General features: G+C 50.3%; 18 protein-coding genes, 1 long non-coding RNA gene and 1 other non-coding gene across 43 annotated transcripts; 13 read left to right on the forward strand and 7 right to left on the reverse strand.

Annotated features, from left to right (window-relative positions):
- Window positions 1-1124: 1124 nt before the first annotated feature.
- Window positions 1125-18850, forward strand: KHDC4 (KH domain containing 4, pre-mRNA splicing factor). Of its 3 annotated transcripts, none has more exons than XM_054010625.1 (14): window positions 1125-1261; window positions 1454-1694; window positions 4463-4591; window positions 5649-5728; window positions 6996-7048; window positions 10021-10184; window positions 10507-10718; window positions 11439-11499; window positions 12707-12764; window positions 13020-13273; window positions 13822-13977; window positions 15309-15421; window positions 16278-16369; window positions 17399-18850. In XM_054010625.1, the coding sequence occupies exons 1-14, from the start codon at window positions 1125-1127 to the stop codon at window positions 17596-17598; spliced, it is 1950 nt and encodes a 649-aa protein (XP_053866600.1). In that variant the 3' UTR covers window positions 17599-18850. The 3 variants fall into 3 exon arrangements, with proteins under 3 accessions (XP_053866600.1, XP_053866601.1, XP_053866602.1); XM_054010626.1 differs by having other exon boundaries at window positions 1182-1261; window positions 4469-4591; XM_054010627.1 differs by lacking the exon at window positions 17399-18850 and having other exon boundaries at window positions 1182-1261; window positions 15337-15421.
- LOC128827585 (small Cajal body-specific RNA 4) lies at window positions 10289-10416 on the forward strand. Its single transcript, XR_008443004.1, has one exon. It is a non-coding gene; the product is annotated as a small Cajal body-specific RNA 4 (non-coding RNA).
- A 104-nt stretch (window positions 18851-18954) lies between the features above and the next one.
- On the forward strand, window positions 18955-38044 carry RIT1 (Ras like without CAAX 1). 2 transcript variants are annotated; one of them, XM_054010628.1, is made up of 6 exons: window positions 18955-20365; window positions 20497-20620; window positions 22592-22648; window positions 28000-28073; window positions 28694-28885; window positions 35099-38044. In XM_054010628.1, the coding sequence occupies exons 2-6, from the start codon at window positions 20527-20529 to the stop codon at window positions 35327-35329; spliced, it is 648 nt and encodes a 215-aa protein (XP_053866603.1). In that variant the 5' UTR covers window positions 18955-20365; window positions 20497-20526; the 3' UTR covers window positions 35330-38044. The 2 variants fall into 2 exon arrangements, with proteins under 2 accessions (XP_053866603.1, XP_053866604.1); XM_054010629.1 differs by lacking the exon at window positions 35099-38044 and adding an exon at window positions 29785-30410.
- Window positions 38045-52103: 14059 nt separating this feature from the next.
- SYT11 (synaptotagmin 11) lies at window positions 52104-84742 on the reverse strand. The gene is made up of 5 exons (XM_054010406.1): window positions 83736-84742; window positions 63024-63847; window positions 59422-59542; window positions 55949-55951; window positions 52104-55177 (listed from the first exon to the last, which is right to left on the reverse strand). The coding sequence occupies exons 1-5, from the start codon at window positions 83767-83769 to the stop codon at window positions 54864-54866; spliced, it is 1296 nt and encodes a 431-aa protein (XP_053866381.1). The 5' UTR covers window positions 83770-84742; the 3' UTR covers window positions 52104-54863.
- Window positions 84743-85180: 438 nt separating this feature from the next.
- Window positions 85181-138975, forward strand: LOC128826831 (GON-4-like protein). 3 transcript variants are annotated; one of them, XM_054010332.1, is made up of 32 exons: window positions 85181-85263; window positions 85447-86022; window positions 89818-90039; window positions 91601-91797; window positions 93452-93526; window positions 93883-93933; window positions 94387-94437; window positions 95051-95146; window positions 96760-96879; window positions 98329-98499; window positions 99470-99662; window positions 102036-102137; window positions 102897-102937; window positions 103656-103759; window positions 106385-106583; window positions 109146-109232; window positions 110231-110402; window positions 111234-111378; window positions 111934-112084; window positions 112642-112758; window positions 113534-115267; window positions 115836-116097; window positions 122635-122816; window positions 123220-123417; window positions 123895-124038; window positions 124508-124651; window positions 124943-125062; window positions 125415-125528; window positions 130900-131107; window positions 132061-132889; window positions 135329-135431; window positions 138473-138975. In XM_054010332.1, the coding sequence occupies exons 2-32, from the start codon at window positions 85473-85475 to the stop codon at window positions 138620-138622; spliced, it is 7032 nt and encodes a 2343-aa protein (XP_053866307.1). In that variant the 5' UTR covers window positions 85181-85263; window positions 85447-85472; the 3' UTR covers window positions 138623-138975. The 3 variants fall into 3 exon arrangements, with proteins under 3 accessions (XP_053866307.1, XP_053866308.1, XP_053866309.1); XM_054010333.1 differs by having other exon boundaries at window positions 85447-85995; XM_054010334.1 differs by lacking the exons at window positions 85181-85263; window positions 85447-86022; window positions 89818-90039; ... (6 more) ...; window positions 98329-98499; window positions 99470-99662 and adding an exon at window positions 100491-100851.
- A 232-nt stretch (window positions 138976-139207) lies between these two features.
- On the reverse strand, window positions 139208-149632 carry MSTO1 (misato mitochondrial distribution and morphology regulator 1). 3 transcript variants are annotated; one of them, XM_054010337.1, is made up of 14 exons: window positions 149520-149632; window positions 148121-148250; window positions 147708-147777; window positions 145539-145614; window positions 144534-144588; window positions 143394-143535; window positions 143126-143234; window positions 142897-143031; window positions 142457-142609; window positions 141150-141281; window positions 140658-140842; window positions 140180-140284; window positions 139954-140069; window positions 139208-139630 (listed from the first exon to the last, which is right to left on the reverse strand). In XM_054010337.1, exons 1-14 carry the CDS (start codon window positions 149610-149612, stop codon window positions 139392-139394), a joined length of 1740 nt encoding a protein of 579 aa, XP_053866312.1. In that variant the 5' UTR covers window positions 149613-149632; the 3' UTR covers window positions 139208-139391. The 3 variants fall into 3 exon arrangements, with proteins under 3 accessions (XP_053866312.1, XP_053866311.1, XP_053866310.1); XM_054010336.1 differs by having other exon boundaries at window positions 139208-139627; window positions 143126-143243; XM_054010335.1 differs by having other exon boundaries at window positions 143126-143243.
- Window positions 149633-152275: 2643 nt separating this feature from the next.
- On the reverse strand, window positions 152276-179665 carry DAP3 (death associated protein 3). Of its 2 annotated transcripts, XM_054011008.1 has the most exons (14): window positions 179557-179665; window positions 178336-178397; window positions 177026-177072; window positions 168934-169056; window positions 167310-167411; window positions 162977-163085; window positions 162633-162725; window positions 162019-162149; window positions 161438-161518; window positions 160847-161005; window positions 158563-158622; window positions 156815-156904; window positions 155732-155849; window positions 152276-152677 (listed from the first exon to the last, which is right to left on the reverse strand). In XM_054011008.1, the coding sequence occupies exons 3-14, from the start codon at window positions 177065-177067 to the stop codon at window positions 152592-152594; spliced, it is 1194 nt and encodes a 397-aa protein (XP_053866983.1). In that variant the 5' UTR covers window positions 177068-177072; window positions 178336-178397; window positions 179557-179665; the 3' UTR covers window positions 152276-152591. The 2 variants fall into 2 exon arrangements, with proteins under 2 accessions (XP_053866983.1, XP_053866984.1); XM_054011009.1 differs by lacking the exon at window positions 158563-158622.
- Window positions 179666-179889: 224 nt separating this feature from the next.
- Window positions 179890-326125, forward strand: ASH1L (ASH1 like histone lysine methyltransferase). Of its 4 annotated transcripts, XM_054011463.1 has the most exons (29): window positions 179892-180069; window positions 196338-196457; window positions 203580-204102; window positions 230343-235038; window positions 257984-258085; window positions 262931-263669; window positions 268653-268832; window positions 289796-289890; window positions 295413-295486; window positions 297080-297125; window positions 297379-297487; window positions 299640-299846; window positions 302500-302646; window positions 303577-303685; window positions 303867-304028; window positions 304225-304319; window positions 307613-307770; window positions 309191-309343; window positions 309804-309858; window positions 309962-310094; window positions 310641-310889; window positions 311292-311378; window positions 312228-312318; window positions 317789-317927; window positions 318253-318425; window positions 318783-318949; window positions 320447-320487; window positions 321273-321574; window positions 323857-326125. In XM_054011463.1, exons 3-29 carry the CDS (start codon window positions 203680-203682, stop codon window positions 323946-323948), a joined length of 9024 nt encoding a protein of 3007 aa, XP_053867438.1. In that variant the 5' UTR covers window positions 179892-180069; window positions 196338-196457; window positions 203580-203679; the 3' UTR covers window positions 323949-326125. The 4 variants fall into 4 exon arrangements, with proteins under 4 accessions (XP_053867441.1, XP_053867438.1, XP_053867439.1 ...); XM_054011464.1 differs by lacking the exon at window positions 196338-196457; XM_054011465.1 differs by lacking the exons at window positions 196338-196457; window positions 203580-204102.
- A 7461-nt stretch (window positions 326126-333586) lies between these two features.
- Window positions 333587-358447, reverse strand: RUSC1 (RUN and SH3 domain containing 1). Its single transcript, XM_054011103.1, has 11 exons — window positions 358395-358447; window positions 355749-355953; window positions 353552-355219; window positions 347018-347116; window positions 339259-339335; window positions 338760-338934; window positions 338327-338432; window positions 337441-337487; window positions 335856-336942; window positions 335059-335187; window positions 333587-334259 (listed from the first exon to the last, which is right to left on the reverse strand). Exons 3-11 carry the CDS (start codon window positions 355134-355136, stop codon window positions 334091-334093), a joined length of 3474 nt encoding a protein of 1157 aa, XP_053867078.1. The 5' UTR covers window positions 355137-355219; window positions 355749-355953; window positions 358395-358447; the 3' UTR covers window positions 333587-334090.
- A 722-nt stretch (window positions 358448-359169) lies between these two features.
- Window positions 359170-362816, reverse strand: FDPS (farnesyl diphosphate synthase). The gene is made up of 9 exons (XM_054010630.1): window positions 362593-362816; window positions 362012-362152; window positions 361805-361885; window positions 361518-361640; window positions 361070-361158; window positions 360598-360670; window positions 360248-360325; window positions 360021-360155; window positions 359170-359650 (listed from the first exon to the last, which is right to left on the reverse strand). Exons 1-9 carry the CDS (start codon window positions 362731-362733, stop codon window positions 359450-359452), a joined length of 1062 nt encoding a protein of 353 aa, XP_053866605.1. The 5' UTR covers window positions 362734-362816; the 3' UTR covers window positions 359170-359449.
- A 992-nt stretch (window positions 362817-363808) lies between these two features.
- PKLR (pyruvate kinase L/R) lies at window positions 363809-370916 on the forward strand. 2 transcript variants are annotated; one of them, XM_054011015.1, is made up of 11 exons: window positions 363809-364439; window positions 365636-365815; window positions 366315-366406; window positions 366834-366965; window positions 367219-367405; window positions 367667-367937; window positions 368635-368785; window positions 369046-369198; window positions 369502-369668; window positions 370203-370384; window positions 370667-370916. In XM_054011015.1, the coding sequence occupies exons 2-11, from the start codon at window positions 365662-365664 to the stop codon at window positions 370771-370773; spliced, it is 1596 nt and encodes a 531-aa protein (XP_053866990.1). In that variant the 5' UTR covers window positions 363809-364439; window positions 365636-365661; the 3' UTR covers window positions 370774-370916. The 2 variants fall into 2 exon arrangements, with proteins under 2 accessions (XP_053866990.1, XP_053866989.1); XM_054011014.1 differs by lacking the exon at window positions 363809-364439 and adding an exon at window positions 365219-365295.
- A 4822-nt stretch (window positions 370917-375738) lies between these two features.
- On the reverse strand, window positions 375739-394225 carry HCN3 (hyperpolarization activated cyclic nucleotide gated potassium channel 3). Of its 4 annotated transcripts, XM_054010926.1 has the most exons (9): window positions 393480-393532; window positions 388291-388477; window positions 384887-385316; window positions 384497-384658; window positions 383012-383230; window positions 382460-382606; window positions 382020-382260; window positions 379827-380012; window positions 375739-379262 (listed from the first exon to the last, which is right to left on the reverse strand). In XM_054010926.1, the coding sequence occupies exons 3-9, from the start codon at window positions 385295-385297 to the stop codon at window positions 378118-378120; spliced, it is 2511 nt and encodes an 836-aa protein (XP_053866901.1). In that variant the 5' UTR covers window positions 385298-385316; window positions 388291-388477; window positions 393480-393532; the 3' UTR covers window positions 375739-378117. The 4 variants fall into 4 exon arrangements, with proteins under 4 accessions (XP_053866901.1, XP_053866900.1, XP_053866899.1 ...); XM_054010925.1 differs by lacking the exon at window positions 388291-388477 and having other exon boundaries at window positions 385010-385316; window positions 393480-394225; XM_054010924.1 differs by lacking the exon at window positions 388291-388477 and having other exon boundaries at window positions 379848-380012; window positions 393480-394225.
- A 3281-nt stretch (window positions 394226-397506) lies between these two features.
- On the forward strand, window positions 397507-400622 carry LOC128827160 (uncharacterized). The gene is made up of 3 exons (XR_008442940.1): window positions 397507-397614; window positions 398482-398591; window positions 400384-400622. It is a non-coding gene; the product is annotated as an uncharacterized LOC128827160 (long non-coding RNA).
- Window positions 400623-402269: 1647 nt separating this feature from the next.
- Window positions 402270-428796, forward strand: CLK2 (CDC like kinase 2). Of its 8 annotated transcripts, XM_054010935.1 has the most exons (20): window positions 402273-402447; window positions 406679-406848; window positions 407212-407449; window positions 409255-409351; window positions 409703-409769; window positions 410100-410216; window positions 410463-410629; window positions 411065-411159; window positions 411609-411738; window positions 412035-412117; window positions 412406-412485; window positions 412783-412873; window positions 422315-422392; window positions 423931-424074; window positions 424238-424361; window positions 424538-424666; window positions 424985-425144; window positions 425718-425819; window positions 426044-426161; window positions 426418-428796. In XM_054010935.1, the coding sequence occupies exons 2-20, from the start codon at window positions 406679-406681 to the stop codon at window positions 426562-426564; spliced, it is 2337 nt and encodes a 778-aa protein (XP_053866910.1). In that variant the 5' UTR covers window positions 402273-402447; the 3' UTR covers window positions 426565-428796. The 8 variants fall into 8 exon arrangements, with proteins under 8 accessions (XP_053866902.1, XP_053866903.1, XP_053866910.1 ...); XM_054010927.1 differs by lacking the exons at window positions 422315-422392; window positions 423931-424074; window positions 424238-424361; ... (3 more) ...; window positions 426044-426161; window positions 426418-428796 and adding an exon at window positions 413311-413597 and having other exon boundaries at window positions 402270-402447; XM_054010928.1 differs by lacking the exons at window positions 422315-422392; window positions 423931-424074; window positions 424238-424361; ... (3 more) ...; window positions 426044-426161; window positions 426418-428796 and adding an exon at window positions 413311-413597 and having other exon boundaries at window positions 402270-402447; window positions 409258-409351.
- A 1117-nt stretch (window positions 428797-429913) lies between these two features.
- On the forward strand, window positions 429914-440472 carry ENTREP3 (endosomal transmembrane epsin interactor 3). Its single transcript, XM_054010912.1, has 12 exons — window positions 429914-431836; window positions 432736-432792; window positions 433064-433174; window positions 433616-433747; window positions 434046-434153; window positions 434495-434655; window positions 435023-435122; window positions 435762-435846; window positions 436170-436760; window positions 437168-437236; window positions 437601-437863; window positions 440210-440472. The coding sequence occupies exons 1-12, from the start codon at window positions 431618-431620 to the stop codon at window positions 440381-440383; spliced, it is 2070 nt and encodes a 689-aa protein (XP_053866887.1). The 5' UTR covers window positions 429914-431617; the 3' UTR covers window positions 440384-440472.
- Window positions 440473-443801: 3329 nt separating this feature from the next.
- LOC128827019 (lysosomal acid glucosylceramidase-like) lies at window positions 443802-454596 on the forward strand. Of its 2 annotated transcripts, none has more exons than XR_008442927.1 (12): window positions 443802-443906; window positions 445475-445568; window positions 446191-446324; window positions 446652-446843; window positions 446948-447094; window positions 447304-447437; window positions 448056-448228; window positions 448499-448736; window positions 450091-450315; window positions 450412-450575; window positions 451237-451403; window positions 452045-452132. XR_008442927.1 is itself a non-coding variant. In XM_054010703.1 (12 exons), exons 2-12 carry the CDS (start codon window positions 445516-445518, stop codon window positions 452853-452855), a joined length of 1692 nt encoding a protein of 563 aa, XP_053866678.1. In that variant the 5' UTR covers window positions 443802-443906; window positions 445475-445515; the 3' UTR covers window positions 452856-454596. The 2 variants fall into 2 exon arrangements, 1 of the variants encoding a protein (XP_053866678.1); XM_054010703.1 differs by lacking the exon at window positions 451237-451403 and adding an exon at window positions 452750-454596 and having other exon boundaries at window positions 452045-452170.
- A 10950-nt stretch (window positions 454597-465546) lies between these two features.
- LOC128827530 (lysosomal acid glucosylceramidase-like) lies at window positions 465547-474215 on the forward strand. Its single transcript, XM_054011468.1, has 11 exons — window positions 465547-465772; window positions 469658-469791; window positions 470134-470325; window positions 470430-470576; window positions 470736-470869; window positions 471546-471718; window positions 472015-472252; window positions 472406-472630; window positions 472712-472875; window positions 473303-473428; window positions 473671-474215. Exons 2-11 carry the CDS (start codon window positions 469725-469727, stop codon window positions 473771-473773), a joined length of 1569 nt encoding a protein of 522 aa, XP_053867443.1. The 5' UTR covers window positions 465547-465772; window positions 469658-469724; the 3' UTR covers window positions 473774-474215.
- Window positions 474216-478836: 4621 nt separating this feature from the next.
- Window positions 478837-485653, reverse strand: MTX1 (metaxin 1). The gene is made up of 8 exons (XM_054011401.1): window positions 485541-485653; window positions 484509-484578; window positions 483599-483678; window positions 482069-482161; window positions 481599-481781; window positions 481044-481120; window positions 479884-480038; window positions 478837-479293 (listed from the first exon to the last, which is right to left on the reverse strand). Exons 1-8 carry the CDS (start codon window positions 485619-485621, stop codon window positions 479070-479072), a joined length of 963 nt encoding a protein of 320 aa, XP_053867376.1. The 5' UTR covers window positions 485622-485653; the 3' UTR covers window positions 478837-479069.
- Window positions 485654-498822: 13169 nt separating this feature from the next.
- On the forward strand, window positions 498823-515854 carry THBS3 (thrombospondin 3). The gene is made up of 23 exons (XM_054011398.1): window positions 498823-499035; window positions 501809-502015; window positions 502371-502627; window positions 502773-502875; window positions 503557-503583; window positions 504128-504210; window positions 505384-505435; window positions 505536-505684; window positions 506298-506438; window positions 507328-507405; window positions 507497-507649; window positions 507927-508037; window positions 508243-508350; window positions 508785-508944; window positions 509242-509360; window positions 510532-510584; window positions 511381-511574; window positions 512054-512232; window positions 512513-512561; window positions 512906-513102; window positions 513259-513431; window positions 514552-514691; window positions 515333-515854. Exons 1-23 carry the CDS (start codon window positions 498957-498959, stop codon window positions 515389-515391), a joined length of 2871 nt encoding a protein of 956 aa, XP_053867373.1. The 5' UTR covers window positions 498823-498956; the 3' UTR covers window positions 515392-515854.
- A 12659-nt stretch (window positions 515855-528513) lies between these two features.
- LOC128827490 (mucin-2-like) lies at window positions 528514-542834 on the forward strand. The gene is made up of 13 exons (XM_054011397.1): window positions 528514-528712; window positions 530822-531735; window positions 532327-532400; window positions 532685-532827; window positions 533291-533847; window positions 534374-534447; window positions 534732-534874; window positions 535338-536326; window positions 536752-536825; window positions 537269-537411; window positions 538088-538212; window positions 538341-538487; window positions 541986-542834. Exons 1-13 carry the CDS (start codon window positions 528646-528648, stop codon window positions 542046-542048), a joined length of 3513 nt encoding a protein of 1170 aa, XP_053867372.1. The 5' UTR covers window positions 528514-528645; the 3' UTR covers window positions 542049-542834.
- The last annotated feature ends 17962 nt before the right edge of the window (window positions 542835-560796 follow it).

Below are 560796 nucleotides of genomic sequence, written 5' to 3' on the forward strand. Positions count from 1 at the left end.
AGTCGTGTTTGGTTTCTGGGGGCTGTGATTGCCTTCTGAGGCCTGTGTTTGACATCTGGGTGCTGTGATTACCTTTGGGGAGCAGTGATTGCCTTCGGGGAGCTGTGATTACCTTGTGGGGGCTACGATTGCATTCTGAGAGCTGTGTTTGACTTCTGAGGGCCTCAATTGGCTTCTCGGGGGGGCCGTTGATAGGCTTCTGGGTGTTGGGTTTGCCGTCTGGGGCCATGAGTGCCTTTGAGGTGCTATGATTGTCTTCTGGGGGCCGTGATTGTCTTCTGAGAGCCATGTTTGCCTTCAAGGGTCTGTGACTGCCTTATAGGGCCGGGATTGCCTTTGGGAGGGCCAGGGTTGCCTCCTGGGTGCTGTTTGCCTTCTGGGGGCCGCATCCCTTGTGTTACCGCTTCTTGCTGCAGGCTACTCTAACTAGCAGCCATTGATTAAAGGCAGAAAGGAGGCTGAGGAGAAGAAACAGGCTCAGCATGCGAGGCTGAGGGGCAATAACTCACCACCTCGTACCGCTCTGCAGCAGCTACGTGCGATCTAACCTTCAGAAATATGCCACCCACCTTTTCCGCCCAGGGCTGTGCTACAGAGCCCCTTGATCTCGTCCTGCAGAAATGCTAGCCCCACCCTGGGCTCTCTCTCTCACAGCTCTGCGGAGAACGAGCCACGATCCGCCTCAATCTTCGAAAACAGAGATGCAGATTTGATATTTTAATAATGGAGATATCCCATCTCCTAGAACTGGAAGGGACCTTGAAAGGTCATCGAGTCCAGCCCCCTGCCTTCACTAGCAGGACCAAGTACTGATTTTGCCCCAGATTCCCAAGTGGCCCCCTCAAGGATTGAACTCACAACCCTGGGTTTAGCAGGCCAATGCTCAAACCACTGAGCTATCCCTCCCCCCCATTGCTGCCCTGCCACTTCCTAGTCTTGCCGTGACCAGTGGCCGAAAGTGCCTTCGTAAGCCAAATAACAGAACAGGAACACTGCCGGACCGGATCGGCACGTTACTCAACAACATCCTACTGGGCACAGTGACCGGAAGTTGCCTTGGTACCGCCAGTGACTGGATTCCTGTGGAATGGGACACCGGAAGTCGTTTGAACCATGCGGTCACTATGACAACGGCCGGAAATTACGTCAGTTTTTCGGGGCTGGCGGAAATGACGAAGGGATTGGAGCGGAGGTGGCTGAGCCGGGTCGGAGCCATGTCAGCGGGGAGCACAGGGCAGCGCGATTCTGGGGCCGCTGGCGGGTGAGCCGGGAGCCAGGACTCGAGAGTCTGGTTCTGGTTGGTGGGTCGGGGTTTGGAGTCAGCATGTCAACGCGGGGGTCCGGGCCGAGGACGGTCGCTGCGGCTTGGGGTGGGGGGAGCGGTTGGAGACTTCGGTGGGAAGTGTGAGGGGTGTCGGAGCTGAGATGAAGCTGAGCGTGTTTTGTTTTCCAGGCGCCGCAGTAAGTGGGACCAGCCTGGTCCGTCTCCTGCGCTTTTCATTCTCCCTGGTACGGCCCCACTACCTGGCCGCCCTTTCCAGAGCAGCGGAGATGGCGTCTCCGGTGTGCCGGGCTCCGAGAGCTCTGCGGCCCCCTCAGGGGCTCTGGATGCAGCTGCTGCTGTGGCAGCGAAAATCAATGCGATGCTAATGGCTAAAGGAAAACTGAAACCAACATCGAACACCACAGACAAAGTGAGTGAGTGGCAGGGTAGGGGGTTGTGGCCACCTCTCTTTATGTATGCTATAATATGTGAATATACTTTGCTACCAAAATACCTGGTGTCTAGATTGAGTGGACAGAGTTTTTTTATTGCAGTGCTTGTTCCCCTCAACCCAATTGCCGAGTAAGCACTGAATTAGTTATGGCATGCTTTTTTTTGTTAGTATGTAAATATCTACATTTACTGCAACACCCCCAAAACCCTTACTGAGTAATATGAATACCTATACAATGAATATTAATAGCTACATGCTGAATATAATTATCCCAGCCCCGATTACTGTTTGCAGCATCAGCATATTCTACAAATAATTTTTACCTTGAAGATACTTTTTTTTTTTTTTTTTTTCCCTCAAAAAGCAACAAAGAGTCCTGTGGCACCTTATAGACTAATAGACGTATTAGAGCATAAGCTTTTGTGGGTGAATACCCGCTTTGTCAGATGCAGTAATTGTAGCTACATGTTCCCTTAATCAGCAGTTCACAGGGGAGGGATGAAGGGGCCATGACCCCAAGCTTGTTTATGTAGCTGAGAAAGGAAGGGAGGGGGAGATAACACTGCTTTATACAAAGAGTATCTTTTAGATCCCCACATCCCTTATGCAGCTGTATTAATCCTGAATGAGGAAAAGGGAAGGGAGAGGGGTAGCACTTTATTTATCAAACGAAGAGACCGTGCCTGCCTGTGCCTTCCTCCCTAATACCATGTTAGCAGTTACCCAGGTCTTTACTTAACCCTTACATATCCTAACAAGCTTTGATAAAGCTAGTATGCTAAAAATGTCGGTGTAGCCAAGGCAGTGCGGGTAGCAGCACTGTCTAGCTGTCGGAGTATAATTCCTGTGCCATGTGTGCACTGCCACAACTACGCTGTTATTTTTAGTATGCTAGCTCAATCAAAGCTAGGACGCATGTGTCTACCGGAACTGGAAATTATACCTCCATTAGTAGTGTAGAGGAACCCCCTAGTCAGTAGTAGAGCCACATTTGAAACTCCGATGTTTCTGCCTCCTAGCCTTCTGTTCTAGCCAGTAGACATGTAATGTTTATAAACTTTTATTTAAAAACTGTTGATATTTATGGTACTTTTTACACTGTCATTTCTAGTACCTGCTGATGGTAGAAAGAGCCATCAATTCCACCAAGTTTGCATAATGTAACAGAGCCAGTGCTGTGAAGTTACATTAAAAATTGTAGTCCTTATTTTGTCAGAGTCTTTATTCACTGAGTAAAAATATTGAAATGATGGAAGGTTTATCTAAAACTTGCTTTGAAAATCTGTTTTATGGGCTTATGTAGTAAACATTTCTCTAAGAGTTCCTTGCTCCCAGGAATCTTCAGAATTTTGCTAACTGGTGAAATTGAAACCATTGGTTGATGAGTTTAATCTCCTATGAAACAATCACAGAACCTCATTCTCTGTTGTTTCATGATATGGGCGCCAACATGGGGATCTGAAGTTTTTGGCCTCAGTAGGGTGTTGCACCTCCTGGAAAGAAACATGGGAAGGTATTTTGATTTGAAGCAGTCTTCAAAATCACTGTTGAAGGAGTGCATGAAGTGTGTCCACTCTTTGGATGTTTTTGAGTATTGTAAAGTGTATTGTAACTTCTCATGTTTCCTAATTTACTTTGTTTCTGTAAAAACCAATGAGACCATGTATTTCACTATTAGGTCCCCCCTCAATTGTCTTTTCTCAAGACATAACATACCCAATATTTTTAATCTTTCTTCATGAGTTGTTTTTTCTAAGCCTTTCATCATTTTTGTTGCTTTCCTCTGGATTCCCTCTAGTTTGTCCATATTGTCTTAAGGTGTGGTGCCCAAAACTGGACACAATATGCTCACAGTGCCAAGCGGAGCGTAACAGTTACCTGTGTCCTATGTATGATGCTCCTGTTAATACATCCCAAAACTATATTAGCACCAGATTGTTGGTTTATAATTAATTTGTAATGCATTATAACCCCAAATCCTTTTCTGCAGTACTACTGCCTAGCCAGTTCTTCCCCATTTTCTATTTGTGCAGTTAATTTTTCCATCCTAAATCTAGGAAATTGCACTTGACATTATTGAATTTCATCTAGTTAATTTCAGACCAGTTCTCCAATTTATCAAGATCATTTTGAATTCTAATCCTGTCTTCCAAAGTGATTGTAACCTCCTCCAGCTATACGTCTTTGTGCCTCTATTATCATGATTATTTGTTTTATTATAGCCTCTAAAAACTATAACTGAGATCAGGGCCCCATTTTGTTATGCACTGTACCAACACATAGTAAAGGACAATCCCAGCTTGGAAGAGTTTACAGTTTACACTAAGTGTGAAAGAAAGTATTATCCCCATTTTACACACGGGGAGTTGAGGCAAATAGAAATTGTCTTGTCCAAAGTCTCACAGGAATCCAGTTCCTTAGCCACAAAGACTTTCCTTTCTCAGGTTCTCTGTCTGTAAAATGGGAATACTAATACCCATCTCAGAGAAGTGTTGAGAAGGATTAATCAGTTGGTATTTATACAGGGTGTTTGAAGATGTGAAGAGCTAGGTAAGTAATGAGTACTAGATATAACTAATAACTTTATTTTATTGTTTGTAAAGCAAATGAGTTCAGGGAGTGAAAGGAGATATAGAAAGGCAACATTGTTGTTTGTATTAAAGGACCATTCAGGTCAATTTGTCGTATTATACAGTGAAACTGAGCATTGCCATGTATCAAAGATTTGTAATGGTCTGTTGAAGCTACAGGCCCCAGGGAAAGGTCCAGCTACAAGCAAAAGTAAAGATGACCTTGTAGTAGCAGAAGTGGAAATCAATGATGTGCCCCTCACATGCAGAAACCTGTTGACAAGAGGACAAACTCAGGACGAGGTGTGTAAAGAAGCTGGATCTAATTCTTTGGCTTTCAACTGTTTTTCAAATTTAAAAGGATTAATGTTCATTGATTCAGGGAAGATTCCTAGCAAAAGTGTTTGGGTTGTGGGTAGGGAGAGAGCAGGGGTCTGTAAGCCACATGGGAATTTATAGGCTAGAGTGACTAGATTCTGAATTTGAAACTATGCAATATAATAGTGAAATATGTGACTGCTTGTAAAAATATTCAAAATAATTTACGTAGAATCCATGTTAGAGGTGAACAACTAGATTAGAATGCTTATCTTCTAGGGACTGATCAAATCAATCTTACTTATGATGTTAGAATAGAAATGCCTTCTGTTCCAGATGGTCTTATTTATGTTGGGTATGACTTTGATTACTCACATAGCTGGAACATTTGTAAATGAATTGATTTTCCTGATTTTTTTCCTTCTCTTGCCTATAAAGGCAACACCTCTGCGCAGTCTTTGTAGAAATATAGGAATTGCCATACTGGATCAGACCACTGGTCCATCTATTCTGGACTTCTGGCTATGGCCAGTATCAGATGCTTCAAATAAAAATGTAAGAAACAAAGTGAAATAAATTGCCCCTGAAAGAAGTGTCTTGCTAATGCCCATTAGTGAGAGGTTAGCTTATATCCTGAAGCCAGAGGTTTTGTAGTCTTCTTTTAAGAAACCCCTGTAATTTGGTACCACAAACAAACAAAAGTCCCTTTTTTAGCTTTAAATATGTTCTTTCAATGTAATTTAATGTTGTCTTGTATAATTAAAGGCAAACTGAAGTGTCCAATGTAACTTTTGTGTAGTGTTTATAATCTCTCTATCAGGTAACATCTCTAAAATCAACACTTTATATTGTTCCAGCAAATTTTTCTTAAACAAGTAGGTCTTCTCTGGCTTTTCCACATTAATAAAGGTCCGTGATTACTCTTCTGCTATTTTCCATGTCTTGTCCACAACTCAGCAGCAATTATTTTACAATCATCCTCCAATTCAAGTAGGGCTTTACTCAAAAAAAAAAAATTTTTTTTTTTTTTTAATGTCTATAGATAAGTCGTCTGAGTGGAGCAGCTGTCTCTACTCGAGGGAGGTTCATGACTGTGGAGGAGAAAGCAAAATTAGGACCTGGGTTTGTAGTTCTTTAATTATTTGGCATCATGGTTGGATAGTTATGTGGATATATATAGTTACCCTCAAAGATTCTCTGTTATGTAGCAGGGTAAGTCAGTATTATGGTTATTATGGAGTTTTTTAATAGGCTAATTATCAGGCTGAAACACTGATTGCATGTCTAGCTGTGTTTGTATAGCACCTAGCACTGTGGGATTCTGGGCTATGACTAGGGCTCTTAATCGCTACGGCAGTGCAAATACTAAATAACTATGGTAATAATTGAACTAATATGAAATCAAAACTGCTTTCAGCTGCTCCTGGGAACTTTACTACCTGTGAAGGTTTATCTCTATCGTCAAGTATTTCAATGTGTAGTATTATGAGCATTTCAAGAATAACTTATTTACATTGAGACTAGGAATTCTTGCTTTGAGATTCAAGTGAAGCTTTAAATTAGTAGTTTATCAAAATGCTATTGATGGAATTACAGCATGATGTAAATTTTGAGGTACATTTTCTTTACATAACCAGCTCAAGGATAGGTGCCTTTATGAATGCTACCAGGGTGGAGTTTCCTTTTTCAGCTCTGTAAATGCATATTTAATATTTTGCTACACTATTAAATAGCATGTGTGTGGGAGATGTTATGTGCTTCATTATGGAACTCTGGATTATGGCTTGCATGCTGTTAAGAGTGAAATCCTGGCTCCAAGTCAATGGGAGTTTTGCCAGTAGCTTCAGTAGAGCCAAGATGTCACTCCTAGTGAGGAGCACACTGGTGTGGAGCTTGCCACCACTTGGGCCTGTCACAGTAAAAGTCTGGGAGATGGCAGCAGGCTAATATACGCAAACCAGAAAGTGAAACTGACAAAGCTTGGGCAGTTGAACCAGATGAGTGAAATCCAAAGAATAAATGCAATGTAAATGATGAAAAGTAATTATTTTTCAAGTTCCTGGTTTTAATAATCTAGGGAGTCTTCATTCATTCAAATAAGGAACTTCTGAATTTTTTTGTGAACTATATGCCTTTGCCTATCAAGGGTCATGAAATTAAATGAAAAATACATAGTTAAGAAATACTCAGTTACTTTTATTTACACTTTCTTAGGCTGCTGATCTCTGCTTTGCTGCCATTTCTCTCAGAATTCAGCAGGGATTGTTGTTCTTATATTTATTAAGGAAAAGTACGTAGCATTATCAAAACCATAATGGAATTGGGATGAGTTCATTACTGGATGGTGATGTCAGTGCTTCCATAGACTGTTTTGGTTTTCTTTTAATAGGGATCGGCCTTTGTATCTCCACGTCCAGGGGCAGACACGGGAGCTAGTTGACAGTAAGTAATACATAGTTTTGTGTCTCTGTACTATTGTTTTTTTATTATTTTGATATATATTTTTATTATGAGCTGTAAATCATCTGGGAGAAGGTAACAGTTCATGCACTAATGGTAAATCCCTTGTTGGTTGGAAAGTCAGAAGCATCTTCCAATGCATCCTACAAGTCATCAAACTAAGGCTTTGATGGACCACAAGGTGTGACTTTTTGAGCTCAGGTGCAGCCCCACCATCAAAAGGAATAATCTGCCATCTGTCCCCAGGTGAGACACAGCAAGAACTGGCATGGCGGGGCATAGGTGGAGAGGCCCCCTCTCTGGACATGTATATTCAAATCTAAGGATACATGCCTACATTTAAACCGCTGCAGCGGCACAGCTTCAATACTGTAACTGTGCCACTGTAGTGCTTCAGTGTAGATGCTGCCTATGCCGACGGGAGGGGTTGTCCCATTGGTGAAAGGTAATCCACCTCCCTGAGAGGCTTAGCTAGGTTGATAGAAGAATTTTCCCATCAACCTAGCACTGTCTACACCGGGGGTTAGGTCAGCATAGCTACATCTCTGAGGTGTGGATTTTTCACACCCCTGAGACACATAGCTATGCCAGTGTAAACTCTCAGTGTATACTAGCCCTCAGTGGTGTTGTTACAAAAGGTGAGTTTTGAATTAGAGAGGCTAGATTGCATAGCCCACCAAGACCAATGTAAAAAAAACAAAGGAATAAGTGAAATTGTTCAACTTCCCATCTGCTCTTCTTGTCAGTTCACCCTCCCAGTTTACCTCCTTTACACTACTTGCAGCCCTCATATGCCCAACCTTTCCTGTAATGTACAGATTTGTCAATGCATGCAGATTTCAATTATGTAATTTCTACGTACAGATATTTTAAAATAATTGCTAGTATAGATCACCCAACTGCATAGATTATCCTAAACATTACTGGGGGGGGGAAACGCATCTTATTACCACTTGCAGTCTGACACAGGGACCCCAGTTCTGGCCAGAATACCTGTTGGGTCCCCATGTTGGGAATTCTGTTGACACAGGGATAGCATAGGTCACCACATCCTATTCTCCTTTGCAAGCCCCATCATAAAATGGAATGTTGGAATATTGCTGGATCATTTTGTGGTTAGGATATTTTGGGCTGAGGAGCAGCTTCATAGGTAGCTGTGGGGGTAACAGCTGTAGCTTAGAACAGCAGCTGTGGGCCATGCCAGTCCCTGAACCAGGCCTGAATTCAGCAGTTGCAAAGGTGGGGTAAAGCGACCTTTGCTCCTCTGTTTGTTGGATTGCACCTTGGCAATATCTGGCTCCATATCAACCATATTTATTTGTTCTATGTTTATGCATTAATGACTAATAAAGAGATAGTGTGGCTTGCATTTACATTGTGATTCTGTACATTGTTTTTATTTATCATTGTAAATGAGTTATGGCGGTATTTTGCATCTGGAACCATAGACTCCTTTAACATGAGCTTTCAGTATTTTTACATTTTAATTTCAAGTATTTTGATTTTGCTCACTTTGAAATTCTGAATTAGTATTCTGTCTCCAAGCATATTGATAGCAAAATTCCACCCAGAATCTAGGATGCACAAATGAGCTGGAACCAGAGCTATTAAGTTCTAATGTTTTTTACCAGAATGTAATGTTCACATGGCTCCCCAATATAAACAGGTCTTTTACTTTAGCCTATTTTGAGAAACAAAAACTAGATTGAAAAATAGGAAACTAGTTTTAAAAAATCGTAAAGGTTGAGAATTTACAAGTAAAAGACTTTCACTGTGGAGTAATGGGTAGTGGTAAGGAGGAGGCCCATGGACTCTTCATACTAGAGACTGGAAAGTGATGCTGTGGAACTTTTTTTTTTTAAACTGTTTTTAGGATTTCTAATCAATGGGTGGTATGCTTCCTGTTTTGTTTCTCACGAATGATGGTGATGATCCCTGAGAGCATTTGTAATTTTACTTGTTTAAGTGTTAAATTAATAATTGACTAAAGTCAGTTGGGAATGGTTAACTTAATGGAGAAAGAATATTTGTTTGAATCCCAGGAACAATGTGATCTTAAGCTCAGTGTGAAAGGTACTCGTGTTCATGATGAGAAAACAGCACTAAAAATGCCTGTGTTTTTTTTTTAAATATCTATAATCCGATCTTTTAGATAATGAAAATTAAGAAAATAGTTCTCTCCTGGGGGAAGTCACTTCCCCAAGTTTCGTCTGGTGAAAAATTGCTAGCAAAAAAACAAAAAAACAAAACCCTAACATTTATAATGGAAATAAGGGCAAACATCTATCTAGTAATAGTATCAGTAAGAGTGATTCTCTTCTGTTAAGGATTAAACGAAATCAGTAAAATCCTCAAGATGACTTAGTTTTCAGTAGTCTAAATGTATGTGGAGTAGTGGGAACATGATTTAAATGATATTTAATATAACAAATAAATAATGTGAGGATGTGGTAAATTAAGTGATCCAGGAGTAGAATTGCAGTACAGTGACTGTGTAGACAAAAAATGTTTTTTTATCAGTTGCCTTAGTTTGCTTTTGGTCAGGTATCTTGGCCACATGTCCTTTTAGCACTCCAAAGTTAGCATGTGTATAATACTAGTATAAATGTAGAGTATTTTTTTTTCCTGTGTAAACTGACTGGAATACCAGGGCTGTATTTTGTTTAGCACCTTGTCACTTTAAGGGTTGGAACTCAGCTGAAGAGGTCAGAATGAAACCGATCCAGGGAATGGGGTATGATTGCAGCAGTTTATTGCTCCTGGAAGACTTTCCACCACTGGGCTGTTAAAATCAGGCAAGCCAGTAATGCAGATATTGTTTACAGCAAGAGCAGATTTCTGGTTTGGGTAGTCCAATCAAAGGAAAGGATTTAAAGTATGAAGAACCCGAAGATCTAGTCATTTGGTAGCATGCTTTTCCTGAAATTAAAGTTGTATTATGTTATACCCAACAGGAGCTGTAAACCGAATTAAAGAAATAATTACTAATGGAGTAGTGAAAGCTGCCACTGGTTCCAGTCCAACTTTCAATGGAGCTACAGTTACTGTTTATCACCAGCCTGCTCCCATTGCCCAACTGTCTCCCGCTGTTGGCCAGAAGCCTCCATTCCAGTCAGGGGTATGTAATGCATACCTGTGATTCTTATGGTATTTTTATGCTCATATTGTAAGATTTATCCATTTATAAATTTGTCTTTTTAAACTTTTTTATTCACTGTGATAACTGGAGGACTAACAAAGTAGAGTCCGTAAAGTGGGGCTCTGCTGATACCATCCTCCTATAGGAAGGGGACGGAGAGAGCAGTCCTACTTACAGAAGAGCAGAGGACTTACTGTACCATCCAACATTTAAACTTATAGAAGTCAGAATAAATAACCTTTGAAAATGAGTTGTAAACTTTATACATGGAATGATTAGCTGTCTACTGTTATGTTTGCAGATGCATTATGTTCAGGACAAATTATTTGTTGGTCTGGAACATGCTGTACCTACATTTAATGTGAAGGAAAAGGTGGAAGGGCCAGGCTGCTCCTACTTACAACACATTCAAATTGAGACTGGTGCCAAGGTTTTCCTACGTGGGAAGGGCTCAGGCTGCATAGAGCCAGCTTCAGGCAGAGAAGCCTTTGAACCTATGTACATCTACATAAGGTATGGGTAATTTTAAGAAGCCGTGCAATGTAGTTATTCTGAATGTAATTTCAGGTTATGCTGAAAGCATAGAAATATCTTCATCTGACAGCTGAGTACGCTTGAATGAAAGTCTCTAATGTAGCAACTGCTTTTCTTAAGAAGTAAAATTGCATGCAGTTTAATCTTAACTTACTGCTTTGCACAAGAACATGGTACAATGTAGTTCTGGTTGGATTTGTTTAGAAAGAGATGTTATGCCCCTGTTTAAATCTTTCATAAAACACTACTATATCTATAGACTCTAAGCACCTTCAAATTGTTATTGAGAGGAGAAGATTGGGTTACCGGAAGAATTTAGTATTTTCCTTTTAATGTTGACTGCCAGTGTCTTATAAGTGGTAGAATTTAAAAGGAAAACGCAATGTCCTTCTTCCAATCAGGTTACTGACCTCTGTAGTACTTCTTGCAGCAGCTGAGCCTCTTTGAACTTTAATTTTAAAAGGAAGTGGGGGCACATTTACTTTCTAAATGACAGTAAAAGTTCAGAGGTCTAGATGTGCTGTTGAGCAGACAAGCAGTTGATCACCTATGTGAAGGGATAGGGAAAAGGCCTGGTGCTACGCTACCAATGGAGGAAGTAAAGAGGAGGAAGCACCCAAGTCTAGTCATAAAATTCAGCCATAAAAAAGCAAGACCACTAATGCACTTTTTTCAAGTTCCTGACTCTTGTTTTTTCAGTCATCCAAAACCAGAAGGTCTGGCAGCTGCCAAAAAGCTGTGTGAGAATTTATTACAAACTGTAAGTGACTTTTCATGGCAGCTTATTCACATACATATGAGATTTTAGAGTCCCTTTTAGCTCTGCTATGCCTCAGTGTTGTAACTGCTTTTATTATGCTCTCAGCAAAACTTTTCATAAGCTTTGACATGCTGGTGGTATGTCTCAAGGAAACAACTGGCTTTGAGCAGAGGTGTGTGCAAGAGGGGGCAAATGGGCACGGGTCCTCTCAGTAATCGGCGGGGGATGCAGAACTCTTCCTGCTCCTGGGCTGCGGCAGGGAGAGCGCGAGAGCTCCACTCTCCCCATAGCAGCCCCAGGAGAGTGGGACTCCTTCCGCCCCAGGGATGCAGCGGGGAGAGCGGAACTTCTCTAGCCCAGGGCTCTCCCTGCCACAACCCCAGGGCTGAAGGAGTTCTCTCTTCCCGCTGCAGCCCCTGGGGAGAAGAGCACTCTCACTTTTCCCCACTGCAACCCAGGAACAGGAGGAGTTCTGCGGAGGAGTTTGCTTCCTCACCCCTGCTGGAGGAGTTCTGCGTCCCCCACCAGTGCCCTTCCCAAAAGCAGTAAAATTTACATTTCTGCACATACCCTTGGGAGGGATATTAAATTACTTTCAGAACACACTTGCATTAAGGAACCTCTTAAGCAGCAGCAGAAAACTTAAATTAATCAGGGTGCATACCATCTACAGAGACCCTACTGTTTCTCATGGTGGTTGCGCCATCTTACTATACTTTCTTGAGAGTTTCAGGAGACGCAATGTATTGCAACATAACATTGTCCAATGCCAATTCATGTTTTGCTCATATTCAGATGTATGTAGAATCCACTTCTTAGCTCTTTCTCTGTTATGGTGTTAGGATAGAGTGCATAAAAACAGCTCAATCTGGTGTGCCAAATTCTTCCTTGTACTATCAGTGCTCAAATATGGGCTCCTCGTGGCCTTTTGGACATTCTAAAGTGAACTTCTAAGGATAAAAATACTTCAGAATGTCATATCTAACCTTTAATGACTCCAACAATACATCTCTGATAGAAATCTGTCATGCTCACATGCCATACAAGTGACTTAGCTTTGCCCTTTTCCTTTTGCTTGGATTATTATCATTATTATCGTTACTGTGCTTTTGGTAGAACCTAGAATCAGGGCGAAATATTCTTTGCCCCAAAGAGCTAGTCTGACATGGTATACATTTATTTGCTAATCTATTAATGTCTTTTGAAGGTTCATGCTGAATACTCCCGATTTGTGAATCAAATAACCACTGCAGTACCTTTAGCAGGTATGTGTTAATATCTTTGAAGTTTGCAAGTTACATTGTTTCTATGAGCAATATTTACACTTACATATATATCAGTCAGATGGTATTGGGCAACAGTCTTATTTTTCCCTGTTAATTCTGAAAGTCTTCCCCTCATTTATCTTCAACGAACAACAGCTGACCTTCTTTACCTTTCCTCATAAATTAAATGGATTTTTTTTAGATTCTGTAGCTGACTTAGAAGTAATTGTTTTTATTTTTTTTCTCCCCCACCAGGTTTCACACAACCTGCTGCTATAAATAGTATACCTCCTCAGCCATCATACTATCCATCCAATGGCTACCAATCCGGTTACCCTGTTGTTCCTCCTCCTCAGCAGCCAGTTCAACCACCTTATGGAGTACCAGGCATAGTACCACCTGCAGTGCCACTGGCACCTGGAGTGTTAACAGCATTACCCACAGGAGTACCACCTGTGCCCACCCAGTATCCAATTTCACAAGTACAACCTCCAGCTAGCACCGGCCAGGTAGGGAAAGGGATGCGTAACTTGGCCTAAAGTTCTTGGGTAACAAGTTTCTGCCTCTAACAGAAAAATCTTTATAGTAGCTCTAAGACTCAAGATGACGACTTCTTCAGGATATGCTTGTATAAAATACTTCTGCTATTTTGTTGGGTCTCTTCGAGTCAAGTACTGCTACAATCACCTAAGAGATGACAACTCCATTCATAGCATGTATCCATTAGGCAGAAATTTCTTGAATTCCCGTTATCTTTCTTAATGTTGGAAATAATTTTAATTACCACAGGCATTGTCATAAACTGCACTACACTTACACTGGTAGAGCAGGTTTGAATAGCTATCACTTTAAGATAGCATTCCACAACTTTGCTACTTAGTGGGCCTTTAAACTAAATACAATTTTTAAATTATCTGACTTTTTAGTACTTATAAGGAGAAATTAGTGAAGTGTATTTTATTCCTTTGTGTAAACTTTAATCAGTTTAAACCATTATCTTTGTTAGCATGTAAGAATCTGATAGTATACGATCTTTTTAATTTTTTGTGGTCACTAGAGTCCGCTGAGTGGGCCTTTTCTTCCTGCTGCCCCAGTAAAAACAACCTTGCCGACTGCTACACTGCCACAAGTCCAACCGCAGCCTCAGGGCCAAAAGAGGCGCTTCACTGAGGAGCTACCAGATGAGAGAGAGTCAGGACTGCTGGGATACCAGGTGCAATAAAATAAGCAATTTTAGTACCTGCCTCCAGTTCCCTTCCCTACAAAGAGACTTTGCTGTAAATTGGTCATTCTTAATGTAGTTTGAGTTGTTTCATGACTGTCATCTAAGACCTTTAGGAGATGCTAGTGAATTATTAAATAGAATTTTAAATGTAATCATGAGTGGTGAAGATGAGACTTCACACTTCTGTTCTTTGGAACAGATGCACCATTTGCATCTAGTGTCTCCCATTTCTTTCAGACAAAAATTAAATAATTCTTTCCCTTTCACTGTCTTCCATAATGAAAAGCAATTGTTGCTTTTGTTGTGAGAAAAAGTATATTGATTGCTTCCAGAATCTTCTATTCAGGTTTTTAGCAGTTTTAGTAGTTAGGAGGATTACAGTAAGACTAGACTTAATTTTTGTTTGTTTGTGATAGCATGAGGCATAAAGTCATGATAAAAATCTTACTCCATACAAACAGCCATATTTAATTTAATAAAAATGTAATATAACTTACCACTGTTCCTCAGACACTTCCATGTGTAAGGGAAATTTCCACCATGGAAAAGTGCCTTCTCATGCCTGAAGTATTTTCCTGAGTCCAAATTGCCCCTGGTAAAATTTAACCAAACTTGCATTTAAAAGGCTGTTTTGGCAGAAAACATTTAAAAAATTACGCGGGATCAGAATCTCAAATGGCAGATATGCTTGCTCCCACAAATGTATGTGAGGTGAAAATTGGTGCTTCAAATAGCATTTTGTTTTAGCCTATGAAGGAAGATAGTTGTCCGACTGCTTAATGGCTATACAATCAAGCACGGTGGGGAAGATGAGCTAGATGATGTGTAAGGTCTCTTCTACCTCAGCACTTGGTCCCAGATTTTTAAAAGTATTTAGGCATTGCGGTGCTCAGTGTTGTAACGTCTAACCGGTTCAAGAGCCTACATTTAATTTTCAAAAGGGATTAAAGCACTTTAAGAGTCTGAATACCTTTAAAAATCTGGGCTTTAGACACTGGTTACAGTAGACACTGGTTACAGATGCAATACAAAATGCTTTGTGACAATTCATAGATGTTTATATACATAAGTTATCTTGTTCAGGATACTGTAGGGAAAAGCATTTTGAATAACTACATTAGAGAACAGTAGATATTTCCTGATCTCTTATGTAAATTGCAATCACAAAAATATTAGACCTAGAAAATTGGAAATATTAAACCCAGTCTGTAGTTTGCAATATACTCCGAAAGGTTGGTCTTCCTGACATTTTCATTAAGGAGATGTAGCTTATATCATAGTTGTAGATTTGCTAATGCCATGTGTTTTTCTGCTCATAGCATGGACCCATTCATATGACTAATTTAGGTACAGGCTTCTCCAGTCAGAGTGAAATCGATGGGGCAGGATCGAAGCCAGCAAGTTCCTCGGGAAAGGAGAGAGAGAGGGACAGGTAAATGTTGTGTTTAACTAAAGTACGAAAGGATTACAGTCATATGTTAATCCTAAAGAAAAGCTGAACTTCTAAATCAGTGTTTCTCAACTGGTGGGCTGTGACCCACACAGGGGTCACAAAAGCCAATCACAAGGGTTGTGAGGCACTGAACATTTTCTTACTATCTAAAGATGGTTTTTGGTTCCCACTCCCTGCACACCCTTACCTTCAAGGTTAAGTATTCTCTGTCAACATCTTGAAACACTTACAAATTATGTAGGCTTCTCAATGAGATGTTTAGTAAATGTGAGGGCATTGCAATATTTTTTTTTTTTTTTTTTTTTTTTACTTCAAAAAAGGAATTGCCAATTCAAAGAGGTTGAGAAATAATGTTCTAGGTCTTATTTGAGGTCATGAAAAAATACATCTGGGATATTGGTAAAGTTTTAAAAACTCTCAAATCTGCTTTAGGACTAAGTGAATAACTTTCTTAGGTATTTTGAAATATAAGTGATCAGATTATCAAATTATTTGGAAACTTAATCATGATGAGCTATCCATGAGATGGCCCATCTACTTAGTTTGTTGTTGTGCTTGATGGGGAAAATATCATGCAAGCAGGATGTTTCCTTTAAAATCATAAGACAATGTTAATCTGTTTCCGGCAGATCTTTAGCAAGATATTAGAATTCACTCCAATCCCATGTTGTATAATTTTACACCCTCTCTCTCTCTCTCTCTCCTCTTTAAACCCCTCTTAATGCAATACTTTATATTGCTTAATTATCGAATAATTAAATTAATCAATTAGGTCAATAATTATTTAAAAATTATTAAATTATTTAATAATTAAAGAATACTTTTATTAAAATAGGCAGTTGATGCCTCCACCAGCTTTTCCAGTGACCGGCATGAAAACAGAATCCGAAGAAAGAAATGGATCGGGGTCCTTATTGGGCAACCATGGTGAGCACAATGGACAAAACAAATTCATATGCAAAAGCAAGCTTGACTTGCAAGGCACTGATATAATGTTGACTTTGGCAAATACTGAAAAGCCCAATCAATTCTGGGCTGTCCTTGGGATTGCAACTCTAAGTGAGAGGATGGGCGTGTTCCACTGGCTTTAAACCCATGCATTTCTTACATAGATTTGAACTGTCAACACATGAGATATCTAGTTTCTGAGAGCTAAGGTAAATATTTGAGTGTTAGAAAAACCTTGGGAACTGTGATATGTTTAACTGCTATTTTGAAAGAAAGGAAGGCCTCTTTTTTTTGTTTTGTTTTTTATTTTGATGATCAGCCCAGGCGCAGCTCATAAGAATTGCTCTGTAACACCGGTATATCACATAGTTTTACATTACCATCAGGCTCAAATTGTATAGCTCTGTATATTAAACCAGTCACTAACATAAGTCATGTGTCTAGTAGACAGTCTCCTGAAGTGGTCCACAACTAACAGAAATCCTTAGTGGATTCCATCTTTTCATAGGATTCTGTAGCATCAAATATTTGCTACTTTAGAGAACATTTTAAATCCTTGTACTTGTAAATGCCCTGAAAGTTGCACATTTCCTTGTATCAAAGAGCTTCAGACACAGTATATTAGTTTAACCTCAGTTTTTCTCCAGTATTGATGCCAGAGTTTGCCATTGTATTAGACTTCTTATGATTAAATTTGGACTTTTCTTTACATATTTATCTCTTAACGGTGAAATTGCAGTCACTTAAACTCACTTGCTAACTTTACCTTTTTTTTGTGTTTCTTTTTTTCTTTCTCTGCTCTCTTACATGGTTCTGATGGATCACATGTGCCGTTGCTGGTGCTGTTTCGTGTGACATCCGACCTTGGGTGACCATTGACCCTGTGACCTCAAAATGGTGTCCAACTAACAATTTATAATTAACGTCTTTTTTTATTAATTAACTTGTTTGGGGTATTTTTATCTTTTTCTTCCTTCTTTGGGGGGGGAGATGTTTTTTTTCCTCTAGATCATCCAGCTAAGAAGATGAAAACTGCTGAAAAGGGGTTTGGATTGGTGTCTTATACTGGAGATTCATCAGATGAAGAAGAGGAACATGGTGGCCATAAAAATGCAAGTACTTTTTCACAGGGATGGAGTTTGGGATATCAGTATCCTTCCTCACAACAACGAGCTAAACAACAGATGCCATTTTGGATGGCACCATAGAAGCTATAGAACAGTTTTTGTACCCTCAGTTACACCTTTTTTCTCTAGCAATAATGCATGTATATTACAAAATGAACTTTGCAAATGTACATTGTTCTTACCTTTGCAGAAGCTGCTAAAGGTGCACTATTCCCTTTTGAAAGGGGTTCTATAATATTTTTACAATCCATATTTCTGCAGTGAATTTGTCATCTATGAAAAGTTATTTGAAATCACAAACTCAGTGCAGCATGGACTTTTTATACAATGAGGGAAAGTGCTCACAGAACAAGAACAGGGAGGTATGTCGCTCCCCCCGCATTTTCCATGTGCCCTGGATAGCTTCAGAAATGGAGAAAGCCAGCCAGGCTGACTTAAATACAGATTTTGTGTGTTTATTTTAAGTAATTTTCCTTTTGTCAACTTGTGTTTGAGTCAGTGGTGACAACAGATGTCCTCAATGTTTGGACTTTCACTGGAGAAAGGAAAATCTATGCATTACACAATTTTTAAGATCATGTTTCCTTAAATTCCTAATTTTATTTACTTCAAGCAGTTCCCATGTGTGTTTCTCTCCCCCCCTCCCTTTAATTCCAAAATGCAATTTCAGTAACCCAAAATAACTTTTGATTCTAGTCAAATTTCTTGGAGTGTGTGGGGGAAATTTAGGTTTTCCACATAATTTTCTATTTTGGATGGATTTGGCTTGCTACTAATACTTGGACATACTTGGTATATCAGTGGTATGTACACTCTAACCACCTTCAGCTGGTCCATGTGATACTACTTGTCATGTTGTTGTCAGTCTGTCGTTAATTTCTGAGTCTGATTCCACCAGTTTTGTTTTATGACTGTTTAACAAAGAAATATAGCATCCTGGTTTGTGTATCTCCAAAGACCTGATTGCAAGCACTGCTATTACACTGAAGCACAGAAGCGGAACCTCTGAATAAATTGTGGATTGTTTACAGTGACTGGAACTGCAAAGGGGCCTTTCTTATCATGGCAAGCTGTTGCCAAAAGATTACTCTTTTGTATTGATAACATTGATGTGTGAATCCACTAATGTGTGGTGGGACACAATGTAAATGGAGGTGCGGGTCTGCATTTGAAACATGAGTAATAGTTTGAAGTATTGTAATAAGTGTAACTTTTACACATTTTGACTACCTTGCAGGCTGGCTGGCTTTGTATAAACTTATTCTCTGGTTTCCTACATGTTGTAAATAATTATAGAAACATAATTTCCTTATAAATAAATGTACAAATATTCCTTTTGCTTCCTTCTTTTTTCTTCAGCTCTATCAGATAACTTTCTTGGGTACAGCACAGTCACCTGGGGCGGGAATGGTGACAACCTCGGTCTTAATTTGATGTTTTAACAGACACAGACTTTGGTAAAATATTCTTACTAAGAAAAGGTTTTAAAACCTTAACCGTTTTTAATGGGACACAACTTGAAAATCACTTTTCTGTCTGAAAATATTGTACCTTTTTATTGTTACAGGTTGCTAAGACTACCATAACTGGACATTAGCAGTAGCTTATTTTTTCTATTTGACAGAACTTTGTGTGAGTGCAAAGGAGCAGAAAAACAATGGGCCACATCGCATCTTTTAAAATAGTATCAAAAAATGGATTTTTTTAAACAAGTTGGACCATTTAGTTCTGCTCATTTGTGGTAGCAAGCAATCTAGAAATAAAAAAATGTAAAGGAAATTCTCCACTTAAACTTGGTCTACAATTAAAAAAAGAAATATAGAGAAGTTTTTGTTCTGTTCTATTTAGGTTCTTTTGCTACCCTCATCACTGCAATATCTGAGCCCCTTTCCTAGTGCATTAAGCAATGTGACTAACTTCTGTCATGTGACTTTTTTTTCCCCTTCTCTTTCTCTCTCATCCTCTGTACAAGGGCAGAATTGTTTATGCAATGTAGTGCTTTGGTTTTGCAGGGCTTTTATTGTTGGGTTTGATTTTATTTATATATATGTATATGCTATGCTTGGAGCACCATATCTTATCACCTGCTTTTAAAACCAATTCCCATAAACTATTTTTAATAAACCCCAGTCCTGCAAACACTTATGCACTTGCTTTTCTTTAAGAGGATGAGTAGTCCCACTGAAATCAAAGTCAAGGGGGCCAGTCTCTCCCTTTAATAGTTTCCCAGTGTTTTGAAATCTGACCATACCCATGTTTACTTGCTGCTAATTATAGCGAGGTAGCTAGAAACTACCAGATAGTCTTTTTGACTTTAATTATTAGCAGACATAAATGTACAAAAGCCAGAAACTGGCTGAGTAAATTTACTTTTAAAATTAAATGCTTAGGAGATATTGTGGGGTGGCTGGGGAAAGGAAGTGCGTTTCAGCTGTAGAGGATCACCCTGCTGACCGGCCTGACCACCTATTAAAGTTATACACAAAAGGCTGCTTTTCACTAGAAGATGGTGTGTGAGAAGAATCGAGGAAGGTAAGCGATTTGCCGAAAGGACGAAGGACCGGCAGCGAGGGACTCGGGGACAGTCCCTCTTCCACCTTTGGGCGCAGCGCTGCCCTTGCTCCTGATGCATCCCTACACGGAAGGGGCGGGTCCATACGCGGGCGGGGCCTGAAGCGCTCGCTCGGCCTAAGGCCGCAGAGCCGCTGCCGCAGCCATTTTGGTTTGCTGTGAGAAGGGTCTGAAACGGTGGTGCGCCGGTCCTGGGCCGGTGGGGTCCTGCCCTCCTCGGGCCCTGTCAGTGCGGACGGGAGGATGCGACGCGGAGAAGGCCGGAGTCCCTGACACGGTGAGTTGCGGGTTTTGGGGTGGGGGAGATGCAGCCCGGATCGGGGCGGAGAGAGCCTGTGGAGACCCCGTGGCTCCGGCCCGCTCCACCCCCCTCCCGGCCGGTTCCTGACACACATTTTCTCCCTGCAGGCGGCGGCGTTTTTCCTGGCGCCGGGGGAGATGGACTCTGGAGCCCGCCAGGGCGGTGGCGCCTTAGGACAATCCCGCGAGTATAAACTGGTGATGCTGGGAGCTGGCGGCGTGGGCAAGAGCGGTGGGTGTCTCGGGCCTGCCGGGGTGTGGCGCCCTTTGGCTCAGTAGTCAGGGGAGAGGCTGTCCCGTGGGAGGTCTCGGAAGCCCCAGGGGCCGGTCAAGGTCCGAGAGCAGCTGTAATGGGGCAGAGCTTTAATCTCAGTCACTGCTGAGCGCGGCGGCCCCCATAGCTGAAGAATGGGTTTGCTCGCTGCTGTACTGTGGAGGTACCCACTGTGAGGGGGACAAGGTGGGTGAGGTAATATCTTTCATTGGACCAACTTCTGTTGGTGAGAGAGACAAGCTTTTGAGTGAGACAGAGCTCTTTTTCAGGGGGACAATCCTGTGCTTTACTTCACTGTAGAGGTCACCTACATAAGGGTTGGTTTGAGATTTTTAAGAAAATATATCTTTCCCCAGCTCCTACCTTTGTATTCTCAATAATTGAACGTATATGTATGAAAATCCTTGATTAGGATAAACATTGCCGAGTTCTAATATGTTATATCTATAAAACGTTTAATGTATTAAACCATTTTAAGCTTAGTCCCATAGTTGAAAATAATAAGCAATAGGGGAGAATATAGTTCAATAATAGGCAATGGGTGTGAACGTAGTTCACAATTTCATACTGATAGGTAAGGCTGCGAGTCTGTCACGGAGTCTATGATTTTCTGGGACCTCTCTGACTTGCAGTGGCCAGCGCAGCTGGCCCGGGGGCCACCTGAGCAGCTTGGGCAGCCCCTGGGCCAGCTGCATTGGCCGCACCTGGGGCAGTCTTGGGCCACTGCCCCTCCCCCCAGCAGGAGTTTGGGTATGGAAAGGGGGTTAGGGTTAAGGTTAACCTCAGGGCAGGGGGTTGGGGCATGGGAGGTGATGTGGGATCCAGGAGGCGCTTACCTCGGGGCTCCCCGGAAGCGGTGACATGTCCCTCCCACGCCTCCGGCGTGGCCGGGCGGCTCTGCGCGCTGTCTCTGCCCATATGCACTGCCCCCACAGCTCACATTGGCCATGATTCCCAGCCAATGGGAGCTGTGGTGCTGGCACTTGGGTCAGAGGCAGCACACGGAGCCCCCGGCCGCACTTGTGCCTAGGAGCCAAGGGACATGTTACTGCTTCTGGGGAGCTGCGCAGAGCCAGGTAGGGAGCCTGCCAGCCTTGCCCACCCTACCCCCACAGCACCAGTGGGGGTACCGTTACCCACCCACCCCTGAGCACCTATGGCACCCCCAGCCTCCCGCCCCCCTAAGCAACCACGGTGTCCCTAGGCAACACCCCCACTCTGGGCACCCAAGATTTTGTCAGGGGTCTATAATACGAGTCATGGCAGGTCACGGGCCATGAATTTTTGTTTACTCCCCATGATCTGTCCATGACCTTTTCTAAAAATACCCGTGACTAAAATGTAGCCTTACTGATAAGTACATTTTACCATATCGCCTTTGAGATTTAGGGTGAACAAAATGTGCATTTTCCCTATGAAGTGCTCCAATTTTTAGCGAATGCCAAAATAGTATGCCAATTGTACCATTTAAATGTTTCTCACACCTTCTTGTCAATTGTCTAAAATGGGCCATCTTGATTATCACTACAAAAGCTTTTTTTTTCCTCCTGCTGATAATACCTCATCTTAATTAATTAGCCTCTTACAGTTGGTATGGCTACTTCCACCTTTTCATGGTGTGTGTGTGTGTGTGTGTGTATATACACACACACACACACTTCTTACTATATGTTCCATTCTATGCATCTGATGAAGTGGGCTGTAGCCCACGAAAGCTTATGCTCAAATAAATTTTAATCTCTAAGGTACCACAAGTACTCCTATTCTTTTTGCGGATACAGACTAACACAGCTGCTACTCTGAAATCTGTGTAATCAGTAATTCTAAATATTCTCTGTCCATTATCATGTCTCCACCTACGCCTGTGAGGTTAATCAGGAGGACTAGAAATCACCTGTGTAATTGTAGTTATCCAATGTTAATTTTCAGCTATGACCATGCAGTTCATCAGCCACCGGTTCCCAGAGGACCATGATCCTACCATTGGTAAGAAAAACCTCTCCAATATCTGTCTCTGCTTTTGCAAGTTAAAAAGTAGTTTTTGTGGAATCATTTACCGTGAACCTTATATGCTAAAGAAAACCAGAAACTCAGCTGCAAACAAAGCATTCATAATCATGTCAGCAATAGCTAGACAAGTTGTTACGAGTCCAAAGTCTGCAAAGAGGATTGAGCTGTGCTAGGAACAGAACTAATGGCCAGAACTTTAAAGATATTTACAGAAAATTCTGTGCACACAATAATTTCTGCACAAATTCTGCATTGTGCAATGGCACAGAATTCCCCCAGGAATAAACAGCAGATACTAAAGTTAGACATTTTAAAATCAGCAAGTCCAGATAACTTTCATCCAAGAATTTTAAAAGAGCTCTCTGAGGAGCTCGCTGGACCATTCATGTTGATTTTAATTAAGTTGTATAACAGTAGGGAAGTTCCAGAAGTCTACAAGAAAGCTAATGTTGTGCCAGTATTTAAATAGGATGACCTGGGTAATTATAGGCTAGGCAGTCTGACATCAATCCTGGGCAAGGTGATGATATGGGAGTGGATTAATAAAGAATTAAAGTAGGTTGTAATGAATGCCAGTCAACATGAGTTTATGGAAAACAGATCCTGTCAAACTAACTTGGTATCTTTTTTGATGAGATTACAAGATTGGTTGATAAAGGTAATAGTATTGATGTAATATACTCACACTTCTGTAAGGCATTCGAGCTCATCCTCTCAACATTTTGATTAAAAAATAGAGCAGTATAAAGTTAACATGGCATACATTGAATAGATTAAAAGCTGGCAAACCGATATGTCTGAAAATGTAATTGTAAATGTGGAATCCTCACTGGGCACGTGTCTTTCTAGTAGGCTTCCATAAGGATCTGTTCTTGGCCTTGTGCTATTTAACATTTTTAGCAGTGACTTGGAAGAAAACAAAATAATCACTGATAAAGTTGGTCATGATACAAATTGGATGAGTGGTAAACAATGAAGAGGACAGGTCACTAATACAGAGTGATCTGGATCACTTTGTAAACTGAGCATATTATGCATTTTAATACGGCTAAATGTATATAGGTAATCTAGGGGACAAATATACTTTCAGGATGGGAGACTCTATCCTGGGTAGCGTGACTCTAAAAAAGATTTGGGGGCCATTGTGGATAATCAGCTGAACGTGAGCTTTCAGTTCAATGCTTTAGACAAAAGGGTTAATGTGATCCTGGAGTGCATAAACAGTGGAATCCTGAGTACAAGTAAAGAAGTTATTTAACTCTGTATTTGGCACTGGTGTAGTCACTGCTGAAATACTGTATACAAGACGTGTTGTCCAGAGTTCAAGAAGGATGCTGAAAAATTGGAGAGAGTTCAGAGAAGAGCAATGGGAGTTAGAAAACCTGTCTTATAGTGATAGATTGACCTTCTTAAATCTGTTTCTTTTAATAAAGAGAATCTTAAGGGATAACCTGATTAGTCTATTTGTTCTCTGTGCAAAGAACAAATAATTAATAATGGGTTCTTCAGTCTAGCAGAGAAAGGTATAAAACAATCCAGTGGTTGGAAGTTGAAGCTAGACAAATTCATGCTTGAAATGAGGTGTGCATTTTTAACAGTGAGAATAATTAACCATTGGAGCAATTTATAAGGGTCATGATGGATTCTCCATCACTGACCATTTTTAAATCAAGATTGGAAGCTTTTTTAAAAGATGTACTCTAAGAATTATTTTGTGGAATTTCTATGGCCTATGTTGTTCAGGAGGTCAGACCAGGAAGATGATCACAATGGTCCCTTCTGGCTTTGGAATCTATGAATCAATTTCTCCATCTGTAAAATGGAGATGATGATACTTTATCTCCCTTCAAATATTTTGAGATCTACTGGTGAAAAGTGCTATATAGGAGCTAGGTATTATTAAATACTTGCAGAAAAAGTTTAAAGACTAAAATAAGTTAACTGCCAGTCACAATTAACAGACTAATAACAAAAATAAGACCTTTAGATGGCCATCATCTCTTCTGTCATACCACTTTTGCTGTGCAGTGTGATAGTTTGTCATACACAACTGCCTTTGTTTCCTTGTTATTGCTACTTTTTATAAATGTGCAGCAGATTGAAAGGAGGGGGAGAGTAACTGCCCAAAATGCTTGTGTTCAGCTAAATTATCTCTTGCGTGTTCCATTTGCTTTTCCCATGTCTTTTGTCGAAAATATGAGTCAACAGATTTACCCTTCCACATATAAACCAGGAGAATTAGCAGAGCCAGCAACCTTAACTTTTCTTTAGCAGATGACTCTAGAGCAGGGGTGGGCAAACTTTTTTGCCCGAGGGCCACATCTGGGTGGAGAAATTGCATGCAGGACCATGAATGTAGGGCTGGGGCAGGGGGTTGGGGTGCGGGAGGGCATGTGGGGTGTTGGAGGGGGTGCACTGTGTAGGAAGGGGCTCAGGGCAAGGGGTTGGAGTGCAGGAGAGGGGTGGGGTACGGCAGGGATCTCAGGGTAAGGGGTTGGGGCACAGGAGGGTATGCAGAGTACAGGAGGGGGCTCAGGACAGGGGGTTGGGGGTGCAGGAGGAGTGTGGGGTACAGCAGGGGGCTCAGGGCAGGGAGTTGGGATGCAGGGTGCCGGAGGTGTTCGGGGGCAGGCTCCGGTCCGGCACCACTTATCTGGAGTGGCTCCAGGGTGGCAGTGGCGCGCACTGGGGCTAGGACAGGCTCCCTGCCTGCTCTGGCCTCGCGCTGCTCCCGGAAGCAGCCGGGCACCACGTCCCTGGGGTTGGAGTGGGCAGAGGGCTCTGCCGCTGCTCTTGCCTGCGGGTACCTCCCCCAAAGCTGCCATTGGGCGCAGTTCCCCGTTCCTGGCCGTGGGAGCTGCGGGGGGCGGTGCCTGAAGATGAAGGCAGCGCATGGAGTCCTTTGCCCGCCGCCCGGACTACCCCTTCTGCCTGAGGTCCTGCCCCTACCGCCGGGGCTCGGAGTCCCGTCCCCCCTTCCTGGCGTGGCAGCCAACTCCCCTCTTTTCCCCCCGCCCCAGGCTGCCCGAGGACCACCAGCCCCGAAGCGCCTGAGCAGGCGGCGTAGGTCCCCTGGCCATTGGCAGGTGGCATGGCCCAGCCCTGGAGTGCTGGGAGGGCGGATGGTTCCCCCGCCCCCCGAGTGCCAGGCAGGTGAGCAGGCAGCATGGGCCCCAGCCCCGGCACATCGGGAGGGCAGCACATCCTCCCTCACCCAGCCCCAGAGTGCAGGCCGGCCCCCCTTAGCCCCAACCTGGGGCTCTGGCCACCGGGTGGGGGGGGAAAGACCCCTGCAGCACACAGCCCAGAAGCAGGAAGGGGTCTGGGGGTGGAGTGTCGGCGGGATCACGCAAGGCTGTTTGGGGAGGCACAACCTCCCCCCGCCTTCAATACTTGCCGGCCATGGCACCATGATTTTTCAGAATCCTATAGGATTTTACTGTTTATTATTTGTATTACCATGGCGCGTAGGAGCCTTAGCCATGGATCAGGACCTTCTGCAATCTTTGTCTCCAAATAAAAAGTGTTGTTACTAGCTCCTGCTTTGAGATCTTCTGACACTAGCTGTCTGTTTTATTCAGTCTACCTCTTTTGGAGTTGTCACTCAGCCCATTAGTGTTGACAGGAGAATCTGATCAAATGGAAAGGAGAACTTGAGTTTCTATTCAGGTTCTTATAGTGTGCCCATGACAATAACATCTGAGGACCTTTTGGTGACGTTTTTTAACATAAGAATGGCCCTACTGGGTCAGACCAAAGGTCCATCTAGCCCAGTATCCTGTCTTCTGACAGTGGCCAGTGCCAGATGCCCTAGAGGGAATGAACAGAACAGGTAATCATCAAGTGATCCATCCCCTGTCGCACATTCCCAGCTTCTGGCAAACAGAAGCTAGGGACCCCATTCCTGCCCAGCCTGGCTAATAGCCATTGATGGACCTATCCTCCATGAATTTATCTAGTTTTTTAATCCTGTTATGGTCTTGGCCTTCACAACATCCTCCAGCAAGGAGTTCTACAGGTTGACTGTGCGCTGTGTGAAGAAATATTTCCTTTTATTTGTTTTAAACCTTCTGCCTATTAATTGAATTTCGTGACCCCTAGTTCTTGTGTTATGAGAAGTAGTAAACAACACTTCCTTATCTACTTTCTCTACACCAGTGATGATTTTATAGACCTCAATCATATCTCCCCTTAGCCATCTCTTTTCCAAGCTGAAAAGTCCCAGTCTTATTAATCTCTCCTCATACAGAAGCCGTTCCATACCCCTAATCATTTTTGTTGCCCTTTTCTGAAACTTTTCCCATTCCACTATCTCTTTTTTGAGATGGGGCGACCACATCTGCATACAGTATTCAAGATGTGGGCATACCATGGATTTATAGAGGCAACATTATTTTCTGTCCTATTCTCTATCCCTTTCTTAATTATTCCCAGCATTCTGTTCGCTTTTTTGACTGCTGCTGCACATTGAGTGGGTGTTTTCAGAGAACTATCCACAATGATTCCCAAGATCTTTCTTGAGTGGTAATCGCTAATTTAGACCCCATTATTTTGTATGTATAGTTGAGATTATGCTTTCCAATGGGCATCACTTTGCATTTATGAGCATTAAATTTCATCCACCATTTTGTTGCCCAATCACCCAGTTTTGAGAGATCCTTTTGTAGCTCTTCGCAGTCTGTCTGGGTCTTAACTATCTTTTTAATTTGGGTTAGTTTAATTTGGAGGGAAAGATCTGTTTATCTTTCTAAAGCCTGGTCTACACCTGAAACTCAGGTCATCTTAGCTATGTCTCACAGGACTGTGAAAAATTTCATGCCCTATGCAACGTATTTAGGATGACTTAACCTCCATTGTAGACAAAGCTAGGTTGACGGAAGAATTCTTTCATCAGTTTAGCTACTGCCTCACAAGGGGGTGGATTTACTATGGTGACGGAAATACCTGTTCCGTTGCTGTAGTCAATGTCTACACTACAGTGGCATAGTTGTGCTGTTGTTGTGCTTGTTGTGTAGACATATACTTAGTAATTTATCCTGTTTTAGGAAATTGGCAGTTCTGTTGGTGGCTGCCATTAGGATTATTTTATTTTATTTTATTTGTCTGCCTGTTCACCTCAGTTGGGAAAGGCCCATTAGTCTGAGAGAGAGAATGTCTTTATTAAGGTGTGCAAAACTGAATTCTTACATTATTACAATTGATTTTATAAAGTATTTTCCATTGCTTTATATCAAATGCTCAGTAGTAGTATTTTGTTGTATGCATGAGATCAGTACTGTAGTTTTACTGAACTTCTGTTACCCCCTACCCTCCTTCTAAATCCACAGAGGATGCTTATAAAATACGAATACGGATTGATGATGAACCTGCAAATTTGGACATTTTGGACACAGCAGGACAGGTATGTGAGCAATAAAAATATGAATAGGATGGAACTAAAGGCCAGGCATATTCACAAAGATCCTTTAAAAATGTATTGCTTATCTCTAACTTTTCTTTGTTCTAGTTTTGTCTCCTGAATCATCCCATTTCCCCAACATATTGTATTTGTTGGTAGCCACACAATGTGCATTTGTTTTGTACCCTGCTTTATTGTTTCTCCATTTTCCATTGTCCTTTTTTATACATAATATATACAAACGAAGAGGTGCCAACATTCTTACCCTTCCCTGAAGCAACAGAAACTCATGCCTTTCATTTACTTCGTATATGGGTCCCAAATTTTCACAATATTTTGTTTGATGTGTTAAAGGACAGAAAGGAAACAAACTGTTCATAACGTTCTTTTAACTCTGACTGCTACATGTTGCAATTTTAATTGTGTATTTCAGGTGTTTAATATTTCAGATAGGGAGAATCCATAAAATCTCCAGTTTTTTCCAGTCGACAATGTGTGGCATAAGCAAACCAGTATGTTGCGTGGCATATAGCTGTTCTTAGAATGGATAGAGGGCTGACAGTGATGAGATGATCAATAGCTGCTGAGCTTGTACGAGAATTGAAATATAACATTCTTTCTAGGCAGAGTTTACAGCTATGCGGGACCAGTACATGAGGGCAGGTGAGGGATTTATCATCTGTTATTCAATTACGGACCGACGCAGTTTTCATGAAGTGCGCGAGTTCAAACAGCTCATCTACCGTGTTCGGCGCACTGATGACACTCCTGTGGTTCTTGTGGGGAACAAATCTGATCTGACACTGCTCCGACAGGTAAACTATCCAAAGGAGTTCAGAAGGTGTATATCTTAAAACTAGGGCTGTCAAGTGATTAAAAATATTAATTGTGATTAATCACGCTGTTAAATAATACTAGAATACCATTTATTTTAATATTTTTGGATGTTTTCTACATTTTCAAATATATTGATTTCAGTTACAACACAGAATACGAAGTGCACAGTGCTCACTTTATATTTTTTATTACAAGTATTTGTACTGTGAAAAAACAAAAGAAATAGTATTTTTCAATTCACCTAATATAAGTATTGTTGTGCAATCTCTTTTTATCGTGAAAGTTGAACTTACAAATGTAGAATTATGTACAAAAAACTGCATTCAAAAATAAAACAATGTAAAATTTTAGAGCCTGCAAGTCCACTCAGTCCTACTTCTTGTTCAGCCAATTACTCAGACAAGCAAGTTTGTTTACATTTGCGGGAGATAATGCTGCCGCTTCTTGTTTACAATGTCACCAAAAGTGAGAACAGGCGTTCGCATGGCACTGTTGTAGCTGGCCTCGCAAGATATTTACGTGCCAGATGTGCTAAAGATTCATACGTCCCTTCATGCTTCAACCACTATTCCAGGGGACATGCATCCATGCTGATGATGGGTTCTGCTTGATAACAGTCCAAAGCACTGCGGACCGATGCACGTTTATTTTCATTATCTGAATCAGATGCCAGCAGCAGAGGGTTGATTTTCTTTTTTGGTGGTTCAGGTTCTGTAGTTTCCACTTCGGAGTGCTGCTCTTTTAAGACTTCTGAAAGCACGCTCCATACCTCATCCCTCTCAGATTTTGGAAGGCACTTCCGATTCTTAAACCTTGGGTCGAATGCTGTAACTATCTTTAAAAATCTCACATTGATACCTTCTTTGCGTTTTGTCAGATCTGCGGTGAAAGTGTTCTTAAAACGAACAATGTGCTGGGTCATCATCTGAGACTGCTATAACATGAAATATATGGCAGAATGCAAGTAAAACAGAGCCGGGGACTTACAATTTTCCCCCAAGGAGTTCAGTCACAAATTTAATTAGCACATTATTTTTGTAACAAGTGTCATCAGCGTGGAAGCATGTCCTCTGGAATGGTGGCCGAAGCATGAAGAGGCGTACGACTGTTTAGCATATCTGGCACGTAAATACCTTGCAATGCCGGCTACAAAAGTTCCACGCTAACTTGTGTTCTCACTTTATGGTGACACTGTAAGTAAGACGAGGGCAGCATAATCTCCAGTGTAAACAAATTTGTTTGTCTTAGCGATTGGCTGCACAAGAAGTAGGACTGAGTGGACTTGTAGGCTCTGAAGTTTTACATTGTTTTGTTTTTGAGTGCAGTTATGTAACAAAAAGAAAATCTACATTTGTAAGTTGCACTTTCAAAATAAAGAGATTGCACTATAGTACTTGTATGAGGTGAATTGAAAAATACTATTTTTTATTTATCATTTTTACAGTGCAAATATTTGTAATAAAAAATAATAAACACTTTGATTTCAATTAAAACACAGAATACAGTATATATGAAAATGTAGCAAAACATCCAAAATATTTAATAAATTTCAATTGGTATTGTTTAACAGTGCAATTAAAATTGCAATTAATTTTTTTTAGTTAATCGCATGAGTTAACTGATTAATCGACAGCCCTACTTAAAACATAATGCTGTGGTTTATCCTACGTGTATTTGCTTATTCCTTTTCCTTAAATTACATTTTTTGCTCTTGATTTAATGTTTAAAATAAATTTAATATTTGTATTAGTAATGTTGAAAGGGGGATGTGATGCAATGGTGGTAAGCACAGAATGCAGGATCTCTAAACTACAGGTGGTTATATTATGGAATACTAATGTTAATAGACATGACATAATCTCAAACTCATCAGTTTTCAGCTTTGAAAACCTGGGTTTCTTCTTCAAGTGATTGTTCACGTCCATTACACATTAGGTGTGTGCGCGCCGCATGTACAGACGTCAAACTTTTTCCCTTAGTGGCTCCCGTCGGGCTGGCAGGGGAGCCCCCGCCAGCGTGGCCTCTCATGCTGGTGCATATATACCCCTGCCAACCCAACCCCCCTGGCGTCGGAACAGCTCTCTATCTCTCAATTGCCAGTGTCCCTTAGCATAGTTATCAGCAGTTAGTAGTTATCAGTAGTTAGTTAAGATTCCTTTGTTTTAGGTTTTTGGAAGTTGTCTCCAACACCAGCCCTGGGCTGCGGGGCATGCCGCAGGCCCAAGGCTTTAAGGCTTGTGCCACGTGCCACAAGCCTATGCCTATTCGTGATCCCCACGACTTGTGTCTCCGTTGCCTGGGGGAGTCGCATCAGACTGAACGCTGCAAGATCTGTATGGCTTTTAAGCCAAGGACTAAGAAAGAAAGAGACTTCCGCCTCAAGCAGCTATTCATGGAGGCTGCGCTGCAACCTTTGGCCTCGGGCCATCAGGCCTCGGCGCCAGCGTTACTTTGCAATCCGGCACCGATGGGCCAGTGCAAGCATACTGCACCGAGGCAACAAGACAGGCCCTGGCACCGTTCGACCTCACCAGCATGGTCTCCGGGCCAGCCTAAAAGCCGAGGGCGCTCCCCGCATAAGAAGGCGACACAAGCAAAAGAACCAAGCGCTCAAAAGGGCAGTGCTGCCCCAGGACATGCTCCGGCACCGGTGGCTCCGGCGCCGACGAGCCCGTTGAGCCCTGGGCTAAGTGCCTTGAGTGCGGAGGAAGGACTGGAGGAGCTCCTAGAACAGCCCTCCACACCAGACACCTTTGAGGCTGAAAGGACCTGCTCGAGTTGTCGGTGGCAAGCCCCCTCCCTGCCAAAGAGAAGCCTGCGGCACCATCACCAAGAGTGCTGTCCAGAGGCAAGCCGGCAATGGTTCGCCGATCGAGGTCACCATCCCGGCACTGCTCCCAACGTCGGTCCCGGTCGAGCTCAGCCTCTGTGGATTCCCGGTTGCCCCTGACTCGAGGGCACCGGATTTCAGCCAACATACGGCACCGGCCCAGTCAGTGCATCGCTCCCTGGCGCCATCGCCAGGCTGGCACCAAGGCGACACAAGACTGAAGTCCCCAAGCCCCAGCAGAAGCCAACAATCCCAGTTCCAGGAGTATCGGTACTGGTCAGCGAGGAGCTGTTCTCCAGCCTCCCAGCAGCACCGTTCTATGGCACCGCCTTGGCTTTCGACGTCACCTTCCTCTGAATCCAAGGTGGACTCAAGCCGCTCCAGCTATGCCCGCAGGGCACTGGCTAGCAGGGAGCCCCGTGGCATCCCCAGTGAGACCCACCAGGACAGTGGCCCTTTTGGATACCATGGGCCTATCACCAACAGGAAGGGCCCTCCTCCAGAGCCTCGAGATCTGGCTATTTGGTGCATTGGTCCCGGTCCCCGCACAGGCACCCCTCTGCACCCAAGGTGGCCACGGTATCCAGGCCACCAGACGCTTCTCCGGAACACAGGAGACCGGAAGCGGCACTGAGCCTGGTGCTGTCGCGAGTCAGGCAGGACCCAGATGAGCCCCCCAGCTTGCGAGGAAGGGCAAGGTCGTCTGGAGGAGGAGACGCAGAAAGCCCTCACCTCTTTGTCATCCCCAGATGAAGCTGTGGCGGGCACAGCGGTGTCGGGGCCTCCTCCGATTGACCACAGAGCGCACCAGGAGCTGCTCCGCAGAGTAGCCCAGAACTTGGGCCTACAGGTGGAGGAAGCAGTAGAGCAGGAGGATCCTATGGTGGACATCTTAAGCCCCGAAGGCCCCTCTAGAATTGTGTTTCCGCTCATAAAGTCAATCCAGTCCAACTACAAGACGGTCTGGCAAACCCCAGCCTCTAGCACGCCAACAGCAAAGGGCTTAGAGAGGAAGTACTTTGCCCCTTCCAAGGGATATGACTTCCTCTTTTGTCACCCGTCCCCCTGTTCGCTGGTTGTCTTAGCAGTCCACGAACGGGAACGACATGGTCAGCAAGCCCCGGCTCCCAAGGCCAAGGAGGCTAAGCGTCTAGACCTATTGAGCAGACAAATTAGAGGATTGGGCCAAAAGAAACCTGATGAGGTTCAACAAGGACAAGTGCAGAGTCCTGCACTTAGGACGGAAGAATCCCATTCACTGTTGCAGACTAGGGACCGAATGGCTAGGAAGCAGTTCTGCAGAAAAGGGCCTAGGGGTTACAGTGGATGAGAAGCTGGATATGAGTCAACAGTGTGCCCTTGTTGTCAAGAAGGCTAACGGCATTTTGGGCAGAGACCCTTTAGACTTTGTAGTGACAATCCCTGCCCAGGTATTGGACTCCCTGCACTGGTGGCTCAATCAGCAGGCGGTTTGCAAGGGGATCCTATTCGCTGCACCACAGCCCACTCTGACGCTGGTAACAGATGCGTTGGACTTCAACTGGGGAGCGCACTTTGGGGAACCTATGGACGCACACATTCACAGCCCACTACGCAGTCCATCAACAGGCCAGAGAGGACGCGGCAGTCAGCAGGGCTGTGCTTCAGTCAATTGTTCCATGACTCCTACCCTCGTCTTATGGTAAGCTTGTGAGTCACCTAATGTGTAATGGACGTGAACAATCGCTCGAAGAAGAAAAAATGGTTGGTTACCTTTTCGTAACTTGTTCTTCGAGATATGTTGTTCACGTCCATTACACTTCCCATCCTCCTTCCCCTCTGTCGGAGTCTCCGGCAAGAAGGAACTGAAGGGGGATCTGGTCGACAGGGGTATATATGCACCAGCATGTGACGCCACGCCATGCTGGCGGGGGCTCCCCTGCCGGCCCGACGGGAGCCACTAAGGAAAAAAGTTTCCGACGTCTGTGCACGCAGTGCACACACACCTATGTGTAATGGATGTGAACAACACATCTTGAAGACCACAGCAGTTACGAAAAGGTAGGTAACCGTTTTGTTTGCCACTAGAATTTCTAACCCTCAACTCCCGTTATGTTTTCAATTTCTCTTATCCTGAAAGGAGAGTGCATCTGCACAGGGGATTAAACAGCACTTGAACAAACTTTGCAAATAGTAATACTTTAGGAAGGGTTGTGAGTACATTGAGAATAGAGAAATAATAACAGGGGATTTAGAAAGGGCAGAAAATAAAATAAGATTCAACTTGGGAAAGTGTTAGCTAGAACATTTGGGGAAGAATAATCCAAATTACAGATTCACTGTGAGGGGAAAAAATCTGGCAAATAGTAACCCTGAAATAGACCACAGGTAGTGGTTGCACAGGAAATTGAGTTTCCAATGTGATATGAGAGCAAAATGCCACGGACATTGTTGGATATATATGCTGAGGAGTCATATCACGGGACAGGGAATCAAGAGTCCCTTCATATGCTCCAGTGTGCCCATATTCTGAAATGCTATGTTCAGTTCTGGGAGAAAAGATGGACAAATCGGATGGGCTTTAGAGAAAACCACCAAAAATCACAGGTGGTGACTGACGTGAAGAAATATAACTTTCCTATTGACAACTTGGGGAGGTTGCATGTTGCCCTTCAGATAGTTGTAGGTTTAACACCAACAAGGGAGATTAATTATTTGATAAAAGGGTGTTTAAATATGAAATGAGATAAAGTTATGAATGGGGAAAGATACAGTCTCAATATCTATAAAATCATCCTGACTTAATGTTTTAGTCAGTGGAATAGTCTCCACAGGAATGTGGCTGAAGCGCCATCATTTTGGACAAAAGGCTAGAAAACTTGCAGTAGAGAACACTCCTACACTGTCAGGGAAACGGATTAATTGTGACCTAATACGTGTCTTGTCATTCCATCTTAACAATCATTCTCATTTGTTTTTATTAATTTTTCAGGTCTTGCAAGATTGATTAATTTGTTTGCATTTAGTGCTATTAAAACCCTTTTCTATTTATTACTTGTATAGTGCCAAAGGTGTAAGCATTATTTACAAATGCAGATTATGACCCAGTCCCTACCTCAAGGAGCTGGATGTCTTATGGATATAGGATGCAGTACAGATGTTTAAAAGATCAGGTGAATGAGTAGGAGTAAACAAAAGTTTAGAGAAAAATTGATTTTAGGGAGAGATTTCAGAGAGATGCATGGAAAGGGGATGTTCCAGAAGGAGCAGGTAATGTGAAAGAATGCACATGGTTAAGAGTGAGAGGAACTGGCAAAGGGAGCAGAAAGAGGGAAGGAATGAACACTTTTTGCTTTGTTAACAAATATGTACTTTGTTGAAGGTCTCCAAAGAAGAAGGCTCAGCTTTAGCACGAGAATTCAGCTGCCCTTTTTTTGAAACTTCAGCCGCATTCCGCTATTATATCGATGATGTATTTCATGCTCTTGTGCGAGAGATACGTAGGAAAGAGAAGGAAGCAATAATGGCCATGGAAAAAAAATCCAAACCCAAAAGCAGCGTATGGAAAAGACTAAAGTCACCATTCCGAAAGAAGAAAGATTCAGTGACCTGAAGGGGAGGGGATGTATCTGTCAAACTGTGAACTGGAATATGTAGTCAAAGCAGTCCAGTGACCTACATTTTTGAGCATTATGCTTTCTCTATTTTTTGACTATTTTAAAAGGAAATCTAACTATTGGGAGTTTTGGGGGCGGGGCTGCGATTTACGTTGTTTAAAGTAATCTTCCTCCCCTCCCCCCCTCCACCTCCCATTTCAGAACATTTGGTCTATGACATAGCAGTGGGTTTTACTTTTGTTTACTGTCACTTTCTGACTTGTATCCAGCAAATGTCACTGATGTAGTTGGTTGCAAATGCTGTTACGTATGTTCCTGCACTTTTAAATGTCTATCTTAAGGGATCTCAGCATAATGAAAACCGCACTATGTAGAATGTCTTTGAACTTTTACTTAGAGCCTAACTTAGTTGTCGGTTGGTGTTTTTTTTCCCTCTCTTTCCTGGAGAATTGCACAACAAAGTTTGCTGCTTTCTGGAAAAGTAATTCACAATGTATGAGAAGGCTTGTCAAGATCAGTGTTGAAAATAATGTTTGTGAAGCACATATAGCAGACTAATGGAACAAACTGCATGCACATGTCAGTGAGAAGAACTCATGCTGAAATTGCTTTATGGTCTGTGCATTTTTCCAACAAACAAGTAATGATGGACTCCATGTGCATGTTTATATAAAAATAATTATAAGAAACAAGTGTAATGCAACAGTATAGTTTAGATTTTAAACAAGTCAGGAAAATTAAAATTATGATTCCCATGGCAGCCATAACTTGAGAACATTGCATGAATATGTAGCATTTTCTTAATGTATATAGTGTTCTTGTACTGCCATAGTAAAATATGTGCAATGTGATAGAGTTGCAGGGGCTCTAGGAAACTAGAGCTTTGACTTTCCTGACTTACATGCTTAAAATCTTCTCTGTAATGTTGCATTAGCTTATGTATTTGCATTACATTTTATGTTCTTTTCTTAAAGAAGCCAATATTGTTAGATTGAAATCTCAAACACAGATTCATTACAGATTTTTTTGTTTTGAGGCTCTGTACCCCACACTGCACTGTGTTGTGGAGGGAGAGTGTAAAATTAGAGATTGCTGGCAATAGGACCTAGCAGAAATAACTCTGAACCTGGTGAGACTCATCCATTGCAAGTAGGTGGGGAGTTGAGGGGAAGAAGATGATTACCCGGGCTTAATGTCAGTCCTGAGAATGATATATACATGGATAGCCCTACATATACACACACACTCAAGTGGGTATATGTAGATATTTGTGCCCAGTGATCACTTACGCTGGTTAGGAAGCTGGTGTTTTGTGAAGCAGCACATTTTTCAAATGCTGCAAATTAAATGTTCCTCATGGAGGACTATATATATGTCAGTTCTGAAGATTTTTAATCCAGAGTTTATTCAAGTTTAAAAATAGCATGAAAGATGGATTTTTTAAGTAACAATTCACATAGGTAACTCAGAAATGGCAAGAGAAAATGTAGGCTAAACATAATTTCTCAGAAAATCAAACACTAAAAACTGGAATTTAAAACGAAAGTGCTTCCTTGCCCACAAGTATAGTATCACAACTGTATTCTGTGATTGGTTTTGTCAATAATTACATTGACCATACTGGGTTGGTGTCAGATCTGTATTTTTAGCCTTAGTTTGACACACGTGATCATTGTACATTCAGAGTTGGAATGCAGAGATGTTAAGATTTGTGTATAAAGGATTCAATGAAAGCAACAAATAGGGCAAATGGGTGAGCCCTCATGATTTCCTTCACTAAACTGCTTAGCTTTTCCTGTTCTTTTGCAAACAGCATCATAGGAAATGTAAGCTTTTTAAGTTTGATTTTCTGTGTAGGAAATCAGAGAAACAGATATAGAATTTTCTGTTTCTTTTGTTTTGTTTTTTTTGCTTTTTTAAAACTGTGCACCTGGACTACAAAGATGTATAAATCAGTTTCTGGGTTCTTTCTTATAAAGTTCCATTGCAAATCCACCTGTGTTGTGCTGTTCCACAATCCATTACATGGAAAAAGTAGCTCAAAATAATCTAGAACATTCTAAATGTATTTTAGTTGTTTGTTGCAGTGTAAGATGAAGTATTTTGTTAAAATTAACTTCATGAGCAATATTGCATACCTTTACCATAGTTACTGATTTAGAAATTAAGGCCCTAATAGTTATTCAGTATTGGAGTAAGTACGGTTTATAACCATGAGATAAAAATCCCAGGTAAGCCACACAACAGAAAACATCAGTGAAAAAATATAGAAATAGCGCGCACACACAAAAAAGGCTGTTTCTAATTAAAAGATGAGACAATACTAGCTTTATCTAAAAGTTAAACACCATTTTAATTCCTACTTCTTTTCAAAGATAGAAATTTGACTTGAAATTCTACTCAGCTACTAGTATGTTCAAAACTTGCAGGCATTAACGAAATATAACGTGAGCAGCGATAAAACCTAATGGGGCTAATTCCTACTCTTGCCTTTTGATAAATGGTGGGATTTCTGTGCCTTAAATTAGCCCTTTAACAAATTCAGTGTTGAGTGATTCCATTTGAGCCTGTTGCTTGTGGAACTAATAAATCTGAACAGCAAGCACTTTTTTACACAATGTTGTTCAAGAAGATTGTTTTATTTTTGTCATGTATACATTTGTACACAAATGATTATTTCATTTGACACAATACAGAATTTTTAATATAAATGTTTGTATTTTATGTTTTAATCCTAGGTGCCTAAGACTGTCAATAGAAAACATTGCGGCTGGGGGCTCAGAAATAAGTAGAAAGTTTGTAGTGTGCGCATAACTTTTGGTGGAGTTAGCTTACTAGCTGGAGGCATAGAAGGTGAGCTGTAAAACTAAATAACCATTTAAAAGATGCAAGGCTAAGAAGTACCATAAGAAGAGTTTGGTGCTATGACCTGCTTAAGGGTGAGAGAGAATTTTCATGAATATAATAGTTCAGACTTGTATGTACTATATAAGAGTCTTTGAGTTGCCATTTTTTGACTTTGCGGGTTCGGAAGATAATGGTGTTTAGAAGGGTAAGCGGCTAAACTTTGTTCTGGAAAACTTGATATTAGGATACAGGAGAACTTAATCCTGTATTTCCCATTGTATCGTTTTCTTCGTGTATTATTTGCTCTTAGTTTTTACTAGCTAACAATGGGGCAACTGTTTTGATATCCTTTTAAAAAAGGCAGGTTAATATTCTTTTTTAATTGAAGCTATTGTACAACTCCTTTTTAAAAACATTTAGTCCTCCACCAGTTTACAAGGCTTTTTATTTAATCTGAATTTTTTTGTTTTTATAATAAATGAAAGGCAACTATAATCACCTTTTTTGTGTTGTTGATCTGGGCTGGTTCTATCTGCACCCCTATCTGATCCATATGAGCTCTCAAGTCCTCAGCCCCTTCAGTTAGGCAGACACCAGTGTTCCATTGTTCAGGTATCATGAGGGATTTATTTAACAAGCATTTGTCGTCCTATTTTACTTTATAGACGTTCTTGTACCAATCTTAACATGATAGCATGAATGCCAGTAGCGCATTAAGCTACATGGCACATGTCTCATGTGGTTCGCTTTCTCTAATACTCTGTTATGTGTGCAGTGTATTGTTTGGAGTTTTAAAATAAATATAAAAATGTGTTCATATTAAAGAAAGCGAAATAAATATAGTGCACTTTGCATGTGCAGAAGAAGGTAGTGAAGTTTGTGATAGTTCTTGGGTCTGGTGGGAATTTGTTCAGCAATCTGGGAGCAGCTTCTGAAAAAGTACCCTATCTCCTGCATAAACATTTTTTACTCTTGTAGTAGAAAATTCCACTGTGCTGAAGCAGCAGAGTTGTTAACTATAGTCCTTATCCCAAAGCTTTAGGTGCTCTAGATATCCTGGGCCGTGGCAATTGTGCACCTTGAGGATAAGGATAGAGACCTTGAACTTGACACAGTATTCTAAATAGAAAGCCAATGTAGAGAGCAGAGGCTAGATTTGATGTGCTTGCAGTAGTTCATCTTTCTGAAAAGATGTACGGCCACATTCTGAATTAGCTGGAGTTTCCTGAAGGCAGAAGGCTTCATGCCCAGGTATATTGCATTGCTGTAAACCTGATGGAAGATGACAAAGGCATGTATAACTGGGGCCAGTTCAGTTCTTCATCTGCCAGGGTGGGTCTCCTAGCCAGCCATAGATGGCAAAAAGCATTACTCTTGGAGTCTATCTGAGAGGTTAACATCCGCGAGGAAGAGCACTGCTCAACTACCTACTGAACTGACCAATTGTATATAGATTTTAAGGCCAGAAGGTCCCATTGTGATCATCTAGTCTGACCTCTTGTATAACACAGGAGACTGAACTTCACCAACATAATTGCAAAAGCAGATCTTTTAGAAAAACATTCAATCTTGGTTTAAAAATTGTCAGTGATGGAGAATCCATCACAAACCTTGGTAAATTGTACCAGTGGCTAATTACTTTCATAGTTAAAAATGTGTGCCTTATTTCCAGTATGAATTTGTCTAGTTTCAATTTCCAGCTGTTGGGTCATGTTATACCTTTCTGTCTTTGAGGAGCCCATTATTAAATATTTGTTCCCCATATAGGTACTTAGACTGTAATCAAGTCACCTCTTATCCTTCTCTTTAAGCTAAATAGATAGAGTGCCTTGAACCCGTCACTAAAAGGCACGTTTTCTAATCTTGTAATCATTCTTGTGGCTCTTCTCTGAACCCTCTTCAATTTATTAACGTGGTTCTTGAATTGTGGACGCCAGAACTGGATACCGTATTCCAGCAGCAGTTGCATCTGTGCCAAATACAGAGATAAAATAACCTCTCTACTACTCCTCAAGATTCCCCTGTTTATGCATCCCATCCTGTAAGTATGGGCTACTTTCTTTGTTCCTGGATGTATACATTTACATTAGGACTGTCAAGCGAATAAAAAAATAATCTCGCTGATAATAGAATACCATTTATTTAAATATTTTTTGATGTTTTCTACATTTTCAAATATATTGATTTCAATTACAACACAATACAAAGTGTACAGTGCTCACTTTATATTTATTTTTGATTACAAGTATTTGCACTGTATAAAAACAAGAAATAGTCTTTTTCAATTCGCCTAATACAAGTGTGTAGTGCAATCTCTTTATCATGAAAGTTGAACTTACAAATGCAGAATTATGTAAAAAAAAAAACTGCATTCAAAAATAAAACAATGTACAATTTTAGAGCCTACAAGTCCACTCAGTCTTACTTCTTGTTCAGCCAATCGCTGAGACAAACAAGTTTGTTTACACTTGCAGAAGATAACGCTGCCTGCTTCTTGTTTACAATGTCACCTGAAAGTGAAAACAGGCATTCTAATTGCACAGTTGTAGCCAGCGTTGCAAGATATTTAAGTGCCAGATGTGCTAAAGATCCATATGTCCCTTCATGCTTCAACTACCATTCCAGGGGACATGCATCCATGCAGATGACAGGTTCTGCTCAATAACAGTCTGAAGCAGTGCAGACCGACGCATGTTCATTTTCATTATCTGCGTTAGATGCCTGCAGCAGAAGGTTGCTTTTCTTTTTTGGTGCTTTGGGTTCTGTAGTTTCCACATCAGTTTCTCTTTTAAGATTTCTGAAAGCATGCTCCACACCTCGTCCCTCTCAGATTTTGGAAGGCACTTCAGATTCTTAAACCTTGGGTCGAGTGCTGTAACTATCTTTAGAAATCTCACATTGGTACCTTCTTTGCTTTTGTCAAATCTGCAGTGAAAGTGTTCTTAAAATTAACAACATGTGCTGGGTCATCATCCGAGACTGCTATAACATGAAATATATGGCAGGATGTGGGTAAAACAGAAGAGGGGACATACAGTTCACCCCCAAGGAGTTGAGTCACAAATTTAATTAATGCATTGTTTTTTAATGAGCGTAATCAGCGTGGAAACATGCCCTCTGGAATGGTGGCCAAAACATGAAGGGGCCTGCGACTGTTTAGCATATCTGGCACGTAAATACCTTGCAATGCCGGCTACAAAAGTGCCATGCAAATGCCTGTTTTCACTTGCTAGTGACATTGTTAATAAGTGGACAGCATTATCTCCCGTAAATGTAAATAAACTTGTTTGTCTTAGCGACTGGCTGAACAAGAAGTAGGACAGAGTGGACTTTTAGACTCTGAAGTTTTACATTGATTTGTTTTTGAGTGTAGTTATGTAACAAACAAAAAAACGACTTTTGTAAGTTGCACTTTCACCACAGAGATTGCACTACAGTACTTGTATGAAGTGAATTGAAAAATACAATTTTTATGATTTTTACAGTGCAAATATTTGTAATAAAAAAGAATATACACTTTGATTTCAATTACAACACAAAATACTATACAACACAATACTATATGAAAAATGTAGAAAAACATCCAAAATATTTAATAAATTTCAATTGGTATTCTGTTGTTTAATAGTGCAATTAAAACTGATTAACTGCGATTAATCAACCGCCCTAATTTACATTTAACCATATTAAAATGTGTATTGTTTGTTTGCACCCCGTTTTCTTCCAGATCATTAATAAAAATTTTAAATAGCATAGGGCCAAAAACCAATCCCTTTGGGACTCCACCGGAAACAGATACACTTCATGTTTCCCCATTTACAGTTACATTTTGAGACCTATCAATTAGCTAGTTTTTAATCCATTTAATGTTTGCAATGTTAATTGTATATTGCTCTAATTTTTTAATCAAAATGTGTAGTATCAAGTCAAATACCTTACAGGAGTCCAAGTATATTACGTCAACACTATTACCTTTATCAACCAAACTTGTTGTCTCTTCAAAAAAAGTCAAGTTAGTTATGTTTACCTTCAACCCAGGGAGACTGTACTATGGCTGGAAACTCTTCAAAGTGCTTTCTTCTTCCCACCAGCATCACCTCCGTCTTCTTGAGCTGCAGCTTTGACCAGTTATTGTTCATCCGTGAGCTAAATTTGTCCAAGCACTGGGCTATCTTGGTGGTAGTGGTGAAGGATAAGTAGAGTTGGAAACTTACCATATTCCTGGAAGTTGTCCATGTCATTTTACCACTTTTTGTTAGTGGCTGCATATAGATGTTGAATAGGACTGGAGAGAGAATTCATCCTTGTGGGGCTCTGCATTTTAGGGGTCTGGTGGTAGAGGTGCAGTTTGCCATCACTCTTCTTTGGGCATTTCCCTCCAGGAAAGACTTAAAGCATTTTACTGCATTGCCTATATCAGTTAGTTTGAAGAGCAAGTTCCCAAACTTGGATCTTTTGTAAACATAGTCATAGAACTGGAAGGGACCTTGAAAGGTCATCTAGTCCAGTCCCCTGCACTCATGGCAGGACTAACTATTATCTAGACCATCCCTGATAGGTATTTGTCTAACCTGCTCTTAAAAAATCTCCAATGATGGAGATTCCACAACCTCTCTAGGCAATTTATTCTAATGCTTAACCACCCTGATAGGAAGTTTTTCCTAATGTGCAATCTAAACCTCCCTTGCTGCAATTTAAGCCTATTGCTTCTAGTCCTATCCTCCGAGATTATGAAAAACAATTTTTCTCCCTCGTCCTTGTAACAACCTTTTACCTACTTGAAAACTGTTATCATGTCCCCCCCTTAGTCTTCTCTTTTCCAGACTAAACAAACCCAATTTTTTCAATCTTCCCTCATATGTCACGTTTTCTAGACCTTTAATCATTTTTGTTGCTTTTCTCTGGACTCTTCAATTTGTCCATAGCGTTCCTGAAAGGTGGCACCCAGAACTGGACACAATACTCCAGTTGAGGCCTGTCATGGAGTTTGGGGGGAGACTAGGCCCTGCACCCCCGGCTTCCTGCGATTCACCATGACTCTCAGCCAGACAGTAGAACAGAAGGAACACTGTCCAAACCAGAGCTTGTAGGCTTAAACAGGACCCCTTAGTCAGGTCCTTCTGGGGGTAGGGAGCTTAGACCCCAACCTTGGGGTTCCTTCCGCTTCCCCAGCCAGCCCAAGACTGAAAACTCCACCGCAACTGTCTCACTCCCCCTCCCCCCAGCTCCTCCTCTTGCCTTTGTCCAGTTTCCTGGGCAAAGGTATGACCTGGCCCAACCCCTCTCCCGGCGCAGGTTACAGGCTCAGGTATCGTCCCTCAAGAAAAGTCATCCCCTGCTCTCCCATCCCCCATGCAGACAGTCCCAGCAAAACTAGACGATATTCCCAAGTCAGTCCATCCTGCTCCCTACTGCATCACAAGGCCTAATCACCACAGAGCAAAGCGGAAGAATTCTCGTGTCTTGCTTACAACACTACTGCTAATACATCCCAGAATGATGTTCGCTGTTTTTTTTTTTGCAACAGCGTTACACTGTTGACTCCTATTTAGCTTGTGGTCCACTATGACCCCCAGATCCCTTTCCGCAGTATTCCTTCCTAGGCAGTCCTATCATATTTTGTATGTGTGCAACTGATTGTTCCTTCCCAAATGGAGTACTTTGCATTTGTCCTTATTGAATTTCATCCTATTTACTTCAGATCATTTCGCCAGTTTGTCCAGTTCATTTTGAATTTTAATCCTATCCTCCAAAGCACTTGCAACCCATCCAGCTTGGTATCGTCCGCCAACCTTATAAGTGTACTCTCTGTGCCAGGGACAGGCAAATTTTTTTTGGCTTGAGGGCCACATCAGGTTTCAGAAATTGTATGGAGGGCCAGTTAGGGGAGGCAGTGCCTCCCCAAACAGCCAGGCGTGGCCCGCCTCCGCCCCCTATCCAACCCTCCCCGCTTCTTGCCTCCTGATGACCTCCCCCAGGACCCCTGCCCTATCCAACCCCCCCTGTTTCCTGACAGCCCCCCCCCAGGACCCCTGCCCCATCCACCCCCCTGCTCCCTGTCCCCTGACAGCCCCCAGAACCGCCTCCCCATCCAACCCCTCCTCTCCTTCCTGACTGCCCCTCTGGGACCCCTGCTCTCATTCAACCCCTGTTCCCTGCCCTCTGACCGCCCTAACCCCTATCCACACCCCTGACCTCCACTGCAAACTCCCCAGCCCTCTATCCAACCCCCCCTCCACTCCCTGCCCCCTTACCGCGCTGCCTAGAGCACCAGTGGCTGGCGGCACTACAGCCGTGCCACCCGGCTGGAGCCAGCCACACCACCGCGCAGCACAGAGCACCGGTCAGGCTGGGCTCTGCAGCTGCGCTGCTCACAGCCCCTCTGCTGGCGCAAAGAGCTGAGGCTGCGGGGAAGGGGGAACAGCGGGGGAGGGGCCAGGGGCTAGCCTCCCGGGCCAGGAGCTCAGTGGCTGGGCGGGAAAGTCCTGGCCTGCGGGACATAGTTTACCCACCTTTTCTCTATGCCATTATATAAATCAGTGATGAAGATATTGAGCAGAACCGGATCCAGAACTGATCCCTGCGGGATCCCACTCATCATATCCTTCCAGCATGACTGTGAACCACTGATAGGTACTCTCTGGGAACGGTTTTCCAACCAATTTTGCACCCACTTTATAGTAGCTCCATCTAGGTTGCATTTCCCTAGTTTGTTTATGAGAAGGTCATGCGAGACCGTATCAAAAGCTTTATTAAGGTCAAGAAATACCACGTCTACCACTTCCCCCCCTATCCACAAGGCTTGTTATCCTGTCAAAGAAAACTATCAGGTTGGTTTGACATGATTTATTCTTGACAAATCCATGCTGACTGTTACTTATCACCTTATTATCTTCTAGATGTTTGCAAATTGATTACTTAATTATTTGCTCCATTATCTTTCTAGGTATAGAAGTTAAGCTTACTGATCTGTAATTCCCTGAGTTGTCCTTATTTCTCTTTTTATAGATTGACACTATATTTGCCCTTTTCCAGTCTTTGAACTCTCTCCTGTCTTCCATGACTTTTCAAAGATAATCGCTAATGGCTCAGATATCTCCTCAGTCAGCTCCTTGAGTATTCTAGGATGTATTTCATCAGGCCCTGGTGACTTGAAGACATCTAATTTGTCTAAGTAATTTTTAACTTGTTCTTTCCCTATTTTAGCCTCTTCTGTTCCTACCTCATTTTCACTGGTATTCACTATGTTAGATGTCCAGTCACCACCAACCAAGAGGTGGTGATGTAAGTTATGTAAGTAGCAAGGAGGAAGCTGTTCCTTGCCAACCTCATTATTGTCAGCTGCTAGTCAATCACAAGGAACATCTATATCCAACACTTCTGGCGAGAGGTTAGACATGACCTTACAACACTCTTCAAACCTCTTTAATAAAGAAAAAGTTTTTGGATAACTACGATGTAATGAAGACCTAGTAAATTTGTAAGCACTTTTTTTTTTTTTTTGTTATGGGGTATATGTTTTTTCCATGACCTTAAGGATACTGCTGTATGGAACTGCTGGCAATTATTTTTTGAAAGGAGTCTGTTTTTTTTTTAAATATTTCAGTAGAACCCCATTGTCATAGGTGTTATGCAGATGCATAGAAAGAGATGGTTCCTGCCCCAGAGACCTTCCCATGAGAACTGGAGAAGGACCAGAGAAATGGAAAATAGCAGATTTGATCCCAATATTCACAAAACATACTTATAATTACCAAACAGTATGTTAAACCCCCCATTAAAATATAACTAAGGGTACATCACGTCTCGTCTAGACGCGATAAATTGATCCCCGAATGGGCTCCCCGTCGACTCCAGAACTCCACGAGAGCGAGAGGTGGAAGCGGAGTCAACTGGGGAGCCGCAGCCGTTGATCCCGCACTGTGAGGACACGAGGTAAATCGATCTAAGATACGCAACTTCAGCTACGAAGTGTAGACCAGCCCTAAGACTGAGCTTTTCAAGGCAAAAGTCAAGAAATTCCAAAGTTAACATTCCTGTAGCAGTTCTCTTTAAAAAACAGCTAAGTGGATACTTTCAAACTGATTAATATCTTTGGTGTGGAGGTGGCCAGATGTAACTGTATGCCAGAAACTTCTGTTGGCTGATGACATAAGGTGGGACAGTTGAAAACAGCAAACCCTGACCCCTCCCCATATGCTGTGCCCAGCTCCCTTTGAGTTTAAAATCTGCTGTGAAAGTGAGAATCAGAAGGAAAAGGTGGGATGCATCTGGTGGGGAGACCAAGATGAAAAGGAATTGTTTTCTGCAGGCAAGTAGAGCCATCATTGTGCTGAGGCACTAGTAGAGCATGAACTTCCCCTGCTAGGGGAATAAAATACTCTAATTTTTTAAGTGTCAGAGTTCAGGTTGCTAAATTAATCCTTAATTTTGAGCTTATTGATGTGTATTTAAATACTTCTCTCTTAAAGCAATGCTTGCCTTGAGATGCATAATATGTGCACTTCCATGTCAATAAAAGCATGAAACAATTGGCCTCTTATCAGGGCAAAAGGAAACAGGACCGTATTCTTGGCTAAGCAAACAATCTGCCTCCTGCTAACTCCATCTTGCTCCCCGTCCTTCACACAAATGTTTGCGAGGTGCTGTAGTGAGCATTAGTGGGCAACAAATGTGGGCTTAAGACCAGCAAGGGGAGTAAATTCCAGATTTGTGGTCATTATGCTGAAAGCAATCTAGTTACTGATCAAACTGTAGCCTCAACTATTACAATTTAGAAATAATTTCAAGTTGTGAACCTCTTTGAAAAAGAGTGAGCAAACCCTTTTGGTGGTAGAGACAGAAATTAGCACTTACGCCCTCAGCATTCTTCCCTAATCCACTGTCATTATCTGTGGCTTGTCTAGAAGTTTCAACAGTCTTGCTTTCTTTCTTGGCTTGGCAATGGGGAAATACTGCACCATCGTGGTCTGATTAAACTGACATAGAGCTGTGGGGTATCATTGCATACTGAAGGCATAGTTGTCTAAATTGCCTCACAATCTCCCCATAAGCTCAAGCAGATTTTGAGTATCACTTGGAGGGGAAAGAAGGGAATTGCTCAATCCCATGTACCTCAGTGAGGGGTCACAAGGTGTGGTTAAAAAGAAATGGTGGTCACCAGGACCAAAAGTTGTTGAAAGAATCAGCATGACCGTTGCCTATCAGTAGGAAGTCAGACTGGTGTGATCTTTGTGTCAGCCAGACTGAAAGGGACAAAGGGAATCTGAGGACTCTCATTTCCAGAGTTGTCATGTCAGTTCCAAGTAATCTTTCCCCAAAATAACATGTCACTTTAAACGTGGCTTCCTGCTACCTTGGAGAGGGCGCCTGCTCTGTGCCTTTCCCCTGTTCCTTCTCATGCACAAGGTCCGCAGGGAGGAGGCAAAGGTAATTCTGAAAGCTCCAGCGTGGCCCTGACAACACTGGTACACTAAGCTACTGGAGCTGTTGGTGGACGCACCGGTAACGCTACCTCTCCTCCCTGACTTACTCAGGACCATCGTCGCCTTCACCACCCCAACCTGCAGTCCCTCCACCTCACGGCTTGGAGGCTTCGTGGCTGAACCCCATGGAACTTCTGTGCTCAAAACAAGTAAGGGAGGTCCTCGGCAGCAGGAAGCCCTCCACTAGAGCCACGTATCTGGCAAAGTGGAAGAGATTTTCGTGCTGGTGTGACCGGCATCAGCCCCTCCCCCCCCACTCCCTCCACGTGCCTGTACCTCTCATGTTTGGAGTACCTTTTACACTTGAAACAGCAAGGCCTGGCAGTGTCCTCCATAAGGGTACACCTCACTGCTATCTCGGTCTTCCACCCAGGAGCAGCTGGTCGATCTTCCTTCACCTCAAAGGTCTGGACTGCCTACATCCCCAGATCAGGCAGACCTTAACCTGGTCCTCTCCAGGCTCATGGGGGCCCCCATTCAAACCACTGGCAACTTGCTCCCTCCTGTATCTGTTGTAGAAGGTAGCTTTCCTGGTCGCCATTATTTCTGCAAGGAGGGTGTCTGAGCTAAAGGCCCTCACCTCTGACCCACCTTACATGGATTCCCACAAGGATAAGGTGCAACTCAGGCCACACCTGGCCTTTCTCCCCAAGGTAGTGTTGCACTTCCACACAAGGACATTTTCTGGTCTCTGTCTTTTACCGTAAGCCTCATGTCAGTAACGGGGAGCAGAGGCTGCACTCCCTCGATGTTTGATGAGTACTAGCTTTCTACATTGAGCTCACTAAGCTGTTCAGAAAGTCAAACCAGTTGTTCGTACCAGTGGCAGACTGGATGAAAGGGCTCCCGCTCTCATCTCAAAGAATATCCTCCTGGATCACGTCATGCATCCGCACGTGCCATGAGCTGGCCAAAGTACTGGTCCCGGCTCTTATGGCACACTCCACGAGGGCCCAGGCCTCGTCAGCAGTGTTCCTGGCCCAGGTCCTGATCCAAGAAATCTGCAGGGCAGCAACTTGGTCCTAGGTGCATACCTTCACCTCTCACTACGCGGCTTTCAGCAGAGCAGTGCTGCAATCAGCATTTCATTAACTCCGACCCCACCGCCTAGGTAAGGCTTAGGAGTCACCTAATTGGAATCGATATGAGCAATCACTCAAAGAAAAAACAGTTACTCACCTCTCGTAACTGTTGTTCTTTGAGATGTGTTGCTCGTATCCATTCCAAACCCGCCCACCTTCCCCTATGTTGGAGTAACCGGCAAGAAGGAACTGAGGAGGCGCTGGGTCGACAGGATCATATATTGAGTGCCATGAAGGCGCCGCTCCAGGGAGCTTCGCAGCCGACCTGACAGGTGCTGCTAGGGGAAAAAATTTCCAACGACTGTGCATGCAGCACGTGCACACCTAATTGGAATGGATACAAGTAACACATTTAGAAGACCAACAGTTACGAGAGGTGAGTAACCGTTTTTTAGAAAGTTGTTGCTAGTTATACATTGAAGCTATATTGCATAATTTAGATTTTATCAAGGTAGGACGCTATTCTAATAAAAATGTTTCTCCTTTTCCTATGTCTACCGCCAATCAACTTCAGCAGTATATTGGATCTTGCATTAAGATAAGCTACTTTATAACTGATTACAAAAAAACAAAATAAATAAATAAAAAGTACAGTGCACCTCTCGCTGCCTCTTTGAACAAAAAACTTCCCAGGAAAGGACAATGTATATGCGTCTAGTTATGCTAATTCCTTTGTCTGCTGTACACTCCAGATGTAGTGGAAAAATCTTTCCAGATATTCTGGTGTGCTGCTACAGTCTTGTCACATGTTTTTGTATATGTTTATGTAAACGGTGATGTAACATAATGTTATTGCTATGACTAAAGCTAAAGCTTCTACTGAAATAGTTGTTAATGATGATTACCAATGTGCCAGTCTGTGACGCTTCAAAAGTCAGTTCTAGTAGTATTGCATACAGCAGGATGTCTATGTTGTGATAAAAGTTCTAGGAGTTGGAACCATTGTACTGTAGAGTATTTAAAAAAAAAAAAATCCACATTGCTGAAATGCCTGACAAATTAAAGTAGCAATCTTAGTACAATTTCAGGATTAGAAAAATTAAGCAAAACATTGTCTGGAAGATGGGTTACTGAGGCCTTCAGCAACTTTCTAATACTTGTGTTTTCTTCCTTTTCCAAAGGTAGTTGAGTTGTCAAGTCCCATGAGGAGGGATGTTTCTTTTTGCCTCCCCTTCTCATTTCCCTTTCACTTTGTATAAGGCTAGCTGCAAGTAATCTAGCAATGATAGTCTCTGAAAAAACAATTATGGGTGTCTTTTGTTGACCAACACATTAGTCGCAGCAAAGAAGTGATATTGAAATGTCCACAACCCAGCCAAGACAAATAGAAGGAGGCAATGTCTTTCAAAGTGAGACTGCACAATAAATGCACATGAGACGGGAAGTCTTGTAACTTGATTTGCATTGTAGCAGCTAAACCACTAGATGGCCTTATTAAAGGTGAATGGCTAATAATCTTTACATCTGACTTTGTTTTTTTTTATTTTGCTGCTGATGGCTTATCAAAAATATCTAAAAGCAACATGGATAATAGTGAAAAATCAAAGTCTATGAGTACAGAATAAAAATTATAGAAAGGCTGTTTAAGGCATATGACAGGAAAATGACTTGTGTTTAAGATTATAAGATTTACTCAAGGAAAAAGAGAGCTGACCCAAAGACAAGGACATGCTTATCCTGTAATCTCACAAAGACCCAGAAGCCACCTCATCCCTTATGCCATAAAACTTTCCAGAAAGTTCAGGTAAAGTCTGACTTTGCAGGCTTTTTTAATTTTTCTCCATTTTTTTCCTTCTATTTCATAAACAAGAAACCTTTCAGACATGGTGTGCCAGATCTTCATTTATTCACTCTGATTTAAGGTTTCGCGTGCCAGTAATAAATTTTAACATTTTTAGAAGGTCTCTATCTATAATTCTATAATATATAACTAAACTATTGTTGCATGTAAAGTAAATAAGGTTTTTAAAATGTTTAAGAAGCTTCATTTAAAATTAAATTAAAATGCAGAGCTCCCCAGATTGGTGACCAGGACCCGGGTAGTGTGAGTGCCACTGAAAATCAGTTCGCGTGCTGCCTTCGGCACGCGTGCCATAGGTTGCCTACCCTGATGTAGTGTTTTGTTCTGGTAAGTTTTTTTTTTTTTTTTTTTTTTTTTTTTAAATATACATGCTGCTATGTGTTTATATTAGCGAAGTCATGATCCAAAAAGTGCACTTTGCACTTGAAGCGGATGGTAGTGAGATTTGTGATGGTCCTTAGTTCCTGTGACAGTCCCTTGGGAAAGCTGTCTCCTACATAGACAAGCTTTCCCCATATGGTAGAAAATTCCATTGTGCTTGAGGAGCTGAATTGTTGACCAAGGTGCTCATCCTGGAGCTTTAGGCAATCGTTATGTTCTGGACTGAGGCCATTGAGTGCCTTGAAGATGAGGATTGAGACCTTGAATTTACATTGATATTCTGTGGGAAGCCCGTGAAACAAGGAGAGGACAGATTTAATGTGCTCACAGTAGCCTATGTTGCTGGGGAGACGCATTAAAGTGTTGTGTTTGTTTGGCATTTCCTAAGGGCTGATGGCTTCATGCCCAGATATATTGTATTACTGTAGTCCAGAGGGGAGCTGATGAAGGAGTGTATAACTGAGGCCAGATAATTGTCCTTCAGGATTGACCAACATCTCCTAGCCAACCAGAAATGGTAGAAAGTGTTAGTCTTAGGGCTCATCTAGATGAATAGTTATTGTGTGGCAAACGGGCATAAATCTAAAATGAACTAGCATGATATGCGCAAACTGTTCGTGTGGACACTGCTACCATGCACTAAAAAAATTCTCTGGTACACACCGACTTCCTAGTTCAGAGTAACCAGCCCTTAGATGCAGGTATCTGAGAGCTTAGTGTCAGGGCTAGGATTCCAGGAACACTCCTAAAAGACAGACTGAACTGATTAATAGCAGCTGTGCACCATCACAAAAGGAGCCTGCATCAGGACTGCAAACTCTCACGAGTGGTTTTTCTTTGCTTACTAGCATCATTTCTGTCTTGCTTGGGTTCCACTCCAAACAGCTTTTGTTCATCCATGAACTGATCTTGTCCAAACACTGGGCCGTGATGGTGATATAGTTATATGCGGTGAAGGGACGAGTAGATTTAATTAATTTGGTTTCTGCATTTGATGTTGCTCAGCTATTACTTTGTTGTTTTTCTTGTACATGAGCTGCTGCTTTCTATGAAACATAACAGGTTATGGCAGGACCGCAGATTTTAGAAATTAATTCTTAAAAGTAGTTGGTGTAGTTGTTTTTAAATACATTTGTATTCTTCTGATTTCTACAAATGGTCCACAGTCAGTAGCTATTTAAAGTGAATCAATCTTTATTTGCACACTCAATGTGCGTTAACAAATTCAACATACAAGATAGCATTACATATTGTAGATTAGCATACAGTATTATGCAGTTTCACACATTTCAAGTTAGGTTTTTTTTGCTTTTTAACTTTTTTACCACAAAGTTGTAACTGTCCAAGTTAATTGTACAACAGAAGACACAAGGTAAAGAAAAAACACGTCTGGGAGATGCCACGGTGAGGCAGCTGTCAGTAACTGTCAGTTTTACACCAAAGAAAAATTATCTGCACATCTTCAGTTTCCCATTATTCCTGAGGAGTAATGGAGCTATTCACATCTGCCCAATAAGCCTAAGTTTATTTACCCTGAGCACTTTTCCTTGACAAGATGTTAATCTTTCCTTTTTCAACTAAGGAATCGGAATAAGGAGATGATCTAGGCTTAAGTATACTTTTCACATTAAAGACAAAAAGGGAACTTTTTAGTTACTTTTGAATGGAATGTACACAAGTATTCATTTTTATAGTGGGGGAAGAATATGGAAGGAATAGGGACAGATCCTAACCTTTAACAATCAGATTGCTCAGTGCAAAAACCGGGATTTAAATAAATCTACACCAGCTTCCAGAGGAAAATCCGTTCTTCTGTTCATGGCTGAGCGCCACTAATAGAGTAAGAGCTACAAAGGAATTAAGACAAAGATCAAAATCTACTGTAACCTCAAGCAGGAATCATGTTCAAGATTGAGATGTCCTGGTAAGTCATATGGGGAAGCCCACACTGTATTTACTTCACTGCAAAACTTAGAAATATTGAGAGGACTTCAGTCTCAATGTCACTATTAGTCCCAGACCCATTAACAGCCACAGCTAAACTGAAACATTCTCTTGAAGGGAGTTCCTACAAGCAACAAAAGCTGTCAGTGGAAAGTTGAATCTTTCCACTAAGACAGCTTGTCAGAAATTGCTGCTGAGACATTAATGGGTGGTAAAACTTAGGTTGTTTGCCAACCCAGCAGCAGTTGCTCTATGTTATGGCTGGAGAGGAAACTGGAGGCTAAGACATGCTCAGTTATTCTGCTTTCAATAGTAAGAACATTGTGAGTATCATGTTTTTCCAACAGGGCTCTAAAATTCAGTGGTCTCAAGTACTGTAAACCGATAAATGAACTTTTAAAAATGTACTTATGATACATTATTTACATTCCACAGGGCACAGAACAGTGGAAGCAACAAAATTAATACTGAAAACTTGCAGTTTTCTGTGTGCCTTTCTGCCCACTCAATTCTTCTTTGTTTTTAATGTGTAGCATTTAAAAATAATAAACTCAAATCCTGGCAGAGGAGCTGTTTAGTAGGTTTCTTGTTATAATTGTTTATGATCAACTTGCCAATAATTTTTAAAATAAAAATTGACTTGTTATAGGAAGCCAAATCAGATTACTTTGTCAAGATATTATCATCTTGTACAAAAGTTTAGACCAATGTTTTTTACAGTGAGATCTAATGCAACTGCTTCCACCCTTTGTTTTCTTTTACAGAACTTGGGTCCATGTCCTTCTGTACAAAGAAGTTGTTGACTATTCAGGCAAATGTCCTACAAAGTGCTACAAGTCACAGTTATCTAGTAATGTTTTTAAATTCCAAAGATGACAGTAAGCAAATTCTAATTCTTGGAAGCCAAAAATGAAAGGATAGTTCAGAATGGTTTGTACTCCTATTTTGAGAAGACATTTTTTTTATTTTTCTCAATATAAATTAAGTCTAATGCTTTGAATACTGGCTATTATAGAAACAAATCGTAAAAAAGTACATCTAATATAATCTCAAATCAAATGTGGAGAAGGCTATATCATTAATTGATTATATTTAATAAAAGCCTTCTCCAGCATAAAGTTTCCTGTCTAATTTCAGATATTTCACTGTCAGTCTAGAAGACGATAATGCTCAGGTAGAATTCAAAATCCTTTTAGAGAATTAGCCTCAGTTGCCCTAAAATGAATCAGACAAATTTAGTTTATAATGTTCTGTATGGACCCTTTATACATACATAGAGTTAAATAAAATAAAGTTTGTGATCCGTGGGAATTTGGGATGCATCAAATATTTATCCTGAACCAAGTCCCGTATGGCAAAAGCAAAGTGGTCAGGTTGCTAGTATTTCAATTTTAGATGTTTATACCTTCAAGCATGACTTTATAGCTGTATAGCAAATACATCACAAAGGGAAATATTCCAATACCAGGTTAGAAGGCATTTTTTTAAAAAGGAGAGCGTCCTTCTTACTTGTACCTCTTTGCACTATTGCTGAATTCTAAACCTTCATATACGGAAATGCAGTTAATGCTTCCAAATCAAAGGACAGAACAGCAAGAATCTATGGGCAGATGAACTAACAAGAAACTAGAGGTTAAACAGCAGAATTCAGAAACTTTGGGAGAAGCCTAATAAAGAGAGGGCAGTTGTGGTGAATACCAGCAAAGACAGTTCGGCACAAACACAACTTCCATAGTAACAGATAATATTAAAATCTGCAACTTGATATTGGTAAGTTACACTAATTTTAGTTTGTATTAGGCATGCAATAGCGTGATTACACTTACATATATTTGTGGTATTTTTAAATTTAATGCTTTTTAGAATTTAGTGCCCTGCAAAATCACATCACTTGAGAACCAATCAGCTGCATCTTACAAAAGTTTAGTTCTATGACTAAAACAAGGTTTAAGTCTGTTCTATGAGTCAGCAGTTGCTGCTGCAGCCTCTGCTAGTATTCGCTCAGGCTGTGCCATTTGGCAATCTGCTTTCGGGGGTTCTCGCACACCTCTCGCCAGTGTTCCACGCCACCAGTGGTGATGCTGTGTGCTCCCAAAATCAGCCGACCTACCACCTCATTTTTTGTGGTGCGGTCGAAGTCGATGACTAGAAATTCAATGCTGATGTCAGGAAGGAGATCCACAGGGATATCATAAATGAAGGATTCATTGAAGATGGGATTCAAAGTGCACTTCTTCACATGGGTCTTCTTTTTTGCTATGCGTTTTCTGCCATAATAAACGTTCACCTTAACATAGGGGTCTGCTAGAGAAAAGAAAAAAGCAAACCAATAACACAGCCCAATAATACTCTTTGGAATAGTATGTCTAAGAGGTCAAGAATGAATTAAAGGTTAGACATCGCAGCACCCTATAGCTCCCTACACATTGGCTGCCCTCCCAACCCTATACCACTTCCATTAAAAGCCAAACCATGAAAAGCCAAACCATGACCATGGAAATCAGAGAATCTGAACAGAAATAAAAGTTCATCCTCCCATAAATATCTGAAAAAGTTTGTTTAAATCCCTGGTTCCCTTAAAGGTGAAGACCCAAAGTGATGAATAATTCCCCAAATGAAAAACTTTGTTAAAAAAGATCTATTCAGGGAGCAAAAACATAAATAAAAAGAAAGGGAAGTTTGTGCCCTTCCAGGCCTTCTTTATACTGGGTAAAGAAGAAAAAAGGTTTTGTTCTAACTTTTTAAGGTCAGGCTTGACAAAGCCCTGGCTGGGGTGATTTAGTTGGGAATTGGTCCTGCTTTGAGCAGGGGGTTGGACTAGATGACCTCCTGAAGTCCCTTCCAACCCCCTTTTTTTTTTTTTTTTTTAAATGGAGATATCCTATCTCCTAGAACTGGAAGGGACCTTGAAAGGTCATCGAGTCCAGCCCCCTGCCTTCACTAGCAGGACCAAGTACTGATTTTGCCCCAGATCCCTAAGTGGCCCCCACAAGGATTGAACTCTCAACCCTGGGTTTAGCAGGCCAATGCTCAAACCACTGAGCTATCCCTCCCCACATATTCTATTATTCTAACTTCCTACTTCCCAATCTCCCCCCAATCAAAAATTATTTTATTATTTTGAGAGGAAAAAATGCTTATCTTCCTTGTGTGACTGACAGTCTTCATGGCAGACTGGAGAACTGGAGTAGAAGCTCTCTCATGCCTTTTTTAGAAGGATAAGGAAGATTTGAATCTTTCGTTTCATAGATTTTTTTTTTTAAAGCCAGGAAGGACCATTAAATCATATAGCCTGATCTCTTCAATAATAAGGCTATAGAATTTCACCTGGTTACCCCTGTATTAAGCCCAATAATTCATGTCTGACTAAAGCATATCTTCCAGAAAGGCATCCAGTCTTGATTTTGAAGACCTCAGGAGATGGAAAATCTGCATTTCTCTTGGTTGTTTTTTCTAATGGTTAATTTACCTTCATTGTACATTTGTACCTTATTTTTAATTTGAAAATTTAGTTGGCTTTAACTGTCAGACAGTAGTTCTTGTTATGCCTTTCTCTACTAGTTGAAGGAGCCCTTTACTAACTGGTGTTTTCTCCCTATGAAGATACCTATATACTGTAATCAAGTAACAGCTTGATCTTCTTTTGATAAGCTAAACAGATTGAGCTTTTCAAGTCTCATGGTAAGACAATTTTTCCATCCCTCAAATCATTCTTGTAGCTCTTCTCTGCAGCCTCTCCAATTGTTCAACATTTTAAAAATGTGGACACCAGAACTAGTTGCAATATTCTAGTGTGTGTGTGTGCATGCGCGCGCGCACGGGTGTCTCTCCAATGCTGTATACAGAGGTAAAATCACCTCCCTAATCCTACTCTTTACTCCACTGTTTATAAATAAAAGGATCACATTAGCCCTTTTTGCCACAGCATCACTCTGGGAGCTCATGTTCAGTTTTGTCCACTATGCCCTTAACTATTTTTCAGTCACTGGCTTTCAGGATTCAGTTGCCCCATTCTGTATGTATGGCCTGCATTTTTCCCCCCTAGGTGACAGTGCATTTGCCTGTTTTAAAACACATTGAGTTTGACTTAGTCCAGCTTATCAAGCAATCCAGATTGTTCTAACTACTGTGTCATTAACATAGGTCTTTGGTATCTATAGATTTTTTTATCAACAGTAATTTTAATTTAAATACTTAAAATACTCATTAGTGTTGAACTTTGAACAGAAGGCTGCAGAACTCCACTAGGAATATCCCATTTTGCTGATTCCTCATTAACAACTACTTTTTGAGAGCTGTAGGCCAGTTGCTAAGCCATTTAACGTGCTTTGATGTGTATAGTGCTATTTTTTAAATCAGAATGTCATGCAGTAGTAAGTCAAGTGCTTTCAGTGACCCATGGACCTCTTAAAGCCAACTCGGAAGCGGTTATAGAAATTTCATGAGGTTGGTGTTTACATTCTAGTTCACCAAAGAATGTAATGTAAGCTCTCAAATGAAGCCCAGTGTCATTCTGGTATTAATATTGTTCTGAAACGTATGTACAGGCACTACAGCGACAATGTGGGTGCGGTGATCTTTTTAAGTTAAGAAGTTGGGCCAATAAAAATTACCTCACCTACCTTGTGTGGCTCATATCCTGGGGCCCACACTACTACAAAAACACTGAGTATACAGATACTATGTAAAGCATCATGCATATATATTGAAAAATATGTTTTTAAAGTTTGTATCTCACGATATTAGTCACCAGCAAAGGTGAAAAACATGTTTTCCTCCAAACAGGAGGTAAGAAATGTATTTCTCTGTCAGGATGTAAATTAAGCATTGTAAGCTAACAGAATGGATGCCTATTAACGTATAAAGAGATGTGAAATAAAAAGGGAAGCAGCACCCAGGAAAAACAAGCCATGTGTGATTATTTTGGTTATGAGCTAAGACAATGAATGTTGGGGGTATAGCTAGGAAGCAAAGAAGACATCCCTTCATCCTTGACCTAGGAAGTAAACAGACAGCACATTTACATTCATAAAAATGGGATCTCAGCCAATGTTGGTTTAAAATGCTGCAGAGGATTCTAGGTGAGAGAAACTTCTTTAGACAGGAGGTTAACCTGGTAGTTAAGTTCAGTCTCTAGAAAGTATATTATCTTGTTTTATATGCAACCATTTGTTTCCAATATTCTTACTCACTATCACTTGAATCTTTGATAGTAAACTTACTCTTGTTTTCACTATACCTATAGCTAGCTAAGTGCTGTGATGTTACGCGAAGTGCTGATCCTAAGTGGAATTTTACAAGCTGGTATGGTCTGTTCCTTTGGGAATAGCAGACCTGGTAGTTCTGTGAGTAGCTAGTGTCAGGGGCTAGATATCACAGGGGAATGCTTCAAAGGGACTTGGGGATTGAGGTGGACATAGTGTTAAACTGCAAGGCAAAGTAAGGGCTGTCATAGCCCTGAGAAGAGTGCTTGCATAGCTGGCAGTGTTAGGAGACTGACACCCAGTTAAGAACAAGCATAATTCCCTCATGCTGGAGGCATGGAGAAACAAAGTAATTCACAGCTCTAGGCACCCTGAGAACCCTCACACTGACAAAAGTCTAAATGTATTGTATCTATAGTTACCTTTCTCTACTAAACTTACCTAATCAAAGAATGGAATGTTTTTTCGGAAAGACCTATTTTCCATAAAACCATGTTGTCTGGCAATAATTATATTCCCATACTTTAATTCTTTATTTATTGAATTCTTTATTAGCTTTTCCATAATTTTGCTTGGGATTGATATCAGACTAACTGGCCTCTAATTATGTAGGGTCATCCCACTTGCCCTCTTTTTAGTACCGGCATGATTTTAGCACTCTTACTGTCTTCTGGATTCTTCAGTATTTCAAGATTTCTTAAAAATTACCACCAGCAGGCCAGAGAGCTCCTCACTCAACTCTTTTAGGACCCTAGGTGCAAATTATCTAGGCCTGCCAACTTAAAAATGTTTATCCTAGTAGATGCTCTCTCCAATCCTCCTTGGACTGGGGAAAAAAACAAAGTTAATCCTCATGCAATATGAAATCATCATCCTGTTTCTTTCCAAATACCAAACAGAAATATTTATTAAATGCTTCTGCCTTTTCTGCACCTCCATGTAGTCCCCCCCCCCACCCCAACCTTCTGTCTTGTATTTTCACCCCCAGCAACCAGTTTTTTGGTTTTTTTTCATACTGCAAGTAGAAGTGTGACACACACTAGCATAAAGGTAGAGCAGCCCTTCTTTGCATTGACACACACACAGCATGCCACGTTAAAAGTTGTTCTCTATTGTGCCTGTGTGTGGTAAATTTTTATTGTTGCACTGACTTCAAGGCATTAAATGGAAGAACAAACACTTCAGATCTAGTTGACGAGTTAACCAATAAAAAACTGATCCGTAAATACAGTGTAAATTAACACTCCATTTCACAGCATTCCCTTTGTGTTTACAGGGAAGAACAAACTATGCATCAGGTGGAGTGCAGTAAACTATTAATAGGCTGGAGAAAATAGCTTCTACCTGAGAGGCCAGTGATATCCATTTTCGGCAAATGTCTAGCTTTCAGCACCACAACAGTCATTCTCTGCGCAACAGGCTGGTAAGACAGTGAGACTTGCAGCTCTCCTCTGCTAATGCATTTCTGTGGAAAAGAAGCAGATACAACTGAGAAGACCTGGGAGGTAATGAACAGGTGCCAGGAGGTCACGACCACATTACCCTTCCCATATTGCTAAATGGGAAGGCCTGGCCTGGCCTGAGCTAGATGGGAGAGAGATCCCCAGGGGGTGTCTCACAATGGAAAAAATGAGAATCACTGCCTCAGGGGGTGTCTCACAATGGAAAAAATGAGAATCACTGCCTCAGAGGTTGGCTTCTGAAAAGAAAACAATGACCAGATTAGGCTCAATATTTGTAATTATGGGGGAATATGAGGCTCCTGTTGGGAAAGCTTTTGAAAGTACCAATGTTCAGATAGAATTGGGGGACGTGAACTCAGTATTTACAGTTACATCAGTGCCAGCCTTTCCTACCAGGAGGTACTGTAGAAAGAGAGGAGCAGGAACACTGCCTGCAGGAATTTCACAGATACAGCAATCCCAAGAGATGAACCTATCGTTCGTTATGTGTTAATTTTATATCAGACACACAAGGTGAGTGAGGTAATATTTTTTATTGGACCAACTTCTGTTGGTGAGAGACAAGCTTTTGAGCTTAGGGTATGTCTACACTTGCAGAGTTTTTGCACTGTAAGTTTCACCAGTGATAGGGAACCGGTGGAAGTAAAATGCTGGTTTGTGTACTCACTCAATTCCTCAGGCGTCATAACATGTTTACACTACCAGCACTTCCATCGCCAGAGCAGCGCTGTAGGGCAGCTATCCCACAGAGCAGCTCTCTCGATAGGTCTTGTGGGAAGGAGGGGGTGAGCGGAAGGCATTCTGGGTCCCTGCTCAGTGCCCTGAGCTGCCCTGCTTCATGTCTCAGGAGCCCCATTACTTCCTGGTTTCTTCATGGCATTTTTTTTAAAAACCTCCTGCTGTCTGGCTGCTTGCCCTGCCACATCTACAGACAAAGGGAAAAGGAGCTTCAAATGTCCCGTGGCTTACAGAGGGAGAGGTGGACGTCAGAGCAGCGGAGATGCTGGCCAGAGTGGTCGCTTTTGGAACTCTGGGATATCCTCCGGAGGCCAAAGGGTGTTTACACTGCTAGAACGTGTCTTCACTTTCAAAGCAGCGCAAAAAGAACAGTGGTAAGAGCTGTATGCCTCTCGGGAAGGTGGTTTTCTTTTTGCGGTTAAACTTCTGAGTTTGACCACAAAAAGTCATTAACAAGTATACTGAGCTATGGTTTTAGCGCAAAAAAGGGACTTTTTGCGCTTTAAATGATAAGTGTAGACCTACCCTAACACAGCTCTTCTTCAGGACTGGGAAACGTACTCAGTATGTCTCAGTTAAATACAAGGTAGAACAGACAGTTTTGCATAAATAGTTAACATATATTTCAAGGGACTGTTCAAGGTGAAATGGCCTATTAACACCTCTCAAGTCATGGAAGGAGGGAGTAGAAGGCAGCTGGGGAGGGAGGGGAGACATTAGTGCGTTATAGTGTTTCCCAGACCTGATGAAGAACTGTGTATGCTCAAAAGCTTGCCTCTCTCACCATCAGAAGTTGGTCCAATAAAGGATCCATCTTGCCTCTGTAATATTCTGGGACCAACACAGATACAACAATACTGCATAGTTTTATTCCAAAGGCAGTACTCAAAGCAGGGATTATAACAGCCCAGAAGATGTTTGTTTTGTACAGTAGTGCGTAGTTATGATACAATGCACTATAACTGCAAAATGTGAAATTTTAGTACCAAAGCCCTGACTAATGTGTTAACTATTTGATTCAGATGAAAAATCAGTCTTTCTTGGGGATTATGCCACTCTTTTAACCACATTTGTTCACCATAATCAGCATTAACAATTAACAAACAGAAACATTAACAATTATATGCAGAAATAATACCTACTTCATTTAAAATTTCCATTTACCCCACGTTCTGACCCCGTATACTCTAGCAAGTCTACAACATCCTATAATTTTGATAGCTTGCTTTTACCATATTTCAGCTCAGAGCTAATGTGCCCCTCAAAAGCAATTGGAGGAATTTCTGAACTCCAACAGAATGAAAGTTTATATTACCAGATGTAATTCCCACTTCCCAAATACCAGTTAGAAAGCTGCCTAATAATGGTGTCAGATTATAATAATGGCATTTGCCGTAGATCAGCATTTTTTTATTTGTACAATTTTAATCGTTTTTGCCATACAAAACAATGTAAACACTTCTGGGAAGAAAATTATAAATATACATTCTGCAATATAATTGTTGCTTAGTAATTATATGTTAGACCCTGAGTTTAATTCCCAGCTCAGCCACAGGCTTTTATGTCATGTCCTTGGCCACTGTAACCTATCTTTATGAGCCTCTCTGTACAATGCGGATGATGATGATAATCCCTTTATCTTGTCTATTTAGATTAATTCCTTGGGGCAGGGACTGTCTCTTACTATGTGTTTTCACAGGGCCTAACACAACGGGGCCCTGATCTTAGCTGAAGGCTTCAGATGCTATTGTAATATAAATATTAATGTGAAGGATATGCAGAATATAAAAATCAGGTAGGAATGTTTAATAGCCATGGAATAATTAATTTTTAAATACAGAGTCCTGTGTTACACATTCACTTCTGGAGCACTACAGTACTTCTCTACTATCATTTTAAAATCTTGACCTTTAGTAGATTTGGAGTACTTGTCCCAGTATGTGAATTGCAGTGATTTTCTAGGTGCCAAAAAGTTAGGCGTGGTGACACTAAGCATCACAATGCCTAAACTCCTTTTGTGCATTCAGGCCCCAGTGAGTTAAAGATAAAATGTATAACAAATCAATACTAAACTACTTTCAATTTAGAAATGTACAAGAAAACAAATCAATGTGTATTAAAATTTCCTTACCCAAGTGTGCTTTATTTCTAATTTTGCATGACAGGTACTAAACAAAAATGGAAAATAAAGCATTAACCCATAATTAGAAAAGAGACATATACACAGCAGCAAATTACAAGCGAGTCAACCAGCATTTATAGACTCTCTGTTAAAAATTCTCTCCTGGCTGATGTGGTCCACACTTTACTGTTTTGGTTATAGTGACATGCTGTGATTCACTTTTGCAGCAGTGACACCTAGCTGTTTGAAACACTAGGGTTTAAATGAAATTATTATCATTAATGAAATGATTATCAGGCACTAAATATAAGAGGAGACAAGTACTTCTGGGGGTATTTGATTTTGGAACCATTTACATAGTGACTTTTGGACAAGGGCCCAGAACATACATAATCTGGGATTTAATCTTGCAAGCCTTTCTGATACAATTTCTCCCAGTGACTTCAATGGGACTAGTACAAGTAAGAACTACTCACATGAATAAGGGTTTGCTGTATTCCTGGTTCCTAGACGTTGTGAGTCCCCTGTGCCAAGAAAACTCAGCCTGACTGGGGATCAGCTTACATAGGGTCAAGCATAGCATGTGAAGTGTGTCTCCAAACTCCGAGAGAGAGGTCACTTACTTGTATGTTCCTTTTGATGATCTCCCGGGTGAGCTGGACCTTTCCAGTGCTTGGATCCACTCCAGCGAGGGGCACCATGACTTCTCCAATCACATCATCTCGAGAGAAGCGATCAAAGCTCAATACCAGGAAGTGAAGCACCAAATCCTGGAGCTGGCTGTAGGGGATCCCATAGAAGGTAAAGGTCTCATCAAAGACAGGGTCCAGGGTCTTGCGCAACACACGAGTCTTTACTCGATGCCTTTTGTCTGGAAGAATTGTCATCTTGATGTAGGGGTCAGAGCCCTGAGTCTGCTCATCCATCACTGGCAGCCCATGGGCCTCTTGAATGGTCACCACTAATGCTTTCTTGGGGAAATTGTAGTCCACTGAGAAAGTCAGTGTTCCCAGCAGGACATCCTCTTCTGGGGAAGATGGGGAGGAGATTTTGCTCCCACCTGGAGTGATGCTTTGGTCTGGACTTAGTTCATCTCCATAATCCACTTTTATTGGGAGCTGGTCAATACAAGGGGCTGCATTCATCCCATTTGGTGCCTTCTCGGAGCTCACTAAACCAGCTTCTGCCGCATCTACCAAAAGGTTTCCTCTTCCAGTCTCTTTGACAGTGCCGTTCTTGTCTCTGCGGATCCGGATAATCTTCTTCTTGTTACTCAAGGTCTCCGGATAGATACTAATGCCTTTCAGCATGTGAATGAATTTGTAAGGGGGGGTTTTGTGCTTTTTTTCTGCTTGCTGGTGGCAGCATGTCCACACAAACACTGTTACTGAGACAGACACCACAAGCACCGTGGCACCAATAAGTCCTGCCACAATCGGAGGCACATCTGTAAAGGAGACAAAACAATTAGGGATGAGATAGTCCCTTAGGACGAGTATGTTCATACAGCACTTAAAAAAGCATGTTATTCTAACAAAAGAAAATACCCTACACCTCGTACAACCAATGAACCTATCAAGTAAATATGGTCTATTTATTACTCAGGGATCTTGGTGACAGAAATTCCTTTGGAGCTTGAAATTATTTCTCTAAAATTGTTCTTTTCCATGTGGGACTCGGTTCCCCACACTTATAGATGCGCTAGGTTTTGCTTAATAACATCTTCAAATTTTTATTGCCTTATTCTCTCAAATCAATTTTGTATGCCATCACCATCAATGTCAACACTGCTCTAGTAAAAGTGTTTACTAGGGAACTACAGTTTCATGGGCCATAAGAGGCGCTCTCACACTTTATATCTTCTTTAAAAATAGTACTTGTTTCTATTTTAATATCAGCAATTGAGTAATAAGTAGTTACACTATTTAGAATCCAGAGTTCTGTCACACTTAAGTAATTTTAAATATTAGACATTTTGGCCCTAAAATAATTGACTGTTAGGACTATAACCTCCCACCCCTTCAAATACTTGAATCTCAGACACTGCTATAGATTTTGGAGACTGTCAATTGTAATTTTGTATATATTAAAAATTTACAAAACTTGTTTCCATTTACATAAGGATTTTCATCCTGAAGGATCGCATAGCATTTTATGAGCCTTACAGAGTACATATAGAGGAATCACTTCATTGACCACTAAATGCAACTGTTTCTGGGATGGAAAGTGGTAGCTAGTAAGAGTGCATATTGAAACTAGACAAGTGTGTAAGGCAGGAAGTGTAGAATATCATAAAAGTCAACCTGCTAGGAGAATTTTAGTTAGATTTTAACCAGGTGCTGAGACTAACACCCCTACTTTTGAGAAGAGTGCCATGGGATATGAAATGCCCACAAGTGTGTCTCATCCAAAAGTTTATTTCTATGTTAACCATTCCCATTTATGGCCAATTAATTTCTCTGCTTCCACACCTTTCTCAGTGTCATTACCTGTTGTCTTCCATAGCTTGGTAGACTGGCAGCTGCAGAGAGAGGAAAGCTTTCTAAAGGGGTGTTTCACTAGGGGTGTTTCCCTATCACCCCCAAAGAAAAAAGTCCTACCATCTGTGACCAGGGTCCCAGTGGGGGCCAGCTGTGGTCACTCAATTAGGGTGAACTGCAAAGAATAGGGCAGATAATCCCCCAAAAGCTGGTGGATATTCCAATACTTAGATTTACCAAGCCAGCATAAAACAGCTTCTTTATTACCTTACTGGTTACTCAGAAGTCCAAACAATACAGTTCCCTTAAAGTGATCCAGCCTCAGACCGCCATCCATCATAATCATAAGTCAAATATGATGATTTCTGAAAAACTTATTTCATCATATAAAAGAAAAGGTTCTACCAATCCCAAAGGATCGTACATATTACCTCCCAGGTTATTGAATATTCCAGATCTTACCCAAATACATGCTACAGCCAATTCTTATTAAAAAACAAGACAGAGTATGGTTAAAAGATTAATGTACATACAGACGTGAGTTCAATTCTTAAGATTCAGATTCATAGAAGAGATGGTGAGCTTTATAGCTGCAAAGAGTTCTTTCAGAAATGGTCCATAGGTTATAGTCCAATGTTTATATTTCAGGGTGATCCAGTTAGGACTGGGATCTCAGTCCTTACGGCCTAAGCTTCCCCTCTATGAAGCCTCAGGCAGATCTGAGATGAACAGGATCAGGACCCAAGGATCTTTTATACAATTTCATGTCTTCTTTGACAAGTTGGAGTTCCTCCAGGAACAAAAGATAATTAGGATGACTTTGAAGGAGGTCCATCACCAGTACTTGGCTATAGAATTAACATAAGGCAATTTGCTTGTTCCTCCACCATTCACAGATGACTTGCTATACATTTCAAGGAGAGATGAGGTGTTTACAATTCATTTAAATGCTAGGATGTTCTTTTGATCTCTGAATGATCAGAATACAGTATAGACAGGGACTGTTGGTTACATTTTTACATTTAACAAATTTGTTAGTCTCTAAGGTGCCACAAGTACTCCTGTTCTTCTTTTTTTGGTTACATTTTGTTGACCATTTCTTTATACATGCAAATACACAAAAACACAGCCATTACCTCCCCAAGTCTTTAAGGGTTGAATTTGAGTCCTTTATTTTGCAGGATGTTTAACCCTTTCTAGCTGTGTGTCATACCCTCAACGTGAGACTGGTGTGGAAGGGAGAAATTAAAGCTCCTGGATACACCTTAAGGACCTTCCAACATTGATATGTGCTGTGTTTACATTGAATTCTTAGTAAGGCCAAATTATTGATGCATGCTTTGGCCCAAGTTAGAAACTTAGTCCGTACTTTGTGAAACACTTGTGATTCCAGGGTTTAGTCTATGTGTTGACTTAACCTAGCCATTAATGTTCTTCAGAGAGCACTTACTTTGGCATTCAGCCATGAAGGCTGTGAGGTGTTGTATCTCAGTTTCCCTTTTGTGCACAACACATTAGGTCTGCAATATCTTTTCTCCTGTGTACAGTTAATGCCTGTATCTAATCTTGAAACTATGAAATATCAGTATCATAAGGCCTTTTAACATAAAGTGTGTTCTTATGTGTCATTCTTAACATGTTCAAGGGTTTTTCCAAAAGATTAGGCACATCTGTACATTTTTACAGTTTTTGGTATTAACCAACATGTTAGTTACAATTATTAGCATTAATATTAACATCAGTTCTATCGTGTGTACATTTATAATCATTTTTGTCATACCAAGCCTTTTGTTTAGACAAATCATTTGTTAGGTTAGCTTGTTCAATGTCCCTTTTGAATCTTAGTAGCTTTTTCTTTACTTTAGGATTTTTCTTAACATAGGATTTCAGTTTAATCACTTCCTTGAGGTTTTAGTATTTGGAAGATGAGGGAGGCAAGTTTGTAAGGGCATTTTGCTTTTTAAGAGTTAGCTTGCTTTTCTTTTTTTTCTTGTCAGCTAGGAAGTTTGTATGGACATCATGCCTTAAAGAGACCCAACCATTTTCTATCATTATGTCTGAACTACAATTCTCCTGCTTTTCACCTACCAATTTCTGCATCCGCAAGGTATCAATCGGATGCACTAGAGCAGTGTTTCTCAAAGTTTTATATTGGTGACCCCTTTCACACAGCAAGCCTGTGAGTGGACCCCTTTTATAAATTAACACTTCTTTTTATATTTAACGCTATTATAAATGCTGGAGGTGAAGTGGGGTTTGGGGGTGGAGGCTGATAGCTCACCCCCCCCCCATGTAATAACCTTGTGACCCCCCGAGGGGTCACGACCCCCAGTTTGAGAACCCCTGCACAAGAGCTTACTAAGAAATTACATGACAAATCCAAAGTATCTATGGGTCTATTCATAAGGCTGCTCTGCTGTGTAAAACCAGGAATATAGACTCTTTCTTCAACCTGAGACACAGACTGTTCACTTTCAATATTAGCTAAGGAAGCTTCCTTTAAGCTATTCACAGTAGATTTTTCCTAAGCAAATTCAGTGGATTCATTTTCATTTGAAAGACTTTGACCATTAGGCACCAACCAACTTTCCTCAGAAAAGAGACTGTTTACTATCAACATTGGCCCATTAAGAGTCAATGGAAACAATTTATTTTCATAGACTTCACCAAGAAATTCCTTTCCTTCTGCAATATCATGCATTGCAACAAATTCTTTCTGAGCTTTATTTATGTCCAGAACCGACTTTGGCACAACAGACAAATCACCAACCTCCTTCTGAGTTTCACATACATCCAGACTCACCTCTGGCCCATCAGGAGGATTTTTACACAATCCCCTTTCAGGTAAACTGCCAGACTTCATAGTCAAAAGATTAGAAGCATTCTCTTCCTTGTTAAGTTTCCACACTGTCAGTGGGTAACATAGTTAAATCACCTTCATGCTTTCCTTGTGCCCTGACTATATCAACCTGATCAGACAAGGTTGTCATCTCTTTACCTAGCAACACACTAGCAACAGGCAAAATAAAAGCACCAGAATCGCTTGGTTTCTGGGAGCTACTTATGACATTAACTGGATGCAACCTAGTTATAATGTCATTATCCCTAGCAGACACAAATTTAGGACCACTTCCTTCCTGGGCTTTAGTTGTATCCAGAATCAACTCTGAGTTAACTAATAAATGTTCATAGGCTGATAGGTTTCTTCTGTCTGCTTTATAGACAGAGAACTAGAGAGACACTGTTTCTCAGCAGGCATGCTGCTATTCAAAACAGACAATTGGAGATATCTTTCTCTTTGTCTCAGCACCCATGGCTGATTTCAGACACATACCCAGACAGTGAGACAGCTTCCTTAACAGGCAAGTTGCCACTCCCAACAGATAAACTGCTATTCTCCATAGATAAGAGTCTCATTACACTGAGCTGCTTTAAACAAATCATCTCTACCCCTTTCAGGCTTACTTTCACAAACTTCACTTGCTAACAATTCTTCACTTACCAAGACTGTACCCTTTCCTTCCTCAGTTAGGGCACCAACTTTAATTTGCTCTAGAGAAACATTTCCCTGAGCCTTATCTAATAGATTTACTTCTGAGATATCAGACACTCAGAAATTTCTTCCACATATACACTGCCTTCTTGCACAGACAAACAGCTATCTTCATCCAACAAGCATTTGGAGAAACACTCCATAGGCAAGTCTTTGCCCTCTAATAGACACAGGTTCAGGATTATTTCTTTCCTGTGAGTGACTTATATCAACCTGATTGAACAAAGCTTTAATATCATTCCCAATCAAAAGATCCTTAGGCAATAACTGCCTTACACCAGCTATAACTTCATATTTAACACCGTTTCATTCAAGGTGGATTTTGGCTAAAGGCACACTTACAGTAAACTCAGAGGATTACAATATTCACACACTGATCTGGTAAGTAATCTTCCTCTTTGACAAAATGTGCTTTAACAAGAGTGATGTTAGTAGCTGTAACTTGCCCTAAATAGCTTTTACCATTGACTTTTACATTCTCTGCCCAAGTTATGGGGCCACCTTCACCTGAGATCACAGTAAAAGCATTTACATAAAAGGTGGCAGTGTTGGGGTATATTTGGTCACATACAGATAACTGCTTAAAATCAAACAACATACCAACATAGTTACAAACTGGATAGATTCTATCCCCATCTGTTGTTGTTGAGAGGAGCTGGCTTTTCAGGATGATACAGTTCCTGTTGTTCCTTTATTCGCTTGAGTTAGAGCTTAAGCCTGTCCACTTTTGCCTTAGCTTCTAGTTCCTGCAATCGAATATATGCCATTCTCTGTTCATGTTCAAAACACAGGTGTTCTCTTTCCATATCAGTTATTTTTTGCCTTTCCAGAAACTGAAGATATGCCATTCTTTGTTCAAACTGCTGCTGGTTTCTCACTGCAAGCATTTTCACTGGGTTTGCTTCCTTATGACTGGCAATTAACAGATTTTCAATTTGTGCTCTGGGGCTTTTTTCTTAAAAGACAACCTCCTCTGTGAGCACAATTCTTCCAGGCTTTTTCTGTCAGGATCTTGATCATTGCTCACTCACTGTAACTGATTTTTAACCCTTAAACTCTCCAATATCTGACATTAATTTTTGACAAGCATGTGGTACTGATCCAAAAACCTCAATTAACCTGTGGTAATCCTAGCACAACTACACCACTGTGGCCAGGGTCCCAGTGGAGGCCAGCTGTGGTCACTCAATTAGGGTGAACTGCAAAGAATTGGGCAGACAATCCCCCTAAAGCTGGTGGATATTCCAATACTTAGATTTACCAAGCCAGCATAAAACAGCTTCTTTATTACCTTACTGGTTACTCAGAAGTCCAAACAACACTGTTCCCTTAAAGTGATCCAGCCTCAGGCCTCCATCCAGCTATCTAAGTCAAATATGATGATTTCTGAAAATCTTATTTCATCATATAAAAGAAAAGGTTCTACCAATCCCAAAGGATCGTACATATTACCTCCCAGGTTATTGAATATTCCAGATCTTACCCAAATACACGCTACAGCCTATTCTTATTAACTAAACTAAAATTTATTAAAAAACAAAAGAGAGTATGGTTAAAAGATCAATATACATAGACGTGAGTTCAATTCTTAAGATTCAGATTCATAGCAGAGATGGTGAGCTTTGTAGTTGCAAAGAGTTCTTTCAGAAATAGGCCGTAGGTTATAGTCCATTGTTTATATTTCAGGATGATCCAGTTAGGACTGGGATCTCAGTCCTTATGGCCTAAGCTTCCCCTATATGAAGCCTCAGGCAGATCTGAGATGAACAGGATCAGGACCCAAGGATCTTTTATACAATTTCATGTCCTCTTTGACAAGTTGGAGTTCCTCCAGGAACAAAAGATAATTAGGATGACTTTGAAGGAGGTCCATCACCGGTACTTGGCTATAGAATTAACATAAGGCAATTTGCTTGTTCTTCCATCATTCACAGATGATTTGCTATACATTTCAAAGAGAGATGAATACAGAGAGGTCCCATGTTTACAATTCTTTTAAATGCTAGGATGTTCTTTTGATCTCTGAATGATCAGAATACAGCATAGACAGGGATTGTTGATTACATTGTTGCCCATTATCCATACACATGCAAATACACAAGAACACAACCATTACCTCCCCACAGGTCTTTAAGGGTCGAATTTGAGTCGTTTATTTTGCAGGATGTTTAACCCTTTTTAGCCATGCGTCACACCATCATTACCACCAGTTCAGCTCCACCAATGGAAGCAATGGTGAAAGCATTAATGTAGACAGGGCTCCAGGTGGCTTCTGGTGATTTAAACACTGAGTTGTCGGTCTTTGCTCAGAGCAGGCCTCAGGTTTAAAAAAAACAACAACAAACAGTTTATTTGCAATTCCTAAAATATAAAATATTCTAAAATACAGGAAATTGCACTTGCTAGTTTAAAATTTGCCAGGAGGGTGATGACCCACAATTTCTTGCCTCCCTATTTTTGCTTTCCTAGCTACAGGCCTGTGTGATTCTAATTGTGACAGATATTGCAATCCCATGCACTATCTTTGGGGTCCATTGTATGAAATTTATTAATGGTTTATGCATGATTGTGTTCTAATCCATGGTGGAGGCTTACCACGGATCCTCCAGGAACTAAAAAGAGTAGGGGAGTAGTTATAAGGGGGTGATTACCCTGGAGATTGTAAACAACTCCAAAGAAACACCACCCCCTGGGGTGTTTGAATATACTGATTGAAACTTGGTTTTTCCAGAGATTTGGACAAAGAGGCCTTTCGGTATAAAAAGCTGATACATGGCTTTCTTTTGATTTGGCAAACAGACAGGACCCACTTGTGGAAGGTTTGGACAGCCTTTGGCTTACTAGAACTTCATAAGACTGAGGGGTGGTAAGTTTTTAGCATGCATATAGGAACTTTTATTTTTTATAGCTTCCCTGTAATGTTTTTGACCTATGTATAAATGTATTTGCTTGGAAGAATGGTGGTGTCATTGGTAAAAACACTAATTGTCTTCTGAGAGAAAGTAACAAATGGGCTGGTCGTTAGGCAGAGGGGATTGCCGGGGATATCAATGTGCAAGGCAGGGAGGTTTGCAGCCTTAAATCCTGCCACCCTGGTCAGAAGGAAGTGAGACAAGGGTTACACCCATAGAAAGGTGACAGCTGGAGACCAGAGATCTGACTGGGCACTTCTGAAGTAGACCACAGGGGGGGGAATAGAATTATAGTTACCCTGAAACTGGGGCACTAATAACTTTTTTCTTTACATTTAAGGTTGTGAAAAACTAGACATTTTTGTTACAGGTATAAAAGAAAAGACTAGTAATATCCCCCTGTGGTTCCTGTGCCTTCGAAGAGTCTCTTGAAGTCTGATGGATTTTGGGAAATTGTGTTACCTGGGTCTCTGGTTTTCTTCTGCATTAAGATCTGCATGCACTGAGATTGACTGATGGGGAAGCCCAAGGTCTTGTCTGTATAAAACAGCAGTCTGAAGTCCCAGCAGACACACTAGCTCCATCTGCACTTGAGATTTGCATTATTACAAGCAAACAGTTAGCTGAACTTTGTTACTTGTCACAGTGCAGTGTGTTCATCTCAGTTAGTGTAATGCTGTTCAGAGTGTCTGAACCCTCCAGTCATTGCAGTAGCAGTCATAGTGGTTGCCTATCAACAAGGATCCTAGTTTTGTGATACAAAACCCAAAATTCTCCAATAAAAAAAATCCACATTTTTCCACAATTAAAATTAAACGCTCAACTTTAGTTACCCTAGCCACGCTATATACACGTATCAGTGTAACATAATATTTTATTGATATATTTACAATTTTCAAGATGACAGTCCAAGCCCTGCCCATTCTCCTGATTATCTGACTTGCCCCTGTTACCAATTAGATCAGATCATCGGGGTTCTATTGTATGTTTTTATTTTGTACAATATGTAAAAATTAATGATTCTCTTTCAAAACGCAGATTCTTTGTTTTTCTGTGGCAAACATACAGGGGTCCTAGAGATCTATCACATCACACTAAGAAGTTGAATTTTGATAGCTCATGACAGCCCAGGTTGATGGTTTTCTTTACAAACAAAAAGGGCTGGAGACTTTCTTTTATGAAAGTTGACATTTTGTAGTAGAAGAGGGCCACCTAAAAAAATGCTAGCTTGCCAAGTTGCTCTGTGCCTAACTTGAGCCCTAGATTCAGCTGCAGTAGCTCAGAAGAGGGTACAGCAGCCATTGCAGTGTGATCACTGAAAAGGTTGCAAGGGGATTGTGGAACTGCAAGGAGGGCCCAATTCAACCTCACAGCTATAATTCACCACAAATCATGTTAGCAATAGTGAAAGCATTTTTACCAGTCTGTTGTCCTAACCCACTCAGAGGCAGACAACATGGTGGTAAATAACACTTGAGCCCTTTCTAAATTAACAGTGGAGAATTACATCTAAACTGTCCAGCATAGATGAAGCCAAAAGATGCAGTGATTCAGTGCAGGGTACAACAGTGTGACCCTGACTCCAATTAAGTACAATTGGAATAGTGCTGGCAGTATTTGTGGATTGTTGTAAATATTTGTGTGTGGACAGAAGGTGTGTTACAATTGCAGCAAGTATTGTTTTTCTAGTGTAGAGCTAACTTCTGGGAGAGTTTTCAAAGGTAAGAAAATCTCTGTGCGGTTATGAAGAGAAGGGCTAGAGAAAAACAAAACGACTGAAGGTGCAACCAAGCATCTATTTTTGGAGGGGTGGGGGGAGTTATCTGAACAGATCATCTGACCTGTTTTAGATTCACCCATCATTGTTCATCACGGTTTGCTCTTTCTCAAATCCCCATCATACTTCAACTGAATGATGAGAGGAAAGCTTTCAATCCCATCTTTCTTCCTCCCTGGCCTACAACACGTCAGAGAGACCTACATAAACTACTTCCATAATAAAATAAAATACCAGAAATCAGCCTGATCTCTGCGTTATTACAATCTTAGTCAGTGATGGGCAGCACAATCTTAAAAAACTAACCTTTTGTACTGGCTTTCATTCTACACCAGGGGTTCTCAAACTGGGGGTCGGGACCCCTCAGGGGATCATGAGGTTATTACAGGGGGGGGTCGCGAGCTGTCAGCCTCCACCCCAAACCCCGCTTTGCCTCCAGTATTTCTAATAGTGTTATAAATAAACACTTTTTTATATATTTAAGGGGGGTTGTATTCAGCAGCTTGCTATGTGAAAGGAGTCACCAGTACACAAGTTTGAGAAACACTGTTCTACACCAGCTAGACCCAATTTTTTAACAATGCAGCTTTGAAAGTGGTAAATCAGAAAGGTATTTAACATCTTGGATTTTTCATTTTATCGTCTTTAAATGCTCTTTGGTCTTAAGAAGAAAGAGGATGTCATTTGATAGTTAGCCGAACTGCAACAGATTAACATTTAGTGAGCTGAGTGAAAACCTTGAATTCTCTCAGGATACCAATATCTGTATCCTATTCACGGTTTGGTCCTTAGTGTTAGAAAAAACAATTCTTCTTGGACTGCCACTGAAACACAACTTCCCAAAGATAACTGACCCAAGTGATGATAAATTGGCCTCAGGTCCCATGATCTGTGACTAGAATAACTAAAGCACACAGTGTTCATAGATGACATTTACAATTCAGTAGACATGTCTTTGGTTGTTTTTATTTCTAATATTCCCTGTACCCTCCATATGAACTGGATTCTGCTTCTGACATAGGATGTCTTACTAGTTATCTTATCCTCTTTGAAGAGAGACAATTAATTGTTAACAGATTATCTGTATAAATCCCTACAGTTACCCTTTGTAGATAAAAACAACAAGGAGTCCGGTGGCACCTTAAAGACCAACAGATTTATTTGGGCATAAGATTTCGTGGGTAAAAAAACCAAGTGAGGTTTTTTTACCCACGAAAGCTTATGCCCAGTGCATCTGAAGAAGTGATGTTTTTTACCCACGAAAGTTTATGCCCAAATAAATCTGTTAGTCTTTAAGGTGCCACCGGACTCCTTGTTGTTTTTGTGGATACAGACTGACACGGCTACGGCCTGATACTTGACACCTTTGCAGATATTACAAGTTACGTTCCAAAATGCAAAGAAGATGCTGACAAATGCTGTAATCCCTGTCCCTATTCATTCTGATCTCAAAATACTATATAATCCTCAAAAACAGCAGAAAAAGCCACCTGCAAATTTTCAAACAAAAACCCCCCACACAGCTCTGGGCTGGGAACAGGAATTAAAAAGACTCAGCTGAAAAGGCTATTTTTTTGTTTCTGAAAGTTTTAAGCCCCTATTTATAACATATAATTAAACTACAACCTCTGCCTTAACTATAAATGCATTCTGGCCAAAAGAAATAAAAATTATACTGCCTGACAAAGACAGTGCAATTTACAGGAGCCCCTTGCAGACCTCAAGCATAAGGTCCCATTCTGCTTCTAGAGGACCACACAAGGGAGAGCAGACTGGTGTATTAGGTACATAGGAATTGCCAGATTGCTTCCAAACAGTGGACCATCTAGTCCAGTCTCTAACAGTGGACTGTACCAACAGCTTCAAAAGGTCCAAGAAACCCTTCAGGAAGCAGCTATGGAACAGCCTGCCTACAGGAAAGGCTGCTACTGAACCTCCATTAATTAGAGTAGTGGTTTTCAAACTTTTTTTCTGGTGACCCAGTGGAAGAAAATTGTTGATACCAGCGATCCAACGGAGCTCGGGATGAGGGGCTGTGGGAGGGGCTCAGGACTGGGGTAGAGGGTTGGGGTGTGGGAGTGAAGGCTGCAGGGTGGGGCTGGGGATGAGGGGCTTGGGGTGCAGGAGGGGGCTCCAGGTTTGGGGTGCTCAGGGGTAGGGATTGGGGCATGGGGTTGGGGCACAGGCTTATCTCCAGTGGCTCCCAGTCAGCGGCACAGTGGGGGTGCTAAGGCAGTCTTTCTGCCTGTCCTGGAACTGTGGACCATGCTGCGCCCCGGAAGCAGCCAGCAGCAGGTCTTGCTTCTAGGCACAGGCATGCAAGGAGATCTGCAAGGCTCTTGCCCGCAGGCACTGCCGCCCACCCCAGCTTCCATTGACCGGTTCCCGACTAATGGGAGTGCGGAGCCGGTGCTCAGGGTGGGGGCAGTGTGTGGAGCCCCGTGGCATCCCCGCCTAGGAGCCGGACCTGCTGCTGGCCATCTCCGGGGCACAGCGCAGTGTCGGAACAGGTAGGAACTAGACTGCTTTAGCCAAGCAGCACCGCCGATGGGACTTTTAACGGCCCGGGCGGCAGTGCCGACCAGAGCCGCCACGACCCAGTGCCTTATATTCCGCAACCCAGTACTGGGTCGTGACCTGCAGTTTGAAAACCACTGAATTATAGGTATGCCTTGAAACGTGAGAATTTATATTCCTTCAAAAATTTGCCGTTGTGACCCTAGATGTTTTTATTATCCATATAAATATACAATCCCATTTTAAATCCTGACAATTTCTTGGGTGCATGTGGAGGAGAATAGAGAGAGGAGTACTTTCTCCTTTCTCCTACTGGGGACCTGCAGCAGTCTACAGAAACTGGGAATCATTCCTATATGCTGCCTAAGATGTGCAGAAATGTATTCCTGCCCCTCCATCCCCCCTGGTAGTTTTGGGAGTGGAAGGAAAAGTTAGTGTACCAGTAGACACTGGAAACAGCACTAAAAGGGCCTGATCTGCATGGTATGTGTCTAAGGCAGGGGTGGGCAATAATTTTTTCAGGGAGGCCACTCCATGAATTTTGGTAAGTCATCATGGGCTGCACATTTCTACTATATTAATGGAGGGGGTGTAGGGTCTGGGAGGAGTTTGGTACAGGAGGGGGCTCTGGGCTGGGCATTGGGGAATGGGGGGGGCAAGGTCTAGGAGGGAGTTTGGGTGCAGGAGGGGGTTCTGACCTGGGGGTGCGAGGTGCAGGCTCTGGCCAGGAGGTGCTTACCACAGGTGGCTCCCAGCCGGCGGCGCAGCAGGGCTCAGGCAGCCTGCCTGCCATAGCCCCACACCGCTCCTGGGCGACCCTTCTGGGGAGGGGGGCAGCGGGTCTCCGTGCACTGCCCATGCCCACAAGCACCACTCCCGTAGCTCCCATTGGCCAGTTTCTGGTGAAGACAGTGCTGGGGGCAGCGCATGGAGCTGCCTCCCTCCACCCCTGCCAGGGGTGTGCAGAGACATGCCAGCAGCAGCCAGACGCTTCCGGGAGCAGCATGGGGCCACAGCAGGAAGGCAGCCTGCCTGAGCGCCCTGCTGCACCACAGGACTTTTAGCGGCCTGGAGATCATGAGGGGGCAGCCAAAGAGCCCGGTAGGCTGGACAGAAATGGTACGCGGGCCGGCTGTGGCCTGCAGGCCGTATTTTGCCCACCCGTGGTCTAAGGAGATGTGGACTGCAGGAGGTTTACAGTACCACATTCCTCTACTGTGCACTTTAGGAAGTGCGGGGGAAGGTAGCACAGGCACCATGGACCTTAGAAGATCCACATCTCATTAATGCACCTATCCTGTTGATCTTCTAGGAGCTGTGCCAGTAACTCTTGGAAAGTTACTCACAATGCAGCAGGAAATACACTGCGTTTGTGCACTCAGAATAACATGGCACCCTACTGACCACTGGTGTAGTTATAGTGGTGTAAGTTGCAACAGCACAGTTCTCTAGTGAGTAAGCACCAAATGATGAATCACTCCTGCAAGAAACTAACTGGGGACCTCTGCATTCAGAAGCAGTAGAGTTTCCTATCAAAGCTTATTCCAAACAGTCTTTCCCATCTGCCCCCAACCAATTTCTTCACTTTTTCCTTACTCCTATTGTCCTTCGTGCTTTGCCCTTTCCTCCCTCCCCAATCACTCTCACATTCCTCCCTTCAGTGTCTCTACTCCTTTCTTTCATCCTTATGATCAGCTAATCCCCACCTAAGAGAGCACCACTTAGTAAATAAATCAAAAACAAAAATTCCAGCCAAACTGGGGAAGAGAAGAACATTAAACTAACATGACATTTTCAAACCATCACATTGTTCATTCTCCTTGTCTGTTATATGCCTCCTCCTTCTCTCTCTCTTTTTGCCTGTTTAAATTTCAACATCTTCAGGACAGGGAATTCCTCTTATGGGTTTCTATACAGCCTAACACAATGATCCCCAGTCTTGGTTGGGGCCATTAAGTGCAACCATAATACAAAATAATAAAAAATAAGATTCTATTTATTCTCTTGGTGATAACACTGGCACACAAAAGGAGCCTGATGTTCCACTCTGCTACACTAGTTTTATGCTGGTATGACACCACTGATTTCAATGGAATTACATAGACATACAAATGGTGTAAAAGTGGAGACTCAGGCCTCAGAGGTGCATGGTGCAAAGGCTTTTCCTCCTCAGAGTACCTACTTGAGGGCAAGCCACCTTAGCTTTTAAAACCAGATGAGTCATGGACATTGATTGACCCAGATCCCCAAAGGTAATTAGGTTCCTAACTTCCATTGATTTCAGTAGAAGTTGGGCACCCAAATATCTTTATGAATTTGGGTCATTCAAACTAACTAGCACAAGCTCTGTCAAGCAGTCAATTATTCTTAATCAGGACTTTCTGTGATTCTCACAGTTTATTCATTCCCAGGAGGTACTTATATATGTTGAATAATAACCTATGTTTCTTACATCATTTATTTTAGATTATTTTATAAAGTTCTCTGCAAGTAAGAACTAGAAGAGGTGGGAAGAGTGATTGTTTCAGGAAAAGGTACGGAGCTGTATGAATAAAAGGACCAAACACGTTGAGACAGTCTGTACAAGTGTACAATTGTACAGTAGAAGGCCAAGGACATTCTCTAGGTCTGAAAGGTTGTAATACTATAACTAAATCACACAGCTAACTAGAATTAGTATTAGTGGAAGTGTTTAGGCAATATCTACACACACCAGTTTAACTAAAAGTTGGATTTTAAATGTATTTAGTTAAACCAATGCAAACCCCTTTGTGTACATTATTAAAGGCATAGGTAGATACCTTACTGATATAACCTAAATTGATACATGCCATTTTTAAACTGCTTTAAGAGTGCCCATATAGGGTATTGCATCAGTTAAGCTAAAATGATTTAAAAACATCTTTAGTTAAACTGGTCCAAGTTTGTGTGTAGACAAGTCCTTTGAATAATGGCATAAACAAATATTTGGATGTCCCTCATGCAGAATGTACTTTGGTAATGCACAGCACAAGAAAGACTGCTGGGAAACAAACCATTTAACAATGGTCTATCTGCAGAAGCAAGGTTTGATGGCTTCTTTATAAGCGTGCCATAAGGACTATTAGAGAGACATGATGAGTGAGATAATTGTGACATTCCTGTAATCCTCATATTCCTCATCTGTATATAATTGTGATATTGCATTAAAGCACGTCTAATAAGGTATCAGGGGAAAGGTTATGATCTGCTGAAAGACATTGTTCTATCTAAATATGTGTATCATCAATGCATATGAAATTATAAGAATTGTGTTGTATGGTTTTCACTAAAATATGATGTGGGTTTGGGAGGCGCCCAGATACTAGCCCTACAGAGACAATGACAAGGGAGGTAACCAACACCTGGATGGGTGCTGTTGAACAGACATCACCAGCCATTGTCCAGCAAGGGAGCTACAATGCAATGATCCACCTGCATAAGACCACACCAGGGGAACTGCTCAACCTTGCCTGGGGACTCAGCAATGCCCACCAGTCATGCCTGGCCTTGTGTTCTCCAAGCACATGGACTAAGGGTATAAAACAGGACACGGAGGCCCATGCTTCATCTTTCGACTGCCCTCATCTATGCTGCAAGCAACAAAGACACTGAGCAGATTTAAACTCCAACAGAGGAGATCGGCCCAGGTTTCAAGGGTGAAATCTGTGTACTATGAACTGCAATATCCAGTGGGGTGCGAAAACTGCTTTATCTAGATGTTGCCCAGTCTAATAGGGTTGAAAGTTTAGACTGCATGCTAACATTTTATTTTATTTTGGTAACTAACTCTGACTTTTTGCCTATCACTTATAATCACTTCAAAATTATCCTTTGTAGACAATAAACTTATTTTACTGTTTATCTTTACCAGTGAGTTTGTATGAAGTGTGTGGTATAACTGCTCAGGTTTGCAAAGGCTGGTGTATATCCACTTTCCATTGATGAAGTGGTGAACCAATTAATAGATCTGCATTGCTTGTCTTGAGCACTGCAAGACGGTATATTCCTGAGGTGCAAGGCTGGGAGCTGGGGGGATCTGGCTGGTGCCTTTCCCTGTCTAATTCATGAGTGGCTCTGGGAGCATTCATGCAATATAGTTGGGTGTGGGACTCCACATGCGGTTGTGCTGAGTGATAACAGCACCTGGAGGGGTTTGCTGCTTGTCACTAGCAAAGCATTTTGAGAGACACCCAGTCTGGAGGGTTTAGGGGGCACAGCAGTCCCACAGTCCCAGACTGCACCCTGGGGAAACCGTCACAATAATATCTTTTATTGGACTAACTTCTGTTGGTGAGAGAGACAAGCTTTTGAGCCTACACAGACCTTTTCTTCAGGTCTGGGAAACTTTTTTAAATATTAAATTGAGTATCACAGCTTATATAAGGTGAAACAGATTGTTTAGCATCAGTTCCACCTTACACTCTGAGTAAATTTCCCAGACCTAAAGAAAAGCTCTGTGTAAGCTTGAGGGCTTGTCTCTGTCACCAAAAGCAGTTGGTCCAATAAAAGATATTACCTCACCCACTAAAAGAACAGGAGTACTTGTGGCACCTTAGAGACTAACACATTTATTAGAGCATAAGCTTTCGTGGACTACAGCCCACTTCTTCGGATGCATATAGAGTGGAATAAATATTGAGGAGATATATATACACACATACAGAGAGCATAAACAGGTGGGAGTTGTCTTACCAACTCTGAGAGGCCAATTAAGTAAGAGAGAAAAAACTTCTGAAGTGATAATCAAGATAGCCCAGTACAGACAGTTTGATAAGAAGTGTGAGAATACTTACAAGGGGAGATAGATTCAATGTTTGTAATGGCTCAGCCATTCCCAGTCCTTATTCAATCCTGAGTTGATTGTATCTAGTTTGCATATCAATTCCAGCTCAGCAGTCTCTCGTTGGAGTCTGTTTTTTAAGTTTTTCTGTTGTAAGATAGCCACCCGCAGGTCTGACATTGAATGACCAGACAGGTTAAAGTGTTCTCCCACTGGTTTTTGAGTATTATGATTCCTGATGTCAGATTTGTGTCCATTAATCCTTTTGCGTAGAGACTGTCCGGTTTGGCCAATGTACATGGCAGAGGGGCATTGCTGGCACATGATCTACAACCTATCCTAAAAGATGATCCTTTACTCTCACAGATCTTGGGAGACAGACCTGTCCTCGCTTACAGACAACCCCCCAACCTAAAGCAAATACTCACCAGCAACCACACATCACTGAACAAAACCACTGACCCAGGAACCTATCCTTGTAACAGAGCCCGATGCCAACTCTGTCCACATATCTATTCAAGTGACATCATCATAGGACCTAATCACATCAGCCATACCATCAGGGGCTCGTTCACCTGCACATCTACCAATGTGATATATGCCATCATGTGCCAGCAATGCCCCTCTGCCATGTACATTGGCCAAACCGGACAGTCTCTACGCAAAAGAATTAATGGACACAAATCTGACATCAGGAATCATAATACTCAAAAACCAGTGGGAGAACACTTTAACCTGTCTGGTCATTCAATGTCAGACCTGCGGGTGGCTGGAATTGATATGCAAACTAGATACAATCAACTCAGGATTGAATAAGGACTGGGAATGGCTGAGCCATTACAAACATTTAATCTATCTCCCCTTGTAAGTATTCTCACACTTCTTATCAAACTGTCTGTATTGGGCTATCTTGATTATCACTTCAAAAGTTTTTTTTCTCTTACTTAATTGGCCTCTCAGAGTTGGTAAAACAACTCCCACCTGTTTATGCTCTCTGTATGTGTGTATATATATCTCCTCAATATTTATTCCACTCTATATGCATCCGAAGAAGTGGGCTGTAGTCCACGAAAGCTTATGCTCTAATAAATGTGTTAGTCTCTAAGGTGCCACAAGTACTCCTGTTCTTTTTGCGGATACAGACTAACACGGCTGCTACTCTGAAACCTACCTCACCCACTGTGTCTTTAATATCTTGGGACCCACTGGCTACAATGACACTGCATATAGTGATTATTAGACAGTTTGCAACTTTATACAGCAAGAATTAAACATTATCTTTAGTTAATATGTTGTATGGGGCAGGAATTTTGTCTTCATCCTTGTTAGAAAGCTCCCAGTACTCTGCTAGCACCATGCCAGTACTAATTTAAAATTAGGGCCTCACATAAGTTAAATTTCACTCTATACATATTTAAACTAATTAAAAGGCAGAATAAGTCACTTTTAATTTTCTTTGTTTTTAATATTATTTGGGGGTTCCTTAATGATGTTGCAATAGTGTACCAATTATCAGTGGTGAAACTCACCTAGATTCCACAGTGATTTGCACAGGTCGTAAATATAAATAGATACATTGTGTGCTTACCATAAGAGAGAGAGAGTGTGTGTGTGTGTGTTTTATATAACACCTGAGAATAAAAAGGAAATGTAACAACCATTTTTTAACCATGAGGCCTCATTCAAGAGTGGCCTAAAGGGAAAGACTCAGATTTGGAGGAAAGAGAAGGGGAGCAGGTTGTATTTCTGAGAAATCCACATAATCACCTGCTGGTTCTCCCTCCCCCCCATCATTTGCTATGTAGGCAAGTCCTGAGGTCTTAAAAGTAATTGCTAAAATTTCCTTTTTTATTTAAAATGTTGCTCATTAGGAAAGTCAGGAGAAACATTTTTGTTGGTGACCCAGGGGACCAACACCCATGCCTATTACTCAGCCACAGACTGCAGTGTATGGTACAATGTGCACCAGACAATAACACTGAGCAGTCACAATTTCAGACTATTTTACACTTAGTGATTCACTAAATGGATTAAGCAGCTTCTTAAAACACAATGTGTCCCTGTCCCAAAGCAGGGCCCCTCATTCCCAGCGCTACAGCCTCCAAGCATCTCTCCAGACCCACACAATTAACGGACTGATCTGAGCAGAAGGTATTTCAGACTGATAAGAAACAGAGGGTTTGGGGATACCGGCATCCTGGCTGTTCCAGAATGAGGAAGGAGGGTATGTGCGATGGGGCGCCGCTCTCTTCAGTTCTGGGGACAGGGCTTAGATTCCCCAGAACCGCCCTGTCCGCATCCAAGTACACAGTGCAGAAAAAAATGTTCCATCTATCCAGCTTCGTCTAAGGGCTAGAACCTGCTTCCAGAGCCGGGATCTGTGTTGCTGCGGCAGCCCCCTCGGAGCCGTCTCTCCCCCCCAGGGAGCCGTGAACAAAGGCTCCAGCCAGAGGCCGGGGCGCTGCCTGGCCCGGAATAGACATCACGTCATCCCGCTCGAAGCCATTAGGCAGCAGCGGCTCCGTAGCTGCGCTGCAGCCCAGGCTCCCCGCAACTGCTCCCCCGCAACCCGCGGGGATGGAGATCAGGCCGAAGGGCAGCGCCGGCTCCAGTCCCGGCCTCCCTCGCAACCTGCTATCGCAGTGCTGATGTGCCCCGAAGCGGAGAGAGAGACCCTGCCCCACTCCTCCCCACCACAACCGTGGGGAGAGCCCCCCGACTGCATTCTACCACCCAAAACGGAGAGCAGAGGGGCCCCTAGCCACTGCAACCCGCCCCAACGGGGAGTAACAAGAACTCTGCCCACAGCACCCCGTCCGATGGGAGGGCAGCAGGGACTCGCCCCCGCCCCGTTTCCCTATTCCCACATGCGGAGTTTACATTTTCTGTATCTGGCAGAGCATTTCGCAGCATCTTTGCCCCTCGCATCGGCCTGGGCGAGTCCTTGGCACCGACCCAGACTGCCGGAGTTGGCCGGCGGTGGACACTGATCGTGTTGCTCTAGAGGGGAGGCTAAGACCTAGGCATGCTGAGAGGGGTGCTATTGCTGGGTATGGTCGGTCTACAGAATGAGGAAAGTGGTGGGCACGGCCAAATCGCGATGGGAGGGGGCGGGCAGGATGGCGCTGGGCACGGCCGCTGGGGTGCAGGGGCAAGTCCCTGGGCACGTCACAGACTCGATGGGGCTGGGAGGGCACGGCACGGCACGGTCTCGAGGGGGAGGGGAGGCGCGGCGCTGGGCACGGCCTAATCTCGACAGGCGCTGGGTAGGACCCGGTGACATAGCTCCACTCACCTAAGCCGGGACGGACACTGGCGATCTCAGCCATGGTGCAGCTGAACAGGTGCAGTCGGGGTGCGGGATCCTGTACACTGGTCTCCCCCGGTACCAGCCTCCGCCCTGAGGATGCTCCGAGCCTGGGATGCAGAAGCTGCCGACTGGCCCCGATGCAGCGCAGACTCCGCCCACAAAGAACGATCTGGGGATTAGGCTCCGCCCCTCTCCGATGTCACCCGAAGAGGAAACTCCGCCCAAACGCCGACCGGGAGGGGGTGGGCAGATGTCTGTGGATTCGCGGGCGTATCCAGCACCAGGGTTGCGAGGTGGAGGGGTGTATTCCACCGGCAAGCCGGGCAGGGAGACAGGGTATCCCACACAGGGTGTACAGCCAGCGCAGGGCCTGGGCGGCGGTCTATCCCACACTGGGGTGGGGGTATTTATATACGGCGGGGGGGATTAGGGAGTTGGTTTATCTCACATTAGGGTGGTAGTATGTGCATCCAGGGCGGGTTACTTCACTGGGCGGGAGCTAAGGAAGTGGTGCATCCCATGCTGGAGATATCCCCCTCCCTGTGTGTTAGCTTGCACTGGGTGTTGTAGGGGTATCTTTCCCGCAGAGTTGGAAGGGGACATGTCCCATACCGGCTCATTCCAGTTGTAGCAAACTGAGGGCAATGAATCGTACTATGCAGTAAATCTGACAGACTAGCAAAAGAGAGGGTGGGCGGTTGGCGAGTGGGTTTGTGCGAAAGCGACAGCAAGAGATCAAGGATTTAGGGCAAAGTGAAGAAGGGTTAGGGCAGGGCACCGGCCTGGGCTTTGGGAGAAGCCTGCTTCACTCCAGGCTCCCTGTGTGAGTTCGGGCAATACACAGCCGCTCCGTGACGCAGGGGCTGTAAGGACCAATTCAGTATCGCCTGCGAGCCGCACCCGAGCAGGCCCAGACCCCTCGCGCGGAACTGTGCCGTTTTTACCGGATTTTAATCTCCCCAAAGCCTCTCGTGTGTAACATACATGGTCTCTCTCCCCCCCCCCCCCCGAGGCCGATGTTCCAGCCTCGGTTTCCGGTCTGTTCCGTTCCCACACAACGCACGCGTGGGGCGGAGGGAATAAACCTAGCGCGGTAAAGAGACGGAAAACAACAAACATGGCGGCTCCTTAGCTCTGCCTCCTACGACGGGGCCGTCGCCCCGCCGCCTCTTCACCAAACTAACATGGCGGGGTCTCAGCGAGCCCAGCTCGGTCTGTAGCAGTCATGGCGGCTCTCCTTTTCTCCCCTCCCCCCCATACAGTTGGCGGTCATACTTTCGCCCCCACCCGCATGCCCGGAACAATTATGGCGGCGCCCTACTTACCTTCCGCCCGGAACTATGGCGGCTCGTTTTCCTTTGCTCCCAAACAAACATGGCGGTGCCGGCGCGCGCGCTGTTCTCCACACGGGAGTCCGGACGTAATTTCCGTTTCCCGTTGGAGGAAGCGGCGGCAAGCGGGACGGGAGGATGGGCCTGAAGAGTCTGGGCGGCGTGGGGGTTACGGCTTCCCGGTTCGTGGCGTTGGGGGACGCTTAGGTTCCCGTTGTAAAGCGGGGGTACCGCCAGGCGGGCTCCTGGGTCTGATCGCTGAGGCCGGGCCGGGCCGCCCGGAGGGGTGGTTGTGGGTATAGGGCCCCGGTCTCATGTCCACGGGCGGGCTTTGCTGTGGTAAGAAATTGCACTTGTTCTTTCAGGGTGGAGCTGGGGGATTGGTAGCCCAATGTCGCACTCGTTGAAGATGTTGCCCTGCAAGAAGAGAAGAGCTGTTGCTGTGGGGCCCCAGAGTCCTTCCGTCGACTTGAGCTATCACAAGGAGTGTGCAGCTCTCCTCTCAGATGCGGAGTCTGTTAAATCGGATTCTTCTAATCCTAGCGGCGCTGAGGAGCTCAGAGATTCTGTATCAAAGCACTGGCGAGTGAGCAACATCACAGATACTCAGCCTGTGTCAGCTGCCGACAAGACTGGTGCACAGCCTGTGTGTTCTGCAAGCACTGCTATCACACTGGATGAGGATTTGCCCTTTTTGGAAACCACTGATGGTGGAGCCTCTAAAGGAAACATGATCCCAGGAAAAGGGACCTCCCAGGTGTGTAGCCAAAGGGCTTGGAAAGAACCAGTGGAGAATTTCTTGAGGAGTGGGAAAAGAATCACAGTGAAGAGTAGATCAGATCTCAGTCAGGACAGTGGTGAAGGTCAACAGAACACAAAAGAAACTGCGTCGGCAACTGAATTTCTTGAGCAGGGTAAGGATCAACAATTCACTGAAGAAGGTAAATTAATTTGATATGGGTTGCTTGCTGCTGTCATTTACACAGCAGCAGAAGCACACAAGGTATTTTACAAACAAAAGGGGATTAGGTCTCTGCCTCATAGAATGTTGGATCTGATTTTCAGCCCTGCTGAAATATAAACTCTTGAATTTAAGCTCTTATTACAAGAGTGCGTCAGTTTTGAAATTCAACCCGTTATTATCTAGATAACCAATATATAGATAAAGGATGGGGAATGGGATGCAGCAGAAACCAGTTGAGTAAGTGGTGTTGTTTGTTAGTTCTGGGAGTGGCGGTGTTTGTCAGGAAGGAGACTACAATTTAGCTCTTAGAGCCACTTTCTTGTTTTGTCCAAGGCAGAAAATCTTCAGAAGAAAGAGGGAAAAAAACAAAGAATTAGAAAGTCAGAGAGAATAAGATATTATTTAATAAAATTGAAAGGACAACACGTTTAAAATATGAAAGGAAATAGCTGTTTCCCACAACATTTAATCCAGGGAACTCATTGCCACTAGATATTATTGAGGTCCAGAGTTTAATAGGAGTCAAAAAAAAAAGATAATCTGTTTATGGGGATAAGAATATCCAGAGTTTATTTGGTACAATAAAAGTTTCTTTTAGAAGGGATATAAACCATAGTGCTTTAGGCATAAGCCAGCCATCTACTGAGGGGTTAGGAAGAAACTTCTTCTGTGGGCAAGTTATTCCATTGCAGGATTTCTTTCATCTGCTTCTGAAACATATGAGTATCTGCCATAGTTGGAGACAGGATATTGGACTAGAGGAAGCATTACTTTAATCTGATAGGGTACTTCCTATCTGTTGATAAAAATCAGATAAGGAAACACTTGTTACTTTTGAGCATATAAAAATGAGCGTCCTGGTTGACTTGCATTATGAGGTATTATGGAAGTTGGTAAACATACTTTTGTTTTGACTATTATTTTTTTGAAAAGTCATGGGGAACTGGGGGAGAACTTGAGGTTTATTTCTGACATTGGACAGTAATAGGTGCTAAGAAGCAACTTCTTTTTAATGTCAGGTTGTTAGTGATTGGGTTATGTCCTGAAGCATTGAGCGTTACATCATTTACACAGCTTTGGCTGAGCTTGCAAAGGCTTTACGCTCAACTTGATTGCATTTCTGTCTGTCTGTGTGTAATATAACTTTTGAACACTTTTGTACAATGAATTCCAAAATCTCAGGGAATGTTCTAGGCATCAGTGACCAACAGGCCTGTTGATTTTTGGGGAGTATGAGAAAAAGGTAAAATGGAGGACACATGGGAGTCTCTGCCATCTTCAGGCACGTTTGCAATTGTTTGTAGGTCAAACACCTCCAGAATAACAATATCCTATCTCATCTTACCCATAGAATTTAACATGATGATACCCTGAATGACTTATCTCCCAGACAGAAAAATAATGGGGGATGCGGGTCATGGGAGAAAGTGAGAAAGAGGGCATGCACACAGACCCTGGCAAGGGTGGGGGGGAGAATAGGGAATGGGGCACACAGAATCCTTGGCATGTGGCAAATTGGAGGACCCAGGTATGGGGATGGGGGAAGAAGGTCACAGAGCTTCTAGCATGAAAAAGTGGGGAATGAGGGAGAAGGGGTTAATGGCAGTGCACACAGAGCACCTGCTATAGGAGGCAAATAGGGGAACCTGTGATGAGTAGAGGGAGGACTGGGAAGGTGCACAGATCCCCTGGGGGCGGGGGATTGATGGACATTGGTATGGGCAGCATGGGGATGTACACAGAGCCCCAGCTGGGGACAGAGAATGGGGAACTCTGCTGAGGGGAGGATGGGGGACACACAGAGTTCCTGCTACTGGGGGAGAGGAGAATGCGGGGGGCGGGAAGGTCGGAGAAGTTGCAGGGAGTGCCTGAAAAAGAGAGAGGTAGGAGGATGGCACACAGGGCCTTGGGTAGAATACAGCGATGCAAGGAGCCCTTGGTGTGGAGTAAGCTCAGTCTACACAAGCTGGAAGTGTTGCAACTCCCTAGTTATCCTGTCTCATGTAACTGATGTCCTCGTTATCCATTTGAGTTTAACCTTTATGAACCCTACTAAGTGGTTGGACTCTATCTTATATCAGTAAGTTTCATAGGTCATGTACAGTGTAAAATACTTTGTATCATTTAAGATTGTCTTCAAAACAAATATCTGCATCTTGAAAGTGCTGTCTAAATACTAGCTAAATAGAGAGACAAGGTAGGTGAGGTAATATCTTTTAGTGGACAAACTTCTGCTGGTGTGTCTCTAATATCTTGGGACCGACATGGCTACAACTACACTGCTTACTAGCTGAGTGATCATCCTTGCATTACTTTTAAAGAATAAACATTTGGCTAGATATGTGTAAAAACTGACCAAAATGCAACCAAATGTCCTGTCAGACATTTCTTGCTATTGGTGGTCTGTGCGTGAGTTGTCACCCTATATTTTAATTCTCAGAATAGTATTCTTTCACACAGGTGAAAGATTAGGTCCATCTTGTTAGGGCTTGTAATGGGAAGCCACCACAATCCCTAGCAAGACCTAGGCTGTAATGCAAGTTTATAACTTTATACAGATTTATTACAGCACTTGGGTTTTGTGACATCAAGTGGCAGGAGAGACTTCAGAACCATAGTGTATCACAGGAAGCACAGAGAAACTATGATGTAGGCAAAATGCTAATTTGTCAGCTTGTTCACACCATCATTTTTTCCTGACACTATATGACTTATGTATTTAAAGGAGTTTTTGTGATTTCTAATATATCTGAACACTTGTGATTAAAATCCAGGAGGTAGCAAAAGCACTTATTACTTGTTCAACTTATACAAAATCAGTTTCACACATACAGAATGGGAAGAGACTGTCTAGGAAGGAGTACGGCAGAAAGGGATCTAGGGGTTATAGTGGACCACAAGCTAAATGAGTCAACAGTGTGATGCTGTTGCAAAAAAAGCAAACGTGATTCTGGGATGTATTAACAGGTGTGTTGTGAGCAAGACACAAAGTCATTCTTCCGCTCTACTTTGCTCTGGTTAGGCCTCAGCTGGAGTATTGTGTCCAGTTCTGGGCACCACATTTCAAGAAAGATGTGGAGAAATTGGAGAGGGTCCAGAGAAGACCAACAAGAATGATTAAAGGTCTTGAGAACATGACCTATGAAGGAAGGCTGAAAGAATTGGGTTTGTTTAGTTTGGAAAAGAGAAGACTGAGAGGGGACATGATAGCAGTTTTCAGGTATCTAAAAGGGTGTCATAAGGAGGAGGGAGAAAACTTGTTCACCTTAGCCTCTAAGGATAGAACAAGAAGCAATGGGTTTAAACTGCAGCAAGGGAGGTCTAGATTGGACATTAGGAAAAAGTTCCTAACTGTCAGGGTGGTTAAACACTGGAATAAATTGCCTAGGGAGGTTGTGGAATCTCCATCTCTGGAGATATTTAAGAGTAGGTTAGATAAATGTCTATCAGGGATGGTCTAGACAGTATTTGGTCCTGCCATGCGGGCAGGGGACTGGACTTGATGACCTCTCAAGGTCCCTTCCAGTCCTTGAATCTATATGGGTGTCTACTTTTTTAAATGACTGGTAGAAGTGATGAGGCAGCATCAGAAGCCTAGGTGACCCATTTTTCTGAAGTTCACAAGCTTTGAATAGTGAACCCATGAGACCTATATTGTTGTAGGGTTTGTGGAATCCCTACTGTATTTGGATCATAGGTTTGTGCAAAAGAGGAAAAGCTAACTGGGGAGAAGCACCTTAAACAAAATGACCCTAATTTATGCTGTTTGCAGGGAAATCTCCTAAATTGCATACAGGGGTAGAAGTAATTTTGCAGAGACACCCCCATCCATCTGACAGCCACTCTCCAAAACAAGTGGCCCGAGTGAAAAGTTCCTTGCTGCTGCCGATTAAAGCTCCTGCCACGATCAAGGCGTTGAAAAACACCAAAACAGGGGAGCAGCTGCAGCAGACTGATGAGGAAACTGAGGACGTTGGGCTGTTTATTCCACTGGGTAAGTGTCTTGCAAGAGGAGAACCTGTGACATGGTGACACAGAAGCACAAAACGGGGGTAGGAATCCAGCCTTTGGGTTCAGCCATTTTGAATGAAATATTAAACTTCTGCACTGTAATTCAGTAGCTGACTAAGCCTTAGGGGCCCAGTGAGGAGCATGTTCTGAAACAAACTAGAGTTGATCCCTGCAGTGGTCGTCTCACTTATTGCCTAAACACTGGTCTCCTAAGAGAAGAGCTTGGATGCTGCTCTTCTCTTCTCCTGAGTCAGCAATACATTTAGGCTTGAGAAGCATGTTAAGTCTGATAAGTTTTCTAACCCACTGGCAGGGGTGAAAGTAAGGTAGGCCACTTACTGGTATAGGCCTGGGGGGCGGCTCTGGCCCCCGGAAAGGACGGGGCCTTGGGCGGAAGGGGCGGGGCTGTGGGTCAGCATCCCCCAACCAGCCCTTTCAGGCTGCCTGGCCCGCGCCATCCGGGGCTCCCGTGTTGATTTAAAAGGCCTGGGGCTCCGGACGCCGCTGCTGCGCTAGCGGCAGCAGCATCCAGAGCCCCAGGCCCTTTTAAATCGCTGGCCCCAGGGCAACTGCTCCCTTTGTCCCCCCCGTCCCGCCTCTCAGAGGCTGCGGGGAAGGGAGGGCCAATGGGGCAGGGACATTAAAGTGCTGCAGGGCCTTTTGCCACGGCACCACTTTAACGTTGCTGCGCTCCCTGCCAACTGGGGTGGGGGTGCAGGAACGTTAAAGTGCTGCCGCGGCAAAGGACTGTCCTTAAAGCGCTGCCGGTACGGACCCTGCCGGCGGCCCTGCCGGTACGGACCCTGCCGGCAGGGCTGCTGACAGGGGAGGCAAATGGGGCAGGGACATGAAAGTGCTGCCGCAGCAGCGCTTTAATGTGGTCTGAGTATGGGCTGGTGCGGGTTCATACTGGTATTGAGTACCTGCCCGTACTGGCTCACTTTCACCCCTGCCCACTGGAGCTGGCTTCCAGGATTTTCCTGATTTACAGCCTGACTGCATGGTTGCTTCATGGCAACTCCTTCAGGAGGAGGGAAGGTGGCTAGTATGGCAGCTCTGTGAAGTTGCTAGAGCATAGATGTCAAATACTTAGCTTAATGTATTTGTGGCCTCTGTGATAAGTTCAGATTTTTCAATATCTGAGTCTTCCATTTGAAAAATGTGTTCTTAGCTCTTGTGGTTGTGAAGGATCAGTGCACTCTTGTCTGTCTGAGTCTGGTGTGGATTTGGGTTGCATGTGGTTATAAAATTATGTTCCACCCACATACTGTAACTAAAGATGGAATCCATCTTTCTCCCGAAGAGTGAGTTTGACCCCCTTCCCCCCCCCCCCCCCCCGATCTCCTGCACTAGTTATAACATGCATAGGAGCAGGTCAAAATACCAATGTTTTAGTGACTCATGGTTCCTATTCATGATCAGTAGGTGGAAAGCAGATGAGACCTGTTAAGTCTGCTGCATTCTATCTTCTGGAGAGTCCCACTGCCTGAGTGGGAGGTTGAGTCTTGTATTTTGAAACTGAATCGTTTATTGGTAATCTGCAGAGGAGCAAGATTTAGAGGAAGGTGAGAGAAGGAAGAAGAGGAGGAAGGCAACCAAACGTAAACGTGAAGAGAGAGGCCAAGAAGAGGAGGCGTCCTTGGCTTGTGACATCAAACTAGATGACATGCTTGATCGCACCTTAGAAGATGGAGCGAAACAGCACAACTTGACCGTCGTCAATGTGCGAAATATCCTCCATGTGAGTGGGGTGGAGTGGAGATGTATGTCAGTACTAAAAAAAGGAATAGACCCTGTGTATCTTCCTGGGAAAATGCTGGCTAGGCTGAGGTTAGCCTATAGGATTGCACAGGATTTCATAAACCGGGTAAACACAGTAATGATTCACAGACTAGTAAAGCTAGAGCTATCTATTGTTATAGGTGGAATTGATCCAGAACGCGGTCACTTACATTGTCATTAGCAGATGTTAATCTTTTACTTCCTGTGGCCTGATCTTTTGCAACTGGTTGTACCACACCTGAGATGTCCAGGACAAAGGCACGAGCTATTAAGATGGGATGAGAGGACATAAACTGGGAATGTACAAACCTCATATTTTCTGAGAGGACTGGGTTTCTTGGTAAAGGTCTTCAGGAATTGTGGTGGGACTGTTAATGGAAATGTAGTGTACTTAGTGACAAAGGCCACCTACTGATTTTTAAAATATTTTTATCCTATCACACAATTTCCACATGGGAATGAATTGTAGTGGAGAGAAAATCCACATCCCTGTAGCTACCTAGTGGAAAACTTGAGCCAGCTAATTCTGTAGTGAAGCACTTGTTGTCAGATTCCAGTCATCCCTGAACTGAGCCTAGGGAACACCAATGCTGTTTTCAAAATAATAATTTATACTGTTTATTTTAAGCTTTTCTTTGCATTCCAATAATGTTCCATGCCTGATGGTCACAGGAATTTGTCCTTTGTCCATTCTCTCTAAAAATAAAAAAATTAAAATTAATGGAAATATCCCATCTCCTAGAACTGGAAGGGACCTTGAAAGGTCATCGAGTCCAGCCCCCTGCCTTCACTAGCAGGACCAAGTACTGATTTTGCCCCAGATCCCCAAGTGGCCCCCCCAAGGATTGAACTCACAACCCTGGGTTTAGCAGGCCAATGCTCAAACCACTGAGCTATCCCTCCCCCTCTCTATAGTGACAAGTGACTGCCACTGTTTCTGTTTCAGGCAGATTCACTAGTTATTACTATGTAAATGTCAGAATGCAATAAGTTTACCTTCCTCTACAGCCTGGCGCTGATGTGGTCATTTCCTTCCCAGAGTGCCCCATGCTGGCAATTTAGTTACAATATTTGGATTCAGGAGCCAGAGTCTCTGATCTCGTCTTATCTCCTCAATTTTTACTTTCTATAAGCTCTACTTTGTTTTTCAGTTTTGTTTTTTTGTATCTCTTCTCTAGTAATCAGTGTGCTCTGAAATGTTGTAGCATTAAACTTGCCCTGGAGCAGTGGAATAGATACCATACTCTCAGTCTTACATGTGTGAATGTATGTTTTAAGATGCAAATTCTCCAGTGCTGCCCCACAGTAGCTTTTCTCATGTTCTTAAAACCAGCAAATTTGGGATTTTACATTGTGAGAAGAACAGAGCTGATGTGTGTATAGATTGCACTGTTGTCCCTCCTAATAGCATTAGAAAGTTTGATAGGTTCATTCTACAGAATCTTTGCATGTAATGCAGGCCCTGCACTTTATCATAAGAGGAGCACTTAATATTTTCTTGTCCTCTTTCCACCTCCCACCACATTTCCAAGATTATTTTGAGCTGAGGTCTGATTCTTTTTCACAACAAAAATAAAAAAGGAGACTTGAAGCCAATTTTTATGTTCCTGCAGGAAGTGATCACAAATGAGCATGTGGTTGCCATGATGAAAGCAGCCATCAGTGAGACAGAAGACATGCCCATGTTTGTGAGTAACCAGCTTTTCCCCCCATTGCTATCTATCCATTTGCATGGTACCTTCAGACGCTGCTCTGACTGTTGAATCTTGCTAGTGATCTGATGTGGGGAGAGAAGAGGCGAAAGGTAGGATCATGGGAGAACTTGTATTGCAATATGTTTAGGCAGTTTGAGACACTAACTGCTCTGTTGGAACCTAACTGCTAAACAGAATCATCAGGTATAGAGTTTAGTGCAGAGATGTCATGCCCACCATGTCAGACAGGTGGTGTACTTAGCAACAAGAAACAAAGACATTTTCCATAAAGAGAGACTGGTGAAAAATGTTATAGCTAAGAGTTTGCTTTCTTTTTAACTCTTTTTTAGGAGCCAAAAATGACTCGCTCTAAACTGAAGGAAGTTGTGGAGAAAGGAGTGGTGAGTATGTCATTTGCATTTTTTCCCATTGGTTTGGGAAAGGATAGAAGATGCTTTACTGACCTCTGGGGCAGTAGGAACTGTAGACCGAGGATGCTTTCTGTGAACTATTCCTAAACCTAAAAAATTTTACAAGGTGAAGTGTGTGCATGTGCCCATATTTGTAGTGATCTTAAATAAAGAAAATAGGGATTCCTTAGAGATGAACAGAAATGTACCAGATCAGAGTTGGAGTGGGTAAAGTGCACAAAGTGAACTTAGAGGATCTAATATAGGAGGGAGTTGTTGCCTGACGCCCAGATCTGCTGAGCGGTTTAGAAAGCTTATATTTTAAGGTCAGATGTTACTTGGGTAATTGGGGAAATAGGATCACAAAACACAGATGGTCCTTTGTTTTAACACTATGAAATCTGATGTTACACGGATTATTAATAATAGTTTTATTTCCATTAGGTAATCCCTGCATGGAATATTTCTCCAATTAAGAAGGCTAATGAGATCAAGGTTAGCAACTGAAAGGTGAATCTGTGCTGTTTCCTCTGTCTGCAGAGTCTGTTGCAAGCAGATTTGCATCCTTACACAAAAACCTCCAGTGAATATACTCATCTGATTCACCTTGGGCTCACATCTTTGGCCTTTTGTTTCTCTCTGATTGTCCCTTCTCCTGACTTTTAGCTTGTTTTCCTCTTCCGTGGTTTATTATGTGTATTGTGGTACTGCCCAGAGACCCCACTGAGGGCTGGGCACTGCCTATCTCAGAGAGTTGACAGTCTAATTTTAGATATGATGCAACAAGTGAGTGTACAAACAATAGGCTGACAAGGGTATCAGTGCTAGAAGCATGTGGTTTCATAGACTAGGTATGTGCAATATGAGATGCTGTGAGCTCATTCAGTGGCTTTTTAATATTGTAAATTGGGCCTGTCCTTGCACCTCTGAATCCACCCATTCCACAAGACTTACTTGGATACAGTTCCACATCCTCTGGAGCCTCTCTCCTTATCTTGACTCCTTCTCTGAGCTTCTCCACACATGTCCTGTGGTATGGGCATTTGAAACCGTAAAACTTTTAGCTTAAACCTGTAAAGTTCTTATACTTCCCTTGGTTTCACTGCAGCCTCCTCAGTTTGTGGACATTCCCCTTGAAGAAGATGATTCATCTGATGAGGAATACCAGCCTGAGGATGAGGATGAGGATGAGACTGCTGAAGAGGTAAATATGGCTAAACACATCTGATTATATCCACAAAGGGATTTAAGTGCCGAACAGCCACTTTAGGCACCCAAATCCAAAATATAGATATTCAAAATCAGCTGCTGTCTAATTCCGTAGGTGGCTGAGTTGCTGCTGATAAAGTCCCTAGGTACCTAAAAATCTGCCAGGGGATATGTGCACAGCCACCTAAATCCTGATGCCTTGGCGCCTAGCTCACACCTAGGTCCTAGCAGACTCTTCAAACTGTGTGTTCCCCCACCTATGGTTCCTACAGGTCCAATCTGGTATGTGTGCTCAGAGGCTGCCTTAGAGCACACCTACTGGATTAGGTCCTGCACAAAATGAGTCAGAGGTTGTTTCTCTCCCTCCCTCCCCCCACCCTCCTTTTAATCCAATAGCTCACTGGTTAGAGCCCTCATCCAGGATGTGGGAGACCTCGGTTCAAATCCCCATTCTGCAGCTTGAACCCAGGTTTTTCATGTCTTGGGTGAGTGCCTAATCGTTGGGGCATGAGTTATTCTGGGGATGGTCTCTGTCTCTCCTGTTGAAGCTTTTCTAGTTTGCATAAAATGTTTAAATATTCACTGGGCCTTAGAGCGAGAATTATGCCCTAACCCAGTGGTTAGGGCACTGCCCTGGGATGTAGAAGAGTCTGGTTAATAGAGTCGTAGAATTTAAGGCCAGAAGGGACCACCAGGTCATCCAGTCTGACTTCCTGTATATCACAGACAACCAATGCCACCCAGCACCTGCACACTAAATCCCACAACAGAAATTGAATCAAGATATTCTAGCCCTCAGGAGTCTGAATTATTACATCCCACAGGCAGAGACTAGGAGGGACTGAGGCACACCAATGAATACGTGAGATATACCCAGGTAATCCTGGCAAGTGACTCGCAGCCCATGTGGTAGAGGAAGGCAAAAAAAACCCCGAGGTTCCTGTCAGTCTGACCTGGGAGAAAATTTGCTCCTGACCCCACATACAGCAATCAGATCCTGTGAGCAAGAACCAACCAGGCAAGCATCTGAGAGACAGAATTCTTAGTACTACCTCAGAGCACTGTCCCACCCCGTCCAATGTCATATCTCCAGCTGTGGCCATCTCTGATGCTTCACAGGAAGCAGACAGACAAACCAACCCAGAATATACTGGGTGGGGAATCCCTTCCTAACTCTTGCAGGTGAACAGCTGCACCCCCGAAGGCATGAGCTTTTTAGGAACATCAGACAGATTGATAGAAACCAGAAGGGACCCTCAGGAGTGCTGAGCCCTACCTACTACCATCACAAACAACCCCGTCATACAATACCACATGTACATTTATCCAGATCCCTTAAAACTAATTAAAGGTGTGTGCCCCAACAACTCCTGTTGGGAGGCTGTTCCAGAACCTCACTCCTCCAACCTTTTTCTAAGGTTCATCCCTTGGTGTCCTCCCTGAAAGATTATCCTACTGATTTTGGTTCATTCTTTCCTTCATAGTATACTGAGACTTCGACTTCATTATGTTAAAAGAAAATCACTGGAATGAGATATTAGTTGAAAAAGGGTACGTTAGTGATTGCAAAATTACTTGACTGTGTTTTGCTTTGCTTTTCTTCTATAGAGCTTGTTGGAAAGTGATGTGGAGAGCACTGCCTCTTCTCCTCGGGGAGCAAAGCGATCTAGGACAAGGCAATCATCAGATATGATAGAGACAGATGAAGAGGGAGCAACCCTATCTGAGGTACAGTTAACATCAAAGCTCTAGTACTTCCTGAAATAGCTTCAGTCTTTCATTATAAGTCACCAGTGAGAAATCCATAATAAATGTTTATTGTTAACATTTATATTATGGTAGCACTCAGGTGCTGATTTGACTCTGTCCTATTGTTATGAGTGCTATACAAAGAGGTGGATACAACCATGCCCAAAGAGCTTATAGTCTATGAATAGCAGTTTACAAAGAATCGGAGAGAGAGAGACAGTTAAAATATACGCAGTTTTTTTATTTATATATATATAATATAAAAATTTCTAGTTACATACATGTACTTAATTTCACCTACTGCACCTCAGCTGAGTCATTAAACATTGGATGATTTCTTATAGGCATCGAGACAGATATGGGTCTTGGAGAGATTTGAAAGAGACATTAGCGACCTTATGCATCAGCACAGGGCGAGTCTCCATGAATAAGGAGTAGTGTGGAAAAAAGTACCAAAATGTTTGTGGTGACTGTGGGCTGCAAAAGATGGTATTATGGGTGGAGGAATGTGAATGGGGGAGGTGGGTGATGTGATAAGAGATATATAATGGATAAGTAGAAAGGCAAAGAGTTGGAAAGGGCTGTGAAGATTAGGACAAGAAGCTTACATTTGATTTGTTTTAAGGAAGAGAGTTATTGGAGGGATTAAAAAAAAGGGGGGAGGATCTGTTCAAGAGATCTGCAAGGAACATGGTTTTAACAGCTTCATTTTGTCTGATTCCCTCATATGCAACTGTAGGTTGGGAATATGTGATCATGAGAACAGATAATGCTGTGTGCTATGTGCAAGAGTGAGTCTGGCTTTCCCTGGCTTCTAAAGAGTGAAAACTTTCTATTCTGTTTCTTGAGCCTGTATTTTCTAGAAGTTAGGTCTTCCTGGAACCCCACATTCACATACCCCTCAACATAACCCCCCACCCTCCCCAAATAGCCTAGTTTTTCTGTTTTTAATGATGCTCCTTGCAGTAAACAGGAAGGATATGGTGCTGCTTATCTTTTCTCTTCAGAAGCAATTATTAACCCTTTACCTATGGCACAGTGTATAGGATCAGAGGCAACATGGTGAATGTACTGATTTTTCTCTCCCTCCCTTTCTCCCTGCCATTGTCTCCTATCACCAATTTAATCTCATATAGTTAAAATGCTTCTAGAGCTGATAATTTTGGGAACTGATTAGACTGAAATCTTTGAAATTTTCTCCGCTCCTGCAGAGCTCTCAATAGTTACATTCTCACCACTATGCTTGCTAAAAATCAAGTCTACCAGAATCAGGAGAGTCCATTTCCCCCTGTGATGCCATGTTTTATTTTGTATTGCAGTAGCACCTGATTGTGCAAGGCATTATACAAACAGAAAAAAGACAATCCCTGCCCTCGAGAGACTGACTTAAATAAAATATTTTTAACATGAAGAACTTCTTTTGATTAGGTGGAGAAGCTGTCTGCACCCCTTATTAGGCATATTAGTGCTGAAGTGGTTCCCATGGGACCTCCACCACCACCTAAACCGAAACAGAGCGGGGATAGCACTTTTATGGAGAAGCTGCATGCTGTGGATGAGGAACTGGCCTCCAGCCCAGTGTGCATGGATTCCTACCAGGTAATGTGATTAGGGATACTACAAAAATGACACTGTGGTGCAAGTATAACAGTATTGTTGTTGATGGAAGGTGGTTGTTTGAGCTGTACTGTCTAAAACCTGTCTGCTGAGTCCCTCTACACGCTGTCAACTTAATTTTGCAATCAAGCACATTGCTAACACTTTAAGATGCTTAAAAGTGAGAGAATTATACAAATCAATTAATTTTCCTTAATTATGCCCTTTGTTCACACTCTGCATTTCTCTCAGCTCGGATTATGAAAATCAGTTCCATCTGTTTCACATATGCATTCTTTGTGCTATATTGCTCAGGTATTAAAACATTGCAGGAGATGTTTCTTTCTAAAGTGTTTGGAATTTTTAAATTGAAATGTTTCTCTTTTTGTTATATTTTATAAATCTTGTTTTTACAAAATGTAACATTTGCCAAATTTAAGCTGATCGTGTAAATTGCTCCCTTTAGGTGACACTGTGGCTCAGCAGGGAAGCAGTAGACTGTAAAATTGGGAGCAAGAGACCTAAGAGGCTGGTGTTGTGGGTTAATGATTGTATTTCAGTGAATCTATGGAGCTGCAATAATACAGACTATAGTAGAAGTTGTTCTGTCCTGCTCCTGTCTTGGAAAGGAGCTGTTGTGATGATAACTGAGCAGTGGGGATGAACAGGATAAACCAACTGCTAAGGAGTAAAATATTGAAGGGGAAGAAAGCTCTTAAGGCAATAGGTTTGAATGAGGTGCATGTTGAAAAGATATTTATAAGTGATGTTAGTGTAATAACTACAGATTAATTAAATGTTACCCTTGGAGGGAACAACAAAGTAACATGAATCTTTTTGTGTCAAGAATCAGATTTTTCTGGTGTCAGGTTTGTTGTTGGTTTTTTGGCTGCACTGAAATGCCTGACATCAAAGAAATTAGAAGAGTAATGGGGAGGCTGTGATTTCATTGTGCTTTCTCTCCATGTTTCAGTCTTTGGATGATAGCCTCATTGCTTTCCGCACCCGATCAAAGAGACCCTTGAAGGATGTTCCTCTTGGTCAATTGGAGGCTGAGCTCCGTGCCCCAGATATCACACCAGACATGTATGACCCAAATACTGCAGATGATGAAGACTGGAAAAGATGGCTTGGGGGACTCATGAATGATGATGTGGAGAGTGAGGGTACGCAGCAATACCTGGTTATTTAGTGGTATTGGTGGGGACATTTTCATCTCTGACCTTGATTAGGAGTTCTGTGGGAAGCTTAAAGCTTTCTCTTCCTGTCTATACCAGGCAGTCTCATGTACAGCCATTAGGTTGGTTAGTAACATGAATATGTTCTGCATTCCAACAGCTTTGCTAACCTTCCACATGTCTATGTTGTATTGGTTCTAGGCTCAATCTTCTCTTCAAGGCTAAACATGCATTGACTCGTATACTAGTATATATGCTAACTGCTGCCCATGAGTAATAATGAGGATGTTGTGCATTTCAACTGCACTATAAATACTCCAGTGTCCTGCTTAGCCAGCTCTGCTGTTTTTATTGTTTTATATTTTCTTCCCCATGCTCCAACACACTGTTTGTATCAGCATCTAGATACTACAGTAATATGAGCTTTAGTAATGGATCTAGAGATGAGAAGTTTTGGCTGGCTGAGTCTGCTTACACGGAGATCTTTTAATGGCTACTAACACAGTGGATGCTCTTGTGTCAGATATTTTGGAGATTTCTTCTTCTTTTCTTCTTCTTTTCTGGCTTCCTTTCCTGCACTTTGTTCTACCTTTCTCATTAGATTGTAAGCCCTTCAGAGAAGGAACATTGACTTAATGTGTGTTTGCACAGTGCTTAGTACAATTGGTCTCTAATCCTGATTGATCATTTGAATGCAAATATATAATATAAATGTTTAATAATAGAAATTAAAACAAAACTTGGAAGCTGCTGTTCACATAACCTGATTCCTGAAACTGGAGTGAAGTATTTAACATTTCAACCTCCACCATTGCTGAAACTTTCCACAAGACAGCTTTCATAACTACCAGGATGAAGCCAGCTGTTGGCTTAATGTCAGTGCTGCCTTTCTCTTTTGTGTTACTTTTATTTGATTATGCTGGCTTCCTAGTGTCTCACCTGTGACAAATTGCTGTAATGCTTCTGAGACCGTTTACCCTCTGATCCTCATGCATCATATGAGTATCTTGGTGAGTCAAGTCGAAGACTGAAAACAAAGCATGTCTGAGGTGTGTGTGTAAAGTCCCACAACTCCCTGGAATGCTGAGGCTTTAAGATAACATCTTGAACCTCTTACAAGAAAAGAGGAATTTCCTGATGCGGTTGAACCTTTCATTCAACAGAGCATTTGAGAAAGGTGAATAGATATTGAACCTGTTATAAGGACTAATATAACTGCTTTGGTTTTAGTTTCGTTTGCAAACTGAATTTAACAAGGGCTACTGAAGCAGGCTAATGTTAGGAGAGGCTGGAATCATTGCTGGAATCATCTTCTTAGCATAATGTGCCTTAGGTGCCATATACCCAGGATGCATCCCTGAATTTAGTCTGCTGGTTGGATCATTAGCTTGCCTGGGCTGGGTACTGACTGGGACATGCGTTGACCTCTTTTAGAAGTAGTAGCATGAAAATACCTTCTTCATGGATCGTGTTTTCTAAACATCTTACCATTTTTGTTGCTCTCCTGGACTCTTTCCAATGTCCACATCTTCCTTAAAGTGTGGGGCCCAAAACTGCACACAGTATTATAGCTGAGGCCTCATTGCTGAGTAGAGTGAAACAATTACCTCTTGTATCTTGCATATGACATTCCTGTTAATACATTGCAGAATGACATTTGCCATTTCCACAACATTATATGAGTAAATCCCATTGACTTAAATGGAAGAGTAAAGCCCCAGGATGGGCAGGAGGAAATCTTAAAATGACTTATCCAGTGAGAACCTGGAGCTTGGATTTGTTTGTCAGATAAGAAAATACAGTTGGACCTATTTCTTGTTGTAGTAGTGTCTAACTTCAAAGTGCAGTATAGGGTATACCTTGAGTTTATTTATCAATGTGGTGTTTTTACGTGAGGGGCACCATGTTGTATTTACCATCATGGTTTATGCTCTTATAAGAAACAAAATAATTCAGAGGTTGATTCTCTGTCTTGCCTCTTGTCATCACTTACACCTGTGCACAGTGGGTGTAAAACACACCGATTAGAATAGTGGCATTATACACTCACTTTCTGCAAATTTAGATGACACAAATTACAGCTAGTGGAGAATCAGTCTGTCCTTACTAAACAGGAATGGTTAAAATACTAGGGAAAGAAATGAGGATGCTACAAGTGCAGATTGAAAGGAAGATAGTTTTGTTATTACTACCACAGCAGTTGAGCAAACTGGGACCCTGTTAACTAATACTAACTCAAGTCCTGCCTCTGTCTGGCAGGATAGCCAGTAAGCCCAGTGTTTCTCCCCAGGTTGCCATTAGCACGGTCTCCCTTACAGTTTGATTTATGAAAAAATATGTTTCAAACATTTATCTTGTTAGATGAGGCAGATGATGATGATGACCCTGAGTATAACTTCCTGGAAGATCTGGATGAACCAGACACAGAAGACTTCAGGAATGATCGTGCTGTGAGAATCACCAGTAAGTACTGCGATAACCTAAGCTCAGCTCCTTCAGCACTGCTTCTGTTAGAATTGTTGATCCAAATTGAAAACTTCAGTGTTTGTTGCAAAGGTTTTGCAAAGCATGGCTAATTAAAAAAAAAAAAAACTGAACCACCCCCCGCTCCCCCATGCTGTTAACTATACAGAGGAGCTGGTGAAGTAATGACTCCCCATAAATGCATGAATGGATCTGGCCAGTGGTCCAGCATTGCCATCAGGTACAGCGACTTAGTTCTGTTTTAGACAAAATGAGACTCTAGCCAAGATACTCTGTGGGTCTGGTGTGGGCGTTAAGGAGGTTAGATAGGGTTGCATTGAAGGACTTTACTGTGTTGCTCAGGCCTTCAGCTGTGAAGTGGGGTCAGAGCTGCAACATTAGTCGTGCAGAGAGCATGTGGGGAGAAATAGCAGCCTGAATTTGGATGAAAACCTTGTGACCACAGTTGCGGGAAGCTGATCTCTTAAATCACAGATCAAGGAGGTGAAGCCATTCTGGCATACACAGGGGATTAGGATTGAGTGGCTGAGAGGCAGGCTGTACTTGGATGCTTCAGGGCTGATCCCCAGCACAAAGAGAAAATGTAAAAGTATATGAGAGGATCCCCTTTCTTCCCACTTGTGTTGGAAAGTTTGCAAGGGTTTGTCATCTTCTGAAAAGGAAATCCTGCAAATTGCTAAAATTTTTCTTACTGGATCACTAGCTGTTTCTTCATGCACCCTATCTTGTCTCTTACAGAGAAAGAAGTAAATGAACTGATGGAGGAGCTGTTTGAGACAGTAAGGGCAAGTCTATACTACATAATTAAAGTCAACCTTAGTTATGTCAACATACAGCCACCGCAGTAATTAAATAGTTTTTGCATGTCCACACTGCACTCCTTGTGTCAGTGTTGCGTGTCCTCTCTAGGAACGCTTGCACCGATTTAACTGTCAGGCTTCTGAAAGGCAGCAACTGTTGATGTACGCAATGCAATATATACACTGACGCAGCATCGACCTAACTACATCAACCTAAGCGCTACACCTTTCGCGGAGGTGGAGTTAAGTCAGTGTAATGGGCGAGTTACATTGGTGGGAGCTGCATTTTAGAGTAGACGCTTGCAGAGTTAGGTTGACGTAAACTTCCTTATGTCGACCTAACTCTGTAGTGTACACCAGGTCTAAGTGAGACTTTTAACAATATGTGGGAGTCTTTCTATCCTGGAACTGACAGAGGGTCTCTGAAGGTGCCAAAGAGAGGGGACTTTACTGTATGTCTTAGCATAAACTCACTGCAAGGGGTCCTGTCATGTATGTGCAACTGTGAGGAGGCTAAAGCATGTACCCCAGTGAAGACCCAAGGGGGCTGAGCATGTCTGCTGCTGATGACATCAGTATAGGTCCATTGTGATTAATTTTATACTGAGCCAGAAATCCCTCTGTACTAAAAGTAATTCCCTGAACCTCAGACAGAGCCTCATATACCTGACAACTGCTGAGCTTTATTTCCTATCAGTTCCAGGATGAGATGGGTTTCTCCAACCTGGAGGATGAAGGCCCAGAGGATGAGGACACTGTTGCAGAGTCACGGCCGAATTTTAACACACCACAGGTGCTTAGGTATGACTGTCTGGTCTCAATAAAAACTGCAGAGGGTGCCCGGGCACCCAGCTGTCAAATAAGATGTAATAGAAAGAAGATGGAAGCCACATACATACCATCCAGATGGCGATGGGGTCCATAGCCCTTTTGCTCTGACTCCCTGATACAGTAATGTATTTGCTGCAATTTGTACGTATCATGGAGGGAGCCAGTACAGACAGTGCTTCTCAGCGAGGGGGCCAGGAAGAAGGAGGCAATGCCCTGAAGGAGAGTATAATAGCGGCTTTTAGTGGAGGAAAAGCAGTGGATCTCAGAGGGGTCATTGAGGGACTGGATTGTATTCTAGCAACACAGCTGAAGGGTGACAGCTTTTTTAACTTCCTCCAGAGGAGCTCACTTATTACCTCCAGCTTTCTTGGTAATATGAAGGCACTGTTGAGGAGCTGGGCTCAAGTACAGTAGAACCTCAGAGTTACGAACTCTCGGGAAGGGAGGTTGTTCGTAACTCCGAAATGTTCGTAACGCTGAACAAAACATTATGGTTGTTCTTTTAGAAGTTTACAATTCAACATTGACTTTACAGCATTGAAACTTTACTATGCAGAAGAAAAATGCTGCTTTTAATCATCTTAATTTAAATGAAACCAGCACAGAAACAACGAGGAGTCCTGTGACTCCTCGTTGTTTTTGTGGATACAGACTAACATGGCTACCCCTCTGGTACTAAGCACAGAAACCGTTTCCTTACCTTATCAAATCTTTTTTTTCAACTTTCCCTTTAGTTTTTTAGTAGTTTACGTTTAACATAGTACTGTACTGTATTTCCTTTTTTTTTTTTTTTTTGTGTGTGTGTGGGGTGGGGGGTCTCTGCTGCTACCCGATTGCATACTTCCAGTTCCAATGAGGTGTGTGGTTGACCTGTCAGTTCGTAACTCTAAGGTTCTACGATACTGGCCATTGCCTAGCAAATCTCCCAGTGCACATCACTTCTTGAACAGATGGGTGCTGCTAGTCAGGAAAGAGTTGGACTGGCAGAGCTGTGTAAGGGCACGGGACTGAAGCAGCTGTCAGCTGTGGACAACATTTGTTGCCTTTTTGATAACTATTAGCATGGGCTAAATTTTAGTCAATGACGTGGAGCTGATCGGCTTCAGATCTCATGATCCTTCTCTTGTTCTTAGTTAATATTTATTCTGACAAATAGTGGCTTACTATTGAAATGGTAACAGTACCTGGGGGGCTGAATGTGAATAAAGTCTCCTTGTCTATGGGGCAGCTCAGCTCAAGACTAAGCTGTATCTGTTTGGGAAGGGAGCTAAAGTGACTGCTGGGCATCTGCACCATTCTCTCCGGATGAGCAGTACTGGAGGGGAGTGCGGAAATCTTAGACCAGCTACAATCTTATTGTGAAGGGTATTTCATGCTCATTTCCCTAGTCTGTCTGAGGTAAGGTAGGGTAAGTCCTCCTCCTAATTGGTTTCTTCTTCCCTGGTATTATCTGTACATAATGTTGTTCCTGGACTACTTTAGGGAGGTAATTTTGAGGGAAAATTTCACCTATTTGTTCCAATGGTTCCTTCCCTTTAGTATCTTGTAATGTAAATGTCTTAGAGGGGCCTTGATTGTGACTAGCTTTGAGCGCACATGCTGGGTCTGTTGTGGAAGTGAAGCTGATCCTAGTTGGGTCAGAGATGGGAGAGTGTTGATTGGGCTATCTATAGAGCTCTGTCATAAGCAGGCTGACACTTAAAGCTGTTTGCAATGACAGGAATATTTACAGCACTTCTCTGCTGCAGCAGAACAAACGTGTAATAAAATAGCCTGCTGAGTAAAACTCAGGGGCACTCATTAATATTTACAAAGTGTGTCAACAGCATTGGAGAGCTGCAAGTGATCTCATTGGGACTGATGATGGTAATAGCCAGCAGCCATAGTACTTTGGACTGTGATCTTGTTTAATCCCACAAGCTTGGGTCGGGTCTGGTCTAGTTCTTGAATGATCTCTCTTTAGCAATGTCTTATCTAGGTTCTTATACCGTGGCCATTACAGTGGTATCTGAGTACTTGAATAAAATGGTGCAGGAAATGATACAGGTGACTGAGTAGGGAATGCTTTTATCTGAGTCTGTAACTAACCAGTACCCCAACATGGTGTTAGAGTGGCACGGTGCTTCTGAAGATGCTGCATTCAGATGTAAAACTAAAGCCCTGACTGCTCGTGGTCATTAAAGATTCCATGACACTTTTCTTAACAGGATTATTAATCCTGGTGTGGTGGCCAAACTTTACCTCAGGTAATTCTATTCTGATTCTCTAAATTCTCGCAGTTTTAACAGGACACAGGATTTGCCTTAACCTTTTAGGACAGGAAATTAACTTTTGGTTTGGGCTGTTGAATGAATAGGTGCTGTGTCCCACTCCAGGAGAGGCAGCATTGCTGGGGTAGGTGAAGGGATTTTTGTAAATACTAGGTTTATAAAATACTTTGGGTACTTTGAGATGAAAGGTGCTATAGAAATGTAATTAATATTTTAATTGTGCTTTTCAGAAACTAAGTAAAATCTACTTGATACACCAGGTCATTAAGAGCGTTGTCTGTAAGTCATGGACTTGGCATAATACTGTCTGCTTGATCTGAAACAGATTTGAAGAGCCTCTGGCCAACTTACTCAATGAACAGCACCGGACTGTGAAGGAACAGCTTGAACAGCTGAGAATAAAGAAATCTTCGACCAAGCAGCCACAGGAGATGGAGAGGTCTAAACCTCAAATTGAGAAGCCACTTCAGACCCTAGTTTTGGACATGGGGCAGAGAAAGAGGCTGCATCAGCAAATGCAGCAGGTAAGAGATGTAGTAATTATCAAACACAAATATCACAGCTTCATTGTCAACTGCAGGGCAAAGGCCTCTGCATAGCATGGTGACACCATCAATGCTACAGGAAGCACTCAAGCAAGTTGCCTACTGAAATAAGGTACACATTTTGTACCCTGGAATCTGGTACCACAACATTAGTGAAACAGATCTGTGCACTACAATCTGGTACCACTTTCTGGAATGAATTAAAACCATCCAAGGGAAGTGGTTGCCATCCTCCTTAACTAGATGTGAGAGAGCTGTAGCAGTCATGCTTTAATCTGACTGTGTTGAAGCAATGATTTAATTCTAAACCCCTATTTTTGTGGCCTTCTGACTTTCTGAAAATATTATCCTTTTAGCTGGAAATCGATCACTATAAAGTGGGTGCACAACTGGTTGAAATACCATAGTCAAAGCAGTTATCAGTGGTTCGCTGTCAGACTGGGAGACATTTTTTGCTTGAAAATTGCATACGATTCACTAGAGACGCAGCACCCCTGATTGTGGTCATCAGCATAAGGTCCTCTTGATGACCCAGATATAGTAGTTCAAACCCAGTAGCAAACTGTGTCTTTCTATTGGTGGAAGCACACAGTTTTATGAGAGCCATGCCGTGTAAGCATGGGTTTCACGTATGTGGTATGTGACCCTTTTAATTTTTCAGCAGTAAACCAAGATATGGAACTCCAGTTGGGCTCATGTAAATGTGTTTATCTGGAATTCCTATAGTGTTGGGATAACTTTCACATAGGTATATGAAACAGTAATGCAGAACACTAAAATTGTGTGTAATAGCCCATTTACTCTTGGGGGAATTTTGTGCAACTGCGCAAGTGCAGAATTAATGTCCCCTGCAGATTATGCTTTCCCTGCAGAAAAACTGATTCACATGAAGGGGGAGGCACATGTCTGGTTTGGGTGTTGGGAGCAGCAAAGGAGATGTAAATCACTCTCTTGGGGATTGGGGTGGGGGGGGGTGGGCTGTCTGTCTCTCTTGCTATTGTGGTGTGTCTGGAGCCAGGGAGGCGCAGGGCTGGGGATTCCCTGGTTGGTGGCTCCTACCGTGTGCTGGGCTGCAGCTGCTAGTCCTAGCTGGGCTGCGGGGAGAACAGGGCTTCCTCTTCCCCTGCATGGGCTGCTCCTGACTGCAGGAAGCTCCACATCCAGCCCCACTTCCTGCTTCCCTCTCTCCCCAGCTGCAGGGGAAGGGATCACTATATGGTGAGCTGCCCCTCCTGTCTGCCCTGCATCCAGATCACCCCCACTCAAAGCCTCACCCCACTGAGCCCCAACCAGCTGCACCCGGACCACCACCCCACCAAGCCCTATGACCCCCGTGCTGAGCCCCATCCCCCCACACCTATCCTCTTGCGGAGCCCCAACCACCTTCACCTGAACCCTCTCACCACACACCTGGATCCCCACACTTTCATCCTGTTGGGCTGAGCCTGCTTGCCCCATTTCTGGATTGGGGGGAGAGCTGGGTGTGCGTGTGAGACTCTGTCCCTCTTGCTCAGTGGAGCCATATAGCTATGCTAATATGCCCAGTAAGGAATCTATTTGTCAAAAAACATTTCCTGGATCTTTTCTGTTGTCTGTATTGTCAGACATGCTTGCTGACAGGTATTTTGAAATAAATTACTAAAATAATTGAAAATGGTGTGATTATATTGTGTTATTTTGACAAATACAATATGCAGAATTTTAAAATTTTGTGCGCAGAATTCCTAGGAGTACCCATTCACATTGCTCTAGGAACCCTAATTTTGAATTTCCTGACTTTTGTGCATTTATATTCTCAACTATCATGTTGTTTTAGTTTAAATGATTTATAAATGTTTAGGGCCAGAAGGGACCATTGTGATCATCTAGGATAATTTCCTGCAAATGCAAACTACAGGATTTCCCCAAGTGATTCCTGCATCAAGCTTCTTACTTCTGGTTTCACTTACTGTGGAAATGTCTCTGAACTGTAGTTGTCACTAGTGTGTGCTTGTGTATTTTTAAGGTAATTGCTTAAGATGTCAGCACTAAAAATTCTTTCAAGCTCTCTGTTAGCTGAAGTATGTCTGTAGCCAACACTCATTGTAACACTCATTTTGAGACCCAGGAGATATAACCTGCTCCGCCTGTCGGTGCTTTAGAATGTTATAGTGTCTTAATGCAGGGGTCGGCAACGTTTGGCACGCGGCTCGCCAGGGTAAGCACCCTAGCGGGCCGGGCCAGTTTATTTACCTGCTGATGCGGCAGGTTCGGCCAATCGCGGCCCCCACTGGCCGCGGTTCACCGTCCCGGGCCAATGGGGGCGGCGGGAAGCCGCGGCCAGCACATCCCTCGCCCGCACCGCTTCCCGCCGCCCCCATTGGCCCGGGACGGCGAACCGTGGTGAATGGGGGGCCGCGATCGGTCGAACCTGCCGCGTCAGCAGGTAAATAAACTGGCCCGGCCTGCTAGGGTGTTTACCCTGGCGAGCTGCGTGCCAAACGTTGCCGACCCCTGTCTTAGTGTATGGAAAAGCTTCATCTGCCTGACCTGTTCTTTCAGCATGTCCAGCTCCTGACTCAAATCCACCTTCTTACCAGCTCCAACCCTAGTCTGAGTTCAGAGGCCAGCACCACGAGGATGTTTCTGGTAAGGATCTAGCTAAAGTTAGAAATACAATAATTCTATCGCAAAAATAAAGGCTGCCATTGTCTTTAATCAAGATGACTTGGTGTGTATTTTCAAAATGAGCAGTGAAGGAGAGGCATTGTTATGTAGCTGCAGCTGCCTTTACGTTGCTAAATGGTTCAGCACTGTGTGAGAGAGAGTTTGCTGTCATGGGAGAGGAGCCTAGTTAGTGCAGTGGGCTAGTGCACTAACAGTGCCAGTTTAGATGAAAATTAGTTTTGCTTTCTGGTTAGTTTTAACACAAACCTCCATCCAGTCTGACACTACAGACAGTCCCTGCTCTAGAGAGGACTAGGGTGGGATTAGCAGGACTGCTGCAGGTTGGAATTGAAGGCTTGGGTGAGAGAAGCGTGTTCAGCTAATGCCTGTGCTATACTTGTCTGAAGCCTATGTGGGCATTTGCTGAGGGAAGTACAAAAAATCCCTGTGAGGGTGGGTTGGTTAGTGGGAATGCCCTGCAAAGCTTAAAAAAAACCAAAATCTGACTTCATTCAGCTGAGAAAATATTTCCTTAACATTTGTTTCAAATGATAGTATCATCTACATACTAATGCTTGATCAACTGCTTACTGAACGAGTTTGTAACTGTGTAATGGCAATAACACAGTGTTCTGTGTTGGCATGTGTTTTGTATTTTTTTTTTTTTTTTAAAGATTAAAAACAGCTTGAAAAGGTCATTCTTAGAACAATTTCTGTGATTGCTCTGTGATCTTTAATGGTTCTGCTTGGGAATGGGGGAGTAATAACTCACAGCAGAGCTGGGGCTTTACAGTTTCAGAGCAGAATAAATGTAATCAATTGTCTCATGGCTCGGTATCTCTGAAAAGCAGGTTTGATGATAACTGAAACTTTCTCTGCCTCCTATCTGGCAAGTTTGCTTTCTGAATGACTTGTACATACACGAGTACTTATTACATTGAAAGCAAGTCCCTTTATCTCCTTTGTATTTGACTCTTCAGACTGAGCTGAGTAACTTTGCTCACAGTTCCATGCTCCTTCGTCAGCAGTTTCATCCCAAGTTTCAAACAGTGTTCCAACCATGTAACTTGAAGGGAGCGTTGCAGCTCATTGAAGACTTTCATGCCCAGGTCAAAGTTGATTGGAGCCCTCGCAAAACTGTGAAGAAGAGTGGTATGTAGCTGAAGGGGCAGGTTTGTAGGGTAGTAATAGCCTTTTTGGTGATGCCCTCCCCTCAAATGAGATGGATTCCAGATTTTTTGCTATGATTTGAAATGGAATTTAGCATTATTTTGCAGCATTGTTTCTAACATGTCTTTAAGCAATGACCTCAGTATTATTGGTTATCTTTTTCTACTTAAGCCATGAAAATGTGACACAGTAAGCTCACATCATAGGGATTTGTACAAGATTGCTTAGCTTGGTAGTCCGGAACGCATGATATGTTTGCAGATGTTTCAAGATTTGGAAATCCATCAAGAAAGCAACAATAGATTGGAAAAATGTGTTCCAGTGGTTTGAGTGAGGCATCAAAGACATTTTCTTTTGGTTGAGATGGTTCTACTAACAGGACTAGGGACTTGAACTATGAAATTGTAAAATTAAAAAGCATTCTGAATGGATAGTTTTGGAAATTTTTGTCATGACTTTCTCTTAGCCAAATGATAGGCAGATTAGAGTCAAATAAAGCCATTCACTGATTAGAGTCAAATGGAGCTGCTCCATCCTTCCACAGAGCAGATATTGCACACACAATTCTGTGGGGAAATCAAAAAGAAAAGTAACTTTTGCTGGCCTAGATTAAATTCTTAGTTTTAGTTTCTTGTGTTCTAAACCAAAATCCAAAGGTTGTGGGGGAAAAAGTAACCTCAGCCTGTACTGCTTTCACAGCAGGAGTTATAGGGACAACAGCTTTTACAATAAAGTAATGGTGAGTTTCAGAATTTAAGCATCTGTGCTTGTGAGGTTCATCAACTTGTGCTTATCCGTGGATTTTTTTCACAGCAAATGAATTCCCCTGTCTTCCAAAGCAAGTGGCATGGATTCTGGCAACGAGAAAAGTCTTTATGTACCCAGAGCTGTTACCAATTTGCTCCCTGAAGGCCAAAGCCCCCCAGAACAAGATTATCTTCACAAAGGCAGAGGACAAGTAGGTGTTCAATGTTAGTGTGTGTGGTTTTAAAAAAAAAAGAAAATGGGGCATCTTTACTTGGGGGGGAAAAAGTAGGGTGCTGTAGCCAACTGATGGGATGTCTGGACATTCTGGAATAGCACAATCAGATGGCAACTTTGGCCCTTTGTTCCCAGCCGTAGACCAATTGCTATTAGTTCAGTAGGCCAGACAGATTTAGTCTTTTGTGGATTTTCCATGCCAATATGTGTACTGACTTCCAAGGTGATCAGAGGGACAAATCTGAGTGTATTGAGACACTCCTGAACCAACATACTCCCCATCTTGATTTATTAATGTGTCTCCAGTCTAATTCTGTGTTGGCGTCGTTAACAATTTGTTTCATTAGATTAAACCATGTTGAGCATTCAGCAGTTGATTGGGCTGTTTTAATTCCATACTCTGTCTTCTCTGTGTTGCTGTGGCTAACCAGATTGAGAAACTCCAGGGATGTTAACAGATGTAAAGGACAAGCTGAGAGCATTTGCAGTTTCTTTTGATTTGAATCATTGGCAGAATTTTTTTTCCTTTCAGTTTATTAGCTTTGGGTCTGAAACACTTTGAAGGGACAGAGTTTCCTAAACCTTTGATCAGCAAGTATCTCCTGCCAGCAAAGACTGCACACCAGCTGACAGTGAGAATCAAGAATCTCAATATGAACCGTGCCCCTGACAATATCATCAGAGTAAGTGACACAATCTATAGTTTGTATGCATTTGTATTTTACATGTTTGCAAGGTGTTGCCCACACATAACGGAAGACACCGTTCCTTCCCCTATGAGTTTACATTCGGTCTGCACTTAATTTCTTCAGAGACCATGACACCTCACTTCCAATAAGAATGGAGACTCCTTCAGAGACCCTACCCTCTGTACTTACCTTTTACAACTGCTCTGATTGCGGCTTTGTCTCTCAAGAACACAACACCTACTACAGAGAACCTTGATACAACTGTAATTCACATAATGCTGAAATCAAGAGCTTCCTACCAGTAGATTTGCATACTCTATGGAAGTAGAGTGAGTGCACATGTGCTGCACCAATGATCTGTCCAGAGAAATGGGTCAAAAAGGACATAAGATTTTGTTCAGCCCTCCTTTCCATTTCTTAATATTTACACATTTGAGCAACACTCAATCAGTGTAGGAGTAACTCTGGCAGTTAGACTAATGAAGGATGGGGATTGCTGACCTTGGGTTTTTTTGTTTTTGTCTTTTTCTTCCACCACCCCATCTCCTCAGTATTATAAAAGAACAAAGCAGTTGCCCATTTTGTTCAAGTGTTGTGAGGAGATCCAGCCTTCTGAGTGCAAACCCCCTGTGGAGAGGGAAGAGCAGCATTTGCCATTCTGGCTGAAGGTACAGTGCCTGCTGTTTAGAAGCATCATGCCTCCACCCATCTTATCCCTAGAGCTGATTAACCTTTTAGTGCTGTTGGCTTGAACTGTTTAATTCATCTGATTAGAATATTGGCTGTGTGACACTGGTGCTGCTGGTTGCAGTTGTATGTCAGGGCATGCTGGCCACCACCTTGCAGGCAGCAATTACCATCTTCCTCGCTGCACCAAACAGTCTTATTGAGAGACAGACGTTCTCATTGTGCACCTGTTGCCCTGGGAATAAAGTGCAGATTTGGGATTTGAATGTTGTTCTCTCATGTTACGGGGCCCTTATACCTGTAGTACCTAAATGCCTCTCAGCCATTAATTTTTCCTCACAACCCCTTGTGTGGAAGGGATGAACCAAAGCACAAAGAAATGAACTGACTTGCCAAGGTCACACTGGAAGTATGTGGCAGAGCCAAGAATTGGACCCAGATCCCCCAAACCCTAGTTCAGGGTTTTATCACATGACCATCCTATTGGGGAATTGATGACACTTGACTCTTGCTAAGAGAGTCTTTACAAACCAGTTTGGAAGAGACACGTCAAGGTCATGAACTTCATGATCACATTGCTCCTTCCGGATCGTGTCATCCTGTCAGCGTTTACAGTGGGCAGTAAATAAAATATACTTATTCATAAAGTGAATCAAAATAAGTCACTACCTCTTGCTCTGGAATAATTTTTTCTGTGTTGCCTGACGGTGGTAAGGGTCAGGGGACTTAAATAACTGAAGTTCTTGTCTCCTGCAGGCAAGTTTGTCCTCCATTCAAAGGGAGCTGAAGCAATTAGCAGAAGATGCTGGGGAGGCAGCAGGTTCACCCAGTGCAGAATCTGCTCTTTTGAGGGCAGAAAAAGAAACTTCGGAATCACAATGTGATGAAAAATACCCTCTGCTCATGCCCAAGGGAATAGTGCTGACACTGAAGCCTCTTGCCAACCGTTTCTCCAGGAGAGCTTGGAGGCGGCAAGGTTCTGCAGCCCTGAAGCCCCTACTCATTCGACCAAGTCCTTGTCTGCAGCCGAGTGCCAACACTATTAATATTCAGAAAGCTGCTGTAAAATTACCCCAATCGGAAGCTCCTCCTAGCAAAGTTGTGGTTCAAATTCCCCAGTTAATCCAGCCAGCTACAATTATGCAGACTATGCCAGGAATGCAGCATTTGAACATCCCTTCAGCAGTGAGAAGTGGCGATTGCTTTGAATTTCAAAGCGTGCTCTCCACTTTACAATCTGATTCCAGAACTTCTCTTCCAGCTGCTGTACCACCAGCACTAGTATCCTCAACCCCTGTGACTTTTCAGACAAAAATGATGCCAGCATTGACTGCCTCAAAAATCCGCAAACCTTGTGTCCGCAGGGGATACCAAAAGAAAAAGGGAACAAAATCCACTCCTCTGATAAAGGCTGCCCCTTTGATCCATCCAGCCCCTGTCATCTTTACGGTACCTGCTGCTACAGTGAAAGTGGTTAGTATTGGCAATGGCTGCAATATGATTCAGCCCATAAACACAACAGTTGGCAGGGGCTCTCAGGCTATTCCAATTACAACTTTATTGGTAAATCCCACCACCTTCCCATGCCCATTAAATCAGCCTCTAGTGCCCTCTTCTATTCCTCCCTTGATAGCCTCTCCTAACTCTGTAGGTCTTCCTGCTTCATCAACTGCTGAAGACAAAGAGCAGTTGAATCCAGTCACTTCCTGTCTTGCTCTCGATGAAAATTCTGTCCCCATAGCTGAGCCTAAAGTGGAACCCCAAGAGCTTTTCTCTTCATGTTCTGCCATCTCCCCCAAGAAGGAACACAGCACAGGTCCTGCTACTCCAGACAATGACAGCCAGGAGAAGGTTAAAGAGGGTGAGTGTTATAGTTGGATAGTTGTGGAGACAATGGAGAAGAAGGCCTTGGAGCCATTACCCATGGACCTCTTACCTCATTTGGAGGATTTAGGAGAAACAGTGAAAACTGAACCTGAAGATTCCAGTGATGCCCTTGAAGAAACAAACCCAACTCAGGAGAAGAAAAACTTGAATGCTGAAATAAAGGAGGAGTTCATACTGGATCTAGGGCAAGAGCTGGACATGGAGGTCGCATCTGAGCATCTGAGTGAACAGAAGACAATTAAAAAAGAGTGCACGTCCCATCAGGAGAAGGGACGAGATGTGGAGGCACCCACCCAGGATGAGCAGCAGTTGGAAGACATTGATACAGCTGGGGTGGAAATGAGCAATGAGTCTTCCAAGAATGCCTCTCATTCAACAGATGTTGATGCAGAGTTCAGTAGTCCATTGGGGAAACCAGAGGACTCATCCAGTGTGGATGGTCATTCTATGGGGACACCAGCTGGCCCTGAAGCAGTGGGAGAGAAGGACAGACAAGAAGAGGAAGAGGAGGAGGATTTTGATGATTTTACTCAAGATGAGGAGGATGAAGAAGAAATGTCATCAGCATCAGAAGAGTCCGTGCTTTCTGTGCCAGAACTTCAGGTAAAAACGTAGCAGCCTAGATAATGAATTCTGCAAATGAGATAAAGCCACACTTTGTAAGAACCATCTCATTGTGTATTTATATGGTGCCAACAGTGTGCATGGCATATTACAAATTAAAGGACCAACTCTTGTCCTGAGGAGCTTACAGACTAGGTTAGGTGCATAAATTGCAAATGACCAGGTTTCAATTCTTCTGGAGTTGTAATGGCTTCCTCAGCAGAGCTTGCTCCTTGTTTGTTCTGCGCACTTTGCAGAAATTATTTTTAATGAGAGTTCCCCAGGATAAATTAATTCAAACAAGCATAAAAAATAGAACTCTACCAAAGAAATACATGCAGTTTCACACTTATAAATGAATGTCGTATTACTTTGATTTTAGCAGCCATGTGGAGGCTGGCAGCTCCCGTTCCTGGGTTAGATGGTATCATGTCATGTTAATTATGTTAATCATTAGTTGGCAAGAACTAAGTTGATACCTTGGGTTAGTAGTTAGGATTACAACTAAATGAGGTAGTAGTTGAATGGCATACAAAGACTAATGATTTTTGGGTGTTTTGTTCTAAAGGAGACAATGGAAAAACTGACTTGGCTTGCAACGGAGAGGCGTCTGAGCCAGGAGGGAGATTCTGAGGAAGAGAATTCCCAGGAAGAGAACTCAGAGCCAGAGGAGGAGGAGGAGGAGGAGGGAGAAGGGGAAGGAATGGAAAGTTTGCAAAAAGAAGATGAAATGACAGATGAGATAGCTGAAGATGCAGCAGAGGAACCCAAATCTGCCTTCATTTTTACAAAGGTTGCCCCAGAGGTGGAAACCAACAGAATGCCACCAGGTGAGTTAATTATCTCTATATGGAGGTGTGACATTACTCAGGGTACAATCTGGACTGTTGAATAGCTGTGTCCCCTCAATTCTCCAACCTGAGGTGCCTTTTACACTGCTTCACTGTGAGAGCAACCACTCCTGGTCTGTTCACACACAGCCTTCAGCATGTAAATTACTCTAACTATACTGTATGAGTGCTATGGCTAGCCACTCTTGAGTTACACTGTTGAGCAACACCAAGCAAATTCCTAGTCACAGACTTTCCCCCAGAAATGTGCATCTTGTACTGCTTAGCCCTCTACTGGACAACACAAGCTCATACAAAGTCTGTCATTTTATTAATAGAAAATAATATGCACAAATCCTCTTATCTTAAATGGCATTTCCCAGACACTTCAGTCCAAGGACACTGGTTTAGATAAAGCAATAAACAAGTTTATTAACTTGTAATACTATAGAAAGATAGTTGTTTTAAGTAATGAAGCATAAAAAGTCAGAATTGGTAATAAGAAAATAAAAGTAAAATGTAACTAACCCCTATCTTAACAAGCTAAGTGAATTTTACGCAAAAGTCTCTCTCACCACATGCTTCAACAGTTTTACTGGCTGAATTTCTTTCAGACAGCATCCTTCCCTCAGGATGCTGTTTCTTTATTCCTCCCTTTCTTTCTACCCATGGCAGCCACAACATCTGAGGAATAATTTGAGGGATCTGTTCCCCATTCTTATGCTTTTTTCCCCTTCTTTGAGAATCATCTCCATCTGGGGTTCAGGAGACAGTCTGTGTTGATTGGAACCTCCTGAGTGTGTGTGTGTGTGTGAGAGATATATTGTGTGTGCACGTGCCCAGGTGAGTATAGTTACAAAATAATTCACAAGCAGCTCTATAGTGTGTGACAAAGTTCTGTCCTTGACTCCGTGGGTCCTGCATTTCCTGATGGATTTTGCTAACCTCAGAGGCTCACTGTGACCCTGCACATAGCCCTTCTCTCTCTAGAGGCAAGGGTCACAGTCTACTGAGCCATTTTCATCATAAGCCAGCAAGGGAGGTGAGGAGAAACAACCCTCCCTCGCACAGTCTCTGTTGTCTCCCAGTATCAGTGATTAATCAGGGAGGGGAGGGGGGAGCCCAGGCCCGCCCTCTACACCAGGCTCCAGCCCAGGGACCCTAAAATTAGCAGCTATGGAAGCTGACTTTTTGGAAATAGGATGTGTACAATTCCCTGGGTTACTTCCCCACAGCAGCCCCACATTCAATATCTTCTTCACAATTACCTCGGGGTCTCCTTCCTTGCACCTGATATGGATTTGTACTACTTCATTCCTCCAACAGCACAGCTCCCTCCTATAGCTCCAGCCACCCACACCACACTGACTAACTGGGAGGCTTTTAACTAGTTCCAGCCAGGCCTTGATTGGCTTCAGGTGTCCCAATCAATCTAGCTATCTCCACTGCCTTCTAGAAGGATCTTAATTGGCCCCAGGAGTCTTAATTAACCTGGAGCAACTGCCATTTGGTTACCATGGTACCAGGGATTTGTTTAGCCTGGGGCTAACATACCTGTTCCTCACTACTTTACTGTAGCCATCTGGCCTTGCCCCATCACAAGTGTTAATAAAACCCATTCCATGCTCTTCTTACGACATTCAGTTTCACATCAAGTCAATCTCATTACCTCTCAATTGAGCAGGTCCTCAGAAGAAAACTCATTCCAAGGCTTCTTGAGCTGAGATCACTATAATCTGCAGGCAAGGAATCACTATCATCTGGAGGCTAATTAAATACTTTGCTAAAGCCAGGCACACTTTGGGTATGTCTACACTATGGGATTACTCCGAATTTACAGAATTCGATTTTTGGCAACCGATTGTATAAAGTCGAGTGCATGCGGCCACACTAAGCATGTTAATTCGGTGGTGTGCATCCAAGTACTGAGGCTAGCATCGACTTCCGGAGCGTTGCACTGTGGGTACCTATCCTATAGTTCCCGCAGTCTCCCCTGCCCATTGGAATTCTGGGTTGAGATACCAATGCCTGATGGGGTCAAAAATTTGTCGCGGGTGGTTATGTGTAAATGTTGTCAGTCAATCCTCCCTCCGTGAAAACAACGGCAGACAATCATTTCGTGCCTTTTTCCCTGGATTGCCCGGGCAGACGCCATAGCATGGCAGCCATGGAGCCCGTTCAGCCTTTTTTCACTGTCACCGTATGCCTACTGGATGCTGCTGACAGATGCAGTACTGCAGCGCTACACAGCAGCATCCCCTTGCCTTTGCAAGTTAGCAAAGACGGTTACCAGCCATACTGTACCAACTGCTGCTTTGCAAGTTGGCAAAGATGGTTACCAGTCATACTGTACCATCTGCTGCTGTCATGGGTGCTCCTGGCCGGCCTCGGTGTGGTCAGTTGGAGGCGCCTGGACAAAAATGGGAATGACTCCCCAGGTCATTCTCTTCTTTAAGTTTTGTCTAATGGAGAGTCAGTCCTGCCTAGAATATCAGGCAAGCCTACTAAAGAACCAGAGAGACAAACGGGTCAGAGCCCCAGACATCCCGCAGAAATGATGAGCTGCATGCCATTCTAGGGGGAGCCCCTACAACAACCCCACCCGTTGCTTTCCTCCTCCCCCACCCCTCCCGGGCTACCTTGGCAGTTCTCCCCCCATTTGTATGATGACGTAATAAAGAATGCACGAATTTGAAACAACACTGACTTTATTGCCTCTGCAAGCAGAGATCAAAGGGGGGAGGGGAGGGTGGTTGGCTTACAGCGAAGTTGAGTGAACCACCATTCTGCACTTGCTCAGCCTATAGCTGAAAATGGGAATCTGTGATAAGCACTAGGATAGAAGTACATGCAGGACTGAATCTCCATTTGTGTGTGGGCCTTTGGTTGACACTGGTAAAATACAAAATGTCCTAGGATATGTATGTTGGGGGACAGTTCTAAACGGCAGCTTTATTTTTTTATTTGCAGCAAAACGTAGAGGTCCAAGTATCTGATTGTGAGCCCTGGGAGCAAGGGGTAGGCTGGGGTAGGTGCGACCGTGCAGTGCTGCCGACTGGGAGAGCAGCCTGAGGCAGAAGCCTCCAGCTGGCATGATGTTCCAGGCAGGACTGAATCTCCATTACACAAAACTTAAAGAAGAGAATGAACTGGAGTCATTCCCTTTTTTGTCCAGGCGCCCCCGACCGACCTCACCAAGGCCAGCCAGGAGCACCCATGTCTGCCCAGGCGCCCACGACTGACCTCACTGAGGCCAGCCAGGAGCACCCACGGGACGACGATGATGGTTACCAGTCATACTGTACCGTCGGCAAGGCAAGGGGATGCTGCTGTGTAGCGCTGCAGCACCGCGTCTGCCAGCAGCATCCAGTAGACATACGGTGACAGTGAAAAAAGGCGAGAAACAATTTTTTCCCCTTTGCTTTCATGGGGGGGGTGAGGGGAGCTGACTACATATACCCTGAACCACCCGCAACAATGTTTTTGACCCTTCAGGCATTGAAAATTCAAATGGTTTTCGGAGAGTGCGGGAACTGTGGGATAGCTACAGTTGTCAGTCGCCCCTTCCTCCGTGAGCATCCATTTGATTCTTTGGCTTTCTGGTACGCTTGTCTCAGCTCCTTAAGTTTCACACAGCACTGTGTTGAGTCCCTGCTGTGGCCTCTGTCCATCATGGCCTTGGAGATTTTTTCAAATGTTTTGGCATTTCGTCTTTTGGAACGGAGTTCTGATAGAACAGATTCATCTCCCCATACAGAGATCAGATTCAGTATCTCCCGTACGGTCCATGCTGGAGCTCTTTTTTTATTCTGGCTGTGCTGATCAGCGCTCCACGCTGGGCAAACAGGAAATGAAATTCAAAAGTTCGCGGGGCTTTTCCTGTCTACCTGGCCAGTGCATCCGAGTTCAGATTGCTGTCCAGAGCGGTCACAATAGTGCAATGTGTGATAGCTCCCAGAGGCCAATACTGTTGAATTGCAGCCACAGTAACCCTAATTCAAAATGGCAATGTCGATTTTGGCACTACTTGTCGGGGAGGAGTACAGAAATCGATTTTAAGAGTCCTTTATGTTGAAGTAAATGGCTTTGTTGTGTGGACGGGTGCAGGGTTAATTCAATTTAAAGCTGCTAAATTCGAACTAAACTCATACTGTAGACCAGGCCTTTGCAGAGAGCACCACATTAGCCAGGGTTTGTTTTTATCCAAATGTGTTTTCTCACTGCTCCATAGTCGGATCAAATGTAACAGCTGGGCAGCTAACCCCAGGCCAATCCAGGGGAAGGAGTAAAGGGGAGCTGAAATCAAGATAGCTACACCTTTTATCCGACTATGGAGCAGTGAGAAAACACATTTGGGTAAAAACAAGCCTTGGCTAATGTGCTGCTCTCTCCAAAGTGCACCTGGCTTTAGTAAAGCATTTAATTAGCCTCCTCCAACTTCTTTTCCTTGCCTGCAGATTTTAGTGATCTCAGTCCAAGAAGCCCTGGAATGTGATTCCTTCTGAGGGCATGCTCAGTTGAGACATAACAAGATTGACTTGGAGTGCAACAGAATGTAGTAAGAGCATGGGATGGATTTTATTAACATTCAGCTGCTTGAGAATGATTTTTTGACTATACATATTGGTGACTTTTTTCTCTGAATGTCACTGTAATCAGCAGTGAAGGTTGCTAGATTTGTCACTGGTTACTTTGACACTTATTTCTTCACTAGGAAGTCACTAAATCTAGTGACAAAGTAGCCAAGTTGGCAACACTTAACCAGGTGACAGTCCATTTGATTTTGTTGACACCTGGCTGAGGTATCAGTTTGCCTTTTGTCTCTGAGGAACTGGATTGTGGCTGCTTTTCTACACTTGGAACATGTCTTAGTAATGTCATAGAGTAGAATTTTATAACTTTATATACAATGTTACCACATGTATTTTACCGGGACAATAATGATCAGCAATGTATTGAGTTTTCAAACAATACCTCACAAGGTATACCTTATACAAAAATTATCATAGTCTTGTAAAAGGGGTGAACATAGGGGTACAGACTGTCACGGGGGGAAACAGAACTGGTCTGCTGCAGCAAAACAACAAATGTGTAATTTCCTCATGGTTTAACTGTGTTGTCTTGCTTTTGGAAAAGAGGCTTTGAGAAACAAGGGTCTACAAAAACAGTTCTCTCGCAGTGCCTGGGCCTTCCTGCAGTCCCCTCCTATCCATCCACTTGCAGTGCAGTTATACTCTGAAATGTGACTGCATAAATGAGATTGTGGGGTTCCCTGGTCTCTTTCTGGCCTTTACAGGTCATATTGTTTGAATGTACAAGTCACAAGATGAGTTTTCCGTTGGCTCATCTTGGGAACTGAAAAGTGATTGGGATTCTTTCTTCATCAGACATCACTGATAATAAAGATTCTGCAGTCAGAATGGAGCAGCTTATTCTGTGTAATTCAGAATAGAATCCAGATATGTTAGCAACACAGCGGAATCTGCTAACGAGACTAAAAAAGTCCCCCTGTAAGTGAAGTCAGTAAGTAGGACTCAAAACCACAGGGTTTAGGAATGGAGAGGAAGATAGAGCTAGTGATGCTGAAAATAACCCTAAGTCCAGCGGATCTGTGGGCTTCTGGCTTGTTTTTTTTTTTTTTAATTTGTTTTCTAAAAGCAGACTGCGCCTTCCCAGATTGTGAAGCAGGCTCAGGAAGAGGCAGAGACCTAGACCCTCATGAAGAATAATAATAATATAATTAATAATACCACCTAGATTTTTATATAGAGTTTTTCATCAGCAGATCTCAAAGCGCTTCACGGTCTTTAATGTAGTTATCCTCATGACACTCCTGTGAAGTATGGAAGTATTCTTATTCCCCTTTTACAGATGGGGAATGAGCCACAGAGAGGTTAAGTGACTTGTCCAAGATCACATGGGAAACCTGTGGCAGAGCAGGAAACGGCCTCTGTCTCCCCTAAGTCCTAGACTAGTGCCCTCATCACTGAAGCATCTTTCCTACTCTTCATCCCTTGTGATACGAGCTCTGTTGTGCCCTAACTCTCCAAATTATGAGAATGTGAGGCACATTAGTAACACGGATCAGATACACTGTACTCAGTTCATTCAGTCTCTGCATCAAGGCCTTGGACTGGTCTTTATCTCATGCTCTCTGCTAACTGGGTGTGATTGAGCTGTAAGTTTGGAAGGGATTCAGTGACTGTGAAAATGAAGCAAATGTTTCCACACTCTAAAGAAGAAATCTGTTCAGCTGACTCAATGGGATAAGGATACTCAATAAAATTTATAATACACAGTTCATTTCTCTCTTTACATTCATTTTCTGTGGTCTCCCACAAAATAAAGGGAAGATTATATGACCCATAAACACATTCCTTGCTCTGGCAGGACAGGAGTATGTCTGTGGGTCAGGGCCTAATGATGAATAAAAGGAAGGGAACCCTTTTCTGGCAGTCAGTATGGTCCACAGCACCAACAACGACGGGTTTTGCATTTCCCTGGAATGAGGAATTTACATGGGGACTGTGCTTTCAGATGAGAATGCCAAAGTGCCTGGGAAAAACAGGAACTCCCACAGAGCCAGGAATAAGAGGGGACGGACTCGTGCCAGCAAAGACACCTCCAAGTTGCTGCTGCTGTATGATGAAGAGATTCTGGAGAGAGATCCTCTCAGGGAACAGAAGGATTTGGCATTTGCACAGGCCTATCTGAACAGGGTAAGAATGAACAGGCTGACCTTAGAGCTTTGTCATCAGACTGAATGTGAGTCTTGTATTTCTGTTAAAATAAAGAAAATCAAATTGCTGGCATTTCCAGTTGGCATTTCCTGATAAATGTTTCCTCTGTAACAGAATTAACACCTGAGCCACTTAGCTGAAGAATCCATCCAGATCTGATGTGTTTCCAAAATTTGTAACCCACTTGGGATCACTTCTGTCTCTTGTGACCATTCCATGCTCCTGAATCTAGAGAATAATTAGTTTGTTGGTACAGCAATTTGAAAATGTGAAGTAATGTAGAAGTGCTGAGTATTGAAGAAGCTATTGAATCAACTTTTCTTTCCTCCTGAGTTTTCATAAGTGGGGAGAAAGTCTCATAACTGTCTGATGTGCTTTGCAGGTGCGCGAAGCTTTGCGGAATGTGCCTGGGAAGTATGAAGATTTCCTTCGTGTTATCTATGAGTTTGAGACCAGCACCCACAAGCCAACTGCTGTGGATCTGTATTCCACTCTCCAGACCCTCCTGCAGGAGTGGCCACAGTTGCTCACAGACTTTGCTGCCTTTCTTTTGCCTGAGCAAGCTCTGGAGTGTGGATTGGTAGGTAAAAGGGAAGAAGGAAACAGGAGAGTTTGAGAAGACAAATGTAGTGAACCTTGCAGGAATGGAGGAAGAATTAAGTATAGCGGTAGGGATAAATTGAATGGAGGTGCTAATTATTTAATTAACTTTTCCATAAGATCCTCCACAGAGCTGAGGAATGCTGCAGCATGATGCACAGCTACAGCCTTCCGTAACTTGGTATATCTGTAGATTTAAAAATCTGAACTGTTTTCAGTAAACGTGTGGCCTAGTTTAACTTCTGCACTGCACCTCTTAAACAGTTAGAGATTTGAAACCAGTTTTCAATCACTGCAGTATTCTGTTTGAGGCCCGCAGTCCACAGTCCTAAGTGAGTTGTAAAACTCTTGGCTGTAGCGGATATACTTTACGTAGCTTCTCAAAGCAGATTAGAAATGCCTGTAAATGTAGATTGGTGTATCCAGAGTGAAAAGGTCCTCCTTGTTCTCTGATCAGTTTGAAGAGCAGCAAGCATTTGACAAAAGCCGGAAGTTCCTCAGGCAGCTGGAAATCTGCTTTGCTGAAAATCCCACTCACCATCAAAAGATCATCAAAGTGCTGCAAAGCTGTGCAGACTGCCTCCCCCAGGACATTGCAGAGGTAACGAAACTTCTATAAATTCCCCTCCCCCTCAGCCAGCCCTGAGAATGCAGAGGTAGATACCCCATAGCGTTTCCCCCTCTGACTTTCAGATTGCAGTGGTATAACCAGCTCTGAGATACACCCCCCATCTGGAGTAAGAGCAGAGAGAACTGATCTATCATTACCTCCACAAGATTGTACAGCTAATTGGCACCTATGTATCTTCTCTTTCCCACCTTGCTTTTATCACCTTGCAGGTTGATGCTTTAGTTTGTCTCAAGTAACCTCTGCCTAAGATTTCTGGGGAGATTCTTCAGTGCCAGGATGATTCCTGGAAGTACTCTGATCCAAAAATGAACTACAGTACAGGTGGTAACACTGTGCCTGAGCTTTTGTTTGTTTCAAGCAAAGGATCTTGTTTGTTGCGCAGACCTTGAAGCCATTGCCATGTTCCACCATTATCTTACTCCAGAATTTTCTCCCACAGTTGAAGACCCAGATGTGGCAGCTGCTGAAAGGACATGACCACCTGCAGGATGAATTCTCCATCTTCTTTGATCATTTACGTCCATCAGCCAGCCGCATAGGAGACTTTGAGGAGATCAACTGGACAGAGGAGAAAGAGTATGAGGTGGAGACTCTTTCTCTAAACTAGGAGAGAGAAGTAGGAAGGCTTGGATCCCTCAGACTGAGAGTCTTAATAGGGAGGCGACAGACCCAGAAAGGAAGAGATGGGATAAAGTTCTGGGATTGTGGGTGGCTGGGGATGGTCGGGGTGGAAAATTCAAATTCTTTCAGCACTTGTTACTTTTGACATTATTGTGAACTTGTCACGCTGCCTTTGTAGGAGAGAGTATGAAAGCTCAGTCTACTGAAAGCTCCCCTTGTCGTGGTGGTAACACAGCCTCTATGCTTCTTTTAGTTTGATGGGTTTGAAGAGGTGTCGTTACCAGATGTAGAAGAGGAGGAGGAAACCCCCAAGATGCACACAGCCTCGAAAAATAAAAAGAGGAAAGAGATTGGAGGCCAGAACAATGACAAGGTGGGACTGGGATATCTGACTAGCCCACAGCATATGGCCTCTTCCATACTCCAGGCAAATACATGTCTAGGAAGACACATGTGTCTTTGTAGAAATGGTCCTAGTCTCTAAAGAGTTAGGCTACAGGATGAAAGGGATTAAAATGCTTCTGCCCAAACTTCACCTGCTTTGATCTCTGTTGGCAATTTACTTGCTTTAGTTCTTCCTGGGGGATGTCAGACTGGCCCTGCTCTGGCTCTTTTTGTGGACTGGCCAGCCTGTGATCTGCTTCTGTTTCGGTGTGCATGTGTTATCTGTGCAGTGCTCTGTGTGGATCAGAAAAGTCCATGTCAGCTGGTATGTTTATTTCCAGGAGATGGAGTGGGCGGATGGGGTGAAGGAATGTTCGTGCTCCTGCCATGAAGGGAGCAGTGACCCCAAACTAAAGAAGAGCAAGAGGAGGACCTGCAGCCATTCCAGCTGTAAGGTCAGTTGAAGGGGGCTGAGCACTGGGATGGTAGGGGCAAGGAACAGTTATACAGCATATCCCATTGTTTGGTGTCTGTTAATTCACCCAGGCTTGTTCTTCCTGTCTCCAGACTGTAATGTATTAAAACTAGGGCTGTCGATTAATCACAGTTAACTCATGCGATTAACTAAAAAAAATTAATCGCAATTAACAATATTAATCGTGATTAATCGCACTGTTAAACAATAGAATACCAATTGAAATTTATTAAATATTTGTGTATGTTTTTCTACATTTTCAAATATATCTATTTCAGTTGCAACACAGAATACAAAATATACAGTGCTCACTTTATATTATTTTTTATTACAAATATTTGCACTGTAAAAATGATAAACAGAAGAAACAGTATTTTTCAATTCACCTCAGTCAACTACTGTAATGCAGTCTCTATCACAAAAGTGTAACTTACAAATGTAGGGTTTTTTTGTTACATAACTGCACTCAAAAACAAAACAATGTAAAACTTTAGAGCATACAAGTCCACCCAATCCTACTTCTTGTTCAGCCAATCACTAAGAGAAACAAGGTTGTTTACATTTACGGAGATAATGCTGCCCACTTCTCAATTACAATGTCACCTGAAAGTGAGAACAGGTATTCGCATAAGAAAGGCCGTACCGGGTCAGACCAAAGGTACATCTAGCCCAGTATCCTGTCTACCGACAGTGGCCAATGCCAGGTGCCCCAGAGGGAGTGAACCTAACAGGTAATGATCAAGTGATCTCTCGCCTGCCATCCATCTCCATCCTCTGACAGACAGAGGCTAGGGACACCATTCCTTACCCGTCCTGGCTAATAGCCATTAATTGACTTAACCACCATGAATTTATCCAGTTCTCTTTTAAACTCTGTTATAGTCCTAGCCTTCACAATCTCCTCAGGTAAGGAGTTCCACAAGTTGACTGTGCGCTGCGTGAAGAAGAACTTCCTTTTATTTGTTTTAAACCTGCTGCCTATTAATTTCATTTGATGACCCCTAGTTCTTGTATTATGGGAATAAGTAAATAACTTTTCCTTATCCACTTTCTCCACATCACTCATAATTTTATATACCTCTATCATATCCCCGCTTAGTCTCCTCTTTTCCAAGCTGAAGAGTCCTAGCCTCTTTAATCTCTCCTCATATGGGACCCGTTCCAAACCCTTAATCATTTTAGTTGCCCTTTTCTGAACCTTTTCTAGTGCCAGTATATCTTTTTTGAGATGAGGAGACCACATCTGTACGCAGTATTCGAGATGAGGGCGTACCATCGATTTATATAAGGGCAATAATATATTCTCAGTCTTATTCTCTATCCCCTTTTTAATGATTCCTAACATCCTGTTTGCTTTTTTGATCGCCTCTGCACACTGGGTGGACATTTTCAGAGAACTATCCACGATGACTCCAAGATCTTTTTCCTGACTTGTTGTAGCTAAATTAGCCCCCATCATATTGTATGTATAGTTGGGGTTATTTTTTCCAATGTGCATTACTTTACATTTATCCACATTACATTTCATTTGCCATTTTGTTGCCCAATCACTTAGTTTTGTGAGATCTTTTTGAAGTTCTTCACAGTCTGCTTTGGACTTAACTATCTTTAGCAGTTTAGTATCATCTGCAAACTTTGCCACCTCACTGTTTACCCCTTTCTCCAGATCATTTATGAATAAGTTGAATAGGATCGGTCTGAGGACTGACCTTTGGGGAACACCACTAGTTACCCCTCTCCATTCTGAGAATTTACCATTAATTCCTACCCTTTGTTCCCTGTCTTTTAACCAGTTCTCAATCCATGAAAGGACCTTCCCTTTTATCCCATGGCAGCTTAATTTACATAAGAGCCTTTGGTGAGGGACCTTGTCAAAGGCTTTCTGGAAATCTAAGTACACTATGTCCACTGGATCCCCCTTGTCCACGTTTGTTGACCCCTTCAAAGAATTCTAATAGATTAGTAAGACACGATTTCCCTTTACAGAAACCATGTTGACTATTGCTCAACAGTTCGTTTTTCTATGTGTCGGACAATTTTAGTCTTAACTATTGTTTCGACTAATTTGCCCGGTACAGACGTTAGACTTACCGGTCTGTAATTGCCGGGATCACCTCTAGAGCCCTTTTTAAATATTGGCGTTACATTAGCTAACTTCCAGTCATTGGGTACAGAAGCCGATTTAAAGGACAGGTTACAAACCTTAGTTAACAGTTCCGCAACTTCACATTTAAGTTCTTTCAGAACTCTTGGGTGAATGCCATCTGGTCCCGGTGACTTGTTAAGTTTATCAATTAATTCCAAAACCTCCTCTTGTGACACTTCAATCTGTGACAGTTCCTCAGATTTGTCACCTAAAAAAGCCAGCTCAGGTTTGGGAATCTCCCGAATATCCTCAGCCGTGAAGACTGAAGCAAAGAATCCATTTAGTTTCTCTGCAATGACTTTATCGTCTTTAAGCGCTCCTTTTGTATCTCGATCATCAAGGGGCCCCACTGGTTGTTTAGCAGGCTTCCTGCTTCTGATGTACTTAAAAACATTTTGTTATTACCTTTGGAGTTTTTGGCTAGCCGTTCTTCAAACTCCTCTTTGGCTTTTCTTATTACATTCTTGCACTTAATTTGGCAGCGTTTATGCTCCTTTCTATTTGCCTCACTAGGATTTGACTTCCACTTTTTAAAGGAAGTCTTTTTATCTCTCACTGCTTCTTTTACATGGTTGTTAAGCCACGGTGGCTCTTTTTTAGTTCTTTTACTGTGTTTCTTAATTTGGGGTATACATTGAAGTTGGGCACTGTTGTAGCTGGTGTTGCAAGTTTTTTACGTGCCAGATGTGCTAAATATTCATATGCCTCTTCATGCTTCGGCCATCGTTCCAGAGGACATGCTTCCATGCTGATGATGCTCATTAAAAAAATAATGCGTTAATTAAATTTGTGACTGAACTCCTTGGGGGAGAATTGTAGGTCTCCTGCTCTGTTTTACCTGCATTCTGCCATATGTTTCATGTTGTAGCAGTCTCGGATGATGACCCAGCACATGTTCATTTTAAGAACACTTTCACTGCAAATTTGACAAAATGAAAAGAAGATACCAATGTGAAATTTCTAAAGATAGCTACAGCACTCAACCCAAGATTTAAGAATCTGAAGTGCCTTCCAAAATCTGAGAGGGATGAGGTGTGGAGCATGCTTTCAGAAGTCTTAAAAGAGCAACACTCTGATTTGGAAACTACAGAACCCAAAACACCAAAAAATAAAATCAATCCTCTGCTGGTGGCATCTGACTCATGATGATGAAAATGAACATGCGTAAGTCCGCACTGCTTTGGATTATTGAGCAGAGCAGTCATCAGCATGGACATATGTCCTCTGGAATGGTGGTTGAAGCATCAAGGGACATATGAATTTTTAGTGCATCTGGCATGTAAATATCTTGCGATGCCAGCTACAACAGTGCCATGCGAATGCCTGTTCTCACTTTCAGGTGACATTGTAATTAAGAAGTGGGCAGCATTCTCTCCCGTAAATGTAAACAAACTTGTTTGAGCGATTGGCTGAACAAGAAGTAGGACTGAGTCGATTTGTAGGCTCTAAAGTTTTACATTGTTTTTATTTTTGAATTCATTTTTTTTTGTACATAATTCTACATTTGTAAGTTCAACTTTCATGACAAAGATTGCACTACAGTACTTGTATTAGGTGAATTGAAAAATACTATTTTTGTTTTTTTTACAGTGCAAATATTGGTAATAAAAAATAAATTCAAAATGAGCACTGTACACTTTGTATTCTGTGTTGTAATTAAAATCAATGTATTTGAAAATGTAGAAAACATCCAAAAATATGTAAATAAATACTATTCTATTGTTTAACAGCGCGATTAATCACAATTAATGTTTTTAATCGCTTGACAGTCCTAATTAAAACAAAAATCCAAAGGGGAACCACCAAAATAAACACCTCCCTCTTATGAGCTCTAACTGTACTAACCTTTCTCTTCCCATACACCTTCCATTCCCTTTTACTATTCCCCCCCCCCCCTTGCTGTGTTACATAACTGAGATTTTTGTGCTCTTCCAGGACAGAGGTAAGACTGTGTGGAGGAAGCTTGTTTAGACACTATGTGAGCTGAACCTTTATGTGTTCATGGATTTAGAAGTTTGGTTTCCTAAAGACAAAGTACATAAACCACAAAGTTGAAGGCTAAGTCTGGACTGGAGGATAGTGAGGGTTCTAGGAAAACGCAGTCTAGATTAATTTATTCTAAGAATGGGTGCACAACTGGTTGAAAGACTGGGAGAGCGTATCTAGCATGGTCTCTCAGAGGTCAGTCCTTGGTCTGATATTATTCAATATTTTCATTAATGACTTGGATAACGGAGTGGAGAGTGTGCTTATCAAATTTGTAGATGACATGAAGGTGGGAGGGGTTACAAGTACTTGGGAGGAGAGGACTAGATTTCAACAGGATCTTGACAAATTGGAGAATTGTTCTGAAATCAAGATGAAATTCAAAAAAGACTAGTGCAAAGTACTATTCTTAGGAAGCAAAAGTCAAACAGATACAAAATGGAGAATAAGTGGGAGGCAGTAGTACTGATTAAAAGGATCTGAGTGTTATAGTGACTCACAAAGTGACTATGAATCAACAATGTAATGCAGTTGCTAATATCATTCTGGGGTATATTAACAGGAGTGTCATATGCAAGACATGGGAGATAATTGTTCCACTCTGCTCAGTATTGGGGAGGCCTCAATCAGAGTACTGTGACCAGTTCTCGGACCACACTTAACATGTGGACAAATTGGAGAAAGTCCAGAGGAGAGCAACAAAAATGATAAAAGATTTAGAAAACTTGACCTGTGAGGAAAGTTTAAAAAAAAACAGGGCATGTTTAGTGTTAAGAAAAGAAGACTGAGTGGGGACCTAATAACAGTCTTCAAATATGTTTAGGGCTGTTGTAAAGAGGACGGTAATCAATTGTTCTTCCTGTCCACTAAAGGTAGGACAAGAAGTAATTGGCTTAATCTGTAGCAAGGGAGATTTAGGTTAGGTGTTTGGAAAAACTTTTATTGATAAGGGAAGTTAAGATCTGAAATAGGCTTCTAAGAGAGTCTGTGGAATCCCCATCATTTAGGTTTCTAAGACCAGGTTGGACAAACGTGTGTCAGGGATGGTCTAAGTTTACTTTGTCCTACCTCAGTTCAGGGGGCTGGACTTCGTGACTTCTTGAGGGCCCTTCCAGCCCCATTGTTTCTATGATTCTACACAAGGGCTGTGGTGCTATGGGTTGGTCAGATACCCTGAGAGTCTGTTTGTAATCTATAAAGTTCTTATTCTGATCTGCAGGTGTGTGATAGCAAATCCTATAAAAATAAAGATTCTCAAGAGCTCACTAACAGCCTGACTCAACGAGAGTTGAGCCCTCAGCTTGAAGAGAAGGAGCTTGGGACATGTAAGGAGCCTGCAGAGGAGTCTCTGGAGTACAGGGATGAAGTGGAGAATGGCCAGAGCAGAACAAAAACCATGTCTAGGAAAGCAGACTCCCTGTCTTCAGGTCTGTGAATGTCATATGCATGGGCAACTGTCACTGTGTAAATTTTGCAGACAAATTGGGATGGGTCTTAAGTCTAAATGCAGATTCATTGAGGTTAAAATGAGGATGATTAGAAATAGTTGTTAATTCAGCTCCTTCCATGTGCCTCCCCTTGGCTCTAGGTGGCCTAAATACCCAATCTACGAAGTATACCTGCCCCCATGTCAGTCATCTTAGCCCACCTGAACAAAGAGCCCCCGTCAAATCTAAACTATTCTGCTGGATTGTTCGTGAAACTCTCCCCTCCATGGGACTGGAGAGCCTTCCTGCCACCTCCACAGAATTACTAACTTATGTAAGCTCTCCTTACCAGCACACTTTTCCCTGCACTTCCATCTATCCAGAGAACTTATTTATTCTCCCTTCCCCTCCCTCCCCCCCGATCTTAACACAACAATTCAAACCAGCCTCCTCCCAGCCTTCCTTTAAATTATCTCCTCCTTGGTTCTGTGTCAGACACACAGAATACACTGGCAGTGTAAATACACTAAGGAGGCATACCCATCCTGGCCATAAGTGCAGTAGGATTACAATTTGCTGGGGGAGATTCTGGGGCCAAGTTCAAAGGTTCTAAGTTTGTGTATCATGATGCCTAGCATATATGGCGCTGCCATCTTGTTTTCCATGTTTCACTATTAAGGGGCAGGCAGCACCTAGTCCACACTGGGATACTAGCATGTGTAACACCTTTTTACAGGCACGGGATATTCAGAGCCTCGCTAGCTGTGATTTACCTCTGCACCCAGCACTCTTACACAGTAACATACCTAGGGAAACTGCACTGGGGAGTGATCTGTGCAAAGCACAGCAGAGGTTAAAACTGTGTTCTCTGGTTTACAGCACTTTGTGCTCCAATCTAAAATCTCTGTCCTTCAGAAGTTCCTCCTCCTAATCTTGTGGGGTTTCTTGGGCAGGATCTCAACTAGAAGGACAGTTGATCTGCTGCAGAGGCGTGTCTTCTGAAGGAGGATTGCCAAATAGCAGGGTCCTAGAACTGAGCTCTACAGGAAGCCCTCTGTGCTCTGCAAAAGCTGGGGTCACTGCTGTTGTGGACACTGTAAAAGAAAGTCAAACTGGAATTACTGACTCTGGATTTAATATAAAGCTGCCTCAACAGAACAAAAGCAACCCTTATGGTCTAGGAAGTGATAGTGAGACAAGATTAAACCAGAGATGTGGAGGGACTGGTGAGGGTTCCCTTGGCCTTGCCAAGCATGTTTTAGGGTCTGATTTAGCTACAAGGACAGGCTGCACGGGAGCTGATCATTTCCCTGGAATGCGCTCGCAACAGAATGTAGCCCTTCAGTTCAAGTCATCAGTTAAACCTGGACACGCTCCTTCAAAATCAGGAGGGAGAGAAATGGAGAGATTGTCCTTCCCTCTGAAAGGAAAACCTGAAGTGAGGAGGAATTGGTTGGGAGCAGTTAGAAAACTCAAGCTGAAGATACTGGATCAGAGCTCCCACTTGCAGGTCCCCAGTGATCGTGTACTATCAGAAGCAGATGGTACTGGCTGCACTGGAGTCTCTCCTTTTGACCAGGAATCACAGAGCAGATTAAAGTCAAATAAAAGTAACTGCTGCTTCGAGGTGCAGCAACTGTCTGAAGAGCTGGAATGTAGAGCAGTTCCTTCCGACAAGGGGGAAAGGGAAGATGAGCAGCAGCAGAAAATCATGGAAGCCACCGTGTGTGCAAAGAATAGCAAAGTCAGCTCTACTGGGGAGAAGGTTGTTCTCTGGACCAGGTATGTCCTCATGCATCATATTTTATGTTCCTGTTATATTGTGTCTGCAGTGGCTCATCTCTCAGCTGCTATAGGTTCCCTTTTTTCCGTCTTGCTGTCTCCTGTTCCTGATGTCTTTCCTTGTGTCTTCTCATCTATCTTCGTCTTGCTCTCCAGTCTAGTTTCTTACTAGAGCAGCCGAGAACAGCAGCATAACACTTTTTTCATCCCAGCTGTTAAACATACTGCCTTGTTTCAGGCAGGTTCTAATAATAAGCCCAAAACTTTGGGCTGGAAAAGAAGGGGGTTTTCTTTAGGAGCCCCCCTGTGCATGGGTGGCGCATGCACTGCTGGCTTGGGGAGGCTAGTCCCGCCCCTTCTGCCCAGGGCCCTGCCCCTTCTGCCCAAGGCCCCACAAGAGCCAAGCCCCCCTTTCCCCTCCCGCTGCGGCCACCGGCCCAGTCCCACAGCTAGCCCCCCCCAGCCACAAAGGAGCACTGGGAGGGCAGGCGGCAGGCAGCGCCAGCCTGGGGTGGGGTGGGGTGGGGCAGGCAGGTGGGCAGTGCGCGGCCCCAACCCCAGAACACTGGGGGGCTGGACTTGGAGCCGAGAGGACTACTGGAGCCGTAGCCGCACTCAGGGAGCATTGCGGCAGGGGGTGGGGTTATGCCTGGCTATTTGGGGAGGCAACGCCTCCCCTGCCTATGCAACCCGCTGCTTATGCACCTGCCCATGAAAGGCTAAGCACAATGCCTGAAGCTGGCCATCACCAGTGTGTGGCAGCTCTTGAGAGAAACACTTAGGGTGCGAGCCATGAAGATGCCCAAGTCCTAGTTTTAGGCACACCTGCTATTCATGAAAAACTTGCTTGGCTGTTGCCTAACTCTTGCACCTAAATTTACTCAGTGCCCAACTTTTTCTTTTTTTCTCTTGGGCCATGTGTGCTGCAGCCTCACTCTAGGCAGTGAGGCACCTGTCTCCTGCATATGCATGTACACAGCTACCCTATTATAGGCATCTGGACACCTGTGTCCCACCTAAGCCTCAGCGTGATTCACAAACAAGGAAAAAATAGGTGTGTGGCTGCCCAAGTTGTAAGCAGGGGACCCAATCTGGTAGGTCGCTGTAACGGAGTAGGGAGTGGGACGGATTGACCTGGGAATGTTGCGTGGGAGTTTTATTGAGACTGTCTGCATTGGTGATGGGATACCAGGGCGACGATATCTGAGCATGTAACCTGAGCCCAGGAGGGGGGTTGAGGCCCGGAAACTGGACAAAGGCTTGGGGAGGAGCTGGGGGCGGTGGCTGGAGGGGTTTCAGTTTTAGAGCTGGCTGGAGAAGCAGAGGAAACCCCAAAGCTGAGGAATAAGCTCCTTACCCTCTGGGGTCCTGGTTGTACTTACAAGTTCTGTTTGGGACTGTGTTCCTGTTGTCTAATAAACCTTCCACTTTACTGGCTGGCTGAGAGTCACAGTGAATCGCGGGAATTGGGGGTGCAGGGCCCTGACTTCCCTACACTCCGTGACAGTGGCCTCTGAGCAGGCCTACCAGATCCAGCCTCTCTGGTGAGTTCATACATATCCCTGGTGGGAGGATCTCCCTTATAATCTTTAGCCTAGGGGCCAAGATACTCACCTACGATGTTAGCTATCTTTACTTCAAGTCTCCTGTCCTCCTAAGGGAGAGAAGGAATATGAACAGGGATTTGCCACCTCTCAGTTGAGTACCCTAACAACTAGGCTATGGACTATGCTCATGTAGCACTCCCTCAGTCTCTCCTATTGAAGTTCCACATTAATTAAACTATGGAATACTTAAACTAAGCTAGAGAATGTAAGAGACACTCTATAGCCGAGCCTAGCATACTCGTGTGAGGTGGGAGATCCCTGCTCAAATCGCTTCTCCCTCAGGAGGGGAAGAGGGGGTGCCTCCTACATTTTGGATGCGTACCTTATCCACTAGGCTAAAGATTGCAAGGGCAGTCTTGCCCCTCTTCAGCCCCCCCCCCCCCCCAGCTGTTTTGTTTCAAATCCTGTACACAACTTAAGCAGCCAGTCACAAATCTTTCTCCATTGTGTGGCTCACTAGCAGAGCTAGATGTCTTCTGTGCAGCCCAGACTTGGTTTCCTATCTCTGAAAGAGCTCTGGCTGGTATTTCCTAGTGGCTAGTTTAGGTGGCTCCTGGCCTATTGTGCTGGCTTTGTGAGGTGCAGTCGAAGGTTCCCCATAGGTGGCTAACTTGGGCTTTGGGGATTGCAGAGGAGTTCCTGTGATTTTTTTCTAAGCACCTAAAAGTTAGACACCACAATGCTCAGCATTGCAACAACCTGAGTCCCTTTGTGCGTCCCACCCTGACTCAGGTTGAAGTGCACTGATGGTTTTTTTTTTCATACTTGAGGTGGCTGTAGGGTCAGTCTCCTGCTCCAAGCTGTGTCCATAACTGTGGTGTATTGCTTACAGGGAGGCCGACCGTGTCATTCTTACCACCTGCCAGGAGCGAGGAGCCCACCTGGAAACCTTCAGTGCCATCTCACAGGAACTAGGCAATAAAACTGCTAGTGAGGCAAGTGCTTGTATGAGAGAGGGGTGCAGATCATTTTGAAAGCTGTTAAGAAGGGGTTTGCAAACTGGGGGGTGGGGGGAGTCATGACTTCTTGGGCTGTCATGAGATTATGTGGGATGCGGGGGTTGAACTGTCAGCCTCCACTTCCAAAACCTGCTTTGTCTCCAGCATTTAGAATAGTATTCAATATAAAAAAGTCATACTCAGAGGCTTGGTGTGTGAAAGGGGTCACCAATACAACATTTTGAGCACCACTGCTTAAGGTAGTGGCTTTCAAACTGTGGATCGTAACCTAGTACCGGGTCACGGAATGTAAAGCACTGGGTCATAGACTCTGGTCAGCACTGCCAGCCGGGCTGTTAAAAGTCCCCTTGGTGGTGCTGCCCGACTAGGGCAGGCTAGTCCCTACCTGTTCCCACACCGCATTGTGCCCCAGAAGTGGCCAGCAGCAGGTCCAGCTCCTAGGCAGGGGGGCCATGGAACTCTCTGCATTGCCCCATCCCAAGCACTGGCTCCGCACTCCCATTGGCTGGGAAGCTCAGGGGGCAGTGCCTGCAGTTGAGAGCTGCTTGCATGCCCCCACTTAGGAGCCGGACCTGTGCTGGCCACTTCTGGGGTGCAGCGCGGTCCATGGTGCCAGACAGGTGGGAAGTCTGCCTCTGCACCCCAGCTGCGCTGCTGACTGGGAGCTGCCAGAGGTAAGACTCATAGACTCATAGACTTTAAGGTCAGAAGGGACCATTATGATCATCTGGTCTGACCCCCTGCATGCTGCAGGCCATAAAACTGTCCCTACCCCTTCTCTGGACTCTGCTGTTGAAGTCCCCAATCCTGTGTTTTAGTGACTTCAATCGGCAGAGACCCTCCTGCTAGTGATCCCTGCCCCATGCTGCGGAGGAAGGCGAAAAACCTCCAGAGGCTCAGCCAATCTACCCTGGAGGAAAATTCCTTCCCGACCCCAAATATGGCGATCAGTAAGACCCCGAGCATATAGGCAAGAGTCTCTAGCCTGACCCGTTAGCCATTAAACTATTTACCTACCATTGCTTGGTTTTCCTTGACTACTATGTTTTACCATTAAACCATTCCCTCCATAAACTTATCTAACTTAATCTTAAAGCCAGACAGGTCTGTCACCCCCACCGTTTCCCTCGGAAGGCTGTTCCAATATTTCACCCCTCTGACGGTCAGAAACCTTCGTCTAATTTCAAGCCTGAACTTCCCCACGGCCAGTTTATATCCATTCGTTCTCGTGTCCACATTAGTACTAAGCTAGAATAATTCCTCTCCCTCCCTTGTATTGATCCCTCTAATATATTTAAAGATAGCAATCATATCCCCCCTCAGCCTTCGTTTTGTCAGACTAAACAACCCAAGCTCCTCTAGTCTCCTTTCATACGACAGGTTTTCCATTCCTCTGATCATCCTAGTTGCCCTTCTCTGCACCCGTTCCAGTTTGAGTTCATCTTTTTTAAACATGGGAGACCAGAACTGCACACAGTACTCCAAATGAGGTCTCACCAGCGCCTTGTACAACAGAAGCAGGACCTCCTTATCCCTACTAGATATACCTCGCCTAATGCATCCCAAGACAGCATTGGCTTTTTTCACCGCCACGTCACATTGTCGACTCATAGTCATCCTGCGGTCTACAAGGACCCCTAGGTCCTTCTCCTCTTCCGTTACTTCTAACCAATGCATCCCCATCTTGTAACTAAAACTGTTATTAGTCATCCCCAAATGCATCACCTTACACTTTTCACTATTAAATTTCATCCTATTTCTGATACTCCAATTCACAAGCTCATTCAAGTCTCCCTGCAGAATATCCCTATCCTCCTCCGAATTTACAACGCCTCCCACCTTCGTATCATCTGCAAACTTTATCAGCCCACTCCTGCAATCGGTTCCGAGGTCAGTTATAAATAGATTAAATAAAATGGGTCCCAAAACTGAACCTTGAGACACTCCACTAGTAACCTCCCTCCAACCTGACAGTTCACCCTTTAATATGACCCACTGCATTCTCTCCATTAACCAATTCCTTATCCACCTCTGGATTTTCATATCGATCCCCATGTTTTTCAGTTTAACCAATAATTCCTCATGGGGTACAGTATCAAACGCTTTACTGAAATCCAGGTATATTAGGTCCACCGCATTTCCCTTATCTAATAAGTCCGTTACTTTCTCAAAGAAGGAGATCAGATTCGTTTGGCACGATCTGCCCTTCGTAAAACCATGTTGTAATTTATCGCAATTGCCATTAAGCTCCAGGTCCTTAACTAGTTTCTCTAGTAAGCCTGTACTCCAGCCCTGAGCCCCCCCAATTCCCTCATCTCTGGCTCCATTCCAGAGCCTGCACCCCCAGCCTAGAGCCCCCTCCCACACCCTGAACCCCTCATTCCTATCCCCACCCTGCAGTCCTCACCCCTGGACACCAGTCCTAAGCCCCTCCCGCAGTCCAAACTCCTCATCCCCAGCTCCTTTGGGTCACGACCATCAACAATTTTCTTCAAGTGGGGCACCAGAAAAAAAGTTTGGAAACCACTGGCTTAAGGGACTGAGAGATGGTTACTGCATTAGCCTGGGTGCCAAGCCTACCTTGTGCCACAAAACGGAAAAAAAAAGTCCACCTGCATAGCTTATCAGTTGCTGCAGAAGAGTGCTGGGACTAATTGCACAAGGTTTTAGAATTTAGGATGGTGGTGCACTGGCAGAGTTGTGAGCTGTTCAGAGATGTAACTAACTCCTGTGGTTTCCCACCCTCATTTACTAGCCTAAATCCCTGATAGGCTGATTGTGTAAAGGCTTTGCCTTGAGGAAGGTCCCTGATGTTCCACACACAGTTTGCTATTAACATTAGATAATTAGCTCAACTCTGTAACTTGACTGCTTGGTTCCTGGGTCCTTTGATGGGATTGGTGTGTGTTAAATACTTCTGTTTTCATAGTAATGTCCAATCTTGGTGTTATGGATGGGTGGGACCTACAGACCCCAGTGCATGAGTCATTTAATCACAACTCTCTCTATATGGTCAGGTGTCCCACCGGTTCAGGGAATTGATGAGGCTCTTCCATACCTCCTATGATGGAAGCTCTGAGGATGAGGAAGATGCAACAAGCACCAGCAATACTGACCAGCTGTCAGATAAGGATCTGCTCCTCTCTGAAGAAGAACAGGATGACTAAACACATTTGTGCTGGTGGACAAACTACACTTGTGACATTGTCATTAGGTACTAGCCAGTTTGCTGCTAGAGGGATGGTCTGGTAGAGGCAGGAATATTTGCACAGGACTAACTTAAAATGGCACCTTACTTTTTGGGATAATCTTGCTACATGTATAACCAATTCAATTTCATTTCTGCAGGAGCACAGGTCTAATGTTTGACACAAAATTAGTAGAATGATGTTACTCTGGCAGCTTTTCATTCTGCAAATGTGACCTGCATGACTAAAAGGGGAAAATTTATAAAGACTCCATTGGGGCTAGGCCCTAGCTCCCAACCCCCTGCCTCTGTGTAATAAAGATTTAAATTGAACATCCTAGTGATTTATTGCAGATACGGCAGTAAAAAACTTGTAATGTAATTATTGTATCATAAGATGTGTCCTGTTTTCAGGTGAAGTAAATGATTTCCCAGGCTCCAATTTTGCAAATTCCATTACTGTCCCCTTTTTATATCTGGAAAGGCTATAAGCTAAAATGTTCCATGGTTATTGTTCAGTATAAAGCATAAACCCCATTCTGTTGTGATAAATGATGAACACTGCTGCTGTAAATAGGTAAGTCATATACTTGAATTACAGATGTCTAAAGCCACCCTCTCCCTTTGTATAACAGCTGCAGCACAACTGTCACCTAATTTGCAGTAACATTTTATTCTTTAAAGTTAGTGGCCTAGTTCAACTTTAAAAAAAAAAGTTTCTCTTCTTCCTTAGGTGATAGGTAGTAGAGTTAGTCAGCATCTGCTTCATCCTCAGATTCATCCAACTCAGAGCTTGTTTTATAACATTGTGACAGTGTTCTTAGCTCATGGAGGGCCTCCTGAAAATCATAAAGTTCAATGCCTGCAGAGAAAAAGCTAGCCCAGCGCCGTACATCCACTTGATGCAGCTCCTTATATAAACGGTAGAGAGTGCTGTACAGAGCAGGTGATGATTGTAGTGCTGTTAGGACAGGAATGCTTTCAACTGCTGTGGAAAAAACATCTCCACTGAAACATCTGTCATCATTCAGAGTAGATCACTATGTCCCTGTCTCATTCTACTTTTAAAATAAGTGTTCTACTAGGGGAAGGGGTTTTGAGAAAGCCTATAGGACAATGCCATTGGTATGCACTGGCCCTATGCCAACAGCTGAAAAATAGCAAGCTTTAGAAGGGTGCCAGCTTGTTAATGTCCTCTATTAATTCAAGCTTAAAAAAAAAAAAAAGTGTTAACCCCTTCCTCAATCTGTTTGATGCAGCTGTATGCTACTGAGCAGTTTGTCACACACAGGGGGTGTTAGAGCATCTTACCTGTTGAGCAGCTAGGAAGCTTATCCAGGAGGAAACCTTGCTTGTTTAGAAGAGCAGAGAAAAATTGTGGGTATGGGGGTAACACTTTACATGGGCCCTGAATCAAATATGAGGTGCTGCCAAGGAAACAAAGTGAGGAAGAATTATCCAAAATTCACTATAGAAGTTTCATAATTAGCAGTCAGTGACCCACCCCCAAGCTGCCTAGTCAGAGCATATCACCAACCTGAATGTCCCTGGGCACCGAGCATGTAAGTAACTTCCCAAAACCTCCTCTCCAGTTTCACAAACATGGAGGGCAGACTTGGGTTGTGACCCTGGAGGAAGATTACTGCAAAGAAAAACATGTGAATGCATGTTATAGGAGTACCTGAACAGAGATGCTGGTAACTGTGGCTGAGCTACAAGGAGCCAGCAATGGTTCTATACTGATCTAAAACCAGAGCATGTACTAGAACAATGCAAGGGTACTGTAATTCTTAGTAATAAGAGATTCTCCCTTATTGACACCAGCCTGTCACATGGTAACCTGACAGGCAAAGCAGGCCTTCCACATCTCCTAAAGGTTACCTGCTTCAGCTCTTTTGGACAAGTAAGGATTTAAAGGCAAGAGTCCCTCCCTTAAGAAGCCCCTATTGTCAGAGACCACCACGGCTAGGGGCCAGCTCTGAAAGACAGGTACTTGATCTAGCCGTTTCTCTTACCTGATATGATTTTCTTTGCCAATTCCTCTCAGCACAACAGACTGAGCAAAACAGCAGCTGTCCTTTTGCTCCCCACATGAAGACAATGGTGTCCATGGCACTGCAAGCTGGTAGCTGCACAAAGCATCTGGGAGAGACTGACCATATGCCATAGGAAAGGGTACAGCAGTTCCTGCAGCCACAACCTGAGAGCCAGAGGGAGAACAGGCCAATAGAAATGTCTGTAATAATCTGGTCTCAGCTTTATCTGGGGATCAGGGGGACTCATGCAAGAGATCTGTATCCAAAACAACATGCTGCATCAAGGTCTGCTGGTAATAACATCCACATGCACAGAGGCTCAATTTACAGGCAAGAGGAAAGATTCTGCCACTGAGGTATGAAACAGAATAGCTATCGTAACACATTCACCATTTTACTTCTACCTTACACCAATGGTCACAGTGAGGCTGGAGGGGCTGAGTGATAATGATTTTCTTAAAAGAAAATTACCTTTCTCCCAGAGCTGTTAAATGCGTCAGCAAGCTGTACCATGGAGAACTGGGAGGAATGGAGTCTGTATGGAGCACTGAGGGTATCCAATGCTGTTGCCAAGATTGCACTGCTGTGATAGTTTAGAGAGGCCTACAGAAGAACAGTTGAACCACAGCAAAGTTACAGGAGGAAAAGGTCATTTAAGATTGAATTTCAGATTCTTTCGTTCCTTAACCAAACCAACTAAAGCAGTTTCTACTCAGAATGACCAAGGCAGAGCAAAACAGCCCAGAAGACAAATTGATGTTACATTTCAAAGCCTGAATAACTTGTTGACATTTATTCAGTAGAAATCTGTTAATAAAAACAATTGCTATTGCTGATTACCTCATTAGTAATTTCTCCAATGACAGAATTTAGTGTTATGGTCATCCCATATGTTCTGCTGTGCATTCCCAGTTGGGGGCTCAGGTCACTGAGACCAGGTCCTAGAATCTACAAAGTTTTGAGCTTTCTGCAATTCAACTAGCATTGTAAGAAGCTGATTAAATCAGAGTGCAATGAGTCAGTGTCTGCCTGCAATTACAACTTTGCACCAGTTTAGATTTCCTGTGCAGTCACCCATATGCATTAGCGCCAGCCTTGGACTGAACCAGTTAAACAAGAGTTGAGACTCTGCAAACTGAATTCAATTATGTGAATGAATCCATCTTAGTCCTGTAACTAGAGCCCTGCAAATCTGGATATCTGCTTACCATGCTTGCTGATCAGATGTGCATACAAATTTTGTATCTATGCAGGGCTCTACCTACAACACAAGGCAAGTATGTGAAACAATTCAGCAACCTACAATTATTACAACTAATGTTGTAAAGGGCCATAACCCAGAGTTAAAATGGAGAGTGCAGTAAATGGCAGCAAAGGTAATTGGAATGTAGGCTCATGTGTGAGCAGAAAACAGCTGGTAAATACTTCAGACCTGTCAGTAATCTAAGGATTATTAAACAGATCACCAAGGTCACTGGACAGACCAGAACTAAGGGGCTGTAGGTTTAAAATTGAGGAAATATACAGAGATGGAGTTACGTAATCAACTTCAAATGTTAGGGATAGGATTAGGCAGGTTCCCCGAGACAAACTATCTTTAGAACTTCCCCCTATATAGAACATAGCTTGATTTTTTTAGCATGGGAGGATTTAGCCCTTCTGGCATAAAGTTCTGACAACATAGAATATATACACTAGTGTGGTCAGGCCTTTCTAGACAGAAAGGGTTCCCAAAAGCTTCCAGTTTGTCTGCACAGTCAGTGACAGTGTATACTCACATCATAATGTACATATGGGAGTGTAACGGGGGCTTCTGGTTTGAGTCCCAGACTTCCATTGAGTGATAGTGGGCAAAAGAGTGAGCTGTGACTGGAGAGATGGACAATTCCCAGGACTGTGTTCATCAGCCTGTAAAAATCCTTCCAGGACACCTGCGGACAAAAGATGCCAAAAATCCACACAGCTCTGCTTGGCACTTAAACAATTTAGCAATTAAACTTGATGCCCCCCCTGATTAATCTGCCCCGGCCTTAGGCTCCTTTGGAAGTAAAAGTGCTATGCCAGGCAGATAGAAGGGCAGCTACTGTTGCAGTACTCACTGCACTGAGATGCTCTTTTGATCTATCCTCAATATCGGTTTTACAGGAAGCAGTCTGAGTCAGAATGTAGGCACCTATGTCAAGAGATCAGGAAGAGTCTTTTCCCACTGCACACTTACCCCAACTTTATGAATGACTGGAGTCAGTCCCCATGTCAGGATTCCTCTCCCTGAATACTCATCATGGAGAAGTTCTGTCACCTTAGCTCCAACTCCAGAAAATCCATTGTTCAAGTCGCACAGAATCTGAAAACCCTACACCGAAAGGGACAAATAGTGTTTGAATTTCTACCAAAAGTTCAATTGGCAGAGATTCCCAACCAGGTCAGGTTAATATAACCCCATGTACCTGCAGATAATCACACTCTTCCACATAGAAGTGCAATCTATCTTCCAGCTCCTCTAGGTAAGTGGGGTCATGCAGGAGGCTTTCACCTTGTCCAAAGGCTTCGAGTTGACTGGATTCCCTAACAGAAGGGACAAGGTGAGCATTTAACTCCACTCCCTCTTTTTGTGTCTTTTGGCACATATCCAGTTAGGCTGATCCCTAAATTGCAGTCAGCAGCTGTGCCCCTTCGTGGAGCTACCAGTTTGCATTTGAAGTGAAACAAACATACCCATCATCGTTGTACTGATGTATCATGAAGATGCTTCTGGGATGCAGACGCACTCGGAGGTAATCAGACCAAACCCGCACACTGCCTTCCAACTGGTGACCCTTCCGGGAAACATGCAACTGTGTAGGGAGCTGAGATACATCTGCAAGAAGAACATCTACAGATAAAGGTTCAGGTCGGAGGGTCCTTCCAACACTCAGCTTCTAATAACCCAGACAGTGGGATCACAAGGCTCTCTGCTAAAGTGTTTTTGATTTTAAACCAAACTCCCAGTACTTTACACATAATTCTCTTGGTAACCAAGTAACCTAGTCCCACACTTATTTCCTGTGCCCTTCACACCATGGCATTATCCCAAACCCCTGCCTGTCACAGACTCATAGCAACAGGATAGCATTATGATAAGACTATTACCTGTGCGTAAAATTATACTTTGTGCTAAATAGAGTGCTTTAGAGCTGAATCCTAGCATACAAAACCAATCAATGGAGGAAAGCAGCCACAGGAGGGAGTATGATGAATTTGGACTTAAAATACGAGGAGAGATTAATAAGACTGGGACTTTTCAGTTTGGAAAAGAGACGATTAATGGGGGATATGTCATAAAATCATGACAGATGTGGAGAAGAGTAAATAAAGTGTTATTTACTCCTCATAACACAAGAACTAGGGGTCACCAAATGAAATTAATAGGCAACTGCTTTAAAACAGAAGGAAGTACTTCTTCCCATCACACACTGTCAACCTGTGAAACTCTTTAGCAGAGGCTGCTGTGAAGGCCAAGACTATAACTGAATTAAAAAAAAACTAGATAAATTCATGGAGGATAAGTCCATCCATGGCTATTGGCCTCAGTTTTGCCAGAAGCTAGGAATGGGCAACAAGGGATAGATCACTTGATTATTACCTGTTCTGTTCATTCCCTCTGAAGCACCTGGCATTGGCCACTGTCGGAAGACAGGATACTAGGCTAGATGGACCTTTGGTCTGACCTAGAATGGCCATTCTTACGTTCTTTAATCGTAATTAATCTCATGATTGACTGCAATGAAGTCCCTTCCCCATTTCACTCGTTTTACAATTCTCCATTTCTGTGATCTTTGACCTAGACAGACAGACAGGCATGGAAGACTTACACACCTTTACTGAGAGGAAGAGCTCTGGGACTGAAGCCTCCATCAGAGGACATGCCTCCCTGCAACAAAAAGCCCCAGAGACAGATTTTACTATGGCTTTGCCTCTCTTGTAAATGGGTAACAGGGCAATACAGTGGGATGGGGCTCTGAACATTGTTCTACATCTGTGCTTCTATGGTACGCTGTATAGTCCATAAAGTCTCATTCATTTCTCCAGTGATTTTATCCTGAATGACCCCAAAGTGGTTCACATAAACAGCAGTACTGTGATGCAGGCAACAACTAGTATAATGCATGCTGCAGGGCACTAGGGGAGGAGTGCAATCTTAATCAAGGACACCAACGGTAGATGTTCAGCCTGAATTTGTAGGACTACTGCCAAGCTACAGAGATGTGTTATTTGGACAACATTTCATCCATTTCTTTCACATCAAAACAGGAGACCTTTGATTTGCACAGACAGCTGAACATTAGAGAAAAGACCCTTTCACAGCTCTTGAATCCTCTGGAAAAAAACCTACTGTTGGTGCAATTCCAATGGCTGTCTCTGGTCCATTTACAGTTGTACTTTTTTCACACAATCTGTGCAAGGACAGCTTTCCCTCCTACACCCATCACCAATAACTAAATCCAGAACCTATAGTCCTGCCTTTACTGCAGCTTCTCAGTCTCTCTGCCCTTGAGCATTGACACTGGAGACATGGAGAAGTCAACTGCTCTGCTGGTCTTCTGTTCAGAAAGGCCTTAGGAAGGTTTAAGAGGGAAATAATTCCAACCACATGTTCTTTTACAAAAAAAAGCAAGCAGGCAGATCAACAGGATCTGGCCAAGTTTGTACATGGGGTAGCTGGAGTAGAAAGGTCTAGACACCAAAACCTACCAACAAGAAAAGCAATAATATCTAACAAAGCTTGTTGCCAAGACCAAAACCCTGTTAATTTAGCATCTCTGGTTCTAGGATACAAATCAAACCCATTCAGTCTCTACACCTTGAGTTCTGGCTTCTCACCTCCAGTTTGCTGAGGTCCTGTAGAAAAAGGTTCTTTGCAGGAGGGTCTTCTTGATGAGTCATCAGATTACCCTGCCTGAAAAATAAATCCCCTCATTATTTGTACTACAGGAGCACAAGGAGGCCTCAGAGAACAAGGTCGCACTGAGCACTCTACATGCACGTAGCAAGACGGTCCCCCTCATCCCAAAGAGCTTACAGTCTAGTATCTAGCTCACTAAATACAACCTGGCTCTTGAACTGTGATAAGAACATTGCTCTATTATGGTAATTCCTAATTAATTACAATAGCCAATACTGCATGTTTCAGAAGAAGATGCAAGAAACCACCTAGTGGACAATTCTAAGAATAACCTACCCAGAGGGGATGATTCCTTCTAACCTCGAAGAGCAGCAGAAAGAATTATTCTGTTCCAGGTCCATGGGACTTTACTAAAAGAGGTTGCGCCTGTCAGTTTCTTTAACTTTCTTTAATTTATATCAGGCCATGGAAGAGAGGGAGCAAGAGGGGAACTTTCGCAAATAGAAGAGAACTTCAGTGTTGAGCTGTGAATCCACTTGGGGACACAGTTTCAGGCTGAGAACAGAGGTCTCAAACCTTTAATCATGACCTGCCGTGCAGCAAGAGGAACTAGATTATTAATTATCTGCAGTCCAGTATCATGCATGGCATACTAGGTCATTTTCATACAAACAGGAATCACAATCTCTTCCCAAAGCAGAATTTACAATCTAAGAAAAACAAACATTAGTCTGGGTCCAGAGGTGGGCAACAAAAATGATTAGGGGGCTGGAGCACATGACTTATGAGGCTGAAAGAACTGGGATTGTTTAGTCTGCAGAAGAGAAGAATGAGGGGGGATTTGATAGCTGCTTTCAACTACCTGAAAGGGGGTTCCAAAGAGGATGGATCTAGACCAGGGGTAGGCAACCTATGGCACGTGTGCCAAAGGCGGCACACGAGCGGATTTTCAGTGGCACTTACACTGCCCGGGTCCTGGCCACCCATCCGGGGGGGGCTCTGCATTTTAATTTGATTTTAAATGAAGCGTCTTAAACATTTTAAAAACCTTATTTACTTTACATACAATAGTTTAGTTTTATATTACAGACTTAGAAAGAGACCTTCTAAAAACGTTAAAATGTATTACTGGCACGTGAAACCTTAAATCAGAGTGAATAAATGAAGACTCGACACACCACTTCTGAAAGGTTGCTGACCCCTGATCTAGACTGTTCTCAGTGGTACCAGATGACAGAACAAGAAGTAATGGTCTCAAGTTGCAGTGCGGGAGGTTTAGGCTGGATATTAGGAAATACTTTCACTAGGAGGGTGGTGAAGCACTGGAATGGATTCCCTAGGGAGGTGGTGGAATCTCCTTCCTTAGAGGTTTTTAAGGTCAGGCTTGACGAAGCCCTGGCTGGGATGATTTAGTTGGGGATTGGTCCTGCTTTGAACAGGGGGTTGGACTAGATGACCTTCGGAGGTCCCTTCCAACCCTAATATTCTAAGATTCTATGATCAGAACCAAAAGCAGCTGGAAGCTTCAGAAAGCTGAGGACTGAGTAAGAAGCCCTGAAAGCACACAGAGGCATTAGAAACCTTAATGACAGCAGTTGTTAGTGAGAGGGGAGAAGCCAGATTGGAGGGGACCCAGGATAGCACCTAACATGTCTCTGACACCTCTAATTTTTTACCCCACGAAAGCTTATGCCAAATAAATTTGTTAGTCTCTAAGGTGCCACAAGGACTCCTCGTACTTTTTGCTGATAAAGACTAACATGGCTACCACTCTGAACCCTAACTTTTATGGTCATATAGTACAGCCACAACACCTGAAAGCAGCTGTGCAGTGACTGAGCTAAGCCTTGCAGCTGACCAAGTAGCACCATTACAATACAGTGCATTCACTAGTGCTTCCAGGCCACTACAAAGGCACAGCTACAAATCTCTCACTGAGCTGCTGTCCATTTTAGAGCAGAGCATGATATGGCAGAGAGAGAACAATACGTCTAAGAACTTGCAGCTGGGGAAAGACCAACAGCGGAGGTCCATCTAGGTCTAAGTGCAGGCTCCAGAGAAGAGGGGCAGGAGGCACATGACCCACGTTGTTGCAGCAGTGTAACCTCTCCAGCTAAGAGGATGAAAGAACAAATGGTAACACTCACCATGCTACCGAGGTGTCTATTTTCGTGTCCCCACATAAACATCCCTCTTGTTTCAGAGAGTTCAGGCTTCCTGCACAAGAGAATAGGTCACTGAAGCTGCTGCCCAGTATATTGTCAAGGTTTGCAGTACTTGGGACTAAAGATAGTAAGAAATCTCACCATATTCTCCACTCTAGATGAATCCCACCCCACAGAGGTTTAAGGCTAGTACTACCAGGCATCATGCGCCTGCACAGAGAGTGGGATGAAGTGATGTTTCTAGCACCACAACATCCGGGGTGTGTGTGTCAGCAAAGCAATTGCCCCAGTGGAGAGGGCATCCCACCAGCAAGATCCTTTCCAGGTACCTCCCACGGACCATTGGCATCAGGGTCCCACTCACGCCCCCGGGGTGCAGCAGCCCCCACCCCTACCTTTCAAGTCCATAAGGATGAGTCGAGGTGTGTATGTCTCCTGGCGACTGAGGGTCCGCCCAGCCCGGTACAGCACATCGGGGCAGATCTTGCGCTCCTGCACCTCTGATTCGCAGCGCAACGCAGCATCCTGCGGTGGAGAGAGGCGGTCGGTGCTACCAGGAGACCGAGCAACTCCCCCCCCCCACACACACAGCTGGTGTCCTGTACCTGACAGTCCCCATTACATCCCCACATATTGCCCTCCCCACAGCCTCCGCGGCTGGAGCGGCCCTGGCGGGGAGACGAGCGGGTGTGGGATGAGGCAGGCTAGACCGGGGGTGTCGAGATCAGCAGCCCAGGCCAGGAAACAGGCGGGCCAGGGAGATGGTTTTGCGGGGATTAGGGACAGGGGAGGGGAGATGGGCGGAGGGGGCAGTGTTATGCCGGTGCCGGGGAGCCCGGTGGGGAGAGTGGATTGGGGCGGGAGGAAGGGGGAGGGACCGAGGCAGGCCGGGCCCTTGGGGCGGGAGGAAGGGGGAGGGACCGAGGCAGGCCGGGCAGGTGGGGGGCAGGGAAGGGAGAGGGGGATGGGGGGGCCCGGGGCAGGCGGGGGACCGGGAAGGGAGGGGGGAGAGGGGGGGGACCGAGGCAGGCCGGGCAGGTGGGGGCAGGGGACCGGGAAGGGAGGGGGAAGATGGGGGGAGGGACCGAGGCAGGCCAGGCAGGTGGGGGCGGGGGGCAGGGAAGGGAGAGGGGGATGGGGGGGCCCGGGGCAGGCCGGGCAGGTGGGGGCGGGGGACCGGGAAGGGAGGGGGAAGATGGGGGGAGGGACCGAGGCAGGCCGGGCAGGTGGGGGACCGGGAAGGGAGGGGGGAGAGGGGGGGACCGAGGCAGGCCAGGCAGGTGGGGGCGGGGGACCGGGAAGGGAGGGGGAAGATGGGGGGAGGGACCGAGGCAGGCCGGGCAGGTGGGGGCGGGGGGCAGGGAAGGGAGAGGTGGATGGGGGGGGCCCGGGGCAGGCCGGGCAGGTGGGGGACCGGGAAGGGAGGGGGGAGATGGGAGGGGCCGGGGCAGGTGGGGGCGGGGGACCGGGAAGGGAGGGGGGAGATGGGAGGGCCCGGGGCAGGTGGGGGTGGGGGACCGGGAAGGGAGGGGGGAGATGGGAGGGGCCGGGGCAGGTGGGGGCGGGGGACCGGGAAGGGAGAGGGGAGATGGGGGGGCCCGGGGCAGGTGGGGGCGGGGGACCGGGAAGGGAGGGGGAGATGGGGGGGACCGGGGCAGGCCGGGCAGGTGGGGGACCGGGAAGGGAGGGGGGAGATGGGAGGGGCCGGGACAGGTGGGGGCGGGGGACCGGGAAGGGAGGGGGGAGATGGGAGGGGCCGGGGCCGGTTCGGGACAGGGCCAGGAGGCTCCACACCTGTAGGTTCCACCAGTGCGCGCCCACGAACCCCGCGTAACTGCCCAGCTGCAGCGTCAGCGCCGCCCGCGGGCCCCCACCTGCCTCGACCATGCTTCGAACGCTGGCCACAGGACGGGCTGGGGGCGGGGCTTAGCCTAACTACTTGACCCCATTGGCTGAAGTACTTGCCATTTGAGAGTCCCACCAATCCGCAACTAATACCGCCAAATGTGGGCGGGCCATCTCCTGATTGGAAGCGGCGCAACAGCGACCGGGTCGCGTAAAGTAGCAAAACAGTCACGTGGGACTTCGCCGCCCGTCAATCTTCGTGCCCGTTGCGATTGGGCCGCCCTGGCGCCTAGACTCCACCGCCGCAGGGGCTGGGAGCTCGCGAGACCGCGCATTCGAGTGCGCGCGCAGCGGCACCACCTGCCCCTCGAGCCCACGGGTCCCGCCCCCCCGGGGCACGTCGAGAGCCAGCCCCAGAGCAGGAGCAATGGGGCGGGGCGAGAGGGGCCCCCAGAGCGCGGGGCCAGGCGGGGCCATGGGGCAGGGCGGGGCGAGAGGGGCCCCCAGAGCGCGGGGCCAGGCGGGGCCATGGGGCAGGGCGGGGCGAGAGGGGCCCCCAGAGCGCGGGGCCAGGCGGGGCCATGGGGCAGGGCGGGGCGAGAGCAGCCCCCAGAGCGCGGGGCCAGGCGGGGCCATGGGGCGGGGCGAGAGCAGCCCCCAGAGCGCGGGGCCATGGGGCGGGGCGAGAGCAGTCCCCAGAGCAAGGGGCCATGGGGCAGGGCAGGGCGAGAGCGGTCCCCAGAGCGAGGGGCCAGGCGGGGCCATGGGGCAGGGCGGGGTGAGAGCGGTCCCCAGAGCGAGGGGCCAGGCGGGGCCATGGGGCGGGGCAGGGTGAGAGCGGCCCCCAGAGCGAGGGGCCAGGCGGGGCCATGGGGCAGGGCAGGGCGAGAGCGGTCCCCAGAGCGAGGGGCCAGGCGGGGCCATGGGGCGGGGCAGGGTGAGAGCGGCCCCCAGAGCGAGGGGCCAGGCGGGGCCATGGGGCGGGGCAGGGTGAGAGCGGTCCCCAGAGCGAGGGGCCAGGCGGGGCCATGGGGCGGGGCAGGGTGAGAGCGGCCCCCAGAGCGAGGGGCCAGGCGGGGCCATGGGGCGGGGCAGGGCGAGAGCGGCCCCCAGAGCGAGGGGCCAGGCGGGGCCATGGGGCAGGGCGGGGCGAGAGCGGCCCCCAGAGCGCGGGGCCAGGCGGGGCCATGGGGCAGGGCGGGGCGAGAGCGGCCCCCAGAGCGCGGGGCCATGGGGCAGGGCGGGGCGAGAGCAGCCCCCAGAGCGCGGGGCCATGGGGCGGGGCGAGAGCAGTCCCCAGAGCATGGGGCAGGGCAGGGCGAGAGCGGTCCCCAGAGCGAGGGGCCAGGCGGGGCCATGGGGCGGGGCAGGGTGAGAGCGGTCCCCAGAGCGAGGGGCCAGGCGGGGCCATGGGGCGGGGCAGGGTGAGAGCAGCCCCCGGAGCGAGGGGCCAGGCGGGGCCATGGGGCGGGGCGAGAGCAGCCCCCAGAGCGAGGGGCCAGGCGGGGCCATGGGGCAGGGCAGGGTGAGAGCGGTCCCCAGAGCGAGGGGCCAGGCGGGGCCATGGGGCGGGGCAGGGCGAGAGCAGCCCCCAGAGCGAGGGGCCAGGCGGGGCCATGGGGCAGGGCGGGGCGAGAGCAGTCCCCAGAGCGAGGGGCCAGGCGGGGCGGGGCCATGGGGCAGGGCGGGGCGAGAGCAGTCCCCAGAGCGAGGGGCCAGGCGGGGCCATGGGGGGCGGGGCCATGGGGCAAGGCAGGGTGAGAGCAGTCCCCAGAGCAAGGGGCATGGCAGGTGCCTCCCCAGGCAGCCCAGTGCAAGGGCACTATTTACAAGCTGGCAGTTGCCAGACACACAGTGGCCCATCCGGTCCTGTGCTGCCACACAACCCCCACCCAACAGCCCCCAATTCCCTGTGGCCAGTGCCCCACGACCCTGCCCCAAATGCACAGCACCCTGCACCCCACCCCTCTGCCCACAGTCCCACAACTGCCCAGCACCCCACACAGAACCCCCACTCCCTAGTGCCCCAATACACACAGCTCTTCTTCACCCCCAAGAGACCCACTCCCCCAAGCCCTGCCTCCCAGCCACACTCACTGGCCCTGCTGGGAGGCAACTGTAGCTGCTGGGCTGAGCCAGTAGCGCAGCCAGGGCTGGTCCCGGGGCCAGGAAGCGCTCCAGCCCCTCAGGAGTGGTGCAGTCAGCCAGCCCAGGGCCTGCCCTGCTGAGCTCCCTCAGGACCTACTTGCCTGGAGGGGACCCACCCCACGCCCTCAACAGACTGGCCAGGCTTCTGCACCAGTCCCAGGTAGCTCAGCTCCAGGGAGACAGGTGGGGCCCTACAGGTGGTGGGAAGCAGAGACTGCCTGGAGCTGGAGGTGTGCTGGGGTTTGGCCAGGGGGTGGAGAGGAGCCCTCAGCCAGTTGACCGAGAGGAGGAAGTGGTGGGCGGGAGGGAGCCAGCAGGGTCTTGGGGTGTAGTGCAAGCGGAGTAGGCCGTGGCCCCTTTTCAGCATGGGCCCAGCTCCATGGAGCCACTGGCACCATTGTAAACGCGGGACTGGCCAGCCCCAAATGGCCTGAGATGTCCCCTCCCCCCAGGGCTGCCGCAACCCACCAGCACCACAGAACATGAGAGCAAGCCAGGAGAGCAAACAGCTGGAGCCAGCTCACAAGCCCCTCACCCATTCAACCTCAGACAGCACAGACTGGCACCATTTCCCATTTATTGTTGGTGCAGTGTCATCACAGCTTCTCCTAGAGAAATCCTGACAGGGTCAGGTGCAGAAGTCCCACCGCAACCCTGTTCTTTCCCCCTCTATCCCTGCATCCTCTCCTTGGCTGGTGCAGAGTTCTCTTCCTCACCCAGCTTTTCCAGTCTTTCCCTGGCAGGGCTGGGAAAGAGACCCCAGCTCTTTCTGCCTAGCAAAGTAGCCAAGGGGGCCTAGAATAGAGCAGCAAGAAGGGCTGGTTATTTTAGGATTAAAAGCCAGCAGTGGCTGTCAGCGAAGATGCCTTAGTATCAGAGATAAGCAGAGATCCGTTCCAGCTGCCAGGGGTTGGAGTTGCTGAGAAAAAGTAGTTCTTTTCTCCCTTCTTCTGTACTGGCTGAAAAACAGAGAAAAGGAACCCTGTCACCACCACATTAGCAACAAGTTCTTCAGTTGTGTTAGGATTCCAGTGTACTGGCCCTGAAAGCTTTATTATAAATCCATAGATTCCAAGGCCGGAAGGGACCAGTGTGAGCATTGATGCCCTGTATAACACAGCCCCATCCAGCTTCCCCACATGAATTCCTAGAGCATCTCTTTTTGAAAAACATCCAATCTTCATTTTTAAATGGTCAGTTATAGAGGCTCCACCCCAACCATCAGTACAGTATTTCAAATTATCCTATCCAATATTTGCTCCTCATATCTGGTTTGAATTTGCCTAGCTTCTACTTCTAGTCATTAGATCATGTTATACTTTTCTCTGCCAAGATTGAAGAGTCCATTATCAAATATTTGTAGATACACCTCGATAGAACGCTGTCCTCGGGAGCCAAAAAAATCTTACCGCGTTATAGGTGAAACTGCGTTATATTGAACTTGCTTTGATCCACTGGAGTGCACAGCCCCGCCCCGCCCCGAGCACTGCTCTACCACGTTATATCCGAATTTGTGTTATATCGGGTCGTGTTATATCGAGGTAGCGGTGTACTTACAGACTAATCAAGTCACCCCTTAACCTTCTCTTTCATAATCTAAATAGACTGAGCACCTAGAGTCTACCATTATAAGTCAGATTTTGTAATCTTTTAATTGTTCTCAAGGCCCTTCTCTAAATCCTCTCAATTCATCATCCTTGAATTGTAGACAGCAGAACTCGACGCAATAGTCCAGCAGTGGTTGCACAAGTGCCAAATACAGAGGTAAAATAACATTGCTACTCCCAGCTGAGAGCCCCCTCTTTATGCAATCAAGGATTGTACTGGCCCTGTTACCCACAGCATCACAATGTGAGCAAATGTTCAGTTGACTATCCACCACAACACCCAAATCTTTTTCAGTCACTGCTTTCTAAGATTGAGTCCTCCATCCTGAAAGTATAGCCTACATTCTATGTTGCTAGATGCTTACATTTAGCCATATTCAAACACATAGTTGGTTTGCACCTAGATTACCAATTGATCTAGATATGTCAGCGACCTGTTACAGACCCTTGCTGTCCCCATCCCTCCCACTTAGTCCTAATAGCAATTGGCTTAAAACCTGAAGCAGGAAGTCTTATATCCCTTCCAAAATTTGGCAACATTAACTATAACAAGAATATCCAAAAGTTGTTATCACTGTTCAATCCCTCTTTGACTCTTGCTAATTCTTGAATTCCACAGCCAGTTCTGAATTTGTCACCCTTCACTTTTACTGAATAGCCCATGTTATGAAACAAGAAGAACAGAAGCTCCCACTCTTGCCTTTCACTATGTTTTTTAAAACTACACCCCCTCTTATTTATCTCCTTTCTAAGCTAAGTGATCCAAATCTTTTAAATCTGCCTCATACAAGAGTTTTTCCAGGCCTCTGATAATTCATTATCCTCTCAAAACCATCTAATTCTACAATATCCTTTTTGTGTTGGGATGATTAGTACTGCTCACAGTATTCCAGAAGAGACAAACCATTGACTTATAACATTATATTTTCTGTATTATTCTCCATCCTATTCCTTATGCATTGTAACAGTTTGCTTTTTTGAGCATAGCTGCAGTTAGCCAAGCTCTTCATTAACTACTCCACAATGGTGTCCAGGTCTTTTTTTGAGTTGATACTGTTAATTCAGAATGCTGAAGGTATCTGAGCAGTTCAACATTCTGCCTGCTGTAATTTATGTTCCTGTTTATTGGCTTCATGAGGGTTAGATTTCCAAGTTTTGAACCTTGTTGTAGCAGTGTTGGTCCCAGGATATTAGAGAGACAAGGTAGGTGAGGGAACATGGTTCAATAAAAGATTTTACCTCACTCACTTCGTCTCTCTAAGTTTTCAACCTTGTTATTGAGCCACATTGGTTTATTTCAGGCCTTATATTGTTTTAAGTAGCATCCATGTCATATCTAAGGATTTCACTTTCTTTGCTTTTGACTTTAGGACCTTGTGTCTGGTTTCCTCATTTTAGTGCAGTCTCCCTTTTTAAAGTTTAGTGTAGCTGTGTTACTTTGTTATCCTACATCCCCATAGGATGTTGAACCAAATTATGGTGTTATGGTCATTATTATTTAGTGGCTCAGCAACTGTCATTCTTAAACCCAAGCATTAAGTAGTAAGTTGAGAATAGCCTCTCCTCTTCTGTGGTCAAGAAATAGCTCTTCCAGGAAACACTTTAAATGACGAGAAATTCCTTCTCTAAACTTTGTGCTGTTATGCCATGTGGCAAGTGTATATGTGGGTAACCAGTGTCCCCCAGTATCATCATCATCATATTAGATTTGCTGCCTCTGATCTCTCTCAACATTATGCACTCAATATACTTTTCTAAATCTAGAGAGCTGTAGTATAGCACTACTAATGTATCTGTATTCTTACCTCAAAATATATCCACAAAGCTCTTCTGAAAGAATGTGGAACATATATATCAGTGGCATCCTGATCAGCCTCAAATGCAAGATCACATCTACATGTAGATTTAACTATACACTTTGTATATGTGGTTTGATATAATTGCTTGAGAATGTTGAAATGTTTAAGCACTTTTCTAAAAAAGGAATGTAAATTGCAAGATACTGCAATGCTATTTTCTATTTAATTATAATCCATAAAAGATTACCTTCATTTCAGGATCTAAATATGACCTTTTAAAAAAATCCATTGGGAAAAGAAGGTTTGAGTTTGATGAAATATGCATTTCTTTATGCTTGGTGATAATGTGTATGTTTATTATGAGGGCAATGTCAGATCCAGATTGTCCCTATTCCTTTAAATTCTTGGATTTTGTAAATACAATAGGTAGTTTTATTGTTAGCACTTAGCTTTAAAAACAACAAGTTTCTTGGTTTGGGTTAACAGCTGGAATAATGGTATGAAGGGTACAGAGCTCATCTTTCTCGGTGGTGGAGATGGAAGTTGAAAGTACTGCAGTATATGCAGCTGTCTTCATTCCTTCACATGGGAGGGGGGCAGAACTCACCTCTCTCATGTTGAAGCCACTTGCGATCAAGGTAATACTGATAACAGCTCTCAAACTCTCGCTGACTGTAGTTGGAAACCTGGATGGGAATGAAAGGGTCCAGTGTGTCGAAACCCTCCTGGAAGGGAAAAGTGAAACTGTGAGACAGACTGAGGGAATGGTCTGAGCTGCGGAGAGATAAGGCACAGTCTAGCCATGAGCAAGCTCAAGTAGAACTACAAAAAAAGAATAGCTCTATGGTTCGTGTAACCCAGGAAGGCAACTAAAACAGAGAGAATAAGTGAACTCTGAAATACTCCAGTTATTTGTGCAGAAGCGGGCTAGTGAAAGAGCAAAAAGCTGAGAATGAGAAGTCAAAAAGCAGGAGCACTGGGCAGACTGGGCTGGACCTTTTTCACCATGTTCAAAGGCAAGTTCCCCCCACCCCTGTCACACACAGGCCAAGCTGAAGAATGAGACTATGACAAAGTTAGATAAAGAGTGTAAGGAACAATTTGAAAGATATGGAGGTTGGTAGCCACATGGCAATAGGGAGACCAGGGCCGTCCTTACCCATACGCAAAATACGCAGCTGCCCCCGCCCCTGCTCCACCCCGCCCCACCCCCACTCCCCTGAGGACTCCAGAATTGGTTGGGCCTGCACTCACCCGTAAGTAGAGCAACCCTGCCCCAGCCTGCTCCGCTCCCCTGGCTCCCAGCTGCGCCGCCAGCAAGTGCTGGGGGGTGGTTCCCCCCTCCCCCCAAGCCTGGGAGCCAGGGGAGCAGAGCAGGCTGGGGCCGGGTCACTCCACTTCTCGCAGGAAATGGCCATCCCCCCTCTCCCCCGGAGTCCTGGGGCTAGCCCCCCCCTGCTCCCCGCCCACAGAGTCCTGGGGCCCCACACAGTGCCCCCACGGGGGGCTGCGTAGGGTACCAAAATAGCTAGGGACCGCCCTGAGGGAGACTGAGCCAAGCATAAGGGACAGCATGCAAGAATGACTGAACAGAGCAAGATTGATTCAGCCCATCATATCTACTGCGGAGGTAGGTCCCAAACATGCTTTACATGTACCAATGCAGAGGAAGCCAGAGGCCATAACTCACCTTTCCCAGCAACTCGTGGGGCAAATAAGCAGAACGTGGTTTGAAGAGAGAGCCTGTCTGACTAAGAGTGGTCACAATGGCACCTCCATTCTGAAACACAGAGCTGGATTAGAAGGAGCCTTAGGTATAGGACATACACCTCACCTGTCTAGAATCATTAACTGTCTCCTGTGATGATATCCTGCATTTTCCTTCTGGATCCTGTAATTACCTTCAGTCCCAGCTTCTCCTAGGCAATGTGTGGAACAGAGCAGAAGTACTGGCTGTGAAGAGCACCCATCTACTCTAGTTCCAGCAGGATGCAGTGCAGAAAGTAAGGAAGCAGCACTGGTTCTTGGGCAGCTCTTCCCCGGGGACAGTGCTGAAGGGAATGGGACAGAAGCACTGATTACAGAGACTTCAGGATGGGAGTGAAGTAGCTATAGGATCTCCACACTACCTCTATTGGGAGAAGCTGGAACTGAAATAGCTTTTTCACTAGGTGGCACTGTACAGAATCTGAGAAGAGGCTATGATGGTTTCCCAGTCATTCCAGGCCTGGCCACTACAAGCAGACATTCAGCACAAAATAAAAAGCTATCTGGAGGCGATAAAGCAGGGGTGGGCAAACTACGGCCCACAAGCTGTTTTAAGCCCGCCCGTGAGCTGCACCACACGGCTTGGCCCTGTTCTGGCCGGGGTGCTGGGTTGGGACTGCACCACACGGCTTGGCCCTGTTCTGGCCGGGGCGCTGGGTTGGGGGCTGCACCACGCAGCTCAGCCCCGCTCCGGCAGGGGTGCTGGGTTGGGGGCTGCACCACGCAGCTCGGCCCCGCCTTGACCGGGGTGCTGGGCTGGGGGCTGCACCACGCAGCTCAGTCCATGGCTCGGCCCTGCTTCAGCGCTCTTGCTCGGCCGCAGGGTCAGGGCCGCACCACGCGGCTCCCAGAAGCTGTGGCATGGCCCTGCTCTGGATCCTACGCATTCCAATGGGAGCTGCAGGCGTGGTGCCTGCGGATGGGGCAGCATGCAGAGCTGCCTGGCTGCGCCTCTGAGTAGGAGCCGGAGAAGGGACATGCCACTGCTTCTGGGAGCAGTTTGAGGTAGGCGCCACTCCGAACCTGCATCCCCCAAGCCACTCCCCATGCCCCAACCCCCTACCCCAGCCCTGATCCCCCTCCCGCTTTCCAAACCCCCCAATCCCAGCCTGGAGCACCCTCCTGCACCCCAAACCTCTCATCCTCAGCCCACCCCAGAGCCCACACCCCCAGACAGAACTTGCACCCCTGCCCCAGCCCTGATCCTCCTCCCGCCCTCCAAACCCCTCAGTCCCAGCCCAGAGCACCCTCCTACACCCCAAACTCCTCATCCCCAGCCCCACCCCAGAGCCCGCACCCCAACCCCTATTTTGTGAGCATTCATGGCCTGCCATACAATTTTTATTCCCCAACGTGGCCCTCGGGCCAAAAAGTTTGCCCACCCCTGTAATAAAGTGAGACATCTGTTATGCAGTCAAGATTATTTAAAAAGCTTTCAACTGAAACATCTCTCCACCACATTCTTTAAAAGCTTTTCCTGTAATACATCTGTCAATGAAAGGAAGAAATGGAATAAGTATAAAACTACTAAACAGAAGGAACTCCCCCAAGTCACACAGCTCTGTAAATTCCCAATAGGAAGCCCCTCAGTAGGTGTCTCAGCTCTGGACGTCAGCATTTAGCTCTGAACATTGTGCAATGACTTGCCAGCAAGCCCACACATGCACTCACCCAGTCATTCACCACCATCTTCCTCAGATTGTGGACTAGCGTCAGTTCCTCTGGAGATACCTAATGATGACAGAATGTCAGGTACAGCTGGCTGGAGAAATCACTGTCTCCCAGCTCCTCTCCCACCCATGAGGTTCCTTTGGATGCTTAAACAAGTAAAAAACCTCAGAGCACAACAGTTTAACAGTGGCTGCAGTGCAAGAACTATTTGGAGCTTCCTTCAGAGATGCCATTGAGATTTTTAGGGGCTGTTTAAAACACAAGCATGCACAGGAAGAAGGCAGAAGCTTTTCCACAGGCAGCCATCTGCCATGAGATCAGTTTCTGGGAATGGGATTCTGGTAAGATGATCCATTCCATGCCATACAGGCACTACTAAATTTGAATTCATTAGCCACATGGCAAACATAACGTGAATTCATTTGATTAAGGCAATTATGTCACCCTTCTATGGGAAAAGCTACAACTGAGCAAAATATTCCACCTATCAAGAACCTCAAAGAGCAGCTCTGGCATCTCAACAGACTAACACTATTATTTACTCGTAACCCTTCTCAACTCAGGACTTCCACTTGCTTTCCCTCTCTGTAGGCCTGGCATCATCCTTGATATCAGTCTCTTCTTCCACATCTCCTGTGTCTGCAGATCTAGTCATGTACTAGACCTCCCCCAGGCCCTAATCCCCTCTCACCTGGACTATTAAAACTCTTAATGTAAGAACGGCCATACCAAAGGTTCACCTAGCCCAGTATTCTGTCTTCTGACAGTGGCCAATGCCAGATGCTTCAGAGGGAATGAACAAGGCAATTATCAAGTTATCCATCTCTGGTTGTCCAGTCCCAGCTTCATGCCAGTCACAGGTTTAGGGATATCTGGAGCATGGGATTGCATTCCTGGCCATCTTGGCTAATAGCCATTGATGGACTTATTCTCCACAAACTTTTCTAATTCTTTTTTTAACCCAGTTATACTTTTGGCCTTCACAACATTCCCTGGCAATGAGTTCCATACGTTGACAGTGCATTATGTGAAGAAGTTTGTTTTAAATTTGCTGCCTATTAATTTCATTGGGTGACCCCCTGATTCTTGTGCTAAGTGAAGAGGTAAACACCACGTCCCTATTAACTTTCTTCACACCATTCATGATTTTATAGACCTCTATCATATCGCCACCCACCTTACATATTTCTTTTCTAAGATGAACAGTCGCAGTATCTTTAATCTCTCCTCATACCGAAGCTGATCCATATTCCTAATCACTTTTGTTGTCCTCCTTTGTACCTTTTCCAATTCTAATATATCTTTTTTGAGATAGGGCAACCAGAACTGCAGGCAGTATTCAAGATGTGTGCATACCATGGATTTATATAGTGGCATTAGGATATTTTCTGTCTTATCTATCCTTTTCCTAATGGTTCCTAACATTTGGTTAGTTTTGTTTTTGTTTTTTTTAACTGCACACAAAACAGATGTTTTCAGAGAGTGATCCATGACATCTCCAAGATCTCTTTCTTGAGTGGGAGCAGCTAATTTAGACCCATCATTTTGTATTTATAGTTGGAATTATTTTTTCCAGTGTGCATTATTTTGCATTTATCAATTTTGATAAGGCCTCTCCAATGAGGCTACCCCCGTCCCACCTTCTCCCTCATACTGACCTGGATTCCTTTGCATTTCAGGATCCAATTCAAAATTGCCCTCCCTGTTTTTGAACCCTTATACAATGTTACTCTCCTCACATCTCACCTAGCATTGCCCCCCCCCCTCCTGCCTTCACACTCTCAGTAGCGTAGGTGTGAGAACTTTTTCCTCTGCAGCACCTTCCACCTGAACCATGCTCCTTGCATATTTCTGCCTCAGTGACTCTCCAATTCCTTCAAAATCCAGCTTGGAAGCCTCTTGTTTGCTTATATCATGTAACTGCCTTCTTCCTTTGCTATTACTTAACACTGTCATTGTATTTAACCTCAAGAATTTTGGAGAAGCAGATTGTATGAAAATAAAGATACAAAATAAAGCTGTATATTGGCAAGGGTGTTGAGCAAAATGGATGCCCTCCTGTTCTTTGTTGTGTGAAGTCATTCACTTTCATATTCTGCATTGCAGAATCCTCATTGGACAGCTACAGTTTGCAGAATCCTCTGAGTTAGAGAAGCTGGTATATTGTTTATTACTGCTAGAATTTAACAGCCCTGGAAACAATCATCATCCAAAGGTGGAACCAAACCCTCCCTTTAGGTTTCTCCATTTGTGTTAGCCACAAGAAAGGAAGGTAATTTCCTACAGCACTTTTGTCTTTCTTCCTCAGCGCTGTCCGTCCCCAGAGAGCATTGATTCCATCCACCGCCACCAGAAGTCTAAATGAACCAAGAGGACACTGCTTCTTTAACTCTTTCAGCACAACCCCCACAGCATCACTGGCATTCTTCACTCGAGTTAAACCCTACAAATGGATGGGTACACAACATTAGCAAAGGGAGAGAATGCAGGCCATGTGCAATCAGGAAGCCTTGGCACCAACTTCTCTATGAGATGCAAAAAGACCTAAGACTCTGTCCTCCCCTCCCAAAGGGGCAGCATGGTCTAATAAATAGATTGAGCATAGGGATAGGTGTCAGCAACTCCTGAGTTCTAATCCCAGCTCTGACACAGACTGTGTGTGTCTCCTCCTTGAGGGGTCTAGTTCCATGCTTTGGTCTTCCCATCTACAAGGTGAAGGTAACAACCCTTCCAACTTCCCAGGACTAATATTTGCACAATGCTTCAGAAGCACTAAATATAGTTCTTCTTCCCATTCCCTTCACTGGGCTTCATGTCTCATTTTCATATTATTGACAGGTTCCAGCAATACCATAGGCAGTTGTCATTCCCTCACCTGTTCCACCACTTCACCCAGTGGTCTGCCCTTCTCAGTGCTTTCCCGTTTGCTCCACATGTATGTCTGTTGTGTTTTTATCTGTAATAAAAGGAGAATTGGGGTAGGGTAATTGAACGTAGATGGAGAGTGTGAACTGCCAAGCTCCCACTTCAGGGGCAACTCAGCAAACCTGGGCAGTAGGAGCCCCCACTCTGCTCCAGAGGAGCTGGGAAAGACAGCTGCAGAATGGTATTTCTTGGTGCAGCATCCCTCAGTGATATAATGACCAAAAGCTCAGATTTCCCCCAGTGGTGGGACCCCTTTGCAAACACAGGGATCTTTAATGCATTTCCAACCCCACTGAAACCTACATCCAAATAAGTTACATGATTAATGGTAAGTTATCCAATGTGAATGCACATTGGATAACTTCACTATCAACACAGGAAATGCTTCTCAAAAAAACAGATCTGTGTACCCCATTCCACTGGAGAGACATTCCAAGTGAGGGAGCACATCCCCATGAAATTTCCAGAAGAAGCTGTTCCTGTAGGTTTTCCCTGGTTCCTAATCCAGTGGGCTCGATAGAATCTACTGACCTCTTTTAAGAAGTGGTCATTTGAAGTTTTGAAATTCTTAAGCCAGGTAGATGCTTCCAGAGGCTGGTCAAACCGCTCTTTGTTATAGGAGGACTGCATAAGCTCCCTGCAGTTCTTCACCCAGAGGTGAGCTGTGAAGCAGAAACAAAATGAGACAAACAATTGTCATGTTTAGCTAAGAGTAACTGCATGCTTTCTTTCTGGTCCTTTTTCCTCATTCTTCTGTATTCACCACAGAAAACCACTATGCCATATAATGAGCATACCCCACCCTTGGGGAAATAGCCACACAGCAAACATTCACCAGGATTTAGCCACAACCTCCAAATGTAGCAGGATCCATAACTCAGGGCACCCATACCAGACTGACTAGTTTGTACTGAAAGAGCATGAGGTTGTGTGTGCGTGCACAGGGGAAACAACACTATTCAACGCCTCTGTTTTCTTCTTTATGTTTTGCTCTTAATTTAATAACTTTTTATATCCCAATTATGGGAAAACCATGATGAATAACATTTCCCACTCTATAATGTCTTCAGCTGCTTTGCCTTCCCTATAGGTTAGTTACAGCACACAGAACATTATGCATTCAGAGGTATCACCAGGGTACTTACCATCTGGAATGTGCAGCACCAGCCAGTCCTGTTTTGCACAGTAATGAACAGCATGGCACAGCGTCATTGTTTTCCCCGTTCCCTTTTCCCCATCTCCAGCATAAACTGTCAAGGAAAACCTCAGATACAGAGTCTCCAGAATATGGATTTGGGGGGCGGGGGGTGCAGAAAAGCCTCTTTTTCCCGTCTAATTATGTGAGGAAAGGGCATTGGCGGGGAAGGTGGGAGGCTGACCCATGACACCCAACATGAAGTCAGAATCCCATCTCCCTCTCAGTGTGCAGGAAGCTCAGCTGCCCTTATTTAACACACATTCTAGAGCAGGGCAAATGAAGAAAGGATACAGATAACATATCGGATAGCCGGGTGGGCAAAGTTGGTGCTTTTCAGATAACCAAGGAGTTCTAGAGCTGGTTTCCGCACCATCAGGCAGCTTTCATTGAACGTCTTCATCTTACAGGAGACAGAATAGGAACAAGGAGCCATGTATTAAGCACACATCAGCAGCTCCTACCCTGATTATGTCTGAGTTATACAATAGTCTTTCGGGGCTGCAGTAACACCAGCCCTGACAGAAGTGTACTGTACTTTGTGTCACAACCCCTCCAGCTTGTATCATGACCTTCCTTCACTTTTTCTGCTCTCTCTTATTCAGAAGCACTTTCCTGATAAGTACCCTAAAAACTACATTATCACAAAGGTTCCTTCTGGCCTTGGAATCTATTAATTGCTTCCACATTAACACGTTACAGAGATTAGTTTAAAATTCAAATTTACTATTAATGCTATAATAGAACTAACCAGCTTGAAAATCCCAATCTCATAGGACCTGCCAAGATTGGAACATACCAATTTATTTTGATTACAATATATTCAAAAGAGCACCTATCAAGGGCTATAGGCATCTTTGCCAAAATTTAAATAATTTACTCCCTGTCTGAAGTCAGAAAATTACCAGCTACACTAAACAATACCTCTGCCTGCCTGCCTCCCCGAAGCCTGAGTAACCAGATGGAACTTGCAACATGCCCTCAAAGTCCAGTATCCAGTGGCCAATACCCAAAGCTTCAAAGGAAGAAGATAACCTCCCCAGTCCTCAAGTCTTCCCGCCTTAATGCTCCTAAGCCAGTCATGCAATGCTGCACATGGTAGGAAACATTTCCTTACAACCTTAAAGGGATCAGAGGATGTCTTGAGGCCCAAGATAGTCATACTCCCTAGCCATGGCCCTGTGTAGCTCACAACTTAAATTCAGCAGTACTCTGCCATGGCAGACTGGAAATTCTGCAATAGCTGCATTTAAAATTTAAAACTATATGAAATATGTGCCAAGACAGAAGCCCATTTATTTTTATACTATGGGTGAATTAAATTCAATGGCAAAACTTTCATTGACTTCAGTGGGGCCAGGATTTTACACCCAGTTCAACTTTACACAGAGGTGTAGTTTGTTTTGATGTGTCAGATTTTTTTTCTTGACAATGCATAAATGCATATCAGAAGGTTGGGGAACTGTAGCAGGGTGGACACCCACTCCTGCCCTGAGGGGTTGGAAAAGCCCTGCAGAGGGTGCTCTAGGGGCTGGTGAGCTAATTCCCTGGACGACCAGCAGGAGGCACCGCAGGGGTGAGTCTGGACCTTCTACATTCAGGTCCACCCCTGACACAAGGGGCAAGGCGAGGACAGCAGGACTATTGCCTGGACGGGAGACACTGAGGAATGGGACAATGGATCCTGTATACCGCAGGGTATATTATGCAGAGACCCCGGGGGTTGTCCCTGGGTGGGGCCCAGCGTCGGAGGCCCAGTGGAAGGGGGCTGACGGCCTGAAGGGGGCCCGGGAGACCCAGGATGGACTGTGGGCGGCGCTGTAGGCCCTCCAGGCACAGATCGGCCAGCTGGCAGAGGAGCAGCGGGCCGTGCGAACACTCCTGAGGAGGGAGTATAAAAGAGATCGTGGAGGGCGTGGGCCACAGAGTGCCAGGGCCAGGAGGCCCATGGGGAAGGCTTGCTACGCCTGCGGTCGAGCTGGACATTTAAAACGGGACTGTCCCGATGGGGCTGGAGGCAGAGGACCTCACCCTGCAACGCGACGGTGCCTGATCCCTCAAGAAGGCCGCGGGGTGAGGGAACCTCGGTGGCTGAGGGCATATTGGGCCTGTGGGCGCAGGGGGCACCTGGAGCGGGAGTGCCCCGGCCCCAGGAATACGGCCCAGGGCAACCCATGGAGGGTTGGCCCGGTGAAGGACAAAAGAAAAATACCGAGGCCTGGGGCAGCACAGAGGCGGAATGCCTGCTGGGGCTGTAGGGAGCCCGGACATATAAGGAGGCACTGCCCCCTCAGAAGAAATGAGGAGAGGCCAGAGGAGGTGCCTGTGAGGCCAGAAGGGCCAAAATTGCTAGAAGTGGTGACCGGGGTGGAGGGATCCCTGCGGGAGGCAGGAACCCAGACTGGCCCGGGGTTTGTTGCCGATGATGAGACCCAGACCGAGTGGACCCAGGAAGAGGCTGGGACCCAAGTGGTCCATGACCAGGCCACCAAATGGACCCAGACCCTGAGGGTGGGGGGTCAGGAAGATGGCCTGGGGGACCAGGACCTGCGGACGCGGCTAGAGGTCACGGATCAGGCCCGGCGGACAGCAGAGGCGGGGCTCCAAAAAGCCCGCCAGGAGAGGGAAGACCTGGCTGTCAAGCTCGAGGACAGTGAGGAGAAGCAGGCGCGGCTGGCGGGACACCTCCGGGCCGCACAGGCCAGAAGGCCCCTTGACTCCCTGGGATAGGGGTTTTAAGGGGGAAGGTGTGTAGCGGAGTGGACACCCGCTCCTGCCCTGAGGGGTTGGAAAAGCCCTGCAGAGGGTGCTCTAGGGGCTGGTAATTCCCTGGACGACCAGCAGGAGGCACCGCAGGGGTGAGTCTGGACCTTCTACAGGAACAGAGAAGGGAAGCTTGAGATTTTGGCCACTTGACAGTGCCATTTGCATCTTTTGGCAGCAGAGAAGGCATGAGAAGCACTTTGGAATTCTGGGCTATACTAGTTACAGTGGATGTTTGTGTTGTCATCTTTAGGTTTCACAGTCAGCAACTCATTAAGATGTACAGGACAGTTTGCACCTTTCCAAGGTATTGTTTCAGGCAGTTAGCACACTCAGGAAGACAACATTGCTTTGGTTACATTTGGTTCCCATTTCTAAGGTTTTCTTCATAACCACGAGTACTGGAAATTTTTATTTTAAATGAACGCTTAGATTCTGGAGTACAATTCTGGAGTAAAGGACGACTTGACAGCAAATTCTGCAATCCTGGAATATATGGGACCCTGTTGCAATCTTAATGTTATACTAGTAGCTGAAAGGGAAATGATCAGTGAACACAAAGTTTTCCCACTTCAGACTACTGTTGTCTCTACTTTCTATTTTCCTTATTTTTCCTTGTACCATATCATCACTATTACTAGTGGCAGATATCCCTTAACAAGCACACAAATGTAATTCACCTGCATGTATGTTATTATAAGCTACATTATCTGGGGAAGAATCATTTAAATAGTTAAATATTAAAATATTTTGTGAGGATAAATATCAAGTGAAGCTCACAACACTGCCTCAGTCTAGGAGAATCGATTTTCTTTAAAAAATTATGTTTATGTTGCATGATTAGGGAAAAAAGTTTCCCAGTTGGAGACTTTTCTCTGCATTTATTTAATTAAAAAGCTTGAATTTAAATTTAAATCTAAATAACCAAGGCAAACATAAATGGCAATCTATAATGAGCTTTAATTACTACTGGTTTTCTGAGAAGAAAAGAAACTTGCCCAGATATTTAACTGAGCCTTTAAAAGGCCACAGTACGTAGTTTACACAAACCATAAGGTTTGTAAGTTACTAGGTTGCTGTATTATGCTGGGAGCACATACACTATTGTCTGCACTCAGATACGATCAGGAAGGGCCCAACAAGAAACCAAAGCTAGGAAATCGATACTGATGTATTAATTACAGCACAGCCTGAAGAGAAAAGCCATGACAGTGTTAAGGGGAGGAGCCCCGCTGTGCTCAGGCATAGGATGTTTCACTGAATTTCTTGGACTATTGTAACAGGTGGTGTTAGGTGCCTTGCTTCCTTGCCATTGGTCCATTTACATTAGTGATTCACAGATCATTTCTGAGTCCAGAAATGCATTTTAAACAGCAAGCTATAGCTGCAGAGTAAACCCCACCACAATGAGATCTGTGTCACAGATGGAAAGAAAGAGCAAGATATTTTTTGCTGATCGAAAGCCATTTTATGAGCAAGTCTATTTTACACAGAAATGACACCATCCAAGTCCCCAAGAGGGGTTGTGCTCAGACAGTCTGGACCCATAGCACATTATAGACTCAGAAGTTAGAGACTGAGGAAACTTAAATCACATCCCACTAATCTCCACTCCCCAGCCCCCTTCCACTATGCAAAGCAAGATCAATCTTCTCTCAACCCAGCCCCCTTCCACGGAAGGATCACTCATGCCTGTATGCCATCACTGCCAAAAGAAAATCCAGCTTTCTATGGACCCAAAACAACTGTATTCTTCTCAATGAAGGTGCCTCAGGAATGTGGCTGCCTGCTGTCCCTCGCATCACAGTCCTATTACACATCCAAAGCCCCCCACATCTCCCCAACCAGCACTGAAACAGAGTACCTGCATTTGGAAGCGGTAGGGCAGTCCATGTGGAAACACCACTTTCACCTCCTGGAGCGGGATGCTGTAGTGCTGACCCTCATGTTGCTCTGCATGGTTGGCCTATGAAGTTAAAATACAAATTGTAACAACCATGGGAGGCTGAACTCTAGATGAGCCATCACATCTGTCTGTGTACAGAGGTTCCCTTAAGAGTGGGGCAGTAATGTACAACCCAGGCAGAATAATTATCATATTACTCAAAGTCAAAATACACTTGCTTCTAGGTTTTATTTATTTAGCAGTGGTGATAATCCACAAAATGGTTTCTTTTACAGTGGTGAAGTATATGCAAGTCTGGAAGCAGCAGTGCTTCCTACTCGCTGTAGCACAGTCCAGGGTGTCTCCTGGATTTGCAAATTATTTTTTTAAATCAATTTTGATCTAGACAAGTCAATCATACCTCCACCCTATCAAGATATTATTTGGGGATACACACAGGGACCAGGGCTGTTAAGTAAGAAGGTGCTATTTCTACATTCTCTTTTGAGAGTTTAGCTTTCATGTTGTTGCCTCAGTGCTGTTTAGTGAAACTTCCCTGTAACCAAGCATTTTAACTTTGTCGGAGAAAAACTGAGTTCTCACTCTTTTGTTTAGGTACAGCAAGTCAGATGCTTTATTAACTCTCACAATTGTGCAGAGGAGAGAGCTAAGCAGATCTCTCTCAGGTAACTAACGAACTGTCATGCATTGCAGTTCCCTTCTGTCAGTTCTTTTCTCTGCTTCCACAACTTCTAGAGGAAAGTTGTGGAATAAGGTGGGAAGATGAACCACAGGAGAATCTTTAGCATAAGAAGTGATCCACAATATGGACAAGCTTGAGGAACATGGATTTGATTCATTAAGAAGCATTGGCTGCTGTTGCCAAACATATATCAGACATGTGCAACCGGAATGCTGAAGCCAGTTGCTTGGCAACATAAATCCTAGACCTAGGACAGTGGAGACAATTCTTGCCATCTGGGCTCCTCTGTGCAGTCTGTAGAGATGCTCTGATCACATGACTGGATCATCTGCATGCTGCTGTTTCCATAGAGACCTCAAAGGAATCAGCAGTGCAAGAGACTCCAATTACAGAGGCAGTGGAAAAGCTCCTCAAAGGCTTATTTCATTCATTTATTTCACTTCATTTTGTGCTTGAGAGAGGGTGAGACTACAGCTGGAATTATAAAGCCTGTAGGGTGTGCTGGGTTATTTTTTCCCTTAATAGCCAATCTGGGGAGGTTAGTCAGAAAAGAATGACCCTGAAGTTGAAATTAAAGGTATCTGATGCCAAGTTCACCCACATCTGAGCTGCTACAATACATGACCCATTTCATTTGTACAGCTGCAGAGAAAGAATCAATACATGTTCCAAAGGGATTTCAGAAAGGGTCTCGGCCCTGTTTTGAAGGCTTGTTATTCACACCCTAAAGGAGCAGGGCATGGCTATTATGAAGAACCACCTACTCCCTTCATTCCCACTCATAAGTAGCATATGATCTCAGTCAGTGAGCACCACTGGGTCCAGGGTGCCTAAGAACAGACACTGATGCACTTAGGGAACTGGCTAGTTGACATAATAGTAAATATGGCAGTAACTCACCGGGTTGCTCTCACTGGTGCGGAATACTGTTCTGGGTTTCTCTGCTGGGATTTGGACATCCTGATTAACCGCAGCACTTAACCAAGCCCTGGCACTGGCATGGAGAAAATATCCAGAATCCAACTACAGAGGAAAAACATTTCTCAGAAATTGAAAGATCATAATTACATGCAAAAATCCAGTTAACTGTTGAAGCTTTACACACTTACTATACACATCAGGGAAGAGTCAATGTAACACGTACTACTCTGGAAGTAGGGGGTCACAGCAATTAGAACATATAGGAAATTCATTGTGTAAAGCTCAATGTTATGTATAACCCTACTGCAAGTTCAATTGCATCGTTCTAAACCCCTTCAATTCACTTAAGTCCATCTGCCACCCTTACAGAGCTGAGCTCTCTATCTAAATGAGTTATCCCATTAAGTATCAGAGGAGTAGCTGTGTTAGTCTGTATCCACAAAAACAACGAGGAGTCCGGTGGCACCTTAAAGACTAAACAGATTTATTTTGGCATAAACTTTCGTAGATAAAAACCCATTTCTTCAGCTGCATGCAGTGAAAATTACAGATACATGCATAAATATATATTGGCACATGAAGAGAAGGGAGTTACCTTACAAGTGGAGAACCAATGTTGAAGGCCAATTCAGTCAGGGTGGATGTGGTCCACTCCCAATAATTGATGAGGAGATGTCAATACCAAGAGAGGGAAAATTGCTTTTGTAGTGAGCCAGCCACTCCCAGTCCCTATGCAAGCCCAAAATGATGGTGTTAAGTTTGCAAATGAATTGTAGTTCTGTAATTTCTCTTTGAAGTCTGTTTTTGAAGTTTTTTTGTTGAAGAATGGCTACTTTTAAATCTGTTATTGAATGTCCAGGGAGACTGAAGTGTTTTCCTACTGGCTTTTGTATGTTACCGTTCCTGATGTCTGATTTGTGTCCATTTATCCTTTTACATAGAGACTGTCCTGTTTGGCTAATGTACATGGCAGAGGGGCATTGGTGGCACATGATGGCATATATCATATTAGTAGATGTGCAGGTGAATGAGCCCCTGATGGTGAGGCTGGGTCATATGATGGTGTCGCTAGAGTAGATATGGGGACAGAGAAGGCAACGGGGTTTGTTACAGGGATTGGTTCCTGGGTTAGTGTTTCTTGTGGTGTGCTGTGTAGTTGCTGGTGAGTATTTGCTTCAGGTTGGGGGCTGTCTGTAAGCAAGGATTGGCCTGCCTCCCAAGGCCTGTGAGAGTGGGGGATCGTTTTCCAGGATAGGTTGTAGATCGCTGTTGATGTGCTGGAGAGGTTTTAGCTGGGGGCTGTATGTGATGGCCAGTGGTGTTCTGTTATTTTCCTTGTTGGGCATGTCCTGTAGTAGGTGACTTCTGGGTACCCGTCTCACTCTGTCAATCTGTTTCCTCACTTCCCCAGGTGGGTATTGTAGTTTTAAGAATGCTTGATAGAGATCTTGTAGGTGTTTGTCTCTGTCTGAGGGATTAGAGCAAATACAGTTGTATTTTAGGGCTTGGCTGTAGACAACTGATCATGTGATGTGTCCTGGATGAAAGCCGGAAGCACGTAGGTAAGTATAGCGATCAGTAGGTTTCCGGTATAGGATGGTGTTTATGTGACCACCACTTATTTGCACTGTAGTGTCCAGAAAGTGGATCTCTTGTGTGGACTGGTCCAGGCTGAAGTTGATGGTGGGGTGGAAATTGTTGAAATCCAGGTGGAATTCTTCAGGGGCCTCCTTCCGGTGGGTCCATATGATGATGATGATGTCATCAATGTAGTGTAAGTAGAGAAGGGGTACTAGGGGACGAGAGCTGAGGAAGCATTGTTCTAAGTCAGCCATAAAAATGTTGGCATACTGTGGGGCCATGCGCGTACCCATAGCAGTGCCGCTGACTTGAAGGTACAAGTTGTCCCCAAATCTGAAATGGCTGTGGGTGAGGACAAAGTCACAAAGCTCAGCCACCAGGTATGCATGGCTTCATCAGGGATACTGTTCCTGACAGCTTGTAGTCCATCCTCATGTGGAATATTGGTGTAAAGAGCTTCTATATCCATGGTGGCCAGGATGGTGTTTTCAGGAAGATCACCAATGTATTGTAAAAAGAACAGGAGTACTTGCGGCACCTTAGAGACTAACAAATTTATTTGAGCATAAACTTTCGTGGGCTACAGCCCACTTCATCAGATGCATGTAGTGGAAAATACAGTAGGAAGATCTACACACACACACACACACACACACCCACCCACACACCATGAAACAATGGGTGTTACCATACACACTATAAGGAGAGTGATCAGTTAAGGTGAGCTTTTATCAGCAGGAGAGAAAAAGAACCAGTACAAACAGTTCTTTTTCTCTCCTGCTGATAAAAGCTCACCTTAACTGATCACTCTCCTTATAGTGTGTATAGTAACACCCATTGTTTCATGGTGTGTGTGTTTGTGTTCCTTCCTACTGTATTTTCCACTACATGCATCCGATGAAGTGGGCTGTAGCCCACGAAAGTTTATGCTCAAATAAATTTGTTAGTCTCTAAGGTGCCACAAGTACTCCTGTTCTTTTTGTGGATACAGACTAACATGGCTGCTACTCCGAAACCAATGTATTGTAGTTTCCTCAGGAAGTCGATGATGTCTCAAAGATGACTAGGAGTGCTGGTAGCGTAGGGTCTGAGGAGAGAGTCCAAATAGCCAGATATAGATAATAGCTGTCCTTAATGGGAGTGGACCACATCCGCCCTGACTGAACTGGCCTTCAGCACTGGCTCTCCTCTTGTAAAGTAACTCCCTTCTCTTCATGTGCCAATATATATTTATGCCTGTATCTGTAATTTTCACTCCATGCACCTGAAGAAGTGGGTTTTTTATCCACAAAAGATTATGCCCAAATAAATCTATTAGTCTTTAAGGTGCCACCGGACTCCTCGTTTTTATCCCATGAAGGACAGATCAAGAGCACAGTGCAGCCATTGAAGTCTTATAGCTGAGAAGTTCCTGTAAAGTCTCTGCCTACAGTGACGAATGGAAGCTAGTACCTTGCAAATTCAAGCTGCCTAGTAATCCACAATCGCTTCAATTACTGCAGGATTAATGCAGCACTGCCCACTATTTGGTATTTATAATTAAACTCCTTGCATTGATTTCCTGGCTAACTATGTCCCAGCATACAGAATTTTTCATTAAAACAGAACTATGAAGGAGAAACTGAAACAGCCAGCTAAGCGAATACAAGCTACTCTATAGGAAACTCATGAAGTGTGCCTGTAAGTCCCAACCAGAAAGGGCAGAGGATTAAGGGTAGCAAGGAATAAAAAGAAGAGATTTTAGTAGGCCAAGGTGAAAGAAAATGTTAAAGGTGAATGTAGAAGCTGAGCTCAGAGATAACACAGGGAATTAACTGTCCCACACACTCAGGGCAGAGAGGCTGAGGAGAGGCCAAAACAAACAGAAATGAAAACCTGCCTAAGCATTACAGACAGCAACAGTTGCTGTCTCCAACTCAAGATACAAAGAAAGCAGTTTCCTGCTCTGCCTCCCTGTACAGTCCATTTGTTCCCCAGCACAGATGAGAGCAGCACTGTGTAAAGCCAAAACACCAAGATTTAGACACAGAACAGCTGCTTAAATTCCACATTGTGTCATGCAGCTTTTCTGCCATCAGCATTTGAGGGTCTTACTTGGGGTCACCTGAAAGGCATCACAGGGCTTTGAAGAAAGCAGAACGCTCAGATTAACCCACATCAAATATGACTGTGCTCCTGATTCAGCATTTCAGCTCTCTCTACTTAGGGAAGGAACAAAACCAGTTTGTATTCTCCACTCTACACACCTATTTGACTAACCTTAGTAATAGAGGGCATTATGCAGGTAAACACCCTCCATGTTTATAGCATCAATCTTCAGGTTTATCGTCATATGGCTAGGTGGTCTCTATTTGCCCCAAGGGTGCCCTTTTCTCCTTAGCACCACACAATTTGGAGAGATGTCTCATTTGGCCTTTTTTTTAGACTTTATTTTCACCTAGAGATGTATGACTTATTTTGGTGCTTGTGAGAGCAAGGAACTAAGAGCACTGACTTAAGTCAAGCAGTGTCAACAACTGGGGCTGTGAAAGTACCTTCGCCTGCTCTGCTAGTACACCTCAGTCATGACCTGGTACAACTCCAAGTCCTTCCCATCCCCACAACCTCCCAGTCTCTGCCAATGGTACCTCAGTTTCAACCATCTACCACCCATGCTGTTTTGGTCCTGACTCCCTCCCTCACAGCCCTGCCAATGCAGCTCAAGTCTGCCCTGCAACATCCCCTGCTACTCCAAATATGCATCTCTCTTGCTTGAGACTTCAAAGTGCTTCACACTGTGTGGCTGATCAGTGATGTAGACAAGTCAGGACTTTAGTGAACTCGGTTCAAATCTTGGCCTGGGTCATAGAAATGAAAAGTTATTGCACTAGTCCGCTATTGGCTCCCTCCCCGACATCCACCATGGCTTGAATGAAAGCCAGGTTCTAAGCTCTATATAGACAAGTCAGGATAACCAAGAGCTTCTGCCAGACTTCCTGCTCCCCATCCCACTCCTCCCAATGCCTGCTCACATAAGTCTTCCAGTAAACAGGATAAGATTTTGGTTCCATTTTTACACAGCTTTGAGACCAGCACTGCCAATTCCACTTTTCCCAAAGCAAAATCCCACGGCCTCAGTAAAACTTGGATTCTACATGAAGTGAAGATCATTCTCTTTGTCCCAAAGACAGATGATCCAAAAGACGGGAGATAGCATGATGTACTTCTTAGGATCACCTGCACAACATTCCTCATTTGTCACACTGCTTTGGCAGTTTCCATCTGGGGACTCCTTTCTGCACCATCCCATAGATGCAGCTTTTAGTATACCTGGACACAAAGTCCATCTAAATGTGCTAGAATGGATAGAGAACCAAAACACAAGCCTCTTGAGTGATGGGCACCAATCTATCACAAAACACAATGCAACAGCTCTAACAACTGTCCTAGAGCTTTAAGGATGCACATTTGCATTTTCTGAGTTCACTGCGGTTTATTGGTCAATTTGGTTTTGCAAGCCACTTAAGAGGTTAAACTAAAACATTCCCAATATTCTACAATAATTCAACATCAACAAAATCAAGTCTTCGAACTGTCACCTTGCTGCACCTGACTAGAAGCATTTTCAGTCTCATGTTCAGAAGGCATTACCATTGGCAAATAGAGAAAATCATCAGTAACTCACTAGTAGGGGGACCAGACAGCAAATGTGGAAAATCGGGACAGGGAGTGTGTGTGTGTGTGTGTGTGGGGGGGGGGGTTAATAGGAGGCTATATAAGAAAAAGACCCAAAAATTGGGACTGTCCCTATAAAATCGGGACATCTGGTCACCCTACTCACTAGGCATTGTACTACCAAGGGTTCCTTTTTCCCCCCTCTACATGTAATGATGCTCCTATATGGGAGCAACAAATGTCACTCAGTCCTTGGAACTGACAGATTCTCACATCACAGAGAGCAAATGAGCCAGGAAGAGGTATTGATAAAGATTGCCGGTTAGTGTTTGGGGAATTTTAAAGCTTTATTTTTATTTTGTACCCCAAAAGTTTTACACCTAGACCACCATTAATTTACATACTACATGTCCTGACTTTTTAAAATTACAACTTCACCCTCAAGGCTATAAAGTATTCACATGGAATACTTGTATATGTCTCTCGACAGTTCATCACAGGATTCCATTTATTTAATTTTGAAAAACAGGTATGTAAACTGAACACGCTGTTCAAATGCGATCTGAACACAATTCATCTCAGTCCTAGCAAGTGGTGTTTATATTAAATTGCTGTTGGCCAGAAGACAGTAATCTAACTCAAACCTCTTAAATGACAAGCCACCTATCACACCTTAAACCAGGGATTCATCAAGAAACCAAATGCCATAAGGTGGAGCTGTTTCTACATGAATCCCTGCACCTCACCGGCCATGCACTTATTCAATAAATCACCATAAAAGCGATTCCCTACATTCTATGCAGGTCTCAGTGATAACTATGGCACTGCACAACAGGAATCTGATCTCTGGAAACAAACAGTTTGTATATTCTCCCTCTGCAGCACAGGAATGATACAGTCCTTGACAAAAGAGCATTTAGAAGTCATCTCAAAAGAGGTTACCCTGATTTAAATAATAGAACAAACAACTAGAAGATCCTCTTCACTATTAATGATTCACCCCAGATGGGCAAAGCTAATGCATTAGCATTGTGTTCACAAAGCTGTAGATTTTACATTCTGAGGTAGTGCACTAGGTCTTTAAATCCTGCTCATTGTCTGTATCCTGAGACTGTGTACTGATGCACGTGCTGAGTGTGCAAGTTATATCTTTGAGCTAGTGATGCAATGGAGTATTCTTAGTGCAAAACAAACAGACTCTGGACTCTGTCCATAAATAGGCAAGGCTGTGGCACTAAGCCCCCTCCTCACTTCCCAGAAAGGCAGAGAGAGATAGCAGTAAGGAGGACCCCTTGCAACTTGGATGTATCTGCTTGGGTAAGGTTGGTGGGCCCACTGCACTCTTCACCTCCTGCTACACAGAGTCCTCTTCTGGGATGGCACTGGCATTTTCTTAACCTTCCAGCACTCGGTCTTGGAGTTTGCATCTAATTGAGATGCACAGGGCAATTCATACCTCATTTTTTCATGCTGTCTGTATTCTGGAAGATATTGCTGTCTTGGTTTTATTTGGTTCACATATTCAAGCTTTTCTTTTCCATCACAAGGGCTAGAAACTCAGGCCTGATATTTTTTCATATTGTTATATACAGTTTGGGTAGTACCAAACTTCCCCTTTTTGGCTGGGGACACTACTTTTTACCAAAAGAGTTAAAACAACATAACTGCCTAATATGGATGAGTTCTATTGGTACGAAGGGTACCTTTATACAAGTATAACTGCATCCACACAAGGGGGGTATTGCTTGCTTTAACTATGCTGGTTTCAAGCAGTTCAATTGGTACAAAAACTGCATGTCGACAAGCCCTTATTTTTTTTTCAAAAAAATAGTTTAGAGTCTGATGTAACATGGCTCCAGAAGATGGGGACCTTGACATGGGCTAAAGTATCTATGCTTCAATCCAGCCCTGGCTTTTAAATTCCTAGTTTACACACAAGTTGGTAAAAATCCTACAATTAAAACCATAAATGCACAAACAACTTTACAGCTTGAAAATAGGCAAGATGAGCTGCTGTTATAAACCATTTGCTTTCAGAAGCTGGGAGCCTGCTTCCTGGCCACTTGGAACAATTTAGGGTTGCAGGTTTGCTGACAGATGAAGTTACATACCTCAGTCACTGGACATTTGAAATTTAAAGGCCATAAGAGCTGGAGGAAGGTAGTCACATGACTAGACTAGACTGACATGCAAAAGGCTGTTACTCAGAGTTAAATCTTTTTGAAGAGAAAGGTCCTCACAACTGTGCTGCTATTTGCCATAAAGGGGCCACAGAGCCAATTTAATTGGCCCCCAGGGACAAAGCCCAGAGCAGAAAGAGTTTCCCTAGCAAGCATAAGGTCATTAAGATAACCCCATGATTCTACTTCCAACACAGTCCCCAGGATAGGGGCATGCCAGGCTAGAGCAGGACCACATTACTCTGCACTTCAGCTATTTTGGGCTAGAGAATGACCCATAAGTGGCCCCTAGAGTTGTTCTGACTCACACTGGGGGCAGATAGGCCTGCAGCCAAGCCCAGAGGTGTAAAGAACATATAAAAGCCATCTTTGCCCCATCTTTACCCCCCTTCTTAGGCCATACCACCTCAGGAGGCACAGTAAAGAATCAAGGCCATCATCAGTAGTGGATCTTCTTATCAATAGTGCTGTTCAAGGTTCTTGAGAAAGGATACCTTTAGTGCAAATCCAGCAGATTTTGTGTTTTCAAAATGACTTGTATTACGAAATACAATGTGAAAAATAGCATTCTGGACCCTTTATAGCGATAATCATTCCAGATCCCAAGACTGAGATCCAGCAAAGGGGATACTTCACAAATCCAGTGCAGGACTCACCTTGGGCCCCTGGCAGATCACTCCTTTCACGCTTCTCAGCATTATCCCTGCAAAGACAAGAGCGGAGTTTACTCTCATCAATTCACAATATCTGATCTCTCCTATCAAGTTGTCAAATGCGTGTCTTAGGAACTGTCATCAGCCATGGTGTATACAGTGTTCTTGTAGCCCTGATGGTCCCAGGATATTAGAGAGAGAAGGTGGGGGAGGTAATATTTTTAATTGAACCAACTTCTGCCTGTGAGAGAGACAAGCTTTCGAGTTTACACAGAGCTCTTCTTCCATCTTCTCCCTCATCAGTCATGCTTTGAGCCTGTTCCATGAAGAGAGAATCCTAGTGAGCTCCCAAAAGAATAAATGAAGTCAGGTTAACCATGTATCCAGATGGCATAAAGTATTTCTTACGTCAATGAGAGTGAAGACAAACTTTGCACGGTCTCCTTCTGGCTTTAGAACTACTTGCAAGCAAATGGTTTTCCTTTACTCAGAATCCTATGTCCACGCTCTTCCAAAAGTTAGCTAAAAATATGTCAAATATCATACAAAAACTTTGTATGTAAGCATCTCCCAAATCCCAAGGTGAAGGACTTCGGGAAATATATGATTTTTGTTTAGTGCCAACTATACCCAACATAGAGGACAAACTGTTCCTGCCCAACGAGCTTACCGTCTAAATAGACCAATAGGATTCCGACAAAGCATTAGGTGATGTGTATGTGCTTCACAGCAGTAAAGCAGGTTATTAAAACAGCAGCACTGCCTTGGGGGACAGCATAGCAGTTGCACCTAATAGAGAAGGGTATTTTGCAGAGATATTTTCAATAAGCACCATACTTGATAAGTAGCTTTAAAGACTGAAAGCCTTGGTCTTGTGCTCAGCTATCTCGAGGGATGGATATTCCCCTTTCCTTGTGATTTTAACAGGCAGAATCAAATGATTCCCCTTCTGAATAAGAGAAGTCAGTTTAATATTACTAGATATTATGAAGCAGGAATCATGCAAGACAACACTAAAAGACATAGAAAGCTTCTCAATTCACTCCTGCTCCTACATCTGTCAGAGTCCGCTGCTCAACAGCCAGCTTTGGTTACCATGACAGAAGGAAAAGCAGCAAAATGCACAATAGACAGATTGAGGCAAGAACAGAGGGTCCCAAAAATCAATTCAATCAGGGTATTTGTGCCTAAGGCATTCTTCATAGCACTATCCTAAAGAGCATGTGAGAACACAACATAAAATGTAACAGATTTAAAAAAACTCTTCACTTGTTAGACGTTATTATATAATACATTCAATGCAAGCTACTAACCTCCCAGGAGTGGACGACTTTCAGGAACCAATAGGTTCTGATCTTCCTGTAGTTAACAGCTTCTGCACAGAGGAAACACAAAAGCTAATTTATGAAGGAAGACAAAGGTTACTAACTGGGTGGAATCGTATCTGGAATTCTCATTATACTGAGGAGGAAGGAAAATAACTGAACACTTAAGGAAGGATGACATTAGTCTGGTAAAGAGGTCCTCTGATCTCACACTGAGCAATCAGTAAAAAACAAATTTAAAAGAGCAAGTTTTAGTTTTGCCACATAAAAAACTTGCCGAAATTCTTAGTTCATTCTACTCTCCAGTGCCCAAAAGCAGCAGCAAGAACTGAAGATACTGGTTAGTTTTCGCTCAATGGCTGCTTCGGAATCATTGAGCATAATCACTGCCGTGTCTGTTATGAATAGCATCACTGAGTCAGCCACGTTGCAAAGGTTCTTCACAACACTAAAATCTGGGGCTTTCAAATCTGGGGTGAAGGCCTTTCAGAAGAGTGGCAAAGGGCTACTGGGACCCAAAGGTTTCATGGAATTTGGAGGGAAAAGGTGGAAATTACTGAGAGGGCAACAAGGAAGACACATTAGGAGCCAAATATAACGGACAAGTGGCAGCTGTGCCAAACAGAGTTCAGCACTGTGAGGCAAAGCAATAGCTGGATGGACCAAGCTGGGATCCAGTGAGACTCCAAAGGGCCACACTATTGGGTGGGGGAGATAGAGAAGAGGTCATAGCAAAGGGAAGATCCTGTGGGAAAGGAACAAATATAAATGAGGGCAAAAGCAGAAGACAGTATGAGTGAGGGCCGGGGTAGGGGTGTTAAACTTGGGGCCCTGTCCCCCAAGCCACTCGCCCGCAGGATGCCTTGGGGTCACAGCTCCATTGTCCCGATGGGTGTTTTTGGCTCGCTCTCCCCGGAACTTTCGAGGGCACGTAGCTGAGGCCTCTGAAAACTCGGAGACCCAACCCTCCCCCGCCACGCCGGAGCGGTGCTGCGAGCTAGGCGGCTGCCTCCCTGGGCCCATGACAGCCGAGCCCTGTTAGGACCCCATTCGCGTCGCCACAGGTTCTGCAGGGGCGGGTACACGCTTCATCACCAGCCCGCGAGCGCTCCAGCCCCTCCCTAAGCGCGGGTAATGGCGGGATACAGCTGCCCGCGTGCCGGAGGGCCTGTCTCGCTCGCCCAAGCACGGCACCTCGCGAAGGCTCACCGGCAGATGGGAACCCCGCACAAGCCACTAGACTGCTCCCACCGCACCCCTGGGCGCCGCCATCTTACAGGGAAAGAAAAGGAAGTCATGAAGGCATCTGCTTACTACGGATGCTCTGAGAGGACAAACCAGCAAGGCGAACAAAAACGCGCGGAGACGGGGAATGGAGTTCTCTGAGCCCCACCCCCAGCAGATTAAACCCGCCCTCAGGCTCCCCTCGCCGTGGAAGGCAATGGGATCTGCAGAGGAGGCGGGGCCGAGCAAAGCAGGAGGTGTGTCTGCTGGGGGCGTGGACAGACGCGAGGAGGGCGGGGCACGAGGCGCTCGCTCGCGCTGAGGCAGGAGCTGCCGCTGCCGCCGCCATTTTGGTTTCGCTGCTTCGGCTCTCTGAGAAGGGGCTGAAGCGGCGGCGGGCTGGTCCGGGTCCCGCCCTGGCCCCGTCCCTGAGGGCGGCCGGGAGGATGCGGCGCGGAGGAACCCGGCCCCGGCCTTGGCCGTATTGTCGCTGACACGGTGAGGAGGGGCTCGTGTCGGGCTGGGCCGGGCGGGGACTGGAGCCTCCACAGGCCCGGAGACCGGGGGGAGGGGAGCCTGGGCAGGGGGTCCGCGTTAGGGGTACCGCCCCACCCTGTCCCCGATAAACATGGTGCTCAACAACACACGCAGGTGGCGCCCGGGCCCTCCCCAGCCCCTTCTCCTGAGCCTTGGATACGTACGGGGAATCCCTGACAGCCAGGCCCGTGCCTGGGGGCGGGCGAGAGGCGGCGGGGGGGATCCCTGACAGCCAGGCCCGTGCCTGGGGGCGGGCGAGAGGCGGCGGGGGGGGGGGGGAATCCCTGACAGCCAGGCCTGTGGGGGGGCGGGCGAGAGGCGGCGGGGGGGTGGATCCCTGACAGCCAGGCCCGTGCCTGGGGGCGGGCGAGAGGCGGCGGGGGGGGGGGGAATCCCTGACAGCCAGGCCCGTGCCTGGGGGCGGGCGAGAGGCGGCGGGGGGGGGGGGAATCCCTGACAGCCAGGCCTGTGGGGGGGCGGGCGAGAGGCGGCGGGGGGGTGGATCCCTGACAGCCAGGCCCGTGCCTGGGGGCGGGCGAGAGGCGGCGGGGGGGATCCCTGACAGCCAGGCCCGTGCCTGGGGGCGGGCGAGAGGCGGCGGGGGGGGATCCCTGACAGCCAGGCCCGTGCCTGGGGGCGGGCGAGAGGCGGCGGGGGGAATCCCTGACAGCCAGGCCCGTGCCTGGGGGCGGGCGAGAGGCGGCGGGGGGGGATCCCTGACAGCCAGGCCCGTGCCTGGGGGCGGGCGAGAGGCGGCGGGGGGGGGGGATCCCTGACAGCCAGGCCCGTGCCTGGGGGCGGGCGAGAGGCGGCGGGGGGGGGGGGAGGATCCCTGACAGCCAGGCCCGTGCCTGGGGGCGGGCGAGAGGCGGCGGGGGGGATCCCTGACAGCCAGGCCCGTGCCTGGGGGCGGGCGAGAGGCGGCGGGGGGGATCCCTGACAGCCAGGCCCGTGCCTGGGGGCGGGCGAGAGGCGGCGGGGGGGGGGGATCCCTGACAGCCAGGCCCGTGCCTGGGGGCGGGCGAGAGGCGGCGGGGGGGGGGGGGAATCCCTGACAGCCAGGCCCGTGCCTGGGGGCGGGCGAGAGGCGGCGGGGGGGGGGGGAATCCCTGACAGCCAGGCCTGGGGGGGGGCGGGCGAGAGGCGGCGGGGGGGTGGATCCCTGACAGCCAGGCCCGTGCCTGGGGGCGGGCGAGAGGCGGCGGGGGGGATCCCTGACAGCCAGGCCCGTGCCTGGGGGCGGGCGAGAGGCGGCGGGGGGGGATCCCTGACAGCCAGGCCCGTGCCTGGGGGCGGGCGAGAGGCGGCGGGGGGAATCCCTGACAGCCAGGCCCGTGCCTGGGGGCGGGCGAGAGGCGGCGGGGGGGGATCCCTGACAGCCAGGCCCGTGCCTGGGGGCGGGCGAGAGGCGGCGGGGGGGGGGGATCCCTGACAGCCAGGCCCGTGCCTGGGGGCGGGCGAGAGGCGGCGGGGGGGGGGGGGGAGGATCCCTGACAGCCAGGCCCGTGCCTGGGGGCGGGCGAGAGGCGGCGGGGGGGGGGGATCCCTGACAGCCAGGCCCGTGCCTGGGGGCGGGCGAGAGGCGGCGGGGGGGATCCCTGACAGCCAGGCCCGTGCCTGGGGGCGGGCGAGAGGCGGCGGGGGGGGATCCCTGACAGCCAGGCCCGTGCCTGGGGGCGGGCGAGAGGCGGCGGGGGGGGGGGGGAATCCCTGACAGCCAGGCCTGTGGGGGGGCGGGCGAGAGGCGGCGGGGGGGGGGGAATCCCTGACAGCCAGGCCTGTGTGGGGGCGGGCGAGAGGCGGCGGGGGGGGGGGGATCCCTGACAGCCAGGCCCGTGCCTGGGGGCGGGCGAGAGGCGGCGGGGGGGGGGGGGGGGAATCCCTGACAGCCAGGCCTGTGGGGGGGCGGGCGAGAGGCGGCGGGGGGGTGGATCCCTGACAGCCAGGCCCGTGCCTGGGGGCGGGCGAGAGGCGGCGGGGGGGATCCCTGACAGCCAGGCCCGTGCCTGGGGGCGGGCGAGAGGCGGCGGGGGGGGATCCCTGACAGCCAGGCCCGTGCCTGGGGGCGGGCGAGAGGCGGCGGGGGGGGAATCCCTGACAGCCAGGCCCGTGCCTGGGGGCGGGCGAGAGGCGGCGGGGGGGGGGATCCCTGACAGCCAGGCCCGTGCCTGGGGGCGGGCGAGAGGCGGCGGGGGGGGATCCCTGACAGCCAGGCCCGTGCCTGGGGGCGGGCGAGAGGCGGCGGGGGGGGGGATCCCTGACAGCCAGGCCCGTGCCTGGGGGCGGGCGAGAGGCGGCGGCGAGGGGGGGGAAATCCCTGATAGCCAGGCCCGTGCCTGGGGGCGGGCGAGAGGCGGCGGGGGGGGGGGAATCCCTGACAGCCAGGCCCGTGCCTGGGGGCGGGCGAGAGGCGGCGGCGAGGGGGGGGGGGGAATCCCTGACAGCCAGGCCCTTGCCTGGGGGCGGGCGAGGGGGGGGAATCCCTGACAGCCAGGCCCGTGCCTGGGGGCGGGCGAGAGGCGCGGGGATCCCTGACAACCGGGGCCCGTGCCTGCGGGCGAGGAAAGGGGGATATCCCTGACAGCCGTGGGGCCCCTGCCGGGGGGGGGGGGCAGGGGGATATCCCTGACAGCCGGGGCCCGTGCCTGCGGCGGGAGGGAGGGGGGATATCCTTGACAGCCGTGGGGCCCCTACGGGGGGGGGGGCAGGGGGATATCCCTGACAGCTGGGCCTCGTGCCTGTGGGTGAGAGAGATTCCTGACAGCTGGGGTACGTGCTTTGAGGGGATGAGGGAGATCCCTGACAGCCATACCTGAGTTTTGAGGCTGCTGAGGAGGTCCCTGACCCTCAGTCCTGTACCTTGAGGGGGGGGATCCCTGACAGCCAGCCTCATCCCCGGTGCATTGGGGGAAGGGGGAGTTCCCTGAGAGCCAGGCCCTGTGCCTTGGGAGAGGGAATCCATCACAACCTGGCTTGTGTATTAGGAAGCAGGGAGTTCTTTAGTAATCAGGCTTGTGTGAGAGCATTTAGGCCAGTTAGCTCTTTCTGTGGCCATTCAGTTTAATTAGGAGCCCTTTGGTAGTAGGGGTGGAAAGCAAGTGCCTTTCACAGAAATGTCCACAGCCACGTGTTTTTATTGGGGATGGATCAGTAGTCAGATTCAGAGTCATCCAGTTCTTCTCATCTGTTCTGTATCCTCACTGCATTAGTCTGACTGTTCCTGGTGACATGACCTTGGATTGGGAAATGCTGTGTTTGGAGTATGTGGGGGAGTGAAATCCCTGATGGGTCTGTATTTGCAGGGGAGATCCCTTATAAGCCTGTGTTTAGGGTAGGGGTGAGGAATCCTTGATAGGTCTACATTTGGAGGTATTGGGGATCATTGACTTTCGGTATGTCTACACTGTAGCTCAGAGCAAGCCTCCCAATCTAGGAAGACACACTTTCACTAGCAGAGCTTGAGTTAGTGCACTAAAAATAGCAGTGTGGATGTTGTGGTTTGGGCTCTCAACCCCATCTGACCCCATAGACTTGAGAGCCTAAACTCCAGCTCGAGCTGCAACATCCACACTGCTGTTTGCATGCTAGCTCAAGTCCTGCTAGTGAAAGTGTCTTCCTAGGTTTGGAGGCTTGCTCCCAGCTGCAGTGTAGATATACCCCTTGAGGCCTGTGAGGAGTTTTGATAAGGTCTATATTTGGGAGTCATGTTTGGGAGGAAAGGGATCACTGATGTTCCTGACTGTGGGTGTGGGGAACCTCGGTCAGTCAGTCCCATGAGTGGAGAGGGGGTGGGTCCATGACAGTTCCATATATCTGTGTGGTTCTGGTGGAGGGAAATCCCTGGACCAGCCTGTGTCAAAAGGGATAAGAGAGGTGGCTACTTGACATTCTAGCCTATGTTTAGGTTGGCAGGATTAATCCCAGGCAATCTGTTCTATTTGGGTTGACAAGGGGAACCCCTGAAAGCCAAGCCTGTGTTTGGGAAAGGGAAGGTTCCCAGCAAGATTGTGGTTGTGGGGAAGGAGCAGGAAATCCTCTGACATTTCAGCTGGTGTTTAGATGGGGATGTCCCCTCCTTAAACCTATGGTTGGTGGCCAGGGAAACCTTAACAGTTTATCCTGTGTTTTAGATGAAGATGTGAGGGGCTTTCTGACAAACTGATTTTATATTTGGAATTGGTAAACTCATACTTTTTATGGCTAGAAGACATCATTTGATCATCTAGCCTGAATTCTTGCATGACGTAGAATGGGATTGGGGGAATCACTGACAGTCTTGCCTGTGTTTGAGGGACAAGGTTCTCTGAAAGTAGGACATTTGGATGCCAAGGATCCCTGATGGTTGTGCCTGTATTTGGCAGGAATTCTCTTCCATGTTCAATCAGTTTTGTGTTGGAGATGGGGATTTCTTTTGGGAAGCCCTGTGCTGTAAGATCACTAGCAGAGATGCCTGTGCTTTGGGCAAGGGAGATGGAAATCCTGACAGGCCAGTGCGAGGTGTGGAATACTTGACTTTGCGGCTTGTATTTGAGGTGCAGAGAGCGGGATCCTGGCAGTAGGACATGTGTTTGAAGGGGACTGGGTGGCAGACTGATAGGCAAAGCTCATGCCTTAGAAACTCAACTTGCACTGGAGGTAGACTTAGTCTATGAACTCTTCTGCAGTAGATACAACGACCACAGAACTCCATGCACAATCCATCTTAGGCCTGGCTTTCCCTCAATAAGCTTTTTTTGCACAGAGGGACAGGCTCACAACACAGACTATTTCTCCTATTGTTGGAAAGTGCGTGGGAGAGAGATTTTCTTTTTTTAAATATTTGAGGTGCTTGGGTATGATGGTGATAGGGCAGTGTAAGTAACTAGGAGATCCATGAGGATCAAGCCTGTGTTTGGAGAAGGGGTGACTGTTGATGGTCAGGCCTATATTTGAACATGGGTGTATAGGGCAATCAGGAGTCAGGAAATAGTGATTCAGAGGTTAGTTCCCTAACAGTTCATAGATTCCAAGCCCAGAAGGAACCATTGTGATAATCTAGTCTGACCTGCTGTACAACACAGGCCATAGAACTTTCCCAAAATAATGCCTAACCATATCTTTTAAAAAAAAAAGTCTTGTTTTAAAAAGTGTCAGTGATGGAAACTCTACCACGATGCTTGATAAGTTGTTCCAATGGTTAATTACTCTTACTGTTAAAAATGTATGCCCTATTTTCAGCCTAAGTTTGTCTAGCTTCTACTTCCAACCCTTGGATTATGTTATACCTTTCTCTGCTAGATTGACGAGCCCATTATCAAATATTTTTTCCCCATGTAGGTACTTATAGACTGTAATCAAGTCACCTTCTCTTTCTTAAGCCAAATAGATTGAGCTTCTTGAGTCTATCACTGTATGTCATGTTTTCTAATCGTTTAATCATTCTCCTGGCTCTTCTCTGAACCCTCTCCAATTTATCAACATCCTTTTTGAGTTGTGGATACCAGAACTGGACACAGTATTCCAGCAGTGCCAAACACAGAGGTAAAATAATTGCAGCTGAGTTGAGGACAAGACATGGAAAATCACAGAAAAGTAATAATGGACCTCTATTAATAGCTACAGTTTGGAAAAGCCAGAGTAGACCTTTTTGTTTAAGAAATATTTGCTGGAATGATATATAAACGCTCCAGTATTATGTTATGCCTACTAATTTTTTTGATAACCGGACATTTTGCTGCAACTATATTACATTCATTTAAAAAATAAGAAGTGACCGGTGCAATATAAAATTCAGAAGATTAAAGTTTTAACACAACTGCTATAGAAAGTCCAAGTCCAGTCACTTTAGCCTTTTACATTGTACAGGCATTTAATGTTAGTGCAGTACTAATTGCATACTCAAAATGGACTGTGCAAAGTAAGCTAATTAAATTCAAAAGTGCGGTAGAACTCTAATATTGCAGGATCCGCAATATCACAAATGAAATAGGGCCTTAATTATAACAACTGATTTTGACATTCCAATCAGAATCATCCCACCAAGTTTCACTAATACGAACTAATTCAAAATTAGGATAATAAATGAACAATTCCATTTCCTCTTGTTTGTTGCCCAGGCTCCTAGCTTTGATTTATAGGCAATTAAATAATTTCTTCTCTTCATGTCCTTAGGTTCCTTGATTAATTATGTTCTCATCATCTCGATTGTTGTGCTAAGTGCTCATATCTTCCCTCGTTTTGTCCGCCCTCTTTGTTATTAGTTTAACTACTCTACTCTAGACAGCCTGTCCCCGAGAAGATTGGTCCCCCTTCTACTGAGTTGGAGGCCATCCAAACTATACATCTGTCTGTCAGCATAGAAGGTGGACCGATATTTCACAAAACCAAACCCTCCACCCTACATCACTCACTTAGCTAGTGATTTTCTTTCAGAGTCTTCTGCCTTCTGTATTCCTTTGCTCATGGGACAGGAAGGATCACAGAGAAGTTAATTTGGACATTCTTCTTCAGTATGTTTCCGAGTTCCCTGAAGTCATCTGCTATCTGCAAGATAACCCATGATGCAGCTAAACCTGTGTTTGAACAAGTGGGAAGGGATCTTAGTCTGTTGGGCCTATTTGGCAAGGGGATTTTACTCATGTTTGTGAAGGAGTGGGAGCATGTTAACCTAGTAGATTGTTTTATTTTGAAGGGCTGGAGTTCTTACTTTCTTGCACAGTGGCAGATTTTATGGGACTTTTTGTGGGGGACTGCTCAACAGTATGGTCAGCAATTTGTTGGTGGAGTTGAGAGGTCCTTTGACAGTGGAACCTGTATTTAACAGGGTTGAGGGGCTCTGTGGTTTCTCCTAAGTTATGTGGGAATTCTTGGGATGGATGGGCCACAGAATAGACCACAGCTGCATATTTTAATGGGAAAATGCTAGTGGTCAGTGGAAATGTCCCTTTCATTATTCTTCAAATGAATCCCCTTTGTTCGTGATGGTGATGGATCATGATGATTACCTGTTCTGTTCATTCCCTCTGAAGCATCTAGCATTAGCTGCTGTTGGAAGACAGGATACTGGGTTAGATGGACCATTGGTCTGACCCAGTATGGCTGTTCTTATGTGATGGTTATAGATCTGTATAGTCATCTAATCTTTACTCTTATCTATAATCTTTTATTTACTAACTGGACACTTTATCTGGACATTTCAGATTCCACAGAGAATTCACCTTGCCTTTTTGGTGGCCATGGAAGGGAAAAGGGGCTGTTGCTTGTATTATTTCTGGGGCAGTCTGTTATTGTACATGAACCTGGGCCCATGGTATGTGGATGAGGTGAATGAAGTTCTTTGGAACAGGATTGTCTCTTACTCTGTGTTTATATGGTACCTAGGAGTAAAAAAATGCCAGTGTTAGGGCTGCTCATGCAATCTTAACTTCGCCCCCTTTGTAATCTTCAAATCTAAAGATTAGGCTCCTAAATCATAGTTACCTAAATAGAGCTGGCCTGATTTTTAGAAGTGCTTTCTACACTAGTTGCACCTTTATAGCCTCTTCCACTGTGTATTGCTCTGTTTGTCTGTCAGATAGACAAGCAATAAGTCATTTATATACAATATGCGTAGTGAATAAGGGAAGGATTCCCGTGGAAACATTCAAAATATTATTTCAAGTATGCTGTTTCAGTAGAGGTTAGATTTATTTCTCCAGATCAATTTTGTTATAAAGTAATTTGAATTTTGTTATAAGGTAACTAAACAATAAAGAATAACAGGTAAGCCAAATGGCACTTGTTTTGAACTTCCTTAATAATATTACAACAAACATTCTAATCTCTCTTATTATGCAATGAATTTCTTCCACAGTTTAACAAGAAGTGAAGAGCGCAGGAACCTTCTCTAGTAGATATTAGTATAGAAAAATTAGTAGAATGATTAGTTCCTAATGTTTTAAAAAAAAAAAAAAACTTAAGCTTTTTTAAAAACACATTAGCTTTTCTAAGATGTAAATGTAAGAAAAAGTCTCTTGTGGTGATGGTTTTTTACCCCCAGTTTTAAAGACAAATTTATTCCAAAATTTTTATAATTCAGTTTCACTTGATTTCCTCCTGGGAGCCAACAATTGTCTAAAAATCACTTAATATAACATTAATACTGAACAGCAAAATGCATTTATACTAAATGCTTTATAAAAAGGAAGACATTCTCATTGTTTGTTAGTTGCTGAACTGAAACTGTTCATGTCTACAACTCTTATGAGTGTATAGAAAGTAGTTTAAACAATTGACATGCCACAGGGACATTGATACAAATCATGATGCTGTTATGATTATGGAAAATTAAATGTAATATATTGCTCCAGAACTTCAGTGCTGTTAAGTAGACATTAATATCAGGTGGAATGTAGACTGCATGTTTTGCCCCACAGTTGGAGAGAGGCAGAATTACACCATTATGAGCCTGATTCTCTTATCCTAACCTGATAATGCTTCTGATCTTATAGCTGGTGAAAGTTTGGTAAATTGATCTTCTAGCATAACACATTTAGAAAACAAAACCTGAATCTTTGTTCCTAATTTCCATATTGCAATCCAATTCTTGTTCAGCATAACTAAAGGCATTCTCTTTGCAGTATAGAAAGAATTCAAAATGAAATATTGATTTATTGTCTCTGGTACCATATCCTTCATAAAGCAGGGCATAAATAATAAAGCTCGAGTTAAGATAGTAAATATATATCAATAATTAAAGGATGGTGAGAGAACTTAACTTTAAAAAAAAATACAACATTGTTATTGAGGAAATTAAAGTAACACTTTTTAATTAAAAATTGGAAACACAAAGGTAAGGTAGCCCAAAGAACCTTAAATCTGCTCTCATATTCTTCTGCCCACTTTCTAGAGCCCAATGGCACGAGACAGTCTTATGTTTGCACTCTGTACATCTTCATCATCTAGTAGTATATAAGCCATGAACTCTCATTAGACATTCTAATATGTGCATCACCCACCATGTGACCCCTATAAAACCATGTCATATTCTGTAATGCATCCTTAATTGACAAGACAGTGAAATTAACATTTCAGCCCTTATATTTCATATATACACCATAGACCTATTCAACCCTCATTCTGTCTTTTAGTATAATATTTAACTCCTATAACATTTCTCATCTGCAGACTATCTACATATACCTGTTTTACAGATGGAGAAACTGAATCAAAGAGGTAAAATTTCTTGCTGAAGGTCATATAGCAGGTCATTGGCACAACCAAAAAGAATACAGTTCAGGATCTCCTGGCTTCCAGTTCAGTGATCTAGCCACTGTTTCACACTGCCTCCTACAAACTAGTTAATGCGCTTGAAATAGGTAAAGTGTTCTATACCCTGTTGAAAGAGAAGTTCTGAATAGAGAGGGCCATGAAGGAGAATCTCAATGGATAAAAGTCCCATATAATAAGAATAGAAATATAATAGTGGGGGTATAAGAGCTGGCTTCTGGATCAGAATAGTGACGGTGACTTAAGAATGTTGAAAGGGATTGGAGGAGGTAACAAAATCTACAGCAATGTCTCGTGACTTGAACCATCCAGTAATAAATTCATTGAACTTAGTAGTTGAAAGCTTCAGAATACTATAAGCTATTCCTTTCTGAAGTAAGAGGTTATCTTCGCTTCTTTTTTATAAAGTAAAAATTCCGTAAACTCACAGAAACTACACATACTCTAGAACAAAAATAGAAAGGAACAGGTGAGAAACAGTATGATTAAATGACAAGGTATAAAAGTCTTAAACAATTATCTTATCATGATTATGGACCATAAGTCAGCATTCATCGCTCTGGTTTAACATAGTCATGTTGGGCATACCAGATTAACGTATTTACTGTTGCTATTTACTTATCGTATTACGGATGTACACAAAGGCCTTGATCAGGACGTTGTTGTGTTAGGTGGTGTGCAAACCCATAGGAAGGCATGTTCTCTGCTCTGAAAAAGTTTACTGTCTGATTTGAAAAAAGACTTCATAGTGAGTAGAGCAAACATTGGAAAGAGAGAGAATGGGTAATATAGGTAACATCACATGGTTTCATCAGATAGTTACCTGCTGCACAACTTTATAGTTGCAAATATTTGAACTTTTAAAATAAATAAATAAAAGCTATCCCCAATTGCCTCTCAACCATAGCTATCATTTGTTGATTGATTTCTTGTAGGGGTCACAGTAGAGGTGGGAATTAAAAAGGGACTTGAAAGAAGAGAGGGTAATGGTCTTGTGGATTCATTGATGAACAGGGTGGATCGATTTAAAGAACTGATTTTAATCAAGTCAGCAAACAGGAAACCTTGATTTAAATGATCGTGTTTTGTGTTTGCACTTTTTAATTATTTTCCTAATGAAATGTTGTCTCATAGGTTGGTAACCATTAAAACATGTTCATTTGAAACTAAATATAACCGTTAGTTTACACTAATTTCTGTGCTTTAACCAGAAGGAAACAAGTATATGTACACATTTATTTAAGCAATTATATAGCTTAACATATATTTATTGAATTCTTAATTTTTACATTTTAATTATTAAAAATGATGAATTATGCATTTCTTATTTGCTAGATGTTTAATAATTTTTACTCATGACTTATGTCAAACTCTACTTGGATGAAAATTGGAATTCAATTAAAAATTGCACAAAAACAGCATTTTAAATTTATAAGTTAAATAAAACTTCCTCAGATATGCTGGAGACATAAGAAGAAAAATGTATCAAAATATATTTATTCTTTAAATCTAACAGATTTATTAAGCAAAGGAAGTGTTATTTGTAGTTAGAGAATTGCACTGATTGTTTATGGTTACCTGTGTCTTTGAATGTTTTTAGAATTAGTAGATTTCATTCTGACACCTAGTATTTATTCATAGAAAGAGGAAAACAAGCTTTCCTGCTTTTCCAGTTTCTACCTGGTTTCTTAACTTTGAATGAACTAGTCATAACTGAACTAGTTGAATAAACTGAAATGAAGAAAATATTCTCTTTGCGCATGCAGAAAAGGCTACTGCCAACAAAAGCAGGTTTAACACTTCAACGGACTCTGGTTCCAGGTGCTTAGCCAGTGATTTCCAACTAGATAGTTCAGCGGTTTGACTTTCTTTAAAACTTTAGCACCAAATGTGCACTGCTTAATATTTTTTATTTAATTTGAATGATTTTAATAATTGTAATAAGTTTAGGTCTTAACATAGGTTGACATAATTTCAAATTAATTTTAAATAGAAGTATTTAAAAAAATAAAAATGTACTTAATTAAAATTAAAAAATGCAATTTAAATTTTATGAAAATCTGCTTTTTTTAAAAAATCATTGATTTTTATCCACCCTCTTCAGGGAGTGTTCTATGTGTAAGGAGCAGTGCAGAAGAAAGCATGGAGATGTTAGCTGGAGAAGCGGACTAAAGGGCATATAAGCTGGCATCATGAGGCAGAGAGGGGGGGTACAAGAGCAGACCAGGAGGCATTGGCAAAGTTTTATGTAGGGGCTTGAAGGCAGTTAAATGAATCTTGAATTTGATGAGGTGAAGAAGGGAGGCCATCACTGGGATTCAAATAAATGAAAACTTTGGTCAGATCAGGTTAGGCAAATGATCATCTTGCAAGGTGCATTTTGTATGAATTGCAGAGGGATTATGTGGGTGTCAGGGAGGTCAAAGAGGAGTAGATTGCAGTAATGAAGGCAAAAAGATGAGTGGTCAGATGAGAGTTTTTGCTATCTGAATAGAAAGGAATTAATGAGTAAATAATAGAACCTGGCATGTGTTCAGAAGTGTTATCAATTTTGTGAACTTGTTTAGAATATAGTTACTAATTTCATTGTTGGTAAATCAGGTTTCAGGTTTTCCTTCAGCCTCTAAATCTGAATGTGAACTTTACCCTGGTCTTGCCAATTGCAAGCTCAGTGTGAGTGAGCTTGATTTGTCTTACCCTTTTTTAAAAAAAAAAGTCTTGCTATTTTGAATAAATGTGGAGCCAGATGTAGCAGCAAGAGACAAAGTGCTTATTCACATCCAGCTTAGTCTACAGTACAGTAAGATTTCAATCACTTTAAAAATGTGTTGATTCTTTTACAAGCTGGTGGATTCAACAAATTTCATTTGCAAGTAAACAGCTGTAAAGAGTTGGAGGTATTTTGCATAGTGTTCGCTAGGAGAACAGAGAAGGAGAAAAAACACTTGGGTGGGCATAGATCCAAGAGGTGTGTATTACATGGAGTTTCCATAGCATTCCGTACTTTAACTCTAGATAGTGAAAATTCATGTGCTATCTTAAATCTATTTATCCTCTCACCAAGTTTTTATTTGCATATCAGTATGTAGAAAACATCACTTTTGGAGGTGCAGTTTGGTCTTATGTCTTGAATATAGGGACTGGAGCCAGGAATTCCTGAGTTCTAATTCCATCTCTGCTGTTGACTTGCTCTGTGTCCCTGAGCGAATCACAAGCACTGTGTCTACTTTCCCATCTATAAAATGGGGATAATACTTATCAATTTACTTCCTGTGAGTGGTGTGAGGATTAATTAGAGATGCTTTCAACTTGACTAATTGACTAATTTGAAAATAATCTAGTTTCTGATAGACAGCCCTTTAAATAGCAGTTTAGAATTCAGAAAAAAAATACAAGGTTTTTTTGCTCCCCTGCTGATGTTTATAAGGATCTTTTCTGAAAGCCTGAGAGCAGCAACATCAAAGATGCCTTGTTTGGAAGAGGACTTGGGATTGAAAAGCTCTGGCTGGTAGGTGCTTGGTTGGAGCAAAAAATACTTTCTGCCTCTATTTTAATAGCATCTCTTATGGATTAACACTGAGGATAATTGTATAGGTAATAAGAAGCTGAAGATGGAAATCATCCTTAGACAAGGACGGGGGACCGAAAGTCCCATGAAACAGTTAGAAAGTTTAAATTCAATAATTCAGGATCCAGCAAGCGGGTCCCAGAGCCTGAGCCCGAATGTCTACACTTCAGTTAAACAGCCCCTTAGCCCGAGTCCCACAAACCCATGTCAGCTGCTACAGGCCAGCCTGGGTTTTTAATTGCAGTGTAGACATATCCTGGAAAGGTATCTCCAAACAGTTCCTTGAATAAGCACATTGATGGGGCTCCATAAAATTAAAAAAAAAAAAAAATTCAAACATGTTGTTTATCTCCAGTTTCCTATATGGCACAAGATTACTTTCTGGCCTCACTAAAAGTTATGTTTTGTGTGGGTATTTATAGAATAGTTTATCCAAGATCTCTCAGAAAAGTATAAAATTAATGGCTCTGTTATTTAAAGGTAACTTCTGTCTCTCCAGATACCAGAAAAGAGGGCCAGAATCCAAGCCCCTATATCCCCTTCCCCCAAAAAGTACATGAGCAATATTTGCAATGTCAGAATCTAAGAGATGCTGACAAGTTATGCCCATTTTATTTTTATTTAAAATAAATTGAGGATTGACTGAATGTTAAACCAGTTTGCAAACAAGACAATTAATAAATTAGTACTCAAAACCCATTATTCTGTCCATAAATCCAGCTGGTTATTGGCATCAATGAATCTCCAAGATATTCACTTACATTATATCTCCAGTGTCCTCAGCAATATTCATTCTTTCTTCAGTTCTCAGCATGTCCACTGTTATGCTCTGCTCTTTGTTCTGGCTTAAATATTCAAAGATCTTAACCAAAATTGTGGGTGAAAGCTGTACCCTAAGGAAAGAAAGGGATAGCATTAGTCTCATGTCTGCGTAATTGACTCATTCAACCTTCATCATGTCCAGCAGCACTAGCAGTAATCTGAACTGTCTTTAATGTATCCAGAGCCTAGTACTTGTGCACAAAGGTTCTTTAACCCCACAACAGAAGATGAACCTTTTGGGATCACTTGAGTATAACTGTAGAAATGATCTGTCTGTCTAAAGAGTGAGCAAAATTTAAAAAAAAACAAAGTGGTCAGATAAGATTGTTTCATCTTAGAGGGAAACTAGTGATCTTTGAAATATTAGTGCCCCAGGCCAGGTTAAGGGAGCTCAGTTTCCACAGAACTAGGATAAGATCATCCTTTCCAGGAGGATCTCCAGCTCTCATCAGCAATGGTTACAGCATGTCACCATGTTCAGCTGAGAGGCGTTTAGAGAGGTAGAATGGGAGATATTAATCATGGAGGCCGGTTTCTCAGGCATCACCAGCTCATCCACAGCATCTGCCAGGAGCTTTCAGGTACTCAACATGAGTTGCAGGAAAGTTTGTGTGTTCAATACTGCAAGTCCTGGCTGATTTTCTTTAGGGTCAGTGAGATCACTAGTGTTATCAATCATCTTTGCAGATATAGCTTCATATATTGTAGTTGAGGATTTGTTAATCAGATCCATTAATTGTAAGCTGGCACATGAAGAGCTGCAAAATAGATGCCTTATCTGCTAATTGTCTTTCTGTAGCAGTAATAGCCAAGTACAGAACAACCCATCATGGAAAGAATGCAATTTGGGTACTTTATAAGTTTTGATATAGGCTCTTAAACTGCTTACATTTTGTTTCTTAGCTGTTTGTGGTTTGCAGCTCACATACGTGTAGAGTATTGAAAACAGTGTGATGCATTTATTTTCCAAAGAACAAGTATTTGGAAGGCTTAGCTGAAGAAAATTAATTCTAGAAATTGTTCACCACTAGAGGGCCTCAGAAAAGTCATGCCTATGGTTACTGCATCTGCTTGTTCAAATGGCAAATGAACTAGCAAGTCATCAACTTAGAAATGACACATGCTCAGTGCAGAAAGACAATTACCATGAAGATTTTGTCTAGTAACTGTTGTGGTTTAAATATTTCTGTTGTATTTTCTCATCAACTAACACTAGTTTCTGTTGGTGAGCTGAACATACTCTTAAGCTCTGAGTAGATTTCAGTGCTTTGAAAATGCAGTATGTTGCTTCCTGTCCAATCAGATTTCAGTGTTTGCTAGCTGTTCTAATGTATTATTTGGATTAGAGTAGTGCCTAGAGGCTACAGTTAGAATCTGGAGTTCTTTTGTGCTAGGTGCTATACAGACAGTAAAAAGCTGTTTCCATCCCAAAGATCTTACTGTCTTAAAGAAAGATGCAAGATTAGGGGTACAAACATTTTTCACATAAAGTATCTTTAGTCTTGGCAGAATTGGATTTTTTTATCATTTTGACTGATATCGATGTTTTTAAGCATTTTTTCTATTTTGCTTGATTTGAAATTTTGCAGTTGCACAAAATTATGGGTTTTGAGCATTTTTTAATTTTGATCTATTTAAATGTTCAGTGTTGTGGAAATTATGGGATGGTCCTACAATAATTATTTAATAACAGTAGATGTTGAAATTCAAAAAACTTTATAACCATTAAAAACTACTTTCTATATTTTGACATGTGATATTGACAATTTGATATCCTTAAATCAAACTCTAAGAAATTCTCAAACAGTGCTTTTCTTACTTTGCCTATCTGTACATTTTGAGGATTACCTATGGAAATATTTTTTCATTGATTTGTGTGTGTACGGTGAAATTGACATAGAAAAATCTAATCTTTCCAAGCCTTAGTATCTTCCACATGAGCATTGTCCACATGAGCATCTGAGTATCTTTCACATAAAATCAGTAGGAATGGTCAGGTCCTTAGTAGACTGATTCATAGATTCCAAGGCCAGGTGGTCTGACTTCCTGTATAACACAAGCCATGCAACTTCCCCAAAATAATTTCTAGAGTATATCCTTTAGAAAAATATCCAGTCTTGATTTTAAAATTGCCAGTGCTGGCGACTCTACCACAACAGTTGGTAAATTGTTCCAGTGGTTAATAACCCTCACTATTAAAAGTGTATGTCCTATTTCCAGTTTGAATAGTGTAGCTTCAGCTTCCACCCACTGGAGTGTTTTATACCTTTCTCTGCTAGATTGAAGAGCCCATTATCAAATATTTGTTCTCTGTGTAGATAATTACAGTCAGTAATTAAGTCCACATTAACCTTCTCTTTCTTAAGCTAAATACATTGAGCTCCTTGAGTCTGTCACTGTAAGGCATGTTTTCTAATCCTTTAGTCGTTTTCTTGGCTTTTCTCTGAACTCTCTCCAATTTATCAACATCTTTCCTTAATTGTGGACACCAGAACTGGACACAGTATTCCAGCAGTGGTTGTACCAGTGCCTAATACATAGGTAAAATAACCTTTCTACTCCTACTTGAGATTCCTCTGTTTATGTATCCAAGGATCACATTAGCCTTTTTGGCCACAGTGTCGTGCTGGGAGCTCATGTTCAGCTGATTATCCACCACGATCCCCAAATCTTTTCCTGAGTCACTGCTTCCCAGGATAGAGTCCCCCGTTATGTAAGTATGGCCTACATTCTTTTTTTCCTAGATGTGTGCATTTATATTTAGCCGTATTAAAACATGTATTATTTGCTTGTGCCTAGTTTACTAAACAATCCAGATGACTCTTTTTTTAGTGACGTGTCCTCTTCATTATTTACCACTCCCCCAATTTTTGTGTCACCTGCAGTCTTTGTCAGTGATGATTGTATGTTTTCTTCCATGTCACTGATAAGCGCTAAATAGTGTAGGGCCAAGAATCAATCTCCACAGGACTGCACTAAAATAACACCCACTCAATTTCCCATTTACAGTTGCATGTTGAGACCTATCCATTAGCCAGAACTTAATCCATTTAATGTGTGACATGTTGATTTTGTATCACTCTGGTTTCTTTATCTTCGGCCATGGCTACACTCAAAACTTCAGAGAGCTGCCGCAGGAGCGCTCCCGCAGCAGTACTTTGAAGTGCGAGTGTGGTCGTGCGCCAGTGCTGCAGGTAGTCCATCTCCACGAGGGGATTAGCTTACGGCGCTGGGAGCACGGCTCCCAGCACTGGGGCACTGTTTACACTGGTGCTTTACAGCACTGTAACTTGCTGCGCTCAGGGGGGTGTTTTTTCACACCCCTGAGCGAAGAAGTTGCAGCGCTGTAAAGCGCCAGCGTAGCCAAGCCCTGAGTCCTTGACTCTGCTAGCCATAGATTTCTCCTTGTGTCCTTTTGCTTTCCCTACAAATTTTCTATACTTCCTAGCTTCCAGTTTATATTAATTGCTATCAAATTCCTCTGTTTTCCATTTGTTATATATATATTTATATTTTATAGATGCTTTCACTTACTCTCTAAGCCAGATTGTTTTTGAACCCATGAAGTCTTGTTGCTCAATCCTGGGATCCTGGCTTTTGGGGCATGTAGTAAAATGTTCTTAAACAGTTCCCAATTATCATTCACAGTTTTCGCTTTAAATTCTTTCTCCCGGCTGATTTGGTTTATAATTGTTTTCAGCTTTGTGAAGTTTGGCTCTTTTAAAGCACCAAGTATACATATTACTGTTTTGCACTTTATTCTGTTTACACGTAACAAATGTATTAAAGTCATGATTACTTGCTCCTAAGCCACCACTGATTTTCAGTTCTGTGATCAGTTCCTCTTTACTTGTCAAGATGAGGTCTAATACAGAATTCCCTTATATTGGGTGCAGCACTTTTTGAATTGGGAAATCTACAACTTTTAGACATTCCAAGGACATTTTAGTACAGACAGAATGAGACCTTCTGCATATGTCACTCAGATCAGACTCCCTCCTAATAAATCTTTTATTCCTACACATTATTGATAGGTGATGCAGTCATCGTGTTCTCTAGTATGATTTTTGGTGGTCCCTCGCAGACACCAACTAGTATCCCATCTTGGTCTTTATCTGTTAGAACATTGATCTATAAGCATTCAGGATTATTTGCTTCCGAGTTGTTTGGTGACTTGGAAACAGGCAGTGCCATTTTTGACAGAGTGCCAGTTCGCCTTGCCTTTTGCCCACTCGATCCTTCCTAAAACAGGTTATATCTAGTGATTTTAACATTCCAGTCATGTGGATCTACTAACTAGGTAAAATTTAACCTGGTAAAACTAGAAAAACTTTAGAGATCACTACAGATGTTTTCTATCTGTCTTAAGCTTTTCGGTAGAGGCCATCTGCATAATATCTTACCATTGAGCAAGTAAGTTAGATATACATTGTTGCCCATTTTGAACAGTAACTAAGAATGTGTGCTCCAAAGGACCTTTTCTGGCTCTGCAAAGCACTGCTTGGTGTGGTTCTCTCCCCGTTCCCAGGCCCACTTTCTCTCTTGATTTGGTTATGGTGGGAAAACCTTTAGAGAGTAGGTGGGTCTTCCAGTATGTTTGAAAAGCAGTCAGACTTTGGCTTCTTCTCTGGTACCTCATCCCACTTGATCAAAAACATGCTACCTCCGATTCTCACACGTTTTGAACTAGATTTTGTTAGCTGTATAGTTCTCAGAGTGCAGCTGTTTCGCTGAGTCATGGGTGAAAGTGTCAATTTCAGAGGTAACTGAGTCCTGATTCAAAAATATTTTGAGTGTTAGCACTAGGGCTTGAATTATCATTGTAAGTGCAGTGGGAACCAATGAAAGAGTACAGAGCAATGGAGTGATGTACTCTTAGTGGCTTATCTCCGTGAGAAGGTGGTCTGCTATGTTCTGCCAGCTGGAATCTGCTAGAGCAAATTGGATGGATTTTGCCTGTAGCAGAGCTAATCATGGAAAATTCAGTTCCCATTGCTGCAGCTATTGTATCAAAGTATCTCTCTTTAAAGTAGTGGGAATGTGGAGATGAAAATATAGATGACTGGAGCTATATCCTTCTTTGAGAATAAGTAACAGTTTCATATCAAGCTGAAGATGAAAGAAGGCATTTCTTGCTACTGTCACTAATTGATCATCTAAGGTTAAATCTGCAGAGCCCCAATATTTTATACTATTTTGAATGGAGGGCAGATGACAAAAGTGAGAGATCAGTGCTTGGCCAGTTCCTTGACACTTCCCTCTTCCCATCAACATTGTTTTAGTCTTTTTTTTTTTAGTTTTCTTTGTACAGTTACTAATCAGCCAGTTGAACATGTTCAACAGGCATTGGGATGTCTTTTAAGATGAAGTTGTTGCTTTTGTTGTAAAGCAGTGGTTCTGAAACTGGGGTTCGCGAAATGTTACAGCGGGTTCTTGGGGGGAAAAAATTCTCTAATGGCGGACAGAGCTATCCCTATGGACCCCGAGCAGCACGGTACCAGCAGCCTACCAAGAGCTAAGCAGATCAAAGCAAGCATATCTATCACATTGAGATTTAAACTTCAAGACTCCTTATAAGAAATGGAAAGGGAGGTGGATATTTTTTTGCTGTTTTTAAAATTAAATAGGCAGCTAGTATTGATTTTAAAATTATTAAGAAGAACAAGTTTAAGCTTTGTTGTAACGTGAGTCGTTTGCCTGGACTGCTCAAGACCTGAATGCTTGTGTAGGAGGAACTCTTTGAGTTGGCTTCTTAAATACCTACATGCTGTTTCACATCTGATACTCCTTGATGAAACATAGGAGACTTGTCTTATAACAGGCTTATTCAAAGTGATACAAGCTACAAAAGTGAGATCTTGGAAGAATGTTGCCATTTTCATAATGTAATAAAAATACTTTAATGATAAATAATTCATAATAAATAGTGTGTAATAAGCATGTCATAAAAACAAATTTTATATTTCCAAGGTCACTGCTTTTATAATTTATACTCAGGTAAAGGAGAAAATCCCTGGAAATATTCATTTTTAGGAGGGAGTTCGTGAGACTTGACATTTTAGTGAAAGGGGTTCACAGGTTGTTAAAGTTTGGGAACCACTGTTGTAAAGGATAGTTAAAGATGGGTGTCCTCAACATATTGTTGGCAGTGTAGCTTGTGTTATCTCACAATCTCTCCAACTGGTCTCATGTAAATGTCAAGGGTGAGTAGATTCCTGCCAGACTCTGCAAGTGAGAAATCTTAGGGAAGGGGATCAGTTGCCCTTAATGCTATTTGGGTCATATTTCAAACCATTGTAGTGTTGTGTTATCTATTGCATTTCTGTCATGTAAGAAGGTCAGCAGCGCCTTGTGATCAACTGTTGAAACTGGCTCTGGAGCTGTAGTTAGAAACAACCATTTTCTATTATTTTGTATTGTATAGTGGAATAGACCAGCATAGAAAATTTTAAAATGGGAGTTGTGTGTTCCATTTCCTTATATTGGTAAGGAGATGATCTGCCAGGTTTGGAGAAATTGAAGCTTGTCACGTTTTGTGCATATGGAATTAGAGAGTCCAACATGTGGTAATGAAACTAGAACCAAAGAAAAAGAACAGCATGATCCGAATGCATGTCTGAAATCCCTAATCCTTACATTAATGCGTTTAGTGTTGCTCTTTATCTCAAGGAAATAAAATTATTGGATAAGTCAATACACAATTTGAGGTTTTTAAACCAGGATCCTGCCATCCTTCAGAAATTTCCTGTGTGTTAAGTTCTGCACGTCCTTGAATAGTAACCAAAAGAAATACACACAATCTTCCTTCTCCCTGTAAAAATGTGTTGCCTTTCCATTTGCTTTTCATTGCTTCTCTTCTAGCATACTCTAAAATAAAATTTAAATATAACCTCTCTTAGAATTCCCTGTCCTATTCAAAAAGGATATGAAAGAGGAGCAAGAGATATGTCTCATCCCTGGACAGACAAAATCAAATTAAACTTCTGAATATTAGTCCAAGCCTGTGATGGTTGATATTTGTATTGGCCGTAGAATTTTAATGGGCAAGGTGTACATATTGATTATAACTGTCAAGCTTCAGACATACCGTATATACTCGATCATAAGCTGGTTCGTTTATAAGCCGATCCCCCCCCCCCCCCCCAGATGGATAAGTAAAAATGGAAAATTTTTATAACCTGTTCATAAGCCAACCCTATAATTCAGGGGTCAGCAAACTTTGGCTCCTGGGCCATCAGGATAAGCTGCTGGTGGGCCAAGATGGTTTGTTTACCTCGCGCGTCCACAGGCACGGAGGTAAACCTAGATAAACAGTGTCCCAGCGTGCCAGCAGCTTACCCTGACAGGCCAGGACAGCAACTGGTGGGGAAATTTTTGGGGGGGAGAAGCTGGAAGTCAGGAGAGCAACCCCTGTGACCACCCCTAGCCCGGGACCCCCATATTCTCCCCATCCCATCCCTTCCCACCTTATCTAGGGAGGGCCAGGGGAGGATGTCTCTGACCTGGTTGCGGCCTGCTCCGGTGGGCCAGACCGGATGGCATGGCTGCGGCCCCGGAGCTGCAGCTGCTTCGGAGGCTGGGGGGAGAGCAGGGTGGCCAGAACTGGAGAGACTGGCCCCGCCTCTTCCCTTCCGTCTCTGCTGGCTGTGCTGCCTTTCTTTGCTCCCTCTGTTGGGGGGAGGGCTGTATCCCACCTCTCCTTCTCTATACCCGTTCATAAGCCGACCCCTGTCTCTGGTGCTTCCCTTTTTTACTAAAAAAAAAATGCGGCTTATGAAAGAGTATATACGGTAATTTGTCAACAAACACATATAATATTTTTGTAAGGTATTATGAGTGCAATTTAAATTCACACCAAATGTCCTATTTGATTTTGAGAAAGAAAGCACATATTGAGACATAGTACTGGATTCCTGTGAGTGCCCATATCTCTTGCAGCAGTAGAACAGGCTCTTGCAGTAAATATTCTACACAAAGCTGTAAGCCATGTGACTCACCATCCAAGAAGATTTAGAAGAATACTTAATCTGAGTTTTCTTTGGGAAACTCTAGAACAGTGAGGATTTCTTACTGGCAAGTTTTGTAGGGTTTTTTTTTATTATTATTTTTATTTTTTTTCCCCTTAAGGGAGGATTTTACTATTCACTATGGTTATTCTGTAATTAAATATTTCATGGGGGAGTGAATGATAATAAGCAGTGTGCTCTAAGAAATATTTTTGAGTTGGACATGACCTTTCATAACTTTTCAGTGATAGAGCATTTGTAGTGACCATTCCAAATACAGATGAGAAACTTTCTAGAACCTTCCTCGTAATTGTAGTCTTTTGAGAGAGAACTGAGTTAGATTGGTTCCACTCCATATGCATCCGAAGAAGTTGGCAGTAGCCCACGAAAGCTTATGCTCTAATAAATTTGTTAGTCTCGAAGGTGCCACAAGTACTCCTGTTCTTTTTGAGTTAGATTGATATGTTGGAGATGGAACAGAGGGATAGGATGAGGGAAAACCAAAACTAAAACACATACTGACTGGGTAAGAGGGCAACGTGTGTGTGTGTGTGTGTAAATCCTGAAATCTAGTAGAAAACACTATCTCAAGTACTGTTTTAACCTCAGGGTCATTTCTATTTGATGTGCTTGGCCTCCAACTTAGTCAGTATGTGTAATTTATTAAATGCAAAGTAGCTAAGAAAAAAGTTTGATTGTTTGGGGCAGTGGAAGTTGCAACTTGTAGAAACTTGAAAGAAGGCAAATCTGAACAAATTTCATGGTTGGAGAATGTTGCCATGACAACAGCCTTTAAAAGTGTTCTGCCCTTTAAAGGTATGTATGTATAAATATGAAGAAATACTAATGGGAAATAGTCCTTTCTAGAACAGAAAATATTTATCAGCTCTAAAAGAGAAATTGTTATGTTTCTTGTGTTATAGTGTGAAAGTGGAACCATAAAATGTTACCTAATTTCTTGCAGATGATTAAGCAGTAAATAATGGTATTCTTCTACCATTTTATAGTGGGTGGTAGTTCTGAGCTGCCATTTAGCAGATTTCCTTTCTGTCATAATTGCCATTTCCTATTCTCCAACACAATCAGGAGCTAGTGTCTACTTTAGAGTTCGTGTGTCTGAGCCTCTGGAATGAGCAATGGCTACGTTGTCTTTTAATGAATCTGTGCTGAGTAGAGATGCCTCATTAGCAGTTGTATTAGAAGTGGAGTCAGCTAGAAGGGAGAAAACCATTTTGAATGGCAAATCTCACCAATAAGTGTTGTTATAACTGTTTTTATCCCCTACAAACACCAGGAAATAGACTATCCCATTATTTTTCCCAGTTTTGAGACTTGGATTTTTGAATAACAACTGAGATCAAAAGTTGCATATAACTCCAAAAAAACCTGGGGTGAGATTTGTGGATGGAAAACCGGGTAGGTTTATGCTTCCAGTTTTACAATGGGGATGTAGGGGAGGAGTGGGTAAGTGCCACTGATAGGAAAATAATTTTGACATTGGCTGTATTTGTTCAGGAGTTTTCAATTGAAAAGGCCCTATAGGACCTACAGTTGCAGGCTTTTAAACTAGTAATCAGATAAATTTTACTAGCCAATACCTAAAAACGATGGCTTGACAGAAGAGAGCTGGTAGGTTCCTGCTGTAGATCAGCGGAGATTTGGGGGGTTTGTGATACCCTCTGAATAGATCTGGTGCTCATTGTTTGGAACTTTTGTTGAGAAATAAGCTTTTTATGTTTGCTTTCTGGTCAATAATTATAAGAATGTTTCATTAATTTCTTCTTTAAAATAGAAAATCATTTATTCTGTTTTTTGTGTTTCTCTTACAGTGTAAAAGATGTGGTTGCAAGTTGTAGAAGAGATTTTTCTGTGGAACATACCTCTGTAAACCTTCCCTAAAATCCCCAGAAGGCATATACTGCACCTGTGATGGACCCTCAGAATACTGCTATGTTAGGGTTGGGTTCTGATTCCGAAGGTTTTTCTGGGAAAAGCCCCTCTGCAGTCAACACTGACATAGTGATAGGCAAGAGAGAAGTAGATCTAGAGAGTAGCACCAAGGAGGAAGAAGATATTAAGAAGAAGAACTGGGAGGGGAGCACCATTGAGACTGGGAAGAATGAGGGTCTGACTGATGCACAGCAACAGTTTTCAGTGAAAGAAACAAATTTTTCAGAGGGAAATTTAAAATTGAAAATTGGTCTTCAAGCTAAGAGAACTAAAAAGCCCCCTAAGAACCTGGAGAATTATGTGTGCCGGCCTGCCATAAAAACCACTATCAAGCAACCAAGAAAGGCATCAAAGAGTGGGAAGATGACAGATGAGAAGAATGAACTTTGTCCTTCAAAACAAGTGAGTAGTGTTTATATACTATTAAATGCTTCCCAACTCCTAGATTATCCTGTGAGGGGTTGTATGTGCTATTGGCCAAGTTACACCCTTGTAAAAAATACATATCTGAGGAATAGTCTTCATTTTAAAGTCTGGTTATGGTCAGAGAAGTGACATCTTCCCATTTCATATTTAATATCCACTAATAATTTCCAGGTCAAGTCAACTCAAAATTACTAATCTAAACAAAGTTTTTCTGTCTCCAACGCAAGATCATGCGGTATGTTGACTGCTTTGTATATCATTACAAGCAATGAAGACTCTGGTCTCAGAATTTAATGGCTATTCTGTTGATGATGATTGACTCAGCAGAGAATTCATTTTGCTCTTTATTAGCTAGTTTGACTTTGTTGTAGTATTTACAGTAAAAACTAGTTTTTGCTGGTATCCTAAGTGGATGTGACCAGAGTAAATAGCAGTACCATTTTTAGTGGTACTCTTGCCTCCATTTACAGTGACAACTGTGTATTTATACCATGCTCATCACTATAGTAACTGGCTTTGTATCCCCTACTAAACAGTTATTTTAATGCTTAGATCCTAGCCATTGATATTGCTGCTACTCATTAGTCAGTGTTTGGAAGGGAAAAAGAACATTGGATCTGATGGAATGAAGACTTACAATGTACTGCTTATAATTCAGTAGCACCCAAAATGTGCTAGGTGTTTTACAAATATGAGAAGACAGCCCCTGCTTCAAGGAACTCTCGTTCTGATAAGATGGGATAAATATAATGAGTGGACAAGGATTGCAAACATAAGTGTGCATGATTACTTACTTATTTTGTAACAAGATGTGTACATAAAAAAGTTTCCCAATATGCATAAAAATTTCCCCAACCAACTAAAATGCTATTCTGGAGCAAAGTGCCCCTTTTCACTGCCTCTCTTCACTACTTATCTAAGGCCATGATTCAGCAGAACATTTGTGTGATTCACACATTCTGTTGAAGTTTAAAGCTAAACATGTGCTGAAGTACTGTGCTGAGTTGAGGGCCAAGTCTGCGCGCGCGCCCCCCCCCCAAACCAACCCTCCTTAAATACCCATCTCCCTTTATTACCAACCTCCCTGACTATTTATCCGTCTCTTTATACTCCCTCAGCATCCTACCACCATCTACCCTCACTCCACCTGGCAACCCTAGACAATTCATCCTGAGAATATGCCCCACCTCTTCCTGCCAGTCAGCTCCCTTTCTCAATACAAGTCCCCCTATTTTCCACATTGCTGCTGCCGTGGGAAGCTCCCACGACTGGAGGGTGTTCCATTTCCCTATCCTGTGCCCTCCCCAGCTAAGTCGCATGTATAAACACATAGCCAGCAACATCTGTCAGGCAGAACCCATGCACTGGAGGTGGCAGAATTGAACTCTTTGGTCATGTGGTGTTAAGGACCCGATTTTCTGCTGGCTGACGCACATACCCTTCCCCATTGAGGAGATTGTCACACTTAAGCACATTCTCAACTTTAAGCATTTGTCCTTGCCCTTAAAGAATAGATACAGTGTAATAACAGTGATGGCTAAAGTCTCCTTCCTTCTCCTCCACACTAAATCATGCAAAGTGTTTCATGTATAAAGCAAAGGCAACATGTTTTTCTCCACTGTGTTTTGCTGGCCAATGTTCATTTGGTTAATCGGTGTGAACCTATTGCATGTCAGAAATTACTTTGTCTCGAGCTTATTAAAAACACCACTGCAAATAGCATAAAACTTGTTTATTTTTTGTCAGACCCCTTTAGGGTGACCAGATGACCTGATTTTATAGGGACAGTCCTGATTTTTGGGTCTTTTTTTCTTAGGCTCCTATTACACCCCCCCCCCCCCCCCCCCCACACACACACACACACACCCTGTCCCAATTTTTCACATTTGCTGTCTGGTCATCCTAGACCCCTTGGATATTCACTGCATGGGAGGAAGCAGGAACAAATTCACACCGATATGTACTTCTGTGAATAATTCCAATATTGCTTATAACAGGACAGATAAAAATGGATAATTTTTTAAAAATAAACTCAGATATTTTAACTTAAATAAAATACATTTTTCTTATTTAAAATAAACTTTTTTAAAAATTAAATTTGAAATGATGGCGACTTGTTTTAAGACCTAAATTTACTATACTGTACTATTAACATAAATTTTAAAAAAACATTGAAGCTTGAAAAAAATATTCAAGCAATACATGTTTGCTGCTGAAGTTTTAAAGAAAGTCAAACCACTGAACTGGTGGAAGTCACTGGCTATCACCTGGAACCAGAGTTTGTTGAAGAGCTAACCAGCTTTTGACAGCAGTGGCCTTTTATGCAAAATGAAGTCCCAATTTTAGTGTAAAGACTATAATTCATTGCAAATCTACATGGTTTAATGATTACCAATCAATAAGAATCAGCCTTTCATTAGGAAGATAACTAAAAAGTACAAATGCAAAACAAGACTGAAAATTGATGATTTAAAATAAGGTTTCCTGCTTGCTGATTTAAATCAGGATTAAAATATGAGGTTTTAAATTACTTTAATTTGAAGTCAGTCTACGCTGGTATATAATTCCCACATTCCTGAACTCTAGTTGCAGATCCAAGACCATGATGCCATGCCACTAAAGTTATCACTAAATCCACTGAAAATACATGCCAAGGAAGATGTAAATGAAAAGTATCTATATATGAGTTGTTTGAATAAATTACTTATAGTGCACAGTTATGTTAAGTGCTACATAGAAAACACAAAACAGGTGCATGCCCCAAAGATCTAAAAGTCTAAGTGATTGATTTGACAGACACGTAGGGATAACATATACCTAGAAGGATAGGGATGAGGAAGAATTTGGGTAACAAAGGTAATTCCCAGTTTATCAGTTAAGACAGACTATCTTGATAGTTCCAGATTTTTTTTTCATATATATGCAAGCTTCAAGCTTTCATTTTAAATAAATTTTATATTTATAGACTTTCTGGTTGCAAAAACAGCTACCCAATTGCTAGGGTTACCATATTTCAGCAAGCAAAAAAGAGGACGGGAGGAGCCCTGCCCCCGTCCTGCCCTAGCCCCACCCCTATCCCTCCTACTTCCCCCCCTCAGGACCTCCAACCCTCCCCCCGCTCCTTGTCCCCTGACTGCCCCCTCCTGGGACCCCTGCCCCTAACTGCCCCCCAGGACTCCACCCCCTACCTGTCCCCTGACTGCCCCAACCCTTATCCACACCCCCACCCCCACACAGACCCCTGGGACTCCCACGCCCATCCAACCATTCTCCACCCCCTGACAGCCCCCCCCCCCAGAACTCCCGACCCATCTAAACCCTTCTGCTCCCTGTCGCCTGACTGCTCCGATCCCTCTTCCCACCCCTGCCACCTGACAGCCCCCCCCCAGAACTCCCAAATACCCCCCCCCGCTCCTTGTCCCCTAACTGCCCCCTCCTAAGACCCCCCCCAATGCCCCCCAGGACCCTACCTCCTACCTGTACCCTGACTGCCCAAAACCTTATCCACACCCCCCCCTCCAGAAAGCCCCTCCCGACCTCCCCCCCCCCCGTCTCTTGACTGCCCCCTCCAGAACGTCCCTGCCCCTTCTCTGACCCCCTGGCTCCCTTGTTGTTGGCCTTCGCCTAATGTCTCTGAGAGCTTGCTCAGGAACGGCCTGAGCCGTTCGTCCCCGCACGCTGGGCAGCTGTGGGGGAGGAGCTCCAGACTGCCGGAGGCGATCTGCGAATGCAGGGAAGGAGGGAGTGATCTCTGCTGCAGGGGAGAGGAGGAGGGGCTCTCTCTGGCTGTCAGAGCCCCATGTAAGTGGCACCATCCGGCCAGCTGCCCTGTTAGCCGTGCGCGCTCTGCATGGGGGGGAAGTCCGGACATTTACAAATTCCTCCCGGATGCTATTTTTAGCTCAAAAAGCCGGACATGTCCGGGGGAATCCGGACGAATGGTAACCCTACAATTGCAATCCAGTGCCGTCTTCCAAGGTCTGGGGACGTACTAGATAATAGCCTTCGAAATTTGAATTGTCTTTTTCAACACAATGGGGCAGTAAATTTCAAAAACAGTGATGGCAAGGTAAATAGTAACATTAATTATTTCACTGCAAATCATTTTAGTAGAAACATCCTGCTAACATTTTGTCACCTGTGCTTGGATTTGTTTGAAAAGTCATTCCACAGGAATAAAAGTGCAAACTTTAAAAAGCCCATAAGTGAATGTATTCTTGCTCCCCTGCATATAGTAATTGGCGGGGAGGGAAGGGGGGAGAAAAATTATAGATCATTCTAGGGGGATTTGAAAGAGGTCCAGGAGGAGGGGAAGATTCCAAGCAGGGAATGAACAATCTCAGTGATATGGGTGATATATTTGTTCTTTTTTATTTAAAAAGAAAAGAAAAGTTGAAATTAGTTAGTTTTATGTAAATGTTTTCAGTGGGAGCTATTTGTTTTTACAGTTTTAAATGTAAAAGCATAAAAGGCAGGCCCTGGCTTCTCCAGGATGGCTACCAGGTACAATATTACCTTCTACCCACGAAGGGAAATGGGCCCAATAACTTCCACTCAAATGATATACTTTGCTAAATATTTATTTGGTGCTGAAAAGACCAGGATTAATTATATATAAAAAGTGACTTAAAATCGCTGCATCTCTCTGTCCTTGTGTAGGCTGAGCAGGGTTAGATACAGTGGAGCTGCACTGGTGGTGAATAATGGTGGTACCATCATTGTAAGGGTAGACAAGGCCCCAATAGCTGTTAGCAACAAGTGCAGCTGTGCTGGTATTGACAACAGTTTAACTGCTATAAGCACCTTTGCACAGTCTCGTGTTTCACACTTTGATGGGGGAAAACCTCCCCATTATAATCCATAAACCCACCACTTTATCCTCTTTTAAATCTTTCCATCAGATTCTTCTCTACTATAATAACTACAGAACACTGCCATCTGATCATTTCTAGCCAGATGGTGAGCTGAGACTAATACTTATTATGCAAAACACATTAGTTTTTCTGCTCTTCCTCGCCCCACCTCCAAAATGTTTCAACTACATGCTGTGTCTTGTCAGAAACCTAGACTCTAAGCGCTCTGGGACAGATACTGTCTTTTTACTACATATTTGCACAGCACCTAGCACAAAAGGTCTCTTATCCTTTATTAGGATCCTTAGGTACAACTGTAATATAAAGAATAAATAATAAAATGCTAGTGAAGGCAGGAATAAACCGTTTTTAACACTGTCAGGAAAAGTTACTCCAAACAGATGTACTTGGCACTGTGAAAAAAATAAGATGCAGTAGTCAGAAAAGGTATAAGATTTTCAAGCCTTGTCTACGGTATGGAAAAATGTTTTGGCATTTTCAACAGCCTGTTGATTATAGCCAGGGTTTCCAGACAGGTTGGTGGTTGCTTCTTGGCAACATTAATTTATTTTGTTACTATGAAATACTCTTTATTTGCATCGCTCCCACCCCCATACAAATATACACAGTTCATGGCTCATAGTTGAAAATACTTCAATGTAAAATTCACTGATTATTATCTTCCACAGTTTTTATTTTTTGATAATGGAGTTTTTTGCTGTGCATTGCAGGTGGCTTGGCTCCACTCCCCAGGCCTCCATTCCCATGTTGTTGTCCAGGTGAACTGGCTCAGAATGTCCTTCCTCCATGTGTGCCAGAGAAGGAAGGAACTTGTAGGTGGCTTCAGTGGCTCATCTCCCCAGTTCTTTGATTGCTGTACTGTTTTAAAAAACAAAACAAAACAAGGCTTGTCTACACTACGCAGCTTTTAGCGACAAGGCTGTGTCAACACAGCTTGCAACACCAAACAGCTACCGGTCAGTTGGGAATCAATTTGGAGTGGGCAAATCTACTGTGGGGGCTGCTGTGATGCAAGTAGCCAAAGCAATCCCTGAGCTGCTGCTACGAAAGGTAGTGACTCTGGGAAATGTGCAGGTCATAGTGGATGGCTTTGTTGCAATGGGATTCCCTAACTGTGGTGGGGCGATAGATGGAACCCATATCCCTATCTTGGCACCGGAGCACCAGGGTTACCCAGTACATAAACTGCAAGGGGTACTTTTCAATGGTGCTGCAAGCACTTGTGGCTCACAAGGGATGTTTCACCAACATCTACGTGGGCTGGCCGGGAAGGGTTCATGACGCTCGTGTCTTCAGGAACACTAATCTGTTTAAACGGCTGCAGCAAGGGACTTACTTCCCGGACCAGAAAATAACTGTTGGGGATGTTGAAATGCCTATAGTTATCCTTGGGGACCCAACCTACCCCTTAATGCCATGGCTCATGAAGCCATATACAGGCAGCCTGGACAGGAGTCAGGAGCTGTTCAACTACAGGCTGAGCAAGTGCAGAATGGTGGTAGAATGTGCATTTGGCCGTTTAAAAGGTCGCTGGCGCTCGTTACTGACTCGCTCAGACCTCAGCCAAACCAATATCCCCATTGTTATTGCTGCTTGCTCTGTGCTCCACAATCTCTGTGAGAGTAAGGTGGAGACCTTTATGGTGTGGGGGCGGGGAGTCTGAGTCTGATTATGTGCAGCCGGACACCAGGGCGATTAGAAGATCACACCAGGAAGCGCTGCGCATCAGAGAAGCTTTGAAAACCAGTTTCATGACTGGCCAGGCTACGGTGTGAAAGTTCTGTTTGTTGAAAACCCGACCCCTTGATTGACTCATTCCCTGTAAGCAAACCACCCTCCCCCCTTAAATCACAGCTTGCTTTTAAAGGAAATAGTCACTAAATAAAGTCACTATCATTTAAAAATCATGTATTCTTTATTAATTGATTATAAACATAGGGAGAGAACCAACAAGGTAATCTGGGTGAGGTTTGGGAGGAGGATAGGAGCGGAGTAAAGGGCCACTGAAAAAATTCAATATAATGACAGCCTTTTGGTTGGGTTGTCCACTCGGGTGGAGTGGGAGGGTGCACAGAGCCTCCCCCTCCTCTTTCTCCCCCCCCCCCCCCCCCCCGCGTTCTTACACGTCTGGGTGAGGAGGATATGGAACATGGTGAGGGGGAAGGGAGGTTATACAGCGGACGCAGCGGCAGTCTGTTATCCTGCTTCCGTTCCTGAAGCTCCGCCAGAGCATGTCCGTTTGATCACGCAGCAGCCCCAGCGTTGCAGCCTGCCACCTCTCATCTCGAGCGTCCCTCATGACCTCACGTTCACTGGCATCTTTCCTATATTTAGATACCGTGTCCTTCCACTCATTCAAATGAGCTCTTTCATTGCGGGTGTTGCAATACTAAGGAATAGTCTAAAAGTCCTGAAGATCGGGTGGGTGAAAGGATGCTCATTCTCCATCTCCTGCGGAGTTGGATGTAGAGGGAAGGACCTGTAATTAGGTTGATTGAAATGACAGTTCCAGTATGGCGTATTCTCCACACTTCGTGTGACATTGGAACGTTGATGTGTAGTGCTTGATCTTTGCATCAAAAGATGCTTCATCGCAGCTGGCGCTGTCTGAATTGACTGCATCATGTCCCTCTCCAGGGCCATGTGCTCCAGAAAACCTTCCCTGCACAACTCTGCCTTCATCATAGCCCTCTGTTTTGATGAAGAGAATACTTAATGGAAGAGAGAGTCTATATCATTTTGTTTTTCTGATAGCCTCTCTGTGGGTGACAACTCCCCTCTTTGTGCAATTACAGATGTTAAGGGAAATCAGAAAAAAAACACAGGAGTGGAACAATAAGTTCCTGGTAGTCTCAAAGCCAATACTAATCAAATTCCTTTTCCCACAATTTTGGAATGCCATTCCCATCATCTCTTCCCACTCTGTGATTCCTTTTAAGATGTTTTCAAACTTATTTCACAATATTCGTGGTGTCTGGCATTTATATTTAGTTTTCAGGGGTGCCTGAAATTTGTAGAGTGGGTGCCTGGTGGTATCTTTTCATTTTTTAGTTTTCTTGTGGACTGTAGGGTCAATGGCTGGATGCATCTGTTGTGTTTTTAGATGGATGGTGGCACGTTAGTAATTGCACGTGAACCTTGGCAGGCAGTTTTTATGTTGGATGACATCACGTTTAGCCAAGTCACCAGGAGACAGAGAAAGTTCCTGTTCAAAAAGGCAGTGAGCAAAAGGAGAAGATATGCAACGCTGCCATTTAAATGGATGGTTTCTCTGCAGCTGGTGCAGGATTGGAAGGAAACAACCTTGCTATCTGGGGAGCCCTAATAGAGCTGCTTTGCCAGGCAGTGTTTGAGCAAAAATTTAACACTATCTTTTTGTCTTGAATTCTTTTTTATTACTCCTATAGGTCGGCTTAAAGTGTACTGCAAAATTTAATAGAATTCTGCTTTAAGTACTCTGTATCCAATGTGACCAAGTTCCTCCTCTAACTTGGTGGGTCCTGCGCTTATTGGCGGATTTGTTCGCCTCAGAGATTTACCATGTGAGTCAGGGAACAGCCCAGAGACCTTCCCCTCTGGTAGAACCCACAGTCCAGGTCAATTCCTCCTGTATCTGATCAGGAGTTGGGAGGTTTGGGGGGAACCCGGGCCCGCCCTCTACTCCGGGTTCCAGCCCAGGACCCTGTGGACTGCAGCTGTCTAGACTGTCTCCTGGAACAGCTGCGCGACAGCTACAACTCCCTGGGCTACTTCCCCATGGCCTCCTCCCAGCACCTTCTTTATCCTCACCACAGGACCTTTCTTTCTGGTGTCTGATAATGCTTGTACTCTTCAATCCTCCAGCAATACGCCTTCCCACTCTCAGGTCCTAGTGCCTCTTGCTCCCAACTCCTCGCATGCATGCTACAAACTGAAGTGAGGTCCTTTTTAAACTCGGGTGCCCTGATTAGCCAGCCTGTCCTAATTGATTCTAGCAGTTTCTTCTTAATTGGCTCCAGGTGTCCTAATTTGCCTGCCTTAATTGGTTCCAGCAAGTTCCTGCTTGTTCTGGAACTGCCCCTGTTACCTTACCCAGGGAAAAGGGATCTACTTAATCTGGGACTAATATATCTGCCTTCTAACACTCTCCTGTATCCATCTGACCTGACCCTGTCACACCAAATATATTATAGCGCTTTACAATATCTGTGCATTTTGAATATCTCTGTAGCCTGATTTGAGGCATTTACCTCATGAACTCTATGAAGTTCAGTATCACCTGAGTGCACTAATGAACATAAATCACTGTACCTTTTCTCATTTTTGTTTGTTTGTGGGGCTACACTAAAGATGCTTTATATGTAGTATGTTTCCTTTCTTAACACCTGTGGTGCCAACATCCTGAGCAAGGGAGGCATGGGGTGGAGGAAAGGGAGAGCAAGCAGAAAAGGTCTCAGTAAAGAATGGGGTTTTCTGCAATGCAGAAAAGGTACTGGTGGCTATAAGGTTAGATACAAAAGAGAATTAAAAAAATAAAGTTTCAGTGGCACAGATGACTTGGAGAGCATATTGGGAGGTAGAGAGTTTAAATGCATAGCAGGTGAAGAGGGTCTTCTAACTCTGCCCAAGTTGGTGCTGAAAATCCCATATCAGGAAAAAGTAGTTTGAATTCCCCAAAGTGGCTATATTCTGGTATAATACAATTAGTGGCACAGCTTTCCTCTGCAGCAGTTTTAGGCAGGGTGATGGTAGAGCTCTCCTCCACAGTGATTTCCATATGGCTGTCTGCATTGGATTCTTGTGCATTGTCCATATCAAGCAAGTCCTGTAGTTCTTGGCTACCATGATAAATCTCCTCCTGGTTGGACAGCATGGCATTCTTGAGGTCAAGCAAGGAGTTGGCGGTATTATTGGGCACTTGCCATGTGGTGTGCGGTGCTATCTATCACATCAGCTTTATGTTCAGTGATGGCATTGCTTTCAAAAATGTGGTGTAATTCCTCATAATATGGACAGGTAGTGGTGACATTACTGAAGGTCCTGGTCCCTTATCTTCAGGTACTTATTCCAGACCTCCTTTGCTTTGTCTTGGCACTGGGACCAGCTCTGAAAGTGCTCATTCACCTTTGTTTTCTCTGACTGTGCCTTGTAGATGTCAGCATTACAATGAAGCTTACTCAGATGGAACTGGATATCTTTGTCTCCAAAGAGTCCAATCAAGTCCAGGACCTCTGCATGTGCCCACAGGGGGCAGCATGACTGCTATCATCAGTATGTGATCTCACTACTGTCTGGTATTGAAAAGGGGCATTCCTGTCTGCCCACCAGCATTTAAACAGAGATATTACATTAAAACAAGATGACCCTGGAGCAATGGAGAGCCCAGGTACAAGGCAGGTCAATCCAGGTGTGAAGTAGTGCAGTTTGGGATACTAGCTGGAGGACTGCCAACAGCACAGTAGTTAGAAATTGGTCCACACAAACTTTAGAGCAAATGAAGTGTCCGCAAAGTGGAGTTACTCTTGTTCCAAGGAGGATTACTTACTGTGACCTAAGATGCTAAATAAATTGCTTTGAAAACCATTTTTGTGTGGACATAAGGCTCTGTAGTATAGCTACTTACTACAGCAATGGAAAGGATTTTTTCATTGATGTAATAAGTCCACTCCCATGAGGGTTGGTAACTAGGTTGATGGAAGAATTTTTCCATTTGACCTAATGGTACATACACCATGACTTAGGTCGATTTAACTACATCTCTTAGGGGTATGAATTTTTCAAACCTCTGAATGACCAAACCTAGATCAACCAATGGTTTAGGTGTAGACCAGACCAAGGCCTAATACCTTTAACGCACTCACTCTCAATTCAACAATGCCATCACCTTCAGTGCACTCAAAGAAGTGAAAATTGTCCTTAACTTGTATCTTCCAATGCTACATTTAATAACTTAATGACAATTATTTAAATTTTTTTAAATTTCAATTTTAGCATTTTCACCTATGATGCTGAGAATAGAAAGGTAACTTACATAGTCAGAATTTCTTTTTTCAAAAGCAAACTTCTATATGTTTGACTTTAAATCAGAATTATATGTAATACATATTAGAAAAAAAATTGAAGTGTACACAACACACCTACAAAAATGCAGAATGTTAGCTTCAATTTTTTCTCGATCAGCAGATTCAGGAAGTAAATACTGTATTGCTTTACACTTAGGTTTTCTTTACAACCATAAGAACTATAAACATTTTAAAATGAAAATGTAGGTTCTCGAAGCAACCATTTGACAAATAATTTACAATGAAAATATTAGTTGCCTATCACTGCAACATGGCTAGAAATAGTTATTCATACTGTTAATAAAACATGAACACATTAAAGAGTACCCTGTGTCTTTTATCTTGCTACAATACCTAAATTGGTCTTTTTTGCATATTGGAAATAAGAAATATTTTTTCTCTTGGGATCTTATTGGGGTCATCTAAAGTGATTATAACTTGTAAACTAACATTTACTTGAAAATTCTCAGAAATCATTTTGAACATTTAGTATAAATATTGTAAATTTGGACTGGGTACACTTTTACTCGTACATATCGGGTTTAATCTCTGCTTTAAATTCTGATCTCAGTGCAGCCTTAATTATGGAGCCACTATTGCATAAAAACGTAAGAATGGCCATTCTGGGTCAGACCAATGGTCTGTCTAGCCCAGTATCCTGTCTTCCGATAGGGGCCAGTGCCAGAGGCTTCAGAGGGAATGAACAGAACAGGGAAATTTGTCAAGTGATCCATCTCCTGTCATCCAGTCCCAGCTTCTGGCATTCACAGTTTTAGGAACATGTAGAGCATGGAGTTGCATCCCTGACCATCTTGGCTAATAGCCATTGATCCTCCAGGAACTTTCCTAATTCTTTTTTGAACCCAGTTATATCTTTGGCCTTCACAACATCCATTGGCAACAAGTACCACGGGTTGACTGTGTGCTGTGTGAAGAATCTTCATTTTGTTTGTTTTAAACCAGTTGCCTATTAATTTCATTGGGTGATCCCCTGGTTTTTGTGCTATGTGAAGAGGTAAACAACACTTCCCTATTCACTTTCTCCACACCAATGATGATTTTATAGACCTGTGTCATAACCCCCTTAGCTGTCTCTTTTCTAAGATGAACAGTCCCAATCTTTTTAATCTTTCCTCGTATGGTAGTTGTCCCATACCCCTAACCATTTTTGTTGCCCTTCTCTGTACTTTTTTTAATTCCAGTATATCTTTTTTGAGATGAGGCTACCAGAACTGCTAGAGCAATACTGCACGTGGTATTCAAGGTGTAGGCATATCATGGATTTATATAGTGACATTAAGATATTTTCTGTCTTATTATCTATCTCTTACCTAATGGTTCCTAACAGTGTTAGCTATTTTTGACTGTTGCTGCACACTAAGCAGATGTTTTCAAAGAACTATCCATGATGACTTCAAGATCTCTTTCTTGAATGGTAACAGCTAATTTAGACCTCATGATTTTGTATGGGATTTTTTCCAATATGCATTACTTTGCATTTATCAACACTGATAAAGCCTCTCCAAATCCCACCTATCCAAGATCCAGCATATGCAAAATGGGGCTACCCCCTTCCTACCCTCTCCCTCATATTGACCATTTCTACACTGGTCCAGTCATCAGCATAGTTTACAGAAGCTTCAGGGCTCCTCTACACAATGCTAGTTGCCAACAGCCGATAGGCACCATTTCAGCAAATAGGGATTTCTGGAATTGATATGGTTGGGCATAGGTGCTGGAACTAAGGGTACTGGAGGTACTGCTGCACCCCCAGCTTGAAGTGGTTTCTGTCATATATAGGGTTTACAGTTTGGTTCAATGGCTGTCAGCACCCCCATTATAAATTGTCATCAGGAAGATATCCCTGCACCAGGGGAATTCTTAGTGGCCAGGCAATCCCAAAAAATGTAAAGGGACCCTACAAGGACCAAGAATCTTGCCTATAATGTAACTATTTTTATTTAATACATGAGGGAGTGTGTTTTGTAAAATTGGCTGCTGTGCATGTTAGCTGACATATTAGAGACCAAAATCTGTCTGTAGTCTTCCATGGAACACAATGGAATGAACAGCACAGGAGGTGAACATACATGTTTTCAGATGAGCATTGAATGAGGCAGGGCTCCCCAGAAACCATTATTAGCTGTCCGCTCAAACTCAACATGGATGAAACAGCTCTTAATCTCCCCCTGTCCCTGTCTCCCTCCTCCTCCCCCCCCAAATCCTCCCCACTACCTCCTTTCTACGTCACCATGGACAACATCAACATCCTGCCTGTTTCCCTATTAGAATAGAAAAGCATGATTTCTTAGAACTACTGTGTCCTTCAAGCTCTTTCCTGAACACCTGTATCCTGCAAGCTAGAGCAATGCTTTTTTAATTTGCGCCTCTGTACCAGAGCACAATAGTTTTTCTTGGTCTACGTAAAAATTCAGTTTGAGGTTTCAGATCCAGTATAGACTTTATCTAAGATTATTCTATCTGGCTGTCAGGGAGGAAGTTTGGTTAGGCTTGGAGTTTTTAATAAAAAAAAACATATCTAGATTAAATTAAAAATCATACTGTGCTTTTTTGATACTGGATGAAAAATTATTTTAGTTTAATTTAATCCTTGGCTATAAGTGTTTCAAAACAAACCAAAAAAACCCTCAAACCAACACCACCCACACCAAACCCAAACCATATTATATAGATATACATATTATGGAGGTGCTGGAAAAATATCATAATGCCATGATATAAACCCATGGTATGCCCACACCTTGAATACTGCATGCAGTTCTCATCATCCCATATCAAAAAAGATATGTTACACTTGAAAAAGTACAGAGAAGGGCAACAAAAATGTTTAGGGATATGGAACAACTTCTATATGAGGAGAGATTGAAAAGACTGGGACTGTTTATCTTAGAAAAGAGCTGACTAAGGAGAGATATGATGGAGGTCTATAAAATCATGAATGGTGTGGAGAAAGTGAATAAGGAAGTTTTACCCCTCCACATAACACACGAACCCTGAGTCACTTAATGAAATTAATAGGCAGCAGGTTTAAAACAAACATAAATACTTCTTCAAATAATGCACTGTCAACCTGTGGAACTTGTGGACAGAGGATGTTGTTAAGGCCAAAGGTATAATTGGGTTCATAAAAATTAAATAAATTCATGGAGCATAGGTCCATCAATGGCTATTACCCAAAATGGTCAGGGACTCAATGCCATGCCCCACATGTCCCTAAACCTGTCACTGCCAGAACCTGGGCCATGGGTTGGATCACTTGATAATTGTCCTGTCCATTCCCTCTGAAACAACTAGCACTGAGCATGGTTGGAAGACAGGATACTGAGCTAGATGAATTGTTGGTCTGACCCAGTAGGGCCAGTCTTATGTGCTTATGACCATCTAGTCTCATCTCCTGTATAACACAGGTCATATTGATAAATGCAAAGTAATGCACGTCAGAAAGCATAATCTCAACTATACATATAAAATGATGGGGTCTAAATTAGCGTTTACCACTCAAGAAAAAGATCTTGGAGTCATGAGGAAAGTTCTCTGAAAACATCCACTCAATGTGCAGCAGCAGTCAAAAAAGCGAACAGAATGCTGGGAATAATTAAGAAAGGGATAGATAATAGGACAGAAAATATCATGTTGCCGCTATATAAATCCATGGTATGCCCACATCTTGAATACTGTGTGCAGATGTGGTCACCCCATCTCAAAAAAGATGTATTGGAATTGGAAAAGGTTCAGAAAAGGGCAACAAAAATGATTAAGGGTATGGAACGGATTCTGTATGAGGAGAGATTAATAAGACTGGGACTTTTCAGCTTGGAAAAGAGATGGCTAAGGGGAGATATGACTGAAGTCTATAAAATCATGACTGGTGGAGAGAAAGTAGATAAGGAGGTGTTGTTTACTACTCATAACACAAGAACTAGAGGTCATCAAATGAAATTAATAGGCAGCAGGTTTAAAACAAATAAAAGGAAGTATTTCTTCACACAACAGACAGTCAATCTGTGGAACTCCTTGCCAGAGGATGTTGTGAAGGCCAAGACCATAACAGGATTCAAAAAAGAACTAGATAAATTCATGGAGGATAGGTCCATCAATGGCTATTAGCCAGGATGGGCAGAAATGGTGTCCCTAGCCTCTGTTTGCCAGAAGCTGGGAATGAGCAACATGAGATGGATCACTTGATGATTACCTGTTCTGTTCAGTCTCTCTGGGACACCTGGCACTGGCCACTGTCGGAAGACAGGATACTGGGCTAGATGGACCTTTGGTCTGATCCAGTAGGGCTGTTCTTATAGAACTTCCCTAAATAATTCATAGAGTATATCTTTTAGAAAAATATCCAACTTTGATTTTAAAATTTTGAGTGATGGAGAATCCACCATGACTTTTGGTAAATTGTTCCAATGGTTAATTACCCTCCCTGTTAAAAATTAATGCCTTATTTCCAGTCTGAATTTGTCTAGCCTGAACTTCCAGCCATTGGATCGTGTTATAACTTTCTCTGATCAATTGAAGAGCCCATTATTATTTGTTCCCCATGTAGATACTTGTAGACAGTAATCAAGTCACTCCTTAATGTTCTCTTTGTTAGACTCAAAGAGCTCAATCTGTTTATCTTATAACGATAAGTCATGTTTTCTAATCCTTTAATCATTCTCTTCTCTGAGCCCTCTCCAATTTATCAACATCCTTCTTCAATTGGGGGCACCAGAACTGGACACAGTATTCCAGCAGCAGTTGCACCAGTATATAGAGGTAAAATAAACTCTCTGCTCCTACTCAAGATTCCCATTTATTCATCGCAGGATCGTACTAGCTCTTTTGGCTACAGTGTCTCATTGGGAGCTCATGTTCACCTGATTATCCACCCTGACCCCCAAATCTTTTTCAGAGAAATTGCTTCCCAGGAAAGAGTTCCCCATCTGGTAAGTATGGCCTACATTCTTTGTTCCTAGATGTATACCTATACATTTAGCCATATTAAAGCACATATTATTTGCTTGCACCGGTTTGCCAAGAGATCTGGATTGCTCTGCATTAGTGACTTGTCTTCTTCATTATTACGACTCCCCCATCTTTGTGTAATCTGAAATCATTATCAGTGATGATTTTATGTTTTCTTCCATGTCACTGATAAAAATGTTAAATAGCATAGAGCCAATAGCTGATCCCTCTGGGACCTCACTGAAAGCACACCCGCTCGATGACAATTCCCTGTTTACAATTGCATTTTGAGACCTATCCGTTTTTAATCCATTTAACATGTGCCATGTTAATTTTATGTTCTAGTTTTTTAATCAAAATGTCGTGCGGTCCCAAATCAAACACCATACAGAAGTGTAGGTATATTATGTCAACACTATTACCTTTTTATCCTCCAAACTTGTAATTTAATCAAAAAAAGGTATCAGGTTAGTTTGAAGGCTCTATTTTCCATGAGCGTACATGGACTTTCATTAATTACATTACCCCCTTTAAATCTTTATTAATCAAGTCTCTTGTCAGCTGCTCCGTTATCTTGCTAGGAATTGATGTTTGGCTGAGGGGCCTATAATTACCTGGGTAATCCCATTTACACTTTCTAAATATTGACACAACACTAGCTTTCTTCCTGTCTTGTGGAACTAGGATGACCAGATGTCCCAATTTTATAGGGACAGTCCTGATTTTGGGGTCTTTTTCTTATATAGGCTCCTATTACCTCCCCACCCTCATCCTGATTTTTCACACTTGCTATCTGGCCACTTTATGTGGAACTTTCCCCTGTGCTGCGAGACTTACTGAAAATCAACATCAACAGTCCAACAAGCTGCCCACCAGCTCTTTTAAAACTCTTGGATGCAAGTTATCTGGACCTGCTGATTTAAAAAATCTAACTTTATTAGTTTTTGTTTAATGTCTTCTGGAGATCCTAGTGGAATGGAAAGAATGTTACCACCCTATGATGAGATGAGATCTTCTGTTTGCCCCCAAATACAGAACAGAAATATTTATTGAATACTGCTGTCTTTTCTACATTATTATGGATAATTCTACCTTTTCCATCTAGTAATGGACCAATCCCATTTTCAGGATTCTTTTTGTTCCGAATATATTTTAAAAATTCCTTCTTATTTTCCTTAACTCTGCTGCCATAGATTCCTGCTTATGTCCTTTTGCTTTACCTGTCAGTTTTCTACAATTCCTGACTTCTGATTTATGTTCATTACTATCAGCTTCCCCTTTCTTTCACTTGTTTTTTTTTTCTATCTAGTCAATCTAGCTGTCTTTTTTTATAGCTGCCTTAACTTCCCCTTTAAACCAGGTTGGTTTTTTAACCATCAGAGCCGCCTCCTTCCTCAGTTGTGAGATTTGGGGGCATCTAGTAAGGTGTTCTTAAATTATTCCCAATTATCATTCACATTTTTCTGATTAAATTCTTCCTCCCAGCTGATTTGGCTCATAATTGTTTTCAACTTTGTGAAATTGGCCCTATTAAAGCACCAAGTATTTATATTATTGGTGTGGACTTTATTCTCCTTGCACTTCATAAATGTGATCAAGTCATGATCACTTGTACCTAAGTTACTATTAATTTTTAGTTCTGTGATGAGTTCCTCTTTATCTGTTAGGACAAGGCCTAATAAAAAAAATTCCTCCATGTTGGATGCAACATACTTTGGGTCAGGAAATTGTCATCTATAACGTTTAGAAATTACAATGATGTTTTAGTACTGGCAGCATGAGACCCCCAGCATATGTCACTCAAATTGAAGTCCCCTATGATCATTCATCTTTTTTTCCCTACACATTATAGATAAGAGTGTAAAGGGATAGCCATCCTGTTCCCTGGTGGGATTTGGTGGTCTGTAGCAAACACAACTGATACCCTATTTTGTGCTTTATCTGCTAGGACATTGAGAGATAAGCTTTCATGATCACTTTCTTCCAAGTTATCAGTGACTCAGAAACAGTAATGCCATTTTTAATATAGAGTTCCACTCTCCCTCCCCTTTTGCCCACTCAAACCTTCCTAGATAGGTTGTAACCATTGAGTTTAACATTCCAATCATGCAAATCATCCCTTCAAATTTCAGTAATACCAACTAGCGTGAATTTTATGCTCATAAATGAGTAATTCCAGTTCATCTTGTTTGTTACCCAGGCTCCTATAGATTGATGAATTGGCAATTAAAGATTTTTTTTTCTCTTCATGTCCAGGTTCAATTAATTTTGTTCTCAACATCTTAATCTTTGTGGTGAATGCTCATATCGTCTCTCTTTTTACCCTCCACTTTTACTATTAGTTTAATGCCCACTTAACTATTCTAGTCAGCCTGTCTACAAGAAAATGTATCCTCCTTCTACTGAGGCAGAGGCCATCGAAGCTATACATCTGCCTCTCATTATAGAAGGTGTACCGGTTTTCCACAAAATCAAAACCCTCCTCCCTACAACATTTACCAAGCCAGAATCTGGTATCTTCTGTTTTCCTTTTTTTGTTTGTTTTTGTGTTTGTGCAGCATCTAGCACAGGGGGCTTTTAGACGCAGCAATCATACAAACAATTAATAGGGCAGTGCCATGTACTACTTAACTTTTATTAATAATTTAGTGACCCCTTCATTGCGTTTGCTTAAGGCTTTCGAAAGTTGAGGTGGGGAAGAGAAGAGATTCCAAAACAAAAAACTTGTTTCAAAAAACAGTTGTAGTTGCTAAGTAAGAAGAACGTTATGTCATTTACAAAACATGAGCATTTAATGGTAAAGAAAGTGTAGTTAAGTATATCCTAAATCTTACACTCATCACGTAAACATACATAATATTCTTATCAAATATAATTAATTTTCATTGCTTGCTATAGTTTAGTATTAGGTAATCATGCATGCTTATTTGACAGCTTCAATGTGGACATCTCAGCATGATTTAAAGTTACTTTTTATTTTATTTTTAATAAGAGTATATAGGCATAAATGGCAGTCCCTAAGCAAGACATCCAAGATGAGGTTTTTATCTGTTAATGTCTCCTGTTAGCTCTCTTTAGTAAAGACCCTTAGTATTATACCTGGGTAATTTACGTTCGTTAGATCAACAGGAAAATAAGAAATACTTTCTTGAGTTATAAATCCCTATTTGCATCCATTAAAAACAGTGCTGACTTTTCAACCACACTATGCAACAAGAGGAAGTGAAATGCTAAATCAGCTGCATGTGGGCCAGCTTAAAACTGCAGAAACAAAAAAGGAAAGCAATAGTCTGGATATATATCTATAGGGCTGACGAACTTCGCCGAACAAACTATTGCACCATTAAAATGTTTTTGCTCATTGAAAGCACACCCTGCTACCTTGTGGTTGGTCAACCCAAGAGAAGTGAGCTTTGGATTACTCCTTTTCCATTTAAGGGAGCATATGGTTCCACGCTATGTTATTTTGGGAAATAAGAGTGGCATCTTGTTTAGTCTCCAGGCTGTAGGACAGATCATGGCTGCCCCCACAGCTGTCTGTTTTGTGTGTGCAAAGGAAAAAAGCTCCTCTGAAATGTGAAGCCCCAGTACAATTTACATAAGATTGCAGCTGCCATGGAAAAGCTGGGCTCAATGCCAAACTGTTCTCCATATTACAAAATCCCTCTAGCACTAGTAGCTTCCAAAGCAAACAACTGAGAAGTACCTGGAGGCATCAACCCTTTGAAACAGCAGGGCCGGGCAAACTTTTTGGCCCAAGGGCCACATTGGGATTGCAAAACTGTATGGAGGGCCAGGTAGGGAACGCTGTGCCTCCCCAAACAGCCTGGCCCCCATCTCCTATCTGCCCCCTCCCACTTCCCGCTCCCCTCAGAACCCCTGACCCATCCAAACCCCCCTGCTCCTTGTCCCCTAACCACCCCCTCCTGGGACCCCCTGCCCCAACCGCCCCCCAAGACTCTACCCCCTATCCAACCCCCCTGCTCCCAGTCCCCTGACTGCCCCGACCCCTATCCACACCCCTGACAGGCCCACTGGGACTCCCATGCTTATGCAACCCCCCTGTTCCCCGTCCCCTGATGGCCCCCCCAAACCACCCCATCCAACCGCCCCCGGTCCCCTGACTGCCCTGTGGGACCCCCCACTCCTTATCCAACCCCCAGCCCCCTTACCGTGCCGCTCAGAGCAGCATGTTTGGCAGCCGTGACGCCTGGACGGAGCTAGACACACTGCCACTCTGCTCCGCAGGAGCGCGCAACCCCGCTACCCAGAGCGCTGCCCGCATGGCTGCGGGGTGGGGGAACAGCAGGGGAGGGGCTGGGGGCTAGCTTCCCCAGCCGGAGCTCAAGGGCCGGGCAGGACAGTCCCGCGGGCCGTAGTTTGCCCACCTCTGGCCTAGAGGGATCTGACCCAACAGGTTTTTGCTTTAGAAAGGACTTTAATCAAGAACACATCACCGCTTTGTGGAAGACTGTTTGATTTCTGGAGTCACTCCTTGTGCCAGCAGGGCAGTGAGCATTGTGTAAAGTGACATTCAGCTACTGGGGCCTAGTCTATGCAGAGATTTTGAGACAATTCTCCCACCCTTGATCTAGCACAGGTACTAGCAAGGATCTAAACTGTAATGTAGGCTGGCCACAGACATGTTATCTGACTTACTCTGAGCAATGTTTGATGACATGGTTATTTGTCTATACTAGCATTCACACCATTGCTAGAACTGTTGGAGTTGGACTGATGCCAGATTAATAGTGGAAGACACCTAAATTATCAATGTAGACACAGCCTGAGAGGCAGTTTGAAGATAGGTCTGCAACCAAGAGGTGGGAGGAAGTGGTAAATGAGTCTAGTTTCTTTGGTTTAGTATTGATGGGCAGTTAAAAGGTTAAAGTCTGCAACATTCCAGGAAGATCAGAAACTCTAATTGTACCTCCAAAGATTATCTGTATATTTTAGGTAATGATAAAGACCAAAGCCTTTGGTTGGAGAAAGTATTTGAAAATAATAAAATACCTAGTGCTCCAGTTATTATCAGCTATATGCATCACTTTTGAATTCCAGGGTCAAAGGGCTGTCAGCAGCTTGCCAACAGTCCCCTCTTCTAAAATGAGGGAGCTGTAGCTAACGGGAAGACGGTTGGACTGTCCAGTCCAGAAGCAGCTAGGGTTAAAAATGTCCTAGCCACTGATGCTACCAGATCTTGGACTCAGGATGCTTTTTCACATTTGTTGTATTGACACTGGTGGCTGGTCCACCTTTACATCACCCCTCTCCTATCACTGTGACCCTTCAGCTGCCCATCCTCACTATCTCTTATCTATTGTGTTTCTTATTAATCTTCCCTTCCTCCTTTTCCATTTCCACCTCCCTCTCACTCAGCTTCCCTTTAGGCACTCCTGTCTCTCACTCCTGCAACTTCTCCTTCCCACTACTCCCCTCTCACACTTTAACCCCAAGTGCTCAGACACAAACTCCTAACTTTTGTAATATAAATTAAACAGTTTAAAACACATCTTCAAAGAAGACAATGTTAAATTCATTAAGATGGTTGCAATACTTGCTATGCAATCATACAATCTTGCTATTACAACCCTTGTCCTCCTCTCTCATTCTCCATACCCTTGTTCTTCACCTTTAGTCAAATTATAAGCACTTCAGGGCAGGACTCATGTGTTTTTATGTGTTAGGAAAGCAATTTACCACACTTTTGGGTGCTGTGAAACAAGTAATGAGTTATGAGAGACTAAAACAATCATAAAAATAGATAATTGTTCAAACCTTTGTAATGGTATATGTTTATAAGCAGAAGTAGGACTCCCTTTGATGTTTTTCATAGATTCATAGATTATAGGACTGGAAGGGACCTCGAGAGGTCATCGAGTCCAGTCCCCTGCTCGCATGGCAGGACCAAATACTGTCTAGACCATCCCTGATAGACATTTATCTAACCTACTCTTAAATATCTCCAGAGACGGAGATTCCACAACCTCCCTAGGCAATTTGTTCCAGTGTTTAACCACCCTGACAGTTAGGAACTTTTTCCTAATGAACAACCTAGACCTCCCTTGCTGCAGTTTAAGAGAGATCTGTTGAGAGATCTGTGAAGTGAAAAGCCTTATTACTTCAGCAGTATTCCCAGATTCATCTAGGAACATTTTAGAAATCACTTTTTTAAATTATCAGAATTATTTAATTTTTTAAAATCCTACCTTTATTTGAACACCAGACACTCTTGTTGCAGTAAAAAAGCTTCAGGCATTAAATATATTTTGATTGGCTGAGCTCTTAAGTAATTGATAATGGGGAAAGGTGGTGAAATACTGTCTTTGCAGTTCAGTTGACCATTTACATGGTTCAGCAAGTTAATCAGTCAGACAATAGCATGTGAGTGATTTATTTTTATTTAGATAAATCACTTGATGTCACCAGTGGTCAATTATTTAACATTCCAGAGAATAGGGTAAACAAAGAGCTGTTCTGTTGATCCAGGTTATAAATGTTGCCTTTCATAATGGATTTGTAACTACACTAGCAGTCTATTGATATAGAAATCTCCTAGGGAGACAAAATGTTCTCTATACCAAGATGTCTCTATTAACTGGATTTGTTTTATTTTATATCCAATTAACAAAATGAAATTGGTTCCCAAAAAGTGTATGTTAAACCAGATATTTTCTGTTAACGTACCTGTGATTAAGTGAATTTTTTTTTAACTGTAAAATTCAAAATACTTGGAACAGAGAGTCCTGTGGCACCTTTAAGACTAACAGATGTATTAGAGCATAAGCTTTCGTGTGTGAATGCCCACTTCGTCGGATGCATGCATGCACCCACGAAAGCTTATGCTCCGATACATCTGTTAGTCTTAAAGGTGCCACAGGACTCTCAGTCTGGATCTGTAAAAAGCAACAAACACGGCTACCCCTCTGATACTTCAAAATACTTGGTTTCCAAACTAGGACAGAGGGCTGGTTTCTGGAGTTGCAGGCAAAAATACAGGTTTCTTCCAACCTCTTGTCTTTAATTCAGCACCAGTTTCAGTTTATTCCCCCCCTCCCCCCCCAATGTTTGACAATTATTTTCTATGGGCTTGAAATACGCATTCACGATGAGGAAGAAGCTTTTCAGGATGAGTGCCATCAATTTCTGCAAAATCTATGCTAGTTTAATAACAAAATTTCAAGATCTTGACCTCCCCTCCCATCGAAGACTAGTTTGATCTGCACCTTTCTCCAAGAATATATTGCAGGCAATCAAAACCTGTGCACATGCTTTGGGACTTGGTCCAAATTAGTGCATGACTTGAAGAGGACAGTTTGAGTTCTTACAGTTTGAAACCACTTTTCAAATGTCACCTGAGGGTAAACTAAGTGCAGTGCTGTTTTCCTAAATCTGCCAACAGACACATGAAGTATCTGCTGGTGCTCAGAGCTTTCCAGCCTGCAACAAAATGAAAATTGATCAGCCGTCTCCATTTTCACTGCTGCTGTTCAGATCCTTTTTGGAAAATATTCCAGTTTTGTGAAACTGACAAGAATCAAATAAATTTTGCTACAGTGCTCTGAGTTGAACCACAGTAGAGGCAGGCGCTGGAACTATTCACTGAGGAGCAGGACCTACAAGAGAGAGTTGGGAAAAGGGTAGAGTAGCTGAGGCACCTTTCTGAAGAAAACAAGAAGCCCTGGGTTTGAAGGAGGGACACAGGCATGTATAGAGAGTGAGAATGTGCACTTTCTCCCTTCTGACAGTCAGAGGGTTTGCGAGGGGAGACCTTCCAGTTTATCACTCTTGCTAGCCAAAGACTTTTACAAAATATGGGGCAAACTGAGCAGGGTCCTAGGACAAGATTTCTAGTACACCTCTACCCCGATATAACGCTGTCCCCGGGAGCCAAAAAATCTTACTGCGTTATAAGTGAAACCACGTTATATCGAACTTGCTTTGATCCGCCGGAGCGCAGCAGCCACCCTCCCCCCCCCGGAGCACTGCTTTACCGCGTTATATTTGAATTCATGTTATATCGGGTCGCGTTATCTCGGGGTAGAGGTGTATATTTCCCTATCCCAGCAGTTCAAGGCGGCAGGGATTGCTTCTCAGTTTGGTTTTGTCCCAGACAGTGAGGTCTCAAAATATTTCACTGTCTAGTAAAACTTCCAAGCCCTATGTATGGGAGCATGGGTGGGTGTAAAAGAGGAGAGATTGATGGGATACATTAGAAAAGAGAAGTGCAGCATGTAAAGAGATATTGGAGAAGAAAGGAGAAACATGAAATATCAGGTAGGAGTCAGAGTCCACAACTTAACAAAAGGGAAAGAAAGAGAGCTATAGGAGGAATGGAGAAAGAGAGAGAAGGAAAAGAGGAAATAGACTATTGACTAACATTTTTTAAAATAGGAGCCAGAAATTAGACTCCTACGTGTCAGTGGACTGGGTCATAGGCAGTTAGGCCTAGTGGTCAGAGTCCAAGTGCCAGAGACAAGGGGCAAGACAGAGTTGAAGTCAGGAATCAGAGTCAAGGGTCAGGACCGAAGTCAGAGCCCGAATGCCAGAGCCAGGGGTTGAGGTGGAGTCAGAGTCAGAGCTGGATTACCAGGAGTCAGGGATGGCAGAAGCAGAGCTGGTTCTGAGGCAGGAGCAAGGCTGGGTGCAGAACAGGGTCTGGACTGGAGATGTGGAGGAGCAGGAGCAGGCTCAGAGAGACAAGCTTATGGAGGCACAGTCCCATGGGTATGTGCGTTGAGCAGCCAGCAAGTAGCTGCTGCTGCTAGGTTTAAGAGCTTGCCTGCTGGCTTCCTCAGCCAGTCAGGCAAGGTGGTCCATCAGGCAGCCTGGCTGGCTCATTAGGGTGTCAGGAGTACTGAGCAGGTGCGGCTGAGGGCCTTACTCCTGACACCAAGTCCATATATAGGTGCCTTAGTTATGGGATTTTCAAAAGTGCTTAAGTGAATTAGGAGCACAAATCCCATTGACTTTACATGAACATAGGAGCCTAAATTTAGACTCCTTTTTTTAATCAAAATTTTGGCTGCTCAAGACTACATAAAATAGTGGGTGAAGCCAGGAAGGGAAAGAAGGTCTAGCAAAAGCACGATACTGAAGTAAGTAAAACTGGTCAAAAAGAACCCTGCTAATATACACTTCTACCCCGATATAACGCTGTCCTTGGGAGGCAAAAAATCTTACCTCATTATAGGTGAAACCGCGTTATATCGAACTTGCTTTGATCTGCCGGAGCGCGTAACCCCGCTCCCACGGAGCGCTGCTTTACCGTGTTATATCCAAATTCGTGTTATATTGGGTCGCATTATATCGGGGTAGAGGTGTATTATAATTACTCAATTAACATCACTGGTATATCTCAACAATTTTGTTTTGCAGTATTTGAGCAGCTCTATTGCTTGTTACCTCCTGTTCATCAAATAATATTAAATGAATTATGGTGACATTTAAATATATTCAACAAATATTTTTTCTGCTATTTGGCCAACCCAAGTTAGATTTGTAAAATTTATTAAATACAAAATTGATTGTCAATTAAGTACAGTAAAAATAAACGGTATACAATTTTTGTATTAATTTAAATGTCAGGGAGGATGGTGTTGGGTGGGCATGGTAGCACCAATATTTTTCAACATGGGTAGTAGGCTTAATCCTCGGGCCAATAGGTGTCAGGTAAGTTTCTTCAAACCTTGTACTTTCTACTTCATTACTTGATAAAAAAATGAGTGTCAGTTCCTCCCCCAGCTCCCAGTAGAAGTTAATACATCTCATGCATTTCTAGGATCTCTATTGGGAGCGGTATATAAAAGATGAAAATCCTTTGTAAGGAAAAGATTAATTTACTGGAACATCTCCAAAAAACATTTAGTGATGTAATGGATTATTGTATTAGCATAGCTTTTCACCTCTAGAGACTAGGTTTCAAATATAGTTTAAGCCACAGCTGCAAATAATTTTGGTAGACTCTAGTCCTCATTTTTCCAGTGCACAAACCACCATGCAGTTCAGTATATTTTAGCACAGTTAGCAGTCTACTGTGCTGAAAGCCCATGACCACACCAATCAGTAGAACAGATTAAATTACTTGGACTGGGTGTTGTGAAGGTGTGTGGGTGATAGTTGTTTTATAAAAGCCTGTATATGTCCACTGAAATGTGTACTTTTAAAAATGATACAGTCCATTGAGATTCAACATCTCATTCACAGTGATCCCTTATCAAACAGCAATGATTAATTACATCAAGCACTCCATACTATAGGGTAGTATGATTAGAGAAAATTGACTTTTGTTTTTACTTGGTTTCTAAAGTATTTTTCTTATTTAAACTTTTAGGACCCTTCAAAGTTTTGCAAGAAAGCTGGAGAAATTGCAACAGTTGAATTCCGTGCTGAGGAAGACATACAAGGAGAAACAAGTCCTGTATCTAAGAAGTTTTCTCCACTACCCACTGAAATGACAGATTATATAAAGTCAGCTCCTCCTACTCTTGTTGGTAGCCGTGATCCTGACTTGAAGGATAGAGCACAAATTAATGGAGCAACAACTGTAACAGAAAAATTGGCTCAACTTATTGCAATTTGCCCCCCCTCAAAGTCTTCCAAAACAAAGCAGAAGAAGCCAGGAAGTGGAACTCCATCTGGGTTGGTTAAAAACTCTGGGAAGAAGCTACCAGGAACTGGAACTGCAGCTGGACTGGTTAACAAGGACTTAGTAAAGAAATTGCCAGGAACTAGCATTGCTGCTGGATTGGTTAACAAGGACTCAGGGAAGAAGCCACTGGGGACTGGCACTGCAGCCATATTGGTTAACAAAGACTCTGGGAAGAAGCCACCAGGGATTGGCTCTTTAGCCGGATTAATTAACAAGGACTCTGGAAAGAGGCCACCAGGGATTGGCACTCCATCTGGATTAATTAACAAGGACTCTGGGAAGAAACAACCAGTGACTAACTCTGTGGCTGGATTAGTTAATAAGGACTCTGTGAAGAAACCACCAGGGATTGGCAACCCAACAGGATTGGTTAACAAGGAGTTGGTCAAGAAGTCATTGGGGATTGGCACCCCAGTGGGATTGGTTAACAAGGAGTCGGGGAAGAAGCTGCTGGGGATTGGTACCCCAGTGGGATTGGTAAACAAGGATTCGGGGAAGAAGCTGCTGGGGATTAGCACCCCAGCAGGATTGATTAACAAAGACTCTGGGAAGAAGCTGCTAGGGATTGGCACCCCTGTGGGACTGGTTAACAAGGACTCTGGGAAGAAACTGCCGGGGATTGGCACTTCAGCAGGATTGATGAACAAGGACTCTGGAAGTCTGAAAGCTGATTCTCTCAGTCCTGCCTCGGAGCCCTTCAAGCTTTCTTGCAGTACAAACCTCAATAATCTTGAAAGCCATGAGACAACAGAATTATTGAAAGATAATATCAGCAGTAAAACTTTTGAGAAACATATTATAAGACAGAATAAAGACAATATCTTGGAAAAGATTTCATTTCGAAAAGAGGTTGCTGGTATAGACAAAGAAATATTTAACGAAGGAACCTGTATTCAGCAGGACAGTTTCCAATCCAATGAAAAGGGGACTTATGAAACATCTAAGCATGAAAAGCAGCTTCCAGTATATTGCACTTCACCAGACTTCAGAACAGGAGGAGCTTCAGATGTATCAACAGCAAAGTCCCCATTTAGTGCTGTTGGAGAGGGAAACCTCCCATCACCCTCACCCACAGTGTCTGTTACTACCTTAAACAGGAGCCCCACAGCAACTTCCTCTCAGTTAGCTTCAAATCCATCACATATAAGTACCACCACAACAGATGTCTTAGAAGGAATTTCTGAGCAGATTGGGAAGACTCAGTTTTCTTCGGACAGTACACTTCTGAACCTGAACAGGTCATTGAATCACAGTCTGAGCACTGATTTTAAAGGTTTGGATAAAGAATTAAATGATTCAAAAGCCACACACACAGACACCACAAGAACTAGTCCCTCCATAGGGAAAAAAACCAGTCTGGCAACTGAATCAAATGTTCATGCTACCGTCACCTCTTCAGTGGTTAGCTTCACAAGTTTGTTTAATACCAAACAGTTTCTAAAGATTGGTGCAATAACTGCATCAGGGAAACCTTGCCAAGGAGCTGAGGACCTGAGTGCTACTCAGTCAAAATCTTTAAAGAAAAAAAAAGGAAGGAAACCACGATGGACTAAAGTGGTGTCTAGAAACATATGTCAGCCTCCAAAGGGTCTAGAATTAGAAAGGTCAGAGCTTTTTAAAAACATTTCATGCACTGCACTATCAAACAGTGGTCTGGAGCAGGCTAAATTCTTGAAAAATATAGGGTCAACTTCATTTATAGAGCATGAATTTGTCAAACATCAGTTGCCAAAACTGAGCAAATCTAGCAGCGGACAGTCTCTTGCTCTGTTAACTGAAGCTGACAGACAGACTCAAAAATTCTATAGTACTCACAAACAGCCCTCCAGTGTGTGTGTGTCAGGTGACATCTTACCAGAAATTTTTAAGCCCAAAAGAGGAAGGCCTAAATCAAAGGAGATGCCCCAGCTGGAAGGTCCCCCGAAGAGAACCCTAAAAATTCCAGCATCAAAAGTCTTCTCAGTGCAGTCAAAGGAAGAGCAAGAACCTCCTGTTCTGCAGCCAGAGATAGAAATTCCGTCCCTAAAACAAAACTTAACAGGACAGACTTTTCCGAAGAAGAGAGGGAGACCTAAAAGGCAGATCAGATCAGCTGTTAAAATGAAACCACCTATTCTGTCTGTGGCATCTTTTGTTGCTACAGATAATTCAAACAAAATGGAATCTGAAAGTGATCAGCAATGTAGTGGGGATTTTTTTGAGCGGAAGGACCAGGTCAGAGGTCCAGAGGAAGCTCAGAAAACTATGTGTAGCATGAGAGATGTTGAGGTAGAATCAGATAGAAAAGTTACCAAGAGAAGTAATGGGCAATTAATGAAAACAATTATCCGAAAAATAAACAAAATGAAAACTTTGAAGCGAAAAAAGCTTTTGAATCAAATCCTCTCTAGCACAGTGGAGCCAAATAACAAAGGGAAAGTGCAATCAAAACTCCACAATACTGTGTCAACCCTTGCTGCCACTTTTGGTTCAAAATTAGGCCAGCAGATAAATGTCAGCAAGAAAGGAACCATTTACATAGGAAAGAGGAGAGGTAGGAAACCTAAAGCCGTCCTAAATGGTATTTTAACTAGTAATTCTGCCAGTTTAACTGTTCTTGAGAATACTACCCAGCAAACAGCTGGGACAATTCTGGGACAAGTACTTCCTCCTTTGCTGCCTTCAGCAGCTAATAATTCAGAGGTTCTTCCATCTCCGGTGTGCTCTCAGTCTTCTGCAGCAAGTGGGGGACAGAGCCCTGTCAGCAGTGATGCAGGATTTGTTGAGCCCAGTTCAGTGCCATATTTACATCTACACTCCAGACAAGGAAGTGTAGTTCAAACCCTTGCAATGAAAAAGGCCTCCAAAGGAAGGAGGAGATTATCTCCTCCTACTTTATTGCCGAACTCTCCTTCTCACTTAAGTGAACTGACATCTCTGAAGGAAGCCACTCCTTCACCAATTAGTGAGTCTCACAGTGATGAGACAGTTCCCAGTGACAGTGGAATAGGAACAGATAATAACAGTACTTCAGACCGAGCAGAGAAACTCTGTGGGCAGAAGAAGAAAAGACATTCATTTGAGCATGTTTCCCTCATTTCCCCTGAAACCTCAACAGTTTTAAGTAGCCTAAAAGAAAAACATAAACATAAATGTAAGCGCAGGGGTCATGATTACCTCAGCTACGATAAAATGAAAAGACAGAAGCGAAAAAGGAAAAAGAAATATCCTCAGCTCCGAGGTAGGCAAGACCCTGATTTCCTTGCTGAGTTAGAGGAACTAATAAGTCGTTTGAGTGAAATTAGAATAACCCACAGAAGTCATCATTTTATACCCCGAGACCTACTGCCTACCATTTTTAGGATAAACTTCAATAGCTTCTATACTCATCCAACATTTCCTTTAGATCCTTTGCACTACATTCGAAAACCTGATTTAAAGAAGAAGAGAGGCAGACCCCCCAAGATGCGGGAGGCTATGGCAGAAATGCCTTTCATGCATAGTCTTAGTTTTCCTCTTTCCAGTACTGGATTCTATCCCTCTTATGGCATGCCTTATTCTCCTTCTCCCCTTGCAGCTACTCCAATAGGATTAGGTTATTATGGAAGGTATCCTCCAACTCTTTATCCTCCACCACCTTCTCCTTCTTTTACTACCCCATTGCCACCACCTTCTTACATGCATACAGGCCATTTGCTTCTTAATCCCGCCAAATACCACAAGAAGAAGCATAAGCTTCTACGTCAAGAAGCCTTCCTCACAACTAGCAGGACTCCACTCCTCTCTATGAGCACCTACCCAAGTGTTCCACCTGAAATGGCTTATGGCTGGATGCTTGAACATAAACACAGACATCGTCATAAACATAGAGAACATCGTTCTTCAGAGCAACCACAGGTTTCCATGGACACTATAACTGCTAACAGCTCTTCCAGAACAGTCCTGGAATCCTTGAAGCGCTACAGATTTGGGAAGGAGGCTGTTGGTGAGAGATACAAACATAAAGAGAAACATAGATGTCATATGTCTTGTCCACACCTTTCGCCTTCAAAGGGTTTGCTAAGCAGAGAGGAACAGTGGGTCAGGAGAGAGCCTTCAGAGTCTAATTCATTAGCATTGGGATTACAGACACCATTACAGATAGACTGTTCTGAAAACTCTGCAGGTCTGTCCTTGGGAGGATTTACCCCTAGCTCTGAGCCAGCTACCAGTGATGAACACACAAATCTTTTCACAAGTGCAATCGGCAGCTGCAGAGTCACTAACTCTACCAGCACTAGTGGACGTAAAAAGTTAACTGATGGCCCTGGACTCTTCAGTGCACAGGAGGCTTCTCTCAGCCGACCTCTCAGAAAGGACCCATTGCCTTCTATTGAAAAGGCACTACAGTCACTATCAGGTAGGAGAGCTTTTTATGCTACCTCCCTTCTCATTGATGGTATTACTATATTATTGTATTCCATATCTAATAAGATACTTTTAAAAGGTTTGGTGGTAAAAGTTACATTAGCGTATAACATTTTTCCTATATTAGGAAACTACCAGTATAATGGAGTTCTGAAATGCTGTTTTTCACTTTGAGCATCTCCACTATATTGGAATTCTGTCCTATACAGTACTGATACAGTGTATTCTACTGTCTTATACATAGAGACACTATCAAGATTACCTAAGTGGAATTTCACACAATCCTTTATTATTGTTCTGCTGTAACAATACTATCATTATGATTAAGGATGCACTTTCATTATAAGCTCCTATTTTTGAGCACTTTTAACTTTCTGGGAAAATTGTTCTTTGGATTGAAATTTCTCATGCTTGATTCCAGTCTAAAAGTGAAGCGTGTTGGGGGCTGTGTGTGTGTGTGTGTGTGTGTTTAATGTGGTAAAATTTTATTTAGCTGGTTTTGAATTAGCCAGTAATGCACTTTTTTTCTCCCATGCTGTAAGAAAATGTTCAAATTTTTCTTTACTCTTAAAAACTCAGTTCAGTTTTTAAAGTATGGTAATGGTCATAAAAGTAACTATATAAAATTAGCACCTTTTTGTACAACAGATCCTTTACCCGTTTGTGTTTGTAAATCATATCTACTTGCTTAACCAAATAAAATATTTTTTTCTGTTTTACTCTCCATGCTACTATAAAGTCAATGCAGTTATGGGAGAGTCAGCTGGATTCTTTAATGCTCTGTGCATCAACAGAATTGTTAACTAAATTCCAATTGCTGAATCTTTATTACTGGTGACTAGGCAGTTGGTGTGCTTTGACTGCTGCTTATCATAATAAACTCTCGGTTACTTTGTGCTTTCATCTGTTTTTTGTATCCACCTGTTGTCTCTCATATTATATTTAGGCTTTGTCTACACTGGACTTCTGTTGGTAAAACTTTTGTCATTCAGGGGTGTGATTAAAAACACACACACACACACACACCCCGAACGACAAAAGTTTTACTGACAAAAAGCGCCGGAGTGAACAGTACTTTGTCAGCAGGAGAGCTCTCCTGCTGACAAAGCTACTGCCTCTCGTTGCGGGTGGAATTTTTTTGTCAACGGGAGAGCTCTCTCCCGCTGACAAGGAGCGACTATACTGCGCATCTTTTAGCGGTATGGCTGTAGCAGCACAGCTGTATCACTAAAAGATGCATAGTGTAGACATAGCCTTAAATTGTAAACTCTTTGGGACAGGGATTTTCCTTTGGTCACATGTTTATAGTGCTTACTACAGTGCAGCCTAGCTGCCTGATTGGGGCCTCTAGACGCTACTGCAAAATAATAACAGTAATATGGTGGTGATGCATGAGCCAGGAAGAATACATCTTAATCTTCAATCTCCCTGGCCACTCAATTACAGACCTAAAAGTCGCAATATTACAACAAAAAAACTTCAAAAACAGACTCCAACGAGAGACTGCTGAATTGGAATTAATTTGCAAATTGGACACCATTAAATTAGGCTTGAATAAAGACTGGGAGTGGATGGGCCATTATACAAAGTGAAACTATTTCCCCATGCTTATTTCCCCCTCCCCTACCTCCCCAGTTCCTCACATCTCCTTGTCAGTTGCTGGAAATGGGCCATTTTCATTACCACTACAAACAGTTCTTTTTCTCTCCTGCTGATAATAGCTCACCTTAACTGATCACTCTCCTTATAGTGTGTATAGTAACCCCATTGTTTCATGGTGTGTGGGTGTGTGTATCTTCCTACTGTATTTTCCACTACATCCATCCAATGAAGTGGGCTGTAGCCCACGAAAGTTTATGCTCAAATAAATTTGTTAGTCTCTAAGGAGCCACAAGTACTCCTGTTCTTTTTGCGGATACAGACTAACACGTCTGCTACTCTGAAATCTTAATATTAATATTCCAGGTTGGTTTACATAATTGATAAGTTATCTGACTATCTTTTTACTTATAACTTGGGCGAAGTTGAAGTGAAAGCTAACATGAGACAATAAACAGAGAATCCCATGATGGCATTTTTACTGAATTACAGTTCAGAATATACATACACTCTATAATTTTCAAACCTGTTTACAATGGTATTGTAGCTGTGTTGGTCCCAGGATATGAGAGACACAAGTTAGGTAAGGTGATATCTTTTTTGGGGCCAACTTTTGTTGGTGGAAGATACAAATTTTCAAACTACAGTTCTTCAGGTTTGGGGGGAAAAATCAGGATGTCTGAGCTAAACACAAGTTGAGACAGATAGTTAAGCATAAGTGGTAACATATTGTAGGTCATTTGAGATGGTGTGGGCAATAAGGGTTAGATTGTTAATGCAAAAGAGATTTGAAGTGAGCCATTAAGGGATAACAGGCAGGTGTGTGTTACAGATCATTGTAATAAGACATGAAACCAGGGTCCCCATTAAGTCCATGGTTTTTAGTGTCCAGCAGCATTATGAACTTAAGTTCCTAGAGTTAGGTTTTGAAGGTGTTGTTGTGCAGGCTTGCTTTGAGGATGAATATTGAAAGATCAGATATGGAGTGATCACTTTGTGAAAAGTTTTTGTCTTCAGATGATATTTTCTGTCTTATTATCTGTCCCTGTCCTAATGGTTCCTAACATTGTTAGCATTTTTGACTGCCACTGCACATTGAGAAGATGTTTTCAGAGGGCTATCCACAATAACTCCAAAATCTCTCTTAAGTGGTAACTGCTAATTTAGACCCCATCATTTTGTATGTATAGTTGGGATTATTTTTTCAAATGACCATTGCTTTGCATTTATTAACATTGAATTTCTTCTGCCATTTTATTGTCCAGTCATCCAGTTTTGAGAGTCAGTTTTAGACTTAATTATTATGAGTAATTTAGTATTGTTTGCAAACTTTGCCACCTCACTGTTTACCCCTTTTTCCAGATTATTTATGAATATGTTGAAGAGCACAGGTCCCAGTACAGAGCATTGGGGGAACCTCGCTATTTACCGTTCTCCACTATGGAAAACTGACCATTTATTCTTAACCTTTGTTTCCTATCTTTTAACCAATTACTGATCCATTAGAGGACCTTTCCTCTCACCCCATGATTGCCTACTTTGCTTAAGAGCCTTTGGTGTAGGACCTTGTCAAAGACTTTCTGAAAGTCCAAGTACACTGTGTCGACTGGATCACCCTTGTCCACATGTTTGTTGACCCCCTCAAATAATGTTAATAGGTTGGTGAGTTGATGTAGGTGAGGTGATTGGTGATGTAGATGCACGCACATAAAAAGATTGGATGTACCACCTTTGATGGTAAAGCAGTGGTCAATATGTATGTTTGTTGACCACATATCTGTAAATTTAACTTGTAAAGAAGATAACCTCAAGTTAAACTCCTTATTATCTCTAATCTGGAGAAAACATAGAAGCACAAAAACAAGATATATCGCATCTTCAGGTGCTGGAGTAGAAAGCACCTTGTTTTCCGGTACTGGACAGAAAACAGAGACAGTTATATTAGCTAGAGCAACTTTTCAAGTTTTCCAACAAGAAACTACTCAAACAGACATTCTTTTGAAGCTGCTTGTAAACATCACAAGCTGCCAAGGGCTCCAGTGTGTTCTAAACTTCTGTCTCTAAGGTAAAAATGGAAAACTAATTAAACAAAGGATCCACTTGATTGGTCTCGCCAGAAGCCAGGATCCACTTAAAGCTACAACCATCGCTAATCAGCTGCCTGAAAATTAAATGAATATCACAGCTTTAGATGTAGCAGTAAAGACCATTATAAATAGTGGAAGTAATTGGGCCCTTACAGCACAATTATGAACTGATGTATTGAAAGAGATTCCCTCTTGAAGGAGTCCTGGAGATTGCAGTTAGGCCCAAGTAGCATATAGTCAGCCTGAAATATTGCCTATGGGCAGGAAGTGGCAAATTAGACTTCTCATGGATTTCAGTAATGGAAAGTTGGCTTTCATATGAAGAAAGGCATCAACAGGTACAGCATATAAAGAATAATCTTAACTTATTTAAATATTTACTACACAAGTAGATATATAACACATGTTGGGATAGTTACATTAAGGTTTTTTAAATTGTCAGTGAGACTATTTCTTTTATACCTCCTCCTGTAAAAGACAGTTGCCTTAGTTATCATGAGTAAAATGATATAGGTCTCCCTGGAAGTGAAAAACTATATTAGTTAATATATATGATTATATTATATATATAATTATGTATATTAAAACTATATTAGTTTTTAAAAACTTATTTTAATGACTTTATAGCTTTTCTATACATAAAAATATCACAACTTCAAAATCTGGTATATCTTGCCCTTCTAGAGCTATAAAAGTGTTGTGTGTCCCACTGGAAAGGGAAGATTTTCATCTTTCCAGTAATATAAAGCTCTCATTTCTAGCTCTGCTGGGACAAAAATATTAGCTCTTATACCCATCACAACTTCAGGACTGAATATTGTGCATTATGGGACTTGGGAGGGTGGAGTGGGGATTCCACATTTAGAAGGAAAAAAACTAGTCATTTGTTTGGCAGGTTGAAATTTTTAAAATGGTGGCTGTTTGAAGCTGCTCAGAAGCTTGGAATGTTAGGATAAAGAAAGTTTCTATGCAGCGGTACACGCTTCTGTACAATTAGTGAAAGAGACAGTGCACTTAAGGAGTCCTGCTTACTTGCACATATGATATGTTGAAAAAGTAATATGTGATCCCTATAATAAAAGACTTCATTGTAATACATATATATGGGGGGCAGAGTTAAGGTTGCACAGGCAACTTTAATATTGTTGATTCTTGTCTTTTGAATACTGTGCTATGCAGTATAGAAGTGCTTATTTTTTTTCCTTCAGCAAGGAACAAAATTGTAGTAATTAAAAAAAATGAAAAGGTAGCAAATGGAGTCTTAGGCTAGCAAAAGTCAAAGCTCATTGCATAGATGTGTCTCATCATTGGTTCTTAAGTCGTAGAAAGTAATTTTTAAAGAAAGGGCAATAGAAATATGCCTGTGAGTGTTTCATGCCAATGATAGGGGATATTTTTAGTGCTCACTGGGTTGCTGTCTTGCAGAAATTATATTAGGATTAGCTGTTCGTCTCTGTGTTTGTTTAAAAAGTATATCTGAGTAAATTATATTAGTTGTTCGAAGCACATGTTTGTGTTATGACCCAGTGATCCAATTTAACCCATGTAAAATGCCAGATACCATGATGATTGGTAGTGTATTCATGTGTAATCATAATAATTGTGACTTTCCTATCTCTATAATTCAGATTATTAAAAATACTTTAGTTACATAAGAACTAAACTTATGTAGCTCTTCCTGCTATTTATGAAGAAAGTTCCAAAATGCTAAGTCATCAAGGGGTTAAGTTTGAATATGAGGAGTAGAAAACTAGTTGTGGTAGTTAGTGCAGTTCTGGGAATTTCCTGAGGAATTCCATTATGGTGAATGATCTGACTTGGGTTTTATGAGAAACAGTCTAATTAGAGGAAAAGTAGAGACATTTTAGGTTAAAACCTGCTGGTGCAGGCTCTGAATCACCCTCCCTCTTGTAGTGCATATAATTGGTGAGTCAGATGAAATGTATTACTTTCAGTAAGTGTATTTCCCACAATTGGAACCAGCTGTTTTTATTGTTTAACCAGCTTTTAGCTCAGCATTCAGCTCATTCACAAGAAGCTTCTAGTGCTGCATATCAGCAGTGTGAGACAGCAAAGGCCTTAAGAACTGCATCTAGGAACAAGTTCCATAATAAGAGTTTTATGAAAAGATCAGTGTCAGTTTCATGTTTGCTTTTGCCTTTTTTACCATCACACGAGTATGATTCTGAAACACCAAGTATTCATAAAAAGTTCAGTTTTGTATACACTTTAGAGACAATAAGGTGGAAGGAAGGGAAAACCTCTGGTACAGTAAAGTGAGTTCATTTTATTAAGGCAGATGTAAATTATGTGCCATCATGGAGAGAAGATTGAATCAGAGCAGTTAAAATGACTGGTAGGAAGTGAGAGTAATAGTAGGGAATGCCTTCTAAAATTGTTGTAAATGGTCATTGGGGCCAACCACAATATTATATTTTAAACTGTCCATTCCATATGGTGTTCTTCCTACTGGAATAGTCTTTTCATCAGTCACACGAGGTTTGTGTCTACCATTTGAAGCTATTAACAGGTATTTTCATCATTCTGGGATGTTACTGATACCATAAGTCTTACAGGATATCTAGTATCAGTGGCATCACGGAAGCATACATTCTGGGACAACTAGTAAACCAGGAAGTGTCAGGATTTCACAGAGAATAAAATGAAATTTTCAAAAGGTAAGTTAAAGCTTTTTGTTATACACTGTTCTTTCTGTGGTTAGCAGAAACATTCAGCACATAAATCCATACTAACTCAAAAATCAACAGTCCTTTGCAGTTCACCTTTAAATGACAAGATTAGAATATGGCTTGGACAGTAAGGGTATGTCGCCACTGCAGTCAAACACCCACAGCTGGCCCATGTTATCTGATTCAGGCTTGTGGGACTTGGGCTACTGGGCTGTAAAATTGCGGTGTAAACACTCTGGCTGGAGCCTGGGCTCTTGGACCCTTTGTGGGGTATGCCATACCCTAAGGGTATGTCTACACTGCAGTATAAACGTTAGGGTTAGTAAAACTCAAGTTAGCAGACCTTGGGTTAATCTAGGACTTGAGTGTCTATACTAATTTGTAACCTCAGATTAGGAGTTGTTGAACCCTGGGTCCCAACTGGGGACTCAGTATCTACACTGTTTTATGCGGGCCCCAAACCAACCACCCATATCCCAAACTTCCTAGCATCTTTCCAAAATGGGGCCACTCTATTTCTTTGTTTGTGGTGCAGTGCGGGAAAACTTGACTGTCCACCAAACGTGACTGTCCAGAGGACAAAGAAAGTGGGATTGTGGGATACTTTTGTTGGATTCCCAGAGCACATGTCCACACTACTAAGCAATAGGAATTGAATTCTGGATCCTGGCTTGACTCAGTCTTGGACCTTCAGCCCCGTGGGATCCTGCTACTCTGGGTCCAAGTCCTGGGTTAGCGTGATTTGAATATAGAGAGAAGAGGGATTAGGCTTGACCCTGAGTTCAAACCATGGGCTTACATTGGAGTGTAGACATGCCCTAATTATTCAAGACCCCAGTGTTCTCATTTCAGGGTATGTCTACACTGCAATTAGAAACCCACAGCTGGCCCATGCCAGCTGACTCAGGCTAAGGGGCTATTTAATTGTGTAGATGTTCAGGTTCAAGCTAAGATCAGGCTCTAGGACCCTGCAAAGGTGGAGGGTCCCAGAGCTCAGGCTGCAGCCCAAGCCTGCTCCACAATTATACTGCCCCTTAGCCTGCACCCTGTGAGTCTGAGTCAGCTGGCATAGATTCATAGATTCATAGATTATAGGACTGGAAGGGACCTCGAGAGGTCATCGAGTCCAGTCCCCTGCCCGCATGGCAGGACCAAATACTGTCTAGACCATCCCTGATAGACATTTATCTAACCTACTCTTAAATATCTCCAGAGACGGAGATTCCACAACCTCCCTAGGCAATTTGTTCCAGTGTTTAACCACCCTGACAGTTAGGAACTTTTTCCTAATGTCCAACCTAGACCTCCCTTGCTGCAGTTTAAACCCATTGTTTCTGGTTCTATCCTTAGAGGCTAAGGTGAACAAGTTCTCTCCCTCCTCCTTATGACACCCTTTTAGATACCTGAAAACTGCTATCATGTCCCCTCTCAGTCTTCTCTTTTCCAAACTAAACAAACCCAGTTCTTTCAGCCTTCCTTCATAGGTCATGTTCTCAAGACCTTTAATCATTCTTGTTGCTCTTCTTTGGACCCTTTCCAATTTCTCCACATCTTTTTTAAAATGCGGTGCCCAGAACTGGACACAATACTCCAGCTGAGGCCTAACCAGAGCAGAGTAGAGCGGAAGAATGACTTCTCGTGTCTTGCTCACAACACACCTGTTAATGCATCCCAGAATCACGTTTGCTTTTTTTGCAACAGCATCACACTGTTGGCTCATATTTAGCTTGTGGTCCACTATAACCCCTAGATCCCTTTCTGCCGTACTCCTTCCTAGACAGTCTTTTCCCATTCTGTATGTGTGAAATTGATTTTTCCTTCCTAAGTGGAGCACTTTGCATTTGTCTTTGTTAAACTTCATCCTGTTTACCTCAGCCCATTTCTCCAATTTGTCCAGATCATTTTGAATTATGACCCTGTCCTCCAAAGTAGTTGCAATCCCTCCCAGTTTGGTATCATCCGCAAACTTAATAAGCGTACTTTCTATGCCAGTATCTAAGTCGTTGATGAAGATATTGAACAGAGCCGGTCCCAAAACAGACCCCTGCGGAACCCCACTCGTTACGCCTTTCCAGCAGGATTGGGAACCATTAATAACAACTCTCTGAGTACGGTTATCCAGCCAGTTATGCACCCACCTTATAGTAGCCCCATCTAATTTGTATTTGCCTAGTTTATCGATAAGAATATCATGCGAGACCGTATCAAATGCCTTACTAAAGTCTAGGTATACCACATCCACCGCTTCACCCTTATCCACAAGGCTCGTTATCCTATCAAAGAAAGCTATCAGATTGGTTTGACATGATTTGTTCTTCACAAATCCATGCTGGCTGTTCCCTATCACCTTACCACCTTCCAAGTGTTTGCAGATGATTTCCTTAATTACTTGCTCCATTATCTTCCCTGGCACAGAAGTTAAACTAACTGGTCTGTAGTTACCTGGGTTGTTTTTATTTCCCTTTTTATAGATGGGCACTATATTTGCCCTTTTCCAGTCTTCTGGAATCTCTCCCGTCTCCCATGACTTTCCAAAGATAATAGCTAGAGGCTCAGATACCTCCTCTATTAGCTCCTTGAGTATTCTAGGATGCATTTCATCAGGCCCAGGTGACTTGCAGGCATCTAACTTTTCTAAGTGATTTTTAACTTGTTCTTTTTTTATTTTATCTGCTAAACCTACCCCCTTCCCATTAGCATTCACTATGTTAGGCATTCCTTCAGACTTCTCGGTGAAGACCGAAACAAAGAAGTCATTAAGCATCTCCGCCATTTCCAAGTTTCCTGTTACTGTTGGGTGTCTAACTGCAGTGTAGACATACCCTTAGTGATACCACTTGTGCCTCAGTTCCTAACATCTGGGAATGCATTGCAATAAAGTTATGTAAGTAAGCCAAATGATTGTGCTTTGGGCTAACTTCCAGCAAGACATACATAGTCTCCTAGTGTTCCTTGTAGAGAGCCTCTGCAGGGTTACTTTGCATCATAGAAGAGCTAACAGCCCATCTGTTGTCTACCTGATACCTCACTGAAACTTTAGGATCCAGAAAAATATACTCATCCTTAGAACTCTGGCCTGAGATACTGAGGAAGAGTATATTTATAATGAGGGCCCTCAGTCTCTTTTACCACAAGCGCCATCCCCTCCTTATTTCCCCATTTTGTTTTCAGCTCTCTAAAATAAGGTTTTCTCCTAATCTGTCCCAGTCTACCTTGCAATCTAATGACAGTTGGAAGACAAACATGCCCCTCTCAATGGGCAGAAAGGTTCATACGCTCTACCTGCTTGCACACACCTGCTAACCTGCCTCTTTACAAAGAGCAAATTCTGGTCTCCTTGTCAGCTTCTTCATACTACCAGCTTCTACTTTTGACAGTTGACCCCCTCATCTCCCCGCTGTTTGCTTAGGAGTTTGGATTTGTCAGAAGAGTGAGGTGCCAAAAAGGTAAGGTAGGCCAGGCCAGAGGATGCATGAGTACAAGTCTAACTGGGATTCACAGTGGGCCTGAGACCAGGCCTAGCACCTTTTCATCAACACAGTTTCTCCCAGTGTCCTCCCTAATTCCTTAAGAAATTGACATCCAGCTGTGCGTTTGATTTGTTAGTTTCCTAAATTGAACAGTCTGGTCACAGCTATTGTATTGCTCATATACCTCTTTTTTTAAAAGTTCTGAATTTATCTCTTTTCTGGATATTATTTCAAGGCATAATGTTACTTAGAAAACTCATTTGTTCACAGTCTTTGTAGTTTGTTAAACATACTCTAATCTCATTAAGCCAGCTTTATGATTAATCTGTTCCTGGAAGAAAACTGCATCCAAAAGTACGTTCTCTATCTATTCAGCTAAAGGAGAATCTGCTTTTTCTATCAGGCCTAGTTATGTTTGAGGCCTGTAAGCCATAGTCTGGTGTATAAAACACACACATGTTCCGTATGGAAGCTGTTCCATACCCCTGATCATTTTTGTTGCCCTTCTCTTCACCTTTTCCAATTCTAATATATCTTTTTTGAGATGAGGTCACCAGAACTGCAGGTAGTATTCAAGGTGTGGTCATACCATGGATCTTGATAGTGGCATTATGGTATTTTCTGTCTTCTTATCTATCCCTTTCCTAATGGTTCCTAACATTCAGTTAGCTTTTTTGGCTGTCACTGCACATTGAGCAGATGTTTTCAGAGAACTATCCATAACAACGCCAAGATTTCTTTTGTGAGTGGTAATAACTAATTTAGATCCCATCATTTTGTATGTATAGTTGCAGTTGTCTCCAGCAGTCATTCTCTTCGACGCTCAAAGAGTACTATTAACCTGGAAGAACAGGTGGAGGATTACTCTCTCTCTGTCCGTTCTGGAGTAGACTCTCTGGTTTCTCTAATGTAGGAACATATAGATCTGGTCACTCACAAGGCATTTGGGCTGCACAAATTTCCCAAGGAAAAGTAGTTCATATTGGGTCACTATCCCAAAGTAGATCTCTCTGTGGTGTCAAATTCAAGTTGGGCTAATATTCTAGCTAATATTCACCTATAGTTACTAATGGCTCACAAAGACATCCCCTTGACAAAATGATTGACTCTTTCCTAAGAAAAAATTGACTGTTCTTTCCTACTAGCAGTCACATGTATACGCTCTCTATGCTTAGAGTGTTAATGATCACATCATCTTCCCCCACGCACACCTAAGAGATGTAGACATAGGAATGCAAAAACCCTCAAGTGCCCACTGGCAGCATCTTTTTACAAGGACACCACTCAGAACAGTCTGAAAATCTTCACCACAAACATGGTATGCAACTCAGTGGCATATAAAGCTTTATGGCCTTGTCCTTGTTGAGGAGAATTAGCAGAGAAATTTAGCTTAATTTCTCTGCCCTTTAAGGGAGGTTAGCCATCTGGAGATATTTCACCTGTAACCCCGAAGAACTTGCCTAATAATGAAGTCCCCTCCTGTATCTCCCAAGAAAACCTAGGAACTTCTCCACTTGCAAGCATCCCAGATGTTATAATACAAGTTACTCTGATGATTGAAAACTTTCAGAGGCAAGACAGGAGATACGCATCTAGAAGAAGATCTCAGAAAGTAAAAGGTCTCTAAGTTTTGAATCAATCTCATCTACCAGTTCTTAAGATTCTCTCATCCCCTGTTCCCAAAGATCTCACAAAACGGTGCAGCATTTGAGACACTTGTCTCTCACTTACATACATAATAGTACTGGTTCCTATCCCTGATATAGGGCATAGTTTTAGAGTAGGGTTACCATATTTTGAGCCTCCAAAAGGAGGACACTCCACGGGGCCCCGCCTCCAGCCCCGCCCATGCCCCAACTCCGCCCCTTCCCCAAAGTCCCCGCCCCAACTCCGCCCCCTCCCCTGCTTCCCGCGAACATTTGATTCGCGGGAAGCCTGAAGCAGGTAAGGGAGGTGTGGGGGGAGGAGGCGCGGCCCAGTCTGTCGTCCCCCCCCCTCCCCCTCCCCCGGCATCTCCAGCCTGGGTCGGCTCGGGCCCTGGGGTGCCGGCCCGGGGCCCGGCCCCCGGCCGAGCACCCCCAGCCCGCCCAGCACTGCCGGTCCCCGGCCGGGCCCCCGGCACCGCACCGCCGGCCCGGCCCCCGAGCCCCGGGCTCGGCACCGCCAACCGCCGGCCCCCGGCCCGGCACCACCGGCCCCGCATGTCCTGATTTTCCCGGACATGTCTGGCTTTTTGGGATTTCCCCCCAGACGGGGATTCGGAGCCCAAAAAGCCGGACATGTCTGGGAAAATCCGGACGTATGGTAACCCTATTTTAGAGGTCTACTGTCTTTATTTGCTTGTAGCCAAAAAATCAGGCACTAAGGGGTAGATTCGCAAAAGGATGTAGGTGCCTAACTCCCACTTTAGGTGCCTAAATCCCAGAATCAGACCCCACTGAGATTCCCCCCCCCCCAGCTGCTCCCGAGCCCTGTAGATGCCTAAAAAACCCTTGCTGCCTAAATTTTAGCAGTAAAAATTCCCCTAGGCACCTATGTTTCTGCCTTTGAGCATTCACACTACAGCCCCATGCCAAGTGTCCAGACGCTTAAGCCCCAGTGCAAAACACAAACTGAGAGAAGATAGGTGGTCCTCTGCCTAACTCAACCTGCAGGCTAGGGGGAAGAGGAGGAGGATGGCCTCCCTCATAACTTTTAGCCCAATGGCTAGGATACACATCTGGGATGTGGGAGACCCCTGGGTCAAGTCCCCACTCCACCTGAGAGGGAGTTTGTTTTTTTTCCCAAAATATATAGTGTGTGGATGCTAATGTGTTTGAGGGGGCTACTGCAGGAAAGCTAAGTCAAAGACATTTCCCACCCTCTCAGGTTTGCCATTGGAATGTGCCAATACCAGTTTTGGTTTTGTGCTGTACTCTTCAGGCTCACAATGGCATCAAGAGTTTTTACAAGGGTTATGGTGGTCATGGCCATCACCACAAGACAACATGTGCCAGTAGGACTATAGCTGATGACTAAGGCTACGTTTTAGTCACAGGTATTTGTAGTAAAAGTCATGGACAGGTCACGGGCCGTGAATTTTTGTTTACTGTCCACAACTTTTACTATATACCCCTGATTAAAACGGGGGGAGGGGGAAGGACGCTCGAGAGGATGGCCTTGGGGGCACCACTTGTCCCAGACCTTGGACTATCTGGATCCTCATAGATGCTGCTCAAGGCAAAACTTTTCTTTGTCCGAGAAGATCAAAAATAAAATAAAAGCACCAGAAAAATCAAAGCCAAGAAATATGCTCTACCGGGGAGGGTCTTCCTTCCTTCCATAGTACTTCAGTTTGTGACATCCTGGGTAAAACCATTCAATCTAGACAAAAGAACATGGAATTAATTTACCTAAAATGTCTACCTCAGGGTGGCAACCTATATGGTGTTCACTTAGCAAATGGGACACATTTTCAGTGGGAATTCCTACTACACATCAACTTATTGGAAATGATAGCAGTCAGGAGAGTCCAAAGGAAATTTTTTCTTTCCATTTGGTTCCATAATTCCAAAGAGTTTTTGGAAAGTGGAGAACAGTTATCCTAATGACTCCAGACTGGCTTTGTATGCAGAACTAGAGACTTTCTCAAAGATATTGACTACTGAAAGGATACAGTTATAGAGCCCAGCCCTGTCTCAAAAAAAGTAACAGGTACTCACTTCAAATTAAATCAAGGAGGGCCTCAGTATTGTCCTCCTTTTACAAAGTATAATGTGCCTTTCATCTTGGTGTGAGGCCAGAGACATCTTTGACATGTAAATTAGCTTTTCTGTTGTCAGGACTGGCCCTCTGGACCTAGGGCAAGGCCCATCCACTCTGACAGTCCAGATGTAAGCTCTGATCCCAGGCAGAAGACAGATTGATCATCTTCCCCCATTTCCAGATTTTACAGAGCTGTTTTATTTCAACCCTTGCCTGTGGTTATCATACATTCCCCATAGAGTCATAACCTCGTTCTAAACCAGTTTCGCTCTCCTGCTTCAAGCCTATGGCTAGGAAATTCGTAGAGCTCCTAATCCAAGTTAATTAAAGCTCCTGACCTCTTCTAGTAGCTGTCAAGTCTGATCAGAGTGCAGGCGGAGGATCACAGGGACAGATTTTCAAAAGAGCTCAGCACCCAATAGTTCTCATTTAGGGCACCTAAATCAGCAGTCAGATTTCCAAAAGAGCTCAGTTCCCAGTTAGCTACCTTTTTTTCCAATGGAATCTGCTGAATTCTGAACACTTTTGAAAATATGGCTCACAGGCTTTATCTGCTCTTATCTAGTCCTAGTCTCAAATCTGTGCTGTCCTTCCTCTCTAAGGTGATCTGTCCCTTGCACACTGGCCAAGAAATTTCCTCCCTATTTTCTGTCCTAACCCAAAGAACATTATAGAAATGTGCTGATTTCCCCTAGGCATACATGAAGCCTTCGATTTGTGTGATTACAAGATTAAGACATGGAGAAAACCTCAACTCTTTTTATGGTAGCAGAATCCTAAGAAAGGGCTTGCAAGTCTCCAACGGTAGTATATTCAGATGGATTTGGTTGTGGATTTCCATGCCTTGCAAGATTTCCTATCTATGAAAATTTCTAACCTGCTGTGGCAGCACAGTGGGAGGAGACAAGCAGAGGCTTCCAAAACTCTTCATGATCCTGACTGGCCAACTGCTTCTTGCGGATTTGGTCATCTAGAGGAGGACCCTCTCTCACTTATTAGTGTCTCAGAACACAGGCAAAAAAAGTTCACAGCAAGAAACATTTTTTTAAATTATTTAGAACCATTTCCTCTCATATTTCTTATACAATTTCTGTTGGGTTAGCTGTCAGGTTTTATTCAGTTATCTCTCCTTGGAACCTATGTCAGTTTGCCCTATTGAGAAATTTCCCTTTTGTCCTTACCTGAAGTCTGCAAGTGAAATAATTTGGCTACCATTTATGTGATTCAGGTTCTTAGGTTCTATCTGGAGAGCACTAAGGAGCCAAGAGAAAAGTTGATTTTTTTTTTTTGTCTTGATTCTTCTAAGCAGTGTCTGACCATATCTGCATGTTACATGTAGATGGATTTACTCCTGTATTTGTGAATCTTTTTGGATGTAAAAGCCTGTTCTCAGTTATGGTTGAAGCCCATGCCTCCAAATATTTTTCTGCCATCTGCTTAAGGAAATTTCTTTAGATGAGACATTTGTAAGCCAATTTTATATGAAAGTTGCAACATTCTTCTTACCAAGTATATGGGCACTTTTTTATTACATCTTTGACTATAGTTTCTTAGTGCAACTTTACTTCTTTACAGTTATAATTTAGTAACGAATTGATCACTGAAGACAATGACTGAGAAAGTATTTAAGAAAATTCATGGTAAAGAGCATGCTTGGGTACATTGAGGGGAAAAAAAGCTTTAGCCTTTCATCACTGACTATAGACTTACATTATATTATTTTTATTATTTATTTTTAATGTAATAGTGCTTAGGAGCTCCACTCATGCAGTTCTGTACAGACACCTGACATGAAGACTGTCCCTGTCCTGAAGAGCTAGCTTGCCTCTTAGGGTATATATCTACACTGAAATCAAGAGCAATGAAATCATTGCAGCACATGTAGATACTGATCAAAGCTAGCTTGAGTAATAATAGCAGTGAAATCATGGCAGAACGGGCAGTTACAAAGGCTAGCTCCATCTACCCATAAATTTGGATACATACTCTAGCTAGCTCAGGTATGTCTACATGTGATGCCATCACAGCTCCCGATTGCACTGTAGACATACCCACAATCTCTCTGTACTACTTGAAGATAACACAGCCACCATTCATAACTGGCATAATGGCTTTACCTTGGCAACATAAAATTAATTTCCATCTTCTATATTATTACAAATCTAGTAATGCAAACAGTGTGTGGGTGAAATCTTGGCCACATTTAAGTCAATGGCAAAACTCTCATTGACTTCAATAGGACCAGGATTTCACTCTATATTTAATTGCCTGGAGTAATTCTTATTTGTAATAAGGTCCACAGATCCATGGCTTTGTGTGCTCTATTGTGTGCAGCCTTGGAGGCAGATCAAACCTGCCATTCATAGGCAGGGGAGGTATGGCTCCATCTCTGAGAAACCCTCCAGATTTCATCTGCCTTTCCAGCTACCGGCAGGCAGACTAGCTCCTCCCTGTTGCAGAGCATATGTAAAGAAGAAGAAAAAAGGAGAAGAAAGAGGAAAAAAGCTTAAAATCTCTAGGCTTATAGGGCTTTGCTTTTATTGGCAGAGAGGATTCCCTTTCTCCTCATTTGCTGGGACCTTCCATGCTCTCTGCTCACCCACACCGAGTGCAGCATGGCAGAGAAGGCTGAGAGGGGAGAACCAGATTTTTCCTGAACCTTCTCTGCTGATTAAATGCCTGCATGGAGATCTGTGCCTGTTCTTTGAAGACCAAGGTCTGTCTCTGCTGCTCAGACAGGGGTAGGGTTCCCAGCAGCCTCCTCCTCTGAGCAGGAGAGCTCCCAAGAAGCAGTGGCAGTATCTCAGCAGCAGCAAAATCCCCCAGGCCAGGCACAGGTGACAGCAGCAGTCAGCCTTGGGATCAGCAAGCAGTGCTGGCAGCTGCTCCCCGTGTGGACCCATAGTATCAAAAGGGAAGCTTCCTCTCAACCACTGGAGCCCACATTCACAGCCCCGTCTGTTGACCTTGAAGCAGCTGCCCAGTCCCACCCGCATGCTGCTACAGCGGCAGGGAGCTACTGTACTGTCAAAGATTCAGAGACAGAGCAAGAAGAGCCTGATAAGGGGCCCTTGGACCCAACTCCTTCCTCCATTCTATGGCATGCCCACTGCCCAACCCTGCAGTGGCTCAGGGTTACACCCTGACAGCAGTGTCAGCCCAGTGGTGTCTTCTAGTGCAGCAAATGGGTCAAGGACTCCCTTTGAATGTCCATGGTTGAAGCCTGGTGTCTTTGTGGTGGCCACCCCGAGTGGGTTCAACCTATCTCCAGGCCACATCCAGGAATCTCCCTTAAACAAAGCCTGGGAAGTTGCCTTCTGGACCCAGTCCAGCACAAAACTCCTGTTTCTAAGGGCAAGAAAGCCACTCAAAAGAATAATCACAAGGTCCTGCTCCCTTCCAGGGAACCATCAGTTTGAAATTACTCTCCCTCCTGAGGAGGAGGATGATCAAGGGGAGTCGTAAGAAAGAGGTCTCAGATGTTCACACCAATCTAGACACCCTAACTTAAAGTGCATGAATGCACAAAAGAGCCCCTAATTCTCTTCGTTTACTGAAAAGTCTGATTTAGGGGATTCCTCTAGGAGGCACTCTAGAGGCAAAAAGTGGAGTCTGTTTCCCTCAAACTGCGTAAGTCTGTGTAGTGCAGCCAGCCTGATAATCCTCAGCACCTTGCTCACCTTCATGGAGTGCAGCAGGGCAGATAATCCTCACTGTCTGGTTCCATTGCTCACCTTCATGGAGGGCAGCAGGGCAAAAATCCTCAGCAACTTGTTCTCCTGTTCAGCTTCATGGACTGTGACAGGACAGATATTCTTCAGTACCTAGTTCTCCTGCTCACCTTCATGGAGTGCAGCCCAGGATAATCCACCAACACTTAGCTCCCCAGCTCTCCTTCATAAAGTGTAGCATGGCAAATCGATGCAAAAAAGACCAAGCCAAAGACATATTCTGTTTCCTCTAGGCATTCGTACACACAACCCGACAAAGGAAATTCTCCCTGCATAGGGGAGGAAGGCCAATACATCAGATCACATAACACATCAGATCAATTAATAAAATACTGGGGGGGAACCCCACACAAAGAATAGACTTTCAGGGAAAGTGTATTGTGAACTACAATTATCTCTGCAGATGCCTTAGACAGGCTATAGCTATATATCTCTGGTTATGCACCCTGTGAATATGTAATAGTGGAATAGAGATTTCTTGTCAGACCTAAAAACTGGAAAAGCATTGGGCTGTTGTCTTCAGCTGCCACTGCAGGTCGCCATGTCTTAAATATTGGATTGTCATTTTCAGCTGTTAGTGTGGATCACCAGGTCCTAATGTCCTAGTTATTGCTCTTTTCCCACCATATCTTCTATCCCACATGTCCCCTGGACTTCATTCTGTGAAGCCAGAAGGTTCCTCAGTATGCACCAGTCAAAATTTATCCTGATTTCACTACCAAAGATATATGTGCCTTTTCCCCTGGTGGTCAAGTACTCGTAATTTCTAACTGGGAAAAATTTTTACCTGAAAGGGCCTCCTCACTATACAGGCCCTTTATAGGCAGCCAGGTCAAGGCAGGCATAATTTCAGCCTCCTTCAGGCATAAACACTATCAAGGGCATCTGGCAAAAAAGAATAAATATATAAACAAAAGAGAACTGTTATCTAACACCCTAAGGCAGGGGTGGGCAAACTAAGGCCCGAGGGCAACATCTGGCCCACCAGCCGATTTAATCCAGCTCTCAAGCTCCTGCTGGGAAGGAGGGTGTGGGGTCGGAGGCCGCTCTGCACAGCACCCGGAAACAGCGGTATACCCCCCCTTTGGCTCCTACATTTAGGGTCAGCCAAGAGGCTCCATGCACTGCCCCCACCCCAAGCGCTGCCCCCGCAGCTGCAATTGTCCGGGAGCTGCAGACAATGGGAGCTGTAGGGGCAGCGCTTGGGATGGGGCAGTGCGCAGAGCCCCTTGGCTGATCTTAAACGTAGGAACTGGAGGGGGGACATGCTGCTGCTACTTCTGGGAGCTGCTTGAGCCCCAATCCCCTGCCCCAGCCCTGATCCCCCTCCTGCCCCCCAAACCACTTGATCCCAGCCTGGAGCACCCTCTTGCACCCCACACACCTCAGCCCCAGCCCAGAGCCTGCACCCCCAGACAGAGCCCTCACCCCCTCCTGCACCCCAACCCCAATTTTGTGAGCATTCATGACCCACCATACAATTTCCATACCCAGATGTGGCCCTCGGGCCAAAAAGTTTGCCCACCCCTGCCCAAAGGGTATATCTACACTGCAAGAAAAAGAAAAACCCCTGTGGTAGCGTGTCTCAGAGGCCAGGTCAACTGACTTGGGCTCCCGAGGCTTGCATTACCGGACTACAAACTGTGTAGACATGCCAACTTGGTTTGGAGCTTAAGCTCTGAGGCCCACCCCGCTTGCCGGTTTCAGAACCCCAGCCCAAGCGGGAACGTCTACAGTGCTGGTTTTAGCCCCATTGTGCAAGCCCAAGTCAGTTGACCTAGGCTCTGAGATTTGCTGTTGATGATTTTGCAGTGTAGACCTACCCTGTGTGCCCTGCAGTGCTAACATGCGTGGACAGTATTGGAAGTATGGTCTCTGTCAACCAATTAAAATATTTGCACAGCCTAGGAGTAGTCAGGGCATACAGACAGCCATCCTATATCTCCTGCAAATGGGAGCAATTGAACCTGCCCCCACCTCTTCAGAAGAAAAAAAGGCCTTATTCCATATTGTTCCTCATTAAAAAAAAAAAAACAGAAGGCTACACAGCAGTTCACAATGTCAGGTATCTCAACAGATTAAAAAATAAATAAATTCAAGATGGAGACCTTAAAATCCAGACTAACTGCCATCCACAGAGGGGACTGCATGATATCTGTAGATCTGAAGGATGCTTGTCTGAACGTCTGTGAGACTCAATTTGTCAGTCTCACAGATGCTGCTTCACCTTTGCTCAAAGAGCACATTACCAATACAAGTACTTGCCATTTAGTTTGGCAGCAGCACTGCAAGTGTTTACAAAAGTGTTAATATCAGCCCTCAAAAAGGATGGGTTCCAGTCTTCCTCTTTCCGGGTGACCTCCTTTTCTAAGCCAGTCAGTCAGTCAGTCATGGATTGTACTGTCAAAGCAATAAGGGCTGCAGAGCCATGGTTTTGTGAGTCGGTTTGCAGTCTCAGCATATTCACAGTCTGAGTGGGAACAGTAACTGTCCTCTAAAAATTGCAGGGAACAAATGAGAAGCAGACACATCTTATTAAAATGGTCAACTTCTCAAGGGGAGAGTATCCATTCATATGTTTCTGTCTCTTCTAGGATTAGTGATCTCCTATGTGGATATTCTTAGTGCATCAGTGCTCACATGAGGCCACTACAGAACTTCATCTTATCCCTCCCTCAACTGTCTCATATCCACTGCTCAACTAAGGTATATCATGCCAGGAGAATTCTCAGGTCGTTCACAAAGAGACAGAGATTGTACAAGGAATCTAATCCAAACAATAGCACAAGCATACCATAAACTGAGGAGAGCTCAGGGCAATTCAGTATGGTCTTAAGGCTCTGCTCCCATCTCGGGATTTACCTCAAGTGCTGATCAAGATAGACAACAGCTCAGCTGTATCATACATCAACAGATTAAGGGAACAAGGTCTACTCTCCTTTGAAGAGAAACTCACCTCCTGGTGACTTGGGCAAAGGAGAATCTGCAGTCAATTCACTCTTTTCTTATCCAAGGCAAAATTGAATGCTACAGCCAGCTGGCTCAAGAAGCAAAAGCTAGAACATCCATAATGAAAACTACACCTTAGAGGTGTTTCGTCTCCTGGTATAAAAATTGTACTCTCTCAGCAATAGATCTGTTTGCCTCCCACCTGAATTGCATGGTTTCAGAGTTATTCTCTTACTGGTGGGATCACAGACCCAATGCAACAAATGCCTTGTTGCAAAGATGGCCAAAAGGGACTCTTACATGCCTTCCCTCCCTTTTTCTGTCCTCCTCAGAATTCCACAGAAGATCAGGAGTGAAGCAGCACTGGTAATTCTCTTATCCCTATTCTGGCCAAGGAGGCCTTGGTTCTTTGATCCTCTTCACAGGGTACAAAGATCACTCATCTGCCTTCCATCTAGAAGAGCGATGATATTACAAGAGCCAATCAAAATCCAGACAGTCTGAGACTAGCTGTATGGTTCTTGGACAGAGCCTCTTACGTCAGAAGTAACTCAGAGATAATATCCACAATTTTAGCTTCCAGAAGTAAATCTACTCAGTGTATTAAGGGCCTGGTTGAGCTTTAACCGTTGGTCCCAGGTCAAGGGTCTGATCCCTCCTCACCCCCTCCCACCTGTATTTGTACCACAGATTCTCACATATCTTCAGAATGGTCTCAGGTTAGGCCTGGCAGTTCAAACACAAAGATCAAGTTGCTGCTTTGTCTAGCATCCCCTGTGCAGTAGACAACTGGTGAATTTTCATCAGACCCAGTTATCCAGCATTTTTCTTATGAGAGCATCATCTCATCTACATCCTCCTGATGTGCATAAAGTTATTTTATGGGATCATACCTAGTTCTGAATGTTGTCATAGGGCCTCCATTTGAATCATTCGTGAAGGTGTCTAATTATTTTTTAACCATTTAAAATGGCTTTGTTTCATGAGAATTACGCCTGTTTGCAGGGTGTTTGAGTTAGGAGCTCTTTTCCTGGAACTTCATTACTGCATGTTCTATAAGGCTAAAGTGATACTCAGAACCAACCCTGTCTTCATAATCAAGATTAACTCCAAGCTCCCTAGAGCACAGGAAATTGTTCTTCCCTCTTTCTGTCAAGTTCTGTCACACTCCAAAGGGAAATGGTGGCACACTTTGGATGTCTGCGGAGATCTCAAAGTATATATTCACTACAGAGCACAGGTCAGAATGGCAAACACTTTTTTATGCTTTATTATCCACTGTTTAGAGGGAAAGAAGCTTCAAAATCCTCCCTTCCAGGTGGCTGAGATATTGTGTCTCAGAGGCGTACAAGTCAAAAAGCCTAATTGCATTTTCCAATATCCAAGTTCACTGCCTCAGAGCCAAGGCAGCTTCATGGGCAGAAAGACCATGTGCCCCATACAAGAAAATCTGTAAACCAGCCACCTGGTCATCTGTTCATGCGACCTTTAAAATTCTACAAGTTGGACATCCAGTAGACGGTGCTCTTCACTGTAGCATCCTTGTAACTATTTGGAAAAGGTTATCCCCTTTCACCTCTGTGCATATCTGTATATAGTTCCCTTCCTGAGTGAACACTGCTATAAAATCCCAGTGTCATGGATCTGGGGACTTCATTACGTATAAGAAAAGGAAAATGTATCCATGTCTTACCTGAAAACTACCTTTCTTAGAATAATGAGTTCCACAGATTCAGTCCACACTAAATGGGCTGTTAAGTGGGAAAAGATACTGACTTATTATTTGGCACTCAAATTTGTTATTCATTGAATTCCTTGCTCTGCAGAATTCCTTGTTCTGTTTAGTCTTAATGACTCATTTTCCTTACTGATATAGAGTGCTTAATTTTTCCTAGGCTATGGAAATGTCTCAACTGACAGTTTCTCGGAGGTGGAACCACACCTGCCCTGCCTCTGATTGACAGGGTTGGTCTGCCTCCAAGGCTGCATAGAACAGAGTACCCAATGTCCTCGGTCTGTGGCCCTCATTACTCCAAGAAAGGAAATATTCAACTAAGACATGGATAAAATTTGTTAAATATTTCACAATCTCTTGCAGGCAGTTCATTTATGTATGTTAGAACTGTAATATGGTTTAGATTATTATTACATATTATTTTTGGAGATTAAGTGCCAAATTTCGATGTGGTCCTCTACCCAGCCTCCTCTTGTGCTTGTGCATATAACGCATTGCACTTTGCAGATACAGATAGCTCCACTCACACTTTAAAAATACAAACCCTTGTATGTACGCAGAGATGCAAGAATTCTTCTAATCTTGTTTACTTTCCTGCAAAGTGAGGAGTTGGGAGAGTGTGAATACTGTTGCTGATGTACAACCATGAACTTAAAAGTCTTTAATCTGAAATACATATAGTAAAAGTTAGTTTAAATATAAAACAGCCCCCTCTTTCTAGGAGGGTAGTGTCTATGATTGTCACTAACCATGGGACCTGAGAAACTCTGCCCTTCCCCACTTGCATGCCCCATACAAACAAGTGTTATTTCTGGTAAAAATTGTTATCCTGCTTTAAACATTTGACATCTGGAATGTGTTTCATTGGCATTTCTAGTTTTAAGTTAATTTAAGTTCTCTTGGGCTTTTGTTTTCCCTCCTCTGCTTTTCAGGCACCCTGCCAGCACAGGACAAGCCTTCCCAGAGACAGCCGGAGAGCACCAATTGCAGCCCTTCCAGAAAGAGACCTACTTCTGAGAGCACGTCTTCTACAGGCAAGTAACATTTGCTCTTCACCAAGGTTGTCAGGATAGATACTATGCTGAGGGCTGCACTACAATAGATAGGGAAGGCAGCAGTACGAGAGGAGACCTAACAGCACTAGTGCCTCAGCACACGGATGCTGGGCTCCCCCACCCCAATAGAAGCTTTCAGTTGTGTCCTATGCCCTTTCTTAAAGCAGGGGTGACTTCTACCATTAATGTTGCAAAACAGTTTCTATTGTAGCCCTTGCTTTTGATTGGGCCATTCCTCTGAGATACTGTCATCTTTGGGTCTGGAATTGGCCATACCTGTTCTCTGTAAAAGGCTATTTCCTTTAAAAAAAAATAAAAAATGAAGGGGGAAAAAGGGGGCAGAACAAGATCGGCCATTATTAGTGAAAGAAGAGAGGAAAAAGTGCATTTTCCTTTACCAGACATAAGGATGAAACAAAGACTTGACACTTCTCTTGCATCTCTATGTATACTTTCCTTCTAATGTGGTGACTACAGAATATTCAGTAACATTTCTCCTGGAAGACAGCAATGAAGAATAATTCTACTTATTGAAGTAAGGGGCACTGGAAAGTTTAATAAATCACGAGTAGTGATCCAACCTCAGTCACCCTCTTCTCTGACCAACCGTTCATGCACTCTCCTATGTGGGTAAAGTGCCCAGTCAAAATCTATAAAGTTACTGCCCCTTTTTCAAAGCTCACTGCCTGCAGAATGCATACAGAAAACAGCAACGTGATAACATCTTGGCAGATGGCAAGGTGTGATCATTGCTACAGAATGACTAAGAACTGCACATCCTATTATATTTGTTACCCTGTCTCCCTGTTACTCTGGCTTGTTTGTCTCATCCACTTGTCACTTCTTGTGTTTTAGATTATAAATAGGCTAGGGAGGATTAGATTTTTATTGGTAAATGTCAGTTTGAGTGTACACACACACAAACCAACAACAAAAAATATTTCCACTGATATTAATCAAAATGTACAGATAGGCAAAGTAAGAAAAATGCTTCATGAGAACTTGAGATTTTTTAGTTAAGGATATTTACTTTGTCATGTCATATGTCAACATTTACAATTTGTCATTAATGATTATAAAGCTTTAAGGTTTTGAATCTGTGTCTACTGTCATTAAATAATTATTATCTGATACCCTCTATAATTTTCCACAACTGTGAAAATTTAAATAGATAAAAATAAAAAAGCTTAAAAATAAACATTGATATTATCCATTGAAATTATAAAAAAAAAAAAAAAAATAGAATTCTGCCAAGCCTCATAATAAGTTCTTTGGGTAGTGTACTATCATTTATTGTATGCTTGTATAGTGCCTATCACAATGACTATATATAATATTTAACAATATAATTGTTAAAAAATACGGTGGTGAGCACCTTGAAAATCCAAAAACAGACTGTGTCAGTATGTAATTAGATTAGTAGTATGGCTGTTTTTTGCTGTGTAAATTGGATTCAAGTGCACTTATGTAAACTGGTAGCATGGCCATATGCAGTCTATTGGCAACATTCATTATCTATTACGTAAATTGGATTGGTGGCACAGCCACCACTCATTGCAGAAATTGTTGTTAATTTTTATGATTTCCAAAGGTCCACAAGGTGCAAAGATTGCTCAGGTCCTTAATTTAAACAGAAATGTAAGGTTATTTTTTTTAGCATATTCCTGTACAGAGCAAAGATGTCTCATTTGACGGACTGACTTTTTACATGTTCATTTTAAAGAGACAATTAAAAACAGTTAATTTAATCCACTGGCACAAGTCTGTGTGCAGGAAGACATTGGAAATTCAGGATATCTCTAGTGAAAGAAGAGTGCAAGTAGAAAACTGAATGGCAAATTTATCATCACCATAGAGATGAAGCTGCTAAAGCTTCTGGTGTGACCATTTGTGTCTTTAAATTCTTTGTACATTGTGAGCACATTGTGTATTTCAATGTTTTTGTCATAGAAAGCATCTTTGTTACCAAGTGCTCTAGGCATGCATGACCAGTGCTGCAGCTGTCATTGGGATCATACAGTTTGTCTGATCCTTTTTGGATTAGTTTCAAAACATGAACACTAGTTCAAGGACAGGCCATCAAATGACACATCCGAAAATGTATTGTGTTGTGTAGTTTGATTATCTTCAGTTAGTGCAGCTGTTTACATAGCTCAGTTTTCTAAACAGATGGTGTGCCTATAAGGAATCCCCGAGGCATTCCATTTCCTTAGCATTTTTTATCTAAAAAGTTGTGACAGGGCTAAGGATGATTTATTTGTTTTTAATATTGCATCTAAAATTGAAAGCAGGCAGTGTGACTCTTCCCCTTGTTTCAGTGAGAATGAGGTTGCTGAGTTTACTAAGTGTTCACAGTTGACCCTAATAGCTGTGACCTATCACATGTTCTTGTATTTCTTTCCAAACACCTTTAAGAAGTGATTTGGTTATAAGAAGATTTTAGAAGTTGAATGGCCGATTCTTTCTCATTTAAGTTGCCTTCTATATCTGAAAATTATTGTCACTTGTGTTTGTAGATTTGTTAATTTGAGAATTCAGTAATGTGTACATTTTCATTAATATTATTTTTCTTGTCTTCTGAGTCTTTGACTTGGACTGGTGAACACAAACATTTATCTTAAACTGTCTGTGTCTTATCTGTTAACTAACGCAGTGGCTCTCAATCATTCCAGACTACTGTACCCCTTTCAGGAATCTGATCTGTCTTGCATACCCCAAGATTCACCTCACTTAAAAACTACTTGCTTACAAAATCAGACAAAAAATACAAAAGTGTCACAGCATACTACTACTGAAAAATTGCTTACTTTCTCATTTTTACCATATAATTATAAAATAAATCAATTGGAATATAAATATCGTACTTATATTTCAGTGTGATGCTTGAGCCTGTTTTTCACTTGTGGGACTTGTCATTCTGGGAGCCAGTGAAGCAACAGCAACAATTAAGTTTTTCTCCAATCGAGTCTATTCCTACTCTCAGGGCCAGCATTGGGGGTGGCAAGCAGGGCATTTGCCTGGGGCCCCACGCCACAGGGGGATCCACAAAGTTAAGTTGCTTGGCCTTGGGCTTCAGCCCCAGGCCGGGGGGGCTCGGGCTTTGGCTTTCTGCCTGGGGTCCCAGCTAGTCTAACACCGGCCCTGACAACCCCATGAAAACAAACTCACGACCCACTTTGGAGTCGCAAGCTGCAGTTTGAGAACTGCTGATACAGTATATAGAGCAGCATAAACAACTCATTGTCTGTATGAAATCTTAGTACTGACTTTGCTAGTGCTTTTTATATAGTCTGTTGTAAAACTAGGCAAATATCTAGATGAGTTGATGTACCCTCTAGAAGACCTCTGTGTACCCCCAGGGGTACGGATACCCCTCATTGAGAACCACTGAGCTAATGCACAATCTCCCTCCTGCCAGAAAATACAAACTTTGCTGACAGCAAAGCTTCATGGTGTCTTTCCTTTAAAAGTTACGCTTACACCAGAACACACACTACTGTTTTACCATCCAGCCGTTTAAGTAGATGTAATCTCAATAATTGGCAATAATTGCTGTAACATTTTGTAAATGCAAATGTGTAACTGAAATATATTTATGAGAAGACTAAGAGTATTCCTTTTATTCCAGTGAGAGCAGAGTTTCTTCTAATAAATCTTATCTGTAAAAACCAGTAGGGCATCTTTGGGAAATAGTTCATATGGGACAAATCCCTTCTTATACTGCGTCAACAGCATGGCTGATCTGGAAACTCTCCCTTTCAAATAACAGTGTGCAGATGAAGACGCAAAGCACACAGAATAGCTTTCACGTTGTTTTAAAAATGGGTTACGTTTGTTTCCTGTGTAAATGATCTTGCTGCTTTCTCTGGGTATTCCAGGTCATTTCCTTAATGCACAGTCAGTTTCATTAGCAGTATAGCTAATGATTTGAAATAGTGCTTAACATTTGATCAGCGTTTAAAATATGTGTTCACAGAATTTCTGAGACTGTTACTATTTGTATAGGAATTGATCTCACTGGGGAAAATTCGTTTCTGAACCCAACAATAGCAATCCTTTTTCTCCAATGTTTGTGATCATGAGTCCTACCCCACTTACTCTTCAGGGCATCCTCAGTGTCCAAGTTATTTTTCTTTTTTTTTTAATTCTAATATATTGGATTCTGCAGGCAGTTCTGGAGACACGATTCCAAATGCTGATCACCACCTACGCGCGGGGGGGAGGGGGATGGCAACTATAATTATGATAATGGTTTGGACCATCCCCTTTCATGGCACTTTACAAAGTCATGATCCCTACCCTGAAGAACTTACAATTCAAAGCCCCCAATCCTGAAAACACTTTCACACTTGAATTCATGTGCATAAGTTTTTGCAGGATCAGAACATAAGAAAAGTGGCATACTCTTAAGCACTTTACTGCTGCAGACTAATGCATTCTTTCAGGCTTTTCTTTAATTGACAATGCCTTTATCATTCTGCCCTGAAAGAAACAGAAGAGGGAAAACAAGGTATGCTGATCTGCTTAGATCAAAGAGAAAAGAAAAATGTGAAAGAAATTCATAGAACAGAATGCAGGTACCCCTCTTACTTCCATCCCTAGTCCTCCTACCTAGTAAGACTCTGTTACAAAAACAAGTATCTTTACAATATGTAATTATTAGAAGGTCTATTATAAGAAATTAAAATTTGGCAATATCTCCTTAGTATTTTGAGATCAAGAGGGACATATAGCCATTGGAATTTGTTTTAAACCTGATAGAATTTAGTGATGATCATAACTAAAATCTGTTCTAGTATGCTTATGTTTATTTGTGTTTTCCAGTGATTGGAATACCCACACGAGGAACAAAACTGGGGATTGCTGTAGATGATTCAGTGGATAGTTTACTGCAGCGCATGGCACAACATGACAGCCAGGCTGCACTGGACAAAACCATAGAAGCAGTCATTGCAAATGTATCTGTTCCACCTTCAGCTAGCCCTGGTCGAAACCACAACAGGGAGAGAGGCCTGGGAAAACAGGACAGTCTGTTAGTTCCAGCAGTTCCAAGTGACTCTTGCAATGATGGCATCTCACTTCTTTCAGACAGATTACCAAGCAGCTACTCCCCGCATCATCTGAAGAGAAGTATGGTTGAAGCTATGCAGCGACAGGCTAGAAAAATGTGTAGTTACAACAAGATCTTGGCAACCAAGAAAAATCTGGACCACGTCAATAAAATTCTAAAAGCCAAAAAGCTGCAAAGGCAGTCACGGACAGGGAATAACTTTGTGAAGCGCAAACCAGGCAGGCCCCGGAAATACCCACTACAGGCTGTAGTTTCAATGCAGGCTTTCCAGGCAGCTCGGTTTGTCAGTCAGGAGTTAGAGGGAAGGAAAGAAAGCAACACTTTACACCTTGGACCTGATACTATCACAGATGTAATTGAGGCTGTAGTACAGAGTGTGAACTTGAATGCAGAGCACAGAAAAGGGTGGAAGAGGAAGAGATGGCTTGCAGAGGAACAGGCCAGGAAAAGACAGAAGTCTGTACCAGAAGATGAGCAGGAGAGTAATAAAAGGTAATTCCTTCACATTTTTGTACCTTCAAAGAATAGGCAATTGAAACCTGTAGGAAATGTGTTTCTCCAAAACTTTAACTATTCCATCCCCCATCTCACATACACTGCTAGGTGCATTTCTCTGACAGAGGGAATCAGCATATGCTAGTTTAAATTATAACTTCTTTTTTAATTTTGTTTTTTGTTAAAGTGAATTTGGTGTTCATTAAAAATGCTAAATCAGTAGCCCTGAAGACCAAAGTGCCTTTCTTCTCTATACTACTCGGGGCAGCAGTAGCTCTGTAGGGAGAAAGGTTGGTAGATTTGGACTTAGGAGACCTAGGTTAAATTCTTGGTTCAGCGATGGACTTCTTGTGTAACCTTGGGCAAATGACTGAATCTGTGCTGTGCCTCAGATTTACAAATAGGGATAAAACTTGCCTCTGAGGATAAAATTAATTAATGCTTATGAGGTTCTCAGATATGATGATAATGAAAGCCATATAAGTACCTAAATAGATACATTTCCCATTCATTGCTCTATCAGTGTGCTTCAGCCTGGACCTGGTTAGGTTAGAAGGGAGTTAGTTGCCATGCAATGTCCATGGTATTTGATTTTTTACTTCTCTGTTGAGAATACCATAAAGGATGCAGTTGGGATGATGGGGTTTAAATTCATACCTGTTTGCTAGGAACTGAACTGAAACTAACTCATTTTATATAGGGTACTGAAACAGCCTTTGTAATCATAACCAAATTCTAAAGACTTTGGGCTAGATTTGAACTGAAGACCTAACCTGAGCCCCCCAGTTCCTCAACCTTCATTATTACAATAGTTGACCTGTTTCACATGGTGTCAAATTATGGGCTCTCTATTACATGTGCTAACGGGGAAGAGAGTGTAGGGAGCAGTCATCCTCAAAATGAGTGCAGGGAGCAGCTATAATATGGCTTCTGGAAACTGGGGGGTTTGGGGTAGAGAGACCACATGCATTGCCAGCAGCACGAGTGGCCCAGAGAGTGCCTCGTGACAATAGAGCTGCGCTGGGCAGAACACGGCTGCATCTTTGCGAATGTGTAGCAAAAGGCACCTCTCCTCACCCCCTGTGTGAAGCAAGCAGTGGCCAAGATATTCAGAAGTAACTGGTGTTTTGGGGTGCCTCAATATTAGGGTGCCCAATTTGAGAAAATTTAAAGGGACTTGATTTTCAGAAGAGGGGTGCCCAACACTTTCGGAAAATCAGCCCTCTTTAAGGTATCTCAGATAGGATCTTTAAGCTATTGAATATAACTCACCAAAATGAGAGGGCATCTAAAGTAATTCTAACATTCAGACTTGCAAACAGTGGATACAGAAAATCTTGGTGAAACCTATTCTCTCTCTGGGCTTCTGCTTCAGAAGGAGCAGTTAATGGAAATTGTCTGACTCTTTGACTAGCAAAGAATATTTTTAGGCTATCATAATTATAGTTGACAGTTTGGGTGACAGAAAGGTTATAACAAAGATTGTCCCTACACCACCCAGTGAAGAAGTGAAAATAATAGTTCCATCATCATGGAGATCTTTGATTTGAATTTTCTTCAAGTGTGGCCAGGGGTGAAAGTAACTTAAAGGACTTACCAGAGTCCTGAGCAGGGGGGCAGGGCCTCAACCAGAAGAGGCGGGGCCTTTAAATCCCCAGACCCTTTAAATCACCGCCCGAGCCCCATGGTAGTGGTAGCCGCAGCGGCAGCTGGGAGCCCCGGGGCTCCCAAGTGCCACTGCTATCCTGGGGCTACGGCAGTGGGGCTCTGCCAGTGATTTAAAGGGCCCGGGGCTCCGGCCACTGCCAGGAGCTCCAGGCCCTTTAAGTCGCCGCCGGAGCCCCAGGGCTCCCAGCTGCTGCTGTTACCCTGTGGCTCCGGCAGTGGAGCTCTGGTGGCTATTTAAAGGGCCAGGGGCTCCACTGTGGTAGCGGTGGCCGGAAGCCCCGGGCCCTTTAAATCACCGCCGGAGCCCTGGGCCCTTTAAATCACCGGCCTGGGGAAGTTGCCCCCTGCCGGTATGGTCGGCTGTGTACCAGCTCTTGCCGGTACGCCATACTGGACCGTACCTCTGAGTGTGGCATATACCCAATATAAATTAATATTTTATGTCAGTTAAGGACGATCTATACATGACATACCCAACATAAAACCAAGAAGCAAAGAAAAGTTCAGACATACACCTTACCACTAGAACGGTCACTGTACACCACAGACAATGAAGTGATAAGCTATGATGATGACCACAAGTATAACTCTTCCCCAAAAGGGATGCCACTTTTTCCAGTACCTCCTTCCCCAAACTTATCACCACAAACAGACCACATTTGCCTCAAACTTTTCCTTACTCTCTATTCTGCACAGTTCTGGAAAATCATGCCCACTTATGTTTGGGGAAGAGGGTGCTGGAAGGGGGGCATAACCCAATTTCAGATGCAGGGAACATAACGGGGGCATATGTCAAAAGGCAGTCGTACTCCTTTCCTAAACTGCTCAAAAAGGTTTCCTCATACTGCATTGGAGAATGGAAGTAGATAACATAAACCATTATTTCCATCAGCTAACTGCAGAACATAAAGATTAAATTATGACAATGCTAATAATTGTTTGTGTTTAAATAACTACAAATTACATTTACCCCCAGACCTCCAAACTCTCATTGTAGAAAGTTTTTAGTTTTTAACCTAGAGAGGCCCAAATTATCGTGAGATTTAGTAATGTGAACTTTTTAGGCTAATTTTAAACCCAGAAACTAACAGATGAATTTTCTGAGGATTTTCAAATATAAGTTTTATTCAGAGGTTATGTACTGAAAAATTGGGGCAGATATACTGTCTTTTTCATACCAAACAAAAAAAGAGGTTGAACTCTCAGTTTAAGTGCAAAATAGAACCCTGTCATAACCATGGTACTTCAACAGCTCCACCTAATTCATTCCCTTATATGGGAAAGCTAAATTCTACATCAGTTAGTCTCCACGAACAGACAGACAAATCTCAGTGCCAGTATTTCTCGGTATCCTTCAGTAAGATATGGGTAGAACTTTCCCCTCGCTGGTCCAGGATGTGTTGGCCAGGCAGTATTTACTGTTAACATTTGTATATAACACCACAGATCATAAGTTGCCCCTTATTTGATTCTTAAGGTAACAAGACTTTAATATAATTTATGGAGCTATACCTATCTCAGAACTGGAAGGGACCCTGAACGGTCATCAAGTCCAGCCCCCTGCCTTCACTAGCAGGACCAAGTACTGATTTTGCCCCAGATCCCTAAGTGGCCCCCTCAAGGATTGAACTCACAACCCTGGGTTTAGCGGGCCAAAGCTCAAACCACTGAGCTATCCCTCACTCCCTTTGCATTGTTTAAAATAACATCATAAGAATGGCCATACTGGGTCAGCATCCACTTCAAACATTCATTAGCTAATAATTCAACCTATGCAGCAGCAAGCTGTCATTCTTACTTTCACAATAGCTTTAGAAACAAAGCTTAAAGTTGTCTATATTGTATGGGGTTGCAGACCAGGCCCATCAAAACAGAGAACTCTGAAATGGGTAAGACCATTCTGAGTATGTCTACATTGCACACTCCTCATGGTGGCAAGCAGAGTACATACACTGCATGCCCTTTAGCCCAGGTATAAATAGGAACCCTTTGTGTATGTACTCTACACAGCTCTGTAACACACCCAAGCAATGCCTCACCTGTCTATGCTGCTATTTTTAGCAATGTCATGTCCTGCTGCCTCACCACTGCTGGAGTCTTTCTCTGCCATGGGGAAAGGCTTCAGCAGCAAGGAAAGGCTCTGGGAGCAAGGAGGCAGTGTGCAAAAGGCTCCGGCAGCTTCCTGCTGCCCTAGCCTTTCCCTGCTGCCTCCACCTTGCTAAGCCTTTCACTGATGTGTGTAGGTAGACATTGCAGCATGGGCGCAACCTGCTTTTCACTGCAGCATGTAGCAGCAAATACCCTACGTGCCAGCGGTACGCAGTGTAGACATAGCCTATGTTTAATACCCACATTTTATAACAATTGAATATTATTCCATTATCAGGGCGTTTCATAGAGACTACGTCAAGCCCTGTTTAGAAACCAAGGATCTGATTATCCTCTCAGGGTACGTCTACACCACAAATGAAGGGGTGTTTGCAACACGGGTAAGTGTATCCACTCTAGCTTTAATCTAATTGGCGCAGGTAACGTTAGTATGGATATGGCGGTGCAGGCTTTGGTGGGGACTCTGGGTACGTATTCAAGTTCCTGGCCCACCCTGGGTTCTGTGCTGTTTGGTCTTCGCTGCTACTGTTACCCACGCTAACTAGACTAAAGCTAGCATGGGTATGCCTACCTGTGCTGCAGTCACACCTTCATTTGCAGAGTTGACATACCCTCGGTTACGCTCACCAACACTGGTTTGTCCCATTGACTTTAGTGGAGTCACTTCTGATTTATACTACTGTAAATGAGAGAGAATCAAACCCTAGGTCTTCATGATTATGAGGAAAATAACCATCTTAAAATTCTGGAGGAGTGCTGGATAACTTCATCAGTTTGTCAACGAACAGCTTACTGTTTCCAGAACCAAAAACGAACTTACGCTGAAATGAAATTAGTTCTAAAGTTTTAAATATTTCTCTCTATAGGCTGGAGAAATTTAGTAACATGGTGTGAGCATGTGTGCCTACTTGTATATACGTGCACAGACTGCTAGATACCTGTTTATGATTATACATATATAAAACAGATATTTAAGATACGTTGTGCTTTACACTCCAATAAAGTTGATTTCTTGTTTTTATACGAAGTTAATTGTTACTTGTAAAATATCCTGTCCGAAATGCAAAAATTGGCAAAAAAAAAGTTTTAATCTGATAAAGACATCTGGCCATTTAACAATTTGCAGAGATTTCTTTGTTGGGCTTCTTTGTACAATATAGAACAATTCTGTTGCAATAAGTTCATCTTTACATTTTCTTCCAGCTTTTCTGAGACATCAGCTGAATCACCTAGTCACCTAGAAGCCATTGGGAAGGCGCATGAATCTGAAAACACTGAGCAGCATTTGCCTACTTTCACCCAGCGTGAGAAGAAGGCTCCTAGGCCCCCAAAGAAGAAATACCAGAAGGCGGGGCTGTACTCTGATGTGTACAAAACAACAGAGTAAGTAGTACCAGTGAAACACTGCTGTCTGATATTCCAGAGGAAACTCTTCTTTCAACTAGAACCTTGAAGGGCTGCTACTAATAAGCAGCTGAAATAAAACCACCAACTTAATTCAAGCCTGTGAAAAATTACATGCATGATAATTATGAGAATCTGACCCAGTGAAGATTTAAAATGTAACCCCAGTCAGAAAACAACCTCCAGCAATCTGAAAGTGTTGCTGAGTATCAGCCTTGAAGAAGGTAAGACAGCTTTATTCAGCAACCTAAAAGATGATGACAGTAAAGGGGCTGGCGGAGCTTGAGATACTCAGGTACTGAGCACAGTGTCAACATAAAAAGGGCCTTTAGTTGTCTTGCTTTTATTGATTTATGATAACACAGTCATCTTTAGTGTGACTGGCTCGTAAAGTGAAGGAACTTCATGTTTTACCAAAGATGCATCTCTGCTTCCTATTCATGGTACAGTTAAGTGCTATTCATCTGCTTCTTTTTATACGTGGTGGTTAATGTAAAGAACTAAGGTTCCCAAACTTTTTTTCACCATGTAGCTCACAACTTAATAGAGCGATTGTTTCATGGACATCTCTCCTCCCATTTCTGATTGCATGGACCTACTTCCCCTCCCATTTGTGATCACATAACATCCCTGCTGCAGCTACAGCAATTGTTTATGTTAGTAAAGTATTGTATTTTTAGTTTTCTTTTAATGGGGTTTGGCAGATGGAAACAAAGAGGAGAACTGGCATCATGTGACCAGTGAGCTTTCCATAGACAATTAGCAAATGCTCCAGAGACTACAGTGAGACCTGCTGGTGTATGGTTTAGTAACTGTTCCTGATTGCATCTCTTTTCACATTAGAATGTAGTTATTTGAGCAAGACTGTAAGGAAGAAGCTGTGAGGTTCTTGTTTTGACCAAAATGAGACTGCAGTTGCATTTTTATTCAGCTGTTGGTGGTTATTTGTTAGAAAGCACCTCCTCCTCGAGCTGTGATTGTGGTACTGTCCTTTGGATGTTCTGTTTCTAAAGATTAGAGCCTTTTCTGAAAATAAGTGTTAAATGTCTAGTGTCTGAGCATTTTTGTTTGCAATAGAATATTCCCACTGGAGCAGATAGATTTTCAGTTCCTCAGCCATGGTAACATGTCTTTTTTTTTTTTTGTTCTTTGTAATAAAATGTTAATGATCCTGCCAGAAGCCTACCCAGACAATGAGAGCACTCATTGCAGGTGTGGTGGACAGACATGTCACTTTTCAAATTTTAATTAAAAGTTCAAGTGAATTTCTAGATTTATCAGAATTGGGCATGAATGTAGAGAAGTTCAACGCAAAGCCTATAGACTATTACTAACCCCTTAAATTCTCAAAACACAATGTGATGGGGTGTATAGATCCCACACTGATGACAAAAGTGCCAGAGACGCCCTATGTGCAGGACTAGCCCTGCCCCTCTGGCCCTGTCAATTATGTATTGTAGGGAGCAGGCCTTTAAAAAGGAGGAAACTGTAGTCATCAGGGGAGAGAGATCGCCCTGACCAGGAAACTGCTGGAGCAACTCCTGAAGCCACAGGGGGAACTACTATCTAGGAGGTCTCCATCCAGTTGGCCAGATTCAGCAACCCAGCCGGAAGGACTCCTTGCAATCTTAGCCCAGAACTAAGAAGGTACTGTTGGCCCCAGGAAGAAGTTATTCTTGGGTGAGCTGAAATGCTTAATTTTCCTTTTGAGTCCCCATCAGAAGAGACTTAAGAAGGCCTGCAAAGGCCATGGATCCCCCTTACAAGGACTAAGAAACGTGAGCGTATATATAAGTCTATATAAGTCTGCCCCCGACCCCCATGTAGATAACTGGGCATGTCTGGGGTCTCCTACTGGAGGGAAAAACTAAGGAAATTCTTTAACATAGTACTTAGACCTTGTGCTGGTCCTCTGCAGAGGGGCAAATTTCACTCTTAAGAAAGCAGTGTTGATGAGCTCCAAAATATAAATAATAATACTAGTACTTATATTGCACTTTTCTACAGTAGGGACCTGATTTTCAGAGATTCTGAGTACTTGCAGCTCCTGTTGATTTCATTTGGAGATGTGAACGCTTAGCACATCTGACAATCAAGGCCTATATCTCTAAATACTTTACAAAGATGAGTAAGTATTATTATCCCCCTTTTACAGATGAAGAAACTGTCTAATTAAGTATTTATAGGTGTGCTTATCACTATAGTATCTAGAGTGGTACAGGGGAATTAGGTAACCTGTTTTAAATCTTTACAGAGTTCCCCACTTTAAGTCCTGTGCCCAGTCTTTTGACAGAAATAACATTGCTGCCATGGAAGGCTTCAAGGATAGGTGTAGAGTGGAAGAAATGTGAACCTTAAGAACTCCAAAAGGGATGTGGAGAAATTCCCACTATGGTGGTTTATTAATACAGATATTTAGAGCCAATTTTTATATCCTTTCTCACAATGAGTAGGACCTTATTCTGTAAGTAGTCCCATTGGTATCAGACTGCTCGTGAAGTAAGATATTATTCAGTGTGCATAAAGATAGTGGCATCTGGCCCATAATAATCATCTTAAAATTTAAAAAAAATTGACTAATTAAGTCAATCACCAGTCTCTCTTTAAACTGTAAAGAGACAGCTTTGACTGTCAGTGCCATAACTGACTAAAAATGACATAACTTATCTGCAATGGCTGAGTTCTTTGCAAGTGGAATGTATTATAGTAGGGGTGGCCAACCTGTGACTCCGGAGCGCATGCGGTTCTTAGGAAGTTAATATGCAGCTCCTTGTATAGGTGCTGCCTCTGAGGCTGGAGCTACAGATGCTAACTTTCCAGTGTGCTGTGGGGTGCTCACTGCTCAACCCCCTGTTCTGCCTCAGGTCCTGCCACCGCTCCACCCCTTCTCCCAAGGCCCCTGCCCCTTCTCCTGAGCCTCCCATGTCCTCGCTCCGCCCCCCTCCCCACTAGAGCCTCCTGCGCATTACAGCTGATTGTGGCAGGCAGGAGGGGTGAGGAGACGCTGATTGGTGGGGCTGCCGGTGGGCGGGAGGCACTGGGGGCTGGAGGGGGGTTGCGGATGGGGGGATGCTGACATATTACTGTGGCTCTTTGGCAATGTTCATTGGTAAATTCTGGCTCCTTTTCAGGCTCAGGTTGGCCACCCCTGTATTACAGGATGCATCCTAGCAGGATCCTTGAAGTCAGTAACTAATTATTGTCTCTTGGACTGCATACCACCATTTTAAAAAATTACTGCTAGTATTTTGCATATCATAAGCTTCTGCAAGACTGAACTGTAAACTGAAAAGTTGTTCTTTGGTCCTGTGCAAAGCTAAAAAAGAATCCCTTATATCTGTCTTTTAAACAAACTTCTAATGTAACTGTCAACATGCACAAAATAATTTAGAAAATCAGGGTGTATGAAAATCACTATAAGACATAAATGTGATATATCCCCTTCATAACCCACACCAGAGGTTCCTGACTATGATCCAAGTTAAAAAATCCATCTCTCTTAAGCACATCTGACTTTCCTGTTTTTACTTAGAGACAGATTGTGAGCACCTTACTAACATCAGTGAGCAGTTACTTATACAAATTCATTGACTTCAGTGGAACTACTTGTGAGTAACTGCTTACGAGTGTGAGTAACGGGTTTGCAATCTGGCATCTAGTATAATAGTTTTTATTTTAAGAACCACAAGATTTTCATTGTGGTTTATTAAATTAATAGATTATTCCATGTCTTGGAATGATGGGACTGAATGTAATAGTAAATTAAATAATCCACAGAGAAGATATTCATACACTAAAGATCTCTTCATAATCACCTAATTCCCTTTTACCACTGTCCACTATGATATCATAAATGGATTTACCATTCTTCTCGCCAATGTACTGGTCCTTTTTTTATTATTATTATTTTTTTAAGATGGGAAACCATGGAACAATTTATCACAATATTTTTATAAGTTATTTGCTTGAATAAATGTGATCACCTTTTCTATCCCAGGACTAAGCTTCACCTATTTCCGTTTCTGCTGCAGTAAAAGTGATTAAAGGAGGACTGACATTAGGGTGACACAAGTCACCTGACAGTGGGCTTTGTCTAATCATTTCTATTGGTTGGCCCTCTTTTCTGTTCGTTTCCCCTTACCCCTCCTCCCCCCAAAATCTTTGCTTGCTGGTTGAAACTTGAGACTTGCTCCTCCACTTCTCTTTTGCAAGTTAAAATCCTAAGTGGGAGAGGAATGATTCTCAACCCTTAGCCAGTAAACCACTTTTAATCAAATTATTAAAACAGTTTAGTAAGTAAACAATTGATAACACTCCATAAAAGAAAATTTAATTATTTCCCAATCTTATTTTCCATCTCTTGGGCAGGCATGAATTATCATTTGGAGTTGCTGCATTTATCATTAAAGCCTCTGTAGCTACTATTTGGTGTTTCATTAAAAATCATGGGACTAGTAGTTTGGGAAGGAGGAGCTGTTAATACATGTTCTTCTAGGTTTCATGTAACTTTACCCATACGCATGTTTTTTTGGCTGTAAAAACGTCATGGTTTGGGAACAAGAATGCAACTGTTATAATGGAACAGCACCCTCTAGTGATGGTACAGTTAAGTGCTTGTCCATGTTTCCACTAGAAGCCACTGTCTGCATTCTTTTTTCCAATGTGGTATCAATCACTTATTCCCTTTTGCTCTTTACATTATCCGACTTCAGAGATTTTGGCATCTCTAAAACTGGTTTCCCACACTGCAGTGTGGGAGGACAATTGCAATAGCTGCAGCTCTGCTGAGCTTTGTCATTTCTGTTTGGAGCCTCTCCCTGGATCAGTTATGGGCTAACAGTTAAAAGATAGCAGAGAAAATGTTCGTAGTGCCATTGAAAGCTGTAGCCTGCCATTGCAGGGGTAAGGTCTGCATTCATTTCTCTGCCTCTGCTGTCTATGCCTAGGGAATTTGAATTACACAGGTTGCCCCTGTAGGATCCCACTCTTACAACTCAACTAGGTGTAGAGGTTTTCTTACAGTAGGCTGAAGAAAGCCCAGATATGCAGTGCAGTGCATCAGTGGAACATGATTCCTGGGAAGAGAACCAAGAATTAAAGGGATGTTATCTAAGATCTACCTCAGCCTCTCTCTATTTCCTAGGGTGGTTTTACTGCCTGGGATAGCAGGTGTGGTATTAGTGTACAAGTGGGCTTTCCCCAGTCTTCAACTAGCACTGGAAAAATAATAAAGGCTTTTTGCTGATGAAATGCATCCTTATTTGATATGTCCAGAAAGCATAGACTTGGGGATCTTATCTATATTGGGGCTCAATATAGAAGATGAGCACCTAAGGCCTCTCCTCCTCAAAGAAGGAGGTACTTGCTTCAGATTTTATCTGAAGCTCCCAAAACTTTAAAAACTTTAAAAAGTCTCTGAAAATACAAGTATTACTCTTTACACCCTTATGAGACAGATAAAAAAGTTCAGTGTGCCTGTGCAAGCCAGAGGACTTGAAAACAAAGTAAGATTGTGGAGAGCAATCACTGCTATTCACCCAACAGTGGCTTTTGTGGAGGAGTTCAGAGTCTCTCCCGTCTTCCTTCCCTAATTATATTTAATAATTGTTTTAGCTCCTGGGGGAAAATAGTTACTGCGGAAATGGAAATCTTCTAATGGAAATTTTGGGTCAATACCTTATGCAAGAGATGTTCTTCCTACCTTCGGAGTAATGTTCCTCTGGGGATAGTATTGAAAATATATAAATATTAACTAATATAAGCTAAGATTCTAAGGTCAGAATACCTGATGGGTCTACAATTTTCTAGCTTTTTGTTATGTGCCTGCTGGTTTCTTCGAAGTTGCTTAATGCTCTTGGACATAATGTCCTGAACAAGGCAGTAAATATCATAGACAAGAGATCTCTTCACCTCATGACATGGATAACAGAGTTATCATCCAAAATAAGAACAATAAACAGTTTTTCTCTTCTCTAAAGGAAGTTCTGAGTTAAGGTCTGATGGATATTGCATATCTTAAAGATTACCATCCTACCTCTGCTTGAAACCCTTGGAAATATGTGTGCTCATGACGCCTCCTTTAAATTGTTTGTTTGCAGAATTGCAGCCCTCCTTAGTTTTAGCGTCTTGTCCCCATGCTCCTGGGACTGTTTCCTTTCTTGGGAACAGATGAAAGAATGCTGTGATGGACAAATGGCTGTGGGCAGTCTCCTTGTGACGCTGCCAGCCATACCTCCAGCTGCACAGCAATAGATCATCTTCTTGTTGTGCTGCCACCACAGCTATTTTGCCCATACCAAAAGAAAACATAACCTCCTTTTTAAGTCTAAATAAATTCTGTGAAAGCTTAACTGCAGCATGAATTTTATTTTAAGATTCACTTGTGTGTCTTTAAACTATATATGATTCCTTTTGTTTTTACTGAAGTTCTTTAATATTGCATCACAGTCATCATGTTTGTCATGGCAAAGCTTTACTTTTGACCAGAGACTGAAGTTGGACTGTGTAATGGATTGCACTCACCTCATGCAAGAGCCCCCTGGTTGAGTGTGTCTGTGCCTGCAGTTTTTTTCTCCGCTCACAGTGCCCCTGTCATCCGCTGCACTTGTCAGGCAGGTCTTTGGTGCCTCAGCCCTCCGGCTGAGTCACAGTCTGTCCATGTACAAAACAAATGAACCTCTTCCGGGGTACACAGTCCAAAACATCCTTAGTATCCTGCAACCCTCACTGGGCTCAGTCTTCAACAGTCCAACAGGGCCCATCACAGTACCCTCGCATGGTCCAGCTGGGCTTCAAGGTTCCTACTTTGGTATTGAGCGGCGCTCCTAGGGCTTCCTCCCTGGGGGCTCCTTGCCTCTCCTTAAGTCCTCAGTGATCCCAGCCTTCCTGCTGAGCCATCCCTCTTAGAATCATAGAATCACAGAATATTAGGGTTGGAAGAGACCTCAGGTGGTCATCTAGTCCAATCCCCTGCTCAAAGCAGGACCAACACCAACTAAATCATCCCAGCCAGGGCTTTGTCAAGCCGGGTCTTAAAAATCTGTCAGGATGGAAATTCCACCACCTTCCTAGGTAACCCATTCCAGTGCTTCATCACCCTCCTAGTAAAATAGTGTTTCCTAATATCCAACCTAGACCTCCCCCACTGCAACTTCAGACCATTGCTTCTTGTTCTGTCATCTGCCACCACTGAGAACAGCTTGCTCTAACCTCTTTGGAACCCCCCCTTCGGGTAGTTGAAGGCTGCTATCAAATCCCCCCTCACTCTTCTCTTCTGCAGACTAAATAACCCCAGTTCCCTCAGCCTCTCCTCGTAAGTCATGTGCTCCACCCCCCTAAACATGTTCGTTGCCTTCTGCTGGACTCTCTCCAATTCATCCACATCCCTTCTGTAGTGGGGGGACCAAAACTGGACACAGTACTCCAGGTGTGACCTCACCAGTGCCGTATAGAGCAGAATAATCACTTCCCTCGATCTGCTGGCAATGCTCCTACTAATACAGCTCAATATGCCATTGGCCTTCTTGGCAACAAGGGCACACTGCTGACTCATATCCAGCTTCTCATCCACTGTAATCCCCAGGTCCTTTTCTGCAGAGCTGCTGCTTAGCCAGTCAGTCCCCAGCCTGTAACGGTGCATGGGATTCTTCCTTCCTAAAGTGCAGGAATCTGCACTTGTCCTTGCTGAACCTCATCAGATTTCTTTTGGCCCAATCCTCCAATTTGTCTAGATCCTTCTGTATATCCTATCTCTGCCTTCCAGCGTATCTACCTCCCCCCCCCCAGCTTAATGTCATGTGCGGACTTGCTGAGGGTGCAATTCATCCCATCATCTAGATCATTAATAAAGATGTTGAACAAAACTGTCCCCATGACCGACCCCCAGGGCACTCCGCTTGATACCGTCTGCCAACTAGACATCAAGCCATTGATCACTACCCGTTGAGCCCGACAATCTAGCCAGCTTTCTATCCACCTTATAGTCCATTCATCCAATCCATACTTCTTTAACTTGCTGGCAAGAATACTGTGGGAGACCGTATCAAAAGCTTTGCTAGAGTCAATATATATCACATCCACCGCTTTCCCAATATCCACAGAGCCAGTTATCTCATCACAGAAGGCAGTCAGGTTGGTCAGGCATGACTTTCCCTTGGTGAATCCATGTTGACTGTTCCTGATCACCTTCCTCTCCTCCAAGGCTTCAAAATGGATTCCTTGAGGACCTGCTCCATGGTTTTGCTGGGGACTGAAGTGAGGCTGACCAGTCTGTAGTTCCCCGGGTTCTCTTTTTTCCCTTTTTTAAATATGGGCACTATATTTGCCCTTTTCCAATTGTCCGGGACCTCCCCTGATCGCCACGAATTTTCAAAGATAATGGCCCATGGCTCTGCAATCACATCAGCCACTCCCTCAGCACCCTTGGATGTCTTATATCCGGACCTATGGACTTGTGCATGTCCAGTTTTTCTAAATAGTCCTTAACCTGTTCTTTCACCACTGAGGGTTGCTCACCTCCTCCCCAAACTGTGTTGCCCAGTGCAGCAGTCTGGGAGCTGACCTTGTCTGTGAAGACCAAGGCAAAAAAAGCATTGAGTACTTCAGCTTTTTCCACATCATCTGTCACTATGTTTCCTCCCCCATTCAGTAAGGGTCCCACACTTTCCCTGACCACCTTCTTGTTCCTAACATACCTGTAAAAACCCTTTTTGTTACCCTTCACATCCCTTGCTAGCTGCAACTCCAGTTGTGCCTTGGCCTTCCTGATTACACCCGTGCATGCTCTAGCAATAGTTTTATACTCCTCTGTAGTCATCTGTCCAAATTTCCACTTCTTGTAAGCTTCCTTTTTGAGTTTAAGCTCACGAAAGATTTCACTCTTGGACTCACTTCACTGCCCACAGCTCCCCACTGAGTCAGTCCCAGTGCAGTCCCCTTCCTTGGGTTGCCACAATTCTAATTCTCTTCCTTAGGGCGTAGCCACTTCCCCTAGTGCAGGGGTAGGCAACCTATGGCATGCGTGCCAAAGGTGGCACGCGAGCTGATTTTCAGTGGCACTCACACTGCCCGGGTCCTGGCGGCTCTGCATTTTAATTTAATTTTAAATGAAGCTTATTAAACATTTTAAATACCTTATTTACTTTACATACAACTATAATTTAGTTATATATTATAGACTTATAGAAAGAGACCTTCTAAAAATGTTAACTGTATTACTGGCACATGAAACCTTAAATTAGGGTGAACAAATGAAGACTCGGCACACCACTTCTGAAAGGTTGCTCACCCCTGCCCTAGTGGCCGGAGGGTGGAGGGGAGACCCAGTCCCACCCACTGCTCCGGGTCGCGACCCTGGGACCTTTTAAGTATAGCAGCCTCGTGCTGTGTCCCTTTACTAATTGCTGCTCTATGGTTCCCTGGGCCACTTCCTTGTAGCCCATTTTTGAGTCCCAGCAGCCAGCCAGAAGCTCCTTCCTCACTCCCCTGGTCCCTCCCAGTAACTACCTGCTTAGTCCCAGCAGAGAACCAAGAGCTCTTCTCTGGCTCTCACGATCCCTGACAGCAACTGTTCTGTCCATCCCTTTCAGCCCCTGCAGCCACATGCACAGTCATCGGAGATTTTTGCCTTAGTGGTGTCCGTAAGGTTGGCTGTAGTGCCCTCTTGAGTGCCGCGTTCATGCGTTGGTATATTAGACGCTGCCAACCCTATGCCCTCTCAGTTCCTTCTTAATACCTGTGACGGTTGGTTGGAGCGCCTTGTCTTGCATTGCAAGAGCGTTAGCTGTTCTTACAGTCCATTGTTCTGTCTCCTTTATTGTTAGCTGATAGGTACTTAGACCTTTAAATTAAGTATTAGAGTAATTGTTTAGGAGTTAGAATCCCAGCTGGGACCTTGTCTCAGAATGGGGCATGCCCTGTTCCCTAGGCTTTAACCCATGTTCATCGTGCAGCTGGCCAGTGCCCATTAGTGACCCCCACGAGAGCTGTTCAGAGTATTTGGGGTTGTCCCACAGAAAGGATAAGTGCAAGATCTGCAAAAACTTTTGCCCTCAAACTCAGAAGGAGCGGGATATCTGCTTGTGGGCCCGCCTCATGGAGGCTGCGCTTCATCCTACCTCGGAGCCCTCTCGATCAGACTCCACGCCCAGCATCTCAGCATCGGCACGCAGTGCACCACCGGCACCAGAATCCTCCCAGCACTATTCCCCCTTCCCAGTGCCTAAGAAGTGGTTGAAGTCAACTGGCCTGCCAGCACCACAGAAAAAGGGGGCTTTTGGCAAAGGGCCTGTGTCAGGCCACGTGCCTGCCCCAGAACTGCTCAGGAGTATCGCTGCGGTTGGACCCCCTAGTCCAGAGCGAAGGTAATCATCATAGCACCGGCCTGGCTGCACCAGCACTGGTTCTGCATGCTGCTGGACCTCTTGGTGGATGTTCTGTTACGGCTGCCGCTCAGGCTGGACCTGCTGTCCCAAAACCACGGTAGTCTTCTGCATCTGAACCTGGCAGCGCTGCACCTGATGGCTTGGCTGCTGCATGATTAAATGCAGAGGAGCAGGAGTGCTTGGCCACTGTCCGGCAGGTCCTGCAGGGCAGCAGAAAGCCCTCCACCGGAGTGACCTACCTGGCCAAATGAAAGCGGTTCGCTTATTGGACTTCGGCTAAAGGTATTTGGCCCGAGCAGGCCTCTCTCCTTTTGATCCTGGACTACTTTCTGCATCTCAAGATCCAAGGCCTCTCCCTTTCCTCTATCAAGGTCCACTTGGCCGCTATTTCAGCCTTCTGTCCGCCACTCAAGGGTAGGTTGGTTTTCGCCCTGGACATGACTGCCAGGTTCCTCAAGAACCTCAAGTGCCTCTACCCGCAAGTCCGGGATCCCATTCCTCAATAGGACCTGAATCTTGTGCTGTCACGCCTCATAGGACCCCCCTTCAAGCCTCTGGCTTCCTGCTCTCTCCTTCTCTTGTCCTGGAAGGTCGCGTTCTTAGTTGCAATAATGTCCACCCTCTGAGTCTCCGAGATTAGGACGCGTACTTCGGAACTGCCCTACACAGCCTTCTACAAAGACAAGGTCCAGGTGCAGCCACACCCGGCTTTCCTGCCCAAGGGGGTCTCGCAGTTTCATATGGGCCAGGACATTTACTTACCTGTCTTTTTTCCAAAGCCGCATAAATTGGAGGAGGAGCGTAGATTGCATTCCCTAGATGTCCTTCTACATTGAAAGGACCAAGCCATTCTGCACGTCGAAGCAATTGTTCGTCACGGTGGCCAACAGAATAAAAAGTCATCCAGTGTCCGCTCAGAGAATTTCTTCTTGGATCACTGCCTGCATTCGCTGCTGCCCCAGCCAGGTTTAGGTGCCACCTCTGGCAATTGTCACCACCCACTCAACCAGAGTACAAGCCTCGTCGGCAGCTTTCCTAGCCCAAGTGCCTATCCAGGACATCTGGGGGGCAGCCATCTGGTCGTCCGTCCACAGGTTCATGTCCCATCATGCACTTAGCCAGCAGGCCCGGGATGATGCTGGCTTCGGTAGAACAGTACTGCAAATTGCTAGACTGTGAATTCTGAGCTAACCTCTGAGGATACTGCTTGTGAGTCACCTAGAATGGAATTGACGTGAGCAAGCACTCAAAGAAGAAAAAATGGTTACCTTCCTTTCGTAACTGTTCTTGCTCATGTCCATTCCATTACTCACCCTCCTACCCCTCTGTCAGAGTTGCCAGGAAGAAGGAACTGAGAGGGCGTAGAGTCGACAACGCCTAATATACCACTCGAAGGCACTACAGCCGACCCTACGGATACCGCTAAGGCAAAAATCTCCAACAACTGTGGGCCTGTACGCACACACACCTAGAATGGAATGGACATGAGCAACACATCTCGAAGAACAACAGTTACGAAAAAGTAGGTAACTGTTTTTTCTTTTACTTTGATTTTCCCCTTGGCGTAACAAAATGTGGCTACAGGTTTCTTCAAGTTTCACTTTGCTGCCTACAGAGTTCTAAACCATGGGAAGTAAGGGAAGACAGTAGTGGAAGAGAGTGAGAAAGGAGAAAAACAGAAATGGAGAAGATAACAGGTTAAAGACCATAAAGAAGGGGAAGTAGGAGTAAAATAAAACAGCATTTCTGGTTGCATTACCCTAACCATCTGTCTGGGACTAGGGGGGTTCTAGAGGCCTCACATTCAACCCTTGAAGATCACCAAGTGCTTCATGCCGGCTACAGCAGCTGCTCTGACTAACTACTGCTGATGGCTTTGAAGAGAGTCCCATTTAGTCCACTGCTGAGAAGAATGGTAACTGCAAGGTAGAAGGTCCCAAGTATCAGAGGTAGCCGTGTTAGTCTGTATCCACAAAAACAACGAGGAGTCCGGTGGCACCTTAAAGACTAACAGTTTTATTTGGGCATAAGCTTTCGTGGGTAAAAAACCCTTACCCAAGGGGTTTTTTACCCACGAAAGCTTATGCCCAAATAAATCTTAGTCTTTAAGGTGCCACCGGACTCCTCGTTGTTTTTGCAAGGTAGAGATTTTATATTTATCCACAAAGAAGCAAAGCAAATTGTGGGAGGGGATGATAGAGGAATCATCCCTTCGGTACCCCTGATTATATTTTTACTTAGCTACATCTGAAAAAGTCATTTCCACAGATTCCCATCAAAGCTGTTCTGTTGTAACTGTCATGGGGAATCATTTCCCTGGTGGCTGTAGAAAAGTTATCTGGGCCCTAATCTAGTGCTCATGTCTGTGAAGGAAAATGGGTGTGGCGTGTGCTGCCTGTTTGGAGAGTCCCCAATCTGTAATGCTCGCCTTCAGCTAGAATAGTTCTTTGTACTCACTTACTGGGGGAAATACTTCATAAAGTGTAAGGCATGGAAATAATTAGATGCTTGTCCTCATCAATAACATGCAGCAGATTGGCTCCAGCAGGCATTTGTATCAGTGACTGTGAGAACACAGTCAGCTCTGTGCTGGGAATTCCTACTGCACTTACCATCTGTAGTGAGGTTTATCTGTTTACTAAACTTCGACGTTTGGTCCAAAAAGAAAACTGACTCTTCCCTGATAAAACCATCTCTACAGAAAGCAGCCCAATTGGCACCCAGGGAACCCTACTTTTGAGTTTCTGAGATGCTATCATTTTGCCTTTGTGAAGTGAAAGAGAGAAGCCTTCCCATAAAGATCATTGATATAAACAAAAACAAAACCTTCATTTCCTCCCACAAACTCCTACCTAACATAACTCATTGTCTTTTGTCGTCCCAGTGTGAACATGTGGGCATATTGCTGTTGACTTATGCAACACATTCTCCTGATGTATGGTGTTACGACAGACTTTCCTTTGAACTCACTTGTACCGTATTTATGTTTATAAAACTTGAACCTGGACTCCCATTATTTGTGGCTTCTCATCCTTGACGTTGTGTTTAACTTTCCTTTTCATTAAAATTCACCCTTACCAAGATAACTCATCCAGATCTTGCACCCTTTCCAAGTCAGTAGTGTTTGCACCTAATGTTAACCCTTTAGAAACTGCAGAGAAACAGGCACACATTTTTATATAAGTAAAAATTTATCTTCTCCTTAGAGTATCCTCCATTTGTGTGTAACATCTGAACTGCCAAATCAGAATTTCATGAAGTCCAATATCCTATCTGTATTACTGGAGAGTACTATGTGCTTCAGAGGAAGGGCTAGAATCTCCAGAATCAACATTACAGAATAATCTGCCCTTAGTAAGAAACTTCTCCTATCCTTCAGTTGGTAGTTGTCTTATGCCCTGAAGCAGGACTATTTATATGTATATATGTTTTATCATATATAATGTAATTGAAGTTGGTCTCACTATCCATATAAATGTCTAATCTTTTTCTTTTTTTAAAAAATCTACTAAAGCCTTAGCCTCAGTGGGATTTTGTGGCAATGAGTTTTATGGGCTAATTGATTTCTGTGTAAAAAAGTATTTCCTTGCACCTGTTTTAAATTTATTCCCTTTCATTTTCCTTGGCTATCCCCATGTTCTTATATTATGAGATGGTAAAGTGTGCCATACAATTTACCTTTCTCATGCCATTCATTATTTCATATACTTTTATCATGTTCCCTTTTACTCATCTTCTTTCTAAACTAAACAACTCTAATATTTACAGTGGCTTCTCATATAGAAGTCTTTCCAGGCCTTTAATAATTTTGGCCTTCTGTCTCTTGTACCCTTTTAATTTCTACTGCATCTTTTTTGAGAAATAGTTGACCAGAACTGAACACAGAACTAGAGATCAGGGCATGCCATCTATTTGTATAACGACATCATCACCTTTTTCAGAATTATTTTTCTGTAGCAACCTAGCATTTTGTTTGCTTTATTAACCACCACTGCACTTTAAACAGAAGCTTTCACTGATCTATGCCCACTGGTGCTCAGTTGTTTTTCCAAAATGGTTACATTTAATATAAAGCAGTGGTTCTCAAACTTATTTGATCGCCCCTCCCCCGCTATTTGTGTCTGTAGTCATTTATGTCCCCCCAACCCCAAGTACACATACTGCCATCCAGCTCTGAAACAGAGCGGAGAGCAGCAGCTGCTATCTGGGCAGCCAGCTCTGAAGGCAGCTCCACAGCAGCAGCAGTGCAGAAGTAAGGGTGGTAATGTAAAAAGATATTTGTGAATATCATTTTTCACAGCAGACTTAGTGCCCCATTGCCACCCTTAGTTCTACATTGCTGCTGACACTCTGGGGCTGAAACCCGCAGCTTGCTGCCTCCAGGTGAGGAATAGGGCAGGAGAGGAGGAGAGCCTGAGCCCAGGCTGCCTCCCAGTGAGGGATTGAGCGGGGGGGTGGGAGGAGAGCCCAAGCCTGGGTAGCAGGGCTCTGTCTGTCTCCATTATCCCCATCTCCTGGGTGTGCACAGCCCTTCTGTACAAGCTCCCAACATCCAGGGCTGACAGCCAGAGCTCTTCACACACACACAAAAAAGCACACAGCTGACGCCTTCCTTGACATATGCCCATGCCTCCCTTCAGAGGCCACCCCATAGTTTGAGAACCGCTGATTTAGAGAGTAAGGTGCATGAATAGTTGAAATTATTGCTTCTAATTTAAATTATTAAATTTGTCAACACTGAGTTTCATCTGCCATTGCTGGCCACCCACCATCCTTAGTTTGGTCCCTCTGGAGTTCCTCAAAGTCTTCTTCAGTTTTGACTCTCCTAAATAATCTTGTGCAATTTGCAAACATTGCCATCTCACTGTTGAGCCTCTTTTCTACGTCATTAGTAAATATACTGTATTAAAAGCCCATCTTGTCACACGGATATAATTTGTACAGTCAGCTAATTTGCATGCAGCAATTTCATTGGTTGTGCAAGTAGATTTATGTTGATTTATGCAGGTGGAGAATGAGGAGCATCTTCTGTGGTGAGGGGCTATATGTGTTTGGGGTTACTATGCATGCTGGTTTTGTTGTATTGGTGGTTTTGAGGAACTCTGGCAATTGGGCCAAGAAATCCACCACCTGTGTTGTCTCCCTCATACAACCAATGAAATTGTTACACACAAATTAGCTAAAAATTAGCTATAGGGTAAGGGTGGTGATTGGTTGAGTTACTTCTGATATCACAGTGGTCTAGGCTGCTTGGCATGGTATAGCTACATGTCTTATTGTAGCTGAAACTCCATGCTGTCTCAGGGTGTCGACTGTAAAGTCAAAATGGCTGAGAATTTAATAATTTGACGGAAACAGAATACAAACCTCAGTGATGTTTGAACAAGATGATAAATCTAAAAAACAGAGCTCTCAACCATCCTTGTAGCTGTTTCCATCACTTCACACTGACTCAACAGACATTCTAGGCTTCAGAGTGACACACAGTGCCAATCCTGGAACCTTCTTATAGAGATTTTAAAAAAACACAGGTTCTAGTCTGGGAGTACGTCTATACTTCCCTCTGGGTCCGGCGATAAGCAATCGATCTTCTGGATTCGATTTATCGCGTCTTGTCTAGACGCGATAAATCGATCCCGGAAGTGCTCGCCGTCGATGCCGGTACTCCTGCTCCGCGCGAGGAGTACGCAGAGTCGACTGGGTAGCCTGCCTGCCGCGTCTGGACCCGCGGTAAGTTCAAACTAGGGTACTTCGCCTTCAGCTATGTTATTCACGTAGCTGAAGTTGAGTATCTTAGTTCGAAGTGGGGGGTTAGTGTGGACCAGGCCTGGAACTTTGGGGCATCCCACTGCTAATTTTTGCCAGGTTGAAAATTCATAATTTATCCTACTCTTTTTGTTTTCTGACTCAGCCAATTTCTGCTCACTGACCCTATGCCCACTTAGCTTCCTGAATAATCTCTTGAGTGAGTCTTTATTTGAAGACTTTCTGAAAGTCCAGATAAATTGTAATTCAGTCCTCCTTTATTTATTATTTTGTTCACACACTCAGAGAATTCTATTATATTGGAGAGAGACATTTTATCCCTTTATTTAAGCCAGGCTGGTTTGTCCCTATCCTATTATTTTTCATGCAGGTGTTTTATAATTCTGTCTTTAATTATCCATTCACTCAGTTTACCTGGTACTGCAGGTAAAGCAGAGTATATTTTCTACCCTCCACTCGTCTGGCACAGCAGCTGTTATAATGAAAAATTGCATATTTTTGTTAGCAACTCAGACCCTTCTTAAGTTCCTTGTACTCTGGTTATTTTTACCTGTAAAACACTGTGCATACCTGTGGCACTATATATATAATAAGAAAATATACTGAAACTGTTTGACTCTTGTATTTTCATATTAAAAAATAATAATAATAATTAATAATGCTTTGCACTTATAAAGCACCTTTCATCCAAGAATCTCCAAGCATATTAAAAAGGTGGGTAAATTTTATACCCTTTATACAGGTGGGGAAAGTAACGCACCTTTTGCAGGTCCTCTTTAAGAAGTTAGTGGCAGAGCCTCTGGCATCTTTATTTTATATGATGTTTGATACAGTAAGGATTATTGGTGATTGGAGGAAAGCAGATGATATGCCAATTTTTGAAAAAGCTTGCAAGGGAGAGCTGTTAACTGCAGACCAATAACTGAATTCTGTCTGAGAGAACGTTGGAATGGTTTATTAGGGAAGAAATTGTGCATCACTTAGCTTAAAATTCACAAGTTCAGTATGAATATATCATATCAAACAATACAGTGTTTGATGTCCAACGACTCACTTGTGCCTATGTGCTCCAAGGGATCTTCAGGTAGCATTTTACCACCAAGAGGAGTTTTAGGTCTCTTGGAGCTCCCCATCCTCAAGGGAGCAGTATGTGCTCAGCTTGACTTGCTATTGTGCAAAAAAGTGAATCCCCACGGGTGGTGCTGCAAGGAGTAGTCCTTGCAACTGAGGGAAGTCCATGGACAGCATTGTGGCTGGGTTCTGTTCTGGGGAATGAAAAGGTTGGGGAGGCTCTTGAACATAGGTGCAGTGGCTGGTCACAGTCTTGCCCCAAATGAAATGAAAACAGGAGAGGTAGTTGACATGATGGAGGCTATAATGATTTCACTGGGTACTTGTGATGTGGAAGATGTTTTTCAGTCTCAGGAAACTTGCATGTATATGAAGATATCTAACCAAAATATGGAATTCATTATAAGTTAGATGACACAGAGAAAGGAAGTGGGTGAAGGTTGGTGGTGTGTAATACTAATGAATGCTAAAAGAAAACCAACATGATGTTGGGCTACATACATCATAAGTAAACTAGGGAAATGTGGTCTAAGTGAAATTACTATAAGGTGGGTGCAAAATTGGTTGAAAGACCATACACAGAGTAGTTATCCAAGGGTTCACTGTGAAACCTGGGGGACACATCAGATCACAGGGGTCTGTCTTGGGTCCAGTACAATTCAGTATTTTTATTAACTGCTTGGAGGACTGGAAGGGACCTCAAGAAGTCATCTAGTCCAGTCCCCTATGCTGAGACAGGACCAAGTAAACCTCCTAAACCATTTCTGACAGGTGTTTGTTCAGTCGGTTCCCAAAAACCTCCAATGATGGGAATTCCACAACCTCCCTTGGAAGCTTATTCCAGAACGTAACCACCCGTATAGTTAGAAAGCTTTTCCTAATATTTAACCTAAATCGCTCTTGCTGCAGATTAAGCCCATTACTTCCTTTTTATCTTCAGTGGACATGGAGAACTATTGATCACCATCCTCTTTATAGCAGACCTTAACATATTTGAAGACTGTTCTCAGATCCCACTTCAGTCTTCTTTTATCGAGACTAAACATGTCCTGTTTTTTTTTTTTTTTTTTTTCATCTTTTCTCGGAGGTCAGATTTTCTAAACCTTATCATTTTTGTTGGTCACCTTTGGACTCTTTCCAGTCGGTCCACATCTTTCCAGAAGTGTGGTGCCCAATACTCCAGCTGAGGCCTCACTAGTGCTGAGTAGAGCAAGACAGTAACCTCTAGTACAGGGATCAGCAGCCTTTCAGAAGTGGTGTGCCGGGTCTTCATTTATTCACTTTGATTTAAGGTTTCGTGTGCCAGTCATACATTTTAACGTTTTTAGAAGGTCTCTTTCTATAAATCTATAATATATTACTAAACTATTGTTGTATGTAAAGTAAATAAGGTTTTTTAAATGTTTAAGAAGCTTCATTTAAAATTAAATTAAAATGCAGGGCCCCCTGGACTGGTGGCCAGGACCTGGGCAATGTGAGTACCGCTGAAAATCAGCTTGCGTGCCACCTTCGGCACGCGTGCCATAGGTTGCCTACCCCTGCTCTAGCATCTTACATACAACACTCTTGTCAGTACACTTCCAAATATTAGCCTTTTCCACAACTCCTTCACATTGTTGACTCATTCAATTTGTGATCCACTGTAACCACCAGATCTTTATCAATGGTACTACCACCTACCCAATTATTTCCCATTTTGTAATTGTGCATTTGATTTTTCCTTCCTAAGTGAAGTACTTTGCACTTGTCTTTATTGAATTTCATGTTATGGATTTCAGACCAATTTTCCAATTGTCAGGGCAGTTTTGAATTCTAATCCTGTCCTCCAAAGTGCTTGCAACCCATCCCAGCTTGGTGTCATCTGCAAGTTTGATAAGCATACTCTCTACTTCATTATCCAAGTAATTAATTATAATATTTAATAGTATCAGACCCAGGACTGACCTCTGTGGGGCCCCACTAGATACACCCTCACAGTCTGGCAGCAAACCGTTGATAACTACACTTTTTGACTATGGTCTTTCAACCAGTTGTGCACCACCTTGTGGTAATTTCACTTAGGCCACATTTCCCTAGTTTGCTTATGAGAATGTCACATGGGACTGTGTCAGAAGACTTACTAAAATCAACATATAGTACATCATCTGCTTCCACCTTATCCACTAGGCCAGTAACACTGTCAAAAAATAATGATGTAGAAGCAAATGCATAAATGAGTTTGAAGCGAAGTTGGATATATACTTGGAATTAAGTAACAAATGTAAGTGTATCTAGTAGGTAGAAAAATGGCCTGGGAGTGATGGGACTTCAGTTCCATTCCTGCATCTGCCCCTGATTCAGTGTGTGATATTGGGAAAGTTGCTTAATCTACCTGTGCCTCAGTTTCCTCGTCTATAGGATGGGGATCATCCTAATTTTTTCTCAAGTAATAAAGTGCTTGGATGAAAGGCACTAAGAGCTAAGTACAATAATAATGTAAAAGAGGGGGAGGAATGGTTCTGTGCATAAGGCACTGGCTTGGGACTTCATGTTCACTTCCCTGCTCTGCCATAGACTTCCTCTGTGACCTTGGCAAGTCACTTAATCTCTCTGTCTCAATTCTCCATATGTAGAATTGAGTTCATACTTTTTCCCACCTTTTTGTTTTTCTTATTTATTTCGGTCCCAAACCTGCAAAAACCCATGCACATGCTTAACTTTATGCCTTCCCTACCCAGCCCTCCATACTGTTTCGCAACCCCGATGTGGCCCTCGGTCCAAAAAGTTTGCCCACTTCTGCTTTAAACTCTAGTATCAATGTCAAGTTGGGTTTTTTTAATTGATGACTAAACATTCCATTTTCTGATTGAGTACCCTTTAAATACTATGCCATGGTATGTTCTTTAAAAAATTTTCTTTAAATAAAAGTTCGAATTTTTCTGTCTCCCTGTTCATGTTTAGATGGGCCTGTTGAGCATGCCTTAGATCTACAATACCAAATGTGCTCAGACTCACTTCTTTCCCTCCCCTTTTCCTCTGCTGGTTTTCTGTCTGTTTAGTTTCAGCTCTTCTGCTGTTTTACTGGTTAACAACCTCTTGAAGGGTTTGGAGGAGGGCATATGCATCAATAAAACAATGAAACTGACTATACACAAAATGCTATCAAATGCACTAACTAAGCAAACTGAAAAAAGAGTATATTATTTTATTTAATCTTACCTTTTTTGTTCTAGTCATCTTGGACATTACTTATAACAACTGTAGGTACAAATATTCAGATGGAAATGTGATTTTTCAAGTCGATGTTTTCCCTTTAAGTATTGTCCACAAAGAAATTATACAATTAAAAATAATTTTGACCATTAGTCTTGAAACAGGTGGGTTAGATCTACTTGGAAAGTTGATTTAGGCTTTTGGAGTTTGTATCTTCTTTAGTCCATGTAAATATGACATATAAAAATAACCTATATGAGTCCAGGTTACAATTTTCAAAATAGTATGCCTAAAGATACCTACATTCATATATAGACACTGAAATACAAGTGGCCTGACGTTCAGAAGCCCTGAATCCAAGAAAAGGCCTGATTTTCAAGAGTGGTAGAGGTCCAGAAAAGTGGTACAGACCATTACTGTCTGACAGACTAGAGGATTAATACCTTCATTAGCATAGAAAGTGTTGTTTTCACAAGTGATAAAACTCTCTCACTCTGGCTTTCTCTGCTTCTTTCTGCCTCTCATTCTCAGCCCAAAGAGCCGCCTGATCCAATTAAAGAAAGAGAAGCTGGAGTACACTCCTGGAGAGCATGAACATGGATTGTTCCCAGCTCCTATTCATGTTGGTGAGTACTGCATGTATGTTTTCTGTTGCTGAGAATCAAGTGCCACTCCTCAGGTTGAGGGTTAAACTTCTCCATTTAGATTGTCTGTTCTTTCTCTCCTTTTCCTCCCCATTTTTTTCTGCCTTTTTCTTGTAGGGTCACTCATTTCACCTACTCTTTAACTGTCAGAACTCATACTTACTCCTCTGTTCTCTGTGAACTGTCTTCAGTCTAACAGTTCGGACTGAAGGGCATTCTGTGCGTTAGGTTTGTTTTTGTAGAAATTGCTTTGTAGCTCTTCAATAACCAAAGTTTCTTGCCCCCAAAATTGTATCAAACTCATTTGATTCAGACTCTGAATGCTTTCATCATTCAGAGGTCTAAGGGAACAAGATGGACTGGATGAGAAATACAATAAAAGCTTTTCTTCAATTATTGTTTGGATTTTACTCTTTGCAATTTTTCTGTTTACTCTACATTGTCAAGATCTTAATCTAGTTTTCATACTGGTTTATTAATCAGAAAATAAATGTTATTCTTTAAACATTATATACTTTGCTTAAATGTTGTACAATAATTTTATTTTCAAACCAGTATTAAAGTAGGATGGAAACCAGTAAAATAATGAACACTTGTTACATCTCTTAAAAAAAAACCCACACAGACATTTAACAAATCCTTCCCACATACCTGTGAAGGTTTTTAGCTTCCACTTTCTAGATGAGGAAAGAGTAGGTACAAAGAGGTTAAGTCACTTGCTCAAAGTCACGCAAGTTGAAATTCACCTTTGTGCAGAAGGCAAGTGCAAGACCTGTGCATCACTTCAGTCTTATTTTGAGAGTTTAAATAAGACTTAAGTGATGGATCGGTCTTGTGCTGACTCTCTTTCACAAAGGTCAGTTTTACCCGCAATGTGCTAGTGGTAGCATTAGGATTAGAACTGAGCAAATTCTTGGCTCTTAGTCACATACTCAGACAACTAGATTATACTGCTTCAAACTAGTTTATAGTTTGACATAGGACTTCCAGACTGAGGACTTTCAGAAACAGGTCACTTCCCAGTATAGCAGCAACCAATCTAAAATGACTTTTGCACACAATTGTCTAGAGCACTGAGCAGAGCACATAGGTTACTCCTGTGCCAAAAAAATTAAAATTCTGTGCACAATATTTTAAAATTCTGCAAATTTTATTTGTCAAATAAATGTGGAGGCTCCAGCATGGCATTGGGAAGCACAGGTCACTGGCTGCACAGAGGTGGGAGATCACATGTTGGGGGTTTCTGGGTGCAGTAGTAATGGGACTTTGCAAGGGGGTCCAGGTGAAGGTGGTTGGGGCACAGTGGGGAGGGGAGTCTTGGTGTGGGGGGTATGGAGATCGGCCGGGGGGGTCTCAGTGTGGGGGGCTTAGTACAGGGTTCAGTTGCTGGGGGAGTGGTGCTCAGTGTGGTGGGGATCCAGGTGCAACTGGTTGGGGCTTGGTGAGGTGGGGATCTGGGTGGTCCAGATGCAGGGGAAGGGGGGCTCATCAGGGGGTTCTGAGTGCGGGGGGGTGAGGCTCAGCGGGAGGGTCTGGGTATAAGGGGGTTTAGGCGGATGGGATCCTTCCCCTTGCAGCTGAGGAGCAAAGGGTGTAGGACGCAGAGCAGGAGGGGAAGTTTGCAGAGCTTCCTGCAGCCGGGGAAGAAATCTGGGGGTGGGTCTGACCTGGCCCCGGATGCTGTGCAGGGGAAGAGGAAGTCCCATCCTTCTCAGCCCAGCGCGGACTAGCAGCTGAGCCCGGCACAGGAGAGGAGCCACCAGCCAGGCCTTCCCCACTTCCGCCTCCTGACCCACAGTGATTTGCATCTCTGTCAACTGCCCTGGGCACCCGAAACATACTATTGGGGGAGGGTTTCATGACCGCTCTTGTGGCTTCCCTTTGCTTCCCCATCAGAAAGTGATTTTTCTGCAGGGGAGCAAAGAAATATGTGGGGGACATAAATTTTGCGCATGTGCAGTGGTGCAGAATTCCCCCAGGATTAATAGGTGTAAACTCCCTGTGTTCTATTGATTTGTATTGCAACATTACACTGGGAAAAGGGGTTTGAAGGGAACTTTGCATTGTTCAGACAGAATGTTTGTGCCACCAAATGTTTTTGTTTGATTAGAATGTCTCCCTTAGCCAACCCCTAGTGGGTTGTGTTGTGAGTTAGCTTATTTAATAAAACAGCAGCTGAAGGATATGATAGATCTTCATGTGTAAATCAATAACCATGAACTTTTACTAATTCAAATTTCAGAATTAAAGATATTAACAAGAAATTTGTGAACTTTCTCCATAAGTTCCTCCTTTTTTTATTAGTTCATGTGGCTTTGTCCCACAATTGAACTGTCTCCCTAGTGGCTCAGATTTAGTATGCAATGCAATGATCCTTTTCTCTTTTTTCCACACAAAGCCACGACCTCCAGTTTATTTGTACCAGCAGACACAAACAAACTTCTGCAATAAAGATAAGGCAGCTTTAATTACTCTGTATTGGGTAGCTGGAGAGTGGTTTAACTACAGAATAGTGTTACAAGATTTAATTCTCTGCCAGATAACTTTACTAGTGCCTGCTTAATGAGGGCTAGAGAACTGTTCCATATTCTCCAGGCTCAGTGCCAGGGCACTTGAAAGAGCCTTTTGTTTCACTCAGTGAGGTCATAGAAGTGAAAGCAAATTCCCAGCAGATTTAGCTGTTTCCTGGAACCTGCTAAGGATAAAAAAAGCTTTGAAAATAAAAACTAATTTAAGAGTAAGTTGTAAGGAAAACATTACAATTTTTATTTTCCAGTTTTCTCAATGATGGAGGTATGCATTTGAATCTAAATTAAACCACAAAAATTATTGCTAGAGGAACATGAAGAGGCTTGATTAGACCCAGGAAAGCCAGGATGTTTGGGCACTGGGCTGACACTTCATCTTTATTCACCCTTTTGGTTTCAAATCTGTGCAGCAATATCCCAACAAAATGACAGGACTACATTTTAATCTTAATTTTAAAAGTCCTGGTGTTTGCAGTATCAAACCCTGACACTTGTAGTAGCCAGGTTCTTAATGGCAGAAACTTTGCGTACACCAAGAAATGGAACTATTGCTGAAAATGTTTTTTCAATACTATGTCCCCTTGAAACATGATTAGGAATGGTCTTGTCAAATCTACATTTAATATTTAAGCCACTGTTAATACCAGTTCATGGTAACCAATTATTGAAAGTCATTTTCAGCACTGGATCATATTCTTAGGGTAATGGGCTTAAGAGTTAGTACATTAGACCCTAATGGAGTCTCCTGACCCCTCTGGTCTATTGTGTAAATTAGGCTTGTGGAAACTTTTTGTATATATTTGTTATCTGTGTTAGATCATTCTAGTTCTTTGGGCACAGTAATGAGAATTAAGGAGAGAGTATCAAACTTTATTTGAGATTTCCTAGTTAGAAGTTACTGATGAATAATGTATGAGTCAGAGCTTCTCTCCTCCAGTCAGATAGCTGTTTTCCTTAGTAAGTCTCCTTAAGTAACTTCATTTCTGGAAGTTACAACAGATTTGTACTATGTAGTATCTGTATCCTCTACTAACTGTTTGACACCAGCTGTTGAAATAGGAAGGAATATCTCTTACACAAAAACAGTAGGATGGGCTGTAGATACCTCTCCAAAAAGAACATTTGAACAACAGGTTTTATTCAGGTCACTTATATTGATTAGGAAAGAGGAAGTGATATGAAGATGTGGAGCTTGTTGGAGTCAGGAAACACTTCATATATACTGGAACCCTGCACTGCATAGGCAGATACAATTGTTTTTAGAGATCTCCTTGTTAAATTATGCAGCATAATGCCAGCAAAAGAGCCATTCACTGTCTCATTGGTTAAGAAATCAAGTCTGGGCAGAGTTCTGGAATTCTTGTCTAGATACTTAAGAACCAACCCAGCCACTATCTCGTCTCTCTTTACAAAGTATAATTCAGTGCAAACTGTTCTGTCTCTTCCATCCATCCTCCTCCTCTCTTCATTGTTCGATTTAGTAAATCAAAAGTGCTTAAAGAATTCCTCTTTTCTTCCAACATCTTTTTTCATGTCATATAATAAACAGTATACACATAGTAATAGTCCTAGAGCTCACTTTGGTAAAATAAGTAGGGGAAAAATGGGCCTTCCTGAGAAAATCTGACTGGATAAAACATAATGTAAAATAGATTGAATGCTTAAGAACACTATTCACTATCTACTTGCCATATATTTTAGTGCACCCAATTGTATTGCCCAGCTAAGTGCTACATACTAGGAGCAAGGGAAGCACTGAAGGGGACTCAGTTGGTTCTTAGGAGCATCCAACTGAGTACTTTATCAGATGACTTGGTCAGATTTTCCAGAAGAATGTGCAGAAGGGAGAGCAAAAGATGCTTGTTTTACAGACATCTCACACTGATAAAAAGTACATTTTTAATGAGGATTGGCAAAATAAATTCTCCACAGTGTTTCTCTGACAGGGCGGGGCTTCATGGATCTGAAAAGTTCACTTTGAGTCAGGCTGGGAGAAAATCCAGGATAGTCCCACCTTTTGGAAATGTAACTGAGATCCCATTTCAGTGCATTCATGGGTGGGGGGCTGGCAGGGGGGAGGGACTCATCCTCTACATACTAGTACATTGTTTGGGGAAAGGGAGTTTTGAAGAGCAAATGTCAGGATGAAGTCCTGACCTAAAAGCACAACTGTGGAAATTGCTAGTGGAAAGGATCTGTTACTGCACTCTTGGGTCACCAGGACCCCACTGTACACACTGTCCCAGTAATAACATTGAGATATTACAATGTGAAAAATACTGCAAAACCAGAGTAGGTACCTTCTTGAGGAAAATAGATTTTTGAAGATTAAAAGGTAAGTCTTTTTATATCTGTAAAATGTATTCTGGCCTTCCAGTTTCTCGCTTTACAGTGACCTCTCCTGTGAGAACCCCTGCAGAGTTTCTGGCATTGTTGTCAGTAGTTTAGCTGCAAACAGCAGAGTTTTGTGATCTCTCTAAGGCCAGTCATCAAAGTACAGTTTAAGACCCCTCTCCGCAGAAAGCAGAGTGCCTTTCCCCTCTCACCTTCCCCAGCAAGCCAGTCTTCATATTTGGAAGTACAGTTTATGTGACCCCACTTAAGAGGCTAATGGAAAAGATCTGTTACTGCACTGTTGGGTCACCAGGACCCCACTGTACACACTGTCCCTGGTAATAACAATGAGTATGTTACAATGTGAAAAAACCTCATTCAGTATCCATAAGAATAAACCTAGCTGTGACACTAGAGGAAAGCCAACACCACCAGCATGTTTTGAAGGATTCTTTACTGACATGTTTCCTGTGTTGCCCCTAATAAACAAAATGTTCTTTGAGGATTTCTGCTATTCTGTCTTCTACTATTTTCAGAGACTGAGGGGCTCTGTCAGAATTTGGGCTCTGTGCCCATTCATGGTCCTCTTTCCTCATGAGTATATGTGAATGAGTGTGTGACATATAAACCATTTTGTTTCAGGGAAGTATCTGAGACAGAAGAGAATAGATTTCCAGCTGCCCTACGACATCCTCTGGCAGTGGAAACATAATCAGGTACAAGACAAAAATGTTACTAAGTGCCAAGATTGCATTCAGAAATGCTAGAAATAGACTAGGATTCTTATACCACAGCTACAGTTACATTTTCTGAATATTGGTAAATATTCATGTCGTTAATGAGAAAAAAAATAATTTGCATGTATATATTTAATGTGGACAATTTCCATTTTTCCCTTCCCTGCAAAATAGCAGCAGTCCCCTGGGTTTCTGAAAAAGCCCATCTTTAATTTTGCTGTGGACTTTTGTTTTGGAAGCCCGCCTACTTTTTATAAGGATCTTGTTTTAGACACGCCTTAGGAGAATTCAGATGTACTGCCAACAGCACTGAAAAATTTCAGGCCTTATTTTTCTTGAATCAGTCCCAGCAGAATGGAATTTATTTTTCATTTGCAAGCTGAAATTTTCATACTGAGGGGAATGGAGAGAGTGTTTAACAGTTACACACTTTAAAGATCTTTAAAAAGAATGTAAGACTAAAAATAGGGATTTATTTTCTTTTTCTTAACTGAGAAGTCTCCACAAGTGATTTAACACAGGCAGGGTAAATCCAGCTCCAGCTCCACAGCAAGAAATGAGCTCTAGGAGATGTAACCTTGCCATGTAAATGAGCTCCACAAATTCCCAAGGTAGTGTGGCTCCAGGTGCTCATCAGAATACCACCAAAGTCTAATCTTAAAATAGTGAAAGCTGTTGACATTCTACTTGGGGAGAGTTCCTGGCTTTGACTTTAAGATTATCTACATCTATCAATATCTTATCTATAGGATAATATTACATAGTTAAAAATTGTATACACTCCTTATGCACCTAATATCTGAACACTTATAGAATCATTTTGTAATATGATATCTGAGACATTTGATACTGAAAGGGGGCTACTAGTGCAGTACACACAAAAAGTGAATTGTAATTATTCTTTTAAAGCACAATTAAAAGGAGAAGCAATTAATGTTACTTTATATTGAATTATCAGCTGAAATCTAGTTCTGTAATAGCTTATATAGTTAGTAAATATGTAACAGTGGGAACTCCCTTTTATCTCCTATCCTCTCCTTATATATAGCAAATTATTCTGACAAAAGGATCTGCATTTCCCTTGGTTCCAGCCCAGAGATCTTGGGCTTGAATTCTGATTTCCCCTCCTTCCCACTGTACTGAGTATAAGTGTACTGCACTTCCACAAGAGCGGGTGCCCCTACTCAGTCATTTTAAATAAGTATTTTTCACTGTAATGCTGAGGGAAATATTACTACCCCAAAGAGCTATGTCTGTTTCCATAGATGTTCTGTTTGACTTTTCCTGCTTGCTATGGTCAGACAATATGGAGGAATAAACCATGTTGGAAATTGTGTTCAATGAGCTCTCTAAACTTAGGTATTTTTTATTCAGATACATTTTTAATCTCTCTTCTGATGTCTGCACACAGAGAAGTAGCCTGAGCTGATGAAGAGAAATCTTTATGCATATATATTATCCAGTAATTAACATAAACATATACATATGAACACAGCATGCCCATCATTTTCCTGAATGGCAGCTGCAGCTGTGCAATGTATTAAGAAAGAACTTTCTTTTTCTTCCTTTTAGTTGTACAAAAAGCCAGATGTCCCACTTTATAAAAAAATCCGTTCTAGTAAGTAACTTTATTTATTATTATTATTTATTTGTTTTATTTATTACTTAATATAGGGTGTCATTATACATGTGCTTACACTAAGCAGTGTAACTATGGAACTTTGACATGACTTCCACTTTTCCACCACCCTCTGTTCCACAAAGGACTGGCCGTCCACCTTCTTCTCAGCTTTCTATTATTGGGGTGAAAGCATTTCAAATAGCTGTTTTAATCTGGAAAAATGATTTATTTTCCTTTTTTCTTTTTCCAGATGTCTATGTAGATGTTAAGCCTCTTTCTGGCTATGAGGCCACCACCTGCAATTGTAAGAAACCAGATGATAGCAATGGAAAGGGCTGTTTAGATGACTGTCTTAACAGGTAGGAAATGTACTCACTAAGCAGAATAAGGGAATTCCCCTGAACAGGCTAATTGCCATAAACTGATACTATTTGAAAGTTAGAGATGTGCTGGGTGTGATCCAAAGCTCATCAGTCTGAAATGATCCCAGTACAACGAAGTGTGGATACAGAAGCATATAGCATAGTTTCCTTTACTGGCTACCGCTTTAATAATAAGAGAGCATGCTATTTCTCTCCCCTCTTCAGACAGGAAAGCAGTCTATTGGGCTGTGCTTGAAGCTTTCAAAGACCCATTTTACTCCATGGACAATAGTAGAAGCCATTCTTTTGATGTTTCCTTTTGAAGAACTTTAGTTTGAGGACAGGAAGGAATCTCTCAGTTGTTCTGAGGTCAAATCTATGTTCAGAAAAGAGCAGTTGCTGATGGAGCTGGAAATGGATGACTCAGGAGGGAAGGGAAGGTATGAAGAAAGAGCAGGAATCCCATGAGGGGGAGAGAAACAGAATGCAGTCATTATCACAAAGAGAAGAGCCAGGAAGAAAGTAAGAACAGAGACACATTATAGGGATTTTGGATTCCATTCATGACTACCAGAACAGTTCTCTGTAGGGAAGAGCATGACATTTCTTCAATCTTAGGGACTAGTAATCAAATAACATCTTAGACTAATTTGCCATTTCATTATGATTAAATCAACTTTGCTTATGAAAGTTCTTCAGATCTTGTGTGCTAAGCACAGCTCTAGTCTGCATAATTTAGGTTACCAGAGTGGTTACATTTTAAAAAAAATATAATTTCATTAATTTCCCATTGTTCCTGAATCTAAACTCCACCCTATCTCCCCAGTGCTCCTGTCCCTCAAAGCTCGCCTGCCATTCAGCAAAGTGGCATCAGAAAAAATGAGATTTTTCTAAGAATTTATTTAAATTTTCTAATCTTTAATCCCAGGAGGTATGAAAAGATCAGGTTTTCCTGTTCAGCATAACACGTCCCCCGAATAAAGCATCTGCAGCTTACTCATCCTCCTTGGAATACTGCCATAGAGTTCACTGCCCTTTCCAATTCAGGCCTGTATTACAGCATAACTGGAAGAATTAAAATGGAACTCTGTACCAAAAATAATGTTGTTCATCATCTCAGAAGCAGAGCCAATCCATACTCTCCTTCTCCAGGATTAAAACCATAACATACTCCAAATGGATAATTCAACAGAAAAAAAAACAAAAAAAAAACATGTTGGGGACTCTGAAAAAAACAGGTTGCACAAATGTATAATAGGTATCCAGAGATTTGTGTAAGGGATTTATATATCTTTTACTAGCCAGTCAAAATGCAAGAGATATTGAGCCTGATTCTCTTCACAACGGTGTGACTTTGTTGAAATTGCAGAGCAGCTAAACTGACATAAAAGAGTGGAGAATCAGGACTGGAGACTGTTGAAATGTTATACATAAATTATGCTACAAGCCCCTGTAAGAAGCATAATAGCGGTAGAGCTGGGCAGGAAATGCTTTTCTGATCCTGGGAAGATTTTTCTAAATCTAAATTCATCCCCAATCAAAATTCAAATCTCAAAAATATTTACAAATTAATATGAAAAAATCATTTCAGATCAATCAAAATGTTTCATTTCAGTTTCAACCTTTTTATTTAAAAAAGACAATTGTATTATAATTAGTTTAACTTTTGAAACAAAAAGGCATTTTGAACCTATAACCATAAGTTTTCATTTTGAAAATATTGAAATGAGACATTTCAACAATTTTTAAACTTGTTTCTAAAAAAATTTTGAACTGAGAAATTCACTGAAACCAGTCCTTTCCCGGGAACAATTTCTGTTTTGACAAATTGCCATTTTACAACCAAAAAAAGCTGTGTCAAAAATTCCCAATCAGCTCTAATTAAAGTTTTTTTTGGCTCTGCATCTTCACTTGGGTGTGTAGACCTACAAATTTCCATGTGATAGCTCATTGCATTGCTACTTCTGAGATAGGAACTGGGACTGAGATAGTATCAGTTTTGTGACAGAGGAAGGAAAGGGGATCCCATTATCATCAGAGATTTTGGGAAAAGTGATACCTTTAAAAGGATTTACAGTGTGTTTTGCTTGAACAGCAGCTTTCCATGTATGTTTACCATTTCCTTTAGCTTGTTTGTCTTTGATTTTAGAATGATCTTTGCTGAGTGTTCCCCTAACACTTGCCCTTGTGGTGAACAATGTTGTAACCAGCGGATTCAGAGACATGAGTGGGTGCAGTGTCTGGAACGATTCCGTGCTGAAGAAAAAGGATGGGGTATTCGTACCAAAGAGCCCCTGAAAGCAGGACAATTTATCATCGAATATTTGGGAGAAGTTGTTAGTGAACAAGAATTCAGGTAGAAACTTGTCATTACTGTTTCAAATGGCAGACTCACTAAGTTGCTTTGAGAACACGTTATCCCCTGTAGGGAATTAGTTACCAAGTATGAGGAGGGAAGGAAGGGGCAGTATTTTTCTATCCACTAGCACCAGGTAGAATGCATAGAATTTATCATTTTAATCAATAAACTTTTCTTCAGTCAAACTGAGAAAGGTGATTAGTCTCTGTAACATCTGTTCTGTAAATGCCCAATGCCACAAGTGAATATGAATTTGATACAGAAACAAGCTCTGTACAGGATTCCAATTGTACAAGACAGAATCAGCAAGCAGCATTGCATAGGAAAAGAAATGAGCCTTTACAGGCAGATACAGAGACAAAGAACAACACGTGGGATCGTTAATACTTGATGAAAGGAATAAGTCCCTAGTCAAGTTAACTCCATACCAACTACTGTCAGGGTTCAGTCAGAAGATAGATATGTTTACCTGAAGAGTGAGCTGCTGACATGGCTGAACCCATTTCTGCACTGCTAAGGAGGAGTAGCTCTTACCCTAGGACGTAGTCCAGGAAACTGTCCAACCCCAGTGTGATGGGTTGGGTCACAAAAACCCCCTCGGGACTGCCACGTGATGTGCTGAGACTACCTCTGAGTACGTTTTCCCTGGCACCTTGGGACTTCAGTACCCTGTCTTGTTGAGCCAGACATGCTAGCCTGCTGCAAACATAGGCGCCAACTCTGTGGGTGCTCCAGGGCTGGAGCACCCATGGGGAAAAATTAGTGGGTGCTCTGCACCCACTGGCAGCCAAGCTTCCCTCACCCGCCACCCCATCTCCTCCCCTGAGCATGCCGTGTCCCCGGTCCTCCGCCTACCTCCCAGCACTTCCCGCCTGGCCACCGCCAAACAGCTGTTTGGCAGCGTTAGCATGCTCCAGGAGGGAGGGGGAGGAGCGGGAACGTGGCATGTTCAGGGGAGGAGGCGGGGAAGAGGCAGGGCCAGGGTGGGGATTTGGGGAAGGAGTTGGAATAGGGGCAGAGTTGGGGCGGGGACTTTGGGGAAGGGGTTGGAATGAGGGTGGGGCAGGGGTGGGAAGAGGCGGGGCAGGGGTGGGCTTCATAGGAGGGATGGAGTGGGGGCGGGCAGGGGGCAGAGGGGGGTTGAGCACCCATGGGAAAGAGGGGAAGTCAGCACCTATGGCTGCAAACACAGACCCAGGTCCGAACTACATCCCCCAAAAGCTGCAGACTTAACTGAAAACAGCTCAAGAAGGGCTCCTGTCTCTAGCACCCAGATACACAGTTCCCAATGGGATCCAAACCCCAAATAAATCTGTTTTACTCTGTATAAAGCTTATACAGGGTAAACTCATAAATTGTTCTCCCTCTATAACACTGATAGAGAGATATGCAAGCTGTTTGCTCCCCCAGGGATTCATTACTTGCTCTGGGTTAATTAATAAGCAAAAGGTGATTTTATTAAATATAAAAAGTAGGATTTAAGTGGTTCTAAGTAATAACAGACAGACCAAAGTAAATTACCAAGCAAAATAAAACAAAAACACGTAAGTCTGAGCCTAATACAATAAGAAACTGATTACAGATGAAACCTCACCCTCAGAGCTGTTCCAATAAGCTTCTTTCACAGACTAGACTCCTTCCTAGTCTGGACCCAATCCTTTTTCCGGTACAGTCCTTGTTCCAGCTCAGGTGGTAGCTAGGGGATTTCTCATGATTGCAGCCCCCTTTCTTCTGTTCCGCCCCCTTATATATCTTTGGTTCAAGGCGGGAATCCTTTGTCCCTCTCTGGGTTCCCACCCCTCCTTCTAAATGGAAAAGCACCAGGTTAAAGATGGATTCCAGTTCAGGTGACATGATCACATGTCACTGTAAGACTTAATTACCCACTTGCCAGCACACACGTATACAGGAAGATTTACAAGTAAACAGAGCCATTTACAACCAATTGTCCTGGTTAATGGGAGCCATCAAGATTCCAAACCACCATTAATGGCCCACACTTTGCATAACTACAATAGGACCTCAGAGTTATATTTTATATTCCAAGTTTTAGATACAAGAATGATACATTCAAACAAATAGGATGAACACACTCAGTAGATCGTAACCTTTGCAAAGATACGTTACATGGCATATCTAGCATAAAACATACTCCAGTTATGTCATATTTACACTCATAAGCATATTTCTGTAAAGCATTATGGGGTGTAACGTCACACCCAGAAAACTAAGATGAAGAGAAGTGATGATTTTGGAGAATATATACAAATTGTGCATACATGCACACAAACCAGCAGCCTTGTACTTGCACAGTCCACTGCTATGTGCATGTGACCAAGATGAAATCTGTACAATTAATTTGCAGAACAAGAGGCAGCATGGTCTGGAAGGAACAGCTCCCAAATTCTAATCCCAGCTCTTTCAGTGACCTTGGTCAAGTCACTGCCCTTGTCTGTGCTTCAGTTACCTCATCTGTAAAAACAGAGGTGACAATACTTATCCTCTATCTCTGGATGTAAATGTAAAGTGTTACAATTATCTCTCTAAAGCCACCTCCCAGAGTTCCTGCACATTCTGTTTCCATATTAACTATGTGTGTGCTTTGCTTTGACAGTTGAAATCACAAGAACTTTCCTGTGTTGCTTTCTAGGAACCGGATGATTGAACAGTACCATAATCACAGTGATCATTATTGCCTGAATTTAGACAGTGGGATGGTGATTGACAGCTATCGCATGGGCAACGAGGCTCGATTTATCAACCACAGCTGTAATCCTAACTGCGAAATGCAGAAATGGTAAGAAACAAATACTGTACATGCTGGACCTCTGGCTATACCCATGGTTAAAATGTAGATAGGATGAGCATCTTAGAGAAGTTGGTCTCGAAATAGGGAAGAGGTGAGTTGGGCAGAGATTGAAACAACATCAAAATATTGACTAAGGATCTTGTATTGTGTAAGACTTGTACCATATTGCTGTCAGGTAAACGTCACATCTGAGGCAGGCTGCCGTCCTGCATGGATCTAAATAGTCTGTTCTGGTATGGAAGCTCCTACATTATGTATGTCATATTGCTACGATATTATAAATCATTAAGACTAGATGGTGCAGTAAGATAAATCCATATGCTCTTCCCCTCTGGCAGTTTAAATGTATTTGTGAGTTAGGATAATAGTAAAATAGTCAGAATTTACCATTATCTGTTACCACTATTCTCTACTTAGGAAAGACCCTAGTGTTAGGATAGCAGGAAATACAGCGGGTAGGGATTGAGTGTATTAGCAGAGATTTGCAGGGATGGCTTTACACTGGAATGTTGGGTGAGCATAATAGGATTTATATTAAGGATAGCATGGTGTGGAAGCGTGCCATGCTTGTCTGTACCTAGTGTGGCTTTACCCAGTGCTAATTAGTTTTTCCTTCATATCAACATGAAAATTCAACACAAAAACAATTATGGAAAGTAATAGAATTAATAGATTTTTTCAATGATAATGTGGGATCAAATATTAGTTTCTGGTTCAGAATGAAGCCCTGAAAATAAGTGAATTTTGGTGCTGGGGGGTGGTTCTTTAATTTGTGGTGCCTAATGTGATTTGTGATTATGTTCTTATGGACAAGCCTAATTTCGCCCCACTGCCAATTCTTTTGGCTACCACCTCCAGACTTTGCGGCCCGTGGATGATGATAAAAGCCAGGACATTTTCATTGTATTTTCTTGACAGGTCTGTTAATGGTGTCTACCGGATTGGGCTGTACGCACTTAAGGACATGCCTGCTGGTACTGAACTGACTTACGACTACAATTTTCACTCATTTAATGTTGAAAAACAGGTGAGGCTCGCACTACTAAACCTAGATGAGTCTCTCAAAAGATGAACGATTCTGTGCAGATTAGGGGTTATTAACAATGCCACACTGTGTTATATGTGAGTGAGCTGGTATTTGGTAATATTGACAGATTTTTCCATTGTTGTGATTTGATTAAAAAATAAGTATTCTCTTTACTTCAAAGCAACTCTGCAAGTGTGGTTTTGACAAATGCAGAGGAATAATTGGGGGCAAGAGTCAGCGAATGAATGGACTCTCAGGAAAAACCACCCAGCCTGTCACCACACACAGAAGGCCTGGACGATCGAAAGAGAAGAGAAAGTCAAAGCACAAACTAAAGAAGGGGGTGAGTACTGAAGCCAACTCTTCTCACATAAACCGGTTACTGGGAAGTCAGTTTGTTTCAACCAGACCAAGGTGAAGCATATTTGTTATGTATGTGCATAGAAAACTGGAGAGACAATGTTCAGAGATTAGTTGCTCAAATGAATTGCCGTACCATTTGTCCTTGGTTTCTCTCACCAGAATTATCTATTTTACAGAGGGGCCACATTCCAGAGGAGAGTAGTGAAAGTGTGAACACGCCAAACAGACTGACCCCACAGCTTCAGATGAAGCCCATGTCCAACAGAGAAAGGTAAGGAAGGATTTCAGTGTTGTTTTTCTCCCCAGCAATGAAGGGTTGCTATAAAATCAAAATGAATCTTTTCTCCATAAAATAAGGCATCACAGAATGTCCAGTTGAAGAAGAAGGGGTGCTGGGATCTGTGTTAAGTAGATTTAAGTATTAAGATCTGTTGTGGATCAGATAGGCACTATTGTGCTCAATCTAAAATTGTGGCATTAGTATTAGGATGGCCTTTCCAATCACTGTTTTAGAATGGGTCAGTACTAGTGGGGTGGAGAATGTGCACACTGCATCAGTGTTTACATTGCTCCTGGGTACTATGTTACTCCTGGAATCAGGCACACCTGTTCAGTCCAGTGTAGAATGCCTCAGCCTGCTCTCTGCTGCTGTTCTGGCAGGGAAGCAGAACCAATCAACATGAAGTACTGGTTTGAGTGGAACCAACCACACAAAGGTTTTTCCTGTGCAACTAACAAAATTCATTGCATTGGCATGGCTGGCAATGAGTAGAACAGGGCAGGCAGCAGTTTGACCTGATGCATTTATTAAGACCTCTTTAGAAAGGAAAATAGGGAGAGAATGTGTAATGTTTTTTATGCAGCATATATTAAAAGTGGGGAGAGATGTGCCAGGAGAGCAAGTTCCACACCTTAGCATTGCTCACCAATACAGTGGTGGAACTGTCAGGGCACAGATTGCCATTAGGATGAGGATGTAAGGATCCATGGACTAGAACCTGGGTCTGAAGAGCCTGGGACAGCTGACATTCCCATAGTGCCACCAGGGGGCCATTCAGAGCTATGGCCAGGGAGCACTGTGGAGACTAGGCGCCTCAGGAAGTACCGCCCAAGGGACCCAGAGTGACAGTAGCCTACGGCCCTCTGCCAAGCACCCTATTTAACCCTGGAGGGTGCCCCAGGAAGCTGTCTGACTTTGGGCCTGCTGCAATTCCAGACTTTACCTCAGCTCCTGATCTCTGGTCTCTGATCCCAGCATGACTCTGACCCTGCCCTTGCCTACTGACTCCAGCTTGGTACTACCTCTGATCTCCGGACGCAGACTCCAGCTTAATTTTGACTCCGACTTCAGACTGCTACTATCTCTGGTCTCTGACCCTGGCCTGACTTTGATCCTGACTCAGGCTTATTGAACCCGGCTCTAGTGATTCCTCCGACCCTTGCTCATGTCCCTGATGTGTGGACCCCAGCCCAGCTGTGATCACTAGGCCAGACTGCTTGTGCCCCAGTCCCTTACAGTTTGCCCAGATCCACTTTCTGACCCCTTCCACAGACCAACAGGACGACCTTAAACTCAGTCAACTACTTCCTCAGGCAGCCAGCGTAAATAATGCAGGGTGGCAGGCATGATGTGGTGGCAGCTCTTAGACCTTTTGGGCAGTTACGAGATTACAAGTTTGGTTGGTAAATATAGTAGGGTTGGTGCAATGTATTTAGATTTTTGTGAGGCATTTCACTTGGTACCGCATGACATTTTGATTAAAAATTAGAAAGCTATAAAATTAACATGGCACACATTAAATGGATTAAAAACCAGCTAAACTGATAGGTCTTAAAATGTAATTGTAAATGGGGGCAGTCACTACAAGGATGTGTTTCTAGCAGGGTCGTGCAGGGGTCGGTTCTTGGTCCTATGCCATATAATTATTTTTTTTAATGACTTGGGGAAAAACATGGTCATTATTGATAAAGTTTGCAGATGACACAAAAATTGAGGCAGTGCTAAATAATGAAGAGGACAGGACACTGATACAGATCAATCTAGATCATTTTGTAAGCTGGGTGCAAATAAGCAATATGTGGTCTAATATGGCTAAATGTAGATGTATTCATCTAGGAACAAAGAGTGTAGGCCATACTTACAGGATGGGAGATTCTATCAGTAACTCTGAAAAAGATTTAGGGATTATCAACTGAACATGAGCTGTGGCCAAAAGAGCTAATGTGATCTTTGGACACACAAATCTTGAGTAAAGGTGGAGAAGTTATTTTACCTCTGGTTTTGGCATTGGTGTGACTGCTTCTGGAATACTGTGTTCAGTTCCGGTGTACAGAATTCAAGAAGGATATTAATAAAGTTGAGAGAGTTCAGAGAAGAGCCACAAGAATAATTAAATGATTAGAAAACGTATCTTCTAGTGATTGAGCTCCTTGAGTCTATCTGTTTAGTTTAACAAAGAGAAGATTAAGGGTGGCCTTGATTGCAGTCTAAGGCTACATCTACACTACAGGGGGGAGTCGATTTAAGATACGCAAATTCAGCTACGTGAATAGCGTAGCTGAATTCGACGTATTGCTGCCGACTTACCCCGCTGTGAGGACGGCGGCAAAATCGACCTCTGCGGCTTCCCGTCGACGGCACTTACTCCCACCTCCGCTGGTGGAGTAAGAGCGTCGATTCGAGGATCGAGGGACGCGATAAATCGATCCCCAGGAGGTCTATTTCTACCCGCCGATTCAGGCGGGTAGTGTAGACCCAGCCTTAAAGTACCTACATGGGGAACAAATATTTATTCATGAACTCTTCAGTGTAGCAGAGACGGATATAATACTATCCAATGGCTGGAAGTTGAAGCTAGACAAATTCAGACTGGAAATGAACTGTAAATTTTTAACACTGAGAGTAATCAACCATTGAAGCAACTTACCAAGGGTCATGGTGTATTCTCCATCACTGTAAGAACATAAGAGCAGTAGTTTTTCTAAAAGATCTGCTCTAGGAATTAGTTTGGGGAAGTTCTCTGGCCTGTGTCATATAGGAGGTCAGAAAAGTTGATCACAATGGTCCTTTCTGGCCTTAGAATCTATGGATCTATAACTGTGTTATCAGCAAACTGATGTATTTAGGAATTATCTCTCCAAGAGGTATTACAGAGGTGACAGAACAGAAACTTGAGGGATGCAGCATTTCAAACTCTTCATTGCTGGACATGCACTTACTTATCATTACCATTGTCACTAATAAGAACCACACTACTGGAGGGCAGTTCCAGACATACCATCATCACCACTTAGTTACCATTTCAATAACACATGATCAGCCATTTCAAAAGTCACCAAGAAAACAAGCCTTAAACTGTCATGAACCCATTTGAAACAAAGGGCTCCCATCACTACCTCCAAATGGAGTTCTGGCATGCTGCATAATAGATGGCATGTGGTATCCCAACCGTACTTCCAAATAGATCGGGGAATATCTAAGCTGTTGCCTTCTTTCTTCTGCTTCCCATAGCCAACATTCAGACAGTGAGGTGATTTGAAAATGAACATTTTTAATTTTTGCAGGAATTTTGTGCTAAAACGTCATGTTTTTCTGGTACGGAATTGGGAGAAGATTCGGCAAAAACAAGAGGAAGTGAAACATGTCAGTGACAACATCCACTCTGCATCATTATATAATCGCTGGAATGGAATCTGCCGCGATGACGGCAACATCAAATCTGGTGAGGCCTGCACAGTCTCCTGCTGTTACCTCTTTCTTCTGGGGGACCTAGTCAAATCACATTGGTGTGAAAGTTTACACCCATGGATAATTCAAATCAGTTCTCAGAGCCAATAGAAAGTTGCTACCAAGTCCAAATAGCTTTTCAAATACTGATCGGGGTGGTTATGTACAGATCTGTTTTCACTGTCACCCTGAGTGAGGAAGAAACTCTCTCTATAGGCATATTATTTTATTATTGTTCGTTATGGGGTTTTACACTTTCCTCTGAAGCATCTGGTATTGGCCATTGTCAGAGCCAGGGACTGGACGGGATAGACCACTGGTCTATTCAGTACAGAAATTCCTGTGTTCCTCTGCTGGATCCTGAAGGCTCACAGCTCCCACTGAAAATGCTATTCATTTGGAATTCCTGTCCTTTCTCCCCACAGGTGATTTTTCAGAAAAGGAGAAACCTGATGTGGCCATTTTAGGAAATTGGCATAACACCATAAATAATGCAGTGCAGGATTGGTCCTTAATGAGAAAAGAGCTGCTCAGCACCTGCAGCAGCAGTCCACACTAACTTTGAGAGTTCTCATTATCCTCAGAACAGTGAGCTTCTCTGAGTTTAGGCCTTTGGGACACAAGGTTTTCTGGCTTGCCATCTGTTATGGGGATGGGACCTGACTGCCAAAGGAAAGTTACAAGCCCCACTCCAAAACACTGCACCATTCAGAAGATCAAATACTGCCCTCAGTTATACCCATGCAACCCCATTCCAGCATTTGGCTCCCCTCTGGCAGCTAAGTGAGAAATTGGGACCCACATGCCTTGTGGCACGTCTTCACTACTCGCTGGATCGGCGGGTAGCAATCAATCTATTGGGGATCGACTTATCGCGTCTAGTGAAGACGCGATAAAATCGATCCCCGATGGCTCTGCCATCGACTCTGGAAATCCACCGCAGCAAGAAGCGGAGTCGACGGTGGCGCGGCAGCAGTCGACTCGCCGCCATCCTCACAGCCCGGTAAGTCGACCTAAAATACGCAACTTCAGCTACGCTATTCACGTGGCTGAAGTTGCGTATCTTAGGTCGACCCCCTCCCCACACCCCCCAGTAGTGTAGACCTAGCCTTGGTTCACGTTCCCTAGTTTGTTCTGGTTCCTTTTTTCCACTGTAGCAACACAACATAGCCATAAATCCAGCTTAGCTGGCTAGAGCAGCACAAAATAGCCAGAGAATACCAGTGAATCTGACCCTTTACTTTTTATTGTAACCCAAATCAGTGTCAATGCTAACAGGAAATATGCTTCTGAACTTGGTGTGGGAGAGGAGACACCATGTGGTGTCATCTTAAGTATTCAATTTGAGAAGAGGACATTAGTTCCTCTTGAGGTAGAATTTCTATATAAAGGTTTTTATTTGTCCCTTCTTTCAGATGTCTTCATGACCCAGTTCTCAGCCCTCCAAACCTCCCGTTCTGTGCGAACACGGCGCTTGGCTGCAGCTGAGGAGAACATTGAAGTGGCTCGTGCTGCACGCCTTGCACAAATCTTCAAGGAGATCTGTGACAGCATCATCTCCTACAAAGGTGAAGCAGACACTCTGCTATCAGCCTGCATTGAGACCTTATCCCTCTTCAGAACACAGGGATGAGGGTCTTCAGAGCATAACGTATTAAAGAAGAATAAATTTATTTCAGGACTTCAACCAACCCCTTCTCCATTGCCCCTTATCCTACCCCCAGCTCCACCCTCCCTTTCCCACAATCTCTTCTCCTGCCACCACAGGTGGGGCTGTCCTACAAAAGTTATTTTGCATAGATTTAGCTCTATGATTCAGTGTGCAAGATGCTGCTGCAGTATGAACTGATCTCCAATCCTGTACATGTGAAGAGTGTCCAACAGCCAGTTCCTTAAAATACCCAACAATTCCTGTTTCCTGTGTCTGAGGGTGAAAAGGGGGCTCTGCTTAGACTGAGTTCACTGTTTACATCTCTTGTTTAATTCTGATATGGCAAAGCACTGTTCAACTCTGTGCTTCCTTTACAGACTCTTCCAGGCAGGCTCTCGCATCTCCACTGCTGAACCTTCCACCTAAGAAAAAGTAAGTTCTTGCTTCTCAGACCAATCTGTAATTTTATTCCTACAGGTTTGTGCATCTTTGAAGTGTTGGTGAAAATGACACTATAGATTCCCTCCTCTTTTAGAAATGCAGATTACTATGAGAAGATCTCTGACCCCTTGGACCTTGCCACCATTGAGAAGCAGATCTTGACTGGGTATTATAAAACTGTGGAAGCTTTTGATGGGGACATGCTGAAGGTCTTCCGGAATGCTGAGGTGAGATGCCAAGGCATAAAGCTACTGCACAGGCAATGTGAGTGTGGCCTGAATTAATGGTCATGGCAACAGAGATTCTTGCAACAGAGAGAGAGATTCAGATAACTCTCCTCTGACAAGCCAAGTGAGAGCAGAGAGATGATACTAGTAACTTGTTCACTTCAGCCTGCTCTTTCAACTTGCTCCAGCTACATGGTGCCAACAAAGTAAAGACTTGTGAATAGTGTGCAACTTTCCAGCCTGAAGAGACCAGGGTGCTTCTCAAAGGAACTAAATTGTACTTCAGGGGCATATAGGGATAGCCAAGGCACATGCACCTGCCTCTAAGACATATGGGGCATGTCCCAGAGGTACACAAGAGCTGGCCAGGCAGGGACATCTGACCCATAAACATGGCAGTGGGGAGAGTGAATACATCTACCCAGAGGTACATGAGGCCAGCAGAGCAGGTCATCTCCCAAGGATGCACACTGAAGTGGGCAGGATGAATGTGCCCAAGTTAGGGGGTGTTCAGAAGAATGAGTTGCTTCTTTTGTTTGTATTCAGAAATACTATGGCAGGAAGTCTCCGATTGGACGTGATGTGTGCCGACTACGGAAGGCGTATTACAATGCTCGCCATGAGGCATCTGCCCAGATCGATGAGATTGTGGGGGAGACAGCAAGCGAAGCTGACAGCAGTGAGACGTCCATCTGTGAGAAGGAGAATGGGCATGAGAAAGATGAGGATGTAATCCGTTGCATCTGTGGCCTTTACAAAGATGAAGGACTCATGATCCAGTGTGACAAGTGCATGGTGAGGGGGAACAAAAGGGAGGGGGAGTGCCCAGCTCCATCTTCCCCATAGCGAATAGTTCCTATACCCACAGCTTCCACACAGCTGATAGGGCAGAGTTCCCCTTCCAGATCTCCCTTTTCTCTCCAAAGAGAACTTAGCACCGCTGTTTCCACACAGGAAATGCAAATAAATGACTAGGAATAGGAGCTAACACTCATGAAACAGCCAGCAATACCTTTATATAGAGAAGTTAAAACTTCAGCAATGATGAATAAAAGCCAACAGCATACGGATCTTATTGTCTTTAATCTGACAACCGTTTGGTTGCTTGTTCTTATGCTCTCTTAATCTGTCTCATGAGGAGATGTTTTTTATTTACAAATTATAATCCACGTCTTCCTAATCGGGATTTCTTTGTAGGTTTGGCAGCACTGCGACTGCATGGGTGTAAATTCTGATGTTGAACACTACTTGTGTGAACAGTGTGACCCTCGATCCGTGGACAGGGTAAACTATTTTCAGTTGCTTTTGCTCTGATGTAACAATCATAAACTGTAATACTTCTTGCATTTATATTATTACATGTGCCAGTTAGCCAGAGTGGAATTAGTAAAGAATGAACTCTTGTTGCTCTCAGCTTTGTGCTGGCCTGCAAATAGTGTGGGATCAGTTCACAGTTCTCTCTCTTGGGCTAGTAAAGGTAGAAAGCAAGCTTCTGAAGCAACCCATGCCAGATTTTATCAGCTGCAACAATAATCAAGTTGGCAGCAGGTTAGTAGCCAGAATCCTACATCTCCTATCCCAGGAAAAGAGAAACTGCACAGAAGCATTTCCCCTTTTTCCAAGGCTGAAGAGTCTGGAGGGAGGGATAGCTCAGTGGTTTGAGCGTTGGCCTGCTAAACCCAGGGTTATGAGTTCAATCCTTGAGGGGGCTATTTAGGGATCTGGGGCAAAAAAATAAATAAAACTGTCAGGGACAGTACTTGGTCCTGCTAGTGAAGGCAGGGGGCTGGAGGTGATGACCTTTCAAGGTCCCTTCTAGTTCTATGAGATAGGTATATCTGCATATACTACTACTTTTTTTATTAGGCCAGTATAGAATTATGAGGCCCAGAGCTTTTGACAGCTCAAACATGACAGGAAATGCGCATCTGAGGCGCTCCAGCTTTACATTACAATCTCCTTGAGTCCTCTTTAATTCTGTTAAATATGAATTCTTATTCTGTGTCCAGCTCTATTGAGCATTTCCAAAAGGGCAGCATATATGGTTGGCCTCTGCCCCAGTGCTGGACAGATTATAAATGATGTAATGAAAGGGTCACCCCATCTCACCAGTTCATTTCTTTCTTTTGCCAGGAGGTCCCCATGATTCCTCGTCCCCATTATGCCCAGCCGGGCTGTGTTTATTTCATCTGTCTGTTACGGGATGACCTGTTGCTGCGCCAAGGTGTGTGCATTCTCTGGTGACTGCTGTGATTTCCATCAGAAAGGAAGATACAAAGAGCTCTCTGGTTTGACCTTGATTCAAGCACATGCATCTTTCATATGAATATGAAATTGTGCTCTTAGCTATTGCAGGTGACACATAGTGAGGAGGCTGAAATGATACATACTGATTGATGGGTAGACATTACGTTCCTTTAGCAGAGGCACAAGCTTCCTTCTGGCCAAAGAGAGAAAGCTGAGACAGCTGCTGGGAGTTAACAGGAAAGAGCAAGTCAAAGAAGGAAGGCATGGGCTTCAGCCACACTTTGGTACCAAGCTGAATAGATTATAGGATCATACAAGCTGGACATGGAAAAGACCAATTAGATCATCCATCCCTTCCTCTGCTCCTCACAGTGTATACTTCTAGTCATTGTTTCAAAGCCCCAAGCCCTGTAGGAGTCAGATCTCATAGAGATCTCTGTCAGGAGACTTCCTGATATTGAACCTGAATTTTTCTTTTTCTTAATTTCATCCCACAGATACAGACAAGGTTAGAAAGAGATCCATACAATATAAAGAGAACTGATCAAGAATGAGTTAAACCAGTTGGTATGTTTATTAAGGGGTGTGGGGGGATGGGAGACTTTTCAGGAGAGGGGAGAGTAACTAAAAATGAGACCAGGAGCAGTGCCTTCTCCATCCTTTGTGTGGGACTCTGGGATGCTCATTTCCTCATCCTTTCTTAGAATCCCTCTGCAGCAACCATCTTGGCCACACCAAAGACATTTGGTTTCCTCTTTATGTTTTGGTTTCTGTCGTTGGGTTGCTGACTGGGGGGATATTGGGCTTCTAGGTTTGTTCCTTCTCTTTCTTCTAGTTTCTCTGTTTCAACTAGGTGGTGGTGTTGTTTTTTGAGACACCTAAGGTATTATCAATGTACTGAGGTCAATTTTGAACCACCCATTCAATACAGAGCTGTCAGAATAACAGGGCGGCACAGATTTTCCAACATACAGAGCTAGGAAACTCTGCAATTGGAGTAGTACTCTGTAGAATAAACAGGAACTTCCATACCATAAATTCACCAATGGCCTAAGATTTGCACAGCTCTTGGGACACCCCAGGGAGCAGGAACAGTGGCACAGAGGCACTCTCACAGCTGCAAACTGCCTTTCAGGGCCAAGGGGGAGTTATTCCTGTTTCACCTATGAATAATTTTTGGATAAATTTCCAATTGAAAATATGCTTAAAATTTAGTCATCTGAGCCCTGGCTTTGCAGACAGGCTCTCCCTGTGTCCAGAGGTCAATGACGAAATGCATTTGAGCCCTCACCGATCTGCTATGTTTCTACTTCAGGATGCTCTAAGAGGTGAGAGTCATGTACAGTGGATGCTGGAGTTGTTCTGCTTTCTCCCTATGGGTGGCAGACGGAGCTAAAGTTGCTTTTCTGTTTTAAAAAACTGAAACTTTATTCATTTAATATGTCAGAGATTTTAAACATTCTGATTTGCTTCCCAGTGTTCAGCTGGGTGGCCAGCAGCCTATCTCAGCATGGAAGGTTTGCCTCACGGGCCTTTTAATAGGAAAAGGAGGTGGAGGAGTCTCAGAGCCCCTTTTTAATATGTACAAATTTGACAAAAGATATATTTAACTTTTTTTTTTTTAATTTAATCAAAAATGGACTGAAAAGGCCCAGGGATCATGAGACCTTTCAGGTCTTCATGGAACTTGACTTCTCAGACTGCAGCTCCAGTGGCCTGGCATCTCTTGTGTGAAGTTTTGGAAGTAACCAAGGCACAGACTGAACCTACTCTGAATTGAAGTGGGAGAAGTTAGTTGAAAAAGCTATTTTTTCCCCTTCCCAGATGATATCAGTCTGTGAGGAGAATACAAATGAATAGTGGGTTTTGCAAACAAACACCAGTTTCTGTCTGCATGTAAAAAGGGCTCAGCTTTGCAGGGCCCTACACAGAACCACTAACTATCTTGGGCTGAAGAACTTGCTGTCCTGGGGCCTTCACAGTTTTTCATTCATTGTGAATGGATTCAAATACAGTTGGAAATATCCTAAAATATTGCACATTAAATCCGGTGGCATTTTGAATGACACTGTGCATTTCTCTAGCATTCTCGCTTGCTCTGAATTCTGGGCCACACTCACTTCCCTGCTATTTCTTCCTTTCATTGGTAAAAGAGCAAGCAGAAGTTCATGGAATTGTCCAGGGCTGCCCAGAGGATTCAGGGGGCCCGGGGCAAAGCAATTTTGGGGGCCCCTTCCGTAAAAAAAAGTTGCAATACTATAGAATACTATATTCTCATGGGGGCCCTGTGGCAAATTGCCCCACTTGCCCTCCCCCCCCCCCCCCCCGCCCCGGGCAACCATGGAATTGTCCCATGGTTACACTGAGCAAAGAGTCACAATTCTGAAGAATGCTCCCTTTGCTCGGCCCTCTTTAATCTATTTCCTCTGAGCTGCATGTATCTCTCAGGAGCTTTACTCCTGTTAGAGTTCTGTGAGAGTAGTCCGAGGCTTAGTGCTTTTTTGATCAATGATCTTCTTTCCCATCAATGACTTGTTCTCTAGGTAGCCTAGAGAACATTACAGTTACGATTACAAATTTGAATAACGTGTTTTACAGCCAAATCCTCTTTTGCTGTCAGTCCTACCCCCTTTGATAATTTATTTTTATTTTCTCATACATTGTAGACAACAGGGAGGTATTCTTTATTAGACCTTGTCCTAACAGATAAAGAAGAACTGATAACTGAGCTAATAATTAATAGTAGCTTGGGTACACATGACCATGACTTGGTTGCATTTATAATGTGCAAGCAGAATAAAGTGCACAAGTAATATATATACTTGATGCTTTAATAGGGCGAATTTCACAAAGCTGAAAACAATTATGAGGTCAATCAGCTGGGAGGAAGAATTTAATCAGAAAAATGTGATTGATAATTGGGAATCATTTAAGAACTCCTTATAGATCGCCAATAAATCACAATTGAGGAATAAGGCTGTGCTGGTTTAAAAAAATCAATTTAGTTTAGAAGTGAGTGAAGTCAGCTGTTTTTATTTTTATATATATATATATATATATATATATATATATAAATATAAAAAAAATAAAACATAATTGGAAGAAAGAGGAAGTTGATAGTAATGAAAATAAATCAGAAGTTCAGAATTGTAGAAAATTGATAAGGGAAGCAAAGGGACACAGGGAGAAATCTATGGCCAGCAGAGTTAAGGATGATGAGGAGGGTTTTTTAATACACCTCTACCCCGATATAACGCTGTCCTCGGGAGCCAAAAAATCTTACCGCCTTATAGGTAAAACCGCGTTATATCAAACATGCTTTGATCCGCCGGAGTGTGCAGCCCTGTTCCCCCAGAGCGCTGCTTTACCGTGTTATATCCGAATTTGTGTTATATCAGATCGCGTTATATCAGGGTAGAGGTGTATATAGGAACAAAAAGAATACTGACAATGGTATTGATCCATTACTAGATAGAAATGGTAGAATCATCATTAATAATGCAAAAAATGCAGAAGTGTTCAATAAATATTTCTGTTCTGTATTTGGGGGAAACAACATGATATAGTCTTATCATGTGGTGATAGCACATCATCATCAAACAGAAGCTACTGCAGTTATACATTTTAAAATCAGCAGGTCCAGATAACTTGCATCCAAGTATTTTAACAGAGCTGGCTAAGGAGCTCACTGGACTATTAATGTTGATTTTTCAATAAGCCTTGGAGCATCAGGAAAGTTCCAGAAGACTGGATAAAAGCTAATGCTGTATCTGATTTTTAAAAGAATAAACAAGATGACCCAGGTAATTATAGGTCTGTCACTCTGACATCAATCCCTGGCAAGACAGTGAAGCATCTGATACAGGGCTCAATTAAAAAATAATTTAAAGAGAATAATGTAAATCAACATGAGTGTATGGAAAATAGATTCTGTCAAACTAACTTGATATCTTTTTGATAAGTTTACACATTTAGTTGATAAATGTAATAGCGTTGACATAATATACTTAGACTTTCTTAAGGCATTTGAGTTGGTACCACATAACATTTTGATTAAAAAAACTAGAATATAAAATTAACATTAGGGGTTGGACTAGATGATCTCCTGAGGTCCCTTCCAACCCTGATATTCTATGAACATGGCACACATTAAGTGGATTAAAAACTGACTAATCAATAAGTCTCAAAATGTAATTTTAAACAGGGAATCTTCATCAGTCACGTGTGTCTCCAGTAGGATCCTGCAGGGATTTGTTCTTGGCCCTATGCTTTTATCAATGACTTGGTAGAAAACATAAAATCCTCACTATGAAGTTTGCAGATAACCTAAAAATTGAGGGAATTGTAAATAATAAAGAGGACAGGTTGCTGATTCAGAGCACCATGTAATCTCTTAGTAAACTGGGTGCAAGACAAAATATGTGTTTTAATACCGCTAAATGTATACATCTAGGAACAAAAAATGTAGGCCATACTTACAGGATGGGGGACTCTATCCTTGGAAACAGTGACTGAAAAAGATTTGCGGGTCATGATGGATAATCAGCTGAACATGATCTCCCAGTACGACGCTGTGACCAAAAAGGCTAATATGATCTTTGGAAGAATAAATCAGGGAATCTCAAGTAGGACTAGAAAGGTTATTTTACCTCTGTATTTGGCACTGGTGTGACCATTGCTGGAGTACTGTGTCCATTCCTGGTGCCCACAATTCAAGAAGGATGTTAATAAATTAGAGAGGGTTCAGAGAAGAGCCATGAGAATGATTAAAGGATTAGAAAACATGCCTTATATTGAGAGATTCCAGGAGCTCAATCCGTTTAGTTTAACAGAAAGATAATTAAGGAGTGACCTGAGTAAAGTGTATAAGTATCTACATGGGAAACAAATAGGCTCTTCAGTCTAGCAGAAAAAGGTATGACGTGATTGAATGGCTGGAAGTTTAAATTAGACAATTTCAGACTGGGTGTAAGGAGTAACTGTTTCACAGTGGGGGTAATTAACCATTAGAACCATTTACCAAGGGTCATGGTTGATTCTTTGTCGCCCAAATTTTGAAATCAAGAATGGATGTTTTTCTAAAAGATATGCTCTAGGAATTACTTTGGGGAAGTTCTATACTTGTGTTATACAGGAAGTCAAACCCCTGATCACAGAGGTCCCTTCTGGCCTTGGAATCAATGAATCTGTGTCGTCATTTTTGGCTGGGGACATACAATTCAAGTTATGTTTCGTTCTCTGCTAGTGGAATGTGTCATGAAGGAGACCAAGGCAATCTGACCCTTGTTCACTGGCTCTGCATTAGTTGTATTTTACTCTTTCAGAGTTAAATATGGGGCAGCTGTGTCATGTTATTGTTTTAACTAAACCAGCCTCTTCTCTGTTTTTGGGCCACTGTGTCACACGAGACGTTCTTTACAGGATGTGTCTCTTGTGCCTATTGCCAGGTGACTGTGTATATCTGATGAGAGACAGCCGAAGAACTCCAGATGGGCACCCTGTCCGGCAGTCCTACCGGCTGCTATCCCACATTAACAGGGAGAAACTTGATATCTTCCGCATAGAAAAACTTTGGAAAAATGAAAAGTATGTTCAAGGCACCTTCTGCACTCAAGACATTTTGGGTATCTGCCGAAAATAGAATTACTTGCAATCGTCTTCTTTAAATAGTGTTAAGAAAAGGTTATTTTTTTAATGACACAAGATCTAGAGATCAGACTGGAATTGGTATTTGCTGAAGGGGTAAACAAGAAAACACAAGGCTCATTGATGTGACCTTGTCTGTGGTCATAACCAATGCTAAAAGGGCAATATAGATAACTCAAAAAAAGTGGTGAATATAGGGCATAAAGTGAAGTCAAAACCACAGCTCCAGGGAAATAGTCTCTCTGTCTCTCACACCTTTTAACAGAGAGGAGCGGTTTGCATTTGGTCATCATTATTTCCGTCCACATGAAACCCACCACTCCCCTTCCCGAAGGTTTTATCACAATGAGCTGTTCCGGGTGCCACTGTATGAGATTATCCCCTTAGAAGCTGTGGTGGGGACTTGCTGTGTGCTGGACCTCTATACCTACTGTAAAGGTAAGCAGGCTTTATTCGGTGAGAAAATAAACACTTACAATAGAGAATGCTCCCTTCCTACTCTTTACCCTTCACATCAGCTCTCCTCAGCCCCACCTCCTTGCATTTTCCTTCTCTACTTATTAGTTTTTTCATATATTGTACATGTGGATGGGTGTATAGTGGGATTAGAGCAAGGAAGTTTCTTTCTTAAATTGAATTAGAGATTCCCCTGTTTGTTACGAATCTGAATTGAGTAGAACAAGAGTAGCTGGAACTTCAGTGTAAGTGCTCACAATAAATCTCTATACCATAGTGTATGCTGTTTGTTCTTGTCCTGGAATGCTATATGTACTTTGGTTTTTGCTGTAACTGCAGGGAGGCCAAAAGGAGTGAAGGAGCAGGATGTGTATATCTGTGATTACCGCCTTGATAAATCAGCCCACCTCTTCTATAAAATCCACCGGAATCGCTATCCTGTCTGCACCAAGCCGTATGCCTTTGACCACTTCCCCAAGAAACTCACACCCAAGAGAGACTTCTCAGTAAGTGTCTCTTCTAATGACCTTTCAGTTTCTTAATATAAGACAGAATACAGTCTTGGAAAACTCTTGCCTCCCTGCTTCTGAATGAAGCCTGGTAAACCAAGGAGAACTGACATGTTAACACTACACTCATACTGGATAGAAAGTTGATCAGAAAAGAATCTGAAAAGAAAATTGATTGCAGGCAGACCATTGCCAATTCTCAGGCAAATGCACTTAGAACGAATGGAGATGTGTAAGGCCGAACATCCTGGTTTCCAACAGAAACCCCAGTGCTGCTTTCACCAAGGACATTCCTGGCTGGAGACAACTTGAACCTTGACTCAAGCAACAATTCAGCAGTTGCAGCACATTTTCATATTTCAGTGAACTTCACAGAAAATAGCCCCACAGTTACCCTGTCTGTGCTGGCTTTGTACTCCTGGGCGTTAATATTAATAGTAACAGAGGGTCCTGTGGCACCTTTAAGACTAACAGAAGTATTGGGAGCATAAGCTTTCGTGGGTAAGAACCTCACTTCTTCAGATGCAAGAAGTGAGGTTCTTACCCACGAAAGCTTATACTCCGAATACTTCTGTTAGTCTTAAGGGTGCCACAGGACCCTCTGTTGCTTTTTACAGATTCAGACTAACACGGCTACCCGTCTGAATATTAATAGTAACATTATTAACATTAATTTGTTTAGAGACTTGCTCCCTGTCCCGAACTGCTTACAGTGTAAGTGCATCTCACATTCTGTGTCTAACTATCCCAAGTCCGTGGCTCTGCTAAAAGTTGTTTTGAGCAGCCAACCCTAAACAGCGGTTCTCGAGAACAGGAGTAATTTCAAATTTTCTCTCTCAGCGCCATTAAATTGCATATCATTGACCTTCAGCACTGAAAAAGACGTGTCTCTTATCAAAAAGAGAACTCCAGATAGGCTACCAGACCATGGAGTGCAGTGCCTCTCCCTATCTCAAGCATTGATACCTTCACATTTTCCTGTCTCTCTCACCACCCCACTCCCTGGAAATACTAGCTGCTCCCTGTACACACCCCTTCCCCTAGCAGTGTCAGCAGCTTAGTCCCCAAGCTCAGAAGCACCTGACTTGGCAGAGCTTTCATAGCTGAGCTTGTTTCTCCTCCTCAGGAGCAGCGAGCTCTTGTATTTGATCTAGAGGTTCTATCCATATTCCTACAGAGGGAAAATCAGGCTCTCTGAATAGGAGTGTTTTATAGCAAAATATCCCAATGATTTTTAAACTTACCAAGGAGACCTAGAGGGTTGCAGTGTTAAGAGATGCGTAATAGGGACTGGTCCTAAGGGGTGATTAGTTCTCTGCCTTCACCCTGTATTTATCATGATGGTCTCAATTCCTTTTCCTAAGCCACTAACGTCCAATGCATGAGGCAGGCCAGCTCTTCCTTCTACATTGGATTTAATTTGTGATATTTTTATACTGTCCAATGCTGAGCTCTTAGTGCTTTGTTTAACTGTGACCTTTATTATTGTTGTAGCCTCATTATGTCCCAGACAACTACAAGAGAAATGGAGGCAGGTGAGTCCTACCTACTGAGTTGTTCTTTAGTGAAAGAGGTGGGATAGTTGTTTTTATTTGTAAACCACCCATGCCCTATCAATACCCTTGAGATGCTGTAAAAACAGTAAAGCCAAGTAATTAAAAACAACCTGCTCAAAATTCAAACAGATACAAGTGAGAGGGGACAGTAATAAATATGGAGCCAGCAGCAATCCTCCTAAAACACATTTCCAGAAAGAGAGGGGGGTTAGGTGCTCTTGAAAGTGGGCAGAAGCAGTTTGAGACGTGTCATGGGAGCTGTAGGGCCCACGACTGCAAAGGCAGAATAGCCACTAGAGATCCCTAAACAGAGGGTGATGCAGATTGACATCAGGATGAGGCTCTCAGAGATCCCACAGTCTTATGCCATTTGGGGGGTTAAAAACACTAGTCAAGACTGTTGAAGATTAGAGAGAAAGTTCTCAGTGGATCCTGAGCTTAGGCACTTGGGGGGGAAAATAATTTTTCAGGGTAGTAGGAGAATTATGTTTTATTTTTTAAATATGCAGAAGTAACCCAGGAAATGTGCAATAACATTTGCAGCTTTGCAAGGTAAGCTAATGCTATTGGCATTGCCTCTCATGCTTTATAATTACTGTGTCTGGCTGCAGATTTCCCCTTCATGGATTCTACTGTGTGATTGGCTCCAAACTATAGAAAATTCATAAGCCCCTCCACAGCTGGGGTTGCTGACTCATTGACAATTGACCTTTCTGTCAAATGTCTCCAAAACTATGATCTTTAAACCTCTCTCTCCCTGCTAGATCATCATGGAAGACAGACCGCTCAAAGCCACAGATCAAAGACCTGAACCAAGAAGAAGATCCTCTTCCACTCATTGAGGATGTGCTAGCAAGCCAAGAACAAGCTTCAAATGAGATGCGCAGCCTGGAAGAGCCAGAGAGAGAGGCAGTCTCTAGTGAGGGCTGTGAGAATGATAAAAAGGTGGAGGAAAGTAACTCTGTCACAAGGCAACTGTGCACTCCAGAGGAAAGGCGGCATATTCAGAGAGAGAGACTTAATCAAATCCTGCTCAACCTCTTAGAGAAAATCCCAGGGAAAAATGGTGAGCAAACACCCCTTCCCTCAGTACACTGCAATACAATGATTTCCTCTCTAGGTTTGTTTTTGGAATCATGCATGGCATATTAGTAAAGCAAATGCTTTTAACTGAACTTATTGCTACTGGACATGATTTGTGCCCGGTGTTCTCCGCACAAATGTTTCCTATTAGCCAGGATGGGCAGGGATGGTGTCCTAGCCTCTGTTTGCCAGAAGCTGGGAATGGGCGACGGGATGGATCACTTGATTATTACCTGTTCTGTTCATTCCCTCTGGGGCACCTGGCACTGGCCACTGTTAGAAGACAGGATACTGGGCTAGATGGACCCTTGGTCTGACCCAGTAGGGCCATTCTTATGAATAGGGCCATACCAAATTCACAGCCATGAAAAACACATCACAGACCATGAAATCTGGTCTTCCCCCATGAAATCTTGTCTTTTATGTGCTTTTACCCTATACTATACAGATTTCACAGGTGAGAATTGGGGCATCCTGACCCAAAAGGGAATTGCAGGGGGATTGCAAGGTTATTTTAGGGAGAGTTGTGAGTATTGCCACCCTTACTTCTTGCACTGCCTTCAAAGCTGGGTGACCAGAGAGTGGCAGCTGTTGGCCGGGTGGCCAGCTCTGAAGGTGATGCCCCACCAGCAGCCGTGCAGAAGTAAGGATGGCAATACCATACCATGCCACCCTTACTTCTGCACTGTTGTCTTAAGAGCTGGGTGGCTGGAAAATGGCAGCTGCTGACTGAGGGCCCAGCTCTGCAGGCAGCAGTGCAAAAGTAAAGATGACAATACCGTACCTGCTGCTGGCGATGACTCTGCCTTCAGAACTGGACTCCTGGCCAACAGCCATCTCTCTCCACCTGCCCAGCTCTGAAGGCAGTGCCGCCACCAGCAGCAACGCAGAAGTAAGGGTAGCAGTACCACACACCCCCGTACAATAATCCCCACCCCCACACAAGTCCTTTTTGGGTCAGGACTCCTACAATTACAACACTGTGAAATTTCAGATTTAAATAACTGAAATCATTAAATTTACGATTTTTAAAATCCTATGACCATGAAATTGATCAAAATGGACCAAGAATTTGGTAGGGCCCTATATAGGAAGCATTTGCAATTCCCACTAAATAGATGAGTGAAATCTCCTGTTAATAATGAAACAGGCATTTATGTAGGACTTTCACATCCCATTGTCATTACTAATTATTCACTCCCTCCCTCCAGTGAGATAGGTAGTTTAATTATTATTGTCTCTGGTTTACAGATGAGAAGATTGAGAGAAAGGCACAAGAGATTGAGGGCTTTATCCAAAGCCCATTGAAGTGAATTAAAAGACTCTTATTGACTTCAGTGGGCTTTGGATCAGTTCTTTAGAGCAGGCCTGCACAACATGCAGCCCAGGGGCCGCATGTGGCCTGTGTGGGCTCACTGTGCGGCCCGCGGGGGGTAAATAGGCAAGCGGCGGGTGAGGGAGGGGGGCTGAGGAGGCGAGAGGGCGGGTAGTGGCGGGGGGTGAGTAGGCGGGCGGGCAGTGGCGGGGGTGCAGGTGAGCTGGCGGCAGGGGAGGGGGACTGAGGAGGCGAGCGGTGAGTTGGTGGCTGACCTGGTCTACTGCTCTGGTCTGGCTCCCATCCCCTCTCCAAGGATTGCAGCTGTCTGGAGGTGCTGCCTTCCACGCCTTCCTCATTCATTCAACAGGGCAATTGATTACAAAGTGGGGAGAAGATCTTATTCTACTTCTAGCAAAAAGACATTTTTCTTTTACCTTAATTATACTACCTTAGGAGCCCGCTATAACATATTACAAAGGTTCAATACCGCTGTTTTGGTGGGGCGGCACTGGGGAAGGAGGGTTTGTTTCTGCGTGGCGGGCGGCGCTGGGGGGGGTGCTTCAGGGGGACTGGGCGGTGCTGGGGGGTGTTTCCGCGGCACTGGGGGTTGTTTCCATGGGGAAGGCGGCGCTGGGGGAGGTGTTGTGTTTCAGGGGGCTGGGCGGTGCTGGGGGAGGGGTTGGCAGCGCTGGGGGTGGGGTTTGGCGGGGCCGGGGGGGTTCGGCCCTCAGCTGTTTGGAGTAATTTGGCCCTCGCTGCTTTACGAGTTGTGCAGGCCTGCCTTAGAGAGAGTTTAATGTAACATCAGAATTAGAGCCTAGGAGTTTCTGAGCTCAGACCAGTAGACCACACTCCTCTGTTATGTTACAGGGATTAATACTAGAGCATCAGGTACAATGAGTACTACTGTATCAGCTCCTTATTAAGAACCCTGTGGTCTGTTGCAGCTATTGATGTCACTTACCTGCTGGAGGAAGGATCAGGAAGAAAATTGAGGAGGCGTACTCTCACCATCCTGGAGAGCAGCTTCAGGAAGTGATGTCCCAGCAACAGACTGTGATCTGGAGTCCACTACCAGGTCTGCTAGAGACTGATGGGGAAGCCCCTTCCTTCCTGTACACCAACCAAGGAGAGATGGGTAGAAGAAAACTGACATAAATACAGTTAGCACTTAGAAGTCTGGGCAGGCAGGTGGCCCTGCCTTGCTCTGCAGTGCTCTTATGATGTGTGTGTTGTTGGGCGTGCCTTGTATCGATGTTAGGTACTGAGAAAACCTTGTGATTATTCGTCCAAGATGGTCAGATTTAATTTATTTTTGCTTAATGTCCCCACTTGGAGGGAAAAAGAGGGGGTAAATAGAAGGATGAGGACTGATTTACTCTGATGAGAATATTCCCCATACAGACCAGTTGTCCTATGATTGTACAAGATACCGTTGGCACTGCCAGTGGCGTGTACCAATGTATGAAGTCCATAGGGAGGGTGAAGGCCCAATGGATTAAAATAAAGGCTGCCCTAAAGGAGTGGCCTCAGTTTTGCACAAGTTCAGAGAGGGAAGAAATGTACCAGGATGTATAAAAGGTTCACCGTGAAACGGCCAGTGCCCAGATGCTCCTTTGATCTGTAGAGAGGAAAAGCCCCCAGTCAGCTCAGAGTGAAACGAGAGTTGGTTGTTCGAAGCACTTGTTGTTCCGCATCCTGAAATGGGGGTGTGTAATTTTTCACATTTTTTCTGCAGAGAAATTTTATAAAGCGAGTCGAATCCTGACGACACCATTGCTGTTGGTTTTTTTGATAAGCTGTGGTTCTTGTGTGTCCAATGTGTTGTGCAAATTAAAATCTGTTAAAAGAAGATAAAAAAAGAAACCTTCACTACATGAACCGTCAAGCAGTATTCAGAGCGAGTATTTGTTGTGAACTGTAGAATATATCAACTAATAACACTATTCTTGTGTTCTAACTGTACAGCTTAAAACGTCTGTCTCTTAAAGAGACAGTGTATTTTACCACTCCCTCTCTCTGCCGTTATGAAAGTGTTGCTCCCAAAGGCTACAGCCAAGGCGCTAACTTTTTACTGCATGAAATTGTGATTGCCATAGTTTGCCACAATCTAGTGCTGTACTGGGATCCCCTGTATTTCAACATGTAACCTTCCCCAATACCCAGTGCCGTGAAGCTGTCATCTGTCTCTGGGTCAGGCCCTGCTAGTGGCAAAGGGAGGGGGCAGTAGGCATACACTGCCCCTTTAAAATAGCTTTGCTTTTTTGTCTTTCAGACGTACATATGCATATACAGTCCTGTTTTAGATGTTCTTATAAGAAAAAACAGTTTTTAATGTGCCAAGTTGTATATATCTGCTGTGTGGATGTAAAGCAATACGGTAGTTACATGTTCCTTTTGAATGGACCAAGCTTGTCCTAATGTACATTCTTGTTATTATTATAATTATTATTTTACTCTTAGTGGAACATGACTCATTCCATTAACTTTTATGTGTTGATTTAAAAAGAAAAAAAAGAAAGGAAAAAACCCTTTGAGGAAAAAAATATTTTATTAAAAAAAAAGAAATAAGAAAATAGTTTGGAATATTTTCTTACTGTAGAGAAGCACTGTACAGTACCAGGAACCCTGAGTATAAAATACTCGTGCGTGTAGTAGGAATATCGCATGTCCAAAATTTTGGGTTGTCTCATTTAGTTAATAACAGAAATCATTGTCTCAAACGGTGTTAAACACTAAAAACTTTTTAAAAAATAAAGTGCATACAGAAGCAAGACACTAGCTCTGTCATTTTATCTTTCTTTTGTTGAAAGACTAAACAAAATGTTTTTTAGACAATCAAATGTTAGGTAAGTGCAAAGAATTGTTTTTCTTACTGGTGTAGAAATTAATGACTTTTTTTATTTTTTGGTTATTTTATAATAATGAGAAGACCAGTGTGTCACCAGGATCGCTGTTTTAAGACCAGGAAGCACTACATTATTGCAAATAGATATGAACTCTTAGTCTGCATGGGTGTAGGCTGTGTGATTGCTGAAAATAAATGCTGCTAATATATTTCCTTTTTACAAAAGCATATCTAAATAGATCATTGTTTTGATGTTAATCTTTGTAAATTATGTATTACCAATTTTAACATTGGATGTAATTGCATAAAAAGCCTGCATCTCAATCCTGAGAGAGTCTAGTATTAAATGGAAAAACTTTTCCTATTGATGACTTGTGGGGGTTTTTCTTTCACACGTCCTTGATTTCACTTTTTTGCTTCTTTGTCCCAACAGTTCCTGTGACGTGTTCAAAGTTTCTTACAGCCTTTTTTAAAGTTGCATGGCTGCCCCATCTCCTTTGAATATCACATTGCCTGATCACGGTTGGCATACTGAGCAGATATAGTTGTGGTGCTGTTGTTTTTCCTGCTGCTGTACAGCCTGTAGTAGAAAGGATGCTGACAGTATGTGTGCAGGCACTGAATACACCTTGATATGAATCACAGTGGAGGTGCAAGGAGCCTAAATGGAGCTGCAGCACAAGGCCCAGGCATCCAGTATTAGGAATTAGAGGGATGTATAACCTTGATTGCACATGTTGGCAGGTTGGTATATGAGTCATTAAACCTATAAATATGATGCCCATATCCAAATCCCCATATCCAAAATCAAGGGCAATTGTATGCCCTCAGATCACTGCCCCAATTCCTGCTAAATTCTCTGTATCAACGCCAGTAACCACAAACTAATCTCAAAGTGGCACCATATCCTGCATATTCACTGGCACTAATATTAGATCAGAGGGAGTGCTAGATAAATACATTGACATTGTAACAGCTAACCATGTCCCATATGAAAGGAAATAGCCAAAAAAACAAAAAGGTGATTTAGGAAAGAATAAGGGACAGTTGGAGTCCCTTGAAGCATTCAGCCTGGCCAAGTACTACCATCCCCTTATGGGCCTTTTGACTATCCTCAGGTGAGTCTAGTTGCATTGTTGGACACATGAGTGGAATGCACGTAGGAGACAACACCAAAAAAAATTAGAAATCGCATTCTTTGGGTCATTTCTAATAACCTGACCCCTGGCTCTGGCTTCCCCAAGACTGCACTAGGTCCCTTGTCACACCTTTCCTCAGAAGTTCACCTAGGAGTCAGTCAACTCAGCTCCTCCCTCTGAGGTTGGGACCCTGACCTTCCAAGAAGGCTGTTCTGAATCCTTTGAGGTGCTTAGCCTGTACTCTGCTGCAGATAGAGGAGGTGACATGAGACTCAGGTCACTATCCTGCTCTGTTAACTTAATGGCCTCCAGAGTTCCCATATGTTCAGGAATTCCTGTATTTCACAGGAAAATGGAGCAGTCACCAGGACCATTTTGCTGTCTATTTGTATTGGTCGCTCAGGACAGAATGGTTTCTTGCCGACTTCTGTAATGTAACATACAGAAAAATAAGCATACTGATATGGGAGCCCAGCCCCTGGGCTGACTCTTTGTATTACCATTAAAATGCTTCATCTGACCCATACATTAGCATTCATTCCCTCCATGCTGCAGACATCTCAAGGACTGTATTATTAAACAATTAATTGAAAAGCACCTGGATTCATCTCCTGCCAGGCTGACCCCATTTCAGAGTCCAGAGACAGCTGTGGAATTCAATCATACATACACACAGCACATGCAAGCAAAATAACATTCCAATTAAGATGCAGTGTCCCTTGTCTGAGGCTAAGAATTGCACGGAGAGCTGGAAGTAAGAACAGAATAAAATAAGCCCTTTATCCTTTATCCTGTCATATAGAACAAAGACCAGTTACCAAAATATTGGCTCCTGCTATTAAAATGTAATTTAAAGGGTTTAAAAGTGTCTCTCTGGCCTAGAAGGTCATTCAGAAACCCACTGGCAGGAAATCTGGGTCCTAAGAATAGTGGCTATCAACATTTCAAGTCAGAAACTGGGCTAGTGTGCACTCTGTGTTGCATCCACAGCAGGGATGGGAAATGCCAAGCCAGTTAAGTTTCCAGTGCTGAACATACCATCCCAAGAAAAGGAATGAACAAACAGCATTGCTTTAAGGTTACACCATTTCCATTTCTGTAACAATACCTGGCTTTGATGGTCTCCCGGACATGAGGATAATTATGTACAAGGCAGAGCTCGAGGGGGCTAGGCTCATCTCACACCCCTCCAGCAGAAAAAGGCAGGGCTGATGCCAGGACTAGACAAGCAAATTTCCAGCTCCAACTGGCAAAAGATATTTCGGCAACAGGAGTTATATATTTCAGATTAGAGCCCACTTAAATGCTACCTGACTTAGAACTGAAGAAAATCTTTCACCAGCAGCTATGGGTCAGGATCTCCTTGGGGTTGAACTCTGTGGGATAGTAATTCCTATGCCCAGTTATTCCACTTGAAACAAATTGTAACCTTGATTAGGCCTAAAACAATTGAAAAACTGTGAATCAAAGAATATGTGCCTAGTCATGGAATCATGGGCACTGGAGATGGAAAAGGCTATCAACTCAGGCCCCATTCAATCCAACTCTTTAATATTCTGCCAAAGTTAATAGACCTGGTCAGTGCAGCTGCCACACATAGTAATTGCACATGTAATATTTGTGATCATTAGAGAAACCAAAGACTTTGAGTGGCCTCACACCCATCTATGTTAGTTTGTAGCAGTGCAGGATAGGTGACTCAGCATTTCTGAGGTCATTTCTGGCTTGCCTAGGGGTGCTCACAAAGAAACTCGTTAAGCCATGGAGAAGGCTATGGAAATTTCTTACTGGGGAAGCCTACTTTCTTCTGTGGTCAGTTGACTGAAAGAATCCCAGATTAATTGTGCTTTGCTTTTCTATGAGACGCCACCTTGAAGCAGACTTTCCATAGGCACCAACTCCAGCTTCACAATTAGGAGTAACCCACCCGTTTATACTGGCAAATAACCCACCTTTTAATCACATTTCTGTATAGTGGGAAGGGGAGGGGTACACAGGCCCTCACTGGCAATTGGTTCATGTGCCAGCGCTCAAATCCCAAACACTGAGGCAGATGTCCAGTGACTTGGGGTGTCTCGTCTAACTCTCAGCAGCATTTGCAATATTTGTCCTGCAAATAAACTATTGGAAATGCTCTCATAGTCCTGTGGGGCAGGTACCATTGAGTGAGAGACTGGCTCTCAGCAAATTTGTATGTTTAATCAATTTGCTGCTAAATAAATGGCCAACAGTTGAGTGTCAGGCCCAGGACTACCTCCTACTACAGCCTCCCCAAGGGCAAGGTGAAGAGCGAGGCTAGGCTTTGTCAGTAGAGAGAGTACTAGGAACCAGGAATTCCTGAACTCTATTCCTGGCTCTGACACTGACTCATTCCTTGTGTCTGAGAGGGTAAATTAATTAATGTGGGAGCAAGGCACTTTCACACACTGGCCTGTTGCCCCCGCACCAGTTTTGAGAGTAGCTTGTTATGCAGCCCATGGGCCCTGGCTGGCTCTTGCTTGCACATCTGCTATGGTAGATACTCTGAGATCATCATCTTTCCGAGGCACAAAGCATGCTGCAGACAACCAGGTGCGCAAGGCACATGTACGATGGTCTCAGGGCATGTCAAGAATGCAGTGTCCTTTGTAAATGGGAAACTCAATCACACAGCAGGGCTAGTGTGTTGCCTTTTGATTGTGTCAACCTCCATGTCACTAGCACATCACTGCTTTTCCCAAGGGATGCAGAGCTGTTATAAGGTGGAGTGGAAGTACAGTCGTTGTTGCGGGGGAGGGTCTGAACTGCAGTACCCTACATGCCCCCGCCTCCCCCATCCCATTCATGCCGGTATCACCAGTCAGCCATAGATTTCTTCCCCTGTAGGAGACAAATGGAGGAAGCCCAGTCCATTCAGGAAAGACATTTGCTAACAAGCCAGCATGACAGAGCAAGCAGGAATGGAAGAGATGGGGGGGCTGCCTGGTCCCAAGCTATCCCCATTATGGATGCTCTCAGTGAGCTTGTCCCTTCTCAAAAAGAGGCAAGTACCCTATCAGCCCAGCAGGAAAGTCCAGTGTCCCCTATCCCTGGGGCAGGGAGAGATGCTGCCACAGGGAAAGTGTATCCCACAGCTGCTGCGGGAGGAGTGCCTTGGTGCAGGGAGTAATAAAGAGACATCTTGGAATGATGGGGGGAGGGAAATAAAGACAAGAGCATAAGAATCCAGGAGACTGGATCTGGGGAGATGCTGAGGAATTGAGGATACATATAAAAGGGATGGGTCTGCTTGCTCCTCCCTCCTGCATGTTCATGGCAATCAACATCTAGTTTGTTGCAGAAGCCAGGGTCGGGGTAAGAGATTGGCCTGGAACTCTGGTGATCATGGTTCAATGCCCAGCTCTGCTACTGACTCCTTGTGTGACTTTGGGCAAGTCACTTAATGTCTGTATACTTCAGGCTCCCATCTGTAAAATGGGACTATTTCTGCTTCTGGGCGCCCACCCTTTGTCTAGCTGGTTTGTTTAGCCTGTAAGCACTTTGGAGCAGGGTCTGTCTCTCACCGGGGGGAGCAGCACCCAACACACTGGGGCCTCTGCAGCTATGCCCACTAAAAACTAAGAGCAGGAATGAGTGATTAAATAGGGAATGAAGATAAATCAGGGGCTGACACTGGAGGAGGTGTGGTGTGGGGAGCAGAGGCAGCCACCAAATGTGTGGACTAGACACTGCAGGGTGTGGGACTTTTAGCATGGGCTCACAGCATGTGTGCCTGGAGCCCTGTGTCTCCTGTCTCCCTTGTGCAGGCTCCAGCATGCTTTATTTCTGGTACTTGGCTTGCATATGAGAAAGTCAAATGTTCCTCCAGCCACCAAGAAATTGAGACACAGGGACTGACAAACAGCATGAAGACACAATGTGCTGTGCCTCATTGAAGTCAGCATCTGCTGCTAGGACCTAAGCCCTGCTCATTCCTTTGCATGGGGAGCAGATGCTGCACCCCTGCCCCTTCCAGACTTAAATAAGAGCTATATGGATCGTATAACTCACTGGCAGTGCGGGAGGCGGGGGGAGGGGGAGGGAACCATCTCAGAGACACTTCAGGCCTTTTCTGGAATGGTCAATTGTGAAGCTGCATATGTTGCTCACGTTCAAACACACAAAGGCAACTTCCCTTCACCCCACACAAAAGAAAACCTAGCAGCCCTTTCACATGCTGGTCCTCTATCGTCATGATGGATGCCCATGCTGCCTGCACCCTAGCAGGCTCGCTGTGACACTGTGCTCAGGGCTGGCTCCAGGGTTTTGGCCGCCCCAAGCAGCCAAAACAAAACAAAACAAAAGCCGCGATTGCGATCTGCGACGGCAATTCGGCGGGAGGTCCTTCGCTCCCAGGCGGAGTAAGGGACCGTCCGCCGAATCGCCGCCGAATACCTGGACGTGCCGCCCCTCTCCGGAGTGGCCGCCCCAAGTACCTGCTTGAGAAGCTGGTGCCTGGAGCCGGCCCTGACTATGCTAAAGACCAGCTGGCATGAGTTTGGGAGCAGCCTCACTTAGCATAGTCTCACCACATCAGTCCCTCCCATGGGTGTGACAGGGCTGGGAGGGGGGCATATTTTGTCCAGGCTTCCTGAACTCCTACCCACACCATGTTGTGTCAGTGCTGCGCTTGTGTTCAAGTAGCAGAAGCTAGTCTCAACAGGTGACAGAGCCAAGCATGGGGACAACCCTCACAACCTAGGGGATGGTGGTGTGAATGGAGCAGTATACGCCCAGCTGCGCAGAGAAGGCTAGGAGGAAAAGGTTTAAAAAAAAAAAAAAAAAATTCTGGAGCCCACTGGCTCAAAGAGCAGCCGCACATTAGAATGAACGCTTTGCCAGCCAAGGCCGGCTTTGACTTCTGAGCAGTCACCAGCAATTGCATTGTGTTGGGGGGGGGGGACATGAAGCCCTACAGCCCCCTCAGCCAGGCTTGTGCCCATGCACCGTGTTTGGACACGGCTAACCTGCTCAGCTTGCTGTGATGGCTCAATCGTGTCTTAGTGCATGTCACTCCAGTCCCCTGGGAGCAAGCGTAATAGGTGGAACAGCTGCACCAGGAAACAACAGGCTTTAGGTGGCTTATCCCGTGGCTGGGGCAGGGCTGGTCCAGCACTGGGCCTGTGTCATTCTGCATACCCCAGGCCATGAGGAAACATGTCACAGCTATGCCTGTTATATTTTCCCTTGGGCCTAGATCCACACTACCGCCTGCACGTCCCTCCCCCTGCCTTCAACCCTTGGGCTTCACACCCTTCAGCTCATGCCTTTGTAGGCTTTCATGGCCATAGTTTGTGGTGTATCTTTCCCTGAGGTATCGCTGTACAAGCACGTCCCTGCTTTCGGAGGTTTAACCCACCTCCCTGGCGCTGTGCAGCCTGCGCTGTAACTGGCACCCCCCTTGACATCAGGTGCAGCCATCAGCTGTTGGCAAGACAACGCAGCAAGCCCACGCAGCTATCCTATCACAGTCTCTTACAGCCCAGGTGCCTCAGCCCAGCCGCAGAAAGGTTACTTGAGGTCACATCCCTCACAGCTAAGAATAGACAAACAATGTGGCTCGCATTAGGGCAAGCGATTCCATCTGGGCCTGGGGATGAAAGCCGTAAACAGCTCCTGCTCTGCACGCAGCACTCTGGTCGATTCCCTACCGTGCAGCCTGCTGGGACAGAGTCCAGCAGGGACCAACTGTGAGCGCCTGACAAGCAGCACAGCACCGTCAGACCCAGCAGGATTTAACCTGAGATGGGACTAGCTGTCTGGGGTGGGAGGGGGGAACATAACTGCCCAATGCAGCGCCCACGATTCCCTGGGGTGTATGGAGCTGGGGCCTGTGGGGCCGGTGAGGCAGAGCTGTCTCCCCGTGCAAGGGCCTCTCTGGCTTCATTTCAGAACCATGAGGAATTTCCATTGCTCTGACGTTGCTCTGTGGGTTCACTAGACCTGAGCAGCAGCTGGGAAAAGCTGCCGGCTGGGGAGTACAGAGCAATTCTTGGCCAAGCGGCAACAGTGCATCCCAGCCAGCACTCAAGCCCCGATCCCCCCAAGCTCCCTGAGCCCTCCCCCACAACCAATATCCATCCCCCCCTTGTTTCCCCATCCTGCCTACCCACCCCAACCCCTGCCATGTACCCCCCATTAGCCACCACACCTCCAGCTGTGTACTCCCCCACACTGCTCTTACCACTACCCCAGTCCCCTCCCTGTAATCAGCCACACACTACTCCTCACTTCCCTCCATGAACCCCCCATGTAACCCCCCCAGACACACCCTCTGCCCGCTGCCCAGGGTCCGTGGGGATCCCAATTAGTCCTTGTGGGTGCGGGTAACACACTGGCCTGCAGGGTGCTTGTGCCACCTGCTGCCCAGAAATGGCAGCACAGCCCTGGACATGCTTGTGCCCAGGAAAGTGGAACCCTGGAGCTCTGAGGTGCAGGTCGGGTGACCAGATAGAAAGTGTGAAAAATCGGGACAGAGGGTGGGGGGGTAATAGGCACCTGTGTAAGAAAAAGCCCCAATTATCGGGACTGTCCCTATAAAATCGGGACATCTGGCCACCCTAGGTGCAGGGCCACAGGTTCAGGGGTAGGGGAGTCTGTGATACGCGCTCCTGGTGCCTGCCTGCGGGCTGTGCACAGCACCAGGTTTGCAATGATCCAGCGACAGGGGGCTGTGTTTCAGTTGCACCTTTTATTTCCCCTCACATTGCTGCCCAGACAGTGTTTTTTGTTCCTATGGTCACAGGTATTTACATGGTGCTGGGGTTGCCCAACCACTGCCCTGCTCCAGCCTGGGTCTGCGTGCTGCACAACCCAGCCGGGGGCGGGAGGGGGCGCAGCACTCGGGCATGCCGGGCTGACACATACTCAAGTGTGATTACTGCACAGGAGCAGAGGGACACAGAAAGGCAACAGTTGAGACAACACACAAAAGACACACCAGGACCATTGCGATGCAGGGGCAGGGCTGCAGAGAAGCATGGGTGGCAGGGAGCCGTTGGGCACTGCGCCCCTTGGCTAGAGCCTGCGTCTTGGTGCTACCACATAGCAGAGAATTGACACCAGGGAACTCTTCGCACTCGTGGCCTGGAACTAGCCCCCAAAAGCTGCTTAGGGAAATCACAGGGTCACGGCTCTTGCCCTGGGGCCGGCAGATGCTTCCTGCGGGATTCCTCCTCATAAAATCAGGGACGTGTAGCCAACAGGAACTAGGCCAGCGTTGTTTCCATGGCAACAGCGGATCCAGTCCTCATCCACTGTGGCTAGGAGCTGCAGGACGTCCCCTCTCCTGAAGCTCAGGTGATCGTCTCCAGCCCCGGTGTGGTCACACAGCGCCCGCACAGCCCTGCACAACAAACAGGGGCTCAATTAGGGGCTAGACCCATGGGGGGGGGGGGCAGAATGGGGGGGGTTGTAGGTCAGGGGCACGGTTGAGGGTTGCCAATTTTGGTTGGCTGTATTCCTGGAGATTTCATCACATGATAAAGATTAATCTTTAATTCCTGGAGACTCCATGCCTCCTGGAAGGTTGGCAACCCTATGCCAGACCCTGGTGGGGTTCCACACAGGGATCGTGGCTGGGAATCCACAAACCGGGTTATACGAAGGGTGAGTGACCCGCAGTCCATAAGCCAGGAACAAGGCGCCAACAAGACTGGGGTGGCAGGTGCTGGCCTATGACCAGGCATTGTGGAGTGACCTGAGACATCTGATGTCCTGTCGTACCCGAGCCTCAGCTGAAACCAGGCGTCCCAGAGAGGAAACGCCAGGGCCCTTAGTCCAGATGGCTCCCAAGGTCAATTAGACAAATTCAGCCAAGAATCCCCCTCACAAACCCACTGTGCAATTCAGAGACCTGGACTAGAAGGGGGCTGCAGGTTGGGATTGAGAGACATTGACAGGGCTGCACATAGGAGGCAGCCCAGGGCTGGGCTAGCAAGGGGCGCTGGGTTGGGAGTGAGGGGCACCAGCAGAGCTGCGAATGTGGAGGCCACCCAGGGCTAGGCTAGCAGGGGCTGTGGACTTGAAGGATGGTGTGGAAGAAGAACACGGGACCTGGCACCAACCCAGCACTTTTGGGAACTCAGAAATCCATCAAATTCTGCAACCCACCCAACCCCAAACACTGGAATCCCCCCGGGCACCTGTGCAGCTGGGGCGAGTCAGACGCTTTCTTCTCTTGCTGTTCCTGAGGCCAGGCCTTCTCAGAGGGCCCCCCGTTCAGAACCAGGGCGAGAACGTTCACACTGGGGGGCAGCCAGCTGGAAGGTCTCCTGCCAGAGAGCAGAGGGAGTCACCAGTCAGTCTGAGAAACACCTCGATGGGACAGAGAAAGGCTCACAGATCACCAAGGGCAAAAAAGGGGGGGCAAGATCCCCAGGTCCCCAAGTGTGGCCCCCCAACTAAAACATTGCAAGAAAGAGTCACATTTTCAAAGACTGTGTCCGAAAGCTGGAACCCCCCATAACATCCCCGCCAGGTCCTGTATAAACCGTCCTGGACCCATGGGTGACGCTGGGTGCAAGCGCCGGGCGGGGGAGCGGGAGGGGTGTTACTGACCCAACAGTATTGGGCATTTCTTCTCCTGCAGCAACATCCCGGGGGGGGGGGGGGGGGGGGGGGGGGGGGGGGGGCTTGGAATTGGGCAAGAGGCCAAGCAAGAGGCCTGAATGTCTACTGGGGAAACGGCCCAGAACCTGCTCCTCCACTGGGTCCCGCCCGGAGCAGCCCGCAGCCCCTCCCCTGGGGGGCTGGTGCCATTAGAAGCAATAGCACCCAAGGGCCTGTAACTGAGAAGCTGCTAACGCCCCACGCTGCAGGCTGTTTGCTGGACACAGTCTAGGAGCCAAGCCACAGATGCAGGGCATGGGCCATGTCACTGCCCTGAAGAAGGGGGAAGCCCTGCAACGGCTCACCCTGCCCCACCCCACCAGGCACTGACCTGGACTTGGCTGCACTGGTGTCAGAGTTGGCGGGGAAGCCTCTGGCAGGCGGACACGTGGCCCCAAAGAGTCGGCCCAGCCAGTTAGGGCGGATGGGGGAGCCGCCCATGTTCAGGTTGGGCGTGGCCGCCTGGCTCCCATCGGACGGAGGCAGGCATGTCTTGCTGGCAGAGGGCTCCGGTGGCTCAGTCTCCCTGGGGCCTGAGCATCCCTTGGCCCTGGCCTGCGGCGGCAGCTTTTCAGCATGAGGCGCCTCCAAGCTCCCTGCCTTGCTGGAGGGCGTTGGACCTGGAGCCTCGGCACCTCCTTCCCCAGCTCTGGGCTTGAGGAGCTGCAGGTCTCTGCTGCTGGCCCCCTCCCCTCCCTGAGCACCGAACTCAGTCGCGGAAGCCTGGCTGGATCCGTGGGGTGGAGCAGCTAGGCTGGAGCTGGTGTCCCCTGCAGCCACCCGCAGCTTCGTCCAGCGGGTGAAGGGAAACCTTTCCTTCGTGGCCGTGGTGTAGACCCCGGAGGCCTGGCTTAGCTGCTCCCACCAGCTGCCCCGCCTCTCTCCTGTGTCCTGCGGGACAGGCTGCTGGTGTTTCTCAGGCTTGGCAGGACCCTCAGGTCCCAGAAGGGTCTGGGTGAACTGCTCCCCCCACTGCAGCACCTGCTGGAATGTCTGCTTCAGGGAGACGCCTGCCTGGGGATTGGGGGGTGATTTGGCGGCTGCTGCGCTGTACTGGGATCTAGCGCTTTCCTCCGAGCCCACCAGGGCTGCCCTCCTGGGGCCATTGGTGGTCAGCTGGTGCTCTGGGCTAGCACCACCTCGGCCTTCAGCCCCCTCGGCCTGGTCACTAGGGTCCCGGCTCTGTGCGGGAGCAGCCACCAGGGCAGGGCCAAGGGGGTGGCTGTGGGGGGAGTCCGGCCTGCGGGGAAGGGGCCGCACATCCACGGGCAGGTGGTGGTGCTCGAAGAGCAGGTCGAGGTGGAAGGTCAGCACAGAGAGGGGCTGGACAAGGAGCAGCAGCTCACGGGCCAAGTGCGGGAAGGGGCCTTGGCTCAGGGAGAAGAAGGCCGTGGGCAGGTAGAGGACCGAGATGACATCTAAGAGACACAGGCAGGATGAGATGGCACCCCCCACCCACAGAGCCCCTCCACCCCACAGAACCTTCCCTTCCCACAGAACCACCCCATAGAGACCTCACCCACCCACCCACAGAGCCCTCCCATCCTACCAAGCCCCCCATCTCACAGAGCTCCCCCACAGAACCACTCTCCAGCGCCCCCCACCTCACAGAACCACCCCACTGAGCCCCCCCCACATAACTATTCCCCAGAGCCCCTCCACCTCACAGAGCCACCCCACCGAGCCCCCTGCATCCCACTCCTCCACCCAGGGACACCAGCCTGTCTCTTCTGGGTCTGTCGCTGGCAGCCCGTGCATGTGGGGGAGCTTCCATCTGTACTTCAGCAACCAGGCTGCCCGGGATCCTCCCCCTACCTCAGCTGAGGCACGGTGGTGGGAAAGGACTCCTATGTCCCGTTAAAGGAGCCCCAGATGGGCATTGCCCTGGGGGGCTCACAGCACCCACTGCTCCCTACCTGAGCTCTTCTGCAGGTGGGAGAGCCACAGTTCCAGCTGCTTTATGCTGAACGAGACAGAAAAAGTCCAAGTTACAACTGTTCAGATCGACAGCCCCAGACTGGGCTGTGCCAACAGCACTAAACTGCCTGACTCCGGGGCCGCCCTAGCTGGCGCAGGCCCAGGAGTCCAGGGCCCACATCTGCTGACTTCTGCCTAGGGGTGGCGACATCCTAGCGCTCCACCCATCCAGCTGGGTCTCTGGGTTCACTTGGCTAAACACCAAGTTTGCCAAGGTTCCAGCTCCTGGAGTGTGCCGGAGGTGCAGGGGGATCCCCGTCCGAAGGTAGCAGACACCAGGGTGCCCCCACCCAGGTTCTGCTCGTTTGTGCCGGCGGCATACCAGAGCGAAGCTTCTGGTGCCATGGCGCCCTGAACCAGGCCTGAGACTGAACCTGGGTGCCTCGTACGGCAGGTGCCAGCATCAGCTCCTTCCCCCATCTGCCTGCACCCCAGCTCCCCTCCCCTGGGTTGGGGCTTCCCATCTCACCCTGAATACCAGTCCCAGTGTCCAGCTGAGAACAAATGTAGGACCGTAAACATGAGTGAGGCCATGGCCATGAGTGTGAGCGAGCGAGAGAATGGCAAAAACTGAGAGAGAGCACACACCCACACACGTTAGCACCCGTGAGCACGAGGGTGAGAGCAAGCACGAGAGAGTGCACACCCATGTGACAGTAAATCCAGCAGCCGCAGGCTGAGGCACAGAGAAGGGCTCCAAGACACGGGAACCACCCCCTTCACAGGCCCAGCACTCCCCCGGCAGGGACCATCCTGCCCAGGGAGCCCAGCGTCTCTCTCAGCCTCTCCTGGGGGGGCAAAGCAGTGCCCAAGCCTGGTACTTACTTCAGAAGACCGAGTATGAAGGCATGGAACCTCTGCCTGCTGCTGCAGAGGGGAGCCAGCTGGGACACCTGCCAGTACAGCGAGTGCAGGGGCCGAGTGCCGGGGCCTGTAGAACACACGGCACAGAGCCACTCAGCAGCCGTCTCCCGAGTTCGGCTCCTCTCCCTCCCGGAAGCCTGCCATGGAGTGGGGGGCCCTGCTCAGAGAGCAGCCAGCTGCCATGGCAGCATCAGGCCAATGAGAGGCATTGGGGACACAGCCCCAGTCACCTGCATCTCCCAATAGATTGGTGCATTGGAGCTGGAGGCACCTGGCTGGCCCTTCCCACGCGCTCCCTGGGGCCCTGGGCTTCATCACGCTATTCGACCAGGGGGACCGATGGTGTCTCCTGGGGCCAGACTAAGCCCCCTCCATCAACATCCCCCCAACCTACCCAGCTTGACCGAGGCCTCCACCACGCTCCAGGGCGAGCTCCTCCTCTGGCCCGTGATGATGTCCTTCTGGAAGGGCTTCAACCCATCTGCCACCAGGGCATAGAGCGCCGGGCACAGGGTGCTGAGCAGCAGGTAGCTCACATCTGGGCTTAGCCGGCTGTCGCCCAGCTGCGTCTGGGCAAGGAGAGGGGCAGGTGATGGTTTGGAGTGGTGGGGAGACAGGTGTCGTGTCCCTCCCCCTCCTCCCCCAGAGCCGGCAGGGCAGGGATGGTGGGTTCCCTCTGCCTGGGACAGCCCGCCATGTTGCTTCCAGCTCCCGGCATTCATGGCATATGAGACGCAGGCCAGGGAACAGGGTGCCCACGATGCCCACATAGCCCCACCCACCCAGCCAGCGGGGAGGGGACATGACCTAGCTAATAGGCAAGGCAGCAGCTGAGCCTCTGCCATCGGACCCCCGGCCCAGGCCAGAGACCCTGCCCCTGCCCAGAGCTTTACCTTCTGCACCAGGCTCCGTGCCGTGTTGAAGTGAGCAATGAGCTTCTCCACAGAGGCGCTGATGCCAACCAGCAGGGCTGGGACGGACAGAGAAGGGACAAGTCAGGCCTGTGCTGAGTCCCCACAACAGGTCCAACCACGCGACCCGGTAACAGCTGCACCTGAGCCCACGACCACGGAAAGGGAGCCCTGACTAGCTAGGGCTGGACGGCATCACTTCATACACTGGCCCCTGCCATGCAGCACCCCCTGCTGGCTGGGACAGGGACAGCGCCTGTCCCCTGCAATCTCTGCCGGACTGTTCCCTGCAGCGCCCTCTGCTGGCTAAGGCAGGGAACCTCCCCCTCCCCTGTGAACCGCCCCCATTCCCCACAGCAGCCCCTGCTGGCTAAGGCAGGGATAGCGCCTGTCCCCTGCAATCTCCCCCATTCCCCACAGCAGCCCCTGCTGGCTAAGGCAGGGATAGCGCCTGTCCCCTGTGAACCGCCCCCATTCCCCACAGCACCCCCTGCTGGCTAAGGCAGGGATAGCGCCTGTCCCCTGTGAACCGCCCCCATTCCCCACAGCACCCCCTGCTGGCTAAGGCAGGGATAGTGCCTGTCCCCTGCAATCTCCCCCATTCCCCACAGCACCCCCTGCTGGCTAAGGCAGGGATAGTGCCTGTCCCCTGCAATCTCCCCCATTCCCCACAGCACCCCCTGCTGGCTAAGGCAGGGATAGCGCCTGTCCCCTGCAATCTCCCCCATTCCCCGCAGCACCCCCTGCTGGCTAAGGCAGGGATAGTGCCTGTCCCCTGCAATCTCTGCCGGACTGTTCCCTGCAGCGCCCTCTGCTGGCTAAGGCAGGGATAGCGCCTGTCCCCTGCAATCTCCCCCATTCCCCACAGCACCCCCTGCTGGCTAAGGCAGGGATAGCGCCTGTCCCCTGTGAACCGCCCCCATTCCCCACAGCACCCCCTGCTGGCTAAGGCAGGGATAGCGCCTGTCCCCTGTGAACCGCCCCCATTCCCCACAGCACCCCCTGCTGGCTAAGGCAGGGATAGCGCCTGTCCCCTGTGAACCGCCCCCATTCCCCACAGCACCCCCTGCTGGCTAAGGCAGGGATAGTGCCTGTCCCCTGTGAACCGCCCCCATTCCCCACAGCAGCCCCTGCTGGCTAAGGCAGGGATAGCGCCTGTCCCCTGCAATCTCCCCCATTCCCCACAGCACCCCCTGCTGGCTAAGGCAGGGATAGCGCCTGTCCCCTGTGAACCGCCCCCATTCCCCACAGCACCCCCTGCTGGCTAAGGCAGGGATAGCGCCTGTCCCCTGCAATCGCCGCCGGACTGTTCTCTGCAGCACCCCCGCTGGCTGGGAAAGCCCCTCTCCCCTGTGAGACTCCCTCCCCATTCCCTACAGTGCCCCCTGTTGGCTGGGACAGAAGCGAGTCACAGAACCTGGGCTCCTCGGGGTGGCTCCAGCTGCTTCAGCCTCTGGGTACGTTTACTCAGCCCTGGGCAGTGTGCCTCCCCCAGCTCCAACCCGAGCTGCAGCTTCCACACAGCTATTTTCAGAGCACTAGCGCCAGCCCTGCAATCCCAAGTCTGTCGCCCTTGCTGGACAGGCTGACTGCTGAGGTTGGCGTAGATGCACCGGAGTTGCTGGGGAACACAGGGCATTGCCATGGGAACCGTCATCTCTTTAGCAATTCTTCAGAGTCTAAGAATAAAGGTGCAATGGGAACTGGCAGTTACCATGGCAACAAGCCAAGGATGGAAATGTTTGTTACAGAAGATTAAAGGTGTTTGTAGAATCCAGGGCCTCCCCCACCAACCTACCCACCTGGGGCTCCAAGTTTTCAGGCTCAACAGCACCACCTGCTGGAAAAGACTGGGAGCATGATTCCCCAAAGACTCTAGCCTCCAGGAGCTCCCCACAGCCACACCTCCATCTCACAAACAAGAATGCATCAGCCAGAAAAGGTACCAAGAGGGCGGGATGTTAGTCCATAAACCCCCAGACCTCTAATTTCCCAGCCAAAGGGAGAGTGGAGCCTGCCGCTGGAAGGCCAAGTTAGAAAAACTGAAACTGCAAATAAGGTGCAAATTTGTAAGGGCAAGGGTGATTGCACAGGGCAACAGCTCCTAGGGCAGAGGGTTCCCTGGGATGCACCTGGAGCCCTTGGTCAAAATTGGGGGTTTCTCAAAGACACGCTCTCACTACCCCCCATTACTGGCTGGATGCAGGAATTGCTAGGTGGAATTATCCGTCCTGTCATGCAGGAGATTGGCCGGAGGAGCAGAATAAGAACCTAAGAACTGTCACACTGGGTCAGAACAGTGGTGCATCTAGGCCAGTATCGTGTCTCCAACAGTGCCCAAAGCCAGAGCTTCACGGGGAGCATACTGAACAGAGCAGTTCGAGTGATCCACCCATCTTCCCTCCTGGTTTCCAGTGGACAGAGGTTTAAGGTGGCCCTGAGCATGAGGCTGAGTTTCTGGCCATCTTGGCTAATAGCCATTGATGGATCTATCCTCCATGAACGTATCTAGTTCTTTGCTAAACCCCACTTATACTTTTGGCCATCACAACATCCCCCGACAATGAGTTCCACGGGTTAATTGTGCATTGTGTGAAAAGTACTTCCTCTTTTTTGTATTAAACCTGCTGCCTATTAATTTCATTGGGTAACCCCTGTTTTTTGTGTTGTGGAAAAGGATAAATAATAGTTCTATATCCACTTTTTAAATGGCAGTCATGATTTTACAGACTGCTATCATAGCCCCCCTTCATCGTCTCTTTTCCAAGCTGAACAGCCCTCGTCTTTTTAGTCTCTCCTACTATGGAAGGTTCCATAGCCTTGATCATCTTTCTGCCCTTCTCTGAACCTTTACCAGGCCCACTACATCCTTTCTGAGACAGGGCGACCAGAACGGGACACGGTGGTCAACATGCGGGTACGCCATGGGTTTATACAGTGGCATTATGATATTTTCTATCCTATTTTCTATTCATTTCCTAATAGTTCCTTTAGGTTGTAGAGGAGTTTTTAAACTGAGGGCTGTGGAAAGCTGACAGGTCCAGAGGAGCACATGGTTTGGACAGAGACATCGCTTAGAGGAGGATTTATGAAAGACGATACTCTATATCCTAGTAAGGCTAGAGGTTAATAAAGCACTGGTAGGAACTAACGAGAAAAAGTCAAATGAAAAAGAGCCCCATTTAACTACATCACATGAAGGCAGACACCTAAATATTGACAAATATTATAAGTGCTTATATATAAATGCAAGAAGTCTAAATACTAAGATGGGTGAACTTGCATGCCTGCTATTAAATGGCACTATATGTGAAAGAAAGTATAGAGTCAAATATAATAAGAATCTTAAATGAGCCAAACTGTACCATCGAATCTCTATGGATAGAAATTCCCTGCTTGAATAATAAGAGTATTGCAGTAGGAATATACTACCGACCACCTGACCAGGATGGTGACAGTGAATGTGAAATGCTCAGGGAGATTAGAGAGGCTACAAAAACCGAAAACCCAATAATAATGGGGGATTTCAACTGACCCCATATTAACTGGGTACCTGTCACCTCAGGACAGGACGCAGAGATAAAATTTCTGGACACAATTAATGACTGCTACTTGAAGCACCTAGTACTTGAACCCACAAGGGAAGAGGCAATTCTTGATTTAATCCTAAATGGAGCACAAGATCTGGTCCAAGAGGTGAACATAGGTGAGCTGCTCAGTAATGGTGACCAGGATGTAATTAAATTTAACATCCTTGATGTGGGAGTGGAGGGAAATATCACAGAAAATCACCACAGTAACATTGAACTTCAGAGAAGGGAACTACACAAACATGAGGATGCTCGTTAAACAGAAATTAAAAGGAATAGTCACAAGGATGAAATGCCTGCGAGCTGCATGGAAACTTTAAAAACCACCACAGAGGCTTAAACTAAATGTATATCCAAACAAACAAACAAACAAACAAACACAATAAGAGGACCAAAAAAATGCCACCATAGCTAGGGTGACCAGATGTCCCGATTTTATAAGGACAGTCCTGATTTTTGGGTCTTTTTCTTATATAGGCTCCTATTAACCCCCACCCCTGTCCCGATTTTCACACTTGCTGTCTGGTCACCCTAACCATAGCTAAACAGCAGAGTAAAAGAAGCGGTTAGAGACATAAAGGCATCCTTTAAAAAACGGAAGTCAAATCCTACTGAAGAAAATAGAAGCATAAACTCCAGCAAGTCAAGTGTCAAAGTATAATTAGGAAAGCCAAACAAAATTGGAAGAGAAACTATCACAAGACACAAAAACTAAGAGTGAACATTTTTGTAAGTACATCAGAAGCAGGAAGCCTGCCAAACAGTCAGTTGGCCACTGGGTGATTAAAGTACTAAATGAGCACTCAAGGAAGACAGAGCCGTTGCGGAGAAACTAAATTAATTCTCTACATCGGTTGTCACTGCAGAGGATGTGAAGAAGATTCCCACATCTCAGCCATTCTTTTTAGGTGACAGAGTTGAGGAACTGTCCCAGATTGAGGTGTCAATAGAGGAGGTTTTGTAACAAACTGATAAACTAAACAGTAATAAGCGACAGAGAGTCCTGTGGCACCTTATAGACTAACAGATGTATTGGAGCATAAGCTTTCGTGGGTGAATACTCACTTCGTCAGATGCATATTGGGTGAATACTCACTTCGTCAGATGAGTATTCACCCACGAAAGCTTATGCTCCAATACGTCTGTTAGTCTATAAGATGCCACAGGACTCTTTGTCGCTTTTTACAGAGCCAGACTAATACAGCTACCCCTCTGATACTAAACAGTAATAAGTCACCAGGACCAGATGATATTCACTTAAGATTCTGAAGGAACTCAAATATGAAACTGCAGAACTCCTAACAGTGGTATGTAACCTATCACTTACATCAGCCTCTGTACCAGATGGCTGGAGAGTAGCTAATATAACGCTGATTTTTTTAAAAGGCTCTAGAGGCAATCCTGGCACTTCAGTGCCAGGCAAATTGATTGAAACAATAGCAGAGGGCAGAGTTATCAGACACAAAGATGAATACAATAGGTTGTGGAAGAGTCAACACGTTTTTTTTGTTCTGTTCTTACATAACCCAACTGAGCTAAATCGGGTTAAAATAGCAGTAAAGATCCAGCAACTCTGCTCTTAACATTGATTAGTAGCTTGAATTCAACCTTAGTTGAGGGGGAAGGGATAGCTGAGCGGTTTGAGCATTGGCCTGCTAAACACAGGGCTGTGAGTTCAATCCTTGACAGGGCCACTTAGGAATCTGGGACAAAAAATCAGTACTTGGTCACTACTAGTGAAGGCAGGGGGCTGGTGGACTCAATGACCCTTCCAGCTCTATGAGATAGGTATTTTTCTCTATCTCTATTAATATGTTTATTTTCCACCACTGGAGACCCGAACATGCCGCCCCAATAACGTAGGGAGTGCTGCCCCTTTCTATTGGCTGCCCCAGGCACCTGCTTCCTTTGCTGGTGCCTGGAGCAGGCCTGGAATGATTAGGAAAGGGATAGACAATAAGACAGAAAATGTCCTAATGGCACTATATAAATCCATGGTACACCCACACTTTGAATAGTGCCTGCAGTTCTGGTTCCCCCCTCTCAAAAAAGATATATTAGAATTGGAAAAGGTGCAGAGAAGGGCAACCGAAATGATTAGGGGTATGGAACAGCTTCCGTATGAGGAGAGATTTAAAAGCCTGGGACTGTTCAGATTAGAAAAGAGACAACTAAGGTGGGATATGATAGAGGTCTATGAAATCATGAAAGGTGTGGGGAAAGTGAATATTTACCCTTTTGTATAACACAAGAACCAGGGTCACCCAATGAAATTAATAGGCAGCAGGTTTAAAACACACACAAAAGGAAGTACTTCACACAACACACAGTCAACCTGTGGAACTCATTACCAGGGGACATTGTGAAGGCCAAAAGTATAACTGGGTTCAAAATTAATTAGATCAGTTCCTTGAGGATAGATCCATCAATGGCTATTAGCCAAGATGGTCAGGGGCACAACCCCATGCTCTGGGTGTCCTTAAACTTCTGGCGGCCAGAAGCTGGGACTGGACAACAGGGGATGGATCACTCAATAATTGCCCTGTTCTGTTCATTCCCTCTGAATCATCTGTCCTTGGTCATTGTCAGACAACAGGATGCTAAGCTAGATGGACCATTGGTCTGACCCAGTATGGCCGTTCGTATGTGAAGACCAATGCAAAGAACTCACATAGCTTCTCTGCAATGGCTGTTTCTTCCTTGAGTGCTCTTTTAATGCCTTAGAGGGACAAGGTGGGTGAAGTAATATCTTATATTGGACCAAAATATTTTGGTGAGAGACCAGCTTTAACACCTTGGTCATCTACTGGCCTGTTGCCTGTTTGGCAAGCTTTATGCTTCTGAGGTACTTTACAAAACTCTTACTGTTATTTTCTGACTCTTTATCAAGTAGCTTCTCAAATTTTTCTTGGCCTGCCTTCTGATACTGTTACACTAACCTGTTTATACATCACCCTATTAGCCTCCATAAGATTTGATTTCTAAATTGTAAAGGATGCTTTTTTGCCTCCAACACCCTTCATTACTCTGCTGTTCACTCAGGGTGGCATTCTTTAGGTCCTCTTACTGTCTTTTAACTAGTCACCAGGATGCTTGCAGGCATTTACCACTTGTGACAGCTCCTTTTAAATTTCAGTCTAACAAGCATATCCTCATTCTTGTGTAGTTCCTCTTTGTAAAGTTAAATGTTACTGTGCGGAGTGTTCTTTGGTATTATCTCCCCTACAAGGATGTGGAATTTAATTACATTATGGTCACTATTACCGAGTGCTTCATTTATAGTTACCTCTTGGACCAGATCCTGTGGTCTACTTAGAACTAAATCAAGAATTGGCTCTGCCCTTGTGGCTTCCAGGACTAGCTGCTCCAAGAAACAGTCATTTATGGTGTCTAGAAACGTTCTCTCTGCATCATGCCATGAGGTAACACTTACCCAGTCAATATGATGATAGTTGAAGTCACCCAGTGTTATTGCACTTTCTGCTTTTGTGGCTTCTCTAACTTCTCTTAGCTTTTCACAAGAACTGGTCAGGTGGTCAGTAGTATGGTCCTACCGCTATAGTCTCTTTAGTCAAACATGGAATTTCTAACCAAAGAGATTCCATAGTACAGTTTATTTCATGTAAGAGTTATGCTTTCTTTAACATATAGTGCCACTCCCCCAGCAGTGTGACTTACTCAGTCATTCCTATATACAGGGGGAGGGATAGCTCAGTGGTTTGAGCATTGGCCTGCTAAACCCAGGGTTGTGAGTTCAATCCTTGAGGGGGCCACTTAGGGATCTGGGGCAAAATCAGTATTTGGTCCTGCTAGTGAAGGCAGGGGGCTGGACTTGATGACCTTCCAGTTCTAAGAGATGGGATATCTCTATTTATTTTATACCCTGTATTTCCATGTCCCATAGATTATCCTCATTCCACCAGGTTTCCACGATGCCTGTTATATTGACATCATCCTGTAATGCGAGGTACTCTGGTTCACCCACCTTAGTATTTAGACTTCTAGTATTTGTATGTAAGCACTTGTACCTTTGCAAAGCTGCTTCAGAAATTAAACCAGACCCGCTCAAGAACGGGACTGTCCCACCCATCTGGATTCCAAGAGCATGGAAGGGGGCCCCCTGCACAGATTTCGGGGTGGGCGAGGGTTACCTTTCTTTTGCTCTCTCAGATGGTCATAGGCTCTGTCTGCATTTGCCATCCAGTGCTGGCCTGCCCCTGGGACACCGGCAAAGGACTGAGAATGTCTGACTAGAGAGAGAAAGAGAACCTGGTCAGTCAGTTGGCAGGGGCTGTGTGACACAGGCCCCACATCCGCTGGGCATAGCACGCCCTGTCCAGGAGCAGACAGCACCACGGCCACGGTCACTGGGGGCTGGCAGGGTCCTTCCTCATAAGCCTTTCTATGAGCCAGCCAGTGCAGAACATTCCTGCCAATGGGGCTGCATCCATCCCTGGGAAGGGGGATGGTCCCTCATTCACCCCAGTCTCACCTCCCGCTTCTCATGGAGTCCTGGGTGTCCTTAGCTAGAGCGTACGGAAATGAGGCCAGGTCAGTGTCAGGGCTGGGACGGGGGAGGGAGAGCAATGGAGAAGTTTGCACAGTATGTTCCAGGTTACCAGCCAGTGGCTCAGGGAGTGAGCCCTGAATGGGGACGTGCAGGGTTCAGACCCCAATCCCCAGGCCAGAGCAAAGGGCTCGGCAGCTAGAGATGAGGGGAAGCTGCTCAGAAGAGATTTCCCAGGGTGGACAAAGCTGAAAACATCCCCAGCAAAGGAAACTTGTCCCAGCTCAGTCCCTGGCCCTGGCGTTGGCCCCGGGCACTGGCCACAGCACGGCCCCTGGTGCTGGGCCCTGGCCCCGGCATGTCCCCTGGTGCTGGCCCCAGCTCTGGCACGGCCCCTGGCGCAGGCTCTGGCACAGCCCCGGTCATGGCCCCTAGCGCTGGCCCTGGCACAGCCCCTGACGCTGGCCCCAGCATGGCCCCTAGCGCTGGCCCTTTCCAGCCAGACTCCCTGAGCTGCTGTGGACATGGGGCTTGCCGAATTTCTTCCTCTATGGCCATAGCCTCCCTCCAAGCTAGGAATACTTTCTCCCGGGAGTGGGGAGACCAGGACAGCTGCCCAGCAATACATCCCTGCTCTGGGAGCCTGTAACAGGCCCTGTAAGTGAGTCACTCATATACAGACCCCTGGTAAGCAGCTGTCCCTGTGTGAGAGGAGTTGGGAGTTCAAGCCCAGCTCCCAGAGGGGCAGGGGCTGGAGCGTTCACTGCTCTTCCAGCAGGTCACTGCTCCCTGCAAGGGCATCCCACAAACCCAGGCAAGAGAGACCAGAGGGAGACCTAGGAGGAGGCAGGGTCTGGGATGGCAAAGAACTCCCCCTCTGCTCCCCACTGAGCCCGCACCCCTGCTCTAGTGTTGTGACCCAGAGTGGGTATCCATCTCTGCCCCAGCGCAGGAAGCTTGGGGGTCACAGTCATGGGGCATCCGGCCCTGCCCCGGGGCTGGGGATTCGGAGGGGGGCACAGCTGGAGGGAACCTGCCCCGGGGCTGGGGGCTCGGAGGGGGGCACAGCTGGAGGGAACCTGCCCCGGGGCTGGGGGCTCGGAGGGGGGCACAGCTGAAGGGGGGCTGGGGGCTCGGAGGGGGGCACAGCTGGAGGGAACCTGCCCCGGGGCTGGGGGCTCGGAGGGGTGCACAGCTGGAGGGAACCTGCCCCGGGGCTGGGGGCTCGGAGGGGGCACAGCTGGAGGGAACCTGCCCCGGGGCTGGGGGCTCGGAGGGGGGCACAGCTGGAGGGAACCTGCCCCGGGGCTGGGGGCTCGGAGTGGGGCACAGCTGGAGGGAACCTGCCCCGGGGCTGGGGGTTCGGAGGGGGCACAGCTGGAGGGAACCTGCCCCGGGGCTGGGGGTTCGGAGGGGGCACAGCTGGAGGGAACCTGCCCCGGGGCTGGGGGTTCGGAGGGGGCACAGCTGGAGGGAACCTGCCCCGGAGCTGGGGGCTCGGAGGGGGCACAGCTGGAGGGAACCTGCCCCGGGGCTGGGGGTTCGGAGGGGGCACAGCTGGAGGGAACCTGCCCCGGGGCTGGGGGCTCGGAGTGCTGAGCTGGAAGGTACTGGGCACAGCACCAGCTCCCCGCCTGCCAGGCCCCATGCACCAGGAAGTGACTGCCCAGCCTCATCAGCGGCTCTGGGGAGGAGGCTGGAAGGCAGGGGCCAGGGAAGGGGACAGCAAAGGGGAGAGGTTCCCATCCGGGTATGGGACTCACCTACAGGCACCCACCAGCCTGGGCAGGGGCAGTGTGACAGCAGCTGCAGGAGGCCACTAAGGGGGCGGGATGCCAGCGCCCAGCTGACTCCGGCTCTCCAATGGGGAAACAGCAGGGCCCAGTGCTGGGGGTTGGGGGGGCACAGCCACAGGGCACCTGCCCCAGTGCTGGGGTTTGGGGGGACACAGCCACAGGGCACCTGCCCCAGTGCTGGGGGTTGGGGGGGCACAGCCACGGGGCACCTGCCCCAGTGCTGGGGGTTGGGGGGGCACAGCCACAGGGCACCTGCCCCAGTGCTGGGGGTTGGGGGGGCACAGCCACAGGGCACCTGCCCCAGTGCTGGGGGCTGGGGGGGGCACAGCCATGGGGCACATGGCCCTGGGCTCCGCCAGGCAGGTCTGGGAGAGAGACAAAGGACAAAGGACAGCGGGAGAGAGGGAATGGGGCAGAAGGCCAGACAGACGGACAGAGAGATGGAGGGGAGAGTGAGCGAGCACAGCACCCTTTCCAGAGCCCAAAAGGCAGGTGCCCAGGGTCCCTTGGCACAGAGTCTAGCAGGATCCCCCAGCCTAAGCCTCCTTCCTGCTGCTCCAAGCCCCCTTGTTAGTCACTGAGAAACCCCAGTGTTAGCTAGGGAATGGGGGCCACGTGCCCCCAGCCCCTGTCATGCACACACACCTCGACTCACACACACGCAGGCTTTCTGAGCTTGTAACACAAGAAATGTGCGGCGTGTCTGAGCCCGGTGGCGACCACACAAGCCAGCCAGGACGGGGAGTGGGGCGTTAGCAGCACAGTGCCCGAGGAGAGCTCCCCTGCTCCACACGTAGGCGCACTCTGGGGGCGACAACCTGACCAAGTTGCTCTTTGCTAGCTAGGTACCCCAGAGCTTGTCAGGTGAGTTTGACTCTCGGATAAACAGCTTGGGGCACAAAGGAGCGGAGCTGAGAAGGCCAGGGAGCCCCAGAAACAGCCCCAGCCCTTGGAACGAAACTGCAAGATGGCCCCCTGGTGCAGCACACATTGGCCTGCCTGTGGTACTTCTCGGCCCTGCACTGCTGTGGTATGCAAGTGCCTCAGAGACTTTAATGGTATCATATGCCCCTGTGTAACAGGGCAGTGCAGTGTTATCCCCACTGTCCAGATGGGAACGAAGGCCCAGGCAGGCGAGGTGACAGGGAAATTAAACCTGGGTCTCCAGCGTCCCACGGTAGTGCCTGCCCCAAACCATAGGCCATCCTTCCTGTCTTTGTTGCAGCCTTCCCCTGGGTGCTTGGCTCCTGGCACACAGGAGCAGCCCTGCCTACATCACTACACAGCCCCCAAAATCCTTCCGAACATAACCCTGTGTGCAGATCCCCAGGACACTGGCCCCCATACCCTGCCCCCATCTACTATGCTCTGACCATCTCCCTGGCATCACTTCCCCATCACCATGCACAGCTGCTTCCTGGGTGCCTGGTCCCAGCGCAGAGAGGAAGAGCAGGTGCTCGACTGCAAGCTAGGAAAGGAAACGGGCGGCTTACGTTGCTTGGGAGGTCTTGGATTCTTGGCCCCTCTGCTCTGCTTTCTCTCAGGAGACACTGCCCCAGAGCGTGCTCCAGCCTGACTGTGTGCACATGCCTCTCCCCTGGGGCAGTGGGCTCTGGACACCTCCACGCCGAGTGGCAGCTCTGGGACCTGGTGGGAGGGGAAGGCCATAGTTGGGAAGGTTCTGCTTCGCGGGAAGAGCGGGGAGAAGAGCACAGACAGGTCTGGGCTGTCCAGGAAAGGCAGCACTCCCCGGTGCGGGGGGGAGTAGGCCCCTATGGGGGACAGGCGGATGGGGAGCAGTTCCTCTGGGGAGAGGGTGCCCAAGACTTTCCCCTTATTGCTGGCCAGGAGGCAGACTTCATCACAGGACAAGGTCTTCAGCGTGGGGCGGAAGGACGGGGTGAAGAGGGCAGGAGACTTCAGTTCAATGCTCTCCAAGCTGGAGTTAAGGGAGGGGATCAAGGGCAGGGGAGGCGCCACTGGCTCCGAGCTGTAGTAGAGAGGCTTCCCGTCGGCCGAGAAATGGAAGAGCAGAGGCTGGAACGGCAGCATCTGAGGCCTGGGGCAGCGAGAGAGGGGAGAGCCAACTGCAGGCGGGAACATTGCAAAGAAATGCAACCAAAACCAGGGGGGCATGGAGAACACATTGGGGAGGAATACGGGGGCATGGAGAACACAGCGGGGGGAAGGGGGAAGGGGAGTATGAAGAACACAGCGGGGGGGTGGGAATATGGGGGCATGGAGAACACAGCGGGGGGGAAATACGGGGGCATGGAGAACACAGCGGGGGGGGATACGGGGGCATGGAGAACACAGTGGGGGGAAGGGGAGTAGGAAGAACACAGCGGGGGGGCGGGAATATGGGGGCATGGAGAACACAGCGGGGGGGAAATACGGGGGCATGGAGAACACAGCGGGGGGGAATACGGGGGCATGGAGAACATAGCGGGGGAAGTGGAGAGAGGCAGATATGTGGGCATGGAGAACAAGGGGGTGGAAATCAAACAAACCAGGAAGCATGGAACAGAAAATGGACACCCCCCAATAAATCAGCGTGAGCCATTCCCAGGGCAGCAGCGACAGGGCGGCAGGGTGAGGAGAGAGAGATGGAGAGACAGTTAGCTCAGAGGAGTCACAGCACACACAGCAACTTCACAACCACGATGACACATGGACACGCCTGTGCCCTCTGTCACTGCGCAGGCCCCAACCCGCAGTGCCCCGTCTCCACATCTGGAAAGGGTCCGTGGGAGCCCAGCCCCAGCCCCAGCCCCTGGGAGGTTTCCCCAAGAGAACAGGACAGAGGGAGGGAGGTGCTAAGGGCCAGGCAGCTGAGCATGTTGGAAATATGGAGGCAGCCTTCAGAGAAAGGGAAATTCAGTCCTGGTCTCCCCCAGAGACAGAGTCCTGGGGCACCCTTCTCAGGGAGCAGGGAGTCAAGGCTGTGGCTGTCCCCACCAACAGAGAGCTTCCTCCAGTGCCAAGACATGGCCACTCAGGCACAACGCTGCAGCCCGATGGGCCAGCAACGTCCACTGCCCTCCCTAGAATGCTTGGTTTGCTCAGGGTCTCTGGAGCCAGGAGCTCCTGCAGAAGCCACTGAACCAAGGGCTCCTCCTGCCAACCCACAGGCGCCAACGGAGCACCAGGAACCGCCCACCGCAGGTAGGGAGCAGGGGGAGAAAGAAGCTATTCCCGGACACTGAGAACAGCCCGAGGAGCCTGCCAACCCATGGGCTCTCGGGGACCTTGGCTGGAAGCAGGGTTTAATGGGGGGCCCAGCTCTGGTATCAGCATTCCCTGCAGTGCTCTGTCCCCCATCCTGAGCCATTCCTCAGTGCCTGCCCCTAAAATTTCCCCTTCAGCCCCCCAGATGGAAACACCCACCCCACTGAAAGCCCATTTCATCTCTCAGCCCAGAGCAGCGTGCGACCCCAGCAAAGCCTTGGGCCCAACGAGGCAACATCTCCGATGCTCCCTGGGCAGAACCTGCTCGGGGATCCCCAGGGCTCAGGGTATCATAGAGCCCTTAGGCTGGGGCAGGACTCCTGCCTGCATCACACTCCATCTGAGGGGACCTGGGCCAGGCTGACTCCCCAAGTCAACACACAGGGAGCCGCAGCTGGATCAGCTGTTTAACCCATGGCCTTGGGTTCTCCTGACGCCTGGCTCAGTGCATCCCGCTCCTCCTGCAGTCAAACAGGCTCCAAGCCCCTTATGCCCGAGTTTGCACCGGCGTGGTGAGCTGCAGCACACCCATGGAGGAAGGAGAGTGCAGCGGGGGGGTGGGGGGAGGGAGTGTATGCGAGGAGCAGCTAGGACAAGGAAGGCAAGGGTGGGATTCCTCCTCCCAGCAGGGGGGCTGGGTCTTCTGCAAAGCAGCTGAGCTGCTCAGAAATCATCCGCATGGCATAGTAAAGAACTGGTCAGCTCAGTGCACAGATGCAACATGCATTCACCACCACTTCACTCTGCCTACCTGTCCCCCAAACCTACCCAAGCCCCACCCCACTGCCTCAGCCCAGCCCTACAAACCCAGTTCAGGCACACCTAACGCAGTCTGCCTCTTCCAGGCCCCTGCAGCTCACCCCAAGCCAAAGCCAGTTCCACATCCCCTAGCCCTGCAGCCCGCCAGGAATGGGGCAAGAAGAGCAGCAAGAAGAACGGCAAGTGGAGAGAGAGGTGGGGTTAGTGATGGAGATGAGGGTGTGCCAGGATCAGGAGGAGGAAACCCTGTATTAACCCCATGGGGACTCTGCAGCTCTGTCCCCAGGGAACACAGGCCTCCATACATGGGGAAATGCCCCCAGCCCCAGTCCAGTCCTGGGGAACCCCTATAGCTGAGGAGGGGGAAGTACCTTGATAACAGCTAGCGCTCTTACCCTCCTTGCAGGCTCTGTGTCCTCTTTGGGCCTTCCCTGACACCCAGGGATCCCCCTCCGGTCCCCCGAGCCTCCAGCCCAGTGCCTCCTTATCACAGCCAGACCCAGGCATCTTTCTCCTCAGGATGTAGCCCTCCAGGGGTCGCCCCCCTTCCTCTGTGTCACCCGGCAGCCCCTCTGTGATGGGCTGCAGCCCAGGCCGAGACTGCCTCCTCGGCTGGTGGCTTTCCATAAGTGCCAGGAGGTGCCCGTCCAGCTGCGGAGCCAGCGCCCAGTCGGGACCCTGGAGCCTGTTGCCACTGGAGACGTCTCTGCCCATTGCTGCATGCTGGGACTCAGGCTGCTCCTGGTATGCTGCTCTGTCCCCCGGCTCCCAGGCCAGCTGGCCCTTCTGCTTGTTGATGGCATTGCGGTACCGGAGCTCCTTGAACGTGGTCACCTCCCTCTGGCTGCAGCTGGGGGGCGTTGCCTGCTCGTCGCGCTGCAGCTGGTGCCCAGGCGGCTCCGGGCACAGGGTGCAGCAGCAGGTGAGCTCGTTGTGGGGTGGCAGCTCCTTGTCGGGGGAGAAAACAATTAGCCAGTCGCTTCGGTCCTTCCCAGCCTGTGCGGTGGGTGGCCCAGCCATGTTCCTCTTCCGCTTCTGAGCCAACTCATGGAATGAGGTGACGGTCTTCCGAGCGGCATCTCTGCACTGGTCTCCAGCGGGCACCTCTGTTGGGACAGGCCTCTCCACTCCGCTCCTGTTCAGCACCTGCAGCCCCCTCTTAGCCCTCGGGGGCACTGGAGGGGGAGCCCTCACTGCACTGTTCAGACTGGGGCCCCGCTTTCCTGGTGCTAGCGCAGGCAGACCAGACGGCTGGATGCTTAGGGCAGGCAGGGCATTGCAGTTGGAGTCCAACATAGCACAGACAGTGGTGGGGAGCGGTTCTGCCATGGTCTCCTGCCCATCCCCGCTGGGAGAGTCAGCATCATCAGGTGGGGAGTCAAGCAAACTGCTGCTGCACAGGCTGTCTGGGGTCTCCCGGGCCCCAGGGTCTGGTCGCTCTTGTACCTGGAGGTTGAGGTTAGCATCTCTCCCATCAGACGGTTGCCCCTTGTCAGTCACTGAGGGAGCATCGTGGGCATCCTCCAGGGGGACGATGTTTGGCTGATTGTCCGGAGATAGGGCCTCTTCACCGGGGAATGCCTTGCAGTAAACAGAGACTGGTGTGTCATCCAAGCTGAAATCGGAGCAGCTGCTGACAGAGGAGGAAGCCGGGTCTGAAGGGGAAGCCACCTCCTCCTCCATGTGCAGGGAAGGGAAATCCTCCAGGAGAGGCTGGTTCCGGAGATCCAGCGTTGGGGTCTGCTGCGGGTGGGACTTGCAGCACCGGCACTGCATGGAGGTGTTGTTGGAGTTGGCGTCGACTTCCTCCAGGGCAGCACAGTTCTCCTGGCAGTCGCTGCAGCCTGTCTGGTCTCCCGGAGCCATCGTGACAGGGCCCTCCTGGAGCTCGGGTCGACGGGAGAGGTGCAGCCCCAGGGAGATGTGCTGCAGGTGGATGTGGTTGAGGTTGCACAGCAGACCTTTCTTTGGGGACAGCATGGTGCTGGCTGGCAGAGCCTGGATTCCTCAGCTTGTCACAGGCTCCTACAGGCACGTCGCTCCGAACACCCAGCTCCAACTCCCTGCAAACAGCAAAATAGCTTGTCAGTCACTGGAGCAGGCAGGTTATCAGCCAAATGGGCATGCACCAGAGGGACCAATTTATGGGGAGAGAATTGAGGGGCTGATCTGGGCAGCTCAGCTAAAGGGAGCGACAGCCTCATGGTCCACAGATACTAGGAGGGCCTGATGGGAGTGTAGGCTGCTACAAGGGGTCACAGCTGGCAGAACTGGGATGGAATCAGGAGAGAGGAAGTTGAGGGCAAGTAACAAAAAGAATTCCCAGACAGTGAGATGGATCCAGTCAGGGAATCCTGAGAGCCCCGTCGCCTCTGGACAGGGAGATGGGTCTGGCTGGGAATTGACTCCTCCTTGGCTCTGGACAATGTTCTAAGGTATACAGTCTTAGGGAACTGCCCTGCATTTCTGGGCTGGGTAGAGTCTGTCCCCAGTTTCTTTGGCCCTGGGAGCTGTTCTCTGGGGTTTCACATCACGTGGGCTGGTAGCTCTGTGGGCCACCGGGGATCTGCAGAGGCAGCAGGACTGAGGTACCTCTGCCAGGTCTCCGTCAGCCAGCGTCTCAGCAACGCGGAGTCAAGGAGATGATGCCCTTGAAGGCTCAGCCTCACTGTCAGGAAGGCTTCTGGGCTGTGTCAAAAGGCTCCCCAGCATCCAGAGGAGAGCAGCCAAAAGGCCAGGGTCACGTCTAGGGAGTCGCTTGGCTTTGCCCCCACACATGGGCAGGCAGAGAAATGGACTGCAGGGATAGAAGAGACAAAGCACAGAGACATCACCGCTGCTACTGCATGCAGGTCCCATTCTCCAAAGGAAAGCAGGAGGCAGGTCACATTCCCTGCCCTGCCCCAGTGCCAACAGCTGCTCCTGACCCGAGGCCTCTCGGGAGGCTTCCTGTTCCAGGTACATCTGGTTTGTCTCAGCTGAGGCCCTTGCTCTGAATCTCCCAGGAGCTCACCCTCCACTTCCTTTGGTCCCCCCACCACTCCAGATGTGCGTGGCTGTCAGGGCTCTGCAGCGAATGGGGAGTGCGCGTGTGTACGCTGATCTCTGAGGGGCCTCGGAGAATTTCGCAGCATGGCACTCGCTGACCCTAGGCCACAAGGAGAGTTCTGCTCAATGTTGGGGGAAGCACCACGGGGCAAAGTGATGTTGTAACATCCTAGCAGCCAAATGGCGGCTTGTTCATTCCCCCCCCCCCCCCACCCCCAGTGGCAGCCCCGCCCAGCCCAGCTGGTACCAACCCCCCACCTATGAGCTCGGAGAGAGGGAATGGGAGCATTTCAGGCTGCTTCACCCCACCAACATAAGAGGCAGCCAGGCAGCCTCTGCACTCGTACCCCCTCCTGCCTCCGTTCCTCTCCCCTCCCCATCTCTCTCTCTTTGGTCATCAATAATTCACAAGGAGGGATTTGTTCTCATGACAACTGCTATTTCCTGTCACATGGACCTGCCCTCTGCACCATGCCCAGCCCTGCTGGACTCCGTGTGCCACACCCAGCTCTGCCCGCCCATCCCGGGAGGGTGGGAAAGGGGGATTCGGTGGCTGGGACGAGCCACAGGTGGAGCCTGAATCAGATCTGGCCTGATGGATTTTCTTCCTGCTTGTTGGTTACTGCATCTCCAACAGACTCACCAGCCATGAGTGGTAGGGAGACCCTGCGGTAACAAAGAGCGGGGAGGGGACTGGCTGGTTTTGGGGGGGATGGGAAATGAGGCCTTTCCCCTCTGGGGACACTGGCTTTGATCCAGCCCTGGTGGGAGGTGCCACCCCTTCCCATTTTAATGTGGCCGATCAGTGACTACCACATGAAACGAGTTGGAGGATCTCAAACCACTTCTTCACAAGCCACATTTCACAGTCCAGCCCCAGGCCCCTGTGCTATCAGTCTCAGCAAGCAGAATCCGGTGTTGAATGCACCCTAGGTACACGACCCCTCCTTTGACACCTAAGAGGGATGGGGCCCGTTGGCAGGTGGAACAAGGACAGAGGCTCAGGCTCGAGGGGCTGCTGGCATCTTTGCTCAGCCCCAGACCCCCACACTCACAGCAACTGCTGTAAAAATAAACCAGAGGTAGAGCTCTGTGCTCTGCACTGCAATTCCTGCCCCGGAGGGGAGTCCTGGTTGGAGCAGCTCTAGAAAGTCACACTAGGGCCCAGCAGAGACTCCCAGCTCATCACACAGGCAACAGGAAACGTCCTATTCCTCAGATATGGTCGGGGTGTGAGTGTGTGTTACATTATACATGCAGACTCTTCAGCCTGTCCCCCCCTTCCCATGCCTTCTCTGTCCTGATTGCATCCATCTTTTTGTTCTGTTTGCACATCAACCAGCACCAGGAGGACCTGGGGCATGACTGGGGCGCCTAGGCCCTGCACAATACCCATAACAATACTAGAAGGGCCTGCACGCAGGCTGTAGGTGGCGAGGTCTTTAGGAGGCAATTACACAAGCCCATAGCCTGTGCCCAGTTGCATGGAGGGGGGGCTGGTCTCAGTGCCAGGGAGCTGCTGCTGCTACGCTCCAATGGGTCTGCCCAGCAGAGAGCGGAGGATGGCCTTTCCAGCAGGGAGGGAAGGGAGCAGCCCTGCTCTGGCCTGGCCCCCTGGGCTTTGCCCAGCAAGGCCAATCTAGTCCCCCGGTTCTGCCTTCCCGCCGGAGTGAGGGGGTCACCATCCAACTCCTCCCTGAGTCCCTACTAAGAGCACATCCGCTGGGGCTGGCAATCGGAGGAGGGCTGGAGCTGGGCTCCAATAGGAGCCACTCCCTGCTGAGCCTGGAGCGACCACAGGCAGCCCTCGATGGGATGCACACTCAGGGGAGAGGGGACCGGCTAGGAGTGGACCCCCAGCAGGGACGGGGCCTCCACGCTTCCTATGGGGGAGGGGGCATCAGCTGCAAAGCACAGAGATGTAACAGGCTGGCGCTGGAGAGGGGTTACCACACCGGTGCCTGGCTGGGAGGTGTATGACCCACTGGCCACTGCAGCTCCACGAGGGTGCTGTGGGGAGGGGGGCGGGGGGGACCAGCCCCCTGAGGGGTGTAGGTCCTGCACCTGGACCAAGGGGTTCCCACTGCAGCTGGGTGACGCCCTGGCAAGCAGGTGCAGCAGGCTCCCTGCTAGTGGCTGGCAGGGCAGCCAGGCTGGAGCCTGCTCTGTGCCCCACAGGGGGATGCTCACCTGTCCTCGAGGCAGGCAGTGCACGGTTGCCTAGCTCCTGGGATGGCTCTGCGGCTGGAGGGGATGGGGAAAGAGGCTGCAGCAGCTCCGCTGAGCTCACCAGCTGCAGGGAGGAGCCAGCGATGAGTGATCCATCCTCCACCAGCCTCTGCCATTAACCCTCCCTTCCCCGGGCTGCAGACGCCCTCATGCCTGGACTAATCCTCCACTGCCCGCCCCTCGCACACTGTAGAAATACCCTGCACTGGCTGCAAATCCAGGAACTGCCTGCACAAGACAACCTCCACCCCCCCCCCAGCCCTCCACCCCCACAAGGAAACCAGAGCTTACAACCCGCCAGCCTGGATCTGTCCCTCCACCCTTAGGACCTGCTTTGCTCATTTGTCAGCTTTCACTCCCTGGAAGCCTCTGCATGTGAGTGTCTCCCCAGTAGCCTGCTCAGGTGGGATGAGAGCAGATGCTTTGGACAGGCCCTTTACCAAGAGGCCAGATCAGAGACGCTCCCCTTCCCCAGGCCCATCTTGCCAAAGGAACACAAGTGGTGCAGCTAGGTCAGGTTCTATGGCAGTTCCCAGGCTCATCTCTGGGCCAGCTGAGCTCATCGGGACCAGATCCCATGTCCACCCCAGGCCAGATGGGCAGCAATACTGCTCACACCAGCTGAGCGGGGCACAGGTGTCACACTCCCCCTCCCTTCCAGGCAGGCAGGTGTGTTGGTGAGAGAGGGAGAGGCTCTTGGGGCTGGGTGTGTCCCCATAATCACACAGGCAACAGCTACAATAACTTATGTTTATTGATACAAATGCTTTGCATCTCTGCTATCGCAGTTGATCTGTTACATGGACAGCAGGTTTCTGACATACTACACTCCAAGAAGAGACCATATCAGATGCTGTACAGCTCACCATCCCCAATGGAATGGGCACAGGGGAAGGATCATCTTCTCCATAGCAGGTGAGTTTGAAGAGTCAGCTCCCACACCAGAAGCTGGGCCTCGTGGAAGGAGGCCTGTCAACGCCTTTCCTGCCAGAGCCCTGAGGAGCCAGCCCACGCTGTCATTTCTGACGCTTGTAGATCTTCTGGGCTAGGCCAAGGAAAATTGCTTTAGGGAGGCGGTTGGCATGTTTCTCAACCAGCTCCTCCAGGCGTCGGTAGCTGATCTCCTCACACTCTTGGTAGGCTGCCCTCATGCCCACAGTTTCATACAGCTCCTTCACCTTGGCCACCTTCTCCGGCTCTTTTTGCCCATAGTTTTCCTGGAAGCCAAGAAACAGGGTCAGACAAGGCCCAGCCCAGAATGGAGCTGCTGGCTGCCACACCCAGCTGCACCAGGAGCCATCATCTGCCCCCATTCTGAGCTCTGCATCCTCCTGCCATAGGGCTCAGCGCTCGGTGTCACTAGACCCCCGACAGTTAGCACCTAGCAGCCGTCAGGGTCTGCTGGCCGGACTTCTCATGCATAGGGAGCTTTTCCAGATACACATTAGGTACAGAACTGTACCCCTTCTCCGCCAACAGGTTCACGCTAGGGGAACAAAGCTGGGGTCCAGCTGGCGCCTCAGGGTCAGGACTGTTTCCCACCTGTGCCAAGCTGCCTCCCACCCTCTATCCAGCTGCTGAAGTTACCTCCAGGAGCTGCCTCTGCTCTGGCGAGACGCGGTGCAAGCACTCCACCACCAGCCAGCTGCACTTGTTGTCCTGGATGTCAGTGCCAAGCTTACCCGTCAGGTTTGGATCCCCAAAGCAATCAAGGAAGTCGTCCTATGGGCAGAGAGCCAGTTACAGGCCTCTGCACTATGAGCTTCCCAGTCCCAGTGCCGAGGAACAGCCTGAGGCAGGGAGGAGTCTCCTACCTGGATCTGGAAGAACTCGCCCATCTCCAGCAAGATGGCTTTGGCGTTGGCATGTTCCTCCTCACTGTCAATGCCGGCCTGAGAGACGGGAGGGGCTGAGACACTTGCTGGCATGTTCCAGCACCTGCCTCCCCCAGCCTGTTATATCCTTCCCCACCACCTTTCTTCCCTACCCCGCTTCACCTGATCCTCAGACACCAGCTCCCCTCCATCCCAGCCTCCCACCCCTTCCACACCCACACATCCCCACTCCCCTTGACATGGGACCCCCCTGGTCAGCCTGGCTCACATCCCATGGCCTCTCCATTGCTGCTTGAACCCACATAACCAGCAACTGGAGTTACACTCACCATGTACATAGCAGCTGCAACCGGCAGGTAGAAGGAATAGAAGGCAGTCTTGTATTTAACGATTGCCTTGTACCTGCCAGACAGTATCCACACTCAGTAACACTGGCCTCGGGTCAACTTAAGTCCCTGTATCTGGTCTGCGCAGACACTGGGGTCACTTCCTGTGGGAGAGTTCGGGGACAAGTCCTGCTCCGCAACAGGGGAATCAAGTGTCCCAGCTTGAGGAGATAGTGTGTCCCTTCTCCAGCTGGTTTGGAGGGATAAATTGCTCCTGCAGGGCTGTCCCCAGAGACCAGTGGGCCTGGGAGAGAGGTGAGCACCCCTCTCTGACCACTCCCAAGCTAGACAGAGGTGCCCAGCAGAACTCTGAAGTGACAGGACCATTTGAGAGTTAAGGTCACCTCTCAACCTAGAGAACAGAGGACTCCACTCCTCCCCCGCCGGGCAGGATTCTTCTGCCCCAGCACCTCACCTCTGCACAGTGAAACGACTAAGATCAATGTGGCCAGGTGGAGCGGTGATGAGGTCCAGTGCCTGTCCCAGCTCAGTCTGGTATGAGGTCTGGGGACAAGAGATGTTATGGACCCAACCCTACATGACAATGTTCACACTACCCTCGGAGAAGAGACCCAGGAGCCACCTACCCCAGGCAGCACATGGGGAGCCTGAGTGCCCACCCCCTCACCATCACTGAAGGGGGGGGCAGGAATTGCCATCTCATTGTCACTGCCCCACAGGCACTCCCCTCCAATGCTGTAGGGATGCAGCCCCAGAGCAGTGCACAGGAAAGGCAGAGACTTTCCAAGAACAAAGCAGAGAGATTTGAACAAGGTCTGAAGTGCCTTTGAATGCAGTGAGGTGGGGGTGACCCAGGGATGGGAAGAGATGGGAGATCTTGGGGGCACAGGGACCAGCCCCACCTGCAGGAAGAGCTCAAGCAGGTGCACGTAGTACGGCTGCCCTCGGCAGTATTTCTTCAGCAACTGGTAGATACAGGACTCGAGCAGGAAGGAATCATTCACAGCATCCAAACCAATTCCCTCCTACAACAAAACAGGGACAGGTTACACCAGCAGGCCCAGCCAGCCAGGCACCTCCACGCCCACTTTCTAGAGACTCCTCAACCTGTCCCCCAATACCCCAGGCATCTCACCCTAATTCCCACCCTCCCTAGTGCTCCCACTAAGACCCCGACAGCCTCTATTACCTTCTTATACCAGCAAGGTTGGCCACGTCGGGTGAGTGAGAAGTCCATGATGTCATCAGCCACCAGAAAAAAAGCTTGGAGCTACAATAAAAGGAGTTATAAGATAGACTTGCACAAGGTCCCATTACGGAGCTTCTGCATCTCAAAATCCCACCTTGACACTGAGATATCACCCCAATAAGAGCCCGATTCAGAGCAAACACGAACCAGCTCGATGCACCAGCCAACGGTCAAGGCACATTGGAAGTTTTCTGGGTCCTGCTGCTCTGTCCCCACCAGCTCTCGGAAGGCAGCCAGCACTGTCAGCCCCCGGTTATACTTCCCACCTGGGGTGTTGTATTCCAGAATCTGGAGAGGACACAAGGGGAAAGGAAGCTGTGCAGTCATCCCAGGAAGGCCTCATCCCACAGCTCCCTGTCCATGGTGCAGAGCGGTACAAAGCCCACCTGCATTGTACGCACTGTGAGGAGGAGTCTTTCGCTGGTCCCAGGGGGATGGGGGCCCTGCCTTAGTATCACAGTACCGCCAATCAACAGCTAGGGACCTATCACCCTAGAGAGCAAGAGCGAACGGAACAGAAACGGTCCAGTGAACCTGCAGGCAGCCTGAAACAATAGCTCGGGGGACGGAGCTGCCCCATTCATCGCAGCGAGACGTTCACTCTGAAGCCTACAGACGGCAGCTAGAAGTGCCAGCAACGTCACTGCTGGCAGAAGCACCCAGGTCCCATGCTCCCCCCAGCCGTGCCCTGGCCCGGTAACCTCGAGCCCCCGCGGTCCCCGCCTCACCTCCTTCAGCCGGGCGATCGCGTCGCCCACCTCGGGGTGCTGGAGCCCATCTGCGGTGAGGTCCCGGAGCACCTGGGGGAAGAAGCCCACGAAGGCCGCCCTGTCCGCCGCTGCCCCAGCCCCAGCCCCAGCCCCGCTCATCGCGGTGCCTGCAACGGGAGAGTCACAGCCGGGGCCGCTCCTCGCCAGCCCGGCACCGACCTGCCCCCACCCACCGCCGCTCGGAGAGCGACCCGCTGTGCCGCGCGGCACGCCGGGGCTTGTAGTTCTCGCGCTGCCAGAACCCCGCGGCTGCCAGCGCCGCTCCTCCGTCCACGGACTACAGTTCCCGGCATGCCTCGGGAAGGGGCGGGGCCCCACGGCGGACCATGGCAGGCGGCAGCGCTCATTGGCCAGCTCCATCGTATGAGACGGGCTCGGGAACTCTGAGCAAGTAGGAAGGTGAAGGGGCGGGGCTATCCCTTATTGGGCCTTGTGATTGGAGGAGGGTTATGGGCGGGAACCTGCGAATGTTAACCCTTTAGATTAGGGTGTGATGGGGAGGGGAAGGGGGCTGAGGGGAGAGGGTTGGGGGTGATGGGGAAGGGGAAGGGGGCTGAGGGGAGGGGACTGGTGTGAAGGGGTGGGGAAGGGGGCTGAGGGGAGGGGGTTGGGGTGATGGGGAGGGGAAGGGGGCTGAGGGGAGGGGGTTGGGGTGATGGGGAGGGGAAGGGAGCTGACGGGAGGGGATTGGGGGTGATGGGGAAGGGGGCTGAGGGGAGGGAACTGGTGTGAAGGGGAGGGGAAGGGGGCTGAGGGGGTTGGGGTGATGGGGAGGGGAAGGGGGCTGAGGGGAGGGGGTTGGGGTGATGGGGAGGGGAAGGGGGCTGAGGGGAGGGGGTTGGGGTGATGGGGAAGGGGGCTGAGGGGAGGGGACTGGTGTGAAGGGGTGAGGAAGGGGGCTGAGGGGAGGGGGTTGGGGTGATGGGGAGGGGAAGGGTGCTGAGGGGAGGGGGTTGGGGTGATGGGGAGGGGAAGGGAGCTGACGGGAGGGGATTGGGGGTGATGGGGAAGGGGGCTGAGGGGAGGGGACTGGTGTGAAGGGGAGGGGAAGGGGGCTGAGGGGAGGGGATTGGGTGTGATGGGGAGGGGAGTTGGGTCTAATGACTGTAAGGAATTTGACCCTTGAGCATGGCAGGGGTTGGCAGCCTGTCTATAGTAGGACTGAGATTCTGGGCTGCACCTCCAGTAGGCACAGCCCAGGGGGTGGTGAAGGGCTAAAGTGTCTGTAAGGGATTCTGAGCTGCTCCAGGGGCTGAAGAGGCTCCCAGCCCGTAGGGAGTGCCAGACTCTTATAAACCCCTATAATCCTTCTCCTCTCCAGGCCTGATTGTCCAAGGGGAGCAGCAGTCACCTGCCTGGACAGGAAGCCAAAGCAAGGGTGTTGTGGCCCTCCCCTGGGAGCAGGAACAGGGAGATGGGAGAACCAGTTGACACCTGCCCAGAGGGGGATTTGGGACCACGGGGCTCTTAGGACACATACCAGCATCGGGGGAGAGATGTGTGGTGCATGGGGCAGGGATGGGGGCTGGGAGTTGCTATAACTGGGACACCCCAGCATTGGGCTGAGCCAATAAATGGGGTTTGGGTTAACAGTTCAGGAAGAGGATGCCCCCAACTGCCTTGGGTGGAAGTGGGACACCGCCTGGGCCAGGGAGCAGCAGGGAAGGGAGCAGGGAGGGGCTGAGAATGGGCGGCTCAAGAGGGGCTGGCAGAGAGTAAGGAAACGGCTTCCACTTCCTCTTTTTTCACTTGGGCGTCACCACAGAGCCGCTGAGAAGGAAACGCAGCAGCAAAACCTGAGCGAGGTGGGTGGCTCCCAGTTCACTGCAGGCAGCTCACCCCTCCTGTGCAGACTTGCCGGGGGAGGGGGGAGCACAGACTGCAGTCCCTATCCTGGCAAGGGCCCTCACCCTTGCATCTCTCCTCCTGGGGACGGACCTTGGAGCTGGGGCCTGACTCTCCCACAATATAACTCCACTGGCTTCCCCAGGGCTATTCCCAGTCACCCCAAGCCTACCCCTCCTTCTCTAGGGTGGGGGGCGTGTCTGTTGGTCCTGAGGAGTATCTGTGATGTTATAATGCCACAGGAGCATTAGTAATAACAGTGTCTGAGATGGAAATGCCAGGCCTTACTGGTCACCCCACAGCTAAGGACTGGCCCTGGGCCCTTCGTACTATCCCAGCTGGGGCAGATTCCTGTGTTCTCACTGAGACTGGAATGGGTGCAGCCTTTCTGTCCACACAGACTCCTGCTGTGCATCTTTCTGTCCTTGTGTGGCCGCAGATGGAGAGGAAGGTGTGGCAGGCAGATACTCGGGTGCCTAATGACAGATTTGAGGGTTTGGGTGGGAGTATCTGGCACTCACAGCTCAGGCCTCAGGGTCTGGATATTATCAGACTGACAGCAGCCCAAGCCCCTGTTCTATAGGGGTGTGCAGCTTGTATGGTGTCCCAGGTGGTGCTGCCATCTCCAGGGAAGGGTAATGGCCTCTCCTGTGCTGTCAGTCAGCTGCAGGGTCAGCCTGGGTCTGGTGAGTCTTTAACTGTTCATGTGACCTTTGGGCTGGGAGTGTCCATCCCAGAGACATGTGACTGGAGGCTTGGAGCTAGAAGCTGGTGGGCAAGTGAGCCCCTGGGGATTCTGGAGCCACACCATGGAAGGTGAGTCTGGGCCCTGCTCAGCTGCTCCTTCACTGAGTCCTGGGAAGTGATCGTCCAGGGGCTCCATTTCACAAGGTGTTAATAACCCGGAAGACGGCCAGTCTCTGCAGTGAGTTCTAGCACTCGGGGAGCAGCAATGCTGGGAGCACTCTGATCATGAAGCACAGAAGTGATCACAGGGCACTTGTCAGGTGCCTTGATAAGGCTGTGCCACTTCCTGCTTGCCTCACCTGCATGGGAGAGACCCAGCCAAGCAGCCTGACCCAGGGCCTGAGTTACGGGCCCCTGGGAGAGTGCCACTGGCAGGGTCCTAACACAGGAGTTGTCCCTGTGTCAGCAGGTGCTGAGTTGAGGCTGCTGGACAACATGGCCCAGCTCACCCAGGAGCTCGGCACGGCCTTCTTCCAGAGGCACCAGCTGACAGCGGCCATGGCCGACACTTTCCTGGAGCATCTCTGTTTGCTGGACATCGACTCTGAGCCCATCACCACCCGCAATACCGGCATCATCTGCACCATAGGTACCCACCCCCTCCCCTACATGGACTGCTGCAGCTAAACCTTGGGAGGGCTCACAGCAGCAGCTAACCCAGCGGGGGTGCTGGCTCCTCTAAGGCAGTGTTTCTCAACCTTTTCGATACCAGGGACTAGCTTGCTGCCTTGTTAAACTGTCTTAGGGAGATGTCAGGGACCGGTGCCGGTCCTCAGGCTGGTCACAGGGAACCATAGCTCTAAGGGACACTGGGTTTGGATAAGAGTGTGAGGGACCCGTCTAGGGGGAGCAAGGGGCACAGGTGAGCTCCTGGGGTGTAAGAACAAGATGTGAGGCACCTGCTGGGGAGGGGAGTCCATGAGGTGGGTTGGGAGGCATCTGCAGGGCGGGAAGGGAATGGATTTGGGGGGAGGCACCTGCCAGGGAGGGGTGTCTGTGGGATGGGGGAGAGGCACGTCCTAGGGAGGGGGTGGGGTGGGAGGCACCTGCCCATCAGCAGTACTCACCTGAGCCCCATGCTTTTTCAGGTCCTGCCTCCCGCTCTGTGGAGATGCTGAGGGAGATGATTAAGGCTGGGATGAACATTGCACGCCTGAACTTCTCGCATGGCTCACATGAGGTACGGGAGGAGGCACATCACACCAGGAACCCCCAGTCTCTCCGGATGGTGGAGGGATTCTGGTAGTGCAGTTAGGGAATATCCTGCCCACTGGAGACAGCTGGGGAGCAATCCTGCCCTGTGATTGGCTGACAGTCCTGTCTGGTGAGGCTGGAAGGAGGAAGATTCCTCATTCTGGGGGAAGGAGCTGGGATGGGAAATGATTCCTGCAGACTTGGAGGCAGACCCAGGATGGGGCCCACCCTGGGGATAGAGTCCCAGAGGCAGAGCACAGAGACCCCGGGGATAGGGGAGGGGCAGGGTCCCAGGATGGGTAAGAATAGTGGCAAAGGTGCAGAGCCCCAGGGTGGGGCAGGGTCCCTGGGGACAAGGTACAGGGCCTTTGAATGGTGCCTGCCCTGAAGACCCAGCCCTTCTTTTCCAACAGTATCATGCCGGATCCATTGAAAACATCCGGGAGGCAACTGAGAGCTTCACCTCCAACCCCCTTTTCAACCGCCCTGTGGCCATCGCCCTGGACACCAAGGGGCCGGAAATCCGCACAGGCGTGGTGAAAGCGGTGAGTATGGCAAGATCAGCAGCAAAAAGGTGAGATCTGCCCAGCTCTGCTGCAGAGTGTGTCATTGGAGGGGTCAGTGAGCTGGGCATGGGACAGTGGGTGCTGGGCCTGGGGGAGCATTGTCAGAAGGCTTGGGAAGGTGACTGTGGAGGCTGGTGCATCGCGGACTGGGCTGCGGTGAGCAGAGCTGGTCTGGTTGGATTAGGGCAGGCCAGGCTGTGATGGAGCGCCAATTCCATCTGTGCTGCTGCAGGGCGAGAACATGGAGGTGGAGCTAGTGAAGGGTTCCCGGGTGACGGTCACCACTGACGATGCCTTCAAGGAGTGCTGCGACCAGGCCACCATCTGGGTGGATTACAAGAACCTCCCCAACGTTGTCAAGGTCGGTGGGAAGATCTTTGTGGATGATGGGCTCATCTCCCTGCTGGTCAAGGAAATCCGTACGTCCCCTCCACTCTGTAGGGCTCTGCACTGGCTCCCAGCCCATGCTCCTGGAGTGTCTGCACTGCTCCTTGTTGCCTCCCATGTCTGTGCTGCCCCCCGCCTAAGTCGCCTGTCCCCTTTCCATGTGATTCCCTCACCCCTGCCCCCTCTATGCCCCCTGCTGCCCCCTTGAGCTTCCATGCTGCCCCCTCTGTGCCTCATGCTACTCCCTTGGGCAGGGTGTCTCAGCCTGACCCTGCCGCTCTCTCCCTGGCCAGGTGCTGACAGCTGCATAACAGAGGTGGAAAATGGGGGGATGCTGTGTAGCCGCAAGGGGGTCAACCTGCCAGGGGCAGAGGTTGACCTCCCAGCTGTGTCCGAGCGGGACATCCGTGACCTGCACTTCGGGCTGCAGCATGGTGTGGACATGATCTTCGCCTCCTTCATCCGCAAAGCCGCAGATGTGGCCGCTATCCGGGACGTGCTGGGCGAGCGCGGCCGCGCTATCAAGATCATCAGCAAGATCGAGAACCACGAGGGTGTCAGAAAGTAACTGTCTCATCTGCCCTTCTGCCCCACCGAGTACTCCCCCTCCCAGTGTCTATCTGTCCCCTGTCCATCTGTTCCTGTGTCCTACTGAGCACTTGGCCACCCCATGTCCATCTCCCAGTCCCGCTGCATCCATCCGTTCCTGTGCCCCAATGAGCACCCACCCCCACCATGTCCATTGTGTCTGTCTGCCCCACATGTCCATCTCTGCCATGCGTCCGTCTGTCCCTCTGCCCCACCAAGCACCTGCCCCCTCATGTCCATCTCTGCCCTGCGTCTGTCTGTCCCTCTGCCCCACTGATCACCCTCAGCTGCACACTGCACAGAGTGATGTACCCCGTTGTCTGTGTACCTCTGCGTTCCCAGTACCTGGTGTCCAGCTGCCTCCCACCCATCCCCTACAGGTGAGTTGCGCACAGCTGGGTGCAGTCCCGGGAATCGGGCACTCCGGAACACTGCCCTATCTGTCCATCTGTAAAATCGGCCATGGGAAAGAGAAACTCCTACTTGTGCCCTCCTCTTGCCCAGAGCTCCTGACTTGCCTTTCTGCACGCTAACCGCTCGACTCACTGGTTCTGTTAACGCCCTCTGCAGCAGTGCAGTGTCCCCTGGGAGCTGGCTGGGGTGGTGGACACCAGCGCCAGGTTTCTTCTGGGCCCTGCCCATAGCACTGAGCCTGGCTCTGTCCTGGCTGCAGGTTCGATGAAATCCTGGAAGCCAGTGATGGAATAATGGTGGCTCGTGGGGACCTGGGCATCGAAATCCCAGCGGAGAAAGTCTTCCTGGCTCAGAAGATGATGATTGGCCGCTGCAACCGTGCCGGGAAGCCTGTGATCTGTGCTACGCAGGTGAGTCTGGTCCCCTGAGCAGCATGAGCCGACCTGGACAGACCCAATCCCACTGTGCCCAGCTGGGGACTCCAGAGCCTGCCCCACCAGGTCTGGGGCACTAGGCAAAACCCCCAACCCCTATATCTGCCTGGGAGCCCTGGGGACAGGGCTCCACCTGGGAATGCTAGGTGCAGTGCTGGTCTGGCGCTAGCAATGAGGATCAGGCCACATCATCATGTGAAACATGTCCCTGACATCTCCCTCTCTTTCCCCCACAGATGCTGGAGAGCATGATCAAGAAGCCCCGTCCCACCCGGGCAGAGAGCAGCGACGTGGCCAATGCTGTGCTGGACGGAGCTGACTGCATCATGTTGTCAGGAGAAACAGCCAAGGGGGCCTACCCCGTGGAAGCTGTGCGCATGCAGCATGCGGTGCGTACCCTGGAGAGACATAAGAGCACTTCAGCCTGGCCTCTCCCAGCAGGAGGCACTATGGAGAGCGGAGTGGGGGTGCTGTCTATGGGAGGAGCTTTCTGCTACTCCAGCATGCGCCTCTCCCAGCAGGGGGCGCTATGGGGGTGGGTGGGAGTGTGGCTTTGGCGGGAGCAGCCAACTCATGGCTCAGTCTCCCCCAGCAGGGCATGCTGTAGGGAGGGTGGGGTGCGTAGGTTGTAGGGAGGGTGGGGTGTGTAGGCTGTAGTGAGCTCGTTCACCAGCTGCTTGGTCTCTCTGCAGATTGCCAGGGAGGCCGAGGCCGCCATCTATAACCAGCAGCTGTTTGAGGAGTTGCGCAAGGTGACCCCTCTGAGCCAGGACCCCACTGAGGTGACAGCCATTGGGGCCGTGGAGGCGTCCTTCAAGTGCTGCGCTGCGGCCATCATTGTGCTGACCACTTCGGGCAGGTAAGAGGTGAAGGGCTGGGCCTCCTGTAATGGGCGCTGTGCTCTTGGAGAGAGCGTGGAGCCAGTCTCCTGTGTGGAAGCTGTACCCTTCAGGGTGCCCAGGGGAGGGGGCAGCACAGAGGAGGAGACCAGTGGGTTGGAACCTTCCCCATGGAACATTGTGTATCACTAACCCCTGGCCTGTTTAGCACCCTTTCTGCTGGGAGCTCACAGCGCTTCCAGATCTCACAGACCGGAATGGAAACAGGGCTATCCCCATTGCATGGATGGGAAACTGAAGCACAGAAAGGGGAAAGGACTTGAGGTCCTTGTAAGTGATAGCCAGGGATAGAATCCAGGAGTCCTGACTCCTAGTCCTCTTGCACCCTTACCACTAGGCCCCCCCCAGGCTCAGGAGGGAACCCAGGAGTCCCGATTCAGCCCCCCTGCTCTAACCACTAGAGTGCACTCCCAATCTGAAATCCAGTCCGCACACCAGGCTGAATCCAGGGAGCGAATATGGGAATTGGAGCTGTTTTACTCCTTTTCTCACAGGTCTGCACAGCTGATCTCCCGCTACCGGCCTCGTGCCCTCATCATTGCCGTGACACGGAACGAGCAGGTGGCACGCCAGGCGCACCTGTGCCGGGGCGTCTTCCCTGTGCTTTATCGGGGGGCACAGCAGAAGGTGTGGGCAGATGATGTGGATCGTAGAGTGCAGTTCAGCATAGAGATGGGTAAATGTGACCCTCCCCACAACACCTGCCTGGCTCAGCCAGCTCCCCTCTACCCCATGCCTGGCACGGTCTCTCCCCCCCGCTCTCCCCCAGTGCCTAGCCCCAACCACTCCACCCAGCCCCCAGCAATTCCCTCCCCACACCATCTGTCTGGCCCAGCCAGCTCCCTATCCCCCTGCTGCTCCATGGGGACCCTGCCAGGGCCACCGTGCCCCCGCTGCTCCTGCCTGACCTTTCCCCAGCCTGCTGTCCCCTCACTCACCAGCTCCTTCTCCCCCCCAGGGAGGGTGCGTGGATTCCTGCGCTCCAATGATGTCGTCATTATCGTGACAGGCTGGAGACCTGGCGCCGGCTACACCAACATCATGCAGGTGGTGAAGGTGTCGTGAAAAGCTGCTGGGAGAGAGGGGCTGGGGCAGATGCTTCCATCTCCCACGCTGGGAGCTCCCTGCTCCTGCCTTTTCCCTCCATGCTGTGGCCCTGTCTGTACCACGCAGCTTCCAGGCTTCAGCCAGTAAACATTCCCACCCAAGACTGCCTCCCTGGCATTACTGAACCGGCCCCCCAAGGGCTCTGTGGGTACAGCACCAGCATCACCACAGGGACTGCCCCAGACCCAGAGGGAAATGTGGGAGGAAGGTCCCAGACTCCTCAACACAACCCCAACCCCCCCACACACATACCTCTGTCCTCCCAGTCAGGATTCTGCCACTGCCCCAGGGAGGCCAAGCCAGGAGCTGTTATGGCCCCTGGACCCCTTGGCAGCATGGGGGACCCTGGGTGAGGTGGAGAGGTGGCAGCTGGGGTGCGGATGATGAACACAAAGGCATGGGAGCGGGTAGGGTATTGGCACCGGGGCCATTGGGGCTGGGGACAGAAGCACGGGGCAGGGACAACTAGAACTCAGTCACACAGTGGTGTGGTGGATGGGTGGCACCCTCGGAGAGGTCGGCGGGGCAGTACAGAGCACCGTCGAGGGCACGGGTATGCCCATCCTATGCTTCACCAGCTGAGGAGCTCCTACCCCAGGGTTGGAGTTGCCCTGGGCTGAGACCTCAGGCCTACATCTCCGCAGCTCTGACTCTGGGGAAGTTGTCAGAACTGGCTCCTTCCTCCCAGACCTGCTGGAAGGAGCCTGTCCCAGCAGCTGCCAGGGCCCTGTAGCATGCTCAGGTGCCTGCCCTTGGGGGCTTCTCCTGGGGCCAGGATCCAGCTGGGATGTGGGGAGGGGCTAACACTGGGGCTGGGGCAGGGGCAGAGGAAGTAAAGGTGCTCCCCTGGCCCTGCTTCCAAGCAGCCAGAAACCTGCCCTTCTCTCCGGACCTCCCTCTGCTGCAGGTTCCCCAGGGCCAGCTCTAGCTTCTATGATGGGGGTGGGGCTGAAGCTGGAGGTTTTCCCCTTTCTGGGATCAGGGAGCAGCTGGGCTGGTGCTGTAGCCCCCCGCCCCCCTCCAGGTCACTCACCCCATGCGTTTCTGCTTGTGCCCATGTGCTGATTGGCAGTCTCCCTGTTATCTGCCATGATCCGTTAATCTCCAACTAAACTCCCTTTAATCAATCTCTGCTTAACTCCCTATAATCCCTTTCACCAACTGCTGCTGCTGCTCCCAGAGCACTGCGACCCTAAAGCTAAATCCCCCCAATCCCACTTCTCCATGGCCATCGCAGTACCAGAGCCTAATGGCCATGGAAGGTGCCTGGCTCCCAAGGGACAAGCTGATGGGACAGAGTCCCTACTAATCACCTCAAACCCAGCCCCCTTGAGGCTGCATCTAACACACCCCAGGCCCCGGCTCTGGGGGAGAGCATTGCAGGAGGGGGAGTTCAGCTGCTTGCTCCGCTGGGCTACAGGGATTTGGGCTGGGCCTAGCTACGCCACTCTCTTCTCTGGGCCTGCCCCAGAGCTGCTCTCTCTTCACAGGCCAGGGCCTGGAATTAGCCTGAGCTCTGCTCTGTGGTGCTTGACCCTGCCACCCAGGCAGATGGAGATGGGGGATAAATCTGAGCTCTCCTAGCACCCGGGCCATATGGGCAGAAATGACATTTCCGAGCAAATGCTCTTTTCCCTTCCTGCGGCCTCAGTGCATGTGAGAAAACAGCCTGGACAGGGCCCTGCTGCGCCCCAAGGACCAGCACCCACAAAGCTGATCTGTGCAGGGGGGGGCAGTGTAATTTCCCACCTTCTTATGGGACCCAAAGGGTTAACTGTGATGTGGTTACTCATAGTCATCTCTGGGGAGAGCCCCCTCTGGAAGGAGCAAAGCCCAGGAGAACAGGCCTGCCCCAGCCCCAGGGCCCAGGCTACGTAGAACCTGTTCCAATTTCTATACAAGGGCCCAGCCCTGGGACTCCCAGCAGATGTCCCCTGCACCCCCCCTTTCCTTGGGCGCATGGGTGAGGAGCAGAAGGGCCCTGGTGTAAGGTGAGTGGCTGAGCTTCAGGCCCGTGGGAGCCAGGGCCTGACATGCGCCTTACTTCAGAGGGATTCCCAGCAAGGGGATCCTCTCCCTGGCGGCTGTCAGCACCGCTACCATCGTCCAGACAAACAGCTGGTAGGCTGCACCGCCGCCCCTGGCATTCCCCAACGGGGACCCTGGAACGCAGGGAGCCCAAGGCCCAGAGTCAGCATAATCTGAACTAATCAAATTAACGAGAAACCAGCTAATCGGGGCTGAGCTCCTCCTGGGTCATGGAGCCTAATTTCTGCATAATGAGAGGCTGCTGCTAGTGCCACCTGTGAGCAACTGTCCTGGGGACAGACATGGGCTCCTGCTGCACAGCCCCCCCTTTCCCCTCCCGGGGGGGGGCAGACACTGCTGTGCCTCAGGGGCAGTACAGGGAGTCCCAGCGGGGTATGGCCAGGGGCCAGCTCACTGCTGGGGGCCTAACTGGGAACTGACAGGGCACTGCTGCAGGGAAGCTTGCAGTGCTGGGGAAAGCGTGCAGCACTGCCATTCAGCTGGGCACTACTTTGAGGTCACTCCCTCTGCTTTGCCCCATCTTGGACAGGCTAGTGGGCTACTGTAAGACTGCAGCAGCTGCCTGTGGATGGGGTCAGATCGATGCCCCAGGGCAGGGCCGGTGGGACTTGCTTTGGGCTTGCCCTGAGGGGATGGTTTCCCCTGGGTGCTGCACACACCACAGAGGGTTCTGCTCCCTGTAGAAATGTTTGTTGGCTACAGGGGTGCTTGGATCCCCAGCACCAGCCCATCATGCCCTGTGTGACCTTGATTTAATCTACTTAATGCCTAAAGTCCAAGCTGCAATCAGGCAAGATCACCCCCCCCCCGACCCCAGTTAATAAATGGAAGAAAAACTCTAAAGATTAAACACTAATCCCCAAATAAAGGGGGGGGGTCCCTGCTGCTGCCGTGCAGCCAGGCTTTGCTGCCTGTTGGGAAGTGGGTGCTGTGGGGGTACAATGCCGCCACACCCTCTTCTTGGCTCCTGAGATGGAACCGAAGACCAAGTGTAAACTGCAGACTCAGTACCGATCCTTGCTTTTAAACTCCACCACAGCCTTGCCCCCATCGAGCCACCCCATCCCCCAGCTCCCTGTGTTCAGCTAACATTGGCCGCCTCCTCTCTGTGCGGTGAGAGCCTTCTCTGCAGTGCCTCCTGTCTAGAACAACTGTGCTGGCCCATCAAGCCCGCAGTGAAATCTCAGGGAGAGCCCAGTCTCTGCCCCCATCTCTCTTTTTGGCCTTGCCTGCCCTCTGTTGCACAGCTTCCTGGCTCCAATGAGGGCTCGGGCGATACAGTTTTTCCCCCACGCCCATGTACAATCCCCTCCCAGGAGCTAGATTTGGATTTGCATGGGCCATTGGTCTAGGGAAGCAGCATTGTCCTGTTTCATTGCAGTCTCTGGACGAGCCCAGGCACCATTACAATTTCATCAGGGTTGAAGGGCTTTGAGAATTACCCTTAACTGTCCCAGAGAGCAAGGCAGACCCTGCACTGCCAGCACCAAGGTGCCTGCCCAGGCATTGCCTGAGCAAAGGGGGCTGCCTCCTCTCTGGCTCGGTGTCACTAATAGGCACCATGTCCAAAGAAGCCACTGGCAGGAGGACATCTAGAGCTGTGACGACTGAAGAGCGGGGGCTAGGGGCTTCTCTAACCCCAGCAGCAGGTGATGGGCTGGGCAGCATTTCACTGAGCCGCAGTGGCTGTATTGACAGAGGTGCAGTTAGATGCCAGCTTGGAGTCGCTCTTTATTATTTAAATCTGTTATGTACAACGACCAAAAATTAAAAAACGCTTTTAAAGTCTCTGCAATATGAAAACTACAAGCTCTGTACATCAACTGCTGTGAGTGCAAGAGTGAAGGATCATGGTCTTTGGTGACTAGACTCGCGCACATACACACACACACACACACACACACACACAGGGTGCTTCTACTGTGGCCTCTCCCCCTGTTGCTAATAGGGCTGGAAGTGACAGCCTCTCTCTAGGGCAGGAGCTATGTCCTGCTGCATCTAGCGCCCCCCCCCCACCTCCTTGGGGTGACACAAACAGACACGGCTGCCGTGTTTGTAACCCTGCTTAGAACAAGGCCGGGCAGCACAGTGGTGCTGCGCTGGGGGTTACCCAGAGCACCGTGAACGCTGGCACTCTCAGCAGCAAGGCTGCCCAGGGTTAGCAATGACGGGGAACCTGCAGGGGAAGAGCTGCGGGGTGACACAGCTGCAGAGAGTATAGTTTCCTCTCTGGAGAGACCAGAAAGGTTCCAGACGCCGTGGAAGGAGGGCCACGGCTCTGCGGTTGCCACCTGGGCCAGCCCACACCTTGGCACTTTTCCTCTCAATGGAATCCTACCACAATTGCTACAAATGTCTCTACATTACGTAGTGTAAACAAGAAGATCCTGGAATGTTTGAATCTAAGTGACCTGACTGCAGGCCCCTCCCAGAGGAGCTGCTGGGACAGACACACAGGGCCAAGTGGAATGGGGGGAGGCAGGGACAGAGGGAAAGGACACAAGTCCATGAGAAGGCAGTGCTGAATACTCCCTCCAATACAGGCATCAAAGTGATTCCCACTGGACTGAACTCTGCCAAGGGCTGAGCTCGCCCTCCTCGTCCTGCAGTGAAGACTCTGGTCCCAACATCCCAAAATACGAATGAAGAGAAGAACTAAACAACTTACCTTTAAGAAGTATTGTACGAAAAGAACCCCTAGCCCAACACTGTGCCTAGCCATGGCTGGCCTATCACCTCTAGCACAGGTACCTACAGGGCTGAGCTCCATATTGCTGACATTGTCAGTGCTCCCAGAGCAGGGACTACAAGATACGATTTTCCTGACTCTGGTAGTGGAAAGAAGAAGCTATACAGCACAGCGGAGTTGGTGGGGGGGGGGGGGGGGGCACTATTCTAACCCAAATCAGTAACACGTTTGGACCCAAAAGCAACACCGTAAGCAGAATTCAGCTGCTTAGCAGAGCCACGACTCGCACACACATTGCTAACTACTGGTTCCTGGAGAGGGGCAGCTCGGGCTGAGCCGGGAGACTCCCCGGAAATCCCAACCCTTCTGTACAGGGACGCAGAATCCTCCCCTGGGGAGGCTACAAGTGCAGGAAGCAACATTGCTTCGAGCTGAGATCCAGGCAGTGATTGGGGCGTGACTGATGGGCCTGGGGTGGGGGAACGTGAGCATCTCCTCTGCAATCTCCCTGGAGTCACTTTAATGCTGATGAAGAGCATCTTGGACTGACTTCAAGAAACTGGGGCTGGGTCTTTAGCAAGACTTGACCATGGACAGGGGGTGGGGACCAACCCTTCCCGACACCCAACTCCCTGGGACAGTGCTGCTCACTCAGACTAACCCCAGGCAATGGGCACCAGCCTGCAAGGTAAGAGAGAAACCCCCTGGCCCAGCTCTCAAAGACCCTCCTGGGGTGCAGGAGCTAGCAGTCGAGAGCAGAGGTAGCAAAACTCTTTCCATGTCCCTTCCCACAAGAGGGGAGCAGGAAACCGTCTGGTCTGCCAAGAACATGCTCAGTGAGAAATGCACATCTCGGGGTGACACTGAGAGCCCTGAACTGCAGTCCCTGTGCTCCCTGCCTCAATACAGTGTAGGGGACAAGACCCAGACAAGGAGGCCCTTCAGTCAGGTCTCTGGGTCTGGCTGCCCCAAGGCTCCCAGAACATCCATCAGAGCCTGTCTCATAGGAATGCACATCACCTTTGGCCTCCCAGCACAGGCCCTGGGGGACCTCGGGACATTTCTATTCAGCTTTTGTATTTCCAGGCCTGGCTCCTTGCACCAAGGGGAGTTGATTAATCTTCTCCTGACAAGCCACGGATACCAGGAACAAGCACCTCAGGGAAGCCAGCACTGGGCCTATGTCCTCAGAGGCAGCCTCCTGGACCCCAGGACAGGCCAGGAGCTGTGAGGTGGAGGGAACCCACCAGCTCAAATCCAGCCCAGACAGTTACAGCCAGGACAGCTCTGGCCCACGGCCCCCTTCTGCTGGGTCGAGATCTCCCTCTTTCTACAGGGACCATCTGACTATAAAGACCAGGTGCTCGGAGCAGTGGGGGATGAGACATGCCTGCTCCCCATGCCTCCCTTCCCCAGGGAACTGGGTTCTCTAGGGCGAGAGGCACTCGCATGAGCTCCTGCACACATTTAACCTCACCTTGTGGGAGACAGGGCTGCTGAGACGTGTTCACAAGTGGCAGTGACTTGCCAGGCCTCTGGGGGCAGAGGCCACGTGCACGAGGATCTGTGTGGCCTCTCAGACTAGACCAGTTGGGGATGAGGGGGAGAGAGGGGAGACACTTGGAGTCCTGGGGACTTGGAGCTGCCTGGGACCATGGGGTGCTGGATGGATTCATCTTGGCTTCCTGGGTCGGCCATGGCAGCCAGCGCCATGGGGCCCCCGTCGTCCTGCTCTGGGTACAGAGGCTTGGGAGCTGGAGTGAGGGGGATTCCAGTTTTCAGCAACCTTGCAATCCCCCACCTCCTCCCACTCTGCCCTCCCCCAGTGCAAAGGCCTCTCCCTGGGGTCCACCCCTCCACTCTGTCCCCTGCTGTGGGTGAGGGGAAAGGCCTCACCCTGGGGCTCTGGCCCTATCCCCCACAGGGCAAAGGCTTGAACCAGGCCATTGTGGGGACACAGCTGAGGGATGGGCAAAGTGGGGGGGCTGGGAGAATTTCCTAATGGAGAAACATGAGTGGGAGAAGCCACTGAGTGCCTTCCTGACGCTACTCACCACGGTGGGGCCTATGCCCTGCAGGGCAGGGGCTGGGCCCATTGGGAGCAGGTGGAGTGAGGAATAGGGCAGGGCCCCATGGCAAGGGGACAGAGTAGGGGCAGGGTCCCATTGCAAGATTGGTTTCCCAGGGAGAGGCAGAATGCAGAGGGCACTGATGGAGTCAGCCCAGCCCACAGCCCTGCTGCCCCCTTGCTCTGGGGTGCAGATGGGGGCAGCCTTTTAGTGGCTTCCTGTCCTCAGTGGAGTCAGGAGAATCCCAGAGCGACCCCTGGGCAGAGCCTGTCCTGCAGCCAGGCATATGACTCTGGCAGAGTCAGTATCTGCGGTAGGTGGTCACCCCTGGCCATCTCCTCTCCTTGCCCACTAAGCCTCAGCCCTGGGTGGGGGCCTTGGGGGAGGCTGTCCCCCTTTCTCCCTGCCCCAGCCCCATGTCAAACAGCCCCAGGAGCACGGCTCTCCAGCGAGCCCACTCCTCTCCCCCCCATGCTTGGACCCAGCCCTGGGCTCTCATATGTTGGACGGGAGTTTGGGCTTCCCACTTTCCACCTCAGGGCTGAATGCCACGGAGCCCTTGCGGGAGGGGCCTGCCGCATGCCTGGGCGTAGAGACGGGAGACTGCGGGGTGGACGGTCCGCTCACGGGCCGGCTGGATTGGACCAAAGATCCTGAAGGCATCTGCTGCGGGTGTGCTGGCTGGCCTGGAACCCCAGGGGGTGGCTTGGTGAGGAGTCCAGCTACCGAGGGAGATGACCTGTGAGCCAGGTTCCCTGCTGACTTTCTGCCCTGAGGGGAGGAGCTCCCGTCCACTTGCTGGGCGACTTTATTGGGCAGGGATGGCTGAGATGCTGACAGGAGCCGGACGTCCTGGGTGAGCCTCCCGATGGGTAGGCCCTGGATGCTCCTGTGTTTCACCAGCTGCTGCGGCTGCATCAGCAGTGAGATGTGGGAGCCGGTGGCTCGGGACAGGCTGTAGTGGAGAGTTCTCCCTGCTGGGAGCGCCTGCTCAGAGCTGGGGGACGGAGCCCCTGCTGGCTGCTGCAGAAGTGACGTGGAAACTGAGGTGCCTCGGGACTTGGAGAGCTGGGGTTGGGAGCCCGTCAGGGGCTGCTTTGCTATCGCCAGGGGCTCTCCCTTCTGCACCAGCCTTGGCTGTGGCAGTCCCACGTGGCCAGCTTTCTGACCCCCACTTTCCAGAGGCGACTGGGACTGGACCATGGGGGATGAAGGGGAGTTGGCTGCAGGCGTCTGCAGGTGGGACTGTACGCCGGACTGGGAGCTCACCGAGGAGGGCCGGGAGCCCCCCAGGCTGGGCTGGGACCTGCGCACTTGCCTGGTGAGCAGGGTGGCCTCAGGTGAGAGTGGGCTGGAGATGGAGGAGGGTGGCAGGAAGATGTGGGCCTGCAGGCTCTGCTGGTGAGTCAAGGCAATGGCCACGTTGGTTGTGGCAGCTGCCGTTTGCAGTGGCGCATGCACCAGGGGCTCCCAGATCACTGGCTTGCCACTCAGCTCCCGGCCCACCGCCATCTGCTGCAGGTCCTGGATGTTGTGGGCCATGTCCCGGTCGTGCTTGACAATCTGCTGGATCATCTCGTTGTTCATGGTCCCCGAGCTGTGCTCTGCTCGCTTGCGCAGGAGGATGGAGTTCTTCTTACCTGAGGGGCAGAGAGAAAAGACTGGGTCACCAACACCTGCCTGAGCTGTGCCCCAGGGCCAGGGGCACCACGGGAGTAGCAGGCAGATATGAGCATCTCCACCGCCTTACAGACAGGGAGGGTGAGGAGCGGGGGATAGAATCCAGGAGTCCGGGCTCCCTGCTCCTACCATGGGGTTACGTGACACTAGCCGTTTTCTTGGCTGAGTATCTACAGCTGTGTGAGAAGGGTGTAGGCCTGGCACCCTTTGTCCCCTGGGCCAGCAGCTAGTCAGGTCGGCCCTCACTAGTGAGGAGTGCAAGGGGGAGGCAGTGGGACGCTGAGCTTGGGAGAGGTAACTTACAGACCCTCCTTGTGAACAAAAGCGATGCCATATAGCAGCTCCCCTTACCCCCTCCTGGGGAGAGGGAGGGAATCCCAGAGCAGGCGCCTCAGCCCAGCCCCGAAGTCGGCAGGGAAAGAAATGCCCCTGACGTTAGGGGCCCAAGGACAGGGGAAGGGGGTCGGGGAGCAGGGGGTATCTGCCTGGGAGCAAGGAGATTCGTGGGGGTGGCTGGCATGCACCTGGGGCGGGCGCTCCCTCACCGATGCGGTCCAGGCGGTCCATGGCCACGGTCTCGAAGGCCCTACGCATCATGGGGTGCTCCTCCAGCACCTCATTGAAGTTATCCACCGAGAGTGAGTAGAGGCGGCAGTAGGTGTCAGCCCGGACGCTGGCCGTGCGCCTCCCCCGCGTCAGCAGGCAGATCTCTGTGGGGACACAGAGCTCGGCATCATGGCCATGGCCACCTCCCTGCTGGCACCGACCCCCCAGCCAGAGAAGGGGAGACTGTTACCTTGTCTAGTGCCTCTTATGTTACAGGAGCTTGTGAGCTGAACGAAATTGAAGCACAAAGTTGGGAAGGGACCGATCCCAGGCAACGCAACAGCCACTCACAGAGTCAGGAACAGAACCCAGGAGTCCTGTCTGGCATGGCCACACCTTGCTCTAACCCTAGACACCGCTCCTTCTCCCTCCCATAGCTGGAGAGAAAACCCAGGAGTCCTGGCTCCCAGCCCCTCCTTCTCCCCCATTCTTATCCCCACTGCCTTCCCATAGCTGGAGAGAAAACCCAGGAGTCCTGGCTCCCAGGCCCTCCTTCTCCCCCACTGCCTTCCCATAGCTGGAGAGAAAACCCAGGAGTCCTGGCTCCCAGCCCCTCCTTCTCCCCCATTGCCTTCCCATAGCTGGAGAGAAAACCCAGGAGTCCTGGCTCCCAGACCCTCCTTCTCCCCCACTGCCTTCCCAGAGCTGGAGAGAGAACCCAGGAGTCCTGGCTCCCAGCCCCTCCAGTTCAAACCATTGGACAAGACTCCCTCCTCAGCATGAGCAGTAGATTACGAAGTATTTTAACTCGAAGAAGCCTTAGATTGTAGGGTGAGGGGCACCTTAGTAAACCCGGGTGGGTGGGTGGAGCCTAAGTTAGGGGCATGAAGGGGTGGGCACAGGAGTACAACAGCTGGGGCTAGGATTCTCCTGTGACATTCTGTACCTTGGGGGAGTGCCCTGTACCCCCATTTTCCTCATTTATATATGACTGTGAACTTGCATATAAAACAGGCTGTGTGAGGTATCAGGGGAAAGATTATGATCTACTGAAAGTCATTTTTCTACCATATATGTAGATCAATAATGCATATGAAGTTATGAGAATTGTGTTGTATGGTTGTCACTAAAACAGGCTGTAAGTTGGGGAATCAGCCAGGTATTAGCCCCCCACTCTCAGAGTCAACAGCAGGAAAGTAACCAACACCCGGGCAGGGTGTCAAACAATCCATCAACAGCCATTGTCCAGCAAGGAGCTACAATGCAATGACTCACCTGCATGGGGCCACACCAGGGGAATTGCTCAACCTTGCCTGGGGACTCAGCAATGCTCACAGACATGCCTGAACTTATGTTCTCCAAGCACATGGACTAAGGGTATAAAACAGACACAGTGGACCCATGCTTGGCCTTTCTCCTGCCCCCACCTATGCTGCAAACAACAAGGACACTGAAGACTTAAGACTCCAACAGAGGACTCTGGACCAGATTTCAGGGGTGAAATCTGTGTACTATGAACGGCAATATCCAGTGGGGTGAGAAAAACTGCTTAATCTAGATGTTGCCCAGGCTAATAGGGTTCAGAGTTTAGAGTGCGTGCTTATATTTTGTTTTATTTTGGTAACTAACACTGACTTTTTGTCCATCACTTAATACCACTTAAAATCTATCTTTTGTAGACAATAAATTTATTTTACTGTTTATCTTTACCAGTGAGTTTGTATGAAGTTTGTGACATAACTGCTCAGGTTTGCAAAGGCTGGTGTATATCCACCTTTCCATTGATGAAGTAGTGAACCAATTAATAAATCTGCATTGCTTGTCTTGAGCCGTGCAAGACGGTATATTCCTGAGGCACAGAGCTGGGGGGATTCGGCTGGTGTCTTTCCCTGTCTGACTCATGAGTGGCTCTGGGAGCATTCATGCAATCTAGCTGGGTGTGGGACTCCACATGCAGCTGTGCTGAATGATCACAGCATCTGGAGGGGTTGCGGCTGGTCACTAGCCAGGCATTGTGAGAGACACCCAGGCTGGAGAGAGTTAAGGGGGTACAGCGGTCCCACACTTCCAGGCTGCACCCCGGGGATCCCGTCACATCTCCATCCCACAGACACCCCCTCCCATCTGGGGAGCTGCATGGCCGTTTCCTTCCTCTCCCGGCCCAGCCTCACCCCCGAAGTAGGAGCCATCGGACAGCTTGGTCTCCTTGTTGCCCTTGGTGAGGATGCTGACCACGCCGTGCTGGATGAAGTACATCTTCTTGCCCACGGTGCCCTCGCGGATGATGAAGTCCCCAGGCTGGAAGACCTCGAAGCGCAGCTTGGTCAGAGTGGCCGTCACAAAGTTGGGGTCGGCGCTGGCAAACAGCGGCATGTTGGCCACCAGGTTCCGGCAGTTAAAGTTGATGATTTCCTGGGAGGAGGGCAGCAAAGAGGGTCACTTGGAAGCAATATACCCCTCCGAGAGCAGCAACCCGCCAGCGATCACCCCCAGAGGGGGCAGCGGGGCTGGCCCCAGCAGTCACCCGCCCAGAGGGGGTGGCGGGGCTGGCCCCAGCAGTCACCCGCCCAGAGGGGGCGGCGGGGCTGGCCCTGGCTCCAGAACTCCCTACCTCTTTGAGAGGCTCACTCAGCTCCCCCAGGATGTTCTCCTCATCAAACATCTTGCCCTGGTAGCGGTGCTCATAGTACTCATGGATCCGCTGGCGCGTGTCCCCGGGCAGCTTGTGGAACGACATGTACTGCTCCACCTGCTTGTACTGGAGGGACAGACAGAAACGCTCATGCCAGGGCTGGAAACACCCAGATGGGAAGGGCAGGGGCTCCATAGATTGGTGGGAGGGGGCCCATGCCTGCGGCCCAAGCCCCAGGGTAAGAGTGAAGAGTGCAGTGTGGTGCCAGACAGCCTCCGCAGGCCTGGAACCAGGCAGCCCTGGGCCAGGTGTGCCAACGCGGGATAGAACCAGGGGAGAAGCTGGCAAGGAGCAGCACAGGTTGGGCAGTGTTTAGTGACACAAGTATCTGTTCATTCCCAGCTCATACCCAGGCCCTATCTCCCCCACACCAGCCCATCACCTCCCCTGCTTGCCTCAAGGCCTGCCCCTTACCACCCTGCCTGAGCTTTGGGGCCTGCTTCACTCCCCCAAGCCCTGCAGGGCACTCACCTTCTCCTGGTACTGCCGGCGGGAGGAGTCCAGCGACTGGATGAGGGCAGTGGCGTGGCCAATGAACATGGCGTAGCAGGTGGCACCCACAATCATGCTGAGCATGGTGAGCCAGACGTCGGTCATCCCCTCCGGAGCTTGCTGGCCGTACCCAATGCAGAGCATGTGGCTCATGGCCTTAAACAAGGCATGGGAGTACTGCTTCCCCCAGGAGTCGTTCTGCAGACAGGAGGGCACCTGAGCAGGCTGTGGCCGGTTAACTCCTGCCACTGCAGCCAGGGATTTCTTTGAATATGCAGCCGCTCTGTGTCTCCCATGGGGGGAGGGGGGGGAATGTGAACTCCCAGCCAGCAGGGGAGCACGTCTGTGGCCTCACCCCCCGGGGCAGGGCCCCATTCCCCAGGGGCAGCGGCTTCTGGGCTGATCTAAGGACCAGAGGCTTCGCCCCCAGCCCAGCTCCCAGGGAGACAGCAGGAACCGCTCCTGCCTGCTGTCACTTGGCAGCTGGTGGGAGGGATTTCCCTTGCTTGTCGGATTTAATTAGCGGCAGAGATGTGCTGCAGCAGGGACACGCCCAGATTGAGAGATTCCCCTGTCTGACTGATGGCTGCAGGGCTGCAATCAGACTTCATCAACCCCCAGCTGGACAGCACATGTGTGCATGTGTAATTAGCACAGGTGTAAGTGTGCACCTGGGGGGTGTAAGAGTGTGTGTGTAGCAGCGTGTGTGCCAGGGGACGCTCCCAGCCTGGAACATGCCCGATGGTCTGGTCCGTGAGGTCTCCCAGGCTGGAGCCATCAGCATAAGGTTTATTTATCACCTGCCTGTCCCTTTATAAACACTAAGCCCTCCCCCACCCCGTGCACATGCCACGATCCCCATTACACAGACTGCAGCCCCAGTCTCTCAATCAGGAGATCAACCCCCCCAAAGGCAGTTCTCCTGTTAGCCCTGCAGGGCCAGCCTGGCTTGGGGATGGGGCAGGGAGATCGAATTCTGCCCTCATTGACCCCACGCAGCCCCTGGCCGCTGAGCAGGGTGGGAGGGGATCTGCCTTCCAGCACATTCATTGTTAACAGAGTGACACAGTGCGCGTGTCACAGTGGAGACCGGGACCCTGGACAGGGATTCCCCCCATTGTTCCCCAGCCAGCCTGTTCCTGGGCACAACTCCTCCGGGAGCCCACAGGAACACAGCTCTGTTGCGGCAGTCTGGGGTGGGGGATGGTTTTAAAGAATTGCCTTGTAAAATAAAGGATTTGCTCCTTATGTCCCATGATGGGCACCAGGGCAGCGGATGGCACCGCTCCGCCTCGGGGGGCTCTTAGACCAGAATGGGTGACAGATGCTGAGGAGAGCAGAGCCCGCAAGGAAGGGACAAGCTGGAGCCCGACAGCCCCACCCCAGTGGGCAGCAAATTCAGGGCTACACGAAGATCCTGGGGATCTCCGGCTCCAGTGCAGACGAGCCGGGCGGGGCACTCACCACCAGGTGATTGATGGAGACCCAGCAGTCCTCAGGGAAATCCTGCAGCATGGGCACCAGGAACTGCAGGCAGCCGTCCCAGTGACACAGCAGCAGCATCATGCCAATGAGGTTAACGATCCGCACCACGGCGCTGGCCAGGTCGTAGGTCATGTGGAAAATCTGAGCAAGGGCACAAGACGGGAGGAAGACTGTGAAAAGCCAGCTCTCTTCTTCAGGTACCCGCAGGGGAGGACCCCAAATGCCCCTGAACCCCCCACAAAAGCTCCTTAAGCCTCGCAGCCACAGGTCCCCAAGATGCCCCCCCCCCCGGCCAGGGGCTCTGAACCTCCCCCTTGATCCAGGCAGGGATCCCCCCAAACGACCCCCTCCTCCCCCCGGCAGTCCCACCTCCTCCCACTGGTGAATGTAGCGGATGAGGCGGGACAGGCGTAGGAGCCGCAACAGGCTGAGGATCTTGGTGAAGCGCACGATGCGCAGGGCCCGCGCTGTCTTGTAGACGTCGGAGTCCACCTGAGTCTCCAGGTCGACGATGAGGAAGATGTAATCCACGGGGATGGAGGAGATGAAATCGACCAGGAACCAGCTCTTCAGGTACTTCATCTTGATGGTGTGCGGGTCCAGGATGATCTCCGTGTTGTCCTCCACCACGATGCCCGTGCGGAAGTTCAACACCAGGTCGGCCAGGAAGAAGGTGTCCGAGAGCACGTTGAAGACAATCCAAGGTGGTGTGTTCTCATCCTTGAAAAAGGTGATGCCTACGGGCAGGATGATCAGGTTCCCCACCATCAGCAGCAGCATGATGAGGTCCCAGTAAAACCTGCAGGAGGAATGGAGAGCGGGCACAAAGCAGGGGACAGAGGAGCAGGGGAACAAGAAAGGAGGAGAGGAGATGGGGAACGGAGCCAGGAAAGGAGGAAGGAAGGGAGAGAATGAAAACCTCCTTCTAGTAGCTAAACCTGCATGAGAAATTGGATCAGTTTAAACTGGAGAGGGTTCAGAGAAGACCCCTGAGACTGATGAAAGGGCTGGAAAACCTGCCTTACAGTGACAGAGCTCCATGTGTTTAGAGAGAAGTTTAAGGGATGATTTTTCTCACTGTCTGTAAGTACCTTCCTGGGTACTTAGATATTTGATCACGGGCTCTTCAGTCTAGCAGACAAAAATCTAACACGAGCCAACAGCTGGGAAGTTGAAACAAGACATATTCAGACCGGAAATAAAGTGCAAATGTTTAAGAGTGAGAGTAATTAACCATTGGGACAATTTACCTAGAGCTGTGGGGGATTCTCCAGCACCGGAAATACTGAAATCAAAAAGAGGGGCTGTAGATCCAACAGGAACCGATTCAGGGAAGTCCCATGGCCTGCGTGACACAGGATGTCAGACTTGCTGATCAGCAAGGTCCCTTCTGGCCTTGGACTCTATAAACCCTGTGGAGATTGCGTGCACCTGCCCCAAACAGATACATGGCCAGGATGTGCATGCATGGACATGGACACGCACCCTCCTCCCCAGATCCCAAACAGATACACGGCCAGGATGTGCACACGCACACACCTCCCCATTTGTCTCTCCACCTGGGAGGACTGAGAGCCTGCAGCTCACCAGCCATCTGCGGGGGCAACAACACGCCAGGCCAGACAGCTCGACTCCCAACTTTGTGCCCCCAAACAATCAGAGAGCCGTGGTACGAGAGCACGGAGGCGCTGAGTCTGCCCCCAGCCCGAGATCCCAAAGGGAAAGGAATTAGCACAGCGGCAGGGAAGGAGAGAGAGGAGGAGGCGGCTCCAGCTGGCTATGAAAGGAGCCGGGGAGCTGCTGAGGCAGTAGGGGATAGGGTGGCTGGGCCTGGTCGTACGAGCTGTGGAGGGGAAAGTTCTTGCCCTGACAGTGGGGAGATGCATGAAGGCAGAAGACAGCCAAAGACTGGTGAGAAGAGAACAGAGACCCAGCGTCTGAGGGGCTCTGTAACAGCACTGGCTGCCTGCCAAGTGCACCTGGTGGCCTGGGGTGGCTCTGTGGCACCCTGCCTCAGTTTCCCTTTCATTCAGTAACTCCACAAGAAGTATGTATCCTCCACCACCCCCACCATGGGGGCTGGCCTCCCTCTCCACCTGGCATCTTGCCCTGCTCTTTATCGCCACAGGAGCTCCCAGGCCTTTTCCATCCGCTTACAGAAGCCATGTGGGCCTCCAGGCCCAAACCCTTCCCCCTGCTCATCACAGTCTCTGCCCCAGCGTCCTCACCCATCTCCTGCCTCCCTCCCGTCACAGAAATCAGGTCTGTATCGAGCCTGGCTGTCCTTGGTGCAGCTGTTAACGAGGAACAGGTGGGCCAGATCCATTCCCTAGCCCTGGGCTAGGCTCTGAAAACAGCGAGGGAGATTCTGACCCAGAAGGGAGAGGGCGGAGTGGGGAGGGGAGAGGAGGGGGTAACCTCGTTGTGCCCATGCTGCTGACCGGGGCTTGGCAAGCCTGGCAGAAGACAGTTGCACTAGTCCTGGTGAGAGAGGCTGAAGGCCCGGGGGGAGGAGTCCAGGAGAGGAGAGGAGAGGAGAGGCCTGGGGAAGTGTTGCCGAGATGGTGATGGCCAGTTCTGCTGGCGAAGAAGGAGGAGGAGGAGAGCTCGGGTTTAAGGATGATGCCTGGGCTATGGAGAGTGGGGGCCTTATGGAGAGCCCCTGCGGAAACCAACTCTTTCCCCTGGGGAGGGTGCCAGGCTGAGCCCTGCCAGCCCAGGGAGAGGAGATCCCTCCCGTGGATGAGGAGGCAGGGTATGGAGACCCTCCCTGATGGTGCTTTACCCAACAGCATGGAGTAAAGAGATCACACCTCCCAGTGTCCCCTTGCAAACCTTCCCTCCTGGCACTTCGGGCACCCACCAGGCAGGCGGATCAGGGTCACGGATGGGCATACTGAGCCGAGAGGGGGGACGGGACTTGCACCCAGGGAAGCAGTGTCAGAGCTGGGGTTGGAGCTCAGATGATGGACTCTGTTCCTGTCTGCCTGGGATCACAGGGTTGGAACTCAAGGCACAAACTTCCCTCTCCCCCAGGAGGGAGCTCAAGGGTGTAGCTGGGGGTGCGGGATAAAAGAGCCCCCACGGCATTCCGCTTCTGCGCTTCAGGGCAATCTGCTTTTGCTGAAGTGCCCAGGCACAAGTGGCCAAGCACGGAGGGTCCCAGGTTCTTTCCTCCCCGAGAACTCAGGCTCTGGTCCTCCAGAGTGCCCCGAGCATTGGTGGGGGCGGGGGCTCTAGGTCTCCCTGGTTCCTTATCACTGCCCACGGGGGCTTACAGGGTTTAGAATAAGCTCTCTGGTTACACAAGCAGGATGGGAGGGGCAGGGCTCTGGGTTGCCAAAGCCTGGCTCATGGTCAGAGCCATGAAGAGGCCAGGGTACTGAGCACAGTGCGGCCATGCAGGCAGAGATGGGGGCTGAGGGCTAAAGGAGACGCACCTTCCTGACGTCCCTCTGTTGGGCTGAGGGGTGTCTGCAGCCAGCGCCCTCCCCGCTGCACAAGCCACAGGACCAAAGAGCCGCACTCGTTGGGAGAGTGACGCCCCTTGCTGCGTCCCACCCAGGCCTGGGCACGGCGCTCCTCGGGTGCCAGAGGGAGTGCTCTGCACTGGGCAGAGGAGAGCCCCTGTATCTCCTATAGCACCAATTTTATGCCCGGACATCTTGGGCTGTGCTCTGGATTTCAGAGAGGGGAGGTTCCTGCAATTCTCAGCCTGGTTTTTCCCTTGCTGGTCTCGCCTCCCGCCATGTGCTACAGCCCCACTAACTCACCTTGGAAATGTGGCGCCGGTGCCAGATGAATTCACTCTGCAAAGCCAAGCTCTTGGGGAAGAGACTAGAATCCAGGCCTCTGCAGGCAGATGGATGCATCAGGCTTTGCAGGCTGTGACCTCCACAGGGGGCCGGCCTGGCTTAACGGGTTCCTGCCCTGACCTTCCCCAGGGCCTTGGCTTCAGCCCTTAGGAAAAATATTTAAAACCAGGTATAAGAAGATGCTGCCTCTTCCAGTGAATCTCTCAGGTGGAGCTCTGAGCCACTATGGGGAAAGGCCAGCATCAGCAGAGGAGAAGAGAAGTCTGGGTACCGCGCTGGACCTCAGGAGACCCCAGCTCTGCCACTGATCTGCAGGATGGCTTTGGTCAGGGCCTCTGTTTCTCTTTCCAGCTTGTGTGTGTCGGGTCCATTCAGACTGCAGGGGCTCTGGAGCAGGGACAGTCTCTCACTGGGCAGCGCCTGGCACAATGGGGCCACGATCTTGGTTATGGTCTTTAGGCGCCACCACAGCACCAACCAACCAGGCAGGAGTGCCACATTTGCAGTTCCAGAGCCAGGCTTGGAATATTGCTGGGATCCAGGCAAAGGCTCTGAGAGGATCTCAAGGTAACTTTGGTTCGAACAAGTCTTTTATTGATAAGGAACAAGCACAGCAAGTGGCGGGAGTAGAGGGGGACAGGCTCTAAACCTCAGCCCCAGGCAGGCAGAGCCCTGCCCCCGAGTGTGCGGCTTCGAATCCTGCTGCTAGTTTATTCAGTTCAGTTCCTGGCTGCTGCCACCTGCATGCCTCCCCAAAGCCGTTTCTTCCCCAGAAAGTCAGGGAGTCTGTGACAGAAACCGTCTCGCAGGCAGTCCCTGTCAACGTGGCTGGGACTCCAGATCCCTCCAGCCACGTCCTGCCCCCACTGGGCTGGTCTCCAGTGGCGTGAGCATCCTCCCACTATTGCTCTTATTCAGCTCTTGGGCTGTGCGCTGGTGTGGGGTCCCCGGCGCGAGACGGGGCATGTGCTGAGAACATGCTGCTTCTAGAAGGTTCCATCAACACCCTAGCCTCGGGGAAGGTGCAGAACAAGACTGGCTAGTAGCCAGGGGCGAACACAGTGAGAGCTTCACTCCTCCACTGGCAGAGCCCTTCGCCAGTGCCCCTTGCACGTCTCTCTTCTTCCTCTGCCCTGACATGCTCTGGCTCCCCCACCTGAATGCCCGAGAGTAGCTGTGTGATTTCACCCCACACAACGGCTGCCTCTCAGACACCGAGGGGATTTCTCTATGGGGCAACCGTGTCCTACGTCACCGCCACGTTCAGAACGGGGGGAAAGAAAAGAACCAAAACTAGCTCCTCCATGAGACAGACACCAGGAGGGAAGTGGAGAGAGAGAGAGAGAGATTAATCCCCCAGAGACACCGCCAGACGGCCCATCCACCCCACTCCTCTCTCTGACAGTGGCCAGATGCTTCAAAGGAATGGGGAAGAACCCCCCCAATAGACTCTTGTAGGGGTTGGATTACACCCTAAAATTCTCTCTCTCTAAACACACTCAAGTGGGGCCATGGATGTTCTCATTCTCCCAGTCACAGGTACACACAGACCCGGACCCCCATGACAGACACTGAGTAATGGAGGAGTCCACAATCAGTCACAGGAAGAAATCAAGGGCAGTTTTGCTCCTTCCTCCCAGGCCCATGTGGCTCCTTTCCCCATCTCTCTGCTGTAACCTGGGCAGCTCACACTCCAGCTCTCCCTGTGACCCAGCAGAACTGCACCCAGCCCTAGTGACCGCTGTCTGTATGGGCTTGAGGTGTCTCTGGTCCTATAGCCAAGAATAGTTTCAAGTAACAAATTAAAGACAGAGAGCTCCCCCAGTGTCTGGGATGCACAGAGGCAGGTGCAAAAGCCAACTCAGTTCACTGTCAGCCCAGCCTCCTAATGTGGACACCTAAAAAGGCGCTCTGCAGGGAGAGATGGGCTTTGGAGAGCTGAGAATGGTGAGGCCCCACATTTCCATAACAGCAGAAACCAACAGTCAGAAGCTGAGGATTAGAGCTGGTCACTAATGCCTCTCTGGGGGCCACGCTGTATGCTGGGTTAACCCTTTCCAAGCCACGACTCTGGGGACTCTCCAGCAGCAGTCAAGAGCTTTCCTACTGATTAGTACTTTGCTAGGAGTGCCAGCCCAGAAGGACTCTGGCTATGAAGGGGTTAATATCATCTGCCCCAGCTCATTGGCCCCTGACAAATGCCATGCACAAGCTCACCCAGCTAACCTTGTCCTACCTCTCCCAGTCCCCTCCTGCTGACTGCCCAAACCCACCTGGAGCCTCTTGTCTCAGATTTACTTTGTAAGCTCTTTAGGGCGAAGCCTGTCTTTTATTCTATGCCGGGCAGCGCCCAGCACAGCAAGGCCCTGATCTTGATTGGTCTCGGTTGCTACCATAATGCGGATAATAAACAACATCAGCGTAATCCAGCCTGGACAGCTACCTACCAGCCCCCCTGCTTGTCACCCTGTCACCTTCACCAGGCAGAGCTGCAGGGGGCAGGACTTCACAGGGGCTGCAGCTTGTAAACCTGGGGCCTTCTCACTTACGCTGAGTCCCTTACAGGGGGTGCAGATGTAATACATGGCGGCTTTACAGCCCTTCGCACTCTGCTGGAGCAATGTAAAGGGTCCTTAGCGTCCCTGAGAATCAGGGCCTCCGGGCACTGCCTGGCTCTGCAGGGGGACCTCTGGTTACACCTACACGGGAGCACGGCTCAGGTGCTAGTCTCGTGCTGGGTCACAGTGACCATGGCATAATTTTCCACTAGAAATTAACGTCTTGCAGTTTCAACCCCCATAGAGAAAGCCCATCCTATGTGACTCAACATCCCTGTGACATCCAATTCCTTCCCACCACGAAGACATCCCAGTAACACCCTGGAGATCCCAGGGACATAGTGTGCCTGGACCTGCCATTACAAGGCCTACCTTCTTGCCACACACCCTGCGCTAAATGGTCACATTGCCCTTCCCAGCACATCTCCACCACCGGCCTGCACAGCCAGAGCCATTCCTGCTGAGGGAGGGCTCTGCCGGCACCCCTTCGCAAGAGCTGGGACAGGAATTAATCTCCTTGGATGTGCTGTGTCTCCTCAGTACATTCACAAATTAAAAACAGCTCCTAGTCCACTGGCAAGAGAGAAGCGCTACTCAGAGGCAGACAGAAGGATCTGTCTTCCTCTGTTGGGGATGCCCCGGTGCCTGGGGAATGAGGTCGGTTCGGCCCAGATACCTAGAAGCTCTCCCCTGTCCATACACGAAGCACTGCCAGGCTCAGACAGATGCACGAGTGAGCTGTGGGGGGGGGGGGGGGGGGGGCGAGATTGCTGGGCAGCAGAAGCACATCCCGGTCAGTACCCTGGCCTCTGTGCGTGTTACTTTTAGCCCCTGCCTTATTGGAGAGTAGTGGCAAGAGGGGAGGACTAACCATGTGCTGGGCAGAGCCCCTTCCCTGGAAAGTCAGGGACAGGAATCCTTCCAAAGAGAAGGGGCAGGGGGTGAATTTTGGGCAGCAGGGGAGTTTCTGATTCTGGTGATCAGCTGGCCTCCCAGGGTCACTCCGGGCCTGCTTGAAAGGGGTCCCCAAGAAGAATAGGGGTAAATCCCAGTGGTCCAGCGATGCTGGGGAGTTTGGGTGCAGGGAAGGCTGATGACAGTGAGGAGTTGGGAATAGAAACTTCCTGTACAGCAAAGTGAACAGCACTGGATTTGTATCCTGTTGGTTCTTAGTCTCTGACTCCCCTACAGCTCCCAGCTGCTGCCCTGCTCTCACCTGGAGGTAGAGGGGCCCTGGTGACAAGACTGAGCTCCCTGACTGGTCTGGGGAGGAGGGACCTGACCCCCCCAGTCCCTGGTGCCTGGCTTGCAGGAACAGCACAAGCTGCTGAGGAAGGGCCCCTCCAGGTTCCTGGGGAGCAGAGTCGTCCCCCCCCCAACTTACTGCCAGGACATCCCTGGGATGTCCCCCCCGGCCTCCTACCAGCGCTGTAGGACTCAGATGCCTCTAGCCTGGTGAGAGGACCCTGGCATCCGGGCCAGCCCCACCTCACCCCCCCCACGAAACGGGGCTGGGGCTGCAGGCCCCAGGGAGCAGCCATTGGAGTAGCAGAGGGAATGGGCCATGGGGGCCAGGGAGGACAGACCGCAGCACCCTCACTCCACTGAGACCTCAGCCTCCGAGCCACCGGGACCCACCCCCGGCGCTGAGCAGGGCCCGCCTCAACAGGGGAAGGCCAGGCTTAGCCTGTGGCCTCACGCTCAGTACCCAGGACAACGCCAGCCCCAGGCCTGCAGGAAGGTGGACATGGGGGAGGGAGGGCTGGGCAGACAGCTTTGCATGGGGGGGGGCAGGGATACAGGCAACCTGACCGCCCTGTGTACCAGCTGGAGGACGGGGGCTTGGCTGGAGGATGGGGTCAGGAGGGGCAAGGGCCCCTCTCACCTGAAGTCATTGAAGGGGTGGATGGGAAGGGGTAGGGCCTGGCTGGGTGGACAGGAATGGCTGGTTAGGCTGGGCGTGGACGGAGATAGGGGAAGGGGAGGGCTGGGTGACTGGGGGCGGGGAGTGGCCAGCTAGGGAGGATAGGGGCAGGACAGCTAGCAGGTGGGTCCTTAGCAGGTGCCGGGCCCCTCTCACCTGAAGTCGCTGTAGGGGTGGATGGGGAGGGGTAGGGCCCAGCTGGGTGGCTGGCCAGGGAGGATGAGGGCAGGGGGCGAGCAGGCAGGTCCCTCAGGAGGTGCCAGGGCCCCCTCACCTGAAGTCGCTGTAGGGGTGGATGGGGAGGGGTAGGACCTGGCTGGGTGGCAGGGGGTGGCTGGCCAGGGAGGATGAGGGCAGGGGGCAAGCAGGCAGGTCCCTCGGGAGGTGCCAGGGCCCCCTCACCTGAAGTCGCTGTAGGGGTGGATGGGGAGGGGTAGGACCTGGCTGGGTGGCAGGGGGTGGCTGGCCAGGGAGGATGAGGGCAGGGGGCGAGCAGGCAGGTCCCTCGGGAGGTGCCAGGGCCCCCTCACCTGAAGTCGCTGTAGGGGTGGATGGGGAGGGGTAGGACCTGGCTGGGTGGCAGGGGGTGGCCGGCCAGGGAGGATGGGGGCAGGGGGTGGCCGGCGACCAGGCAGGTCCCGCAGGAGGTACCAGGGCCCCCTCACCTGAAGTCGCTGTAGGGGTGGATGATCCAGGACCCGGCCGATTTCACCCGCTGCTGCTCCAGCTCCACCGCCTTGTGGCTGCCAAACATGCGCAGCGAGAACTTGTTGACCGCGGGCTGCAGCATGGCCCCGAGCTGGCGCTGCACGAAGGTGCCGGCTAGCGCGGCGGGGTCCTCGGCGTCCGACAGGATTTGTTCCGCCGCCTCCGCCTTGCCGGCCCCGGGCTGCGAGGCGGGCGCCTCCGCCGGGGTTACTGCGCTGGGCGGCTGGCCTGGCCCAGAGCCCACGCTACCCTCGGGGCGCCCGGGGGCCGCCCCGTCCAGCGCCTGGGGCTTGTCCCGCGGGTCGGCGCCCTGCGCCCTGTCCCGGGGCTCCGTGCCTGGCGCTGCCTCCATCCTGCCGGGGAAGCGCCCTGCTCAGGTTCCCTTCAAACGCCCTTGCCCGGGCGCCCGGCCCGGCTCCCCTGGGCACATGCTCGCCGCAGCCAGAGTCGGCGGGTGGAGGCGGCCGCGGGTCCGAGCTCCGCCGGGGGCGCGGCTGGGGATGCTGCCGGGGGCGCTCCGCTCCCCTCCCTGCCCCGCAGCCGGGCTCAGCCGCAGGACGCCGGGGCCGCCGGCCGCGGCTCCCGCATGGCCGCCCCAGGGCAGGTGCCGGCGGGGCAGAGCGAGCCTGGTGCACACGCCCAGGCGGGGAGACGTCAGCTGGGCTGGGGGAGCCACAGCTCCATCCTCCGGGCGCGGGCAGGCAGCGGCGGCTCGGCCCAGCCAGCGGCGAGCCGGGGGCTCGCAAGGCCGGTGCTGCCCCCTGACGGGAGCCCGGAGACTGCAGCGGGGAGGGAGGCGCCGAGCGGGGACCAGCCCCTGCCGGGCAGCGGGGAGGGAAGCGCCCAGCCCCCGCAGCGGGGCATCCTCCGTGAAGGAGAATCTCAGCTTCCTTCTGTTAAAAAAAATCCTTTCTGTCCCTTGCCCTTGAAACCCCCAGTGAAAGCTCCTATTGCAGTTCTGGGGAGGGGGGAGCTTGGCTGAGTCCTGCACCCCCAGACCCAGGCCCCTTTGGCCTAGGACATAAGAATGGCGACACTAGGTCAGACCAAGGGTCCATCTAGCCCGGTATCCTGTCTTCCGATAGTGGCCAAAGCCAGAGGCTTCAGAGGGAATGAACAGAACAGGGCAAGTAGCCAGTGCTCCATCCCCTGCCTCCAGTCCCAGCTTCTGGAAGTCAGAGGCTAGGGACACCCAGAGCATGGGGTTGGGGGTCCCTGCTCATCTTGGGTAAGAGCCACTAATGGACCTGTCCCCAGGAACTTGTCCAGTCTTTTCTGAACCCAGTTGTACTTTTGGCCTCAACAACATCCCCTGGCAATGAGTTCCACAGGTGTGTTGTGTGAAGTACTTCCTTGTGTGTTTTAAACCTGCTGCTTGTTAATTTCATTGGGTGACCCCTGGTTCTCCTGTTATGTGAAGGGGTAAATAACACTTCCCTCTTCGCTTTCCCCACACCGGTTGTGATTTACAGCCCTCTGTCATATCCCCCTTAGTCGGCTCTTTTCCAGCCTGAACAGTCCCAGATTTAATCTCTGCTCATACGGAAGCTGTTCCATTCCGCTGATCATTTTTCTTGCCCTTCTCTGCACCTTTTCCAAGTCTAATATATCTTTTGTGAGATGCGGCAACCAGAACTGCAGGCAGTGTTCAAGGTGTTGGGTATCAGGGATTTGTATTGTGCCATATGATATTTGGTGTCTTATTCTCTATCCCTTTCCTAATGGTTCTGAACATTCTGTTCACTTTTTTGATGGCCGCTGCACACTAAGGGGATGTTTTCAGAGAACTACCCACACTGACTCCAAGATCTCTCTCTTGAGTGGTAACAGCTAATTTAGACCCCAACATTTCAGACCCTATTTCTTCGCCTTTTGCAGGCTGCCACCCCACTTTACAACAGAAAAAACTTGTAGGACTCCGCTCCCCTAAAGCTCCCAATCCTGACCAGCCCATCCCTGGCCCCACACAGATGTGCACGGCCCCGCCAGTAACACATCTGAGCTCCATGACTGACTGGTCTGGGAAGGGCGGGACTCCTCTTCTGACCCCCTGGAGCCTGGCTTACAGGAGAGGCCAGTCCAGGGCTCTTGGGCCCAGACACCCCAGTCCCCAGTGCTCGCTGCCCTGTCAACCATACAAAACAGAATGGTGCTGGTGCCCATCTGGGCCTGGGAGTCACACCCTCGGTGGTATTGCCCTTCACTGAACTCTGGACATGGAGGGAGCAAGGGGCCATGAGTGGCAGGACAAGGCGGGTCTCCACTGCTGCCTGCCCAAGGCCAGCTCCACCCTCCTCTCCCATGGGGTGTCTTGAGCTACAGAGGTCAGAGGTGGCACGGGAACCCCACGAGGCTGGGATGCTCCTGGGTTGGAAGCCAGAAAGATTCCCTCACCCCCCTCCCCGCACACCACCTGCCCATCCTAGCAACCAGTGCCTAGCAGCAGTGGGGGCAGGGGCTGGTCCCAGGCAAGGCCCCATAGGGCAGGGTCAGGTTGGCGCATGTTTTGAGTGGGGTCATGGCTGGCCTTGAGGGGGTGTGTGATAGGGGTTGGGTCATGGTTGGCTTGTGTGTGGGGGGGGGAAGTTAACACAGTTAGCCTGGGGGTGAGGTTTCCCAGGGCAGGGTCACAGTTGGCCCGTGGGTGGGGTTTCCCAGGGCAGGACACGGTTGGCCCGGGGGGGGGGTCCTAGGGCAGGACACGGTTGGCCCATGGGGGGGCGGTTCCTAGGGCAGGACACTGTTGCCCCGGCGGGGGGGGTGTCCCAGGGCAGGACATGGTTGGCCTGTGGGGGGGGGTCCTAGGGCAGGACATGGTTGGCTGGGGGGGGGTCCTAGGGCAGGACACGGTTGGCCCAGGGGGTTGGGGTGGGGTTCTAGGGCAGGACACAGTTGGCCCGGGGAGGGGGGTCCTAGGGCAGGACACGGTTGGCCTGTGGGGGGGGCGGTTCCCAGGGCAGGACATGGTTGGCCCGTGGGTCCTATGGCAGGACATGGTTGGCCCGTGGGGGGGAGGGGGCGGTTCCCAGGGCAGGACATGGTTGGCCTGTGGGGGGGGGGGGTCCTATGGCAGGACACGGTTGGCCCGGGGGTCCTATGGCAGGACACGGTTGACTCGTGGGGGGTGGGAGGCGGTTCCCGGGGCAGGACACGGTTGGCCCGTGGGGGGGGGGCGGTTCCCGGGGCAGGACACGGTTGGCCCGTGGGGGGGGGCGGTTCCCGGGGCAGGACACGGTTGGCCCGGGGAGGGGGGGGGTCCTAGGGCAGGACACGGTTGGCCCGTGGGGGGGGGCGGTTCCCGGGGCAGGACACGGTTGGCCCGTGGGGGGGGGGGCGGTTCCCGGGGCAGGACACGGTTGGCCCGTGGGGGGGGTCCTAGGGCAGGACACGGTTGGCCCGTGGGGGGGGGTCCTAGGGCAGGACACGGTTGGCCCGTGGGGGGGGGGTCCTATGGCAGGACACGGTTGGCCCGGGGGGGGCGGTTCCCGGGTCAGGACACGGTTGGCCCATGGGGGGGGTCCTAGGGCAGGACACGGTTGGCCCGTGGGGGGGGGGCGGTTCCCGGGGCAGGACACGGTTGGCCCGTGGGGGGGGGGCGGTTCCCGGGGCAGGACACGGTTGGCCCGTGGGGGGGGCGGTTCCCGGGGCAGGACACGGTTGGCCCATGGGGGGGGGCGGTTCCCGGGGCAGGACACGGTTGGCCCGTGGGGGGGGGGCGGTTCCCGGGGCAGGACACGGTTGGCCCGTGGGGGGGGGGCGGTTCCCGGGGCAGGACACGGTTGGCCCGTGGGGGGGGGCGGTTCCCGGGGCAGGACACAGTTGGCCCATGGGGGGGGTCCTAGGGCAGGACACGGTTGGCCCGTGGGGGGGGGGCGGTTCCCGGGGCAGGACACGGTTGGCCCGTGGGGGGGGGCGGTTCCCGGGGCAGGACACGGTTGGCCCGTGGCGGGGGGGCGGTTCCCGGGGCAGGACACGGTTGGCCCGCGGGCCATTTGGAGGGGGGGGCTGGGTTGCCGGGTTCTCCTTTGCTTGTCCAGCTGCAGAGCGCGGGGCGGGGGATGGAGCCCGGGGGCCCCCAGGCGGGGCTGAGAGGTGAGGGGAGGGGGAGTCTCTGGTGTCCTCCCCCCCACGTCCGTGCAAAGCGCTTGTGAGAAGCCGAACTCAAATCATGACTTTGCACTGATGTTAGTGCCGAGCATGGGGTGTGATGTGCCCCCCCCCCGCACGGAGGGGGTGGGAGTGGGGTGTGATGTGTCCCCCCCCACCCGCACGGAGGGGGTGGGAGTGGGGTGTGATGTGTCCCCCCCCACCCGCACGGAGGGGGTGGGAGTGGGGTGTGATGTGTCCCCCCCCCCCGCACGGAGGGGGTGGGAGTGGAGTGTGATGTGCCCCCCCCACCCGCACGGAGGGGGTGGGAGTGGGGTGTGATGTGTCCCCCCCCACCCGCACGGAGGGGGTGGGAGTGGGGTGTGATGTGTCCCCCCCCACCCGCACGGAGGGGGTGGGAGTGGGGTGTGATGTGTCCCCCCCCCCGCACGGAGGGGGTGGGAGTGGGGTGTGATGTGCCCCCCCACCCGCACGGAGGGGGTGGGAGTGGGGTGTGATGTGTCCCCCCCACCCGCACGGAGGGGGTGGGAGTGGGGTGTGATGTGCCCCCCCACCCGCACGGAGGGGGTGGGAGTGGGGTGTGATGTGCCCCCCCTGCACGGAGGGGGTGGGGTGTGATGTTTGCCCCACAGGCTGAGAGGGGCTGGTGAGTGGTGAAGGGGGCTGAGGGAGGTAGAGGGGCTGGTGAGTGGTGAAGGGGGCTGAGGGAGGTAGAGGGAGGTGCTCCCTACACAGGGTGGGGTGTGATGTGTGCCCCACAGGCTGAGAGGGGCTGGTGAGTGGTGAAGGGGGCTGAGGGAGGTAGAGGGGCTCCCCTTTTGCTCCCCAGCAATTCTGACCTGTCTCTTGCAGGCTTTGAAGAGGCCGTTGCTGAGCTGTCCCAGGAGCTGGGAAGACTGGCCCAGAACCTGCAGGCGCTGACCCAGTACCAGGCCACCCTCCTCAGTGTCAACAAGAGCCTGGTGAGGAGCTTCCTGCTGCCTCCCCTCCCTTTCCCCAGTTGAGGGTAGCCTGTGCAAACCCCACCTCCTCAGATCAGCTTTGGGTCTGCTAAATACCACATGCAGTTTAATTTCCTAACATGAACCTCACGAGAGCAGGTTCTCCACAGGTGTGCTGGGTAGGGGCACAATGCCAGGGGCACCCAACAAGTGCAGGGATGGAATTATCTGTCCTACTACCCTCACCCCCGACCCTCTCATGGCTCTGCCACTACTTGCGCTCTGTATGTGTGTATTGAGATCTCCTCAATATATGTTCCACTCTATATGCATCCGAAGAAGTGGGCTGTAGCCCACGAAAGCTTATGCTCTAATAAATTTGTTAGTCTCTAAGGTGCCACAAGTACTCCTGTTCTTTTTACTTGCTGTGTGATCCTGGGTAAATCACTGAGTTTCTCTGCCCCAGAGTTTGCCTATTTGTTAAACTAAGTCATTGATCCTGCCCTGACAGCGAGGGGACTCTGGAATTAGTTGTTAGGGTTCTTGGGAGATGCAAATGTTACACAGCAAGTTACTCAGTTTCAGTTACCCCAAACTTGATTCTGTAAGCAAAGGGAGATTCCCCTGGGACTGGGCAAACATCTCACTCACAAAGAACCCATCCACTGAGAGAGAGACAGTTGGTTTTCTTCCCCATAAGCTCTGCCTGTTTCTCTGACTGGGTCATTCCAGTACCCTGTATTCCATAGTGACTCCGACTAGGAGCCTAAACCCACATTTTGCACATCTTGAAAGTTATATCCCAAATTATCCTTCTGTGGAGTGGGTTTGGACTAGCTGCAGATGAGGGAGGGTAAGAGACTGTGTTTGGGACTTCACCTAACCCTAATGACAAATGGAAATGGAAAGACCACAGACCAAAGCAGACATTTCTTGCCTCAGCTCTGTCTGCTTTTGTAAAAGGGGGAGAAAGAGACACAGCCATTGATTCTGGAGAGGGCAGGGGTTCACTCTAATGTGATATAAAATACAGAAGGAAAACTGTGTGACAAAGTGGGAATGTTCTTAATGTTTTCTCTGAATACTGTGTGGGTGCCTCAGTTTCCCCTATGCTTTTCTTGGGTATCTAGGTGGGGGGGATCAGGGTGCGTGATTGTTGCAGAGCCCAAAAGGGCCCCTGTGATACTGTCTGCACAGAGAATAGCCGACACTCTGTCTCCTGGCAAGTAATGGCCTGGGCCCCTCCTCTACAAAGGTGCCAACTGAAGGTGTTGGAGAACAAAGGGATCAGATGACCTCCTGGCCCGGGAAAGAGACAAAGGCAGAGGAGGGGCTGGAAGAGTTTCAGTTTGGAGCTGGCTGGGAAGATGGAGGGGAGGCCAGACAGACCTCCTGGCCTCCCTGCCCCCCCAATTGACCTGACTGGGGGTGGGGGGTCCTGTTATCTGTACCTGCAAGACCTGTCTTGGACTGAGTTCCTGCCGTCTAAATAAACCTTCTGCTTTACTGGCTTGGCTGAGAGTTATGGTGAATCGCAGGAAGCCGGGGGTGCAGGACCTTTTCTCACCCACACTCCGTGACAAACTACAGGCCAGCTATCCAAATAACCTGCTTTGTTTAAGAAAGCCCCAGGCTTGCAATGCCTTGGTGCATGTGGTTCTCATTCCTTGCTCTGCTGTCCCAGGGCTGAGTCTGTATGGGTACTGGAGGTGTTCACATTGGTTTGTACAAATGGGTTGTTCTCGCAGTGTTAGCTTGGCACTTTGTTACGCAGACTAACCTCTGTGACTAACCTCTTCCTCTCCCACCATAGTGCTCATGGATGGAGAACATCAATGAATTATCCAAGCATCGGAAACGTCTTCCCACATTTGCAGCCCCTGGAAAGTGAGCTGGGAATTGTCTGGTAGATTGCACAGTGCCCAAAGCGGAGAATGTCTGAATTTATGTTGATCCCTGTGATAAGGGAAGGGAGCAAATCCCTCTTTGAGTCTTCAGTGAGCCCTGTGGAAACTGTTATTGGCTGAATAAACAGAACAATACCCCATTAAACCGGGTTGGTTCCTTTTTTTAAAAAGTCATGTGAGAATTCCAAGCTGTGGCTGAAGGCTGACTGCAGCAGGTGAGCTGGGCCTTGTTACCTCTGACTCAAGGGCCCTGTAGCTTCCACTGTTTCTAAGGAATCTCAGCTATTAACCTGGCTGGCTCAGAATGGTGCCCGGTGCCCCCTCCACAGGCAGAAGCAGCCACTGTGGGAAGGTGACAGCCCTGAATGCTCTGCCTGCCCCTTTGTCTTTATTTACAATCTGGTTTGCTGCTTCCCCCAAAGAGGGCAGGTTCCTGAGGGAGAGGCTCGGTTGCGGAGGACCCAATGGCAATACTGGATTCTCTTTGCTGTTCAATGGGAAGTCCATGCTCATTTCTCATCATTGGGATTAGGTTTTCTCTGTCTGGATACTAGTGTCGGCCACGTCTCAATATCGATTCTGTTGTACAGGTTTCTTACTGGCTCCTTGTGGGGTTTGTACTGGGCCCCAGCTCTGGGTTGTGAACTGCAGGTGTTGGGGGGCAAGACATGGAGTCGGTCTAGGGGATATAAGTGGAAGGGAGGTTGGAGTTGGGGGAGATGGGAGAGTAGTGGACATGTGGAGGCCTTGGAACAAGAGAGAGAGAGTAGAAGTTGGGGGGTGGAGAGCTGGATCTGGGGGACTGTGAGGATGGTAGATGTGAGAGCAGGGGGGCTGTAGTGACAGTAGGTGGAGGGACTGTAGGTAGGGAGACAGGGCTGCCCAGATGATTCAGGGGGCCTGGGGCAAAGCAATTTTGGGGGCCCCTTCCATAAAAAAAAGTTGCAATACTATAGAATACTATATTCTCGTGGGGGCCACTGTGGGGCCTGGGGCAAATTGCCCCACTTGCCCCCCCCCCGGGCGGCCCTGGAGGGAGGTGGGGGAGGTCTGTAGGGAGGAAGATAGAGGGAGGTGGGGCTGGAACTGGGACCATCTGTAGCGGGGGGGGGGGAGGACGACTGTAGGAGATGTGGGGGCTGTAAGGAATAGGATTGGGAGATGGGGGGGCTGTAGCTCGGGGGCTACAAGGGTGGGGTGGGGGCTGTAGGGACACAGGGAAGTGGGGGAGGGGCTATAGAGGTGGGAGGCTGCAGGGACACAGAAGTGGGGCTGCAGGGACACAGGAACATGGGGGTGGGGCTCTAGAGGTGGGGGGCTACAGGGAAGTGGGGGTGGGGCTATAGAGGTGGGAGGCTGCAGGGACACAGGGAAGTTGGGCTATAGGGGGCTGCAGGGAAGTGGGGGTGGGGCTCTAGAGGTGGGGGGGCTGCAGGGACACAGGGAAGTGGGGGAGGGGCTCTAGAGGTGGGGGGGCTGCAGGACACAGGAACATGGGGGCGGGGCTCTAGAGGTGGGGGGCTACAGGGAAGTGGGGGCAGGGCTATAGGGGTGGGGGGCTGCAGGGACACAGGGAAGTTGGGCTATAGGGGGCTGCAGGGAAGTGGGGGTGGGGCTCTAGAGGTGGGGGGGCTGCAGGGACACAGGGAAGTGGGGGTCTAGAGGTGGGGGGCTGGGGCGGGGCCACCTGTGTGACGTAATGCGGGCGGGGTGGGGTCGTCACTTAGGCCGTGCCACGTAGGGGCGGGGGCTCCGTGGCTGTGGCCGTGCGCGCGCGCCCCCGCGGACTCGGGAGCGCGCGCGGCCTGCTCGGGAGGCCCCAGAGCCAGAGGGAGCGGAGGCGGGCCCGGCGCGGGGCCTGGCGGGGAGCGGAGCCCGAGGAGCCGGAGCGGGACCCGGATCCCCGGGGGCCCACGGCCGCCAACACGGACTTCCTGTGGGACAAGCGCACCGGGCTGGCTGCGAGGAGGGTGCGGGCCGGGCCCGGGCTCGCCTGGGGGGGAGGGGCCGGGCGGGCTATTGGGGCGGGGCGGCTGGCCGTTTGGGGGGGGTCTGGCAGCTGAGGGGGTGTGGGAAGGACGGGGGGGTCTGGCAGTTTGTGGGGGGGGGTCTGGCAGCTGAGGGGGGTCTGGCAGCCTGGGGGTGGGGTCTGGCAGCTGAGGGGGTGTGGGATGGACGGGGGGGTCTGGCAGTTTGTGGGGGGGGGTCTGGCAGCCTGGGGGTGGGGTCTGGCAGTTGAGGGGGTGTGGGAAGGACAGGGGGGTCTGGCAGTTTGTGGGGGGGGGGTCTGGCAGCTGAGGGGGGTCTGGCAGCCTGGGGGTGGGGTCTGGCAGTTGAGGGGGTGTGGGAAGGACGGGGGGGTCTGGCAGTTTGTGGGGGTGGGGGGGGTCTGGCAGCCTGGGGGGGGGGGTCTGGCAGCTGAGGGGGGTCTGGCAGCTCTGCAAGGAGATTCGGGTGGTTGTCTCTAGCAGGCATTGCTGTTGATGTCTTGCTGTCCCCAGACAGGAGCAGGCGGTGGGGCCACATTTCTCCTTCTCCGGTGCCAGGGCTGAAAATATTGGGATCCCAGGGCTGGTGCTTCCTATGGTCTGTCTCTAGGAGCAGCCCACCTTGTCCGAGTGGCATGCACACACCCAGCAACTTTACCTCCCTGCTGGCTGCTCAGTGTTCATATGATCTGGGTCAGTCTGCAGCCTGATCCAGAGCGAAGGGCTTCCAGGGCCAGGTGGAGCACTGAGCAGAGCTCACTGCTGGCTGGGAGCAGGGCTAAGGGGTGGGATCAGAGCACAGGTCTGGGAGCTAGGATTGTGAGGCTCTAATTCTAGCTCTCGTTTTGTGCCCATGGCAATCTCCTTCCCCCGTGCCTCAGTTGGTCTGTCTGTAGATGGGAATCATGACATTTTCCTGTCTGCTGGGGTGTCTGGATTAATTCAGTTGTGTTTGAAAAGCCCCGTATAAATGCTCACAGTGGTGGCTTTGATCGCTGAAGGGACCACGATCAGCAGCAGCTGGTTGCTGTTTCCATTTCAGTCTCTCTGCTGGTTTTTATAACTGCACAGTGAGTGGGAATGTGACGTGCTAGCTCAAAATCGGTATCAGTTCCTGAGAGCAGCACCTTGCTTACTGGCACCCGCTTTACAGCTTCTGTCGGCTGCTGCCATTTTCCCAGGAAGCCCCACTGCTCCACAGTGACCATGCTGTGGTTTGTGAGCCAGCAGTAATGCTGGTCTTGCATTGGGTTTCCTGTAATGAGCATCACTTGACATCTGAATAGCTGCCAGGATGAAACTCAGAAATACTGATTTTTAATTAAAGACGAGAAATGTGTCTCCTGTCCTGGCTTCAGAGCCTGAAGTGTTTGCAGTCCAAGCTACCCAGCAGGGCGGGAGCTGTGGGTTGCCCAGGGAGGCCTGGCTTTGCCCTCCATATCTTAGCTTACTTACTCATAAGGAGGCAACTCCACCACCTTTGACCAGAAGCCATTTTATGTCTCTGTGCACATGCTTTCAATATCAGTGAAGTTGCAAGTACAAGAAATGAGCCAGGTGTACCAATGAATCTTGGGATGAATAAGTTATGTGAGTGAGCAGTAGTGGGGTGATGGGAGCTCTAATTTCACATGCTGACAGAGGAGACCAGGCAGCAGCAATTAATTACTAGTTAATATTTCAGAGCCAGAGTTATCTAGAGGTGGTAGCAAGAGTGTGGGGGGGCATGGGGCATGGCTGTCTTCCTGGCTCTGGGAAGGAGTGCAGTCTGGTGGCAAGAGCAGAGGGGACTGAGAATTTGGAACTCCTGGGTTCTGCCTCTCAGTTGCTGTACAATCCACTTAAGGCATTTCATCCCTCCTGCTCCAGTTCCCCTGTCTGTGAAATGGAGATGATTATTGCCTGCATTTGGGGGGTGGGGGACATGCAAGATTGAGTTAGCAAATATTTGTGAGGTACTTTGAGAGCCAGTGAGCAAAGAAGGCATCAGAGAAGTGCCCAGTGTTAGCATTTTAATTGGTCTACCCTGGGAATGTGTCTGCGTGCCCAAAGGGGCATGTGATCGCCTGCTGTACAAGTCCTAGGGGGCCTGTTCACAAGACCTGCTTGCTGCTGTATTGCACGCCAATATCCCGAGACGGTTCCCCTTGGCACTTGCCTGCTTCCACTAGGCATTTGGGCCAGATGCCAGCAGCACCCAGAGCTCTCATTCGCCTGCCGCCTTCCTCTCCCAGGTGGCTTTGCTTTTCTGGGTCTTGGAAGGGGCGGGGCTCCAGAGTATGTTGGCTGTTGAAGGACTGATTGGGAGTGGAAAGTACAGATGCTGCCACTAGAATAGCAGTGGCCAAAGGGGATGTGGAGTAGTACAGACCCTTCTGCTGGGAAAAGGCACTCTGCTAAGGAGAGAGCAGCATGGATCCTGCCATCAGAGAGTCTGTGTACCAGGCTAGGGCTCTATGCTGCAACACAGAGGTCCTTTGATACACTTGGATAGTCATCTTCCCCCCCACCCCACCCCCCGCCTAGTTCAGAGACATGGGTGAGCAGACCAGGCATCCTCGCCTTTCCTTGTGTGGAAAGTTTCCTTCTACTGTTGAGTTCAGCTGATAGAATCAAGTTCCCTTGATGAGAGCAAAGTGCTTGTCCATGTTGGTATGGAGCTGGCTCGTCCTGGCCCTGCTCCTCTGAGGACATGACTGACCTTGCCCTGGGTGCCCAGAACTTCACACCCGGTGCCCAGAACCAAAAAACCGTTGTGATTCCCAGACTTGCTTGTATTCTTCAACTCTCCAGCCTGCAGCACCCAGACCCCTCGCTGACATGTCCCTGGGGCTTTGTCCCTTCCAGAGAACAATGAGGGGCTTAGTGAGTTCCTGTAACTTTTGCAACCTATCCCTGTGCAGGCAGAATTTGAGAGAACTCCCTCCAGCTGCACCATGAAGCTCACCCTGAGCTGCCTTCACTCAGAGAGGCTCTGACTAGAGATAGTAGGAGAGGCTGGGGGTGTTTTTGATGAACTCTCCATTGATGTAGAATTGAGACCAGAGGCTTAACTTCCTGTGGCTGCCGATGCCATGTGCTGGATAAATGGGGGGTGTAGGTCCCAAATGGAAACTGTTGGAATCTGAGAGGGAGAAGCCTTTACATCGTGGGTATTTCTGAATTCTGCTGGACAAAAACAATGTCCTCTTCCCTGTATGGCATTTAATTGAGCCCTGCTGTCTGCATCCGTTTCTGGGGGGACAGTGAGATGGAAGGGAAATGTAAATGAGGAAACAAACAGACCAAAGTGAAAACAGATCTAGGGGGATGTTCATGTCCCATATAGAGTTGAAGATTCTGAACCCTCTCCATCCTCGCTCCCCCACACCCTGCACTGGGCCTAGTTCATCTCTGCCCTTGACCCGCTGCAGTAACACCCTGCAGTCTGCCTCTCCCATGTAGCATGCTCAGAACACTGCTGACAGTTTTGCCTTCCCCTCTCACTGCTCCATCAGTGTCACACCCAACTGAGTCTGCACTGGCTTCTCTTCAGAGCTCTCTCTATTGCTGCCCTTGTCCCCTCTGCCCAGTCCTGCTCTGCAGTCTCCCATAATCATGTGAAGTGGTGTCCCCGCGTGCGCACACGGCACGCTCCGCCCCTCAGAGCTGGTCAGAAAAACAATATTTCAGTACAAAATGGGTTGCGGTGCGAATTGAGATGTTTTCAGAGACCAGCTAGCTTCTTTCCTGTCTCTCTCCTGGGGCCCTGCAATGCATTCTGATCACACTCTGTGGTGTCATACTTACCCAGGAGCTCTTTAGGGCAGAGAGCTCTCTGGCGACTAAGTCTGAAGTTGGAGTCTTCATCCCAATTCAGTGTGTGGTCCAACAGCCCTTAGCACAGTCCAGACGTAGCCCCAGTCAGCAGGGCTTGTACGCGGGTTCGCAGCAGCTGGGGTTGCTGTCTTTGGGATGGATGGGTCTCTGGGAGATGTCCTGGGGTAGCAGCTAGCCTGGTGAAATGGCAGCTCCTGTACTGCTGACTGAGATGGGCCTTCCTGGGGGGTCTGTCACCTCTTCCAAAGGGGCATGTGGGGAGGTTGGTTTCTGACCCATTGCTCTTTTGGACAATTCCTCATTCTTGCTGCTTCATGTGGGGTCGGTTCCACTCAGGCTTTCTCTGCTGTCAGACACCTTGGAGGTCACCTGCTGGTTCTGCCCTCTCCTCTAGATGCCTCACTCCAGAAGGTACCGCTCGTCGGAGCGCAGCAGCCGAGGCAGCTATCACGAGCGCTACAGAAGCCGCAAGCACAAGAGGCGGCGGACGCGGTCCCGGTCAAGCAGCAGTGAGCGTGACCGGCGGCACCGGCGGGAAGACAGTTACCACGTTCGCTCCAGGAGGTGGGTGCCGGGGGCAGGCTGGGACCTGGCTGCACCCCGTAACTGCACTGAAGGCAGCTGCAGTCAGCTCAGTTTCTGCCAGCCAAATGGCCTGGCAAGTTTGGTGCCCCAGTTTGGAGGAAAGACTGACCGGCTGCCCCCTGCCAGTCGCTCGGGGGGGGGAAGTGCACTGATGCCAGCAGGTAGAGGATGGTGTCTGGAGGACTATTGCCAATGGGGCTGCGGGGAGAGCTGCTTTAGTCCTTCCTGGGGGAGCATGTGAGCAGTCACTAAAGCCTGAACTCAGGGAAGCCCCAAACCCTTCATCTGCTCAGACAGAGCTGGGGCCAATCATGTTCCAATTACTCTTCTTCCCCACCCCAGCTATGACGACCACTCTTCGGACAGGAGAGCCTATGACAGGCGCTACTGTGACAGCTACAGGCGGAATGACTACAGCCGTGAACGAGGGGAAGCCTACTACGAAACTGAGTACCGCCACTCTTATGAGTACCGGCGCTCCCGGGACCATGACGGCAGCTACCGGAGCTGCAAAAGCAGCCGGCGTAATAAACACAGGCGGAGACGGCGCCGCAGCCGGTCCTTTAGCCGCTCCTCATCGGTGAGTACCCTGTAACTCCAGATCTTTCCCTGTAACCTTTCTCTCCCAGGTTGCGCGCTTGGTAAGTAGGATACTCACTTACTTTCTTACACAGTCTCAGACTCAGCTTGTGAAATGCATAGAAAAACCTAGCGCAGGCAGCTGCTCCCATCCGCCGTCCTGATGCGCCAGTGCAGCGGCTGCCCTGACCCTGATGAGCCCAGACAGCTTTCAGGCACCTCTTGGGTTACCCACCCTCCAGTAGGAGAAGCCAGGAGAGGAACTGTGCGCCCCATGGGGCCCAGTGCAACCCATGTGGGTCTGGGCAGCCCCCACCTCTTGTTTCCCCAGGCGGTGATGCTGTGACTGTCGTTCCCATCTCCTGTCCCCCAGTAGGGTGCTGTTGTTGTGGTTGTGTGTGTTGTTTGTATCACAGTACTGCTTAGGAGCTGCAACCAAGCAGCAGGGTCTCTGCTGGGCAGCATGGAAGTGATAAGATGGTCCCTGCCTCCGAGAGCTCAGTATCACTGTGACTGAAGGACTGGCCCCTGCAGCCCCAGTGCCTGGTATCCCCACTGGAGTGGTGCTGTGGCAGGAGGCCTGTCCCTGGGGTGCTCAGCTCTTGTGTCTGAGCAGTAGAGCCATCCCTTGGCTTCTGTTGGGTGGGCCATGGCTATTTAAGATGTGCAGGGGGCTCTGGCAAAACAGTTTGGCATGTGGACCAATCAGTTCAGATGGAGGCAGCAGGCTCTTTCCAGCGTAGGGTCCCCAGCCTTCTTCCTCTTGCCTACGCTGCTGCTTGCCTTCCATTTTCTTTAGGCCCAAGATACTCTGTCTCCACTTGGTGTCCTGGCCGCATGTTCAGGGCTGTTCCAGGACTAGGATGGGAGTCCTGGGCTGGAGATGGGGCCCCCAGGCTGCTGGCTCTTTGCTCCCAAGTGTGGGGTTACTTTAGCTGAAGAAGAACTGAAAACAGGAACTCTCTCTTCTCTGGTGCAAGTCTCTCATCTGACCTCATCCCAGGCTGTGCCCATTCCACTTTGTGCTCCTTTTCTCTGGGGGGTTAGTCCCTCCAGGACCAGTTTTGTTAGGGGAGGGCAGATGAAGAGGTCTCTGATCTGCCTCTGGGGTTGTTGCTCACAAGGTCTGTCTGGTTCTGGATGCAGCGTTGTGCTTTGTAAACCTCTTAGTTCTTCCTTCTGTGTTGGGGTGGGGAAGACTATTGTGGAGGGCTGTTGGAAAAGGGTGGGGATGTCTGTGCAGGGGCAGCTTGGCCCTTTGCTTGTGACGGATTTCCCAGCACGCAGTCTGCCGCTGCCTTTCCTTGGTGGCTGATGTGAGCCCTTCCCTGTGGTCACCGAACACTTGGCTGGCGACCGTGTGCTCTCTTGGCATTGACCCAGGACCTGAACATCAGCACTGCTCCTCTCCAAAGCCCCAGAGGAGTGAGAGCAGCTGGCCCCTCCCTCTCACTACCCCATCCCCTCCGCTCGCCCCTGTTCTGGTCTTCGCTCTTGCACTGGTTCGGGTGGGGCTGTTTGTAGGTTTTTTCTTTTTTTTTTTTTTCTTTTTTTTGCTACAAAGAAAAGCAAACTGTTTTTTTCTTTTCTGAGCTAGTGTGTTGTATCTTGACATGTTCCCTTGCAATATCCCTATCGTTATATATTCCTCTGTGCCGTATGAATTGGCTGGGAATCTCCTCCTGCAACCCCTCCTCAAACAACCATGTGAATTTCCAAACCAACCAATGCGTGACGCTGGCTGCTGCGCTGGTTTGAAAATCTGATTGGCTGGTGAATGATGAATTCCCTGTCTGCCTGGGCCAGCAGCGGAGTCGACAGAGCAGCAGAAGGGCCAAGAGTGTGGAGGACGACGACGAGGGGCATCTGATCTATCGCGTCGGCGACTGGCTACAAGAAAGATGTACAGCCGAATCGTAACATAATTTAGCTCTCTAGTTAAGCTCCCATCGCAGTCGCAGATCTGTCTTATCTTTCTGTTCTGTTTTATTTTCATTGTTTTTAAAGAGAAACCCCCTTCCCTCCCTCCTCCCCTTTCGTTAAAGATATTAATTTTCTATTTTGCATTGTTACCAAAATAGCAGGGAACTAGGGCAGTTGCCTTGTGCAGCCGGTGTCAGCATTCTGCTGCACTGGTGTCTCAAGCTGTGTGCAGGCTAGGTGTTGCAATGCATTCTCCTCTGCCTCGTGTATGCGCTGCACCCAGGTCCTGCTCACTCCCTCATGTTGCCTTCTCTCTCTCTCTCCCTCTCAGATGAGATTATTAGCACCTTAGGGGAAGGCACGTTTGGCAGAGTGGTGCAGTGTGTGGATCACCGGAGGTAAGCGTGCTGACTGGGCTCACGCAATGGGCGGGCAACCAGCTGAATGTGTGTGTAAAGGCTGGAGCTTTTGCGGGGAGATGAGCCCTCTCCCTCCTGGATTCCAGTTCAAATCCAGTGTGGATCAGTAGGCACCCAGTGCTGATCCCATATGGTGTGGGATACGATGGTGGGTCTTGTGATTGTTTGTAGTGGAATAAACCCACCATCTCAGCCTGCACTGTCCAGCCAACCAAAATCTCTGCTGGATCTGGCTAGTCCATGACACCCCTTCCCCAGGGCGTGGGCTCAGCTCCACCGTGACCTTGCTTTTTTCCTGCCTCTCCCCAGAGGGGGCGCACGCGTCGCCCTAAAAATCATAAAAAACGTGGAGAAATATAAAGAGGCTGCTCGGCTGGAGATTAACGTGCTGGAGAAAATCAATGAGAAGGATCCAGAGAATAAGAAGTGAGTGTCTTGCTGTGGTGGGGCCAGGGAGGCAGTGTCATCCTAGCCCCTATGCCCTCCAGCTGCTAGGGAGCTGCCTGGCAGCCCATGGCAGGGTGTGGGGACGCAGTGCCACACTGGGGTCCCGAGTCCATTGTTCAAAGTATTGTAGGGTTGGGGTCAGCCTCGGCTGCGCTGTGCCCCGCCGGGGGTGGGGAATGGCCGGGGAGGACTAGGATGATCTCTAACAGAAGTGTCTCCTCTCAGCCTGTGTGTGCAGATGTTTGACTGGTTTGATTACCACGGCCACATGTGCATCTCCTTTGAACTGCTGGGGCTCAGCACCTTTGACTTTCTGAAGGACAACAACTACCTGCCCTACCCGATCCACCAAGTGCGGCATATGGCTTACCAGGTGTGCCAGGCTGTGAAATGTGAGTGGCAGCCGCTCCCCTCCCTGACAGGATGGGGCGGGAGGATCTTTGGGCCCCACCTGTGCCAGCTCTGCATCGGATAGGCCCAGGGCACCCCATCACTAGAAGGGGCTCCCTTCTGCAGATTCCAAGGCCAAGACCTTCCTGCCCACCAGGAGAAGGAAAATGGGGCATTTGGGTGAACTCACCCTCCTTTACCTGTCTCTGCAAGAGCAGTAATCACGTGGGATGGGAACAGAGAGGTGCCACGGATCTGGGTACCCTCTCTTCCTGTGTCCCACAGCTCTGTGTGTGGAGTCCATCAGCTCCAGTTCCCCGCACCCTGGGCTGGAGCAGTGTCTGACAATGTAAACCACATTCACTGACCACTGCAAACTAGTGTCGGTGTCAGCTGGGTTTAATGGAATCTGACTCTGATCATGTTTTCCTCCCCAGTTCTGCATGACAATAAACTCACTCACACGGACCTCAAACCCGAGAACATCCTCTTTGTGAACTCGGATTATGAACTCACCTATAATCTGGAAAAGGTAAAGGGGCTGCCCTCACCTTAAGTGCCTCCTGTGAGGTGTTCTGGCCTCCTCTGGCCCTACAATCAGATAGGAAGGGGTGGGGGGGCACCCGTTTTCCTGGTGGGAGCACTAGCGAATTGTGCTATAGGGAACGATTCTGCAGTGTCTTTCTCCTGCCCCTGTGGGGGTGGTTGGGATGGGACTGATAGGGTTCCTGTGTCTGTTCAGGGCCCAGTCATCACAGGAGTTGCCTGCATCTTCTGTAAACAGACAGCAGTGGCCCCAGGGTGCTCCGAGAGCTGGTGAGAGCAGCCTTGGCACTTGGGGGGGGGGGGGGGGGAGGAGTGGAAGGACAAGTGATGCTCCTCCAAAGCGCACCATTTCTGCGGTGCCCTGCTGTGCAAGGGGCTGAGGCTGCCTGGTGAAAGTCCTGTGTAACTGGTCCCTTCTCTCTCCCTCTCTCCAAGAAGCGAGATGAGCGGAGCGTGAAGAGCACGGCCATCAGAGTGGTTGATTTTGGCAGTGCAACGTTTGATCATGAGCATCACAGCACCATTGTCTCCACCAGGCACTACCGAGCCCCAGAGGTCCTACTGGGTATGTACCACTGGCTCTGCATGCTGGGCTGCAGGACGCTGGCCCCTACGTTCCCAGGGATCACACTGAGTAGGCACCATGGGCTCTGCTCGCTGAGCTATGGGCTGTTTGCCTCCCTGCCATGCCATGTTTCTGCAAGTGCCAGCAGATGCACAGCTCAGAGCACTGGCTTCAGTACAGGCTGTGAGCTCGCTGAGTGTCAGTTGAGGCAAAAGTTTCCTTTGGCAGCAGCTTATAGAAAAGGAGGTTTGCAGATCATGCTCTTTCTCTCTGGTAATAACCCCTCTGCTTCTTAGAACTCGGCTGGACCCAGCCCTGTGACGTGTGGAGCATCGGCTGCATTGTCTTCGAGTATTATGTGGGCTTCACCCTGTTCCAGGTGAGACTCGCGTCCTTGCTCCACAAGCTGATGGAGTCAAACCTGGCACTCTCCCACTATTGTGTTGGGACATCCACGCCTGGGAGTGGGTTCTCCCTATCATTGGTGTCCTCTGGTGCTGCAGTCAGTGGTGTGCTGGGCATTGGCTGGCAGCCAGGAACCACACTCATGCTGTGGCTGCAGTAAGAGGCTGAGACATTCTAGCACCAGTGCGCTGGAGAATCTCAGGGATCTGAGTCTGCTTCATGCCATCCCTTTATGAGCTGGGCCAATCTGTGTCTCTTCCAGACTCATGACAACCGGGAGCATCTGGCCATGATGGAGAGGATCCTGGGTCCGATTCCTTCCCGGATGATCCGAAAGACCAGGTGAGAGGCTGGCGGAATGCTGCAGGACCTGCCATTTGCTCTCCTTGCCTCATTTCCCTGTGGTAGTTCCTGCTGATGTGGGACTCGGGCTCAGGGGTTCCTTACTGAATCGGCTCTCTGTTTACAGTGCTGTTCTGGAGTAGAGCGGCCGAGCATGCCTGTGACCCCCGCCCCATATTGTCTGGGTGACTGAGTCTCTATGGAGGCAGGGGGTCTCCACTCCAGCTCCTTGCTGTTATGGCCCCATTGCTCAGTCCCTTCTGTGGTAACTTACTGTGTCACCTCTTACTGTGGCAGGAAGCAGAAATATTTCTACCATGGTCGCTTGGATTGGGACGAGAACACCTCTGCAGGCCGCTATGTCCGGGAGAACTGCAAACCACTGCGGGTAAGGCTCCCAGCTGGGGCACCCCTCCCTTCCCATGGGAACTCTTAATGCCTGCCCCAGCTCCTGAGAATTTGGACTCTGTGTAGCCAGCAGGGCTGTGAACGTGGCCTGCTGGGAGCCACTGAAAGGCTCTGTCCACATGGCTGAGTTAGAGATTAAGACTGGAAATGGAAAAGGCAGTGATGGGAGCTTAGTCAGAAGACTGGGAAGGGGGGTTGGGAGCTGAGAAGTCCTGGGGGAGGTGCCCGCAAAGGAGAAATGAGAACTGGACAACACATGCTCATTAGAATTCTCCACAACTTTGGGGCCTTCTAGGTCCCAAGCCCTAACTGGGCTCTTTGCCCCGGAAGCGTGTTGGGAGCTCCCAGTTGTGCTGCAGTGAGAGTGGCAGGCCATGCTGTGTCTTTCCCCCTGACTTCTCCCCCTCATCTTCCCAGAGATACCTGACCTCTGAGGCTGAGGACCACCACCATCTCTTCGACCTCATCGAGAGCATGCTGGAGTATGAGCCGTCAAAGCGCATCACTCTGGCCGAGGCCCTCAAACACCCATTCTTCGACATGCTGAAAACAGAGCCAAGCACAAAAGTGTGGGACTCTAGCCGAGACATCAGCCGGTGACGCTGCTGGTGCCCAGTCTGTCCTCAGATTATAGCCCCCGTGGAGGCCTATGTGATTTCTATGTGGACACTTGGTGCTTTTTTTATACAAAAAAAAAAAAAACCCCAAACAAAACCCCCTGAATCCTTTTGTTACTATGTAAAACTGTTAATATGTGAGATATTGTAAATACCCGAATCTATATCTGCCTTTGAGCTCCATGGACCCAAGCCCCTGCTGCTGCCATTACTCCTAGGGGAGGGGGCCTCTTACGGTCCATGCTGTGAATACCTCTGTTCATGTGTTGCATTGACTCCTGTTCTCTCCTCCTGCCCTCCCCAGGGCTCCTGGCTGTCTGTAGTTCATCCAATCTTTGTAAGTTATGAAGCTGGTGGGGTTGCATGGGAATTATTTTTTGGATCAATGTCATAGCCCATCCCCGCACCAGAGTTTTATATGAATTTTGTACAGTCTTTGTGAAAATAAATATGAAGTCAATTAAACTTCCTGGCCTTCCTCCCCGTCTGCGTCCAGACTAGTGGGGGCCCATCTTGGCATTTTCCGGTGCCCTGGGATTGAGGTACTGCTTCCCCTTCCCAGAAGATGGGGTATGTGGTGCATGTGACATTAGCCTCAATAAGAACTTTAACCCCCAGATCTTTGCTAATTCCCTGGAAATGGAGGTTCAGCTTCTGTCTTGTATTGGGTAGTAAATGTTCTGTTGGGAACCACCAACAGAACAAGAAAAGATGTTGTGCATCAGCTGCCCTCTGCTTCTGCAGAGGATGGAAGGGAGTCATTTGTCCCAGCAAGAAGATACTTGAGGAGACAGGATCCCTGTATTGGTTTCTGCTCTGCTCGACCCACCTCCAGCTGTAAAACTCATTCCAATCTTGAATGCTTGTCTGGTGCCCAAAAACGCACCTGCCAAGGGTTGCTCTAGGTGTGAGGGTTGCAGCTGGATCTGAGCTATAAGCCCCGATGCCTCAATCCTGTTCCAGAGGTACTGCAGTGTGACTCTGATTCGATTAGAGGGTGGAGACTGGGCTGGGGACAGGGACAGCTCTGCAGTTTTGCAGCCAGAACTCCTTCCTGAGGGTGAGCCATTCCAAGCAGTGGGGCCATCTCCACTTCAGCAGGGCTCCTGGTCCAGCCTGGCTTGTTGGCTGCAAGAGGATTGGAGAGGTCAGTTGCTGTTCCAGGGGACAGCAGAGCATGTGCTGGTTCCTCTTTGGAAAAGCCGCATCATTTCAGGATTAGTGTTTAGTGGTTGGAAGGTGCTAAATATGAAATGCAGCCAGCTCTGGTGTGGGTTTGGCAGCCAGTTCCTTCTAAGACAAAAAAACAAATTTAAGCCCAGATTGCTGTGACAAATCCAGATTTTTAAAGTGTCCCAGACTCATTAATGTCTGCACTGAGTGAGCCTGAGTGTTTGAGATCTCGCCAGAGTGTGTCACTCGCCCACAGGATGTATTGGTACTGACTGTATTAGTGATGGCTGTCAGGAAAACTGTCTAGGTGCACTGTAGCTATCCCTTTGCAGGCAGCCATCCCAACAAGAGCTTTCCTTACCCAAACTCACAGCCTAGCCACCTGTTCTGCTGCTGAGCTGTTCTCTCTGTTCCTCTCTGCTCTTTTACCAGCTGCACAGCAGGAGTTGTCATCTGAACTGGGCTATCTCCCACTGGAGCCTGCGGGGAAGTCACAAACATAGTGGAATCTTCATGTTCGTTCTTGGTTAAATGCTTGGCAGGGAGTCTCATGGGGGGCTGGGGGGGAGAGACAGAACAGATGCATGAGGAGTCCTCACGTAGGGTGCTTTGCTAATGCACCATCTGGCTACGACAGACTGTGCCCTAGCCTAGCAGCCTGTCATCACTCAGAAGGATAAAGGAAAAGCTCAGCTTCACCTGGAGTTAGTGAGAGTTGAGACTTGGGTGAGGGATGGGGTGACATTGAGTCATCTTCGTGTCCTGATTCCAATTTAAGGAGCTTGGGCTGGGAGCATTAATCTGCCTCCAACAGTGCTGCTCAACCAGCAGCTTATCACATTGCAGTGACACAGTGAGCATCCAGAATTGAGCACAGGAAAGCCTGACACCACGGTGCCGGCTGTCAGTGTCCAGCTGAGGGCAAGCAGTACCTGGATCTGAGTGAGTAACATGTCCCCTGTACCCAGCTTAGGTCCGGGAGAGAATCCCCATTTCCAGCCTGACCATCTGCCCTCAGCCTCCTGGGTAGCAACACCACTAACTCCCTTTGCAGCTTGAGAAAGACCAGAGTTCTGCCCTGGACATTATGCACTGAGCTACCGAGCCCTGTGCTATCAATCTGGCAACCTGGAGATTGGGTGGGGAGTGGCTGCATTTGGGCCAAACATTCCTTATAGCTCCTCTCTCTTGCTCTCCAAGAGGATGGATAATAATCTGTGGCCACGAGGCAGGTGCAACTGCTGCCCAGGTACTGAATTCCTGGGCCTGTGTCTGGTTCGGCATGCATGCCCTTTGTGCCCCATACGGCTGGCTCCCAGGATGCTGAGCAATCCCCTTGGCATATCAGGGCAGTCTAGTCACTCCACTTGCTGCTGTGTGTGTCCAGATGATGTCTGAATGGGAAATGTTAGTGGGTCCCTTGTGTCCTGTAGCCTGACTTGAGCTGGCCAGGAGGTTCAAAGCCACTGGAATTTGCCTGTCTGTCTCTGTCATGCCAGGCATTCCTCCCAGGACAGCTTGGAACTGGGACATCCCTACAAATAGCACCTCCCCATGCCCTACATGGATTCATAGATTCCCCAAGGCCAGAAGGAACCAATGTGATCATCTAGTCTAACCTGTATAACACAGGCCGGAGAAATGCACTCTAATTGCTAGAGCAGATATTTAAAAAAAACATGCAATCTTGATTTAAAAATTCAGTGATGGAGAATCTATCGTGACTCTTGGTAAATTGTTCCAATGGTTAATTACCCTCAAACATTTATGCCTCATTTCCAGTCTGAATTTGTCTAGCTTCTACTTCCAGCCATTGGATCGTGTTAGACCTTTCTCAGCAAGACTGAAGAACCCATTATCAAATATTTGTTCCCCCTGTAGATACAGACTGTAATCAAGTTGCCCCTTAACTTTCTCTTTTTTAGGCTAAATAGAATGAGCTCTTTAAGTCTATCACTGTCATGTTTTCTAATCCTTATTCTTATGGTTCTTCTCTGAGCCCTCTCCTATTTATCAACATCCTTCTTGAATCGTGGGCACCAGAACTGAACACAGTATTCCATCAGCAGTTGCACCAGTGCCAAAGAGAGGTAAAATAACCTCTCTTCCTACGCGAGAGGCCTCTGTTTATGTATCCCAGTCTTGCATTAGGTCTTTTGGCCATGGTGTCACATTAGGCTTTCAACTTCAACTAATTATCCCCCAGAACCTCCATGTTTTTTCAGAGTCACTGCTTAGAGTTCTCCATCCTGTAAGTATAGCCTAAGTTTTTTACTAGACGTATACATTTACATTTAGCCGTATTAAAACGCAAGCAATCCAGATGGCTCTGAATCAGTGTCCTGTCCTCTTCATTATTTACCGTGCCCCCAATTTTTGTGTCATGTGAAAACTCTGATGATTTTGTGTTTTCTTTCAGGTCATTGATAAAAATGTTAAATAATATAGGCCCAAGAACGAATCTCTGCAGGACCCCACTGTAAATTCATTCGCTTGATGATGATTCCTCATTTACAATTACATTTTGAGACCTATCAGGTTTTTTAAGCCATTTAATGTGTGCCATGTAAATTTTATATCATTCTAGTTCAGGGGTCGGCAACCTTTCAGAAGTGGTGTGCCAAGTCTTCATTTATTCACTCTAATTTAAGGTTTCGCGTGCCAGTAATACATTTTAATGTTTTTAGAAGGTCTCTTGCTGTAAGTCTATAATATATAACTAAACTATTGTTGTATCTAAAGTAAATAAGATTTTAAAAATGTTTAAGAAGCTTCACTTAAAATTAAATTAAAATGCAGAGCCCCCCGGACCGGTGGCCAGGACCCGGGTAGTGTGAGTGCCACTGAAAATAAGCTCGTGTGCTGCCTTACTCAGTAAGAAACTTACCCAGTACTCCAAGACTTATTGAAAATCAGCATTAATGGTCTAGTGAGCTCCTCAGCCAGCTCTTTTAAAACTCTTGGATGCAAGTTACTTTTAAATCAGCAGATCCAGATATCTAACTCTAGAAGCTTCTGCTTAAAATCCTCCAGACATACTATTGCAACAGAAAGTATGTTATCACCATATGATGAGACTATCATCTGGTTTTCCGCCAAACACAGAACAGAAATATTTATTGAACATTTCTGCCTTTTCTGCATTATTATTCATACTTCCATTTCAGTCTAATAATGGATCAATACCATTGTCAGGATTCATTTTGTTACTTATATATTTTGTTAAAAATCCTTATTATCCTTAACTCTGCTGGCCATACATTTCTCCTTGTGTCCCTTTGTTTCCCTTATCCATTTTCTACAATACCATACTTCTGATTTATATTAATTACTATCAATTTTGCCTTTCTTCCATTTGTTTTATATATACACACATACTTATACCTGCCTTCACTTTCCCTGTAAACCAGGCTGTTTTTTTACCCAGCACTGCCTTCTTCCTCAATTGTTGGATTGTGGCTTTTGGGGCATCTATTACATGTTGTTCTTAAATGATTCCCAATTATCATTCACATTTTCTGACTACATTCTCTCTTCCAGCTGACTTGGCTCGAAATTGTTTTCAGCTTTGTGAAATCTGCCCTTTTAAAGCACAAAGCATATATATTACAGGTGAGGACTTTATTTTGCTTGCACAGTATAAATGTGACCAAGTCATGATCACTTGTACCTAAGCTATCGTTAATTAATTAGTTCCTCTATTTGTTAGGACACGGTCTAATAAAGAATTCCTCCGTGTTGACTGCAACACTTTTTGAGATAGGAAATTATTGATAATATTTAGAAATTTCAAGCTTGTTTTAATACTGCCAGCATGAGATCTCCAGCATCTTTCACTCAAATTGAAGACCCCCATGATCAGTTGTTGTTTTTTTTCTACACATCCTAGGTAGGTGCATAAGGAGATGGCCATCCTGTTCTCTGGAATTTGGTGATCTGTGGATAATACCCAATTTTGTGCTTTATCTGTTAGGACACTGAGCCATAAACATTCAAGATAATTTTCTTCTGAGTTATCAGTGAATCAGAAACAGGCAGTGCGGTTTTTGGCATAGAGTGCCATTCTCTCTCTCCTTTTGCCCACTTGATCCTTCCTAAATAGGTTACAACCATTTATTTTAACATTCCAGTCATGCAAATGCAAATCATAAATGACCATTTTCAATTATTTAATTTGTTACCCAGGCTTCTAGCATTGATGTATACATCCACCTCTCCCCAGAAAAGGTGGACCAATGTTCGACAAAACTAAAATCCTCCACTCCATGCTACTTACCTAGCCTGCAATTCACTTCCAGAATCTGCTTTCTGTTTTCCTTTGCTGGTGAGATAGGAACAATCTCAGAGAAAATTGCTTGGATGTTCTTCTTCCTTTTCAGCACGGATGGCCTGTTCCACTATCTGAGGTCTGTCTCTGCACCTTGCACAGCACTGACTGCTGCTGTCCTTACTGCCTTTGCTCCAGCCTCTCTGCTCACCTCTCCTCTCCAACTCGCACCTATGGAATCTGTGGTGAAGTCTGCTTTCAGGGCCCCAGTGAAACAGCTGCAGTGCTGCATCTCTGCTGTCTTTCCCGAGGACAAGGACTGCCAAGCATTAGGAGGCTGCATAAAGGGTCCAGCAGAACAGAACCAGAGGACCCAGCGCAAGAAGTAAGAGCAACTGGCCACCTCACCATGCCCGGCTCAATGAGATGTTCTAGGCCCTGCTTGAATCTGATGGGGTCCCCCCACATATTGAGGGAACCCCTTTAATGACAGGCCTGTCTGTATAGTCATCTTCTGTGCACGATGTTCCTGGGTGACCACAGAGCATAGCCCAGACCCACAGAGGGCTACGTAGGATGGTCAGTCCATGAGAGAGTGCAGCTCTCTGCCCCAAAGTTCCTCCACCCCAGTGAAACCCATTAAACCAACCACCCTGTTCTGATTGGGAGAAGCAGCTTGCTGACACAGTTCTTTCCAACTCAGGAGCAAACGGGACGTGGTCTATGCTCAGAGAAAGGCTGAGCGTGCAGCCATCAGAACCCACATCAGAGAGAAGTACCAGCTTCCCAAGGTAAGGGGGAGCCAATTCAACAGGCCTGGGGAAGAGGAGACTTAGCTCCTCGGGGAAGCTTAGGATTAGTCTGATAACTTTGCCTATTGGGTTGCATCTATTGGTTAGGCCCTAGCCCCATATGCTGCTGGGCAGATCCTGCTCCCAGCTCTGGGGCTGTTCGCTTGCCCATGGGGTGCAGATAATTGCAAAATGCCCTATTTAATTTAGGAAGAGGAAAAACCTGTTTATATGGTAAGGCTGTGATGCTTCCTTAGGATCAAGTGACTTGTGATCCTGGATGGACAGTTGTGTTGGGGCAGGGCCCAGCTCATGGTAGCAGCTGGGTGGCTCCACGCATGACTCCTCACACTAACATCTTTCTCCTTTCCATTTCCTCTTCAGAACAAGGTGGATAAGAAGCAGCTGGAGGTCATTGGGGGGAAGGTGAAAATGCTGCAGGACCACGTGGCTGTGGTGAGGCCTCAGGGCACCCCTGAATCTGACTCCTGCATCTCTGGCCTCAGTGCTATGGATCTCAGCTCCCTGAAAAAAACAACAGAGAGCACAATGCAGTCCCTGCGGCTGCGCTGTCTTATCATGTGAACAAACCAGCAGCAGGGGCACAGTAGCCCAGTTTCTCTACTCAGTCCAGACTCTGCTGTGCTCCCTGCCTTGTGTCTGTAAGAATGGCTGTTCTCACCCTCTTGGGGTAACTAGAGGTTAGTGGAGTTCAGTTGGGAGTTGAGCTGCTTCTCTGATGCAACATCTGCTTCTGTTCCATGAACCATCTCTCCTTGGGGGTGTGGGAATCCATCCTCCAGTTTAACCACAGTATCTTTTTGGAATGAGAAGTGTGGAAGTGGGATCACCCTGGAAGTTGCAGGGTGACCTTTACTCTCTTATGCCTCATCTCCTGGTAAAGCCCTGAACCTCCCACTGCTTTGGCTTCCCTGAAAGGATTCACGAGCTTGTGCCAAGCATGGTGAATTATAAGATACAGCACTTTGTGTTTGGACACACTTGTGAGCAGGGATTCTTGGGGGGTATTCAGGTCACTTGCATCAGGGCCTGAACATTTTGTAGCCCCTTTGTAATTATGTAAGATTTTAGAGATTGCAGGCCCGGGAGTTGTGGTGGCTTTCACGATGGAAGGCAAATCACTAAGTCACCGTGATTAATGAATCAGAGTCCAATGCCCTGGTATGCTCACACAGAAGGGCCTGTGGGAACCACCCATCCTGTGACAGCCAGGAAAGGGCTAAAGGCCTAGGACCAGTCCTGCCCTCAGTCTGTCAGACACTGAGAGTTTATTCTGATGTAATGTTCCTTGCTCTCCCGCTGGTGTAAATTTCTCTGGACCAGGATTTGCCGCTCGTGCACTCTGAATTAAACACAATTGCATCCTCTTTGCAAGTCAAGCGTCGATTTCCTGGCTCCCTCTTAAAACTGTGACTCAGCCTGGCAAGCACCAAGGGGCCCGGCAGCCCTGGCCCAGGCGGGACCAAGCCCTTCACAGGCCCCCTCCTGTAACGGTGGGTCTGAGCTGGCCAGGCGCTGACTGGGCCTGCAGCTGCCCCCGCCCTGCTCAGCGCCGGCCGCGCTAGGGTGGGGGGCAGGCAGGCCTCGCTCACTCAAGGGGAAGGAAAACAAAATGGCACCTGCTGCCTGACCTCCCCTTCTGTTGGGTGTGTCACCCTGGAAACTACAGCTCCCAGCATGCCTTGCGGACAAGGCGGTGCCCATATGTCCCAGCAGGCCCAAGGACCCAGAGACTACGGCGCCCCGGAGACATTCCCGTCAGGCAGTGCGAGCTCAAGGGCTGGAGAAACTCCACATCCCAGCATGCAGCGCGGCTACTACTCATGCGCACACGCAGCCGCCGCGCGTGATTATGCCTCACGGCCCTCCGGTGCGGGGTTCCCGCCCCGCCACGTGAGCAGCGCTGATGACGTACGTGGCGCGGTAGCCAATAAGCGTCGGTCAGGCAGGGGAGCGGACGCAGCGGAGTCGGTCGCTGAGGCTGGGGTCGCGCGGCCGGAGCCCGCATGGCCCAGAACGGGGCGAACCCCTTCGGGGAGCCCGACAACCCCTTCCAGGTGCGCGGGGCGGGGACCCCCCCGGGCCGCCCCTGGTCTGTAGCGGGGGCGGAGCCGCCAGCTGGGGCGCGGCCCCCGGGCTTTCCTCTGGCTGCACTTCCTGTCCCAATCTACGTCACCGGGCAGCTGTGTCCGCCCTGGGCCGGGCGCGCCCTGCTCCGCAAACCGGCCTGGGGAGGGGCCGGCTCCCTGCGGCGCCCCGGCTGCCCGAGCAGGGGCTGGCCCCCCGGCCGGGCGCTCCGTGTTGGCTTGAGCAGTTCGGTCTGTCTCGCTTCCCCTTGGCTTGAGTAAACCTGAGCAGGGCCGGGGCGGGCTCTAGGTGCGAGACTGCCCTCCGCGCAGCGAGCGGCATGGTCTGGGGGCGACGTTGTCCGGAGTATGGGGAGTGGGGTGGCATCTGTGGGAGCTGGTTGGGTCGCTGCAGGGCCTGGGGGATAGCAGGTGAATGGGAGCACTGGTTGGTCACAGGGACTGCAAATGCATCCTCTGTTTCAGGATCCCGCTGTGATGCAGCACAAGCCCAGCACGGAGTATGCCACGCTGGATGTGTACAACCCCTTCGATAACAGGGGGGTAAGGAAGCTTCTGGGCTCCGAGGGCAGTGCATTGGGGAGGCGCCTGCACCGGCCACAGGGTTCTAGTCCTCTGCATTGGTCTGGCTGTCCGAGGAAATGCTCGCTTTCTCCTGGGTTACATCCCAGACACCAGTCTGTGGCCTGTCCCTCTCAGCTGGGGCTTGTTTGGCAACTGGCCAGCTCATGTGGGTTTCCTAGGGACAGGGGGCTCCCTGGGCTCTTGTTTTGGTAGGAGGATAGTGTTGGGTTTCTCACACTTACTGTGAGAGCTGAGTCTTCCTGCCCCCTACAGCCTCTCATGCTGGGCTGGCTCGCTGCATGTGCATGGAGAGGCATCTTGTGTGTGGGTTAACAGCTGATAGAGGGATGGCAGACCCAGTGCCAGCTCATGCCAAGGCCCCTAGCTCTCAAGTGAACACTGACCTGCACAGCTGGAAACCAGTCTGGCTCGCCTGTGTGTTAGTTTTGTTAAAATCTTAAGTTTACAAGAATGTGTTTTGTGTTTAGACTTTGTCATACTTGTAAATTGCTGCAGGTATTAATCTCACTTAGAACATCTGTACCCCATGTTATGAGGTGGTATTAAGTATTTGCATTCTCATCCTCTGTAATTGTGTAAGTCATCAAACAGGAAAGGAGCATTAATGAATGTAAAATGGTGGCTTCCTACAGAAGGTGTTAGGTCCTTTCCCTCCAAGAAGGCCCACTGAAACGTAAAAGAACAAATACTTTAATTGCATTCCACACATGAAGAGGAGACTTGCATGGGAACTCATCCCATCACCTTGAACTCTTGGGGGAAGCACATAAAAATCCCTAACAAGAAACTCTTTCATTATGCTGCTTGGACTTTGAGAGGGCAAGGAATCCCCAGCTACTTAGCCTGGGTTGACCCTAAAAAACACACTTCCTGCATATTACAGAAGCTTCTACCACCTCTTGGAACCTAAGACCCTAACTCATTTGGGGGTGTGTTTACCTGCTTTAACCTTGTAAATAACTCTCATTTCTATTTTTAACTAATAAGTCTTTAGTTAATTATAGGACTGGCTACAAGTGTCTTTAGCGTGAGATCTGAAGTACAGTTGAGCTGGGATAAGTGACTGGTCCTTCGGGGCTGGGAGTAACCTGAATATTGTTGTGATTTTTGGTGTAAGGGACCATCTGTCAAAGGCAGGCTTGCCTAGGGGCAAGATAGAGGGAGCAGAGTGCTCAAAGGGACTGTCTGTGACTCCATGGTCAGGCTGTTACAGTGCCTGAGGAGTTAACACTTGGGTGGTGAAATCTAAGTGTAGAACTGACACCCAGTTTGGGGTTTGTGCCCTGCTTCTTAACAATCTGCCATGAGGTTGGTGCTCATGCGCCACTCCAGGAAGCCTGACACCAACTCTGGGCATTTGAATGTCAGCAGCTCCCACCCTACACACTCCGGGCCTGTACCGTCTCTTCCCCTGCTCCCTGCCTGTTGCCTCCTAGATATAAGCAGAAGACTGTGAGCAGTGTCCATGTCTAATTATTCTTTTATGTCTCCAATAGCCACCCCCTCCCTACCAGCCCCAGCCAGGGGCTCAGCCGACTCCACCAGTCACCAAAGTGCCCCAGCCGCCGGCCTCTGCCATGCAGCCCCCCAAGAAGCCAAGCCCCCCAGAGTCCAAAAACTACGGCTCCTATGGAACTCAGGTGATTGGTGCAGGGCAGGGAAGCCAGCATGCTGGCAGTAGGGTTGGTTGACTCCTGTGCTCTCAGTTGGGGCTGGTGGAATTGAGTCAGTTTGGAGAGGGGTTGGGAGCAGCTGGTTTCTGGGGCCTGTGAGCTGAGTTGTCCCCTCTTCTCTCTCTGTTAGGAGTCGACAGCAGCAGCCGCCGCAGCTGAGCTGCTGAAGCGGCAGGAGGAGCTGAACCGGAAGGCGGAGGAGCTGGACAGGCGGGAGCGGGAGCTGCAGAACGCAGCTTTGGGCAATGCTGCAAGTAAGTGCTAGAGCCACTCCCAGGATGGGGTAAGGTCAGCAGCCCAGACTCCCTGGTCCAGTGCAGCTGGGAAATGACCCACCCAGGCAAGGGGAACGTAGCCGTAGCCTTCCCCTCCCCCTGGAAGCTGCTGTGTGGTCCCACTCTGGCCTCATGCTTTCTGTTTTGCTTGACAGTCAGACAAAACAATTGGCCTCCGCTGCCCTCCTTCTGCCCCACGAAGCCCTGCTTCTACCAGGACATCCCCGTGGAGATCCCCACGGAGTTCCAGAAAACAGTCTCCTCCATGTACTACCTCTGGATGGGTGAGCATCTGGATAAGGGCACCAGGGTGCAGATCCCCAAGTATGCGGGGGCAGAGGAGGAGGTTTGGAGGGGGGTGAATATCCCTGTATGTTGTTGGGGGAGGCACAGACTTTGCAATGTTCAGCAGGACAGGGCCTGGGACTGAATACCCTGCATATGGGAGAGGTGCACTCCCACACCCCCTCAAGAGCAGCAGGAATCCTGACTCCCAGTGCTGGGACCAAAGGGGGTGGATCTTGCTGTTGTGGGCGGGGGTGACACATGGAGGGTTAGGGCTCTGCTGCCCCAGGGGTTTCCTAACCTGCTGTTTCTCTTAGCCAGCACCGTGACTCTCTTCCTGAACTTCTTGGCCTCCCTGGCCTGGTTCTGCGTGGATCCCACAGCTGGTTCGGGCTTTGGCCTCTCTATCCTCTGGGTTCTCCTCTTCACACCCTGCTCCTTCCTGTGTTGGTACAGGCCAATGTACAAAGCCTTCCGGTGCGTCCCTGCTGGGAGTTCTGGGGCTGGCAAATCAATAGAGCCTCTGATTCTTGGGCAGCTCCATTCGTTTACCAGGGTACCACAGAGGTCCTGTAGCTGCAGTGGGTCTGCCTGGCTGTCAGCATTGGTGACACCAGATCTTCCGTGGCTTCTGGGCTGTAGACCCTGCAGCTAAACTCCTATGGGAGAAAGGGATAATGATCTGAGTTTACCAGATCTCCATGCTCCCCTAGTAGCACTGGTCCCTGCCCTGGAGGGGGTGACTCAAGTGGCCCTGTATCATGTCTGCCTTGGGGAATTAGGGAGGAGCCTTCCCGCCCGAGGAGCCTTCCCGCCCTCCCCCCCCCCCCCCCCCGCCCAATCCCCCCAGCAAGTCAAGTGCCCAAGTTGTGGGTGACTGAATTGTGTGCTTCCTGGGGGGTAAAGCAACAGGCCTGGCTGTGCCTCCTGGGCCTGGCTGTTGCTTCTCAGGCCTGGCCCTGCTGGAGGGGGGAGGGGAGGGAGATTCTCCCTTGGTAGCAGGGGTGCTCTAACCCAGCCCCTCTCTCTCTCTCTCTCTCCCCCTCTCAGGAGCGACAGCTCGTTCAACTTCTTTCTGTTCTTTTTCATCTTCTTCGTCCAGGACATTCTGTATGTGCTGCAGGCCATCGGCATCCCAGGCTCGGGATTCAGGTAGAGGCCGGGGCCGGGCCCTTGGGGTTGCCCGATGCTAGGCTCAGGGGACAGGCTCTCCTTTCTCTGGCCTGGCCCTGTGTTGCTTATGCAGAGGCCCAGCTGTGCCGGCTGGCCCGTCCCAGCAGGAGTGGGTGTTGGGCAAGGTTGCTGGGTGCTCCTGTCGTGATGGGGAGGAGGCTGGGAGTCTGTGCATGTGGGCAGCCCTCTCTCTCTCATTGCAGTGGCTGGATAGCAAGTCTAACGGTGCTGAGGAAAAACCAGGCTGCTGCTGTGATCATGATCCTGGTGGCCGTGTTCTTCACGGTGGTGGCCGTGCTGGGGATCATCATGCTGAAGAGGGTGAGTACCGAGTGGGGCCTCGGCCAGTGCTTTCCTGTCCCTGCAGTGCAGAGAGCTGGCTTCGAGCACATGCTGGAGCCCTCTGGGCTCTGCAGGGCCCTGCTGAGCCTGCCCTGGTTCTGGGGTATCGCACTCTAGCTAGGGTGCCCCTTCTCCTCCGCTGTGTGGCCTGCTCAGAGTGCGTAGTAGTGCTGGGGTCCCAGTTTGGGTGCTGGGCCAAAGTACAGCACCCCTTAACCCTGGGCTTCTCTTCTAGATCCACTCCTTGTACCGCCGGACGGGTGCCAGCTTCCAGAAGGCACAGGAGGAGTTTGCCGCAGGCGTCTTCTCAAACCAGGCGGTGCGCACGGCAGCCGCCAATGCCGCGACGGGGGCAGCGAGCAGTGCCTTCCGGGCGCAGTAGGGGCAGGCCACGCCCCGGCCCCATCACTCTCACAGGGGCTATTTTTAAAGAAAAGGAAACCAAGTTGCACTTTCATTGGGTCCCTTTGTGTCTGCCTCGGCCAATCAGAGGCTGCCTCATCCCAGCTTGGAAGCACGGATGCCCAAATACTCTGCTGGTCTAACCACCTCCCTCACGGATGGGGGCTGCTCGTGTTTGTGCCACCCCTGTGGACAGAGGCTGTGGGGGAAGATGGGGTTTCCCTTGCGCTCAGGAAGGGGCTCTTTCCCATTTCCGTTCCTTCAGTGTCCAACACCAGCTGCTTGGGTGGGGTGGGAATTGTGCATGTTGCATTTCTTGGCCACAGCTGCACTGTTGGCCTGAGATCCCCAGACCCCTCCCAACCCATGGAATTGCTTCCTGCTTAACCCAGAGAGCCTGCTTCTCCTGTGCTGAGGGAGCTGACTTGTGACCTAACCTCCGCCTCCCCTCTGTCCATTCAGGGGGTAAGGCCATGAGGGTGGAGCTGGCTCTGGGCCAGGCAGAGGCGGAGGTCTCTCACTGTCCTGCCTTTGAAGTGGGACCTCATCTGTCAAGGATGCTCTTCCTCCCGTGGCTCCAGCTGCTGTACCCTCCCCAGGGGGTGGCTTGCTTGCTGGCTGGCTGTTGGCCCAGTGTGAGAGTGAGGTGAGAATAGGGAGCAGCTTTGGGGCTGCCACATAGCATGTGCTGTGAAGGGTAACTATGGTCCCAAGGAAATAACCTGGGCCGATGTCCCCTGCCCTGCAGCTGCCCACTCAGTGCTGTGGCTACAGCCTTTGGCCAGCACTTCCCTTGGGGCCCTATGGTGAATTCCTTCCTTGCATGATTAACCGGCGAGAGGCCTGAGCTGCTGCTCCGGATGCTGGGACTCCTTGTGCCTCTGAGCCGCCTGCCCAGTAGTACCAGGGGGCTGAGCCAAGCCAGGGATCTAGGTTTACTCTGACCCTGGGGAAGTGGCAGAGCGGGCACCATAGCCCTGGCTTCCCTGTCCCCACTTGTGGGGGAGACACTAGGGACCTTGCGTACCCTGGCTGGGCTGATGTAGCAGCAGTGTTCTTCAGTGCCCCTGGAGGAGATCCTGCACCTAGCTTTCCCCCGGGGATCCCCACATCTCTGCTCCATAGTGCCCAGTGCCCTACTCTACTGGCTCTGTTCTCTCGCGGCACCTGCGTAGTGCCTCCTACCTCCCTTCCTCCTCTTTCCTTCCCCCCCACCCCCGTATGCTGCAGGGGTCAGCTGGCTGGTAGCATTGGATCACAGGCTGCCCCGAGGAAGCCGAACAATGGAGAGGGAGGTGGGGGCAGAGCCCACAGCATGTTGGCTTGTGGCTGGGGCAGGCACAGCTCTCCATTCCCACCCTGGGAGCTGGATTTTGTTGGCTTGAAACAGCTCTAATGTTCTGGCTGCTCCCTAGTGCCGTCTCTCCAGGCTCCGCTGCTACCTAAAAGCCACTTAACTGCTGTAGTGGTGGCCACCTCCCTCCCATCCTGCCAGGGTGCTGGGGCAGCAAGCAAGGTTGTCCCTGGCTCCAGGGTGGAGGCATTGGCCCCTTTCCCTCAAGGGGAGGGGGTGAGTCCAGGACTGAAGGGGTGGCCCCTTTCCCTAGGGTGGGGGCTGGGTGCGGAATAGGTTGCACTGTTGGTTTGAATTCTTGCCTTGTCTGGGGCTGGCCATTGTGGCAGAAGCAATGAACTTAATCTGCAGCCAGGCAGACTTAGGGAAATAGGGTTAGTGTCTAATCAAACGGGAAGGGTGGTTGAGGTTGGGGAATCCCTATCACTGGAGTTTTTTAAGAACAGGTTGGACAAACGCCTGTCGTGGGATCTAGGTTCACGTGACCCTGCCTCAGGGGAGGGGAGAGATGGAGGGGACTTGCCCTCGAATGATGCCTTCCAGCACTACACTGGTGATTCCCTGCGGTGCAGCAGCCTGCCCTCAGCACTCCCTGGAGTTGTAACTCAGCCGCTGGCAGCTGGAGGAAGGGCAGGGATCTGTTTCCTTTTGCCTCCCTTCTGTCTCTGGAGGGGTGGGTGCCTAGGGCCCTGTGCTGTCAGGGGGTGCACGAGGCAGAGGGCGACTGCTGGCATGGAGACTTTCCACACTACAGGTCACAATTCACCTGCCCCAGAGCTGGGGTGGATTTTTTTTTCCTGTGCCAAATGCAAAGTCAGCTTTGATTTTATTTAAGATAATAAAGTTTAACTCCTTGTTCTCCTGGGCTGTGTTTTGGCTGCATGTCCATCGTCCTCTCCTGGGAGCAGGGCATCGGCTAGCTGGGGAGTCACCTGAGAGTATCCCCTGGGAAGGGGGTGGGGGGAGGGGGTGGAACCTAGAGGCAGGGTGTGACGGTGTGAGGCGTGCTCTGGAAGCCCCATCCTGGACTCACTTTGGGAGGAGGGTGCACGGGGAAGGGGGACCCTATCTCCCTCTGCTGCACTTTTCCTTGGGGGAAGGCCTATCCTATGTTGCCCTCGCTGGGGGAGAGCACCTGCAGGCTCGGGGGCAGTGCGTTGGCTGGACAGACTTCCTGGCTGTTGTGTGCCCCTGGTGCCCCTAAATGCTGGGTGTATTGCTCGGCGGGGTAGGAGCTGGGCTGCAATTGTGGTAGGAAAGCATTTCCATTAGGCCGGGAGGCCCAGGGGAGCTGCTGGGGTTATGGCTGCAAGAGGGGGAGGGAGGGTTTAATGGCAAAAGCAGCAGATGCTCTCACAGCTCCTTCCTTTTCCTGTCGAGCCAGCCCCCATCAGCCTGAAATTCACTCCCCAGCCCTAGCATCTGTCTCCCTCTCCCCGAGAGCCCAGCTGCAGCGGTTCTTCCACCTGCCGGGGCAGCTCCAGTTGTGGGGGGGAGGGGGCAAGCTGAGTCAGCGTGGGCCCAGACTGGGTGGAGGAGAGGAGTGGGCACATCTGGTGCGGGTCCCCCTCCCAGCCCGGGGGTAGGTACTGGGCACATCTGGTGCGGGTCCCCCTCCCAGCCCGGGGGTAGGTACTGGGCACAGCTGGAGCGGGGCCCCCCTCCCAGCCTGGCGGCGCTCTCATTGGCCAGGGCAGCCCGATGCTCACATGGTTGCTCCCTGGCCTGAGCTGGGCCCCAGCCGGGTCATGTGGCTCACATCTGGGCGCCGCTGGCGCTCCCGGCCCCGCCCTCCCCGAGACTACAACTCCCAAGGTGCAGCGCGAAGGGGCGTGTCCCCTCGCCCCGCCCTTCCCCGCAGCATCAGCACCAGGCTGAGCATCCCGGAGAGATGCAAGTCGGAGGCAGCGCCGGAGCTGCCCTGCGGCGGAGACTCCCCGACTCCTCCCTCGGCCGGCTCCTGCTGCAGCTCGGGGCGAGGCGCAGAAGCGGGTTCCAGCCCCCTCCGCTCCCCGCGGCCTTGCAACTTCCCTGGGGCCCGGCTGGGGAGAGCGGGAGCCCCGCGCCCCCTGCACCAGCCCCGCCTGGCGTCGCAGAGCCCGGGACCCCAGCGCTAGAGCCCTCGCGTCACTGCAGCTTCGGGGCCGCTCAGGGCTCGCTTCTCGGGGGCCCGCCTTGGAGCTGCCCTGGGCAAAGGCTGTAGTGCAGAGCCGTTCCCCCGTTCTGCTGCCAGCACCGGGCGCCAGCACCTCTGGTCCGTCCCCAGACTGCTGCTCCCTCCCTCTTCGGAACAAGCTGCTCCGTGGACTTTGGGTGGATTCTGCCTGTTCATTCATCTTCTAGGAGTTTTGTCTGCCTGACGCCTGAGCATCCTGCCTGCCGGAGATGGGTTAATAGGGGAATCGCCATGGGGGCAGTGGCCTGTCCCTCCCTCCGAACCACCCGGGACTAGGAGCAATGTGTGGCTGGAAGTAGGCAGCAGCTACGGGGTGCAGGAGTCTCGAACCCCACACTTAGCTGTGCCCCACACTTTTATGGATAACATTGAATTGACTCCATGCTCAGCTCTGCCTGGCAGGATTCCTGCTTGCTGGGCATCCCCTCCTCCCCCACCTTTTGTTTGGCTGCTGCAGCGGTGTCAACATAAGGGTGTTTGGGGATTGAAACCCCATCCCAGCATTCAAGTGAAGTGAACCCAGCTCCGTCCCTAGGCCTGAGGGAGTGGGGATGGTAGCAGGGCAAGTCCCTGCTGAGCAAGGCTGCCTGGTGAGCATGGAGCTGGTCCATTTTTAGCTTGTTCTAGGTAGCAGAAGCTGGGGAAAGTCTCTGGAGCTGGGAGCGTGTGAATGCTGCCTGGGAACCCCTCGCTGGGAGAGAGGTGAACTGCTCTCTCCTCACCCAGTGCTCCCCAGCTGGTCTGTGACCCTCACTCCAAACTCCCTGGGGAGAGAGCTGGATTTGAGGATGCTCCTAAACCCAATTGGGAAGGTGGATGAGACACATCTATCCCATCGAGCCTGTCTGCTCCCCTTTTCCAGTGTCTCCTCTAGTTTCAGAGGCCTGGCCTAGCGAGGGCAGCTGCCATCACGTCTCAGTGTCTTTATGGAGCAAAACAGTCATCTGCAGATCTGACCCTGGTGCCGCCAGCCTCAGCTCCATGCAGTCCTTGGAGCTGCTTTCAGGGATGGCAGAAAACAGTAGGACACCCAGCTCCTGGGAAGATGTTCTGGGTCAGGTGAGGAGTATTGAGCCGGATGTTCCCCGCAGGGCAGGATGCTGAGACAGAGGGATCCCAGGGCAGCTTGTTCTGTGACTGAGAAGAGTTGGATCCAGACTGGCTTTGCCAAAGTGCTTGAGGCTGGTACAGCGAACCCCAAAGTCAGAAAGCAGGGTCCCTAATCCCGCTTGATCCACAATCCCCACTCCCAGCCCCAGGCGGATGGGGCAGCACGTGGCCAGCTCCGAGCAGTAGGGACAGAGAGAACAGAACAAAAACTGTACAGATATCAGCCAGAAAAGGAAGCGTCACTTGGTCTGGTCCTGTCTGCTTTTCTGGGCAGGCCAGCCAGCCCCACGTCCTGACTGTTGCTCCTTTTGGCATCAGTTCCGTTAACTGCACCAGGCTTCCCACGCACTACCTGGGCCAGAACTCCGTCTTTTCCTGATCTGGAAACGAGTCATGCCATCTCCCAGCGACTCCAGCCATTCCCTGACTGGCCGCTCCTCCCGCAGCCTCACCCATCTCCGAGTGCAGAGGACCTGGCTGCAGATCCTGCTGGTACTGGGCTTCATTCAGGTCATCCTGGGCATCCTCGTCATCACCTTCAGCCTTGTGGCAGCTACCATCACGCCTTCCACCAAGGTCCGGCACTCCTGCCCCTCCTGGGCCGGCTTCTTGGTGAGTCTCCTAGTTCTCACAGACAAGGAGCTGCCATCTCCAGGGAATCTGGGGAGTCCCCAAGCAGCTCAAAGGTGCTGGCCCAGGCCTTGGGTGGCCAGTTGTGTGTGCTGCTGGCCTTTCCAGGGGCTGGTTGGGGAGTCAGGTGTGAGACAGCTGCTGTGTGGCTGGGGGAGAGTGTCGGTGGGGACACGACTCCTCCCTTCTAGCTTTTGTTGGCTAGGAGAGTTTCCAGAATAATTCTCAGCAATGCATTCTTCTCCCCCCCCCCCCCACCTCGAAATCCCCCTGAACTGGCTTCCCGTTGTACTTTCTCCAGGCCAGCTCGCTGCCCTCATGGAGCTACTCCTACTTCCCCATTTCCTGGGCCATCAGCCCTAGCCCTCCCTCGCCCAGGGAGAGGGTGTGCCACAGCCCTTAATGCCCCCTTACAACCCCAGGGGTTCAGGATGGTCCCTGGTTTACGAATGGGGCTGCAGGCCTACAGGAGCTGGGAGAGGCCCTTGGCAGCTCCTGGATCCCTCCCCTGTGTTCCAGACACTTGACACCCCCTCCCGCAACTCACCTTGGATCCACCCCTCCTGCCTGCTCCAGCAGCACAGACCTCTGCTGGGGATGCCTGGCCATGGTCCTGCTGTCCGGCTCAGAGCTGCCTGCAGGCCCTGGGCTCTCCAGAGTGCCCTGAATCAGCACTTTCCTCAAGCTCTCAGCTCCCTTGGCCTCTGGCTCCTGCCTGTTGGCCGGCCTTGCTGCCGCCACCTGGGATGGGCCCCAATCCCTCTGGGACCAGCTCTGGGGGCTGCAGGGCTCGGAGGAGGGTTTGTGGCCTGTGGAGGTCTCAGGCCTCCTGCCCCTCCTCTCTCCTTCCCACTGTAATTCCTGTTCTTCTGTCCCCCCAGCTGGCGCTGTCTGGGCTCGTCGGCATCGTCTCCTGGAAACGGCCCTTCACCCTGGTGGTAGGTGTCTTCTGCGTGTGTGCTGTGGGTGTCCTCACGGACCCAGGCCAGGGCTGGGCCCGGCCCCTCACCCAGCTTCTGTCTTGGGGCACCATGGTCACCTGCTTCTCCTCTGCCCTGCACCAGGACGGGGAGGGCAGAGCGAAAAGGCAATCCCCTGCTCATGCATGCGTGTATCACGCGTGCTGTCTTCTAACACGCATGCTGGCCTGTTGCCTCTCACTCCCGACATGCCTGCCCAGCTCATGACCTCTGTCTGTCCTGGCTGCAGATCACCTTCTTCACGCTGCTCTCCGTGCTGGGCGTCATGCTGAGCCTCGCCGGCTCCATCCTCTCCTGCCAGAACGCTCAGCTGGTGAAGTCCTTGGAGACCTGCACTAGGGTAAGGCCTGACCCAGCCCAGCCCTTCGAGGGACTCTGCTTCCTGGGGCCGGGTGACAGCCCCTTTGGAAAGTGGGCACACCTGGGGGAGGCTGCAGATCAATGCCTGTGGCCGAGCGGAGTGGGCTTAGCCTCGGGCAGGGCAATGGGTCCATGGGAGAGAGGGGCCGTATCCCAGCTGCACGAAGAGGGGCTAGGCTCGGACAGTTCTTGGGGCTGGTTCTTGTGGAAGGGACCTGCTGGCTGGACAGATGATGCAGTGGCAGGAATCCTTGTGTCTGGCCCTGGGGACTCGGCCATTCCTTACTCTTAGGGTTGCCAACCCTCCAGGATTGTCCTGGAGCCTCCAGGAATGAAAGATTATGCCATGTGACAAAACCTCCAGTAATACATCCAACCAAAATTGGCAACCCTACTCACTCTGGGTCTCTCCTCCCTCCAGGAGAAGGACTCCTGTGTCTGCTGCCAGGACCGCTCTGAGTATTCGTCCATGGGCCCCGCCTGCAGCAGGCAGGGCGAGACACTGACCATGTTCCCCAACCCTGACTGCTGGAGCGTCCGCATGGCTCTGAAGGTAACCGGGTGGGCTGCACGGGGCAGGTGGGGAGGCTTGCAGTCTGCAGGGGTTCTCTGTGCAGGAGATGGGGGGCTTTGGAGCCTGATCGGGGCTCTCTCCTGGGGTGGAGGGGGCTGGTGTCTGTGGTGGGGCTGTTCTCTGGGTGGCTTGTATCTGGGGCGGTCCTTTCTATGCTTTCTGCAGTGGGGGGCAGCTTGGGGGCGGGGGAGCGGTTCTCTCTATGTTCTCTGCACAGAGCCTGCGCACACGCCGAGCAGCATCTCTCGGGCTCATTCCCATCTCTCCTCCGTCCCAGGATCTTCTATTCAGTGTTTGTGGCCTGACCATCTTCTCCACCATTGTCTGCACGCTCTCAGCTGTCATGTGCTGCATCCAGATCTTCTCCCTGGACATTATCCATGTGGTGAGTCCTGGCCTGGCCTGTGGCGCCTCTCCCAGAGAATTCCCGCTCCACAGGAATCCAGGAGCTCGGGGTTGGAGGGTCAGGCCCTGGGGATGCTGGAGAGAACGCGGCAGGGACTTTTGTGTGTGTGTCTGACAAGCAGCAGCTCCTTGGCATTTGCAGTGGTGCAATGTGCAGGGACTGGGAGTAGGGGGCGCTGGAGCTGCTCCCCCCCCCCCCCCCCCCGACACCTCTCTGGGTGAGTAGGGCCAACAGCAGGGGAAGGGGATGTGTCCTGTCCCCACCTAGGCACCTGTCCCGAAGCGCTGGCAGGCTCCCCTCTCACTCACCTCTCCCTGCAGCTGGCCCCACAGCGCTCCAGTTCGGTGACCCTGGAGTGCACGTCGCCCCCAGACCCCTTCCTGCAGAACATGATGGACTTCGAGGAGTTTGTGCCCCCAGTGCCGCCACCCCCGTACTATCCGCCGGAGTACACCTGCAGCTCCGAGACTGACGCCCAGAGGTACTGACACCCTGGAGGGGAGGGCAGTGGGGTGGGCTCTGAGGCAGGGAGCGGAAGCCCATTGCTGAGTTGTGGGTGGGGGGACCCCAGGGACACACAGGATCAGCAGAAGCACAGGGTGGGGGAGGGCAGTGAGGAGCGAGTCTGAGGTGGGGCTGGGGGACAGGGAAGCCTGAGGTGGTTGGGAGCAGGGGTGGAGCCAAGCTGGGGTTGGGGGCAGAGGTAGGGAGGGGGAGGCCAGGGAAGGGCTTGGGGAGGACCCAGGGGTAACTCCAGGCAGGGTTCAGCCTGGACCCCACTAGGCTGCATCCATGGAAGGCTTGGCGCCCCATTGTGGCTGATGCACCTTTCCCATGTGAACCCACAGCATCACCTATAACGGCTCCATGGACAGCCCCGTGCCTCTCTACCCCACCGACTTCCCCCCATCCTACGAGACTGTCATGGGACTCCGGGCAGTCAGCCAGGTAAGGAGCCCAGGGGCTCTCAGCTTGGCCAGGCCAGAGCTGGGCGGTTGTTCAGAGAGGTGGGGCTGGCAAGGAGCAGGCGGTGTCTGGCCCAGTCCTCTCGCCAGAGTCTCAGGGTGCCCCAGGTCAAACCACAAAGCGAAGGGTGAGGGAGAAGCCAGAGCTGGGTTGGGCGAGGGGATGGAGGAACCGTAACGGACTCCAAGGGGATCCAGACTCTGAGGCCCAGGGTGCGAGCGGCACGTTCTTGCTGCTGTCTCCTCAGCCTATCACTGGCTGCACTGTGGTATTAGAGAGACTGGGGTGTTGAGGTAGCAGCCTACCTCACCTGCCCTGTCTTTGTAACAGCCTGGGGCCAACCTGGCCACAGCACACTGCCTACATTGTGCTATATCTATCATAGCTACTCCAGCCCTGGCCTCTCCCAGCATGGGGTGCTGTAGGGGGGGCGGGGCAGGGCAGGAGCGCTGGCTGGGGGGAGCTCTCGGCTACGCCAGTGCCGATCTCTCCCAGGAGGGCGGGTTGTGGGGTCTGGGGGGCAGGAGCATGGGCTGGGGGGAGAATCTAGTGCGCAGCATCTCCCTGCCGGTACGGCTGCGTATGGTTCTGTGATGTGACGTGGTTGTGCCCACCCTGCAGGCCACCCTGTTTGATTCGCAGCTCACGGATCCATCGCACGGCTGCACCTGTGACCACGTCCCCTCCATCGTGCTCAGCGGGGAAGGTAACAGGGTCCTTGGGCAGCAGCTGGGGACAGGGCCCGGGGGGGAGGGAACCTGTGCCCAAGTCTGCCCATGACTGGGTGGGAGCTGGGGGCTGGAGAGGTGGGGGCAAAGTCCTGGTGAGCACCATATGGGTGCGCTATGTCTGTGGGCTGGTGAAAGGACAGGGGCATGTGCCCAGTAGGGGTGGAGCTGGGAGTCCCGTGCCTGTGAGCTGGTCCCCCACAGGGCTGGGCTCGGTGCTCCCAAGGCAGGTACCCTGGGGACGTGCTCAGATCCCTCCCAGAGAGCCCTGTGCATCCTGCTCTGCTTGCGTGCCTTGCAGTGTCCATGGACAGCAGCTCCCTGGTCATGTCCGAGATCATCGACATCCCTGGAGACAGCAGCCCCTCGGAGGACTCCTGCCTGCTGGAGCTGCAGGGCTCCATGCGCTCGGTGGACTACATCCTCTTCCGCTCCATCCAGCGCAGCCGTGCGGACTACTGCCTGAGCGTGGACTGCGTGCAATGCGGCCACCATCCCCGCAGCCCCGCGCTGGGCCTGCAGGGCCCCTTCGAGGATATACCCCAGCCCCGGGTGCGGGGGGAGCGCTCTTACTCCTGCTCCACCCCTGGTCCCAGTTACGAGGGGCTCCTGGAGCCAGGCGGGGCCGTGACCCACAGCTGCAATCGTCTGGAAGGGCTGGCTCGCTGCGCTGGGCCCTGCTTCCCTGAGGTGCGACTCAAGGGCAAGACCTTGCTGCCAGGGCATCAGGGCACCAGTTCCACCGGCTCCCTGTACCCAGGCCGCAGGCACCGTGGCTGTCAGCGACGCAACAGTGAGACGTCCTGCCTGCTGGGCCCAGCCCGGGGCCTGAGCCAACGGCCGCTCGTGCGGTCGCACAGCGACCCCGGCATTGCTGTTGCCAGAGATCCTGGTAGGTGGGAATTGCTGGGGGGAGCAGGGCTGGTGTGGGTGCCCATGTGTCAGTCTGTTCTCACTCACGCACTTGGGGGTGGAGGATGACCAAGGGGTGTTCTGGGGGTTGCTGGTCAATGGTCACTGATAGGTTGGGTGGGTGTGGTTTGCAGGCAGAGTGGAATTGGTGCACGTATTGATATGCAGCTCATGCTAGGGGACTGGTGCACGCCTGGCAGTGGGTGCGTGCCACCGGCCCGTGCAGGGGCTGGAATGTGTGTGATGGCATGCCCATGCACAGTGCTTGTGTGAGGGAACGGGTGCGTGCAGCCGATGGGCTGATGCATGGTCATGTGATGGGATCTGGGGCAGGAGGAGCGCAGTCAGAGCCTGAGTATTTACCGCTGGCTCTCTTTCTCCTTCCAGCCGACTTGAGGGATCTGCTTTATACCAAAGCGCTGGAGGATGATGCATCCAATTCTTCAGCAGACACAGGTCAGGGCAGAGTCCGGTTTAGGATGAGTGTCTGACACGCGACCTGGGGATGGGCTGGAAATCACTGGGGGGCTGATGAGTGACCCCTTTACTTGGGAGTGGCTGGCAGCGTGCTGTAGTGCCCCCTTCTGGGGGAGGCTGGGAGCAGAGTAGCCTGGAGCTCCCCACAACCAGCGCTCCTGCCCTGCTCCCTAGAGCATCCCCTGCTGGGGGAGGCTGGCTCAATAGGAAGGCCCTTCACCCCCACAGAGTGCATTGCAGCCCTAGGCCTTTTGGCCACAGCCTCTGGGGACCATGGGGCCTGTGCTTTCTCCCATCCGTGTTCCCTTGTGGCCGCGGTTCTCACTGGCCAGTCTCCATACAGGACTGTGCTCCGAAGCCTGCCTGTTCCGGCTCTCGCACTGCGACTCGCCCCCGCTCCTCCGGGCCGCCTCTGCCAGGAAGAACAAGCTGCCAGTGCCCAAGAAGGTGACACAGCGGCTGTCGAAGGCAGCAACGCGCTCCCTGGGGGATCTGAAGGTTTGTCGTGGTACCCGGGGGCTGGTGGCCCGGTTCCTGCAGAGATCCAAGCGCAGCCTGGCGTCTGGCGTGGAGATGGCTGGGCACAGCTCCCAGGGCCACAAACAGGTAGGGGCTCCGTATTGGCCACACTCTGCGCGCAAGGCAGCTGAGAAGCCCTGGCAGGCCCCGGGCTGCCCATCCCCCTGGGCCCAGGACTGGATTGTCCCCTACAGGCATTTCCAGGCCCAGTCCTGTCTAGCTCGGCGTCTCCTGCACCTGCCCTTCCCTGGGGAGACTGCCTGGCTGGGAGCTCCCAGGTCCCTTCTTGCTGGGCGATGGTATCCTGGAGCCACTTGCTGCAGACTCAGCCTATTAACCCTTGATTATCCCAGCCCCTCTCTATGCCTGGCTGAGTGCCCAACAGTGAGCTCACGAGAGGGACGTGACCCTCTGTACGCCCTCCCCCAGGCCACATTGGCCCTCAGGCTGCCATAGCCACAACAAACACCTGCCCATTGCCTGGGCACTCTCCGCTGCCCCTCCCTTTCCAGGCCAGCTCCGGGCACCAGCAGAGCAAGCGCCCGCCTGGGGCGGCACCGGCCGGGCGACTTCTTATTTTATTTTTGCGCTTCGGCAGTCTGAGCCGCCTGTTCTTGCTTGTGGCAGCAAAAAATGGGAGAGCCGGCCCTGCTCCCTTTTCTCTGAGCAGGGCTTGTCGGGCTCCTGCGTGCCCTGGGCGTCGGGAGCGTTTGCCCCTTGTTCTGCTGGGGGCCTGTCGGTTCCCGCCTGGGCTCCATGGGGACGCAGGCGGCTACAGCTAGGAGAGGGGATGGGCCCCACCTCGGTGAGATGTGTAGGGCCGCGATGTGGAGCTCAGGGTCCCTGTGGTCCAGGGCCAGTCTGGGAGCAGGGGAGTCCTGAGTCCTACAGTGCTCCTGGCTCTGCCACTGACTCAGTCCCATCTTGGCCTCTGTTTCCCACTTGTAAAAGGCGCCCATGACCCTTCCCTGCTCCCAGGTTAGTGAAGGTCAGTGAGGTGCTGCCTGCATTGCTCAGTGCGGGAGGCTCTGGAAGGACCCAGCCTGCATTGGGTAACACTCCCCAGGAAGTCTGGGGCTTGGCTGGTCTGTAATTGCAGCTTGTTGGCCCAGTGCATACCTTTTGCCACATGTCACCAGCCCTCTTCCCCTGCCCTCTCCTCTCCAGGCCATCCGTGCTGACTTTCCTCCTTCAGCAGCCATCTCCCCAGATTGCAATTAGGCTCCCTGCTCTGACGAAGCTTTTAGGTCACGATCTTGGTCTCTGAGCTGAGACTTTAGTGCACTGTGTCCCAGAGTCCCTGGGCAATGCGCTGGAACTGCTCCCCACAAAGCCAGGCAGGACTCTGGGGAGCCTCCTCTCCCTCGGAGCAGACTGTCTCCAGGGCAAGAAGCTCACACGGCTTCACCTCCTGGGTCTGCCCTTGGAGCATTCAGCATCTGCCCCTCCGTGCGCTTCCCACAGCGAGTCCCCCCAGGCGGGGTCCTGGGGCAGCCAGAGGGTCCTGCACCCCCACTCCGCAGTCAGACGTGACTCTCAGCCAGCCAGTAACACAGAGGTTTATTAGATGACAGGAACATGGTCTAAAACAGAGCTTGTAGGTCCAAAGAACGGGATCCCCATTCTAGGGCCCAGCGAGCCAGACAACCCCGTCTGCCCTCACTTCCCGTCCCCAGCCAGCTCCCAACTGAAACCCCCTCCAGCCCCTCCTTTCTGGCCTTTGTCTCTTTCCTGAGCTTTGTTCACCTTTAGCTATCCCCTTGCAAGGGGGAAGGGCCCTGGCCATTTGTTGCCAGGATACAGTGTGTCGGCCATTTATGCGCACTGGAGACTTAAGAAATGCAAAGGGGAAACTGAGGCACCTACACAGTATTCAGAGGAAACATTAAGAACAGTCCCACTTGGTCACACACTGACCTTCCCCTCCTAGCGCAGGGCAGCTCTGTCCCTGGGATGATGCTCGGTTATAGCTTGCCCCTTTTGGGAGCTTAAAGCTGCCGTGCGAGGCCTGATGCCAGGAGCCTGTTTACTCGTCCTGGTGAGTTCTGATCCTTCCCTGGCTCCCTGAAGCTGTTCCTGACTTTGTGCATTGGGAACTGCTCCAGGGAGTTCGGAGGCTACTCTGCCTTCCTGGCCGGGACAGCAAGCACCACCTCTGCTTGCTGCCTAGCTAAGGCTCACGCTGTCACGCGCCAGGGCCAGCTGCCCCCTTGCCTCAATCCCTGGCTCAGGCGTCTATCGGTTCAGGGGTGACTGGGGGAAGGTGCCTGCTCCCTGGGCTCTCAGGCTCCTCTTTGGGGTGCCCCCACCCCCCCAGTCTGCATCCCGGCACTCGCTGGGGGCTGTTCTGCCTGGCAGGACTTCTCCTGGATGGGCCCTTGTGACGAGGTTCCTGCTGTCCTCACCCTTGCCCTTGTTGCTGTGGCTTGCCAGGTGCCCCGGAGCCCGTGGCAGGCAGCCGAGCACACGCTGCCGGAAGGGATTCACTTGCAGAGCTGCGGGGACCTGAGCTCCACCTCCTCGCTGCGTCGCCTCCTGTCTGCCCGCCGGCTGGAGCGCAGCCGTCCGCACAGCCTCAACGGGGTCTACAAGGAGAGCATCCTCTGAGGGGAGGCCTTGCCTGACCCTCTCATACCCCAGCCCAGCTGGGAGTCTCCACCAGCATCAGGCTCTCTCTGCCTGGGGTCCACAGCAAGAACTGGAAGCAGCCAGGGCACGCCTTTCCCCCGGGTGCTGGGGAGGGGCCAAAGGCTGGCTCGTTCCCAGCAGACATTCCTCGCTGCCAGGTGACAGTGGGAGAAAGCACAAGCTGAGGACATACACGCAGACCGCCAAGGGCAGAGCACCGTGGCCTGGTTCGGCAGATCTCCACGGGGGACTCTGGGAAGGAGGAGGCGCTGCAGTCTGCGGACTGCAGTGGGGACTGGTGGACATGGACACAGCCTGCTTTGTGCTGAGAGGCCAGCGGGCTTTGGGCCGACACCTGTGGGGGTGACACGGGGTGTTCCTGGGGCTGAGCCCTTGCTGTATATCAGACAGGGCTATTGCAAAGCGTGTGTGGGGGTGGGGCTCCACACAGGCCCTCCTTGTATTAATAACCCACTAGCAGGGGCCGAGCCTGGTCCCACCTCCTGCTCTGTAGTCTGCTGGTCCAGACGCTAACATGGTTCCCAGCGTGAGGAAGCTGGGCTCAGTGTGCACGGTGATGTCCTCCCACGCCAGGCCTGGGGTTCGCGTGGCCCCTGCATTCAGGGAACGCTCGCTCGCTGGCTGGCCAGGTGCCTCACAGGGCCGTCTGTGTCAGGGTGATTGAGCCCAACTCAGCCCCGCTCCCCTTAAATGCTATGCACCCTCTTTCTGGAGTGGGGGAAGAAGGGACAGGGCAGACCAAGCTGGGCTTCCCTACAACTGCCCTCCTCTTCTGGCAAGTCCACAACCCCCGAGCCGAGGCTGCAGCCCCTTCCCATAGAGAGTGACCTTCCCCTTTTGTCCCCTTCTCCAGCTCATCTCATCTCCCCAGCCCTTCCCCACCCTGGGCTGGCCTGAGCTGTGGGCCTGGATCTTACAGCGGAGCTCTCTCTTGAGAACAGGGCCATGCCCAGTGCAAGACCTAGGCCCTGGAGAAGGCCCAGCCTCCATCAGGGCTTCAGGGAGTGGGGTCAATCGGCCCCACCAGGTTTAGGGGCAGAACCAAAGCCCTCTGTGCACCAAGTCCCCATCCCTGGGCTCTGGCAGCCTCTTCCTCCTCCCCTGCCAGCCAATGCCTTTGCTTGTATGCTGCATGTTGCGATGCAGCTCTCCCCTCTCTGGGATGGTGGGGGGCGGGTAGGGTGCGTGTGTGGGGGGATTGCACTTTTTTACCTCGGGAAGCATGTTGGGAACTCCTGCAGGGAGTCTCCACTGCAGACGCTTTAAGCTGCACTGACACTTATACAAGAAACCAAATAAAGTTATACACCCCCAGAGCCAGCGTGGGTTGCCTCGCATCCGCCCGGCCCGCCATGGACCTGCACCAGCTGCCTCTGCTCTACAGCTGGGATAGCTCTGGCTCAGTCCAGGAGAGTGGGGAAAGGAGCCCCGGTGCCCTCGCTACTCTGTCATGGGAAAGAAAACAAACCTCTCTTTGGGACAGGGACAATGGCCCCATTCTGGCATGGTCTGCGTGGGGGGTATCTGTTCATTGCAGGTGTTGGGGGTGTGTGCATCTGTGTATGGAGGCATGTGTATGCTCACAGGATGTGAGGACCGTGCGTACGGAGGTGTGTGTCTGGTCACAGCCTGTGAGGGCCGTCTGTATATGGGGGTGTGTACATTGAGTCAAACACTAGAACAAATGCCCTAGGGCGGTTGTGGAGTTGCAGTCACTGGAGGTTTTTAAGAACAGGTTAGACAAACCCATCAGGGCTGGGTTAGATAATACTTACTCCCACCTCTGGGCAGGGGACTGGACTAGGTGATTTCTGAAGGTCCCAGCCTGTCCTACATTTTATGAGCTTGGACTCCGTGGGTGGATCTGTTCAGGGCACGTGTGCATTGGAGGAGGCCAGTCCCTCCCAGCTCCAGTCCCACTCTAGCTTTTGGCTGGAGGCTTGGGCTGCTTCTTAGGAGACTTGTTCCTGGGCTCTGCTTCCCCAGCTGTGGGTGGGCAGGAGCTGCGACCAAAAGCCAGAAGAGAGAGTGCTTCCCTCGCTGTGCAGTTGAGACGCCCCACCGGCCTGGCCTGGGCTACCAGCAGCAGCTTCCACGCTCCCTGGGGACACGGCTCAGCTGAGGACGGGGCAGCGTAGGCTGCTGGGAATGGGGGCCAAGCTGGGGGAGAAGAGGAGTCTGAGGGGAACTGCAGGTGAGGCAGTGGGCTGAGTGCATGGGCCAGAGAGAGAAAATCCCTGTGGGGGGAGTTGGACAGGGGAGAGTTGGGCAGTGAGGGCCGGGCCAACCTGAGATGGTCTCTGACCCTGGGGGGGCAAGGGCTGGTTTGCTTCAGCTGAGGGTGAGAGGGCAGCCGGTGGTTATAAGGAACCTTTACATAACTCTCCAGGCCCTTACACAACAGGGTGTGCACCAGGCCAGGGACTCATCACTGCAGGGCTGGGGCCAGGGCGCGGGAACCTGTGCTGTCTGTGCTGGCAGGCTGTGGGCGTCTGCCCTCGGTTTGCCCTCTGCCACCTCTCGCTGCTTTTCTGAGGGGATCTCTCAGCTCCAGGGAGGAGCCGCTCACAGAACTGAGGGGCCTGGGTGTAAGTGAAGGGGTACTTTGCAGGCAGGGCCCTGCCAGCTCCCCCTTTGTACCAACCTTGCCCACCAGTGCCCAGGCCAGCTTGTAAGCACTGACCCGCTGGGGGGACTGGGTGCCAGCATCTATCAGGGTTAGGGTCCCCACTTGCTGCTGGGCCCTTGAACTTCCCCAGCTGGCACCGCGGCTCTTCTCCGCAGCCCACGGGGAGGGGACCTGCCGCGGGGCTCCGTGTCCCCTGCGTCCCGGGGAGAGCCTCCGCGCCGCTGGGACTTGGGTGTGACAGGCTGGCGGAGCCCCCGGCCCAGCCTGTCCGGCCCGGCCCGGCCCCAGACAATCCCGGCCCGGCCCGGCTCGATCCCAGACAATCCCGGCCCGGCCCCAGACAGTCCCGTCCCGGCCCGGCTCGGCCCCGCCCCAGACAATCCCGGCCCGGCTCGGCCCCAGACAATCCTGGCCTGGCCCGGCTCGGCTCGGCCCCGCCCCAGACAATCCCGGCTCGGCTCGGCCCCGCCCCAGACAATCCCGGCCCGGCCCGGCTCGGCCCCAGACAATCCCGGCTCGGCCCCAGACAATCCCGGCCCGGCTCGGCCCCGCCCCAGGCAATCCCAGCCCGGCCTGGCCCGGCTCGGCTCGGCCCCAGGCAATCCCGGCCCGGCTCGGCCCCGCCCCAGGCAATCCCGGCCCGGCCCGGCTCGGCTCGGCCCCAGACAATCCCGGCCCGGCTCGGCTCGGCCCCGCCCCAGGCAGTTCCGGCCGCGCAGGGAGCAGCTGGCAGGGTCATGTGACCGCGCAGTCATGTGACTGTCGGTCCACTTCAGTCCGCGCTTGCGAGAGGCCGCGGAGCCGCCGCTGCTGCCGGACCCTGGCGCCGGCCCGTCCCGGCCCGTCCCGCGGGTGAGTGGCCGGAGGAGCCTGTCGGCGGGGGGCCGGAAGCCCGGACGCCTGGGTTCTCCCCGTGGGGTGCCCACAGACTCGCGCGTGGCCGTGGGGGACGGGCGGCGGCTGGCCCGGGATCGGCCCCGCCTCGGTGAGCCGGTGCTGGTCCCATTTCTCAGCCCGGCCCACTGAGGCTGGGGCTGTTAGACAGGTGCTGGGCACACGGCCGCTGGGTGCCCAGCCCAGGGGGGGCAGCTGCCTCCCCCCATAGGTGCTGGAGCCGGGGGTCCGGGGGGGCTGCCGCACCCCCGGCCTGAAGTGGTTTCCATGCTGTACTGGGTTCAATGGTTCTCCGCACCCCGCGATACAAATTACTCCAGCAGCGCTGCCCCCTGCTGGTGAGGGACCTGGAGCCTCTCCCACTGGGTCTGCAGCTTGGTGGGGGCAGTAGTGGGACTCCTCCCCTGCCCCATATGGCTGGCAGGGAGGGGCCGAGAGAGTGGGAGCTTGTCCAGCCAGCCCCAGGGGAGGTGCTTGGCTCTGCCAGTCGGATTTATATCAGGGCTTTTTCTGAGCCCCTCCTCTCATCCTTCCTGGTGCCCAGGCGTTTTTGTGGATGCGACTGCCTGCCACCTGAATGAGGGGGTGTTGCCAGCAACGTTCTGGTTTTTTAGCCCAATCTCTGTTTCTCACCCAGGACCCTTTATGGCATTAGCAGGGCACATGGGCACCATCCCTGCCCCAAGGACCTGTGCAGACAAGAGCAGGGGCCTGCAGTCAATCAGGGCTAGGGCTGGAGCTTTGATCTAGGCTCTTTCCAATTCATAATTTTAATCCTGATGGGAATGGGATGGACCCACAGGGGCCCCGCGAGCCCTGACCGAGAATCCCTTCCCTGGGATTTTTACTCACCCGGTGGCGCTCTGGGTCGTCGTCGGCACTTCGGCAGCGGGTCCTTCAGTGCCACTGGAGACCCAGAGCAAGTGAAGGACCCGCCGCCGAACTGCTGCCGAAGACTCGGAGCACCGCCCGGTGAGTACAAGCGCTGCAGCGTGTGGTGCCTTTTTTTATGTCCGCTCCCCTGAAATTGCTTTGCCCCAGGCCCTCTGATTCCTCTGGGCAGCCTGGTTGTCCCACAGTGCTTTTCAGCTGGAGGCATCATCAAGCACTTTGCATATTCTCAACACAGTAAGTACTTACTACTGAAATGCACCCAGCTCCAGGATGGAATGCAGCAGTCCAGGAATGTACCAGGAAAAACTGCGCAACAAGTGGTACAGGAAGTGACTAATAATTCCGGCAGGGAAATTCTAGTTTGGCAAAGTATTGCCCAAATGGGAATTTGGCCAGGATACCTGGGTTAATACAGGACACTGTAGATGTAGTTTGGTGTGACTGGGCATTTGCTAATCCCTCATTAAGGCTGCCATCGTAATCAAGGTCAGGTGGAACTGAGCCATTGCAAAAGATGCCTGTATTACTGGCTAGGCAAGATGGATGGGGTCCTTATGCCAGCACCCAGCTCCTCTTTCGCCTTCCTCCCCCTCTCTCTCCCACCCATTGCTCTTTGCTCCGTGTCCTCGCAGGGTGAGTCCCATGTTGTCGTCGTCTCCTGCCCAGGTGTGTGATGGTCCCAGGGCCTCCTGATTCTCTCTGGCTGGGGCCGGCACCAATGCACAGGTCAGTGTTGTGCGGGAATGGAATGGACCTGCTCTCTGCTCCCTTGCTCTGAACATTAATGAAGTTGATAAATATAGGACCGGATTTCTGAGGTGCCCACTACAACTGCTTAAGTGCTGGGTCAGGTGAGCCTCAGGGGCAGGTGGGGTTCAGGGTGAGGGGAAGGAGCAGCTGGTATCCCAGGAGCAGGGGCTGCTGGGTAAGAAGGGACAAAGTCAGGGTGACTGAAGGAGACTAGGGGAGTGGTTGGGAAGAGGCTGGGAAAGAGCATGGGGGTGGGACAAGACTTGGGAAAATGAGATCAGGTGTGGGAGGGACTGGAGCCAAGGCTCCCTTTAAAAGAGAGGCTGGGGCTGGCTGTGGAGGTGGAGGCCTTGCTGAGTCGGTGGAATTCGGCTGGGCGGAAGGGCAGGGAGGTGAGATTGGGACAGGAGTTACCAGAGCAGCTCAGCTCCCTGACACCCTCCGCCGCCAGGCTGCGCTGGGCAGGCGGCCTCCTCTCTTTGTGCTGCTCCAGGAGTCCCTGCGGTGCTGGGCTCGCCCGGCTGCTCCTGGGGCTGGAGCCGCTCAGGGAGCAGGGAGCGAGTGGCCCCGACACTCACAGTCTCCATCCTGCTTTCAGGCCCAGGTGCCCGGCGCTGCGCTCGCTGGGACTGGCTGTGGAGGTGGCGCTGGGCAGGAAAGGCGCCATGTGGGCCGGGTGTGCCAGCATCGTGGGCTGGTTCCTTTTCATCCAGACAGTGCCCGGGGTGGCAGGTAAGTGCTTTGATGTGTCATGTGTGTGACCCGGGGGGAGGGTCCCTCCTGGGGGCAGCTCAGCCTCTGCGCTTCTCCTCGGGGTGGGGGGCGTAGTGAGGTATTGGCTGGTGCAGGAGTCTTGGGGTTTGAGGGACCAAACAGGTGTGCTGAGAACCCTGCTGCTCCTGGGATGGGTGCCCGGGACCGTGTGGGAGGGACCTCGCTCAGGGGCGTTTCCAGAGCTCGGAGGAACGGGATTGGCGGGGGGGAGAGGGGTATTCTCTCCAGGAGGGGTGGGGAAGCCCCAAACTATACCTGGAGCCCAGTCTGTCTCCCTCTTCTTAGGTGGTCGTCCCTGCAGCCCCCAGTATTTTGGCCATGGCTTGATGGCGTGTGAGTGCAACGCCACCTATTGTGACACGCTGGACCCCGTTGTCATCCCGCCCCTGGGCACGTACGCCAAGTATGAGAGCAGCAAGGCGGGCAAGCGGCTGGAGCGCAGCGAGGGGAGGTTTCAGAGCGACTCCACGGCCCCAGGTATTGGCTTGGGCAGTAGGGATGCCAAGGGCAGGGCTGGCCGCTGTCCCTGGCCCTTGCTGCCAGCTGCAGGGCTCTGAGCTGGGCTGCTCTCTGCCCCGCAGATCTGTTGCTGAAGCTGGACACGGCGCAGCGGTACCAGAAAGTGAAGGGCTTTGGCGGCTCCGTCACAGACTCGGCTGCAATGAACATCCTGTCCCTGTCCAAGGAGACCCAACGCCACCTGCTTGCATCGTACTTCACGGAGGAAGGTGAGAGCTGGGGGCGGATTTGGGGCAGTGATGTATGGAATTGACCTGCTTGTGGAGGGCAGGCCCCGGCTCTGGGCTCATGGCTCTCGGGAGCTGCATGTCCCATGTCCCGCACCCTGAGGCCCCCTGTCCCCACGTGCAGTCACTGGGACCTGCTGCTTTGGCTCCCGTGACACTGGGTCCTGGGTCACCTCCTTCCTGTCCCACAGGGATCGAGTACAACCTGCTCCGCATCCCCATGGCCAGCTGTGACTTCTCCACCCACCCTTACTGCTATGACGACACCCCGGACGACTACCAGCTCCTCAACTTCGGCCTGAAGGATGAGGATACAAAGCTGAAAGTGAGCAGCACCGGAGCGGGAGGGGGCCCAGCTGAGGGGGATGGGGCCTGGCCACAATGAGGGAGCCCAGCTATGGGTGAGGGGGCCCAGGCAGGAAGGGTGTGGGGGCCTAGCCGCGGGGGGCCAGCCACGGGGAGACCTGAGGCACAAGATGGAGCAGGGAGCAGCCAGTCCCAATTTGCTCAGGTTTTCTGCTCTCCGACCGAGCTCCCAGACCCCATCTCATCTGGGGTATTTTCTGGGGCCATCATGGGCTGGGGCTAACACCCCCATCCCCCGTGGCATTCACCCCTCAGCCATTGCTCTGGGTCTCCGTCAGACGCTCCTTGGCTGCCTTGACAGCCCCACAAGGCAGGCGTCTCCCTGCCCCTCCTGTGTGGCGAGTTGTCCGGTTGTGAGGGGAAAGTCCCGTCTATGCAGTTGCTGGGCACCACAGCAAAGGGGAGCTCCCCTGTCCTGCAGCCTTTCTAGGCTCCCTTCTGCGTCTGCAGCCCTGAGCTGCCACGTGCTGCCCTCCTTAGAGGGCGCAGCCCCCAGGGGACCGGTGTGTCTAGGCACGTTCCTTCCTGAGACCCCTGCGGCATATGGTGAGCAGGTCCCGATGCTCCGTTCCTTCAGATCCCCATTCTCCACCGAGCCATGGCCTTGTCCAAGAAGCCGCTGTCCCTGGTTGCCAGTCCCTGGTCATCGCCGGTCTGGATGAAAACCAACGGAGAGATGAAGGGGAAGGGAAGTCTGAAGGGGAAGCCGGGGGACAAGTATCACAAGACCTGGGCCAACTACTTCATCAGGTAAAGGGCAGCCCGGGGCGGGGGCTCCCCGGGGAGAGGAGCCGGCAGGACGGGGCGGGTCTCGGTGGGTACAGCTGGCCCTGGGGCTAGATGGGTGTTGGGGACGGGGCGTCAGAGGAGTCAAGCTCCCTGAGCCAGCAGAACGACAGACTGTGAGTGAGGTCTGTACAGTCCATGCGATTGGGAGCAGGGGGACTGGACTCTGCACCCCAGGAGGGGCGCTGGGGGGTGGGGCTGGGGCTGCTAATGTTTCTCATCCCCGGCCCCCAGGTTCCTGGACGAATACGCCAAGTACAACCTGATTTTCTGGGCGGTGACGGCGCAGAATGAGCCCACGGCTGGACTGATCAACAACTACCCCTTCCAGTGCCTTGGCTTCACCGCTGAGCACCAGCGGGACTTCATCGCCCAGGACCTGGGCCCGGCGCTGGCCAACAGCTCGCACAAGGGCATCCGGCTCATCATGTTGGACGACAACAGAGTGCTGCTTCCACACTGGGCCAAAGTGGTGAGTCTGCACACCGGGGCCCGTTGCTCCTTCGCCTGTTCTGCTGAGGCTGTGCATGAGCTCCGCTCTGTGGGGAGATACCGGGTGTTGGGATTGGCCTGTGGGCCGAGCATACTCAACCGGCACGTGCCTGGCGTGTGCCCTGCTGGGCAGGAGGAGCGGTTCCCGCCAGGCGGAGCAGGGCTGGGCGCTGACAGGACGTACAGGGAGACCCCAGTCCTGCTAAAGCCGCTCGTTACCCCTGGATGACTCTGGGGCTGCTGGGGGCAGAGAGCAGCACACTCCAGCCCCCAGGGACAGCAAGGCAGCTGCTGGGGCAGCCGGGTTCCCTCTAGCCGCCTCTGATTTCCTAGCCCTTTCGGTCTGGCTGTAAGCATGGGCACGGCATGGAGGCTGTGCTGGCCGCCTGGCTTGGCGATCTGCTGCCAGCCCTCCCGTTCGTGTTGTTTATCACAGCAGTGCCTGGAGGCTGGGCCCTGCTTCGCCGTCTGCAGGAGACTCCAGGCAGGAGGTGGCTGTGCCTTAGGCAGGCAGGAGGTGACGCTGGTGGCGACCAGCAGTGGCTGCAGCAAGGCAGCTCTTGGCCCTGGGGGAGGTTTGATGGAGATTTGAACCAGCCTAGCATGGGGCTCCCACCAGCCCCCACGGGCTGTCCAGCTGGGGACTCCCAAGCACACATCCGGTGCTCTCAGCCCATCTGCGTGGGTGTGATGGGTCTGGGGCAGCCAGGACCCAGCAACCCAGGGCGCTGAGCTCCCAGCTCTCCGATGGCTCCTTTCTTCGTGGGGCCCGTTTGCTCTCCCTTCGGGCTGCAGGGTCTTCTCAATGCTGGGGGTGCTTGGCCCTATCTGCCTGTCCTCTGCTTCGAGGACGCAGCCTCTGGGTTTCCCAGGGACCGGCCGTGGTCGGGACCTGGCTGGGAACCAAGTGCCTGATGCCCAGCCTGGATGAAGCTGGGGTAAAGTTGGCTGGCCAGGGAGCAGCAGGGGCTTGTCCTGCGTTTTGTTTTCCACCCAGGAAACCCTGGCCTTCCCTCGCGATGTCTGAGTGGGCCAGCACAGAGCAGAGTGCCGAGAGATAGTCCTGCCAGTGCGCCACGCTGCCCTGGCCTCTGGACTTGTTCCCAGCTGCAGAGCCGTGAACGGCTCGTGTGTCCTGGCTGGCGTAGGGCACCTGCACTGTCACGCAGGGCAGCAGAGTGCCCGGACCGGTGCTGTGGGGGAGAGCCCATCTGGCGCGTGCTCTCACGGGGGTGGTGTCTCTGGGCCCTTCTTTCTGCTGCTGTCTCGGAGGGTGTGGGGCTGGAAGGCCCGGGCCAGTAAGTGACTGCTCCTCCTCCCTCCTTCCTTCCCAGGTGCTGGGTGACCCAAACGCTGCTCGCTACGTCCATGGCATCGGCGTCCACTGGTACCTGGATTTCATCGCTCCCGTAGCGGACACCCTGTTACCGACCCATAACCTCTTCCCCGATTACTTCATCTTGGCCACAGAGGCCTGCACTGGGTCCCACTTCTGGGAGAGGGACGTTATCCTGGGCTGCTGGGATCGGGGGAACCAGTACAGCTACAGCATCCTGACGGTAAGGCCCGCTCGGGTCCCCCATGCAGGCTGCCTCGGGACCATCTCCCGCCCTGTCCCCTGCCTCCAGCTGAACATCTCTGCCATCCCCTCACAGAACCTGAACAACTTCGTCACCGGCTGGATCGACTGGAACCTGGCCCTGGACCTGCAGGGGGGGCCCAACTGGGTCCAGAACTTGGTGGACAGCCCGGTCATCGTGGACAGGAAAAAGGATCTCTTCTACAAGCAGCCCATGTTCTACCACATGGGGCATTTCAGGTGAGCTGGGGCATTCCTGGTCAGCTGGTCAGGGCTGCAGAGACTGTGCCCACAGCCGGCTCAGTACACCTGTGCTGGTGAGTTCACTCCCAGGGTCAAAAGAGTCACAGGTGTGTTAAACGCTTTTCCAGTCCAGCCCAGAAAATGAGATACCAAGAGGTCCGGGTTTTCTCCCAGGGACCTCGGTTCACTCGATTTCTTGGCCAACACCCAAACCCTTTGTTCTCAAGTTGAAAGTTTGTTGATTAAACGCAAGGAAGAACAAGAAGTTAAAAGAAGCATTTATATGGAAACTGAAATTGGGTGATTATGCGAAACAAACTTAATTAAAACCTTGAAAGTTTTTCTCCTTTGGGAGGCAAAATCTTAGTGTTTTATTTTTAGAACAACTTTCTTTGAGGGAAAGGAAAGGGTTAATGCTGATCTGCAAAGGGTATTCACTTCTCCTGTTTCCGACAGACAGACAGGCACAAGGTGGAGAGAGAGAGGGTAGAAGGGGGTGGGGAACATGGCTTTTGCTGATGTCTTGGAACGCTGGATGGCTGGTCCATCTCGAATGGATGCTTTGGCTGGCATGTTGACCACGGCACCTGTTTTCTTGGACCCTGGCCTACATTCTGGGCAGGGACTTTATTGGGTTGGGTCTTTTCTCCTTGGGCAGGGCTGGGCCCCTCTCATCCGTCTGTGCTGATGCAGCACATCGATTTCAGGATTGGCTGAAAAGCTGAGAGGCCGACATAGGATAGTGGGGCAGAAAGTAGCAACAGGAGCCGATGTGCCTCTGTGGTTGTGGGAATTGAGGGTCCTCACGGAGCTGAGGACTCACAGGTAAAAAACAAAGGGCCTTTAACAAGAGCGAAGCCTTCAGTCTGGTCTGCTCCTTTGGCCTCGGGCTCAAGGGAGGATGAGATGAGCAGCCTGCCGGGCGACTGGAAGCTGAGGTTCTCCCCTCCTTCCCCCCCCCCCCCCCCGTGTCTTTTTAAGAACCCCCAATGGCCTGGCCTGGTTTATTCCCGTATTATTTTGCCCACCAATTAGGCCTAACATTTGACACACAAATTTTGATTTATTAATTTTCGGCTCCACATTTCCTGTTCTTTAACCTGCGTCATTTTAACACGGCTCTTGGATGATGCTAATAGGCCCTTTGCGTTTGGGCTCGTTTACTTTGGGTTTTGTGCACCCATGGATTCAATTTAATTATTGAAAACAACATGACCTATTTCCTGGTTCATGCCCATGCCGGCAGGGGTCTAGGTTACTCTGACACCTTGGGAAGTTGTGAAGCCTTTTTACACTGGAGCTCACAACTGGGGTAAATTTTAGGTCCGTAATTACGGCAGTGCCCAGTGAGCCAGGCTCTGCTCCCTCCCACCCCAGGCTGCAGCCTCTGTTTGTTGGCCCAGCCTTGTCTCTGGGGGCCATCGCTTTCCTTCCCCCGTGCTCACCGCTCCCTCTTGTCTGTGCAGCAAGTTCGTCCCCGAGGGCTCCCAGCGCGTCGGGCTGGTTGTCTCCAAGAAGAGCTGCAAGTGCAGCATGGAGTATGCAGCCTTCCTGCGCCCGGATGGCGCCGCCGTGCTCGTGGTCCTGAACAGGTGTGTGGCTGGGCCTGGAGTGTGGGAGCCTCGTCCAGACCGGGAGCAGGGCAGGGGCTTAGGGAGTCAGTGCTGGGATGGGAGTTGGGAGCCCAGAGCTGGCCTTTGAGGCAGGCAGGAGGAAAGAGACTTGGAGATAACCAGGCTACTCACTGCGCACTGCAAGAACAGCGCTGGTGGGGGCAGAGGAGGGCCAATCCGCTGGCCTGAGCATCAGCAGGTGCCCCCAGACTAGCAGGAGGCACGTACCCTGCTCCCATGAGCTCACACTACAGTCAAGGGGACTGGGGAACCCTGGAAGCAGCTGGCTGTGGGGCGGGGAGGAGGCACTGAAAACAGGGTGGGTGAGAGCTCTGTTGGTCACGTTCACTGATCCTCATCCGGAGAGGGACCTGGGCGCAGGGGGAGATTAGTCATGGTCCCTTCACTTTGCTCTGCAGCCCGCATGGCACTGCTCTCTTCAGCTGGAGGGGAGGTGCAGCCCCCTGCCAATTCATTGCCAGGCAGTCCGTGGCGGAGCTGGCTCTGCTGGGCAGCCATGCAGTTTGACTGACTCTGCCCCTCACCCCCCCCCCCCAGGTACTCCACGGACGTGCCGTTCGGGATCTCCGACCCAGGCGTTGGCTTCATGGAGGTTGTGGCTCCGGCTGACTCCATCCAGACCTACCTGTGGAGACGGCAGTGAGAAGGCTCGGGAGGCCGGGGCAGAGGAAGGTGGGGGGCGTGGGGAGGACTTGCCATTCCAGGCAGCACAGACAGGGCTGAGTGGGGCCCTCAGGGAGGCCAGCGCTCACCTAGATCTGCCCCTTGCAAAGCACAGCACCTGGGCAGGGGCAGAGCTGAGCCGAGCCCCAAGCCTGCAGCAGGTCTAGACCCAGCTGGGCTCTACTGGACCCGGGGACAGAGGGAGCAGGGCTCCCTTTGCCCCACAGGAGTGGAGAACCACGCTCGCTGCTGCTCTGCCAAACAGCAGCCGTCTCTGGCTCTCTCTGGACCCCCGGCCCGGTCTCCAGCGGAGCCTAGCACGTGGGCATGTCTAGCTGAGAGCTGGGCACCTGTCTGGAGCTTTACATCAACCGGAAGTTAAAACCCCACCACCTCTCCCCTCCCATGCGCTGTGCCCCAGGCTGTCCCATCCCAGTGACACTTCCGTGGGTGTCTCCAGGGCAGGGCCCGGCTTGAACCAAGGAGACTGGAACAGCTGGGTCCGGAGGGGAAAGACCCCTGAGCATGCTGGGAAATAGTCTCCTTTATAAACCCCTGCTGGAGGCTCAGTCCGCAGGGTGGTAAGCGAGGCCCCCAGGACGGTGGCTTCATGCGGAGATCCAATGGGCAGTCGTTGCGCAGCCGCCGGGAGCTGTCACCCCTGGGTTGAGCGCTGCTCACCGTAGTCTGCCCCAGGGAGGTCCTTCTTTGGCTCCCAACCTCCCGCTGGCTTGCTGGGCTGCCTGTTCTGCTGCCGTCTGTCGGCATCTCTGGCCTTCCCCCTTCGGGCTGCAAGAGATGGAATCACAGGGAGCTCCTTGAGGTTGGCCCCCACCCCAGACAGTGGCTGATAATGGAACAGGGGGTCACAGACCAGGGCCCAGTCTCGTTCAGACTCTGGGTTCTGCATTCCTTGTCTCTGTGACAGAATCGGCCTCCAATGGGGCATGCTGGATGCTGGTTTCCCCCCCCCTACAGGCTCTCCCTGCCTGGGAGCCCTTGGACCAGGGACTTTGCCTGGCAGAGTTCATGCTGTGGATGGTGCTGTACGCACTGAATAATTGTTGACTAGCAAGGGGTGCAGCGGCCAGGGAACATGCTGCTCTGACAGCACCTGCTCCAGGCTGTAGTGACTTTCCCTGCATCACCTGCCCCGGGCCTGCAGGCCTGAGGGAGAGGAAATAGGGAATGGGTGAGAGAGCGTCTTTACCTTTTCTGCAAATAGCAGAGCAAGGGCCCAGCAGATGAAAATTGAAAGGAAATAAATGTTCAAAGTACATTAAAAGAAACAATTTTAACAGGGTACATAATTTACCTGTGGCACTCACTGCCACAAGATTTCACTGAGGCCAAGAGCTGATAGGATTCCAAAAAAGCATTGGCCATTGATATAGCTACTGATTAACACCCATAGTTACATTTTGAGAGGATAAAACCAAAGCTTGTACAAAATCTAAACCCTCTTGCTTCCGAGTGTGACCCAGGGACTCACTGCTCTAGGAGGGACGAGGAGACCTGTGGCCCCGAGACTGAAGCGGAGTCCTTTTGCACGTAAAGCAGGTGTTTCACCACTGGTTTATGTATGAGGAACACAGCACACTTTCCTCCATGTTCCATCTCTTACTGTTTGAGCACAGAATGAAATTTCTGAACATTTCCAAGTAATTTGGTTCGTTATTTTGAATAAAAATTAATTTAAAATGGTTCCTTTAAGAAGTTTAGCACCTGGTGTCAGACTGTTCTGTGTGTCCTGAATGATCTTATTAATGGGATAACAGAGATGCTTCAAACTGCCCACTTCAGACTCACTGAAAACGGGTGCATTGGCTACAGTTGAAGACTTTTTTTTTTTTTTTTGAGGATTAATGGTAATTTTTTGGCAGTGGTCTTCGTAACTGCAAGTTTCTTCAGCAGGGACTGACAACTAACCAACTTCTGCCGAGAGTTCTGCACATAACGGTTGACTGCCATCTCCTGTTGGCTCAGTGGCAGCGAAGCTGAAAGTCCCCTCAGCAAAGATGCCATCTTTCAAAATGACCCATGGTAACGAAGCCAACCTGCCCCTAGGGATGCTGGTTGGGCTTGACAGCAGAGAGACTGTCAGTCCTAAAGAAACAAATGGCTTTGCAAAGCTCCTTGTTTCATCTGATCTGGTCACCCGGGGGAAGAACAGGGGGAAGCTTCAGGGTGGATGTGGGCTTGCATGCACACAGAGGAGTGTGAGGGGAAAGGGGTGTGAGCAAGGGACTGGGGGGAAAGTGGCCTTTGTGCTGTGGCTACTTTGCACTGCTCCAGAGTGGGGCGCACAGCCAAAGTGCGGTGAAGCTGCCCCTATAAATTAAACGTTTAAGGTTGACGCTCCCCAGCATCACCTCATTTGCAGTATCACTAGTAATGTTTGCTTTGGGTTTCTCATTGAGTTCCCATGTTAAGTTTGTAGTAATAATAATAGAAAGCAGAGAAACCCCCAGCTGCAATCTGTTGAAATGGGGTTAAGTCATGTTCCTTAAGGCTTAGGACTGCAGGATTTAAGGTTTGCAAACATCTCTAACTCCAGCCTTCAGCAACAGGATGAAACAGGGAGAAAATCTAATATGTCTGTAAATCTGTTTAATCTAAGCGGGAACTGCAAGCGTTGTTACGCAGGGATCAGTGTCCGGCTCTTGCATGATGTCACTACAGGATGGGGCCGTACGTTTGTTTGGGTGCCGTAAGCTGGGCATTTCCAGCCCCTAATAACCATGTCTCGATTGTGTTTGTGTTTAACCTTCACTTGGCCTTTCCTGGGTTTATGGCGCTTGTGTCCCCTGTAACGGTTTTACCCTTAAGACACTGCGACGCACTCAACCTCACCTCCACATTCAGCTGGGACTCCTGGAATGTATGTTCTGGGGATTTTACCCCATTCTCTGACATGGTCCGAGACTGGCTGTAAGACTGGACCATGTGACCGGCCAGGTCTGCGGGAGGGTTTCTAGGGAATGATCTGCCCAAAGGGCTGAAAGGGGCAGGAGTCTCATCTTCTTGCCCTGCTCCCTGTCCAGTGCTTGGGGCCTCCCCTGCACCTGGAGTGGGTGAAAAGCCAAAGATCTGCAAGCACTGCCGGGGGATTTGAAGGTTACATTGGAACAAATGTTGAAAAATCCTCCCTGGATTCCCCTTAATGTTCATTGTGACGAAGTGGGAATGTTCTTAATGTGGTCTTTGAATGCTGAGTGGGAGTGTTGACGTGGGAAGGTTGCAGGGGAGTTTGGCTGGGGCTGCCTGCATTGGTGATGGGAGACTGGCCGTGAGGGAGGATACCTGAGCGTAACATGAGAACCCAGGAGGGGGGTTGGAGCCAGGTGACACCACTGCCCTGGAAACTGGACAAAGGCTGGGGGAGGAGCCGGGGGGAGGCTGAGTGAGACGCTGGAGGGAGTTTCAGTTTTGGAGCTGGCTGGGAAAATGGAGGTGAGCCCAGATGGGGCTCAGGCCTCCCTGCCTCCCCCTCCCCCCCGATGGACCTAACTGAGGGGGTCCTGTTGTCTGTACCTGCAAGACCTGTCTTGGACTGTGTTCCTGTCGTCTAAATCTTCTGTTCTACTGGCTGGCTGAGAGTCCCGGTGAATCGCAGGAAGCGGGGGGTGCAGGGCCTTGTCGCCCCCAACTCTGTGACATCATGCAAAGCCAGGTCGCGGCCTGTCACCAGGACTGAGCAGGGAATGATCACTGAGCCGGGCGGCCTGCAAGGCAGGTGTCACCATATCCCTGTCAGCTCTGTGGGTTCCTGTCGCCTCAGCGGCCTGCTGCACAGGTACCACTCTGGCTTTGCTGGCAGGTAGCCAGTGGCTCGGGCTGAATCGCCAGGTGAGCAGCGCAGGTCGTGTGAGACCTGAAGCCCTGGTGGCTCTGCGGGGTGCCAGGGCCCCTGGCGCTGGCCTGAGGGCAGCAGGGGAACAGGGAAGGTGCGTGCACAGACGCGGAGCGTGGGCTGTTTTCTGAGCACCACAGCAGCCCTCTCGGGGAAATGGGCACAGAGAGGTGAGAGCCCACGGCCGGGCAGTGGCCTTGGGGCCTGGCGCACACACGGTCTAAGCCCAGGGGGCTAGACCAGGCCACCTCTCTGAGCAGTGATGTAGGCAGGGGGTGGGGGTGCTTTGACCTTCCTGCCCCGGTCTGGTTCTGTGGTTCGGTCAGTGGCATGCTGCCTGCCTGGCTCTGGACTGCGGAGCAGGGCCTTGCACCGAGCCGCTGCTGAAGCTTTGCTGCAAGTCACAGGTTTGGATCCATTATTAAAGTCACTTTCCTAAAGCAGAATTGTTCCCCTGGGAATAGGCTGGGCCCCAAGCCCCCTTCCAGCTTCAGGGGAAACCAAAGGGCATGCTCCCTGACGGAGCTCCCCAGCCATCAGGCAGACGGATAAAGAGACAAACTGAGGAGCTGATCACAATGTGTATCTGAGATGGGGCTTGGCAGGGGGCTGAGGGGCTCCCCCTTGGCCAGGCATCTCCTCGCGGGCTGTGGGGGGTCGGGACAAGGGGCTTCTCTCTGGTTGGTCACATTCTACACGAAGCCTCCCTGGAGATTTCACAGCCCTTCCTGGGACGCGCTGGCCTGGCTGCAGCCTGCCAGTCGTGTGCATCCTGTGCGCTGGCCCTCCCTAAGGGTCCCCGCGCCTGCTCCGTGCCTAGCAGGGGAGATGTGGCTGGTTGCATCAGAGGAATAAACTTGCTGCACTGGGCACTGGCAACAAGACAAACCACAGCCCCTCCCCTGGTCAGGGACGAGGCCCACAAGGCTAGGTCAGCGCTTGCCATGACAGTGCTGAGGTGTGGCCGTGAGCTGGTCCCTGCAGCACCTCTAGGCTGCAGGGACCCTATGCTCCACCCCGAGCCCCCCATCTGTCTGTGGAGAGCCTTTCACAGCTCTCCAGGGTCCCTGAGGGACCCACAGGCCGGCATCGGCAAGCACAGGCCATTGCAATGAAGGCTGCTGGGATGGAAAGGGTCCTGCCACCCTCTGTCTCTTGGCTCTTTGTCTCCTATCTGATGGGCTCCTGGCTTGGCCAGCCTTGGGGGTGAGCCCCGCAGTGCCCCATGGCAGGCAGCAAGGGGGTGCGCAGCATCTCCCGGTGGGAGACACGAAGACTGGTGGGCCCGGCTGCCATCGAAGTCCATGCGGGCGAGTCAGCCGGCTGCAACTGGGCAGGCAGATGAAGGCCCTTTACAGGAACGCCTGGCCCCAAAGAAGCCTCAGAGACCTTTTCGGGCAGCCCCAGATGTGGGGAGCTGGTGTGAAGGAGCCAGGAGTTCCTGGAGCCCAGACACGAGCCTTTGCTGCTGGGGCAAGGTGGCCAGAAAACCGGGCCAGGCCCTGGCTGCGGGGACAGGGCGGCCGGAGAACCGGGCCAGGCCCTGGCTGCGGGGACAGGGCGACTGGAGAACCGGGCCAGGCCCTGGCTGCAGGGACAGGGCGGCCGGAGAACCGGGCCAGGCCCTGGCTGCAGGGACAGGGCGGCCGGAGAACCGGGCCAGGCCCTGGCTGTGGTGGCAGGGCGGCCGGAGAACCGGGCCAGGCCCTGGCATTGGGGACAGGGCGGCTGTGACGAACTGGGCCTGTTCTCACTGTGGTCTGTGAATGCTGACAGGGGAGTGTGACTAGGATGGTCTGCATTGCAGGATGGGATCTGCCCGAGGGCGCATACCTGAGTGTGTAACATGAGAACCCAGGAAGGGGTTGAAGGGGAGGCGACTCCTTAGCCCGGGAAACTGAACAAAGGCTGTGGGAGGGGTCGCTGAAGGCAGAGTGCTGGAAGCAGGCAGGGAGAGAGGGCTGGGGGGCAGAGATGGCTCTGACCTCCCAAGGGGGGCTGGGCTGGGATGCCCGGGGACCCCAAGATGGACCTAACTGAGGGGGTCCCTGTTGTCTGTGCCTGCAAGACCTGTCTTGGACTGTATTCCTGTCATCCAAATAAACCTTCTGCTTTACTGGCTGGCTGAGAGTCATGGTGAATCGCAGGAAGCCGGGGGTGCAGGGCCCTGAGTCCCCCAATACTCCGTGACAACTGGTGGCAGCGGCGGGATCTACTGCACCCCGTGGACGGCGCTTCCTGCAGTAAGTGACTGGGGAGCAGTAAAACGAAGGGGGATTGACGGGGACCAGGCGTGCTGAAGAGTGAGAGAGAGACGGTTATTACCCCTGGGAGTGTGTGACCAGCGAGAAGGACTTTTGCAGTAACAGGGTCCCCCGGGGGGATCGCAGCGAGTGGTCCCAGGGGCGGAGGAGTCTGCAGCTCGACCCTGGCAGAGAGGCGGTGACCTCGAGAAGGGCTGGCACACTAGGGGGCCCCCTGGGAACTGTGGGGAGCTGTGAGCACACAGGCCGGTGAGTGGCCAGCAGGAAGATGTATGCCAAGCGGCTTAAGAGCGACCTGGTGGAGCTGTGCAAGCAGAGGCGGCTGCGCATTGGGAGGCTCACCAAAGAACAGCTCATTGCCCAGCTGGAGGCGGAAGATCGCGCGAATGAACTGATCCCTGTGTCTCAGGGAAGCAGCCTGGCAAATGCAGCGCAGGCACCAGTGTCTGTCCCAGCTGGGAGTGGTCAGCCGGCTGCTGAGGGCTTCCCGAGACCCCTCCTTCCTATGCCTAGGGGAAGGGTGGGGAGGAGCCCAGCAAATACCGAGGGCGCCGTGACCCCCCCGGCCAGCAGGGGGTCCCCCCGGCGAAGCTCGCCGGCCAGCAGAGGATCCTCCCGGCGGCGTTCGGCATCCGGGGAGCGGAATTGGCTGGAATGGGAGAAAGAGCTAAAACTGAGGGAGCTGGAGGATCGTGAACAACAGAGACAGCATGAAGAGAGACAGCGTCAGCATGAACGGGAGGAGAATGAGAGACAGCATCAGCGTGAACTGGAACTGGCGAGACTGAGGGGCAGCGAACCCCCGGCTGCGGTGAGTGAGGGGGGACCCAGGACTGCACGGAGCTTTGATAAGTGCATCATGGCCCCATACAAGGAGGGGGAGGACATGGATGACTTCCTGGAGGCCTTTGAGACGGCCTGCGAGCTGCACCAGGTTGATCCCGCGGACAGACTCCGGGTCCTTACCCCCTTACTGGACCCCAAAGCCGTGGCATTGTACCGCCAACTGGAAGAGGCAGAGAAAGGGGACTACGAGCTATTCAAAAAGGCCCTGCTACGGGAGTTTGGGCTGACTCCTGAGATGTACCGGGAAAGGTTCCGGAATCAGGATAAAACCCCTGAGATCTCATATCTGCAACTAGCCGCCCGCATGGAAGGATACGCCAGCAAGTGGGCTGATGGGGCCCAGACGAAGGAGGACCTGGTCAAACTGCTGGTACTGGAGCAACTGTATGAGCGGTGCCAATCTGACCTGAGGCTGTGGTTGGTGGACAGAAAGCCAGAGAACCCGCGACAGGCAGGCCGGCTGGCCGATGAGTTCGTAAAGAGCCGGTCAGGAGATAAAAGGGAGGAGTCCCAAAGGAGCAATCCCACCACAACGCAGAGAGAGAGTCACCATGGGACCTCCCCGTGGGAAAATACAGAAAAACCCCATCAGAGGGGAACATCCGGCATCAGGACCATCCGACCCACTCAAGGGGACCCATGGGACATGGGCTGCTACCACTGTGGCCAAAAGGGCCACATACGGGCCCAGTGCCCCAGGCTCAGGGACAGACTGAGCAGGCCGAACCCACAGAGGGTTGACTGGGTAGAGACCCAGCCCGGCGAGAGGCAGCATTCCCAGGGAAGGGGGGCTGGCAGAGTACCACCTGCTAAGGAGGGAGGAGAGCCCCAGGCTAGCTTCTCTGGGGGGCCAGATGCTCCGGATTCAAAGTTCTCCGTTTACAGGGTTGGCGCGGGGCTGTCCCTGCGGAGCGAGTGCCTTGTTCCCCTGGAGGTGGATGGGAGGAAGGTCAATGGATACTGGGATACGGGCGCAGAGGTGACGCTGGCCCGGCCCGAGGTGGTGGCCCCAGATCGGGTGGTGCCCAACACCTTCCTGACCCTGACCGGGGTGGGTGGGACCCCATTCAAGGTTCCCGTAGCGAGGGTACACCTGAAATGGGGGGCCAAGGAGGGCCCCAAGGACGTGGGAGTGCACCACCATTTGCCCACCGAGGTGTTGATGGGGGGGGACCTAGAGGACTGGCCAAGCAGCCCCCAGACCGCCTTAGTTGTGACCCGCGGTCAGAGCCGGCAAGGGGCACTGCCCCCTGGCCTTGGGGGGGGTGCTTTGCCTGAGGCGCGGGACCCTAAGCTGGTGGGGAGGGAACGCCCAGGGACGCGGCTCAGGGAGGCTGCAGCTTCGGACCCAGCGGGCGAGAAAGAGCAGGTGGCCATCCCTGTCCCAGCTGCTGAGTTCCAGGCCGAGTTGCAGAGAGATCCCTCCTTGCGGAAGATAAGGGACCTGGCCGACCTCAATGCGGTACAGACCATGGGACGAGGTGGCCGGAAAAGGTTCCTGTGGGAGAAGGGGTTCCTGTACCGAGAATGGGCTCCCCCAGGGAAAATGGAGTCAGGGGGGATCAGGAGGCAGCTGGTGGTACCCCAGAAGTATCGCCGCCAGCTGCTGTGCCGGGCCCATGACATTCCCCTCGCAGGGCACCAGGGAACCTGGCGTACCCAGCAGAGGCTGCTACGGAGCTTTTACTGGCCTGGGGTCTTTGTTACTGTCCGACAGTACTGCGGATCCTGTGACCCCTGTCAGAGGGGGAGGAAGGCCTGGGACAAGGGGAAAACAGCTTTAGGACCCTTGCCCAGCATAAAGGATCCTTTCCAGAGGGTGGCCAAGGTTAAAAGGGCGGCTCTGAACCAAGAGAGCCCAAAGCACAGACCTCCAGACTGGAGCGCTGGGAGAAGACCACAGCCCAGTTGGAACCCCAGAGGTATGGGGGTGGGAAAAGGGCACAGGCCGCATAAACCTTCCCACATGCGAACTGCGAGTGCCATCAAGCACCCCCGACCTAAGGGGTGGCGTGAAACTGGAGGGGCCTGGTGTAATTCTCACCAAGGAATGGGAGGGATGCGGGGGCATCCATGGGAACGGGGGTAGGTTCGAACTTCCCCGGGTCACTGGCTAAAGTGACCCTGCTCAGTTCGGTCTCGAAGGGGGGAGAGATGTGACGAACTGGGCCTGTTCTCACTGTGGTCTGTGAATGCTGACAGGGGAGTGTGACTAGGATGGTCTGCATTGCAGGATGGGATCTGCCCGAGGGCGCATACCTGAGTGTGTAACATGAGAACCCAGGAAGGGGTTGAAGGGGAGGCGACTCCTTAGCCCGGGAAACTGAACAAAGGCTGTGGGAGGGGTCGCTGAAGGCAGAGTGCTGGAAGCAGGCAGGGAGAGAGGGCTGGGGGGCAGAGATGGCTCTGACCTCCCAAGGGGGGCTGGGCTGGGATGCCCGGGGACCCCAAGATGGACCTAACTGAGGGGGTCCCTGTTGTCTGTGCCTGCAAGACCTGTCTTGGACTGTATTCCTGTCATCCAAATAAACCTTCTGCTTTACTGGCTGGCTGAGAGTCATGGTGAATCGCAGGAAGCCGGGGGTGCAGGACCCTGAGTCCCCCAATACTCCGTGACAGCGGCCGGAGAACCGGGCCAGGCCCTGGCTGTGACGGACGCTGGGGCAAGGGGGCCGGAGACCAGACTGGGGCTTTGTGCCTGGGTGCCGTGGTGCTGCCCCCGGCAGTGACAGAAGGGCCAAGGGCAGGTGATGGCCTCAATCCAAGCCCTGTTGAGTGCAGGGTGCTGGCTGCAAGGACTCGTCTGGCCCGTCCAGTTCCACTCCTTGACCCCCCCCACATCACTGGGCCAGGCCAGGCCAGGCAGCCTGGCCCCCAGCCCACGTGCTGCTCCAGGAGTCCCTGCGGTGCTGGGCTCGCCCGGCTGCTCGTGGGGCTGGAGCCGCTGAGGGCGCAGTGAGCGGGGAGCAAGTGGCCCAGCAGCCCCGACACTCACAGTCTCCATCCTGCTTTCAGGCCCAGGTGCCCGGCGCTGCGCTTGCTGGGACTGGCTGTGTGGGTGGCGCTGGGCAGGAAAGGCGCCATGTGGGCCGGGTGTGCCAGCATCGTGGGCTGGTTCCTTTTCATGCAGACAGTGCCCGGGGCAGCAGGTAAGCACTTTGATGTGTCATGTGTGTGACCCGGGGGGAGGGTCCCTCCTGGGGGCAGCTCAGCCTCTGCGCTTCGTCCCCAGGACCTGTGTGCTTCTGCGGCGCTGCCCCGTCAGTCCCCATCCCCTGCCCGTGATGCCCACACTGCAGGCATCCGTAACTGTTCGTGCTTTCAGTTTCCCAAATGCTAAGAGTGCAAGGGGGGTGGTCCCTGACTTGAGGCTGGGGGGACATGCAGGAAAGAGAGTAGGGATGGTGGGGGGCAAGGACCCAGGGGAAGACCGGGGGTCAGGATGCAGTGGGGGGCAAATGGGGTGTGGGAGCTAGCACATGGGGTGCAGGCAGGTGGTGGGGCTAGGAAAATGGGGCCAGGAGCAGATCTTGAGGCAGATGGGGAGTGGGGGATAGGCCATGGGGAGGCAGAATGCTAGAGAATAAGGCCAATGGTATGGGGGGGTAGGATGCAGTGAGGTAGGAGACAGGGGCATAGGAGCACCGGGGAAGGGGGCAGATGAGGTGAATGACAGAACCTGGGTGGCAGATGGGCAGGCACGTGGGGAGAAATGGGGGGCAGATGGCTGGAGGGGTAGGACACGGGTCTCTCTGGGTCTCCCACAACCCTGTCTGGGCAGAGCACGGGGCACTGGGTGCATCTACCTGAGAGTGGAGTGCCCCCCCACCTTGTATGGAGCTGAACATGCAGCCCGTCCCTGCAGCCCATGTCCCATCAGGGTCTGCAGCAGCGCGTGGGCCAAGGGAGGCAGGCGTTCGGATGCCAGCGCAGGGCGCTCACAGAGTTGCACCAGCTGCACCCTCCACAAGGACTAGCTGAGTGCAGCGTGTCGCTGGGTGGTTGCACAAGCTCTTCCGAGCATCCGGAGCTGCTCACGGGGCTGAGGGGTGGGATCTGCGGCAGCCCCTCCTGACTGGTGCCAGAGCCAGCCGGCAGGAGTAGCACGTTCCAGGGGGCCACTTCCGGGGGGCGGGGGAATGGGGGGCTAAATCCTGCTGTGAGGGGGCGGGTGCTGGAGCTGGCTGTGAGCCTCCTGCCGGGGCAGGTGGGTGGGTGGCTCACATTTGGGTCAGGTTGTGTGTGACTCAAATGGAAATGCAGGGAACTCCCTGGGCTCCAGGCCCCAGTGCGGCACCGCAGCCAATAACGAGCGGGGCAAACCAGGACTTTGGGCTCGCTGTCTTTGGACTCTGCATCCCCTCCCCGCTGGCCCTGCATCGGGCCCTGCCGAACATCCCCTCGCAGGCCCAGACACCCCCAAGGGGCCCTGCCTGGGAGCCCCTGGGCCGGGGCACTTTGCTGGCGCAGAGGCAGCACGCACTAGTTGTGCTATAAAACAGGGATCCAGCAGGGGGCGCAGTGGCCCAGGGAGTGAGTGGCGGAGTCCCCAGCTGCAGAGCCTGGTGGGCGCAGTGGGGCGATGGGCAGGGGCGGGGTGGGACGCCCGCCCGCCTGCCGTGAGCTGCAGTGGTGGGAGGACAGGGAGGAAGAAGGGGTCCTAAGCTGCAAAATCAAATCCAGATTCTCCCCCAGCCCCCCATGTGGGCGTCAGTGTGGCAGGGGGTTGGGCCCTCTCTCATGGGGGGACCCTGGGCAGGGAGACATTGGGGCTGGAGGTCATTAGACAATCCAGCTTTCCCAGCACCGCCCAGCTGCTGGGAGGATGGAATGACCCAGTGAGGCCCCTGGGGGTGGGGACAGTGAGCTGCTACAAAGGGAGCCGAGCCCCCGGCCAGAGAGAGCAGCCCGTGCTCCAGCACACTCGATGCGGATCACATCGTACTATGGGGCTGGACTCTGCCCTGTCCGGCTGGGGGCAAAGGGGGCACGGACTGGGGAGTGGGTGGGTTTATGATCTGGGATCGTTTGGGGGGGATGTAGGGAGCCCCCCCGTGCTCGATGAACCCGCCGCAGCTCCTCTCGCTGTGAGTCTGATGGCGCCAGAGCCTCCTTTCTCCAGCTGCTCCATGAAGAGCCTGGGGGCCGGAGAAGCAGCTGGAAGCAAGGAGGAGCCAGCCGGCAGGGCAGGACGGCGGCTCTGCTAAGCTAGGCACTGAACACACGTGCTGCAAGAAAGCCTCCAAAATGTGCCCCCAGAACTGGGAACTGCGCTGCCCGTTCCCCCCGTGGGGCTGACGCCGGTACCCTGTGCCAGTGTGTAGCCGATCTCCTATTTGGCGGCTCACCGGACGGAGCACGGTGTGAACATCGGCACAGCTGCAGTGCATGACAGCTTACTGAGACACCAAGAGTGAGCGGGCCTGGGAGAGCCACCCCCCCCCCCCCCCCCAAGAAGGAGCCTAGCCAAGCCCACAGAGTGGAGCCAGCAGCATGGTCATATTTTGCACAAGTGTCTGAGAGGGGTGTCTCATGGGTGGAGCTTATTCTGTGGGTGGAGCTTGGAAGAGTACCACCCCCATCATCTGGCGCCTGAGCGGCACCCAGACAGAACCTCATGCCACCCTGTGCACTTGGAGCAGCCTCCCGATGGAGACTGCCAGTGCCGGACTGTTCTGGGAAGTGTTCCGTCCCCAGTGGCTGCTGGGCCACGTGGGCCTTTGCCATTGTCCTGTCCTCGATTCTCTCCAGCTGCTCACCTACATGGCTAATGCGCTGTCCCCGCTCTGCCGAGGAGCCACAGAGGGAAGAGTCACAATGACCCTGCGGAGACGCTGGGTGCAGAGGCCCCCGGGCTAGTCAGGCCCTGCGGAGACGCTGGGTGCAGAGAGGAACCCCAAGAAGCCCTTTGTGGAGCTGCGTTTGGAGCAGGCTGTGAGTGCCGGATGTTACAGCTGGGTGCAAGGCTGCGTGGGATTTACGGGGGAGCAGCAGTGGCTGGGCAGGAAGCCAGTGCATGGGGGCGCCAAGGAGAGACACTCAGCGAGTCTGGCCTGGAAGCCTGCCAGCTCCTGTTTCCTTGAATAGAAAATGAGCCGGAGAGGGCGCCCCAGGCCGGCAGAGCTGCCCAGGAGCCCAAACCCGAACCGCTGCTGGTCGCCTTGAGCCGTAACTGAGCCCTGGGGTTTCTGCAGCCTTCCCCTTTGCTGCCTGCCCCAGGGAAAGCCCCTTTCCCTGAGCAATGCAGCTGAGTGGTTCCTGGGAGCCACCAGGGCCTCGGTGCTGAAGCACCTACACTGCGGTGCACCTGGCCTGCTGCCAGCACCTTTGGGGCGCTCCGACCCCGAGCTTCCACAATCATGACTGTGTGTGGCCCAGCTGCTCTGCGAGCGCCATGCTGGGAGCTCTCAAGCTGTGGGGTGGCTCTGGGGAAAGGGGGCTGGCAGCTGGGAGAGGGGAACCGCCAGGCTAAGGGCACAGGAAGCTCTTGGGGTCTCCTGACCTGCTGAATAACACAGACAGGCTGCGCTGTCCCCTGCCACCTGGCGCAGAGCTCGACAGAGCCCGTGGCTGAGTCTTTGGCTGCCTGCGCTAGGGTTTGCCCTGCAGCCTTTGCCACACCTGCGATGTTCTCATCGTTTCTCTGTGCTAGGAAACAACCTACCAAGCAAGAACAGCGCTGCCTGCTCCAGGCAGGAGTGGAGGGGTTCACATCCCAGAGTTTGCACTTCGGTGCTGGCCTGGCAGGTACGCTAGCCAGGCAGCTGAGACAAAGCAGGGAATGGGCCAGCGCTGACCAGATCGTGGCTCTTTAGAGTAACCGAAAGACACGAGACTGGCCTGTTTAACTCTTAGGAGAGAGGTGGGGATCGGGGAGGGGGGGGCAATCAGACCCACCCTCTGCGAACAGCAGCACTGGAAAGTGTGTGGGGGCTTTTATAAACAGTTGTTTTAACAAGGTTGTAAGACCTCTGCCTCCTGGGAAGTCCCAAGGTAATCGCTGCTCCTAGCAGGGGGCTTTTCTGGGCTCTCCAGACGAGCCAGTGGATCAGTTCTTGAGGAGGAAGCTGCTCTCAGGGGTTCCCTGGGAGGCCAGGGCACCTGCCACTGCCCATTCCTACTTACAAAGGCTGCGAAAGGTATCCCACGGGCACGAGTGTTGGGGTGATTGTGACACAGACGTGCCCGGGCAGGTGTATTACCCTGTGGCCGACCATCTCCTCGCTATTTACCGAGGGGGTTGCGTGGGGTTTCTGCCGAAAGCCGAGAACTAGCTGATTGCTGGGGTTAGCGGGCGATGGTTGGAGAAATGTAAACCAAAGACTATTAGATTGCAGAACTGTTGCTGTGAGACTTGTGAACAGAGGCCAGGTGGGTGTTGGGGTGTCTCAGACAATGCTGAGAACCAGAGACGTCGGCAGAGACAGCACTTGGTTTGCTGTCTGGACTGGTGGAGACTTGAGCATTTACAAGTATCAGGAGGTAGCCGTGTTAGTCTGTATCTACAAAAACAACAAGGAGTCTGGTGGCACCTTAAAGACAAACAGATTTATTTGGGCATAAGCTTTCGTGAGTAAAAACCTCACTTCTTCGGATGCATAGAGTGAAAGTTACAGATGCAGGCATTATATACTGACACATGGAGAGCAGGGAGTTACTTCGCAAGTGGAGAACCAGTGTTGACAGGACCAATTCAATCAGGGTGGCTGTAGTCCGCTCCCAATAATAGATGAGGAGGTGTCAGTTCCAGGAGAGGAAAAGCTGCTTCTGTTGAGCATTTACAGAGACCCCCAGGAGAGCTTAGGGGACCCTGAGACAACAGCCCGAACAGGGAGGAGAGCAGAAGTAGCACAAACACATTACAGAGGAGAAACTCTGAACTGTCCCCAGGTTTCTGGACTGGGGGTGGGGCTGTTCCTGTGCATCAGGGAAAGTCCACAGGAGGAATTCGGGGAGATGGAGGGGCAGGCAGGGGGTTCCCCTGAGGGTCCTCGCTCTCTGCCCCGGGCCAGCACTCGGGACCTCCCCTGCTCATGGGTCGCGTTGTGTGACCAGAGATTTGCAAATGCTGCTGGGAAGGTTGGAGCAAAAGTTGCAAAATCCTCCCCAGATTCTCTTTAGTATTCAGTCAGAGCCCGGGAGCCGCCCTCTCCCCGTGACAGACTCTTCTCGCTGAACAGGTTGGCTCATCTCCTCCCACAGAGCTCCTGCCCCACCAGGCAGGTGCCACTGCGTCCCAGTCTCTTGGGGATTGGGGAGAGAGGCAGAGCAGGACCTGTGGCCTTGGCAGCAGGGGTCTCTGCTTTGCTGGCTCACCAGGTGAGTGGGGCTAGTCCGGTTTGTTCTGTGCTGGGCGTGGGGGCTGACAGGCTGTTCGGGGAAGTGGGAAGCTGCCCACGGGGAGTACGGAGCATGTTCATTAGTTAACCCACACAAGCCTATGGGGAGGCAGGGAGGAGCTGCCCCATTCCACCCGTGGGCAAACTGGGGCTCTGTGAGAGGCAGAGGCTTGCCCAGAGTCCCAGGAGTGGCAGAGTTGTGGTTAGACACACTGGGGCTGTGGAAGGGGAGGCGTTTGCATGGCCAGTTCATCACTGTGCTGCACCGCCTGCCCCATGCCGGAGCTCTGGGACGTGGTGGTGGCTTTGCCGCTAAGCACAGCCAGTCCCAGTGAAAGGTAGCTGTGGTCTCTGAGCCACTCATTGCTCGGTCCCTTATGTAAGGTATGTTCCTAATGCCAAGCAAGTTCTGCAGGGTGGGCAGGGCCCAGCTGGGCTCCCTGTGTGCTGCCAGCTGGGGAAATGCTGCACTCGCCGACGCCGAGAGAACGAACTACCAGCAGCGGGCACAGCTCAACTGGAGCCCAGACACACTTTAGCTGCGGGTGCAATTGTGCAGAGCGGGGCTCAGAAACGGAGGTTAAAGGCACCCAATAGCTCCTCTCCCTGGAGCTGAGGGCTCTGGTGCAGCCACCACTTGGGAGCCCTGGTGCATAGCGTCCCACAAGGGCTCCAGAATGGTTGAGCCGTGCATGGGGAATGCAGAGCGCCCACTATTACTGCCCGTCCCATGGAGGCACAGCCTGGGGACCTGTGCCGGGAATGGGGGCGATGGGAAGAGCTGGGGGCTGAGAGGGAAGGTTCACGTTCCGAAGTGGGCGAGAGGGAAAGGGAGCAGCTCTGGCAAGTGGCTGGGTGGAGCCGGAGAAGCCAGGGTGGAGCAGGTGTGGGCGTGAGGAGACGCTGCTGGAGCCAGGAGTGGCGCTTCGTAGTGCTTTGAAGGTGAGGGAGAGGCTGGAGCTGGCTGCACAAGAGGTGGAGGGGGCCTCGCTGGGCAAGGGGGAATCCTGGCCAGAGCCCTAAGGGAAGCAGCTCCTCTTGGCCCTGGCATTGAGACGGGCAGAAGGGGAGCGAGCTGAGATCGGGGGAGGTGCCAGGCCAGGGCCTTTGCTGCGGGGGCAGAGCCGGAGGAAAGTCTGGGTGCCACAAAAGGGAAAGCAGCAGGACTGGGCCAGGCCCTGGCTGCAATGGGAACTGGGCAGGGCAGCCAGAGGTTATCCTGGGGCCACAGAGCTGAGGGCAGGTAACAGACTCAGCCCAAGCCGTGCCAGGGGGGCGCAGGTGGGGAGGACTCTACTGGGGCGTCTGGCTCTGTTCCGTGACACAGCCTGTTGCAGGCACCTTGCCCTCCCCTTCCCTCCATGTGCTGCTCCAGGAGTCCCTGCGGTGCTGGGCTCGCCCGGCTGCTCGTGGGGCTGGAGCTGCTGAGGGCGCAGGGAGCAAGTGGCCCCGACACTCACAGTCTCCATCCTGCTTTCAGGCCCAGGTGCCTGGCGCTGCGCTCGCTGGGACTGGCTGTGGAGGTGGCGCTGGGCAGGAAAGGCGCCATGTGGGCCGGGTGCGCCAGCATCGTGGGCTGGTTCCTTTTCATCCAGACAGCGCCCGGGGTGGCAGGTAAGTGCTTTGATGTGTCATGTGTGTGACCCGGGGGGAGGGTCCCTCCTGGGGGCAGCTCAGCCTCTGAGCTTCTCCTTGGGATCGGGGGCGTAGTGGGGGTATTGGCTGGTGCAGGAGTCTTGGGGTTTGAGGGACCAAACGGGTGTGCTGAGAACCCCTCTGCACCTGGGATGGGTGCCCGGGACCGTGTGGGAGGGACCTCACTCAGGGGCATCCCCAGAGCTCGGAGGAACGGGATTGGCGGGGGGGGTGGGGGGGTATCCTCTCCCAGGAGGGAAGGGGAAGCCCCAAACCGTACCCAGAGCCCTGCCCCAGCCCTGTCTGTCTCCCACTTCCTAGGCGGCCGTCCCTGCAATGCCAAGAACTTTGGCCATGACTCTCTGGTGTGTGAGTGCAACGCCTCCTATTGTGACACGCTGGACCCCGTTGTCGTCCCGGCCCTGGGCACGTACGCCAAGTATGAGAGCAGCAAGGCGGGCAAGCGGCTGGAGTGCAGCGAGGGGAGGTTCCAGAGCGACTCCATGGCCCCAGGTATTGGCTTGGGCAGTAGGGATGCCAAGGGCAGGGCTGGCTGCTGTCCCTGGCCCTTGCTGCCAGCTGCAGGGCTCTGAGCTGGGCTGCTCTCTGCCCCGCAGATCTGTTGCTGAAGCTGGACACGGCGCAGCGGTACCAGAAAGTGAAGGGCTTTGGCGGGGCTCTCACAGACTCCGCCGCCATGAACATCATGGCCCTGTCCCCGGGTGCCCAGACCAACCTACTCAAGTCGTACTTCTCAGAGGAAGGTGAGTCGTGGGCGGAGCCCTGGAGATACAGGCATGGCGGGGCGAGCGGGGCTGCTGACCCCTAGGACACAGCAACGTCCACGGGCCAGGGTCCCTCCTCCTACTCAGCTGGACAAGGGCTCTGGCTCTAGGTCCTGTCACCTCCTTCCTGTCCCACAGGGATCGAGTACAACCTGGTCCGCATCCCCATGGCCAGCTGTGACTTCTCAGTCCGGCTCTACACCTACGACGACTCCGAGGGGGACTTTGAGCTGAGGAACTTCAGCCTGACTGAGGAGGACACGAAGCTGAAAGTGAGCAGTTCCCTCGTGGATCGAGGGCCCTGGGTGGGGAGGAGCTGTGGTGGGGAACAGGAACTGGCTGGGGGGCACTGGAGGCAGGGGAGGGGGACTGACGGGGGGCACTGGAGGCAGGGGAGGGGGACTGGCTGGGAGGGCACTGGAGGCAGGGAAGGGGGACTGGCTGGCGGAGGCACTAGAGGCAGGGGAGGGGAGCCTGCCCTGGGGAAGGCAAGGGCAGGGAGGGACCAGTCTCAGTTTGCTCCCGGGCCTTGCCTGATGCTGGGTGTTTCCTGTTGCCATCACGGGCTGGGGCTGAGCCCCCCCTCGGCACTTGCCCCATCACCCTCGTCTCTCCATCCAACACTGGCTTGGCTGCCCCTGACAGCCCCCTGGGCAGCCCCCTCCCTGCCCCTTCTGGGGGGCACTGAGGCCCCTGCGGCCTGTTAAGGCCAGGCTGGCCAGTTGGGTCAGGGCCATGAGGTGCCATGTCCCACGTGTCCCTGGGCCCTGCTCTCGCCTGTACAGTTCCGAATTCTGCTCAGCCCCCGCCCCAGGGCAGCCTGACATGGGGGCTCCATTTCACAGGGGAGGCTGTGGGTGGAGGGAGGCTCCCGTGGGGCGGGGGGTCTGGGGATTCGCTCACGGGGCCACTGCAACACATGATCCCCTGCCTCCCCCTGTTCCTCAGATCCCCATTCTCCAGCATGCCCAGGCCGTGGCCAGAACGCCGCTCTCCCTTTACGCCAGTCCCTGGACGTCCCCCATCTGGCTGAAAACCAACGGAGCCATGACAGGCAGGGGCACGCTGAAGGGGAAGCCGGGGGACAAGTATCACAAGACCTGGGCCAACTACTTCATCAGGTAAGGGGCAGCCCGGGGCGGGGGCTCCCCTGGGGAGAGGAGCCGGCAGGATGGGGAGTGGGTCTCGGTGGGTACAGCTGGCCCTGGGGCTGTGCGAGGGAAGGGCCTGGATGGGTGTTGGGGACGGGGCGTCGGAGGAGTCAGTGAGAGCTCCCTGAGCCGGCAGAACGACAGACTGTGAGTTAGATCTGTACAGTCCATGCGAGTGGGGGGCAGGGGGACTGGACTCTGCACCCCAGGAGGGGCGCTGGGGGGCGGGGCTGGGGCTGCTAACGTTTCTCATCCCCGGCCCCCAGGTTCCTGGACGAATACGCCAAGCACAACCTGACGTTCTGGGCGGTGACGGCTGGGAACGAGCCCACGGCTGGAGAGATTGTCTTCTACCCCTTCCAGTGCCTGGGCTTCTCCCCTGAGCACCAGCGGGACTTCATCGCCCAGGACCTGGGCCCGGCGCTGGCCAACAGCTCGCACAAGGGCATCCAGCTGATCATGTTGGACGACCAGCGAGTGATGCTGCCTTACTGGGCGGAAGTGGTGAGTCCAGGCGCCTGGGCCCTGCCCGGCTCCCCCGCTGGGGAGCTGCTGTTCCGAGCAGGCGGCGCGGCTTGGGGGTGTTGGCACCAGCCTGGCCCCCCGCCCCTGGTGTGGCCTTAGCAGCAGGTGACTCCTCCTCCGTCCTCCTCTCAGATCCTGAATGACCCCGTGGCCGCCAGCTTCATCAATGGCATCGGCATCCACTGGTACCTGGACTTCCTGGCTCCCATCGACCTCACGCTGTCCATCACCCACAACCTCTTCCCCGGCTACTACCTGCTCTCCACAGAGGCCTCCACAGGGTCCTACTTCTGGGAGCCCAGGGTGGTTCTGGGCGGCTGGGACCGAGGGAGCAAATACAGCCACAGCATCCTGACGGTAAGGCCTCCTCCGGGGGACGGGAGCCAGGCCTCGGCCCCCACGAGCCTCCAGCTGAGCGTCTCCGTCTCCTCCTCACAGAACCTGAACAACTACGTCACTGGCTGGACCGACTGGAACCTGGCCCTGGACCTGGAGGGGGGGCCCAACTGGAGCAAGAACTATGTGGACAGCCCGGTCATCGTGGACAGCAGCAAGGATCTCTTCTACAAGCAGCCCATGTTCTACCACATGGGCCATTTCAGGTGCGCTGAGCTGCCTGGTGCAGCTGGCATTGTATGTCCTGTGCACGTGAACGGGGGGTGGGTGCAGCTCATCATCTGTGTACGTGTGCCTGCACACGCCGGGCTGAATGTGCCCCTTCGGCCTGACTGTGCGTTTCTGACCCCAGCTGACTTGCAGCAGTGCTGTGACGGGATCCCGCTGCTCCCAGCAGCTGCCGTGCACTAGATCCCAGCAGCCTTGGAAAAGGCACAGCTGCCTGGGCGGTTCCTGGATCTAAATTCAGTCTTTAATGCAGCTGGGGCTGGAGTGGAGCTCTAGACCAGTGGTTCTCAAACTTTTTTTTCGCGAACCACTTGAAAATTGCTGAGGGTCTCGGCGGACCACGTAATGATCTTTTCAAATGTTGTTTGTACCGTGCACTCACTGCTCCCCCTCTTGTCTGTGCAGCAAGTTCGTCCCCGAGGGCTCCCAGCGTGTGCGGCTGGTCATCTCCAAGAAATGCTACAAGTGCAACCTGGAGTACGCGGCCTTCCTGCGCCCGGACGGTGCCGCCGTGCTCGTGGTCCTGAACAGGTGAGTGCCTGGCCTGGGCCATGAGTGTAGCATCCTGGTCCAGACCAGGCCTGCCTTTCTCCAAGTGGGGCAGGAGCTCGGCGGGTGAGTGCCCAGGACGTGGGTGCTTCAGAAAAGAAACCTCCTGGGGGAGAGAGCCCCAAAGCCCTTCCCAGCCCCCCCTCAACTCCAGCTGCCTCCGATTCCATCAGACCTGCCTCCCTCTCTGCCGTGTGCCTCACCACCCCCCTCGCTCTCCCCAGGTACCCCACGGACATGCCGTTCGGGATCTCCGACCCAGGCATTGGCTTCATTGAGGCTGTGGCTCCGGCTGACTCCATCCAGACCTACCTGTGGAGACGCTAAGGAGGAGGCCAGGGCAGGCGGGCTCGCAGCTGGGGCTGTGGGGGGAGGAAGGACACGCTCCCCTGCGTTGATACCTCCCCATTTAACACAGAAACCCCCCATCCCTCCAGGGAGGGACTTGGGGATGGGTCCTACCTCACCTAGGCAGCTGCACGCTGAGTGCAGGGGACCTGAAGGATCCAAGGGAGGCGGGAGGCTGGGCTCGGGGTGGGGGGTGGGGTGTCACACTGAGTGTTGTCATCGTGCTAGGACGCACCAACCTGCTCGTAAATGACAGACCCAGGACCCTGGGCTGAGCAAGTGCTGAGCATCGACCCACCTGGGTACCTGCCTCCCAGCCCAGGGCTCCCCCCCAGCCTTCCCCAGCCCGACGAGCTGCTTCCCAGAGCACCGGGTCCCACCGTTTTCTAGATGTTTTAATACAAGAAACAGGTTTTCTACACCTTTGCCTGGTGTTTTTTCCTCCACCCCTCCCTGGTTGGTTGGATGTTGGCCAGAGGCGAGGGCTGGGGAGGGGCCAGGTGAGGCGGGGAAGGGCCCTGGTGAGAAGTGTGGAGGGGAGGAAGCGTCAGGGCTGGCTGCCCAAGAGTAGCTGAATGTTCCCTCCGAGCAGGCCCAGAGCCTGGAGCGCTGGCCCATCAACGGCTGGGGGTAGCCGCAAAGCCGAGAGCTCCTGCTTCTGCTCAGGCTAGGGAGGTTTGGGGGAGTTTCCTGCTTCCCTGGAGTCAGTTTGGAGGGTTGTGGCCCATTTGCTGTCCAGCCCCATCCCCCTGCCTGCCCCACCATAGAGACGTGAAACGGGGCCGCCTGGGGCCCCCTCCCCATGAGCTGGCCTGTAGCCGCAAGCCCCTCTAGCTGGGCCCAGCACAGGGGGATTAGCTGCCGTGTGAGGAAAAGGCCAGCCTGCGGCTAGCAGCCAGACGGCAGTGTGGTTAGCGGAGGGGCCTGGCCACAGGATGGCTGGGATCCAGCTCGGCAGTGCCAGGGATGCGCTGTGTGCCCGTGGGCAAGGTCCAGCCTGTCGCTGCGGCTCTTTCCAGCCATGACCTGGAGGCCGGTGTCTCCACGGGGAGCTGGGAGAGTCCGGGGCAGGCCCCCGGGGCAGGCTGGGACCAGGTGGTGCCAGGGAATTCCCACTCCTGATAGCTCCGTAGTGCCTTCCCGGCACACAGCCTAGCGCCAGCCTGCCCCCCAACTGGCGTCTGTGCTGGAAGGTGATGCGGAGTGAGGCAGACGGGAATGTAATCAGAGCGTTGACGTCAGCCAAGTGTGCGGTTCCTTTCCAAAGGGAGCGGGAGCCCATCCGCTGCGGTTTCACGCTGGATCAGTAATTCTAGTAGCAGGGAGCTCGGGGGCCGGAGGCTGCAGCAATGCTCCCCCCCCCCCGCCCCCCGCTAATGGGAAGTGGGAGAATGCAGCACATACTTCCAAAGTGATGTTATCCAGGGCGACGGGGGTGGGGTGGGGTGGCGTGGCGTGGAGGCAGAAGCCTGACGAAGGGGGGTGAGTCATTCTCCCCTCAGGGTGAGGGGCAGGGCCCCTGCGAGCTGTCCTGCCTGCTGGGGTTGTGTGCGAGGAGGGGCATGCCCTGCTCCAAGCACAGACTCGCAGTGCGGGGGGGGCTCCGCTTGCCTTAAGCCTGGCCCAGGGCCCTGCGTCACTCCCTGAATGGTCACTCCCAAGCCGGCTGCAAAGGAGGGAGCGCAGGGTAAGCTGCAGCACGGGGCAGCGGGGGACCTGCAGGGATGGGGTGCTGAGCTCTGGGGTTACCACATGTACGCCTGGGAGGCAAGTGGTACCAAGAGAGGTGGGTGAATGTCTTGCCCTGGGAAAGTGCCCATTACAGGCATCCCGAGACCTATCGGCCTCGCAAGCTGAGCACAGGCCAGCGCGTGGCATGGAGTTGGAACTTCAGCCCTCGGGTGCTGGGGGCTGTGGCAGTGCCTGAGAGCATGCCATGCTAGTGCCAGGCCACGCATGGTTCCCCAGCAAGCATCCCCCCCCACATCCACCCAGGGGGCTGCACTGCAGAAACTGGCATGTGGGCGCTGGCTGACGTCAGGCTGTCTGAGTCCACAGCAGAAGAGCTTCTGTCCTGCAAGTAGCACCAGGAGCTCGCGCCAGAGCTGCAGCCCGGTTAGCTAAATCGGAGGGAAACAGGCCCTGGCATTCTCCTTGGGGCAGCCACAGCGCTGCGTCCAGGCATCCTGGGAGAGGTGCCACAGGGCAGAACAAACGAGGGCTGTGTAGTGCAAACAGCCTCCCCTGCCAGCTGTCGCCCAGGAGCTCCTTTTCCATGTGGAGCCTAAGAATGCGAGAGCAGCTGGAGGAAACCCTCACATGGCCCCGAAAGCCGAGCCCCGGATAAGGGGGGTGCAGGCGGTGCAGCACCGGGGTTACAGGTAACATGACGCTAGGGCTCTGCACTAGCACCTCCACACACTCAGAGGCACTGTGTTTTGTCACCCTGGCCCTCCTGCCAGCACCAGCGGTTGAGGCCTGGAGGAGCCTGGGTGCTGCTCCCCAGGAGCGAGCGAGGGGGAGGGAGCTGCTGCCCTACGGTAGGTGCAGCACCATGCACTAACTGCCTGCCCTCCCCATCTCACGGTGTCCCTGCCTCAGACGAGCACTTCCAGCCCCTCTTGCTGCACTCTGCCGCCTGCGGGGCCTTGGCTACTAGCTCTGCAGCTTCGCGCTCTTGGCAGCGCCAGCGCCAAGGAACGCCCCTATCCTGGCCGGCGTGCACGCAGGAATGCAATCAGCGCTGTCAGCACTGGAGGAATTTCTAATGTGAACAGCCAGCAACAGGCCCCTCTCAATCCACGGCAGTGAGTCAGGGCAAGGGGGCTTCCCGCAGCCCGGGGAGCCAGCACCTCTTCCCTCCCCCTCAGAGAGCAAAGCCAGCCCAGGCCACCTGCCACCCACAGTCAGGCCCAGCTGCTGGTCTTTCAGAAGCCACTGTGGGAAAGCATTGGTGGAGCAGTACCTCCCCGCCCACCTCAGACCAGGTCACTCTCCTCCCTGCAGAGGTGAGGCACAAGGGCCAGGGTTAAACCCTGTTGCAGCCTTGCAGAGACACTTCTCCAGCCAGTATGTGCCCAAGCGTTTCCTCTCCAGGTGCAGCCTGCAGCTCCAGGCAGATGTTGCAAACCAGTCAGGCCCCTGGGTGTGGCTGCGGCTCTGGGGAGAGGTGGTGCTGTCAGGGCTCTGGCAGTGGGGGCCTGAGGCACATGCTGCTGCCCTTGGAGGTGTCACAGCAACGCATGGTGAGGAGACCTTGCGAGGGCAGAGTCCAGCACCCTGGGCTGAGGCCGTGTTAAGATTTCCTGCACCATCCCTGGCAGTGTTTGTCGATTACCCAGGTCTATTCCTGCAGCTCCTCCTGGCACCTGGGGGCAGAGGTAAAGGGCCCGTGAGTGGGCGCTGGCCTGGCATTCTGGGTCTATTGTGTTTGGGGCACCAGTGTCCTAAAGCTGCCAGCTTTGCAGTGGAACCAGCCCTAGCTGGAAGCGTGCGGGGTGGGCGTAGAGGCTGGTCAGACATTGAGCTGGGCTAGTTGCCCATGCCCAGCAGCAAGGGCTGGAGACCTCCCAGGAAGCAGCATTCTGAGCCGTGCTGTAGCACTGGGCACAACTGGACTTCAGCACGTCTCCCCTGCCTGCCCCATGGCGGCGCGCAGGCACTGAGTAACGGGAGAGGACTGGGCCGAGTGCAGCCCTGGCAGGCTTTGGGTCTGGCACCAAAAGGTGACATTCATTTGGACTGTGAAAGGCCCTTGCGGAGGGTAGGAAACTAGTTACGGTTGCAGACAAAGCACAGGACTAATGGTGAATGTTCAGCGTGGCCCGTAGCTAACTGTGGGTGCCGCAGGGCTCCAGGCTGTGATGGGCGGTGGCGGTTGCAGTTGACACAGACTGATTAGCTAGCTGAGCCTGGAGAAGGCAGTGAGGAAGGAGCAGCTAAGCTGCACTGCCAGGTAACGCACCCTGGAGGGAACCCCATGAACCCCTCATAAACCTGACCGTGGGCGAAGCGTTTGGGAAAGGCCCTCAGCATTACCATGGCCAGCTCAGAGCAGCGGCTCCGCGTGCAGCAAACCAAGCCTCGGGCTGGCTAGAGAACAAGATGGAAGCAAGCGTGAAAAGGCTGTCAGGAAAATCCCCCTTCCCTGGGTGCCGTGCTCGGTCCCGGCTGCTCTCCCTCAGCAGATACGGCGGGACAGACGGGGCCCAGAGCCGAGCCGTGGATGCAATCAGCCTCCTAGAGAGACTGAAACAACTGGGACCTCTGGGCTGGGAGAGGCCGTGACTGAGGGAGAACAAACAATGAATAGGTGAGAGAAGGCAAATGGAGTCTCCTAGTTCCCGTCCTACAATACAAGACCCAGGCTCGTCCCGTGGGCAGTTAACCCCAGGTGCACAATGCTACAGGCGAGGATCCGAGGTCTGACTGGACAGCAAGAGCAGCCGGCTGCAGATACCAAGTGCCCTACCCACTAAGTGACGTGCGAGAAATGTTCCCCAATGGCCCCTGCTCTCCCTGAGCCCCACTGCTCTGACCTGGGCTGGCAATCTCAGGGCAGCTCCCCGAGGGCCGGTTCTGGCTGCTGGCCCAGAAGCTGAAGCTTCAACTCATATCCTAGGGCTAGAGCTGCTGGCAGGGCCAGGTTAGGAGCCCAGCAGTTAGGCAGAGTCACTGTGAACCTCTAGGCCAGGCCCCTCCACCTGCGGCTTCCCCGTCCTGGAAAGGGGCAGGCTCTTGCACGCGACACAGCTCTCCGGGGACGGAGAGATGGAATCGGAGCTGGATGTGAAGCCAAAAGGATTCTTCCCGCTGTCTTGGGGGTAGCCAGGGAATTGTGGGGCAGAGCTCAGCAGGGACATCTTCAAGCCAAGATTCCCTTTCCATGCTGCTTTGTCCTGTGTGCCCCCGTGGGGAAGGTCTGCCTGGGTAGAGACTGAGGGCCCAGCGCATTGGTCCACGAGGGCCGAGCAGCCCAGCGCTACGCAGGCTCTGTGCCCAGGGCTGCAGGGGGAGAGACAGAGAGCACAGACAGATGCCCATCAGGGGGTGCTCCAGGTTTATTAGTGGGGGGCAGACTGCTTGCGACACAGTCTAGAAATCTGGGCTGGTGTTTGTAGCAGCGCCGAGATCCGGACTGAACAGGGCCACTGGGTCCTGCCGGGACACACAGGCAGTTTGCAGGAATCAGACTAGGCAGTACCCAGCACTGTAAAAAAGAGTCAGTTCCAGTGATACTGAGACGAGTGAGAACCAAAGCCCTGAGCCCAGCGCCTCACTCCTCCTCCTCTTCCTCCTCCTCCATGGCTATTGGCCGGGGGCCAGCAGCCCCAGGAGGGCCCCGCTGGATGGAGACGATCCCGCTGAGGAAGGCATAGCCAATCATCGCCGCCAGTCCCACCAGCACCGACAAGATCTGGTTGCGCCGTTTGTAGGGATCCTCCTCAGACTCAGTCCCTTCGGAGGCAGACGTCTTGGGGGCGCTGGGCGGGGCGTCCCCTTGCAAGGAAACGACAGGTCAGAAACCCAGACCCAGCTGGCGAAGTGCACCCCCGCCCAGAGGGCAGACAGCGGGGGCAGCCTTGTTCAGGGGAGGGAGGGGCACTGCTGCTGGGGAACAGGGTGAACAGGGAATGGTCGGGGCAGGGGTCCGAAAGCAGCAGGGGGATTAAAAAGAGAGCCTGGGGGAAGCTGCCCCTCCTTTTCCAAGAGCCGGACGGGGGGCGCTCCCCATCCTCACTAGACCCCAGTTACAGCCAGCAGGGTGTCAGGAGATGCCCCCACCATGGCTGACACAGAGCGCTCCCTGTGTTACACCTGGTGGGAAGTCCAGTCCTGTCCCCCTCCCCCCACACACACAGCAGCCAGGAGTGGAGCAGTCCAGGTGAGCTGAGCTCCCGCTGCAAGGCACTGCCCCACTTCTCCTGATCTGCCGTGGGCTAGCAAGCCTCAGCCTGTGGCTAGTGGGGTCTGAGGCATGGTTCAAGCCTGTTCGCATCCTCCCCCATCTTTGTGACCTTGCTTCAGTGATTCCAGTTGACCCCCAGCTTCCCAGCGCCGAAGGAGAGGCTGGAGGCCTGGCTGCTCACCTCCGTCCCAGGGGAAGTAGAGGCTAAGGATGGAGGAGCAAAAGTCACACAGGTTCTGCAGGGACTTCAGGTGCTGCTGCAGTTTCCCGTTGGGCAGCTTGGCTTTCAGGAGAGGCGCCAGATGACTGAAGATGAACGCGTCCAGGGAAGCAGGGCTGCGGCACAGAGAGCTTTGCTAGTGGCTCCCGGCCTCTGCTAGCGCCAGCGGCCCAGGACCCTCAGCACTGGGAACACACGACCCCAGGCTGTAGGAACAGGCTGGCTCAAATTCACACCGTCACTAGGGTCCAACTGTTGTGTGCGCTGGGCATGACCAAATTACCTAGAGCCCTTGAGGCCGCTCCTCTCCCTGCTACTCCAATCCCAACATGCAGGGAGCAGAGCAGGAGTGCTGGCTGTGGGTGGTGAGCCCAGCTACGCTCATCTTGGCCTGTCCCAGCAGATGGTACTGCTGGGAGCTGGGTAGGGCTGCTGGAGCTCACAACTCCTCTTGCAGGCAATCCTGGAGATGCCTGAATGCCAGAGGTGCTGGGTCACCAAAGGCAGGAGGCGGCTTCTCAGCAAGCGCTTGAATAAGTGTCTGTCTCCTCTGATTCCTGCTCACCGCAGCTGGCTCTTTGGAAGGGAATAAGCAGCATATTCAGCCATTACCGTTTATAGCTTCATAAATTATGAGCCCATTAAACATGAAGCAAACAAGGCAGCCGTCTAATGGGCTAAAACTTCCTACGCAGGCCGTGGCTGAAGTGCTGGAACATCTGGTCCTGGCTCTCAGTTTTACGGGAGAGGAAGGGGAACTGTCGGGACGGCAGTGGGAACGGATGGAGCCTAATGGGCCGCAAGGAACTGCCCTCTCCCTGGGGCCCTGCCTTCCATTAGAGAGACACTATTCAGCCCAGCTCGCAGCCCCCCTTTCGCTTTAATTGCCTTCGAGGTTTCTCTGCAATACCCAGAGCTCTTTCAAAGGGCTGCCGAGGCCCGTGTCGCAGCACGCCGGGGAACTGCAAGGAGACCTGAGACTTAACGCCAAACACCCCTCTGCTCCGACGTCCTGCTCCCAGCCATCAGCGCCAGGCAGCGGCGTGAGAGCCACGTGCAGGCAAGTGAGGAAAGAGCCCTCGCTTCCCCCCACAAAGAACGTTTCTCCAAGAGCCACTTACGAGTCTCCAAAGAAGAACTTCTGGTCCCCGAGGCGCTGAGACAGGAGCGTCAGGCACTCCCGGGCTTCGCGGTACATCTACGGGAGCAGGAGAGAAGCAGCGCTGGTGTCACATCACCTCAGCACACGAGGTGCAGGAGGCATGTCCCAAGACTGAGCTATCTCCAGTCCAAGAACGCCAGCAAAGAGAGCGAATGTCATCCTTACTGGGAGCAAAGCCACTGGTTGACCTGCCCTTGCCAGCTTCTGCATCACAGCCAGCGACCACAGAGCATTCTGGGGCTGGGCACGAAAGGGTTAAACTCAGTGCCCCCTTGGAGCTGGCTCTGTTCTAATCCAGCGGGAACCAGGAGCCATGCCCAGCGGCTGGGGACGGGGCGACCCCTCATGTTGCTTCCATCCAGGGGCAGGGTGATGGATTCCCAGGAGCCCCAGCCAGCCCTCCCAGCTGCCACAAGGGTTGCAAGAACTGCAAACGGAAAGTGCCCGTCACCAGAATCCTTCCCCCCAGACCCACCATGACAGCCGAGCTTAGCTATTCCTCCAGCCCACTCACTTCCTTCTCCAGCTCCTCCTCGTCCTCCAAGCAGCTCTCCCCCCAGATCAGCTGCAGCCGCTCCAGACGCTGCTTGTGCATGCGATTGGGCAGGAAGAAGTTGAGCGGGAAGGGGATGGCTTCCGCATACCATTTCCGCGTGTGCTCCACATAGTTCTTTGCGTCTACCCAAAACGTGTGAATCTACGGCACGAGGACAGTGGTGATCCGTGAGAACTAGTGCAGGGTGCTTTCTGCAGTGCCCTACGAGACAGCCTGCTACCCCAGACCCCCCCACCCCGATCCTCGCACAGCTCTGTCACTGCACCATAATCCCAATCTCCAGCTTCCACCCTGTGGTTCCGGGATCTGCCAATACGCCTCAGTCACTCACTGTGAGGGACCGTCCCCAGAATCCATCTGAATTCTGAACTAGCTCCTCCCGTAGCAGTGTTCCGGGAACACTCCCACTGGCCCAGGCGAGCACTCACCAACACGGGCAGCAGCTTCTCCTCCAGCAGAGACACAAAGGCCAGTGTATCTGCCCCTTGTCTCGCAGAGAGATCGTAGTCAGCATTGTATTTCTACAGAGTAAAGGGAACAGTGTGAGGCCTGGGCTGGAAGTGGTGATTGGGCTCATCCTGTGCTCCAGCCCCCTCCCCATGAACTGCAGAGACAGACACGGCTACGGGGCCCCTGTCTGGGTACTAGAGGCCGGGGGGGAGGGGGTGGGACACTAGCCCCAGGCAAGTTCCCTTCACAGACAGACGCTTTTCCAGGCACTAAGCCTGGGTTTTTCCTAAAATGCACACGCTGATGCGCGACCGACTCCAAGAGCATGGGGTCAGAGCTCATCCGCCCGGCTGTTTGCTTTGAGGAGACGTGTTCCCTTTAGAGACCCAGCTTTACCAAAGCTGAACCGTGTTCACGTTAGTCTGGACTTCCAGAGATGCCCCAGGAAGCAGTATCGACGGGCTGGGGGGAGGTGCGTGGACAGGAGCCCAATGCACAGGCCGCCTGCTCCCCTTACATCTTTCAAGGGGAGACTCCGGCCAGCCCTGAAGCAAGCACCGCCTGGTTGTTTAACCTGGCCGGAAGCCTGTTCCCTTTCAGAGCACACTGGCTGTGGCTGTGCTCGCCTGCGCTGCCGCATGACCCAGAAGAGGAAAGCTGGGGCTGAGGCAGAGTCTGGGATGGAGGGTGCAAGCGGCGAAGGAGGGCGGCTCCAGCCTTTCCAAGGAAAGTTGGCACCAGGCCGGCCTATTTCCACCAGAGCCGGGAGCAATAGCGGCATGACTGGCACACACCCTGGCGTCTGAAAGCCGCCCGAGTCCCCAGACTGACACTTCCCTCAGGCCTCAAAGGAGCCACTTGTGCTCCTCCCCACAGCTAGCCAGCCCCAGGCAAACCACCCTACTTGCCTCAGCACTTGGGGGCAGGGAAGACAGGAGGGAAGAACTGAGTCCTCAGACAAAAGTTCCAGACACAGAGCAATTCCGAAGGGTGAAACTAGCACACAGGGACAGAGGGGCTTCTCTGACGGGGACCCCTGCATCTTCTGCCCTCTCCTCCATGGCCACACAGCGATCCTTTTGGGACAGGGCCACTACAGATGTGCTGCTCGGGGGAGATGGGTCAGGATCTGGGCTTTGGGCCTTTGGCAGTTCTCACCCCTCTCCTAGTCCAGACTGTCTGACTGCAGAACCAGCCAGATGTCTCTGCATCGGTCCATGGGCAAGGCTCTGTGGCAACTGCGTAACACAATGCTTCCACTGGCTGGGTTTTGCAGACCCTGCTGAGCCCCCTCCCAAGGGTCGCTTCCTACAGGCTCTGGGATTCCCTGCTCACCCATGCCTCGGCTTCCCACCCACTGCAGCAAGCCCTCCCAGTTACTTCCATCAGCAACTCCACTCTCAGCTTTCCCCAACTCCCATCCCCTATAGGCCTGAGCCGCAGGGGGCACGTGACTGTCTCCTCTGCTCTGGGGCAGCAGGACCTGAGTCCGTGTCCCCATCCCATACCTGTTTCCTGAGGTGAGTGATGATCTGGTGCATCTGGGAGAGGACACCTTCCTCCTTCGTCTTCAGAGCAGGTAAACACCCTGAAAGCAGAGAAAGGGAATACAGGGGAGACCCTGCCCAGAGCTGCCCCTTCATGGGCCTCCTGAATGCAGCGAGCGCCCCCAGCCCCATCTGCCCTCACTGAGGATCCTGGTGCGGGTGCCAGCATCGCACATGGGTTGCAAGAGACCTCTTTGTTTTCATGTTCCCCAGTGGCGTTCAGGGTTTCCACGTTTGGTCTCAGCCCACGCAGTGACTTCCTTTTGGAAGCCTGAACTGGTCTGGCATTGAGACTTATTCCAGGGTGAAATGGATTTTGCACATGGACAGCTCCGAACTGGCTGGACTTCACACATGAACTTTCCATGTGGCTAGCCCCTGCTGAGGAGTCTCCAGGCTAGATGTGGCGACAGGATTCAGGAGTAACAAATGCCATGTTGGGCCAGCTGGTCGCAGAGCTCCGCAGAGCTGTCAGCTCTGGCAAGGGTTCTGGGCGGCTTTGACAGCTGAGTTCCAAAAGGGAGAATGTCCCTCCGCCCCGGGGCAGGGCCGTGAAGTCAGGAAAGAGGAGCTGTTTGTTTGCCTGCCTCCTTAAAAAAAATGGGGAAATTAAATGGAAAGCTTTGTTTAAAGACAGTGCAGCCCAGCAGCCTCAAGGGAAGCCGGGAACCAGCACTCCTCAGTTCTGATATTGGCTGTCCCGCCAGTTTGCCTTGGGCACCTCACCATGCCTCAGTTTCCCCACCTGTAAAAGGGAGATAATCTCTGCCTACTTTCCTGTGGCTTGTGATGGCTCCAATAGCCACCTGTGTGCCACGTGTTTATTTCTATCCCCCACATGCCCCTCCCCCGTTCTCATAGGTGCCTTTACCTGAGGGACTTCGCCACGGGTTAGTGACCTTGTGAACTTTGAGCGGTGCGCCTGTGAATCTGGCGTAGGTCTAGAAGAGAAGCGGAAGAAAGACTCAGACAGAGTCTGTGTATAAATGTGTAACTATGCACGTCTCAGAGTGAGAAAGACTCCAGCAGCCAGGGCGCTCAGCTGGATGTGAGACCCCGGTTCCAGTCACGGGGGAACGGCCCCGAACACCCCACAGACCAGTGGTTAGGGACCTCACCTGCCAGACGGGGAGACCCCAGTTCAAATCCCTTCTCCGCGTCAGGGGGACTGAACCCTGGGTGACTAGCTAAAGAGTATAAGGGGACACCTCCTCCTGTTTCTTGCAAGAAGCAGTGTAGGTGCGCGGCTCCAGGAGAGGGGAGTCCCGAGCAGAGACAAGCGCCTCTCTATGGCCCAGATTCAGGTGCCAAATTTCCTTTGAGTGCCGGGCTTAGGCCAAACCCCTCTCCTTGGCTTTTACTGGCTAGCTAAGGTGGCTTGGCATGTGGATCTGGATGTCAGGCATCGGAAAGGAAACCTGGGGTGCAAAACCGGTGTCCCTTGGTGGGTCTACCCCTAGGCTTTCTGTGCCCTCCCTCCGCCCAGCATGCCCATGTGCCGGTCCTCCCCCCCAGTCTGCCCCCGGGGGTGCCGGTCCTTCCCCCCCCCAGTCCGCCCCCGGGGGTGCCGGTCCTCCTCCCCCCCCCCAGTCCGCCCCCGGGGGTGCCGGTCCTCCCCCCCCCAGTCCGCCCCCGGGGGTGCCGGTCCTCCCCCCCCCCAGTCTGCCCCCGGGGGTGCCGGTCCTTCCCCCCCCCAGTCCGCCCCCGGGGGTGCCGGTCCTCCTCCCCCCCCCCCAGTCCGCCCCCGGGGGTGCCGGTCCTCCCCCCCCCAGTCTGCCCCCGGGGGTGCCGGTCCTCCCCCCCCCCCCCAGTCCGCCCCCGGGGGTGCCGGTCCTTCCCCCCCCCCAGACCCCGGGGTGCGGGTCCCTGCCCCGCGGAGGGCCCGGCCCGGCCCGGCGCTCACCAGCACGGCCAGGCAGTCCGGGTCCACCGAGGGCAGCCCCCAGCCCCCGGCCCAGCAGAACAGCTCCATGGGCGCCGCCATCTTCCGCCCGCCCGACCCGGAACCACACGGCCCGGCCGGCCCCGGGCCCGGCTCCTCCCGGCGGGCCGGGCTCCTCCCCCCCGTGCCCCGACCCCCCCATTGCCTCCATAGCCCCCCGTGCCCCTCCCCCCCGTGCCCCGACCCCCCCATTGCCTCCATAGCCCCCCGTGCCCCGACCCCCCGCACCTCTGTGCCCCTCCCCCCCGTGCCCCGACCCCCCCATTGCCTCCATAGCCCCCCGTGCCCCGACCCCCCGTGTGCCCCTCCCCCCCGTGCCCCGACCCCCCCATTGCCTCCATAGCCCCCCGTGCCCCGACCCCCCGCACCTCTGTGCCCCTCCCCCCCGTGCCCCGACCCCCCCATTGCCTCCATAGCCCCCCGTGCCCCGACCCCCCGCACCTCTGTGCCCCTCCCCCCCGTGCCCCGACCCCCCCATTGCCTCCATAGCCCCCCGTGCCCCTCCCCCCCGTGTGCCGACCCCCCGTGCCCCTCCCCCCCGTGCCCCGACCCCCCCTATGCCTCCATAGCCCCCCGTGCCCCTCCCCCCCGTGTGCCGACCCCCCGTGTGCCCCTCCCCCCCGTGCCCCGACCCCCCCTATGCCTCGATAGCCCCCCGTGCCCCGACCCCCCCTATGCCTCCATAGCCCCCCGTGCCCCTCCCCCCCGTGTGCCCCTCCCCCCCGTGCCCCGACCCCCCCTATGCCTCGATAGCCCCCCGTGCCCCTCCCCCCCGTGTGCCCCTCCCCCCCGTGCCCCGACCCCCCCTATGCCTCCATAGCCCCCCGTGCCCCGACCCCCCCTATGCCTCCATAGCCCCCCGTGCCCCTCCCCCCCGTGTGCCGACCCCCCGTGTGCCCCTCCCCCCCGTGCCCCGACCCCCCCTATGCCTCGATAGCCCCCCGTGCCCCGACCCCCCCTATGCCTCCATAGCCCCCCGTGCCCCTCCCCCCCGCACCTCTGTGCCCCTCCCCCCCGTGCCCCGACCCCCCCTATGCCTCGATAGCCCCCCGTGCCCCTCCCCCCCGTGTGCCCCTCCCCCCCGTGCCCCGACCCCCCCTATGCCTCCATAGCCCCCCGTGCCCCTCCCCCCCGTGTGCCGACCCCCCGTGTGCCCCTCCCCCCCGTGCCCCGACCCCCCCTATGCCTCGATAGCCCCCCGTGCCCCTCCCCCCCGTGTGCCGACCCCCCCGTGCCCCGACCCCCCCATTGCCTCCATAGCCCCCCGTGCCCCGACCCCCCCATTGCCTCCATAGCCCCCCGTGTGCCGACCCCCCGTGTGCCCCTCCCCCCGTGCCCCGACCCCCCCTATGCCTCGAAAGCCCCCCATGTGCTCCCGCCCTGTGCCCCCCTTGCCTCTATACCCCGACCTCCCCCATTGCCTCCATAGCCCCCAAAGGGCCGACCCCCCGTGCGCTCCCGCCCTGTGCCCCCGCGCCCCAACCCCCCATTGCCCCCCATGTGCCGACCCCCCATAGCCCCCCGCGCCCCAACCCTCCCATAGCCCCCCATGTGCCGACCCCCCCATAGCCTCCCGTGTGCCGACCCCCCGTGCGCTCCCGCCCTGTGCCCCCGCGCCCCACCCCCCCATTACTCCCTGTGTGCCAACCCCCCGCACCTCTGTGCCCCTATACCCCAACCCCCCCGCGCCCCAATACCCCGACCCCCCATAGCCCCCCGCGTCCCAACCCCCTGTGCCTCCATATCCCCCCGCGCCCCTGTGCCCCCCTTGCCTCTATACCCCGACCTCCCCTGTCCCTCGATAGCCCCCGTGTGCCGACCCTCCATTGCCTCCATAGCCCCCGTGTGCCGACCCCCTGCACCTCTGTGCCCCTCCCCCCCGTGCCCCGACCCCCCCATTGCCTCCATAGCCCCCCGTGCCCCGACCCCCCGCACCTCTGTGCCCCTCCCCCCCGTGCCCCGACCCCCCCATTGCCTCCATAGCCCCCCGTGCCCCGACCCCCCGTGTGCCCCTCCCCCCCATGCCCCGACCCCCCCATGCCTCGATAGCCCCCCGTGCCCCGACCCCCTGTGTGCCCCTCCCCCCCGTGCCCCGACCCCCCCTATGCCTCGAAAGCCCCCCGTGCGCTCCCGCCCTGTGCCCCCCTTGCCTCTATACCCCGACCTCCCCCATTGCCTCCATAGCCCCCAAAGTGCCGACCCCCCGTGCGCTCCCGCCCTGTGCCCCCGCGCCCCAACCCCCCATTGCCCCCCATGTGCCGACCCCCCATAGCCCCCCGCGCCCCAACCCTCCCATAGCCCCCCGTGTGCCGACCCCCCCATAGCCCCCCGTGTGCCGACCCCCCGTGCGCTCCCGCCCTGTGCCCCTATACCCTGACCCCCCCATTGCCTCCATAGCCCCCAAAGTGCCGACCCCCCGTGCGCTCCCGCCCTGTGCCCCCGCGCCCCAACCCCCCCATTACTCCCTGTGTGCCAACCCCCCGCACCTCTGTGCCCCTATACCCCAACCCCCCTGCGCTCCAATACCCCGACCCCCCATAGCCCCCCGCGTCCCAACCCCCTGTGCCTCCATATCCCCCCGCGCCCCTGTGCCCCCCTTGCCTCTATACCCCGACCTCCCCTGTCCCTCGATAGCCCCCGTGTGCCGACCCCCATTGCCTCCATAGCCCCCCGTGTGCCGACCCCCCATTGCCTCCATAGCCCCCGTGTGCCGACCCCCCCTGTGCCGACCCCCCGCACCTCTGTGCCCCTCCCCCCCATTGCCTCCATAGCCCCCCGTGTGCCGACCCCCCATTGCCTCCATAGCCCCCCGTGTGCCGACCCCCCGCACCTCTGTACCCCTCCCCCCCGTGCCCCGACCCCCCTGTGCCTCCATAGCCCCCCGTGTGCCGACCCCCCATTGCCTCCATAGCCCCCCATGTGCCGACCCCCCATTGCCTCCATAGCCCCCGTGTGCCGACCCCCCGTGCCCCGACCCCCCGCACCTCTGTGCCCCTCCCCCCCGTGCCCCGACCCCCCCATTGCCTCCATAGTCCCCCGTGTGCCGACCCCCCGTGCGCTCCCGCCCTGTGCCCCCCTTGCCTCTATACCCCGACCCCCCCATTGCCTCCATAGCCCCCCATGTGCCCCTCCCTCCGTGCGCTCCCGCCCTGAAATGCCCCCGTGCCCCCAACCCCCCCATTGCCTCCATATCCCCCCGTGTGCCGACCCCCCGCACCTCTGTGCCCCTATACCCCTCCCCCCCGTGCGCTCCCGCCCTGCAATGCCCCCGTGCCCCAACCCCCCCATTACCCCCCGTGTGCCGACCCCTTCACCTCTGTACCCCAACCCCCCTGTGCCTCCATATCCCCCCGTGCCCCTGTGCCCCCCTTGCCTCTATACCCCAACCCCCCCATGCCCCAACCCCCCCCATTGCCTTCATATCCCCCCGTGTGCCGACCCCCCGCACCTCTGTGCCCCCTGTGACTCTATACCCTAACCCCCGCGTGCCCTCCCGCCACACCCTGAAATGCCCCCGAGCCTGACCCCCCTGCGTCCCAATACCCCAACCCCCCGTACCCCCATGTGCTGACCCCCCACACCTCTGTGCCCCTATACCCCAATCCCCCCTGCACCCCATACCCTGGTGTGCCCATCCCCTGCGCCTCTGTGCCCCTATACCCCCCGTGTCCCAACCCACCCTGTGCCCCAATACCCCAACCCCCTGTACTCCCATGTGCCGATCCCTTGCGCGTCTGTACCCCCATACTCTGACCCCCCCGTGCCCCGACCCACCCTGTGCCAACCCCCTCGCATCCCTGTACCCCAACCCCCTGCACCCCCATTCCCCCGTGTGCTGACCCCTGTGCCTCTGTGCCCCTATACCCGACCCCCCCGTGCCCTGACCTACCCTGTGCCTCCGTACCCCCTGTGTGCTGACCCCCCCGCACCCCTACACCCCAACCCCCTGCATCCCCATTCCCCCCGTGTGCCAAGCCCCCGCACCTCTGTGCCCCTATACCCCCTGAGCCTGATACCCCTGCACTTTCCCTGTGCCCTGCCAGCCCGGAGACCGAATCCCCACCATCACCCCCTTGCAGAGGCCTGCTCTTGTCTCTCTCCCCAGCAGACCCTGCAACTCTTTCTCTCAGCCCCTATATCTCCAAAGGGCCTGCCTGTCTCTCCCCGGGGACTTCCTGCGCTGGGCCGTGGGTAGAAATGGAGCATCTTCTCTCAGCATTGCAAATTCCGAGGACGAATTATTTGTCACATTGGTTTTCTGTAGCAGCTAAACTGGGAATCTGTGCAGAATGGGTCTGAATGTGCAGCGAGTCATAAAAGAGTTGGAATGTCTTAGCTAATCCCCACATCATAAACCTGCCACCCCGCCCTGTATGGGGCGGCTGGTAAAAGCTGCTGGGGGGTGGGGGGAGATTGCAGATGGTTGGGGGTTGGTTAAAGAGCTGCTTTTGCTCTTGGCTCTGTGACCGATTCCTTGGGTGACCTTGTGCCATATACATCTCCTCGGGGAGGGGGGAACTCGTCTCTGCCTCAGTTTCCCCTCTGTAAAACAGTGATAATGATCCTGTCCCAAGATGGGGCTGCTGTGGCTTGTAAGGCTCTTAGTGCTCCGCAAGTGAGCAGGGAACTGACAGCAGTTTAGCATCAATTGCTGCAGCTTTGACAGGCCCCGGGGAATGGTCACAGCTTTGTGACAGATGGTTACAGGCTTGGCCCCGCTTCAGCAGCTTTGCGTTTACAATGCACTCATCCTCGTGGTATGAGGTGTGCTGTGTGCAAAACTCCTGTGGAGTTAGGAGGCGCTGAAGAAGGGCTCCCCCTGTCCCAGGGACACCGTGTTTGTCTCTCACCCAGGGCCGGATTAAGCTTTTGTGGGCCTGGCGCCAAATTTATGTGTGGGCCCCCCATGGAGGCAATGGAGCATGGCACGGGGGGGAGGGTGTCAGTCCCCAGAGCAAGGGGACAGCCAGGGGCGATAAAGAGGAAGAATCCCATGCACTGCTACAGACTAGGGACCAAGTGGCTAGGCAGCAGTTCTGCAGAAAAGGACCTAGGGGTTAGAGTGGACGAGAAGTTGGATACGAGTCAACAGTGTGCCCTTGTTGCCAAGAAGGCTAACGGCATTTTGGACTGTATAAGTAGGAGAATTGCCAGCAGATCGAGGGACGTGATCATTCCCTCTACGCGACATTGGTGAGGCATCATCTGGAGTACTGGGTCCAGTTTTGGGCCCCACACTACAAGAAGGATGTGGAAAAATTGGAAAGAGTCCAGCGGAAGGCAACAAAAATGATTAGGGGGCTGGAGCACATGACTTATGAGGAGAGGCTGAGGGAACTGGGATTGTTTAGTCTGCAGAAGAGAAGAATGAGGGGGGATTTGATAGCTGCTTTCAACTACCTGAAGGGGGGTTCCAAAGAAGATGGATCTAGGCTGTTCTCAGTGGTGGCAGATGACAGAACAAGGAGCGATGGTCTCAAGTTGCAGTGGGGGAGGTTTAGGTTGGATATTAGGAAAAACTTTTTCACTAGGAGGATGGTGAAGCACTGGAATGGGTTCCCTAGGGAGGTGGTGGAATCTCCTTCCTTAGAGGTTTTTAAGGTCAGGCTTGACAAAGCCCTGGCTGGGATGATTTAGTTGGGAATTGGTCCTGCTTTGAGCAGGGGGTTGGACTAGATACCTCCTGAGGTCCCTTCCAACCCTGAGATTCTATGATTCTATGACTATGGCATGGCAGGGTGTGACGAACTGGGCCTGTTCTCACTGTGGTCTGTGAATGCTGACAGGGGAGTGTGACTAGGATGGTCTGCATTGCAGGATGGGATCTGCCCGAGGGCGCATACCTGAGTGTGTAACATGAGAACCCAGGAAGGGGTTGAAGGGGAGGCGACTCCTTAGCCCGGGAAACTGAACAAAGGCTGTGGGAGGGGTCGCTGAAGGCAGAGTGCTGGAAGCAGGCAGGGAGAGAGGGCTGGGGGGCAGAGATGGCTCTGACCTCCCAAGGGGGGCTGGGCTGGGATGCCCGGGGACCCCAAGATGGACCTAACTGAGGGGGTCCCTGTTGTCTGTGCCTGCAAGACCTGTCTTGGACTGTATTCCTGTCATCCAAATAAACCTTCTGCTTTACTGGCTGGCTGAGAGTCATGGTGAATCGCAGGAAGTCGGGGGTGCAGGGCCCTGAGTCCCCCAATACTCCGTGACAACTGGTGGCAGCGGTGGGATCTACTGCACCCCGTGGACGGCGCTTCCTGCAGTAAGTGACTGGGGAGCAGTAAAACGAAGGGGGATTGACGGGGACCAGGCGCGCTGAAGAGTGAGAGAGAGACGGTTATTACCCCTGGGAGTGTGTGACCAGCGAGAAGGACTTTTGCAGTAACAGGGTCCCCCGGGGGGATCGCAGCGAGTGGTCCCAGGGGCGGAGGAGTCTGCAGCTCGACCCTGGCAGAGAGGCGGTGACCTCGAGAAGGGCTGGCACACTAGGGGTCCCCCTGGGAACTGTGGGGAGCTGTGAGCACACAGGCCGGTGAGTGGCCAGCAGGAAGATGTATGCCAAGCGGCTTAAGAGCGACCTGGTGGAGCTGTGCAAGCAGAGGCGGCTGCGCATTGGGAGGCTCACCAAAGAACAGCTCATTGCCCAGCTGGAGGCGGAAGATCGCGTGAATGAACTGATCCCTGTGTCTCAGGGAAGCAGCCTGGCAAATGCAGCGCAGGCACCAGTGTCTGTCCCAGCTGGGAGTGGTCAGCCGGCTGCTGAGGGCTTCCCGAGACCCCTCCTTCCTATGCCTAGGGGAAGGGTGGGGAGGAGCCCAGCAAATACCGAAGGCGCCGTGACCCCCCCGGCCAGCAGGGGGTCCCCCCGGCGAAGCCCGCCGGCCAGCAGAGGATCCTCCCGGCGACGTTCGGCATCCGGGGAGCGGAATTGGCTGGAATGGGAGAAAGAGCTAAAACTGAGAGAGCTGGAGGATCGTGAACAACAGAGACAGCATGAACGGGAGGAGAAAGAGAGACAGAGACAGCATGAACGGGAGGAGAAAGAGAGACAGCATCAGCGTGAAGAGAGACAGAGACAGCATGAACGGGAGGAGAATGAGAGACAGCGTCAGCATGACCTGGAACTGGCGAGATTGAAGGGCAGCGAACCCCCGGCTGCGGTGAGTGAGGGGGGACCCAGGACTGCACGGAGCTTTGATAAGTGCATCATGGCCCCATACAAGGAGGGGGAGGACATGGATGACTTCCTGGAGGCCTTTGAGACGGCCTGCGAGCTGCACCGGGTGGATCCCGCGGACAGACTCCGGGTCCTTACCCCCTTACTGGACCCCAAATCCGTGGCATTGTACCGCCAACTGGGAGAGGCAGAGAAAGGGGACTACGAACTATTCAAAAGGGCCCTGCTACGAGAGTTTGGGCTGACTCCTGAGATGTACCGGGAAAGGTTCCGGAGTCAAGATAAAACCCCTGAGATCTCATATCTGCAACTAGCCGCCCGCATGGAAAGATACGCCAGCAAGTGGGCTGGTGGGGCCCAGACGAAGGAGGACCTGATTAAACTGCTGGTACTGGAGCAACTGTATGAGCGGTGCCCATCCGACCTGAGGCTGTGGTTGGTGGACAGAAAGCCAGAGAACCCGCGACACGCCGGGCAGCTGGCTGATGAGTTTGTAAAGAGCCGGTCAGGGGGTGGCAGGGAGGAGTCCCAAAGGAGCAATCCCACCACAACGCAGAGAGAGAGTCACCATGGGACCTCCCCGTGGGAAAATACAGAAAAACCCCATCAGAGGGGAACATCCGGCATCAGGACCATCCGACCCACTCAAGGGGACCCATGGGACATGGGCTGCTACCACTGTGGCCAAAAGGGCCACATACGGGCCCAGTGCCCCAGGCTCAGGGACAGACTGAGCAGGCCGAACCCACAGAGGGTTGACTGGGTAGAGACCCAGCCCGGCGAGAGGCAGCATTCCCAGGGAAGGGGGGCTGGCAGAGTACCACCTGCTAAGGAGGGAGGAGAGCCCCAGGCCAGCTTCTCTGGGGGGCCAGATGCTCCGGATTCAAAGTTCTCCGTTTACAGGGTTGGCGCGGGGCTGTCCCTGCGGAGCGAGTGCCTTGTTCCCCTGGAGGTGGATGGGAAGGAAGTTTATGGTTACTGGGACACGGGCGCAGAGGTGACACTGGCCCGGCCCGAGGTGGTGGCCCCAGATCGGGTGGTGCCCAACACCTTCCTGACCCTGACCGGGGTGGGCGGGACCCCATTCAAGGTTCCCGTAGCGAGGGTACACCTGAAATGGGGGGCCAAGGAGGGCCCCAAGGACGTGGGAGTGCACCACCATTTGCCCACTGAGGTGTTGATGGGGGGGGACCTAGAGGACTGGCCCAGCAGCCCCCAGACCGCCTTAGTTGTGACCCGCGGTCAGAGCCGGCGAGGGGCACTGCGCCCTGGCCTTGGGGGGGGGTGCCTTGCCTGAGGCGCGGGACCCTAACCAGGTGGGGAGGGAACGCCCAGGGACGCGGCTCAGGGAGGCTGCAGCTTCGGACCCAGCGGGCGAGAAAGAGCAGGTGGCCATCCCTGTCCCAGCTGCTGAGTTCCAGGCCGAGTTGCAGAGAGATCCCTCCTTGCGGAAGATAAGGGACCTGGCCGACCTCAATGCGGTACAGACCATGGGACGAGGTGGCCGGAAAAGGTTCCTGTGGGAGAAGGGGTTCCTGTACCGAGAATGGGCTCCCCCAGGGAAAATGGAGTCAGGGGGGATCAGGAGGCAGCTGGTGGTACCCCAGAAGTATCGCCGCCAGCTGCTGTGCCGGGCCCATGACATTCCCCTCTCAGGGCACCAGGGAACCTGGCGTACCCAGCAGAGGCTGCTACGGAGCTTTTACTGGCCTGGGGTCTTTGTTACTGTCCGACAGTACTGCGGATCCTGTGACCCCTGTCAGAGGGGGAGGAAGGCCTGGGACAAGGGGAAAACAGCTTTAGGACCCTTGCCCAGCATAAAGGATCCTTTCCAGAGGGTGGCCAAGGTTAAAAGGGCGGCTCTGAACCAAGAGAGCCCAAAGCACAGACCTCCAGACTGGAGCGCTGGGAGAAGACCACAGCCCAGTTGGAACCCCAGAGGTATGGGGGTGGGAAAAGGGCGCAGGCCGCATAAACCTTCCCACATGCGAACTGCGAGTGCCATCAAGCACCCCCGACCTAAGGGGGGGCGTGAAACTGGAGGGGCCTGGTGTAATTCTCACCAAGGAATGGGAGGGATGCGGGGGCATCCATGGGAACGGGGGTAGGTTCGAACTTCCCCAGGTCACTGGCTAAAGTGACCCTGCTCAGTTCGGTCTCGAAGGGGGGAGAGATGTGACGAACTGGGCCTGTTCTCACTGTGGTCTGTGAATGCTGACAGGGGAGTGTGACTAGGATGGTCTGCATTGCAGGATGGGATCTGCCCGAGGGCGCATACCTGAGTGTGTAACATGAGAACCCAGGAAGGGGTTGAAGGGGAGGCGACTCCTTAGCCCGGGAAACTGAACAAAGGCTGTGGGAGGGGTCGCTGAAGGCAGAGTGCTGGAAGCAGGCAGGGAGAGAGGGCTGGGGGGCAGAGATGGCTCTGACCTCCCAAGGGGGGCTGGGCTGGGATGCCCGGGGACCCCAAGATGGACCTAACTGAGGGGGTCCCTGTTGTCTGTGCCTGCAAGACCTGTCTTGGACTGTATTCCTGTCATCCAAATAAACCTTCTGCTTTACTGGCTGGCTGAGAGTCATGGTGAATCGCAGGAAGTCGGGGGTGCAGGGCCCTGAGTCCCCCAATACTCCGTGACACAGGGGCAGCCCCGCTCCGCCCAGCCCAGCGCGAGGGCACTATTTACAAACCGACAGCTGCCAGATGCACGATGGCCTGCCCGTCCCTGGGCTGCCAGCATGCTCCTTCCCCTTGGGAGTGGGCCCAGGCTGTGCCACACAGCCCCCTGCCCAACACCGGAACCCGCCCCCCCCGATTCCCTAGGGCCAACCCCACCCCCGCGGACCCGCTATGCCTCTTCTGCAGCTTTTCCTGCAGGGAATTGTCTCCCTGTCTCTCTCTCTCCCTGCCACATCTCGAATCCATCTGAAAACCTCTCTCTCGTCCCTAGCCGATACCTCTTAACTTCTCAGTCCTTCAGCCGCTGTTCTGCTGTGCACACTGCTCCAGGGACCGAGGGTTTACAAGAGAGGCCGTACTGCTTGAAGCTGTCGCACTGAAAAGCGCCACCAGAAAACTGCAAACATGAAACAGGAGGAACTAAACCCTAACATGCATCTGCAATGGGGGCTCATCCCTTGTGACAACAAAAGGCAGAATGAGTGCTGGATTTGCCACCCTGAGCCGTGGTCTTCGCTGGAGAGGCAGTCTGGCCCCCCTCAGAGCGCGTGTGCGGGGAAAGTAAGTCAGCTGCGGCTGAATGGGAGTGAAGCAGGCCCCGAATTGGGGCCCAGGGCTTCCTGGGGATGTTGTTGTTAGAGAGGGGAGATTGCAGGGTTGATAGCGGGTCTCCCCTCCCTGGGTATGGCAGGCCGTGGGCTGAGAGGTGAGACAACCCTCCTGCCTGCTCTTGTCTTCCCAGCTTTTGTTAATGGAGAGAGGGGCGCTTGCATCACAAGCTGTGCTGTTCTTGTCTCTGCCTTTCCCATCATTTGCGGGGCCTCTGGGGCTGCAGGGGGTGCAGCGGCCTGGGGCAGACTTTCACCTGGGGAAAAACCCTAGAATAAGCTGCAGTTTGACCATTTTCTCTCTGGATCTAGTCTCCTGGGATGTGCGTGTCAAGAGCTCCTGCGTCTGCCTCTCTAGCCAGCAGCACATCTGAGTCCCCATCCTGTTCTTAGCGAGGAGGGTGGTGTGGGCCTGTTCAGACACTGCATGTTTTCAGAAGGTCGTGATGCTTGGATCCAAACCCACCCAGCAGCGCGCAGCCTGCGTTCCAGAGTGCATGTTGCCATGGAAAGAAAACAGGGGTGGGGGAGCAGCACACGCAAAGCATGAGGATGGAAAATCTCTGCTCTCTGTAATTTGGGAGAATCCAAGCAGGAATTCTGTTCCCCCTCCCTCTTTGGAGTCCCTGTTAATTAGGACTCGGTTTAGTCCCTCGCCGCAGTGGATCGAGCCGAGCCGCTGGCATTGGCTAGCCTGGCTGAGAGCACCAGGAAGGGCCAGGGCTGGAGGGAGCCCACCTGGGCATGGCTCATCGCGTTGTTATGGTGGCAATGGAAACAAAGAGTAAACACGGCTGACGCTGCACTCAGCGAGCCTCGGTGCGGCAGAGGGCTTGGCTGTGGTTCAGGAACGACCTTCCTGGCCAGCTGCGTGAATTCGCCAGGGAGCTCCTTGTGTCCCATGGGCCCCAGTCAGATACGGACACATCCAAACAGCTGGGGAACGCTCCCCACGCGCTGACAGGCAGGCCTGGAGAGTCACAGCTCACGCCCCGCCAGGGTCCAGCCCCACTGCCACTTCGCCCCAGCAGGGCAGAGGGAGGGTACCAGGATGGCAGAGCAGGATTCGGGAGATCTGACAGGTTCCACAGACAGCGAGGTGCAGAGATGGTGCAGGGCGTGATGCTGTGGGAGTGGATGGGACACTGGAGTGAGGACCCTGCTCTCTCCCTCAGGGGGCTGGGGACTCCAATCTATTGGGGCAACAACAGGAAATCAGACCAGTCACTTGTCTTAACTGTCTGTAAACCGACCCTCTCCCACACTGCCTCCAGATTCTGTGTCCTGCAAACCTCTGCCATCCCCAAATGCACTGACCGTCCGGAGCCTCACCGGAAAGGACCCGTGTCATTGCAGGCAGCTCAGCGAGGATGCCCAGCCACCCCCAGCTAGAGAATGGCATATCCTCATTGACCACCGCCAGAAACTGGGCCCGAGGGCACATGGATCAAAGGCAGAGCGGTCACCTAGGGTGCTATAATTCGGGGGGCGGCGACCGTGGCAGCATTTCGGAGTGGGACCTGGCGCTGCCCTGGTCCTGTGGGATGCCAGCTGGGTGCCCTGACCAATGGTGCCTCCCAATTCCCTGATCTGTGGGTCCCCGCCTGCCCCCCTCTGCCTTTCCCTGCTAGCAGAGTTCAAAGGTGAAGGTTCTTCCAAGATGACCTCGTTGTTTTGTTCTGGAGCTTAGGTCGGGTCCTGAGAGCTGATTTATGCAGCTGTTGGGTGGTCTGGCTTTGTTGCCTCACCTCCAGCGCGGGCTGAGAACAACCTGTCTTGAGACTTAGGCTTCCCATGGGGGGAAGGGGACCCCCCCCCGCCACCATGGCAGACAAACGTGCACCAGAGCCGGCTCCAGGGTTTTGGCCGCCCCAAGCACCTGCTTGCCAAGCTGGTGCCTGGAGCTGGCCCTGGGAAGAGCGCGTCCATCCTTTGTTCCAAGTTCCCATCCTCCTCCTGGGGGCTGACGCTGGGGCAGGGTACGTGTGTGTCTCGCGCACAAACGTGCACCAGGGCTGGCTCTAGACTGACTGACCTCCCCATGACCCTGCAGCTGCCAGCAGGATCTGAAGTCAGGGCATCAGGTTTAATTTTGGTGAGTGAGGAATTGGGCCTGGGGAAGGTGGCCGGTAGCAGCCGTCTGGTCCAGCTGTCTCACGAAGGCAGGGCTGCCTGGCTAATCAGGGCTCTGGCGAGGCCGGGCCATTGGAAAGTGAGTCACTGACAGCCATGTGGATGCTGGCTGGGAGTCGCCTCCTCTGCCGTCTGGGGCCATTACCTTCCTGCACTGATTTACCTGGCTGCGCGGTACCGGCCCACGAGCCCAGCTGTCTGTCTGCCGACCTAACAGTGACTAATAGCCCGTCTGCCTCCAGCCCCTTCCCGGGCAGGCCAGGGCACCGTCTGGCAGCAGCTACCCCCGGGCAGGGAGAGCCCTGCCAGTGCTCAGTGGTGTGCCTCTCTGCGGTCTGAACCCCGGCCTCCATCAGAGGCAAGATGACCCTGAGTCTCCATGCTATAGCCCAGCGTGCTCCAGGGCACGGCAGCCCCCGGGTGCTGCAAGCAGAGACCCAGCACACCCCAGGGTGCAGCAGCCCCCAGCAGAGACCCAGCACACCCCAGGGTGCGGCAGCCCCCGGGGGCCCCCAGCTGAGACCCAGCGCAACCTGCCCCGTGCCGCTGCGCGCTGCTGACAGCCGAGGGCCGGGCTCCCCGCGGCGTGGGAGGGGACGAGGCCTGCGAGCCAGCTGGCCTGGCGGCGGCTCAAACCTCCGAAGCCGGGCTGAGTGCTCCGGGTCCCCGCGAGGAGCGCCCCTGATTGACGGCTCTTTGTTCCGCCCGCCATCCCCCGCCCCCGAGCAGCAGCGCTCGGGGCTCCGGCGCTTCGCCTGGGCTTCCCCCGCGCGCAGGGGCTGGGGAGCAGCATGGAGACGGGGGCGCTCCGCGGGCTGCTGGCGCTGCTCGTCCTCGGCGCGGCCAGCGCCGCTCGGCAGGAGCTGCAAGGTAAGCCGTGCCCCTGGGGGCTGCCCGGGGCTGCCCCGCGCCCGGGCTCTCCTGCCCCCGCCCCGGCCGGCTGCAGTCCGAGGGCGGCAGAGGGATCCCCGAGTGTGTTTCGGCTTCAGCCTGCCGGGCGCTGCGCCCTGGGTAAGGGAGAGACCGCCCCGAAGATCTAGCAGCGGGAAGCCTCAGCCGCCCTTCTCCTGGGGGACCTGCCTGCCCGGGCTGGGGCCGTGTGGAGCCTGGCGCTGCGGGAGGGTGCCAAGGATGCTGCAGTGAATGGATGGGGTGCGGGGTTGTGAGGAGCTGCAAGGGCTGGGGATGCCGGGGTTAGGGGCCAGCGCAAGGTGGGGGGCAGGATGCTGCAGGCTGGGGAAGTTGGAAATCCTGGGTATAGCGGGATGGGGTCACGGAGGTGTCTGGGAGCCGTGGGGCCCTGGGAACTGGTTGGGATTTGGGGAGCGGAGGGACTGAGAAAGGGCAGATACCGGCAGCATGTTGCCCTGCACCCCTGCCCAGCTTCTCTTCTGTATCCCCTTCCTGTGAGCCAAGGAGTGGAGGGGCCTGGGATTCACATGCCCCAGCGTCCCAGCCAGTGGCTTCAACTCTGCAGCAGCAGAAATTGGCAAGGGCTCCTGGAACCCTCCTTCCCCAGCCGGGACAGCCCGTCTGCGCTCAGCTCCGCGCATCAGGCTGGTGGGGACCAGCCTGCCGGCTGGAACCCAGGAGCTGGATTCCTGACCTCCCTGGGAGGTCTGGCGCTAGGGACTGTGGACAGCTACAAGTGTCTGGGTCTCTGTGCTGCAGTACAGAAGGACATTCTTCCCCCCCAAGCCTGGAAACCACAGAGCAGCCTGCAGTGTGGTGCTGCTGGAGGGAGTGGGGGGTCCATCCATGACGGGGTGTTGCCCACAGCGCTCTGCAGGGACTAGTGGTGGTGAACCAGACCAAAGGCTGTGTATAAACCTATCAATCTAAATATTCAGCCGGTAGCTGAGAGCTGGTTCCAGACCTGAAGCTCCATCCAGCACATTGGTGGGTGCAACCAAGTGCTAGCAAAGGGGCTGGTTCCGGAGCAGCCCATGGTCCGAGTTCAGAGGTGCTGTCAGGATCGGGATTATTCAGGGGGGCTCATTGGCCAGGAGGAACCCATAGGTCAAAAGTCAGAGGTGCTGACTGGCTGGAGCTAGCCTGGGGTCAGAGTTCAGAGGTGCTCAAAGGGTCAAGGTGCTAGATGTCTAGGATACAGCCTGAGGTCAGAGTTCAAAGGGCTGGGTCACGGTTCATTCTGGCTTTGATCAGATTCACGTCAGAAAGGAGGCCCCTCTGTTGGTGACCCGGAGTGCCAGCCGGAGCGGGCTGGGACATTCAGGGAGCTTCCTGTCAGGGCTGGATTTGAGGGGCTGCTGGTTGAGCTCACCTACCGCGGGGAAATTCATCGGGGGCACAAGCCACACCCTGCTGCCCCGGATTCCCTTGCAGAAGGAGCAGGCGGCATCTCCGGGCGCATTGCGGTATCTGTGTGCCCCACGCACACTATGTCATTGTTAAAGATTCTGGGGGGTTTTCCAGGGTGCTGCTGGTGTAGGACGACTGCCAGGTCCTACCCCAGAGGTAGCAGAATCAGCTGAGGGATCCCAGTATTCAGCATCCAGGACTTCCCATCTCCAGCGTGCTTTTCAGACCTGAACTGGTGACCCTCCTAGCTCCGGTGGGTGGGGGGCAAGGATCACTCTGACCCCTTTCACAGGTGAGGGGGCTGCAGTGGAGAGGTGGAGTGAGAGAGACCGTAGCAGGGACCGGATCTGAAATCTGGAGCACCAGGCTCCCGGTCGCTCTGGAGCACGCTGTTCAGAGTCTGGTGGATGGAAGGGGGGTGGGCAGCCGCTGCGGTTTTCACAGGGGCAGGTCCTATGGCCACTGAACCTTTAGTCCAGATGAGTGCATGGCTGGTGGAGACATGCCAGGCAGTAGGACCGGCAGCGGTAACCCCCCTGCCCCATGCCAGCATCTCTGTGGCTTGGCCTCCCTGCTGCCTGTTTGTGAGGGGCTCCCAGGACCGGACCCGGCTGTTTCCAGAGGTGGCAGAGACGTGGCTGGGCTGGGCCAGGACAGTGCTGAACGGTGTTAGGATGGCCACAGCCACCAGCCCATCTGCTTGCGATGCCGGAGCGCCACCTTGTGGGGAGTGCTCCCCCGCTCTGCCAAGCCTGCACCTTTCCATGGGGCTGCCACCGCCCGGGCTTGGTCTCCCTGTGGGCAGTGCTCCCCCGCAAGAGGCCTGTGGGCTCCGCTCCCAGGAGAGGTTTCTCCCTCCTCGGGCCGGGTGCTGCTGGGTTCAGTTCCAGGCCCCTGGGGCTCTACAGTAATTTCTCCTGCACTGATGCAAGGGAAGAAGAGCGACGTGGGCAGGGAAGATGAGGGGGGATCCTGGGGGCTCCGACGAGCTGGAGAGGAGGCCCTGATCCTGGCTCAGGCAGAATGGAAAGGATGCCAGCCCCCCAGGGCAGGAACTGCAGCCTCTGAGCTCTGCCCTGCCAGCCAGTCACTGCCCTGGAGGTAGAGTGGGTTTGCTCTGTTTGCATCTGTCCATCTCTGGGGTTTGCAGCGTGTCCTTCGCTGCCCTCTTTGACCGGCCATGCCCCTTGCAGGGGAAGCTTTGCAAAGTCTCCCCAAGCGCTGTGCTCCCTTGCCCGGGGGTGGCGGGCAGGTCCTGGGTTAGGCTCTCTGCAGGTACCTCTGGCTGTCGGTGCAATTGCCTGTTCTCTCCTCCCTGCAGTCCTAGACCTGCTGACGGTGACCGAGGCCCGGCACATGGCCAGTGTAGCAGACAAGATCAGGACACAGCTACTGGCAGTCGATGACATTTACCTCCTCTCCACCTTCCGCCTGCCCCCCAAGCAGGGCGGGTTGCTCTTTGGCCTGTACTCCAAAAAGGACAACACCAGGTGGCTGGAGGCCTCCGTCATTGGGAAAATCAACAAAGGTAAGGGGGGTGCTGAGCCAGGGACGGGGGTGCCCATCGGGAGATGGGAGGCCTCTGGGCTTGTGCCTGCCTCAGGCCCTGGCAGAGAAGTGGACAGGTGAGGTGTATGGGGGCAGTTCACGCAGGGAACTGGCAATACAAGCGTCCCAGCCAGGAGAGTGGTCCCAGCAAGGCAGGACGGGCTCTGCGGGGAGGGGAAACTCTGAAGGTTGCATCAGTGGACCTGGCCGTTGAGACGGGCCGTCTGCTGGGTAGGGTACATTGGCTGGCATGGGCATGCCCGGCACAGCATGCCCATCCCCTGGGGGTCCCCACCCTGTGGAGAAACCCTCACGGCCGGTCCTTTGCTCGGCAGTGCTGGTGCGCTACATGCGGGAAGATGGCAAGGTGCACTCCGTCAACCTGCAGCACGCCAGTGTGGCGGATGGGCGGAGCCACACCGTGATCGTGCGGTTGAGCGGCCTGCGTGGGGACACCCTGGCCGTGGAGCTCTACGTGGACTGCAAGCAGGTGGATTCCAGCGTGGGGCTGCCCGAGGTGATGATCCTGCCCCAGGCCGAGGTGGAGTCGGTCGAGGTGCGCACAGGGCAGAAGGCCTATCAGAAGATGCAGGTGAGCAAAAGGGGGGTGCAGGCTGGGAACTGCGGGGCTGCAGGAGCCCAGTGCTGCAGGCGGCCGTGTCCCACTCTGACCCACGGGTACCGAGACCATGGCAGTGGGATCCCAGAGGCTGAGCCGTTTTCTCTTTGTGGATCAGGGGTTCGTGGAGTCAATGAAGCTGATTTTAGGAGGGTCCATGAGCCGAGTTGGGGCCCTGAGCGAATGTCCCTTCCAAGGGGATGAATCCATCCAGAACGCAGGTAACTTCAGGGGGCACCGCAGGGGCGCACGTGGCCCGCACACACATATGTCATACACCCAACACGGGCACCACAGGGGCACACATGGGCCAGACACACACATGTCATATATCCAACACAGGCACTGCACAGACATACACACACGTTACATACTGAACAAGGGCTCCATACCAGCACATACGGGGGGTCCAGGTACACCTACATGTGTGTGTTACATACTGAACAGGGGGCAACTGCAGGGACATGGACAGAATCCGAGTCATGTGTATTACACATGGAAAGCAGGTGACCCAGATGTGTGTGGCACGTAGGAAACACAGGTGGCCACAAAGCTCACACACACACAGGTTGCTGAGAGAGTCCGTCAGGCAAAGCACAACTGGGTGGTGCCACTTCCTTCTCCTCCAGCACCTGACGCCACCAGGGCAGGCTCTCCCCAGCAGCCTCCTCCTGGAGGGCGCAAGGCCTCGAGCCACCTGGAAGCTTTCCCATGGGGCTCTGAGGCATTCATCATCTCTGCAGCCTGGCTTCCATCTGGCCAGCGGCTACCCCTGCTGGTGACCTGCCAGGAATGGCTGGCCCAGTGGCAGGTGCAGCAGCCCTGAGCCGTGGCCTCCTGCCCCAGGAAGGCAGGTGATGCACTAGCTGGACTAACTTCTCCTCCTATCTCTTCCCTTGCAGTGACCGGGGTGCTGAACTCCATCCTGGGTGAGTTGTTGGCTGCTCGTCACGGGGTCTGGGGAGCCGCTTGTGGGCAGCTGGAGGCATCAGGGATGCTGGGTGGGGAAGGGGAATCGTGCAGCTGTCTAATGACCTCACCTTTTGCCCAGCCACACTTTGGTGCAAACACTGCCAGAGCCACCAATGCAATGAGTTTGGGGGTCTCAGCCTGCTCCCTTGTCCACAGCATCAGGCCACTGAACAGGAGTGTCATTCTGTGCTCAGAAGACCTAGGGGTGGGATATCAGGGGCACTAGCAGGGCTGTGTGGGATGGGACTCAGCCCTCGTCTGGGTTGCTTGGCCTTGGCCCTGGCCCTGTCTGTCTCGGCAGGTCTGGTGACCAGGGGAAGAACCAGGAGCCCAGGGTTGACTCGGGGTTTGTCCCTGGCGGGCTCGGCTCCTACTGGCCACTAGGTGGTGGCGTCTGCTCTTCCCCGTGAGCTCAGGGCGGCAGTGGGCAGAGTGGTCCCCAGCCAGCGGCCCCCAGAGTCTTTGCCCTGGACCCTGACCTTGTCCTTTGTGTGTGGGCAGGTGAGCAGGCCAAGGCCCTGGTCACTCAGCTGACCCTCTTCAACCGGATCCTGGGGGAGCTGCGAGAGGACATCCGCGACCAGGTGAGCCAGCTTCGGGGGCCGGTGCTCCCGGTTCCAGGGCGGCCCCTTTGCTGTGGCAGGATCAGCACTGTCACGGAGTCCCCGGGCGATGCTCTGGAGCTGCTCCCTACGAAGCCAGGCAGGATTCTGGTGAAGTCTCCTCTCTGTGAGCAGACTGTCTCCAGGGCAAGAAGCTCACACGGCTTCACCCTCTGGGTCTGACCTTGGAGCATTCAGCATCCTCTGCCCCTCCGTGCGCTTCCCACAGCGAGTCCCCCCAGGCGGGGTCCTGGGGCAGCCAGAGGGTCCTGCACCCCCACTTTGCAGTCAGACGTGACTCTCACTAGCCAGTAAAACTGAGGTTTATTAGATGATAGGAACATGGTCTAAAACAGAGCTTGTAGGTCCAGAGAACCGGATGCCTCAGCCGGGTCCATTCGGAGGCCCAGCGAGGCAGACTCCCGTCTGCCCTCCCTTCCAGTCTCCAGCCAGCTCCAAACTGAAACCCCCTCCAGCCCCTCCTATCTGGGCTTTGTCCCTTTCCCGGGCCAGGAGGTCACCTGATTCCTTTGTTCTCCAGCACCTTCAGCTATCTCCTTGCAGGGGGGAAGGGCCCCAGCCATTAGTTGCCAGGAGACAGTGTGTCGGCCATTTATTTTACACTGGCCATTTGCTCTGCAACAATTACACCCCTTATCCCACCACCTAGAGACTTAAATGCATAGGGGAAAGTGAGGCACCCCTACAGTATTCAGAGGAAACATTAAGAACAGTCCCACTTTGTCACAAGCACAGTCTGGATGTGGCCATTAGCCCGACTCTCGCCCTGGCCCCGCGCGTTGGCAGGAGGCTGGTGGTTGGGTGCTGGGGTGGAATCTGGGGGGGCACAGGTGGGGTCACCGAATGTAACCACAGCTGGGAGCCAGGGGACTTCCCATTGCTTCACCTGCCCCCACACTTCCCAGATTAGTTCCCGTGGCCCCACCCCCACCCACACTGACCCACCTGTCTCCTTCCCCTCTCTCTGTGGTGTGAAGAAGGTTCTTGTGTCCTTAACTGGGCCCTGTAGTGACATTTGGGGGCGCAGCATCTCCCCCGCTTGCTGCCCGGTGCGGGAACCGTCTGGCCTGCAGACCGTGCCCTGCCTGGCACTCAGTCCCTCGCTCTGAAATCCTCCATTCGGCTGCCTTGCAGGTGAAGGAGATGTCTCTGATCCGGAACACCATCATGGAGTGCCAGGTCTGCGGTGAGTGCCTGGGCCCTGGGGGAGCTGGTGCCCGCCTCGGGGGTCCCCTTCCCTGTGCTGGGCCGGCCAGCTGACCTGCCCTCCCTGGCTCTGTCTGCAGGGTTCCATGAGCACCGCTCTCGCTGCAGCCCCAGCCCCTGCTTCAGTGGCGTCGACTGTATGGAGACGTACGAGTACCCCGGGTACCGCTGCGGGCCCTGCCCGCCCGGCTTCGAGGGCAACGGCACTCACTGTGCTGACATCAACGAGGTGAGAGCGACCCCCCCCGCCACGCCCCTGGGGCCAGCATCTCCACGGAGCCCCCCACCGCACCTCTGGAGCCTGTGTCTCCGCGGAGCCCCCCCCTGCATCCCTTGGGCCTGCGTCTCCACTGAGCGCCCCGCCGCGCCCCTGGGGCCAGCATCTCTGCACGGCTAGCAGCTGGAGCTCACGAGGGCCCAGGAGACACCATCCCGTCCGTCTCCAGCACACAATGGGGCTCCATTACTTTCTGGCTCCAGGCTCAGGGAAGCACCTCTGTGCCCCTGCGGCCCATTAGTCCCAGCATCCCCCAGGGCCTGCCTGCAGGCTGTGCCCTCTAGGGAGGGTGCTGGGACCCCACAGCTCATCAGCTCCCATCTGGCGGGGGCTGGTGATCCTGCAGATTCCCGACTCTCACAGCAGGAGAGTCTCAGCTTTCGATGAAAACAGAATTTCTAGCCATGGTGTCTGCGGGAAGCACTGGGGAAAGTCACCCAAATGATCCCCTCTCCCCATGGGCCTCCTGCCAGGGGGCCAAGGAATGGACCCAAAGGGAGCCTTGGCCTTGCTCCTGGTTCTAGGGACCTGGCTCATCACTCGGGACCCTCTCTCTGTCTCACAGTGCGGTTATACAGACCCCTGCTTCCCGGGCTCCAAGTGCATTAACACCGCGCCTGGCTTCCGCTGCGAGCCCTGCCCTCGCGGGTACAAGGGGAACCTCATCTCTGGCGTGGGCGCAGACTATGCCAAGGCCAGCAAGCAGGTGAGTGCAGCACCTCCACGGCCCTGCTGCCGGCAGCTCCGTGCAGCTGGGAGCCTCTGGAGAGCACAGGAGGCGGGTGAGGCTGGGAGCGGGTTCCTCGAACAGGCTCTGTGCCCAGCCTGTGGCAATGGGTGCTGTGGGGATACGTAGCCTTTGGGGGGGGGAGTGTCTGGGGAGACGCTGGGCCCAGGGGCGCGTGATGCTGCTGCAGGGCAGTACGAGGCCACGGGCTGAGTGATGATCTCCAGCTGTTGGGCCTGGTCTCCCCCCAGCAATTCCAGAGGGGCGCCTGCAGGGAACACTCAGCTGGGGAGAGGCAGATTCCCTCTGGGCAGCGGGTATTGCAGTGTAACTGGGGGGCATTATGCTGTCAATGGGCCCTGGGCTGGGCCCAGCCCAGGAACCCCTTGTCCCTGCGCGCTCAGAAGCACCCGTAGGAGCCGCAGGCAGGGAGAAGCCAATGAGTGCCTGAGTTTGAGGCCCATGGGTGCAGGGTGAGGCCTATAGCTACATGCCCTGGGACCCCTGAGAGCAGGGAGGGTTGAGGGCCTGCAGAAGCCAGGCAGGGCATGGGGTCCCTGTGCGTGCTAAGGATGGCGCTGGGTCGCTGTGGTGCCAGGAACGGAGTGGGGTCCCTGTGGTGCTGGGAGGGTGTCCCTGTGGTGCTCGGGGCGGGGGGCGCGGGTTCCTTGTGGTGCTGGGGAGGTGTCCCTGTGGTGCTGGGGAGGCGGGGGTTCCCCGTGGTGCTGGGGGTGTCCCAGTGGTGCTGGGGGGGCGAGGGTTCCCCGTGGTGCTGGGGGTGTCCCTGTGGTGCTTACCTATGCTAGGGAAGGCACAGGGTCCCTAGGGGCCCATGCCACGGAGTGACCGTCTCTCTGGGCTGCTGCAGGTTTGTACAGATATTGACGAATGTAACGATGGCAACAATGGCGGCTGCGACCCGAACTCCATCTGCACCAACACGGTGGTGAGTAGCACCTGCCCCCTCGCCTGCACTGAGCGGCCTGAGCTGGGGCTGCCTGGACGCGTCTCACCTGCTCCGCCCCGTCTCCCTGCAGGGCTCCTACAGGTGCGGGCCGTGTAAAGCTGGGTTCCTGGGGAACCAGACGCTGGGCTGCGTCCCACAGAAATCCTGCAGCAGCCCCACTCACAACCCCTGCGACATCAATGGCTACTGCATGTTTGAGCGGAATGGCGCCGTCTCCTGTGCGGTGAGCGCGGGGGCGTTGGCAGAGCCGGGGCAGGGCCCAGTGAGTGCGGGGGGAGGGGGGGCAGAGCCGGGGCAGGGCCCAGGGAGCGCTGGGGGGTGGGAGGGACAGACGGGGGGCAGAGCCGGGGCAGGGCCAAGTGAGTGCGGGGGTGGGGGGTGGCCAGAGCCGGGACAGGGCCCAGTGAGTGCGGGGGGTGGGAGGGACAGACACGGCTGGCTGCTCCCTGTGGGCCTCTTTCCCCCATGACAGCTCCCGCTTTCCCCACTTCTCCCTCCAGTGCAACGTGGGCTGGGCCGGGAACGGGAATGTGTGTGGAAGGGACACGGACATCGACGGCTACCCGGACGAGCCGCTGCCCTGCATCGACAATGACAAGCACTGCCAGCAGGTGGGGGGCTGGGACCAGGGGGGCTGGTGTGGGGGATCCAGCCCCGGGGCAAGGAGGGTTGGGGGACCCAGCCCTGAGGTCTGGAGGCTGGCTGTGGGACCCTGCCCCTGGGAGGGGTGCAATGGGGAGAGCAATGGGGGTTCCCGGTTCCAGGCTGGTTGGAGGGGGGGGCTGCCCCAGCTCTAACACGGGTTCCCCACTCCAGGACAACTGCCGGCTGACACCCAACTCCGGGCAGGAGGACGCTGACAATGACGGCGTCGGAGACCAGTGTGACGATGACGCGGACGGGGACGGCATCAAGAATGTGGAGGTGCCGTGGTGCTGCGCCCTGGGCTCTGTCCCTGGCACTTGGGCTGGGGGGGGCAGGCGCCGGGCAGGACCCCTGCCATGGCACCCAGGGAGCGGGGCTTTCTGCTTGTGGTGGGCTCTCAGCCGAGAGCCCCCCTGATGGTACCTATGACGGTGTGCCCCAGCATGGTGGGGGCAGGATCTGTCCTTCACCTCCCTCCCCAGGCTGGGATGGGGTCTCTCCCCATTCTCCCTCCCAGTGACGGGGTCTCTCCCCATTCCCCCATTGCAGTGATGGAGTCTCTTCCCATTTTCACCCCCACCCCGGCTGTGAGGGGGGGTTTTCTCTCCCTGTCCCCCGGCTGGGATGGGGGTCTCTCCATGCCCCCCCACAGCAGAGATGAGGGGGGTCTCTCCCCCTGTCCCCAGTGATGGGGGTTTCTCTCTCTCTCACAGGACAACTGCCGACTCTTCCCCAATAAGGACCAGCAGAACTCAGACACCGACTCCTTCGGGGACGCCTGTGACAACTGCCCCAACGTACCCAACAACGACCAGCGGGACACGGACAGCAATGGTGAGGGGGATGCCTGCGACAACGACATCGACGGGGATGGTGAGTGAGGGGAGCTGGGGTCTGGGGTCTGGGCCATCGGGAGGCCTGGGGGCTGGGCTGGGACGGGGGTGGGGGCTGGGCTGGGCTGGCAAGAGGCCTGGGGGCTGGGCTGGGAGGGGGTTGGGCCAGGAAGGGGCTGGGGGCTGGGCTGGGAGGGGGTTGGGCTGGCTGGAGGCCTGGGGGCTGGGCTAGGGGGGGCAGGGCCAGCAGGAGGCCTGGGGGCTGGCCCGGGGGCTATGTGGGGCAGGGCTCGTGGGCAGTGCCCATTCACACACACACACTACTGTCCTTCAACAGGGATCCCCAATGTTCTCGATAACTGCCCCAAGGTGCCCAACCCGCTGCAGACGGACCGGGATGAGGATGGCGTCGGGGATGCCTGCGACAGCTGCCCTGAAATGAGCAACCCCACTCAGGTATGGGGCCGGGCGGCACTGACCCTGCCATGCTCGCCCCCGGCTGCCGGGCCACAGGCTACGTCGACTGCTGCTCCGAGCTAGAGGGCACCATGGACTGTCTAGTCTGGTCTCCCACAGAACCGGCAGGGCTGGGGATGGGGGTGGGAGTCCCCATTACAAATTCACAGGGGTGTGCTGCCCGGCCCTCGTACAGAGCCTCGAGGGAGGAGCCACGGTTCTCTGCCAAGCCCGCCGCTCGGGCTTTCCCGCGGGTGAGCTTTGCAGTCCCTGGCTCTGAGACTGCGCTGTCGGGCTGCAGCCCCCACCCCCGGTTCTCTCCACGGGCTCCCAAGGGTGAGTCCAGCCGAGCTCACACTCCTGCTTAGAGGCTTTTTCTCCTGGAGGGGGCAGCACACCCAGCAAGTAGTGCAGCCTCGTCAGAGCAAGCCAGCGTTTATTAATCACCTGGAATCCAGCACTGGCCAGCGCAGGTCAGCATGGGGAAGCCAGGCTGCAGACACAGCCAGAGCTGGGCGTGGAAACTACCCCGATACCCCAGGCTCTTCTGGGATCCATTCTGGGGCTCCCCGGCCCCGTCCTCGGTAGCAGCCTTAACAGAGACCCCTCACATCTCATGCCCTGGTGCTGTGTCCCCCTCTTCCCCTGCCTCGGCTGCAGGGCTTCACAGCTAATGTGCCAGTCGGTTGCTGAGGCTTCTGTTCTCTCCATTCATACGTGGACAGTCCTTGGTAGTTCATTCACACCCGCCTAGGGCCTGCACATGCGCCTCCAGCACCCGGCTTCTATTCTTTGTCCCACTGAGTGCGCAAACTGAATCACCGTATAGTGTTCAATAAAATGTTACCAAAAATTTACATTTTCTTCCCCTCCCTACTACTGGGATACCTGGGAGCCCCCTCTCCCCCAGTAGCTGGGGGTGCCTGGGGCAGGGATCCCCCTCTCTCCCAGTAGCTGGGGGTGCCTGGGGCTGGGAGCCCCCTCTCCCCCAGTAGCTGGGGTGCCATTGGGATCCCATTGGGGTGGCTGGGGCAGGGAGCCCCCTCTCCCCCAGTAGCTGGGGTCCCATTGGGGTGGCTGGGGCAGGGGGCCTCCTCTCCCCCAGTAGCTGGGGTGCCCCTCACTGTCCCTCGGAGGTTCCTTGCTGAACTAGGGCTTTGGTCTCTTTCAGACAGATGTGGACAGCGACCTGGTGGGAGACGTCTGTGACACCAATGAGGACAGGTGGGTGCCCGTGTCCCTCCCTGCCCAGCAGAGATTGGCTGGACGGGGCAGCTATTGGCTTTCCTGTCTCTGTCCCTCCCTGGAAGCTCTGTGCTCCCACAGGAGGAAGCGCAGGTCCCTGTGGGGCAGCAGGGCTCTCTAGGGGGCAGTGGGAGTGTGACGGAGCAGGGAGCAGGGCAGATTTGACCTGGGAATGTTGCAGGGGGGTTGCAGTGGGGATGTGGGACTTCCCTTGAAGGAAGCTACCTGAGCTGTAACCTGAGCCAGGAACGGGGGTGGGGAGAATTAACACCTTCTGCCCGGGAGACTGAACAAAGGAGAGGAGCAGCGGGAGGAGTTTTGAGTTTAGTTTTCGGTTGGGGCTGGGTGGTGCAACGCAGGGAACCCCAAGCCGGGATCTAAGCTCCCTGAACCTCCCAGAGGGACCTAATTGAGGGGGTCTGGTCGTACCTACACGCTCTGCTTGAGACCGTGTTCCTGTCCTTAAATAAACCTTCTGCTTTACTGGCTGGTTGAGAGTTGCAGTGAATCTCGGGAAGAGGGGTGCAGGGCCCTAACTCCCCCACAATCCCGCAACAGGGAGTCTCTCAGGAGTTGGGATGGCGAGAGCCTAGGTGGAGATGGGGGTGGCAGGGGCCCTGGGGGGAATCCCTTGGGGAAATTTGGGGTCCCGGGGGGAGGTGAGCATCGCTGGGGGGGCACAAGGGGCTTAGAGGAGGTCATGGGGGGTCTCTGGGGATCCATGGGTCCCTGTGTTGTGCCCCACATGCACTCATCCCGCTCTCTGTCCGCTCAGCGATGGGGACGGGCATCAGGACACCAAGGACAACTGTGCCGAGATCCCCAACAGCTCCCAGCTGGACTCGGACAACGACGGGCTGGGGGATGAGTGTGACAACGACGACGACAACGACGGCATCCCCGATTACATGGCCCCCGGCCCCGACAACTGCCGCCTCATCCCCAACCCCAACCAGAAGGACTCGGATGGTGAGCGGCCCGGCCTGGCGGGGAGCAGGGAGCAGCACGGCTCAGGCCTGGGTGACTTGAAGGAGCCAGCCGTCCCTGCAATGCAGACATGGGGGCTGCTGCCATGCAGACTGTACCACTTTGGCCCGGGAAACGGGCCCTGCTGGGACAGGCATTTCCTGGCCACTGGAACCGTGTCTGCCGAAGGCTCTGCTGGCATGGAGCTGTCACCCAGAGTCAGCCCCCAACTGGCAGCTACAGCACCGAGTGCCAGGCTGGCCAGAAGCTCTGTTGCTCCCAGGCCCTAGAGCCCAATGAGCTGGAGGCTGAGCCCCCACTGCTCTGTCTTGCGCCCTCCCCTGGCGCCATGTGCTCTGCCCCGCGCCCTGCCCTTCCCTCCCCTGGCACTGTGCGCTCTGCCCCACGCCTTCCCCCTGCTTTGCACATGTGGGTCCCTGCCCATGGCCGTTCCCGTGACCAGCCGTGTGCTGTGTGCTCAGGGAACGGTGTGGGCGACGTCTGCGAGGAGGATTTCGACAATGACACTGTGGTGGACCAGCTGGATGTGTGTCCGGAGAGCGCCGAGGTGACACTGACCGACTTCCGGGCCTACCAGACCGTCATCCTCGACCCCGAAGGGGATGCCCAGATCGACCCCAACTGGGTGGTTCTCAATCAGGTACAGCTGCGCCAGGTGCCCCCTCGTGGGGCAGGGGGTATGTGGCCTGTGTGAGCTGCATGGGAGACCCAGCCCCATCTCCTGTTCCCCAGCTGGTGCCCGGGGCACACAGCGCTGGGGAGAGTGAAAGCAGGGAACAGCGTGGGGAGCTCCTCCCTGCAAACAGAAGGGACCATGGCTGGGGCAGTGTGTGGGGCCGGAGAAGTGCTGGCCCTGGGGCAGGGCGCTCAGAGCTGTACTTACGGAGACTGAAAGTCACATCCAAATTCTCTCTTTCCAGGGCATGGAGATTGTACAGACCATGAACAGTGACCCAGGCCTGGCAGTAGGTAGGTGGGTTTTCCTGGCCTTTGCCCAATGTTCCCGTGCTGCTGCTGGTCTCTGCAGCAAGTTACACCTCCCCACCTCCCCCTCCTCCTTCCCCTTTTCCCTCATTAGCTGAGATTTAAGGTCCAGGCTCCCCACTCCCCCCACGAGCGTGACCTCTGGGTCCCGGTGCCGGAGACAGGAGATGAAGGCTGGGAGGCAGCAGGCTGCTGGGGTGATGCTGGACAAGGCCTTGTCTCGCCATGGCCAGTCCCCCAGCTGGAGCACTGAGGTCCCTTCCCCTCTTGACCAGGTAGCCCAGGTGTGGTTGTCGCTTGCTAACTCTCCCCCCTGCCCTTGTGCACAGGCTACACGGCCTTCAATGGGGTGGACTTCGAGGGCACCTTTCATGTTAACACCATCACGGATGACGACTACGCCGGCTTCATCTTCAGCTACCAGGACAGCGCCAGTTTCTACGTGGTGATGTGGAAGCAGACAGAGCAGACATACTGGCAGGCGACGCCCTTCCGGGCGGTGGCCGACCCAGGTCTACAGCTCAAGGTCAGTGCTGGGCAGCCGGGGAGCTGCATGGGAACCCCCGGGCCTGGACACAGCATCAGGCAGCCAGCTGAGTCCCTGCCCCACTGTGGGCACCCTAGTCCCCATCCTCCACCCTTGGGATCCCTCTCCACTAACTCTCCTGCCCGCTTCCCACAGGCCGTGAAGTCCAAGAACGGCCCCGGGGAGCACCTGCGCAATGCCCTGTGGCACACAGGCCACACCCCAGACCAGGTCCGGCTCCTCTGGAAAGACCCCCGCAACGTGGGCTGGAAAGACAAGACCTCCTATCGATGGCAGCTCACACACAGGCCCCAGGTGGGCTACATCAGGTGAGGAGGGGCAGGCCCAGAGCCCGGCAGTATGAGTGGGGCGGACACGGAGAGTACACACCCCACTGGGGATAGTGCGGCTGGCGGGGGTGTCCCAGCACCCCACGGGTATGGTAGAGCTCTGTGGGTTTGGTGGGGCCCCCAGTGGATATAGTGGGGCTGGCAAGGGGACCCCAGCACCCGTGGGTTTCATGGAGCCCCAGTGGTGATAGTGAGGTTGGCGGGGGGACCCCAGAGCCTTCTGGGTTTGGTGGGGCTCCAGTGGGGATAGTGGAAATAACAGGGGGACTCCAGAGTCCTGCAGGTTTGGTGGGCCCCAGTGGGACTGGTGGGGGGACCCCAGAGCCCTGTGGGTTTGGTGGAGCCCCAGTGGGTATATGGGGGCTGGCAGGGGGTGTCCCAGCACCCCATGGGTCTGGTGAGGCCCTAGTGGGTATAGTGGGGCTAGCGGGGGGGGGGGGTGTGTGTCCCAGCACCCCGTTGGTTTGGTGGGCCCCTAGTGGATATAGTGGGGCTGGCAGGGGGACCCCAGCACCCGTGGTTTTCATGGGGCCTCAGTGGGGATATGAGGCTGTTGGGGGGACCCCAGAGCCCTGTGGGTTTGATGGGGCCCTCAGTGGATATAATGGGGCTGGCAGGGGGACCCCAGAGCCCATTCTCAGGGCAGGGGGCCCCACTGGAAGCTGGGCTCAGGAGAATGGCCATGCAAGGCAGTTTCCTTTTTAACCAGGCCACCGCGCTGGTTGGCAGCTCCTGGGGGGTGGGTGGGGGACGTGTTTATGCAGCTCAGCGCCTGGGAACCAGCCCCCACAGCCCAGCGCTGACTCCATTCACAAGCTGGGCCTCAGCGGCCATTGTCCCTGTCGCCATAGCAACCCAATCCCTGCTCGGAATGCTCCGGCCCAGCAAAGGCCTTTCACATGCAAACAGGCCGAACAATGGGGCCCGGAGAGGCCAGGTGCTGGGGCCTGAGAATGTCCCTTCCTGAGCCCTGGGGGGCAGCCTGGGAGCTGGCTGTCCCCCAAGGGGTGCCCCCCCATACATGGCCCCCCAGGTCTCGCTGGCCAGCGCCCTCACCCCGTGGCACTATGCTCACTGGGCCCGGCCCATCTCTCCCCAGGGTGCGGCTCTATGAGGGACCCCGTCTGGTGGCCGACTCTGGGGTGATCATCGACACCACCATGCGGGGCGGGCGGCTGGGCGTCTTCTGCTTTTCCCAGGAGAACATTATCTGGTCCAATCTGCAGTATCGATGCAATGGTGAGCATGGCGGGGCGGAGGATAAACCTGCGTCCTCAGGGGCACGCTGGCTCCAGGATTCAGCCCCGAAGCCTGTCTGCACTGCTGTGTGACCTGCCCGGGCAGGACGGTTTGGGTGGGGGTGGGGTCCCCCCACACCTGGGCTGCACTAGAGGTTGTGCCAGGCAGCACCCATGCAGCCGTGGTGTCAAGAACTCGACAAGGCTCTTCTCAACATAGAGCGTTCGGATTTTATTGACGTTCTGTCAGGGCCGGGGGGCTTGGACTCCGCGCCCCTCCACTGGGGCTGCCCAGGGCACCGGTGCAGGTGCTGATCTCTGTGGCGTGGGGAGCCACAGCCCGCTTAGGGGTCACTGGGGCAGCAGTGAGCGAATGCCCTTTAGAGTCAGATCAGAGCCAGCGCCCCCGAGAAGAGAAGGTCTGTGTCCCATTCCCCTGAGCCAGCTGATCCCCCCAGCCTGCATCAGACCTGGCGCCCCCTAGAGGGGAAAGCCCCTGTGTCCCACTCCCCACCTCTCTGAGGGAGGCATGAGCCCATAGGGTCAGGGTGTAGGAGCCGCTATGGGGCAAAGTGCCCAGTGATCCCTGTTTCCAGGTGCCCCCTGCATTTGCCTTCATCCTGTCTCTCTCCTACCTGGCAGACACGATCCCAGGAGACTTTGAGCCTTTCCGCCGATTCCTGCTGGAGGGCCGTGAGTGAGCCAGCCTCCTTCCCCAGCCACACCCAGGACCTCTCCAAGTGCGTCACCAAGGGACTTCTTGTGGCCTCCACAGCCTCCTCCCTGAGCTGGGCCTTGGCCTCTCCGTGCCTGTGGCCCACAGGCCTCCACGCTGTCCAGACCCGGGTACTGGAACCCATTGGACCTTGCGTTGCAGCTAACTGGTACTAAAGTGCCTGCCCAGCCCAGCTGGGCCTGTCTCCCCCTCAGCAGGATAACCAAAGCACACACCCTTGCCAGGACCCAGCCTCATGGGGCTCTGTAGCTGGGCATTGAGCAAAGGACCACAAGGCAACTGGTGTGTCTGCCAGTGGATTGGGGCCATCAGGCGAGCTTCTCCAGTTGGTACTGCTAGTGCCCAAAGCACCTGCCCCTCAGCCCTGGCGCTCCTTCTCCTGCTGGAACCTTCACCCTGAGTCTGGCCATAAAGTTCTGATTGTTTTCTACCCTGTGCACCTTGTTTCTGGGTGGGGTGGGGGGGCAAGGTGAGGAGAAAGAGGGCAGATCGACCCCAGCACTTGGAGCTGCTTGCCTTGTAGATCCCTGTATCCCCTGGGTTCACAGGGGCCCTGTTTCCCATTGGAAGCTTGTCCAGGGCTGGTGGGAATGCTGGGGTCTCTCTGGGATGCTGCTGGCTGCAGAGAGGAACCCAGACTACGTCCTCTTTGCTGACATGCACTTCCAGTCTTACTGCGGTTTCTAGCCTGTACTGGCAGGGCACTGCTGGGAGGAAGCTTGCAGCATTGAGGTCTCAGCTAGGCACTGAGAGGGCACGGCTGTTGGGAAGCGTGTGGTACCTGGGTCCTCAGCCGGGCACTGACAGCACACTGTTGGGAGGAAGTTTGCAGCACCGGGAATCGTGACAGGCCACTGCTGGAAGAAGCTCACACGCATGGTAAGTCAGCCCTGGCAGGAGGGGTAACTAATCCCTTGCCAAGGAACCTGTTCCAGGACGGGGCGCTCGTCTCCTTGCTGAGTGGCTCAAATCCCTTCTGACTCCGGCCGGGACGAGTGCAATGCCTCTGAAAAATAGTCATGCCAATTACAGCTCTCCCAACCTTAGAACGAAAGGGACCGGCTCCTCCCCGCAGGGCTGGGGAACAGGGAGCGAGGCCGGGCAGGAGGGGGCGGCTCTGGAGCCTTGGGTGCGGAGGAGCCCAAGGAGGCAGGAGGCCGGGACGAGTGCAATATTGGTTGGTGATAGAACAACACTGCACAGCATCCCGTCCCTCCTGCTGCCCTGGAAGGAGGTGGCAGCCGCAGCCCTTCGCCCGAGCAACGTCTCACCTCCGCTGGGCTCATCCTCTCGGGCTCCCCCTGCTCCAGGGGGGCAGCGCCTGGCTCCACGGCTTCTCCTGGCCCCGGGGTTGAGGCTGGGCCCCAGCTGAGAGCTCTGGGAAAGTTCAGGAATTACTGATTCCCCCCCAGCACAGGCCCAGGGCTGTTGGAGGATCCAGGCGGGCCAGAACCACCCCAGCCAGGGGGGAGGCCTGCCTGGAGCCAGTGGGTCCCGGTGCAGCTAGGTTCCGCAGCCCCGTCCGGACCCACTGGGTCCCTGCACTCCAACGCACCCTGGCTCTGTGGGAATTCGGTTAAATAATCAGAGTTACTGTTGCCATGGAGACAAGTGCCCCAGCAACAGGGCTGAATGCAGGTCACATTGAGCAGCTGAGCCCGCAGCCTCCCCTCCCCCCGGAGCAGCCCAGCCCCGAGCCCAGGTCCCCAGGGAAAGGACCCCCCTTACCTGCCTCGCGCCCCCAGCCAGGCAGAGGAGCAGGGGGACCCAGCTCTCCTGTGCCGGCCCCGGGCTGCTCTCTGCGCCCCATCCCGGCTCCGGCCACCTGCCTGGGCCGGGTCCTGCCTCCTTCCCCTCCAAACTCTGCCGCAGGGAGTGCGAGGAGCGCCCAGCCCCGGGCTTCGGCCCCAGCCGCAGCAACAATGGAAATGCCAAGTCGCCTGAGTTCACTGAGGCATGGAGAGTCCCCTCTTAAAAGGGCAACGCGCTCCCACCGGCCTGGGACTGAACCGACCCACTGGGGATAGCCCAGCCGCCCAGCCTGGCAGTGTGCCCTGCCCAGGCCAGCTTTCAACAGTGCCAGCCAGGGGGCTTCCAGCCCTTGTCGGGGGGGACTGGGGTAAAGTCAGCTGGTTATGCCCCCACTCCACACCCCCCATGCACAGGAGATGGGGCTGAGGGCTTGCTGGAGGCATTTAGTGCCACCTCCTAGTCACCAGGGGCTGCCATGTCCCTGTCCGGTCTAGGCAGCAGGGTGTACAGGTGGGTGTCACCTGTACGGGAGAAGCGGCGGCTTGTCACCATTTTGAGCTCCTGCCAAACCACACTGATGGGGGGGACGGAGCGGCTCATTGCCACCTGTAGTCAAGGTTGCCTCATGCTTCCCGCGATAAGACCATTTTCAATTGCTTGTAACTTGACCAAACTTAGGCTGTTTTGGCTGAAACTTCCCAGGCTGAGCATCTGCTTTCGGCTGAATTTTTCTGGAAATTTTCAGCCAAAACAGTTCAGTTATTTCCGAGAATGAGGTTATGGGGAAATCCATCATCCATGTTACAGATGTCTTACAACTGCTTCAGTGAGAAGCTCTAGCGCAGGGGTCAGCAGCCTCTCAGAAGTGGGGTGCCGAATCTTCATTTATTCACTCTGATTTAAGGTTTCGCGTGCCAGTCATACATGTTAACGTTTTTAGAAGGTCTCTTTCTATAAGTCTATAATATAGAACTAAACTATTGCTGTATGTAAAGTAAATAAGGTTTTTAAAATGTTCAAGAAACTTCATTTAAAATTAAATTAAAATGCAGAGTCCCCCAGACCAATGGCCAGAACCCGGGCACTGTGAGTGCCACTGAAAATCAGCTCGTGTGCCGCCTTCGGCACGCGTGCCATAGGTTGCCTACCTCTGCTCTAGTGCCCCCATGCTTTGGTGCAGGGACTTGTCATTTGGTCTTTGTGTCGGGGAGGGGCCTTTCGCCATCCCCATGAAAGTGGGCCCAAATCTGCCCATTATAAACTTCTGACAATATGCACACGTTTAGTAAAGGCTCATCAGAGGCTGGTAGCTACATTCTCCAAACATTCCACCTGCACTGAGTCTGCTCCACCCCCCATGCCCCAGCTCCTACATGGCAACTGTCCTGAGGTCAGACTTTCTCTGCAATTGCTCCTTCCAAACCCCAGAGTAGCACAACGGAGGGCAGAGAGACTGTCTCTCCCATGCGCTCTGTGCCCTTCCCCCACCCACACTAGCCTCAGGCAGCCTGGAGGAGAGGAGAGACATAGAGCCCTTTTGTGAGACAGGAGACAATACTCACCTGCAGAACCTGGCATGGAACCCAGGATTCGTGAGTCTCAGGCTTCGTCTACGCTAGAGCTTACTTTGGTATAACTTACGGTGCTCAGGGCTGTGAATAATCCACCCCCAGCACCAACCTAAGTGCCAGTGTGGATGTGCTACGTCGGTGGGAGAGCAGCTCCCGCCTACCAGAGGTGGATTTATTATGCCAATGGGAGAGCTCTCTCCTGTCAGCATAGAGCATCTTCTCCAGACACCCTGCAGCTGCACCACTGTAGCACTTCTAGTGTAGACAGGTGCTAAGTGTTCCTCTCCTGTCAGCAAACAGCTGTGAAACCCACTGGCAAACGGTGTCTCTCATCCCCCTCTGCTGGTGTGTCCTCATAGAGAATGACACTACTACTGCTACCAGTTACCTCCCTTAGCTCTGTGCTGTCGGTCGAAAGGTTCCAGCCCTGATGGCAGTTCATGTGTGGGTCAGTGTGATGCCACAGGATGGAATTTCTATTTTTCCAGTTGTCTTTTTGAAAAACCTAGGATCTGCATTACAAAAAAATCTGTGTTACAAGACCAGTAAGGCTACAAAGGCATGCATTAGGAAATGCCCAAATGAGCTCTGCCCATGCAAACTTAATTTGGCCCCCTTGTATGTATGCATTATGATTAGGCTTGGTAGAATTTGATTTTTGTTTTTCTAAGAATTTTGACGTGTAATAGCAATGTTTATCCTTAAGCAACCCCCCTTCCAGTTTTTCATCAATGTAAATGTTCACACTTGCACAAAGTTATGGGTTTACATTTTTTTTTCCAGTTTAAATTTTGACAGTTGGGAAGTCAGACAATAATTGTTGAATGACAGCAGACATTGAGATTCGAAAAGTTAAAGCTTTATACCCATTAAAACACAAATGATCAACATCACATGTCAAAATATACAAGGTAAATATCCTTAAATCAACCAGCATTTTTTGTAATCTGCCTGGTTATAAATTCCAATCATTACTGAGGGCAATAGTTGTCATTGGTTTGTGTGTGTATTATGACATAGATGTTTATCAACATTTACCGATTTAAAAAAATCTATTCCTTCCAAGCTTAATTATGAGACAATCTTTAACTAAACAACCACATACGAGTTTTTGCACAACAGACGAGCCAGCCCTGGATCGCACGGTGCGTATTTCAATGTCAGTACATGCTTCCCAGCTGCCCCTCCCTCACAGGCAGTTCCTTCTGGTCAGAAGCACAAACACGCTCATGTTTTGCAAGTGTTGGTGCTGACGAGGTGAGGGTGGAGTCTGGCTCAGTGGCTTACGGGTTTTTGGGAAGCCACTCCAAGGGCAAGGGCAGAGGTGTCACACCCCTCCCCCACCCCCGTGGGTGAAGAACGACTCGTGACTGCGTGAAAGCATGTTCCCAGAACTGGTGCTCACACTGCCCCAGCACCTGCTGATCGTGGAGGGCTCAGCGCTCGGCAGGGTGGAGGCACTTCAAGGTGCCCAAACCCAGCCAAGCAGCTTGGTCTGGCAGGCTGGGAGCCAGGTTCTGTTCTTGAAGGTTTGAGAAATCCAGGTGCATCCCATCTTACTGCGGGTCTCTCTGTTATAGTAACAGGGAGACTGAAGTCTCCTTTGACCCCCAGCGGAGCGGGGTCGCTCCAGGCCCAAGGCAGGGTCCATTGGTAGGAAGTGTGAGAAAACAGCAGGCTAGCTGGAGAAAAACTGCAACATGTAGATCTGAGACTGGGCCCATTGGTGCGTGCTAGTGTGCAGCAATGGGCTGGCCCCACCAGTGGGTGCTGAGGAGCTGCCAGTGGGCAGTGCTGGGGGCTGGGCCCCCAGAGGGCGCTGGGGAGCTGCCAGTGGGCAGTGCTGGGGGCTGTGCCCCCAGAGGGCGCTGGGGAGCTGCCAGTGAGCAGTGCTGGGGGCTGGGCCCCAGAGGGCGCTGGAGAGCTGCCAGTGGGCAGTGTTGGGGGCTGGGCCCCAGAGGGCGCTGGGGAGCTGCCAGTGGGCAGTGTTGGGGGCTGGGCCCCCAGAGGGCGCTGGGGAGCTGCCAGTGAGCAGTGCTGGGGGCTGGTCCCCAGAGGGCGCTGGGGAGCTGCCAGTGAGCAGTGCTGGGGGCTGGTCCCCAGAGGGCGCTGTGGAGCTACCAGTGGGTGCTGGGGGCTGGGCCCCCAGAGGGCGCTGGGGAGCTGCCAGTGGGCAGTGCTGGGGGCTGGGCCCCCAGAGGGCGCTGGGGAGGTGCCAGTGAGCAGTGCTGGGGGCTGGGCCAGTGGGCAGGGCTGGGGGCTCGGCCCACTAGAGGGCGCTGGGGAGCCGCCAGTGAACAGTGTTGGGGGTTGGTCCCCAGAGGGTACTGGGGAGCTGCCAGTGAGCAGTGCTGGGGGCTGGGTCCCCAGAGGGCGCTGGGGAGCTGCCAGTGAGCAGTGCTGGGGGCTGGGCCCCCAGAGGGCGCTGGGGAGCTGCCAGTGGGCAGTGCTGGGGGCTGGGCCCCCGGAGGGCGCTGGGGAGCTGCCAGTGAGCAGTGCTGGGGGCTGGGTCCCCGGAGGGCGCTGGGGAGCTGCCAGTGAGCAGTGCTGGGGGCTGGGCCCCCAGAGGGCGCTGGGGAGCTGCCAGTGGGCAGTGCTGGGGGCTGGGTCCCCAGAGGGCGCTGGGGAGCTGCCAGTGGGCAGTGTTGGGGGCTGGGCCCCCGGAGGGCGCTGGGGAGCTGCCAGTGAGCAGTGCTGGGGGCTGGGTCCCCGGAGGGCGCTGGGGAGCTGCCAGTGAGCAGTGCTGGGGGCTGGTCCCCAGAGGGCGCTGGGGAGCTGCCAGTGGGCAGTGCTGGGGGCTGGGTCCCCAGAGGGCGCTGGGGAGCTGCCAGTGGGCAGTGCTGGGGGCTGGGCCAGTGGGCAGGGCTGGGGGCTCGGCCCACTAGAGGGCGCTGGGGAGCCGCCAGTGAACAGTGTTGGGGGTTGGTCCCCAGAGGGTACTGGGGAGCTGCCAGTGAGCAGTGCTGGGGGCTGGGTCCCCAGAGGGCGCTGGGGAGCTGCCAGTGAGCAGTGCTGGGGGCTGGGCCCCCAGAGGGCGCTGGGGAGCTGCCAGTGGGCAGTGCTGGGGGCTGGGCCCCCGGAGGGCGCTGGGGAGCTGCCAGTGAGCAGTGCTGGGGGCTGGGTCCCCGGAGGGCGCTGGGGAGCTGCCAGTGAGCAGTGCTGGGGGCTGGGCCCCCAGAGGGCGCTGGGGAGCTGCCAGTGGGCAGTGCTGGGGGCTGGGTCCCCAGAGGGCGCTGGGGAGCTGCCAGTGGGCAGTGTTGGGGGCTGGGCCCCCGGAGGGCGCTGGGGAGCTGCCAGTGAGCAGTGCTGGGGGCTGGGTCCCCGGAGGGCGCTGGGGAGCTGCCAGTGAGCAGTGCTGGGGGCTGGTCCCCAGAGGGCGCTGGGGAGCTGCCACTGGGCAGTGCTGGGGGCTGGGTCCCCAGAGGGCGCTGGGGAGCTGCCAGTGGGCAGTGCTGGGGGCTGGGCCCCCAGAGGGCGCTGGGGAGCTGCCAGTGGGCAGTGCTGGGGGCTGGGCCCCCAGAGGGCGCTTGGGAGCTGCCAGTGAGCAGTGCTGGGGGCTGGTCCCCAGAGGGCGCTGGGGAGCTGCCAGTGGGCAGTGCTGGGGGCTGGGTCCCCAGAGGGCGCTGGGGAGCTGCCAGTGAGCAGTGCTGGGGGCTGGGCCCCCGGAGGGCGCTGGGGAGCTGCCAGTGAGCAGTGCTGGGGGCTGGGCCCCCGGAGGGCGCTGGGGAGCTGCCAGTGGGCAGTGCTGGGGGCTGGGCCCCCGGAGGGCGCTGGGGAGCTGCCAGTGAGCAGTGCTGGGGGCTGGTCCCCAGAGGGCACTGGGGAGCTGCCAGAGGGCAGTGTTCGGGGCTGGGCCCCCAGAGGGCACTGGGGAGCTGCCAGTGGGCAGGGCTGGGGGCTGGGCCAGTGGGCAGGGTTGGGGGGTTACAATTGATGGCAGGCAAATTAAATTCACACACACAAAACACCATTTTTAAGTGGTGTCTGTGCCCTGGTTCCTGTCTTGCTCCCTGCGGGGCATCTCCTCAGCAACACTGGACACCATATGCATCACCCCTGCCCTCTGCTCCCTACACTGGCCTCCCAAGACACAGAGCCAAGTGTCACGGAGTGTGGGGGAGTCCAGGCCCCGCACCCCCCACTTCCTGCGATTCACAGGGACTCTCAGCCAGCCAGTAACACAGCAGGTTTATTAGACGACAAGAACGCAGTCCCAAGCAGGGCTTGTAGGTACAACCAGGACCCCTCAGCCAGGTCCCTCTGGGGGGCAAGGACCTTAAACCCTAGACTTGGGGTTCCCTGCCTCTTCCCAGCCATCCCAAAACTGAAACCAAAAACCCCTCCAGCCGCTCTCTCCCTCCTTCTCTCCCCCTCTCCCTTGTCCAGTTTCCCAGGCAAAGGTGTCGACTTGCCCCACCCCCCTCCTGGCTCAGGTTACAGGGTCAGGTACCGTCCCTCACCTAAAGTCACCCCCTGCTCGCCCATCCTCCATGCAGACAATCCCACTAAAACTAACCGACAATCCCAGGTCAGTCCTCCCCGCTCCCTGCTGTGTCACACCAAGTTCAAGGTCTCCGTGTCCAGGCGCCTCCTGGCCTGGTCCCAAGGTATCTGTAAGATTAGGTATGCATCCGAAGAAGTGGGCAGCAGCCCACGAAAGCTTATGCTCTAATAAATTTGTTAGTCTCTAAGGTGCCACAAGCACTCCTGTTCTTCTTTTTGCGGATACAGACTAACACGGCTGTTACTCTGAAACCTGTAAGATTAGGGTGAGACTTTCAGGGGGTGGGGGTAGAGTCTCACACATCTGCCTAATGCAGGGTATTTACACCTTCCTGTTCCGCATCTGGTGTTGCCCTGTTAAAGAGAGACACTGGCGGACCTCAGGTCTGACCCAGTCTGACTGTTCCTAAACACAATCCCCCTGCCCTGGGCGGAGGCGGAGAGAGAAAACGAATCACACAGGACACACGTTAGTCAGTTGCAGTGTTGTAGCAGTGCTGGTCCCAGCAGACGAGGTGGGTGAGGTAATAGCTTTCACTGGACCAATGTCTGGGTGGTGGAAAGTACCAGCCTTCCAGCTACGGAGCATAGGAAGAACTCCGTGTAGTTAAGTATCAGGGGGTAGCTGTGTTAGTCTGTATCTACAAAAACAACAAGGAGTCTGGTGGCACCTTAAAGACTAACAGATTTATTTGGGCATAAGCTTTCGTGAGTAAAAACCTCACTTCTTCCGTGTAGTTAGACGTTGGTCCAATACCAGGCATTACCCCACCCACCCAGTCTCTCTCCGATGTTAGTCATGGCGCTTGGTGCACTGATGTTTTTTGTTGCCCTTCTCTGCACCTTTTCCAATGCTAACACGTCTTTCTGAGGTGGGGCAACCAGCCCTGCCGGCAGTGTTCGGGGGTGGGGGGGGGTACCAGGATTTACATAGTGCCATTATGGTATTTACTGTCTATCCCCTTCCCTAGCAGGCCCTAACCCCGTGTTCTCTGCTTAGCCGGCCGCTGCACACTGAGCACGATTCCAGAGAACCAGGCACGATGAAGCGGCTGGTGCTGAGCGAGGGGCCGGGCCCCGAACTGGCCAGTCCTGGGGTCCCTCGCTCAGGCTCAGACTCACCTGCACTTCAGTGACCCCAGCAGCCAGGTGAGCTGCTGCAGACACAAACATGCCCAGTAGGTGGCAGCGTCGCTCGAACGATGACCTGCTGTCATTGCAGAACAGGTGCCACCGGGATGTGGGAAGGGTGGGGGCAGGAGGGGAGGAGCTCACCGGATACCCCCCCCCCCCAAACTTTACCACTTTGCAGGGTTACACTGTTGGGGGAGGGGAACAAGGCCAGGGCAGGGGATGTAGCAGGCATGGGGCAGATAGACATGGCCAGGGTGGGGGTGCAGAGGGCAGGGGGCAGATAGACATGGCCAAGGAGGAGGTGTAGAGGACATGGGGTGGATAAACATAGGCAGGGTGGGGGGTATAGAGGGCACGAGGCAGATAGACATGGCCAGGGTGGGGAGCGTGTAGTGGGCATGGGGCAGAGAGACATGACCAGGGCGTGGATGTAGAGGGCATGGGGCAGACAGACATGGCCAGGGCGGGGGTTGCAGAGGGCAGGGGAGAGATAGGGAGAGGCACCAGCCTCAGCCCTCCCCTTGCACCCTGTGTCCATCCCCCGCCCGTCTGACCCCTCTCGCCCCTTTGTCAGGAAGGAGGCAGTGAGAAGGGGGTCTGGTTATAAAGGAGCTCACCCCCTCCTGCTGCATCCTGGGGAACTGCTGCCCCATTGGAGAGGTCTGGTCCTTCCCCTCCCCCCCCCCTGCCAGCATATCTCAATCACCCACTGCAGGGGAAGGTATCATTTTCACCCCACGGCTGGGGACCCGGACGTCCCAGCCAGGTGCTCAGTGATCTGGGCAGGTTCCTCGGGGCCTTGTAGCTCGGGGCAAGGGCAGCACTGAAAGGAAGTTGCTTTTCCCCGATCCGCCGGCCACACCCTTGGCTTGTGCCCAGGCTCACCACCACGGTGCCTGCTGGCGGCTCCTGAGAGGCAGTGCTCACGTTCAGGAGCGTCCTTGGGTCATCTGAATCTGCATAATCTCTTCCCTTGTTTGCTTTGACTACTGCGCCCTCCTGCCAGCCCAGTCAGCTGGGGTCTGAGTTTCCTTTTTCTCCCGGGCTTTGGGCAGTTTGCTGTGAAAGTTTGCACCTGTTAGACTCTCTCTGTTTGCAGACCAAGGACATGGGAGGCTTCCAGTGCTGCTATTTCCAGCACCGGGGTGGCTCCAGGCACCAGTGCACCAAGCGCGTGCCTGGGGTGGCAAGCTGCGAGGGCGGCAGTCAGGGAGCCTTCGTTGGCGTGCCTGTGGGAGGTCCGCCGGTCCCGCGGCTTCAGCGGCAATTTGGTGGCGGTACGCCGAAGCCGTGGGACTGTCGGACCTCCCGCAGGCACGCCGCCGAATCCGCGTGTCACGGAGTGTGGGGGAGTCAGGACCCTGCACCCCTCTTCCTGGGATTCACCGTGACTCTCAGCCAGCCAGTAAAACAGAAGGTTTATTAGATGACAGGAACACAGTCCCAAGCAGAGCGTGTATGTACAACCAGACCCCCTCAATCAAGTCCTTCTGGGGGGTTTAGGGAGCTTAGACCCCAGTTTGGGGTTCCCTGCGTTGCACCTCCCAGCCCAAACTGAAACCAAACCAAAACTCCTCCCGCAGCTCCTCTCTTCCCCCTCCCCTCTGCTCCTCCTCTCCTTTGTTCAGTCTCCCGGGCAGAAGGTGTTATTTCTCCCCACCCCCTCCTGGCTCAGGTTACAGCTCAGATTACTTCCTTCAAGGGAAGTCCCCTATCCCCAATGCAACCCCCCTGCAACATTCCCAGGTCAAATCTGCCCTGCTCCGCTCCCTGTTCCGTCACACCACATTACCAGCCGGACCTCCCGCAGGCGTGCCACCGAAAGCTGCCTGACAGCCGCGCTTGGGGCAGCAAAATACATAGAGCCGCCCCTGCCAAGCGCACTGGGTGTCATCTGGAGCAGGGGCTCATTCTGCACCCGCCTAGGAAACGAGATTTCAGTGTGAACCCTGGGCACTCGCTAACCTTGTCTTGTCAGGGGGTCGCGCTGTGCTCAGCGCCTGCCTTTGTACATCTAGCGTGAGACCCAGGCAGACCCTGCTTCTGCCTCGTCTCCGTCAGAGCTCTGGCCGCCCGAAGTGCGGGCAGGCCTGGATTTTGCAGCTCTTTGCTGTTGGTGCAGGGGTGCTTCCAACACTGCTGCGTTTCTCACGTGAGCCACTCTTGCCCCGTGGGCTCAACATGGTGTGGTGGTGGCCTCCACATTTCTCGCAGACACGTGGTCTCTGCTCTCCCCATCCCCCGTATCCCATTTTCACGCTGGGGCATCAGCACTGATTACCCTGGCAGCAGTTCTGTTGCCCTGGGCTGCCACGTCCCTTTGGGAAGCGCTGGCCCTGCAAATCTCTGCTGGTCGTTGGTCTCAGCTCAGCCCACCTGGTAGCTGTTCAAACCCAGCTGCCTTGGCGTCATTCTGCAGTGCAGCGCCTGCTGGGCTCCCCCGGCCCCGCATGTCTTTGCCCAGAGCCGCTCCTGTCTCCGGAACAGGCCCAGCCTTGCCCTGCTCCTGCTGGACTCTCCCCACGTTGTGAGTGCAGCACTCGGCCCCAGCCCACCCCAGTCCAGCAGAGACCTTGTACCACAGCGCTGGGCTCGTCAGGCGCCTGCTGGGGGGCCTGGCCAGACCCCGTGCTCCTGGGGTGTCCCTGGGCCTGCCCCCTCCTGATTCCCAGGTCGTCTCGCCTCTTGGCTCCCATGCCCAGTGCAGCCAGGTGGGCGCCGTGGGGTGGCAGTGGGACATGGGGGGGGCAGGATGCGCCTGCCACACTCCCAGCTCCGGCAGCTGGCCCCAGGCCTGGGGCACCTGTATGGAGACAGCCCCCTCCCCCATCATCTCCCCCAGCCCAGCCCCGCCCTGGCATGGCGTCAGCGGCCCTGGCCTGCTCATGACATGCCTGGTGAAATTGCTTTTTCCTTTTTCCTTGTTTCTGTTGGGCAATTCCTGCTCTCGCTCCTTCCCTGTTAGCAAACATGAGCTCCATGTCACCAACTCCCCTGATGACACCCGGGCGGCTGGGAGTTTGTGTGGCCGTGGATGGTGCCGTGGTCTGGCAGGGGTGCTGGGCAGAGGACCATGTTCCCCAGTTCCTGGTGCTGCAGACCGGGCCCCCTGCCCAGGCACTGGGAACTCCGGCGACACACAAGGTCCAGCCCCCCAGTGACTCAGTGCCTGAGGGGCAAGGAATCGGGGGCTCAGCACAGAACTCTCTGCTGCCACTGGGCTCCCCTTCCCCAGGGTGCCCTCGGCGTGGGCCTGGGTCACTAAGTCAGCTGCCAGGGGCATGAGGGCAGCTCATGGGCAGAAGTAGGGAGGGGGCAGATGCCCTAGTGCCAGCAGAGGGAGAGACACAGTCACTCCAGCCCCAGAACCATGGCAGGTGGGAGCCCGAGGCGGGGTGGGGGGGGGGCTGGTGCCCAGCAGAGTGAGGGCTGCTGGCAGCTGGCAGGGTGGGCTCCCACCACCATGGCCTGGGCATGCCCTTGGGATTACACCATGTGCGTTCCACAGGGGTGAATCTGGGGCAGGTGAGGGGAGCCCAGGGCCAGACAATAGCTGGCGCTTGGAATGATTAACCCCACACCGGGCGTGAGCTGGGGAAGGGACCAGGCGGCCGGCTGAGCAGCACCAAGGCCCCCAAGGCATCTGGGTGGCTGAGCCAAGGGGCTGCAGGGACCCTCTAATCCTCCCCCCGACATCTCTGGCCCGGCTCTGGAGCTGTGGTGCAAGGCCAGGGCTGAGCCCAGGTGGGACGGGGGAATTAGACCCCCTCCATTCCTCCAGCCTCGGGCTTCTGCCCCATTATCCACCCAGTGGGGCCTCTCCCCAGCCCCAGTTTGGGGCCTCCCCTGGCCCTCACCGAGCCCCTGTGCTGGGGACAATCCAGGGGTTTGTTCTGACCTTTCCACGCCCATCTCCAACCTAGGGAGGGCGGGTGAGGCAGGGCTGGGGGCGAGCTTTTTGGGGGCAGGGTCCCAGGGCTGGGGGGTGCCCTGGGGGGGGGCAGGGCCCTAGGACCAGCACAGACCTGGGCAACACTGAGCGAGCTCCTGGGAGTGTCCCCAGCCCGCTGAGTGAGGCCCCACCTGCTCGCAGGTGCTGCTATAAAGCTTCAGCCACAGAGCCGCTGCCAGTTCCTGATTCCTGGATTGTGGAGAGCCCTGCGGGCTAACGGGAGGCACAGCCCCATCGAGTGAGGCAGAGAGAGACAGAGCCCGGTGCTGGGACACCCGGGGCCGAGCCCCCCACCCCACCACCTGCCATGAAGCCCCGAAGTCTGGGCACAGCTGCCCTACGGCTGGGTCTAGGGCTGCTGCTGCTGGCCACAGGTGAATGGCACTTGGAGCCGGATCGGCCCCACCCCGGGGCTCTGGGCTGCACAGGGGGTTGGGGGGAGTCGTGGAGTGGGGACAGTGGAGGCCCCGGGGCAGGTTTCTGTCCGTTCCTAGAAGGATCCGAGGGGTGGGGCCGTGGCTCAGCAGGTCGGGCAGCCCCAGGGCCGAGATCTGTTCCGCTGCCTTTAGCCACTGATCTACCGCTGGGGGGGGGGGGGATGGGCGAGTGGGGCCTGATTGTCCCAGGCGCTGCAGTGACCTAGAAAACAATGGGCAGCGCCTGGCGTTCCCGGGGTCCCCTCTGCCCAGCCCCCCCCAGGGCCCAGTGTTCCTGGGGTCCCCTCTGCCCAGCCCCCCCAGGGCCCAGTGTTCCCGGGGTCCCCTCTGCCCACCCCCCCAGGGCCCAGTGTTCCCGGGGTCCCCTCTGCCCACCCCCCCAGGGCCCAGTGTTCTTGGGGTCCCCTCTGCCCAGCCCCCCCCCCAGGGCCCAGTGTTCTTGGGGTCCCCTCTTCCCTGGGGTGGGTGCTTTGGGGAGCCCCTTCTCCTCCTCCAGGGACCCTTGCTGACGATGCCCAGGAGCAGCGGGTTGGGACCCAGGAGGCTGTTGGCCGACAGCCATTGGTGCCTCTGCCCAGGGGCTGACCCTGGTGTGTCTGCCCTGGGTCGGTCTGGCTGAGCCCAGCGCTAACGGCCCGGGGCCAGTCAGGGGAGCCCAGCAGGGAACGTCCTGTCCAGGACCCTGGGGGCAGCATGTAGATCCCTGACTGTGAGTGCAGGGAGCCCACGCCCTGCGTGACCTGCCAGGAGACCAGGACACGGCGCCCCAAGAGAAGGGGGGATGTTAGCCCCAGGCTGGTGCTGGCTGCAGGACAGGCCCCGGCTGCGGGCTCAGGCCGAGGACTGCGGGGCCCATGGGCCTCCTGTGGACGGGGCAGCGCTGCCCACTGGCCGGCCAGGCTCTCTGCATCGGGGTGGGCTGCTGGGTTAGTGGCAGGAATTGCTCCGCAGGACGCCCCAGCCAGGCGCTGTGAGGCCCAGGAGGGACGGGGTCAGAGCCTCAGCGCTCCAGGGCTGAAGCCCCGGCCGTTCTTACTGCCTGGGGGTGTCGGCAGGGGAGGAGAGGCCAGGAGGGGCAGGGAGGGCTCTTTCCATGGGGTCAGCGCCGTTCCTTCAGGCACCTTCCACAGCCCGGAGGGAGGCAGAGGCCGCGGGAGCCCCTGGTGGGCAGGACGCTCTGGCCAGGCTGGCGCTGCCAGGCCCCTGCTCTGGACCCCCAGCTATCGATGCCAACAAAAGGTGCTTGGGGAATGAGCCAAGTAAAACTCCTCACCAATGGGCCAGAACACAGAGAACAGCCCAGCCAGCCCCACGGCTCGCTCCACACGGGGCACACGAGGGTGGGGGTGTGGGGAGCGCTCCGGGGAACCTAGGGGGGGAGGCAGATCCCCGGACCCTGCAGGCCTTGTCTCTGCTGGGGATGTGAGGCAGCTCCAGACGGGACCAGGGGCTCCCGACACCCAGCTCCACACACCGAGTCTGACCCCAGACGCGAGGCTCGGGGAAGGTGCCTGATCCGCAGCGGGGCTGAGCTGTGCTGGAGCCCCCAGGACACTCGGCTGGGCCCATGTCAGACCCCACATTGGGGTGTTTGAGCCCCAGCTGCGCAGCCCCTCTCTGAGTTTGAGCGGGGGGGCTCGGTGCATCAGGCTGCGGCCCCAGGCGCTCTGGTCGCTCCCATCCAACTGGGGATCATCAGCACGGCCCCGGGACCTGCCCCCCAGGGGCCACCCCCGGCTCCTGCAGGATCCCCAGAGGACAGTGACGTTTCCCTTCCTTGGAGCAGCTTTGTCCCCTCGGGGTCACCATCTGTCCCCCTTGTCCCTGTGACCGTCCAGGTCTTGGCTGAGCCCTGGGAATTTTCGGCCTCACTAGGACCTTGTGGCAGTGAGTTCCCCAGGCTAGTCACGTGCTGTGTAAAATAACTGCCCCTGACTCATGGGTGCCTGACGCCTCAGCTGCCACATCCAGGGGTTTCTACTGCTCCCCTGTGCCCCATATTTTGTTCTGTTTTCTTCTGAACTGAATTGACCAATTCTCTCCTAGGCGCAACACAGGGCACCACCACCCCCATTGGCGGCACCGACACGACCACCCTGCCCCTCAGCAACACGACCACCCCGTCCCCCACCAACATGACTACCGCGTCCACCACCAACACGACCACAGCACCCCGCGGCAACACAACCACCCCTCTCCCCACCAACACAACCACCCTGCCCCCCACCAACACAACCACCCTGTCCCCTGGCAACACGACCACCCCTCCCCCCAGCAACACGATCACCCCTCCCTCCACCAACACAACCACCAAGCCCCCCGGCAACACGACCACCCCTCCCCCCAGCAATGCGACCACCCTTCCCCCAGGCAACGCGACCACCCTTCCCCCCGGCAATGTGACCACCCCGCCCCACAGCAACACAACCACCCCTCCCCCGGGCAACACGACCATTCCGTCCTCCAGCAACACGACCTCCCCTCCCTCCACCAACATGACCACAGCGCCCCCCGGCAACGCGACCACCCCGCCCCCCGGCAACGCGACCACCCCGCCCCCCGGCAACGTGACCACCCTGCCCCCTAGCAACGCAACCACCCTGCCCCCCAGCAACACGACCACCCCTCCCCCTGGCAACACGACCACAGTGCCCCCCGGCAACATGACCACCCCTCCCCCTGGCAACACGACCACAGTGCCCCCCGGCAACACAACCAACCTGCCCCCCAGCAACGTGACCACCCCGTCCCCCGGCAACACAACCAACCTGCCCCCCAGCAACATGACCATCCCGCCTTCTAGCAGCACGACCACCCCGCTCCCCAGCACCTCCATTACGACCCCGGCCCCGATCCGTTTCTCTCTCTCGTTCCGCATTGTGAACTGGAACTTCAATGACTCCCTGCTCGACCCCAGCACCAGTTACTACAAGGATTTATATTCCAAAATCCAGAGCCTGGTGAGCACAGCAGCCCCTCCCTCCCCTCCCGGCCCCCTGCCCCTGCCTGCCAGCTGGGGGCGGCTGCCAGCCCCAGGCTGGGGGGCTCCGCGGGGAGCTCCATCGAGCTGCCGTGTGATGAGCCTTCGGGACTCGGGTGGCTGCTGCAGTTCGGGCTCCACAGGCAGAGACCCCACGGAGCGGGGAGGGGAGACGCCCCCACCCCACCCCCAGGCCCAGCCCTGGGCACCAGGCCCCTCAGCCCCACAGCCTCCTGTCCTGGAGCAGTGAAGGGAGAGTCCCTCAATCCTGTCTGGGGAGCCCCCCTGACCCCCCCGGGACCCTGCCCTCGGCTCTGGGCTCCTCTGCCCCTCTCCAGCCAGCTCTGGGACACCCCCCCCCCCGACCTTGCCCTCGGCCCTGGGTCCCTCTGCCCCTCTTCAGCCACCTCTGGGGAGGCACCTTGTGCCCCTGCACCACAGGGAAGAGCAGAGAGAAGAGCAAGGAAAGTTGGCAGGGGCCGGGGCAGATCTGCCAAGCTGGGTGCTCCCTGCCCCCCTTAGCCAGCTGGGGTGCTGGCAGTGACCCTGTTCCTCTCTCTGTCTGTGACAGTACAACAAGACCTACGGCTGCCCAATGTGCCCGAATGGGGAGAACTACCTGGGATTCACTGATCTGCGTTTCAGGTACAGTGTGTGCCATGGGGCTGCCCCAGCTGTGGGCAGGGAAGGGTGCCTCCGGGCTGAGGGGTGAGGAGAGAGAAGCTAAATCTGTGTGACCCTGGGGGTGCCATGTCTGACAGCCCAGAGCTTTGGTTGCCTGAGGCTGTGCTGGGCGGAGCTGCGAGGGGCAGATGGATGGTGTGGGGACGCCAGTGCAGTGACAGGTGGGAACGGGGGAGCCGGGGCAGAGGTGCGGGAAGGGCCGGGGCCAGACCCAGTTAACTCTCCCTCTCCGGCACGCTCTGCAGCCAGGGGTCGGTGGTGACTGAGTCCGTCCTGCGGTACCGAGTGAGCAACACCAGCATCAACGCCACCGGCATTGAGCAGCAGCTGACACAAAGGCTGGACGGCCAGAACAGCACAGACGGGCTCGAGCTGGACAGTATCCGCGGTGAGCAGGCTCCGCCCGGGCCCCACAGTGTGGCCGCAGCCACGTGTCCCGGGGTCCCTGTGCTGGGGGCTCAGCCCATGGCTGACGGGGGCTGGTGTCCATGGCCCTTGTGCAGAGCTCTGTGGAGACGGGGCTGCCCTCGGGGGCTCCCCCAGCTCCCAGCAGAGGCCCCTGGCTGGGTTGCTTTGGGGTGTGTGGAGGGTGCCTGCCCTGCTGGCCCAGCCCAGCCTGTATCTGTCCCGGGGGCAGGGGGGAAGGAGGGCTGAGCCCTGGGAACTTTCGCCCTCGCTAGGACCTTGTGGCAGTGAGTTCCCCAGGCTAGTCACGTGCTGTGTATAACAACTACCCCTGACTCGTGGGCGCCTGATGCCTCAGTTGCCCCATCCAGAGGATTCTACTGCTCGCCTGCGCCCCATATATTGTTCTGTTTTCTCCTGAACTGAATGGACCAATTCTCTCCTAGGTGCAGCACTGGGCCCCAACAACACCACCCCGCCCCCTGGCAACAACACCACCCCGCCCCCCAGCAACACGATCCCCCCACCCCCCAGCAACGCGACCATAGCGCCCCCCGGCAACACAACCAACCTGCCCCCCGGCAACGCGACCACCCCGCCCCCCGGCAACGTGACCACCCTGCCCCCTGGCAACGCAACCACCCTGCCCCCCAGCAACACGACCACCCCTCCCCCTGGCAACACGACCACAGTGCCCCCCGGCAACATGACCACCCCTCCCCCTGGCAACACGACCACAGTGCCCCCCGGCAACACAACCAACCTGCCCCCCAGCAACGTGACCACCCCGTCCCCCGGCAACACAACCAACCTGCCCCCCAGCAACATGACCATCCCGCCTTCTAGCAGCACGACCACCCCGCTCCCCAGCACCTCCATTACGACCCCGGCCCCGATCCGTTTCTCTCTCTCGTTCCGCATTGTGAACTGGAACTTCAATGACTCCCTGCTCGACCCCAGCACCAGTTACTATAAGGATTTATATTCCAAAATCCAGAGCCTGGTGAGCACAGCAGCCCCTCCCTCCCCTCCCGGCCCCCTGCCCCTGCCTGCCAGCTGGGGGCGGCTGCCAGCCCCAGGCTGGGGGGCTCCGTGGGGAGCTCCATCGAGCTGTCGTGTGATGAGCCTTCGGGACTCTGGTGGCTGCTGCAGTTCGGGCTCCACAGGCAGAGACCCCACGGAGCGGGGAGGAGAGACGCCCCCACCCCACCCCCAGGCCCAGCCCTGGGCACCAGGCCCCTCAGCCCCACAGCCTCCTGTCCTGGAGCAGTGAAGGGAGAATCCCTCAATCCTGTCTGGGGAGCCCCCCTGCCAGCCCCGGGACCCTGCCCTCGGCTCTGGGTCCCTCTGCCCCTCTTCAGCCACCTCTGGGGAGGCACCTTGTGCCCCTGCACCACAGGGAAGAGCAGAGAGAAGAGCAAGGAAAGTTGGCAGGGGCCGGGGCAGATCTGCCAAGCTGGGTGCTCCCTGCCCCCCTTAGCCAGCTGGGGTGCTGGCAGTGACCCTGTTCCTCTCTCTGTCTGTGACAGTACAACAAGACCTACGGCTGCCCAATGTGCCCGAATGGGGAGAACTACCTGGGATTCACTGATCTGCGTTTCAGGTACAGTGTGTGCCATGGGGCTGCCCCAGCTGTGGGCAGGGAAGGGTGCCTCCGGGCTGAGGGGTGAGGAGAGAGAAGCTAAATCTGTGTGACCCTGGGGGTGCCATGTCTGACAGCCCAGAGCTTTGGTTGCCTGAGGCTGTGCTGGGCGGAGCTGCGAGGGGCAGATGGATGGTGTGGGGACGCCAGTGCAGTGACAGGTGGGAATGGGGGAGCCGGGGCAGAGGTGCGGGAAGGGCCGGGGCCAGACCCAGTTAACTCTCCCTCTCCGGCACGCTCTGCAGCCAGGGGTCGGTGGTGACTGAGTCCGTCCTGCGGTACCGAGTGAGCAACACCAGCATCAACGCCACCGGCATTGAGCAGCAGCTGACACAAAGGCTGGACGGCCAGAACAGCACAGACGGGCTCGAGCTGGACAGTATCCGCGGTGAGCAGGCTCCGCCCGGGCCCCACAGTGTGGCCGCAGCCACGTGTCCCGGGGTCCCTGTGCTGGGGGCTCAGCCCATGGCTGACGGGGGCTGGTGTCCATGGCCCTTGTGCAGAGCTCTGTGGAGACGGGGCTGCCCTCGGGGGCTCCCCCAGCTCCCAGCAGAGGCCCCTGGCTGGGTTGCTTTGGGGTGTGTGGAGGGTGCCTGCCCTGCTGGCCCAGCCCAGCCTGTATCTGTCCCGGGGGCGGGGGGGAAGGAGGGCTGAGCCCTGGGAACTTTCGCCCTCGCTAGGACCTTGTGGCAGTGAGTTCCCCAGGCTAGTCACGTGCTGTGTATAACAACTACCCCTGACTCGTGGGCGCCTGATGCCTCAGTTGCCCCATCCAGAGGATTCTACTGCTCGCCTGCGCCCCATATTTTGTTCTGTTTTCTCCTGAACTGAATGGACCAATTCTCTCCTAGGTGCAGCACTGGGCCCCAACAACACCACCCCGCCCCCTGGCAACAACACCACCCCGCCCCCCAGCAACACGATCCCCCCACCCCCCAGCAACGCGACCATAGCGCCCCCCGGCAACACGACCACGCCGGCCCCCGGCAACGCAACCACCCCACCCCCCAGCAACGCGACCACAGCGCCCCCTGGTAACACGACCACGCCGGCCCCTGGCAACGCAACCACCCCACCACCCGGAAACGCAACCACCCCGCCCCCCAGCAACACGACCACCCCGCCACCAACCAACACGACCACAGTGCCCCCCGGCAACAATACCACTCCGCTCCCCGGCAACACGATCCCCCCACCCCCTAGCAACGCGACCATAGCGCCCCCCGGCAACACAACCACGCCGGCCCCCGGCAACGCAACCACCCCACCCCCCAGCAACGCGACCACAGCGCCCCCTGGTAACACGACCACGCCGGCCCCTGGCAACGCGACCACCCCACCACACGGAAACGCAACCACCCCGCCCCCCAGCAACACGACCACCCCGCCACCAACCAACACGACCACCCTGCCCCCCGGCAACAACACCACCCCGCCTTCCACCAACACGACCATCCCACCTCCCAGCAATGCAACCACCCCGCCCTCCAGCAACACAACCACCCCGCCCCCCGGCAATACGGCCACCCCACCCCCCGGCAACACGACCACCCCGCCACCAACCAACACAGCCACCCCACCCCCCGGCAACACGACCATCCCAGCCCCCGGCAACACGACCACAGCATTCCCCCGCAACACGACCACCCCGCCCCCAACCAACACAACCACCCCGGCCCCCAGCAACAGGACCACCGCGCCCCTCAGCACCTCCATTACGACCCCGGCCCCGATCCATTTCTTTCTCTCGTTCCGCATTGTGAACTGGAACTTCAACGACTCCCTGCTCGACCCCAGCACCAGTTACTACAAGGATTTATATTCCAAAATCCAGAGCCTGGTGAGCACAGCAGCCCCTCCCTCCCCTCCCGGCCCCCTGCCCCTGCCTGCCAGCTGGGGGCGGCTGCCAGCCCCAGGCTGGGGGGCTCCGCGGGGAGCTCATTCGAGCTGCCGAGTGATGAGCCTTCGGGACTCTGGTGGCTGCTGCAGTTCGGGCTCCACAGGCAGAGACCCCACGGAGCGGGGAGGGGAGACGTCCCCACCCCACCCCCAGGCCCAGCCCTGGGCACCAGGCCCCTCAGCCCCACAGCCTCCTGTCCTGGAGCAGTGAAGGGAGAGTCCCTCAATCCTGTCTGGGGAGCCCCCCCCCGCTCCCCCAGACAGTTGGCAGGGGCCGGGGCAGATCTGCCAAGCTGGGTGCTCCCTGCCCCCCTGAGCCGGCTGGGGTGCTGGCAGTGACCCTGTTCCCCTCTCTGTCTGTGACAGTACGTCAATATCTACGGCTGCCCAATGTGCCCGAATGGGCAGAACTACCTGGGATTCACTGATCTGCGTTTCAGGTACAGTGTGTGCCATGGGGCTGCCCCAGCTGTGGGCAGGGGAGGGGGCAGCCTGCTGCCTCCGGGCTAGGGGGGTGGGGAGAGAAAGGTGAGGAGAGAGAAGCTAAATCTGTGTGACCCTGGGGGTGCCATGTCTGACAGCCCAGAGCTTTGGCTGCCTGAGGCCGTGCTGGGCAGGTGTGTGCTGCCCTGCGGGGGGAGGGGGCTGGGGCAGGTGGGGGCATAAGGGGGGTGGTTCAAGGGGGTTGTGGGTGGGGCAGCTGGTGCAGGGCCCAGTGGGTAGTGTGGGGAAATTGGTGCAGGGTCAGGTGGCAGGAGCTGGGGGGCAGATGGATGGTGTGGGGAGGCCAGTGCAGGGGCAAGTGGGAATTGGGGAGTCAGGGCATGTGGGACTGTGGCGCGGGAAGAGCCAGTTAACTCCCCCTCTCCGGCACGCTCTGCAGCCAGGGGTCGGTGGTGACTGAGTCTGTCCTGCGGTACCGAGTGAGCGACACCAGCATCAGCGCCACCGGCCTTGAGCAGCAGCTGACACAAAGGCTGGACGGCCAGAACAGCTTTGATGGGCTCCAGCTGGACAGTATCCGCGGTGAGCAGGCTCCAGTCGGGCCCCACAGTGTGGCCGCAGCCACGTGTCCCGGGGTCCCTGTGCTGGGGGCTCAGCCCATGGCTGAGGGGGGCTGGTGTCCATGGCCCTTGTGCAGAGCTCTGTGGAGACGGGATGGGGGCTGCCCTCGGGGGCTCCTCCAGCTCCCAGCAGAGGCCCCTGGCTGGGTTGCTTTGGGGCGTGTGCCCCCCCCCGCTCCTCCGGCCACGCCCTCTCCGCTCCTCTGACCACGCCCGCCGCCCCCCTTCGCTCCTCCGGCCGCGGCTGCCGGTCATGCTGCGGGCCGCATGCTGCGCCCCCCCTGCTCCTCTGGATGCGCCCCCCCTCCGGCCGTGCCCACCGCCACCCCATGGCTGCTGGCCGCGCTGCGGGCCGCCAGCCTGCGCCCCCCCTCGCTGCTCCAGCAGCTTTTGGAAAGGCGCCGCTTTGGGAAATTGTGCTGAGGGGAAGCGGCTACTTCCCCTGCACCCTGCTAGCTACGCTACTGGCTGGGCCCCTGGCCATCACACTCAGCCTCTTCCCAGCACCCCAGGGCCAGCCCCCTTCCGACAGCCCCTGACTGTCCCTGGCCCTTCTGCCTGGCCAGCTGCGTCCCCTGGCCTGGGCCCCTGTCCTAGGATCCCTCCCCAGCCCCTGACTGCTCCTTCTTGTATTTCAGCCAACTCTGGCAGCTCTCCCCCGGCCACCTCGGCGCCAGCACCCCTGGTGCCTGGCTGGGGCATCGCCCTGCTGGTCCTGGTCTGCATCCTGCTGGTGCTGAGCATCGTCATCTTCATCCTGCTGGTGAGTGCCCCCCGCTGCCCCTCCCTCCAGCCTCAGGCCCCCCTCCAGCCTCTCTCCTTCTCCCTGCCTGACCCCACCATCCCCTCTGCGCCCCGCCCCCATTCACCAGCCTCCTCTCGCCCGTTCAGATCGTCTGCTCGTACCGCAGGAGGAACCGCGGGAAGCTGGATCTGTTCAGCTCACAGGCCTCGTACCAGCCCATGAACGAGTACCCCACCTACCACACCCATGGGCGCTTCAGCGGCCCCGGCAAGAAGCAGAATCCCTACAATGACGTAAGCAGCGGGGCCTGATCCTGCCCTGGGTGCCCCCTCGCCCAGCGTGTGCCCCAATGTCTGTCCCCGTACACGGCCTGGGTACACACCTGGGCCCCGGTGCCCGGTACCTGGCAGCCCTGCCAGGCACACGCTGGGGTGCCAGTGGCGGGCACTGAGGGCGGATGCCCCCCATTGCTCACTGAGGGCGGGGGTTGGGAGGCGGAGGGGGTTGGTCAGCTCATCGTAGAAAATTTCACCAGAGGGAAGAACACAAACCCGGGGTGGGGGGGTTAGTGTGTGATGGTGTCACGGTGTTTCCCACGGTCCTAATTGTGTCCCACCCAATGCACACCCCCCCGGGAGAGAGCCGGGGGGGTCAAGGGCAGAGGGGGACCCAGAGACAGAAATGTGAGCACGGGGCCCTGCTGCACTAGTCAACTCGTCGGGGGGGATGCGATATGGGGGGAGCTCCTAGGGTAGATGGGTGGGATTATGGGATTATAGGGCCTGGACTTGGTTTGGTTATGGGGTGTGGTTCTTGGGGGCGATGCAATGGGGGTGGGCCTGGGGGATTATAGCGCGAGGTCCTGGGGGGTAGTCCTGGGGTGGGGGGGTGCATGTCCCTGGGGGGCAGGGGACTGGCCTGGCCAGATCCAGGGGAAATGTTGCTCTCCCCAGTCAGGTAGCTGCAGCCCAGGCCCCGTGTGGCGGCCTCTGACCTTAACCCTGGCCCCCCTCGCTGAGTTAATCACGAATGGGGCAGCTCCTGGCTGACATCAAACCAGCAGCTAAACAAACAGCTAATGGGGCAGGCCGATGGCTCTGCCCACCCCACCCCCACGGCTCTGCCCGGGTCTCTGGGGGCCGCTAGGCCTGTACCTGCCATAGCCTGTCCTGCCCTCGGCAGCACCAGCATCCCGTGTCCCTTCCTGCCCTGGGACCGGCCCCCGGCCCTGCTGGCTTCTCCGTCCCCGGCAGGTTCTGTGGCCAGACAGAATGCTTGCTGAACGCTCGGCCCTAGTTCAGCAGGAATTCACTCCGGGCCGGTCTCTGGCCTGGGCGAGACGGGAGGTCAGACTAGACGGTCACCTTGGCCCTGCTGGCCTGGGACACTCGCACCTGGAATCTGTGACTCCTGCTGCTGTCCGTGGGGGACGAGCCCCCTGCCTTGCTCCAGAGGGGTGGGGGGCTGGGAGGGCTGGAGTGGGACTGGGGTCAGAGAGTGGTACTGTGGGTGGGGGGGGTTGGAGGGGTGGTCAGAGGGTGGCTTCGGGATGGCATTGGGAGTGGGGCAGGGTGAGGGTGGGGCGATGGAGTGGGGGTAGGGTTGCAGGGTGGAGTTGGGGTAGCGGGATGGGGTGGGGTCACAGAGTTAGGTTGTGGGGCAGGGGAGGGGGTGGGGTCGCAGGACGAGGTTGTGGGGCAGGGATGGGGGTGGGGTTGCAGGACGAGGGTGTGGGGCAGGGATTGGGGTGGGGTCGCAGAGCGAGGTTGTGGGGCAGGGGAGGGGGTGGGGTCGCAGAGCGAGGTTGTGGGGCAGGGATGGGGTGGTGGTGGGGTTGCAGAGTGAGGTTGTGGGGCAGGGAGGGAGGGGGGTGGAGGTGGGGCTGATGCCTGGCTCGGGGAGAAGTCGCTCTACAAATGGCACCGTGGCAGCGCTGGTTGTGCCCCTTGCCCGGGGCGGCCTGGCTGGGCTCTGCCCCGGCACCATGCCCATGGATCCCAGGCGGCCCCGCTCCTGCCCCAGGACGGGGGTTAGTGTAACTCTCATGCCCGGCTCAGGGCTCCGGCGGGGGGCAGCCTGCCCTGACGGAGCCTGGCTGGAGCCAGGCCCTGCGCGCCCAGGGACGCTGGGCTCCCTCAGCCGAGCCCGTCCCTGCTGGCCAGTGGGAGGCAGCCAAGGCCTGGGCTGTGCCCTGTGCAGAGCCCGGGGTGGCAGGTCCCTCGGGGAGGGCGGCTGGGCTGGAGCAGGCGGAGTCTGTACATGGAGCTCTGGTTTTCCCTCCCCTGACCCGTGGGGACCCGGCCGCCCTCGGTGGGTGGCTGGTGCCTCCTCGGCTCCACATCTCTCCTTGTGACTGAACGGCCGCCCTGCACCCTCAGCCCCGGCCCGGCACCGCCTGAGGGACTGGGGGGCCGGGGGAGCCTGTCAGGGCAGTGGGTCACTCTGCTGTTAAATGGCCTTAGCCAGGCCAGCCCCTCAACCCCAGGGTACCCGGCCAGCCCCACAGCCCCAGGGTACCAGGCCAGCCCCAGGGTACCAGGCCAATTGGGCAGCTGTGAACATGGAGAGGGCTGGTCTGCTGGCCTGTGGGGCCAGCTCAGAGGTGCCGCATGTGAGGAAGTTGGGGGATCAAGGGGGCTCTGCTGCTAACTCCCTGCATCAAGCACAAATTGTTTCCCAAGTAAACCTTGGGCGGGCGGGAGGGGAGGGGGCTGAGGGATCAGGGAACTCCTCAGCGATAACGGGGCGGAGTCACCAGTGGGCTCAGGGATGAGGGGTGTAGGCAGGTGCAGGGGTAGAGGACTTGGGGGGACATTATCCGCGTGAGGGGCCTAGTGATGCCAGCACCACAAGCCCTGCAGTGGGTGGGTGCGTCCGCCGTGGGCCCCGCCAGCCGAGCAGCCTGTGCTGGGCCGGGCTCTGCCTTTGGCATGGCAGAGAAGCGTGGCTGTCGGGGGGCGGGCCCCGGTGAGGTTCCTGTGGGGCTGGGCCCCGAAACCGCCCCAGTGGGTGTTTGTGTTACTCGCGTCCCTGTTCCTAGCTGGGCTGGATCCAGCCCCTCTGCTCTGTGCAGCCAGTGGCTCCGGCTGTTCAAACACCCGGGCTGAGTAAATATTTACCTCTGCAGGCTGGCTAATGGCAGGAGACAAAAGAGCCAAGTCATGGGAAGCCTGGGCGGGCGGGCGGGGGGAGCGTAGCCAGCTCATAGGCACCCAGGAGGGGCTGGTGTTGCTGGAGGGTGGGGACACTCCTGCCTGGGTGTGCCACCTCAGCCTGGACCCCTCGCCTGCGGAGCAGGGCAGGCCTGTGCACGTCCGGGGGGGGGAACGGGACGTGGGGGGCAGTGAGGGGAAGAGCTGGGTGCGTGACGAGTGCCGTATTTACAGTAGACACTGGGCTGTTTGTGGTGCTCTTGGCAGGAGGCCAGCGCTTGCTCCAGTGGCGCCAGGTGCTCTGAACATTAACCCCCTGAAGCAGCCACAGCCCTGCGGGGCTCTGGGGTGGGGTCACCTTCTGGCCCCATCATGTGCCCCCTGTGCTGCCGTGGGGCGGCGGAGCTGGAGCGGGTCCCTGATGTCTCTCCCTGCTGGCAGGGACGGGGTGGCCGGTATCGAACGTGACTGGGGTCTGTTCGCCAGGGCTAGGCCCAGTGAGCCCCTCCCCAGGCCCAGAGCCCCGGTTTCCATGCCCACAGGGGTACGTGGTGGTTGCCTGGCTGGGGGTCCTGGTTACCAGGTAACGGTGGATTGGCCCAGCCTGGCTCTAACCCCATCCCCTCTGCTTCCTCCCAGATCGCCGCCGGCAACGGCACCAACGCCTTCTACACCAACCCTGCCACGTCAGACAATCTCTAGGGGCGCCACCCTGAGGACTGGTGGGAGCAGAGCTCCCACCATCGCCATGTGCTTCCTACAGCTCGACTCCAGGGTGCTGGGCAGGGCCGACAAGGCAGCCCCAGGCAGGGGTTTGCTGCACGGGGGAGAGGGGGTATCAGCCCTGGGGACTCCCCCCCCCCCCGCAACTCCTGGCCCTGTGGGAGGGGGAGCTCCGATTGGGCCTGTGGGGCAAGCACTGATGGGGCAAATTCCTACCCCCGCTCCACAAGGGAGGGCAAAGGGGCTGCTCCATATATCCCCCCACCAACCAGGCTGGGCAGTGCAGGGAATACGACAGGGACTCCCCAGGGGAGCCCCCCCATACTGTCCCAAGCTGTGTATGGGGTGTGTCCCTGCTCCTCCCCCCACAACCTCCCCGCAGCCTGGGGAGCCCTCTCTGGCCCAGCTCCTGCCTGTTCCCAGGAGGTGGGGGAGCATCAGATAGTTCCGGAGCAGCTGAATTTGAATGCATGAAGGAACTGGAGGAACAATGCAAGGGAGGGACCCTCCTCTGTCTCCCCCCAATTCCAAGCCCCTCCTGCCCCCAATCACTTGCCAAATGTATCCTGCCATGGGGCCCCCACTATGCAGTGTTCAGGTTCCAGGGGTCACGTTTGCCTGCACCACTGGCCTGGGGCTCTGTTTTTATACCTGTGATCTGTAACCACTTGGCTCTGTGACGGCCGCCCCAGTGTGCAGGGGGGTCACAATGTCCTTGGGAAGGTCTGTATTTACAGTGCTGCACAATAAAGGGATCTGTGCTGAGTCAGGCTCTAGGCTGGTTTTCTCCTGCACCTCTCGGACCTCTGCTTCAAAACGGTTGGAGCAGTGGCTGCCCTGGCCCTGTGATGGGGCTGGGTGGGGCTGTGCCAGCCCTGAGCTCTCGTTCTGCAGGGCAGCTGGAGTTCTCAGGGGCTGAACGGCTCTTGCTGGGGATTGGGGCCTATGGCAGAGTCGCCCTTCAGTGCCATTTCTTACTGGCTCACAGCATGTGACGGGGAGAAACGGCCTGCCACTGCCCTCCTCCCTCCAGCTGTGTGCCGACGTGTGAATCCAGGCGCCCAGCCTGGGACAAGCTGAAACTCATAGGACGGGCTGGGCAAGGCACTGGGCAAACATTGAAATGCCAGAAAACACGGAAACAAAAGTGAATAATTATGTAAGGAAATGACTGTGGGCTAGGCAGCACCACCCCAGCCAGAGCCTCAGGTCCCTGGACCCTTGACTCCCTGGATCCTGACTCAGGAAAGCTGCAGCTACAGCCCCAAACCCAAACCCCTGTGCCCCAGGTGGGCCTGACCCCAGTCTGCTGGTATGGAGTGCACCCAGGAGGGGCTGGGACCCATGGCCATCACCACGCCCTGGGGGTCCATGAACTCCTTCTGGCCCCTCGATGGGGAGGAGGAAGCAGGAAATGCTGCTGTCTCCTGGCATATTTGGAAGCTAATTTCTCCCAGAAGCAGTCAGGCGGGATGCGTGGAGAAGCCTGTGACGGCGTGGGAATTATGCATAATATATTGGATGAATATTGTGTTTCTCAGTTTCCCCCATGTGGTGCATGGGTAACTAGTTGTGGAGGAAATACCCTGTTTCCCCGAAAATAAGACATCCTCCGAAAATAAGGCCTACTTACAGTTTTGCCTCTCGTTGTAATATAAGGCATCCCCCCGATAATAAGACCTCCCCGATAATAAGGCATCCACCGATAATAAGGCATTTTTCATTTCTGAAAAATAAGACATCCCCTGAAAATAAGACCTAGCGCATCTTTGGTCTGTGAATGCTGACAGGGGAGTGTGCTGGGATAGTCTGCATTGCAGGATGGGATCTGCCCGAGGGCGCATACCTGAGTGTGTAACATGAGAACCCAGGAAGGGGTTGAAGGTGAGGTGACTCCTTAGCCCGGGAAACTGAACAAAGGCTGTGGGAGGGGTCGCAAAAGGAGAGGGCTGGAAGCAGGCAGGGAGAGATGGCTGGGAGGGAGAGATGGCTCTGACCCCCCAAAGGGGGGTGGGCTGGCATGCCCTGGGACCCCAAGCTGGACCTAACTGAGGGGGGCCCTGTTGTCTGTGCCTGCAAGACCTGTCTTGGACTGTATTCCTGTCATCCAAATAAACCTTCTGCTTTACTGGCTGGCTGAGAGTCATGGTGAATCGCAGGAAGTCGGGGGTGCAGGGCCCTGAGTCCCCCAATACTCCGTGACAGTGCCGACGTGTGGATCCAGGCGCCCAGCCTGGGACAAGCTGAAACTCATAGGACGGGCTGGGCAAGGCACTGGGCAAACATTGAAATGCCAGAAAACACGGAAACAAAAGTGAATAGTTATGTAAGGAAATGACTGTGGGCTAGGCAGCACCACCCCAGCCAGAGCCTCAGGTCCCTGGACCCTTGACTCCCTGGATCCTGACTCAGGAAAGCTGCAGCTACAGCCCCAAACCCAAACCCCTGTGCCCCAGGTGGGCCTGACCCCAGTCTGCTGGTATGGAGTGCACCCAGGAGGGGCTGGGACCCATGGCCATCACCACGCCCTGGGGGTCCATGAACTCCTTCTGGCCCCTCGATGGGGAGGAGGAAGCAGGAAATGCTGCTGTCTCCTGGCATATTTGGAAGCTAATTTCTCCCAGAAGCAGTCAGGCGGGATGCGTGGAGAAGCCTGTGACGGCGTGGGAATTATGCATAATATATTGGATGAATATTGTGTTTCTCAGTTTCCCCCATGTGGTGCATGGGTAACTAGTTGTGGAGGAAATACCCTGTTTCCCCGAAAATAAGACATCCTCCGAAAATAAGGCCTACTTACAGTTTTGCCTCTCGTTGTAATATAAGGCATCCCCCCGATAATAAGACCTCCCCGATAATAAGGCATCCACCGATAATAAGGCATTTTTCATTTCTGAAAAATAAGACATCCCCTGAAAATAAGACCTAGCGCATCTTTGGGAGCAAAAATTAATATAAGACACTGTCTTATTTTTGGGGAAACAGGGTAGTTATTTGCCCTTTGCAGAGACACAGGCACGACTCACCCCGAGCTGCCTGGAGGCTCAGGGAGAGTCCCAGAGGACAATGGCCACTTGAATTGCCTGGACTCTTGGTACCTAGCAAAAAAATGACCCTTGCTCCCCCCCAGAGCCAGGTGGGTGTGACTGGCTGGGAGACAAAGGACTGGGGAGGATCCAGGTGGGGCTTTTACCTGTGGGCTGCTGGAGGCTGGAGAAGCCTCTAGACTGGGCCTGAAGAGGGGTCAGAGGGCTCTGGGCTGACCCAGCTGGACTTTGCTGTAACTTTCTGGTCTCTGTGGTAACTAAGGCCACTCTGTGCTGTGTCCAGACACCTGATAACCCTCCTGATGTTATCCCGCTGGCTGAGAGTCCCTACAGAGTCAGGAAGTCAGGGTGCAAGTCTCCCCAGGTGTCCAACTCAGGTGGAGTCGCCGCAGGGAACTCACGGTGTGACCCAAGGGTGCTGAAGGTGCCAGAGGTTCGGTCCCAGGAAGTGGTGAAGCCGAGGGGCTGAGCCCACTGAAAGTGTGACCCTAAGGGCGAGGTGTGTGTGAGGGGACGAGGCAGGTGGGGAGGTGGACATGAGAGGATAAGGCAGGTGGGGTTGGGACATGGGGCTGGGTGTAAGGGGAAGAGGGAGGTGGAGGTGGGCTGTGGGGCTGTGTGTGAGGGGAAGAGGCAGGTGGGGGTGGGCTGTGGGGCTGGGTGTGAGGGGATGAGGCAGGTGGGGTGGGATTTGAGGGAACGAGGCAGGTAGGGGTGTGGAAATGAGGGGATAAGGCAGGTGGGGATGGGTCATGGGGCTGGGTGTGAGGGGATGAGGAAGGTGGGGGTGGGCCATGGGACTGGGCATGAGGGGATAAGGCGGGTGGGCCATGGGGGCTGGGTATGAGGGGAAGAGGCAGGTGGGAATGGGGGTTGAGGGGACTGTGACGTTGCACTCCATATATTTTATGGAAATATGCTGATGAGGGTGAATACGATAAGAAGAACAGGAGTACTTGTGGCACCTTAGAGACTAACAAATTTATTAGAGCATAAGCTTTCGTGGACTACAGCCCACTTCTTCGGTAGTCCACGAAAGCTTATGCTCTAATAAATTTGTTAGTCTCTAAGGTGCCACAAGTACTCCTGTTCTTCTTTTTGCAGATACAGACTAACACGGCTGTTACTCTGAAACTGGTGAATACGATGTAACTGGAATATGCTTCATGCAAAAGGTCTCTTGTAAGGTGAGTGTGATCATCCGATTTGTAGGAATGTGTCATTTCTTGTATCTGAAGCTAGAAATATGAAGTATTACTCTGAACTCCTACTGTAACTATGCAAAGTGTGGGCCATTAATGGTGGTTTAGAATCTTGATGGTTCCCATTAACCAGGACAATTGGTTGTAAATGGCTCTGTTTACTTGTAAGCCTTCCTGTGTTCCTGTGAGTCAGGCCGGAAAGAATGGAGGCTGGGGTCTCACAGGACATGTGATCATGTCACCTGGGACTGGAATCCATCTTAAACCTGGTGCTTTTCCATTTAGAAGCAGGGGTGGGGACCCAGAGAGACAAAGGATTCCCGCCTTGTGCCAAAGCTATAAAAGGGGGTGGAAAAGAACAAAGCGGGCTGCCAGTCATGAGAAATCCCCTAGTTACCACTTGAGCTGGAACTAACAAGAACTGTACCAGGGGAAAGGATTGGGCCCAGACTAAGGTGTGAGCATCAACTGCTGGGAATGGGCCACATCCACCTTGATTGAATTGGCCTCATTAGCACTACAAAAAGTAATTTTACCTGTTAATATTCACACCTTCTTGACAACTGTTGGGAAAGGGCCACATCCACCCTAATTGAATTGGCGTTGTTAGCACTGACCCCCCACTTGGTAAGGCAACTCCCATCTTTTCATGTGCTGTGTATTTATACCTACTTACTGTATTTTCCACTCCATGCATCTGATGAAGTGGGCTGTAGCCCACGAAAGCTTATGCCCAAATAAATGTGTTAGCCTCTAAGGTGCCACAAGGACTCCTCATTGTTTTTACTGATACAGACTAACACAGCTACCGCTCTGTAGTCAGTAACAGAAGCTTCTTGGAACATCTGAGGGTCAGATTTACCTGTATTCAGTTTCTTAAATGTATTAGGCTTAGACTTGTGTGTTTTTGTTTTACTTTGTTTGGTAACTTACTTTGTTCTGTCTGTTATTACTTGAAGCCACTTAAATCCTACTTGTTATATTTAATAAAATCACTTTTGTTTATTAATTAACCCAGAGTAAGTGATTAATACCTGGGGGAGCAAACAGCTGTGCATATCTCTCTATCAGTGTTGTAGAGGGCAAACAATTTATGAATTTACCCTGTATAAGCTTTATACAGAGTAAAACGGATTTATTTGGAGTTTGGATCCCATTGGGAACTGGGTGTTGGGGTGCTGGAGACAGGAATATCTGCTGAATGTTTTTTGGTTAAAGTCTGCAGCTTTGGGGGTATGGTTCAGACCCTGGGTCTGTGTTGCAGCAGGCTAGCATGTCTGGCTCAACAAGGCAGGGTTCTGGAGTCCCAAGCTGGCAGGGAAAATGGGCTCAGAGGTAGTTTCAGCACATCAGGTGACAGTCCCAAGGGGGTCTCTGTGACCAAGCCTGTCACAGGGAGGAGGCAGGTGGAGGTGGGGCTTGAGGGGACAAGGCAGGTGGGGGCTGGGTGTGAGGGGACGAGGCAGGTGGGGGTGGGGCGGGAGTCCGTTAGCACCCTGGCTAGTCCATCCCAGTACCCAGTCAGAGCAGTGCCACGTCCTCCCTTAGCTCCAGTCTGGTTGCTGGCACTCACAGGGGGTACAGGAGGAGTTCTCATGTGGCCTCACGCCCTTTTGCCACCCCAAAACCTTTGGGTTTGAAACTGGGCTGGGGTTCTGCCATTGCCCTTCCCCCTCGTCTGCCAGGGAGTGAGGGGGGCAGGACCCCACCTGCCTCCATGTATCAGCTGCCTTGGCCACAGACCGGGGTGTCCTGCCCCCTGGTTGGAACAGGGAGTGATGCCATGATCATTGGTGCTTACCCCAGCCCTCTGGGGCTCTGGTGCCCCGGGGAATGGTGAGACCAGGGTGCAGGGTGCCCCTGCAGGCCCCCTCTGGAGTCGCGTCCCAACCCCAGGGCTGTGTGTATGCCAGGAGCCCAGCTTCCCTTGTGGGGTTAACCTGTTACCCTCACTCCCTGCCCCCCTTCCAGGGGGGCTGTGATTTGGGCTCTCTCACCATGGCCCCTCTCTGACCAGGCCCCTGTGTTACCAGGAGCATCCTTCCAGCTGCTCCCCTATTCCCTGGGGTCTCTTTCACCCCTGGACAGGGGAAAACATGTTTGGCCATGGTCCGGTCCTGCCCTGCCCGGGGCCACCCCATGCTCGGCTGGGAGCTCAGTTCCCACCATGCTCAGCTCTGCCTTTGCTTTCCCGGGGGCGGGGGGGGGGGGGGTAGGCAGTGTCAGAGCCAGCATAAGTAACATCTCCCATGGGGGATGGGTGGGGACCATCCCTCCGTCCCACTCAGACACCGGGCTCTGGTTACAGACAGGCTGGTATCCAGAGCTTAGCAGCTCCTCCTTGTGTTACCAGCCAGGGGGAAAATCCCCTCTTTCCTGCCAGCCGAGCTAGTCACATCTTCACATGCACCTGCCTTCTCCGCCTTCTGGCTCCCTGGATTCGAATCCTTGGCCGTTACAGACGCAGGGCTGCCTGGATCCTGTGTTAAAGAAAGACAGTCATTTTCCAAAAGGATGTCAAAGCTGGTGTCCTGGAGAACCTCAGCTACCAGCCATCCCGACCTCTCCTGTGTCTGCACAGGGATCTGGGCCATAGGCAGGGCAAGTGGCTTCATCCGGGGGACCTTCACCCAGGTCATATAGCCCCTCAACATTGGCTGGAGTTGCACCACACAGGGTCTGACAAGGGGTCTCTGTGTCCCAGAATCTCCCCACCCCAGGAATGTTTCCCCCATTGACCACCTCCTTCCACTTCCACTGGGGGTCCGAGGGGCCTGAGCCCAATAGGGTACAACAGGACATGTGTACTAGGGCCTGGTGTGGGAGCCCGTCTCACCCCGTGCCCCCTAGGAGCTGGCTGCGTGGCTGTTTCCCTCCCAAAGGTCCATCACACAGTTCACTCTCGAAGCCTGGGCTACAGGCTGCCTCCCTGGGCCGGCAGAGGCTGAATTAGCCCATGTCCTAGGCATTCGCCAAGTTAACCCTTCGAGGGTTCTGCTTGGCCACCATTTCCTTGGTCTCTGGGCATTGCGCCCACTTCTGCCCGCAGTAGTTACATCTCAAGTCCAGTCGCGTAGCCAAGGTCTAAGTGTAGGGGGAACAAACAGAAAAAAGGTGCTCCCCCTTGGCTCCTCCTCTGGCTACACCCCCCTTGGCTCCTCCCATTCCCCCCCCAGATTAACCCTGGGGCCCGGCTCAGGACTCCTGCGGGCTTCCCGGGGGTGCGGATACCCCCGTCCCCCCGCGGTCCCGGGAGAGTCTCTCCTGCCCAGCCCGCTCTGCAGGTGTCCCCCGCCAGGCTGCGCCACCCGGCCCCACCCACGGGGTCCTGTCCGCCCCACCCGGGGCTCCAGGCTCCTGCGCCCCGCCAGGGCCCCCCGTCCAGACAGCGCGGCCTGCGCCCCTGCCCTGCGGGCCCAGCCCCGGGGAGCCCCTCGCCCGGAGGGGACCCCCCAGTGCAAGGCACCAGACCCCCACCGCTCACGTTCTGTCCTGCGCCGCTGCCTGTCCCCGGCCGATCCCGGCCCCGCGCCGCAGGCGGATCCTGGCTCCAGCTCGGGGTGGGGAGCGCTTGGCCGCCGAGCCCTGAACCGCCGCAGGAGGTGGCTGCGCCTGTGGCGATGTTGGGGTCGCGTGGGGCGCAATGGCCAAGGAGCCGGCCCCCTCTCTTCTCCGGCCACGCCTGCCGCCCCCTCCCATGGCTCCTCCAGCAGTGCTGCCCCCAGTGCCGGCCCGGCAGGCGCCGCTTTTGGGAAAAGGGGTGAGGGGAAGCGGCTGCTTCCCCTGCATCCCGCTAGCTACGCTACTGCTCACGTTCCCTTTGGGTCTCTTTTCATATCCGGACCTTCTGTCCACAAACTCATCTGCCAGCCTAGGCTGCAGGTCTTTAGGCTTCCTGTCCACTAACCCCATTGTCAGGTTGTCAGGACAGATCTCACTCAGCGCTGCTCCAACCCAACCAGGTTATACAAATTCTCCAGCGTAGTGACACCTGCACCCTACCCCATTTGCGGAGATATTCTCCCAGCAGGGTGGTGACTTCCATGGAGGTCACACCCGCAGTCTTTTGCCCACACCAAAACCTCTTCCTATGTGCCTCAGTGGTCAATTCAAACTTTAGCAGCAAAGCTCTGTTGAACAGTTCATAGTCCCCAATCTCCACTCCGTCCACTTGGCTGTATGTCTCTGTGGCTTTGGGACCGAGCCAGGGGGTGAGACAGTAGAGCCGATCCACAGGGTTCAAATCCCTAGCCTTTTGAGGCAGTGAGGTAGGCGTCTATATCGCCCCCACCCCTTAAAATGGGGCAACAATTTGGTATCTAGGTTCCCTGCGGAATTGGCATCCCGAGGCCTTTCACCACTTACCCCTTGGTGGGCCCTCTTGCCCCTCGGCTTCTCCATCTCCAGGTCATGCTTTCTCTGCTTCTCCTTGTTTTCCGCTAGCCTCTGCTGCTCCAGCTGCCGCCCCTTTGCCCTTAGCCCCAGCTCCCACGGCTTCAAATCCACCATCGGGAGCCAGGTCATGAAGGCCCCTGCTGGACGAGGTGCTGGGTCTGGTGGATGCCCTGCTGCCGCTCGCTTTGGCTGTTGCCTCTGCTGCGCCCAGACCCTCTCAAAGCCTCACTTGGGCCTGGAACCCGCTTCTTGTCTCAGGGAGATGGTTCTACGGCTTTTCCTCACTGTGTCCTTTAACTTCCCTTGTTTTACTGCTGCCAGTCACTTAGCGCTAGGCACTTCCGGTGCCTTCAGCAGCCAACCGTCCACTGGGTGCATTCGCCATCCATCCAATGGTGCCACCTGTCACGGATCCCCAGGCCTGGTGCTCTCGCACGGCTCTGGAACAGTCCCTGGGAGGAGCCCGTCAGTGTGTCAGCCCCTCGGGACTGAACCTCGGCACCTTCAGCACCTCTGGGTCATGCCGTGAGCTCCCTGCAGGGAGTCCATCAGAGTTGGACTCAGAGGGAGAATTGCACCCCCAAAGGCAGCACAGCACCCCGACTTCCTGACTGCAGCGACTCTTAGCCAGTGGGGTAACAGCAGGAGGGTTATCAGGTGTCTGGACACAGCACAGAACGGCCTTAGTTACCACAGAGACCAGAAAGTTACAGCAAAGTCCAGCTGGGTCAGCCCAGAACCCAGAGCCCTCTGACCCCTCTTCAGTCTGAGTCGAGAAGCTTTTCCTGCCTCCAGCAGCCCACAGTAAGAGCCCCTCCCTCGTACTTTGTCCTCCAGGCGGTCACACCCTGCTGGCTTCCTGGGCCATCTATGATAGTTTGTTGCTAGGTGCCAAATGTCTGGGCAATTGGAGTGGCCATTGTCCTCTGGGATTCTCCGTGGGCATGGGGCCCTGCGTGGGTCAGTCCTGTGTCTCTGGGTCTCTGCAAAGAGTAAACAACCCTTACCCCTACCTCGTTACCCATGCACCACATAGGGGAAACCGAGGCACAGACAATATCCACCCAAAATATTATGAAAAATTCACTCTGTCCCAGGCGTGGGGGAGAGGGCTGGGTGTGAGGGGCTGAGGCAGGTGGGAGTGGGCCATGGGGCTGGATTTGGGGGAATGAGGAAGGGGGGGCTGGGTATGAGGGGCTGAGGCTGGTGGGGGTGGGCTATGGGGCTGGGGATGAGGGGTTGAGGCAGGTGTGGGGGCTGGGTGTGAGGGGATGAGGCAGACGGGGGGCTGGGTGTCAGGGGCTGAGGCGGGCTGGGGGTAAGGGGGCTGAGGCAGGCAGGGGTGGGGTATGAGAGGGCGGTTGGGCGAGGAGGCCAGCATGTAATGGACACAGTCCCTGCTCTGTGGGAACAGGCAGCTATAAAGAGCCCTGAGGGCTGGGTGCGGCCAGGCCAGGGGAGATTACAGGAGCCCTGTGTGGTGAAGGAGCAGCGGGTCACAGCCCTGAGCTCCTGTGTCACTGAGCCGTGCGCCCCCCTCACAGCGGGGCCCTGGCAGAGCCCTGATGAGAGTGACTGTGATGTTGCCTGCCAGCTCTGTACAGCCTCCTCCCCCCGCATGCCCCCAGTCTCTGTGATTCGGGGCACAGGCCTCTCAGGTGTGTCGACACTGCAGTGTCAGCCCAGGGTCAGAGGGCCTCGCGTCAGCTGACCTGTGAGAGAGAACCTGGGGTGTGTCTGAACCCCATGTTAACAATGTTCTAACCCGGGATTGAACCAAGGGTTCTGGTGTCCCCCCTGCAGCACTCAGCCCTGCGTCAGCCCAGCCCGACTCCCCAGTGCCCGCCCGAAATGGGGCCACTCCAGCCCTGTGACCGCCATGCGCTGAGCGGGGACTTGGCTTCCACCCTGCACGGCCCAGGAGGTTTGACCAGCCCCAGCACAGCTACTCCAAAGGTAAGTGCTGGGCACAGAGCCTGTCCCCAGGGTCAGCCGGGCTCCCCTGCAGGGCTCTGGCTGGCTCTCCAGCCCCCACGGGCTCAGCCGCTGGCCTCTCTGCAATGGCTGTGTCTGGCGGGGGGCAATCCGGGAGCACCGTGCACCGGCTCTGCGTGGGGGACACGCTCCCCCCCCTGTCAGACCCAGAGACGCCTGAGTCACCACCTGGCTGCGCCGTCTGCACAGTGCTGTGTCCAGGGACAAAGAACCCCAGTGGGGCCAAAGGGCCTATGGGGAAGCAGGGCCAGAGCCCCGGGCACCCCTGGCCTGGGTCAGCGCAGGCAGCACAGCTGGGCCAGGAGCTTGGGTCTCTCCCTCAGGGCTTCTCTCTCCCCCGCTCAAAACTGAGTCCCATGCACTGGGCGGAGGCGCTGCCATGTGCAAACGTGCCACCTTCCATTCCTGGGGGGCTGGGCACGGTGCCCGGGCTGCCTGTCCTGCCCAGCCATCGCTATGCTCAGCAGAGCCCTGGGCAGGAGCTGGACCAGCGCGAACCCCCCCCCCCAGTGCCCGGCCCACCCTGCTCCACACCTGGACACAGGTGTGTCACAGAGACGCTTATCACCCGCCTGCCACAGCCCCTTTCCCATTCCCTCTGAGTCACTGAGTGAAGAATTGTTTCGGAGTAGCAGCCGTGTTAGTCTGTATCCGCAAAAAGAACAGGAGTACTTGTGGCACCTTAGAGACTAACACATTTATTAGATTTATTTTGTAAATATTTTCATATTTTCTAAATATTTTAAATATTTTTTAATTTTATTTTTTAAGCTTATGCTCTAATAAATGTGTTAGTCTCTAAGGTGCCACAAGTACTCCTGTTCTTTTGACTGAAGAATGGAGACAACTGGGGACAGGGCAAGACGTTTCCTCCACACCCTGCTGCCCAACCCCTCCCATGTCCAGTGCCCCCCCCTGAGGGTAGCTGTCCTGCCCCTCCACACCACAGCCCCCCGCCCCCTGGGAGGGCCCCCCCTCCAGCTCCACAGGGCCCCTGCTCCTCTCTCCCAAGGGCTCCGAGGCATCAGAGCTGGCTGGGCTCCCTGGGGTGCCAGTCCCGGCTCAGGGGCATGAGCCCCCTCCCCTCCCCAGGGCTCAGCTGGAAATCCCCTGGCACTGAGCCCGTCACACTCAGCCCCTGGGGCCCCAAACCATGCCCTGCTCTGGGAGCTGGACACCCAGTGCTAGCAGCTGGCTCCTAGCGGGCCCATCGCTGAGCCATGCTGGAGTTTGTGGGCTGTGATGGGTACGGGGGGGCCCGTAACACCAAGACACGTGTCCAGCTCTCGCTAGTGGGCATGAGTCCCCCAGGGAATCTGTGCAGCCCTTTGCCATCCCCCTCCCGGCACCACAGGTGCTGGAACTAGGAGGGTTGGGGGACGCCGCACCCCCTGGCTTGAAATGGCTCCATCATACACAGGGTTACAGGTTGGTTCAAGGCTCTCAGCTCCCCCACTGTACATTGTTCCAGCAGCCCTGCCCTGCACCCCCTGCTCAGCCCTGCCCTGCACCCCCTGCTCAGCCCTGCCCTGCACCCCCTGCTCAGTCCTGCCCTGCACCCCCTGCTCAGTCCTGCATGACTCTGGTGTTCCCAGCCCAAACAATGATCTTTTATGACCCTTTACACCCCTCATAAACCTTTACAGCCCCCACCGCAAGCACATGCCAGGGGAAGGCTGGGCAGGGACGAGGAAGTGGTGCCCCAGAAGTCCCACCCAGCCGCTGCCTGCAGAGCCCGTGTCTGGGGCCGTCCGAGGGCCGGGCGAGCAGGCAGCGCACTCCCAGCTACGTGTCCACAGCCCTGCACGCCCCTGGGCCCCAGCCCCACCCTGTGCCCGGGTGTGAGGCTGCCCCCTGCTGCCAGGGCATGGGGACACACGGCCAGAGTGCAGGGTTGGCACCGCAGTGCATGGAGCTGTCTGTACGGCAGCCCCTCCCCTGGCTCCTGGTGTCCATCCCTGGGCTGACATTGCCCTCTGCCGGCCGGCCGTAGCGGTGCAGCGCAGTGTCTGCTACGCACAGGCCTGTTCGGGTGGACTCCTGACTGCACAGACCAGGGAGCAGCAGCTGTGACCCCAGGGAAGCCACCTTCACCCCCCAGGGCCAGGGCCCCCTGCTAACGGGGTTAGGGGCCAGTGTAGCAGGACCCAGGCCAGGCTCTGAACACTCCCCCCAGCAGCTGCCAGCAATTCCTCTACAGGGACCATGGCCTAGTGGTGAGAGCAGGGTCAGGAATCAGGAATCCCCTCTGACACTGATTGACTTGGACAAATCTCTTGACACCCATGGGCTCCTCCCTAGGGTGGTTGGGATGTCCAAGGTCTCTGGGGGCAGCTGCTGGAAGGTTCTGGGGGGCAGGGCCCCAGGGCTGCGGGGAAGGCTGTAGAGGCCAGGGCCCCAGGGCTCAGGGGGAGGTTCTGGGGGGCAGGGCCAGAAAGTTACAGCAAAGTCCAGCGGGGTCAGCCCAGAGCCCAGAGCCCTCTGACCCCTCTTCAGTCTGAGTCCAGAAGCTTCCCCTGGGCAGCCCACACTTACCAACCCCACCTGGCCCCTCCCCAGTCCTTTGTCCCCCAGCCGGTCACACCCAGCTGGCCCCTAAGGAGGGGGGACAGCCAGGGGCCTTTGTTGCTAGGTGCCAAGTGCCCAGGCAATTGGAGTGGCCATTGTGGTCTGGGACTCTCCCTGGGCCCCCAGGCAGCTCTGCGTGGGTCAGGCCTGGGTCTCTGGGTCTCTGCAAAGAGCAAACAACCCTTTCCCCCACCTGGTTACCCATGCACCACATAGGAGAAACTGAGGCACGGACAATAGTCATCTGAAATATTATGAAAAATTCCCATTGTGTCACAGCCCAGCCCGCTGGGTGCGGCCTCCCTCCCTCCCCACCTGCTCGCAGGTGCTGCTATAAAGCTCCAGCCACAGAACCACTGCCAGTTCCCAATTCCTGGATTGTGGAGAGCCCTGCGGGCTAACGGGAGCCGCAGCCCCATCGAGCGAGGCAGAGAGAGACAGAGCCCGGTGCTGGGACACTCGGGGCCGAGCCCCCCACCTCACCACCTGCCATGAAGCCCCGAAGTCTGGGCACAGCTGCCCTGCGGCTGGGTCTAGGGCTGCTGCTGCTGGCCACAGGTGAATGGCACTTGGAGCCGGATCGGCCCCACCCCAGGACTCTGGGCTGTGCAGGGGGTTGGGGGACTCGTGGAGTGGGGACGGCGGAGGACCCGGGGCAGGTTTCTGTCCGTTCCTAGAAGGATCCGAGGGGTGGGGCCGTGGCTCAGCAGGTCGGGCAGCCCCAGGGCCCAGCTCTGTTCCGCTGCCTTTAGCCGCTGATCTACCGCTCGGCGGGGGGGGGAATGGGCGAGTGGGGCCTGATTTTCCCAAGTGCCGCAGTGACCCAGAAAACAGCGCCTGGCGTTCCCGGGGTCCCCTCTTCCCAGACCCTCCAGGGCCCAGTGTTCTTGGGGTCCCCTCTGCCCAGCCCCCCCCAGGGCCCAGTGTTCTTGGGGTCCCCTCTTCCCTGGGGTGGGTGCTTTGGGGAGCCCCTTCTCCTCTCCCAGAGACCCTTGCTGACGATGCCCAGGAGCAGCGGGTTGGGACCCAGGAGGGCGTTGGCCGACAGCCATTGGTGCCTCTGCCCAGGGGCTGACCCTGGTGTGTCTGCCCGGGGTTGGTCTGGCTGAGCCCAGCGCTAACGGCCCGGGGCCAGTCAGGGAAGCCCAGCAGGGAACGTCCTGTCCAGGACCCTGGGGGCAGCATGTAGATCCCTGACTGCGAGTGCAGGGAGCCCACTCCCTGCGTGACCTGCCAGGAGACCAGGACACGGCGCCCCAAGAGAAGGGGGGATGTTAGCCCCAGGCTGGTGCTGGCTGCAGGACAGGCCCCGGCTGTGGGCTCAGGCCGAGGACTGCGGGGCCCATGGGCCTCCTGTGGATGGGGCAGCGCTGCCCACTGGCCGGCCGGGCTCTCTGCATCGGGGTGGGCTGCTGGGTTAGTGGCAGGAATTGCTCCGCAGGATGCCCCAGCCGGGCGCTGCGAGGCCCAGGAGAGACGGGGTCAGAGCCTCAGCGCTCCAGGGCTGGAGCCCCAGCCGCTCTTACTGCCTGGGGGTGTCGGCAGGGGAGGAGAGGCCAGGAGGGGCAGGGAGGGCCCTGACCATGGGGTCAGCGCCCTTCCTTCAGGCACCTTCCACAGCACGGAGGGAGGCAGAGGCCGCGGGAGCTCCTGGTGGGCAGGACGCTCTGGCCAGGCTGGCGCTGCCAGGCCCCTGCTCTGGACCCCCAGCTATCGACGCCAACAAAAGGTGCTTGGGGAATGAGCCAAGTAAAACTCCTCACCAATGGGCCAGAACGCAGAGCCCAGCCCAGCCCAGCCAGCCCCACGGCTCGCTCCACACGGGACACACGAGGGTGGGGGTGTGGGGAGCGCTCCGGGGAACCTGGGGGGGGAGGCAGATCCCCGGCCCCTGCAGGGCTTGTCTCTGCTGGGGACGTGAGGCAGCTCCAGACGGGACCAGGGGCTCCCGACACCCAGCTCCACACACCGAGTCCGACCCCAGACACGGGGCTCGGGGAAGGTGCCTGATCCGCAGCGGGGCTAAGGTATGCTAGAGCCCACGTCAGACCCCACATCGGGGTGTTTGAGCCCCGGCAGCACAGCCCTCTCTGAGTTCGAGCCGGGTAGGGGGACTCGGTGCATCAGGCTGCAACCCCAGTCGTTCCAGTCGCTCCCATCCAACTGGCACGGAGATCGTCAGCACAGCCCCGGGACCTGCCCTCCAGGGGCCACCCCCGGCTCCTGCACGACCTCCAGAGGACAGTGACGTTCCCCTTCCTTGGAGCGGCTTTGTCCCCTCGGGGTCACCATCTGCCCCCCTTGTCCCTGTGACCGTCCAGGCCTTGGCTGAGCCCTGGGAACTTTCGGGCTCACTAGGACCTTGTGGCAGTGAGTTCCCCAGGTTAGTCACGTGCTATGTAAAATAACTGCCCCTGACTCATGGGCGCCTGATGCCTCAGCTGCCCCGTCCAGGGGTTTCTACTTCTCCCCTGTGCCCCATATTTTGTTCTGTTTTCTCCTGAACTGAATGGACCAATTCTCTCCTAGGCGCAGCACAGGGCACCACCAGCCTCACTGGCGGCACCAACACAATCACCCCACCCCCCGTCAACACGACCACACCTCCCCTGAGCAACAAAACCACCCCACCCCCCAACAACACAGCCACCCCGTCCCCCAGCAACACAATCACCCCTGCCCCCGTCAACACGACCACACCTCCCCCCAGCACCACAACCAACCTGCCCCCCAGCAACACGATCACCCCTCCCCCCACCAACACAACCACCCTGCCCCCCAGCAACACGACCACCCCTCCCCCCAGCAACGCGACCACCCTGCCCCCCGGCAACATGACCACCGTTCCGCCTGGCAACGTGACCACCCCTCCCCCCAGCAACACGACCACAGCGCCCCCCGGCAACACAACCAACCTGCCCCCCAGCAACATGACCGCCCCGCCCTCTAGCAACACGACCACCCCACCCCTCAGCATCACGACCACCCCGCTCCCCAGCACCTCCATTACGACCCCGGCCCCGATCCGTTTCTCTCTCTCGTTCCACATTGTGAACTGGAACTTCAACGACTCCCTGCTCGACCCCAGCACCAGTTACTACAAGGATTTATATTCCAAAATCCAGAGCCTGGTGAGCACAGCAGCCCCTCCCTCCCCTCCCGGCCCCCTGCCCCTGCCTGCCAGCTGGGGGCGGCTGCCAGCCCCAGGCTGGGGGGCTCCGCGGGGAGCTCCATCGAGCTGCCGTGTGATGAGCCTTCGGGGCTCTGGTGGCTGCTGCAGTTCGGGCTCCACAGGCAGAGACCCCACGGAGCGGGGAGGGGAGATGCCCCCCCCCACCCCCAGGCCCAGCCCTGGGCACCAGGCCCCTCAGCCCCACAGTCCCCTGTCCTGGAGCAGTGAAGGGAGAGTCCCTCAATCCTGTCTGGGGAGCCCCCCTGCCAGCCCCGGGACCCTGCCCTCAGCTCTGGGCTTCTCTGCCCCTCTCCAGCCAGTTCTGGGGAGACCCCCTGTGCCCCGGCACCCCAGAGAAGAGCAAGGAAGGTTGGCAGGGGCTGGGGTAGATCTGCCAAGCTGGGTGCTCCCTGCCCCCCTTAGCCAGCTGGGGTGCTGGCAGTGACCCTGTTCCCCTCTCTGTCTGTGGCAGTACAACAAGACCTACGGCTGCCCAACGTGTCCGAATGGGCAGAACTACCTGGGATTCACTGATCTGCGTTTCAGGTACAGTGTGTGCCATGGGGCTGCCCCAGCTGTGGGCAGGGGAGGGGGCAGCCTGCTGCCTCCGGGCTGCGGGGGAGAAAAGTGAGGAGAGAGAAGCTAAATCTGTGTGACCCGGGGGTGCCATGTCTGACAGCCCAGAGCTTTGGTTGCTTGAGGCTGTGCTGGGTGGAGCTGCGAGGGGCAGATGGATGGTGTGGGGAGGCCAGTGCAGTGACAGGTGGGAATGGGGGAGGTTGGGGCAGGGGCAGGTGGGAATGGGGGAGGTTGGTGTCACGGAGTCCCCAGGTGATGCTCTGGAACTGCTCCCCAGAAAGCCAGTCAGGACTCTGGGGAGCCTCCTCTCCCTCGGAGCAGACTGTCTTCAGGGCAAGAAGCTCACATGGCTTCACCTCCTGGGTCTGCCCTTGGAGCATTCAGCATATGCCCCGCTGTGTGCTTCCCACAGCGAGTCCCCCCAGGCGGGGTCCTGGGGCAGCCAGAGGGTCCTGCATCCCCAACTCCGCAGTCAGACGTGACTCTCAGCCAGCCAGTAAAACAGAGGTTTATTAGATGACAGGAACACGGGCTAAAACAGAGCTTGTAGGTACAGAGAACCGCACCCCTCAGCTGGGTCCATTCTGGGGCCCAGCGAGCCAGACACCCACGTCTGCACTCACTTCCCGTCCCCAGCCAGCCCCAAACTGAAACCCCCCTCCAGCCCCTCCTTTTTGGCCTTTGTCTCTTTCCCGAGCCAGGAGGTCACCTGATCTCTTTGTTCACCCTTAGCTAACCCCTTGCAGGGGGGAAGGGCCCAGGCCATTAGTTGCCAGGAGACAGAGTGTCCATCATTTATGCACACTGGCCTTTATCCCACCTCCTAGAGACTTAAGAAATGCATAGGAGAAACTGAGGCACCCCTACAGTATTCAGAGGAAACATTAAGAACAATCCCACTTCATCACAGTTGGTGAAGGGGCAGGTGGGAATGGGGGAGCTGGGGCAGGGGCAGGTGGGAATGGGGGAGCCGGGGCAGGGGCGCGGGAAGGGCCGGGGCCAGACCCAGTTAACTCCCCCTCTCCGGCACGCTCTGCAGACCAGGCTCGGTGGTGACTGAGTCTGTCCTGCAGTACCGAGTGAGCAACACCAGCATCAGCGCCACCGACCTTGAGCAGCAGCTGGCACAAACGCTGGACGGCCAGAACAGCACAGATGGGCTCGAGCTGGACAGTATCCGCGGTGAGCAGGCTCCGGCCGGGCCCCACAGTGTCGCCGCAGCCACGTGTCCTGGGGCCCCTGTGCTGGGGGCTCAGCCCATGACTGAGGGGGGCTGGTGTCCATGGCCCTTGTGCAGAGCTCTGTGGAGACGGGGCTGCCCTCGGGGGCTCCTCCAGCTCTCAGCAGAGGCCTCTGGCTGGGTTGCTTTGGGGTGTGTGGAGGGTGCCTGCCCTGCTGGCCCAGCCCAGCCTGTATCTGTCCCGGGGGGGAGGGCTGAGCCCTGGAAACTTTCGGCCTCGCTAGGACCTAGTGGCAGTGAGTTCCCCAGGCTAGTCACGTGCTGTGTAAAATAACTGCCCCTGATTTGTGGGCACCTGCTGCCCCAGCAGCCCCATCCAGGGGTTTCTACTGCTCGCCTGTGCCCCATATTTTGTTCTATTGTCTCCTGAACTGAATGGACCAATTCTCTCCTAGGCGCAGAACTGGGCCCCAACACGACCACCCCGCCCCCTGGCAACACGACCACCCCACCCCCTGGCAATGCAACCACCCAACCCCCCGGCAACACGACCACCCTGCCCTCCAGCAACACAACCACCCCACCCCCC

This window comes from Malaclemys terrapin, chromosome 21 (assembly GCF_027887155.1).
Source record: "Malaclemys terrapin pileata isolate rMalTer1 chromosome 21, rMalTer1.hap1, whole genome shotgun sequence".
Classification (NCBI taxonomy): domain Eukaryota; kingdom Metazoa; phylum Chordata; order Testudines; family Emydidae; genus Malaclemys; species Malaclemys terrapin.

What these genes read in the sequence shown, in the direction of transcription:
- KHDC4 (XM_054010625.1), top strand. Translation starts at nt 1,125, where the DNA reads ATGACAACGGCCGGAAATTACGTCAGTTTTTCGGGGCTGGCGGAAATG. An exon ending in AAAGCAAAATTAGGACCTGG is followed by an intron (nt 5,729 to 6,995) that starts GTTTGTAGTTCT and finishes TTCTTTTAATAG; the next exon opens with GGATCGGCCTTTGTATCTCC. An exon ending in AAGGAGAGAGAGAGGGACAG is followed by an intron (nt 15,422 to 16,277) that starts GTAAATGTTGTG and finishes TTATTAAAATAG; the next exon opens with GCAGTTGATGCCTCCACCAG.
- HCN3 (XM_054010923.1), bottom strand. Translation starts at nt 393,874, where the DNA reads ATGGAGGCAGCGCCAGGCACGGAGCCCCGGGACAGGGCGCAGGGCGCC. An exon ending in TCTCCATCAATCACCTGGTG is followed by an intron (nt 383,231 to 384,496) that starts GTGAGTGCCCCG and finishes TCCTGTCTGCAG; the next exon opens with AACGACTCCTGGGGGAAGCA. An exon ending in GCCGGCAGTACCAGGAGAAG is followed by an intron (nt 382,607 to 383,011) that starts GTGAGTGCCCTG and finishes CTGTCCCTCCAG; the next exon opens with TACAAGCAGGTGGAGCAGTA.
- FDPS (XM_054010630.1), bottom strand. Translation starts at nt 362,733, where the DNA reads ATGAGCGGGGCTGGGGCTGGGGCTGGGGCAGCGGCGGACAGGGCGGCC. An exon ending in TTGCAGCTGCTATGTACATG is followed by an intron (nt 360,326 to 360,597) that starts GTGAGTGTAACT and finishes CCCGTCTCTCAG; the next exon opens with GCCGGCATTGACAGTGAGGA. An exon ending in AGCAGAGGCAGCTCCTGGAG is followed by an intron (nt 359,651 to 360,020) that starts GTAACTTCAGCA and finishes CTTGGCTTCCAG; the next exon opens with GAAAACTATGGGCAAAAAGA.
- RUSC1 (XM_054011103.1), bottom strand. Translation starts at nt 355,136, where the DNA reads ATGCTGTCCCCAAAGAAAGGTCTGCTGTGCAACCTCAACCACATCCAC. An exon ending in TCTGAGAGAGCAAAAGAAAG is followed by an intron (nt 339,336 to 347,017) that starts GTAACCCTCGCC and finishes TGTCCGTCCCAG; the next exon opens with CCCTGCTGGTTGGCATCAGC. An exon ending in GACTCGCCCCAGCTGCACAG is followed by an intron (nt 334,260 to 335,058) that starts GTGCCCGGGGGG and finishes TTTGTTGTGCAG; the next exon opens with GGCTGTGCGGGCGCTGTGTG.
- ASH1L (XM_054011463.1), top strand. Translation starts at nt 203,680, where the DNA reads ATGGACCCTCAGAATACTGCTATGTTAGGGTTGGGTTCTGATTCCGAA. An exon ending in TTAGATGACTGTCTTAACAG is followed by an intron (nt 297,488 to 299,639) that starts GTAGGAAATGTA and finishes CTTTGATTTTAG; the next exon opens with AATGATCTTTGCTGAGTGTT. An exon ending in GTTAGTGAACAAGAATTCAG is followed by an intron (nt 299,847 to 302,499) that starts GTAGAAACTTGT and finishes GTTGCTTTCTAG; the next exon opens with GAACCGGATGATTGAACAGT.
- LOC128827019 (XM_054010703.1), top strand. Translation starts at nt 445,516, where the DNA reads ATGGTCCCAGGGCCTCCTGATTCTCTCTGGCTGGGGCCGGCACCAATG. An exon ending in GACAGTGCCCGGGGTGGCAG is followed by an intron (nt 446,325 to 446,651) that starts GTAAGTGCTTTG and finishes CCCTCTTCTTAG; the next exon opens with GTGGTCGTCCCTGCAGCCCC. An exon ending in TTCCACACTGGGCCAAAGTG is followed by an intron (nt 448,737 to 450,090) that starts GTGAGTCTGCAC and finishes CTTCCTTCCCAG; the next exon opens with GTGCTGGGTGACCCAAACGC.
- ENTREP3 (XM_054010912.1), top strand. Translation starts at nt 431,618, where the DNA reads ATGCCATCTCCCAGCGACTCCAGCCATTCCCTGACTGGCCGCTCCTCC. An exon ending in CCTCCTGGGCCGGCTTCTTG is followed by an intron (nt 431,837 to 432,735) that starts GTGAGTCTCCTA and finishes CTGTCCCCCCAG; the next exon opens with CTGGCGCTGTCTGGGCTCGT. An exon ending in GACTCCGGGCAGTCAGCCAG is followed by an intron (nt 435,123 to 435,761) that starts GTAAGGAGCCCA and finishes CCCACCCTGCAG; the next exon opens with GCCACCCTGTTTGATTCGCA.
- THBS3 (XM_054011398.1), top strand. Translation starts at nt 498,957, where the DNA reads ATGGAGACGGGGGCGCTCCGCGGGCTGCTGGCGCTGCTCGTCCTCGGC. An exon ending in CAACGACATCGACGGGGATG is followed by an intron (nt 508,945 to 509,241) that starts GTGAGTGAGGGG and finishes GTCCTTCAACAG; the next exon opens with GGATCCCCAATGTTCTCGAT. An exon ending in CCCCAGGTGGGCTACATCAG is followed by an intron (nt 513,432 to 514,551) that starts GTGAGGAGGGGC and finishes ATCTCTCCCCAG; the next exon opens with GGTGCGGCTCTATGAGGGAC.
- MTX1 (XM_054011401.1), bottom strand. Translation starts at nt 485,621, where the DNA reads ATGGCGGCGCCCATGGAGCTGTTCTGCTGGGCCGGGGGCTGGGGGCTG. An exon ending in AGAAGCTGCTGCCCGTGTTG is followed by an intron (nt 481,782 to 482,068) that starts GTGAGTGCTCGC and finishes CTCGTGCCGTAG; the next exon opens with ATTCACACGTTTTGGGTAGA. An exon ending in CTACTTCCCCTGGGACGGAG is followed by an intron (nt 479,294 to 479,883) that starts GTGAGCAGCCAG and finishes TTTCCTTGCAAG; the next exon opens with GGGACGCCCCGCCCAGCGCC.
- CLK2 (XM_054010935.1), top strand. Translation starts at nt 406,679, where the DNA reads ATGCCTCACTCCAGAAGGTACCGCTCGTCGGAGCGCAGCAGCCGAGGC. An exon ending in GGTGTGCCAGGCTGTGAAAT is followed by an intron (nt 410,630 to 411,064) that starts GTGAGTGGCAGC and finishes TTTCCTCCCCAG; the next exon opens with TTCTGCATGACAATAAACTC. An exon ending in ATCCCAGGCTCGGGATTCAG is followed by an intron (nt 425,820 to 426,043) that starts GTAGAGGCCGGG and finishes CTCTCATTGCAG; the next exon opens with TGGCTGGATAGCAAGTCTAA.
- SYT11 (XM_054010406.1), bottom strand. Translation starts at nt 83,769, where the DNA reads ATGGCTGAGATCGCCAGTGTCCGTCCCGGCTTAG. An exon ending in CAGTGTCCGTCCCGGCTTAG is followed by an intron (nt 63,848 to 83,735) that starts GTGAGTGGAGCT and finishes TCTCCTTTACAG; the next exon opens with ATGTGCCTCCGATTGTGGCA. An exon ending in TCATCAAAAGGAACATACAA is followed by an intron (nt 59,543 to 63,023) that starts GTAAGTGACCTC and finishes TCTTTTCCACAG; the next exon opens with AAATGCATTAGCAGAGGAGA.
- MSTO1 (XM_054010335.1), bottom strand. Translation starts at nt 149,612, where the DNA reads ATGGTCGAGGCAGGTGGGGGCCCGCGGGCGGCGCTGACGCTGCAGCTG. An exon ending in ATAGACACCTCGGTAGCATG is followed by an intron (nt 145,615 to 147,707) that starts GTGAGTGTTACC and finishes TTTATTTTTCAG; the next exon opens with GCAGGGTAATCTGATGACTC. An exon ending in GGCAAAGAAAATCATATCAG is followed by an intron (nt 140,285 to 140,657) that starts GTAAGAGAAACG and finishes TTTTCTTTGCAG; the next exon opens with TAATCTTCCTCCAGGGTCAC.
- LOC128826831 (XM_054010332.1), top strand. Translation starts at nt 85,473, where the DNA reads ATGTCGCACTCGTTGAAGATGTTGCCCTGCAAGAAGAGAAGAGCTGTT. An exon ending in GCACCACGAGGATGTTTCTG is followed by an intron (nt 109,233 to 110,230) that starts GTAAGGATCTAG and finishes TTGACTCTTCAG; the next exon opens with ACTGAGCTGAGTAACTTTGC. An exon ending in ATTTGCCATTCTGGCTGAAG is followed by an intron (nt 112,759 to 113,533) that starts GTACAGTGCCTG and finishes TGTCTCCTGCAG; the next exon opens with GCAAGTTTGTCCTCCATTCA.
- DAP3 (XM_054011008.1), bottom strand. Translation starts at nt 177,067, where the DNA reads ATGCTGAGAAGCGTGAAAGGAGTGATCTGCCAGGGGCCCAAG. An exon ending in GCACCAGTGAGAGCAACCCG is followed by an intron (nt 167,412 to 168,933) that starts GTGAGTTACTGC and finishes TTAACTTCATAG; the next exon opens with GCCAACCATGCAGAGCAACA. An exon ending in GTGGCTTCAACATGAGAGAG is followed by an intron (nt 152,678 to 155,731) that starts GTGAGTTCTGCC and finishes TCTGTTTTTCAG; the next exon opens with CCAGTACAGAAGAAGGGAGA.
- RIT1 (XM_054010628.1), top strand. Translation starts at nt 20,527, where the DNA reads ATGGACTCTGGAGCCCGCCAGGGCGGTGGCGCCTTAGGACAATCCCGC. An exon ending in TGGCGGCGTGGGCAAGAGCG is followed by an intron (nt 20,621 to 22,591) that starts GTGGGTGTCTCG and finishes GTTAATTTTCAG; the next exon opens with CTATGACCATGCAGTTCATC. An exon ending in ATCTGACACTGCTCCGACAG is followed by an intron (nt 28,886 to 35,098) that starts GTAAACTATCCA and finishes ACTTTGTTGAAG; the next exon opens with GTCTCCAAAGAAGAAGGCTC.
- LOC128827490 (XM_054011397.1), top strand. Translation starts at nt 528,646, where the DNA reads ATGAAGCCCCGAAGTCTGGGCACAGCTGCCCTACGGCTGGGTCTAGGG. An exon ending in GCTGCTGCTGCTGGCCACAG is followed by an intron (nt 528,713 to 530,821) that starts GTGAATGGCACT and finishes ATTCTCTCCTAG; the next exon opens with GCGCAACACAGGGCACCACC. An exon ending in CGAGCTGGACAGTATCCGCG is followed by an intron (nt 534,875 to 535,337) that starts GTGAGCAGGCTC and finishes ATTCTCTCCTAG; the next exon opens with GTGCAGCACTGGGCCCCAAC.
- PKLR (XM_054011014.1), top strand. An exon ending in CCTGCTGGTCAAGGAAATCC is followed by an intron (nt 367,406 to 367,666) that starts GTACGTCCCCTC and finishes CTCCCTGGCCAG; the next exon opens with GTGCTGACAGCTGCATAACA. An exon ending in CTGTGATCTGTGCTACGCAG is followed by an intron (nt 368,786 to 369,045) that starts GTGAGTCTGGTC and finishes TTTCCCCCACAG; the next exon opens with ATGCTGGAGAGCATGATCAA.
- LOC128827530 (XM_054011468.1), top strand. Translation starts at nt 469,725, where the DNA reads ATGTGGGCCGGGTGCGCCAGCATCGTGGGCTGGTTCCTTTTCATCCAG. An exon ending in GTCGTACTTCTCAGAGGAAG is followed by an intron (nt 470,577 to 470,735) that starts GTGAGTCGTGGG and finishes CCTGTCCCACAG; the next exon opens with GGATCGAGTACAACCTGGTC. An exon ending in TGCCTTACTGGGCGGAAGTG is followed by an intron (nt 472,253 to 472,405) that starts GTGAGTCCAGGC and finishes TCCTCCTCTCAG; the next exon opens with ATCCTGAATGACCCCGTGGC.